This window comes from Nycticebus coucang, chromosome 1 (assembly GCF_027406575.1).
Source record: "Nycticebus coucang isolate mNycCou1 chromosome 1, mNycCou1.pri, whole genome shotgun sequence".
NCBI classification, from domain to species: domain Eukaryota; kingdom Metazoa; phylum Chordata; class Mammalia; order Primates; family Lorisidae; genus Nycticebus; species Nycticebus coucang.
In genome coordinates this window covers 112,794-689,509 of record NC_069780.1, presented here as the reverse complement: position 1 = coordinate 689,509, position 576,716 = coordinate 112,794, and the positions used below count along the sequence as shown (strand labels likewise).

Below are 576,716 nucleotides of genomic sequence, written 5' to 3'. Positions count from 1 at the left end.
AAGCTTCAAAATTGATGGAGAAATCAAATCATTTACGGATACACAAACATTGAGGAAATTCGCCACAACAAGACCAGCTCTACAGGAAATACTTCAACCTGTTCTACACACTGACCACCACAATGGATCAGCAGCAAAGTAAGAACTCAGAAATCAAAGGACAGAACCTAACATCCACACTGATGCAAAAGATAAAACTAAGCAATGGACTCTCACCAAATAAGACGAATAGAATACTACCACACTTATCAATGATCTCAATAAATGTTAATGGCTTGAATTCCCCACTGAAGAGACATAGATTGGTTGACTGGATTAAAAAACACAAGCCATCCATTTGCTGTCTGCAAGAAACACACCTGGCTTCAAAAGACAAATTAAAGCTCCGAGTCAAGGGTTGGAAGACAATTTTTCAGGCAAATGGAATTCAGAAGAAAAGAGGAGTTGCAATCTTATTTTCAGATACATGTGGATTTAAAGCAAATAAAGTAAAAAAAGACAAAGATGGTCACTTCATATTGGTCAAGGGAAAAATACAACAAGAAGACATTTCAATTCTAAATATTTATGCACCCAATTTAAATGCTCCCAGATTCTTGAAACAGATCTTACTCAGTCTGAGCAATATGATATCTGATAATACCATAATAACAGGGGACCTTAACACTCCTCTTACAGAGCTGGACAGATCCTCTAAACAGAAATTAAACAAGGATATAAGAGATTTAAATGAGACCCTAGAACAACTGTGCTTGATAGACACATATAGAACACTCCATCCCAAAGATAAAGAATATACATTCTTCTCATCACCCCATGGAACATTCTCCAAAATTGATCATATCCTGGGACACAAAACAAATATCAACAGAATCAAAAGAATTGAAATTTTACCTTGTATCTTCTCAGACCATAAGGCACTAAAGGTGGAACTCAATTCTAACAAAAATGCTCGACCCCACCCAAAGGCATGGAAATTAAACAATCTTCTGTTGAATAACAGATGGGTGCAGGAAGAAATCAAACAGGAAATCATTAACTTCCTTGAGCATAACAACAATGAAGACACAAGCCACCAAAACCTGTGGGATACTGCAAAAGCAGTTTTGAGAGGAAAATTCATTGCTTTAGATGCCTACATTCAAAAAACAGAAAGAGAGCACATCAACAATCTCACAAGAGATCTTATGGAATTGGAAAAAGAAGAACAATCTAAGCCTAAACTCAGTAGAAGAAAAGAAATCTCCAAAATCAAATCAGAGATCAATGAAATTGAAAATAAAAGAATCATTGAGAAAATTAATGAAACAAGGAGTTGGTTTTTTGAAAAAATAAATAAAATAGATAAACCATTGGCCAGACTAACGAGGAATAGAAAAGTAAAATCTCTAGTAACCTCAATCAGAAATGATAAAGGGGAAATAACAACTGATCCCACAGAGATACAAGAGATCATCTCTCAATACTACCAGAAACTCTATGCCCAGAAATTTGACAATGTGAAAGAAATGGATCAATATTTGGAATCACACCCTCTCCCTAGACTCAGCCAGGAAGAAATAGAGCTCCTGAACAGACCAATTTCAAGCACTGAGATCAAAGAAACAATAAAAAAGCTTCCAACTAAAAAATGCCCTGGTCCAGATGGCTTCACTCCAGAATTCTATCAAACCTTCAAGGAAGAGCTTATTCCTGTACTGCAGAAATTATTCCAAAAAATTGAGGAAGAAGGAATCTTCCCCAATACATTCTATGAAACAAACATCACCCTGATACCAAAACCAGGACCCAAACAAAAAGGAGAATTTCAGACCAATCTCACTCATGAACATAGATGCAAAAATTCTCAACAAAATCCTAGCCAATAGATTACAGCTTATCATCAAAAAAGTCATTCATCATGATCAAGTAGGCTTCATCCCAGGGTTGCAAGGCTGGTTTAACATACGCAAGTCTATAAACGTTATCCACCATATTAACAGAGGCAAAAATAAAGATCACATGATCCTCTCAATAGATGCAGAAAAAGCATTTGATAAAATCCAGCATCCTTTTCTAATTAGAACACTGAAGAGTATAGGCATAGGTGGCACATTTCTAAAACTGATTGAAGCTATCTATGACAAACCCACAGCCAATATTTTACTGAATGGAATAAAACTGAAAGCTTTTCCTCTTAGAACTGGAACCAGACAAGGTTGTCCTCTGTCACCTTTACTATTCAACGTAGTGCTGGAAGTTGTAGCCAATACAATTAGGCAAGACAAGGAAATAAAGGGAATCCAAATGGGAGCAGAGGAGGTCAAACTCTCCCTCTTTGCTGATGACATGATCTTATACTTAGAGAATCCCAAAGACTCAACCACAAGATTCCTAGAAGTCATCAAAAAATACAGTAATGTTTCAGGTTATAAAATCAAGGTCCACAAGTCAGTAGCCTTTGTGTACACCAATAACAGTCAAGATGAGAAGCTAATTAAGGACACAACTCCCTTCACCACAGTCTCAAAGAAAATGAAATACCGAGGAATATACCTAACGAAGGAGGTGAAGGACCTCTATAAAGAAAACTATGAAATATTCAGAAAGGAAATAGCAGAGGATATTAACAAATGGAAGAACATACCATGCTCATGGATGGGAAGAATCAACATTGTTAAAATGTCTATACTTCCCAAAGCAATCTACCTATTCAATGCCATTCCTATCAAAATACCAACATCGTACTTTCAAGATTTGGAAAAAATGATTCTGCGTTTTGTATGGAACTGGAAAAAATCTCGTATAGCTAAGGCAGTTCTCTGTAACAAAAATAAAGCTGGGGGCATCAGCATACCAGATTTTAGTCTGTACTACAAAGCCATAGTGGTCAGGACAGCATGGTACTGGCACAAAAACAGAGACATGGACACTTGGAATCGAATTGAAAACCAAGAAATGAAACTAACATTTTACAACCACCTAATCTTTGATAAACCAAACAAGAACATACCTTGGGGGAAAGACTTCCTATTCAATAAATGGTGTTGGGAGAACTGGATGTCTACATGTAAAAGACTGAAACTGGACCCACACCTTTCCCCCCTGACAAAAATTGATTCAAGATGGATAAAGGACTTAAATTTAAGGCATGAAACAATAAAAATCCTCAAAGAAAGCATAGGAAAAACATTGGAAGATATTGGCCTGGGGAAAGACTTCATGAAGAAGACTGCCATGGCAATTGCAACAACAACAAAAATAAACAAATGGGACTTCATTAAACTGAAAAGCTTCTGCACAGCTAAGGAGACAACAACCAAAGCAAAGAGATAACCTACACAGTGGGAAAGGATATTTGGATATTTTCAATCAGACAAAAGCTTGATAACTAGGATCTACAGAGAACTCAAATTAATCCACATGAAAAAAGCCAACAATCCCATATATCAATGGGCAAGAGACATGAATAGAAACTTCTCCAAAGATGACAGACGAATGGCTAACAAACACATGAAAAAATGTTCATCATCTCTATATATTAGACAAATGCAAATCAAAACAACTCTGAGATATCATCTAACCCCAGTGAGAATGGCCCACATCACAAAATCTCAAAACTGCAGATGCTGGCGTGGATGTGGAGAGAAGGGAACACTTTTACACTGCTGGTGGGACTGCAAACTAGTACAACCTTTCTGGAAGGAAGTATGGAGAAACCTCAAAGCACTCAAGCTAGACCTCCCATTTGATCCTGCAATCCCATTACTGGGCATCTACCCAGAAGGAAAGAAATCCTTTTAACATAAGGACACTTGTACTAGACTGTTTATTGCAGCTCAATTTACAATCGCCAAAATGTGGAAAAAGCCTAAATGCCCACCAACCCAGGAATGGATTAACAAGCTATGGTATATGTACACCATGGAATACTATTCAGCCATTAAAAAAAATGGAGACTTTACATCCTTCGTATTAACCTAGATGGACGTGGAAGACATTATTCTTAGTAAAGCATCGCAAGAATGGAGAAGCATGAATCCTATGTACTCAGTTTTAATATGAGGACAATTAATGACAATCAAGGTTATGGGGGGGAGGAAAAGCAGAAAGAGGGACGGAGGGAGGGGGGTGTGGCCTTGGTGTGTGTCACACTTTATGGGGGCAAGACATGATTGCAAGAGGGACTTTACCTAACAATTGCAATCAGTGTAACCTGGCTTATTGTACCCTCAACGAATCCCCAACAATAAAAAAAAAAAAACACTGAGAAGGAAGGAACACCTCCCCCCCCAACTCCTTGTATGAAGCAAATATCACCCTGATACCAAGACCAGGAATGGATCCAACAGAAAAATTTCACTAATGAATATTGATGCACAATACTCAATAAACTCTTTGTCTTTATCAGTAGTAGGCATTTTGTTCAAAGTGTATTAAAATTAAGAGCTTAAAGCAGTTAGTCAGTGGTAGAAGTTTTCAGTTTTTATTACTTCAAGAGATTAAAGAAAAGGAGCTATAGCAAGGTGACTACTTGGGAGCAGCTATGAAGAGAGGAACAGTAATATAAACACTGTTGACTTTTTTTTTTATTGTTGGGGATTCATTGAGGGTACAATAAGCCAGTTACACTGATTGCAATTGTTAGGCAAAGTCCCTCCTGCAATCATGTCTTGCCCCCATAAAGTGTGACACACACCAAGGCCCCACCCCCCTCCCTCCATCCCTCTTTCTGCTTCCCCCCCATAACCTTAATTGTCATTAATTGTCCTCATACCAAAATTGAGTACATAGGATTCGTGCTTCTCCATTCTTGTGTCGCTTTACTAAGAATAATGTCTTCCACTTCCATCCAGGTTAAAAAAGACCTGTTTCAGCCAATACAGATTAAATTAATAAAAACACACAGAGTCTGTTTCCGGTGTTATACTGATACTCAAGAACTGAAGGCAACCGATGATCACACAAATGCAGGTGCAACTCAACAGAGTTAAACATAGCTGAATTCTCCACACCAAGCACCTACAGTTTAAAAAAAAAAGTATTCCAGGGATGGGTCCATTCCATTCATACCTTTAAAAATAACATATTTGAAAACAAGAAAAAAATTGCTTCTAAGGACTGTTATTTTGTCTGACAAAAATGATTCTTTCCCCTAACCAGAATAGTCAGACACTATGCAAAATTAAGAGAAGCCATATCAGCAAGCTTTAAATAAAAAAATTAAAGTCTACATGAATGTCCACCCATTTCTGTTCTGAGTCATGACCAATAGGGTTAAAAGTCCACAGACTTTCAACTATGCCCCCCAGCCTGCCTTTATAGCTTCGTCATCACTTAATGAAAGGCTATTTCCTTAAACTATAGTTAAGTCTACCTATAACACACACAGCTGCTTATCTTGAGTGTGTGATATGTAGGCATGTTTTGGAAGAAAATGGGTAGTGCAGAAGGAAGGAGGACTGAGGTAAGCTCATAAGTAATGCAGGTGGATACAAGGGAAAACTCTAGAGTCTTTGTTTACTCAGATAACTTAATGCTTAAGTATTTGATCATATTAATAAGTACAAAACACACATATGAATGAAAGAAAGGTAGAAGTCAGACTTCCAGTTTCAAAATAATAAACATTTAGTTAATCTTCACTCCTTCACTAAATTCATAAAAATTTTTAAAATGTACTTAAATAAATGGCCTGGGTGCAGTGTCTCATGCTTGTGATCCCAGCACTCTGGGAGGCCGAAGTGGGTGGATTGCTTGAGCTCAAGAGTTCAAGACCCACCTGAGCAAGAGTGAGATCTCATCTCTACTAAGAAAAGAAAAATTATCCGGGTGTTGTGGTGGGTGCCTGTAGTCCCAGCTATTTGAGAAGCTGAGGCATAAGGATTGCTTGGGTCCAGGAGTTTGAGGTTGCTGTGAGCCACGATGCCACCACACTCTGCCCAGGGTGACAGTGAGACTCTGTCTCAGAGACTCTGTCTCTTCCTGGGGGCACCTGTGGCTCAAGGAGTAGGGTGCCAGTGCCATATCCCGGAAGTGGCAGGTTCAAACCGGGCCCCAGCCAAAAACTGCAAAAAAAAAAAAAAAAAATCTTCCATACAGGAAAATGAGAACAAACTTGACATTGACATCAGTCTTCTCATCAGCATATTGATTGCAATGAAACAACTAAGCAAGAAAAAAATTGAACCTGAAATTCTAGACTTACAAATTATTAAATAAACAAAGCTATTTTTAGAGGTAACAATAACAGAATTTTGATGGTATTGTTTTCTAGTTTTTATGGTTTAGTTTAATTACACTTTAGCATATTTCACTCATACTCTATGGTTAACCCTACACCTGAGTCTCCTGCCTGCCACCTGCCTGTATGAAGATATTATTTTCTCTGCCATTGAAAGGATTCTTCAGAAGCTTCCCTATATCTGCCTCTTCAGTTAATATGCTTTTTTTTTTGCCCATGCCCCATGCCTCCCCAATATCCTACAAAGAACAATCTCTTAGATTTTAGGTTTACTTGAAGCCTCATGTCTCCGTTCTGATTCCCCTCTCAAACGCCTGTCCTTCTAACAACCCTGCCAGTCAGCCAGACTTAGTCACTGTCTCTCTCAAACTGGCTCATTCAAATATCACTTGGGGCAGATTAAAATGTTTAGTAGCACACAAGATTATATGTTCTTTTAAAATTTTAGACTACAATGTGCCAATAAGAAATTAGAAGGAATAAAAGAGTCATCTAGTCTAAGACTTAAATCCGAGGCTGCAATTTACTGTGTGACCACAGGCATGTTTTACCAAACAGGCATGAATCTGCTTCTATAACACAGAAAAAATATCTTGCTGGGCATGGTGGCTCACACCTGTAATCCTAGCACTTTGGGGGTCCGAGGCAGGTAGATTGCCCTGAACTCACAGGCTCAAGACCAGCCTGAACAAGAGTGAGACCCCACCCCTAAAAAATAGCCGGTGTTGTGGCCGGTGCCTGTAGTTCCAGCTACTCTGGAAGGCTGAGGCAAGAGAATTGCTTGAGCCCAAGAGTTTGCGGCTGCTGTGAGCTATGACGCCAAGGCACACTACTGAGGGTGACAAAGTGAAACTCTGTCTCAAGAAAAGAAAAAAAGAATACCTTATTCTTTCCCCAGGGCTATATGGTATGTTGTCAATAAATGTGAATATTTTCCCCTTTCTCCTTCATAATGGCAGGGCAAGTTCTGCAAGTACAGAAAAATAAATTCATTTAGTATTGGAAAATAATTTGAGAAATAATAAAAATATATGCTTCCAGTCCACAAATAAAGAAAAGTTAAAAATGAGTTGACTGTACAAGGTGATATTTTAATTTATCCACATTGCCGTTTGTGAATGTCTATTTAAAATTTAGTATCTAACATTTATTGTGTAAAATATTTAGGTTTTCTCAGTGTATTCACATCAGCATCCCAAAATAAGTAACTGAGGCAAAGACCTCAATCAATAGAGGTTTATGAAGCCAAAATTTGAGGACTGGCCCACCCTTACCTCCACACTTGCCCCCACCCCTGGATAAAACACAAGCCATAAAGACATCTGTAACGGTTGTGACTGAGGCGGGGTTCTTTTGTTTGTTTTTCTTTTCTTTTCTTTTCTTTTCTTTTTTGAGACAGAGCCTCAAGCTGTCACCCTGGGTAGAGTGCCTTGACATCACAGCTCACGGCAACCTCAAACTCTTGGGCTTAACCAATTCTCTTGCCTCAGCCTCCCAAGTAGCCGGGACTAAAGGTGCCCGCCACAATACCTGGCTATATTTTGCTTGTAGTTGTCATTGTTGTTTGGCAAGCCGGGGCTGGATTCGAACCCGCCAGTTCTGGTGTATGTGACTGGCACCTTAGCTGCTTGAGCTACAGGCGCCGAGCCTCTTTTATTTATTTATTTTTTTAAGGGACTTGGGAATTTCAGTATTTAAGGGAAGAGCGCATACAGAAAGAAAAAGGAGGAGCAGGCAAATGATTACACTCTTGTGAGATGCAGAAAACCTACATTTCACGTAAGGCGTGGTGAATTTTTGAAGAGGAAAAGGAAGTAAAGGAAACATCAATTGTGTGGATGTCATGGGTAGGTGGCAGAAGGGCTGATCTTGTCTTATTTCTGTTCTCCACCTGGGAAGGTAAACTTGTTACTTTAGTTTGGGGGCTAGACTTAGCTGAAGACCTAATGTTAGAATTTGCACACCCTGGTTTATGGGAGTACAGCAAGGCACTTCCTTATGAATGACCAATGGGCAGTCCTGAGGCTTCCCCTGTCCGGTAAGGAGCTAACTGGTGCACACTGTCAGTAACAGCTGTTTACCTGGAAGGGGGCTTGCATGGCTCAGCCTGAACTTCCCTTTTGCCTCAGGAGTTATGTGGAAGGGGGTGTTGGCCCTAAGACTTTAATTAATTAATTAATTCTTTACACTCCATGCAATTACACAGTGTATCATCTGTGCAACTGAGGTAGAGGGCCAGCAAACTTGTTTGTTAATTTACAATGAGGAATATTGTCAATCTGGTCAAGAGAGCCATATTTTTGAGGTTGATCAGAACATGTTATCTTGATATCTTGAATAAGATATTCTTTTTTTTTTTTTTTTCCTTGAGACAGCGTTTCTCTTTGTCACCCTCAGGCAAATCTCCAGGGAAAAAAATCAATTCACCAGAATATTTCTTAGGAGGCGTAAGACCAACACCATAGACATTAGCCCTGTGGTTTCAGTGCTGTGTGTTCCTCCACAGTGGGTATTTACTTGCTGTGTCGCCCAGAACCGGGAGGTGGCCTGACTCATACAGTGTCAGTTTTTGTGAACTGTAATAAAATCTTCAGGCTCCTGCCCTGGTTGACTGAATGGGTCCCCTCTTGGCCGGGGTGCTACCCTAAAAATGAGATGCCAGCCACAAGAAGGGAGGTCGACAAGCCTCATCATGCCCCTCCCTTCTTGGAGACATCCTGTGTGACTCATTAACAGGCCTGAGCCTGTGCAAGACACACCTGCAGGTCCTCAATTTACATAACAAACATGCGTATTGCTCACAGCTTGTCTCTGAATAACAGAATTCCTTATCTTTTTTGTTGTTGTTGTTCCTTATCTTAAGGAAATTTCAAGCCTATAGGCAAAGCTTTATTTCCTTAACCAATTACAGATCAAAGAATCTTTAAACCCACCTGTAAGCCGCCACTTTGATTCCCCACCTTTTTGGCCAAACCAATGTGTACCTTCCACATAAAGATTTATAACTTGATGTGTAATTCTGGTCTCCCTGGATTGTGTCAAACCAAACTGTAACCCAGCCACAGGGAGTTCACTTGCTCCAAGCTTCTTGGGCATGGCTCCAGGCCATGGTCCTCAAATTCAGCTCAGAATAAGCCTCTTCAAAATATTTGACAGAATCTGGCTTCTTTTCTCACTGCTGGTGTTAGACCTTGAGACTCTGCTTATCCCTGCTGTGTGACTTGCCAGTCCCTCTTCCGGCTGAATTATTTTTCTGTCATATCTATTTTGCCTTCAAGTGGGGTTACTGTAAGTGGAGTTACTGTTTCATCTTATTGGTCTCAGAGTTACCTTTTTTTTAGATAGCACTTGTACTTCCTAATTAAAAAAAAAAATTGTTACAAGGACAGAAGACAGTATTTATACTGCTGTACAATCTGCTGCATTCAGACCTGCCCTCTTTGGATAACACTTCTGTCTCTTACCTCTTGCTTTTTATTAAAACCTTTCTAAGAATGGCAAAAAAAATTGTTACAATTATATCATGCTGAAGTAATGGTTAAGATGACTTTATATAGGGGATTATTTACAAACTTAGCCCTAGGAAGTTAGTTTTTGGGGTTTTTTGTTTGTTTTTTATCAAATTGACTAGTAAAGAGTAAACTTAAATTTTGAAGGAGAGGAAGTTTCCAATGACGAGGTGGCATGTGGAAATTGGGTAGTCTTTTTACATTTGTGCTCAAGTAGCTTCCTTCATCTTGAAGAGTATCTGAAAGTAAGGGAGCAGCCCTGACACGGGGCTAACGCTCCGCTTAGGAAAGCAGCTTGTTTGATAGCCACACTGAACCTCTGCAGAGCTGGAGATGGTTTCTCCTAAATCCAAATTCAGCCTACTCACTCTAGGAACATTACTACTTTATTCTCAGAAGCTGTGGGGATCTGGGGTCAGGGATGCTGGTTCTCTGAGCCCAGTCAGCCTGGTTCGATTATTCAGCAGAAACAAAAAGTGAATCTGTGAGAATAGAGGACAAAAGTAACTCACACGGCTTCAGTACAACAAAGAGAAAGTTTATTTAGGAGCAAAGAAAAAGCTTAGAGCACTCACAGGGAGAGTTGGAAGTGGGTCCCTCTCACAAGTGAGAAGAGAGAGGGACACACAAAAGCCTCAAGGCCATGTGAGGGTACAGATGCCTCTTTCTCCCTGTGTGAAATTGTAACTCTTCTGCTTGTCTCTCTGTGCCTCCAGGCAGTATTATTTTTTTCTACTGGTCCCTGGTTACCTAGGTTACCTCACACCTACATACCCTTTCTGATGAGGGTTGCCAAGTGCTTGCCCCAAATGTTGAGTGTCCCAGGGGCTTCCCTCCCACCCCCAGAAATCCCTCTCTCTGTCCCTTCTCAACATTTGCTTCAAGAAAGATAGAAGATAAAATCATACCATGCGCATCATAACAAATTTTCTTTGACTCATCCTGAAAGCAACATTGAAAGAAGACTGTATTGTATTTGATTAAATGGCATCTGGACCAAATGTGAGTCTTCTCTCCACACAAAGTGACAGTTGAGCCTAAATAGGCAAAGTCCTGAGCCTATTTGAGTAGTGGGTGGAGGGAGGACACGGATTCTTCCTGACATGAGCAGGATTTCCATTCACATGCACTCTGCCTGTGTGGTATGTATGTGTGTGCACTCCGTATGTGCATGTGTGTACATGTGTGTGCATGCACACGTGTGTATGGGCTATGTGTGCACACGTGTGTGCATGTGCATGTGTGCACTCGGAGAGTGTGTGTCACCTTGTGTGCTTTGCATGTGTGTGCATTCTGTGCACGTGTGCGTGTGTGCGTGTGTGCGTGTGCGTGCATGCATGTGTGTGCGTGCATCTGTTGTGAGGTGAAGGGATCTTTCCCTTTCCCCAAATACTCACTGAGAGACAGAGGCTGGCTTGCTATGCTAAAGGGAGATTGTCAATGATGTCTACACCCCAGGGGTTCCAGATGTTTCACAACTGCCTTTTGGGGTGGGGGGGAGATGGGGACTTCAGGTAATTCTGTGTAGGGGCAGTGAACAGTCACTGGGAGGATGAATGAGTGGCAGACAGAGCAACCTGAGAGGTGGTGTCACGTTCACAACAGTTTGGCCAGGTCTGGCTACATCCTAAGATAGCAGGGAAGGAAAGGGAAGTCCATTGCTCTTGTGAAGGGTTAGGCCAGTTCATACAAACAGAAAGAAGCCCTTTCCGATGACTTTTTATCTGGAAAGGCCTTTAATTCAAAACATTCTTTATAGCAGTTATATTTTGGGGTGAGCATCCTGATCTCCTTCCCTGCCACTGTGTTGGCACCTGCCACGTGGGGTCTGCTGGCTACAAAAGGGAGTAGGAGCAGCTGCTGGTCAGGGGCCACAACTAGTGCCTCAGAGTTCCACTGAGGCCATGAAAATGCTGTGTGGCCACAGTTGTGTGTCTTAAAACAAATAGGATCAGTTGCTCACACTAAGAAATAAAAAGATTTCACTTTAAAAACATGAATTTCTGAATTCCTTTCCAAGATCATGTCTGGAAAAACTAAGCCCTCATTCTTACACATCAACCAATAGTCAGCTATAAATAGCAGCTTCTTCCCTTAAATGGGGTCTGTGCTGGCCAGTTCATTCGTGTGGTCCCTTAACTTCTGACACTGAAGTCACTGTGCTGGTCACTTCACTAGTGTGGCCTCATATCTCTTGACACTGAAGTCACTGGGGCCTGTGCTGGTCACTTCACTAGTGTGGCCTCATATCTCCTGATACTGAAGTCACTGGGGCCTGTGCTGGTCACTTCACTAGTGTGGCCTCATATCTCCTGATACTGAAGTCACTGGGGCCTGTGCTGGTCACTTCACTCGTGTGGCCTCATATCTCCTGACACTGAAGTCACTGGGGCCTGTGCTGGTCACTTCACTAGTGTGGCCTCATATCTCCTGACACTGAAGTCACTGGGGCCTGTGCTGGTCACTTCACTCGTGTGGCCTCATATCTCCTGACACTGAAGTCAGCCTGTGTGGATGCAATCCTTAAAATGTACAGCCTCCATGCATTTCTCTCACCTCTGCTGACATAAACCCTGAGACTCTCACATCTCACCCAGGTCCACCTGGGCTCATCTGTGTCATGGAGAATAATGGGAACAGCGCAGTGTGATAACAGGTGACAGGGCTGAAGACATCCATCCTGCACAAGTCACAGAGGGTCATCTAATGATCATCTCTTCATGTCTACCTATAACCGCTTTCTCACTTGTTTTCTCATTTAGCCTTACCCTGCATGGAAAGACTTGTTGCCAGATGTTGGCTTAACATAGAACAGAAGTTGAACGGTTTTCCTTTAGGGCAACAAATGGGGGAAAAATTAAAAACATAATTTTTTTTTTTTTTTTGCAGTTTTTGGCTGGGGCCGAGTTTTGAACTCACCACTTCCAGTATATGGGGCCAGCACCCTACTCCTTTGAGCCACAGGCACTGCCCGAAAATAGCACATTTTTTTAAAGGCTATAAAATATCCCTGATTAAAGTGTGGTTGCACTTTTTCATAGAGAACACATCTTAAACCTTACTTTCTTCTATTGTTATGAATATTCTAACCCTTGTTAATACTTTGGACATATGTATCATAGAATTGTATGAAAGAGAATTCTATATATTATAAAATTGCCAGCATATAAATTCATGCTGTCGTATTTACGTGTGGAAGGATTTGCCACATGGCAGTTGAAGACTGAAAATTAATTTTGACGTAAGTCGATGCATCTAGGAGTGGATGTGACCGGGAAGCAGAGTGGGAGTCATGGGCTCCAAAGGAACTGTGCAGAGGACAGCCCCAGCTGGGCATGGTTCTCTTGAGAGGGTAGTATTCTAGGTTTGCTGGAAAGTCACTTCTGAGCTCAAGCCGTGTGATGTCATGGAAGCTGCAAAGACAGCCAGACTGGGACGAGGGAAGGCCGTCCAGCTTTCCACGTTGGGCTATTTTTAAAAAATTCATTCTATTTGTATGACTGGTTTTATAAATTTACCTTATAGTTTTGAGACATGTTTGTAAACAATATCCACTGATTATAAATTTTGGGCACCCTACATCTGTGTAAAAGAAAGAGAAGAAATTGAAACATATGAACAGAAACAAGAGTTTTCATAGGAAAATACTGAGACAAGGGCTGGCAGAAAACTCTACTGATGAATCTGCGGGAACTGGACTTGGGCTATAATCATATATATTTTTTTTTATTAGTCTAGTGTAGGATTTTAAACTATGAGCTGTTATTAATTTCTCTAAATCAATAGCTTCATGGAATACTGACAGGGAAGATAGTCTGTACTTTCACTCTTTTCTGGCACTCACATGGAATGTCATTGGACCACCAGCACAGTGTAGCAACCCCTGGATGTGAGGTGCACAGACACCACTGTTAAACTGAAGATTTCTCATCAGTTTTACTCCACAAAATCTGAGTGCTGCTCACTGCCACAGCAGCCGTGCTGCTTCAAAATTCAGGGCTCACAGTGTCTCCCAGGTCTGAGAAATCTGGATCTTGGTGTAAGACCAACAAGAATCTTTTTAGCCAGCTATGTTCTTCATTGTTTTCACTGTAAAGATTCAACAATATTATCCATTTAAGGGACACCATAGAATCTGACACAGAGTAAGCTATTGGTTTATTCATTTATTTATGCAACAAATATTTATTTTAAAAAATGGAAAAATAACCTAAGCTTCTATCACTTATGGAATGGTTGGAGAAATATATTGTTTTCATTTATTTGACTAATATATTGCTTCTAAATATCGTAACCTAAAAGCTCATTTTAAAAATGAAGAAATGTTTATAATTAAGCATTAAATAAAATTTAAAAGATATAAAGTATCTTTCTTATACTATTCCAATCATGAAATAAGTCACAGGACTAAACACACACACACTTATGTGCATACATATACACAGATAACAACATAACAGCAGGCATATGAACTTATACTATTATTAAATTGAGCACAGCAACATAACAGCAGGCATATGAACTTATATGATTATTTTTATTTACTTTCTGGTGATCAATATCATCTGAAGTTTCTGCAATGAATGTTTACTCATATTAGGTTAACAAAAAACACAGTGTTATTTTTCCTTAAAAAAAACTATGACATTTTTATTCTTTAGATTTATATTCTTTTTTCAAATTTTTACAACAAACAATAAGAAAAAGTAATTATCTTTGTGCTAAAATTCTCTGATACTTAGGAGCATATAAAGATGGAATTCAGGATACAAGTGTAATAAGAAGGCTTAAGTGCACTATAAAAATAATAATAATATATAAGAATATTATAACATATAAAATATAATAATTTACATAATTACATAATAAATTATAATATAATAATATATTAAAATATAATATAGTAATATATAATTCTATAAAATATAATATAATAATATTATAATATATATAATAATAACAAATCAACAAATGCAGAAATGCTACAGCAACAATATAAAAAGAGTAAAATCAATGGAGAAATGCTTGTTGATAACTCACTACCAGAAAGCAGCTGCCAGATCATCATGTTAGCTGTTGTTCTTAGAGGGAAATGCCTGGACACTCCTGAGTTACCACAGTGCGTTCTCCACGCATGAAATCCCCAGGGAAGGCAACATACAGCTGAGGCTGCAACCCTCACAAATGCCTCTACTTTTGTTCCTAAGGGTCTGGCCAACTGCATTATGTTGATGAAATCTGAGACCTTGACCTTTTGGTCCCCTGATGACAGCATTCACACATTTTAACAATGCATCTACTAATAACCTCTCACCTGTATAATTTCGATAGGACTCAGTCTGCTAATCTCACCACTCTAAGAAGCAGTTGTCCAACTGTTGATGTGTAGTCATTTTTAAAAAGCTCCAAGACAGATATTATTATAATTACAGTGTTAAGGGTGGGTGGATGTGTATAATCTAATTTTAACTTAGTAATCCCATCTAGAAACTCCATGACCATGAAACTGAGTTAGTGATGGTCCCACACATGCAGGAAAGACTCTGTCCCTAGAAGAGGAAGTTATTTTCCACTGGATTGGGACGTCTTTCCATTTTTACCTGGGAAGTCAATCTGGCAGCTGCTTGTCCCTCTGTGCCTCCTTAGCTGACAGCCAGGTGAGAGTACAGTGTGTGACTTAGAAGTCTCTTCTGTCCTCAGGGCAGTGCAATCAATTCATTTCCAAGAGACTACCACAAAATCCTCACTGGAGGAGCCATACCCTTTTATTATTAAATTGAGCAAGATTTAAAACTAGTAACTTGGAGAGATGATTTCTGAAGAGAAAGGGGAGACAGAGAGAGAACATAGAAACTGGCTTTCTAGACCAAATTATACGCCTTAAGATGCACCTCCCCCAACAGGCATAAATATGCATTTGGGATAGGGTCATCCTTCAAATCAAGAGCTAATGCTAAAGAATTGTTAACTAGGAAAATGAACAAGGTTCATACTTGGGAAAAAGGTGAGCTTCATTTCTCATGAGGAGTCGTGCCCCGTTAGGAGCCATTCCACCAAACTGGGAAGCAGAGCCCTGGCCAGGGCAGTACCAGCTCTTCAAGGGACAGACAAAAGGAAGACTTTATACTGAGCAGGGTGGTCCATATACACATTCAACAAGCTATAGGAGGAGTCAAGAATATTTATGAAGGGAAAGCATACCCGGGTACAGTGATGCCCTATCTCTCTCCCACCCATCATGGCTGAGAGCTCAGTTTTATGGTGTTTCTTGGTTCCTCTGGCCTGAGTGGGCTCAGAATTTTATTTTTAGTTCATGGAATCCATCCAGACCAGAATTCATGCAAAACTGACAATTTCTATTTTTTTTTTTTTTTTTTTGAGACAGAGTCTTACTATATTGCCCTTGGTAGAGTGCCATGGAGTCACAGCTCACAGCAACCTCCAACTCTTGGGCTTAAGCGATTATCTTGCCTCAGCCTCCCAAGTAGCTGGAACTACAGGCACCTGTAACAATGCCAGGCTATTTTTTTTTGGCTGGGGCTGGGTTTTAACCCAGCACCTCCGGCCGGCGCCCTACTCCGATGAGCCACAGGCACCGCTCCAAAACTGACAATTTCTAATGTCCTTCAGATAGACTTAATACTCGTCTCACCTCTTTGTTCTGCAAAGCTCAGCTCGCTGAGGTCCTTCTCTTCTCTTCGTCCACAGAGTACTGTATAGATTATTCTGTCGTAATCAAAATTAATGATGTAGTCCTTACTGTATGCTGCACATTGTTCTACGTTATTATTATTATTATTACTATTATTGTTTTAGACAGAGTCTCACCTCGTCTCCCTCTGTGGAGTGCTGTGGCATCATAGTTCACAGCAACCTCAAACTCCTGGGCTCAAGTGATCCCCTTGCCTCAGCACCCCCCCCCCCCCAGTAGCTGGGACTACAAGCCCTGGCCACAACACCTGGCTATATTTTAGAGATGGGGTCTTGCTCTTGCTCAGGCTGATCTTGAACCTGTGAGCTCAGGCAATCTACCCACCTCGACCTCCTGAGTGCTAGGATTACAGGTGTGAGCCACCATACCCCACTAGGTTTTTTTTAATATAGTAACTTATTTAAATTTCAAGTAACCCCACAAGGAAAGTCCTATTAATATCTACATTGTGTGAATACAAATATTAAATAAGGCATGCACCCAGTACATTGAATAACTAATAGTTTAAGTGCTGTGCTATTCTATTGAACTTGACCAGACTCTTTTCACGTCTAGGTCCTCCTATGAACTGACTGTTCTTCCCTTGAGGGCAGGGGCTGTAACTTGCTCATATCTTAAGTACAGTGCTGGAGTTTAATAGTGTTTGTTGAAGTGATCCCAGACTCTTTATAAAGACCAGAATCTTTATTCTATTGATACCATAGTACACGATGTGGTGATGTAGCTCGAATGCTTCGAACATTAGGAATAATAAACTGTGTTAATGGGGGGGAATCAAACTCTTTGAATGTGACAGCTGTCATATTTTCCGTGGAAGGGCACACCAGCTAAACAACTGCCTAAACAACTGCCCTAAAGTCTATGACTCAAGCAGACACGGCGTAGCTGAGGCCAGTCGGGGGCTCGTGGGCAGCTCTCCTGCAGGCGGGCTGCAGCTCTGAGTCCTTCACTCATGGTCCCGGGTCAAAGGGCAGAGCACACGCAAGACTGCGAAGGACATTGTTTTTCATTTGTACAAATTCATGAGGAATTTTTGTTACATGGATTTAACATGCCCAAGTCAGGGTATTTTGGGTGTCCAGCTACTGGGCACAGTACGATTTTTGTTAATTGTGGTCAGCCACTCTGCTGGCTCCTCGGCTTCCCGTATGTTTGGGCCCTTCAGCCCCCCCACCCCCACCCCCCGTGTCCCCTCTCCAGCCCCCACCACCCTTCCCAGGCTCTGCCATCTATTTTTCCACTGTCGCCTTGCGTGTTCAGGTTTTTAGCTCCCACGAGTAAAGTGAAGACGTGCGATACGTAGGTTTGACCTTTTTCTCTCTGGCTTATTTCCCTCAACATAACTACCTCCTGTTCCAGCCACGTGGCTGCAGACGTCTGGTCGGGACTGACCCTGGCAGGGCCCAGCTGGGGCGCACGAAGCTCTGCCCAGCCCCGCCTCACGCTCACAGCCTGGCTGCAGCCTGGCGTGTCCTGGTCCTCACTGCCGGGAGCTGGGCAGGGCCAGGCTTACAGGCCCGGAAGCGGAGTGAGACCCGCAGAGTCCAGCCACCTGCGCCGCAGCCCTCCTTTCTGGCCTGTGGTTACTCCTTACAGTCCTCCTCCGGCCTGTGAACCGCCTTCCCCCGCTGCCCCTCACCCAGACCCTTCTGTGGTGACTGCATCAGCTCCAAGTCTGAGCCCTCCCGGTAGTGTCCATCTGTGCCCAGACTCCAACCGCATTGGATACACGGATAGTGACAATGGGGAAGCAGGGGTGACAGTGACGCAGCAGGGTGACAATGACGTAGTAGGGGTGACAGTGACACAGCAGGAACGAGATTGTGGAGATAAGCACTTCCATTCTGAAGGAGAATAAGAAACACAGCATTACTGGTTTAGGTCTGTTTTGAGTCCTATTCAGGAGACTGCTTTTGGTTCAGGGGAAATTCTCGATCAAGCTCTGTTTCAGTTTCGGGGGAGAATGCCTTTACGCGGTTCTCCCACCTTGTAAAAGGTCTCCGCTTGTCCACTTGTCCACTATTTTTCCCATCGTGTCTGGGGTGAGTCCTGGACACTGCACTTCCAGAGGCCTACAGATGAAAGCCGCACCGCCGCCTGGGGAAGGTCAGGGACACGCAGGTTGTTGTAAGGCCAATCACACTAAGCTCCGAATTGCAACTTCATAGCTCCACTCAAAATCATTTCTTCAAAACTGGGTAGTCTTTCATCTATCTGCTTCCAATGAGATCGGTGTGTGTGAAACCGCACCGCCAGCTTGTTCCTAGAAACCTGTGGTTCCAAGACCACAGCTGAAACCACAAACCTAGGACTGTAAGGGGACACCTCCCCCATAGCCAACACTGAACCAGCCCTTGTAAAGCTGCCCCCTCTGGCTCCAGGTGTGGAATGTCCCCCACTAGCCTAGTCCAGCTCTGCTCTGGAACAGGCCTTGTTTCTGTGCTGCTGCTGCCGTCGGAACAGTCTCCACCACCGCTGCTTTTTGCACCACCAACTCCCAACTCAGCGCTGACGGGTTTAATGCCACGTCCCTGTGCCATAGCTGAAAAGAAAATTGGGATCTCGAGTACATGACCTTTGGGGTATCTATTAAAGAAGCATATGGTGAAGAATTCCTCAAAAATAGGAAGGGAGCTCACACTCTAAGCAACAAAAACAAAAGCCAAATATTTACTTTAGATACTAACTGAGCTGTCTGGCAATTTCTGGGTTCTTAGAGATAGGAGTCAACAAAATAGTTTCTGCCTCAAAAAGCCTCAAAAAGCTGTATTTGGAAGCCAGCAGTGATGGCCTGTGGTGTCAGCTGAGGCAAGTGGAAGGTTCCCTTGAGCCCAGGAGTTCCAGTCCACCTTGGGCAATATGGCAAAACCCCTCATCTCTTCCCCCCCCACCCTTTTTTTTTATTTCAGTTTAATATGAAGATACAAACCACTAGGTTATATAATTTATACATTACTTGTGAAATTCAGAGTTGTAGTGGTGTCCTATACCCAGGGACTGTGCCATATATCCATGCATTGTCCCCACTGGGTAAAAACCCTCCATTTCTTAAAAAAAAAAACTGTATATGAAAGTATTTTATGAACTAGAAAAATCTCAGAAATTAAAAATGTTGTTGTTTCTTAATATTCTGGCTAAGAGCAAGTATAGAAATTGAGAATAATGCTATTGTCATAATTTTTGATAACAATAATATTAATAGTTTCCTGTGATATATGATTTTTATTCAGAGTTCTGTCAAGGTGTCCATCTAATTTCTACACTGCTTTAGTCTACTTAAAGATACAAAAACTAGATATTTGATTTTCTTACAGAGAATACTGAGGAAAATGCCCTTCTCTCAATACCAAATTAGTAATTAACACTCAGTTGAAAAACTGACCTTCTGAAAGTCGTATAGTAGGTTATTTTTAGTTGCTTTACTTATAAAATCATGGCAACAACCTAGGGAGTTTGTGACTTAGTCTGACCCAGAGGGACGGATCAAAATCAGAAGTGCAACCAAGTCTCAAAAGTGCTGTTTGTTTTGGGAACAGGTGACAACCATCAGCCACCAACAGGCAGGTTTCCAGACCAACCGGACCTCACAGTGCTGACACTGATTCCAAGGAGTCACTGTTCAGCCATCCTTGTATTTCATGATAATCACTATTGCAAAAATAGTTTGAAATGTGATATAGTTAAAAAATTTATGAAATAACCAGAAAAAAATATATAATTATGACGATAATAATTGTTGAGGAAAGAAGTCTCAACAATCATTAATAGGGTGAACACAAGCCATTTTGCTATAATAACCAGTTTCTTTAGGTAATCTTTCTGAATCTATTCCTTCTCAATTCACTTAGTTAAAGAAATAAGAAACTTAACCTTGTTCACTGGTTATAAGATGAACAAAGCAGACGACATGAATCACAATTATCACTCTGAGTGATATAATGAGCTGTTTCTTTCTCAAATGGTAATGTTTGTTCTTCCTTACCCTAAAAATCAAAGTGTTTGTCTATTTATTTATTTATTTGAGACAGGGTGTGACTGTCACCCTGGGTAAAGTGCCCTGGCATGATAGCTCACAGCAACCTCCAACTCCTCTTGCCTCAGTTTTTCTACTTTTAGTAAACACAGGGTCTTGCTTTTGCTCAAGCTGGTCTCAAACTCATGAGCTCAAGCAATCCACCTGCTAAGCCCTCTCAGAGTGCTGGGATTACAGGTGTGAGCCACCATGCCGGCCACAATGTACTTTCTGAAGCACTTTAGTCAGTAGGCAAAGATATTGTGCATATTCTTTGAGATACAAAGTTGGTGTTTTCCCACCGACAAACATTCACTACACTATCATTTAAAGACGGACAAATCATTGATGTTAAAACACGTAGAATGAGGGATGCAAGGCTGGTTTAACATACGCAAGTCTATAAATGTTATCCACCATATTAACAGAGGCAAAAATAAAGATCACATGATCCTCTCAATAGATGCAGAAAAAGCATTTGATAAAATCCAGCATCCTTTTCTAATTAGAACACTGAAGAGTATAGGCATAGGTGGCACATTTCTAAAACTGATTGAAGCTATCTATGACAAACCCACAGCCAATATTTTACTGAATGGAATAAAACTGAAAGCTTTTCCTCTTAGAACTGGAACCAGACAAGGTTGTCCTCTGTCACCTTTACTATTCAACGTAGTGCTGGAAGTTGTAGCCAATACAATTAGGCAAGACAAGGAAATAAAGGGAATCCAAATGGGAGCAGAGGAGGTCAAACTCTCCCTCTTTGCTGATGACATGATCTTATACTTAGAGAACCCCAAAAACTCAACCACAAGACTCCTAGAAGTCATCAAAAAATACAGTAATGTTTCAGGATATAAAATCAATGTCCACAAGTCAGTAGCCTTTGTATACACCAATAACAGTCAAGATGAGAAGCTAATTAAGGACACAACTCCCTTCACCATAGTTTCAAAGAAAATGAAATACCTAGGAATATACCTAACGAAGGAGGTGAAGGACCTCTATAAAGAAAACTATGAACTCCTCAGAAAGGAAATAGCAGAGGATATTAACAAATGGAAGAACATACCATGCTCATGGATGGGAAGAATCAACATTGTTAAAATGTCTATACTTCCCAAAGCAATCTACCTATTCAATGCCATTCCTATCAAAATACCAACATCGTACTTTCAAGATTTGGAAAAAATGATTCTGCGCTTTGTATGGAACCGGAAAAAACCCCGTATAGCTAAGGCAGTTCTCTGTAACAAAAATAAAGCTGGGGGCATCAGCATACCAGATTTTAGTCTGTACTACAAAGCCACAGTGCTCAAGACAGCATGGTACTGGCACAAAAACAGAGACATAGACACTTGGAATCGAATTGAAAACCAAGAAATGAAACTAACATCTTACAACCACCTAATCTTCGATAAACCAAACAAGAACATACCTTGGGGGAAAGACTCCCTATTCAATAAATGGTGTTGGGAGAACTGGATGTCTACATGTAAAAGACTGAAACTGGACCCACACCTTTCCCCACTCACAAAAGTTGATTCAAGATGGATAAAGGACTTAAATTTAAGGCATGAAACAATAAAAATCCTCAAAGAAAGCATAGGAAAAACACTGGAAGATATTGGCCTGGGGGAAGACTTCATGAAGAAGACTGCCATGGCAATTGCAACAACAACAAAAATAAACAAATGGGACTTCATTAAACTGAAAAGCTTCTGCACAGCTAAGGAGACAATAACCAAAGCAAAGAGACAACCTACACAATGGGAAAGGATATTTGCATATTTTCAATCAGACAAAAGCTTGATAACCAGGATCTATAGAGAACTCAAATTAATCCACATGAAAAAAGCCAACAATCCCTTGTATCAATGGGCAAGAGACATGAACAGAACTTTCTCTAAAGACGACAGACGAATGGCTAACAAACACATGAAAAAATGTTCATCATCTCTATATATTAGAGAAATGCAAATCAAAACATCCCTGAAATATCATCTAACCCCAGTGAGAATGGCCCACATCACAAAATCTCAAAACTGCAGATGCTGGCGTGGATGTGGAGAGAAGGGAACACTTTTACACTGCTGGTGGGACTGCAAACTAGTACAACCTTTCTGGAAGGAAGTATGGAGAAACCTCAAAGCACTCAACCTAGACCTCCCATTCGATCCTGCAATCCCATTACTGGGCATCTACCCAGAAGGAAAAAAATCCTTTTATCATAAGGACACTTGTACTAGACTGTTTATTGCAGCTCAATTTACAATCCCCAAAATGTGGAAAGAGCCTAAATGCCCACCAACCCAGGAATGGATTAACAAGCTGTGGTATATGTATACCATGGAATACTATTCAGCCATTAAAAAAAATGGAGACTTTACATCCTTCGTATTAACCTGGATGGACATGGAAGACATTATTCTTAGTAAAGCATCACAAGAATGGAGAAACATGAATCCTATGTACTCAATCTTGATATGAGGACAATTAATGACAATTAAGGTTATGGGGGGGAAGCAGAAAGAGGGATGGAGGGAGGGGGTGGGGCCTTAGTGTGTGTCACACTTAATGGGGGCAAGACATGATTGCAAGAGGGACTTTACCTAACAATTGCAATCAGTGTTACTGGCTTATTGTACCCTCAATGAATCCCCAACAATAAAAAAAAGAAAAAAAAAGGAAAAAAAAAAAAAAAAACACGTAGAATGTTCTACGTGGAAGAAGAATATTCTCTTAACATTCACAGTCAACAGTCAAGAAATGATCATTTCTGCCATCTCCTGTCATAGGTTTTCACTATGTACTCAGTTGCCTTCCTTTTCTTTTGTGATTGTTCACAGGGAGCAAAACAATAGGATATGAAGCATAGGGTAAGTGCAAGGTAATTTTGAGAGGCGCCAATCTTCCTTAATAATCTTCATTCAAGACAATTAATGAGAATTAAAGAAAGATAAAATAATAGCTTCAGTTGAAATGATTTCTAATGATGACACAAGATCTATGGATGCAATTTAAGCCTTACATTATACTGATAAATAAAATAATTGCAAAAGAAATTCCACCAAAGAATTACCATATTTATCACATCAAAAGGTAAGGTTTTTGTGGGGTTTTATTGTTATTTGCTGTTTTTTAAGGCCCAGGCTGTGTCAACAACCAGGTTAATCTCAAACTCCTAGGATCAGGTGAACCTCTGAGATCAGGTGAACCTCTGGCCTCAATTTCAAGTAGCTAGGAAAACAGGCTTGAAAGATGAGATTTTTAATGTACATGGTACATTATTTTCAGGTGTATTTTCTAGAATTATGTACACTAATATAAATGGGTACATTTATTAGAGCTTTATAGCTTATCTCAATATTATCATTTGCTAAACCAAAATCAGTATGAAAATATAACTACCGTGGTATTTATTACCTTCCTCCAAGCTTGGAAAGAATCTAAGATTACTGGAAGTGTGATAATTCAATGTGCACATACTCAAATGGCTTTTTTTTTTCTTTTTGAGGCAGAGTCTCCTTCCATCACTCAGTCTAAAGTGCTGTGGAGTCCACCTACCTCACCGCAACCTCAAACTCCTACGCTAAAGCCATTCCCCTGCCCCTCAGCCTCCTGAGTAGCTGGGTAAAATGTTTTATTGTTTGTTTTGTTTTGTTTGAGATAGAGTCTCACTCTGCCACCCAGATAGAGTCTCACTCTGCCACCCAGGGTAGAGTGTTGGGGTATCACAGCTCAAAGCAACCTCAAACTCTTAGGCTCAAGTTATTCTCTTGCCTCAGCCTCCCAAGAGCTGGGACTACAGGCACCCACCACAATGCCTACCTAGGTAAAATGTTTTATTTTTAATTATTATGGGTACATAATAGTTGTATATACTATAGAGTACATGTGATGTTTTGGTTCAGCAATACGTGTATAGTAATCACATCAAGATAATTGGGACATCCATCACCTCAAATGTTTATCATTTCTTTGTGTTAGAAATATTCCAATTGTACCCATTAACCATCCCCACTTTATCCCTCCCTCCCTGCTACCTTTCCAAGCCTTTAATAACCATCTTTATACTCTCTGTAGCCATGAAATATATATTTTTTGATATTTAGCTCCCACATATGAGTGAAAACATGTGAGATTAATCTAATGATTATTTGATTCAAATTGGTTGGCAACTCAATTTCTAAATCTCCTTGCAACTATGAAAATATAATTCAACATCTTATTAATATTTAAAGATAGTATTTTTAAGGTCAAAAAAGAATTAAAGTACGATAATATGGTTTTAAGAAAAAGCCTGATGTTATGAATCTTCTGTTCATTGTTCAGCATGGGCATTCTTTTTCATTTCCAAATTATATAATTTGACGTAATTATGAATTGTTTTACATAGTTTATTTGTATATAGGAATTTAATAAAACAGTGGTGAAGTGTGTCTGGTCTATAATATTGTTCTCTTTTTAAATGTTTGGGTACAATACTTCTGTGTCAAAATATTTCTTCTGTGGAAGAAATGAGCCTCTGTCGCCACTAGATGGAGAGCTATGACAATTTACAGACTTGTGGTCGCCTCTGAAGACAGCTGTTTAATTATAATGCACATGGACAGGATCTTATCTTAATCTGGTGGAAAATTAATATTCTGATTTAAGAAATGAATTTAGAACAAGTCTTTTTCCCTATAAAACTAAATATGAGTTTTTTTAAAAAAAAACCCTAGAATAGTAAAATAATAATACTACTAAAAATGAAACTGTCACTATTTCAGGCTAGGTGCTATACATACTACCTGATAAAAGGAAAAGATCTGAAAAACATGGCTTGTCAGTCTGGTGGGACCATGGGAGTTCATTTGGCTTCGCTAAACCAAAGAAGAACAGTTATTCCACCAGCCAGTTCCAGCAGGTACAGTGATAGCTCTGGACGCTTGGACCTTTCTTCTTCCATGAGTCAGACAGCTCCTCTTTCCAGAATTTGCCCCTTCCATGACTCTCACTGTAAACAGCCAGACATTCAAATCCTAGGCCCACTCACACATGACCCCCAGACCTCAAAGAATTATACTGGTAGATATTCAAATGCTTACATTTCAAGTCTAGCTAAATTGCTGCATCATAATAAAGTTACATAATCTTGCTTTTAAGTTAAGGCCTACAAGGTTCAACTAAGTTTAATTTTAGAGATAGCAAAAAGGAGAAAATTTCCTTGGTATTTACTTGAAAGACCAAAAGAGAAATGTCTGCTTACCAGGATAGAGTTACAGTAAGAGGCCACTAGATTTTAAAGTTATCTGTTTCACTAGAAATAATTTAACATGGATGAACAAAGCAATCATAAGTTTCCTACAATATAAGATAATTTACAAATGCATTGCTGAGAAATGGGTAGTCTGAAGACTTAATTGTAATTCACCTGTGGTGAGAATTAAAATGTTCAAACTCACTAGGAAAAGACAATCAAAGGTTTTAAATAATGTGTCATTTTCCTTTTGAAATTTACAACAAATGTGTTAATCGTGATTGACAATATGAAACAAGGATGGCTGGAAAGATTATAAACTAGTGTAAATTTTCAAGAGGGTAATTTTGCAATCACAAAAACTTAAAGAATATTCATAATGTTTAACTCAGGAATTTATTTTATTTATCATACAGAAAAATATGTAGCAACCTAAAAACCTAAAATTCAAAGAATGATTAGATAAATCATAATGCATTGTTCTTTTTCCATTCCAACATACATCTATCATAATGTGCTTTCTGTACCTTGGAGGTTGGAAGGTGAAAACTGTACTTTCCAGAGGCCTTCACAGTTGAGATTCTGCCAGTCAGATGCTCCAGGTCAGTGCAGGACAGCCAGGGCCACGGACAGCCAGGGCCACGGTGGCCGTTTCTTTTTTTTTTTGATGCCTGAGTCCCAGCGAGGATTCCTCTCTGCCCCAAGGACCACAGCTCAGCATGCAGGGCCTCTGGTGGCAGGGCTGGCAATGTGATTCTGGACCTTGGAAGTGGTTTCAAACACTGGCTCAGTGCCTGCTCCTACGTTCCAGACTGTAAGCTATCTACTAACCAGTAATGAATTCCGGTAAAATATGGCAAACCAACTTAAAAATCCACATTGCCAAATAATACTTAATGGTACAGGAATAAATTATGTAACTTTTGAACTGACTCGATTTTTCACTGATACATAATTTAATCATTTATGCCAAGAATTATTTACTCTGTTTTGTTTTTTGAGACAGGATTTCATCAACCTGTTGTAAAGTACAGTGGCTACAGTGGTCTTAAGGAATCCTCCTGCCTGGGCCTCCCAAAATGCTAGAATTACAGGTGTGTGAGCCACTGCACTGGTCTCAAAAACTATTTTCTTAAAGGGTCTCTGTGTCTTTCAGAGCAAACACATGTGAGTAGTTTCAGCTTGTAGGGAAAATTAAAACGATTTTTTAACACATCACTAAAAGGATTTCCCTCTTCTTAACCACAATTTTCTGGTTTTACTACCCAATTTCCCTCAAGAGCTTTTTCTTTTTCTTTCTTTTTTTAAAGGTATAAGCCATGTATCAGCTAACGTAGCCTATTCTAGAAATTCAAGCAAATTTAACTCAAATTTCTTGCACATTTAATAATAGAATTCCTCCATTCTTTGTGGTTTCAATTGCTCAACCTATTCTTGGTAAAGAGAAGGAAAGTGGGAGGGTGGCTTAGATTCTTTTTTTTCTTTCTTCATTAGTTGAGTGATTTTTTGCTTGCTATCCCCATTTTTTTCCATAGGGGAAGGAACTCTTTTTTCCCTTTCTTATGTGAATTACACTTCCCTCAGCAGGTGAAAGCAGCACAGTCAATTTTAGTTTTAAATTATTTTTTCTGCCTTCCTTTCACAAGGCTACTGAGTAAAAACTCTGTAAACCTGAGCACACACCCACATGTTCTGCATCTGTTTGGGATAAAGAATATTCAGTGTGGATCAAAGGTTAGTCATTTAGAGGAAGGACTGAAAACACTTTCTGAAAAATATCCTTTTTTATATTTTTTCTCAAGATATTAGAAAAGAACTTTAGGGCCACTGCATCCACCACACACATCATGGGAGCCGTGATGACAAATATCTGAAGACGAACTACAGCTTCTTCAGATAATCTTCCATAAATATGGTTTTCCTCAACTGAGCTTTTGAAAAAACTCAAGCTGAAATGGGTGACAAGTCATAAGGAAATGTCTCCTAATTGATGGAGATGGGGCTGGAGATGATTGCAGAATTAATCTGCTGCTAAAGAGTTTCATTAAATGGTGCAACTCTGGATCTCAAGAAGAAGGGTATGGCCAGTACCAATGCATGCTATGCACACTGTTTCAATGTGAATTTTTAGTGGGCAAAACTTTGTTGGTATATGATATGAATCTAAGAGAAATGGAAAATTATGGAAAAATTTACAAAGAAATAGAATGCAGCATTGCTGGAGCACATGAAAAGATTGTTGAGTGCAAAAAGCAAATTCTTCAAGCAAAACGATATGAAAAAGATCACCAAGAATATAATGCTTTGACAAAAGTGATCCAGCATCATCTAGACAGGCATGAAACATTAAAGGAACTAGAGGCTCTGGGAAAAGAATTAGAACATCTCTCACATATTAAAGAAAGCGTTGAAGATAAGCTGGAGTTGAGATGAAAACAGTTTCACGTTCTTCTTAGTGCCATCCATGAACTTCAGCAAACACTGGAAAATGATGAAAATCTCTCAGAGGTAGAAGAAGCTGAAGAAATAAGCTTGGAAACAGATCCTGAGCTGTAGATAGGCTAATCACTCATCATTCTTAAGAATACTGAAATAGCCATATGATCTTAAGTGTGTTTAAAATATGTTGTGCCCTTGAGATATTTAAAGTTTTGGCAGTGAAATATTCTGCTTTTAAATATTCATATACATTTCATTCATGTATCTTCACATAAGAGAAAATAGATTTGTTTTTATTGAAATGCATGTTTTATTCTTAAGAGGTAGAAGGCAACATCCAAAAATGTTTAATAAAATATTTTCAAACTGGATGTCTTTCTGCTCATTAGTATTCTAGGTAGTTTTTAACTGGTAACATTGATCGGCTTACAAAATAAGTTGAAGATTTTAAGAAGGTGGTATTTCCAGGATGTATCTGAGAAAATGGGTCAATTTCTGAAAACTGTGACCACTTTTGAAAACAGAGTCCATGAATAAGCTTCAGGAAGGCCAAAAATCTGTGAAATTATGTGTAAAACATTTATAGTATTTGCTTATTATACGGAGCAGTTCTATGATGTTTAGAATCACTGCTGTGAGAAGTAATTACAAAATAAATTAGTATACTGTGCATTTTTTTCTTTTTTAAACAGAGTCTTAACCTTGTCACCCTTGGTAGAGTGCTGTGGCATCACAGCTCACAGCAACCTCCAGCTCTTGGGCTTAGGCTATTCTCTTGCTGGACTATAGGCGCCCGCCACACGCCCAGCTATACTTTTTTAAAAGTACGCTTTTTTAAAAAAGAAAAGAACTTTAGGAAGAAGCATGCACTGCTTGGAGTTTGTGACCACATTTGCTGCCCTACCTCCACGTCTCAGGCAGCCACACCCATGTCAGACCCTCAGCTGTGGGATGGGAGGGGCAGTTTGGGACCCAGGTTAACCAGGATTTAAGATCAAATAGTTCTGGGCTCAATCTTGAGTTCCTCTACATACTGTTGCTTGGCTATATAAATTAAAACCTAAATTTCATTTTTAAAAATGAAGACATCTTGAAAGTGAGATTATAATAGTAACTTCCTTCTAGGGTTATTATAAAGATTAAATGAGATAATGCAGGCATTTAAATTTTAACATTTAAGAATATAAGGCAGTAGGTGTATGTAATTGGTGGGGCACGATGGCTCACACCTGTAATTCCAGCACTCTGGGAGGCCAAGGCAGGAGGATCACTTTTGCTCAGAGTTTAAGACCAGCCTGAGCAAGAGCTACAAACCCCTCTCTACTAAAAATAGAAAAATTAGGGTGGCGCCTGTGGCTCAAAGGAGTAGGGCACTAGCCCCATATGCAGAGGTGATGGGTTCAAACTCAGCCCTGGCCAAAAAAAAAAAAAAAAAAATAGAAAAATTAGCTAGGTTTGTGGCAGGCACCTGTAGTCCCAGCTACTCAGAAGGCTGAGGCAGGAGGACAGCTTGAACTGAGGAGTTTGAGGTTTCTTTGAGCTGGGCTGAGGCCATGGTACTCTAGCTTGGGTGACAGAGAAACTCTGTCTCAAAAAAAGAAAGAAAAAAATTAACCCAACACCTGACTGAACTCCACATACTCCCTCCAATACTGATTCTTGCATATCCCCTATCAGTGTTCATGACATCTTTTAGATGTTTGTCAAAAGGAAATACTATTTCCTTCTCTGGGCTGGGTATTATTTTGCTTTTTAAAAAATAAGCAATGAGAAAAAAACTTCATAACAGCAATAATAATACCTACTACTCAAAGACTTAATAAGTAAATACATGGAAAATATAAAATGACGATTTATACTTCAACACAATTCTGCTTCAGAGGAAAGAACAGCAGTAGTCAGAACACTTCCCCCCCTTTTTTTTTAATTGCTGGGGATTCATTGAGGACACTTCTCTGTTTTGAAGCAATCATCTAACCATTCTCCAAGCACCTGACCACTTACTGTGTTCACAGCTTTATGTCCCACCCCTCTTCCCTTTAAAAAATGGAGCCATGGTAAAACTACTACCTATCCTTATTCTTGGATTATAATAATATTATCATTATTATACCTACCATTTTTTGAGCACTTACTGCTATATGCCAAATAACACACACACTTAACTCAATCTGCACAGTGTCTTTCTGAAGTAGGTACTCTGGTTCCCATGGAGCCTCACAGATAAGGACAGGAGTATGAGAAGGTTAGCTCGACCAAAATGAACCACTGAACAGGTGCTAAGTGGCAGAGTCTGGATTTGAACAGAAAGCCTGACTTCAGAGTTGCTAAAGAGAGACTGCCAACCTAATCACCAGGCATTTTCTTAATCATATAGAGATTAAAGGAGTTGTTGTCTAAAAATGTAGACAAGTGCAGTGGTTTGTACCTGCAATCCTAGCTACTCAGGAAGCTGTGGCAGGAGGATGGCTTCAGGCCAGACTTTGAGACCAGTCTGGGTTATATAAATCAAGACCCTATCTCAAAAAAAAAAAAAAGTAAACCAATTATGTTATTCCTTTGAATCATTTGAAATACTTGTTAAAATGGCAGATTTCCAGGCCCCAAAGCAAGCCTTAAATCTGGTATCTGATGAAGACCAGCAATCTGCATTTTCAACCAACTTTCCCTGTGAATCTTATACAGAGCATAGTTTGAGAACTACTAATGATGAACTAAAATAAATTCTTAAGGCTTCCACCCCTCAGGAACCAACTGACTGGGCCTCCTCTTAGCCAAGAAAATCACTAAAACTGAGTTACTGGCCATGAGGAAGGAGATCAGACTTGCCTCATCATGCACCCTTCCCCTCTTAGAGATGTCCTTCCTGATTCATTAATAAGCCTAAGGCTATGCAAGACACAGCCGCATGTTCTTAGGAGACAAAACAAACCACTTGAGCCTGTCCAGTATTTTATCTAATTAACAGACCCTTTATCTTAAGCATTGCTTTTCACTGACTCCTGGTCTTTTAGACAGAGCCTAACTCTTTCAGCCAGTTGTCAGCTAGAGAATCTTTAAACCCACCTATCACCTGAAAGCCCTCCTTTCCAGATATCCCACCTTTGGGGGCCAAACCAATGTATGTTTTCCCCGTATTGATTTATGACCTCACCTGAAATTCTTGTCTCTCAAAAAATGTATAAAACCAAACTGCAACCCCACCACCACAAGTCTACATGCTCAAGGCTTCTTGCTCATGGCTCCAGATCATGGTCCTCAAATTTGGCTCAGAATAAACCGCTTTAAATTATTTTATAGAGTATGGCTTCTTTTCTGTTGACATGATCAAAAGCACCAAGGTCAAACTCCCGATTTTGGCATAAAAAACAAGGGCTTGGGCAGTGCCTTTGAGAAAACAAACACTTGGGGGGAAAACACAAAGAGGAAGAGAGGGAAGTACTTGCAGAAGACTGTGACTGAAAATTAAGTTGTGAGAAGCAGGAAAGGACTAGAGCAGGGGTCCTCAAACTACGTCCCGCAGGCCACAGGCGGCCCACCAGGTGTTTGCCACAGCTGCCTGTCCTGCTTAGCAGCTGATTCGTCCTGGGGGGCAGTGCGCACGTGTGGAATGTGCACCAACTCTCTGACTCCGTTCCTTCTCTCTGTCTCTCCCCGCCAGGTGTTTTTGCCATCCTGCTTAACAGCCCATTCTTCCCGGCCCACAATGTGCATGTGTGGAATGTGCCCCCTACTCTCCAACTCCCCTCCTACTCTCTGACTCCTCCTCTCAGTCTCTGGCGTAATCAGAGGAGTCACCAGGTTGCCTGTGCAGAGCCTGCTGTTGCCTAAGGACCGAGGTAAGAACAAGTTAGGATATATATTTTTTTGAAGTTAGGAGGTCCTTTTTTCTTTTTTAATTTTGCAGTTAGTGGGCCTTTTTTTGAGGTTAAGGGGAGCCTTTTTTTCTGGTTAGGTCTTTTTTTTGGCAGATGGGGTCGCCTTTTTTTTGAGTTAGAAGAGCCTTTTTTTTAAAGTTAGGAGAGCCTTTTTTCTAAGTTAGTTAGTTGGTTGGGGGTGGTTTCTAGAGGGGTTGCATCACAATGATAATGCAAATTGTCAGTGCTCAGAGGTAATGCAAATTGTCAGTGCTCAGAGGTAATGCAAATAGTCAGTGCTCAGTGTTAATGCAAATTGTTAGCACTCACTATTAATGCAAATTGTCAGCAGCCAGTGTTAATGCAAATGGTCAGTGCTCAGTATTATCGCAAATGGTCAGTGCTCAGTGTTATTGCATGGGGGCCCCAAACTGGTAATCTGCCTAGGGCCCCATGGGAACTTAATCCGGCTCTGCAGACAGCCAAGGAGTTGGAAACCCAATTTAATTGACAGTAAGTGCATTTATATTCTGATTGCTATTCAGTTGTGTATGATGTTGTATGTTGTGTGCTATGTAAGCCCCGGTTCACACTGTTGCAATCTCTGAGCAGTGCGAGTTCAGCCATATGCTTGTACGGCTGAACTTGCATTAGATTCGGAAGGAAAAAGGCATACATGCCTTCTTTTTTCCTGCAGTGGAATCTGATCACATGGGTCTTCTCAACCATGCGATCAGATTCCTGTGTGAGTTTACAGATCGCAGTGCGGTTTGCACAGGGTAGTGTGAACTGGAAAGGTGGTGGAGGAACCGGCTCTGTAATCATTCCTGCTCCTGTACCACACCAGTGTGAGCCTGAGGTAAAAGTGGACTTCCACCAATATGGGCACTGGTGAGGCTGAAATGATGTGGACTGGCAAGGCTGCATTGATGGACACTGATCAGACTGCATTGATGGGCACTGATCAGACTGCATTGATGGGCAGGGCAGTCTATATGTCTCTGTGTGGGCAAAGTTATTGCTGGTATATTGTTTTTGGAGCACTATGTGTGTGTGTGTATATATATATATATATATATGTGTGTATGTATTTTACTAACAGCAATTTGGAATCCCTAGGAAACAATGATATCAAGAAAGAGAAAAATTGACTCAGAGTGTAGGATATTCAAAGAACAGTGGACTTATGATTATTTTTTCATGCAGTACAAGGAAAGAGCTGTGTGTTTGATATGCCAGAATATAGCATCTGTGTTCAAAGAAGACAATTTGTGTCAACACTATCAAACTCAACATAAAGATAAATATGATTGGTCGGAGAAGTGAGAAAAGATAAAATATTAAAACTGAAATATATATTGACAACTCAGCAAAATACTTTTGTGAAGCAGAAACAGCTAAATACTTTATCCCTGTGAGCAAGTTTTCAAGTTGCCAAGATAATAGCGTGCACTGGCAGACCATTTGTGGAGGGAGAATTTGTTAAAGGATGCCTTCTTTCTGTTGCCAAAGAGATGCGTCCAGAGAAGGCCAATTTATTTAGTACAGTGAGTCTTTCAGGACCCTCAATTACATGGAGGATTGAAGAAATGGGAGACAATTTGCAGCAGCATTTGCAAAACTCTGCAAAGAAACTTTCCAATTTTTCCTTGGCACTCAATGAAAGTAATGATGTTCGTGATTCTGCACAACTTCTAATTTTTATTCATGGGACAAATGACTGTTTCCAAGTCACAGAAGAGCTTGCTGTACTGCAAAGCATCAAAGGAACAACTACAGGAGAGGATATCTACGAAAAGGTTTGCTAAACTGTGAATAGTTTGGAGCTGGACTGGGAAAAACTAGTCAGTGTGACAACTGATGGTGCTCCTAGCATGGTGGGGTCTACGAAAGGAGTAATTGCTCGCATTAACCAAGAGATGGACAAACGTAACCATTCTCATCCAACAGCCATACACTGCCTCATCCACCAACAAGCGCTGTGTAGTAAATCACTGAAGTGGGACTCTGTTATGAAAACTGTGTTATCTTGTGTTAACTTCATTAGCGGTAATGCACTAAACCACAGACAATTTCAGGAATTTCTATCTGAGCTAAATGTTGCCTGTGAAGATGTTCCATACCACACAAAAGTTCATTGGCTGAGTCAAGGGAGAGTTTTGAAACATTTCTATGACGTACTTCCACAGATAACAGCTTTTCTGCTTTCAAAAAACAAAGAAGTACCAGAGCTCAATGATGCAGAATGGAAATGGCACCTTGCCTTTCTGAGAGATGTAACAGAGCTACTCAACAGTTTCAATGTGCAACTTCAAGGAAAGGGGAAGCTCATCTGTGATATGCAATCACATGTGAAAGCATTTGAAGTAAAATTAGGTCTCCTCATCAAACAAATGAAAAAGGAAAATTTTTGCCATCTCTCCACAACTCAAAATCTGTTAGTAGAAAATCCATTGGTTGCATTCCCAAATAAAACATGTGTGAATTCACTGGAAAAGTTGCAAAAGGAGTTCCAATTTAGATTTAAAGAGCTTCATCTCCACAAATAGGAGATACAGCTTTTCCGTATCTCCGTATTTCCGTATTCCGTATTTTCTATTGACATTGAAAATGTGGATACGATTTACCAAATGGAATTAGCTGAACTGTAGAATTGTAACTCTCTGAAAGACGCATTCAAGTCAAGCAGCCTTCCTAATTTCTATGCATCTCTTCCCTCTGAGACATACCCTAATCTGAGGAACCATGCACTCAAAATGGCAACTATCTTTGGCAGCACTTATGTCTGTGAACAGACGTTTTCCAGAATGAAACATCTGAAATCTCCAACCAGATCTGGACTAACGGATGCACACTTGCATCACTTGTTACGACTAGCAGTGACAAATATGGAACTGGACACTGACCATCTCATTAGCCAAAAGCAGGCCCATAGTTCCCATCGAAATACTAGTAAGTTTGTTGATTTAACTTTACTTGTTCTTCATTTTAAATATTGTATTTGCTCCCATTTTGTTTTTTTACTTCAAAATAAGATATGTGCAGTGTGCATAGGAATTTGTTCATAGTTTTTTTCTTTTAAACTATAGTCCAGCCCTCCAATGGTCTGAGGGACAGTGAACTGGCCCCCTGTTTAAAAAGTTTGAGGACCCCTGGACTACAGCCTGTGCACAGGCTAACTTTAGGTGGTGGTTGTTTTCCTGCCTTGTTTCTCTTCAAAAACCAAACACAATGATTAAATGCAAATTTAACTGCTCACTTTTAAATGCCATTGATTCTTTCCCTCTTTTATTACTCCACTTATGTTGGCTTGTAAACTGGTTGTCCTAGTCAGATGAGCTGTATGGATGCATGCTTTAGTAGTTCTCAACCTTCCTAATGCGTGACCCTTTAATATAGTTCCTGTGGGTCGCAACCCACAGGTTGAGAACTGTTGCTTTAGAGGGTAGGACCATACCTGAGTCAGCTTAGATGCATGTATTCACATGTAAGAGAATAGCTGAGTCAGCTTAGATGTGTGTATTAGCATGTAAGAGCACACTTACTTTGAAATCTTTTAGAGGCATGCATAGTCCCACACGCACAGAAGCGGTGGCTGCAGATCTGTGTTCCAGTGAAACCAAATAACATTTTTTTTGCTTTTTTTTTGAGACAGAATCTCAGTATGTTGCCCTGGGTAGAGTGCTGTAGTGTCACAGCTCACAGCGACCTCAATCTCCTGGGCTTAAGTGATTCTCTTGCCTCATCCTCCCAAGTAGCTGGGACCACAGGCACCCACCACAACACCCGGCTATTTTTTGTTGCAGTTTTCACTGTCGTTTAGCTGGCCCAGGCTGGAATTGAACCCCCCAACCTCGGTATATGGGGTTGGTGCCTTAACCACTGTGCTACAGGTGCCAAGCCCCTTCTTTTTTTAATAGTTGTAAGAATTGTTAAGATATTCCTGGAAATTTGTCCTATAAGATGCTTCAGAAAGTCTGGCACAGATAAGTTCACACTTACCCAAGTGAGGAAGCTACTGACTTTTTTTTTTTTTTTTGCAGTTTTTGGCCAGTGCTGGGTTTGAACCCGCCACCTCCTCCGGCATATGGGGCCAGTGCCTACTCCTTTGAGCCCCAGGCGCTGCCCAGAATCTACTAACTTTTCAACCATGTCTTAACCTTCACTCCCACCGCTGGTTAAAAGAGAAAAAATGGAAACAGTGATGCATAATTCTACCACATACAACTGATTAGATAATAGAATATCAGAGCTAAAAAGAACCTTAAAAATACTGGGAACCATAGTTTTAAAAGCATTGGGCATTTGATGTTGACAATACCATTATAAATGAGGAAATTGAAGATTTCTCCTATAAAATGAAGTGTAGGAGCCCCTTTGGCCCAAGAAGGCTTGTAGGGATCACAGGGTGAAACCCACCCTTTCCCCTTTCAGTTGGTTTGCTGAAAGATCAACTCACAATTATGGTAGATAAATAGAGAAAGGATTATTCCACGTGAATGGGGGTGGGGGGGAACCACAAGAGTGACCACCCAAAGTCTCAGTGATGGTCAGAGACCTTTGCAGAAGCCTTTTGGAAGGGAGGGGGGAGAATGTGGAAAGTACACATTGCAGCAAGCGGTTGCTTAGAGGGGAATGTGTATAGATGGGTAGAAACAAATTTGTAGATTAACCTGAGACAGGTCTCCTGCTTCAAATGACCTTGCAGCCAGGTCTACTAGCATGCAAAAAGGAAGTCAGCAACCTCTTTTGATTCTCAATCAGGTTACTCAGGTTTTATGTAGATGGAGGAAAGGCCTCTTTCAATGTTTTCTGATCATGAATGGCCTTTAATTAAAATATTCTTTATACCAAGGAGTCATATTTTGGGGCAAAATTTCTTCCAAAGCAGACTAATGAGTAGGAGAAAAGGCATGTAAATTTATTTGACTTGCATACATTATAGCCTTCAGAATGAACCCCCCCCCCCAAAAAAAGGAAAAAAACAGGGTAAATTGTCTACTTTATGCCTAGGTTAACAAAGTGTGGACACCTGGGTGGAAATTCGATGGGACTAAAGGGTCTGAGGTAACCGATCAGGGAGACGTGGTGGCCCCTCAGCCAGTCTGCCCTGGGAGCGAGTCTTGTCACCCACACCCAGGAGCACAGGCCGGATAATTTCTTTAGGGCCAGTTTTTACACAAAAGGGCGGTGGGGACTGGAGGATTGTTTTCGGGTTTACAGCTGGCTGTGAAGAGGAGCAGGCCTGGTTTCTCCACGTGCTCCAAGGAGAAGGAATTGAGAGACCGGGTGGGAGGAAGGCCAAGAACGTAGGCTGCGGAGGCTTCGTCCGGGCCCACAGCGACTGACCTAGATTCAAGGAGGTTCACGTCCAGATTCTGGGTGGACCGCTGAGAAAATGAGGGAGCGTCCCGCCTGCTCACCGCGGGAGCCGGCCGCCCTGGCAGCCGGTCCGTTCCTCCTCCCTCCCTGCGCTAGTCCGGTGCCCACGCACACGCCAGGCCTCCTCCCCGCAGCTCGCGTTATGTGCAGGGGTCCCCTGGACACGCCCAGCGCCGGAACTCCGCAGGGCGCAGTCCGCAGGTAGGGGTCCCCAGCGAGCTGCCGCGGGATGAGACATGCGCGGCAAACCGCTGTTTCTCAAGCAGGAAGTACTGAGATGATAATGTTCTAGAAAGAAAGTGCGCAGGGACCGCTCCGCGGCCGCGCCCCCCTGCACGTCTCTGCAGCGAGCATCTGGCTCCTGCCGGCGCTCGGCTGTCCAGAGGGACGCGTCGGTGGCTGACGGTGTCTGAGACTACCTCCCTGCGCGGGTCATCCCGCTGCCCCTCCAGGGCTGTGCAGGCGCGGCGGGTACCCCTTGGGGTGACGCCGGGGCGCCCCCCTGTGTTGCGCTTTCAGACGCTGGGCTGCCCGCGCGTCGCAGGTGCGGAGGACTCGGCTGCCCTAGGCGCGAAGCCCAGCGAAGGTGGGTCACGACCAGGCAGGTGCGGAGTCGGAGCCGGCGCGCCCGGGACGGCTGCTCATCCCGCGGCGAGCAGACCCCGTTCTCGAGCCGGAGAGGAAACGGCGAAAGCCCTGACGCTCGTCATGGGACAGTCAGAGGAGGACAGCGACTGCTGAGATGGTGCTTTTGTCAGAGGAGAGTTCGAATATTTGCGCTGAGGTCCACGATCAGATGACAAAGTTCTCTTTTGATCTATAAGCTGTGGAGCAATTGAACATTTCTTATCTGGTATTATGCTATTATTATTATTAGCTGATTTTGGCATTTCATTTCTCCTCTGTGTTCGTCTTTTTGTTTGCAAATAAGAAAAAAATCAAGTATTAAAGGAAAGGGAAAATAGGAGGGAGTATTATCTGTGGCAGTCTAAGGTGCAGTGTGAACCGGCTTCGGGGAAAACCCAGGTGTGTTAGACAGCCAGGTGTGTCCCCCACGTTGCGTCCCTCCGCGGCTCTTCGTGCATCCTTACTGGCAGACCTGCTGCCATCCACGGTATGTCATCAAGCGCCTGCCCCGAGCCCAAACACGCATAAGTTGTTAGTTTCAGTCATGTAGAATTATTCCTGGTGTGACCGCATTTCCAGTTCTGGGAGAAATAATCTGCAACCTCGTCCTCTTTTTGTTGGTACTTACTCCAGCCTGCTGTGGTCAGGAGGTAGCGCCACCACGTTGTGCAAAGGTGGCTCCTGGGAGAGCGCGTCGGAGGTCAGGCCGACCAGTAGTGTGTTCTGGGGGCGGCTCACAGAAACTTAAAACAGCCAGTCGTGAAATTTTGCAGACTGGTCGACAAACATAGGGATGATTTAAAATAAAAGTACACAATGTTAAGTAATACAAAAATAATAAATATTTAAAGCTCACACTCTTATTCTTTCAAGAGGGGATCTAATGAGGTTGGCCAGCAGCCACCTAAATACAGGGTGTTGCTGCTGCACAGAGGTCACACTGAGTCACCACATAGGCTGGAGGGACCTGCAGCCTCAAGGCCATGTGTGGCCTCCACATGGCCAAGGTGGGGTGGTGGGGGGCTTGACCAAATCCAGATTTCACAGAACAAATCCTTTGAAAAAAGGATTCAGTCAAAAGGCCACACTCAAGGATCTGGAAGGCCACATGTGGCCCCAAAACCACTGGGCTCCATGTCACATGGTAATTAACCTAAAAACATACAGTACATGACACACACTGTGGAGATGGCAGTTGATATAAACAGGAGAAATGAGGTTGAGGCAGAAGTAACAATGAGCAAATTTGTAATATGAAAAATAATCATGATAATATTTAGCACAGAGCAGGAATTAAATTTTAATTCAACTGGATCATTTGGATATAAGTGGGAGATAAGAATGAAAAAAGGCAGGTGTGGTGGCTCAGGCCTGTAATCTCAGAGCTCTGGGAGGCTGAAGTGGGAGGATCACTTGAGCTCAGGAGTTAGAGACCAGCCTGACCAAGAGCAAGACCCTGTCTTTACTAAGAAAAAAAAAAATTGAAAAACTAGCTGAGCACTGTGGCAGGCGCCTCTAGTCCCAGCTACATGAGAGGGTGAGGCAAGAGGATCACTTAAGCCCAAGAGTTTAAGGTTGCTGTGAGCTATGATGTCCCAGCACTATACACAGGCTCTGTCTCAAAAACAAAAAAAAAAAAAAAAGAAAGGAAGAAAATAATTTATCTAGAAGACTATGAGCTATTTATTTATACTGAGCAGGGAGATAACATGACTATAATGTTTTAAGAAGATTGGTGGTCTTAGGCATGATAATGTGGATCAAGTAGGAAGTAGAGAGGCCAGTCCAGAGGCAATCAATGTGAGTGGTGACAATGGAAATAAAAAGGCCAGATGAAAAGAAAATGTGTAACTGATTCTATTTCAGTGAAGATAAAGACATCCTATCAGATGTTACGAAAAGTACTTATATCAGGTAAGTCTGATACTTTGGAGAATATTGTAGATTAGAACATGCCAATGTTAGGATAACTTCCATCTCTGGGCTTTGGTTGTTTAATTAAAGGAAAAAAGTTTCAGGACAGCCAGAAACCTGTCTACAGATTTGTACTCTCTTTTCATTCTTTGTAAAAAGACAAAAATTGTCAGTCTTTCCTCTACTAACTACCCCCTTCCTCAAGTTGGTGTTTTTGAGCTCAAGCTGGCATGGCTTGTGGTCTCTGCCTCAGGCACAGCAGCTATGCAGGCCCCACAACGTGTTCAGGGAACATGGCCAAGTGGCTTCTTGAAGGGTGTGGGGAGATAGCGTATCCCCTGTCGTAGGGAAGAAACTACAGTCCTGAGTGGTAATCCTCCATCTTCACTGTGATAATACAGGGTCCAGTTAGTCTTTATTCCCTGTACCTATTTGCATAAAGCAAAAAAGAAAAATGATTTTGAGCAAAAAAAGGATTTTTTGACAGGATGCATGAAGACATTTTATATCATCCACCTTTGTTGTGACATGTAACTTAACTCTGAAAAGGTCAAATAGATCTTGAACAACAGTGCTCACAGTTTTCCATGAGAAAGGAAAACAAATAATTGCAAGGAGCAGTGAGAAGGCCTGGGATTTTATCAACTGAGTGGAAGGGGAGGAGGTAAAGTTGGAAGAAATGAAAAGTGCTTTCTCTTAGTCTTCTTTGACATGATAGTCTGTCAAGCAGACAGAATTAAAAAATGCTGATGAGCTGTGCAACTATTCACAAATTCCACTTCAAACTGAAACACAGTGCATGAATTATCAAAAGCTGATAACAGGCCAGTGTACTCAAACCTGCATAAACTCTGGCCAACCTGACTTGTGTGGCAGTGGCACCACTCAGGTGAGGGAAGTTAGAACTAAATCACGAGCGTAGCAGCTGGTCAATCTGGAAGGATTATTTCATTGAAACTTTGTTATTTTAAATGTATTCATGTAAAAAATAAAAATATAAAATACAAGCAAAAATGTATTAATAAAATAGAAAGATTTGTTCTGTAAAATTTAGATTTAGTGAAAAGGTTGCAATTAAGGTCCTAAAAGGGGTGGGCTGCAGGTTTCCCACCCATGAAGTAACCATTCAGTATAAATCTGAACTGAATCAGGGGCAGCTCTGCCACTTTGGACCTTCTCACTTGAAAATCATCCTCTGCCTTCTCCTTTTGACATTTCTGCCCTCTACCTCAGCTAAGTCTTTTCAGTTTACTCTTTATTTCCTTTTCTTTGGAAAGCCTTCTTGACACAGCTCCTATCCTCCACCAGTCTGAGTGACATGCTCCTCTGGGTTCCTATAACAACCTGCGCCTACCCTGCAGGAAATAATGTTAGCAGGTGTAAGCAATATTACCAAGTGGCTGCAGTTGGAGTCAAGCTGTATGGATTTGCATTGTGCTATGTTACTACTAACCAAGTGACATTGAGGACTTTCATATTACTTCACTTTCCCTTTATGTAAAACACAGCTAATAATATAATAGCATTTAAAATATATATATAATAGTGTTTTCGGAAGGTGAAATAAAATTGTGTAGGCCAAGTGCTCAGAATAATATTTGGCACACAATAAGAATACATTTCACTTTGAGAAATGTGAGAACGGTCTTACTTTGTCACCCTAGCTTGAGTGCATCATAACTCACAACAACCTCAAACTCCTGGACTCAAATGATCTTCTTACCTCAGCCTCCTCTGTAGCTGGGCCTACAGGAAGGCACAACCCCCAGCTAGTTTTTTTTTTTTTTCTGTTTCTGGCCGGGGCTGGATCTGAACCCGCCACAAACCCGCCACCTCCAGCATATGGGGCTGGCACCCTACCCCTTTGAGCCACAGGCGCCGCCCTAATTTTTCTTTTTTTAGTAGAGACGGGGTCTTGTTCTTGCACAGGCTGGTCTTGAACTCCTAAGCTCAAGGGAGTACCTTGAGTGCCTGCCTTGGCCAGTACCTGCCTTGGCCAGCCAGTATACTAGGATTACAGGTGTGAGCCACCACACCTGGCCAAGAACACAAAATCTTTACCTACTATTCTAACACAACACTTTCCTGTTAACTTGCCTCTTCCCTGTATTACGTTGAAAATTGCTCAAAAGCAGATATACCGTCTTGTTTATTCTTGACTCCCCAGCATCTGACACATACCTTGGTGTTTTATTTTCTGAACTTTTTTTCTACTCTACTCTTTTTCTCTCCAAGCCAACCTCCTGATGGCTCCAAAGTTCAGTGTTTTTCTGCTGCTTAAAAGCTTCCCAGTCTTTGCTTTGGCGTCAATTCTCCACCATCAATGACCTGTAGACTTTGTCTCTGAAGGCCATTAGTTTGTCTTTATACCATTAAGTATGTTATAAAGGGAAGGGAATTTTCTTCTCCTTATAATTTATTGTGTATTGAAGCAAAATTACATTTTCATTCATTACTTGCATGACCCTTATGCAAGTTTTTCTTACGTAAAGTCGCACATTACATAGTTACATAACGGTCCGCTTCTGTAGAGTCCTCAATCGTGTTTAAATCAACTGTGTACCGTAGGGCCTCAATAACTGTTTAAATTTGTATGTGAATACCAAAGCCATACTAAAACACAACATAATTTTTTTCCCCGCTTAAACACAGGGGGGCCTTTGTGACCTCAGGTCGGCCAGGTGCGCACTGCATCGCCTTCAGGAAGCCTGGAACAGACCCGGATGTCCAGGACTGGACCAGCAGGCCCTGCAAAGCGGTGAAAGGCATATTTGCTTACAGTGAGGAGACGGGCCTCGTCGGATTGCCGGCGAGAAATCTGAGCCACCTGCGCGCATCGGCGGCCACGCACACCTGAGCAACCCAAATCGCTGGATCCAGGCAGGTTCCAGAGCCAGCCGCGCTGCGAGGGGCGGGGCAACGTGCTTACATCACGCTTCGTTCTCCGCCCCGCCCCGCCCCCTGCGCACTGTGACGTTCCAAGGACGGACGGAGCGTAAACAGCGCGGGGCATCTCGGGAGCGGGATTGTCTCCCGCAGGAAGAGGCTCCATTTTAGCGCCGCCCGCCGTCGCCATCGGTTCCCTACCCGCCCCTGCGCTCTCGCTCCTGTCTGCGTCCCACTGGGAGGCCGGGCTTGGGTTGCCGGAGGGTGGCGTGAAAGAAAACAAAAGAGAAGAAGCGGGGAGAGTCCGGGAGGGCGAGCGTAGAGGCCAGTGCGCAGCCGGGCCGGGGCCGGACCGACGGACGGGCCTACGCTGCTGCTGCCGCGGCGGCGTCCGCGCGAGTCGCGTCTCGGCGGCGGCGGCGGCGGCGGCGGAAAGCGGCCGGGAGCGATGGCGGCGGATAGCCGGGAGGAGAAAGGTTTGTGCGGAGATGGGCGCGGGGTCGTCGTTGCGGGCGGCCCGGGCGGGGCGGGGTCGCGCAGAGCCGGGGCTGGAGCGGGGCCGGCTGCTCGCATCCAAACAGCCGGCCGCCTATTCTCGGTCTCCGTGTGGCCTAACATCTCGTCGCGCCTGGGATTTCTCTGTGACCCGATTTCACGCTTGTCTTTCCGTTCACTGTCCTGGGCGCGGCTGGGAGAGTGCCGGTTGTGAGTCGCAGGCCCCCAGAATTATTTCCTTTAAGATTCCGTGGATGTAATGTGTATTTTCAGGACAGCCTTTTTCTGTTAGAGTAAATTTTGAAAACCCTTAACCCCACGATCAACGCTTTTAGTCCGCTAGGTGAGCATGTTTAATCAGTGGTACAGGAGGATTATTAATCTCTGGAGATACCTAAACGTAACTTCCGGCTGTTCTGTAAAATTGGCAAAGCGGCAAGAACTGTTCGTTTTATTCCTCGAATACTTACTTCGGAAAGCATGTATTTGAAAAGATAATGGTGACTTAGTTCCGGCAAAACAAAATCCTGGCTGCTATTCTGCTAGACATACGTTATGTGTGGCTCCTAGAGGGTACAACCAGGAACAGGTGCAAATTACAGAGTTGGAGGGACAAAATTTCAGTGAAATACAGGAAGAACCGATCGATGTTGTTGCAATCGAATGTTTTTCAAAATACTAAGCTCCTAGGCCTATAGAGATGTTAATATAGAAACTGGATCAATACCTGTTTGGAGAGAGATCTAGATTGGGTGCTACCTAAAGATCTATTTCAACTCTTTGGATAACATGGTAGTCTTGGAAAATGTAGAGTCGATGAAAATATGACAGTTGCTACATTATCTCTGAGATCTCCTGTATGTGGCTAATTAATTTGGGGGGAGGGTTTGTTAAATGGGCTCTAGTGTCAAGTTGCATTAGACTTGTGATCATTTCTTAAGATTTTTTGATTTCTGTGTCAGGAGACACTTCATGCATCAGTGACCTTCTCTGGAATAGGGATAAGTTTGTGAAAGGAATGGCTGGGAATAGGGCCTTATTGTAAGCAGTTCATTGATTAGCTTATAGCTGTTGTATTTTCATGATTAAACCAACTCCTAAACATCTCCCTTTTTCTTTTTTGAGAAATCTAGAAGGAATGTGAACATAGAGTTACATGATGTTAGTGAATAAAGCAAACTACTCTTAATTACTAGTAAGCTTAGTTACTAAAATACATTATCTTAGTAAGAATTCAGTAAACATGTGATTGTGTCATTTAGGAGCTGTGTGTATGGGGAGCTCTAGTGGTTGTGGTAGGAGAGATGAACCAAATACAAAAATGAGTAAAATTTATTACTTCTCAGGAATTATTTATTGTCTGTTAAGTCTAACATACCTTTAGAAGCCAAGTAGTAGCGTAGACAGAAGAAGAAAAGTAGATCTAGGGCGGCGCCTGTGGCTCAGTGAGTAGGGCGCCGGCCCCATATGCTGAGGGTGGCGGGTTCAAGCCCAGCCCCTGCCAAACTAAAAAATAGCCGGGCGTTGTGGCGGGCGCCTGTAGTCCCAGCTACTCGGGAGGCTGAGGCAAGAGAATCGCGTAAGCCCAAGAGTTAGAGGTTGCTGTGAGCTGTGTGAGGCCATGGCACTCTACCGAGGGCGGTATAGTGAGACTTGGTCTCTACAAAAAAAAAAAAAGAAAAGTAGATCTAAAAGTTTTATTTTTGACATGGGTTTAGTGACAATAACGCAGTCTAAATACATAAACTTTGTAACTATTATTGGGACTCGTAATGTCACCTATTAGTCTTACATAGGATAAATTTTTTAACATTGGAAAGGTTTTTGTTTTTGCTTCGTATTTGTTTAGTTTTTTTAAAAAACATGATTTTTATAACTGAACTTATTTATTTTAAAAATTATGATACAAGCCAGGTGCAGTGACTCACTACAGTAATCCTGGTGCTCTGGGAGGCTGAGGTGGAAGGATTGCTTTAGGTCTGGAGTTTGAGCAACATTTAAAAGTCCGGCAGGCTGGGCACCCATAGCACAGTGGTTACGGCGCCAGCCACATGCACTGAGGGTGGCGGGTTCGAACCCCACCCAGGCCTGCTAAACAATAATAACAATTACAATAAAAAATAACTGGGCATTGTGGTAGTCGCCTGTAGTCTTTATTACTTGAGAGGCTGAGGCAAGAGAATTGCTGAAGTCCAAGAGTTTGAGGTTGCTGTGAGCTGTGATGCAATGGCACTCTGCTGAGGGTAAAAAAAAAAAAAAAAGGCAATTCCAAATTAAAATCTCAGTTGGGAAATCCTCTTGAAAATTTGGAAGATGTGACAACACTTTGTGCATCTGGAGATGAGTATGATTGTCCCCTTTAGTAATCCTCTTCTTCTTATTTTACCAAGCGTTGTACATTGAATTCTATTGAACTGAAAGTTCAGTTTATTTGAAGTTTTTTAACATTGTTATTGTTCAGGGGTTGTAGACATTTATACTAGGGACAGACAGATTAAGTACTGTTTTAGTACGATAGGTGTTAGTATTACGGGGTTTTTTAGGGAAAGAAGAGTAGGCATGGTGTATGTTCAGATGGTAATAGTAAATACACTGATTGTCTCATTCAGTACCTTGACATATGTTAACTTCTCTGTGTCTTAACAGAAGACTATCAGGACTACTCGAGCTGGTTGTTTCCAGGTGAGAATCTGGGCCCATAAATAGTCAAATGGTCTTTTAAAAAGGGTTTTTTAAAAAACAGCATTCAAACACTGGATTTATCATATATATTACTAATGTATAACTTTTAGATGGATTTGAATATTAGGTCTAAATGGAAATACTGTTTAATGAAGCTTTGTTTCAGAGCTAATTTGTTGGACTGGCTCATTATGAGAAACATCTATATTGTTGTGGCATCTTAGTTATGAAACTGAATTTTAGAAATTTGAAAATGATTTTTAGAGTCTGTATAGTTCTCTATTTAGAAATCAAAAAATCTGATACTGTGAAGTGTTTTCGTTTTGGTGGGATCTCTTTCTGTTGCCCAGCTGAAGTGCAGTGAGTGGCGTGTAGCCTCCACGTCACTAGACTCAACACAGTCCTCCCACCTCTGCATCCCAAGTAGCTGCCATCATGGTTGGCTTCCCCCCCCCCCCCGCTTTTTGTAGAGGCTAGGCTATACAGGCTGGTCTGAAACTCCTGGCCTCAAGCGATCCTCTAGTGTCAGCCTCTTAAAGTGCCGGGATTATGGATGTGAGCCACTATACCCAATGTGAATTGCTTTATCACATAGAAATTAGGATTATTTTAGTAGTACACAAATTGTATGTTTATAGAATTTTGTTTAATCCGGTATTTGACAGCCTTTGTTCATTTTACTATTAATATGCCTTTGTTCTTTTTACTATTAATATTCCTTGCTGCTGCCAACTACTGTGAAGTATTGAATGTACACATATACCCCTGTAGAGATCAATAATGTTTCAGGGTAAAGAAAGTGATTTAAAACATCTATTAAAGTAGTTTTAAAAAGTCAACCTAGGACTAGTAGATGTTACTGCATTTTTTAAAGAGGTAATTTTTTTTCTGAAAAAGATAATGCCCGTGATTATCCTCTTTAACAGCAATAGCTTGTGAAAGTATTAAAATGTTTCCTTTCTTTATAAGTAATGTATTCTAAATTGAAAAAAATGAATTAGGGTGGCGCCTGTGGCTCAAGGAGTAGGGCGCCGGTCCCATATGCCGGAGATGGTGGGTTCAAATCCAGCCCCGGCCAAAAAAAAAAAAAAAAAAGAATTAAAATGTATGCAAAGTGCACTTTCTCCAGCCAAGCACAGTTCAGGTTAGCTTTATAATCCAGTACTGTAAGGAAGCAGTTTAGGTTAGCTTTTTTTTTTTTTTTTTGTAGAGACAGAGTCTCACTAAACCGCCCTCGGTAGAGTGCCAGGATGTCACAGGACTCACAGCAACCTCCAGCTCTTGGGCTTAAGCGATTCTCTTGCCTCAGCCTCCCGAGCAGCTGGGACCACAGGCGCCCGCCACAACAACGCCCAGCTATTTTTTCTGTTGCAGTTTGGCCGGGGCTGGGTTTGAACCCGCCACCCTCGGTATATGGGGCCGGCGCCCTACTCACTGAGCCACAGGCGCCACCCAGTTTAGGTTAGCTTTATAATCCAATACTATAAGCACCAACATTGGCCTTATTAAACCAGGTTTTGTTTTTGTTTTTGAGACAGAGTCTCACTTGGTCACCTTTGGTAGAGTGCTATGGCTCACAGCAACCTCAAACTCTTGAGTTTAAGCCATTAACTATAGGTGCCTGCCACAACACCCAGCTATTTTTTAGAGACAGGGATCTCACTCTTGCTCAGGTTGGTCTCAAACTCGTGAGCTCTGGCAAGCTCAGCCTCCCAAGTGCTGGGATTACAGGCTTGAGCCACCATGCCTGGCCTCTAGTTTTTGGTTTTTAAAAGTGCACCTTACATTAACTAAAATCCTCACAATTAAGTAAAACTAAGTATATGTGATAGCTTTAAAAACCTTCACCACATATTGACATTTCTCCTGACTATTAAGTGGAGTATGTGTTCTCTTTGACCCTGGGCAGTCTTTTGTAATTACCTTTTAATAAAAGACTGGTGGTAGTGCAGAATTTCTGCCTGGACCTTCCTTTGTTGGGACCTATGCATTTAGAGTCCTAATACACCCTGTAAGAGATCCTCCCACCCTGAAGCTGATCTATTGGCTGGTGACTGCAGAGAGAGAAATATGTAAGAATCACCAGCTTCCCAGCCAGACTTGGGAATGCACAAGGCTCCAGACGGTTTCAGACTTACGCATTTTATTGCAGCCACATAAGGGACTCTAGTTGAGCCTCAGAACCATGAACCTATGAAAAGTAATTGTTATTGTTGTAAGCCACCAAGTTTGGGGGTGATAATGTAGCAGTAGATAGTACAATACTTGTTTTGTGAAAGAAAAGTTATTCTTAAGAAAGGATTTGTTTTGTGTTCTGGACCAGATTTCTGTATATTATATAGCCTACTCAGGAAAAGAGTTGGGGCAGGCACGGTTTATTAGAGTCTGTTAGTGATAAGACAAGATTAAAGGTTAAAGAACTCCTTAGGAGATTCAAATATTAGTAATTGTCCTTTTCCTTTCCTAAACACTGATCTTTGTATTCTCTTAATGCCTTTTTGTCAAAGGTGAAGAAATATGACCTTAGAAAGCCTGGGACTTCCCTAATAACCTTACTCTTAAGCAATAACCTGCTTTTCTCACTTCCAAATCTCTTTTCCCTTTATATTTCAGTAAATATATGTATAAACATTTTAGCCATGGAGAGAAGTAACTTAAAATTACAGTGTGGTCATTTATATCAGGGGTTAGGAAAACTAAGACCTGACAGGCTTTGTGGGCCACAAGTTCCTGCCATATATTCTTTTTTTTTTTTAGAGACAGAGTCTCACTTTGTTGCCCTCGGTAGAGTGCTGTCGCATCACAGCTCAAAGCAACCTCCAGCTCTTGGGCTTAGGTGATTCTCTTGCCTCAGCCTCCCGAGTAAGCTGGGACTACAGGCGCCCGCCACAACTCTCAGCTATTTTTTTGTTGCAGTTTGGCCGGAGCTGGGTTTCAACCCGCCACCCTGGGTATTTGGGGCTGGCGCCCTGCTCACTGACTCACTGAGTCACAGGCACCGCCCCTCACTGCCATATATTCTTTTTTTTTTTTTTAGTGTCTTAAAAGTATAAAAATCATTCTTACCATATAAAAACAGCCCATGGGCCATATTTATCCTGCAGGTTTTGGTTTGTCAATTTGTGATTAAATTGACTACACAGCTTATTGGTGTCATGGACTGTAATTTGGATAAGTGAGGATGTTATAGTTGATCTTAAATATTTAAATAAATTTAAAACATTTTAATGTTGGAAACATGGAACTTTCTAGTACGTTAATTTGAAATTAATCTGCATGCATATTGTCTTTTAGTATATTGTGTTTGTGTCGTGTTCTTTATGCTTAAAGGTGTTTTTAATATTTCCAATCTAAGTGTAGATTTAGAAAGCCAGAGCTCTAGACAAATATCCCACTGTTGTTAGAGAAACATATTTGGTCAACTTAAATTTCTGTTGTTTTTTTTTTATCTGCAAAGTAATGGATGATAAGATGTGCCTTGTTTATTTCATATCATATGTATATATGATCCAGGTGTTGGAGATAAAAGGTTAAAGTGGGAAGGTATTTTATTTTGTTAAGTAAGCATTGGTTAATACTGTCTTGCAGAAGTTTGTTGGTACTTTGTAGAACTGCAGTCAATATCTGGATTTGAATTCATTTAAACTTTTTAAAATAATAATACTCCTTTTTGTACAGAAACCATAATTTAAACATGTCTTTGAAATTTAAATTGATTTGAATATGCCTGCGTAATTTGTTCATTCTATATTAAATTTAGCACATGTGCAATGTATAATTTAATATGAATATTCAGGCTTTAGGGGTGATATTTCTAATTAAGATCTAGGGATTTTCTGAAAAGATTTATGTAGCACTATATTTACTTAATTGCCTATTTCATTGTAATAGTTTTAAAATTTTCTTTTTTTGTCTTTATACAAATCTCTTTGATACTGGCCAGGCTTTGTAGTTAATGCCTAGCACTTTGGGAGGCTAAGAGACAGGCAGGCAGTTTGAAGCCTGCAGTTTGAGACTAGCCTGGGCAACACAGCAAGACACTGTCTCTACAAAAAATAAGAGTTAGCTAGGCTTGGTGGCAGGCATTTCTAGTCCTAACTACTCAAAGGGGGCTGAAGCAGGAATATAGTTTGAACCCAAGGCTGCGGTGGCTTCCCAAGTGCTAGGATTGTAAGCGTGAGTCACCAAGTCTGGTCATCATTCACGTGTTTAGGGAATTTTGCCTTTAGTGAAAACTTAAATCTAGCGGATGAGAGAAGCTTTTTTTGTTTGACATAAATATCTAAATAACATTTTAAAAATAAGTAAACAAAAATAAAAATGGTAAAGAATAGATCATCAATACCACCCAAAGAAATTGTTACACCATTTTAGACATAATTTTAAAATAGAACTATGTCTGACTCCAAATATAAAGAGACAATGCTACCTTTTCTATTTCTTTTCTGACTTTATTTTCTTTCGTGTGACCTATATCAACTGTTTTAGTTGTTTGTCACTGATTCCTTACCCACTTTAGGGAAATTTGAATCCCATCTAACCTGTTTATAGGCACCTTATTAATTAATAAACTTAAGTATACTTGGAGTGGGCATTACTTTTTGCTTGGAGCCATATGTAATTGTTCTGTTCTCATCAGTTTTCATGACTTTATACTTACCCTTTATCTTTTTTTTTTTTTTTTTGAGACAAGAGTCTGTGTCTGTCTCAGTAGAGTGCTGTGGTGTCACAGCTCACAGCAACCTCCAATTCTTGGGCTGAAGTGAGTCTCTTGCCTCAGCCTCCCAAGTATCTGGGGCAACAGGTGCCTGCCACAGCACCTGGCTATTTTTTGGTTATAGTTGTCGTTGTGTTTGACAGGCCTGGGCTGGATTTGAACCCACCAGCTCCATTGTATGTGGCTGGCGCCCTAGCCTCTGAGATACAGGCGCTGAGCCTAAACTTACCCTTTGTTACATCTTAAAATTGGACAGACATTTTTGAAACTAGACTACCTTGTGCTTAAAACATTATTTTTAAGTACATTTTTTAAAAATTTATTTTTTGTAATTCTCTTTGGAGAAAATTTAAAAAGTCAATGTAAGGTGGTGTTTGCCTAAGATTTATTTTATCTTGACAGGGCAGGGAGGGTAAGGAAACAAAACTTTGCTGTTTACATGCTCCTTGAATGTCAATTTAGTCATAGTTGTCTTTTCTGAGCAAGTTACACTTTTATAATCCATACTTTGATTATATAGCACATCAGTGATTTTTTTTCTTTTAACTTTATGTTGACATAATTTTAGATAAATAGAACAGGTACAAGAGTACAGAGAATTTTCTTTTACTCTTCAACCACATTCTGCAGTGTTTCATCATGTCTTTTTTTTTTTTATTCTTATTTAGTGTATGTATGGTATCTATGCACACCTATACATTTTTTTTTTCCTGAACCAGTTGTTGGTTGCAGATATGGTATATTTTTCCCCTAAATACTTATTTTCTAAAAATAAGAACTTTTAAAACATTTAACTATATACTGTCAAAATCAGAAAATTAACATTGATACTGATTCTAATACACAAACCTTATTAAGATGTCACCAGTTTTTCCAGTTATGTCTCAGATCATGGGTTGTATTCAATTGTCACATCCCTTTAGTCTCGTTTATTATGGAGTAGCTTCTTAGTTCTTGTATCTTGTGACGGTGACATATTAGGGTGCTCTTCAATTTGGGTTTGTCTGATGTTATTGGTGATGGCAACTTTGATTATCTGGTTAAGCTGGCATTTCTGCCCTGTGAAATCACTACCTTTGTAATCTTATGGAGAGCGCACATTTTGACAAGTGTATATTTATAAATTTTACACATGTATTTTTATACTGATTTCATTGTGCACATTTGAAAGCCATGGCAAGTTAAAAATTTAAAGTCGATAAAAATCCTTTTGTGTACTCCATTATTTCTTTTTATAGCCTATGGGATGTATGCTCATAGCTTGGAAGACCTCTCTATATAACCTTTACCTTGTATTGCTTTATAGAAGTCAATCTTATGCTTTAATTGAAATAAAAACTACTTGGGACTTATGGCCTCACACTTAGTAAATACTTGAATATTACATGATACTGATTTTTTCCTATTAATTTTAAATTTTGTTTGCAGATGGAGAACTTAATGTTCTAGATGATATTTTGACTGAAGTACCTGAACAAGATGATGAACTGTATAATCCAGAGAGTGAACAAGATAAAAACGAGAAAAAGGGTATGTAAGATTTCTACTATTTTTGTTAAAATGACTGTAAATAGGGAGATTTAGTTTTTTAAGAACCATGCTTTCGTACTTGTTTTTTGAGCCAGTTAACCAAACATGTAACAAACTGCGTGTGTTTCCTTTTAATATATGAAACTTCTTAAATATCTGGATTTATTCCAATAGTCAAAATTTATGTTTTCTATTAACTCTGGAGTAAAAAATACTTCTGAAGCTTTTTTGACGAAATAAGGCTTAATTCTCCCTGATGTACATTATCTATTAATCTTTGGTGAAATAAATGGAATATTAAAAAACTTTGTCTTTTTAAATTGTATTTTAAAGGATCAAAAAGAAAAAGTGATCGAATGGAATCTACTGATACCAAGCGACAAAAGCCTTCTGTTCATTCAAGACAAGTGATTTCTAAGCCATTGAGCTCATCTGTCAGCAATAACAAAAGGATAGTTAGTACAAAAGGAAAGTCAGTTACAGAATATAAAAATGAGGACTATCAAAGATCTGAAAGAAACAAGCGTCTAGATGGTGATCGGAAAATTCGTCTATCAAGCAGTGCTGCCAGAGAACCTTATAAGAATCAGCCTGAAAAATCTTGCCTGCGGAAAAGGGATCCTGAAAGGAGGACTAAGTCCCCTACACCAGATGGTTCTGAGGTAGTAAATGTTATTGCAGATATAAAACAGCAATTATTCTTAAGGCTTTAGAACTATTTTTTCACTCTGACCTTTTCTGTTATATGACTGCTGATTCCCTTTTTCTTTAAACATCAGAGAATTGGGCTTGAATTGGATAGACGTGCAAGCAGATCCAGCCAGTCTTCTAAGGAAGAAGTGAACTCTGAAGAATATGGCTCTGACCGTGAGACGGGTACCAGCGGGTCTTCTGATGAGCAAGGCAACAACACTGAGAATGAGGAGGAGGGTGTGGAAGAAGATGTGGAGGAGGACGAAGAGGTAGAAGAAGATGCAGAGGAAGATGAAGAGGTGGATGAAGATGCGGAGGAGGAGGAGGAAGAAGAGGAGGAAGAAGAGGAAGAGGAGGAAGAAGAAGAGGAAGAAGAATATGAACAGGATGAGAGAGACCAGAAGGAGGAGGGGAATGACTATGACACTCGGAGTGAGGCCAGTGACTCTGGTTCTGAATCTGTTTCCTTCACAGATGGGTCTGTCAGATCTGGTTCAGGCACAGATGGATCAGGTACTACTTTTTATATAAAAGTTTGTCTCTAGGGGAAAAAAACTATTCGTTTTATTCTTGAAAATGTTTAAATTATAAAATTTTTGAGGAGATGGGGTATATTAGTAGCATTGTCTTGTAATCTTTTATGGTTAATAATATGCTGCTGTGTGTTATAAATACATCTGAATAATCTTGAATAATATTTTGCATATTTCACTAAAGATATTTCTCAGCTTCAAATTAATTGTGTTGTAAATGAACACTATTCCAGGCCTCGCGCAGTTGCTCACGCTGTAATCCAGGCACTCTGGGAGGCCAAGGTGGGAGGATCCCTTGAACTCAGGAGTTTGAGACCCGCCTGAACAAGAGTGGTGGGATCCTGTCTCTACTTAAAAATAGAAAAATTAGCTGGGTGTCCTGGTGTGTGCCTATAATTCCAGCTGCTCAGGAGGCTGAGGTAGGAGGATCGCTTGAGCCCAGTAGTTTGAGGTTTATGTGAGCTTCTATGATGCCAAGGCACTCTACCCAGGGGGCAGACTGAGACTTTGGTCTCAAAAAAAAAAAACACACACACAAGTCCAGTTGTTTCTCTATAAGTAAATGTATTTCAGATTTTAATGTTGTAAGTTCTTACATTTTTATGCCAGTAAACAGCAGCTTATTTAAACACTGGCATACTTGAAATATAATTTCTTGAAACCTGCCCACTTACTAAAATATTTTCATAGTAAAATGCCATTTGGCAGCAGAATCAAAACTAATTTTTTCCCCCATGGGAGCACATAATTTCATTATTATATTTTAACATTTAGTAAGTAGTACATTGTTAGTAATCATATTCCTGGTACAGTGTAGATGACAGAGCAGACTGCCAGTTATTCTCCCATGATTGGCCACTGAAGTGCTTACAGCCTTTTGTTCACTGGAGATGTGGGTTTGGGAGTTGACAAGTTTTATAAGGGAGTTAAAGAGTTCAATAGATAAATTGTTGGATTTGATGTAAAAATTAGAATCGTTATGTTTGTGCCCCCATCGTGCTTTTTGCAAACTGATGGGATATACCTTTAAAATTTATGACAACAGGAAACAAAAACTGCATTGGCAGTAAGCATTGGACGTCATTTGCTGTAAAGGGTGAGTGAAACCACTCACAGGGGAGGGAACACTTTGTTACAGGCATCTTCTTTTTCTTATCTGTTAGGAACAGTATCTCCTGAACTTGAATGTTTGTGTTGTGTAAGTTAAAGAGGACTTATTTACACAGATAAGACCTGGAGTAGTCTGTATTTTTAATAAGCGCGTAGATTAGATGATGGCCAGTCCTTGATGATACTTTATTTTTGTGAAGACATTTCAAATTGAATGGTAGCCTTTATTTTTTCAATAAATTTTGATAGCAAAGCTGTTAACAGAAGTTGTTCATTGTTTTAAAAGAGATACCTGGAACCCTTACTTTCCTTGTTAGAGGAGAATTCCTTACGTGGAATATACATTTGGGGTACTATGTTCAGTATGCTGGAAATTATTTTTTCATACAGTAGTTTTTTTCTCTGATGCATGAAAGAAAAATGGGACAGATTTGGAGCTCAGTTTGGGGTTTTTTTTGTTGTTGTTTTTTTTTTAATAGAAATGAGATGTTCTGTCACCCAGGTTAGAGTGCAGTGGTGCAATAATAGCTCAGTGCAGCCTCAAAGTTCAGCAGTCCTCCTGCCTCAGCCTCTGCAGTAGCTGGAACTACAGTTGAGGGCTGTCATACCTGGCTAATTTTTTTTTTTTTTTTTTTAATCCTTTGTAGAGATGAAGCAATGTTGCCCAGACTGGTTCTAAACTCCTGGCCTCACGCAATCCCCTCACCTTGGCCTCCCAAAGTGTTAGGATTATAGGTGTGAGCCACCACACCTGGCTGTGGCGATGCTAGCGGTCTTTAAATTCCAGAGATTACAGTTTAGTTTCTGTCATGGCTATTCCAGACTTTTAGTTTGTTTTATGTTTTCCTCAGGCTTCTCTCTCTTTTTTTTTTTTTTGCAGTTTTGGGCTGGGTTTGAATCCGCCACCTCCAGCATATGGGGCTGGCGCCCTACTCCGTTGAGCCACAGGCACCACCTCTTCCTCAGACTTGTTAGTAGCTTTGTTATAAAAGCAGTATGCTTTGTGGTTGATGAAACTTTATCAGATGACTTTTTTTTTTTTTTTTTTTGACTTGAGAGGAATAGTTAGGGTAGGGGGCTAAGAGAAGTGGGAGTTATACCAAAAAAGGCAAAAAATTCTGTTAGATTTTGATATTAATGCTAGGTCTAGCATTGTAGGAAGGCAGCTGGGCACGGTCTTCTGCATCTGTTTTATCTTTGCATTGTCTCAGTGAGGGGTCCGTCAGTACTTTGAACCATAAATGTTATTTTTTAATAGCAACAAGAGAGGTATTATTTTTAGTGTGATCAATTCACAGTGCTTACACACCTGAAAGAAAATATCCATGGAAGAAAATTTAAAAGAAACATCAGAACTTCTGAAGAAAGTGAAAACAAAACAAAAACTAGTTAGACACGTAGTCCCTTTTAATGAATAGTAGTAAAATGTCTTTTTAATAAGAACAGGGCTCACGGTTTGTATTCTTAACCCAGAGGACCAGATCTCTGTGTCCATATTTTGCAACCAGGAACCTAGACCCTGGTCAAGTTGCCCAGTCCCTCTGTCAGCCAAAGTTTCTTCATCTGTAAATGAGAATATCTCATTAACTTGTTCTGAAAATAAAGGGAGAGAATTTATTTAAAGCTCTTTAAATAGTTAACTGTTACAGTTTTTGAATAGTGTCTTTAAAATAGAAATTAAGGGAGCAGGGGACAGGTAAAGATTGCACGAAGGCTGTGCAAAAACCAGATGCGAGGTGACAAATTCTTGCTTGATTACTTGTTTTAGTTTCTATGTTGTGATATTTGAAAACTCTTGTTTGGATTCTTTTTAGATGAGAAAAAGAAGGAAAGGAAGAGAGCTAGAGGCATATCTCCAATTGTTTTTGATAGAAGTGGAAGTTCTGCGTCAGAGTCTTATGCAGGTATTTGCGTTTTACTCTCACCAGTGATGGTATCTGACTGATCCTAACGTGATCTGCTCTAGTGAGTGTGGAGGCTCTAGTTTAGTGTGACCTTGTTGATATGCATTAGTACTGATTTTCGGCATGTTCAGTGTAATAATTCTAGAGGAAACTAAGCTTTTTCTTATTTTAATCCTGTTCTGTTACTGCTTAAGTGGAATTTTTACTTTTTTTTTCTTGGAAGATGATGATTCAGTGACTAGTTTTCTGAGTGGGAAATTGTTCAAATATATTTTTTAAAAATTCCAAACAACCCAAAAAGCAAAACACTCGTACACATTGAGAAGTATTTTTTTTGTGTGTGTGGGTGCGTCAGTAGGAATAAATTGTCTTGAATGAGAATTTTATGTGACAAGACTGTAGAAATTTTGTCTTATCTCTATTAAAGCTCAATCTGAACAAATGTACTTTGGCTAAATACAGGTTCAGAAAAGAAGCATGAGAAATTATCATCTTCCGTTCGTGCTGTCCGAAAAGGTATCATTTAAATTTGAAATTGTTTTCATTGCATGCTGCATAAAGTCATTACTTTGCCTTATTAGTTCTTCATTAATAGTTTGCTTTAATGTAGTAATGTTCTGATATATTAAATTAAGAAAAAATAATACAATCTTATGTAGAAAGCTCTGTGTCCACTTCTTACTGCCTATCTTTTAGAGCCATACCAAACAATTATAGGATATTTTAGTTTTGGACAAAATGGGATGTGTGTATGTATATTAATGGCATAATAGTCTGTTCTCTTTACATACATATGATACAAATTCTGTAATACTTGTAGCCATTTTCATTCTTTAGTTTGGATCTGATATATCGGAACATCACTAGATGAGGTTTACCTTCTTCCAAAATGCTAGTTGTCTTTTTTTAACTTTACTTTATTACATGTTGTGGCTTAGCTTTCCAGGTTGGATGGGTGATTGTTGAGTTTTACAAGTTTAGCTGGGTTGTGGAGGGCTAATTTTACTTAGTATAATGTATACCCTTTTATGTGGTAATTGCTTGTGGTTAATAAATTTGGATTTTTTTTTTTTTTTTTTTTTTTTTTTTTCAGATCAAACCAGTAAACTCAAATATGTCCTTCAGGATGCAAGATTTTTCCTCATAAAGAGTAACAACCATGAGAATGTGTCACTTGCCAAAGCAAAGGTATTAGCATCAGTTCTGTTTAAACTATCCTAACCTTGAAATTTTTAAATGGGAAAGTGGACTTAAGTTACTTTCAGTAACATAAGGTGCTGTACTTCTTATTGAAGCTTTAAAGATCCACAGCCCAGTTGCCACTTAGAATTGGAAACGTAGTAGTAATTGGGTTTTCTTTTATTTCATATGTGCGTTTTAGGAATCAGAATATTCATTGTTGAAGACCATGTAGTTTAACTTCGTACTGTAAAAGATCTACTTCTGTAGATTTTGGTTTCATATTTCTTTAGTTGGTAATATATTATGCTAACATTTTTAAGTTTCTTTAGTTAACCTATTTTTGTTTTATGTTGATGCTTGTTTCATGCTTTTGAGATTCTTTTGGGAAAAAAGTCATTCCTGGAGAGTTTCTTTAATTTGTTAGAAGTAAGATTACTTGGGTTTGGAAGAAAAGAGAGGAAATTAGCTTACTGGCCCACCCCAGACCTTACAAAAAGGATATGCCAAGTTACTCTAGGATGTTATACTAATTTTATATGTTTTCGCTACAAGAATAAATTTGTGTTATAAAGCTATCATAATGTTTTGCTAGTCTTGGCTTAAATTGAGTAGCTATACAGTTTAATCATCAGAAAATTAAAACTAAAGTTAAATTTTTTCTAACCATTTCTGTCAGTATTTTCTATTTATAACTTAAGTCAAGGATTACCGATAAAACTTTGCAAGCAGAAGGAAAAACCACATAGCCTTTGTAGTGGTAGCCTGTTTTGTTATCCAAATGCAGTGTATTTAGGCAGAAGCGCAGTGGCCTTTGTATTCATGGGTACCGTATCTTTGGATTCAGCCACAAATTGAAGTATAAAGAGAAAAAATACAACAAAAAAATACAAAATATAACAAAAAAAAAACCCCAAAACAGTATGATAGCTGTTTACATAGCATTTAGTATTGTATGAGGGATTATAAGTATTCTAGAGATGAGTTAAATATCTGGGCATATGTGCATGTGTTACACCCAAATACTATGCCTTTTGTATGAGAGACTGAGCACTGGGGGTTTTGGTATCCACAGAGGGGTCCTAGGACCACCCCCCAACCCCCAGACACTGAGGGATGACTACAGTAAAGATGTGGTTCATGCGAACAGATTGGTGCGAGCTGAATTAATTAGAGCTTCTGCCTTATCTTACCGTTACATCTTTTTTAATCTTCTGTGGATGAAGAATTGGTTAAACTGCTTCAGAAATTAATAAATAACTGTGTTCTGGCTCTATGTAAAACACAGGTGTCTTCAGCCAAACATACATGAAAATTTGAAGTTAAATAGAAAAACCACTTGCTTTAAAAGATAAAACAGATAGAAACATAGTGAGTCTCTTGACAGAAATTCTTCACTTAGAGCTGACCAAAACAGTAATTTTTTAAATTATTTGGTTAAGCACAGTTTCTCAGAAAGAAAAACATACACGTTGGAATTCACCTTCAAACAGTGTACATTTACTATAGTAAAAGGTTGATTTTAAAATAGTTATAGCTAACTGGTTTTTTTAACAAATTTTTACTACATTATTTTGTCAGCTGAAAATAAGACCTTTCCTCATTATAGCTTACTGGAATTTGAAGTACACTGTAATCTGTGTGTAGGCAGCTCTTGCAGATTTAAATTGAAACATGAGAGGTTTGCAGTTAATTTGTGGTCTTTATATTATTTGGATAGGGTGTATGGTCTACGCTCCCTGTAAATGAAAAGAAATTAAATGCTGCTTTCAGATCTGCAAGGAGTGTCATCTTAATATTTTCTGTCAGAGAGAGTGGAAAATTTCAAGGTAAGAATAAAAATAATTTGGGCATATAAAAGTGTTAATTATGTCAGCATCTGCATCTAATGTGATATGATCCTGCAGGATTTGCAAGGCTTTCTTCAGAGTCGCACCATGGGGGGTCCCCCATACACTGGGTGCTCCCAGCAGGGATGAACGCCAAGATGCTGGGGGGCGTCTTCAAGATCGACTGGATCTGCAGGTAAATGACATGTGTAGATAGTTTCCCCCCGCCCCCAATGGGCTACAGTTGGGAATAATTTGTTAAACTATGTTTATTAGAAAATTAGTCAAAACTTATTTTAGGGGTGGTGCCTATGGCTCAACGGGTAGGGTGCTGGCCCCATGTGCTAAGGGTGGCGGGTTCAAACCCAGCCCCAGCCAAACTGCAACAACAACAAAAAAAGACTTATTTTAAAAACTGAGTTATTACAGCTATTTTTAGTTCCTTACCAAATTATTATACGTGTAAGACTAATAGATGGCATGCACAGATTTATTACCCTATAAAATTAATCTTAGTTAAATATCTGAAAGGATATGGATATTTTGTGAGTTATAAGTTGGCTTGAATAAAGAAGAAAAAATGCCCTCCATAGTCTAGAAAGCAGAGGAGCACAAGGAAGAGGGTGGAAACAAACCACTGACCTTGTGAGTTGGGGTAGAGTTACCTTTTTTATGAAGCAGATGGTTAGTAAAAGAGAACAAAAGACAGACGAATAGTAATGAAGATCATGGGCAGTCCTGACTTGTGTTGTAGGAGAGTGAGGAGCTGTGGAGATACTTGGGAAGTGGCAGTAGAAGCTGGCACTGTCCAGTAGCTCCATCCACAGTGAACCACCTGTGGGACCGCGGCTCATGACATTGTCCACAAACGTTTTCCCTGTGTGACAGTCTGTCTGTTCAGGGTAGCAACATGTTGTGCAGGTTTGTAGCCTAGATGTGCACTGTGCTGTGTCCTCCAGATGTGTGTAAGTTCACTATGGGATGTTTGCATAACAACCGAGTCACCTGAGGACGCCCTTCTCAGAGAGTTGTCCTCCAGCCCCCAGGATTAAGTGATGTGAAACCATGTGAAGCTGATTGTTAGTACAGTAGCAGACAGCTGTGCATAGGAAACTACTCAGCCCATCATTGCTTTCTGTGGAGAAAAATCAGAAGCCATCTAAATTCTTCTGCATAAAGTTGATTAAATGAATTTGGTTTATCTCTTAAATGTGGTTCGCAAAAACAGCTTTTCATATAACCTGGAGCGATTTGGCAGATGAGAATATAGTGCTGGGAGTGAGTGATGCAATGTTGAGACTCTTGGTGACACCCTCATGCCCTCGTCCCCGCAGTTTCAAAATTTAACAGTTGGAATTTAAAATTGAAGTTGTTAAAGTTTATCAATCTGGTGACAATTTCTAGCAAGAACCAAGGTGACAGTTACGTTTTGGCAAGGAGATTTTTATTTATTATTAATTTTTATTTATTTTGTGCATGTGTGACCGATTATAAAAGGCCAAAGGAAATAATTGTATTTCTTTTAACCTTCATTTTCACATTTCTGATAAGGAAATTTGTTTCTCAGTTTTTTAGAAGATGAGTTTAGTTCATAGATTAATCTAAATATTCATTTCCTTCTTGACTATCTTATTAACTTGTTTGAAGTGTGTATAGCAACAGAAGAAAAGGAGAATCCAAATAGGCCATCATACTAATATCAGGTATAAAATTTTGAGGAGTAAAGTACTTTTATTGTCTTACAATATGTCTTAGGTTTACCTAGAAATTATATTTTTAAATAAAATAGTATAATTATAATTTTTTAATACCCATAAGCTTTGTTCAAGAGTAATTTTACAATACTTCACAGTTCTGGAGGCATGTGATATTTATTGAGTGATAATTTCCTTAAGTAATTTACTTGAACTCCTTGAGTTTAAGTGTTATGTATAGATGAGAATTACATTTAACTCAACATGAAAAGGATTCAGTGTTTATAAATACTGAGGGCTTTACTATTAATAATAGTAACTGCTGTTAATATTTTTCTTTTCAGATATGATAGTCATTAGACTTTTATGTAAGGATCTTTCAGATATAATAATTAAACTAGACTAAGTTTCTTTAAGTGTTGTTCCTGGATCACTTGTATCAGTGGCATCTGATGTTAAATTGTAGAATCCTGAGACCCACCCAAACCTATTGAGTCCCTGGTGGCTCAAGTGCTTTATAGGCACAAGGAAGAAGTTTGAGACTGGATAGTTGCACGCTACTTGATAAGAAAGAGATATAACAAGTGACATACTTAAGTTGCCACTTGTAATTAGCTCCAAATAAGGCTGTGATCATTATTTATGAACTGACATTCATCCAGAATTAAATTTACTGATTGGATTTCATACTCCTTTTATGTTCGGTCCAGATGACCCATTTCTCTTTTCTTTCGATTATTCCATTCATTTAACATATGCCAAACTACTGTAGTACATCAAGCCTCTGTAGTTTGTTTTTTAAAATTTGCCCTATTTGCAGAGCTGCTTAGATCAGGGAGTCCCTTCCATGTTCTGTAGAGCCCTCTCTAGAGACCCTGGCCCCAGGCTGCAGACCAGGGCTAGAGTTTGGCCTGTTAACCAGGATGCACAGCCAGAGGTGAACACTGGGCAGCCAACTTCTCTCACACAACTAAGGCAGTGGGTATCTTGCTCAAAAGGTGGGCGTGCTTTTTGTGATGCAGAGAAGGGCGGACAAATAAGGGCACTACAGGGACCACAGGCACTCCAGTTTCTCCTGATTTGTTCTGAGCCCTGTTTTGCCTGAGGCTTTTTAGTGTTCTGCACTGTTCTGGCTTAGATTGGTGTGTTGAAGTAGTGAGCAAATACTCTTCAGCTGGAGCCAGGGCCCCCGAAGAATCTTGCTCTGCTCAGCGTCCAGCTCAGCGTGCACCTTTACTAGTGCTTTGAGTCTTGAGTGTTCAATTGCTTATATTTAAATCACTGTGGGACCACCTTTGGTGTTAGTCATTTGCAACCTTTCTATATATCAGTGGCTGTAGGTTTTCACTTTTCCTGTAACTGTTTAAAATGGCATGTAGTATGCAGCCAAAAAGAAAAAACATTGGACATCCCTGTAAGTTTTGGTGATGGACTGGTTCTAGTCTCTCCACCTCCAGTAGTTTGAAAAGGAACTAAAAATCTCTCGAATCACTCTTCAAGTACGAAGTAGGGTGTGTATCTTACTAAGAAACCAAGCTCTTACGCCGTACTACCCTGTTTCCCCAAAAATTATTTTAAGGTGTGCTCCCAAAGATGCGCTAGGTCTTATTTTCAGGGGACGTCTTATCTTTCCTGTAAGTAGGTCTTATTTTCGGAGGATGTCTTATTTTCGGGGAAACGGGGTAGTAGACATTTCCATAACTGGCTGCCCCCACACCCCCTGTGTATGAATCTCCACCAGCACAGAGCTCACCTGCCACCTTAGCTGAATTCTGGTATACGTACCTCTCACTATAAATATCACAAGTTTTTTTGAGGCTTAAAAGAAGTTATATAAAATCTGAGCATTATTTGCCTTTTAAGCAAATGTGTGTAGGGGAGACTTCCGACTTGGGTCTTCCCGTTTGCCAGAAGCTCTGGTACTTTTTATTCCTGTACTCCTTTCTGTCTAACAAAATTCTGTCTTACCACTGGAAAAAAGTATGTGAGGTTAGAGTCAGCGCTCATATGGTTTGTGCCCTGGATCATGCTGCTCCTCTCCCTCTTCTGTACCTGTAGAAACTCATCAGTTTCAGATGTGGCCTGCTTTGCCTCTGCCGAAGGCTTTACCTGAGTTGCTTTTCTTTCAGGCTTATCTCAGATACCACTTCTTCCAGGAAACATTTTCTCAGGCCACCCCCCACTTAAACAAAACAAGACTTCTGTGTCCTGCAGGTGGTGCCTGCTCTCCGGCTGATGGCTGAAAGGTCAAGGGTGCAGGCTGCTTTGTCTTACTTGTGCCTGTCTGTTGGCTAAACAGTTCCGTTTGTATTGTAGGTATTGTGAACAGTTCTTTGAACAGTGATTTATTTTGGCATTTGTTTTATGTGTAAATAGATGAAAACTTTAGCAAATGCTGGTAAAGTTAATTTCTGATCATTCCTTGGCATCTAACAACTGTTTATTACATATAATCTTTGTTTATCATTGTGTTAGATTGATACAAGTCTATAAACATACAGGATATCTAAAATTTAGTGAGACCATTTTGCCCTGTGGTTCAGAGATCTCAGAGCCAGGTTATTAGAGATTAAATTATATAGATAACTGGCTTTAAGTAGATGGCCTTATCAATACAAATACATGAATTTAAGTGAACAACTTACTTAAACTTAAGAACCCCTCCTTGGTGTGGAGAACACTGCTTTGCTGAAGTGGGAAGACAGAAATGGAGAGCAGCCCAGTGCTACGGACGGGCACTTGGTATTACTTGGTGTTAACAGCCAGGTTAAGGTTCGGCTTCTTGGTCAATTAATAATTATAGATTTTTGAGTACACAGAAGCAGGAGATGTGTTAAATATTTTATGTAATTTTATTGCAAACTTATGTAGAACAACTGAAATAAAGGATGATGGATGATATCTTTATCAGATGAAGAAATTCAGGCTCAGAGAAGTTAAAGAGAGCTGGGGTTTAAGCCACAAATTGTTTTAGTTTTCAAGCCCCTTGTCTTGAGTACTGTGTTATTTAGGTTTTTCTTTTTTCTTTTCCCCAGAAGAGAACTTGAAAGGAGCTAGTCTGTGAAGGGAGGTATAAGTGGTTTAAAAACCACTATAAGTGGTTTTTAAAATTGTAATCACTTTTAAATTACAATTAACATAGGAATTTACTACTGAAGGTAGCATAAGATCCTTAAAGGAATTTGCAAAAGAATGTAATTGATATTATTTTGTATTTAGGCGAGAATTACCCTTCACTAAGTCGGCTCATCTCACCAACCCTTGGAATGAACATAAGCCAGTAAAGATTGGGCGTGATGGACAGGTTTGTTATTTTAATTGATCCTTTTTTAATTTTTACCAGACATTCTGTTTTTAACATAAACCATAAATACTCATTCTAAGAAAAATACATAGTAAGGGCATTGTGAAGATACAAAAGCCCAAATTCTCATATTTCTTTTTTCTTTCACAAAATTTTATTATTCTGAGTAACTGATTCTTTTAAAAGTACATAACATGTAATCAGCCCTTAAGAGGTTTTAATTGAAGGACATCTTTTAACCATTTCTAAAGAATTCATATGAAAGTTTAAAAGAATATATTCTTATGTGGAATTCATAATTATAGTGATTGAAGACTAATACGACCCCCATAATTTTGAAATATACGTAGCTTTAAATGGTACTTTCAGATAATAAATTGAAGGGAAAATTCTTAAAGGGAATTAGCTTGATTTTAAATGTTAAGTGTACATGTTAGAATTGCCATTTAACATACTCACTGAAGTTTTCTAAGTAGAAATCAGCCTTCCAAAAGATTATATATACTCAGGCATTTAAATCTGTAAATGAAAGTGTGTAGAACTTAAGTCAAAACCTTTGACCCACATAGTTTCCACACATAATTCCGAGCCAGAAGTAATATTATATTTTCTTGGCTCGGTGTCTGTAACACAGTGGGTACAGCACCGCCACATGCACCAAGGCTGGCAGGTTCGGAGCCAGCCCGTGTCAGCTAAACAACAATGACAACTGCAACAAAAAAATAGCCGGGCATTGTGGCAGGTGCCTGTAGTTCCAGCTACTGGGGAGGCTGAGGCAAGAGAATCGCTTAAGCCCAAGAGTTTAAGGTTGCTGTGAGCTGGGACACCATGGCACTCTACCAAGGGCAACATAGTGAGACTCTGTTTTAAAAAAGAAAAAAATGTGTTTTCCTGGCTCATAGTAAAACTGTTAGTGCTGTAATTGAAAAGAAGAATTTCAAAAAGCCTATAGATTAGGCTGCCTTTCTGGTTAATCTGATGTATTTTAGTGCATCTAGCAGTTCTCAGTTACCAAAGTTTTTGGCAAACACACTAACATGTATTTTCCCTTCACTTATGTAAGATGGATGACTTTGTCTTAGTATTTTAGTATTTTGCACCAAGAAATACTCCTTTGTTTTCAGAGGGTGATTGTCACAGAATTTTATGCAACTCTGTGTGTGTGTTTTGCTTGGAAGATTCTACAGTTTTAGCCTTTACCCTTTGTATAAATACGTCATCTTTGGGAAGGAAGCCTCCAAATCAGTTTTTATTCTTGCACATCAGGAAAATACAAAACACTGTTGAAAGGCTCTCCTGTTTTTGTCTTGTAAATCGCTACTTTCCTATTCTAGGAAATTGAACTTGAATGTGGGACCCAGCTTTGTCTTCTGTTTCCCCCTGACGAAAGTATTGACTTGTATCAGGTCATTCATAAAATGCGTCACAAGAGAAGAATGCACTCTCAGCCCAGGTCAAGAGGACGTCCTTCCCGTCGAGAACCAGTCCGGGATGTGGGAAGGTTAGAAACGTTCTTTGGACTGATAATAGGCACATGTATCAGAATAACATGATGGAGGAATGTGATTCGTCAAAAGTTTGTTCTGCGATAAAGAAGAAAGAGAAAATCCTCAAATCAAGCTGCATGGACTAGTTTGTGGCTTCATTGAGGATTTCACATGGTCACCTTGGTCTCAGTCATTTTTCAAGAGGAAAATGGGGATCTTTCCTTATGCAGAAAAAAAAAATTTGCTAAAGAATGATAACCAGTTTAGATTAGATAATACTCTGATAATATGATGTATGCAATTGAAATGAGGTAGGCATTTGTTAACATAAGAACAGGGTAGAAAGAAGGAAGAGAAGGAAGTCTTTATTTGCAAAAATTGTTAATATTTTGTAAAAAGCCTTTTCTTTCAGGTGTATCTCTGGATAAACCTTATCAGATATGGGACTTTTAAAAAGGATCACTAATATTTTTTCAGAAGATGACGCCTCATTTAGAGGATAAAATATTTTAAGTTATTTTGATGTTCAAGAGGAGCATTATTGGGACTGTCTCAGATTTTACCACCGTGATGTGTTACCCCTATTGCCAGATATTCTCTAACACGTACCCAGTGAATTCACACATCTCGCTGAGCTTCCGAAAACAATAGGTTCTTTCCAAAGGGGATCAAGTGGCCCTGGGAGACCCGGCAACAAACCAAACAGAAGGGCTGTTGCTGTGTCTGTTTACAGCTTTTCCAGATGCTGGCAGTACCTGTGGACTTAAAGTGTTTTTTAGAGGATCGCCATGTTATTGATCACTGCTTTATGAACTAAACAGCATTTTCCAGGAAAAGGGGGTTTAACTTGTTACAGAATTGGAGAAGTCTTTGCAAAGGACTGATATAAGCCCTTCTACCCAACACCTTTCCCTGTATAGATTTGCATACAGCTAAATCTAAAATATTCTGCTAAAGACTATTGGATGTATGGTTGATGGGATGAAACCTTTGGTTAAGTTTCCTTTTGGTGGAAACATCCTGTGGTAGGTACAGATAATACAACAAGAGTCCCCATTTCTTTGAGCTTAAAAAGGACACTGTCAAGTAGGTAGGAGGAAACCTGGCAGGGCCCCTTACTTTTGGCCTAAAAGGACTGAGCACCAAGATGTCTTTTGAAGTTTAAGCTGAGAGGTTTCCAGTGCAATACAGTATATACAAGTGAAGTTTTACCTCAGTTTTGCAATGGACTGCAAACCATACTTATCACACCACCACACCTCCTCTCAAGCCTGCCAGGGCCTCCATTTATGTATGTGGCTTACAGCTTACAGTCAGTAGTTGGACTACTGTATGAACTGTTACTATCATGTTTTATACCGGTCGTAAATGCACTCCCCAAACTACAAGAAAGCGGTATGTTTATTTTTTAAACCAGCTTTTAATTTTCTTAGTATCATTTATTGTAGATGCAACTGTTTTTATTCTGTTGGGGGGGTGGGGTTATTGCACTTTGCAGTTTAAGTGAACTTGTATTGCATAAATTAATGAAAGCAGTTAGTATTTAGAGAAATAGCTGAAAAACTAGTGATACCAGGTTGTAAATAAGAGTCTTTATTTGACATTAAGGGTAAAAAGATAAATTTATTTTCTAAATATTTTGGATTTTTTGTTTTTATTTTCATTCCTTTTTATCTACTAAGAAAATTGAAGTGTTTTTTAGATTCTGGAGGACAGTGAAGTGTAGCCCTCTATAGATAGTAAAATTTCACCTCCTGAAGAATAATACATTTTGAATTAGTTATGTGAACTTTGTTACAACTCTGACCAGTTTACTTGCCAATTTATAAAAAGCTAGTTTATTTTTGTCTCTGGAAAACAAAATCTGTAATTTATGTATGAAGTATAGAAAGAAAAACTGTTTACTGAGAAATTATTTTTTCTAAGTATAAAGATTTTTAGAACTTTCTTGTAAAGTTACTTTTAGTAAGTATCAAGTTTTCTGTATGATCATATGAAAAGTGTAATTTTTTGCAAAACAAAGGAAAAATAAAGTTTTAGTTTTGTTTAGATACAACTTAAAATGACATTAAGTTTAAACATACAGATTTTAGAGTTACCTATTGTACATAATATAATGACAAGAGAGGGCTTTTTCCCCTTTTTTTTTCACCTGAATAGAGATTTTATTTGAGAGAGTATTTTAATTGTTAAATATTTAGACTGCTAAAGTGTAATTTACATGTTTTGACCAGATGACTTCTCCTGGTTGTCTCATGATAACATGAGATTGCAGAGAATATCTGCTAGTAGTACATTTAATGTTTAGTTTTTAGGAATTAATTTGAGAAATTAAAAATTAGGAATTATGCAACAGTTTGTTTATCAAAAATCAAGATGTTAATATAAGGGAAATAATAATTCTTTGTAATGATTTTGTCAGAAATTTTTGCTTCACTGTGTGTTCTCCCAGCAGTCTTTGGTTTAATTTCTAATGTGTCTAATTTGTGTAGGCGTCGACCAGAAGATTATGATATTCATAACAGCAGAAAGAAACCAAGGATTGACTATCCCCCTGAGTTTCACCAGAGACCAGGTTAATATTTTATAATCCTGCAGATATTTGATTTAAAATTATTAAAACCAAAACAAAAAACTTATGGTAAATCCTGTAGTTTTAAAAGTGAAAAAAAAAAAATTCAGGACATCACTCCTTAAAAACCTTGGGAAATCATTAGTAATTATTTCCTTACATTGTCGAAGTTGTCTGATCTATTCTGGTGTGGCTTATCACAGTCTATTAATTGAAATTGCTAATTTTGCAAAAGTGGAAACTGAACTGCACATGTTTAAATATAGTTAGGTAAAGCAGTGACCATTATACTTCTTGTATCCCGTGGTATGAGTGTTTCATGTGGAATATATCTTTAGTTGGAAAGTAAAATTATGCTATTTTTTAAAAATGTTAAAAAAAAGAACTTCATGTTTTGGAGAGGAATGGGAAGTACTTAGTTTGTAATCTGAATACAGCTTTTCAGTTAATCTGTTCCTTACTAAAACTTAAAAAAAAAAACTACATTCAAAAAAGCATAGAATATCATATATTTAGAGCAGGATCAGTAACAGACTTGTAAAACTTACAGTTTGGAAGTTGGCATTAGTGGGCATTATACACTATTGTGTAACAGGTGGCTTGATAAGTCTCATTCCTTTCCAAGGTGGTTGATGGTGTCACAGAAAATGAAAATAGTTTTTCCTCGGTAACATGACCACTCAGATATTAAGTTTTAATTTTCTGGGTCTTTACTAAAAGAAGGAAGAGGAAAATATATATATATTTTCTGTCAGCATGGTTTTTTGATTTAAAATGTATATACATCTTAATTTTTGCAACTTTTGCAATTTTGTTTCTTTCCCTCATAAGTGTGCATTTTTTTTTTTTAAACTTACCTGTGGTTTTCTTAGCAAGGCTGGTCTATCCCCAAGGTTAGCGTTTGTGTAGGGAGTCGCGCTACAGTGTCCTCAAGGTAGTCCCTCTCCCGTCTCCTTCCTGTGATGCACAATGAAGAAATTTTCTGTTTAGCAAGATTTCGACCCGGAACTTAGAAGATACATTTGAAAGCTTCTCTAGCAATTTATAATCCTGTGATATCATTAAGTTACGTTATTTCTTCAATTATCATGTAATTTGAGAAGAAAATTTGCAAATGGAATAATATAATAGTAGTCTCACTTAAAGTACATATTTCATGGAAAAAATTGAAACAAGTGGTAAGGAAGGTTTAGTTATTGAGCCATAATAAAAGATATAAATTTGATTTACTGAAATACTTGATGTTTGAACAGGGTATTTAAAGGATCCACGATACCAGGAAGTAGACAGGTAAGTCGGGCTCACGCTTGCTTAGCTTTGCATTACATTCTTGGAACTAGTTTATGAATTACCTGAATTTAGTTTCACAAATCTTATTCCCAACAGACGATTTTCAGGAGTTCGCCGAGATGTGTTTTTAAATGGGGTAAGCATTTAATTTTATGTATTTAAAATAGATAAAATAAGGATGTGATTTATTTTAGTTTGGAGATGATATTTATATTGACGTTATCATCTTTCATTTTAGTCCTACAATGATTATGTGAGGGAATTTCATAACATGGGACCACCACCACCTTGGCAAGGAATGGTTTGTATTATTCTGTTTTTGTAAGTTATTAACTTCATTTGCAGTTGCAGATATTTTGTGTATTTACTCAGAATATGATTGCTACAGTTATTCATTAGGAAACTTAAAATGCAAATTTTCAGTGATTTCTAAGTGCATGCCGTCCTTAAAAACTAAAGACTGAAGAGTAAGTTGATTTATGTGAATAATCCAATACTGGCTTAACTGAGTGGAGTAACAGTGTTGGGGAAGTGGGGAGTAGTGTGGGCTGTGCCTAGTTCAGGTGCATTCCTTTCGATTCCCAGCCCTGTGACCTTGGGTAAGTTTCACAACATGACTCTTAGTTTTCCTCATCTGTGAGATTCAGTCGACATTCACTGTTTTATATGACTAATCACATGCAATACTTAGCACTTAACTCTGTGCAAGGCACTGTGCTTATTCTGGGTGTACAGCAGTGAGTGGAGTGGATGTCACTTCACGCCTTTCCTCATGTACCCCAGCAGCTACTGTCATGGTGTGGGTCTCACGGGACTGTCGAGGAGACAAACCCAGAAATGCATGTGAGCATGTAGCTCAGCGCCTGATGTGAGGCTCTTCAAAGTTAGTTCTTTGCATAAAATAGATTAAACACTGAGTAGTCCTAATTTTAAATTTTTTCCTTTAAGAAAACTGGATATTCATTTTAGAGTACATTTTATAGATTCTATGAAATTTTAAAAATTGAAATATTTACTGTATGATCTTGACAGTAACTATGGTAGTCTTTAATTTGCCCTTCATTTATAATGGTGTTTAAAAGTTTATTGGCTCCTGGATTATTTTTTTTAAATAATAGGTCTGTGTATAGTGGTTAACCAGCTTACCAATTCTAGAACCAGGCTGCCTGACACGGTCCACCCACTTTACCCCTTCAGTAGTGCATGGCGGTGAGCAGGCATTTCACCTCTTGGTGCCTCAGTTTCCCTTTGTAACTGGGGATGTAGCAGCACCTATCTCACAGGGTTGCAGTACGATTAAAATGAAGCTTTCACTTTGCTCATAGTAAGCATTATGTGTTTGTCATTTCTATTAATATCTACATGAAGTGAGTAGAAAAGTATATAAATGTTGATTTTAGAAGATGGTATAATTAGAGAGGTTATTAGACACATTTATTTTCAACAAACAAAAAGGATATTTTGAAGGATCGTAATGCCCCTCAAAGTAAATTGCTAGTTTAAATTACTGGGGCAGGGTTGGTGGTTTGGGTAGTGTAATTCTAAGAATGCGTTGTTTACAGGGATATTTGGTAGATTCTTATGAAAGTGGTTTTCCTCTTTTAGCCCCCTTATCCAGGAATGGAACAGCCTCCACACCACCCTTACTATCAACACCATGCTCCACCTCCTCAGGCTCATCCCCCGTACTCAGGACATCACCCTGTACCACATGAAGCAAGATACAGAGATAAACGAGTAGTAAGTGAACAAGGCAGAGGTGTGAGGGAACCGCTTAGAATTCTGTAGGTGATTTAAATACGAGGTTACCAGATTACGGTTCAGTGATGGAGCATTGTATGTTCTTAATGCAGACAGTATGGGAGTAAATCTCAACTTGTTCTTAATAAAAATGGCTTATCACATCCCCTCCCCAACTTTGGGTTATTTAGACAGACTATATTTGTTGTACTGTCAAGTCACAAAGTGCTTACAGCGAACTCCTACATAGATAACGCCTCTTAGGTAATATCCTAGGATATGTAGTTACGTGGGGTATGTTCTTCTGTACTGAGATCTTAATTATAACTAATTAATACTGTTAGTAGGTATTCGGAGCTTTTTGTATAATCTGATAGACTTGATTTTGTTACAAATGGTGCATATTAAGTTAACAAATAATTTCTAATCTTATTTAGTCATTTATTTTTGCTCTAAACAAAAAGTTTATTAAAAATAGTAACCAAGTGAATTTTTTTATCTCTCTTTTACCTCAGGTTATTGTAAGAATGCTAGCAGCCAGCCAGATGTCAGAACATGTAGCAAAAGAATATTGGCTTTTAGTAATTGGTTCTGTTAATTATTTGATGTGGTAAATGTGAAAGCTTTTTGTAATCACTTCAAAACAGGACTAATGAAAGGCAGTCTCTAGTTTGAGTTTTCTGGCTTCATATTATACTAGCTGAGCTGAGTTTATTAAGTGTTTCTTTCCCTCTCGCCCCCTAAATTGTACTTTTGTTTAAAAAGTGGAAATAGAAAATGTCTTTTGGCACTTGTTGGAACCATAATTCATGTGCATATAAGTTTAAAAGCTGTAGGAAGCTAATTTTGTTGTTAAAGTAAGATATATACATTGGTATTTCTCCCACACTTAGGATATTTAATTTGTGTCGGGTCAAAGTGTCTTCCCACTGATGAAAAGTGTGTATATGTCAGAGAGCCAGTTAAACAGTAATGTTTTAGCCTGTCTTTGAGATATTGTTATGTGCTACTATTTATTTCTTTTATCTTCATAAAGATAATAATTCTTCAAAATCAGATCATATTAGGACATTCAACATTCTGTAAAACAATTTGAGATTCTTGACTAATAAACTTTAAATTAGTAGTTCAGTTTTTTATTTTAGTCACACAAGAAACATACAGCCTATGTATGATGGAATCTTGGCTGAATAGATGGATTGTGGTACCTTAAAAAATGCCTACAAGTGATCACATAGTTTTTTTAAATGGAAAGTCTTTCTTAGACTTTTTTTTTTTTTTAATTAAGTATATTTGTCTTTTAACAAGTTAAAAGCTGGGCCTATGGTTCACAGCAGTAACCTCAACACTTTGGGAGGCCAAGGCAGAAGAGTCCCTTGAGGCTGAGAATTCGAGACCAGCCCGGGCAACATAGACAAATAAAAACTTAATTGGGGTTCTTGGCACACACCTGCAGTCCTAGCTACTTGAGAGGTTGAGGTGCATCACTCGAGCCCGAGTTCAGCTCTCTGCATGACATGACAGAGCCAGACCCTGTCCCAGAAGAAAACAAGTCGTACTTAATGAATCTTTATATAGTAATTTTTTGCTCATGTAATCACATTCATTTACATATGAAAGGAAGTGTGGAATTGTGTTTTTGAACCTTATGTTCTTTACATTGTACCTGAATTTTGAAAAGAGACCAAAATCAGTAAATGTAAGCTAAGAACTGGGTAGAAAGCTTACAGTAAAGCAGGGGCAAGTTTAGAAGTGACCATAGCTCACCTGTCCCACCACCCCTCACCCCCCCAACCTTAGCAGTTGCTCGTCTCACCCTGCCCTGTCCTCCTCAGCCTCAAGTATATTGTTAGTGTGTGTGGAATAGACTTGACAGTCTTACTGAAATGTGTATTTTCTTAAAACGCCTCAATTTTATAGACTGTTTAGTTTGAAAGAAAATCTGGAACATACAGACTTACTAATTTCACCTTTAGGAGGCAGAATTAATTCTGTTTGTAGAATTTAAATTTGTAGGATTAAAGTAGGAAAAAAGTAGAAAAGCACTGAGGATACGTAGTCACTTGGCAGCATGTGTGTGCCCTGGGGTTGGCCTCATGACCGGGGGCTCAGTTGGAGAAGTCACTAAAGTTAAACAGGAAACCAGGGGGAAGATTTGAGTAATTTTCTGTCCTAGGTATTTAAGTAGTGAGACATCAAAATTCCTTTTCTAAATAATGTCAGAACTACGCTTTGAATTAATTCATTATTGTATTTCTCTAGAGGGATGCTCCTGTTTGCATTTTTGATATAGCTAACCTATTTTTTCCCTTTCTAGCATGACTATGATATGAGGGTGGATGATTTCCTTCGTCGCACTCAAGCCGTTGTCAGCGGTCGGAGAAGTAGACCCCGAGAGAGAGACCGGGAGCGGGAGCGAGACCGTCCTCGGGACAACCGAAGAGACAGAGAGCGAGACAGAGGACGAGAGAGAGAGAGGGAACGGGAGCGGCTGTGTGACCGGGACAGGGACCGAGGCGAGCGAGGTCGTTACCGAAGATAATGTGCTTTGGAAGAAGCACTGATGGTTTCAAGATAAAAAAAAAAACCTTGTATTTTTTTTTCTGTGTGTTTACAAGTAGTAAATTTATTTTCAGCTGTCTACTTAAAAGTTCATTGTGTAGAAGGATTTATTATGACCCCCTTTGTTCCAAGCATGCAGTATAATAAGAACTGGAAAAACTCAAATCCGCCAAAAATGCACAGTTGACAGTTGACTTGACACTTTTATTGGGGCAGAATGGAACAGTCCAAGAATATAGATAATTGATTCATTCTCCGTAAATGTTCATCTTAGAGTGTGTTCATCCTAGTTGGTTTTTTTTTTATTTGTTTTCTTTCTTTGGAATCTTGATTGGCAACTGCCATGATAACTTTGCTTTGATGTGTCTCTACATGTAGTTGCACACGGTTCAGTGAAGATGCTGCTATGAGTATGCTCGTGTTGAAGTGTGACGGTGGGACTGTGTGGCAGTGTTGTAGCAGCCTCTGGGTTGTTTTTTTTTCCCCCTCTTTTTTTAAACTTGTAAAGTCACTTTTTATTTTTCTTCAGTCTTCAATGATGAGAGCAATATTACGAAGACATTGCTATCTAATTTTTAATCTTTTTAAATAAAAAAATTCCCATGTTCAGTAGCATGGTTGATGCTGTTGTTTATCCTTCCCCTACCAACTGTCCATTGGCTTGGAATGTTCATAACTGGCGCGTGTGGCAGTGGAAGATAATTCCCATACTCGACATTGCTACTGTTTTGTATAAAATAAATTGGTAAAGATTGACACTCATCTTTTGTATTTCATGTCTGACTATAAGTTTGTTTTATTATGCATAAAAGAATGCTTTTTGTTTAGGAAGTCTTTGGTACCTCATTTGCTTTGGGGTGGGGGAGGGTGGAACAGACATATATTAGCAGGTATGTTGACCTGGGCCAGTTATATTAACAGCTTCTATCTCTGGTATAAGAACTGATGGTGCAGAGTTATGTTGGTATCTTGGTTAATTATACATACATCTGGTAAGATTTGGAGGTCCAATCACAAAATTTTTTTCCTATTTTAGTTTTTCTATTGTTTTTAATCTGTAAATGAACTGCTTTGTAGATGTTTTTTCCATTTTACTCACAGATTGGCTTTAAATATGTAATCCTTTCACAGCCAGTTACATGTTTTAAGTTAACATTCAGTCTTCCCAGTAGTAACCAACTAAAACAGAAGTACAGCTATGCAACAAAATGGTTTGTGAAAGAATTATTTTTCATTTCAATTTTGTGAGTTACACGTGAAATTTTGGCATTTATAAAGTTGAACATCTAAACATTAGGGATATTTGAAAGGATACTTTACAAAAAATTTCATTCAGTATCATAGTTTCACTGTGTACCAAATCACAATTTACAGTTTTATATTTAAGCTGTATTTATTGACTTGAAAACACGGAAGCTTCAATCTTAAAGGATATTTAAAACTAATTTTATTTCATTCATATACCAATACCAACATTTAGAGTATTTTTTTATGCACTTACTATGAGTAGTTTTATTTATCATCTGAAAAATTAAGCCGAAGGATTTATTTTAAATCCGTGCAGTGTAGTAGAAAGAACACTCAACTCTGTTTTAGGAAACTTGGGTTTCTAGTTTGGCATTGCCCTTAGGTAAACTAAGCCAATTGGTGCTCATGGTGTTAACTTTTGGGTTTTTGGTTTTTTTTTTCTTAAGAGACAAGAGTCTCACTTTATCGCCCTCAGTAGAGTGCTATGGCATCACTGCTCACAGCAACCTCTAACTCCTGGGCTTGGGTGATTTGCCTCAGCCTCCCGAGTAGCTGGGACCACAGGCGCCCACCACAACGCCCGGCTATTTTTTTGTTGCAGTTTGGCCGGGGCTGGGTTTGAACCCGCCACCCTCGGTATATGGGGCCGGCACCCTACTCACTGAGCCACAGGTGCCCACCTGTTTGTTTTGACAACTTAAAAAAGAAAAGGAAACAACAAATATGTATGTATAATAATCCAGTTGATGATATGAAGTATGTTAGTATCTAGTTTTTTTTTTCTAGTTCTTAAACACTTAAGAATTTCTATGATTTAGAATTGGCAAAAATGTTATTAGTTACACAAAACCGGTACGTAATTATTAAAATTTGCTAGAAATAATTGTATAATGTGAAGTCCATACAACCATATAGTTGCACTTACTATGCAACACTTCTGTGTTACTGTGTACTAAGTTATTTTACCCTTCCATACCGTCCTGCTCTCTGTTCTCATAGATGGGAAAGTAGGCTCGGAAGAGACTGTTTTCTTGTTGCTGTCCGTATCAGCTGTACAAAGGAGCCGTGTGGTTCCTTGGAGCAGGCCCCACCCCGTCCAGACTCTGTGTCCAGGAAAAAGGGGCTCTTTGTCTCACCAGCTTTGGGTGGAAGTGAGGCAGGAGATGTTATGGTTGTCCCCCATGGGGATTACATCAGAAGGGACAGTTTCAAAAAGGCAAGGACAGCCATATAGTAACAGGTCTGTCAAGTGCTTGACCCAGCACTTGAATGTCTGAGATTTTCACTGGGCTTTTTGTCATGAGAGGCAGGGTCTCCTGCTCTGGGTTATCTCCATAGCCTGCTGTGGAATGCCCTGGTGACTCTTGCGAAGGGCATGTCCTGCCTGGTCATAAAGTTAACAATTAGCAGTCCTCAGGCATGTCAGGTGTGTAGAATAGAAAAAGGAAATGGCATTGCCAGCATTTCACTGACCACTGGAGTTCTGCAACCAAGCTAAGGGTGGTCGTATCATTTTATCTGGTGGTAGATCATTTTATCTGGATTTTAAAATTTAAGTTGTTTGATATAGGGAGGAAACATTCCTAATGCTGTTTGGTATACATTAAAATTAAGGTACGTGGGGAGTGGCGCCTGTGGTTCAAAGGAGTAGGGTGCTGGCCCCATACACCGGAGGTGGCGGGTTCAAACCCACCCCGGGCCAAAAAAAATTAAGGTACATGGGATAAAACTGGCACATATTTAGACCCTGAGTTTTTTGTAGTAGAAATAGGAATCCTTCAGAGCATAAATAATGCTAGTATGCGTCATTTTGTCTTTTTTTTTTTTTGCTGCTTTTCTTTCTAACTCATACTTGTGTTTCCCTTTAAGTTTCTTCTGTGCGTTAAATTTGTGGCAACTGAAAGTTTTAGTCTTAGTAGTAACATTCAGAGGCTGCCAGGTCAGCAGCTACCTCAGATACCAATCCACTGCGGTCTAGAGAGCCTTGCCCTGACATCGCAAGGCGAGGAGGCTGCAGCTTTCATGTTCCCATGGGACTCCTAGAGACTCTTACTGTGCAATTTAATCCAGCAAGCCCTGGCTGGGTTTGGCTGGAAGTGTTGACAGTCTATTGGCTGCGAAAAAGCCGCCTTCTCATTGTATTTACAGGGTTTTCAGAAGATGATGAGAATTTTGGTACAAAATTAAGTGGTTTTTATGAAAGCATCATCTTCAAGTTAAGTGTTTTCTGTACTGTGGAAATGATCACGTGTTGTTTTGTGTAACTTGTAATTTATGAAGATAGGATATTATTGGGATTAATTTTAAGCTATGAGTGCCTCTTAAACCATTTAAATGTACACAAAGTATTTCAAGTATACAAACTTTGAGATTTTGGATGAAGTTAAATCCCCATTGGTATCATTTCTGATTTCAAAATCACAAACCCATATTCTTCGCTGTAGAAAGCTCATGTGTGAAGGAAGACTTGTCACCTGGGGCACACAGCTGTAGAAACAGCAGCTGCCTGTCGTCACACCATGAGGTCACCATGTGGGTGAGAATTGTTGAACAGACTCCACCTGCTCAATTTTATTACTAACCTGTAACCTTTTTGTCTCAGGGCACTAACTTGGTGAAGGTACTGCTGGAGGAAACTGGCTTAAGGACAAATGTGTTAAATTCAATGGAAAAGGATGAAGCCTGAAGTGTCTCTGGTGATGGAGTAGGGTAGGACTTTTGTAGTGTTCCAGGAGCTTTTCTGCTTCCCTGGGCACAGTAAGCACAGTGAAGGATCCAAAATCATTGGAAAGAGTTGATAGAATAAAAGCATGTGTACGAGATGAGTGAGGACAAACAGTTCTCAATAAAATATCACTTCAATCTTGCAGAGACACGTTTTGCAGCTGAGCTCAACTTACCCCATGTTGGTGTGAGTAGAAGGTGGTCCTAGTACACTGGATTCGCAAAGGACAAATCTGGTAAAGGAGAAAGAACAGGGAGAAGGTTTCTGCCCCATGTTTGTTCCTCACATCATCTTCGTTAGGATGGTTGGTCTTGGAAAAATAATAGAAAAATGACTAACTCATAGTTTTCAACAAGGCATAAAATCTGTCTGCCTGCTCTCTCCTGCCAGCCCCCTCCCTTGTTTATCTCTGTCCATTGAGGAACCCAACAGATCAAAAGGAAATGTAAATTCTCTTTACATTTCCTCAGCTCCTCTATCTCTTAGAATTTATTCCATGGCCAGCTTGGTGGTTCAGTCTGTAATCCCAGCACTGTGGGAAGCTGAGACAGGTAGATCTCAAGGAGTTCAAGACCAGCTTGAGCAAGAGTGAGACCCCCATCTCTACTAAAAATAGAAAAACTAGCCAGGCATGGTGGCAGGTGCCTGTAGTCCCAGCTACTCAGGAAGCTGAGGCAGGAGGCTCGCTTGAGCCCAGGAGTTAGAAGTTGCTGTGAGCTATTTCGCTACTACACTCTACAGAGGGCAACTCCGATTCAGGAAAAGAAAAAAAAAATTTGTTCCTTTAAGCCTCAAGTGACTCCTAAATGTCCCTGATAGATAAACAATAAGGCCTCAGGATTGGAAACACCTGGATAATGTCTGCAGCCTTGCCTGAGATAAGTGGACACAGCGGACACATTCACAACACCCTGTGAACTCAGCTGTAATTAAGTCCACCCTCACACTCAGTTACCCACTGGTCCTCAGGCAGCATTCTTCCATTCAAGATGCCACACCATTCTCTCTCCTTGCTTCCCCCATATTCCCTTCTCTCACTCTGCTCTCTTTTTCTCATCTCTTCCTCGCATTCTCTTTTTTTAATTTCAGGTTAATGTGAGGGTACAAACAACTAGGTTACAGTGTTTGCATTGGTTAGGTAGAGTCTCTATTTTAGTTGTGTCCCACACCCAAGAGGTGTGCAGACACCCCAACATTGGGTCCATTAGGTGGGAGCCCCCCGATGACTTGACTTCCCCACTTCCCTCCTTTGTTCCCCCTCCCCTCAACTTGAATTGAGTTTTTCTCTTATGTGGGCGTGTATTAGATTATCTACTGACTTCATATTAGTATTGAGCACGTTGAATACTTGCTTTTCCATTCATGTAATACTTTACTAAGAAGAATGAGCTTCAATTCCATCTATGTTAAGATGTGAAGTCTCCATCTTTTTTAATGCCCCAATAGTCCATGGTATACATATACCACAGTTTGTTATTCCATTCCTGGGTTGGTGGGCATTTAGATTGTTCCCATGTGTTGGCAATTGTAAATGAAGCTATGATAAACAATCTAGTGCAAATGTTTCTATAATAAGTTTTTTCTTCTGGGTGGATGCCTAGTAATGGGATTGCAGGATCCAATGGGAAGTCTAATTTGAGTTCTCTGAGGATTCTCCACACTTCTTTCCAAAGAGGCTGTGTTAATTTGCAGTCCCACCAGCAGTGTAAAGGTGTTCCCCTCTCTCCACATTTGTGCCAGCATCTGCAACTTTGAGACTTTGTGACGTGGGCCATTCTGACTGAGGTTAGGTGATATCGCAGGGTAGTTTTGATTTGCATTTCTCTGATGATAAGGGATGATGATCATTTTTTTTTTGAGGATTTTAATTTTAATTTTTACATAGACGTGTTAATTAGGTTTCCATTTTTTGCCTTCACAAAATTAAAAAGACTTAAAATTTAATAACAATAACAATGTTTAAGATAAGGATTAGAAACAAAAACCTTATAAAGAATGAACGAACATAAATACATTCAGAAAAGGAATCAGACAATTGCTTCATGGAAATATTAAGCAATAATAATAAGGCAAAGAAAGGAACATTCACATTGTCAAATAAGAGTATGTCTATTATAGAATGCTTTGACTCTGAGATTCAGTATGGAGTCATCGGTTATTTTTTTTTAAGTATCAAAAAATAGACAACTAATATTTATAAATAAAAGTAAAAGATAATTTCAAGAAAGAGATCATGCTAAATCTTATAGGCAGTAGAAAAAGAAGAAATACATCAAAATTATTCTACTTGATCTGGGTACACCTGATATTAAAGTTGGAGAAAATTTATTATAAAGGAAAAATTACAAACAAATGTCACTTATAAAGGAAGATACAATATCCTAAACAACATTGATTTAAAAATTAATGTTTCAGTAATATACTTTGATCAAAATTAAAACCAATTTATGTGAAAATTAGTCACCATTTTCTTGTTCTTTTTTTTTCTTCTTTTCCTCTTCCTCAGCCCTTCCCTCCTTCTGTCTGCTCTCCCCTTCTCCCATGCCTCACCATGTCATTAATTGTCTTCAAATCAAAATTGAGTACACAGGATTCATACTTCTCCACTCCTGTGATGCTTCACTAAGAATAATATGTTCTACCTCCATCCAGGTTAGTACAAATGCTGAAAAAATCTCCATTTTTTTATGACTGAATAATATTCCATTGTATACATATACCACAGCTTACCCATCTATTCCTGGGTTGAAGGACATTTAGGTTGTTTCCACATTTTGGCAATTGTAAATTGGGCTGCAATAAACAGCCTAGTCACAGGTGTCTTTATAATAAAAGGTTTTTTTCCGTCTGGATTGATGCCCAGTACTGGGATTGCAGAATCAAACTGGAAGTCTAGGTTGAGTTCTTTGAGGTTTCTCCATACTTCCTTCCGAAAAGATTGTATTAGTTTGCAGTCCCACCAGCAGCATAAAAGTGTTCCTTCCTCTCCACAACCGCACCAGCATTTGCAGTTTTGAGATTTTGTGATATAGGCCATTCTTGCTGGGGTTAGATGATATCTCAGGGTGATTTTTAATCTGCATTTCTCTAATAATTAGGAATGATGAGCATTTTTTCATATAATTGCTGGCCATTCGTCCGTCATGGTTGGAAAAGGTTCTGTTCATCTCCCATTGATGTATGGGATTGTTGGTTTTTTTCTTGTGAATTAATTGAAGTTGTGTATAGATCTTGGTTATTAAGTGTTTGTCTGATTCAAAATATGCAAATATCCTTTCCCATTGGGTAGGTTGTCTATTTGCTTTGGTTGTTGTCTCCTTGGCTGTACAGAAACTTTTTTAATTTAATTAAATCCTATTTGTTTATTATTGCAGTTGTTGCTATTACCATGGCAGTTTTCCTCATAAAATCTTTCCCCAGCCCGATATCTTCCAGTGTTTTTCCTATTCTTTCTTTGAGGATTTTTATTGTTTCATGCCTTAAATTTAAGTCCTTTATCCATCTTGAATCAATTTTTGTGAGTGGAGAAAGGTATGGGTCCAGTTTCAGTCTTTTACATGTGGATATCCAAGCATCATTTATTGAAAAGGGAATCTTTCCTCCAGTGGATGCTCTGGTTTGGTTTATCGAAGGTTAGATGGCTGAAAGTTGTTGATTTCATTTCCTGGTTTTCTACTTGATTCCAAATGTCTATGTCTCTATTTTTGTGCCAGTACCAGGCTGTCTTGACCACTATGGCTTGTAGTACAGACTAACATCCGGTATGATGATACCCCCCGCTTTGTTTTTATTACTAAGAACTGCCTTAGCAATACGGGTTTTTTTCTGGTTCCATGCAAAACGCAGAATCATTTTTTGCAAGGCTTGAAAATAGGATGTTGGTATATTAATAGGAATGGCATTGAATCAGTAAATTGCTCTGGGAAGCAAAGACATTTTAACAATGTTGATTCTTCCCAGCCATGAGCATGGTATGTTCTTCCATTTGTTAAGGTCCTCTGCTATTTCCTTTCTTAAGGTTACATAATTTTCTTTATAGAAGTCCTTCACCTCTTTTGTTAGGCATATTCCTAAGTATTTCATTTTCTTTAGGGCTATGATAAATGAAGTTGTGACTTTAACATCTTATCATGGCTGTGGTTGGCATATACAAAAGCAACTGACTTGTGGACATAGATTTTTATATCCTGAAACATTACTGTATTTTTTAATGACTTCCAAGAGTCTTGTGGTTGAGTCTTTAGGTTTCTCTAAGTATAAGATCATGTCATCAGCAAAGAGGGAGAGTTTGACCTCCTCTGCTCCCATTTGGATTCCCTTTATTTCCTTGTCTTGCCTAATTGTATTGGCTAGAACTTCCAGCACTATGTTGAATAGTAATGGTGACAGAGGACAACCTTGTCTGGTTCCTGTTCTAAGAGGAAAAGCTTTCAGTTTGACTCCATTGAGTAAAATATTAGCTGTGGGTTTGTCATAAATAGCTTCAATCAGTTTCAGAAATGTGCCACCTATGCCTATACTCCTCAGTGTTCTAATTAGAAAAGGATGCTGGATTTTGTCGAATGCTTTTTCTGTATCTATTGAAAGGATCATATAGTTTTTAGTTTTACTTCTGTTGATATGGTGAATAACGTTTATAGACTTGTGTATATTAAAACAGCCTTGCATCCCTGGGATGAAACTTACTTGATCATGATGTATGACTTTTTTGATGATAAGCTGTAATCTGTTGGCTAGGATTTTGTTGAGAATTTTTGCATCTATATTCATTAGTGAAATTGGTCTGAAATTCTCCTTTTTGTTTGGGTCTTTTCCTGGTTTTGGTATCAGGGTGAAGTTTGCTTCATAGAATGTGTTGGGGAAGATTCCTTCCTTTTCAATTTTTTGGAACAATTTCTGCAATATAGGAATAAGCTCTTCTTTGAAGGTTTGATAGAATTCTGGTGTGAAGCCATCCGGACTAGGGTACTTTTTCGTTGGAAGATTTTTTATTGTTTCTTTGATCTCAGTGCTTGAAATTGGTCTGTTCAGGAGATCTATTTCATCTGGGGTAAGTCTAGGGAGAGGGTGTGATTCCAAATATTGATCCATTTCCTTCATGTTGTCAAATTTCTGGGTATAGAGTTTCTGGTAGTATTCAAAGATGATCTCTTGTGTCTCTGTGGCATCAGTTGTTATTTCCCCTTTATCATTTCTGATTGAGGTTACTAGAGATTTTACTTTTTTATTTCTAGTTAGTCTGGCCAAAGGTTTATCTATTTTCTTTATTTTTTCAAAAAACCAACTCCTTGTTTCATTAATTTTCTGAATGATTCTTTTGTTTTCAATTTCCTTAATCTCTGATTTAATTTTGGATATTTCTTTTTTTCTGCTGGGTTTAGGCTTACATTGTTCTTCTTTTTCCAATTCCATCAGATGGCTTGTGAGTTTGTTGATGTGTTTGTTCTCTTTCTGTTTTTCGAATGTAGGCTTCTAAAGAGATAAATTTTCCTCTCAGGACTGCTTTTACTGTATCCCATAGGTTTTGATAACTTGTGTCTTCATTGTTGTTATACTCAAGGAAGTTAATTATTTCCTTTTTTATTTCTTCCCACACCCAACTGTCATTCAGCATAAGGTTGTTTAACTTCCATGCCTTTATGTGAGGTTGAGCATTTTTGTTGGAGTTGAGTTCCACTTTTAGTGCCTTGTGGTCTGGGAAGATGCAAGGTAGAATTTCAATTCTTTTGATTCTGTTGATGTTTGTTTTGTGTCCTAGGATATGATCAATTTTGGAAAATGTTCCATGGGACGATGACAAGAATGTATATTCTTTATCTTTGGGATGGAATGTTCTATATACGTCTATCAAGCACAGTTGTCCTAGGGTCTCATTTAAATCCTTAACATCTTTGTTTAATTTCTGTTTAGAGAATCTGTCCAGCTCTGAGAGAGGGGTATTAAAGTCACCTGTTACTATAGTGTTATAAGATATCATATAGCTCAAACTAAGCAAAGTCTGTTTCAAGAATCTGGAAGCATTTAAGTTGGGTGCATAAATATTTAGAATTGAAATGTCTTGTTGTATTTTTCCCTCGACCAATATGAAGTGACCATCATTGTCTTTTTTGACTTCAGTTGCTTTAAATCCACATGTATCTGAAAATAAGATTGCAACCCTTCTTTTCTTCTGAATTCCGTTCACCTGAAAAATTGACTTCCAAGCTTTAATTTGTCTTTTGGCATGAGGTGTGTTTCCTGCAGACAGCAAATAGATGGCTTCTGTTTTTTAATCCAATTAGCCAATCTATGCCTCTTCAGTGGGGAATTCAAGCTATTGATGTTTATTGAGATAATTGATAAGTGTGGTAGCATTCTATTCATCTTATTTTGTGAAAGTCCATTGCTTAGTGTTGTCTTTTGCATCATTGTGGAAACTAGCTTCTGTCCTTTAATTTCTGTGTGTTTACTTTGCTGAAGGTCCGTTGTGATGATCAGTGTGTAGAACAGGTTGAAATATTTCCTGTAAGGCTGGTCTTGTTGTTACAAATTTCCTCATTGTTTGCATATCAATAAAAGATTTTATTTCTCCATCAATTTTAAGGTGGGATATAAAATTCTGGGCTGGAAGTTGTTCTGTTTAAGTAGATTAACGACAGACGACCATTGTCTTCTGGCCTGAAAAGTTTCATTAGAGAAGTCTGCAGTGACCCTGATGGGTTTGCCCCTGTAGGTCAGTTGGCGCTTGTTCCCAGCAGCTTGCAAAATCTTTACTTTTGTCTTGACTTTAGATAGATTCATCACAATGTACCTTGGAGAAGCTCTATTTGAATTGAGGCAACCAGGGGACCGATATCCCTCTAAAAGGAGTATGTCAGAATCTTTGGTGATATTAGGGAAATTTTCATTTATAATATTCTCTAGAATGGCTTCCATCCCCCTGGGGCATTCTTCTTTCCTTTCTGGGATACCTATAACTCGTATGTTTGAACGCTTCATAAGAGTCCCATAATTCTGTCAGTGAAAGTTCTGGTTTCTCTCTCTTCTTTTCTGCCTCTTTTCTGCCAGTGTTTCTGCCCCTATTATTTGCTTGTTTTCTTCTAGTGTTACCTCTAGTGATAACTATCTGAGTTATCTCAAAAGCTTTATCCTCTACCTCTGAGATTCTTTCTTCTGCATGATCTAATCTGTTGTTGATACTTTCTATTGCATCTTTAAGTTCCCTAATTGACTGCTTCAGTTCCTTCAGCTCTGCTATATCCTTTTTATATTCTTCATATCATTCATCTCTTATTTGATTCTGTTTTTGGATTTCCTTACGGTTATTTTCTACTTTCTCAGCAATTTCCTTCATTGTTTTCATCATCTGTATTTTAAATTTCCCTTCTGTGATTTCCAACATTTCTTTATAGGAGGAGTCCTCTGCTGTAGCTACCTCGCGATCCGTAGAAGGGGTTACTCTGAACTGGTATTTTGTGTTACCAGGATTTTTCTGCTGATTCTTCTTCATAAGTGCTTTTTTGTATCTGTTTCCTTACACTAATCATTCTTTCACTTCTTCTTGCTCTTTAAAGTTTTAATGAATTCTTTTGGTAGGGGACCAGAAGGATGAGAAAATTGAAGAGCAAGAAGGGAAAAAAGATTTTAAAAAGAAAAAAAAAGAGAAAGAAGAGGGGGTGAGTAAAAGGAAATATTGACACAAAAAGGAAAGGCACCGAAAGAAACAGGAGTAATATGGGTGTATAGTAGGGTACCATGACCCAACCTTGAAGATCCCCAACCTCTGGGGGCGCTGAGTTGGGTGATTCCCTTGAGGTCAATAGCTCTTTGCCAGCTGGATCAAACACAGTACCCCACCTCCACCAGGTAGAGAGGAAAGCCAAAAATACTGTAAATCAAACCAAAACAAACAAGCAAGAACCCTTATGGGGTAACACTAGAGGAAAACAAGCAAATAATAGGGGCAGAAACACTGGCAAAAATGAAATTCTAATTGTTAAAGAAGGCAAAAATGGAAAATTTTATTTAAACTAGGATAGTGAGGATAAAAAAAAAAGAAAGAAAGAAAGAAAAATACCAGGGAAAAATGTTGAAATTAAGAAAAAAATTGAACAAGCAAAAAAAGCAAAACCCAAAAAACCCCCAAATCTCCCAAAACTGAAGAACCAAATAGTATATATATCTAGCTGAATATTGTCCGGGCAGCAGGTGATCTTCTGAGGTATAAGATGTTAATCACAATGTTAATACTGCTATACGAGATGGAGACTGGAGGCCTCTGCTAATCTCTCAGACCCCGCAGGCTTGGGAGCACAAAAGTGTCCTCAGCCCACTTGAAAGACATTCCAAACTATGAACCTTGGCCAAGCAGATAAGCTTTCCAAGGAAAGCACTTATCCCTGGGAACTCTCCCGGTGTGGCTGCCTGCTTATCCAGTGCACCAAGTCCAGACGCCCACTATGCCCCTGAGGGCCAAGGCTGTTAATCTGCCACACTTGGATCTCCACACTTTCCCAGTGTCTCAGTACCCTCCTTTGGGCAGTTCAGTCACTAGATTGCTCGTCCAAGGTCTCCCAGCTGATCTCTGCACTGCAACTCACAGGGGCACCTCTCCCACAGCAACTGTGCGGGCAGCCCACAGCTGAATGATACTAGCTCCTTTCTGGCTCAGTGACTCAGACTGGGGCCCCAGACAACACCCAAAGTTGTCTGCACACACCGGCCCAAGATCTCCCAAGGCAGTTCAATCGAGTGTCCAAGTCCAAGAAAACTAAAACAGCCCATGGGTAAGGCTTTTCCTGCTTGCAGTCTCGCTGTTGCTATGGGTACAGATGCAGGCAGCCTCCCACCAAATAAATGCACCTACCACTTGCCAGATTTTCCACTGGTTCTGTCCACCTCATAGGGTCCAGAAGTCTCTCACCGGCTTCCTGTGTCACCAAAGGGAAGCCTCTGGGCAAAACCCACAGGCCAGAGATGCCTGGACTCTTCTCTCACCACTCTCACTGTGCCCGGCTGCACAGAAGCTGTTACTCGGCCACCATCTTTTTTTCTCTTGATGATGAGCATTTTTTCATGTTTTGTTAGCCATTCATCTGTCTTCCTCAGAGAAGCTTCTGTTCGTATCTCTTGCCCAGTGATAGATGAGATTGTTTGCTCTTGTTTTGTTCATTAATTTGAGTTCTCTCTATAGATCCCAGTTATCAACCTTTCTCAGATGTGTACCAAGCAAAAATCTTTTCCATACCAGAAGGCTGTCTGTTTGCTTTGATTGTTGTGTCCTTAGCTGTGCAGAACCTTTTTATTTTAACTAAAGTCCCATTTATTTATTTTTGTTGTTGTTGCAATTGCCACAGAAGTCTTTATCAAATCTTTCCCCAGGCTAACAGCTTCAAGAGTTTTCCCCACACTTTCTTCTAGGACTTTTACCTTTCATGTCTTAGATTTAAATCTTTTATCCATCACGAGTCAATTTTTGTAAGTGGTGAAAGTTACAGGTCCAGTTTCAGTCTTTTACATGTAGTAATCCAGTTCTCCCAGCACCATTTATTGAATAGGGATTCTTTTCCCCAGTATATGCTTTTGTTTAGTTTATCGAACATCAGATGGTGATAAGAGACTGTTTTCATCTATTGGTTTTCTGTTCAGTTCCATATATCTATGTCTCATTTTTGTGCCAATATTATGCTGTTTTGATCTTGTAATATAACCTGAAGTCTGGTTGGGTTATACCTCCAGCTTTGTTTTTATTAAGACAGAATAGTCTTGGCTATATGGGGAAAGGAAGAGCTATTTTTTCCAGTTCTTCAAAGTATGATGTTGGTATTTTAATAGGGATTGCATAGAATCTGTAGAGTGATGTGGAAGTATAGATATTTTAACAATGTTGATTCTTCTCGGCCATGAGTATGGTATGTTCTTTCATTTGTTAGTGTCTTCTGCTATTTCTTTTCTTAGGTTTTCTTAATTCTCTTTGTAAAGGTTCATCACCTTTTTTGTTAGGTATATTCCTAGGTATTTGATTTTCTTTGAAGCTACTGTGAAGGGAATTGTGTTCTGATTTACTTCTCAACTTGGCAGTTAACTGGTATATACAAAGGCTACTGATTTGTGGACAATGATTTTACACCCTGAGACATTACTGTATTTCTTGATCACTTCCAGGAGTTTGAGGCTCTGGGGTTTTCTAAATATAAGATCATCAGCAAAGAGAGAGAGAGTTTGACCTCCTCTGCCCCAATTTGGATGCCCTTTATATCCTTCTCTTCCCTGATTGCATTGGCTAGAACTTGCAGCACTATGTTGAATAGTTGTGGTTATAGTGGATATCTTTGTCTGGTTCCAGTTCTAAGTGGAAAAGCTTTCAGTTTTACTCCATTCAGTATGATATTAGCTTTGGGTTTGTCATAGATGGCTTCAGTCAGCTTAAGCAATGTGCCACCTATGCCTGTTTTCTTAAATGTTCGTGTTAGAAAAGGATGCTGAATTTTATCAAATGCTTTTTCTGCATCTATTGAGAGGGTCATCGTTTTTGCTTCTATTAACAGATATATTATAGAGATTTGCATATGTTAAACCATCTTTGGGATAAAGTTGACTTGATTGTGATGTATAATTTTTTTAATGTGTAGCTGTAATCTATTACCTAAGGTTTCATTGAACATTTTTGCATCAACATTCATTAGTGAAATTGGTCTGAAGTTATCCTTTTTATTTGGGTCCTTTCCTGGTTTTGGAATCCAGATAATGTTTGCTTCGTAGAACATGTTGAGGAAGGTTTCTTCCTTCTCAATGATTTGGAATAATTTCTGTAGTATGCATATAAGCTCTTCTTTGAAGTTTTGAAAGAGTTCTGGTCTGATTCAGGGCACTTTTTGTTTAAAGATTTTTTTTATTGTTTCTTTGATCCCAGTGCTTGGTGTTAGTCTATTCAAGAGATCTATTTCTTCTTAGTTGAGTGTAGGGAGATGGTGTGCTTCCAGGTATTGGTCCATTTCCTCCACATTGTCAAATTTTTGAGCATAGAGTTTCTTGTAATAGTCAGAAATAATCTCTTGTGTCTATGTGGTATCTGTTGTTATTTCCACCTTTTCATTTCTGATCGAGGTTATTAAATGTTTTACTTTTCTGTTTGTAGTTAATCTGGCCAAACGTTTATTGATTTTATTTATCTTTTCCAAGAACCAACTTTTTCATTAATTTTCTAAATGATTCTTTTGTTTTCACTTTCTTTTATTTCTGATTTAATTTTGGTTATTTCTTTCCTTCTGCTGGGTTTGAGATTGGATTGCTCTTCCTTTTCCATTTCCTTGAGATGATTCAGTAGGTTTTTGATGCGCTCTTTCTCTTTTTTGGATGTAGGCATCTAATGCCATAAATTGCCCTGTTAGGACTGCTTTTGCAGCATCCCACAGGTTTTTGTGGCTGTGTCTTCATTATTGTTGTGTTAGAGGAAATTAATGATTTCCTCCTTTATCTCTTCCTTGACCCAACTAACATTCAGCATAAGGTCGTTTAATTTCCATGCCTTCGTGTGGGGATAAAAATTTTTGTTTTAGTTGAATTCCACCTTTATTACCTTGTGGTCTGGAAAGACACAAGGTATAATTTCAATTCTCTTAATTTTGTTGAGGTTTGATTGTCCTCTCATATCCTAGCATATGATCCGTTTTGGACGATGTTCCATGTGGGGTGTGAGAAGAATGTATATTCCTTAGCTTTGGGATGGTGTGTTCTGTATATGTCTATAAGCTAACAGTTGTTAGGGTTATGTTTAAGTCCCTTGTATCTTGGTTTAATTTCTGTTTAGACTATCTGTGCAGGTCTATAAGAGGGGTGTTAAAGTCCCCTGCTACTATGAAGTTATCCCTAACTCTCTTTCCTCTCTCCAATATGAAATAAATGTAGTTTTATATCCTAATCATGGCCTAGAGAAATTCTTACCTCATCCTGCAAGCAGCACCTACTGAGCCATTGAGCATTTTCCAAACCCATCATCCTTTCTTTGGTAGGTATGTAAGCAGATCTCACAAATGCCAGCATGCAATAAAGGCAGGCTTTGAGCTACTTTGTTTTACCTCTGCAGCCCACAACCTTCCGAAAAAGAAAAGGAAAGAGGAATTTATATCTCCTTTGTGTTTGAGAATATATTTCCTGGTACAATCTGGCAAAGTAGCCATCCAAATGTGGGATGTTGATTAGGAAGGAGGGAAAATCTGTCTCTCTTTCTCTACACAGAGAGAGAGAGAGAGAGGATCTCACTCTGTCACCTATACTGGAGTACAGTGGCATAATTCAGCTCACTACATCCTGGCCTCAAGTAGTTGTCCTGCTTGACCTCCCCAAATGCTGTGGTTATAGGCATAAGCCACTCTCTCCAGTCAAAAAAAACTGTTTAAAGTTGTATCCATCCTAATTACAGCTTCCAGTTAAAAAGGCAGAGAAAATGTGACCTATAATAATAGATTTTGAAAGTATGTTCTATCTAGCGTGTCAATAAATTTAATTAAATTCAGCGAATAAGTGTTAGCACTTCCAATGGGATATTCTGGAAGATGTATAGGTATAAAAGATGATCTCTTCCTTCAAGGAGATTAGACACATATTCACCTACAGGGAGAGTAAACACAAATTCAATATGAATGTGAACATGAATCTGGATAGTGAGGCAGGATTGACTGGGGAGAGACTGGCAGGTGTGGTGGATGACTCGGGGAGACAGCAATAGGGACAGAGGGAGCCAAGTGGAAGGCATTTTGGAGCCAGACTGCCTGCGATCATTTGCTGGGCTTTGATTTCCCCTTATGTAAAATACCTTGAAAGAATAGCAGAAGTACTATAATTATCTATTGAAATTACAACAGTAGTACATGTGCCCTTGAAAAAAATACTAAAATATACAAATTGAGATGTAATCTCAATTTTCAGTTTAATTTTGTTAGGCAATTTGAAAAAAAAATTTTTTTGAGATAGTGTCTGTTTCCCTACGTGAAGGTGCTGTGGCAACAGCCTCGCTCACAGCTACCTCAAATTCCTGGGTTCTATCTTCCTGCTCTAGCCTCCCGAGTAGCTGGGACTACAGGCACCCAGCACAACATCCAGCTAGTTTTTGTATTTTTAGTAGAGATGGGGTCTCACTTTGCTCAGGCTGATTTAGAACTCCTGGATTCAAGGGATCCTCCCTGAGCCGCCCAGAGTGCTGAGATTATAGGTGTGAGCATAACACACAGCCATTGTGAGCTGATCTTTCATTGAAACTTACAGGGTTGAAGGGGAAGAGGAAGCTTTCCATTTCTCCCACTCACCAGATGTGTGGGGAACTTGACAACAGCACCATTGATGACTTTGCTGCCACCACTGCCATCCTTACCTTCTTCCTTTCCATGTGAAGGTCTCATCCTCTATGGAGAGGCCAGTCCACAGCAGATACTTTGTGGGCTGTGCTTTTCCCAGCACATCATTAAAATTTTGTTTTAATAAACTTCAATTATGTACAACCATCATTTTTAGTCACTTTTATTTAAGCTGACACTTCTTCAACAGGTCAGGATGTTTAAGAGGAGTGGAGCAGGCAATGGCCTGGGCTTTGGAGCAGGTCTCTGGATCCAAATTCCTGCAGCCACACACCGGCTCTGAGGCTTCAGTTTAACAATATGTAACACAGCAGCCTACAGGACTTAACCTCGCAGGGTTGCTGTGAATATTGAGTTGATATGGAAGAATCACGTGCATTTTAAGGTGCTTAAGAAAAGCTTTAATGAAATTTGAGGTAGATCTTGAAAAGTGGATAAGATCTATTGGCAAAAAAGAAGAGTGTTGAATGGGAACAAAAATGAGAACTTCCAAATTGTTGAGAGCAAAATATGAAGTGAAGTGGGAAAGGGACATATGTTTGGGGGACAGTAAATAAGAACATCTTTTTTTATGAAGTAAAGTGGGGTTTCTTCTAGAAATGCAGTAATAAATATGGTTGAAACAGCAGTTGTAGATGGTTTGGGTGGATCCTGAGTGCACCACTGAAACATTCACCCTGTTGAATATGAGGGTTTGAACAGAAGAATGGTGACTCTGCAAATAAAGGGTAATAGACTGAAATCTGATGTAGATTCTTCCAGAAAGTAAGACAAAGCTTCCCTAAGGTGCTGCTTCCCTGGCACAGCTCTGGGAAGTTGGAGAAAGGAGCAGCCTGATGGCCCCAAGGTAGATTCTTGAGAAGACAGGAAAGGGAAAAGTCCCAGGAGGATGTGATAAAGGGTAAGTTGCTCTGCACCCAGGTCTCGTGGCTCATTACAAACAAGCAGAAGTCAGAGTGTCGGCGGGGCTAACAGGCAGGTGTGAGCACAGGAGGAAGGGGGCGGGAAAGTCAGCCACCTGGCTGGGGAAACAGCCAGGGAATGAACAGACCCCAGGAGGAAACAGCCAGGGAATGAACAGACCCCAGGAGAAAAGAGCTGTTAGTGTCCCAACACAGACCAGGCACAAAGTGGCCTCTTCCCTGCTGACCCCTCTTGGTGAGAAAAACAGGGGAACTGTGAGCAAGAACCAGGGAACATGCCTGCCCAGCCAGCTTGACTTCAGCAAAAGTAGTGGCCACTCAGTGGGGTCAGCTTCGGGTAAACTGGCACGGCTGCTCGGCTGTGTTGCCCTGACCTGCTTTGCTTCTCTGTGCCATCAGCAGCAGCCTTCGCTCCGGTGACAGAGACATACCTGGGAAAGCTGAGGCTGCGGGTGTACCTTGTGCCACCTCATGCCGCACCCACGTCTGCAAGTGGGAAACCCAGTCAGCGACAGTGGCCAGAACGCTCTGGAGGAGCCAGAATAGCTTGCAGATTCTCTGTGTTGTTTTCTTTTTTAACATGTCTTGAAGGTTTAAAACCACTCAGTACCAAAATCACTTTTCAGATGAAAATCAATATGCAATTCCAGGCAAAATAGTTTGAGAACTTCATACCTTTAAGTTATGGAATAGTGATCACTAAAGTCATTACTGGGAACCAAGAGCTTAGTGATCTCCATTTAAACCTTTCCTGGACATAGAACAGCTCCCAAGACTAGATGATCAACTTCGGAACTGATATGGATAATTATACATGAAGCAGAAAGTCTGAACAATTAAGGCACATGAAAATTATTAAAAAAAAAAAAAGAAAAAGAAAATTGTTAAGGATTTGAAGTTGTTGATAATACTGCCCATGTATGGTTTTCAAAGAAGTCTGTTTTCTAAACTACATCAGCAACACTGACTGCCAGTACCTCGTGAGTGTAATGGCCGCCCAATTAATAAATATGACAATCTATGAAAGGCGAATAATCTTATTTCTGACAAAATGAAAAAATAGACACTTTTTTAGATGGACAGATAGGGAGAATGGCTAGACAGAGTAAATTTACCCAGCTGCTCAGACAGACGGAGTAGGTGAGACATGATCACTTACAGATACAATGATTCTAAGACCCTGTTAGAAGCAAAGCACTGTCATTAATCATATCCAGTTCTCAATTTTCACAGTACTGCTGAAAATGAGTGTTGGTGGAGATGGGGAAAAGCGTATCTAAGACTCTGGAGTGGCCTGGAATTGACTTAATGTTTGATGACCCCAAAAGTGACTGTCTAATCCTGAAGTAACCACTGGACTTAGCGTCAGCTAACAATATTCAAACCCCCTTCATTCAAAAGGTATGAAGGATTATGCTACTTACGTTAACTTTTTCTTAAGTTCTTTTCCAAAATGTCTTGACCATAAGCCAGTGAGAAGATTATCAGTAACACCAGATCTCGCAATGTTCCATCAGGTAGATTGAATCAATGCATTCATTTTCCTGTAAAATATTAATTAAATGTAGATCTTTCAATGTAAAGTAACAGTATTATATGTTCATAACTTCTATCACTTTTTGAAGATAAATTTTGAATTGTAATCAATTCAACAATATTTACAAAGCACCATTTCTGGACCATGGAGACACTGGTGGCTCTTCTCAGAGTTGTCATTTGAGGGTCTGATCATAGGATCACACTTAACAGCTTATAATCATACTGAACCTCTAACACAAGCACTCCCCAAGCCCAGGATGTGTTCTCTCTCTCTCTCTTTCTCTCTCTCATTTAAAAATGTTTTTTGAGGTAAGATCTGGCTCTGTTCCCCAGGTAGCATGATCATAGCTCACTGTTAGGACACAACTCACAGCTACAACTTGGACTTCAGCCTTACAAAGCAAACTATGTAACCTAATTATTGTACCCTCGTATTAATCTAAAAATAATAATTTAAAACAAAACAGCTCTGTCACCTCAAATTCCTGAGCTCAAGCCATCCTCTTGTCTCAGCTTCCTGCGTAGTTAGAACTATGGATGCCCACAACTACACTTCACTGATGTTTTGTTTTGTTTTTTAATCTTTTGCAGAGAGGAGCTTTCACTATGTTGCCCAGGATGGTCTCAAACTCCAGGCCTCAAGCAATCCTCCTGCGCTAGCCTCCCAAAGCATTGGGATTACCCATGTGAGTCACCATGCCTGTGCTCTCTAATGTAATTATTTAATCTTATACTTAGGAAGGATATAAAGATAACCTTGTCTAATTTATTTAATTTATACATCAAGATCGTCTAGAAAGAAAATTACTTGCCTGTAACACTTTAACTAAATTGTCACCCAGGCTGGATACATGGTGTCTCATGTAACAGGTGTAGAAATAAGCAGCAACTACTATAATTTTTTTAAAAAGTAGAAAATTGGCTATTTGTGCTTGACTATTTCCTTTGTGTCTTTAAGCCTTTTCTGTTATGAAGAGGATATTTGGAGAAGAGATTGGAGACATGAGGAGGCTGCAGAAAGTGTATTGTGGCCAGAAGGCTCAGACGAAAGCAGGGATGGCTGGGAGCTGGGAGTTCAGAGGGCCTGGGTGAGGGTGTGGACAGGGAAAGGGCAAAATGAGACAGGCCCTCATGGCCTAGCAGGCAGTTTGGGAAGTATCTGGGAGAGCAGGATGTTTAGGGAATGGGACAGGGGGGCTCTCTGGGTACATAGGAGCCAAAGAGGGAAATATCCAGATAATCCCAGTCAAATTCTTACCAGAACTATGTGGGAAAGAATAATCTTGTTTGCAATTATTAATACTTATATATACCCTATTCATGTAATAGTTTTGTTTTATTTTGGTCTTTTAAATTAATGATATTGCCTATACAAAGAAGTCCTGTATTTACAGATAAGCACCAAGGCAGCACTGAATTGGTTTGGTTCAGCTGTCCACGGATACAGACGCAGGTAGGACTCTAGATGGCGACGCTGCCCCGGAAATCAGAGTTTAAGCCAGGAAAGAGAATTTGCCCGGGAGGTAATTCTGAGAGCATGGTTAGCATACTTCATTTTACAATAATTATTATTTTAAGTGAACCAATATAAGTTTAAAGTAGTAATTGTTTCCAATGTTTAGATTTGCCTGATCATACTTTTAGTAAATTGTTCTGGATTTTTGTTCCTCAAAATTGGTAAATGATTTTCAATACCAACTTTTACTGGTTAAAAAACAGTACTCCTCCCATTCATTGAGATTCCACAAACTTTAGCTGTCAGGCTTCAGCAGCTTCGTTTGCGAGCACCTTGGAATTTGCGGCATTTTACGGAGAGACTGGAACTCATGGAGAAACAATTTGATCTCTTAAAATAGTTTTTACAAATGTTATTTTTATTACTGTTCATTATATTTACATACATCAGCAAGGCATATGAATCGTCTTCCATTTTCTTAGAAGGAACAGGTGATATAATGCAGGAGCAGGTGACAGAATTTACCAGTGCTCAGGAAACAGAGTTTTAACCCAGGAGGCTTATATTATAGGAAATGGTGAGTCACGTTTCAGAATATTTGGGTTTTATACATATGCATCACTTATCACTTATTAAATAGCAGCTCAGTGCGAGGGTGCCCAGGATCTCTGGGAGTTTCTTGCTATGGACACAGGAGCTCCCACCATGAGTGAACTAAATGGCATCCTGGTCAAAGAGGGATGTCCCAGGAGTCGGCTGATAAACCTGAACTGATTCTGCTACCGAGAACGAGGTCCTGTTGAAAGTGAGTGTATCACACAACAGTGTAACAGGAAAAGGCTTGTTGATTCTTCAGGCAGGGAGACTGCTGTGTTTGGCAGTGGGATGCTGGACACGTGTCCTTATGAATTTGTCCAAGCCCACTGAGCGCACAATGCCAGGAGGGACCCTGGATGTGAACTGTGGCCTGTGGGTGATGATGACGTGTCAGTGTGAGGGCATCAGTTGTGACAAAGGCACACTGTGGTGGGTTGACAGGGAGGAAGACGAGCAGGGTGGAAGGGGACACGTGTGGGAAGCTCTGTGCCTCCTGCTTGATTCTGCTGTGAGCCTAACGCTGCTCTACAAAATAAAGTCTGTAAAGATAATGACTTAATGAAAGATTACATAAAAGTAAAAGATGTTCGAGGATGAAAAAAAGATTCCTGTTAGCTTGACAGTCAAGCTAACTCAAAACATTACTGCAAACAAAAGAAAACAGCGCTGCAGAGAACCAGATGCAGCTCAGAGATGAACAGGCAGGAGAGTTTTCTTCCCTTTCTGGGTGAGAATCAAACAGTCAGACTGTAAGTGCTTACTGGGAACCTAAAATGTGTGGGAAATTAGCATAAAACATAAACCCCCCACACCAGGGGTTTACAACACACATGGTTTACGACACACATGGGGAAACTAATTATTACATATTATTCTATTATATAGAATACTATTAGGTTACTATTCAGAAATAGGTTACTATTTCTGAATATAGAATAATATGTAATAATTAGTCATTAGGTGGTATGCGCAATTTGATCTCAGAAATTCATAAGATGTTTGTGGGCCAGAGTTACTGCAAAAGACTCAGTGAAAAGCTTTTGGGTGGGTTGGAAAGATTTTGATATAGGCCTATGGGTCTAGATGAGATGCCAGGGTAAAGCTTTTGGAGAAACATTAGCCCAGGAAGAAGTGCTGTCCTACTGAATAGTTGTAGTTGTCAGAAAGCGCATGATTAATTCTTACTCAAGCTGACACTGGGACGTCACATCGAACTGGAGCCAACACAAGCCAGAGTCTCTGGGAGTGTTCTAGGAACAAGTGTCTGTCCTGTACCTCACTCCTGTAAAAGAGGACAATTCAGCAAGATCATAATCGCAACATGACATATGTGCTTTTTCTTTAAATTTTGCAGAGTCTTCGTGTTTCAGCAAAACCACTGTTCACCCATGAAAAGCTAGAGCACCACATGAGTCCATGGTTACTATTTCTGATATTAGCACAAATCAGAAGGAAAAGTAGGTGAGAGACTGATGTCTAATACAGACACTATCTCTGCCAGTTTTAAATATTCAAGGTGTTTAAAAAGTTAATTGACTACAAATAGCAAATGATGTATTAGTCATAGATATATTTATTAGCTGTTGCAACAAATAAATTTCCGAATCTTAGTGGGTTGGTAAAATAAACATTTATTTCAAGTTTATGCAAAGCCCCAAACATGGTGTGCCTACTCGGCACGCTGCCTTCCTTCTAGTGGTGATATATCAGTTTTGGCAAATTGTATTTTCTTTCTTTTCTTTTATTGAGACAGAGTCTCCCTCTGTCACCCTGGCCAGGCTCATACCAAGCTCAAACTCTTAGTCTCAAGTGATCCTTTTGCCTCAGCTTCCTGAGTAGGTGAGACTACAGGCACCCAACACAACCAATGCCCGGCTGGTTTTTCTATTTTAGTAGAGATGGGGGATCTCGAGTTCAGGTGATCCACCCGCCTTGGCCTCCCAGGGTGCTGGGATTACTGGTGTGAGCCACCGTGCCCAGCAGTATTTTCATTTTTAGGAATTTGCTTAAGTTTCCAAATGATTTATTTGCAGTAAAGTAGTTATGTCCCAGCTTGTTTTATAAGGCCAACATAACCTCAATTATAAAACTTAACAGTGGCAATAAAAGACAAAAAAATGATGTTGTTCTCTCTCAGAAGCATGGATGCAAAAATCCTAAACAAAATGTTAGCATATGAAACTCAGTGATATATAAAATGTGGCATAAACTTCAATCAGCTTGAATTTGTACCAGAAGTACAAAGTTGGTTTAACCTTTAAATATCAATCAATGTAATTCACAACATTGATAGAATAAAAGTACAAAAATAACAAGATTATCTCCATAAATGCAAACAAAAGCATTTGATCAAATTGAAACTTGATTTATTATAAAAACTTAGCAAACAGGGAGGGGGAAGGAGGGGGATTAATGGGATTACACCTGCGGTGCATCTTACAAGGGTATATGTGAATCCTAGCAAATGTGGAATGTAAAGGTCTTAGCAAAATAACTAAGAAAATACTACAAAAGCTATGTTAACTAATGTGATGAAAATGTGTCAAACGATCTATGAACCAAGTGTATAGTGCCCCACAATCATACTAATGTACACAGCTATGGTTTAATAAAAAAAAAAAAAAAAAAAAAAACTTAGCAAACTAAAAAGAAGAGCACTACCTTAATTTGATAAAGTGATGGCAAAGTTCTATGTATTGTGAAATACTAAAAGCCTTTTTCTCAAACTGGGAGCAGAGGAAGGACGCTACTGTCTCCACTCTGTCCATCAGTGTGTTGGGGTCCCACGACATTGGCAAGACAATCAACCAACCAATTGATCAATCATTGAATTAAAACAAAACACTAATAAAAATATGAACAATGGAAAAGAAGTAATAATACCCTTTTTATCTGCAAATGACATGATATTGTAGGTCTTTCTGTATATAAGACCACAGACAAAAATCAACAAATATAATATGAAATTTAAAAGATAATACCATTTAAAGTCAGGTAGAAAAAAATCAAACACCTAAGACTGGTTGTAGGAATACATGTATAAGACTCCTCAGATGCTTATAAAACATTATTGAGAAAAATTAAGAAAATATTAATAAATGATAGAATGTACCAAGTCCAGGGATAGGAAGCATCACTCTTTTTTTTTTTTTTTTTTTGCAGCTTTGGCTGGGGCCGGGTTTGAACCCACCACCCCTGGTATATGGGGCCAGCGCCCTACTCCTTGAGCTATAGGGGCCACCTGGAAGCATCAGTCTTTTAAGAAGTCATTGTACTCCAATTTATCTGTAGATTCAATGTTATATCAGAAAAATTCTAGAAATTTCTTTTTGGAAATTGATGAGTGTTAGAATTTCTAAGGAAACACAATGGACCAAAAATAGCCAAGACAACTTTGAACAAGGGAAGTAGATAGGATTTATATCACCAAACACCAGGACAGTCTATAATGGCAGTAATTACAGCAGTGTGATGTAGCAGAAGGACAGCAAAATAGATCAGAGAAACAGTAACAAGCTCAGACACAGATCCAGGTTTGGTCTGTACTGGATTTATAGCAGTGCTGGCATGAAGTGGAGAAAGGATTGTGTGTACTCATTTTCAGTAAGATGTACAGGGTCAATTAACAGCAATCTAGAAAAAAATAAATTCATCTTTACTCCAAATTGTTGATTCAAGTGCAGATAGAAGCACATTAAAGTTTCCAGATGGAAACATGGGAGGATATATTTATGAAAGGCAAAGAATTCTTAGACCACACAGAGATTACACTTTAAAGACTGATTAACTTTTAAATTAAAATTAAGAAATGCTGTCCTTTAAAAGTTACCTTTAAGAAGTTCCACTTCCAGCTTGGCGCCAGCCACAGCCACGTACACTGGAGCTGGCAGGTTAGAATCCAGCCCAGCCCACCAAACAACAATGACAACTATAACCAAAAAATAGCCGGGCATTGTGTCGGGTGCCTGTACTCCTAGCTACTTAGGAGGCTGAGGCAAGAGGATCTCTTAAGCCTAAGAGTTTGAGGTTGCTGTGAACTGTGACACCACAGCACTTTACCAAGGGTGACATAGTGAGACTGTCTCAAAAAAAAAAAAGAAAGTTCCACTTCCATTAATGGAAAAGTACCTCATATTGAGCCCTTCAAGGCTAATAATTATAAACTTTAGAAAAATATAAAAATCAACCATATGAAGACAGTGGATCATGACAAAGACCAATCAGAAACTGAAGAAAAGACAATCTATGGAGGGAAGGAATTGTGCTGCTGAGATGTGGATGTCTCAGAATCTTCAGACAGCATAATTGCCTACATGGAAAAGTCAAAGAATCTGCAGGCAGGCTAGTGACATCAATAGAGACTCAGAAAATGTCCCTAACACCAATCAGTAACATTCCTACACGCCAGCAAGAAATGACTAGAAAATCTAATAGAAAACTTACTCGTGACTGGGAGAGAAACGCTACACACAGGAATGAATGCAAAAGGTACTTTTTATATTGCATTTTGAGTAAAATTACAAAATGAGAGTAAAGGAACTAACAGAAGGCATGAATAAATGAAGAGATGTGCCATGCTGATAAAGAGTTATCAAGATAAAGAGGTTAAATATTTCCAAAATGTTCTGTGAGATAAATAGAGTTTTTATCAAAATCTCCAAAAATCTTTTTGGAACTTAAAACGGTAAGTTGATCCTTAAAAGGTTAAGAATTACTGATATAAATTTGAAGAAAAACAAGATTGAGAAACATATGCTCTCAGAAATCATGAAATCATGTGTGGCAGAGGTTGGCAAACCACAACCCGTGTGCCAGATCTGGCTTGCAACTTGCCTTTACAAGTAAATAATTATTTGAAAGCAGTCATGCCCATGTATTTTTATTTTTATTTGATTTTTTTCTTATTGTTTATGGCTACTTTTGGGGTGCAATGGCAAAATTGAGTAGTTACAATGGAGACCATATGGTCTGCAAAGCCTCAAACATTTTCCTGATCTACATTAATTAAATTTATTCGGTACTGAGAGAAAAGAAGATCAACAGATGCAAAAAACCAGGGAGCTAAGAATCATGAGGCTCTTTGGTATATAATGTAGGAGACATTACACATTAGTGGAGAAAAGACGAACTCTGTAATAAAAACATCTGGAGAAACAGACTATTAATAAAAAATATATAAAATTAAGAAAACATACAAATAAATTATTAATTTATACCATCATGAAAATTAACTCTTGGAGTTTTTTAGGACCTGAATGTGAAAAAGTAAAAATGTTAAAATTTAGATGAAAATATCAAGATGAGAAAGATTTTGTAAGATTATGTGGTTCATAGCATAAAATATTAAGGAAAAGTATGATCAACAGCCTATTAAAAAAGCCACGGTGGGTGAAAAGATCTCATTGTCTAATGAATCATCGAGCTGTATCCTGGGATTAAATGATTAATTAATGGGTGAACATGACTGATTAATATCCAGTATAATGACATTAATATCCAGCACGTATGAGGAACTCACATATATTCAGAAGAAAGAAAGATTGACCTAAGAATAAAAGAAAAGCTAAATTCATGAACAAGATTCTCTGAAGAAGAAACACAAATTCCTTCAAAATATGTGAAATGTAATGTGGTAATCAATGGTAAAATTTTTAAAAAAGACAAAATATGTGAAATGATAATTATTCTTACAAGTGATTAAGAAAAGCATATGGAACAGAATTTCACTTGTATCAGAATTGTGGCAATATTAGAAAATTGATACCTTGTGAAAACACATTTTTCAAAAACTTCTACCTGGTAGCAGTTTGTTTCGGCAGGAGAAAAAGCCAGGATGATGGAATCTCCAGGAACAGAGTCAAGGTGATCCTGTCACCACAAAGCTGCCTTGGGTGTATCTCTTGGGTAACTAATTCAAACTGGGCTGTGATTTTTTTCTAAATAACCAAGATGACTCCTATCTTGAAACATAAAAATGTGACCGTGATTAACACTAGTTGGACAAGTTTCATCTTATTTGTCCTCCACATCTTACCCGGCCCATAAAAAACAGCCAACCAACACTGAATATAAGACAGAAGTCAAAAGCTGTACCAGAAGGCTCTTCCGTGGGTCATCACTACCGTCACTGTCGTTATCATCCCAACACTGTTGTCTCCGAGACAGCCACGACATTCAGAGCACCATGCACAGGTGAGCGGATTTTACTCGGGAGATTGTCTGTCTATAACAAGTTGCTATAGAGTGTCTTCTAGCTTTTTGTTAATTGACTTATTCCTATAATTTGTTTTTTGTTCCTGAACATTGTCAAGAAACATGCTATTGTCTGAGGTCCAAGGGCCCTTTGACAAGTCTCTGGGAAAGTTTCAGAGTTAAGTAAAATAAAGAATCAGTTTAGCAAAATTTTGCTTACTGGGAAAGAATGGAAGCATATAACTGACCTAAAAGGTTAACGAAATGAGGCCTAACATTTCTTCTACGACTGCCTGTAAGAACTCTACCATGTTTGTTCTTTAGTAAGGTAATCAAAATCAAATTTCTAGGTCTCACTCGTCTCTGCTGCTTCCTGAGAGGGACCCACTTCCAACTCTCTGTGGAAGTGCTCTAAACTTTCTCTTTGAAAAAAAAAATCAAATTTCTAGTGTTAAAGGCTTTACTAAAAATAACTTAAAAATCTGAACGCTATTATAGATTTTTGGAATAATGCACTTTACAATATGGACTCTGACATTGCAGCTAACAATCTGCAAGTGCTCCCCAAACTTCACCAATTCCCAAATGGGTTCCCTGGCATAGACTTTTCTTCCGAAGCTCAGCAGACAGCACAGCAGAGGCTGCTCGCCCATGTGACACCATGCACCTGCTCCTCAGGACAGTGCCCTGGGGAAAAGTGTGACTTAAAACTCGCTAATAAAAAAGGTTTATTTTCATAAAATTCAGAGAATTCTACACTAGAATTTGCTTTAGCACTTTCTGTTATATAACAGGATTTAGGTACATCTAATTCAAACAGTAAACAAAGTTCTGATAAATGAAAACTGAATTTTTTTATGCTTTGCAGTTCACTAAACCACTAAAGCAATGCCAGAAGTGGTTATAAGGAAATCATGTCTAAGAAATAATACCTAACATGGACTGTGAGGAGAGAATTATAGTGAGCTGATACTTCAAAATTCTGAGTAATGTAATTAGCATCACTTTTTGTTACTACTTTAATTAATTAATTTTTATAAAAATTAATTAACCAGAGTCTCACTTTGTCATCCTGGGTAGAGTGCAGTGGTGTCACAGCAACCTCAAACTCCTGGGCTCAAATGATCCTCTTTCCTCAGCCTCCCAAGTACCTAGAACTACAGGTATCCGCCACAACACCCAGCTACTTTTTTTTTATTTTCTTTTTTCTATCTTTTTAGTAGAGATGGGGTCTACCTCTTGCTCAGGCTGGTCTCAAACTCCTGAGCTCAAGGAATCCATCTGCCTCAGCCTCCATAGTGCTGGAATTACAGGTGTGAGCCATGGCACCTGGCCTATTAACATTTCATTAACATCATTATTATTAGTTGATTAAGACAAATGATTGATTGTGCCAGAACAGCAAAGAGGTCTTACTTGAAGCAGATTGAGGCAATTATACTTTAGTTAATTATATGGAGTTAGTTAAATTCATTGAAGATTAATTTTCAACTTATTCTTTTTGTTAAATGAAGGATTCATTCTGGAATGCAAATTTCTAAATTAAAATAAAACCTGTGGACAAAAATTAATTTGGTAAATGAAAGTAAATTATTCATCAATGGATCTTTAAAAGAATATTTAGAACATTATTTTAACACATTCAGATATGGTTCAGAAATAATAATCAATTCCATTAATTCCTAGAGTCTCTGTACATGTATCACATTTATAGGGGAAGGGCTGAATTAATCATAAATTATTATAATCTTTTAAACATTAAATAATATCCACACTTATTTTGGCATGAAGAAAGCCATGGGAGGGAAACAAAGTCTTATCATAGCTACAGAAAACAATATGTATTCTTTAGAAATATCCAGGGCATCCAAAGGGAACTGTCAGAGAAAGGCCTCTCGTGAGCTGCAATGTAGTGATTGTTGGTATAGAAATCATCTCACCACCTAGAATCGTCATTTAGGCTGGGTGATATTTGAGCCCTTTAGACTAACATGCATGTCTCAGAAAGACTACAGTACCAGACTAAGTTGGAACCAGCTAATCTGAAAACAAATTTGAGGCTCACTCTGACAGTGCACTTTATAGTCACTGGAAGACATCGTCTGCACAGCCATTTTTTCCCCTGAGGCTGAGATTAAACAACAGAATTCAAGTATGAAAAGACACATGGAATATGCCTGAAATTAGAAGTGTCTTTGAAGAACTTGACAAATAATGTTGGTTCTGGGAAACCTGAATTAACAAGTCATCAAAAGAGACAAAGAGGTAGGATTAAGAACAGAGAACAGAGTGATCAGGAAGTAAGACTGGGCGGAGGAGCTCAGTGTGGTGTAAAGTACTGTCAGAAAAAAGCCAGTGGGCCTGGGAGGGGTGAGAACAAAAGATCTTCATGTTTAGAGGGAACATGGAACTCACCAAACATATCCCCTGACTATAAACTCTTCTGTTTGCCAGGGCTACTAGGGCTGACGCAGAAAGCAGAGATCAAGCTGAAGGAAGCAGTTGTGAAATTTGAAATCAGAAATTTTTGTATTACAATCCTTCCTGCCAATGGGCAGTTAGGTGGTATCATGTCTTTCAAGACACAAAACACAACTCGTGCCCAAGCCTTGTGTAGACGAGGTTCACTGAGGCCATAAAACCTGACTGCGACCCTAAACTGCTCTACCTGCACGGTGGTGCCCAGTCATACTATCTGATTCTTTTTCATGTAATTGATGGGTTTTGATGATAAAACAAGTAATATAAGCTACTGATTTATACTACACAAATAATCTACATTTGTTGTAGAAAAATTAGGAAATATAGTTAAGGAAAAAGTAAATAAAAAAGGAACAATCTATCCGTAGTCTTACAAGGCAGAGATACTGTGGTTCCTCTGTATGGTGCTTCCTCTCGCATTTCTTAGACCTGGAATTAAAAACTGGTATGTTATACATATTACTGTGTCTATAAATCTCCACATTCTTATGTTTATGATATGGATGTAGTTCACAAAGACACAATCAGGCCAAACCTGATGTTTTGTAACTGCTTTAGATTTAAAAGAAAAAAAGCAATTCAATTACTCCTCAGAGACATGAGGACAAAGACTGTGTGTGTTTGCTGACTGCTGCATTCGCAGCAGGTGACGTGGTGCTCAAACACCATTTGTTAAGTGGATGAGCTGTAGGGTCTCTGAGGTGCTCAAGGTTTCTGTGTTCTAGACTCACATAGGGATCCAGTGCACAGATTAGAAGTCATGCGGTGTAAATTTGGAATGCCTGCCATCTGATGTAAGCCATTCTTCCCTGGTGATAGGTACGGTGTGCCTTCCAGAAGAAGCCTGTGGCCACTGTGGAAGACAATCCTTGTTTTTCTCGGAGTGATGGCAATCCTGGGAGTAACTATTGGTCTCCTTGTTCATTTTCTGGTAGTTGGTCAGTATTGGCTATTTTCAATTTTCACCCTTATTATTAAATCTCCTTTTAATTTTAAACATAGATAAGAAATAACATGAATATTAAACTTCTTCTTGGACATTTCCCCATTTATTTACTATTTTAGTTCAACATGATTATTTCCTATTTTTTGACACAGAAGTTTATAATTTCTTTGAATCAAATGCCTCCTTGTAAATAATGTCACCAGCTACAGTGGTGTGGCTGAGCCCAAAATACTAAATACTTTGATGCCAATATTCATTGTCACTACAGGAGCTTGTGTAGTAGGTGATGTGCAGTGACATCCTGGATTAAACATCAAACTGCGAAATTCCTGCTTTTCTTGGCTCAATTCTGCTATTGCTCATTAAGAAATGATGAGTTAATAATAAAAAAAAAATTTTTTTTGTTTGTTTTTTGTTTTTTGTTTTTGGCTGGGGCTAGGTTTGAACCTGCCACCTCTGGCATATGGGACCGGCTCCCTACTCCTTGAGCCACAGGTGCCGCCAATAATAAAAAAAATTTTTAAAAAAGAAAAGAAATAATGAGTTAAGTGGAAATGAATTACCCCCAAATCACTCTCCCAATAGTAAATGGTCAAGCATGGTTGAATGGCTAAATGTTTGTACAGACTCGATCTTTTTGTTGTTGTTGTTTTTACTTTTTATTTTTATTTCAGATTAATGTGAGGGTACAAACAGTTAGGTCTCAATGTGTGCATTTGGCAGGTAGAGTCCCTGCTGTAGTCGTGTCCCGCCCCTGGGAGGTGTGACATAAACCCTTACATTGTGCCCATTAAGTGGAAGCACAAACTCAATTCTATTTTTAAAACCTTTAATAATAGTACATTCACAAATCTTGGTTTTCCAGTTTATCTCTCAGAAAAATAAGCCTTTAAATTGTCTAGTCATTTAGATCATTAAAAAAAATTGACACTGGATTCTCACAGTAATTCTTTAAGCTCGGGAGGGCAGGTCTTACCACCATCCCTGAGTCCACACACAGCTCATCGAGGCTCACAAGGCTCACATGACTCACTTGATAACACACCGTTTTAAATGGTATACAGCTCACTTAAAAGCTTAATAGTGTATCATTCTACATAGCATGATTTTTCAGGATTTTATTTCTCTGAAATACATCACCCTATACAACAGGCAGTGCTGATGTGCTTTGGACAATTCAGGGACAGGCAGGGGATCCCACTTCTTTCAACACGGCCTCCCCTCTGCTTCTCCTTTGCACTCTGGGCTTGGCCTTTGCACTCTAGTCTCCTGCCTGCTTATCTGTGCATGCCACCATCATCCTACAGATATTTCTGTCCTCTCCTTATAAAAAGTAACATTTTTCATATAATGTCCTTAAACACAATACTCTGAGTGGGGGTCCTCAAACTACAGCCTGCGGGCCACATGAGGCAGTGTGATTGTATTTGTTCCCGTTTTGTTTTTTTACTTCAAAATAAGATATGTGCAGTGTGCATAGGAATTTTTTCATAGTTGTTTTTTTTTTAACTGTATTCTGGCCCTCCAACAGTCTGAGGGACAGTGAACTGGCCCCCTGTTTAAAAATTTTGAGGACCTCTGCTCTGAGTCCTCAAAACCAACCTTCCTGTGAATAAATCCTTTCCATCTGTCAGTGGAGCCCAGTACCTCACTTAGTTACCCTTCCAAGGTATAGCATGTGTTTTCACAGGTGCCTTCTCCAAGGGAGACAATGGCTTAATGGAAAGCCCAGCACACCCTAGCTTGAGCAGGAAGTGCGTGGGATGAGAATTCTCCCTTCAATGTCTTCAATGGTTAAGCACCTAACATTTCACTTATAAGGCTAGAGTTGCTTGTTTTACTTGAAGTCAAATCAGTTGAATGGGATATTCATGAACAAAAGTAGACAACCTCTGTTACAAGGATTTTTGGAAGTCAGTTTGCAAGATGGGTTTGCTATGGGATTCTGGCCTAGGGAGGAACACAGTCTTTGTTAGCACTGAGAACATTAAGCTGGACAACAGCTGTTATAATTCCTCATTTAAATGGTATAAAATTAGTTTCCTTTAAGCTCTTGATCCTCAAAACTTTTTTCATTTTTTTTTCAATTTCAATAGGGGTAAAATATTTTTCATTACATGGATCACTTTTATAATGCTCGAGTCATGGTTATAGGTGTGCTTGTCGCCCAGCTGATATTCACTGTGCCCATTAGGTGGGTGTTCCCCTCCTCCCTTTCCCTGCATGCTTGATTTTTGCTGAGATTTCTCTTTCTCTATGCAAGTGAGTGCTCATCAGTTAGTTCCAATTGAATAGTAAATACATTTGGTGTTTGTTTTCCATTCTTTAGATAAGGGGTGCTCAAACTAAGGCCCGTGGGCCACATGAGGCAGTGTGATTGTATTTGTTCCCGTTTTGTTTTTTTATTTCAAAATAAGATATGTGCAGTGTGCAAAGGAATTTGTTCATAGTTTTTTTTTTTTTTAAACTATAGTCCGGCCCTCCAACGGTCTGAGGGACAGTGAACTGGTCCCCTGTTTAAAAAGTTTGAGGACCCCTGCTTTAGATACTTCTGTTAGGATAATGGTCTCCAGTTACACATAAATTATTGCAAAAGGCATTAATTTATCCTTCTTTGTGGATTGCTAGCATTTCATGGAATACTCTGTTAATCCTCTATGATTTAATGGGGACTTGGGTTGATTCCACATCTTTGTGAATTGTGCTACAATATGAAAGTTCGAGTGCAGGTGTCTTTTGATACAAATGACTTATTTTGGATTACTGGGTCAAATGGTAGGTCTAACTTTTAGTTCTGTGAGGTTTCTCCCTGTGACTTTCCATAGAGTTGTACTAATTTTCAGTCCCACCAACAGTGTATGGGTGTTCTTTTCTCTGCTTCCACATGAGCATCTATTCTTTTATGACTTTTCAATAAAAGTGACTCTAACAGGGTAGGGTGAGACATATCTCATTGAGAATTTAATTTGCATTTCCTTGATGATCAACAACTTTGAGCACTTTTCATACATTTATTGGCCATTCTTTTGAAAAGCTTCTGTTCATGTCTTTTGCTCACTTTTTTAATAGGGTCATTTGTCTTTTTCTTGTGGATTTGCTTGAGTTCTTTATAGATTCTGGTTATTAGCCCTTTCTTGGATATATAGATTGTGAATATTTTCTCCCATTTAGTAGGTTACCTATTTGCTCTATTGATTATTTCCTTGGCCATACAGAAGCTTTTTAATTTAATGAATTCCTATTAATTTGTTTTTGTTGTTGCTATAATTGCCATTGAGGACTTCATCAATTCTTTGATTTAGGCCAATAGCTAGAAGAGTTTTTCTAACATTTTCTTCTAGAATTATATTGTTTTATGCCTTACCTTTAAATCTTTTATCCATCTTGGATAAATTTTTATGAGTGGTGAGAGATTTGGATGCTGTTTCATTCTTCTGCATGTCACTGTCCAATTATCCCAGCACCATTTATTGACTAGGGCAGTGGTTCTCAACCTGTGGGTTGTGACCAATGATAATACATCCTGCATATCAGATATTTACATGATAATTCATAACAGTAGCAAAATTACAGTTATGAAGTAGCAGCAAAACTGATTGTATGGTTGGGGGTCACCACAACATGAGGAACTGTATTAAAGGGTCGTGGCATTAGGAAGGTTGAGAACCACTGGACTAGGGATTCTTTTCCCGGGGGCATACTGTTCAGTAGGACAGGGCAGGATCTGTCCTGTGTGCCTTTTGGAAGCATTGTGGTGATTATGATGGATACACAAGGTTACAATCTATTAGTCCATGACAGTGTTTTAGAGAGGCAGTGAAATATATGTATATCTTAAAATAAAAGGTTTTCTCATCAACTTTGGGATCAAGGGCAATTTATCATGTAAGACTATTCCTATGTCCATAAAAGTGGGAATCACTGGCCACATTATAGAGCACAGAATAAATTTTCATTGAATTTGTTGAGTAGTTCAAGCTGCCACAGCAGAATGCCACAGACTGACTCAAATGAAAGACATTTATTTTCCTACAATTCTAGAGACTAGAAATCTAAGAGCAAAGTGCCAGTAAGTGTCTGTTGCTCTTCTTATAAAGATGCCAGTCCTGTTGGGTCAGGGCCTCATCTTAATGATCTTTAACTTTGATTCACTTCTTAAAGCACCCATCCCCAAATGTGGCCACACTGGTGTTTATAGAGTTTCGACATATGAATTTGGGGGCAGGGAAAAAATTTAATCCATAACAATAATCAAGGAAAAATTAATTTTAAAATGGTACATTGAACCAATGTGGCTTCTCAGCAAAATTATAACTAAAGTCAGGTGTCTAAAAATCCTTATTTCTCTAAGTTGGCCATGACATTTGTGACTTTTGACAAATTGCCTACTTGTAAATAGCCAGTTTTAGCATTTTTCATGAGACATAAACTTTGCAGATTTTAGCTATTTACTCTAGCTCATTTGGTGACAAATTTCACAGATTAAAATCATGAAATAGTAGGAAGAACAGGGTGTTGGAGTTTATTGTAATTTCATCTTTGTGATTAATAAGGAAGATCCTAAGTTCTCACATGATATGCCAAGATGCACATGAAGGCTGCAAGAGAGTGTGAATCCAGCCAGAAAGTGAAGGGCAGTGCTGGCCGCGCTCCCTAGGTCAGAACAGCTTAGAAGACGGATCAGACCATCACTGCGCCAAGGCTTGAGAGCAGCAGAGGAAACAGGTTTCATCTTGAGTGCTCACTCAGGATCCTTAGTGGTGCTGACATGGCTGTTTTGAGGAAGATGCAGGCAGTAATGTGTATTATCACACAAAGGAAAGAAAAGAGATCATTCAGTGGATGTTGGGTTTTCCCAACCCCACAATAAACAGATGTTCATTCTCCTCCCCTCCCTCCTTCCACCCCTTAGGTTATTTCTAACACTGGGTTGAAAATTTTGAAGCAGAGATATAAATGGACTTCATGCTTCTTTGAAAATTGTTTGAGTATTTATTTTACAGGAAAGGTTTACTATTATCAAGGTGATTTTCATATTTCTGGAGTCAAATACCATGATAGTTGTCAAATCGCTGCTTCTCCAGAAAGCACGGCTCTAAGCAAAGATATTGAGACTAAGGTAAATCAGAGATTTTTTTTCTACTCATTTTATTATAAATTTGATTGAAACATACATGGCAGCTTTTTTTTTCTCTTGGCAGATGCTGTATATGTTTCAAAATTCTAGTATATATAAAGAATATGTCAACTCTGAGGTCATCAAGCTTTTGTAAGTACAAATTCATCCAAGATCTTTGAAGAGGGTGGGTAACACATCACACAGCCCTAATTTCAGGTAACAACAAACATAAAAGTATAAAACAAACATAAAAGTAGAGGAAACAAAAAGGAAGGAAGGAAGCAAAAAAGGAAGAAAGGAGGGAGGGAGGGAAGGAATAAAAGGAAGGATGGAAGGAAGGAAGGAAGAAAAGGAAGGAAGTAAGGGAGAAAGAAAAGAAAAGAAAAGGAAAGATAAAGAAAATAAGGAAAGAAAGAGGAAGGGAAAAGAAACAAAGAAAAAAGAACAAGAGAGAGAGCTAGTTTTCCATAAAATAAAGTATCACTCACCATATTTGGCAAACTCTTGTTCAGGGCAGGAGCTACCGTAACACACCTGTGGCCCCCTCCCTACTTTCAGGCTTTCTGCCCATGTGCTGGACTCCTCTGCTCCCTTCCACACCCACCTGGATGTACCTTCCCTGAAACAGTCCTCTTTTGGTTTCTTTAGTAATTAGCAATCTCTGCAATGGCTGCAAAGCAAAGTTGATATTTTTGGACAACATTTGTCTCAATAGTCTTTGAAGGGTGCCTGAGGGCAGTTCTGGGGGAGGTGCAGGGAGGAAGGTGACATGTGAGGGACAGGGCACTGGAACTTGGTAACTGCCAGAATCCATTCTGGAGAATTCTGAACTCCCAAAACAAAATTAAAAATCCAGCTGACCGACCAACCAACCTACTCACAGATAAACAAAAACCTTCCAAGACCCTTCAGCTGATCGTAATTATTGGGATATAGAATTGTGGGTTGTTTTTTTTTTAAAGTTGTGATTAATATGACTTTTGGTTTGAAAGCCTTACAAACGGATTAGTCTCTCCTCTTGATTAGTAAAAAGCAAGTGCCAAGCGCACCGTCAAGACGCTCTCTGCGCTGCTGCGGGGAGCCCTCTGTGTCCCTGTCCCTCGTGTCCCTGCCACGTGCAACTGCGGGGACCCTTCTCCGCACAGCTGGGGAGGTCTTTGAATGCTTCCTTGTTCTGCTTTTACATTGAACTTTCTCTAAAATTAAATTGTTAGAAAAATTCTGCATGAAATTATAACAGAATCTCATGCCAGTTGTTGGTTGGCGTGTCCGGAGCTTCTCAAATGCACAAAAAATGTCGTGTTTTTTGTTCCGAAAACAACAGCTCTGAACCAGCTAGAAGATTCTTGGGGACCTTTGCACTTCATGCACACACTGGGGCAGTGCCTGTGTGTCTTTCATTAGTGCGTGTAAACAACACAGAATAATTAAAATGTGGGACTCAGCCTGTTGGAACACGTTCTGAGCAGCGAGGACGCTCTCTGTCGCCCGCAGGCCGAACGCCCAAGGCTCGCGCGTGCACCTGCGGCTGACCTTGGCCTTTCCTCTGGCGCGCAGACACCGCGTGCGCACTCAGATCCGGGCCGTCTTGTATCAGCTGTTGAAGGACAACGCGGCCTCCTGGAAGGCTGTCCCCACTTCCATTAAACTTGCAGGTAGGCATTTGACTCATTTCCGTTAGTTTCTATTGCTTAAGTAACTAAACTAAGAATTTCAAGGATTTGGGGGGAAGTATGCTTAGCACACTCCATGCTGCGGGCAGTGCCTTGGCGAGGGGAGGCGAAGGCCCGCGGGGTGCTGTGCAGACGGGGCGGGACCAGGCTGAGCTCAGAAACCGCCGGGGCTCGGATGGGCTCGCCGCCCAGTGCGCAAAGGGGAAGGGTCTCCATGAGGCGTCTTTCCTCCTGACTCCCCAATCAACGGGGAGCAGATTTATGGTCTTCCTGGTCATTAGTAAGGGTTAGGGCTAGGAAATTAGCATTTATGTTCTTGTTCTTGGGACAAACTCTTTGGTCAAATGTTACTTATTTTACTTCATTATTTACTTTCAGAAATCAGCAAGGCTAATTATGAAATGCTTGCCAACAACTGTAAGTTAAGAACCTTTATTGCAAATATGATACATTCACAAGTATTTCCTCATCATTTTTTAGTATCTTTGAAATACACCACATAGAAATCCACAGTACTCTTTCAAAAGTACTGGATATACCAGACATGAACTTGGAATTTCTTCTTGAAAAGCAGCACTGGTCCACAAATTTAACATTTGTAAGGAATTATACACAGAAGGTGAAATGAGAGTTGCTTTCCCATAATGAAATTATAATTGAAGAATGTCAGAGCTAAGTCAATTAAAATAAGAAAGACTGCAGGAGAAAGGGCCTGGTGGTGTAAGAACACACAATCAGACTAGGCTACCTCAAATACACTTATTAGATAAGACAGTTCATCCTTTTTAATTTTTAATTTTTATTTTTAGAGACAATCTGGCCAAATTGCCCAGGTTAGAGCATAATGATTCATGGGTGCAGTCAGAGCACATTTCCTCCTAGACCCCTGAGGCTCAGCTGCCCTCTTTCCTGGGACTGCAGACACACACACCACTGTGCCCAGATGCTTCTTCCCCGTAAATTCTCTGTGGAGCACCACACTGACCACAGTTCACACACACGCGTTTGTTCACGCAGCGGACACCCCCTTAGTGTCTGTGATCTGCATACACTGCCAAGATGGAGGTTGAAGTGAGGCAATTCTCCACCCTCAAGAATTTTGCAATCTACCTGGAAGGCAAGAATTATAACAAATAGGTACAAAAAAAATGCAGTGGTTGGGAGAGGCTGACAAACAGGGTAAGAGTCCTGGGGACCACTGCACACCGTACCTCTCTCTCTCTCACCACACTACACTTGGGGAACACACTGGGGAACACACTGCACTCAGGACCACTGGGGAGCACTCCATGCTCTGGGACCACTGCTGACCGAACCAGAGGAAAGAGACAGCAAGCAGGAGATGCAGGAAGGCCCAAGGGCTTCAAGTAATATTTGTAAGATATATATATATATATATTTTTTTTTTTTAATTTACTTTTGTAGAGGATCCATTGGGGGTACAAAGAACTAGGTCACACTGATTGCATTTGTTAGGTGAAGTCCCTCTAAAAAGCATAATTGCCAGTACCTGATCTTGTATAAATAAATCCTTTTCTAGGTTGTGGGAGGCGAGTGACCAACAGTATTGTAGCTGGCAACAAAGTTGTGAATGGGAAAGACGCGCTGGCAGGGGTGTGGCCGTGGCAGGCCAGCTTGCAGCGGGAAGGCCGGCACCGCTGCGGGGCCTCACTGGTCAGCAGCAGGTGGCTGCTGTCTGCTGCTCACTGCTTCCAAAGGTGAGTGCAGAAGCCACGAATGAAGGCTGCAGTGCAGGCCTATCTGGACGGCCTCAGGGGCAGCTGTGGCAAGGTTCACCAAAGCCACATGAAGTTCACACACAGGAGATTTATAACCGGCATAACTGAAGGGCAATGAAAACATTTAAATTAGGAAAAGGAAGGAAAAGTCAATGGAAATAATTATCACTTTCCAAATAGTCACCTTAGCCTGATGTTAAACGCTTTGCTGGTATCATTTTATTCGATCACACCAATAATTCTGTATGGAAGGTACAATTTAACCTATTTAAAAACGAGGACACTAAGGCTTAAGAAATGTGATCAACTCGTCCTGGATCACACTACTCTTAAATAAAAGACACTGGATGTGAACTCCAGTGCATCCAGCCACAGTGATCAGGTGCTTATTTGTCTTGCCTTCTGGAGGTTTATGATCTAGTTGAAAAAATTTAATGTGATATATTAAAAATACAAGGTAGCATAGCATAGTAAACATCACATGTATGACACATGTGATGTTCTACGGAAACTTGAAGGAGAAAGAAACTGTCTCCATTAAATGTAAAATTCAGTCTGGACCCGAAAGATGGAAGATTGATTGCTGGGATAGAATAATGCACATGTTAGTTGGGAAAACAGCCTTCCTCAAATGTGTGGGAAGGAAAAACACAAGTTGTATTCTGTGGACAGTAAACAAAAAGAAGCAGAGAAAAATCTTTAAAAGAAAACATTAGAAAATATACTTGGAAAATTTAGTTTTATTGGTTGTAATGAGAAACTTGCTGAAGAAGTCTCTGACAAAAACATTTGTAGGGCTTGTCTTCCTGAAGCCATTTTTAAAAAGTGGCCCATGGAGTGGGGACTGTCTGGGGGCTTGTTAAAAGTAGATCCTTGAGCAATGCCTTTTAAATATAAGTCTCCCCAAGGCAGAGCTGAGTGGATTCTAAGAGATCAGAGTTTACAAAGCACGCTGGTGACTGTATAGAATTGCTGAAGGTTTAAAATGAGATAGAAGGGTACGAGAGAAGACTGTTATAGCTACATGAGGATCTTGGAACCTAAAACAAATAACACCTGGCATTTTAAAAGAAGGGTGAGAGTAAGGAGGATGTTAGGTCCTAAACCGAGGAAGGGCCTCAGTGGGGAACTGGAGATTCTGGTCACAAGATCGAGATTAGAGGCCAAGATACATAGATAAGGCCACACAGTAGGGGACTGGGTGAAAGCAGCTGCCCCAGACTCCAGGAACCCAGAGGTAAACAATAAGACAAATTCCAGACCCACCCACTTAGGAGGCTAAGGATGCACCTAAAATTCCTACAAAAGCAGGTACTGGATACCACTGAGTTACCAGAGGTTCCAGGGGTGATTCCTACAAAAGCAGGTGCTCAGAAACTGGATACCACTGAGTTACCAGGGTTTCCAGGGGCTCTCTTGAAGGATCTTCTGAAAGTTGACAGGTCTAGGAATTCTTAGCGCTATTCTTTTTTATTTTACTTATTTTTTGAGACAAAGTCTCACTCTGTCCCCTGGGTAGAGTGCCGTGGTGTCATAGCACAAAGCAAGCTCAAACTCCTGGGGCCCAAGTGATCCTCCTGAGTAGGAACTACAGGTACCCACCACCCCACCCAGCTAGGTTTTCTATTTTTAGTAGAGACGGGGTCTTGCTCTTGCTCAGGCTGGTCTCAAACTCCTGAGCTCAAGGGATCCACTCTCCCCAGCCTCCCAGAGTGCTGGGGTTACAGGAGTGAGCCACCTCACCTGGCCTCTTAGCCCTATCCTTATGTGACTGCTATATTTATGACATATCCATGTCAAAAATATTCTTATTTTAAAATAAGAATTTAAGTGGTTTATGGTGTTGTTTGGGAACCTTACGCATTAAAATTATGAGATAACTAAGGACCACTAGTAGCACTGCTGTGACCCAGAAACTGAGTGTGTTTTATTTATGTTCTGTCCTCCAGGGCAAGCAATTCAGAAGACTGGACTGTCCACTTTGGAAATGTAGAAAAAAACCCACATATGATCCGGAAAGTCCAGAACATTATTCTTCATGAAAATTATAGCAATTTTGCGTATCACGACGACATTGCCCTGGTGCAGCTTGCGGAGGATGTTCCTTTTACCAAGTTCGTCCGCAGTATCTGTCTTCCTGATGCCAACTTGGAGCTCTCAGAAAATGACAGTGTTGTGGTGACCGGATGGGGAGCACTTTCTCAGAATGGTAAGATTTTTTAAAAAACCTGATAGCTTCATGGGAATAATTATTTAACTGATTATTCAATCATCCACATATGCAATTAATCAGTAAATATACTGAAAAGAAAAAGTTATGGGACAAAAAGCACAGTGTTACATGGTAGCCACTTTTTAAACTGATTCTGGGATGGAAATTGTCAAATCTGGAATTATTTGCTAGATAGTTAGTTACAACAAAGGTCTGTGAGAGACTGAAGGCCTGGGCCCTACCCTGCTCTTGGTACTGAAAGAGTCTGTTTTATGCTCTATGCTCTTGTCCCTATAAACCAGGCTGAGACCCAATAACATACAGGCTTTATTGCCTTTAGGTTCCTTCCCAGATATACTCCAACAAGCCTTTTTGAAGATTATTGATAATGAAAGCTGCAATGCCCCACACGCCCTGTCTGGGTTGGTGGACAAGACGATGCTGTGTGCCGGGTTTATGTCAGGGGAGGCTGACGCCTGTCAGGTACGTCCAGATACATTATTGGGTCATTTTCTCCCACAGAGCCAACCAAACCAAAGTCACATAATCTTTTTGTTGTTGTTAATGATTTTCATCTAGTAGCTTCTTATTTCAATCCACTAAAAAAATTACTAATCCCATTTGTTTACCAGACACCAGCCTAGATGCTGGGAATGCCTTGGCAAACGGAACCCTGTCCTCATGAACTCACCAGTCTGGGAATCCATATGAGATATAATACCTACAGTTTATAAGATGATTTTGGTCCTATTTTCTGGGCCAGCTATGGACCTAGAATGTTGCCTCCTCCATATCCAGAGATGCAGCTAAAGGCTGAGCACGTCTGCTCACTCTTTGAAGGCTTCTTCACGGAGATAAGCTCAGGGCAGTGTCCACAGAGGCCAGGTCACCATCTCCATACTCAGGGCTGGATTCATTATAAAGTTAATTACTGGTCTTCCCATTCCAACATTTGGCAGCTGTAGACAATATATTCTGGTTTGTAACTGCCTTAGGTTTTGGCATCAGGAAGTATCGATAACTCTGGAAGAAAGGCAGAAGGAAATTCTTTAACGAGACAAAAAACATTTTTTCCTTCTGTTTTTAGAATGATTCTGGAGGACCATTAGCTTATCCTGATTCCAGAAATATCTGGCACCTTGTTGGAATAGTCAGCTGGGGTCATGGATGTGGCCAAGAAAATAAGCCAGGTGTTTATACACGTGTGACTTCTTATCGCCATTGGATTGCATCTAAGATTGGGCTCTGAAAACAGTGATCACAGACAGAACATGAAGACAACAGCCTGGCTTCTCACCTGCTGCTTTAGGATTTTCTTTTTCTGATTGTTTGTAAGCTAATTATTCTCTTATATATGAAAACATAAATGTCTTTATCCATATTTAATGGATACATAAAATGAAAACATAATGTCTTTATCCATTATTTATTTAATTATACCTAAAATACTCTCTATTCATTTTTCTTTTCACCAATGTAGGAGACAGGAAGAAAAGAAAATAAAGAAGGCCAACATATAATTTTTATTAGTAGCCCAGTTATTATTTATTTTACCAAGATATTTACAATTGACCTTAATTTGTTTTTTCAGAATTGAAAGAAAATAAAATATAGATTTTGTTAGTATAAGAACATGTAGGGGATTTGACAAATACATTATTTTTTGTAATATCAATTATAATTGTATATTGTTAAGCTTGAATATGTGAGACAAATAACGTACATTTATTTTTTACTTACACGTAAGATAATATGTGTACCTCAGCAAATCATGCAAACTTGAAGTGGATGAGGGATATTAGAGGTTCAGCTAGACCAAATCTATGAACTTATAGATCAAGGAACTGAAGACCAGGAAAGAGAATTTATTTGCTTAAAGTCATTCTTGCTGATCTCTGATAAACTGGTGAATTTACCCTTACACAAATTTACTTTCATTGAGTTTAGATCCAAAATTTATCAGGAATTAAAAAATGATTTTTAAGTTACAATTATTCATATAACATTTTCTTCATATTCTTCTTTTGTCACTTGTTTGCTTTGTCTTGCACCAAAAATAATGTGAGGTCCTTGGGGCAGGGGATGTGGTGTCTATTTCTGTAGCTCTCTTTATAGTAAAGTGCAATTGTATGGGAGCTGACTTTGTAATTGCTACAAATAACCTTCCGTAATTCCCTAATATTAGTAAAAGTAGAAAATGTTCAAGGCAGCTAAAATAAACTTTAAAAACACTCTTTCAATTGTCCATGGAGGTGCTCCTTCTTTTATTCTTTTTTGGTTGTGAAGTATGGCTCAGATGACATGCAGAATGACACCAAGCCAACCCATAACCAAGTGGCATCTCTCTGTCCCCACTTCTTCCTCATACATATTTATTGAGCACATAGTGAGTCTCAAGAACTGTCCAGCAAACTGAATCCATAAGCACTTTAAAGAGAAAATACACCACGATCAAGTGGGTTCTACAAGGGATGCGACAGTTTAACACACACATATAAATAATTGTGAGACGTCACAAAAACAGAATTAAGGACAAAACCTATATAACTAACTCAATAGATGCAGAAAAAGCACTCAATAAAATTCAACCTCCTTCATGACAAAAATCCTCAGCAAGTTCAGCGTAGACGGAACATACCTGAAAATAATGAAGGCTAGCTATGATGAAACCACAGCCATCATCATATTACTGGGAAAAGTTGAAAGCATTCCCCCTAAGAACTGGAGCAAGACAAGGCTGCCCACTATCACCACTCTTATTCAACATCATGCTGGAAGTCCTCAACAGAGCAATTAGAAAAAAAGGATGTAGGATAATCTGTTTCTTGCCCCCTTTTCTTAACATTGCAGGAGCGAACTTATTCCTGAAGGCTACAAGGCTGTCTCTCTGCAGCATTGGCATTTATACCAACAAAGGAGATCAAATGATTCCAGTTCACTGACAATATCATTTTATATCTAGAAAACTCTAAAGACTTCAAAGAAACTCTTAAATTTGATAAATAATTCAGTGAATATTCAGGATATAAAATCAGCATAGAAATCAATACATTTCTGTATACAAACAAAGACCTAGCTGAGACCCAAGTCAAGAAGGCAGTCCCATTTGCAGTAACTAAAAAACCCAAGTAATACCTAGGACTACATTTAACCAGGAAGTGAAAGATATCTATAAGGAAAATGAAAAAACAATGATGAAAGAAATTGTGGATGATACAAACAAATGGGCAAACATCCCATGCTCATGGACCAGAAAACTTAATATAGTTAAAATGACCATACTGCCCAAAGCAATCTGTAGGTTCACCACACTTTCATCAAAAGGCCAACATCACTTTTCATAGAACTAGAAAAGACCATTCTAAAGTTCATATGGAACCAGAAAAAAATAATAATAATAAGAGCCCAAATAGCCAAAATGATATTGAGGAAAAAAAGAAAGCTGAAGGCTTCAAATTGCTTAGTTCAAATTATGTGCAAAGTTATAGTAACCAAACCAGCCTGGTACCAGTATAAAAATAGACACTAGATCAACGGAACATAATAGAGAACCCCAAAAGAAATACATATAGTCTACTGATCTTTGCCAAAGAGGACAAAAACATACATTGGAGAAAAGACACCCTTTTTAACAAATTGTTAAAATCGGATATCCATAGGCAGAAAAAAAGCTGGGAAAATCAGATATCCATAGGCAGAAGAAAAAACTAGACCTGTATCTCTCACCATATACAAAAATCAACTCAAGATTTTGAATGTAAGAATGTAAGACTCGAATGTAAGAATGGAAACTATGAAAACAGTGAAAGAAAACTGAGGGAAAACTCTATTGGTTACTGGTCTAGGCAAAGAACTCATGACTAAGACCTCCAAGCACAGGTAACAAAACCAGAAATAGACAAATGAGACTTAACTAAACCGTGAAGCTTCTTCATGGCAAAAGAAAAAAATCAACAGAATGAACAAACAACCTACAGAATGGGAAAAAAAAAAATCTTTGTAAACTATGTATCTGGCATGGGACTAATATCCGGAATTTATAAGGAACTCGGCAACAATAAAAACCAAATAAACCCAATAAAAAGTGAGCTAAGGACACAAATACACGTTTCAGACAAAACAAATGGCCAACAAGTATATGAAAAAAATGTTCAATATAACCAATCATTAAAGAAATGAAAATTAAAACCATTACGTTAGTTCATTTTGCATTGCTATGAAGGAAATACCTAAGGTTGTGTAATTCACAAAGAAAAGAGGTGCACTGTGGTGCTGCAGACTATGAGCTCGGTGTCGGCACCTACTTCTGCTGAGATGTTCAGGCACTTCCAGTCAAGGGGGAAGCTAGAGGGGAAGCAGGTGTCACATGGCAGGCATGCAGTGAAGGGAGGGTAGGGGACAGTGAGGGGAGGGGACGGGAAGAGGAGAGGGCAGGGGAGGAGAGGAGGGCGGGAGGGGAGGAGGGGAGGAAAAAGTGAGGGGAGGGGAGGAGAGGGGCTCCACTCCTTCAAACAACCAGCTCTTGCATGAGCTAATGGAGAACTCTCTAGTCACCCTGCCAAGGGCACCAAGTCAGTCTTGAGGAACTCACCACTCAGCCTCCATCTGGCCCCACATTCAACACAGGGGTCAAATTTCAACATCAGATGTGGAGAAGCCAAACACATCCAGACCACAGCAACCTCAGTGAGATATTCCCTTACACTAATCAGAATGGCTGTTACTAAAAAAAAAAACCAGATGTTGGTGAGGGTGCAGGGCAAAGAGAACTCTATGTTCTAACTGTAGTGTAACTTCTATGGAAAACTGTGTGGAGATTTCTCAAAGAACTGAAAATAGGGGTGGTGCCTGTGGCTCAAAGGAGTAGGGCATGGGCTCCATATGCTGGAGGTGGCGGGTTCGAACCCAGCCCCAGCCAAAAACTGCAAAAAAAAAAAAACAAGAACTAAAAATAGAGCCACCATATGGTGCAGCAATCTCACGACTGGTTATATACCCAGAGGAAAATAAATCATGGTATAAAAAGAGACCTGTACTGACATTTATCACAGCACTATTCACAATAGTAAAGCTATGGAAGCTATGAAATCCACCGAAGTGTCCATTAGTAGATGATAGGATTAAAATGTGTTTTTTAAGATTGCTTTGGCTATTTGGGCTCTTTGGGGCTTCCAAAGGAAGTGTAGAATTATTTTTTCTAGGTCTGTAGAATATGACCTGGGTATTTTGATTGGGATTTATTGAATCTGTAAATCACTTTAGTAGCATGGACATTTTAACAATGCTGATTTTACAGATCTGTGAGCATGGTATGTTTTTCTATTTGTGTCACCTGCGATTTCTCTCCTTGGTGTTTCATAGTACTCCTTGTAGAGCTCTTTCACCTCCTTGGCTAAGTATATTCCTGGGTGTTTTATTTTCTTTGTGGCTGTTGTGAATGTGTAGTGAATGTGTAGTAGGCCTTTTGACTCTCAGCTTGACTGATGTTGGTGTATAGGATGCTGATTTGTGTACGCTGATACTGTGACCTGAGACTTTACTGAATTTATCAATTCCAGAAGTCTCTCAGTGGAGTCTCTGGGGTTTTCTAGAAGTAAGATCTTGTCTTCAGCAGTTTCTCTGTCTTTTAGATAGTTAATTCAGAACTCAGATATTTGCAAACTTATTTCCTTCCTCCCCAACCTTGTGAGTACAAATAACAGTCTCCTATGTCTCTCAGAGGCAAATCAGATGAACCTGGATGAGCAATAACCACAATATTGAAGACAGGCAAGTGAGAGGAAAGAGTGGCAGTGTTTAGAGGAAGGTGAGAGATTGGCAGGGGAAGAGGGTTGTGAGACAAGGGGCTCGTGAGAAAGGGAGAATGATGATTTCTCAGGTTGAGATTCCCTGTGTAAACCAGGAGTGCTATGATGGAGTGAGTGACCATCGTCAAGGCTTGATATAGAATCATGGATGGAGTGAGAAGCAGGTGGGGTAACTGTGAGGCAAAGCAGTTATCAGAGAGCTCCCTGTGAAAGGTGGATTCTGTGTGGGGCCCGGTAGCAGCTCAGTCTTTAGCCTCAAGTAGAGAACTTACAATCTTCATCTCCACAAGGACTCTGTGTGTGCTGGATCAGCTGAGAAAGTGTACGTATTTACAGATATATATATTCTCACGTGCAGTAATGGGCTGCACCATCCTTGCCTCTGATGGTGACAGCCTTTGGAGAAGTTCGCACAGCCATAATTCGAGGTCTGACTTGAGACATGAAGCAGGCAGTACTAATCAAAATGCCGAGAAACTAAAATGCCAAACGGATAAAAGCACAATGAATTCCCAAATCATTGAAGTTACCGTTTTATTAAAAGATAAAAGGTTTACTTTACTAAAAGTCCTTTATTACTTGGAAGGGGTATGAAAATGAACCACAAATATATGATTTCAGGAGATGTTTTACTTTCCAAGAAAACACTTTAGTCTAATTCATATCTCTCTCTTCCAGGCAGAGGACACTTATGGAAAGCTTGGAGAGGTCCATGGAGGAACAGCTGATAAGAGCCCACCTGCTGAGCAGGACGTGTGTGTGTGTGTGTGTGTGTATGTGTGTGTGTGTGGCACACAGAGATCAGGAAAGTGCGTGAGCTGTAATTCGTGGATTTAGACTTGGGAGCTGCGCAGCATGAGACCAGATCTTTTTGTGAAATTTTGATTGAAAACAGGCACTTTTTTTTTGAAGAATAAAGATAATTAACAGCATAACATGTGTGACACAAAGGAAACAAGGTTATTTTCTAATTAACTGATTAGTTGTGGCTTTAATAAAGAACTATTAATAATGACTTCTTTGTTCATGATCATGTTTCTATTACCACAACTCACCAGTGGGTGAGAGCTCAAACTTCTAACTCGTAAGTTAGTACTTTGCAACACAGACTTCAGGTTAATGCATTCAAAGATTGCTTTCCCTGAAAAGGGAACAGAGAGAGATGATAAAGTGATTCAAAATATTAAAATTGTTTTTAAGCTTGTTTTTAAATTTTATTGTTAGATGTAGGCCTGATGACCCAGAGCCCCACTGGAAGATTTTTTTTTTCCATTGACTGAATTTTTTTTGCACACCCCTCATATAGCTGTGTGTTCTTTTAATTGAGATTAAATACCACGGTCAGACATGACACCCACATCCACTACCCCTTACCCCTTTCTCCACTCATTATCCAGCCTGGAAAACTCACAAACATGGTTAAACCCAGCCCTCCAGCTGCTTGGGGCAGGGGCATACGCTATACTGACCAGCCTTTCGATTTGAGACCACAAACCTCAACTAGGCTCTTACTGCCCCGGAAGTCCAGCACCCTGCCAGACCCCTTGTCCCTCCTGCTCCTCTCCTGTGCTTAACTCCAAACTTCCTCACACTCACTTGATGATCATGCTAATTATTTCACCAAGAAAACAGGAGGGATCAGATGAGAGTTTTACTAGCACTAATGTAAAATATCTACTCATGTCTTTACTTCTTGCAAGGTAGTACAGGCCAGTAGGCTCTGGAGCTGAACAGCTTGTGTACAAATCTCGCTTTGCCACATACAAAATGTGCAACGTAGGCAAATTACTCGATGTGTCTCAATTTCCTGGGTGTTACACGGGGTAGAATGATATCTACTTCTCGGTGTGGCTGTAGAATGTTCAAGGAGCTAACAGGTGTGTGCACCTGAAGGGCACAGCAAGCGTCTGGGGGATGCTGCTGTTATCACCATCCGCCTTCCAGCTGTAGCAACCGATGAGCTGTTTCCACACCAACCAAAGGTAAAACTCTCCACTGGCGCTAAAATCCTATCTGCACTCACCTTCTCACAGACTCTGTTTCTAGCACTCCGCCCCCCCCCCATCAGTTTTACCCTCTATACTGAGTCATTTCCACAGATGCAGTAACTTCTGTGATGACCCCCACACAAAAACAAAGTTATTCTTTAACCCCATGAATCCTTCCTGCCACAGTTCTTTGTACAAGCAGTTCGAACTGATGGCTCTGCTTCTTTACTTTCCCTTCTCTCTCAGACCCACTCCAAGTAAAATATTGTCACAGGCACACCTCCAAAACCACTCTTGTCAATGCCACCACATGAGTTCTGCCTTGCCAACTTCAGTGACCAATTCTCAACCCTCCTCTTACTTATCAATAGACATTAGCACTATTGCTCATTCCTTACCAAAACACTTTTTCACTTGGCTTCCAGAAAAGCCCCCGGTTGTGTTGGTGGCCTTGCTAAGCCTCATTATCTTCTCCTGGGCCTTCCTGCCTTCCCGATACTGGGGCGCCCCCAGGAGCAGGCTCAATCCCACCTCTTCCACACCTGGACGGTCCTGTCTGGCCCAATGGCTTTCAATGTCAGTTCCATGTCAGTCACGCCCAAATATTAACTTTAGCTTTAAAAGTCAATGTTGTGACTTCTCCTGGGACTCCCAATCCCATATATCAGAAATTTTCACTTGAATTCTTTATCTTTCCTCAGTCTCCTGTATTTCAAAAGCATGGAGTTGGAATCATCCTGGGTAATAGATATTGAAACATTATCTTTCATCATTTTCATTATTGGATTTCTTTAAAGCAGAGTTAATTTGAAGCTAAAGTGAGAAAGTCTCACGTGCTTGGCTTTAACGGTTGGCCAAAATAAGTGACTCGTGAGGTTTAAAGTCTGACACTTTCTGGCTCCCTGTGGGCCGCGGGCCCATTTGTTTACTGGGCCAAGATCTTGCTGAGCTTCTGCTTTGCATCTATTCTGGTGCTTCAGTCTGTGAATAACCCATGGTGAGCTCCCGCCTGCACTCCTCACCACTCTGCTCCTTTACTTTCACCCTTCACTTTTTTTTTTAATTTTTAATTTTATTTTTTTTATTGTTGGGGATTCATTGAGGGTACAATAAGCCAGGTTACACTGATTGCAATTGTTAGGTAAAGTCTCTCTTGCAATCATGTCTTGCCCCCAAACAAAAGCCTCATGTAAGCATCATCTGTGGACTCTTATGAGTCCTGTCAAATATCCAAACTTATGAAATGTCTGCAAATTTTAATATTTAAAGCGCTGCAGTGAAGAGTTGAAGCTGGCTTTCACCCATGTACAAGAGTCAAATGTTAAAACTTTAGGAAGTGTATGTGCCGGTTATGAGACATAGCCACAGTTGAGAATTAAAGGTACTAAGTACACAAAAGTCATTATTCCTTAATCATTTTACTGAATTTCATCAGCATTTATGGCCTTGAGGATTTTTATATCTGTTGCATCTTTATGGTGGGATCACCCCTCCCCACACCACAGTCAGTGACATCCCAGGGCAGCTTGAAATTGGCCCCTGGGGTTTACACCACGGAAATGGGCAGTGCTACAAATCAGCCCCACTCCCTGGCCCTGAGCTTTGAATGTTCAACACTTACCAGTGTTAGAGCCCTGGGGTGGCTTGAGGTAGTGATTGAAATAATTGAAAAGGGCAAGTAAAATTTTAGCAAGAAAAAGAAAGCTTATTAACGACTGGCCAGAGCTCTGTCCTAGTGACTACGGGGCCCTAGAAAGCACCATTTTGGGTTTTATACAGACTTGAGGGGTGTCAGCTGTTTCTTGGAAGCCTCCCAGGGTCTGTATTAACTCTGTTTTCAGAACGGCCCACCTGCAAGGTCTTTATCCGTGCCTTTTCTATAATAGCCAGGTCAGCCTGACCCAGACCAGTCCAAAATAGCCTAAAGCCGCCTGACCATGTCTGCCCTCCACCCTGCCCATATCTAGCTGATGGTGTGGCCTGAGCAGTGTTAGCTCCTTTGTGCAGCTGTAGCACGTGGCTGCCTTTAGCACTAGACTGGCCTTTGGCCAGCAGTTCTCAACCTGTGGGTTGTGACCCCTTTTTAACAATGAAAATACATTGCAGCATTAGGAAGGTTGAGAACCACTGCCCTCAGTACACGGCCTGCCAGGGGCACTGGTGACTTGCAGCTTGGTGCTGGTGTTCATTTTTCACAGTTCCACTGGAAGAGGAAGTTTAGAGTAATTTGCTTTTGAAACATTTTATAGTGATGTGTCAGGAATATCTCAGATGTGCAGTTTATAGTGATCAAAGAATTCCAGAAAAATTACAATAGAATTTTATGTTGTTCTGCATAAATATGCTGATTTATGAAAAGAAAACAATCTATCTACTTTCTTATTTTATCACCTTTACATTTTATTATCTTCTTTTAAAATTTATCATAGTAGGCAATTGTGGTTGAGTAAACAAAACTTTATCTTTTAAAATATAGGGACATACATTATTCAGTAATTCCATTAAAGAGCCATCTCTGGTTTATGATATCAGGCTGGGTTTATGCTTTTTTTTTTTTTTTTTTTTGTTAACATAGCCTTCATGACATTTTCTTAGTTATTGTGTTAAGACATTTTATATTCTACATTTAGTAAATTTCACATTGTAAGATGCACCGCAGGTGTGATCCCACCAATTACCCTCCCTCCCCCCATCTTCCCCCTCCCTATCTCCTTTCCCCACATTCTTGGGCTATAATTGGGTTTCATATGAAAGCTATAAATTGGTTTCATAGTAGGGCTGAGTATATTGGCTACGTTTTCTTCCATTCTTGAGATACTTTGCTAAGAAGAATATGTTTCAGCTCCATCCATGTAAACATGAAAGAGGTAAAGTCTCCATCTTTCTTTAAGGCTGTATAATATTCCATGGTGTACATGTACCACAATTTTTTAATCCATTCGTGGGTTAATGGGCACTTGGGCTTCTCCAATGACTTAGAAATTATGAATTGGGCTGCAATGAACATTCTGGTACAAATATCTTTGTTATAATGTGATTTTTGGTCTTCTGGATATATACCTAGTAGAGGAATTGTAGGATAGAATGGCAGGTCTATTTTTAGATCCCTATGGGTTTATGCTTTTTAAGTCAGATTTATCTTATTTACTAAAGACAATGAAGTGCAAATCATTAACCAGGGTAATAAGAGGTCTGTCCTCCCTTTCCCAGCCTCTTGATGAACAAGAAAGGATTAAGAGAAACCAAGCAGAACTATGTTCAGAGCAGGACACTTAAGAGCCAGAGAGGAATTCTAAATTAACCTAACTTCCTTTTGAAGAAAATGTGGCATACCCTGAATTGCTGATCCTTCTGCCTCTGCCCCATGTACTGTGATGGCTCAGAGGACACACATCTCAGTGATCACAGAGAATTAATCTGGGAGCACCTCTCTCTCCTGTTTAAAATCCTACTCCACCCCTCACTGCCCACCTCAACACTCTTAGAGAATAAAACCTAAAGTTTTTATTGTGACTTCCAAATCCATGAAAAGCTCGACTCACTTTACCCTCTCATTGTTGAGGATGCAGGGGCCTCCCACCTGTATCCTTTCCTGACGTCTCCAGGCGGCTGTTCCAGAGCCCCAGGCCTGCACCTGCTACTACACTTTCCTCAGATGTAAAAATTGTCTGTCTGTGCATCCAACTCTTCTAACAGACCACAAACTTCTCAACGACTCTCTTTCATCTCTGTGTTCCAGGATTTCTCGCTGTCCCAGTGGAGGCTGCCATTGTGTCCTGCTGAATAAAAACGACAGGCGCCGTGATAATCCTGCTGCTACATGTCTGTGTCAGGTCCCATGATGCCCTTGCAGCCCAAGTTCCACTCGCTTAGTTACCTAAGGTTTCTAAACTTCCCTTCTGAGATTTTCCAACTGTTGTACTCCCAGGGTGTCTAACCATGTGGCCCAGGATGTAAGAAAGCAGCCCAACACAAAGTCATAATGTTACTTGAAGCATTAAGAGACTTTTGGGGGTGGTTTTTTGGAGGAACTCGATTGTGCAGTTCTGGAGCATGAACTCTGTGGAGGACAAGGTCACGTCACAGTGTCATGTGAAACAAGCACATGTGCTGTCACTATTTGTGCCCGTGCACGGCCTCAGTTTTACACCGTGTGTGGCCTCCAGTGTGTGGTCTGCTAAGCACAGACAGTCTAGTTCACACCGTCAGACATTACCTGTGCTCATGGTGACTTGGCGAGGCAGCAGTTACCAGTTGTTATGACAACACAGTGTCCCAGGGTTGTGCCACGTACTTGACGGACATGGTCTCCGTAGATAGGATAGATTTATGAGTACATCCTGTTAGAGAGATCCAAGGCTTAGATTGATTTATGTCCCATTGAAAGAGAAGCCATGTCCCGATCCCCCCACACTACCAGGGAACAGCACCGGTGCAGACAGTGTGGTGAAGTACAAGGAAGAGCAACCAAACTTGCATTTTACCCTGAAGACAACCAAGAGTTTTAAATATGTTTAAACACATATACTTGAGATGTCAAGAATATGTGTTTGAGGAGGATGAATCACATGAATCGGTATCATTATTTGTGTCTCTGCTAAAAGCCTATTGTTCGGAGAGGCCCTTCCTGACCACCTGTTGATGACCGCCCTGCCCCCACCACTTTCCCCCATGACATTTTCTCCATGGCATGTGTAAATAGCTTACACTAAATCATGTATGTGCTGTTTTGTTAGAGCTTGTCTGTCTTTCCCATTAGAGTGTTCATGAAGGCAGGGACTTTATTTCATTTGTTGTTGTATTCCCACATTGGGAACAATGTGTGGACCCCAAAAGTACATGATAAATATTTATTAAAAGAATGAATAAAATAGAGTAAGCATGTTATTAAAGATAGGAGAAATGGTGTCAAGAATCTATGTGTTTGTATTCCAAACACCTAAACGGCATCTGGATTTTTTTTTTTCATAAGAGTTTGGTGCATCACCCAAACACTTTATCCATATTCACTTAGTAAAATGACTCTCAACTAGACTAACTAGTTCTGTTTCCTATAAAGACTACTGAAATTGAACTATTTCTTACTCCAAAACCAACCTCTAGCTATCAACCCATCCCTACAAAAGTATGTAAAGTCCGAGTGAGAATTTTTAGGAGTAGTATGTTTCTGATGAGTAATACTGCCACAGAACAATTATATAACAAAGACAACTTATGTCTAAGCCATTAGTCAGGGCTGTTCTAGGAAACACAGCTGATTTCCCCAGGGAGGCACTCAGTGCCGAGAAGGTGAGCACAGGTGCACAGGCCTGAGTTGGAGCACTGAGTCACCACTCTGCGGTGGCATTTCTTAGGTGGACCTCTCAGATGCCCAATCCAAGTAATATCTGTTGTTTTTTGTTCTAAGTATCCAACTCAAAGAGAATTCTCACGTCTTTTTTCTTTAAGCCACAGCTGTCATCACGCTTGTTAGACAGGTTTCCTTCCTGCCATCACACCCAGCCCTTAGCGTTCCAGCTGCCGCTGTGCTGAGCACATTCACCTGAGAGCCGCACAGAGCCGTGCAGGACCAGAGCAGGACCACAGCAGCCAGAGGCTTCCTCTTCCTCTGCCAGCGCCACAGCGCTGCTGTCTGCACACCATGTACAGGTGAGTGGACATCTGCTTGCCCACAATCCTGACGTCACTAAGATTGACACCGGCTCCCCAGGATGACTCCCACCCATGGTTACAATATAACAGCTGAGTTTAGGGGAGAAATGTGTAGTTTTTGCACAGTGTTCTAAACTTTATGTATGGGACAGCTTTGTCACAAATGTACTTGTGTCTGGAATCTATAGTTTGGTGTTGTAACTGAGTAGTGCTTTAGAAGGCAAAGTACATGTGATTTTTAATTCCTGTGGGTCAAAATTAACATGAGAGTATGACTTTTGTAAAATAGAGAAAAGGCAGCAAGAGAACATTTTCCTTTCTCATGAATCAAACACTAAATGGCTGGTGACAGTGACGATCATTATGACTTTCTCGTACCTGTTTAACATCTCCTTTTTCTACAGTGCTTTTGTGAACATCACCCTGACCCTCACAGTATTGCCTCACAGTCTCTGTAGAGCACATTTGAATCCATGTATTTTTATTTGTTAAATGTTCATGAACCAGAAAATTATGTATAATTATGTATAGACAAGGGCTACATAGTATTTATTTTTAAAGTATTTACTAGATAATTACATTAAATGAAAGTCATCATTTATGGCAACATTTTAAGAACTCTTTCAGCTTGTAAGGAGTTTATATCAAAATACACAAAATATAGCAAAATTAACTGAAACTAATATAGAACAATTAATGTTCAGATAACTGTGAAATATCACTGTATACCCTACACAAATATTTCTCTAACATGTGTATTTTGAATAAATAGTTGAGTCCTTAAGGCAAATATGCGTATGCATACTGTATTTATGCCTATATTCACACTATCGATAATCACATTAAAATGTGCTTAGAACACACTGTGTGCTTAGGACACACTGTGATTAAGCATTCTAAGACCATTTATTTGAACTAAAGTGAAGAATTTATTATTGTGTGATTTCTTCTCTACTAAAGATGTTATTTTAGTCAAGCCCCTGATACTTTCTTATTAGCCAGTGTCTGATCCTCAACGAATGAGGGGCCACATACATTTGAGCGAGAAAAAGCAGCAGGAGGCTGTTCTTTGTTTCCGTGGACACAGTCACAGCCTCTGTGCTGGGTGGATGGCATTTTTCCTTATAGGGCTCCTCCTTCCTTTCCTTCCTCATTTTGACACTTCTGTGAAGCCCTTACCTGAAAAACTGCAAAGGATTAAGGCGTCGTTTCTAAGAAACCCTTATTACCTAGGAAGGGTTCAAGCCCTAATTCCGGGATGAGTCTGATCATACACTGAGCTTGGAGAGATTGAATACAGGTTGGACTGGCAGGTGCATTGGAGAACACCTCAAGGAAGTTTGTGGTGGCATCTGGGTACCTGAGTTTTTAATGACTCTGAGGAAAAAGGAAACAATAGAAGTAAAAGTTTTATCATTTAAATATACATTTCATCAATTTCAAATCTTTTCTTAGAGTTAATCATATAGGATGAAATAGAGAAAATTTCAGAAGAATCTGAGTTTCCGATCCTGGCCAAGGAAGTCTTATGAAGCTCACGTCCAGGAGGTTTCCACAGCAGGGTGTTATTTAATTTTTGTGCCCCCTGACAGAAATTTCTTTTGTGATTTGCCAGAAGAATTTCTAGCATGGGCTATGAGGAATTGGCTAATAGCGGAGTGATTTTTCTGCCTGAGAAGTCTCTTGGTCATTTTTAAGCAGGTATTTAATCTATGTCATGGCTTGCAAGATCTTTAGGCTATGAACTAAAGATAGCTATGACCCAGAGAAACACCTGAGCTGTGACCAGAAATAATTAAAAGGGAAAAGGGGGTTGGAAATGGACACCGTAAATTCTATAGAAATTTTAATGATATAAAACACATGTATAGGAAATTAAGAAGTCATTTCATTCTTTTGCTTTCAAACTATAGTGTCTGGATTAACTCTAAGACATTTTATTTGATTCAACTTTTTTATTTGATACAATTTTAATAGATTTAAATTTCCTTTTGTTTTCATAATAATACAAGTTCTGAAAACAAATTGTAGAGATAAAATAAAAATTTCCGCAATTTATACAAACACCTGTTTTGAGTTAAAGCTTTAAAAATAAACCCAGTCAAAACAAGAAATGTATAAACATATCTTCAATTAAGATTAGGAAAGAAGTAATTAATCACAGCCCAGGGGAGACAGAGCAGTACAGACAGGAGGGAGGTGAGGAGGAAAGTCCAGTAGCCAGGCCCTGGGCCGGGGCAGGGCTGAATGCTCGTGGAGTGGGCTGAGTGCCACTAAAAGAGCTACAGTATTTTAAATTCGACAGTTAGGAAACAAACACTCATTTAAATGCTTTTGAGAGACATCAAGAAACAATACTGTAAAATTTAGGAAGGATATGAAAAATTGAGGTAAATTAATTGTAATTAGGATGAAAACAAATGGTTTCCTTGGAAAGATAAATATTAATTTTGTACAATATTTTACATACTAAAATAAGCTCTGTGATACACTGATTAAGTTTCACAACCCTGATTAATGCTTGATTTTAAGTAACTCCTAACTTTATATCTCCAGCTGTGGTTACCAAAGTCTGACATTTCAAATTGTGTGCTGGAAGGCTGGGCACAGTGGCTCACGCCTGTGATCCCAGCACTCCGGGAGGCTGAGGCAGGTGGATCCCTTGAGCTCAGGAGTTCAAGACCAGCCTGAGCAAGAGTGACACCCCATGTCTAGTAAAAACAGGAAAACTTTAAGGGAAGCACATGGTTTTGTACTTTTTTCCTTCCTCCTTCCCTGACTCCTATGTTCCCTCTCTCTTCCAATGTCTTTTGCTGCTGCTATCCCTGAATAGTGGAGCCCCCAGGGTGTCTCAGATGCTTTGTCCACATTCGCATCCTTCTCTTGCAGGCCTGTCACAGCGTCCCGGGCATCCTGGCCTCTCTGGCTGATTGTCCTCATTACGTTTGGAGTGCTGGCCATCCTAGGAGTAACTATTGGTCTCCTGGTTCATTTTCTGGCAGTAGGTTGGTAAAGAGCATACATTTATTTATTTCATTTAGTTGTAATCTTTATTTATATTTCCACAAAAGATCAAGAAATAATTGTAAGCAATGGATTTTCTCCCTTCAAAATGGTGTCAGCCACCCCAGACCCCCGGGGTAACTGCTGTCAGCCTGTGCCAAGCGCCGTGCTGCTTACTGGTGTGTTTTAATGTGCACAGGTAGACACATGGACATCCACACAGAGACAGGGGCACAGTTCACTCTACCAGAAGAAGCTACGTGCCTCACATAACAATTAGAACGTTATGATCCTCAACGTGCAGAGGAGAAACCAATGATAATGAATTTTGACTAGTTGTTTCTTCATAATAAAAACATTCATACAGAAAAAATCCCTTTAATATAGCTTTTAATAAGACTGTAAAAAACACAAGGAAAGTTTTTTAAAGAAACTATATATTCTAACTTTAGAAATGGTACCATTTGTACCCTACTATGAAAGAGAAGAGAATCTGCACACTTGTCCTTCGCAGATTCCTCTCACACTTCCAGGGCTTTGTCAGAAATATTATTCTTACCATACTGTCAGTGTTTGTAACATTTTATTTTGGTTTGGAATAAAAATTACTGCAGTTGTTTAGTTTGAGTGTGTACTTACATGGGGGTATACTCACCGTCATCCCTTTGTGGCATGGCCACGCCTGAGTGCTGCTTTTTTCCTTCAAAGCTGGATATGTTCAGGGTTTAAAGAAGTCAAGTGGTTATTCAGAGCTTTTTATGATAAATGCAGACTCCTCAGCCCTGGTTCTCATTTCTCAGAGCAGCCACTTCCGTGCTGTTGATTATCAATGTCACTCCCTCTTAATTTTCCAGTTGTTGGCATTACTGTTCATTGTCTCCCTCAGAAGAACCGAGACTCTGTGTGCACTCACACCTAGCTGTGTTCACTGCCTGATGAGTTCACATCCTGCTGTGTTCACACCTTGCTGAGTTCACTCCCTGCTAAGTTCATTCCCTGCTAAGTTCACACTCTGCTGAGTTCACTCTCTGCTGTGTTCACTCCCTGCTGAGTTCATTCCCTCCTGAGTTTACTCTCTGCTGTCTTCACTGCTTGCTGTTTTCACACCCTGCTGTATTCACACCCTGTCACACTCACACCTGTTGAGTTAACTCCCTGCTGAGTTCACACCCTGTCACACTTACACCCTGCTGAATTCACTGCCTGCTGAGTTCACACCCTGGCACACTAACACCCTGCTGAGTTCACACCCTGTCACACTTACACCCTGCTGAATTCACTGCCTTGCTGAGTTCACTGCCTGCTGAATTCACACCCTGTCACACTTATACCCTGTTGAGTTCACACCCTGCTGAGTTCACTGCCTGCTGTGTTCACACCCTGCTGAGTTCACACCCTGTCACACTTACATGCTGCTGAATTCACTGCCTTGCTGAGTTCACTGCCTGCTGAGTTCACACCCTGTCACACTTATACCCTGTTGAGTTCACACCTGCTGAGTTCACTGCCTGCTGTGTTCACACCCTGCTGAGTTCACACCCTGTCACACTTACACCCTGTTGAGATCACTCCCTGCTGAGTTCACTGCCTGCTGTGTTCCCTCCCTGCTGTGTCCACACCCTGCTGAGTTCACTCCCTGCTGAGTTCAAACCCTGTCACACTTACACCCTGTTGAGTTCACTCTCTGCTGTGTTCTCTCCAGTCACATTCACTCCCTGGTGCATCACACGCTGCTGTGCTCACCGCAAACTGCTTTCACAGGCTGCTCTTCAGCAGGTATTTTAGGATTTCTCTTCAGTAGCATCCTGGGTTAAACTTCAACTGCCTGTTGGATTGTTGGGTTCAATCCTCTAAATCAGCAGTTCTCAACCTGTGGGTCACAACCCACAGGAACTGTATCAAAGGGCTCCGGCATTAGGAAGGTTGAGAATCACTGCTCTAAATGCTTAAATACCATATTTCCTCTTTACCATTTATTCATCCTGTGCTACTGGACTATATACTCCAGGAGTACAAGGGGAGGTATACATTTTTGACTGCTGACATGCCTGAAAAATGCTTAATTCTATTCTTACCCTTAATTAATCATATAGATTTCTAGACTTGAAAAAGATTTCCCCGTGAATTTTGATGCTGATGGTCTGTTGTCTTTTTGCTTTCCATGTTTTTGTCAAGGAGTCTGATGACATTTTGATTCTAGATTTTTTGACTGAAGTCTCTTCTTCTGCTCCTGTCACCTGTATTCTGAAATCTCACTGGATTTTTTACTTTATCTCCAGTATTTTGAAAATTTCTGGTAATGTGACATGGCATAGACCTTATTTTCACCCACTGTGCTAGCATTCAGTGGTCCATTCCAATCAGGAAACTCAGACTGCAGTTCCTGGGACTTTTCTTGGATTATCTCCTTGATAATTTAGTCTGTCTCTGATGGGCGTCCTGAATGTGGTCTCAATTGTATCCTTTATCTTTCCCTTTGTATTTTCTCTTAGTCTTTTTTTTAAAGTTGCTTTCTTGGTTTTCTCAAATAAATTTTCCAAACTTTCTACTAAATTCTTTATTTCTGTCATTACATATTTAATTTCTAAGATATCTTTTATTATCTAAATAGACCTTTATATAAAATCTTGATCTTATTTCTTTTTAATTAATTAATTAATTTTAAAATTTCCATAGATTTAGGGGTTGAAGTGGTTTTTGGTGACATGGATGGATTGTATAGTAGTGAAGTCTGGGCTTTCAGTGCACCCAACACCCAAATAGTGTATGTTGTACCCAGTAAGTAATTTTTAATTCCTCAATCCCTCCACCCTCCCCTAAGTCTACCAAGGCCATTACTCCACTCTGTGGGACCATGTTCACCCATCATTTAGTTCACACTTACAAGTGAGTATAAGCAGTATTAGTTTTTCCATTCCTGAGATGCTTCACTAAGGATAATACCTTCCAAAATTATTCAAGTGGGTGCAGAAGACACTATTTAATTCTGTTTCATGGCTGAGTTAGTATTTCATGGAGTCACCCTAGTTCACTCATGGCCTTACAGGCACTTAGCCATATCTTCGCTTGTTCTGCAATAAACATATGGGTGAAGGTGTCTTTTTAATGTAATCACTTCTTTTCCTTTGAGTAGATACCCAGTGGTGGGATTGCTGGATCACATGGTCAGTCTACACTTACTTCTCTGAATAATCTCTATGCTGTTTCCACAGAGGTTGTACTAATTTACATTCCCACCAGCTGTGGAGCATTCCCTTTTTACCACATCTGGGGCCAAAAATCTATTGTTTTTAACTTTTTACTAATGCCATTCTGTTAGGGATAAAGTGCTATCTGATCATGGTTTTAATTTGTATTTCTCTGATGATTAGCAATATTGAGCATTCTTTCATTCTTTCAGCTGACTTTTTTTTTTTTTGCAGTTTTTGGCCAGGGCTGGGTTTGAACCCGCCACTTCCGGCATATGGGCGGTGCCCTACTCCTTTTTTTTCTGAGATAAAGTCTCACTCTGTCACCCTGGCTAGAGTACCCTGGTGCAAGCCTATCTCACAGCAACCTCAAACTCCTGGGCTCAAGTGATCCTCCTGCCTCAGCCTCCCAAGTAGCTGGGACTATAGGTGCCACCACAACACCCAGCTAGTTTTTCTATTTTTAGTAGAGACAGGGTCTGGCATTTTCTGAGGCTGGGCTTGAACTACTGAGCTAAAGCTGTCTTCCTGCCTCAGCCTCCTAGAGTGCTAAAATCACCAGGGTGGCCTGTGCTGCTGATTTGAATATCTTCTTTTGCAAAATGTCTGTTCATGTCATTTGTCCACTTTTTAATAAAGTTATTTGGAATTTTTTGCTGATTTGTTCAAGTTTCTTGAGGATTTTGGATATTAGTCCTTTTTTTGATGTGTAGTTTGCGGATATTTTCTCCCTTTCAGTAAATAGTTTGTCTATTTCCTCTGTTAATTCTCTTGCTGTACAGAAACTTTCTACTTTAATTAAGTACTGTTTATTTATTTTTATTTTTGTTGCCTGTGCTTTTGAAGACTTAGTTCTGAATTCTTTGCCAAGGCCTATATCTAGAAGAGTTTTTCCTAGGCTTTCTTCTAGAATTTTTATGGTTTCAGGTCTTACATTTAAGTCTTTAATCCACCTTGAGTTTGTTTTTGTGTATGGTGAGAGGGAGTGATCCAGCTTCCTTCTTCTGTATGTGGTTATCCAATTATCACAGCACCATTTACTGAATAGGGCATCCTTTCCCCAGTGTATGTTTCTGTCTGCTTTGTTGATGATCAAGTTGGGTGTAGTTGTATGGTTTTATTCCTGGGTTCTCTATTCTGTTTCATAAATATATATGCTTACTTATAGAACAGTACCATGCTGTTTTGGTTAATGTGGCCTTATAGTATAATTTGAAATAGTTAATGTGATGCCTCCAGATTTGTTCTTTTTGCTTAGGATTGCCTTGGCTATTTGAGCTCTTCTTTGATTACCTACAAAATTTAGTACTGTTTTTTTCTAATTCTGCAAAAAAAAAAAAAAGAAAGAAAAGAAAGACATTGGTATTTTAATGGGAATTGCATTGAATTTGTACATCACTTTGGATGGTATGGACATTTTAAAAATACCGATTCTTCCAATCCATGAGCATGGCATGTTTTTCTATTTGTTTGTGTAATTAACAATTTCTTTCATCAGTGTTTTGTAGTTCCTTTTGTACAGACTTTTTATCTTCTTGGTTAAGTATATTTCTGGAGGGTTACTTGATTTCTCAGTTTGGCTGGTATTAGTGTGTTGAAGTACTACTGATTTCTGTCCATTAATTTTGCAACCTGAGATGTTAGTGAATTTACCAATTCTAGGAGTCTTTTGGAAGAATCTTTAGGATTTCTGGATATGATATCAAATCATTAGCAAAACACGAATAGTTTGACTTCCTCTTTTCCAAATCAGATCTTTATTACATTCTCTTGACTAATTTCTCGGCCCAGGACTCTCAGACCATGTTGAATGGAAGTGAACTGAGTAGTTACATGGAATGATTTCAATTTTTTTTCAATTAGCTAAGATTGGTTTCATGGCCTAGTATACAACCTATCTTGGAAAATGTTCCATGTGCCAAAGAAAAAAATGTATAATCTGCTTTTTGAGGGTAGAATGTTCTTTCAGTGTCTGTTAGGTCTATTTGTTCCACAATAGTCCCATTTAAGTCCAGTGTTTCTTTGTTGATTTTCGGCTTTGATAACTAGTCTGACTAGTACTGCTACACAGAATTAAATTAAAAATAGGATATTAGGGCAGCACCTGTGGCTTAGTGGGTAGGGCGCTGGCCCCATATACCAAAGGTGGTGGGTTTAAACCCAGCCCCAGCCAAACTGCAACAAATAAAATAGCCGGGTGTTGTGGCAGGTGCCTGTGGTCCCAGCTACTGGGAAGGTTGAGGCAAGAGAATCGCCTAAGCCCAGGAGTTGGAGGTTGCTGTGAGCTGTGACGCCAAGGCTGATAAAGTGAGACTCTGTCTATACAAAAAAAAAAAAAAATAGGATATTAAAAGAGTTGATTTTCTTGTTCTAGGATCTTTTCTTAGTCTTACATGTCTTAGATATTAAACAGTCAGTTTATCCACTGGCTCTGGGAAAAATACTCCCTTTAGTTGCCAACTTATGTATGAATTTACATTAAGGAATATTTATGGCTGCTGAACAATGTAATAAATAGAAATAATTATGAATCCAAAGAACTGAATGATGCCTTATGAACACGGAATTATGCAAGAGAAGTTGAACAGTTTCAAGGTCTACTTTTTGCAACTTATGATAAAAGCAAAAAACTACTATAGTAGACCTTGGTCTTCACAGTAAATAGTACATGACCACAGAGAAGCTAGCGAAAATTAAAAACATGCATTTGTGTGTCATTTTAAATCAACCCATTTTCAACATTTTATTGAGAACTTTCTGACTTCTTTTTCCATCATGTTCCTCACTATAAAATGTTTTCACATTTATAATATATTTTTATATTGTGGTGTCTATCACTGCATTCATGTAGAATTTGCAGTCAAATAATCAACTTTATCACTTAATAATATCTTTATTAGCATCTCGTATAATGATTTCATCCATATTCAGTCTGTGTTTTCCACAAAATGATCTTCAGAGGCAATGATCGCATTGCAAACAATATTAACATTTACTTAGTATCTATTATATGTTAGGAATTCTTAAATAGTATGGAGCATATTTCATAGATGCTTAATATTTATCACATATTTTAGAGATGTGTCATATATCAAGTGACTTAGTAGCTATACAAATTTAGGAAAAAATGCAAAGACTTAGCTGTGGGTTTAGAAGTCAGATAGATTGAGTTTTGATCCTTGGCTCTTCTTAGTAGCTGTAGGTTTTGAGTAAATTACTTAGTCTTTCTGAGACTACATGTCTCCTGAAAAGTGAGTATATTTCCTAAGGTCTTTCTAAAGTGTCTTCACATAGTAGATACTTAAATAGTACTATTTTTATTCATAAACACACAATTGATTAGATAGAAATATGATTATAATATATATTTTTGTCTCAACCAAAATGTAACTATTTCTGAACTTCACCTGATATATACAGGGGCTGTCCAGAAAATATCCAGACTTGTACTATGAAAAACAGACATATATGGCTGGATACTTTTTGGACAATCTATATCTCTCTATATGCCTATAAATTATTGGCCTTATAAACTGTTTCCACAATCCCTGGATTATCCAATCAACTGTATCAGAAAAATTTACAAGAGTTTATCAATATCTAATATGATCACAATTCATACTAGTTGGTTTACTATGTAATCTGTATTTATATTCAAAGTCCATTTAATTTAAATAATTCTTGAATTTTTTTTATCTTAAAGAAAACAGGACCTACTACTACCAAGGTAGCTTTAATGTGCTGGATATCCCATATAATAGAGATTATGAAAGGGAAACATCACCAGAAAATAACTATCTTAGCAAAATTCTTGAGACTAGGGTAAGTTAGAATTTTCCTCTATTTGTTTCAATGTTAATTCTCTGAAATATAAATATATTATTGGGATTTAATTTTGACTCTATGTTCTCTTTGAGCAGATGGATGATGCATTTCAAAGTTCTAGCATTTACAGGCAATATATCAACTCTCAAGTCATCAGACTGGTGTAAGTATCTAACACTACCCATCAGAACAGAGATGAACCCTTCATACACACCATTACACTTCAATGTTCTACATAAAAAGTATTTCTTGATATCTTATAATCATTAGGCAATAAGCTTCTAATATCCCACATTACCCTAAGTGCCAGACTTATTGTTCCATAAAACCAAAGTAAAGATCAAGTCTGCATAGCTGAGTTCATTAGACGCACTGGGAATGCCTTCATCTTCAGACTGCAGACTACTCATCCTTCTGGATTTCTCAGTTTTTATGTCCAAAAAACATTACACAGTAGGTGATCTGATGCTCTGGCCTTTTTTTTAGCAGCAGCGCCCTGTTTTCTTCTGTCTTTTTACTTGCAAGTTAGCTAAGCACGTTGCAGAGCTGCCCCTGGAGCTCTTAGTTGTAGGGTGGAAGAGAGCACATCTCTGCCAGCCTTTGAAGACCAGGAAAACCTTCTCGTCACCATAACAAGAAGTAAAATAGCTTTGCCATGTTCCCTGCATGTGGATTTGGGTGCCAGGGAATAGTGGAGGGAGCTCTAGAATAAGGGACTGTCAGACTCCGGCCTTTGCCACGCAGTAGCCCAGAGTCTTAGGCAAGTCACCTTATCACCTTTAATCCCTTATTCTACTGATGACATGGTAATAACAACGCCTGCCCTGCCTTGCTTTTGGAACTGTGCTCAGGACAGAAAAATAGTGCACATGGAAATTTTTCAAATAAACACATTTGAAATGCAGGCAATTGCTTTTACCTCCATCAAGGCCATAAGACTATGTTCATCAGACTATGTTACTAAGTGTGCTAACAAATGTGATCACAAAGCACACAGAACACAGCTGGTGCCTAATAAATGCTAACATCATCTTGTCTCAACGGCTGTCGGTGGCGTTGTTGAGCTGAACCTTCGACTTTCTGAGGAGAGTATCCAGGCTTCTGAGTTCCTAGCAGGTCCCTTTGCAATAAAATAGACCAGTAGCTGCAATCAACTGCAATCCTATTCTACCTTCATGATGTTTTCCTTGGCCAGAAATGCACTAAATACTCACAAGATTCGAAGCATTCAGCAAAGTATGGCAAGACAGACCATGTAAAACACTTGCCAGATTTTCATGATAAATATGGGAATGTTGCCACATGGAAGTGCAGTGTCCGTCCCTTCACTAGGTTGGGTACTGAGCAGTATGACAGCCAGGCTGCCTTGGGCCACCCTGGAATTAAACTGTATTGCTGAAGCTGAACACTTTCAGGTATGGCAGGCATATACTGAACCAGACCTGGATTTCTTCTTGCAAGTGGCTAGTAATCGGAAGCCAGACCTGCTTAGTCTGTGTTCCAAGGTGACACAAGAGTTTCCTTGTAAACCCTGGAGCTAACACTCAAGCCCAGATCTCTCTAGCTTTAGAACCTTCGCTTTTACTTGGAAGCTACACTGTTCACCAGGTTTCTTGAGTTTTGTAGGTGGGATGTTCTGGAGAAGGATTCAATGGGAGGCAGACTAGATAGGAAGCCGTCATAGATTGTTGTGAAAATTATGGGAGTAAATGAACTCATCGGGGTAGTATATCAACCAGGAAGTGGGGATAGAGAAAACATGTAGCATAAATTGAGTATTTTAAAACAGCATTTTATTCCTTACCTTTCTCCTGAATATTTTCTGATTTGAGATTAGGATTAAAGTCTACCTTTTTCAGTTTATATATGGATATATGTAAGAGAGTATATGTGTGTGTGGAGAGAAAATGTGTATATCATTTGTGTAATATATATATTACACATTGTATATAAATTATATACAATGTATATACAATGTATATACAATGTATACAATAAATTATATACACATTGTATATAATTTATATACAATGTATATAAATTATATACAATGTGTAATTTGGATATAAACAAATACATAGGTATATACACATCCACATAGGTAGATGTAGATATACATGTGTACATATATATTTTAAGAGCAAAATTATTTTAAGGAGTGTATACAGAGGGTGCCAAAAATGATTACGCATTTTAAGAAAGAAAAAATAGCTTATACTCAAGTCACATTTGATTTCTGTGATTACAAGAAAAACAAGATACAATATATAAGATAAACAAGATATATCTTGAGTATTAACTATTTCAATGAATTTTTTTTCCTTTTTTAAGATGTATATACATTTTTTGGCATCCTCTCTGTATGTGTGTCTGTGTGTGCATATATGATTATTAAGATATTTACAATTTTGGGCCACTGCTTTCTAACATTTTCACTGGAAATTATGTGAAGAACATATGCAAAATATCAGATGAAAACCATTCAGTAGTTCTCATGTGTTCCCATTGAAACCTAACTTTTCAATAAATTTATCAAATTACCAAAAAAAATAAATAAATACATAAATGCTAACATCATTGCCATGCAATGATTGTGGAGAATTCCTCCTCCTCATCTCTGCTTGATGATGAAGGAGCAATAAAAATACATTAGGGTCCAATGGTTATGTCACCTGTCTGTGAAAATTTCTCTGACTAGTTTAAGTAAAAAAATGACTCATCTTTCCTATTAATAACTCCAGATAAGATAAATACCTTATTGCTCCTGCTTCATTAATTATAATCACTTATATACATGCCTTATTCCCCCCTAAAAGTCTGGAAATTCCTTAAGGATAGAAGCTGTGTCTGTAGCCATCACCCAAGAAATGACTGAAGGACCCGCTAATGGGCACACTTCTAGGTGACATTTCCACTGGTGCCTCAGGCTTTTCACACCTTTTCAGATTTACAGAGCTGCTTGTCCTCTAGACTAAATAATGTGGCTGCATGCACCCTGTCCCAAAGTAAATGCAGGCAGATGGGTGACTCTGCACTCAACCCAAGGCTAAGGCACAGTGCAGACCTGAACAAGGCTAGAAGCAGCCACGGTGGTAAAACTCAGGAAATGAGGAATAAAATGCTATTTTTGGTGACATATAAAAACTTCATGTTGTTTCCAGTCCTGACAGCAACAGTGTGATTGCACACATATGGCTGGTGTTCAAGGGCCCCCGGTCAATGAAAGAGAACACAAGAAGAAAGGTCGAAAACATCCTCCGTCAGATGCTGAGGGGCCACGTGGGGTCCTTGACGACAGATCCCAATTCTCTGAGGCTCCAGGGTAAGCTGTGTGCCATGAGCACCTGTCACTCCTTCATCCCTAACACACCTCACAGGCAACAGGCACAAGGCTGACATCTGATATCTTTAAAAATGACATCCTTGTTTTACATCAGAGCAATTATTTGTTTTCTTCATGAAAAACACATTCAAACCACAATAATGCCATACCTTACGGTTGGCTCTGGGGCAGCAGCTGCTTCCCATCCTCCTGCAGATGCCGATGCTTCAAACTGTCCTCACAGGCTGCTGCTCTTCAGGGAGCCCCTTTGACTTTCAGAGCACAGCACTGCAAGGCACGTCACCTTGCAAAAATTATTTTTATGTACTGACAAAAATTAAGTTCATGTGTGGGGCCTCCTCTTCTACGAGACCCTCAGTTGTCCAGTTTATTGTGGGATTCACTTACAGTTAAATAAAAAGAGGCCTTTCACACGGAGCTGTGAAGACAGCCCTTCTGGGTCCTGGATTCACAGATGGTGAAAGAACAATTCCAATGAGCCAGCATTCCTCCCCTTTCTTCTGATGCTTTATACTGAGAGTCCAAATTGTTTCTGGACCCTTCTGCCCTGGTGGACAGGGTATCTCACTCTATGCCCCAGGGTGGGCAGTGCTAGGTTTTAAATTTACTCTGGCTTTTTTGTTTTATTTCAGAAATCAGTAAGGTTGATGCCGAAAAGATTATCAACAGCCGTAAGTTCAAATGCTTTTAAATTAAATATATGAGATGATCTAAAACATAAACAATGACAATCTGTTAACAGCCAGGCACCTCGTAGGTAATTTACACATAATAATTCATTTAATTATATATAATAATTAAATAATTAAAGGCAAACTGGAACATAAAAAAGGAAATAATCGCCTAAATTCAAACTCGGAGAGTCTGGGTACATACCCCCGTCCGTAGGACGTAGCTGTGACTCTGTCTTTGTTCTGGGGACACCGCGGGGTCTGCAGAGCTCCCGCGCGGGTCGCCCGTGGGTCGCCTGTGTGCCCTTCAGCCCAGGATGCTGGTGGGCGGAGCCGCAGGTGCACCGCAGCGGCTCCCTGCTGCGCGGTAAAGCGAACACGGTCTGAGCCGCAGGTGCACCGCAGCCGCTCCCTGCTGCGCTGTAGAGTGAACACGGTCTGAGCCGCATGTGCACCGCAGCCGCTCCCTGCTGCGCTGTAGAGTGAACACGGTCTGAGCCGCAGGTGCACCGCAGCCGCTCCCTGCTGTGCGGTAAAGCGAACACGGTCTGAGCCGCAGGTGCACCGCAGCCGCTCCCTGCTGCGCTGTAGAGTGAACACGGTCTGAGCCGCAGGTGCACCGCAGCCGCTCCCTGCTGTGCGGTAAAGCGAACACGGTCGCTCTTCTGCACGCACAAAACTGCCCTTTCTGACAGGCTGCGGTAGACGGGCCAGGATGTCGGCGACATATGACAGGATCAGGGGCGGCTCCACCGCGCAGGAAGGAGAGTGGCCATGGCAGGCCAGCCTCAAAAAGAACGGCCGGCACTACTGCGGGGCGTCCCTGGTCGGGGAGCGGCACCTGCTGACTGCAGCCCACTGCTTCCAGAGGTCAGTCCTCGCCCAGCCCCGGGAGGGGGCCACGCGCTGGGCGGCTGCGGTTTCGCCGGTCACCCCCATCCAATTATTAGTTGCAAAAGTATCCTGATTCAGAGACAGATTACACGGTAAGCTAGTCCTGCCTTACCAGTAAACGCGGGAGGAGCTGTTCGTTCTCGACGCTAGTTCCACCTCTTATCATCCAACCGTCTTCAGATATTCTGAACTGTTTGTGGTTGTTGAACCACATCATCCCGCTTCACAGCTCGCTTCCTCCCTGCACACGGCTCCTCCCTGTTTTAGGCAAAAATGACTCATTCCTACGGTCTTCTTGTAAAAGCTACTTAACCTAAGAAAACTTCCCTTCTCCCCAGCTCGTCAATTCTAGTTCCTCGGTTTCGGCCGCACTAACTATATGCACCACCCTTCACTGATGATTATAACTCCCCAGGGTTTATACTCATCTTTCATTAGATTTAAACTTAAACTCCCTGAGAGCGTGATCAGTCTTCACTCCCATGTCCCTGTGTGTGAGAGCACAAACAAGACGTCAAATAGTGTCCCTGCTAATGGACTACCCAGCAAGGAAATACTCATGTCATAAGGAGAGCACAGTAGGTGCAGGGTGTATTTCTGTTATCTTGAAATAAATGCAAAATATATGATTTATATGTTTCTTTAGGACAAAAAACCCAAAAAACTATACTGTCAGCTTTGGCACCAAAGTAACCCCTCCCTACATGCAACATTACGTTGAGCAAATTATCATTCACGAAGGCTACATTGAGGGCCAGCATCACGACGATATTGCAGTGCTGGTGCTCACTGAAAAAGTTTCATTTAAGAATGATGTACACCGAGTTTGTCTTCCCGAAGCCACAGAGATCTTTCCACCAGGTGAAGGAGTCGTTGTCACAGGCTGGGGAGCACTTTCATATGATGGTAAGTACAGAGGAAACAGCATTCCCTGTGAAGTCAAGAGCCACAGCACACTGAGGGGTGGAGGCACCAAGTCCGGGCCCCACTGGGCAGCACGCCCAGGACGTGCTGTCTGTGCACGGAGTCAGGGCACCACTCTCTGCCCACCATGGAGCACACCAGGACATGTTATCTGTTCACAGAGTCGGAACACCACTCTCTGCCGGCTGTACAGACACCCAGGACGTGCTGTCTGTGGGGCCTGGCTGTGTGCGCTGACTTGGTTTCAAACACACCAAGGACACTAGTTTGGTTGTAGACTCTCCCTAACCTGAAAAGCCTACCTCTGGTTTTTCAGAAAAGTCTCTGGTCCAAAGATATAAGAAGAATGATATGGACAGAAAGGCAGGGCTAGAAAGATGTTTCAGACTACAGTTTGAACATTTCTTTTTCATTCATTCAAGTGAGGGAACTGAGGACATTTTTTCATGCTAAAAGCAGCCTGTAGTCAAGCAGGTCTCACCCAGAGGACAGAGTATGGCTTCCGTCCTGCTCCCTCTCAGCTCTTTCGCTGAGAATGTTTACCTCCTTTAGGTGAATACCCAGTGTTACTGCAGAAAGCACCCGTGAAGATCATCGACACCGACACTTGTAATGCTAAGGAAGCGTATTATGGGATGGTGCAGGACACAATGCTGTGCGCTGGGTACCTGGAAGGAAATATCGACGCCTGCCAGGTAACTCCAGATGTTATTCACACCGACTCATAGTATGTAAATAGCTGCTGTTATTTTATAAAAATCATCAATATGGAGACAGTTCTATGCTTCAATTAACTTTCACTTTGACAATCCATTCAGTCTCTCTTAACTGTAGCACTAAAGTAATTTTTTTCTACATGCAATATGTGTTTTTAAGGATTTAGCAAACACTCACGTTGGACTTACTCTGAGTCAAGCACTGTTCAAAGTCCTTCGCAAATATTCATTCATTTACTCCTTATTACAACCATTACTCCCATTTCAAAGATTAAAAAAAAATTGAGGCATAGGAAATTAACACTTATGTCACACAGCTAGGCATGGACAGACAAATCCAGGCTGTCAAGCATTGCAGTCTGCCCTCTTAACTAGGCTTAGGGAGTTCTCAATTACTTTTAGTCCATTCCTGGATTTCTCCCCCCTTCTCACTCCCTCATGGTTAGGTTCTGGCTACTTTTCTCATACATGAAGCTCTGAACTCCAAGTATATTCCTACCATAGGTCTCCAAAGCATTTCTGTAGAACGAGACTTGTTGCTTATTGGATCATGGCTCCAAATTTAAGGCAAACCCACCAAGTCCCAGGGAATGACCCTGGTTGGTCACAGCTGAGGTTGAGAGTGACAGAGGGATTTATACCAGGCATCTTCCCACAGTTCCCATGAAGCTCTTATCACTCACAAAGGGTCACCTGGTCTTATCACTTACACTTATTTGTGTAAGTTAAGTATCTGAGAAGAAATTCTCATGATGATAAATATTCTTTGTTTTTATTTAGGGTGATTCTGGAGGGCCACTAGTTCATCCAAATTCTCGAAATATTTGGTATCTTGTTGGAGTAGTGAGCTGGGGAGATGACTGTGGTAAGATCAACAAGCCGGGGGTCTATGCACGGGTGACTGCCTACCGAGACTGGATCACCTCCACGACGGGCATCTGAGAGGGAAGCATCTTGGGGGGTTTGGTATGAGTGGATGGGTGAGGCAGGTGCACGGAGGGCACTCCCCACCACGCGCGCTCCCTGTGGACCGCAGTCCTCCACACCACATTCATGTCCTCACTCCCGATTTCTGTAGACATTGTTCTCACTTTGTGTTTTTAGTTTTCTTTTTGTACTCTTCAAAAGTATTCAGAACTCCTAAGAACTTTAATGTAGGTTGTATTTGTTATAGTACCATATTAAAGATTAAAACTAAAAAAAATTAAAGTAGTTATTGAATTTAAAATAATAATACACTCATTACATGTGTTAGCATAATATAATTTTTATTTAAAACCACTTCCAGGACAACAAAATGAAAAACTGGCATTATGTTACAGTTTTGCAAATGTCTTTACCATCTGTCTCAGCAGAAGATGGCTAAATTCTCATATCTGCTTCTTCATTTGATCTATTGTTTTGGTTGAAGTATATGAAGAAAATATGGTTTTACACATTAATAACTGAAAAGGAAAGAGTATGCCAATGGTATTTTCAGATACATGTAGTGTTCTCCTTTGGAAACACCCAGAAGGCAGTGAGTAGTCGTTTCTTCCAGTGAGGCTTTACATCACTAACTTCCTGTGCTCTGTTGTATTTGTCTCCATTAGTATATCTTACATTTTGAACTGCATAATTTTGTAGCAGCAGTCTGTCGTTCTGAAAATGCTGATTCACTGAGTTACGTGGATATTTCAAATGCTGACACCTTTCACTATATAGTTTAAAAAAATCCATTCATTAATGTTAAGTCTGATCCCATCATAAAAGTATTTGAAGTTTTAGGGGCTGTCATGTTCACAGGGGCACACAGTTTACTACAGTCCTAATTTTCACAATAAATCCTGAATTTTGTTATTAGCAACAAATTCCCCCAGTTGTTTTCCTTCTGACTTTGTTCATCTTTAAGAAAATATCTGCCAGGTACTTATTCTAAATAAGCATAGTTTCTTAGTCATTCTTTTCAAATAACATGTTGTTCCATGACAAAAATGATAAGCCCAGCTAGCAAATCATAACATTGCTCCCGTGTGTCTACCCGAGACCAGCCTTGCAGTGTCTCCTAACTGCTTCTCATCTAGTCATGGGGAGTGTCATAAAGACATGTATGTACTCAAGGTCTAAGTTTAATAGCACTTGTAATTTTTTATGTTTTATGTAGGGTATTCTTAAACAAACTTGGATATTGTCCCTGAAAATGTAAGTCACTGAATAACAGTGATACAATGACTTCTGGTCAGTGTGGTGCCACTGCCTTTTCAGCCATTATTGTTCTTGCACCATCAGTTTAATATTAGACACTCCTTGAAAGGGTCTCAGACCTTCCCAGGGGTGTGCACAGAATGTTCTGAAAGCCCCTGCCCTATGGTAATTACTTTAAAAACATCTACATAACCAATGTCCACAAAATAATTTCATCAAGAATCAATCGTGTGTGTGCTCCTGGTGGTGAAGCACGTGAAAGATGATGGGAGGTTTCTCACAGGCACTTTGTAGGATGAACTAAAGGAAAACAGGAAAAGATTTCTCCGTGAAGGGTGGAGGAGTTTGGGAAGGGCACTCAAAGCAGGAACTGTGTCCAAGACTGTGACTGAATACGCCATCATACATTAGTCAGGATAGGCTAGATCTCAATGTGGTTAACACACACCTACATCTCCACAGCTGAACACGTTAAGATTTATTTCCCACCTACATCCAGGTCAGGAGGATCAGCAGTGGAGACTGCTTTCATACCGCAGCTCTGTCCCCAGTGTCTGTGACAGGAAGAGCTGCTGCCAGGTCCACTGAGAGTGGAAAAGGCTCCTGCTGGTGCTCCTCAGCCTTCCTCACAACTCCTCAGTGGCCACTCTTCGCACTGACCAGAGAGCACACGTGGGTATCTGGAAAGCACAGATTTCTCTGGCCTAACCTAGTTCCTTAAAGCAAACCACTGACACTATTTTCTACTCCAATAAAGAACACATAATTTCTCTTATACCACGTAATCCTCCAGAATGACAAGGGTAGGCAAGTCCACACAGCAGTTCCAGATCAAGCCGGGCGGGGAGGTGCTCATCAGCAAGAATTCTTTCTGGCATAGCGATCACAGCTCTGGGGAGTGGAAGAGAAAAAGATAGGTAATACTATGTTGGGACGAAAAGCCTCTAGAATTACACAGTTTTACATGACATAATGCTAAGAGCATAAAAGTTAGGTAAAACTGCTATGTATTTTGTCCCTACTGTATAAAATATGAATAGAAAAAAAGACTAGAAAGAAACACAGGACAAGAAAAATTATTTTTTAACTGAGTTTTTTAGTGGCATTATGAATGATTTTCATATTCTAGAGTCTGTATTAAATTTTCTATAATCAACATGGTCATAATCTAAGGTAAATAACTTAAAAAATTCTAAATTAAATTATGCATTTTAATCTTTAGTCATTAAATATTGATAAGAGAGATTCATAAACAGAGTGAGCATATTTCCCCCACCCTAATTTCTAACATGTGGTTAAAATCTAGTAATAAGATTGAAATTTTTGCATTGAAAAATTGGGAAACTATATGGTTGCATAACCACAAAAAGCCGCAATCCTGTAATTATGTTTCTTCCAGTTCTAATAGGACATATTTGTACATGATAGATTTATCATTTATGTTTGCTCACCACAAATGTGTTAATGAAATGTGTGTTAATCTGGTTTTTATAAACTGAACGATTTTTAAATTAGAAGACAGTTTGATATTTAAATAAAAGCTTTATTTTGAATTGTTTTTATTTATAAAACATAAATACACTTACATATTAGTTTAAAGATAATAAGCCTTTAAGTATTACCTCTGGCACCTGGGCTTCTGGTTGCTCCTGTGAGCAGACAGCGCCTGTGTCCGCCGCTCTCCAGCAGGCGTCGCTGTAACCCCGGCTTTGGGCCCCTCGTCCCGCGGCGTCAAGCTGGTCAACCTGGACTTCCAGGAAGGAGCATGCGCAGTCCCGCGAGAGGCCGGCGAGCCGGCCGAGCGAGAACGTCCCTTGCGATCCTACTCCTGGTGGATAAAGAACAAAAGCCAAGACCGTGTGCGCGCGCTCTTCAATTGGCACCAGCCCAGGGACAGTGTTCGTGAGGATGACATCACATGTCGGAAGGGTTAAATTTTTGGAAGAAGCATAAATTAATTTAAATTAAAAAAAAAAACATTTTTGCAAAGGACATAATCAAGTTCCATGATAAGCATGGGTAAAGTAATAGATTTTGCTCAAAAAACATCTAGTGGCGAGAAAGCACAAAGTAACAGCCGTGTAAACCGTGACAGCTGTCAGGGTCCAGCCCCACGCTGCGCCCGCTGCCTCCTCCGCCCTCCAAATACTCAGGGTTCCCAAAACTTAGCAATCGCCTGAGGCATGCGAGTCCTTTCTCTGTTCACTCATTTATTTAACGGCATTTCTGTTCTTGAAAATTCATCGTCACCTCTATTTTCTCCTTCCTCACTTCTTTGCCAAGTCCTACTTCCTAGCAGTCTCTCTAATTGTGACTGACTTATACAATGAAGCATAACGTTTTCAATCTTACCTTCAAAGTAAGATAATAATCTGAATTATATTAAAATTCCCAGTCTTACCTATGAGTTCCTCCTTTAGCAACTCAATAGTCAAAATTCTAATCTCTTTCAAAGCCGAGATCAAATTCCATCTAAAAACAAAACAAAACAAAACAAAACTTGTTTTTAAAAATTATTCTCTCCTTTCCAGTTCCCCAATAGAATATTATTTGTATTTCTGTTGGGACACTAATCAAAGTCTGTCTTGTATTAAAATAATTTGTGTATGTTTCTTTCCACTTTCTCATTTTTATCAAGTTCTGAGCCAAAAAGCACATTGAGAACAACAGATGCTTAACATGCTGAGTCAAACATTATGCTGATAATAGAAGCATCTTTACACTGTGCACCGGCTCTTTTGTGTGGGTATTGATTGTATCCACTGAGAGAGCACAGGCTTACATTTTAAACATTTTAAAGATCTGTATAAATCCTAAGACTTGGCTCAATGATGGGCTATAAAAAGGTATTGTCTTTCAATACCTACTACAATGTTTTCCAGATTAAGATTTGGTTGATGAAGCAGTAAACTCCTTCTTAATAAACTCTAATAAAAGCCCTTTTCGCAAATTCCATTGTTAAAGGAATTCTTGGACTTTTAAAATAGAATTTTCAGATTATCTCTTATATAATAGTAAAATTAAATGGAAGAAACAACCATGTATCTCCAAAAGTAGCTTTTTCTGCTTGGTTCTGCTGTATTTTCTTTGACTAAATATTGGCCCTAGACTAATAAAATGTTTCTCTGGGGCATCTCATTTGAAGGGCTGCTAAGAGTTCTGCAGCAGAAAAGACAACAGATTTGACTGAAATACTGGCATGGGGATGACAGGTCATTAATGGTTGTGTGTAAAATAGTCTTATAAAAATTCAAAAATAACACCAGGTCATAAAAATTCCACTTAGAATTCTCACAAGTGTATTTCCAGTTTACTGACACCTCCAGGCCACTTATAACTCACCCACTCCTTCCCTCCTCTTTCATGCAAATTGATTGCAAAAGCTCAGGTACCTGAATCATAGATTTGTGAGAAACATTAGAAGTCACTAAACTTAACTTCTCACCCAGTTGGTAGAAGCCTCACTCTTCATTCCAGCACTACTGACAACAGGGTTCGCCTCACTCAATGCTGCTCATTTCATTTTAGATGACAAAGTTTATAAAATGCACTAGCATGCATACAGCTGTTACTTGTGTAATTTTTAGGGAAATTTCCTAGTATGATTTCTCAGCAATGTTGATGGTATTTAAAGGATGGAGCTATTGCCACTTATTTATTTATTTTTACTTGTTTTGGATTTATATGAGGGTACACACAATCAGGTTACATCGTTTGCATTTGTAAAGTAAAGCCTGAGTTGTAATTGTGACCTTTACTCAGGCAGTATGCCATTTCACCTGTTAGGGCAATGGTTCTCAACCTTCCTAATGTCGCGACCCTTTAATACAGTCTCTGTGGGTCATGACCCACAGGTTGAGAACTGCCATGTTGGGGAAACTTACAACTCACCCTCCTTCAATTTAGTTGAGTTTTTCTCTCATGTGAACACACTGTTGTTAATCTATAGGTTTCGACTTAGTTCTGAGCACATGTGATGCTCGTTTGTCTATTCTTGTGATATTTAGGAGAGTGCTCTCCAAATCCATCCAAGTTGATACAAAAATAGGATTCCATGGAGTACATGGACCACAGTTTCTTAATCCACTCATGTGTTGAAGACACTTGGGTTGTTTCCACATCTTTGTGATTGTGTGTTGTGCTGCTATAAACATTCAAGTGCAAATCCCTTTGTGGTGATATATATATCACCACATATATATATATAGAGAGAGAGAGAGAAGGGAACACTCCTGCACTGTTGGTGGGACTGCAAACAAATACAGCCTTGATGAAAAGAAGCATATACATATATATATTGGTGGGTAGATACCTTATAATAGGATTGCAGGACCAAATGGAAGTTCTACTTACAGATCTTTAAGGATTTTTCCTTACTTCTTTCCATAAAGACTGTATTTGTTTGCAGTCCCATCAACAGTGCGGGAGTGTTCCCTTCTCTCTGCACCTACACCAGTATGTGCACCATTCTCACTGGAGTCAGGTGATACCTCAAAGTAGTTTTTATTTGCATTTCTGTAATAATTAGAAATAATGAGCATTTTTTCCTGAGTTTTTTGCCATTCATCTGTCCTCATGAGAAAGGGCCTTGGGAAAGAATTTATGAAGACCCCAAAGGCAATCATTTATCAAAAATAAATGTGACCTTATCAAGTTAAAAAAATTCTACACAGATAAGAACACAATTAATAAAGCAAAGAGGCAACCTTCAGAGTGGGAGAAAATATTTGCATACTATGAATCGGACAAAAGGTTAATAACCAGAATTTACAAAGAACTCAAGCAAATCAACAAAAAAAGAGGAAACAACGCTATCAAAATCTGGGTGAGAGACATAACCACATATTTACTTTAAGGAAATATGTGTATATATAAATATATGACATATGTGTGTATATGTATGTATATAATCTGTACATAGCCCAACATTTAGTATTTAAGCTGCATATATTGTCTTTACTGGCATTTGGTCAAAAAAAAAAATTCTGCCATGAGCACATTATAGATATCAGGGTATTGTCATTCTCTTGGGTTTTGCAGCATGCCACTGACAGTGCACTTGGGTACTCTCCAGCACACGCCTGCCGCTGTGTCAGAGCCAGGCTGCTCTAAGAAGGTTTCCTGGTGATTTTCTGCAGCTGCTTGTCCCAACTTTCTTTCAGTCCTTTTGTCATCCTGATACACATGGGATTTTTTTCAACTCATGATTCCTCCCCAATAAACATTCCTTAAATCCCCAAGGAAAGTAAAAGGGATCCTAATTTTCTCTTCTTTTCTTTTTTCAGTAAACACTACCATTGTCTTCTTTTCCCTCAAGCCCTCTCCTCTTCCTAGAGCCCCTCTGTGGCCTTCAGGTGTCCATCTGCCCCGGGCCTGCAGTGCTGCCTGCACCGCACATCTGCTCTGCCACTGCTCACGCCATCCATGCACTGAGACCCGCCTTCCTGGGAGGTCCATTCACTTGTCCTGCCTTTGTCTTCAGGATCGATGATACAGTAAAATCAATCCCTCTTCTCCAGGTGGCTACTCAAGCACCATTCCTGTTTGTTAGGGGTCAGGAGTACCAATTTCCCAAACCCAGTGGACCTGGTTCAATTTACTTGGCTGAGCTAGAAAGTTCAACCAAGGTATGGCAGTAATTGAAAGTAAAGATAAGTGGAAACTGGAAATAAAATTGTAGTAGCACAGGCAACATGAATAGAGAGCAAAGTAACCTGCACAAGTCTCAGTGTAACAAAGAGAAATTTTATGTAAGAACACAGAGAAAGCTTACAGCGCCTTCAAACAGAGTCAGGAGTGGGTCTCTCTCATGACGGGGGAATGGTGAGAGAGACAGTCACAAAGGCTGTGCAGAGGAACAAACGCCCTCTTTCCCTCTGTTTGAATGTTGCTACAACTCTTTCCCGGGCCTCTCTGCACCTCCAGACATTATTGCCTTTCTGTATTGGTCACAGATTATTGGCTCTTTCTACTAGTCATTGGTCACCTTTCATTACTGGTGTGGTTACCTCACACCCATGTTCTTTTGGGCTCTGCAGACTTCCCTGGTCAGCAAAGCCTGGCTTTGCTCCCGGTGTCCCTTCTCACTGCCCTCGTGCCCCTCATTCTGTTACAATTTGCTTCATAGTGTGGAAAGAAATCTGATGTTATGTTGTGTATTTGTTTATTCCCCAGTTCTTCTTTTTGAATATAAGCTACTATGAAGGCGAAGATTTGGTGGTATTCACTGCCGTCACTCCAGCCACTGGGCCAGTGCTTACACGTAGAGGGTTTCAGTAAACACTTACTGAAAAGACGGACAGGGTCACGAATACTAGTGTCGCATGCACACTGCAAAGCAAATCAATTAATTATGTCTCATGCAGTCATTTTTGTCTTCTCAGTGAATAATACAAATTAAAAGAGCATTAGAAAATTCTTTACTTCCTCTTTATAGCCATTGTTGGCTCTTTGCCGGAAATGAGACTTCTTAGTGAAAAATGAGATGCTGCTGGATGACTGGGCCTAGGGCAATGAGGTACGTAAGAGGAAACAAAAGGCTTTATTCTAAATGGCTGCAGCTCAAACACATGAAAAAGCATTGCTTCAAGGCACTAGCACCTAGCACAGCTCCTCACTCCAGTGCTCAAATGATAAAGACATCAATCAAACTTCTTCTAACACCCAAGTTAAACCTTTAACACATTATTTAAAATTTGGTGATGTGTGTGGTCACCCCGCTGCCCGCTCCTGCACTACCAACACATTTTGAACTTGTACAATCTCAAGACAACGTAAGTCATGAGATCACCTAAATGTGTAGTAGGGACAAAATCTGTTCTAATATGCTAATAAATCAGATCATCAAAGGACATATTTAACATTTGGTAAGACACAATCAATATATAGTATTATATCAGAAAATGTATGAATTTTTGCTATCAGGGTCATATTCTTTGAGCCCACCTTGTGTGCTTGGTTTCCCTGCCCCTTTACTCCAGCATCTGTAGGTCAATGATTGTAGAGGAAAAGTTGACAACTCCACTAAAATAATTAATGCATCTAAACTTTCCTTTCCCAAAAGTTTGATAAGGTTGTTTTCACCTTATTTTATTCTTGTAAGAACGATGGAAATGGTGGCCATGCTAAGTGCTTTTCTTCTCCTAAATCTTGCTGTTACTCTTTAAACACAGCACATTAGCAAGTTTGCTCTGGATATTTGATGTGGAATGCATGGTATGTATTAACATAAGTCCTGATAAGAAGCAGGCAAGCAGGTGCACACAGAGTAACCTGTTTAACTCTGTATTCTCTTGTTGCTACATCAGAGTTATTTCTGACATGTCTATCAGTAAAAAATTCTAAGCTCCACCTCTTGAAATTCAAGTAAGATATTTTCAGCACTAGCGACTTGAATAGTTGCATGTGTAACTCACTTCCACCCACTACACTATCTGCTACCTACAGAGGGCAGAGCTGGACCCAGGGAACGTGGTGCAGCGCTCCAACCTCCTCTCCTCTCTTGGAGTCCAGTGAATGTGGTCCTCTGCTCTGTCCCTCTTTTGTCCTCAATCCACCAAGTATAAGTAAACCAAAAAAGATCCTTACTACAATTTAAGCTGTTGTTAATCCTTTCAAATATGTAAGCAGATATTAGGAAAGCAAACTGTCTAGATTTTCTAGAAAACAGAGCCTAAGGCAACAGCAACAACAAAACAACCTTACTTTATGTGGTAAGTTTCTAGGGAAGAAGGACTGAGAGAAAGAGAATGAAAGAACAAGAAGGGATGGAGAGAAAATATAAGGACACATTATCAATCTGGCCAGAGGCTCGCCAAGCTAGTGGGATATCCTCAGAGAGTCTGTATGAGCTTCTGTGTTTCTGAAGAACCTGTCCAGGGAGAGGAAGGGAGAAGAATTTATCCACCTTCCTCTATCGGCCATTGGAAAAAACTCACCCATGGCGTATTGACTGTGACACACTTTGGGGTCACATGTGTACCACCCGGCCCCTCTAGCAGCTGGTCCTGCTAGTAGATCCCAAAACAGCACTGACAGCATCCCGGTGGCAGTCAGGTTGCGCAGCGAGCTAGTGTGTGGAAGTCAGTTGGTGACACTCACACCTGTCCATGCGGGGGCCTCACAGACTGTTGGGCAGGCGCCAGCCGGGCAGGTCAGTGTCCTCTGCAGGGTCTCAGGTGCCTCTTCCCATCTTTCCAGGTGGGAAGCAGAGACACTGAGTCGAGAGCAAGGCAGTATCTCATCAGGTCTTGTTGGAGACCCCACAAGGGACTGAGAGTAGACACCCCAGTGAAACCAGCAGCCTGGCAAGGGAGGCTCCATGGAGCCCCATTGCAAAGCATTGTAAGATTCCCTCTAACAACATCTGATCGCCTCCTCTGTGGTCGCATTGATGTGGCAGGTGCCAGGCAATCTGGGAAATCTCTAGGAGGACCCTGTGGAAAATTGCAGTCTCGAATTCAAGTGATTTCCAAACTAGTTTCAGCCAGTGACCCAACAGAGCTTGAAGAGAGTGAGATCATGATAAAGGTTGTAGTTATCAGAAAGAACTATTTCTGGAAATTGAGCTTCTAAAAGAAACATTCTTAACTCTAACCTGTTCAAATTAATTAACACAAGCTTCTTTTTTTTTTTTTTATTGTTGGGGATTCATTGAGGGTACAATAAGCCAGTTACACTGATTGCAATTGTTAGGTAAAGTCCCTCTTGCAATCATGTCTTGCCCCCATAAAGTGTGACACACACTAAGGCCCCACCCCCCTCCCTCTGTCCCTCTTTCTGCTTCCCCCCCATAACCTTAATTGTCATTAATTGTCCTCATATCAAAATTGAGTACATAGGATTCATGCTTCTCCATTCTTGTGATGCTTTACTAAGAATAATGTCTTCCACTTCCATCCAGGTTAATACGAAGGATGTAAAGTCTCCATTTTTTTTTAATGGCTGAATAGTATTCCATGGTGTACATATACCACAGCTTGTTAATCCATTCCTGGGTTGGTGGGCATTTAGGCTGTTTCCACATTTTGGCGATTGTAAATTGAGCTGCAATAAACAGTCTAGTACAAGTGTCCTTATGATAAAAGGATGGGGTGGCACCTGTGGCTCAGTGAGTAGGGCACCGGCCCCATATACCGAGGGTGGCGGGTTCAAACCCGGCCCCGGCTAAACTGCAATCAAAAAATAGCCGGGCGTTGTGGCGGGTGCCTGTAGTCCCAGCTACTCGGGAGGCTGAGACAGGAGAATCGCTTAAGCCCAGGAGTTGGAGGTTGCTGTGAGCTGTGTGAGGCCAAGGCACTCTACCGAGGGCAATAAAGTGAAACTCTGTCTCTACAAAAAAAAAAACAAAACAAAACAAAAACAAAAAAAAAAGGATTTTTTTCCTTCTGGGTAGATGCCCAGTAATGGGATTGCAGGATCAAATGGGAGGTCTAGCTTGAGTGCTTTGAGGTTTCTCCATACTTCCTTCCAGAAAGGTTGTACTAGTTTGCAGTCCCACCAGCAGTAACACAAGCTTCTAATAGAGCCATTCTTAACTCTAACCTGTTCAAATTAAGCTCATTAAAGGTATCCAACCATTTTTTAGTATTCACTAACACAAAGTGAAGAAATGTTACCCAAAGTGAATAGATTGTGCCTGCACCAACCACCGGAAGTGTGAGGCACTGAGAGGCGATGAAAACTGCTTGGAAGTAAAAAAAGCTGGATTCCATTCTAATTCCACACTCACGTGATGACCTGAGAAGCCTACTCAGCCTCCCTAATCTCAGTTTGCTTTGTAGTTTAATGGGAAAAACTATATTCACAGCACTGCAAGAATCAAGAAAACAAAGTACCAAAGAATTTAATTAAACCAGAAACTCTTCTTGAATCATACTTCACACATTTTTTCTCCTTAAATATTTACTCTCAAATATGCACAAAGGTCTCTCCCTTCAGCTGCATAACATCACTCACTTGGGTACAAAGCGTTTTTGCTAGGTGGTCAAAACTTCCACAGCCGTCAGGTCTGGGGTCACTCCTCTCTCTCTGTGACCACTTCATCATCAGATCCCTGATGGGCGGTCACTGCAGTCTGTGGGATTCACTGGACTGGATTCCTTACTCTGTTGCCTTACTCCATCTTTCTCTCCCTTCAAATTGTAAATTTGTTGAGGGTAGAGAATTTTCTTTATTCATTTCATAGCTAACACATTGTATTTCTTATCACATAATAAGCAATAAATCTTTGGTGACTCAAATGATATGAGTAAATAAGAAGAAAAAACTAGACTTAGAATTATACAGGAATATAACTTCTTTCTTTTCATTTTATGTAAGTTCTGCCTATATTTAATTGACAACCTTGGCCTTGAATATACTTGAGTGGATAATATGAGTCTCATATCTTAGATTCCAGTTGTTTGTTTATACAGTTCAGTTTGATCATCCCAACTCAGGCATCTGGCACAAAGGGAGCAGTGTCATCTTTTGGCAAATGAATATATAGGAGACAAATGGGACTTGCTAATGATTAAAATCTGTTAAAAATGAGATAAATTTTTACCGTCCATAATAATAACAAAATGAAGTACATTGTGTTACTAATGTGTTTAAAATTATACACATTATTATCACTTTATTTTCCTATTTCTTTTGCTTAAGAAAAATATGTGACTTTAAAATTATCTATGTGTATAATTTTATATTGGAAGGGCAAGAAAATTAATTTTAATTATAATTAATTAAAAAATTCAACCAAGGTGTTAAAAACATAATATAAAGAATGACTGTTCTTGGTCTTAATAATAATACTTAGCATTTAGTAAGCACTTCCTGTATAACAGGTGATGAGCCAGGGTTTAACACATTATCATATTTAACTTCCCAGTAGATTTATAAAGTAGAAACAGGCCTGCTGAGTAATTTGCATGGCCTACTAAAAAATGAAAATGCAAGTCTTCTTAAACTTTTTTCATTTAAAAATATTTTATAACTTACATAATAAAGATAATAATGGTATATGAGTAATAATAGTTAATGAATGGCAATAACACAATTTTTGATGTTATAATTTTAGATTATAAAATAAATAATGCTTTATAATGTGATATCTTAAATTATCATAAATTTTTTGACTTGCTCATCTGAAAACTCATTTATTAGGTTATCAAAATTTATACTTTTACCAACTTCATTTTCTGTTGATATAATTGAAATCAATGTCAGCTGGTTTTGGTAAGATCACATTTTATTTTTTTTTAATTTTTATAAAGATGAACTTTTTATTTTACAACAGTTTCAGGTTATGAAAAGTTATGAAGGTGGTACAGAGAGTTTCTATACTATATATGCCACACTGTTTTCTCTATTGCTAACATTTTATAATAGTATAGTTGGTATAATTAATCAACTGACATTGCTACATTTTTGTTATTAAAGTCCACACTTTATTTTTATTCCTTTAGTTTTTACCCGCAGATGCCTGTATGGGCCAGGATCTCGCTCAGGACACCACCTCGTGATCAGCCATCACATTGTCTCAGGTCCCTTTTGACTATAACATTTTCTCAGATTTTCCTTGTTTCTGATGGTCTTAACAATTATGAGGAGTACTGGTGAAATATACTGAGGAAAGTTCCTCAATTAGGATTTCTGTAATGTTATTCCTATAATCAGGCTTGGGTCATGGGTTTGGGGAGACTTCCTGAGAGGTAAAGGCCATGGCATCACTTTGGCCATCCTTACTGTCAACACCACTGTTGACTGACCGGGATCACGGCTACAGCAGTGTTTGTCCAGTTTCTCCACGACGAAGTTACTCCTTTCTGTTCTTTCTCATCTGTGCGGTTTGAAAGGAAATCACCACCTGTAGCACACACTCGAGTGGAAAGTTATATCTCACCCCGTGAGGATGGAAAATCTACATGAATTACTTGGAATTTTTCTATGTGAGATATTTGTCTTTTCTCTCTGATTTATTTATTTATTCAATCATTTATTTATGTCAATACATACCAAGTGGATATTTATTTTATACTTTCCACGTGGTATGTATTGACATAAATAAATGATTATACTTTGTAGTATAATCCAAAACTACTTTACTAATAATTTATTCAAATTTTTCTAGATTTGCACATTGAAATAATCCATCTTCATTAAGCTAAATGTGAGTTCATATTGATGTATTTAAATCTAAACTATTACCACATAATAATTCTACAATAACTTTGACGTTTTTGAGCATTTTTATTTTAAGAAAGCTCTGATATTTTCTCAAAATTAACATACAATGTATAATACAACTGCTACTGGAGATGTTAAGTGTACTTTATAGAATATGACAACATTGGGATACATTTCTAATAAAGTATTTCAAAATTTAGGTTTTAGTACATCTATAGCTGATGATTTTTATACAGTTTTTCTAAAAAGATTTAACTTTTCATACAAATCAGTTTTGTGTTAAGCCTACACTTAATGTTAAATGTAAATTTATAAAGTGGCATTTTAATGTATCTTTTGACATTTCTTGTTGCTTAATGTGAGCTTGAAAAAGGCCTCATGATTTGTACTTAATTAAAAGCACATGGACAAAGAAATTTTAATTTTAATCTTACTCATTAATAATTGGCATATCCAAAGCTTCATATAAAAATAGTGTTCTCTTACATCAAGTGTGATCACCATTAAATTTAATTTCTCTGTGTAAGCACATGGATGATTGCTTTGAAATATTGTAACAGTTTTCAAAAACCAGAGACACTAAACTTTTTGAAAAATTCTAATAACTCCCTCATATGCTTATTATAAGTCCATGCTTGTGCTCTTATTTCAGGATAGTTTACTGGCAAAGTTTACTGCTTGAAGCTTGCGGTCTGTGCTCAGGCTGGAGAGCTAACATTTGCGCAGCGCCTGCAGTGGCAGCCCTGGAACAGACTAGCGGGCTGGCCTTTCTGTCTGTGGTCTCGGTTCTTCCTCCCAGTGCAGATCCTCATTCTCCAGGCCTGCTGCCACCTCTGGGGCTGCCACCACCTTTGTTGTCATCAGCCCGAGCCCAATTCCCACCTGGCCACGTTCTCATGCCTGCGGGACCCTCTGGGTCCCGGGTGTGCATGTGCTGGACCTCAGCCTCCCCAGGTGTGCGTGTGCTGGACCCTCGGCCTCCCCGGGTGTGCATGTGCTGGACCCTCGGCTTCTCCGGGTGTGAGCGTGCTGGACCCTCAGCTTCCCCTGTTGTGAGTGTGCTGGACCCTCAGCCTTCCCTGGTGTAAACTTGCTGGACCCTAAGCCTCCCAGGGTGTGCGTGTGCTGGACCCTCAGCCTCCCAGGGTGTGCGTGTGCTGGACCCTCAGCCTCCCAAGGTGTGCATGTTCTGGACCCTCGGCCTCCCCTGGTGTGAGCGTGCTGGACCCTTGGCCTCCCCGGGTGTGCTTGTGCTGCACCTTCGAATTCCCCAGATGAGCAGACAATGGCTCACGGCCTGCCCTCCGTGGACAGGGACCGAGCCACAGCCGTGGGCACCGAGCTTGACAACGGCCTCCAGCTCATGCAGTCACAGGGCTGCTGCCTCCTCCCACATGCGTGTCCAAAGGCAAAATTACTAAGAATTTCAAGGTGGCGACAGTAGAACTTTAAATCCGGTGAGGGCCCTTCGAGGGGGAAGCGCTCTCTGAGAACATGAAGCTGCAGTCCCCTGAATCCAAACATCTCTACAGTGGAGACCCTTTTCTCCTATTAAAACTTTTGTGAACTGCAGAGCTCGGTGACTCACGCCTGTAGTCCTTGCACTCTGGGAGGCTGAGCCGGGTGGATTGCTTGAGCTCACAAGTTCTAGACAAGCCTGAGCAAGAGTGAGACCCCGTCTCTACTTAAAACATGAAAAACTGAGGCAAGAGGCAAGAGGCCAGAGGATGGCTTGAGCCCAAGAGTTTGAAGTTTCTGTGAGCTATAATGCCATGGCACTCCACTAAGAGTGACAAAGTGAGACTCTGTCCAAAAAAAAAAAAAACACAAAAAAACCCTTTATAAACTAAGGTTCAAGTAGTCACCTGTCCCAAGTTATATAACCAGTAGGCAGCAGAGCTGGCAATTAAGTCCAAGTATGTCTAATCCAGAGGCCATCCTCATGATCCTCTATCCTATGGAAAAATTCGCTCCTAAAAGGGTTTTTCTGAAAACTGGTTAAGCACGGAGAACCTTCTAACCGCTCACTATCGAAGATGCAACGTTGTTTTCCTATGGAAAATCCCTCTTTCCAAAGCCGAATTAAAAAATAAGAAAGTCTGTGGCACTGACGTCTTCAGCAGATTAAACGCTATAAAAAGAGTGAGTTGGGGAGGCCCCTTCTTAGTCACAACTCTGGAGGGGCCTGGGGGCGCCAGAGCAGCGCTGTGCCCTAGCGAGGCCACTAGCTGGTTGGGTGACCCTGGGAGCGCTGCTCAATTTCTCTCTGCCCGGTGCTTTGTTCTGTCATCTGGGAAATGGTAGCAACGATTATCCCTACCTAACCGGATTCTCACTGAGGATATAGCGAGTTAATCCACATGAAGCACTTAGTAAATTGCCTGCACGTATTAGGTCACCCCAAAATGTCAGCATTTATATAGTTTTAAGATTTCATAACAATTTTGTATGTACTAATATTATAATGAAATAAAAATAGATTTTATTTTAGACATAAAGAAAACACTTCTTAGCATTATCACTCCGTGAGAAGTAAGCCAAGTTTCATTCCCCTTTCTCCCTACTCTCCTTCTCCCCTCCCCAAAACACACACAGACTCATGACAAAATAAATCCGGAAGATACGTACACAGATCAATCGTACTTCAGAGCTAAATTGCCCCTGAAATACAGAACATACAGTTAAATTCAAATTTTAACAAACAAAAAAATTTTTTAGTATAAACATTTTCCAAATACTACTTGCCCTAAAAAATAAGTGCTGGGCTTCAAACCCAGAAAGTACAGCTCTGGAGTATGGAGGCACGGCAGATATTGCATGGAATACACAAAATTATTATCATTTAATTAACTGGATGTCCTGTATTTTATATCATAATGCTCTGATTTTTATCCCTGTTGATAAATTAATGTAATTCCTCCCGTCCCATTTCTAACCTGATCTCACCAATGAAAGGAATTTTTGGTGTAATTGCCATACAGAAATGCTGTACATGTGTGGTGTATGCATCTTGATATTTCTGAAGAAAGGTGTGTACTCAGGAAACCATCACCACCATAACCAATGCCAGAAATTTAAACATAGGAATCTCAATATCCCCAAATATGCCCAAAGACCCAGGCATTTGATTTTTGTTCCATCTCACTCTCAAACACGCGGGACCATGTCTGGGGCCCTCCCCACCTCACAGCAGCTCTCCACATGTCCTCCTGACTGTCCCGCTGCCCCACCATGCCCATTGTTGCAGTCTTGGCATTTTTTAAAGCAAGTGAGAAAGCAGAGCTGAAACATGGCTGAGGAAGTGACACAGTTTCAGTCAGGGCAACACACCTGTTCTTCTCGTCCCTCACCCCTGGGCTGTGTCCTCAATTACTATGTCAGCCATGAGTCATGGTCTTTTCTTTGCTTTGTTGAATCACAGATAGTCCCAGACAAATGTTCTGGGGTCAGTTCTCATACTGACAAAGGATGTTTCCTTTGTGGAGTTAAATTACCCTTGAGCTGAGTCCCCACTCCTTTGCTGCTTCCTTCTTTACTCACCATTTTCCTTGTGTTTTAGCTGAGGCTCAGCCTGAGTACTGGTGTGTCCTAGCTCTCTTCTGCTAGCTAAACTACTTATCTTGGTTCTATTTCCTTTTAAGTTGGTTAAGAGATATTTGACATTTGGGCTTCTACCCTGACTCTTTCTCAGTCCCATGTCTCTATGGCATTACCTCTTTTTAGATAAGAGAGTTATTTGCATTTTTCAAAATGGCCTTCCAGAAAATGATGGTGAGGCCAGGAATGACTGAAATCTCTCCTTTGGGAAGTCAGCCTTGGGGATCCTGAGACCCCTCATTAACTGGCTGGGATTTGACAGTCCTCACACTGGTGGAATTGAGAGGGAGTTAGAGATCCTGGAACTCACTGACTCTCACAGCCCTTGCTCAGACTCTGAGAGGAGGTGTGCAGAACATTTCAGTACAGAGGAGAGACTGACAGATATCACTCCTCTCCCCAGATTAATAGCTGACACAGTATAGTGGAAAAGAAAATCTCTGCAAGTTAAAAGGTTGGGCGTGCTGCTTACTAGCTGTATGACTTCCAATTTGTTCAGTAACCTTTCTGAGCCCTGGTGTCTTCATATTTGAAAGGGGGATAATACTACTTTAAGTGCTCTTGTGTGGATTAGAGATGACATGATGTGTCGTGTGGCACATGACAGTTTTTATCTCAATTGTTGTGCTTTCCTAATCAGAAACTCAAGGCTTAAAATTGTTAATAAAATATTTCCTAATATAAGTAAAGATAGAATTGCATCTCTGAATTTCAGCTTTCCTCATGATTTGAATCTGTGCAACATAATCTGAGCAGACAGGAGGGATGATGATCTGTCCTTCAGCTATTTGTGATAGGGTGGTAAGCCACGGATTGTCTCATCACAAGGCAGCTGCAAGGAAGACAGTAACTCTCTGTCAGGGTTACTTAAGATCCCAGTTGCATTCCTACGTCATTATAAATGTCAACCCTGTTTTCTTTTCTTACCCTATTCTTCCCTGTAGCCTAACTAAGCATCCAGTAAGCACATACACATTATGGTGACTATCTCATAAGTAGTCATTTGAACACATTTTCTATGTGCATGATTTTTGAGTGGAGACATTATTTATATATCTAATAATGTACATAATTGTTTTTAAGAGAGAAAAGCAAGGGAGAGTATGTAGTTTAAGAAAAAATCCTGAATACAACATCTTTATATGGAACACTGCACTTCCTGTAAATTTCTTGAGTGGAGTTCCCTACGACTACAGTGACATGCCAAAGGATAAACCAGAGTGTGAAAGCCATGATCCCAGTAGGTCAGAGGGAGATGGCCAGCCAAGGATCCAGATGGGAAAAAAACAGAGAAGGGGCTTCCACCCTGCAGGAAGTGAGAGACAGTGTTATTCTCCAGAAGAGTCGATCAAAACATTCTCTATAAAAAGCAAAGTATTGTAAGAAAATAAAGGATGACAAAGTGTATGTATTTAATATTTTAAAAATTACATAATTATAATTTTCTCTTTTGGATTTTTTCATGCATGAGCAGCCCCCATCATGGCAACATGTTTTGAGTTAGGATTTCACAGTGGAAATTTTGTAAGAGAAAGATGCAATTTTAAGATCCAAAGTAAGCTTACTTTGCAGTTGAGAGAAAGCAGTCATTTGAAAGCTAAGCTTTGTTAGGAAAAAAAAAAAAAGTATTTTCTATATCCTTTTATCTCCAGTTGTCATTACTAGAGCCGGGACAGTATAAAGTCATTAAAATTCCTTCCTACTGTAGGAAGAATATTCTTTCCTACTTAAAACCAAATTCTGAGGAGGTCATTATGTTAACTGAAATAAGCCAGGCACAGATAGACAAGCATCGTCAATTCTCTCTCATGTGTGGGAACGAGAAGCTGATTTTGTGGAGGTACAGAACACAGTGATAGTTACTGGAGGCTGGGAGGGTTTGTGCATGTGTGTGGGGTGGACAGATGTGCATGCTTTTATGAGATTTCCCCATATTTGTGAGTATTTCTTGTTATTTCAATGTATTTCTATAGAGGGGGTTGGTAAATGTGGTTGTCTGTCATCTTAAACTGTAGGCCAATTTTATTAAATGTGTTCTTTCAAATGAAAAAAATAGTATTTTGTGGGAGATATATTCAGTCTATACAATTATTGTTTTTCATCAACCCTTCACTTACTAGATTGACTGGCAATTGACTTTTTTTGCCGGGTCAGTCATTGTTAGAAGGTTGCCAATAGGTGATTTTTCTTTTATTCTTCTTAATTTTTAATTTTTGATTTTTGTGGATACGTAATAGTTGTACACACTTGATATCTTATACAAGTATACAATAAGTAATGATAACATCTGTACTGATCGAATCTGGATAACTGGGATGTCCATCACCTTAGCCATTTATCTTGGCTTTCTACTGGAAACCTTCCAAATCTACTCTTAGAGTTATTTTGAAACATAGAACAAATTATTGCCAACTATAGTCACCCTACTGTGCTATCAAATACTAAATCTTATTCCCTCCGTCTTACTATATTTTTGTACACATCAGCCCAGCCCTTTATATCCCCACTCATCTTGGAAGCCTTTGGTAGTCACCACTCTACTTTCCACCTCCATGATACTGTTTTTTTAGCTCCCACATGTGAGTGAGAACATGTGACATTTGTCTTTCTGTGCCTGCTTATTTCACTTAACATAATGTCCTCCAGTTCATCCATGTTGCTGTAAATGGCAGGATTTTATATATATATATATATATATATATTTTTTTTTTTTTTTTTTTTTTTTTTTTGTAGAGACAGAGTCTCACTTTATGGCCCTCGGTAGAGTGCCGTGGCCTCACACAGCTCACAGCAACCTCCAACTCCTGGGCTTAAGCGATTCTCTTGCCTCAGCCTCCCGTGTAGCTGGGACTACAGTGGCCCGCCACAATGCCCAGCTGTTTTTTGGTTGCAGTTCACCCGGGGTCGGGTTTGAACCCGCCACCCTCGGCATATGGGGCCGGCGCCTCACCGACTGAGCCACAGGCGCCGTCCCCAGGATTTTATATTTTTATGGTGGTATAATATCCTACCATAGATATGTGCCATCTCTTCTCTGTCCATTACCCACTGGTGGACACTGAGGCTGCCTCCGTGTCTGGCTATTATGACTGATGCTGCAGTGAGTGTGGGTGCAGATATCTTCCCACATGCTCCCCTCCTTTTCTTTGGAAATGGACATCAGATGGTGGTTTAATTTTAGTTTTGTGGGGAACCTCTATTCTGTTTTCCATAATTCCTGCACTAATTTACATCTCCACCAACATACATGACTATTCCCCCTTCTCAGGATCCTAACCAACATTTGTTATTATTTTTTCTTTTCTTAAATAGTTATTTTAACTGAGGTGAGATACCTCATCATGGTCTTGATTTGCGTTTCCCTGTTAATTATTGAGACTGAGCTTATTTTCATAGACCTGTTGGACATATGTATGTGTTCTTTTGAGCAATGAACATTCAGATCATTTGCACCCTTTTAAAATCAGATTATTACTGTTATTATTATTTGCTATTGAGTTCTTTAATTATTCTGGTTATTAATATTTGCTAGTTCAAGAGTTGGCAAATATTTTCTCCTATTTTGGGGGTTGACTCTTCACTTTGTTAATCGTTGCCTTTGCCATGCAAAAGCGTTTTAGTTTAATAGAGTACCCTTTGCCAGTTTTTGCTTCGTTTGCCTGTGCTTTTGAGGTCTTAGTCAAGAAATATTTGACTAAATCAATGTCCGGTAGCATTCCCCAAAGTTCTCTTCTGGTAGTTTCATAGTTTCTTGTCTTACATTTAGGTCTTTAATCCATTTTGACTTGACTTTTTTTTTTTTTTTTATTGTTGGGGATTCATTGAGGGTACAATAAGCCAGGTTACACTGATTGCAATTGTTAGGTAAAGTCCCTCTCGCAATCATGTCTTGCCCCCATAAAGTGTGATACACACCAAGGCCCCACCCCCCTCCTTCCGTCCCTCTTTCTGACTTGACTTTTTTATATGCAAGAGATAGAGAGGGGTCTAGTTTTATTCTTCTGTGTGTGGATGTCGGTTTTCTGAGCACCAGTTGTTGAAGGGACTGTCTTTTCCCCAATGTATCTTCTTAAATCCTTGCTCAAAAAACAATTGACTGTAAATTCATGGATTTACTCTTGGGTTCTCTATTTTGTTGCATTGGTCTATATGTCTGTTTTCATACCAATAAAATATTGCTCTTGTTACTTTGGCTTTGTCATATAATTTAAAATCAGGTAGTGTCCAGCTTTGGTCCTTCTGCTCAGGATTGCTTCAGCCATCCAGGGTCTCTTGTGGATCCATGTGAATTTTAGGATTGTGTTTTCTATTTCTATGGAGAATGCCATTAGTGTTTTGAGAGGGATTGCATTGAGTCTATCCATCACTTTGGGTAGTATAGATTCCTCCAATTCATTATAGAGATCTTTCACGTCTTTGCTTAAGTTATTCCTAGGTATTTTATTTATTTTTTACTTTATAGTTACTACAAATGAGATTGCTTTCTTGATTTCTTTTTAACATTGTTCAAATCATAGTTCTAACTTCCAGAAGTTATAAATGGGGTAAATATGAATTATAGCTTAGATGGAACGAGACAAATCTGTCAGTGAGTGTTAGCTGACCACCTGCTACAGCCCTATACCAGGCCCTGGAAGGAATCTAAGAAATGAAAGAGCCAGTCTTTGGTCTTTAGGATTTTAAATGTGGTTGAAGAGACAGAACTAGTGTACAAAAACCAACCACAAATAACACCAATTTGCATATTTTAAAGACTAAATTGTGTGCTGTGGATTATAAGTGGTAGAAAAGTCTAGCAAGAAGAGGCTAAGAGTTAAGGAGTAATGCACAACTACCATTAAACTATTGATGGTGATGTGTTGTTTGTTGAGGGTCAGGTTTGTTAGTGTTCCAAGTCACCTATCATTTCATTTGCTACTCACTGCTATTCTCAAAGATAGATGCTGTTTTTTATCTTTCTTTCTCATATAAAGAAATTGAGGCAAGAAAGATTATTAAGTGATTTAACCAAGGTCACACAGTTTCTGATAAAACAAGGATTTGAGCCTGTAAATTATTTTAGAATGGTAAGTCCAAGTAGCCTGCACTTAGGAACTGCACGGCTACCCTAAACCTGCAGAGATTTCAGTAAGTGTCATATTTAAGTAAGAGAAAAGAATATAGATAACACCGAAGTGTGATAAAAGAAGAGAAATTACAAAGTTAGAATTAGGATAAGGTTGACAAAGCTTAATTAGACCCAAAAGTTCATAGTGTGATTTATAATGGGAAACAAAGATGGGATAAATTTGGTTCTTAGAGAGTTCTGAAGTTCATTGAGCATGTTCTTGCTGAGGCAGCTAATATGGAGCCATTAAAATAATTTTTTAAATAGTCACACAATGAAAGCCATGTTCTAGGGCAATTAGTCCTTAATGAGCGTGAGGTGCATTAGAAGGAGAACAAAGCAAGTCAAGAGCTCAGCTAGAAAGTCATTCTCAGCTAAGATAGGCTGGACAGAGAGGATAGAAAAAAAGAAATAATTTCAAGGAATAATCAAAATCATTAGCAGGATGTCAAGAATGAAATTGAGGACTAGGTCAAGGGTATTTTTGAATTTGGAGTGCAGGTGATCGAGACCTTTGGTGGTGCCATGACAAAGAGAAGCTTGGAGGTGCAAAGATCTGTGGAGACTATTACTAGACTATAGTGTTCTCTGAGACCAAGTGCTCTCAGGGAGAAGGATGTAGTACCTGGCACACAGTGGATGGTGAATAAAATATTGTACTCATAAATGTATGTAACTATTTTGTACCTGTAATAATTAAAAATTAAAAATATATGTGATTGAACATGGTAATGATAAGATAATGTAATAAAATCTCTTAGTAGGTATCTACAGGACTACAACTTTAGTGAGGAAGTGGGGATACAGATTTAGGAGTTGTCTGAATAGAGGAGAGTTTTATAAAGTCATAAGAATGGATTAGCTCATGAAAGAGAAATATCTTAGGGAAAAAAATCCAGAGGACTTGGTGTAGAAACTGCCAATGTAAGAGCTTGAGGACATGAGTGACCGAGTCGAGGTTGGTAGAAAGATAAGGAAATCAGGACAGTGCACCAAGCCTCAGTTTTTATGTGGCACTCCCAATTCTCTGAGAGGTGAGAGAATCTCATCAGTCAAAAGTATATAAAAATTTGTAAACTGAAAAGCATGTGATATACAATATTGATTGTGATCATGAATGTTGACTATTCATATTGAAAGCAGGGGAGATGAGAGGAAATAGAAAGAAAGGTGGTAAAAATTAGAGATCAGTGGTGTTGGTCATTCAAGTAAATGCTTCCTGAAAAAAAACTAAGTGAGTGAATTAATATTTACTTAGGATTTGCTATGTTCCAGAAACAGTTTGGATGAATGTTCCTGAAGCAATCTATCTTATTATTTCTTTTATTGCCCTCCTGGCTAAATGGCCTCAACTCGTTCATTTTTATGTTCTATGGTGCATTCACTCACCTGTTGCTGAACTTCTCCTGTAACTCAGACCTTAGTAGCAGGAATGACAGTGCAGTGACTGAAATGCGTCCAGGGGACATCTTCACAAAATGTCTTCAATATTCTGAGTGAAGGAGGAGGACACAATACCTCATGAAAGTGAGAGTAATATCAGGACTGAATGTTCAAGTCAAGGATGCATAAAGTAACCACAGTGGGGGTTTAAGTCAAAATTAACAGTAGGGGGAGAAAAGGAACATGGCGAGGCCACAAAAACCCAAATGTGTTTGGATTGTTTGATTTTTACACTTCCAGGGAATTGTTTACAATTTAAGGATGCCAAACCTTTTTTCTTCCCCTCTTCCTCATATTAGAGGAAGAAGAGTTGCCTTGGGCCATATTAAATACACAAACACTAACAAAAGTTGATTAGCAAAAAAAAAAGGTCCATACATAATTCTTGTGCTGACACCAGGGACAAGCAGAACAGGCCTCAGAGATCAGTGGGGCCCGCCGGACACAGGATGGACACTGCTGGTCACAGCCTGAGCAGCAATGTTTCCAAGACATGAAATGCCAAACTTGGCATGTTATATTGGATGCCAACATGTTTGCTTTTTTGAATTAGAAGACTATATATCCATAGTTTTCCATTTTGTCTGGAAAAATATAAATAAAAACATACGGCATTTAATAGCCCATTTATGTGAACCTTGAGGCTAGGTTTTGTGCCTTTGTATCAGAACATATGTACCCATTCACCAAAGTTTTGAGGGACAGAAAACTTCTCGAGTCTCTGAAGTCCTCTAGTAATTTTTTCTAATTCTCAATTTACCTCATTTAAGTCACAGGTAAGTCTGACATTTTCACAGTTTTCATACCATCATTTACCTTGTAATTAGCTTTGATTTCTTAGTAGCCGAGAATTGGAGACACACACACACAACCTACATTAGACAAAAGTACTAGTTTCTAGTTCCTTGGTAGTTACAAAAATACAAAAACCCTGCAAATACATTGAAGGATCTTGTTTTCTAATGTTGCTTAAGAACACTCTAGCTGGGAAATTTAAATATAATGATATTTTGTTGGTATTCTAAGTGCTCACAGCTTTAATTTATTACAAAGGTAGAAATGCACATACCAGATCAGGTCCCTCACAGCAGCCAGAAATGGCTTTCTATGAAAAATGGCTGCTTAATTTATTTACTAAGGGAAAATAAAGATGCCAGTGGGAACTTAAGTACACAGTGGAGTTCCCACACTTTAAGAATTATGAAGAAAACTGCACTTGTGTGGTGCTTATATCACAAAATAATCTTTTTGGATTTGATTCTGCCTGGGGAGTTTCTGGTGTGTTTATCAGTTTGACACAATTTTTTTCTTTCAGTGGAAGCTACTGAGATATATCTAACACACAAAAGGATCGGAAGCATCATAAAAAAATGGTAATCCTTAAACTATAAACACACAGAGTATAAAAAAAGACTTTTTGAAAGTTTTACTCAAAGTTGAAAAAGTGTTCTATTACAACAGAACCTACTAATTTTTTTCTAAGAGTTAAACAATTTGTCCATAAAATATTTTCCAATAGCATCACCCAAAGAATGGAAACAAACAGCTCCTTGACTACTGGAGGCAGATTTCAGTGCTGTTGATGTTTGCTCACGCCAGTGTGACCATCTCTTCTTGCATATCCGCCATGTTCTGGTGATAGCTGCATCACAAAGTATAAAAAAGTGAATTCTATGAATAATAATGCAGAAATATATTTGATAATTACTTATAAAGTAACCTAAGTAACAATATTTTTAAATATAAATATAAATATAGAGAGAATGCTAAATGATGAATAATGGACTTAAAGTTCTTAACGATCTTTTAGTTTTGACAACTTCTAACATATAAAAAATGATATCTGCTTCATCTTTGATATTTACTTGGTTCTACTATTGCATAACTGGAAAATAGTAAACCCCTACACCAAGAGGTCTGAGCTAGCCTTGCAGCCCTGCTGTGCTGCCTCAGACCCACAGGTAATTGAGGGAGCTGCCACTGCAGGTGTTTGTTTTCAAGGACACCCATGAACCACTTGGGCTCGAGTGATAATAGAATACTTCTATGACTTTCAGTATGGTTATGACAGTAATTGTTTAAATTAATTAAGTGTGATCTTTCTTATTGTAAAATATAGATTTTAATTAAGAATTAGGAATTTTAGAGAAACAATTATGATCCAAGGAAAAAAATATGAACATTGTTATAAACAACTCCAAGATTTACTCTTGGAGTTGAAAAATACATGTATATTATATTTTAATTTTCTCAGGTCCAAAATTTAATGAACACAGGGAAGTGAGTCATAAAAACTGAGTTTTTTATAAAATCAGTGTCTCCAATTTTTTACTGTCTCAGTTTTTTGACAACAAATAAATGATATCAATTCTTACAAAATATTAAAGAAAGACCACTCAATTTGGTCTCCTTTTCCTCCATCCTCGAAGGATCATTTCTAACCATGGGCACTGTCTCCCTCGAGGATGGCCTCTTCCTTCCACTGTGGAGTCTTCTGCGTGTCCACCTGTAGGACTCAGGAGCTCACCCATAGGGAGGTGTGGTTCTGCATAGATGAGGAAGGCAAAACTTAAGGCCAACCCTTAAGTTATTAGTAGGTATATTAAATTATTTCTCTGCTGATGACTTATTCATTAAGTTCAAAATGTAATTAATTTATTATATAATCTGTAGTTACAAGGAAGTGTACACAATCCTTTTAGAGTTTATTCTAAATGCTATTTATTTTTATTCCTTTTAAAAATTTTGGACATTGAAGAAACAGTCAATTTGAGAGCACTTCGACTTTCCCTGACATACTGGAGTGAGGTCATCATATTGTTGACTTTTCTCCATTATGATTTGCATCATACAGTCATTGTCTTTTGACTGATAATAAATCAATCAACAGGGCAGCAATACAAACCAGTATACTGCCTGCCCACATGCGACAGCACGTGTCTGGTAGTGTAAGTAAAATTCACACGCAATAATTTTACTTTTTTTTTTTTTTAATTGTTGGGGATTCATTGAGGGTACAATAAGCCAGGTTACACTGATTGCAATTGTTAGGTAAAGTCCCTCTTGCAATCATGTCTTGCCCCCATAAAGTGTGACAAACACCAAGGCCCCACCCCCCTCCCTCCGTCCCTCTTTCTGCTTCCCCCCATAACCATAATTGTCATTAATTTTACTTTTATAGTACAAATTGCTAACGCCTGCCAACCCTCAGAGTCAGCCTCTCCAACGCTTATCCAGCCTTACCAAGATCATCTTTTTAAAAGTCTTCATGTGCCATATGAATCAGAACCTAACAGATCAATGTCTTTCTCACAATTAAAGCAAAGCACTCAAGTCAGTATGTTGCTCAAAGAACCGGACAGACAGAAGAGTTTGGAAAATACCACTTTAGACGTCTGTTGAAAGCAAATGAACAATACAGCGCTAATCCTAGAAAAGACACGGGAATTGAGAGAGAATAAAATGAATAATTATTCTGAGGGCTTTATTATTAGCCAGACACTATCTTAAATTCTTTACATTTATTATGTCATTTAACTAGGTATAAGTGCAATCCCCATTTTACAGAGGGAAGAACATTCCTAAGTTCACACAGGTGGTTCACATCAGCCAGGGCCAGGTGTGCCAGCCCACCACAGTCAAGGCATTACTTCAGAGAATAAAAACAAGTGATTTTTACATATTCACTTAAACCAGAAGGGCAGGGAGCAAAAACAAAGCCATGTAAGCTTTAAAACCAAATAGAAGACAATTAGAAAAAATGGCCCAAAAGGAAAGGTTTCTGAGCTTTTAAACCATTATTTTTGAGCTTTTAAAAATAAGATAGCCTCTATTGCAATCTTTAACTGTTTCCGTAAAGTTAAAATTCATATTGGTATATCTCCCAAGTCCTCTGATTCAGTGTAATAATTCTGATTTTCTAAATTAGGGGAAGAAATATGTACTGACCACATGTCCAGTTCCAGAACCCTCAAAGCCAGTCTCTGCCCGCTGGTACTCACTTGGATATTCCCCTGACACAGCATAATTTCCTTCACTTAAGCCCATGGAGTTCATTTTCCACTGTATTGTTAATTACTAATATGAAAGGCTGAGGCTATTTTTATGAATTTTAACAAATAAGGATTATAAACATATTTATTAATTGGAAATATTTTAATGTAAACATTAAAACTATTTTACAAATATATTTGCACAATGTTAATTTCAAGTTAGCATAGTAGTACTATAAGTAAAATGGAAAAATGAGTCATTGTCCTGCACTAAAATTAAAATAATTTTTCAGGTACCTTAATGTTAGATTATGTAATATTTTACTTTTGAAAAAAATAATGCTCTAAAGAGAAAAATTATTTTTGCTAATTTAAGATACAGTTTTCAATGTAGTTAGTTATTAAATTTTATGAATTACTAACTTAGAAATTTTTATTTCTACTCATAATATCAAATTATATTATCATATGTCTTTTTGTTATATTATTGGTGATTACACAGACTGACAACCTGCTTTGTCTTTTCCATTTGTAAAATGTCTTGGGAAGTATATTTCCTTGTAATGCCTTAGCAGAGTCTTATAGTGAAAATGTTAACATCAGACTCATATTGTATTTGTAGTATTTCAGATAAAGGCATTCTGGGTGAGCAACAAAGGTACACATTTGTAACTTTCGTCTTTAACATCTTGTGGCTCTGAGTCATCAAAAGCAGCTCTGAAAACTGTAATATCTATCTTATAATTTTTCTGTTTTTTATTAGAATTTTGTGCATTCAGAGTAAGCTCTGTGTGGAGGTTTGCAGGTGTGTGAAGGAACTTTTTAAAAGTACTGGGGAAGTCACACCACAAAGATGGACAAAGCTACTCCTAATGCTAAGAAAAAGGGGAAAAGGGGCTTTTTGTTTTTTATTTTCTTTGTTATGCCTTTGGGGGTACACAAATTGTTCAATAAAATCCATTTTATAAAGCTAAAGTGGGAAGTATTGGAAAAAGCTAATATAGTCCTATCGTTTTACTTCTGAAGACAGTCAGTCCAGCAAACTAGGCAATGCGCCCACGGTCTACAGCAAAGTGGCGGAGACAGGGGGTCCCCAACCTGTTTTCTCTCCTCTACCTGGAGTTGTGATTCTGCCAAGGGAAGAGACGGAATGAAGACGTCAGAAGTGCTGTCAAGTGCTCTAGTGCTTTGTTGTGAAACTTGGGGCCATACCTCAACCCTGATGACACCTCCCTAGGCGGAAACGTGGTCTTCTGAATCACGCCTTTGCGCTCTGTGAGCCCGGCTGTCCGGAGCTTCCCCTGCAGGTATTGACAATTACTTCACCGCTGGGAACTGGCCTGCAAAATTGATCATGCTCTTATCAGGCTGTTTTGAGACTGCACATCTCAGTCATCCAACCCGTCAAGCTTGTTTCTTTCTGCTTGCCAGTGACTGTCATTATTCCCCAGCCTCCCAGCACTAGCCAGCTGATACCCATCGGATGCTGCCCAGAGCTGCCTCCCCAGTCCGGGGTCAGGATGTATGAGTAAGTAGGCGCTTTCCCACTCTGGCCGGTTGGGGCAGCGCAGGTCGGGTTGGGGGCACCTCAAAGTCAGAGCTTTCCTGGGTGTGCTTTTGTGCTGTTGTTAAAGTTTTATTGTGGCAGTGTTGCTTTTAAATGTAAGAATTTTTGAAACAAAAGGGGCCAATATGGTCTTTTCTTTCCAAATTACAGAATAGAAATGATGTGCGTAATAATGAATTTAAGGTAAAGAAATTTGTATATATAGAAAATATCCAGGCTATTATTTCACTGATTCAGCAATGAATGATTCATATTTCATTTATGATCTCATTCTAACTCCTGCTTATTCTAACCATGTTTCTCAAAAAGGCTCTTAATCTCCCTGTAGATACAAATTTCCCACACATTATGTACTGACTGAGGTTTCAGATTTAATCATGAATTTGTCACTTGATTTTGTCTTCAGTTAAAAGAAACACACTGAGCCTGCAGGTTCTGGCAGTGTTCCTGCCCTTCCCAATTTATTTCCAGATAACAGCCAGAGCCTGAGGAAGACTGTTCCATGCCCAGAGTTTTCCCAGCAAACCTTTCACGATGGCATGAAATAACATACTGTGCGTGCTTTGTATTAAATACGTGAAGGTATGCTTCCTGCTTAGCAAGATAAAGGCAGAACAAGATAATATGTGCAATGTAAAAAAAATCACTTTTCTATTTAACAGGTATTCATATGTAGAGAGTGAGCTGTGAGATGGCAAGGCACTGCAGCTGGGAGAGTGTCCAGGAGTGGCCAGGGCTCTACTGGCCCTCCTCAGCAGATAACAACATATTTTCTCTAAGCTTCAACTTTTAACCCAGAAGAAGAAAAACATGTTTTCCTTAAAACTTCAGCTTTTAACCTCATAGCTGCATTTCAAAGCAGTCACATACATTTTCTGGCTAATCTTGCAGATATGCAGTATTACCCATATTTTAGAGGTCACACAGTAATAATAGATTATGCTTACCTGGAAATTTATGCCTGTTTCTCTTCTCATAATTAAGTTGAAAATGTGCCTTACTTCCTAGAAAAACTATTTTGTACTGCCTCCTTAAAAATAAAGCTGTTTGGGCACTCAGGTGCTGGCGATAGAGAAAAATCTCCCAGTCCTCCCGCTCCGGTCTGTGCCTCTCAGTTCCACCTCTGTCTCTCACATCTTTGTCTTTCATATTTTATTTCATTATTTCCCACCGATCCCACTCTGGTTTGTTTACTCTTTGTGCTGGTTCACTAGATTCCTATAAAATGATATGCTAAAATTTTCAGTTTATAAAATTAGCAGAGGGCTGTAGTTCTCTGATACTCATTTATTTCGGGATTCCGTTGTCTGCCTTTTCTGTCACCCTGGCTATTCTCTTCCCAGCTGATGACGTCCTGTCTGCTCACTCACATTTGGTTCTGAGAGTCTTGTTACAGACATAGAAACTTTCTGAATTAAAGCCTCATCAATTTTGATTCAGAGTTTATAGTTCTGAGAATTTTAAGTATCTTTTCTAATTAGGTTCTAAACAAGTATTTTTAAAACAGATATGCAAAAAACAGAGATTATGCATAAAGCTAAGGTGGTGATTTTTAAAATTTATTCATAAAAGTGTTTTATTTGAGGGATCTTGTCTCAAAGAATAAAGAAGATATGCCACAGCCCCTCTTAGCAAGAGTCCTGCTTTTCTCACTTTTCACTGTGGTGAGGTGGGAAGTCCCACCATGAGATTTAGGTCTGCTCCTGGTCCAGCCCTGGGTTCGTTGTTCTGGACCAGTCACCTGTTGAGACTTCACTTATATCTGTGAAACATGGGGATATTTTACAGTAGAATAACCGCAGGGAGGAGCTGTCACCACTGACAGCCTTTGAAGTCATTTTGGTGGACAGAACAAGCAAGCACAAGGCTATTTTTGGTTTGTTGGTTTAATACTTTTATATATTAATTGGATTTTTCTTTGTTGTATTTCAATAGTAATGAATAATATCTGATACCCTGTTTCCTCGAAAATAAGACAGTGTCTTATTTTAAGGTGTGCTCCCAAAGATGTGCTAGGTCTTATTTTCAGGGGACGTCTTATCTTTCCTGTAAGTAGGTCTTATTTTCGGAGGATGTCTTATTTTTGGGGAAACAGGGTATTAATTTTGCTATGTTGTGGAACTGTTGTTTCAAACAGATGAGTATTTGTGCACACCACACCAGGGCATAGAATATTTCTTATTGTGGGTCGTGGTCTAAATATTTTTAAAGATTCTGTATCATATGGCCCATAGGTCCTTTTGAATACTTTGATACTGATTTCAAGGAGTTAATAGTAGAGAGAATTAACTTTCTTAAAGATATCGAGGGACAAATGCATGATGTCAGATTACAGGCTGTCATTTCTCACTAGTCCCTAGACCTGGTGCCCTTTACAAGTGAGACAGAGGAGAGAGACGTGGTCATGGGGAGACCCCTGAGGTGAGGCCAGTCAGTGAGCTGTACCCTGAGGGCACAGTCTGATAAACGTCAAAACTCCCAAGCAGGGTGCCATGGGTGTACCTACTCACTCTCATAAAAGCTTCTCTGAATATGTAGTAACCGAGTTAAAAAGCAAGTAAGACGTTAGTTGGAGGAGAAAGAAGAAGGTATTCTGGGCTGAGAAAACCTAGTCCTTGCAATTGTCAGGAGACTTGAGATAGTCTCAAACACTAGGTGTTGTTGGAAATTGTCAGGCAAACCTGAAGTCATCAGTCTGCCTGTGGAGGGTCCTTTGTACCAAATTAAAATCTTTGGACTTTATTAGGAAAGTTGAGTAAAAATTTAAGCAAGAGGTTAAAAACGACAACATTTGCAATTTAGGATGTTAGGGTGGACCAGTGGTTACCATCTTGGCACAGCCTAGAGCTGAACGGAGGGGCAGGGAGACACTTAGGCAGTTTTTCCTCTGCCACGGCAAATACTCCCCCCACATTTAGTGAGACCACACAGTCTTTCTTCAATATTCTTATCAATGTTATTGCGACATTCTTCTACCCTCACATCTTAATTATTCCGGAGGCACAGCCATCCCCCACGCCTGCCCCACACCTATGGTCACGTCCATGGCACGTTCTGCTCTGCTGGTGCTGAGCCGGCTGCTGTCCCATGTCCGCCTGTCCACTGAGGGTCACCTGTGCCTAAAGCCAGAGAGCAGGTATTGAGAAAAAGGCCCGAAGGAAATAAACTTCAGGGTTTCCCTTTATTGTATACCTATGAATGTATGTGCCGTACAGATCTTCATGAAAAGAAGGCCTATGAGATATTTGAGATACGGTGGTTCAGAAGGTCAATAAAAAGCCACAGTGGAGATAAAGTATTCCACGTAAATCTATGTGGTGGTGCTGATGGGGAGTTACTGTTGGAGAAAGTGTCACATAAATGCTTATAGCCTGCATCTTACAGCTTTGTGCACTGAACATACTGAGGCACTGTACACACAGAAGAACGCACCCACATTCCTGTGCAGATTGTGTGTGGTGTGTACCAGGTGCATATGTGCATGTGGCAGGGGCAAATAAACACTCACGTACACACTAACGAGCAAAACACACAGTACCTAAACAGGGAGATGTGCTAAATGAAGAAATGGATGTGAATTATTAATGGGATGAGTATGAGCTAAACATTGTGGACTTTTTCTAAAATTTTTAAAGTTCACTGTCTTTTTTAACTGCCAGCTTTTTTAACAAAAGAAATAGACTTTCACTTTACATGACAACATTCTATGGTTTATTTTTATGTGCAGATAAATGTAAGCTAAATATCTGAAATTCCTTCTGAAAACATTAAATGTTGGTGTAGTTTCCATCTGTGGTTAAAGAAGCCTGTGAGTGTCTAAACAGACCCTCTTCACACTCTTCCGCAAATGTGGGGCGACAGCATGCAGGCAGCACCTTGGCCAGGAAGGAGGATCTGTGCTGCTTTAAGCACTTATTTGCTACTGTCTTTAAAAAGGATATTGTATCTTTGAGAGGTAAGGGGCTGGATGCAGTAGGTCAGGGGGTCGGAGGACACGTAAGGACAAGTAACAAGGAAGTTCTCACACTCTTGAATCATATAGACATTATAAGGCTTTATTGTTTATTATGAAGCACTGAAAACCCTTGGTATTTCAGGAAAATTTATATTCAAAATCCAGTTCAAAACACAATTCAAAGATAAATCAGAAATGTCTGCATTTGCTATTTTGTATTTTGTGCACTATATTTTCTTCCAATAGTGTATAAGACTAAACTTTGATCTTAACTAATTTCCTATACTTGCCACTATTGAAAATATAATAATATGTCTTTAATGTCTTGCAAAGATGTTTAAATGTTTGTAATTAATTGCCTATTACTGCTCAGAATAATCTACTTTGAAGCATTCAAAAATTTGTGTAACAGTACCATTAGGTGAAGAGAGCAGACCACATGTTTGTCATTTTATATCAAATAAAAATGAATTAATATAAAATACTTTAGAAAACAGTAGTATGATCTATAAGTGAGGCCTGTATGAATGTGCCACTTTTTTTGCATTTTTTGGCCAGAGCTGGGTTTGAACCCGCCACCTCTAGTTTATGGGGCTGGTGCCCTACTCTGTTGAGCCACAGGCGCTGCCATGAATGTGCTACTTTTTAGGTTAAAAATTTCATATGTTTCACATTTTTTAAGCCTCCTCCTGGTCTTTGTTTTATTTTTCCTAGAATATAATATGTGGAATGACTAAGAGAACATGGGATTTTGAAAACTAAATATGAAGAACTGAAAAATCTTTTGTACTATCTAAAAAAATGCTAGTATAGATGGTGAAATGTTAAATGTAAAGACACATTTCAACAGGTTAGATAAGAGCAAATTGGCAAGCATTAACCCCTCAAAACAGAAAAGAAAAAAAAACCCTAGTGCAAAACATACTGTAAGATGTGTCTAGATACTACGAAATTGTGATACTGCAAAATTGTAAGCAAAAAGGACAAGAAATTTAAATACTCATTTGATGTACAAGGTGCCAAACAATTGCCTGACTCTGTCCACTGACAGATTCTCGAGTTTGCTTTATGCGGCTTCTTTTAATAATCAGCCAAATAAACTTGAACAGGCAGAAGGCCCTAAAATGAATGAGGCCTTTAGTGCAGTGGCTCAGCATCAAATCACAAGGCACTTAATCAAAGTAAGAGAAGCTGTGTCTTCGTCTCACTGAAGGTTTTTAACACTAGATTAAAAGTCAGGTCACTTGCTTTACTCCTGTCTTCCACATGGAACTCATTATTTCAGTCATCTGTTACAGAGACCTGCTAAGACCTGGGTTTGACATATTAGCACAGCCTCCTCCTTCTCGAAACTACTTCCCCGGTGTCGTCCTCTCTCCACTAAGCCGGAGAGGCGTTCCCTGCTCCTCAGTGTCCCTGCTGACAGCCCTGCCCTTCACTCATTTGTCTGCAATCACCTGGCTCTGTGCTGGTTACCAGGTCCAGAATATACCTTCATTTTCAACCACAAACTTCAGTTGCTTCAGGGGGTAAGGGCCACCATTCTGCTAAATAGAGGAGAGATCAATTCACTTTATTTCATAGCTTATATAGCATACTACTTTTTAAAAAATACTAGTGCATGGGATATTGCAGTTGGGTACTTGGGATATTATCACATACAATGGTCGAGGCAAGTATCTCTGCCTTTTCACAGAATGAGCAGAATAATTTTCAGTGAACTCAAGAAATGGTCCTCTTTAGAGGAGAGCACAGACCTGGATTCCTCCCTTTCATGATTCATTGTTTCTGGAGCAAACAATTCTTTTTTTTATTATTATTAATTTTAAATCATAGCTGTGTACATTAATGCGATCATGGGGCACCATACATTGGTTTTATAAACAGTTTGACACATTTTCATCATCAATGCCTCCCTGGCATTTTCTTAGTTATTGTGCTAAGACATTTATATTCTACATTTACTAAGTTTCACATGTACCCTTGTAAGATGCACTGCAGGTGTAACCCCACCGATCATCCTCCCTCCACCCATCCTTCCACCTCCTTCTCCTCCCTCTTCCCATTCCCCAAATTCTTAGGTTATAACTGGGTTATAGCTTTCATATTCTTCTTAGTAAAGTATCTCAAGAATGGAAGAAAAAGTATCCAATGTACTCAGCCCTACTATAATTCTAATTTTTGGCTTTCATATGAAAGCTATAACCCAGCAAACAATTCTTGCTTGGGACTGCTCCTGTGTTCTTTACTCCACAGCCCAGTAAAGAGAAGCAGGAATTTAGTCAATGTTTACTATTGCTTCAATTGGCAAAGCTGATACTTTCTCCTCATTTCAGTTCATTTAGCTAGTCAGCTGTCATCTTTTTCTTGCTGACAGCAGCTTTTAAAATAACTCTAAACGTGACTGGTAACTAAACTTCATCAGCGTGACTTATCAGCTGTTCTCCATTCACAGAATTATGGACTTTGAGTCAAATTTTACTAGTGCTGTGTGTATCTAGTTGTAATGTGGAGACTGCTCTCTCTCTGACTCCTTCGGGCCCTCTATAGCTGGAAATTTTGTTGGCTAAGGTGTAGGTGCAGAGTATTTATTATTAGGGAATAAAGTAAACACAGCTGTTACTATGTTCTTATCTCACTTCCCAGCTTGGATGAGCTGAGCTAGGCCCATTTCTGGTGCTGGGGAGCGGAGTTCAGACTTAAACCTCACTCTCTATTCCCTCAAAACTATTAGTTTTAGATGGATCAAGAACTTAGGCAGTGCTAATGTGTATATATCTAAACTAATAAAAGTTAAGTATACTATATTTATAATTGTCTTTCTGGAAGTGATTTAATAAATTTTAAATAGGATGCATTGACAGGTGGCTGGAAGTGGGTCATCTCCTTGAGTTACGTGTCATCTATGCATGAGAATAAATGACATTTAGAATGGAAGCTACATATTAGAATTTCCTTTTCACTGGTTCATATGCTAATGTTGAGGAAACTAATGTATTTATGCAGTATGTTTAACTGTTTAACTCCACAGAAGAAAATACATGAAAAATAGATATCAAATGCTTAATGAAATATGGCTACTATCATGCATATAGCTATGAAATAAACTTTTATTTCTGGCTATAATTCCTTTTCAGAGTTATATATGAAGCAGATGTAATATTTTAATAAGTTTATTAAGGGGTTTCCATGCACATAAAGAAGTAAATTCCTGTTGATCTATTTATGGAAATAGAAGTGATATCTACCAGAAAAAGAAATTCAATAATAGAACCCTGGGTATTATTTCATAGACAAAATTTAACACTTAACATTGTTAAACTGCACATATTTATAAGGTTTTTATAAAAGCTCAGAAGTGGGCGGTGCCTGTGGCTCAGTGAGTAGGGCGCTAGCCCCATATACCAAAGCTGGCAGGCTCAAACCCAGCCCCAGCCAAACTGCAACAACAAAAAAAACAGCCCGGTGTTGCGGCAGGCACCTGTTGTCCCAGCTACTCAGGAGGCTGAGGCAAAAGAATCACCTAAGTCCAAGAGCTAGAGGTTGCTGTGAGCTGTGACTCCACAGCACTCTACTGAGGGCAACAAAGTGAAACCGTCTCTAAAAAAATAAAATAAAGTAAAACTCAGAAGTTAAAACTCAATTTTTCTTTGCTATTCCATAGCTACATGGTATGTCTTAGTAAACTTATAAGAATATATGACCTTCAAAAAATGAAAAATGGTTATTTATAAAACTTATATCTTATGAAATAGCATCTAGGTTGCATAATTTTTTAGTTGAGTAGTCAGTGATGAGGCAGCTCAGTATTTGAGGGGAAAATTTCAAGAACGAGAAGCTCCTAAACGTCTTAGCACGCAGCAGTCCAACCTGCCCATTACCTCTCACAAGGCCCTTCAGAATGTGACAGGCAGATTCTGGGACATGCTAATTTTGTTTATTTAATATGCAAATTGTATTAGTTGTGCACATTGTTGATCTCCTTTATCTAGGGCAATTATATCTTAATCATAGCTCCACCCTCTGAACTGGATTACAAAATACCACTGAAATACAAACCTTTATGCTAACCATACAGGAAGTTAGTTAAGTGAAGAACATTGGCTGCTTATTGAAAACAACTTCATTTTTAAAACTTATGTTCATGTGTTCAGTCATTTATTCTGCCAGAACCTGCATAGCAATAGCTCGTTCTGTTTGGCATCTGTACACGCTCAATCTTTCTCTCTCTCCACACACACACGTATACACATTTGGAGATACATCTATGTATACATATACATATATATGAAATATTGCTGGCATTTATAAGTTCAAATTTATTGTATCTAATAGCACTTCTTATAACTAATCTTTGAATGGGGACAAAATATTGAATTTTTTAAAGATAGCACATCAAAAATATTCAATATCAACAAATAATACAAAACATTTTTCAGAAGAGAGTGTGTTTAACAGTTTATGAATTCTTTCTCAGTCACTATTTTAATTCTGCTTTTGTCTCCTGAGATGATATCTCAAACTCAGTCACAAGAAACAGAATTTGATTTTTTAAGAAACAAAAAATATTAGGTATTAGGTAAGCATTATTCAAATTATTTTGGTTGAAACAATTGGGCTTAAGTTTAAAAAAGAATTTATTGAGAGCCATTGGGCTATCTCACTCAACTTTTTAAACAGTTGACATGAAAGATGTGGATGCAGCCAGTTGGGGGGTGACACAACACAGGCACAGCTTCCAGGCACTGCAGGGGCACCCATCACCTCAGGCATTTAACACGTCTTTGGGTCAGGAACACACAATTCTGCTCTCCCAGCTATTTTCAACTCCACCCTAAGGTGAGTTGATTATGGTCACTTTGTTGTGCTGACAAATGTTGCTCATTTGGACTGTCTGACTGTATTTTCTACCCATTCACCATGCCCACTTTACACACCCTTCCTGCTTCCCTTCCTCTGCTGACCATCATTCTACTCTCTGTCTCCGTGAGATCACATGTAAGTAAGAACCTGTGAGATTGGTCTTTCTGTGTTTGGCTTTTTTCACCTAACAATGTTCTTCAGTTCATCCATGTGGTTGCGAATGGCAGGACTTCATTCTTTTTTATGTCTACTCCACTGTATACCATACTTTCTTTACCCATTTGTCCCTTGATGGACACTGAGGCTGATTCTCTGTCTTGTCTACTGTTGACAGTGCTGCATAAACATGGGCTGCAGGTGTCCTTTCCATATACTGAGTTCTCCTCCTTGGGCATATACCTAGCAGTGAGATTGCTGGGGCATACGAATGGTAGCTCTATTTTTAGTTTTTTTTAAGGTGTCTCTGTTCTGTTCTCCATAGTGGCTGTACTAATTTACATTCCCAACAGTGGTGTACAAGGGCTCCCCTTTCTCCTCATCCTCACCAGCATTTGTTATTGCCTTTTTGATAAGAGCCTTTTAGCTGGAATAAGATGATAGCTCATTGTAGTTTTGATTTGCATTTGTTTGATAACTAATGATGTTGAGCATTTTATCATGTACCTGATGTCATACATGTACCATTTGTATGACTTTTTTTGAGAAGTGTTTATTCAGATCCTTTCCCATTTCCCAATAAAAAATTATTTGATTTTTTTTCCTAAGGAGTAATTAATTTGGGCTCTTTATATGTTCTAGTTATTAATCTCTTGTCAGATGGGTGGTTTGCAATTATTTTCTTTCATAGACAAGAGAGTAGTCTCATCACATTGTCTTTTTTTTTTTTTTTTTTTTTTGCTGTGTAGAAGCTTTTAGCTTGCTGTGGGCCCATTCCTCCAATTTTGCTTTGTGTGCCTGTGTTGTGGGAGTTGGGGGTTACTCAGAAGTCCTTGCACAGACAGAAGTCCTGAAGCATTTCCTCAATGTTTGTTTTTAGTGGTTTCATAGTTTCAGGTCTTAGATTTAAGTCTTTAATCCATTTTTATTTAATTTTTGTGTGTTTGGGGAGTGATAAGGGTCTAGTTTCATTCTTCTGCATGTGGATATCCAGTTTTCCCAGCACCATTTATTGAAGAGAATGTCCTTTCCCTGTGAGTGTTCTTGGCACCTTTGTTGAAGACAAGTTCTCTGAAGACGTGTGGGTTTATTTCTGGGTTCTCTGTGCTGTCCCAGTGGCCTGTGTGTCTGCTTTATGCCAGGCCCCTGCTCAAGGTGCTATAACTCTAGTGTAGTCTGACCAGGCGATGTGGTTCCTCAAGTTTTGTTCTTTTTCCTCAGGATAGTGTTGGCTATTCTCATCTTTTGCTCTTCCATGTACATTTTAGAATTATTTTCTTTATTTCTGTGAAGAACGTCTTTATGGGGATTGCACTGAATCTGTTGATTGCTTTGGATAATATAGACAATTTAATGATTTTTATTCTTCCAATCCCTAAGCATGAAACATCTTTCCATCTTTTTGGGTCTTCTTCAATTTCTTTAATCAATGTTTTATAGTTCTTATTATAGAGATATTTCAGTCCTTTGGTTAAGTTAATTCCTAGGTATTTTATTTTATGTGTAGCTATTGTAAGTGGGATTACTTTCTTTGTTTCTTTTTCAGATTGTTTATTGTTGGCCTATAGAAATAGAAAAGACACTGATTTTTGGATGTTGACTTTTTATCCTGCAACTTTACTAAATCATTTATCAATTCTAATTTTCTTGTGGAGTTTTAGTTTTCTGTAGATATCAGATCATATTGACTACAAACAAGGATAAGTCAACTTCTGCTTTTCCATCCACTGGATGCCTTTTATTTCTTTCTCTTGTCTGATTGTTCTAGGACAATCCTTGTCTTGGTGAGTGGGAACATCCTTGTATTGTTTCAGATCTTAGAGGAAAGGCTCTCAGTTTTCCCCACTCAGCATAATACTAGCTGTGGCTCTGTCATAGTTGGCATTTATTGTGTTGAGGTGAATTTCTTCCATACCCAGTTTTTTGAGAGTTTTTATAATGAAGGGATGTTGAATTTTATTGAATGCTTTTTCAGCATCAATTCAAATGACCATGTGGTTTTTGTCCTTCATTCTGTTGATATGAAGTATCACATTGATTGCTTTGCACATGTTAAGCCATCCCTGCCTTCCTGGGATGAATTTCACTGTATTAAAATGAATAATTTTTATTAAAAAGATTAAATTATAGTAAGTGTTGTTGAATTTAGTTTGCTGGTATTTTTTTGAGGGCCTTTGCATCAATGTTCACCAGATATATTGGCCTGTAGCTTTCTTTTTGTTGTGTCTTTGTCTAGCTTTGTTATCAAGGTGATATAACAGTTTAGAAGTATCCTCTCCTTCCTCTCGATTTTTTGGAGTAGTTTAAGGAGGATTGGTTCCCTCTTTGATGCTTGATATGATTCAACAATAAAACCATTAGGACTTGGGGGTTTCTTTAATGAGAGACTTTCTATTACTGCTTCTATCTTGTTATTTGTTATTGGATTATTCAGATTTTGGATTTCTTCCAGGTTCAGTCTCAGTTAGTTGTATGCATCTAGGAATTTAGCCATTCCTTCTAGGTTTCCCAACTTATTGGCATAGAGTTGCTCATAGTGACTGTGATGAGCCTTCGGATTTCTTTAGTTTCTGTTGTAATGACTCCTTTTTCATCTCCAATTTTATTTGGGTCTTCTCTCTTCTTTTTTTCTTGGTTAGTCTAGCTAAAGATGTGTCTGTTTTATCTTTTCAGAAAATGAACTTTTGTTTCTTTTGCCTTTTATATGTTTTTTGTTTCTGTTTAATTTATTTCTGGTCTGAACTTTATTATTTCTTTTTTCTACTAATTTGGGGTTTTATTTGTTCTTTTTAAGGGGACACTTACTGCTATAAACTTTCCTCTTTTCAGTGCTTTTGATACCACATACATAGTATATCCCATAGGCTTTGATATGTTGTGTTCTCATTTTCATTTGTTTTGATAAATTTTTAAATTTCCTTCTTAATCTCTTTGTTGACCCATTGCTCATGCAGGAGCGTGTTGTTTAATTTCTGTGTATTTGTATATTTTCCAAGGTTCCTCTTGTTACTGATTTTTCATTTTATTCCATTGTGGTCAGAGAAAATACTTGGTATGATTTCAATGTTTTTGAAATTTTCATATCTTGCCTTGTGGCTTAACATGTGGTCTATTCTTGAGAACAATCCATGAGCTGAGGAGAAGAATGTGTGTTCCGGCAGCTGCTGGATAGAACACTCTCTAAATATCTACTAGGCTCACTCGGTTTGTGGTGCATGTCAGGGTCAACATCTCATCATTGATTCTTGTCTCAATGATGTGCCCAGTGCTGAAGATGGAACATTGAGGTCTGCAGCAATAATCGTATTGGGGTCTATCTCTCTTCTTTAGCTCTGATAATATTTGCTTTATATATCTGGTGCTCCAGTGTTGGGTAGATGAACATTTAGAATTGTTATATCCTCTTTCTGAATAGATCCTTTATCATTATATAGTGACATCTTTTGTCTCTTTATATAGTTTTTGCCCTGAAATCTCTGTTATTTGGTAGAAGTATAGCTTCTCCTGCTCTTTTCTGGTTTCTATTTTCAGTCTATGTGTTTTTATAGGTGAACTGTGTTTATGCAGACAATGTATTATTGAGTCTTGGTTTTTTTAATCCATTCAGCTACTCTATGTCCTTTGATAGGAAAGTTTAGTCCATTCACTTTCACTGTTAGTACTGATGGGTAAGGACTCAGCACAGACATGTTGTTGTTTTGTGTCCTCAGTCTATTTCTTACTAACTTCCTGTCCTCCTTTATTAGAAGTGACTTTCTCTGGTAGTGTGTTTTGACTTCTTGCTTTTTACTTTTTTGCTTATCTCTCTCTCTCTTTTATTATTTTTTTTTTTTTTGAGACAGAGTTTCACTTTCGTTACCCTCAATAGAGTACCGGGGCATCACAGTGTACAGCAACCTCAAACTTTTAGGCATAAGTGATTCTCTTGCCTCAGCCTCTGAAGTAGCTGGGACTACAGGCGCTCGCCACAACATCCAGCTATTTTTTGTTGCAGTTGTCATTGCTGTTTAGCAGGTCTGGGCCAGGTTTGAACCTATTAGTCCCAGTGTATGTGGCCATCACCCTAACCACTGAGCTATGGGTGCTGAACCAATTTTTTGTGTATCTCTTGTAGGTATTTTGATTTGAGGTTACCAGGAGGCTTGCTAAAATATTTTATAACTAATTATTTTAAACAGAAGAAAAGTCTGCTTATAAACAAACACATTAACAAGCAAGAAGAAATATAAAATAAATGCTACCTTTTAATTCTGCCTCCCAAGGAGCTTTTTAACATTTTGCTGTTTCCATCATTATCTGTTTATACTATCTGTCTCTCAAAAAGCTGCTGTTATTCTTGATAGATTTGTGTGTTAATCATCCTACTCAGGACCTACTTGGCTTGTACACCACAATTACAGCCATAGAGTGTTCTGTATGTGTGCATTTACTGTTACTAGTGAGTCATATACCTTCAGGTGATTTCTTATTGTTCATTAAAGTTCTTTTCTATCAAATTGGAGAGCTTCTTTCATTACTTCTTGTAGGACATGTCTGTTTGCTTGGGAAAGTCTTTATTTCCTCTTCATGTTTGGAAGAATTTTTAGAGAGCATAACATTCTAGGGTTATTTTTTTCTTCAACACTGAATATTTCATGTTACTCTCCCCTGACCTATAATGTTTCCACTGAGACGTCTGCTGCCAAACTTTTTGGTGCTCCTTAATATATGTTATTTTTTCTTTTTTCTTGCTTTCTTTAGGGTTCTTCCTTTGTCTATGACTTTTGGGAGCTTGATTATTAAATGGCATGAGGTATCCCTCTTTACATTAATCTTCTTGGTGTTCTGTGACCTTCTTGTACCTGTGCACTGACATCTTTCTTTAGACCTGGGTATTTTTCTGTTATGATTTCTTTGAATACATTTTTTTGCCCTAAACTCTCACTCTACCCTCTCTTTAAGGCCAGTAACCCCTATATTTACCCTTTGAGATTATTTTCTAGATCCTGTAGGTATGCTTCCTTCTTATTTATTCACTTTACTTTTTTCTCTTCTGACTGTATACTTGTATATTCTAACAGCCTGTCATCAGACCCACTAACTCACTCTTTTACTAGGTCAGTCCTTCTGTCAAGAGACTGATGCATTTCTCAGTTTGTCTATTGAATTCTTAAACTCCAGAATTTCTACTTTATTTTGTTTTATTATTTCAATCTCTTTGTTAAATCTCTCTGATAGACTTCTGAATTCCTTCTCTGTGCTGCCTTGAAGTTCACTGAGCTTCTTCAGGACAGCTATTTTTAATCCTTTTTCTCAAAGACCACGTATCTCTATCACTCTGGGATGTGTCACTGGCACCTTACTGAGTTCCTTTGGTGGGAGCATGTGTTCCTGGATGTTTATATGCTCCTGGACATTCTTCCATATTTGGGCATTGAACAGTTAGACACTTATTTTAATCTTCACAGTCTGAGCTTGTTTGAAACCACCATTCTTGAGAAAGCTTCCAAGATACTCAAATGAAATCATGTGTTGTGGTCTAGTCTCTGGTCCCTGCAGGTATATCAGCCCTGGGCATGCCCCAAGCTCAACAATGTTGTAATTCCCACAGACTCCTGGTCAGGCTGCCTGAGTTGCCCTTGAGAGTAGCTCTCTCCCCTTTGATATTCAAGATAATAGAAAAATAAAGATCCCTAATTACAAACTTACATTCTCCATTTGGGAAAGTAATAGGTTTCCTCTAGTATCTAAAATAGACCTTTCAGAGCAATAAACACTGGAAAGTTCTTATGCCAAGTACAAGAGTTAGGTATTTTTGTGATTTTTCTCTCTCTCTCCTTGTTGTAGTTTAGCCTTTGGAAATGGACTGGCCTAAGCCTTGCTGAACCATTCACCCAGTAACAACCTTATTAAGAAGGAAGGTCCTAGCTGAAGAGAGTCTTAACTTGAAAAAAAATGGCACACAAAACATATATGACATTATCCAAGGGTACTGTTCACCTGTGCACAGACCCCACCAAGATATTGTTTGCAGAAGAAAATTGGTTCCTCTTCTTTTCTTGTATTTATATGACTCATTTTTGTTGGAGGCATGTGTAGCCAATAGCCACACTCATAGCAGCCACCTTGCCTGATAAGATGCTTCCCGTGGCAATCCTGGGAGACACACGTGGAATAAGCTAAATGTCCTCTCTGTGTCTGCTCCAGAGATTACATACATCACAGCATTCTTCTTGGTGTGATTTGTGGCTTCTATATTTATAATCATATGCAAATTCTGTTTATCTCTGCTATGTTTCCTATTAGCACCCCCTGCTTTCTTTTCTAAGTTTTATTTTAACCACTTGGAGTATGATTGGCATGAAGAAAGCTGTACATAGTTAAGGTATACAACTTGATGAGTCTGCAGATGAGTAACCCTGTGAGATCAGTGCCACAACAGGGCCATACATTCATCCATCATCTCCAAACACTTCATTTCTTCATCGTCTTCTAAACACTTCATTTTTTTATTTAAAAAATGTTAATTTTTTTTTCTTTTGTGATGAGAGTACTTACGGTGAGATCTACCCCCTTAGCAATCACTAACATATATAATACAGCACTATTAAAACTGTATGCCCCATGAAGCACAGTGGGTTTTCATAACTTACTCAACTTTCATAAGTGAACTTTGTGCCCTGTGGTCAGCACCTTCCCGAATCCACCGTTCTGCTCTCTCATTCTGAATCTGTCTGTTCTAGAAGACAGAGTGGCATCTCTCAGGAGTTGTCTTTCTGTCTAGCTCACTTTACTTAGTACAGTGTCCTTCAGGTACGTCCATGTTGACAAAAAGATCAGAATTTCCTTCTTTTGAAAAGCTGAATAGTATTTAATTGTATGTATATGTCATATTTTCTTTATCCGTTCACCCACTGATAGGAGTTTGTTTCCATATTTTAGCTATAATGCTGTGATGAACATGGGATGCAAATATTTCTTTGCGATATTGATTTTCATTCCATTGGATATATTTTCAGAAGTGGGATTGCTAGATTAAATGGTAATGCTGGCTTTAATTTTTTTTTAAGGAAACTCCATTTTCCATGGTAACGGCACCATTTCCACCCCCATGAGCAGCGAGGGGGCTCGTTCCTCCACAGCCTCACCAGCACTTGCTGGCTTGTTTTTTGGTAACGACGACTCCTACAGGGATGAGGGATGTCTCATTGCTGTTTTGGTTTGCCTTTCCCTGAGGGTTGATGATGTCGAGCACCTTTTCACATGTCTGTTGTCCCTTTGCCCTTTGTATATTGTCCTTGAGAAATGTTTAACCATTGTTAAATCAGGTTATTTAGGCTTTTACTGAGTTGTAGAAGTTCCTAGTGTATTTTGGATATTAAAACCTTACCAGATCTATGGTTCGCAAGTCCTTTTCCCATTTTATAGGTTGCCTTTTCATTCTTTAAATTTGTTTCTTTGCTATGCAGCACCTTTTTAATTTAATGATATTCTATTTGTCTATTTTTACCTTAGTTGCCTGTGCTTTTGGTGTAGTAGTTAAGAAATCATTGCCATGTCTGATTATCTACAAGCTTCACACCTGTATTCTCCCCTAAGAGTTTTGTTGTTTCAGTTTAGAGTTAAGTCTTCAATAAATTTTGAGTTGATTTATGCGAATGGTGTGAGAGGCCCCAGTTTCATTCATCACCCTGCACACTATAGTACACATCCTGTGCATGTAAAAAAAGTCACATGAACCGCACAAATATGTAAAATATTATATATCAATTAAAAAAAATAAAGTAGAACAGTTGGATTCCAAAGCGTCTGTGTTTCTAAGCAGCATGCTATCTTGTCTCTCAATTCGCATTTCTCCAAACAAATTGTACGTCTTTTAACTGCTGGAAGAGCAGACCGCAATAAAAACCAGTTTATTCTTGGTGATATAATCCCTCTCTGCTACACTGGGGAAGACAGGTCTGAGTCTGTAGATATTGCCGAGGCTCACAGGTTCATTTGTGCATTCAAAATTGTGTTTAAATTGAATATGGTATTTGTTATCCGTTCTGCCCTCACAATTAGCATGCAGGTGCCACTGTGCATGGGTATGTCAGGAAAGTGGTTAACCTCAGTTAACCTGTGCCATTAAGGAGATGCTATTAATCACAAGCATTCCCAGAAATGAAGGCTTTTGGGCAAGAAATGGAGGAAGCTGTGCCCAAACAGAATATCTAATGTGTATCTTTGCTGCAGGTTGAATGAGAATATGTTAAGACATGTGTAAGACATGGAAAGAATTTCCCCTCAGGGCAGCTGCTGTGAGGACACTTGGTATTTATGCTGCATGTAGATGAGTGTGCTGTGTTTGATTTATGTTTTATTATTTAATTTCTTTAGTACCAAGAATAGTCAGATATTTAAATCCTCATTTTGGTGGCCTCAATTATCTGATGGACTTGCTTCACCCACTTCAAATTAATTGTGTAGTGTTTCCTTGCAACATCTCAGTGGCATTAAAAATAAACATAGTATAAGCCCCATAAGGAAGTCATATAAGGTCACATGAATAGTGTTGGTAACACTTTATTAAAGGCTATTTATGTAGCACTCATAACTCACCCTTCTTTTTGTGTGATGAAAATTTATGCAACATAAACTCTTGCATGTCCTTCTAATTTTAATAGGCATTATTTTATTGGTATATTTTAAAACAAAGCGCAAGCCTTAAATTCTGAATGGAGTAAAGGAGATTTATAAAGGTCTCAAGGAGCTGTGCCATCATCATTATATTCACCTGTTATATAATTTCTATTACTATTTTTCAATATATAAAAGGTATGTAGGAAATGCTTTCTCAACATGTTCCTAACTTTCCCCCTAAGGAAATAAGGAAAATTATCCTTCTAGGCTGCCCTGCTGGTGGATGAAGCTATGAACACACCACTGATTTCCATTTGTGTGACAAGGACTTTGGTTATTCACTAGTGAATACCTGGGAGCTGGAACAGTGCTAGGCACACAATTGGTGCACAGACAGAACTGAATGAATGAGATGTGGCAAAAAATTCAGATACATTTTGTAAGGAAATGTTTTCTAAGAAAATATAGCTAGCATGATAGATACAAACTTGGGGATTGCCAGGCCTGAAACCCATCATGCAGTAATCAAAGGTGGGAGGGGCATCCTCGGAAGGTCAATGAAGAAGAGTTTTGAGAACAGGCCACATTGTATCGGGTGGAGGGATGAGGAGGGTGTCAGCACTGGCCAGTGAAGCTAAAGGTTTAGCTGTAAAGTCAATGACTTCCTCAGGTCCTGGTAAGATAAAGGGGCTTCATCCCCCACGTCTCTGCCGGTTCCAGGCCTGCCTCCTCTGAGGCCTCTGGACTGACAGGGAGTAAACCACCTACTGCTGACCACCTGGGAACCTGCAGTGTTGGAGTGACAGGATGATGTGCAGGGGCCCTGGTGGGTAGAGCCAGGAGGGCAGGTGACTCAGGGCTCCCTGGGAGGTCTCTGGGGACTTCGCTGAAGGACTACCCTAAAATCCCACTGCCAGGCAGACTGCGTCCAGCACAGCTCTGCACACCCTCTCTGTCCCAGATGTCTCTGTCTTTTTTTTTTTTTAATTGGAGGTTCATTGAGAGTATAGAGAACCAGGATACACTGATTGCATTTGTTAGGTAAAGTCTCTCTTATAATTACATCCTGCAGCCTCCTACCCCCTGGCTCCTTCCCTCTCTGCTCCACCATTCCCCCACCCCCCATCATGTACTGGGTCATCAATTGTCCTCATAACAGAATTGATTACATTGGATTCTTGCTTCTCTATTCTTGTGATGCTTTACTAAGAAGAATGTGTTTCAACCCCATCCAGGTTAATACAAAAGGTATAAAGCTTGTTACATCCACAACTTGTTAATCCATTCCTGGTTGGTGGTCATTTACATTGTTTTCACAATTTGGCAATTGTAAGTTCAGCTGTGATAAAAAGTCTAGTGCAAATGTCCTTATGATAAAATGGATAAAATGATTTTTTTTTCTTCTGGGTAGATACCCAGTAATGGGATTGCAGGATCAATTGGGAGGTCTAGTTTGAGTTCTTAGAAGATTCTCTATACTTCCTTCTAAAAAAGTTGCAGTAGTTTGCAGTCTCACCAGCCAATTTTAAGAAATGAGATTGAAGAAATGATAAAAAGTCTCCAAACAAAAAAAGGCCCTGGTCCAGATGGCTGCACACCAGAATTCTATCAAATCTTCACAAAAGAGCTTATACTCATACTGCAGAAATTATTCCAAAAATTGAGAAGGAAGGAATCTTCCCCCAACACATTCACATTCTATGAAACAAACATCACCCTGATACCAAAACCACGAAAAGACCCAACTAAAAAAAGAGAATTTCAGACCAATTTCAATAATGAATATAGATGCAAAAATTCTCAATAAAATCCTAGCCAATAGATTACAGCTACACATTACAAAAATCATTCCTCACAATGAAGTAGGTTTCATCCCAGCGATGCAAGGCTGATTTAACATATGCAAATCCATAAATAAAATTCACCATATAAACAGAAGCAAAAACAAAGACCATGTGATCCTCTCAATAGATGCAGAAAAAGGATTCAATAAAATTCAGCATCCCTTTCTAATTAGAACTCTGAAGAAAATAGGCATAGGTGGCACATTTCTTAAATGGAGGCCATCTTTGACAAACCCAAAGCTAATATTATGGAGTAAAAATAAAAGTTTTTCCACTTAGAACTGGAACCAGACAAGGCTGTCCTCTATCATCACTACTATTCAACATAGTGCTGGAAGTTCTAGCCAATACAATCAGGCAAGAGAAGGAAATAAAGGGCATCCAAATGGGGGCAGAGGAGGTCAAACTCTCTCTCTGTTTGCCCATGATATGATCTTATACGTAGAGAACCCCAAAGACTAAACCCCAAGACTACTGGAAGTGATCAAAAAATACAGTAATGTCTCAGGATACAAAATCAATGTCCAGCTCAGTTCCCATAGCTCAGTGAGTAGGGCGCCCACCACATACACCAAAGTTGGCAGGTTTGAGCCCGTCCAGGGCCTGTTAAACAACAATGATAACTACAACCAAAAAAGAGCCAGGCATTGTGTGGGACACAATTCCCTTCACAGTAGCTTCAAAGACAATGAAATACGTAGGAATATACCTAACAAAACAGGTGAAGGACCTCTATAAAGACAACTATGAAACCCTTAGAAAAGAAATAGCAGAAGATATCAACAAAATGGAAGAACATACCATGCTCATGGCTGGGAAGAATCAACATTGTTAAATGTCCATACTTCTGAAAGCAATCTATAGATTCAATGCCATCCCTATTAAAATAACAACGTCATACTTTCAAGACTTGGAAAAAATAATTTTTCATTTTGTATGGAACCAGAAACAAACCTGTATAGCCAAGGCAATTGTTAGTAATGAAAAATAAGCTGGGGGCATCAGCCTGCCAGACTTTAGGTTATACTACAAGGCCATAGTAATCAAAACAGCATGATATTGGCACAAAAATAGAGACATAGACATCTGGAACTGAATAGAAACCCATGAAATGAAATAAACATCCTATAGCTACCTGATATTTGATAAATGGAATATCTGTTTTAAACCTGCATTATACATTAGAGTTCCATATAGGAATTAATCTGAGAAGGAAGCCTCCACTCTCAATATGCCTCAAAGCCGTGGCATCGTTGCCTTTGCCCTGCTCAGGCCACGCACCTCAGAACCTTCCTAATACTCCTCTTCCACCAGTGAGAACCTCCAAACATACTCTGATTTCAGCTATAAATCCTAACCTGCCACCCATCCCTCTAGCATGTCCCCACATTGGGCCCACCCTTCAGGCTTCTCTGGGCCACATATTAAATGCACACATACAAGGGAAAACTGATGAGAACAAACAGGCCCATGAACAATTTTCGTGTCTGGCCCCTCAGATGACAGAACAGTCTTCACGTAACCCGGGGGCCACTGGCTGGACACACCTGCCAGGGTGATCCCTTTAAACCAAGGGATTATTCTAATCCACTGACTGAAACTATATAATGGCTCCCCTTTCATACCCAGAATAACATAAGAAGTCCTTATTGTGACCCACTGGGTTTGATGTGAGACTTCAATTATGGGTGAAAAGGAAAGCAGGACAAAGTAGGGCACAGTGATGTTCTTAATTTTTTCTCTGGGTTGTGCAGTTCTAACCCTAAGAGTTGCTTTTATTGATACTAGAATCATGTAAACAAGTGTCAGTGACACAACTAAAATAAAATAAAAGAGAAAGGGCATAAAATAGATACTTTACATTGGGCTCAGACCCAAGTGTAAGGCAGCAAATTTCTCTTTATTAATAATATTCATGTTTTTATAGGAAACGCTTTTTAAAATGTCTTCCTCCAAACACATAAACCTTGTTTTTGTTTTTGGCCGGGGCTAGGTTTGAACCCACCACCTCTGGCATATGGGACCGGCGCCCTACTCCTTGAGCCACAGGCGCCACCCAAACACATGTACCTTGAATGAATCCTCTCCTAGTCCCATAGATGTTCAGTCACTCATCAAAATTCAGTGGAGCTGAATCTGTTTCCTTCTCTTCACCTCAGCCTCAGCAGGTCTGCACTGGTCCGCCTGCCTGCGCCCCGTGTGATTCTTCTAAATTCTCAGTCTGATTAAAGTCTCATTGGCTCCCTACTTCCTGCAGAGTAAATTTGCTTTGGGCCATGAGACTCCTTTAAGAGCCAGCTCTGCTCACCTGCTCTGCACACCCCCCTCCAAGACAGTGGCTCTGCCGCCATCTTGCAACCCTGGACAGGTTTTGCAGACCACAGATGTTTTCATGGCGAAAGCAAGTGTTTTCAATTGTATTTTCATTCCCAGTACTGAGCACTAGCAAGGAGCCCTGTTTCACATTCCTGCCATTTCCCACATGCTGTTTACTCTGCTCTTGTCTCTTATTTCCCCTGGTGAACTTTTATTCCTCTAAGTTTTAAGCACATTGACGTCTTAGTGAAACTCCCCGACACAGCCCTACAAAAATGTACCTGCTCTCTTTGGGACTCCGTGGGTTACAAACTCGAGAGGCTCTGTAGGTTTGTTCTAAAGTTGAATTTGTATGTAAGTTGGAACAGGCACATTTACCCTTTACCTGTAATAGCCTCCGTTGGTGAGTGTGAGGGTACATGGGTCAGATATCTGTAACTCAGGACCACCTGCATGATAACTGCATTTCCCTGTCTGCTCCCATGCTAACCTGTGAGCACTCTGAAGGCAAAATGTGTCTTAAAATCTTTGTCTATGGAGGATCTGGAGCAGTTTCTAAAACATTGTTTTAATATGGGCAGCACTATTCTAAGGACTTTCCATTATGCTTTTTATTGAAATAAATTTACAACAAATTCATAGCTAAAAATTAAAATAAGTTCATAAACATTTTTACAAAAAAATCTTGCAAGATATCCTAATATTGAATCATCTTTGGGAATTCAGAAATAAAGTAAATAAATAGCAAGTTTCAAGATGGAGAACAAGCATTTAAATAACACAAATGGCAACAGCTATTTAAAGCAGTGGAGGAACGGAGTGGAAGGGCCATGTGGGGGAGATGCTGGAGTCTTTCCAAGTACAGTATGCAGCTTGTGATTTCGCTGGGACCTGCTAATAAAGGACAAAGCACCACCATCAGAGTAATATTGCTATTTTTATTTATTTATGTCCTTATTTTTATTTCAGATTAATATAAGGGTACACACAATTAGTTTACATTGTTTGCATTTGAGCCCCTCACCCAGGAGGGGCCACATACCCCCAACATTGTGCCTGATAGAAGACCTCACCCATCCCCCTCCTCCTCCCTGCTTCTTGAATTTAAATCTGTTTTTCTGTCATGGGAGTAGGTACTTATTCATCTATTAGTCAGATCAAATGCAGTGGGAAGATACTTTCACTTGGTGTCACCGTCAGTGGAATCTTCACTGTGATGAGGTGTTGAGAGAGGGCATGCAGATTAAGACCTAGTGTCCTTTCAAGATCTAGGTTTCCCCCATTATTCAGTAGCATCAATTATTTTCATGGAGGAGCTTAGTGAGCACATTAAAGGGGAACCATAACATAGTTTTTGTTGTCTTAATATTTTCTTTCTTTCTATTGTCACAGACCAGTTGAATTTTCAGAAGCTGAATACCCACAAGCTGAGTATGAGCAACGACAGCAGTTCTGGGACCCTATCCGGCTGTCCCTTTTCACCCTCGTGATCGCAGCCATCATAGGAATTGCCATTGGCATTGTTACTCATTTTGTAGTGGAGGGTAAGTGCCCCAGTCACATTTCTATTGCCGAGTGCTCCCTGACGCGGTACCTTGACGTTCTCTGCCATACATGTAAAAATGACGCTTGCTTGATGTTAACAGTTGAATCACTGATCTTTTTTTCTTTTTCTAGTTGTTTTTCCCAGCTTTATTGGGGTATAACTGACAAACAAATTGTGTATATTGAAGGTGTACCACTTAATGTTTTGATATACATATAAATTGTGTAGCGGTTATCATAATCAAGCTAATTAAACAATTGGATTACCTCATATAGTTACCTATTAAGTGTGTGGTAAGACATACATGTTTAGTAAATTTCAAGTATATAACACTGTATTGTAAACTGCAGTTGCTATGTTGCACATTAGATCTGCGGAATTTATTCATCCTGCTAGTTGAAACTTTGCATTCTTTGACTGACATGTCCTTATTCCCTAGCAGCACCCCAACCCCTGGCGACCATCACTGCAATCATGCAGTGTCTGTCCTTCTGTGTCTGGCGTATTCCACTCAGCATCACGGCCTCTAGGTTCATTCACGTTTTCACATATGGCAGGACTTCCTTTTAAAGGCTGAATAATGTTTCATTGGATGCATATACCACAATTTTTTCATCCATTCATCTCTTTACAGACATTGGGGTTGTTTGTATACCTTAGTTATTGTGAATAATGTTGCAGGAATCACTGATCCTTCTTTGGTGCTAAATCAGTGTTTGCTCTTGTGCTGGGCTCTGAGTTCCACGTCTCCACCCAGAAAAGTTGGCAGTTACATTACATTGATAGACATGTTTAAAAGAAGCACTGGAAAAAAGGAAAGAAGAATGAAAACATCATCTTCAGAATAAAGGCAAATCACATCATATGCTGAGTTTAATACATGTACACTTTGCTCAGAATCAGCATATTAATAAGTTATCTCAAGAAAAGTTTGTGATATAAGAATGATCACCTGAAAAAAATGCCTTTAAAAGGCTAAAAATCAAGCCCCTTAACAACATTTTTAAAGAAAAGACTAGATTATTTTATGCTGAGGAAAAGAAAATGCTCTGAATTAATACCTAATTACATGCAGAAATGGATAGTTGGTGCCATGGTCAAGCCAAATGACAGTCAGCCAACATGCCTTTGCCCTTGTCTTCCATTTGTGTCTTTCTAATCACTGGTGATTGACACTTTGTCTAAGATTTTAGGCACTCAGATCAGTCATAAAAATAAAGCTACATTTGAAGGACCTCCAAAGAACAAAGGAAACATTGCCCACCACGCCCACTTATTTTCTTATCCACTCTACTGGGGGTTGATAATACCCATTTCTTGGACTCTCATAAAAAATGAGAGCATAAGTCAAGTTGTCCTCTGCAATTTGTCTTTCTTGTTAAAGTTTTCTTTAGGTTATGTTTCTTGCTAATGTTTCTTTATTAATGAAGTGCTTTTGTGTTTAAAATGCCTTTCATCCAAAATGCTTCAGGTGTTCAAAAAAGAAAAATGAAGGGATAATAAAAATGACAAAAAAGACTTTTTAAGAAAAACTACCATAGAGATTGTCATAGGCTAAATAAGACCCATCCCCACTCCCAAAATTTCCATATCCTAATCCTCAGAATCTGTGAATATTACCTTTATAGCAAAAGGAACTTTTCCAAGGGTTGTTAAATTAAGAGCTTTATTTTTAATTTCAGATTATTAGGAGGTACACATGATTTGTACCTCCTAAATGAGTCAAGATCATAAGGATGCCCCCCCAAAACAGTGTGCACCATACCCAGTAAATTTATCCACACCCTCCCCCCAGCTTGGTTTCCATTGAGATTTACTTCCCTACGGCACTCAAATGTTGATTGATCAGATCTTACCTGGTATTGAGTATAAGTGGTTATTTCTCCATTTCTGTGATGTTTCACTTTGAAGAACGGTCTCCAGATCCACCCAGGTTGTCACAAAAGATCCTAGATCTCCATTTCCCTTCATGGCTGAGCGGTACTCCATGGTGTGCACACACCATATTTTATTAATCCAGTCATGTGTTGGTGGCACTTCGGTTGTTTCCACATCTTTGTGATTCTGAATTGTGCTGCTATAAACATTCAAGTGCAGGTATCCTTTTTATAAAATGATCTTTTTTCTTTTGGCTATATACCCAGCAGTGGGATTACTGGATCAAATTAAATGGAGAATTTTGAAATGGGAAGATAATTCTGGGAAGATTATTATTGTATGTTTTAGTGGTGTGGGGGGAGAAGATTATGGAGAACCAAGAAGTAAATGAGAAAAAAAGAAGGTGAAAATCATAAACAGAGACTTCTATTTAAGTAACTTCTATTTAAGCAGCATAGAAAAATTGATAGGTTGTTTAATATATCTTCATTGTACAATTTAGGTTTGGTACACACATGTTAGAAATTCTTTGAGGAAATTGATGATTTTCACATGACTTTCAGCAATTGCTTCCAATATTTACTTTCTGTTATGTTACATGTCTAATTTTATGAACCTTTTGATGTCTGTACATGGAGCATTTTCTAAGTACACTTTAGGATCAGAATTTTCTCTTTTAACTGTTTGCAGTGATGAAATTACAAAGTCTTCGTAAAGCGCCTACAGTGATTTTGGCACTAAGAGGAAACAAGCTGTGTCCCAGTAGCCTGTTTGGTGGAAGCAGAGAAGTGCAGGACAGGGAGCTAGTGGCCTTTGACCATGATATTTCACTTATTTTACCTTTCAGATGATAGGTCATTCTACTATCTTGCCTCTTTCAAAGTCACAAATATCAAATACAAAGAAAATTATGGAGTGAAGTCCTCAAGGGAGTTTACAGAAAGGAGTCATCAGATTGAAAGAATGGTAAGCTCCACAGACATGTTAATCATCTATGAATGTGTCTTCCTGCCCCACTTTGAATGTGAATATTGTAGGAAAACAGTCTCTCTGTGCCTCAGCTTCTTCTGTAAAATGAAGAGGATGTAGTGTCTAAGTCATACAGTTGTGAGGATTAAATGACGTACTATGTGTTAAATATTTACAGTAATGTTGTGCACCATAAAATGTTTGTAGTAGATTGGGGCAGGCAGCGACTACCTCCTGAAGAAATTATTGGTTGAACCAATAATAACCAGAAATTATTGGTTTCAACCAACAAATTTGGTTGAAACAAAATTTTTCCCATTTTTAACATTTGGGTATACCTTTCTTGATTCATTTTCCTTAACCATCTTTAACATAAGGATTGGATCATACAAACAGACGTGGTATGTCTACAATTTTTGATAACAGTTTTAAATTAGTTATGCTCTAAAATATTTTGGGTTCCCTTGATAGTTTTATGGCTGAATAGAAAGGGTATTAATCTGCTTCTTTATGATTAGCTATGGGCTCTTTCTATTTTAATTAAAAGATAAGGACTTTGGCCTTCCCACCCTTTCCTCTGGTACTACCCTTTCTCAGTATTATTGACAATGTAGGAAAATATTTGCAGTACAGTCTATTATTTATCTTTACATAAGTTGATTGTAAATGCTGAAAAGCAATAAACAGCATTTTCATTTCCAAAGTAATTTAAACAGTATTTGACATTTAGCAGAACAGTGTTTTTGATTTTTTCAATTATGTTACTAATTATGTTCAATTATGCATCCAATGAATGTCTCCAGAGTTAAGTTTGAATATGTTCTCTCTCTGTAGGTAAGTCCTCTGTGGTATTACTGTATCTTCAGATGTTTCCCAGTTCTTGATGTTTCTTTAGTTCTTTAAATCTTCCTTCTCAACCTTACGCTTCCTGCTCAGGCTCGTCAAGCTCTCAAAGGTGGACCTGGGTCAGGACGGGCTGCTCCTGTGGGGGTCCCTGGCTCCTCACATCACCTGTGTTTATGGACATGGTGGGTTACGTCCTCAAGTACCTTCCCTCAGAAAAAGTTCATGGGAGGTAAAATTTCTGAATTATTTCATGCTGAAAAAATCGTTTAATTTCTATTCCACTAAATTGGTAATTTGGATTTGAAACTTGAAATTGAAATCATTTGCCCTCAAACCGCTCAAGGCCTTCTTTCATTTTTATGTCTTTATTACACGTGGCTAATAAGAAACTGTGTTTCTTTTTAAGTAAGCTGTCATTTCCATAGAAGCTTTTACACTTTTTTTTTTTTTAAGTTTTCTGAAATAGTACAATGACACATCCTGGCCCTTGAGAGTTTTTCCTTTCACTTTAGTTGGCATATTATCATATTTTAAAAACTATGTAGAACATTTTAAAGAATAATAATAAAATTATTTATAAGAACCCACTACCCAATTCAAGATAAAGAACTTTACCAGTTCTTCAGAAACTTTTCCACATTCTTTCCTTTTCTCTTCCTCAGAAATAAAAGCTGCTATTTTGAATTGATTTAATTATTCTTTGCTGCTTTATCACTTACTTGTGTTTCCCTAAACAGTGTATTGTTTAATTTTGCCTCTTTTGAACTTTATGTAATGGAATCCTAATATGTTCTCTGTGACTTCATGGTCCTTTATTTCACTTCCGAGAAACACAGTCCACAGCGTCCTTTCTGAGTGACTGGTGTAGGTTTCAATTTCTTGGCTTGTCAGTGTTGCTGGAAGATCTAGATTTGTTTTTGTCCATGCAGATTTTTATGTTTCTTGATTTTTGTGTACCTCAGAACATTTGTAGTGACCCACCTAGTATGCTTTTGAGATTTTTTTTTTCTATTTTGATACATATAACTATAGTTCATTTATTTTCACTTTGGGGTAAAATGCCCTACTGTTGATACACTACTGTTTGTTAATTCATTTTATAGTTGGCAAACATCCTCACGTCTCCCAGTACACCTGGAGACCAGGTCATAAAACAAGCCAGGGGCTTGCTGAGCACGGGCTATGCTTAGATGCAACTTAACCCAAATTCGAGCCGTGGTTTTCCAAAATTATCGAAAGCACATGCACCTAGCAGGGCACGAGAGTTCACGTTGGCCCACATCCTTCTCAAAATTTGTCAGTCTGACTTTTCAGTTTTGGCATGCTGGTCTGTATGTGCACAGAAAGGAGTGTCTCATTGAGGATTCTATATTCATTTCTCCAGTTACTAATGAAACTCATTGGTGGTGGCCAACTGTTTGTGCTTTTCCCTCTGTCAAAGTCTACTCGTGATTCTGTCCTTTTTTTTTTTTTTTGCAGTTTTTGGCCAGGGCTGGGTTTTGAACTTGCCACCTCCAGCATATGGGGCTGGTGCCCTACTCCTTTGAGCCACAGGCACTGCCCGATTCTTACTGCACTGTTGTCTTTTACTAACTTATTTTATTAGAAATAATTTTCTGGAAGTGAATATTCCCTCTGCTATATGTGTTGAAAATATCTTTTTCTATTTTTGACATGACTTTTTATTTGATGAACAGAGGTTCTGAATTTTAAAATATTTAAATTCATCATATTTTCTTTTGTTATTAGTATCTTTTATGTTTGCATAAGAAAAATCCTTTCTAGTCTTGATTCCTTATCTTCAAAACATCTTATTTTTGCTTTTTGCATTTAATATTTTATTCATTGATATTTTCATGTGTTTTAGGGATTTAATTTTTTTTTCTTCATATGAATAAACAGTTGTCTTAGCACCATCAATTGAAGAGTTAATCTTTTCCTGGCTGGTCAACTGTGCCATCCCTGCCACAATCCTGTTTCATCTTGGAGGTGGGGTGCTCTGGGCTCCCTGACCTCTTTTGGTGGTCAGCTGGGTTTTTGCTATGTCAGTACACAATGCTTCAATCTCCATAATTCTCACAATAAATCTTGGGTACTTCTAGTTTCCTAGGGCCCTATAGTAAATTACCACAATTCCAAGACACAGAATCTACAATTGGGGACATCTTGAATGATTTATTGACCAAGTGCTTTCAGGAAAAATCTGTGAGGAAGTGAGCAGGAAACGGCAAAGGAAGAAGCTAAACAAAGACGCAGTTTCAGAATTATACCTTGGCCTGATTTTTCTGGGAGATCTAAACCCTAGATTAATTACAGAGATGCTTCTGCCCAGAGGAAAGAGGATTGGGCTATTTGCCTTATGCCAAAAAATTCTGCCTAGAGAAAGTGTAGCACAACCTTCCAGGTATCACTGGACAAGGTGAGAAGTTCAGAGGAGAGTTTTGGAGAAATGCAGGGGTGAACTGTTAGCCATTTAACATTTAAAGAAGGGGGTATGGGTACACTTGCCCACTAAATGCAATATGGGTAGAGAACAAATATCTGCTACAATTATTCTTTCAAGAAATTTCTTAAGAGAGAAAAAATATATGTTTGCTTCAGAAGTGACTGCAAACAGAAAATCCCCACTGGCTTAGGCCTCCGACCGTCTAATGCGTGATCCTGGTTTTGCTTCTCTTCCTTCTGTTTCTCTGAAACGATCTCATCCCTTCCCACAATAGGATGTTTCTGATGCCAAATTAATGAAACCTAATTGATAAAGATAGATATACAACAAATAGAAGACTCTTGGGAAAATCTAGTGTCTGGATTTGGGTGCCAAACAATGTCCTTAGGTTTTTATTCTTTCTTTTAATTATTCTCCACATGGCAGATAAGATGGCTAGTATATTTCACATTTTCTCAGATTAGTAAATGAAGCAAGAAAACGCAACTTTCCATCACTTCCTTTGGAGGAAAGCTCAGAGAGGCAGAGTAGCTATGTGCCTGACCAAACTGGAATGTCTGCTCACCCTGTGCAAGTCACTGTGACTGAGACGATGAAACTCCTGCCCTTGTGGGTGACAGATGACAGAAGGGCTCATTTAGCTTCTTCTGAACACCTGGATGGGCACAGTCCTTGCACACTCGGCAGCCTGCAGGTCCACTCGGCTGGTCTAAGGCAGGTCTCAGTTACCCTGCCCAAAGTCCACTCTTGAAAGTTGCTTCCTCTCCCATTCCTTCATCTCTACATTTTATCCCACTCAGCAAATGCCATCACTATCCGTGTAGCTGCTGGAATACCTATCTTTCCCTTCTCTGTGCAGCTAATTCAGTCTCAAGTCACATACACTCACCTGTTTTGAATTTTTTGCATGTCCTGTGTCTTCCACAGGGACAATTGCCCCATGGCACCTCTATTTCTGATCCGTATTTCTTCTGATCCTGAGATGTCACTCAAACATCATGACCTCAGGGAACCTTCCCAGAGGTAGCCCCCAGCCGTTATCCCATATTGCTTTACTGTACCAATCACCTTTTGTAATTTTATTTTTGTTTATTACCGTCTGTCTCTGTGCTCTTTGAGTGTAGGGTCTAAGTCTGTTTCTCCAATGCTCAGTGTACAAAGTATGCCATGATGCCTCAAACATAGGTGATTCCTTCCTGTGTTGAGTTAATAAATAAATTACAAAAAAGGAAGAAGGAGACAGAGTATTTGGGAAAAGGCATGATGGAATGCAAAAGTTAACATTTTGCCCTCACTTGCCACCGACAACCTGCCATGCTGCGTGCAAGCCCTGCCGCAGCCCTGCAGAAATTCTTCGATTACCCACAGTTCTTCACCAGATAACACCAGTGTCCAGGGCACTGGCTCCCCATCTCACTTGGGCTTATGCCAAAGATGTAAAATTTGGAGCAGATGCCTGAGCCTTAATGTTTCAAGGTGTAGACCTTTTAGCTGATGCTATAGCTGTTACAATGGGGCCATAGGGAAGAACAGTGATTATTGAAGAGTTGGGGAAGTCCCAAAGTAACAAAAGATGGTGTGACTGTTGCAAAGTCAATTGACTTAAAGGGTAAATATAAAAATACTGGAGCTAAACTTGTTCAAGATGTTGCCAATAACACAAATGAAGAGGCTGGAGATGGTACCACCACTGACACTGTGTTGGCACGGTCTATTGCCAAGGAAGGCTTCAAAAAGATTAACAAAGGTGCTAATGCAGGGGAAATCAGGAGAGGTGTGATGTTAGCTGTTGATGCTGTCATTGCTGAACTGAAGAAGCAGTCTAAACCTGTGACAACCCCTGAGGAAATTGCTCAGGTTGCTACGATTTCTGCAAATGGAGACAAAGAAATTGCAGCATCATTTCTGATGCAGTAAAAAAGTTGGAAGAAAAGGTGTCATCACAGTAAAGGATGGAAAAACACTGAATTATGAATTAGAAATTACTGAAGGCATGACGTTTGATCAAGGCTATATTTCTCCATACTTTATTAACACATTAAAACGTCAGAAATGTGAATTCCAGAATACCTATGTTCCATTAAGTGAAAAGAAAATTTCTGGTGTTCAATTGGACCTACTCTTGAAATTGCCAGTGCTCACTGTAAGCCCTTGGTCATAAATGCTGAAGGTGTTGATGGAGAAGCTCTAAGCACACTTGTTTTGAATAGGCTAAAAGTTGGTCTTCAAGTTGTAACAGTCAAATCTCCAGGTTTTGGTGATAATAGAAAGAATCAGCTTAAAGACATGACTATTGCTACTGGTGGTGCAGTGTTCAGAGAAGAGGGGTTGACCCTAAATCTTGAAGATGTTCAGCTTCATGACTTAGGAAAAATTGGAGAGGTCATTGTGACCAAAGATGATATCGTGCTCTTGAAATGAAAAGGTGACAAGGCTAAAATTGAAAAATGTATTCAAGAAATTGTTGAGCAGTTGGAGATTACATCTATATGTATATAGAATATAAAAACTGAATGAACATCTGGCAAAACTTTCAGATGGAGTAGCTGTGCTGAAGGTTGGTGGAACAAGTGATGTTGAAGTAAACGAAAAGAAAGAGTTACAGATGCCCTCAATGCCACAAGAGCTTCTGTTGAAGAAGGCATTGCTCTGGGAGGGTGCTGTGCCCTGCTTTGGGGCTTTCCAGCCCTAGACTCATTAACTCTAGCTAATGCAGATCAAAAAATTGGTACAGAAATTATTAAAAGAACACTCAAAATTCCTGCAATGACAATCGCTAAGGATGCAGGTGTTGAAGGATCTTTGATAGAGGAGAAAATGATGCAAAGTTCCCCAGAAGTTGGTTATGATGCTATGATTGGAGATTTTGTGAATATGGTGGGAAAAGGAATCATTTTTCCAACAAAGGTTGTAAGAACTGCTTTATTGCATGCTGGCTGCTGGGGTGGCTTCTCTGTTAACTACAGCAGAAGGTGCAGTCACAGAACTTCCTAAAGAAGAGAAGGACCCTGGAATGGGTGCGGTGGTGGCATGGAGGTGGTATGGGAGGTGGCATGTTCTAATTCCTGGAATAGTGCTTTACCATTAATGAACTGTGACAGGAAGCTCAAGGCAGTGTTCCTCATCAATAACTTCAGAGAGTCAGTTGAAGATAGTGAAGAAAAGGCTGGCTGAGGTTTAAGAAAATCACTATAACCATCAGTTACTGGTTTCAGAGGACAAGTATAATGGTTTACTGCTGTCATCCATTGTCCATGCCTACAGATAATTTATTTTGTATTTTTGAATAAAAAGACATTTGTACATTCCTGATACTGGATGCAAGAGCCATGTACCAGGGGACTGCTTTCAACTTAAATCACTGAGGCATTTTTACTACTATTTTGTTAAAATCAGAATTTTAGTGCTTGCCATCACCAGATGAAAAGTTAAGAAGCAGCCTTTCTGTGGAGAGTAAGAATAAATGTGTACAAAGTAGAGAAATATCCAATTATGTGACAACCTTTGTGTAATAAAAATTTGTTTGAAGTTAAAAAAAAAAGTCAACATTTTTCCTCACACTGTTGGTTCAGATGAACCATAGCTGGAGAATCTATTACTAATTAAAAAGTTATTGTACAGCTGCTTTGTGCCAGGGAGTGAAGAATGCAACATCAGTACAACCCCTGCCTTAAAGCATCTTTTAATATGGTATGAGTATGGACGTTTATGCATAAAAGAATACAAAACGAACATTTAGTTAACAAAAGCACGTGACATGGGAGAACTTGTCAATACCTTTGAGGTGGCAAGAAACTGTCCTAGAGAAGAAAAGGGAATCAGTTCTGCGGGTGTTTTCGCCCTCTGCTGGTGAATTCCCCTGACAGGCGGAGACCTGCAGAGTTTGCCCGGCTCATTTTCGCAGGTGAATCTCAGAGCCGCTGCTCTTCCTTGAGGACTCCGGCGACTGGCCACGAGCACCTGGGCAGCTGCCGCGCTGTGTACTCGGAGCCACATGTACTCTTTCAAAGATGTCATTCTGTGTTTGATGCTAGAGTTCAAGCCAAGGACTAAAACTGGTATCTAGTTCTTAAGGCAAACTTTCCTACCTGCATTTACCATGAGCCTACACGTTATTTTAAATGGAATAATCTTTAGTAAATTACGGAGTTCCCAAGAGAGAAATGTAAGTGTGAGGTCAACTTCTCCAGAGAAGAGCTATAACAATTACTTTGTGTCTGAGGAGGAAGAGTTCCCCCAGCCCCCTTAGAAGCTTGAAAAGAAGCAACATCCCAAGAGGTTCTGTCCTGTGAGGTTTATATTCAAGGGGTAAAAGACACCGTTGAGGCTCCCTTCCCCAGCACCTCCCTGCTCCTCTCCCAGGCTGAATGTCTGTCTTCAAATATGTATGTGTAAGTGCTTCAAGGTTGGCAGGTCACTTCCTGTACTTTAGCATGAAATCTAAGGCTTCTCTGGATCCGTGTCCTGGTACCACCTCGGACAAGTTTGCGTGTGCTGGGCCTCAGTTTCTCCATCTGTAAAACGGGGGTGATGGGTATAGTACTTTCCTTCCAAGGTGGTTTGATGCTTCCACAAAGGAATCAGCCTAACACTGATGGGTGTGGGGCTGAGAGCAACGGATGGGTGGGATGAGCAGGGGGCGGGTGGGGATGAGAGCAGGGGGTGGGCGGGGACCAGCAAGGGGTGAGGGAGAGCAGGGGATGGGCGGGGCTGAGAGCAAGGGGTGGGTGGGGCTGAGCCAGGGTGAGCGGGGCTGAGAGCAAGGGGTGGGCGGGGCTGAGAACAAGGGGTGGGCGGGGATGAGCCGGCCTGCACTGCCCACGCACTCCCTGTGCTTGCAGCACCCGCACCATCGAGCAGGCGTTTGACCTGCAGCCTTTGAAGCATGTGGCTGCCACATATTTACCGGTGATGAAGGTATTACTTCCTTAGTGATGCCTGATTTTGGTCTTTTCATCTTTTTCACGTACCTGTGGGCACCTGTAGAGTCCTGAGAGGGACAGGAAGGTAAGGATCATGCTATTTTGAATACCGTCGGTCGCTGCCTTTCGGTTTGCCCAGTGGAGTTTCGGATACTTCCTGCTACACTTATCTGGACAGGTCTTTGTCTGGACCATACTTTGTGTCTTTCAAGCCCTTTTCTATTTGGTGACGTGATGAGGGCAAACTGGGATGGAGTTGCAGTGCAGGCCAGGGTTTGAGCCTACAAGGGAGTAAAGGGCCTGCTCCTGCCCTAACAGCTGCGTACCCCAGAAGGAAGAGAGATCCAGGGAGCGATGGCGTCTGCTGTCATCAAACCACCCAGCTGGTGGAGCAGAAACGCCCAGTGTGCAGGGGCCATGTCCCACGCACATGTTCTCACCACTGAGACAGTTGATTTTCTATCCTGGAGAAGCCTCAGCTGTTTTCATAAGAATTTTCAATGACTATGACTAAAATGGAATAATTATCTCTGGCCTGCAAAGTAAAAATGATGGTCACACACCATGTATCAAGCAAGGAAGGCCACCTTGTTACTGGACAGTTTTACTCTGGACACGAGGGGAAAGGGTATCAATGATGGTTCTCTGAGAACCTGCCCTGTCTTGTTCTGTGACTAGGAAAGAAGCCATAGTCTTAAGCAGACGTTATCAGTTAACACCATCATAGTTTCTAAATACTTAAATTTCCCTGCTAAAAACACTTTTTACTATTTCTTACATTACCTTTCTTCTTCCAGGAAAGCAGCTCATTGTCCTATAAAATCTTGTTGTATTTCTCTGTTAATGTACTCAATCTTGTCAGTGAGTGTGTATTAAGTACTTTTTCAAGTCCTATATGAGGTCTTTCTGTGTAAGCTTTCATAAAATAAACACCTTAAAATGTAAAGAGAGAGACAAAAATCAGGGGCCAATGAAGGGTTAAGACTGCGAGTGCCGCCATCCCGGGGGTGGCGTGTGAGGGAACAACAGAGCAGGCAGAGGAGGGGTAGGAGCAGAGACATGGGCCACTGTGGGTGCTGCCGCCAAGGTCATCTGAGACCACTGCAGTGGGACAGAAGCAAAGAAAGAATGGATTTGATGTGCAGGAAGCAAAATCTACATGTATTCTTACTAGTTTAGAGGAATCAGAGACAGGGAGGAGGAATCTCATGGAGGGGAAGAGAACATTCTCTCCTCCCAGTGACGCAGTAGTCCTGGCTAAGGGATGTATGTGGACTTACCCAGCCCCGTTCTTTCTGACTTTCTGTCCAGCACTTTTCTACTCCAAGGAAATGGCTCAGCAGTCACCCAGGCACCTTTTTGGGAAATCAGTTCTCTGAGGACCTAAAATCCTTTAGTGGCTCAGGCTGGAAAGGCTGAGCACCGGAGTGGTGATGGCTAAACTTCCTGCCCTCTGCCAGTGAGACCCTACTGGACACAGAGATGGCCAGCAAGTGAGGGGTCAGGGCCACACACAGATGTCCTTAGGAGCAATGGCAAAAGGTCCAGTAATGGCAAGATCACTTAGAAGATCAGTAAATTGGTATCAGTGATGGACTATCTGCCATATTCCAGAATGAATGTAGACCTTCTTAGAAATAAGGATGCTACCTTAAAAAAAAGCACTTTAATTCCTTTGACGAGGATTAAAACTAACATTATTAATAATTTACTAGATACCAGACAAGGTGTAAAATAATTTCATTTAATTCTCAAGTAAACTCTGAGGCAGATATTTGTCTTATCCCATCTTACAGAGGCCTCCCAAAATGAAATAACTTTGCTATGATTATTAGCTCTACAAGACTCAGAACCCAAGTTTAGTCTCTGCACTGTGAGTCGACAAGTTTACGTGTCTGGGAACAACTATAAACCTTATCTTTGTCTAAATCTCTAGATAAAGCAAGCAGTAACATTCTTCTTAAGACTAACACCTTTTATTTTTCAAATCAGATGTCAAGGATATTTCGCCGTTCTTCTGGAGTGGGTCGCTTTGTTGCATCACATGCCATCAGATTAAGGTGCGTAACTCAGGCTGTGCTTCACATCAGCACTTCAGGGGGAGCTGTTGGTTCACAGTCAGACCGCCTGCCCTGAGCAAAGATTCCATGACTCCTGAAAAGCTGGGCTGTGCTACCTGACCATTGCTCAACCAAAGTAGAAGGATGTGAAATGCACTATGACAAGAAAGTCTCAATTATTAGAGAAAAAAAAAAAACTTGGGCAGAGTAGGGTGGTGCTGCTGACATCCTTTCCTCCTCCTCAGCTGGGGACTAAGTAGAATCTGTCTTTTTAATTTTCCTCCTTTTAAGTCTACCCAACCATGAGACTTTGACTTTCTCTGCAGTGAAGTTTTTCTTCAATGCCAGTGCATTTTTATTGTTTTTAAAATGTTTTTTCATTGTGATGCTTTGTAATAAACATGAATGGAACAAAGAGTTAGAAACTATCTTGAGTAAGTCCTTATGTGATGTCTATAAGGCTGGGAAATGAACCCTAGTTCTGTCCTCAGGGGCAAACAGACTGGGGGTATCTCTGTCACACCACAACTGAAGAATAATGTCACCAGTTTAGGCTCCAAAAGCCTTAAAAGTAAGTCTTTAAGGTGCATGTAAAATGTGCTTTTACAAAATATCCTCCACAGACCCCTCCCCATGGGGGACTAGGTGAGAGCTGCAGTCATTTCTCAGGGGCTTCATCTGGCATTTCTAAGGTGCTGCCTCTATTTCTCTAGTGTGCTTGTTACTCTCTCACCTCTATTCTTGGTGCCTAGAAATCATTTTCAAATCTGGTATGCACACATATCATCTATTACATTTCTTTAAATTTAATGTGAGTCTTACCAGGTAAAAGTGGCTAAGGGTTAGAGAGGTGGGCGTTACTCACCTGCTACTGCCCTTCAGTCCAGACGAACAAGGCATGAGAGTCCTGATGGTGCTGACGTTCCGGTACCCCGCCACCGACAGCGCCGAGCAAATCAGGAAGAAGATCAAAAGAATTTTTTACCAAAATTTGAAGATCAAACAGTTGCCTCTGACTATAAACAAACCATCATTTAGCCTCACAAGTAAGTTATTTGTTGTTTGTTAACTATTCTCATTTCCTCCTGTCATAACCCCTTCACTTTCCATAAGGTTGTGGCAACTGTGTTCTTCCATTTTAAGATTCACCACTGAGAAACATGCAACGATACGGAATGAAACCAAAATAAGAATTTACTATGAGGCAGAATTTTGTCTGTATTTTACTAAGGCTTTGATAACGTCTTTTAAAATTTTCCCATATAGTATGATGTTGGATCCTCACAGTGGCACCAACAGGCAGGTATTATTTTCACCATTTTTAGGTCAAGAAGCTGAGACTCAAGGTAGATGTGAGACATGAGTTAGCAAACCTTGAGGCCAGAATTAGTCATAAGTGTTTCGACTCACAAGCTCTGTAGAGGCCAGTGCTGGCTGAGCGTTTGTGGTGTCAGACAAACATTGAGAAAGCTCCGTCCCCTGGGAGGCCAAGGGGTTCAGCTTCTTCCAGTTTAAAACTATTTTTCATTTATTTTCTTATTTATTCTTCGCAAACCAAAGTCTGGAAAGTTTTTGCTTTATTTCCCTCCCAGGGTGGACAAAAGGAAGTTAAAGACATTTAAGATGCTAAAATTGAAACTGCCTTACAGCTAGTTGGAGTCCAAGCCAGGGGCATTCCCACCTCTCTGTGCCATGTGTGATGGCAGGATGTAATATGATGTGCTTCCAATGAGATTTTGAGTGTCAAAAGCAGGAACCATGCTGTTTTATTTTCTTGTCTCTCCCTCAAACACTAGCACACGTCTCACATGCGGGAGGTATTCCAGCTCTGTCCATTGCCTCCCCTATTTATTTCCGAGTTTAGTTACTTTTGATTTAACACAAAAAAGACCACATAGGGTGGGGAGATTGCACTTGGTCCCAAAATTCTTCTCTCCTCCCAATAGCCATGTATTTAGGAAACAGATGATCTACTGTTTAATGTCCACGTTGTTAGAAATCAGGAAAACCCTTTGAATACATTTTGATATAGAATCCCCACAAATATTAATGATAATTTTTTTCACAAAGTAATTAGAAATAATGAGGAGTATGGTATCCACCTGCGTTGTTACCCAATTATATTCCAAAGAAAAACATAATATTTTCCAGTATTCTAGAAATGGAAATATCAAATTTAAAATCAATTCCTAGTAATGTAACTATCTCTACATGATAATCATATATTCTAAAGTAAAATATCCACCACAAAATGGCGTTATTTTATATTTACTGAGTAATTAAAATTGTAGAGTTTCTTAATTTATTATTTTTATAAATGATGTTTTCACCTTTTTGGTCACATACAAAGCATGTGATTATACAGATTGACTTAATACCAAAATAGCAATATTGTATAACCATGCTTGATAACAAAAGTTCAACTGTGCATATTTTCTCCTGCCACATACATGTACTTTATTAAATAAAGAGAGATACACAGGAGGCTTCCAGGAGGAGTTGGGCTCAGTTTCTCTTTGGGGGCAAGCCAATGTTCTTGAGAAAATCACCATATAATTCTTCGTGTTCTCATTGACAAATAAACAAAAATGATCACCAAACCAACAAAAAGGTAGCTAAGTTAAAACAAATAGGAATGAATAAGTTTGAAGAGAAACGAGGTCGCAGAGGGAGCACAATGCATGGGGCATGTGCATGGGGTCTCGTCTTCTGGCTCCTACCTGGTCACAGCTGTCCAAGGCGGTGATGATGATGCGACTGTCAGGCACAGAAGGTCACCAGCCCACACTGCCTAAATCCCTGCTCTGTTAAACAAGGGCCTTGAAATTGGGTTATGTAGAAGAAAATGAAAATCCCCACCCCCGAGCTCTTTATTGCAAAAAGGAAGGTCACATCTGGAGGCCGAGCCACATGACATTCTAGCAGATATCTATCACTTACTCTGTGCCCTCAGCCAGCTCCCAGAAAAGGTGAGGAGCCTCGGGCTGAGGGGCTGCCCCTCTGCTGCCCCACAAACACCAACGTGCCAGTCACAGCCTCAGGGCTGCCAACTGAGCCTCCTCAGACAGAGGCAAGGCTGGCTTCCAGCTCCCCTCAGGTGCATAACAGACAGGACGACATGGGCGTTCTCCCACCACCCAGGGACACTGCACAATCCTTCCTTCACCCCTTCCTTCACCCCTTTTCTCTTCAGAAATTCACCTTATCTTGGATAAAATGCAGACATCCCTGGCCTCACTGCCCATCCCTTTTCTCTATTTTCCTTCGGTATGCCCTGTCACCGTAACCCCTGAAGACAAATCCTTCTCCAGAAAAAACAGAGATGCATCTGGGGCTGTGTTTTCCTGGGTGTGTCCCCAGACTGACTCCTGCCCTCCAGTGACTGAGATCACTGTCCCAGTGGCTTATTCTGTACAGTCAGCCCTGAGGTGTCTGTAACGTCTTCAGATCCTGGGAGTGTCCGGGTCACACTGACCGCTAGGAACATGCCTGGATCCCTACCAACACCAGCTGTGACGGAACTGGCAGCCACTTCCCGGTACATGTTGGAGCCACCAAAGAAGGCAGTGAAGGATGTTCACACTGTTCATTCTTCCCTAATTTCCTAATTTCTTTTTCTGTTACCTAAGCAAAATCACAAAATAAAATGCCCTCTGATTATATTTTTAAGAGAGATTATAAAATTTAAAATAAAAATCAAATCTAGTCAGAGTAAAGGATAATATAGTACACATTACTTGGTTATGAGAAATCTTTTGCCTTTTGAAATGTGTATGCTTTGGATAGTTAGCATTTCTATTAACTACCATTGACCAAAAAAACATGAAAATAGAAATATGTTCTTCTACCAACTAATTCGTATTTTCTTATTTCAGCTATTGATGGCAAAAAGATGAGAAATCTTCTCAACGGTCGTAAGTTCCAAAACCCACAATTTACTTTAGTTCACAGTAAAAGTAATTAATAGAATTGACAGAGAGTTAGAAGTAAAATTTACTAACTTACTTTTTGCTCATTTTATATCTTTGTGAATCACTCAGTCCTTTTATTATTTTTAACATTTAAAATATTTAAATTTATAAATGTATATGAAATACATTGTAAGTTGTTTGACCTATGGAATTGGTTAAAAAATGCATGATATTCTAAATATTATACTATTATTCTCTTTATATAATTCTTTTAATATTCTCTCATAATTCCAGAAAATGTTTTAAACTAGTGGCTAGATTTTTTCTCGTTCAATATTTTCAGTTTTCTTGCATCTTTATTGAAACATCTGTTATATGTATTTTCTGCCTCTTCCCACTCTGTCCTCCACATTCCAGCCTTGGCACATAGTAACAAGGTGCGTTGTGGGCAAATATATGCCCATTAAAAATATTGTAAGGGCATTTCCAAGTCTCTTTAAAGGCTGATTTGAAGTCTAATCAGTTGGGAGCTTGCTATAAAGGAGTAATAATATTTTTAAACCAGTATTTCAAATTATAGAAGAACAAAAAGGTGAATACTATTTAAGACTTAAAATACAGGGCTTTGCAAAATGATAGATTGATTCACTTCAGTTATGTGATGGGCAGGTCATGACTGACTTCAACGCTAGGCTCTCTAGGTAGCCAGAACACCACTGGCCTTGGTGCGGGGCCCACTAATTTTAAGTCTCACTCTGTCACTTACCAGCAAAGTTACCCCCAGCCTCTCTAAGGCTTAGTTTTCTCATCTAAAAAGTACAATTCTACAAATACATCTAAAACACTTACCAAAGGATCTACACATTATTGATGCTCAGTGAATTATCTGGCTAGCAAACTGTTTATCTATGTATGCTGTATAGAGAGACAGAAGTTAATTCCTGGATTGAATGCCATGCAATGTTAGTAAATACTTTATGTGAACCTCAGTAGGAATTAAAGCAGTGGTTCTCAACCTGTGGGTCGACCTGTTTGGGGGTCGAACGACCCTTTCATAGGGGTCGCCTAAATACATCCTGCATATCAGATATTTAGGTTACAATTCATAACAGTAGCAAAATTACAGTTATGAAGTAGCAACAAAAATAATTTTATGGTTGGGGGTCACCACGACATGAGAAACTGTATTAAAGGGTCGCAGCATTAGGAAGGTTGAGAACCACTGATCTAAAGGAACCTAAAAGGCTGAATGCTAGGAATGGGTTAAAAAGTTGCAGGGACAAAGAATTATCTGAATATCTATACCCAGTGCAAATCAGGATTGCTTTTTTCTTCCTTCAGTGAAAACAAGTTAACGTGTATTTTTGTGGCAGGCTGTGGGATAAGGATGACGTCCTCAAACATGCCCTTACCAGCATCCTCGTCTACTGAAAGGATTGTCCAAGGACGGGAAATAGCCATGGAAGGGGAGTGGCCCTGGCAGGTCAGCCTTCAGCTCCTGGGGGCCGGGCACCAGTGCGGGGCCAGCCTCATCAGCAACACGTGGCTGCTCACCGCAGCCCACTGCTTCCGCAGGTGAGTCCCTGGGATGCGGGATCCCTCACAGGCAGCTGGACTGTCACCCCGTGCCCCATGTGGGTGGCCCCTGTCTGTCCCACACGCATTCGCTCCCCTGTGTCCCACCTGTAGCCTTGGTCCTTGTCGGCTGTTTCTCAGGGTCAACGTGACCCCAGTGCTATCTTTCCTGCCACACCACACTTACTTCAGTGTAAAGACTAAAGAATTAACCTATTCTGCACACCCCAGAAGAAAAATAGCTGCTTCCCTTCTGCTTTTCATTTTTCAATGACTCTCTCTCACCTCTGATGTCAGCATCACCATCTCTTCAAAAATAAGAAAAGGATCACAGGTATTGCCCCAAAGCTCTCCCTTTTCTGTATTACCAAGAACTGCTGAGGGCTTGTGCGGCCCCGGAGCTGTGAGGAGGATGGAGAGGACCTGCTACTGAGTCACTGGGCCACAGCACTGAGGATTGATCCGCTAGGAGCTCTCACTGTGTCCGCCACACACAGATACGGGTGGGTGCCTCTGCCTCAGGAGCTCAGGGACACACCACTTTTCTCCGCTGAGTTTTTTTCATTAGGGTACAGAAAGCTTTTCCTTTTAAACTTTCAAAAGGCAAAATCCCTGCATGTAGCCCCTTGGCCTGGCGGGGCTCTGCTTAGAGCTCTCTGAGGAGTCTCCCTCTGTGATTCTGGAAGGCTTGGTATCAGGTTACTCCTGGCAGGGGTTACACCTCAACAGTTCCAACACACTTTTATCACTCTCTGTGGGGTAAAGGCATAGTAAGAAGGCCCTAACTGATGTCAGGTGATGTCCCCCACTTCCTCCCCTGGTATTTACAACTCTCAGAGTAACAGAGTCACCCTCGGAGGGGAGCTCAGTCAGGCTGACTGCTGAAGCCTTTCTGATGGTTCTGTCCACACCATCCTGCAATCCTTGCACTTCTTTTTTTGTGAGCCTGCCATGTAGTTAGCTTCTAACTGATTCATTTGTGTAAATTAACAATAAATAAACCCAGAATGCCCACTTTACCTTCCGTAGAGAATATAAGCTGTGATGCCTGAACACTTGTTTCAGCACGCCCAGCGCCCTCTCTGGGTGTGGACAGAGCTGCCTGAGAACTGGTCATTCAGCTTGGCCAAGTAGACATTGCTGGTGACCTTGATAAGAGAAATTTTGGTGGCACTGTAGGAATGGGAATGAATTCAAGAGAAAAATGGAAGGACGTTTGGATGTAGTAAGCTTAAAAAACACTTTGAAGAAGTTTTTATAAATGAAAGAAAAACAGAGAAATTTGACAGTTGAAGGCTCAATTTCAGTAGTGAAGTCAAAGAAAGGATTTTTAAAAATATAAGAGAAATGCAAGAGCTGAGTAAGGTGATGATCATGGAGAATATGATTCAAGTTGGGGAGAGGGTGCTTCAGTTACTGCACATGCCCTACCTTCTGTGAAGGGAAAACACTCGGTAGTTCAAGGACAATATTGCAGTATCCAAATAATTTTTAAATTTTGTTAATTTTTTTCTTGCAGAAATACTGCATTTAAAAAAATGTTTAAGACAAACCTTAACACCTTTGTGTCCATGAAAAATGATCTGTTTTTGTGAGACATTGTGTGTAACAGGTAAAGTCCTTGAAACAGTGTTAACAGACCTGTGACCTTCCCTCTAACGCTAACTGCTCGACCCACCACTCACCGGGCAGCTCTCAGAACTTCAGATCTTAGCGTCCTTCTCCACACAACATGCAGACTCGGCTGTCACAGGAGACTTCCTCCCCCTTGACAAGGCATAAAGGAATGGAATAATTCTGTTTTTTCTACCCCACTAATTTGTGAACTCTTTATGTCTCCCAGAATTCTACTATGTAGAGAGTTTAGTTTCCACATGAATGCTTCAATCCTAGGGTTTTGCTTTGATTAAAATCTTCCATTAGCAGGTAAATAAGAGAAACAGATCAAAGCAGAACCTATCTCCCCTCCATGATCTCTGCCTGCTTATTCCTAGGGAAGCACAGAGTACTTTGAAAACCACTAATTTCTCAGTTTTTTTATTACACATAAATGTTGATGATTCACCAAAGTAGTAATCCCACATGAAAGTGGAAATCCCCTTTTTGAATTGTTCTCCCTGTGACTTCCTTCCACATAATTTTCTTCACCCAGACAATTTCAAGTTTCTATATTTTTACCCAGTCATTCTTGATAGGAACAATTTTAAAAAGAGAGAATGGGATTTTGGAGTTAAGGAGAAATAGCACTACATAGAATTTGCTTGTGATACACACCTGGTGCAGAGAAAAGCACATAGGCGTAGGGGGAGTCCACCATGAGATACTGACCAGGCCAGGCCAGAGGGCAGCAGCACTGTGAACTTGGGTCAAGGCTGCTTAGCCGTGAATGCCAGGGAGGGGCACAGCCCTGTGCAGACATGAGATTTGCAGAGCAGGCAGATTACACTAGACCTCAAAGATTATAGAAGAGCCCAGCAAACAAGAGCCAGAAGTGAGTCATGAAGTGAGAGTGGGGAAGAACTCAACATGGGGGCCAACAGTGAGAGTGAGGCAGGACGTGACATTGGGTGGGAACAGCAAGAGTGGGGCAGGAGGTGACATTGGAGGAGGCATCAGTGAGAGTGGGGCAGGACTTGACATTGGGGCAGCAGTGAGAGTGGGACAGGACTTGACATGGCGGCAGCAGTGAGAGTGGGACAGGACTTGACATGGCAGCAGCAGTGAGAGTGGGGCAGGACTTGACATTGGGGGAAGCAGTGAGAGTGGGGCAGGACTTGACATTGGGGGCAGCAGTGAGAGTGGGGCAGGACTTGACATTGGGGCAGCAGTGAGAGTGGGACAGGACTTGACATGGCGGCAGCAGTGAGAGTGGGGCAGAACTTGACATTGGGGGAGCAGTGAGAGTGGGACAGGACTTGACATTGGGGCAGCAGTGATAGTGGGGCAGGACTTGACATTGGGGGCAGCAGTGAGAGTGGGACAGGACTTGACATTGGGGCAGCAGTGATAGTGGGGCAGGACTTGACATTGGGGGCAGCAGTGAGAGTGGGACAGGACTTGACATGGCGGCAGCAGTGAGAGTGGGGCAGGACTTGACATTGGGGGCAGCAGTGAGAGTGGGGCAGGACTTGACATTGGGGGCAGCAGTGAGAGTGGGGCAGGACTTGACATTGGGGCAGCAGTGAGAGTGGGGCAGGACTTGACATTGGGGCAGCAGTGAGAGTGGGACAGGACTTGACATTGGGGGAGCAGTGAGAGTGGGACAGGACTTGACATTGGGGCAGCAGTGAGAGTGGGGCAGGACTTGACATTGGGGGCAGCAGTGAGAGTGGGGCAGGACTTGACACTGGGGCAGCAGTGAGAGTGGGACAGGACTTGACATTGGGGTAGCAGTGAGAGTGGGACAGGACTTGACATTGGGGCAGCAGTGAGAGTGGGGCAGGACTTGACACTGGGGCAGCAGTGAGAGTGGGGCAGGACTTGACACTGGGGCAGCAGTGAGAGTGGGACAGGACTTGACATTGGGGTAGCAGTGAGAGTGGGACAGGACTTGACATGGGGGCAGCAGTGAGAGTGGGGCAGGACTTGACATTGGGGGCAGCAGTGAGAGTGGGGCAGGACTTGACATTGGGGGCAGCAGTGAGAGTGGGGCAGGACTTGACATTGGGGGCAGCAGTGAGAGTGGGGCAGGACTTGACATTGGGGGGCAGCAGTGAGAGTGGGGCAGGACTTGACATTGGGGGCAGCAGTGAGAGTGGGGCAGGACTTGACATTGGGGGGCAGCAGTGAGAGTGGGGCAGGACTTGACATTGGGGACAGCAGTGAGAGTGGGGCAGGACTTGACACTGGGGCAGCAGTGAGAGTGGGGCAGGACTTGACATTGGGGGCAGCAGTGAGAGTGGGACAGGACTTGACATTGGGGGCAGCAGTGAGAGTGGGGCAGGACTTGACATTGGGGGCAGCAGTGAGAGTGGGGCAGGACTTGACACTGGGGCAGCAGTGAGAGTGGGACAGGACTTGACATTGGGGGCAGCAGTGAGAGTGGGGCAGGACTTGACATTGGGGTAGCAGTGAGAGTGGGACAGGACTTGACATTGGGGGGCAGCAGTGAGAGTGGGACAGGACTTGACATTGGGGGCAGCAGTGAGAGTGGGGCAGGACTTGACATTGGGGGCAGCAGTGAGAGTGGGGCAGGACTTGACATTGGGGGGCAGCAGTGAGAGTGGGGCAGGACTTGACATTGGGGGGTAGCAGTGAGAGTGGGGCAGGACTTGACATGGGGGCAGCAGTGAGAGTGGGGCAGGACTTGACATTGGGGGCAGCAGTGTAGGTGGGGCAGGACTCAACTTCAGGGAGCATTGAGAATAGGGCAGTACTGGGCTCATGGGGCAGCAGTGAGAGTGGGGCAGGGCCTGACTCTGGGTCAGCTCAGCACTGCTTATTATCTGAAACAAATCAAAATTAGTTTCTTCACCGTTCCTTGAAATTAGAAAAGAGAAAGCACCTGAAGAGTTGCTAGCAAATAAAGAACTCAAAAATTGGAATTTAAACATACTAATTAACTAATTATTCACAATTAATTGTACCAATTTTAAGAACTCTTTTCCCCATAAATTCATCAATTGCAATTTCTCTCACCAAAGGAATATTTAGGAGACTATTCCTGATAGCTGAGGAGAAATATAGTCTCAATTTTTTTTTTTTTTGAGAATAAAGTTAAGCATCATAAATCTTACCCTTTAATTTTCTGCAGAAATAAAGACCCAAGTCAGTGGATCGCTACTTTTGGTACAACTATCACACCACCTGCAGTGAAAAGGAATGTGGGGAAAATTATTGTTCATGAAAACTACCACAGAGAGACCAACGAAAATGACATTGCTTTGGCTCAGCTGACCACCCGGGTTGAGTTTTCAAATATAGTCCAGAGAGTTTGCCTCCCAGATCCCTCTACAACCTTGCCACCTAAAACAAGTGTGTTTGTCACAGGATTTGGGTCCATTGTAGATGATGGTGAGTAGTATCAATCTGATTTTCTTAGCACAAAAATGGCTTAAGATGCTGCAAGTTTTAAGAAATTCCTCTTCAGTTTTTTAAAAAAGTAATGGTGATGTTTCCAAGCTGTGTAGTCCTGGGTAGGACGAGGAGCTGTGGGCTCAAAGTAAAAGAACTCCGGTCTTTTAAGTTCCCGACTGGAACTGTGGTTAAAGTGGGGTGGGACAAATGTGGAAGAAGAGACAGACTCTGCAGGTGACAGGAGGAGGAACAAAGTGTGGTGCCAGGAGTAAGTGGGTACACTTTGTGGCCTCCTGGATGTCCATGCTTCTGGTCAGCATGTACTTTAAATCACAGTCCTCATGACAGCTGTTTCTGCATTTCAATCCTCTTTCATTTCATGAAAACTTTTTAATGGATATAAACATGAGAATGGGTTGTGAATGTTCTGAGAATTTTCATCTGGGTAAGTTAATAGAATCTGTATTTTTTCCTTCATCTCACCTCCTGAGATGTTAAGAGACAAGAAGTCTAAGAATTTTTAAGCAGAGAGCAGAATGTAAGATTTCTATGTTACTATCTCGAACTCTGCTCTAAAGAGAGAAATTAACAGCATGGTTCAAAGTGAGAAATAACAGACACTTAGGGTCCTGTCAAGGATATCCCCAGTAAGCTAGATATGCTAACACGTATCTTCATCTATCTGTTTTCTTTTGACAAAATTCTATTATGCAAAAATCTTGCCAAACGCCCCATGCATGTCCAACTTTTTGTGAGAGGTTCTTGAAAGTCTCTATTCATCTTCTTTCCCTACTGCTTGCTCTGGGCCACTCATCACAGCTTCACCAGAAGCCCTGAGCTCCTCTTTCCTGTGTCCCATGGAGAATCCCTGCCCACTGCCACCCACCCCCCAACATCCAACATGGGGCTGGCATCAGGCCTCTGGCACACACCAGGCAGGCATTTCTCCTCTGTGCTGTGACACCCCTCTGTGAGCAACACACTGCGGGGGGGGGGGGGGACGGGGGGCAGTGTCCATACAGCCGTGTCCTGGCTTTGCATAGCTTTGGGGATATCCGTGAACTTCCAGGGGTCCTGGAAAACATAGCAGCTGGACAACAGTTCAGTGTTCTGAACCCTGTGAGAATCAAATAAAAACTATAGACCCTCTCCTTATGGAAAATAAATGTGCATATGTGTATATAATATTTCATGTATAGTTTTAAGGTTTCCAATAGCCTTGAAAGACCCATAAATATGACAAAATACTGGGCATGCATATTTATGGTTCCTTGCAAGTAGACGTTTATGACAAAGAAAATAAAATTGGGTGATAATTAATGTTAATAAAAGAATCTTGGGCTTTTGCTCCTAGGAAAATAGGAGCATGTCTTCCATGTCTTAGATACTGTTGTTGGAAGAACATTCCATGTGTTTATTTGTTTGTTTCTTTGTGTAATAGGACCCACACAAAACAAACTTCGCCAAGCCCAGGTGGAAACCATAAGCACTGATGTGTGTAACAGAAAGGACGTGTATGATGGCCTCATCACTCCAGGAATGTTGTGTGCGGGATTCATGGAAGGGAAAGTAGACGCATGTAAGGTTAGTCCAAAGTCAAGGCCAAAACATTGAGAGGAAAGTTCCTTTTTCTTTTTTTTTGAGACAGGATCTCACTTTGTCCCCCTCTGTAGAGGTAGTGGTGTCATAGTTCACAGCAACCTCAACCTCTTGGGCTTAAGCAATATTTTTTGCCTCAGCTTCCCAAGTAGCTGGGACTGCAGGCACCTACCACAAAACCTGGCTATTTTTTTTGGTGTTTTTGTCATTTTTGTTTTGCAGGCCAGGGCTGGGTTCAAACCCACCAACCCTGGTGCATGTGGCCAACACTCTAACCACTGAGCTATGAGCGCTGAGCTGAAAGGAAAGTTTATATTCACTAGTCTAAGCTCATCATCTATTTTACCTGGGAGGGGAGGAAATGGCATCTATTTGACCAAGAGCTAAGTTTGTTTAATAATTAAAACAATAAAAAATACAGTATTGAGTGGTTAGTATGTGCCAAGCCAAAAACTGACCACCTTTCAAACATTATTTATAAGAGCACTGCTATAATTACACCTATTTTATAGATTAGAAGATTAAAATCCATTGCTTCCTATTTCTGGTTTACACAATTACTTTTTTGTGTGTGTGTATGTAGAGACAGAGTCTCACTTTATGGCCCTCAGTAGAGTGCCGTGGCCTCACACAGCTCACAGCAACCTCCAACTCCTGGGCTTAAGCGATTCTCTTGCCTCAGCCTCCCGAGTAGCTGGGACTACAGGCGCCCACCACAACACCCGGCTATTTTTTGGTTGCAGTTTGGCCGGGGCCGGGTTTGAACCCGTCACCCTCAGTATATGGGGCCGGCCTTACCGACTGAGCCACAGGCGCCGCCCTACACAATTACTTTTATGCTCTATTGTTATTTTTTGAAATAAAAGCAAAAGACAGAGGAAACTCTCCTCTGAAGGCTACATCCCTCATCTTCATCACCATTTTACACATGTTGCATTTCACCTCAGCAAACAGACCCGAGGATGCTAAACTACAAATACTGCAAACCCTCCATGTAAATGTTAGCCTTTCTAAGAAAGCAAAGCAATGCGTTTTAAAATTTAGCACCAACTTCTAACTCAATTGAGAGAACCACGACCTGCTCTACTTACAGTCTGACTGTGTGGTCTGGGTACCAATTTCCCTTTTATTTTCTGTGCAGGATGGATAATTACAATGACCTTGATACTGAAGTAGAGTTAACAATTTCAAACATGCACTTGCTTTCATTGCAGGGTGACTCCGGTGGGCCTCTGGTCTATGACAACCATGACATTTGGTACATTGTAGGCATCGTAAGTTGGGGACAATCATGTGCTCTTCCTAAGAAACCTGGGGTCTACACAGAGGTGACTAAATACCGAGACTGGATCACCTCAAAGACAGGCATCTAGGGTGGACCGTCCAGAGGTCGTCTACAGCACCTGGAGTTGGGACTCCTGCACACTGTTTATTATTTATGCTCATGTGGTTGGTATAAGCGCTCTGCTGGATGTCAGGAAACTCTTCGGATCCAGCCAAACCTAGTGCCACGAGATGGCCTTCATGTACAGATGACCAAACTCCCTCTCATACCTGAGGGAAGAAAGAACAGAGAATCACAGCACAAATTCCTCACCCACCAGGGAAACTGCTGCGGCATTCCCTAGTAAGGCAAGCACTTGACAGCACTTTCCCTGCATGGATGACAGGAGCGTCACGTTCCACAGGATATGAAGAGCTTCCAGGGCTGCCAAAATCTAACCTCAGGGATGCCTGGAGCCCCAGGGATGCTGCTTGTGAAAATCTCAGAGCAATGTTTCCTGAGGATTCAGGGCTTCACGTTCTAGAGCTGATGGTTGGATGTTCAACGGCCAGGACAGAGAAGATGGCACCCTGGCATTCGCGATGTGACGTGGGCTCACAGCTAGCAACACAGAGCATTATGATTAGCCACAAGAACTGACATTAGAAAAGTGTTTAAATGTGTCTAAATTTGCTGTCAACACTGTACTACACACGCGAGCACTGGCCTCAGGAAGCAGGTTCTAAAAAGCACTTTTCTGATTTTTTCTTTATCAACATTGTGCCAGTCAGACATAAATTGCGTTCAGCCCAGAGACAGAAAAGGAAGACTCTTGGAAGCGCTCTTACATGAGTACAAGGAGGATTAAAAGGGTATGAAGGCTGGCAGAGCCGGCTTCAGATGATTACCAATGGGACAACCACTCTAATTTTTGGTGGAATGAGCTGTCCAATTACTTATTTAAAGATATTTACCTCAGCATATGGTAACTAGCACTTTTAAAAGTCCTCAACTTTCTGAAAGGTCAAATTTCTATAAGAACATTAGGTTGGAGAGCTGATTTGCATAAAACCCTTAGGACAGTGCCTGGTGTATACTAGGCACTAAATAAATATTTGCTATATGGGAATCAATGCTTCAGCAAGTTTTAGGGTCAACAAAGTCAGCCAGGCATGGTGAGTCACATCTGTAATCCCAGCACTCTGGGAGGCCCAGGCAGGATCCCTTGAGCTCAGACCAGCCTGAGCAACAGTGAGACCTCATCTCTGCTAAAAATAGAAAAACTAGTCTAGTATTGTGGCAGGTACCTACAGTCCCAGGTACTTGGGAGGCTGAGGCAGGAGGATCACCTGAACCCAGGAGTCTGAGGTTGCTGTGAGTTGTGACACCACAGCACTCTACCCAGGGAACAGAATGAGGCTCTGTCTCTAAAAAAGAAAAAAAAAAATCAACAAGTTCAATTTTGTCAAAAAAGTGAATGAATTAGGGTTTAAATACAGCCCAAAGCCTGGTGGTGGTGTGGTGGTGGGAGCTCCATCGCCATCTCTTGCATGAGCTGTGAGTTTTGTGCCAGTTACTCAGCATCTCTGCATTAGCTCTTCCATCGCTGCCCTGAGAATCAACATGGTCCCACCTCATGTGGTTGCTTTGAGAATCAAATGCAAGTACCAGGCATGCAGCCGCGTCTGCACAGAGGGCCTCTCAGGACGGACTAGCTGCTGTTGGTCTCTGTTAAAGTATGTGAACTCAGTAACACTTACTATACTTTTAAAAAAACAATGTAGGTGAACTACTAGAGTTTCAAAGTCACTTTTCTGTCCCATTAATATATTTTGAGCTGTGTGCTTGCAGACAAGCAGGCACGGCCTGGCGTGGCTGTCTGTCACCGTGGTGGTGATTACAGAGACGCTCGCCATGCTGGCCACCACACCTAACATGTGAGGCCTGCGTTTGTTGCTCTAATTTATCAAGAAAAATCTGGCCCATCCATTTCTTTAGCGATGGAGTTTAATTTACATGTATGTGAGTTTGTATGTAATATATGTACATAAGATAAACAAAACTAAAGAACTCCTGCTATTATTTATGTCTCACCAAAATATCATAAACACACATGGACACATTCTCATCCATTCACACTTCTCTTTTAAAAGGGAAATGTCATCGAATTTCTGAGTTGATGACTAGTAGTAACTAAATAGCACCAGGAAAAAAGCAAACAGAGTAAAAACTTAAATTAAGGAAGTGTATCCTTCCTTAAACTAATTTCAACTCCTACAGCCTGAATCTGCACAGAAGTATCTGAAGCATTCTGAGAATACTTAGTATGTTGGAGATGCCCTGACGATGATGAGCTTTCTACTATCAAACATCTCCTTCAGTAGATACAGGAAAGCAAATCTGTTTACAAAGAAAAAACCTCTTTCCTCTGTGTAAGTCCTGTACCAGTCGATATGTGCTTTTGTGATTTTATTTATGTTTCATGAGACTGTGATGCCTTTTTGTGAATAAGTATCTGTGAAACTGTGTATACTGATTTAAATATTTCAATACTTAATTCTATTCACTTTAATGACATTTTAACACAAATAAGACAAATACAAAAAGCTGTAACTAAATCTAACAAATAGAAAAGTGGATTTTGAATAGAATTTATACATCCTATTCAGGTTTGTCTGACCTATTGAGTGTTTCACAGAAATTGTGTAATACTTTTTGCCTGCTATTTTTCATCTGCCAAATGGGACATTCAGCTGTCTACCTCATGGCATAGCTGAAAGGCTTTCTAGATGAGTAATGATAAAATTGAAAAGTCAAAGGATGTTTAAAACTTGGCCCCCCAAAAGAAAAGTATATTATTGTAAACCAAAATAAGCATAAGTGATGCTAGAAATGCATAAGATTGTAAAAAAGTTTGCTTTTTTTTTTTTAAACAGTATTGACATTGTTATTACATTGTGAATTTTGTAAATGTATTTGTGGTTTAAAACAAAAATAAAACCAAGCTTTGCCTTCTGTGTGGTGATGCTATAGTAACGTTCACATCTTTTCTTTAGAAAAATCCTACAATTTATCTGACTCATTTAAAAGAAAAAAAAAAAAGGTCAAATCCATTAGGCTGATGAGAAGTAACACAGGACACAGCCCCTGTGGAATCTTAACAGAATTTGGTACCACGAGAACTAACGGGTTAGTTTATGATGCCAGAACAAAGCTAGGCCTAAATTTTTGCCAATAGTTAGCCATCTCTTTATGAAATCTGCATGATTCATAAAAAGAACAACAAAAATATATTAATAGGAATCTACCCTTTCCACTAAACTAACTTATTTCTTTGTTAATATGTTTATTGAACAGAGAGGGGGGCGTGCAAGGCCTTCTTTCATGCAATCATGGAATTGAAAGATCAATTTATTACAGATGCTTGAAATTTAGAATCACAGCTGTTAGAGCAAGGAAGCCCTGCGAATTTGTATCAGGTTACAGTGAGTCACAGCCAGTGTGGGGACAGGATCCAGGTGCCTAGTGTCCAGTCTGATCTCTTCTCCTCTGCTGAGCTATGCAGGCTCATTGGTCAGTAATGTTGCAGACCTAGAAATCACTGAAGTTAAAATGACTATTGCCATACCAGATTCCCCTTTCCACATTTAAAAAATGTAAGGAAAGCTAAACCCACATGGCATTCAGCAAAGTATATGTTTATACCAAACCAGTTTTACCATTAAGACAACTCACCCAAAACTATATTCAACTATTTTTAAGGAAATGAAGAATGAATTTAGTGTAGACAAATTTGCTAAGCTAATGAAACACTCTGTGGAAGATTTGCTTCCTAAATTCACTCCTTATGCCGCCCTTTTCTCATCCTCCACACTAAATAGACGAAGTAATTTAAAACCTTAATATGGTGCAAATAAAAAAAAATCCATCCCATATTTTAAGAGGAGAAGCAGCAAAAGATTTTGAACCTTATTGAAGCACCAAATATTTGTTTTTCTCTTTGCTCTTTTAATGCCTTAGTAGAGCATCTTTTACAAACAAAGCGATAGAAGCCCACTGTGATGAAGAAATTTTAAAAAGTTTTGATTAAGCTAATTTTGTAAATGCTTACAGTGAATGTTGTTTTACAGTTCTAATATTTTCCTTGCCTTAAAGTTTTAACTATAACTAATAAGAAATGAAGAAAATGCAATCATTCCACATGATTAAAAAAGAAGAAACACATCTTTGGTCCACTGTCTTCAAGCTGACAAATGGAATGTTGATCCATCTTCCCTATAATGCTGCCGTGAGGCTTTCTTATAGAATAGTAAAGTCAAAAAGTCTGAGAATGTTTAAAACCTGCTCAAAAAGTACAAAGTAGATTATTATAAATGGATCTTGACACAGGAAATGCAACACATTTGTTAAAATTATAAAGAAGTTTTTCAAGAATGCTAGCATTATTATAATGTTGTTTTGTTATTTTGCAGACAATTGCTTTTTGGTTGAAATTATATTTAACATTTTCTCATGAGAAACATACAATACAGCTTATGTGGTTCATATTAATTTATTGAGAAAAGAAAAATAGCAGCCAAATAAAATTAACTGCTATTAACTTGATAGCTCTAAGAATAAATATAATTCAGCTTCATTTTATCTAAAGAGTATTTTACCAGAACATGCCCATGGGCTCTGTAATCAACCTACTTGGCACATTTTTAATGCTCTTATAGAGCTGAGAGTGGAAAACACCGAAAGCAGTCCTGAGTCAGCCCTCACGGAGCACATTTCAGTCAGCCTACCAGTCCCCTGTGCAGGGGACGCTGAGGCCTGAGCCTATGCAGTGGAGACCTGGAGAACTGTGTCATGCTGAAGTCAGGACTGTCAGTGTGCCACCACCAGAGTGCTATGCATGGGGCCCAGCAGGTGGGTGCCTGTCCCTCAGCCCCCTCCTGACCTCACTTTCTTCCCTCAATGGTTTCCAGCATTCACTCCCCCTTTTCTGACCACACCTCTCCTTAGTTCCTGCTTACAGGTGAGAACGAGGCATTGTTTCTCCATTCCTGAGGTACTTAGGATAATGGTCTCCAGTTCCATTTGGGCTGCTGCAAATGACATTATTTCACTTCCTTTTATGGCCGAGTAGGACTCCACAGACTCCTATACCAGGTCTGACAATTAAGTTTGTGAACTTGTCCTAGAACAAGTGCTGCACACCTCATTGCTGAGTATCACTACAGTTATCTTCGAGGCACTCCCCTTGGGAAGCTGTGCAGTGACACCAGTGCCTAGTCCACCCTTCAAAGCAATTTTGGAACTCTTTCTGGACTGGCCATCAGAGCTGTCATACAGCACACAAAAACATAGAACAACAATCATGAACACTCCTCAGCAAGACACCACCACACGTTCACAGGAACACAGCTGTTGACGCTGATGTACCAAAGTTAGGAAACCTTACTGAGTTGATCATGCAGTTGATAGGCATTTGTGCGGTTCCATATCTTTACAGATGGGAATAATGCTGTGATAAATGTTTGAGTGCAGGTATCTTTCTGACAAAATGACTTCTTTTCCTCTGGGTAGATACACAGCAGTGGGGTTGCAGGACTGAATGGTGGGTGTGCGGTCAGCCCTGTGAGGACATTCCACTCTACTCTCCAGAGAGGTGTGCTAGTTCACATTCCCACCAACAGTGCATGAGCATTCCCATCTCACTGCAACTGCACCAACATCTATTCTTTTTTACTTTTTAGTGGACTTCTGCCAGGAGGAAGGTGCTGTCTCACTGTGGCTTTACTTTGCATTACCCTGAAAATTAGTGATATTGAGCATGTGTTCATGTTTGCTACCCATTCGTCTCTCTCCTTTTTGAGAAAAATCAGTTCACATATTTTTCCCACTTTTCAATGGGGTTATTTGCTTTTAATATGGTTTTTAATATATTTTTATACATCTTTCCATATTCAAAAATTAATCCAAGAGAGATGAAATACTTGAATGTAAGGCATGAAACCATAAATACTTAGGAAAATCTCTTCTAGACGTAGGCTGAGGCAAAGAGTTTGTGACTGAGACCAAAGACAAATACAGCAGCTACAAAAATAAATAAATAAATAAGGTTTAGTTAAACTAAAAAAGCTTCTTCACAGCAAAGGAAGGAATCAACAGAGTAAACAGCAACCTATAAAAGGGGAGAAAATACTCCCCAGCTATCATCTGGCAAAGTACTAGTTTCCAGAATCTGCAAAGAACTCAAACAAAACAGCAAGAATAAAACAAACAACCCTATCAAAAATAGGCAAAAGATAGGAACAGACTTTTTTTCAAAGAGGTATAGAAAAATAGCCAACAAACATATGAAAAGAATGTTTGACATCACTAATCAACAGAAAAATGGTAATTAAAACCACAATGAAACCACCTTACCCATTACAGAAAGGGCCACTACAAAAAAGTCAAAAATGGAAAGATGCTGGTGTGGTTGCAGAGAAAGAGATGTCACACACTGTCGGTGAGACTGCCGATGAGTGCGGTCACTGTGGAAAAGAGTCCTCAAAGAGCTAAAAGTAGACCCACCATTCCCTCCATGATCCCACTAGGGGGTTTCTCCCCAGAGGAAAAGATCTCATTTTATCAAAACACACCTGCCCTTGAACGTTCGTTGCAGCACCGTTCACATCTGCAACGATGTGGAATCCACCTGAGTGCCCATCAACTCGAGAGTGGATAAAGAAAAAGTGGTCTGTATGTACACGCGGCCACTACCTAGCCACAGAAAGAATGAAATGAGTCATTTACAGCAACACGGATAGAACTGGAGACCCGTTACCCTGAAGGAAGGCTCTCAGCAGTGGAAAAATGCACACGTTTCTCACTAGCAAGTGAGCTCTAAGGGAAGGGTGCACAGGGTTCCAGAAGATCCAAAGGGCGCCAGAAGCTGAGCAAAGAAAGGACGAGAGGCGAGGCCCCAGACTCAGAGGGAGGACGATGGGTCCGGGGCCCCAGACTCGGCAGGAGGAAGAGGGGTGGGGGCCCCAGACTCAGAGGGAGGACGATGGGTCCGGGGCCCCAGACTCGGCAGGAGGAAGAGGGGTGGGGGCCCCAGACTCAGAGGGAGGACAATGGGTCCGGGGCCCCAGACTCAGAGGGAGGACGATGGGTCCGGGGCCCCAGACTCGGCAGGAGGAGGAGGGGTGGGGGCCCCAGACTCAGAGGGAGGACAATGGGTCCGGGGCCCCAGACTCGGCAGGAGGAGGAGGGGTGGGGGCCCCAGACTCAGAGGGAGGACGATGGGTCCGGGGCCCCAGACTCGGCAGGAGGAGGAGGGGTGGGGACCCCAGACTCAGAGGGAGGACAATGGGTCCGGGGCCCCAGACTCAGAGGGAGGACGATGGGTCCGGGGCCCCAGACTCGGCAGGAGGAGGAGGGGTGGGGGCCCCAGACTCAGAGGGAGGACAATGGGTCCGGGGCCCCAGACTCGGCAGGAGGAGGAGGGGTGGGGGCCCCAGACTCAGAGGGAGGACGATGGGTCCGGGGCCCCAGACTCAGAGGGAGGACGATGGGTCCGGGGCCCCAGACTCGGCAGGAGGAGGAGGGGTGGGGGCCCCAGACTCAGAGGGAGGACAATGGGTCCGGGGCCCCAGACTCGGCAGGAGGAGGAGGGGTGGGGGCCCCAGACTCAGAGGGAGGACGATGGGTCCGGGGCCCCAGACTCGGCAGGAGGAGGAGGGGTGGGGGCCCCAGACTCAGAGGGAGGACCAGGAGTTGAGGGCCTCAGACTCGGGGTTAGGATGAGGGGTCCAGGGCCCCAGACTCGGCAGGAGGACTAGGGGTTGAGGGCCCCAGACTGGTGGGGAGGGGGTGTCTAGGGCCGCAGACGTAGCTATCCGCACAAGGAGCCTTGTCCTGGCAGTGGGCACCGTGAAATCACCACAGAGTGTCCATACATCAGAGACTTCTGTGCCCCCTTAGTATTTTGACATTTATTTTTATTTATTTATTATTTATACCAGATGGACTGGGGGCACAGCCACCTCCTGGAAGGCGAACCCCAACTCTGAAGGCATCACCGGCTGCTGCCTGGGTTTTTGACTCAATACTGTTTCTCACTTAATTTTAATTACCCGGAACCAGGAAATTCTCACTTCCTTCAGGAGACTTCCCAAGAGATTCTTCCCCTCAGTCCGCACTGTTGGTTAACGTTCACCCTTCCCAACTTGTTAAACTAGTTTCTTTAAATCCTTAAGTATTCTGACTTTAGTCAGCGCACAAGTCTGAGACAAAGCCCAAGACACTCCTCATTTGACCAGAAACGGGGAGCAGCAGGGAGGTTGGAGGAGTTTGCTCTCAGCTGAGTGATGTATCAGTAAGTTTAATTTTGTTTCGTTTTGAAAGATTTGTTTCATGCTTGTGGGTTCCAATGCAAATTGGAAATTATTCTGATTTGGGAGTCTAATCAATTTTTTCCTTTACTTTTATTGGAGAATGTAATAACATATTAAGGTTAACACCTTTTATTTTAGGAAACCAGGCTAATGATTTTATTTGATATTTGAATAGTTTCATACATTGAATATTAATTGGAAAATTGGATGTGAGAACCAGGCAGTCACAGCGCGAGGAAGGGCAGGCAAGAGCCTGAGGCGGTTGTATAAGTTTGTAGAAGCAGAATGGGGTGGGATGGATGGAAGTACTTCTCATCTCCGGTCCAGAGCTGAGAATACATGTCCCTCGTGATCCTTCTAAATTATTCATTTAACTGACACATAGAAAAGAGATAAAATACCCAAGTTGTGTAGGAAAATCATAGTTTAATCCTCATTCTACAGCTGATAAATATAACTGAGCCTCAAAAAATAAATATGAATTTTAATATCCTTAAAAAATATTTTGCCTTTTAAGATAAAAACATTGAAGAACAATATAAAAATAATTTGTGCATAAGAATATAAAAAAAGAGAATAAATAAGTGAGCATTTTTGTATATTAATAGATCTGAGGGAAGTTTACAGGAAATAAATCTTGAATGCTTTTTAGCCCTCACTTTCCTATCTGGTCTAGTCTACATTTTTCTACATTTTTGACATTATTAAAGATTAATTCTCCATCTACAAATACAAGGTCAATTAGTAGAAAGTGTTCAAGATAAGGAAGGAATTACAAATATCTTTCCTAGTGCTGTTTATCTAGAATTGAACTTTTTACTGGTAATAACTGGATATCTGTATATATCCAGTATATAAAATTCAGTTAAACAGAGAGATTTCTGGACCACAATCCTCACAATAGATTTAATGCTTTGCAGCCATGTGGGATGTTCCCTTTACACCTGCTCACTCACAGCCACAAATTAAGGTTGAGGTCGTTGAAACACAAAACAAAGTAAAACACACAAAAAAGCTCTTCACATGTAATTTATCTTATTTATAGGATTTGTACACAATAAGATTTACCTTTTAAATGGATGATAGTAGAAACAGTATTATAATTATTAAAATATTATTTCTCTTAATAGGAATCTCTAATCTGAAAGAGAAAAGTTAGTGACTCCATACCAATAAAAAATCAAATTAATCCACTTTTTCTTTAATAACTTTAACAGTCATGCATTTATTCAGATACTATTACGTGCTAGGGCACCATTCTTGGCATCAGGGGCATAGCAATGAAAAAACATATGGGGTAAATTTCTTTTAGGGCTTATGTGAATGTCAGTTAGGTACTATTAGCTAGTTAAAAACAAAATAAATACACCAGAAGCTAAATAGACAGAAGAAAATGTCATAAAAGGAGAGAGACAGGAAAAATAGAGTAAAATGAAAACCTAGGGGGAGTAAAAGATGTGCATCTGTTCAGTACTTGGAGAAATGCTTTGGCCTTCTGGTTACCTTCCTTTGTCAAGACTTTTAAAGTTACCCTACAGGTCCCAAATCTTTGTAAATTGCTTGGTACCATTCTCTATTCAATACTTTATACATATTGGCAGCACTGAGTTTGGTTTTCCTCAGCTTGTGGTTCAGAGGGTGAGAGGGACGGCGAGAGGTGCTGACACGCTCTGCGCTCTTCCCCCTGATCAGCTCTCAGGGGGTTTCTCATTTGAATTGCACAGAGGTCTTTATTTGTTAGTTTCTTTCCCCTGCGGGTGATCTGAAAAAATGTATTCTTTCTTTGTTGTGCACGCCAGTACCTAGCAGAATGCTTGCATGTACATGTCAGTTGGACTGTTTGATTATTCTTCACATTTATTTGGAAACAACTACATTCCAACCAGCAACCCACCAGCTCCTGGCCATTAAGATCTTCTCTGACTAATGTGAGATTCATGCCATCTTTAGAGACTTCTTTTTCACAGAAATATTTTGTTCGCTTTTCCAGTAAGCTACTCTATATTTAAATACAGTGATAAAAATAAGTGTAGCTGCATTTATAGTATTTAGTACTGATTTTTTTTCTACAAATGAATAACTATGAAATAGATTCCTTAGATTACCTCATTCCTAAAAAGAGGCTTTGAGTAACTTTGCATTTCTGTTTGCCTCACACAAAAATTGCAGAGCTGTGCTTCACTCAGTTACTTGCCTCCCTATAGATGAGGGTGTCTCCCACATGGACTATTAAAAGCAAATTTTGACTTTTATAAGAGTAAGCATAGAAAGACTTCAAGTAAAAACAGGTGCAAAAAACAAGGACTGGTCACTATAGTCTACAAACCAAATTTGTCCCTTGAATGGGAGACTCCCTTGATCTGCAATGGCGTTTTGGGCTCTGCTCCAAAAGCTCAGCACTGTTAGTATAGGTGTAGGATCAGATGCAGAAAAGCCTGGGAAGGCGGGCAACCCAGAACTGAACAGGAGTAGTTATTATCTCTGACAGAGCATAATCCCAAGTTTAAAAATGTAATTAAAGCTTTATCAGAATGTATACATACAAATATATGTGTACACACATGTGCATGCATTTACACATGGAAACACATATGTTCATATTTTCTTTTAAAATCGTATATATTTTAAATAAGATGTAAAAAACAAACACATCTTTATTAATCCATTGTTATATATCTTTACAGGAAAATGTCCTGACAATCATTTTTTAAATTTTTTTTATTAAATATAAACACATAGATCATGTATACACTAATGCATATATAGGGTACAATGTGCTGATTTCATATAGAATTATGAATGCTTACATCGCACTGGTTAATATATACCTCATCTCATTTACATAATTATTGTGTGAAGACATTTATACTCTATACTTAATAGATCTGCCATGAACCCTTGCTATTAGCACCATAGGTGTGATCCCACCATTCACCCTCCCTCGATTTGACTTCCCCCCTACCAGGCTGTCCCTCCTCCTCCCTCCTTCATCCTGGGCCATAGTTGTGATCTGTTCTTCATATGAAAGTGTGAGTGATTGTAAATTGGTTTCATAATGGTACTGAGTACATTGGATATTTTTCTTCCATTCTTGAGATACGTAGGATGTGTTCCAGCTTTATCCATGTAAACCTAAAAGAGGTAAAGTCTCCATCTTTTTTTAAGGCTGCATAATATTCCATGGTATATTGTGGTATACATATACCACAATTTATTAATCCATTCATGGGTTGAGGGGCACTTGGGCTTCTTTCATGACTTGGCTATTATGAATTGAGCTGTAATGAACAATCTGGTGCAAATATTTTTGTTATAAAGTGATTTTTTTGTCTTTTGGGTATACACCTAGTAGAGGAATTGCAGGATCAAACAGCAGTCTACTTTTAGATCCCTGAGTATTCTCCATACTTCTTTTTTTTTTTTTTTTAGAGAGAGAGAGACAGAGTCTCACTTTCTTGCCCTTGGTAAATTGCCGTGGCATCACAGCTCACAGCAACCTCCAGCTCTTGGGCTTAGCCAATTCTCGTGCCTCAGCCTCCTGAGTAGATGGGATTACAGGGGCCCTCTGCAACTCCTGACTATTTTTTTGTTGCAGTTTGGCAAGGGCCGGGTTCAAACCTGCCACCCTCAGTATTTGGGGCCAGCACCCTACTCACAGAGTCACAAGTGCCACCCATATTCTCCATACTTCTTTCCAAAAGGGACATATTAGCTTGCACTCCCACCAGCAGTGCAGAAGTGTTCCTTTTTCTCCACATCCATGCCAACATCTATAGTTTGGGGATTTTGTTATGTGAGCCACTCTTATTGGAGTTAGATGATATCTCAAAGTGGTTTTGATTGGCATTTCTCTGATGATTAAAGATGATGAGCATTTTTTCATGTGTCTGTAGGCCATGCTCCTATCTTCTTCAGAGAAGCTCCTATTCAAGTTCCTTGCCTGCAATGAAATGGGATTACTTGTTTTTTTTCTTATTAATAAGATTGAGTTCTCTGTGGATTCTCGTTATCAAACCTTTGTCAGAAGCATAACCTGCAAATATCCTCTCCCATTCTGAGGGCTGTCTGCTTGCCTTACTTACTATGTTCTTGGCTGTGCAGAGGCTTTTTAGTTTGATCAGATCCCAGTAATGTATTTTATGTGTTGCTTCAATTGCCCTGGTGGAGTCCTCCTCATAAAATATTCTCCCAGGCCAATTTCTTCAAGTTTTTCCCCTGCACTCTCTCCAAGAATCTTTATAGTTTCATATCTTAAGTTTAAATCTTTTATCCAGTGAGAGTCAATTTTTGTTAATGATGAAATGTGTGGGTCCAGTTTCAGTCTTCTACAAGTCGTCAGCCAGTTCTCACCATTTGTTAAATAGGGAATCTTTCCTCAATTTATATTTTTGATGGGCTTATCAAAGATCAAATGATGATAAGTGTCTGAGGTCATCTCTTTGTTCTCAATTCTGTTCCATACATTTACCTTTCTATTTTTGTGTCAGTACCATGCTGTTTTGATCACTATAGATTGATAGTTTGAAGTCTGATTTGTTCCTCCTGATTTGTTTTTATTTCTGAGTAATGTCTTGGCTGTTCAAGGTTTCTTTTGATTCCATATAAAATGAAGTACTATTTTTTCCAGATCTTTAAAGTATGACAGTGGTGCTTTGATAGGGATTGCATTAAATTTGTAAATTGCTTTGGGTAATATGGACATTATAACAATGTTGATTCTTCCCAGCCATGAGCATGGTATGTTTTTCGATTTGTTAACATCTTCAGCTATTTCTTTTCTCGGAGTTTCATACTTCTCTTTATAGAGATCTTTCACGTCCTTGGTTAGGTAAATTTCCAAATATTTCATCTTCTTTGGCACAACTGTAAAGGGAGTAGAGTCCTTGACTGTTTTTTTGGCTTGACTATTATTGGTATATATATGAAAGCTACTGAGTTGTGAGTATTCATTTTGTATCCTGAAATGCTACTGTATTCCTTGATCACTTCTAAGTTTTGTAGTTGAGTTCCTGTGGTTTTCCAGGTATAAAATCATATCATCTGTGAAGAGTGAAAGTTTGATCTCCTCTGACCCTATTTGTATATTCTTGATTGCCTTCTCTTGCCTGATTGTGATGGCTAAGACTTCCATTACAATGTTAAAAATCAATGGAGACAATAGGAACCCTTGCCTGGTTCCTGATCTGAGTGGAAATGTTTTCAATTTTACTCCATTCAATACGATATTAGCTTTGGGTTTGCTGTAGATGGCCTCTATCATTTTAAGAAAAGTCCCTTCTCTACCTATTTTCTTAAGTGTTCTGATCATGAAAGGAAGCTGGATATTGTCAAAAGGTTTTTCTGCATCTATTGAGAGAATCATATGGTCTTTGTTTTTTAGTTTGTTTATGTGATGTATTATATGTATAGATTTATGTATATTCAACCAACCTTGAGACCCTGGGATAAAACCCACTTTGTCATGGTGTATAATTCATTTGATATGTTACTGGATTCTATTTGCTAGGATCTTATTGAATATTTTTGCATCTATGTTCATTAAAGATATTGGTCTATAGTTTTCTTTTCTTGTTGGGTCTTTTTTTTTTTTTTTTTTTGTGGTTTTTGGCCGGGGCCGGGTTTGAACCTGCCACCTCCGGCATATGGGACTGGCACCCCACTCCTTGAGCCACAGGTGCCACCCTGGGTCTTTTCCTGGTTTGGGGATCAGGGTGATATTTGCTTCATAGAATGTGTTGGGAAGTATTCCTTCTTTTTCGATGTTTTGGAAAAGGTTAAGTAGTATAGGTACTAGTTCCTCTTATAAGGTTTTGTAGAATTCTGATGTGAAGCCAACTGGTCCTAGACTCTTCTCTCTTGGGAGATTTCATACAGTTGATTCTATTTCAGTACTTGATATAGATCTGTTCAGCATTTCCAATTCTTTTTGATTAAGTCTAGGAAGTTGGTGTGCTTCCAAGTATTGGTCAATTTCTTTCAGATTTTTATATTTCTGAGAATAAATTTTTCTGTAGTATTCTTTAAGGATTCTTTGAATTTCTAAGGGGTCTGTTGTTATTTTGCCTTTGATATTTCTGATTGATAATATTAGGGACTTTAATTTTCTATTTGGTTAGGTTGGCCAAAGGTTTATCAATTGTGTTCAATTTTTCAAAAAACCAACTTTTTGATTCATTGATCTTTTGAATAATTCTTTTGTTTTCGATTTCATCTAATACTGCTCTAATTTTAGTTATTTATTTTCTTCTGTTGGATTTGGAATTGGAATGTTCTTCCTTTTCCAGTTGCCTAAGATGTCCCATTAAGTTATAGACTTCCTCTCTTTCTGTTCTCTTGAGGAAGGCTTGCAACACTATAAATTTCCCTCTTAGGACTGCCTTTGTAATATCCCACAGGTTCTGATGATTTGTGTTTTCATTATTGCTTTGTTCCAAAAATTTGGCAATTTCCTTCTTAATCTCATCTATGACCCAGCTATCATTTAGCATAAGATTATTTCGTTTCCATGTCTTTGTATAAGTATGCAGATACCTGTTATTTGTGTGTTCAACTTTTATTATGTGATGATCTGAGAAAATACAAGGAATAATTTCTATACTTTTAAATTTGCTGAGATTAGACTTGTGACCTAAGATGTGATCAATTTTGGAGGATGTTCCATGGGCTGATGAGAAGCATATGTATTCAGTTTCGTTAGGATGAAATGTTCTATAGATGTCTGTTAAATTCAATTGTTGTATGGTGAAGTTTAAGTCCAAAATTTATGTGCTTAGTTTCTTATTGGAGGATCTATTCAACACTGTCAAAGGGGTGTTAAAATCTCCAACTATTATGGTGCTAAAAGATATTAAATTGTTTATGTCTGTTAGGATCTTCCTTATAAAGTGAGGAGCATTCTGGTTGGGCACATAAATGTTAATAATTGACATCTCATCAGGTTGAGTGTTTCCCTTAACAAATATGAAGTGACCATCCTTGTCTTTCCTTACTTTTGTTTAAAGTCTAATGTATCTGCAAATAAAATTGCCACCCCTGCTTTTTTCTGATTTCCGTTTGTCTGGATTACTGATGTCCATCCCTTTACCCCAAGTCTATATTTATCCTTTAAGGTAAGAAGAGATTCTTGTATGCAGCAGATATCTGGCCTGAGTTTTTGTATCCAGTCAGCCAACCTGTCCCTCTTAAGAGGACAATTTAAGCCATTCACATTAACTGAGAGTATTGATAAGCCTGGTAATACTTTGGGTGCCAAGTTTTTCGAAAGTCCAGTGGACATTTTACATCTTTTCACCACTGTGGAAATTGGGTTTTTATCAAGAATTTCAGAGTGAGTTTACTTTGGTGGTAGAGCATTGTGCTGGTCATTATGGAGGATGGATCTGAGAATATCCTGAAGAGCTGGTTTGGTTATTGCAAATTTCTTCAATATGTGTGTATGTCATTAAAGTATTTAATTTCTCCATCATAAATGAAACTCAGTTTAGCTGGATACAGGATCCTGGGTTGAAAGTTGTTTTGTTTTAGGAGATTGAAGGTTGATGACCATCCTCTTCTGTTAATCTTCTGGCTTGAAAAGTTTCAGCAGAGAGATCTGCAGTCAGTCTAATATTCTTCCCCTTGTAGCTTATGATTTTCTTACGTCTGGCTGCTTTCAGGATTTTCTCCTTCATATTAACTTTGGCAAAGTTAATTACAATGTGTTTAGAAGATATTTTATTTGGATTGAGTCAGTCTGGGGTTCTGAAACTGTCTGCTATCTGAATTTCAGTATCTCTTGCCATACTTGGGAAGTTCTCCTCAACTATCTCTTGGAGTAGAGTATCTGGGCCTTTTGGACCATCCTCTTCTTTAGGGATTCCTATAATGTGAATGTTTGCTCTTTTGGAGTGGTCGCACAATTCTCTCAGGGAATGATCTGTTTTTGCTCTCTACTTCTCTTCCTCTTTGAGCATTTGGCAGAGTTCAAAAACTTTGTCTTTAATGTCAGAGATCTTTTCTTCTGCCTGCTCCATTCTGTTACTGAGGGATTCTGCTGTATTTCTCAGATCTTTGAGGGCTGCAAGTTTTTGCCTCAATGTGTCAAAATCTTTGAATTGCTCCTTGAATTTCTAATTCCAACTTTACCTCCAACTTTATTTGCAATGCAAATTCTGAATTAGATTTCTGACATCTCAGCCATTTGTTTATGAATGGGGTCTTTTGTTTTGTCTCCTTTTTCATTCCTTTGGGGAGTTGATCTACTCTGATTATTCATGTTGCCAGATTTTTTCTGCTGATTCTGCCCCATGATTATTTTTCACCATTTGGCTAAAGAAGCTGGTAAGGTGAAATTGAATTGAGGGCTCCTGGAGTTGTAATTAACGAGCCCTTTACCAAAGAACTGGGACTTGTGATTGTGGCTTTTCTCCTATAGCTTTACAAAGGTCTCATTGAGTACTACAGCCTGAAACTCTGGGGACCTGCTTAGTGTGATGGGGCTAGATGGCTCTGACCTATATTCAGCAATTGTCTCTCCAATCCTAGTGAATCAGTGGCTTTGGGCTGAAATCTCAGCTGTGGAGATATATAAGCAACTTAGACACCCCCACCCTCTGCACAGGTGACAACTAGAAGAGGAGAATCCCACACTCCCACAACAACACAAGCAGGCTACAACCTTTGTGGGTCCCTGGGTGATCAGCCCAGGTCAAGAGTTCCAAACCAATTGCCCTGGTCAACACAAACACAGATCGGGTGGGAGAGTTAAAAAGGTCTTCAGCATCCAGGTAGCGGGTGTCCACTGGCAGCTCAAGTGTAACTTACTCCGGTGCTCTGTGGAGTCAGAAAGGCCTGCCCAGCAAAATATTCCGGGGGGCTGGTGCCTCCTTCATCACACCCAGGCACTGGTAGCCCCACAGGGCTGTGGCCTAGTTCCCTCCAAAGAGCAAATGAGCCAGGGATTTGGGCCTGCCAGAGTCAGAGGGAAGTCAATGCCTGTCGGTCGAGTGACCACACCCTGCCACCAGCCATCTGGGGGAGTTGAAGTCTGATTACCTCAGGTACTCAATGGAAACTGGGGAGTGTTTCACCTGAGCTCATTTAAAACCAGAGGTTAACAAAGCAATAAATGTTTTTCACCCTCAGAGACTGTGCCTCCCCCCCAGCCACTCTACTCTTCTGGTATCCCTGCAATGCAAGGTCTAGCTCCCTTTGGCAGCCCATAGAATTGGGGAGGTGTCTATCCAAAATTTGACCCTTGTGGGATCACTCTATTAATGCTGCTGCTAAGTGGGAGGTGTCTCCACTTGGGTTCCTGTACCTCAGTGGTTCCCAAGCCTCCACCTGTCGTGCGGAGACCCAGGCCTCCACCTGCTGCTGAGTTGCACTTTCTCAGAGCCAAGCCAGACACCTTCCCCCCTGTGCCTTTCTGCACTGTTACCAGATTCACAGTTATAGCATAGCTGCACTACCTCAGACTGAGTAATGCTCAGTCTTAACAAAGAACCACGAATGTTCTGGTCTCTGCAGGGGTTGGGCTTCTAGACCACCAGGCCAGGGGAAGGGTAGACGGTGGGAATTCAAAGTGGCAGGGAAAATATTTGTTCAACCCTCATGCCAGACAAGAAAATGCCCAACGTCACATCAGGGACTCTCTGGAGAAGGAGTCCCAGTTTCCAGCAACTCGCTCCTGTGGGGTGAGAGAAGAGGACCTCAGCTCACCACTCACTAGTAGAAATCCCACAGCAAGCAACTCTCCTGGGGGAGGGGATGGACATGTTTCCTCCTTGGAGTGGGTTCTGTACCTGAAATTTGTTTCCTTGGAGTCACAGCTTGCCTCAGCAGGGAAGATATACAGTAATCAATCTCTTCTCTCAACTCAGCTCCCACCCTTTAGCTTTGTTGGGTTCTTTCTGGCCATAATCTCTCCCTCTGGATGGGAACTTCTTTTGAAAGCCAAGCTTTAATCAGCTATCATGCCCCACTATCCTTTGCTCTTGTTGAATGTAAAAATTGGAGTTAGGGAAAATAACCCGAGGCTTGTGTTCTATTAGCAGAACACAAGGCACATTGAAGCAAAATGAACTAAAAAACAAACAAACAACAACAACAACAAAATAAAACAGACACAGAGACACACAAACAATCAAAAACAAAACAAACAAACAAAAAAAAAACTCAAAAAGCCTGATGTAAGCACTCTCAGCAACCATAAGAGAAAGGGGAGGGCTCAGCATCCGTAGCCCAGTGGCCAGAGCACCAGCTACACACACCAGAGTTGTTGGGCTCAAACCTGGCCCAGGGCCCGCCAAACAACAATGACAACCACAATCAAAAAACAGCCAGGTACTGTGATGGGTGCCTGCAGCCCCAGCCCACAGGAGGCTGAGGCAAGAGAACCACTCATCCCAAGAGAGTTAGAGGTTGCTGTGAGCTGCAACACCACAGCACTCCACTGAGGGCAACATAGTGAGACTCTGTTAAAAAAAAAAAAAAAAATGGAAGCAGAGGAAAAAAATAATAATTTTTAAAAATTTTAACAATAACTCCTACAAGAAAGAAAAAAGAAAAAATGTAAAAAGGATGAGCAAAGAGAGAAAAATACAATAAAATTATTTATATATATGTAAAAACATAGAACTATATATACCTTAGAGATCGACTTTAGTAGGAATATATTTATGTTGCAATATGCTTTCTAGACACCAGGTGGTGCTGTGAGTGGTTCCCAGGCTTATACCTGTTTCCCAGCTTAGACTGTTCTTGGTGTCTGTTTGACCACTCCCCTGGCACCTAGACCCCGCTGAACTGTTCATTCCACCAATGTCAAAAAATCTTCACAGGCAAGGTTCCACAAACTCTCCCCACAACAGTTCCCGTGAAATGCAGGACACTCTGGGCCAGTTCCGAGTATGGGACAATTGTCTGCCAGTGAGACTCAAATTGTTGTGCATGGCCAGCTCAAAAAGGTGCCTATGGCAACTGCCATCTCCCAAATTTTAAAACAATGGCTTCTTCCTACCTGAGAGCTTTCCCATCTGAGTGTCTCTCCTGCTGCTGCCTAGCTGTGGTGGTGCCACACCAGACAGCACCTCTACCCTGGCCACCTAATTCCTCTCAGAAGTCCACACTTCACCAGTCTTTCCACACAACACCTAGTTTCCCCATGAACTGGGAACTGTAATCCTTCATGGGAGTGTGGGGAGTGCTGGTTGCTGCCGCTGACCCCCTCCACTGCAGCCACCACACAGAAACTTACCTGGCGGTCTCCGCAGCTCTGGATTATACTCTAAGTCCAGTAATTGGCCACCTTACTGCACACCCCAAATTGCCACTCCACACCAATATTCCACACCGGGAATGGTCTAGCCCACTCACTCTCACCTGTTGTTCCAGGAGAGCTGAACGAAACGTCCTTCCCATCCACCATCATGCTGTGCCTCGACAATCTTTAATTTAAACATATTCTTTAATTAAAAACAATTTCCATCTTGGTAAAGGTTTACACACAGAAGTCAGTGCTGTGCTCCAAGCACCCTGCAGACGCTGCCACCTGTAATAATGAGCAGTCCTCTCGCTGATTATTATACACTCAACATTGTTTCCTTAACATAAATTCTCTGCACAAACCCTTTAACAATTCTTGAAATGTCATCTCATGGTTAATTAACTCCTCTAATCCTAAATTTCTTTCATCAAAGACTATTCTCTATTCCTCTGGGTAGTTGAAATATATGTCTCTCCAGTAGAATGTAGCATTTTACAGCCTCCTCAGGTAAAGGTTTCTTGTTCCCCCACCCTCCGAAAGGAGTCTGACCTTTCAGTTCTGCATTTGTGCTCAGTAGCATCAGAGCTTCTGTAGTTGATGTTCAACACCCTAGTAAGGCATTTCCTGGATCTCCTTATCTATGTAATCTTCCTGTGAAATACCACTCTCATTCCACATCCTGGACATTGTGATGACTTAGAATGACTCTATCTGAATCATAACTCTGAACTTCTGTTGCTATTCTAACCTCTTTTTTTCTTAGCTGTCTTAGTCACTTTTAATGCATCAGGTTTTTTTTTTTAATTAATTCACTGACTCTTCTAATCTTTAAATTCTTCATACCCATCAGTTGCCACTCTCAACACATACACACACACACACACACACACACACACACACACACACACACACACACAGAGACAAACTCCTCTTTGCTTCTCCTGTCATCCTTAGGTTAATTATTTAATCAAATTTTTTAACAATGTCTTAAACTCCACTAAACTGTCCTGCCCCACATCCTTTTTTTTTTCATTCTTACTGGCTAAATTCCAGGTACAATACAGCCCTCTGGAAATGGTTAACTTCCTCCAGTCCCCTGGGGATGCTGCAGGAACCTCGCACACATGGGGACGCCCCTCTTCCCCAAGCCCCTGACTCTCCCCTGTTTCTGCTACAGCTTCTTAGTCTGTTCTCCATGATGGCTGTTCTAACTTCTCCAGCTTCTTCAAATCTCTATTCCTCATCATCCACCTTCTCATCTTTCTGCTACATCAAAGAGATAATGTAATCGATAAATTAGATGAGAGTTCTTTCAACTTCCTGACATCAAACCAACAAACATACATGGAGCTGCTCACATTCTCAAAAGTGCCCATGTTCCCCAGTCTGTTAGGTTGAACCATGTGAAAGGGTCAGTATATGACCACTTTGACCTGCTCAAAAGGTAATTTCATGGGGAGCCCTAATAGTTTAGAATCTATGACTTTCAAATATGCTTTGAGCACAATCTTTCTTCCAACCTCAGAATACCCACGGATGAGTTTACACAATTGCCTATACATACAAAACTGCCCATCCACAAGGAAACAAAAATTCTCAGCTCGGTGCCCATAACTCAGTGAATAAGGCACTGGCCACATCCACCAAGGCTGGTGGGTTTGAGCCCACCCTGGGCCTGCTAAATAACAATGACAACGGCGGGTGGTGCATGTGGCTCAGTCGGTAAGGCGCCGCCCCCATATACCGAGGGTGGCGGGTTCAAACCCGGCCCCAGCTGAACTGCAACCAAAAAATAGCCGGGCATTGTGGCGGGCGCCTGTAGTCCCAGGAGAATCGCTTAAGCCCAGGAGTTGGAGGTTGCTGTGAGCTGTGTGATGCCATGACACTCTACTGAGGGCATAAAGTGAGACTCTGTCTCTACAAAAAAAAAAAAAAAAAAAAAACAATGACAACGATAATCAAAACATAGCGGGGGTGTTGTGGCAGACACCTATAGTCCCAGCTACTCGGGAGGCTGAGGCAAGAGAATCACCTAAGCCCAAGAGTTTGAGGTTGCTGTGAGCTGTGATGCCAGAATACTCTACCAAGGGCAACATAGTGAAACTGTGTCTCAAAAAAGGAGAAAAAAAACTCCATTAATTCCATGTACTTTGATGACTCATCTCTCTTTCCATTCACAGTCAGACTCATGAAAAACTATTATTGAGACTTACTGTGCCACTCCCTCGTTTCCGATATTTTCTCCAGCTCACAGATGTTTGACCTGAGGCCCTTCTGCTGTCCCTTTCCTGTCATGATCACCTGTGATTCCCCGTTGCTTAATTCAGTGGATAATCTAGATTTTCATCTCATTGGATTTCCCAGTGACATTCAACACTCGGAGTCAGTCCCTCCTTGAATGCTTCTTTTTATCATTGTTCCTGTACTTGTTCTTTTCTTTATTTCTTCCAAGCTTTTCATTATTTTCTCTGATATTCAAGCTCCTGCATCCTTTCTTTGTACCTTACAGGTGAGTCTTTTTAGAATTCTTTTCTGGGTTTTTCTTGCTTCTAGTCTTTCAATTTAAAAAACTCTTACATGCCTACCACATTTCAGGAACTGAGAACAAAAAGGTGAGTTTGGCCGAGTGCCGGCTTCCTCACCTGCATAAAGCCAGAGGTTAGCAATGCCTAGGGCTAGGACAGACTGCCACCATTTCACAGTAGAGTAAGATTGCCTGAGTAAAAGGAGTGCATATTCAATATGTTTTTATTTGTGTCATCAAACTCATCTACCCCTTTATCTATTAGTAATATTTAACTTCCAGTTTGCCATTTGACTTTTATTTTTAATGAAACTTGGATAAACAAAATGTATAACCTTAGTAGTCAAATTACTTAGAATTTCTTTTGATGAGCTTTGCCTGCATATGACGTTTTTGTCATTTTAAAATATGATGGCAAAGACTAAAAATAAGCCAAGATCATGATATTTAAAATGTCCCTGTAGGAGTAAAGAATGTATAATAACAATTCTGTTTTATAGACTTATAAAAGGTCAGTTTGTAACCTGAAATTACTAGACCCATTCCGTCCACAGCTAATGGTAGTTCACAAAATTATGCACAGGCTATTTCCTTTTCTTAATTTATTAGCCATACAAATTTTCTAGGTATTGACTGAGTTAAAATCCAGTCTTGATCTTCAGAATAAATTAAACAGAAAATTTCAGGCTCATTCATAGGGGTCATAATGAGGAAATACTGAGAATATTTGTATACCAACCAAGAATCTACGTAACAATATCATAAGCTCAATGCTGCTTTATTTCTACAACAGTCACAGAAATGTACTCAATTGCTCTCAAAACAGGACTTGTAATACACGAAAGAGTGTTAAAGGCAACAGTAAGGGAAAGAGAGAGAGCAGTAAGTGAGCAGCAAATATAAGACAGCCCGGAGCTGAGCTGATGTTAAGCAAAGGTATAAACAATGCACTTCAGCAGCATTACCTGAAAGACCAGTACTGAAACTGCTGGTGATATATGAGATGATTTCAGCTAAGATTTATTTTAATGTATATTAGGGAAAATACAGCTAATAGATCAAACTCAGTACTTGATGAATGTTATTGCTTAACTGGCCGTATTTAAAAGACTCTATTTTAAAATTTTAAGGAAATTGGTTTAAAGGTATTAGTTGATATGTTAAAAATTGTGAGGATTGAAATCTGGAAAACACTATAACAACTCACATAAAGAGCAATTCAATTTTCTGTTAGGTGAGAATGCCGATCCCCCTCCTTTCTCTTCTCTCCCTTCCCCCTCCCCCTTCCCACACTGAATTTAATAGTGTTTTTCTCTCATGTAGGAGTATAGTTGTTTATCATATTACATCATACTGCTTTCATATTAGTATTGAGAACATTGGATGCTTGCTATTCCATTCTTGTGATACTTTACAGAAAAGAATATGATTCAGCTCCATCCAGGTAAATATTAAAGATGTAAAGTCTCCATCCTTTTTGCTACCTGAATAGAATTCAATGATATACATACACCACAGTTTATAAATCCATTAATGAGTTGATAGACCCTTGGGTTGATTACACCTCTTGGCAATTATGAATTGAGCTGCAATAAACATTCTAGGGCAAATGTCTTTGTGATAAAATGACTTCTTTTTTTCTGGGTAGATGCCTACTTATAAGATTTCAGGATAAAATGGAAAGTCTAATTTTAGCTCTTTCAGGATTCTCCACATTTCTTTCCATAGAGGTTGTATTAGTTTGCAGTCCCACCATCAATATTAAAGTCACCTTCACATGACCATCTCATGACCTTCATGTGACTTTCACATGACCACCACATGATCTTTCATATCTTTCACATGACCACCACATGATCTTTCCATATGACCTTCATGTGACAACAGTGACCTTTCACTTGATGTTCACATAAACTTCACACAATGTCCATGTGGTTATGGCATGACCATCACAGGACATTCATGTGACCCTCACATGGGCCATCGCACAATTGTCACATAACTTTAGCTTGATTGTCATGTGACTTTCACTTGGTCATCATGTGGTCTTCATATGATCTTCACATGACTCTCATGTTGTTGTCATGTGATGTTACCTAATTATCATGTGACCTACTTGTGATCATCCTGTGGCCATCATGTGATTGTCACTCGATCATCTTTCGGGACATCACATCATCCCCTGTGACCTTCATATGACCACCACACAATCACCACATGATGGTCACCTGATCATCGCATGACCGTCACATTATCTTCACATGACTCTTTTTTTTGAGATAGAGTCTAATTTTGTCCCCCTCGGTAGAGAGTCATGGCATCAGAGCTCACAGCAACCTCAAACTCCTGGGCTCAAACAATTCTCTTACATCAGCCTCCCAAGTATCTGGGACTACAGATGCCCACCATAATGCCCAGCTATTTTTAGAGACAAAGTCTCACTGTGGCTCAGGCTGATCTTGAACCTGTAAGCTCAGGCAGTCCACCCACTTCAGCCTCCCAGAGTGCTAGGGTTATAGGTATGAGCCAGTGCACATGGCCCTCACATGACTTTCATGTGGTCATCATCACATGACCTTCACATGATCATTGCATGACCTTCATGTGAACATCACCTTTACTTGAATATCATGTGACATTCCTATGAACATCACATGACCTTGATGTGACCATATGTGATCATTGTACAACCTTCACTTGATACCATGTGTCGTTCATGTTATCATCACATGACCTTCATGTAATGTCATACAGCGATCACATGATCCCACATGCACCACATGGCATTCACGTGAAACCCATATGACCATTGTGTGACCTTCACATGAGCATCATGTGACATTCACGTGATCATCATGCAACCTTCATGGGACATCCACATGACCATCACTTGCCATTCCTCTGAGCTTTATGTGATCACCATGTACCCTTTTATGACAATCCTGTAATCATCACATGATCATCACATAAGGTTCACAAGTTCCCTTTTCTAAACAAACAAAGGCTGAAGAAATTTGTCACCACTAAACCTGTATTATAAGAAATACTGGAAGAAGTTCTGTAAGTTGAAAGAAAGAATGCTATTTAGTAACATGAAAACATCTAAAAGTGTGTACCTCACCAGTAGAAATAAAAGCACAGCAAAATTCTGAATACACTCACATATGGCAGGTGTAAATCACTTACACTTTTGCTGTGGATGTGAGAAAACATTGTTGAAAATAATAACTGTGCTCTGCCCTGAATAACGTGTTTGAACTGCATGGGTCCAAATATATATGGATTTTCTTTTCAATAAATATATTAGAAATTTTTTTGGAGATTTGTGATGGTTTGAAAAAACTTACACATGAACCACATAGCCCAGGAATATTGAGAAAAAGTTAGGTATGTCATTAATGCATAAATTGTAAGTAGATACTCATCTGCTTTTATCAATTGCTACCATAAATATGTACTAACATATTACAAAATGTTAAAATTTATTAAAACTTCTACACATTTACATGGCACCATTTTCAGTCATGGTAAATGTGCAGTAATGTTGAGATTTAATATTAAATCACAGCTTCATGAACTGGCATCGTGCACATTGTGCTGTCACAGGATGTCACCTCCCCTTGTTGCTGTTGCCATGAGCTCGAGCTATTGCTGGTCTCTGCTTAAAATCCCAGGTGACACTTGTCACCTCACACAAGCAGTTCACTGCTCAATTGCATATCATAGTAAAAGTGGTCCCAGGGTCCTCACATGTTTGTCATTGTGTTTAGGGCAAGACTGTAAACTTTAACAGCACCGCAGGGCCATGCACATGACCTGGTGATGCTAGAAGTGCTCCCAAGGAGCAGAGAAAAGCCGGGACCTTACAAGAGAAGACTGAATTGTCTGGTGCACACTGCAGTTTGAGGCCTGCATCTGCAGTCGCCTGCCATTCAAGATAAATAAATCGAACATGAGGACAATTATAGCAAGGGGAGAAAGAAAGGAGAGAGAGAGAAGGAAAGGAAAGAAGAGGAGAGAAAGAGAGAGAGAGAGCAAAGGAAGGGAGGGAGGAAGAAAGGAAGGGAGGGAGGGAAGGAGACTGTGAAGCTATTGCTATAGCTGCACCAGCAGGCAGGAAAGACTTGCATATTTTGCAGAATACTTTTTTATTTTATTGAAAATACAGCAGAATTGCCATAAGAAAGGTGTACCTATAGACTCTAATATGATTTGAGAAAAAGCAAAGTCATTATATGACAATTTAAAGCAAAAGGAAAGTTAAGGATATAAAGTTGAAAAATTTAATGCCAGCAAATGGTAGTTTGATAATTTTGGAAATAGGTTTCACTTTAAAAATATCAAGAAAGGAGGAAAAACACCTTCTACCAACTAAAAGTCAGGAGACAAGTTTCCAGATTCCACAAAGAAAATCACTGATAAGGATCAATTGGGGAGGGGCAAGATGGCCAATTGGATGCAGCCTCCAACATAGGCTCCTGTCCAGAGAGAAGGAAATGTCCAGAGGGTATCCAATTGAGCTGAAGACAGGAAGCCCAATGGAGAGAGAAGACAGATAACTATAGGTCACCCTTGTGGAGGCAAGCTGCGATTCCAAGACAACAATCTCCAGGTACAAAACTCAACTGAAAGGAAAAATGCCTGACCCCTCCCCCAAGAAAGCTGCAGGTTCTTTTCTTTTTTTCCTTTTCTTTCCGCTCTTCGTTTGCTCCTGTGGGATTTCTTCAGGCAAGTAGTGAAGTGAGGACCTCTTGTCTCAACCCACGGGTGAGAGCAATAAGAAGTGGGGACTTCTTCCTCCAGAGGGACCCTGCAGTGACTCTGATCATTCTCTTACCAGGCAGAAAAACTGAACTTACATTTTCCCTGCCATTCTGAACTTTCAGTCCACCCCTCCCCCCAACTGGATAAACCAGATTCCTAACCACGGCAGAGACTGAGGGAGGAGGCTCAAGCGCAGTGCCTCCCCTCCCCCCAGCCTGCCTGAATGAGTACCCCGCCCTCTGCTTGGTCGTCTCCCGCTCCCTCCCCGACTCTGCGTGGAGCCCCGCCCATCCGGAGGGGCTCTGAGGCCTCTGAGGTCGGCACCACACCCCACCCCACCTCTGAGGCTGGCACCACACCCCACCCACCCAGCGACCACCAAGGCCTCACTTTGCACCTGGCCCCGCCCACTTGGAGATCACTGACACGGCACCCACCGTGCCCCACCTGCCCTGACTGCCAAGGCTGCACGCTGCACCCCGTGAGTCCACCGAGGCCTTGCACCATGCTCTACCCATCCAGAGACCACTGAAGCTGTGCGCTGAGCCTGCCCCACCTCCGCATCAGGCCCCTGCCCAACCAGAATCGCCAGTGAAGTAGTGACCTTGCTGAAGTCACTGAGCACTAGATACTGCCAGAATCAGTGCAGTGTTCCCACCCTGCTGCCAGATCCATGTGCTGCACCACTCCTAGAGCTGCTCCTACAGCCAGAATTCTGTGGCTGTGGCAGCAGTAGTGGAATTGTGCAGGGGCACTTCCCACAAAGATCCAGCAACAATAGAGTGATCACGCCAGGGTCCAATCTTGGAGAAACACCCCCCAACTCTGTGCACTGCCAGAGGAAACTAGAAGTCACTCTATAGGGATACTGGTGCTGCAGAGCAACAGGACAAAGGTGCGGTGGCTGAGGGAAATAAGCATTTGCAGGCCTGGTACCCCAAGGATTAGACTGAGCCCAAGTGGAACACTTGCCAGTAGAAATTGAACACCTGAGGTAGGCAGGCCTCAGCTCCCACAGCTGGCTGGTAGCTGAGGGCAGTGGCCAGGCCTTAGGGGCATTGACCTTCCTTTGACTCTGACGGGTGCTAAGCCCTGTCACTTCACATTATTGGAGGAAACAGGACTGCAGCCCTGCGGGGTCACCAGTGATTAGGTGTGAAAAAGGAACAAAGTGGAGAAAGAGACTCAGTCCCCTGGTCCTACCGTGCTACCAGGCGGGCCTTTCTGACTCTGTAGAGCACCGGAGAGAGCCAAATCTGAGTAGTCAGTAGACCTCTGCTATCTAGCTGCTGGAGACCTTTCAAACTCTCCCACCTGAGAGTTTGTACTGACAGAGTCAATTGGTTCAGAACCCCTAACTTGGGACAATTACCCAAGGACCCTCTAGGGAGATACCCTGGCTGTGTAATAATAGGAAGGGTTGATTTTTCCCATTCCAGTTGTTGTCTGGGGAGGTGGGGTTTCTTAATTGCTTGTATTTCTTCACAACTAAAACTTCTCCAGAGTCACTGATCCACCAGGATAGGACAAGAACCAGTTGAATACAAGACGGAGTCACCTAACCTCACCACACCAAGCAGGTTTCCCCAGCCTCAAACTGTAATACTGTACAGGTCCTTTGCAAAGCTAAAGGGGAAAAAGCTGCAGTCATCAGTCCCAGATCCTTAACAAAGGGATGGTTAACCACAACCCCAGGAAACTCCAATCCAATCTCACCTTACCAGACCACCTAGCCAACAGTGAAAAACAATCATGAGGTGGAATCAGCTGGAAAAACTCTGGCAACATGAACAATCAGAATAGATTAACTTCCCCAAGAAACAATAAAGCAGATAGAGCACAAGATCCTATTCCCAAACAAATGGCTGAGATGACAGAAATCAAGTTCAGAATTTGGATAGCAAATAGGATCAACAAAATAGAGGAAATTATGAAATTAGAATTTAAAGCAGAAATTCAAAAGATGTCTCAAGAATTTAACGAATTTAAAGACAAAATGACCAAAGATTTTGACACATTAAAGCAAGAATTTGCAGCCCTCCAAGATCTAAAAAATACAGTAGAATCCCTCAGTAACAGAATGGAGCAGGCAGAAGAAAGAATCTCCAATATTGAAGACAAAGCTTTTGAACGCTCCCAAACACTCAAAGAGGAAAAAAAGTGGAGAACAAAAACGTATCATTCTCTCTGAGAGCTCTAGGATAATTCGAAGAGGTCTAATATTCACCTTATAGGAATACCTAAAAGTGATGAGCTTGCTGCAAAGAATACAGATGCTTTGCTTCATGAAATAATTAAAGAGAATTTTCCAGATATGCCCAGAGATTCGGAAATTCAGATAGCAGACAGTTTCAGAACACCAGCATGACTCAACCCAAATAAAAATTCTCATAGACATATTATAATTAATATCCCTAAAGTTAACATGAAGGAGAAAATTCAGAAAGCTGTAAGAAGTAAGGGGAAGAGCATTAGAATGACTGCAGATCTCTCCACTGAAACCTTTCAAGCTAGAAGAGGGTGGTCATTGACCTTTAATCTCCTTAAACAAAATAACTTTCAACCCAGGATCTTGTATCCAGCTAAACTGAGTTTCATCTATGATGGAGAAATTAAATACTTTAATGACATTCACATGTTGAAGAAATTTGCCATAACTAAACCAGCTCTTCAGGAAATTCTCAGACCTATCCTCCATAATGAACAACACAATCCTCCACCACCAAAGTTAAATCGCTCAGAAACTTTTGATCAAATTCTAACTTCCATAGTGGCAAAAGGATTAAAAATGTCCACTAGACTATCGAAAAACTTGATACCCAAAACTCTGTTGGGTTTATCATTGCTCTCAGTTAATGTGAATGGCTTAAATTGCCCTCTAAAGAGATACAGGTTGGCTGACTGGATACAAAAACTCAGGCCAGACATCTGTTGCATTCAAGAATCACACCTTATGTTAAAATATAAATATAGACTCAGGGTGAAGGGATGGTCATCTATAATTCAGGCAAATGGAAATCAGAAAAAAGCAGGTGTTACAATTTTATTCACAGATACAATAGACTTTAAACCAATCAAAGTAAGAAAAGACAATGATGGTCACTTCTTATTTGTTAAGAGCAACACTCAACATGATGAGATTTCAATTATCAACATCTATGCACCCAATCAGAATGCACCTCAATTTATAAGAGAAACTCTAACTGACATGAGCAATTTGATTTCCCCCAGCACCATAATTGTTGGAGACTTTAACACTCCTCTGGCGGTGTTGGATAGATCCTCCAAAAAGAAGCTCAGCAAAGAAATTTTAAAATTAAACTTAACCATTCAACATTTGCATCTAATAGACATCTATAGAACATTTCATCCTAACAAAACCGAATACACATTCTTCTCATCAGCCCATGGATCATCCTCCAAAATTGAGCACATCTTAGGTCACAAGTCTAACCTCAGCAAATTTAAAAGAATAGAAATCATTCCTTGTATTTTCTCAGACCACCACAGAATAAAAGTTGAACTCAGTAACAACAGAAATCTCCAATGCATACAAAAACATGGAAACTAAATAACCTCATGCTAAATGATAGCTGGGGCATAGGCGAGATTAAGAAGGAAATTGCCAAATTTTTGGAACAAAACAATAATGAAGAAACGAACTATCAGAACCTCTGGGATACAGCAAAGGCAGACTTAAGAGGAAAATTTATAGCACTGCAAGCCTTCCTCAAGAGAACAGAAAGAAAGGAAGTCAATAACTTAATGAGTCATCTCAAGCAACTGGAAAAGGAAGAACTTTCCAACCCTAAACCCAGTAGAAGAAAAGAAATAACTAAAATTAGAGCAGAACTTAATGAAATTGAAAACAAAAGAATTATACAACAGATCAACCAATCAGAGAGTTGGTTTTTTGAAAAGGTCAATAAAATAGATAAACCATTAGCTAACCTAACCAGAAGTAGAATAAAATCCCTAATTTCATCAATCAGAAATGATGAAGGCCAAATAACAACGAACTCCTCAGAAATCCAGCAAATCCTTAATGAATACTACATAGAACTCTATTCTCAGAAGTATGAAAATCTGAAGGAAATAGATCAATACTTGGAAACATGTCACCCTCCCAGACTTAGCCAGAAAGAAGTGGAAATGTTGAACAAGCCTATAACAAGCTCTGAAATAGCATCAACTATAAAAAATCTCCTCCAAAAGAAAAGCCCGGGGCCAGATGGCTTCACATCAAAATTCTACCACACCTTTAAAGAGGAACTAATACCTATACTACTTAATCTTTTCCAAAACATAGAAAAGGAAGGAATACTTCCCAACTCATTCTATGAAGCAAATATCACCCTGATACCCAAACCAGGAAAAGACAAGAAAAGAAAATTATAGACCAATATTTCTAATGAATATTGATGCAAAAATATTCAATAAGATCCTAGCAAACAGAATCCAACAACACATCAAACAAATTATACACCACGATCAGGTGGGTTTCATCCCAGGGTCCCAAAGATGGTTCAATATATGTAAATCCATAAATATAATACATCACATAAACAAATTAAAGACCATATGATTCTCTCAATTGATGCAGAAAAAGCTTTTGACAATATCCAGCATCCTTTCTTGATCAGAACACTGAAGAAAATAGGTATAGAAGGAACATTTCTTAAACTGATAGAGGTCATCTACAGCAAACCCACAGCCAATATCATAGTGAATGGAGTAAAATTGAAAACATTTCCACTCAGATCAGGAACCAGGTAAGAATGCCCACTGTCTCCACTACTTTTTAAAATTGTAATGAAAGTCTTAGCCACCACAATCAGGCAAGAGAAGGCAATCAAGGGGATCCAAATAGGACCAGAGGAGATCAAATTGTCACTCTTCGCAGACGATATGATTACATATCTGGAAAACCCCAGGAAATCAACTATAAAACTCCTGGAAGTGATCAAGGAATATAGTAATGTCTCAGGATACAAAATTAACACTCATAAATCTGTAACCTTTATACACACCAATAATAGTCAAGGGGAAAAAACAATCAAAGATTCTATTCCCTTTACAATAGTGCCAAAGAAGATGAGATATCTGGGAGTGTATCTAACTAAGGATGTGAAAGATCTCTATAAAGAGAACTATGAAACTCTGAGAAAAGAAATAGCTGAAGATGTTAACAAATGGAAAAATATACCATGCTCATGGCTGGGAAGAATCAACATTGTTAAAATGTCTATACTACCTAAAGCAATTTACAGATTTAACATGATCCTTATTAAAGCACCTCTCTCATATTTTAAAGGCCTGGAAAAAATAGTACTTTGTTTTATATGGAAACAGAAAAAACCTCAAATAGCCAAGACATTACTCAGAAATAAAAACAAATCGGGAAGAATCACGCTACCAGACTTCAGACTCTATTATAAATCAATATTGATCAAAACAGCATGGTACTGGCACAACAACAGAGAGGTAGATGTATGAAACAGAATTGAAGACCAAGAGGTGAACCCAGACACTTCTCATCATTTGATTTTCGATAAGCCTATTAAAAATATAAATTGGGAGAAAGATTCCCTATTCAATAAATGGTGCAAGATGAATTGGCTGGCAACTTGTAGAAGACTGAAACTGGACCCACACCTTTCTCCTCTAACAAAAATTGACTCTCACTGGTCAAAGGACTTAAACTTAAGACATGAAACTAAGTATTCTTAGAGAGTGCCGGGGAAACACTTGAGAAAATTGGCCTGGGAGAACACTTCATGAGGAAGACACCCTGGGCAATTGAAGCAACATCAAAAATACATTACTGGGATCTGATCAAATTAAAAAGCTTCTGCACTGCCAAGAACACACTAAGTAAAGCAAATAGACAGCCCTTAGAATGGGAGAGGATTTTTGCAAGTAATGCTACCCACAAAGGTCTAATAACCAGAATCCACAGAGAACTCAAACTTATTACTAAGCAAAAAACAAATGATCCTATTTCACTGTGGGCAAGAGACATGAACAGAATCTTCTCTGAAGAAGACAGGTGCATGGCCTACAGACACATGAAAAAATGCTCATCATCTTTAATCACCAGAGAAATGCAAACCAAAACTACTCTGAGATACCATCTAACTCCAGTAAGAGTAGCCCACATCACAAAATCCCAAAACAACAGATGTTGTCATGGATGTGGAGAAAAGGGAGCACTTCTGCACTGCTGGTGGGAATGCAAACTAGTATGTTCCTTTCGGAAGGAAGTTTGGAGACTACTCAGAGATCTAAATGTAGACCTGCCATTCGATCCTGCAATTCCCCTACTAGGTGTATATCCAAAGGACAAAAAAATCATTTGGAAATAAAGATATTTGCACCAGATTGTTCATTGCAGCTCAATTCATAACTGCCAAGTCATGGAAGAAGCCCAAGTGCCCATTGACCCATGAATGGATTAATAAATTGTGGAATATTATGCAGCAGTAAAAAAAATGGAGACTTTACCTCCTTTATGTTTACATGGATGGAACTGGAAAATATTCTTCTTAGCAAAGTATCTCAGGAATAGAAAAAAAAAGTATCCAATGTACTCAGCACTACTTTGAAACCAATTTATAATAACTCACACTTGCATATGAAAAATGAAACACAACTTTAGGCTATGATGAAGGAGGGCAGGGGAGGGGGATGGATGAGAAGGGAGTGGGAGGGATAGTAGGGGATAGTAGCAACTATGGAGCACATTGCAAGTACAAGTTGGTTCTATAATGTGTAGAACACAAATGTCCTAATGCTATAAATGGGTAAATGAGATGAAAGCTATGCTGATTAGTATGATTTAAGCACTCCAATCTGTACAAATAATCAACACACTGAAATGGGCATAAATGTATTTATGATCTATGTACAAAAGACTTAATTAAAAAAAGTAAAATTAAGAAAAAAAAGAAAATCAGTGATAAGAAAGGACATCTGCCTGAACAGGTTTTCAATGCAGATGAAAAAGTTATGGAAAAAAAAATCCACAAAGGACTTAGTAAAGAAGAAAAGTGAATAGCAATAGTTAAGGCAGAAAGGGACAGACAACTGAAGCATTTTTACAAATGACATCAAGCTTATGATAAGGACCACCCTTGTCTGTAGAGCTGCCGACCTCCACACATTAAGGGAAACGATGAACACGAGGCCAGTCTTGTGACTCAGTGCCAGGCGCGCCTCACTTTCCTGAGTCCTGGGCCCTCCTTGCCTGCCTGGTCAGCACGATTGACTCTCTGCTCCCAAGCTTCTGTTGTTCCAACATGCCCCACTGGTCCTTACTGTGTGAATTCTGGATTAGATCCTGCATCATCTAGAGCAGTGTTTCTCAGCCTTGTTCATCTGACGGCACACTTGGCCTATAGTAAAACTTCCACGGTACACTTAAATTAATTATATTGATCAAAAAAAGATTTAAAAAAAGAATACGCTTACTGTGCTTTGAACTTCTTTTGAAATGACTTAATAAATTATCTTTAAAATTTTTTATAGCACACCTAAGATTATCTCACAGCACACTGGAAATCACTGGCAATAAATCAGTGCCAATAAATGGAAAATGAAATTTAGGTGGGATCAACTAATGACTACTTTTATGTTCTTGGGAAAATCGCTATAGCCTCAGTAGCCTCAATTTTAAAATGGGCATAATAAATTTACCATATGAATCTTACATGGATGTTGGTTAGATCAAGTATGTTAAAGCTCTTTATAACTATAAAATGCTACAAAAAGGAAAGCTATTAATTATTGTCATAATTGTTTTGGAGCGACCTATGCTTTACCCTTCACCTCACCCTTGTCCTCCCAGACCTGTTTGGAACAAGGTGAGGCACCCTTGAGCAGCCGCCACTCCCTGCCTTTTCACAGCCCAAAAACTCTAAAACCACAATGTGCAAGTGTCTCAAACACAGGCAGAAAGAACTCCTGGCAATCTGGATCCCTTATCAGATATATGCAAATGCCATTTATATTTAGCTGAAGCAATGTCATCATTCCTCTGGCAGGTGTTTGCCATTCATATGCAAAGTCAAACAATAGGAAAATAGGAAGAATTATCTGGACAGAGACCCCTTGGACACAGTCTTGGCAGAACCCTCAAGATGAGTGTAACTTCCATCTGGCTGTCACACCGCTGGTCACCCCAAGTCATCTGCTGCTCACACTTTCTTTTTATTATTATTATTATTATTATTATTATTAAATCATACCTGTGTACATTAATGCAATCATGGGGCATCATACACTGGTTTTATATACCATTTGACATATTTTCATCACACTGGTTAACATAGCCTTCCTGGCATTTTCTTAGTTATTGTGTTAAGACATTTATATTCTACATTTAGTAAGTTTCACATGTACCCTTGTAAGACGCACCATATCACACCTGCTCACACTTGCAAACCACCCAGTCCATCAGGATCAGGCAGTCGCAGCCACCTGTTCAATCAAGTCTGATATTAGGAAGCACGGAGCTAGCACTTCCTGCCTCTTCTCTTTCTCATAGAGCCTCTTCAGGGATTGTCTCCATGAAGGAGCTTAGGCTCCAGTGAGCGAGGTGAGGGCACCGAGTCCTGTCGGCAAACAGACTGCTGCTTCCACCCCACACGCACCTCTCCTCAGAGCTCTGCTGAGGCTGCTGTGACCAAACTCCTAAGAAAAAGGTAACATGGGAGGAATTTTTGATGAGAAGAGGTGAAATATTAAGTAAAAATGCATTTCTTGTCCCAGAAACCCCATTGACCCATAAAATAGTGTCCTCAAACATCTCTCTTTAATATTTGGCACATGGTGGTGTCGGACACACACACATGGAGAATGCAATCCAGGCAGTCTGATGTACAGCCTTCGCTCATGGTTAATAATGTTTTACTGTATGCTTGAAAGCTACTAAGAGCAGACAGTCAATGTTCTCACCACATACCTACTGATAGATACGTTAATTACCTTGGTGTGGTAATCGTTTCACAGTGTATACATATATTAAACACCCTGTTAAACATCTTAACTGTATGTAATTTTAAATTACACTTTAATGAAGCTGAGGAGGGAAAGAGGCAAACCAGTAAATAGGCAACTCTCTGCCTCATCCTGGTTAATGAGGCAACAGAACCCTAGAATGTTCTTACTGTGTAACACATTTTTTGCATACAGACAGATTAGGGGGACCTCAAAAAGATGCTATCTGGGCAATTAAGAGAATTGAGAGTTTTTCCTCCTGTCTATACAATTATCTTAATTCTTGACCCCCTTTCACAGTGATCCAAGCCAACTTTGGGAAGGTGGGACTAGAGCTCAGCATTCTCCACCCTGTACCCCTTCCCTTACATACATGGTCTCTGCCAAAAACAGAGCAATGTCAGCTCAATTAATTAGCCAGGATTTATTGCCCACTTTGAACAAGCTGAACCTTACTGCAGTGACAAGAGGAAAGGCAGAGGCTCTGAGTACAGGAGACGGAAGAGAAGCAGCAGAGCTGCTTCTGTGTCAGTGGGACCTGTTGATGCCCATTCTGATCATTTCTACTTTCTCAGCACAATGAAATTGAGGTCTTGTGCTGAGGGTGAGGACAAAGGGGGATTTGAGAAGAGAAGCCACCAAATAATTTAAGTATTTCTCTTATTAGGAGAAAGAGAAAATAAATTAGTATGAAGGGCAGGAAGCCCTGACAGGCAACTTGGAACTAATGGCCGTGACTGTGAAGTGGTTTGGTGTTTAATCTGTGTCAACACAGAGTGGGCAGGAGGCTGTCTGTAACCAGGGCTTTGGTTTTGTACCACAATTGTGACAAAGTGAGGGAGGATCACAGGTCTGAGGTGCATGCCAGAGAATGAGCAGGGAGGGCTGAGGGTAGTGCCTGCTGAGGACAGCAGTGATGCCAGAGTGACAGGAGACAGTGGGAAGGGAGGGTCAGTAGACCACAGGTCCCAGTTGGGATGAAAGGGCACCAAGGTCATAAGCTGGTAAGATGGGTGGCACTAGTTACAGAAGTGAGTAATTAAATGTAGATTATAGAGAAATTGTGTCTATTGGCAATGGCTAAGGGAGTGGCCAGCAGCCAAGGGTTGTGGGGGAGCAGGGCAAACTCATTGGTGCAATTAAACAGAAAATGGAACACGACCTGGGTGATAAAATGGGCAACTTCAAAGCAGCCCTGACTAAGTGAGCAGCTGTGGAAGGGACTGGCTCATAAAGGAGGAGTGGCACATTTAATGACTCCCAAAATGAAACCCTGCAGCTGGGGAGCAGGTGCAGAGGGGATCTTAAGTATCAGAAGACACATGAGCAAAACAGGTGGTGAAGTAGGGAGGAAAAGAGCACCCTGGGGGAGCCACTTCCACTGAGAGCACAAAAGTGGGTTCTGCTCAGCAAGCAAAAGAACTTTCTTTTAAAAGTATAAATTATATCATGTCCTTCACTTGTTGACAGTTGTCCAGTGGTTCCCTAGAGCCCTGACACCTCGCACCAGGACATTGGGATGTGATCCCATCCACCTCTCCCTTCCTGACACTCACTGCAGTCTAGCCCACCATCCCTGTCTCCACCAGCCCCATGCTTACTCGGCCCAGCTCTCAGGACTCCCTGCCACCTGCTTTCTCTCTCCCCTGGTCTCCTTGAAGCTGTTCCACCCACGTTACCCCGCCAGCCCAGCCCAAGAGTGATTCCTCAGGGACAACTCCCTCCTTCCCTCCTGCCCAGTTAAGCAACCCACGACCTTCATCCCCTCTCCATGCCCTGCTCAGCCTCTGGTTACTCATTAAAAGATTTTACTTTCATAAGACAAAACTACTGAGTTGTTCAGTTCCATCTCCCTCTACCAGCCTGTGAACTTCATGACAGCAGGGATCTTTTTCCTAGTTAAAAATAAAAAAATCAGTTTTTAGCACACAATGGGATCTCTACAAATATTTCTTGATTGAATGAATGAACGTTTAGTTAAAAGAGTTCATAGTCTATGTAATGAGAAATATTGGAGGGTTTTGAACTAGGAAATCATATTATCAGAAATGCATTTTTGAAGACAATTCTGGCAACAGCGTTGCAGGACCTATTGGAAGGAACTGACCTGGAGGTAAAGAGGTCTCCTCCTGGGTACTATGCCAAGATGAAACGCACCTAGACCTGGGGCCGTGGTGATGTGGAAGTGCAAAAGGGACAAGCAGAAAAGCCCGAGGCAGGGTGTTTAGGTGACATCTAGAGAGACAGATGTCATATCACGTCAAGATTCAGAGAATGGGTAATTTGGACAATTGTGAATAATTTTATTGCTGCCTATATTTCTTGTAAAACATCTAATTAAAAGTAAAGAAAGAAGAAGAAAACACACTAAGGAAGAGAATGACGTATTAGGAACAAGTCAGAAAGAATCAGACAGGAGGAAGAAGGGAGGAACAATAACAGAAAAAAGAAGGAGACATGTTGAGAAGCTGTAACATCTGTGCATTGTTGATGGGAATGTACAGTGATGCAGCCACTTTGGAAAACATTAGTTGTTCATCTATAGGTCAAGTACAGAGTTCTCCTATGCCCATAAATTTAACTTTCAGATATATATGCAAAAGAAATGAAAATATACCTACACAAAAACTTGAAAATGTATGCATTTAGCATTATTGTTCATAATAGCCAAAAAGTAGAAGCAACCCGAATGTCCACTAGCTGACAAATGCATAAATAAAATGTGGCATGTCCATAAATTGGAATATTATTTAACAATAAAAATAAATGAAGTCTTGATGCATGCTACAACATGGATGAATTTTGAAAATACAATATTAAGTGAAAAAAGCCGGCATAAAAGACATACTGGCCAGACACGGTGGTCCTATCATTCTGAAGGCTGAGGCAGGAGGATCTCTTGAGCTCAGGAGTCCAAGATGAGAACGCATATTGTGTGAATCTATTAATGTGAAATGTCCAGAATGCCCTGGGGTTAGAGAGTAATGGGGCGTGACTCTTAATGATCATCAGATTTCTATACCAGGCAATGAAATGTTAAAAAAGCAGGTTGTGGTGATGGTTACACAACTTTGAATGTCCTGAAAACCATTGATTTGTACACTTTAAATTGGTGAAGTATATAGTATGGGAATTGCATCTGTAAAAAGCTATTAAGGAAATAAAAGAAGGAAAGGGAGAAGAGGGAAGAAAAAAACGAAAACAGGAAGGAAGAGACCAAAAGGCTCACTGTGTTTCTTTTTTTTTTTTTTTTTGTAGAGACAGAGTCTCACTTTATGGCCCTCGGTAGAGTGCTGTGGCCTCACACAGCTCACAGCAACCTCCAGCTCCCGGGCTTAAGCGATTCTCCTGCCTCAGCCTCCCGAGTAGCTGGGACTACAGGCGCCCGCCACAAAGCCCGGCTATTTTTTGGTTGCAGTTTGGTCGGGGCCGGGTTTGAACCCGCCACCCTCGGTATATGGGGCCGGCGTCCTACTCACTGAGCCACAGGCGCCGCCCAAGCTCACTGTGTTTCATTCAGCATGAAGGCTCCTATAGCTGCTGTTCACCAAAGCTGTCAAAATCAAGAGCTACTGGCCGGGCATAGTGGTTCACACCTGTAATCCCAGAATTCTGGGAGGCTGGGGCAGGTGGGTCACTTGAGCTCAGGAGTTCAAGATCAGACTGAGCGAGAGTGAGACCCCATCTCTACTAAAAATAGAAAAACTTACCTGGGCTTCATGGTTGGCACCTATAGTTCCAGCTATTAGGGAAGCTGAGGCAAGAGGATCACTTGAGCCCAGGAGTTTGAGGTTGCTGCGAGCTATGATGCCACCTCACTCTAGCCAGGGTGACAGAGGGACACTGTCTCAGAAAAAAAATAATAAAATTAAGAGCTATCATTATTTTTTCTTCTTGGCACTTAACTTCTCCTGCAGTTTCAAACAGTTATTTCAAAAGTTCTTTTTGATGAAAGACCTTAGTTGATTTTCTTTTCAAACTTTAAAAAAAGAATATTCCCCAGCACTTAAATACAGTGACAGTGGGACTTGTTCATCAGAAAAGATTTGCAAAGAATGCATTCGTGGCCATTTCAGCTTTCAAAACAAGCCCTGCTTTCTTGTGGAAGTCAAAATGTGTTATTCGTAACAGTAGGAAGAGAGATGATGCAGGGCAAACTATGCTTAATTAAAGAGATTAGTAAGAAAACAGGAAAATGTGCCCAAAATAATTTTTCAAAACCTAAAGTAATATTGTCAAAAATAGGTTGGCAGAACTGCTCAAGCCAGTCACACTGTCCCTAGGAGCCCAAGTCAGGGCCCTATGCCTTCCTTTTGGTTCATATCACATTTTAATTATCTCAATATGCTGAGATTTCCTCCAGGAACAGTTTCTCCTAGAATTTCACCATATAAACTTACATAGATGAGTACAGCATTGAAGGACAGCACTCTCTGACCTGGGTTATTCCCTTGTGAACTTATCTAATATAGTCTCAGTTATTTAAATCATATTTTAATTATGACATCAGCCAACTGTCCAGCTGGGAGACATTTTGTCATTCTGATTTATACATCATTGTAGTAGACCGTATAGCTTTAAGGAAAAGCGTAGTGAGATGCGTTCAATAGTGGCAAATGAATTATTCTTAGATTTTTAAATAGCTTGTATTCTATTCTTCAATTAAAAAAATATTTCCCGGAAAAGCGTTGTGAAAGCTACAAAAAGCTCCGAACATTCGGTACACCTTGGTGATAAGGGCATGGAGAAGGGTTTTGGTAGTAGACCAGAGCGTTAGTAATTAGCAGTCTCTATACCTGTGGTGCTAAGAGCCACGCGGTCACCTTTATAAGAAGTTGCAGGAGCAGGCAGTCAGGGAGTGTGCATGCTATTCTTTCAGGACCCACTCACTCTGACTCTGTCGCTTCTCCTGCCTGGGGAACACCTGCGCATCTCTATCAAGACTGCTAAGATTTGTTCTCTTACTAAGACTGCTTCTCTTCCTCAAATATTGTCTCTCTCTGCCTCCCTCCTGCCCCCATCCCCCCAGCTAAAGCAAATAGCCCTAAGGCATCTAAGGGTAATTGTTCACCAGCAAGATAATAGCATAGTGGTTCACATCAGGACCCTAGATAAGCCGGGCAGAGACCTGGCCAGTCCTGGTCTGATCAGTGGCACCCCAGATGGGACACAACACAGAATGAGTGACAGACACACAGCATCTTTGTGCTTGTCAGAACACAAAGTGTAAGAGAAGGCACAAGCTCATCTGATCTCACACAACCCTTGGTACTTCTGCTCAGGTCGCCTACATCATGAACATCTCTTCTCTGGGGGCGGAAGAATCTCCACCATCTTTACTAAATCTGTTATCATTACGAATAATGACCCTGCCACCCTGGCGTTTGCAGGACAGCTTTCTTCCAGGGTTATTCTTTCTTCCCCAGAAGTGAAGCCCTAACGGGTGATCCACCCTTCCTACTCCGTGTTTTCCTATGCCCATTCTTCCCTAGTAATCCCTTCCCCATGGATGCCTCAAAGGAGTAGGGCGCTGGCCTCATATGCCACAGGTGGCGGGTTCAAACCCAGCCCCAGCCAAAAACTGAAAAAAAAAAAAAAAAAAAAAATGTACTGACACATAACCCACTTCTGAACATGTGTCTTTCCCTGCAGCTCTGGCACCTGGGCCCCCAAGCCTGGCCAGGTTCTTTATGGGCCACTCTGTGTAGTCAGGCAAGCCCTCCCAACCCCCACCCCTGCTCCCCAGCCTAAGAGCAGGTTGCCTCTGCCTCTCAGATTCCCAAGTCCTGAAGTCCCACTTTATTTCTTTCCTGAACAGCAGACCTACCATCCTCCTGCTCACCTCACTTCATCTATGTACAAACTCCTCGGTATAGGTTCTTTCTGTATGCCTTGGGTAATAATGGTCATAAAATAGCCTGCTCTAGGCACTCCCAGACCTGACACCTCTAGCCTCTGCCACGTTCCCCAGGGTGGGCGCTATGGTTTGGACGTTTGACCCCCAGCGTAGACAGTGGCGCCTAATGGGGGTGTTGAGTCATCGGGGTGAGTTTGTTGTTGCTGTTAGGTCCCAGAAAAGTAACACCCCTCTGGTGGCAGCTGCCCTCTGCCCCCCAACCCCCCACCAACCAATGAGCACCTGAGGCCCAGCAGGTGCAGCCGCTAGGCTCACAGCCTGCAGAGCCAGGAGCCGTGAGCCTGTTTTTCCCCCACTGCAGGCATCCCTTTATAGCAGCACAGAACGGACTGAGAGGATGGGTATTGTCAGGCCCACCTTTCTATGGAGGAAGTGGAGGAACAAAGAGGCGAGATGATCCCTAAGGCCACAACGTGGGTAGGGGGAGGATGAGGCCCCGGCTCAGCCGTGGAGCCCACACTCCAGGCCACTGGGCCCAGCTACTCCCTTGAGGGCCTTCACTCCTTGTGCCGGTTCCTGTGGCAGAAAGAAATCTATGTGTCCCTCATTTCTGAATCATTGAGTCTCAACATTTTGGTTTAATAAAGCGTTTGAAAGTCTCCAGAAAAAAGAACACAAGCTAGGGCTCTTCTCCATTGTGGTGAGTGTGAGTAGTCTCCTTTGTCTCCATGTCCTCTCATAAGACTTTCAGAATCAAGTGGTTTTTGGCCAAGAAACAAAAACAAAATCGTCCCATTCCCTACTGGATTCGAATGAAAACTGCTAATAAAATCAGGTACAACTCGAAGAGGAGACACTGGAGAAGAACCAAGCTGTGTCTGTAAGAAATTGCACATATACTTATGTGACTCATGATCACTGTCATCGTCTTACCATATCAAGCTGAAAATGTCATCAGTTGGACATTTGTCACACTTCATTGGGAAAATGAGTTTTCTCGCTTATGTGCTATTCCCTAATAAGCTGGTGCAGTAATCAATATGTGAGACTTTGTGTTTGAGGTACTGAGTTGCCCCTCCCCCAGAAGACCTAACACAACACTGTCCTGTAGAACTTTCTGCAATGATAGAAATACCCCTGGCTACCAAGTTCTTGACATGCTTAATATAAAGTTTCACTTTTTCAGTTTATTATAATTAAATTTAAAGTGTTTTTTGTTTGTTTGTTTTGTTTTTGGAGACAGAGTCTCTGTTGTCCATTGACCTAGGCTAGAGTGATGTGGTTTCAGCCTATCTCACAACAACCTCAAATTCCTGGGCTCACCCCAGTAGCTGGGACTATAGTCTCCTGCCATGACACCTGGCTAGTTTTTTTCTATTTTTAGTAGAGATGAGGTCATTTGCTCAGGCTGGTCTTAAAAGCTCAGGCAATCCTTCCACCTCTGGCCTCCCAGAGTGCTAGGATTACAGGTGTGAGCCACATTCATCCTTAAACATCTGCATAAAGCTATTCTATACCAGTTCTTTTTATTTATATTTTTGAGACAGTCTCAAGCTGTTGCCTTGGGTAGAGTGCTGTAGCATCACAGTTCACAGCAACCTCAAACTCTTGGGCTTCAGCGATTCTCTTGCCTCAGCCTCCCAAGTAGCTGGGACTACAGGCGTCCACCACAGGGCCCGGCTATTTTTTGGTTGTAGTTGTCATTGGAAGCCCTGGGCTGGATTTGAACCCACCAGCTCTGGTGTATATAGCTGGCACCCTAGCCACTGAGCTGTAGGCGCCAAGCATATACCAATTTTTATTTTTAATAAATCATAGCTGTGTACATTGATACAATTATGGGATACAATATACTGCTTTCGCATACAATTTGAAATATTTTCATCAAACTGATTAACATAGCCTTCATGGCATTTTTTTAGTTATTGTGTTAAGACATTTATATTCTACACCTAGTAAATTTCACATGTACCCTTATAAGATGCACGCTAGGTGTCCCACCAATTACCCTCCCTCCACCCATCTTCCCCTCCCTCTATACCAATTTTTTTTTTTTATTAAATCATGGCTATGTACATTAATGTAATCATGGAGTACAATGTGCTGGTTTTATGTACAATTTGAAATGTTTTCATCAAACTTGTTAACATAGTCTTCACGGCATTTTCTTGGTTATTGTGTTAAGACATTTATATTCTACACCTAGTAAATTTCACGTGTACTCTTTTAAGATGCACCACAGGTGTAGTCCCATGAACTACCCTCCCTCCACCCATGTTCCCCTCCCTCTATACCAATTCTTTTTTTTCTTTAATTAAATCATAGCCGTGTACATTAATGTAATCATGGGGTGCAACATGCTGGTTTTATATACAATTAGAAATGTTTTCATCAAACTGGTTAACATAGTCTTCATGGCATTTTCTTAGTTAAATCTTAAGACATTTATATTCTGCACCTAGTAAATTTCACATGTACCCTTGTAAGATGCACCATAGGTGTGGTCCCACCAATTACTCTAGACCCATCCTCTCCCCTTCCCTCTCTCTCTTCTTTCCCCTTCTTCTTGGGCTATAATTGGGTGATAGCTTTCATAATAAAGCTGTAAATTGGTTTCATAGTAAAAAAAAAAAGAAGAACACAAGCTAGGAAATTTATCGAAGGGAAAAGAACCAGAAGATCTACCTTGGTAAACAATAGTAACATTCAAAGAAAACGGCTTATGCTGAAAAGAGCAAGGAGAGTTGGTCAAGCTTCACTGCTAATTCACGTGTAGGTAAGATGATGGATTCACTCCCACTACAGCTTCCACGTCATCATCATCCACATCAAATGAGCCATGTGGCTCATTTTCAACATTAAAATCACAAGAATGGAACTTCTCCAGCCATCCACACACCATGCATTAGCCACATCTTTCCCAAACGCTTCGTTGAGATTTTGAGCTGTTTGCATTGCACTGATTCCACAATGAAACTTGTATTCAGAAATAACATGAATTTCTGACTTATCCATGGTTTCACAAAAAAATGCTCTAAAACATTTTGAAAGATAATCACAAGCCAGAATGTACATTTGAAAGATGTACCTTCACAGTAAAAAATACCCAAATTCAAGAGATATCAACTGTCAAACTCAGAACTTAAGGAAATCTGACATTTCTTACCCAACAACCTAGTAGTAGCACTCAATAAATGCCTGCTGAGTTAACTAATGACTGAACAAATTAACTGAGTTCACCTGTGCTCTCAATTTACACTTTCTCAAGTGTGTCCCAGGTTCTCCTGTCCCCTGGTCTCTGCTCACACTGCTCTGTCTGCCAGAGCCTCAGTTGGCTCCTGAAAGCTCCTCTGCCACCTTCTAGGCCCAGTTCCAAGGGCAGCATCTCCAAGGCAAAGTCATTTGTGTGCACTCATCTCCAGTAGCACTCTGGGCTCAATTCCATGAAGGCATGAGCAACAGTATCATAGGTGTGACTCCTGTGTCTCTGGATCGCACATCCTTTAGGATAGGAGACAACGTCTCAATCACTCTGATCTGGAGGAAAGGGTCTCCTCGGCACACAGGGACTTCGGCTGCAGAGGCAGAGCCTATGGTTCTTCCTTTGGAGAGGGGGATGAGCACGCCCATCAGCTCCTCTAAAGACATGGTAGATAACTGCATGGTTTAATGCCTTTCTCTTGCCACCAACCACAGAGTAGAAGGTCAGAGCAGCTTTAGAGCCTTTCAGAAACCCAGCTGACCTCAGAATTACTTAGAGCTCAGACTGATCATTGCTGGGTGGGGAAACTGCCTCTGGGTTCTCCTCTGCCCAAACCCAGGAACAGCAGGTGCATCCTCACTCTGTCCTCACTGATGCCTGAAGAGGCGACTTCAATGGTGCATGAAGTTACTTAGCTGGGGATCACTTTCCACTTTACCACCACTGGCTACCAATCCCAGGCAGGGTCATTTCTTCCTTCTCTTTTCCATATGTAATTTTGACAGACAAGATATGAGGCTTTGACTCTTAGAATCATCTCTGTCCAGTTCCCTTGTGGATTAGATCTCTCTGGAAAACCCGGGTAGGCATTATCCTACCCTGCCCCAGCTTTAGACTGCAGGCCCTGACAGGGAGCTTGGGACAAAGCTGTTACATTTCCCTGTTTCCACATAGGTTTCTCAAATGTGAGTTATTTGCAAACGACTTTTATGTTTTTTGCCATATTTGCAAACCACTAGTACCATTATTGTCTTGATTTTTTAAATTGAATTTTTACTTATTCAAATAAATGTGACTTTATCCTATGCAATATTTCCATAAAAATCACAGACTTGAAATACTATAACTCTATAAAATAGATATTTATTCTTTTTTAAAATTTTCTCTATACATGTACATGTGTTTATTTGGTTTCCACTTTTTGCCTTCACAAAATTAAAGAGGCTTAAAATTTAATAACAATAACAATGTTTAAGGTAAGGACTAGAAACTAAAATAAATATTTATTATGTCACATCTCAGAATGCCTGGGTCCAAGTCCTAAGCTGTAACTATTTGTTCATTATGTTAATGACCTCTCTTTATTTTTGCTATTTTTCATATAGTTTTATTTTATTTTCTTCAGTCTTCCCTATTATAGATGTCCTTCATATGCTTTATAGATTATGTAATGGGGGTAAAGGGTTTAAGTGCAAAGGTGTGAAAAGAATCACAACAGTGTGGCTCTGCCAGCACCCAACTTGAAGTCTTGGGAATCTCTGCACCTGTCTTTGTCCATGTTAGAATGAGAGGAGTGATATGGATGCTCTTGCTGTCTGAGTTTCATTGTGATTTAAAACACATGAACCAAATACATAACATTCGTTTATTTACAAAGAAAAAAAATTCAGAATATCTTTATAATGGACCAAGAAGGATATGGAACAGTAGTCAAATATGGTAGGAGGCTGGCTTTCTAAAATGGAAACATGAAGTTAAATGTCAATTCAATTTTTGGTAGTATTTTGAAAAATTTTAATAGAGAATATATGCCAATCTTACCAGTATAGTATAAGCTAACTATGAATTCCAGGAAACATTTTTTTAAAATTTAGTCTTCAAGTTATATCTGTTTTTAATACACAATTCTCTCTTAAAAGGCCAGAGATGCTGAGTAGAAGAAAAAGTTCACTGAAACCATGGATGATTGCCCTCATTGTCACAGCTATTGTGTTGATTCTGGCAATAATTATCGGTCTTCTTGTTCATTTTTTGTCATATGGTAAGTATCTCCTTGCATTATTTTGAAAACTTGAAGACCCACTCAATTATTTTCAAATATTAAAATTTTCCAATATTGGGCGGCGCCTGTGGCTCAGTGAGTAGGGCGCCGGCCCCATATGCCGAGGGTGGCGGGTTCAAACCCAGTCCCGGCCAAACTGCAACCAAAAAATAGCCCGGCGTTGTGGCGGGTGCCTGTAGTCCCAGCTACTCCGGAGGCTGAGGCAAGAGAATCGCTTAAGCCCAGGAGTTGGAGGTTGCTGTGAGCCGTGTGACACCATGGCACTCTACCCGAGGGCGGTACAGTGAGACTCTGTCTCTACAAAAAAAAAAAAAAGAAAAAAAGAAAAAATAAATAAATAAAAATAAATAAAATTTTCCAATATTTTAAATGCAGTTTTTATTTGAATAAATTTACATACATTTGGGAAAAATAAGCTTTTATGTATAAAAATTACTTGTAACATTAAAAATTTTGTGTAGTTCATACATTATCTCTTGAACAATATAACAGATCCATTGCCTATGTAATTAGTGAATTTAATAATATTTAATTATTAAAATGTTTTTTAGTAGAAATTCTAACTTTGAGGTCAATTTATAAGAATAAATTACATTCTACCATTACTTAATTGAAAGCTTAAATTTATGAGTCATCATTAACAGGTGATAATTGCATCAGGACACACTTGACGACCTTGGTGATTTTGAGAACCTTTGATCTTGAAAAAAGGGTCAGAGGGTGATGCTGACCACAGCTGTGGAAGCTCAGCTCGCAGGATCCGCCCATTGCATGGCATTTTGTTTGCCATCGCTCTGCTTCTCATGTCCATACAACTCACAGAAACTGAATATAAGCCATTCATTTCTCTTCTTCCTGCCAGACCAGAAGCCTCACTATTACCAGGCCTCCTTCCAGATACCTGGCATTGAGTATAATCCTGATTTTTCAGTAGAACACTCAAAACTTAGGACTGACATGCAACAAAAACTCAGTAATGAGGTAAGTCTGAGCTCTGCTGGTCTCGTTCCTGCCCAGCCGGACTTCTGTGATGGTGACAGCAAAAGGGGCAGGTGACTCCTAATTGCTCCCTTTCAGGGTTGCTAGATAAGGCACAGAGCACACTGTGAAATTTTAATTTCAGGTTTTCCAAAAAATATTTTTATGCAATATTTGAAAAATGCTTGTACTAAAAATATAATTTACTGTTTATTTAAAATTAAAATTTAACTGTTACTTTTTGTTTTCTAATTCAGCAACTCTGACCAATGTTATCTTGGAATGCCTAGAGAAAATACACTGGAAAAGGCATAACTGCACCAGAGAAAAATACATAGTTTAGACACAGAACAAATTATTAGAATTGTCTAGAAACATAACTCAATCATTCAGGCATACGATCGCTACATACAGTTTATTAAGCACCTATGTTGTGAATACCTTTGCCCAGTACCAGCATTATTTTGAGGCTGACCAGGTGCAGGGAACAGAAAACACAACAGGCAGTTTCTGAGCCAGTGTCGGCCTCTGTCCCTGGTGCATCCAGAACTTTCCCCTCATCTGTGAGGGCTTGCCCAGCCTTCTGATGGCTTGCTTTGCAGGTCTGTGCCCCTCTGAACTGGTGTCTTCATCTGTGCTGGGGCTGTCTTTCTCCTTATATTTTTGGTGCTTCTCACCATGGCTGCACAGGGTAGGACCATAAAAATACTCATCAAGGAAAATAAATGACCGACTTACTAGCACTGACCCTGTCCCTTGAGCTGGCACCAGTGTGTGGCCTATTAGGAAGCTGCTTCCTGCCCCCATCGCTTACATCACAGCCTGAGCCTACCTCCTGGCAGGGCTCCCATCCCACCACCTTCGTGGAAAAATCGTCTTCCACAAAACCACTCCCTGATATCAAAAAAGGCTAGAGACTGGACTGCTGCCTTTGGGTATAAGTGGAGGAACGTAAGAGAGGAGGGAAGCCCTTTTGACTAGGAGCAGGTGAACTTTCTCTGTGAGGTGCAGAGCAGGAGGTACTTCTTTTGCTGGCCACAGGGCATCTGGGAAACTACTCACAGGTGCCACTGTAGTGTGAGAGTGCCTATAGACACATAGATGAGTGTCACTGTGCTCCAAAACAATTTGTTACAAATACCGAACATTTTGTAAAATTGTTAGATGTTAGAAAATATTCTACTTTTTAATTTTCTCATTATTGAAAAAACATGAAGACCATTATTAGATCATGGAGGATACAAAAACAAGTGGCAAGCTAGACTTGGCCTCCAGTTGGCCGATTCATGATTTTGAAAAAATTGAAAATAGTACCTGAAATGAGTTTTACGGTTTCTTGTGGAGTTAGATAATCAATACTATTTACATGTTTAATTGGTGTGTCTAATATATGGCTCATGAAGCGGTGACTTTTCCCTGTAACTTCAAGGGTAAAAGAATGATGAATTGGAAAGAGAACAGGAAGAGGCCAGAAGAAAACATATAGAGATTACACATACATCTACATGTGTGTGTAGAGAGATGATACAGTTTATATGTATATATGCATTAGAATGTCAATGTAAAACCTGAAAGTACATATGCCAAAATGTAAATAACAGTTTCTCTAGACAGTTATTTTAAACTTATCTTAATGCTTTACACTATACTTTTCTGTATTACTTGCTTTTAAAATTGTTTTACAATAAATACATATGTATTGCTTTTGTCATATAAATGAACATGTGTGCACACAAAACCATTTCTTTCAAAAACAAATTTCCTGTTGCAGTCAGAAGGAAAACACATAGGCATTTGTTTTGAATAACCACTGATTTCATAATAACCCTGCACCCAGAAGCCTGGCACTTCCCCCAGGACAGCCTCCCACGTTAAGTGAGACAGAGCATGCACCACTCCACAGCGCCTCTCTCCTGACGAGTGGAACCACACAGACCCAGGTTCACTGAAGGTTCACTGCTTTTTTTTTTTTTTGACAAGGCAGTTTATAAGTCCATGGTAATACACAAGCAGATTATGTAACAAGCCACCCTTTTATTAAGAAATAATTTGATCTAAGGATTTATACCACAGAGAAATCATCCCACGTAAGAAATCTAAAATGAGGCACGAATGACATTTACAGTCTTATTTTACTCTAAGTAATTCTTTCAAGCATTTTTTTTATTTTAAGGGGGCACCCAATATCTTCCTTCCCTTCCCCATTAACCACAGGATCAAAACTTGGCCTAAAAACTTTCATTAAAACCTGAAAACACAATCTTTCAATTATATCCGTGAAGATGGTAACTGAGCTTGAATGATACTGGATATCCACACATGTCAAGCTTCTAAATCTCTGCTCCTCCAACGTCACATAGTTTTCATAGTGGCTATTGAAATGTCTAGTTTAATGCAGCTCTTTATATCTATCATCTCTGCCCATGTGATAAGTCCTTCAAATACCAACATCTCGTTTAGGAACATCTGTAAATAAATATCGATATAGATGGTGTCTGGGTCATAGCAGGCTTTATACTGAAACGTGTGAAATTCGTATTTAACAAAGTTCTGTTCTGTTGGGTTTCTTTTTCTCAGATAGATAAGACATTTCAAGGATCCAGTTTAAGCCATCATTACATCAAGTCTCATGTCATCAACTTTAGGTAATCACAGCTAATTAATTTGTATAATGAACAAAGATAACTTTGCCTTAATTTGTTTTTCTTCAGTTATTTGCTCTGTGGACAAGATCTAAAGCTTTTAGATATACCCAGAGCAAAAACACTGAAGTATTAACACTCTACACTTAATTGTTATTCCTCCTCTATAGAGCACCTGCAATGAAGGTTTTTTGAGTCGGGATGAAATATATTCTACTGATTGTCCTTCTAAAGACCTTTGCATTTCAGACGAAGATTCTTAAAATCATTAACTACTGTTCTCAATTTTACTTACTTTTATAATAATAAACAACTATTGCGAATCTTTGAAATATATGAATATGAGTATCTGAGACTATATATATGCTATATATGTATATATACAGAGTTGATGGATTTAAGAAGTGCTTTTGATTTACTTTTTTAGAAAAATTAGTTCTACAAACTATCAGATGCTCTATCACCTGTTGATATGATGAAGTTTTACAAGGAGGGAATAATTTAGATATTAGCACCTCTATAATGTAATGAATAAAATATCCATGACAATAAAATCACAAAATATTTATGTTGTATTTTCTTGAAGATGTAACTAATATTTAAGTAAAAAGGTATAATATAATAATTTCTGTGGCTCTGACCTCACCTATTCTGATGACTGTGTTTTTCAGGCCAAACAATGATGGTTTGAAAACAGATGTATTGCTTAAATTTCAGTTCACTTCTAACAATGCAGACACAATTAAAAGGCAAGCTGATAACATTTTGCATCAGAAGTTGAATTCAAATGAAAGCTTCATGAAGATAGACACTTCATTACCTTATCTTAGAGGCAAGAAATACTATTTTTCTTCTTTATAACAGTTAATCATTTTAATAGTCTTCTCATCCACAGAGAAAGCTTCTTTATTTCATCATAAAATGAAACCATTTTTTATTTTAAGGCTCTCATTTACTTGCTAATGAAGAAATCCTCAGGTTATCTTTCTTTGGCTAGTGTGAAAATAATTACAAACCAAGAACTGTCTGATAATCCAAATAGAATAGTCTCTCTTCTTCATTTTTTTTAAAAAAGACCTTAGTGGAATAGTTTGGATCGATCCAGCATGCATGTGATAAGAACCTGCACTCTCCAGCGACTCGGTGATCCCTAGTGCCAGATTCTGCCTCTTAGAACACTTGCTACAGCTGAACCCAGAACGTGAGAGTGGGATGGACATGTGGGCCACAGTACATGGGGCACAGACACACTGTGTGAAGGCAGCCTGGCACTGAAGGTCACAATTCATACCTGTCTGCATCACGTAGGAGAGGACGGGCCCAGAGCATGGAGAAGGGTGCACACCAACCCTGCTGGCTTCTGTCTCAGGCACTATGATGCCCTCTGGTTTGCAACAGAGGCATGGAGAGCTGGCTGGTAGCTGGCTGAAGCATAAGACTAAACAAAGTTCATTATGACCCAAAATCTGTTATTAACCTCCTATGAATTAATTCTGAAGTCGTCATATTTTACCAGACCCTAGTTAAGATGTGAAGTGAGGCTATAACGCTGAGTTCCTGTGGCCTGTGGTCCCACATGGGGCACAGCACCATCCCGAGCAGCAGCTTCTCCATGGACAGAGATGGGTGGAATTGAGCTAAAACGAGCTGTGAACTAATCATCATTCCAGCTCCCACCCACTGGCCCCTGCCCTACAGAGGGTGTTGCCAGACCACAACTGGCCTTACAGAGAAATGGCTGCTGAACAAGCTTTTGCCTCAAGAACCATAAATCATATCCTTAATAGGCTTGTGAATCTGTAATGTTGTGGTGAGAATATAATGAGCAAATTTGTCTGTCCCAGCACCTGATACACCAAACTCAGTAGAAATTAGTTATCGTTACTGCTTATTCATTCAGCAAGTGTTTATGGAGAACTTATTTGTGCCAGGAACTAAAGTCTCTGTCCTCACAGAGCCAACATTCTCATTGGGTAAAAAAGCTGACCCAATAATTAAGTAAACAAGGTACTACTATTAAGGAATGTGGAACTCCGTGCAGAGTACAGAGAGTAGGAGGCTACTTTGGATTTAGTTGCCCAGGAAGTTCTCCCTAAGGAGAGGATTTTTATGCTGAGCTCTGAGTGACAATGGGATCACATAAAAGACCATTCCTGGCACAGGGGACAGCAGGGGATGTCTGGGACATCTGGGACAGCAGGGGACAACCAGGACAGCAGGGGACAATAGGACAGCAGGGCACAGCTAGGACAGCAGGGGATGACAGGGGACAGTCAGCAGGGGACAGCTAGGACAACAGGGGACAACAGGACAGCAGGGAACAGCTAGAATAGCAGGGAACAACCAGGACAGCAGGGGACAACAGGACAGCAGGGGACATCTAAGACAGCAGGGGACAACCAGGACAGCAGGGGACAACAGGACAGCAGGGGACATCTAAGACAGCAGGGGACAACCAGGACAGCAGGGGACCACAGGGGACAGTCATCAGGGGACAGCTAGGACAACAGGGGACAGCTAGAATAGCAGGGAACAACCAGGATAGCAGGGGATAGCAGGGGACAGCCAGGACAGCAGGGGGACAACAGGACAGCAGGGCACAGCTAGGACAGCAGGGGACAGCGGGGGATATCAGGGGACAGCAAGGGATAGGAGGGTCAGCAGGGGACATCCAGTACAGCAGGGAGCAGCAGGGGCAGCAGGGAATAGCCAGGATAGCAGGGGGCAGCAGGGTCAGCAGGGAACATCCAGGACAGCAGGGGACAGCAGGGTCAGCAGGGATAACTGGGACAGCAGGGACGGCTGTGGCACAACCAGGAAAAGGAAAGCCAAGGCCACTGCTGAGTTGCAGCTGAGAACAAGGGCAACTGGACACTACATAAGAGGCACAGGTCACATAGTCCAGGTGGGAAGTATGGGTTCATCTCAAAGGCCAGGGAACCCATTAGCTAGTCGTCCTCACTATGGGCAAAAGATAATTTTAAGGCATTCACTCGAGTAACTTCCCTCAGATGAACTCAGTGTCCTTTCAGAGTCTGACCTAAATTAAAGACTCATTAACTCGCAAGCTCACCAAACTCCACAGCAGCTTCCTTCCCAACAAAACACAGTTCTCGGCTGCTCATCATGCGGCTGGGTGAGGGCCCCTAACCATGCCTTTCTCTGCTTCACTTTGTGGAGACGCAGCTAAGAGTTTCTTTGCACACTGGTAGATTCAGGTTCCAGGGAACCACCTGAGGACCCAGCCTCGACGCCAGGCTTCCAGTTCCAGGGAGCTTTAAATGCCTTTCCTGTGACACCACCTGGGGCCCAAGGGAGCAGTCTCCTGAGATGCAGTGGTGCACGTGTAAAGCTCATCCTGGGCCTCTCCTGTCTTAACTTACATCTGAATAAACTGGTATAGTGTTAATTAACCACGCGCAGTCCTCCTTCCTAAATCCTTCTCTATGTCAAAAGATTTTTGTAATCATGAACCAGGATTTTCCTGGAGTTCACGTATAGTCAGAGAGTTTAACTTACGTCTAGGCCTCTCTTTTCTGTAGGATTTTTTTCTACCTTTAAATTGAAAATTTCCTGACTAATACAATTCTTTCCAACCAGAAAAATTTATAGCATACAGAAATGGTATTTAAATTATAATAGTTTCTCCACTGAGCAACCAACAATCTTGCTTTTCTCCCCAGATTTGAATGAAGCACAAGCAGAACACATTCTGAACAGCGGTGAGTCCAAGAATATCACTTCGAAGTTTACAAATTAAAGAATAAAACGCAAAACACTTTTACCTTTGTCTATTCCCATGTTTACTATTTGCCCAAATTGTATAATGTCTTTAACTGGATAAGTGATTTGATTCTCCATAGAGAAAAGTTACTACTATACCTGGGAGCATCAACAGGACACTGTGAACATTCTCACTCTTCCTCAAAGAAAGTTTCCCTGCTGAATTCCTTAATAGAGTCCTTCTATTTATTGTATTTGTTTTTATTTGGCTTACTTTGTTAAATAGAAAATTTTTGTTTAGAATTAGATGACACCCATGAGCTTTTATCCGGAAACATGGACATCTACACTACACTAGTGTGATATTAGACAAGTATTTTTAAAAAATACAAAAGCTATTTTTCTGCAATAGTGTACATTCACTAGAGTACGTTCAAAAATGTCACATACCACTAAGATAAACGGCAATACATAAAAATATGACCTGGAAAAGTATGAAAAAAATAAATTTTAAAGTGACATTGCTTTGGATATATCAGGGATGTTGTTAAATAATTTTTAAAAGTAAACACTTAAAATATGAATAAACACATTTTATCAATGTGAATAATCATTATATGCAATGTTAATTTCAATGACCCTTTTAAGGTAAGTCACACTTATAAATGTTTCCACACTTATAAATGTTTCCACCCTTAGCTACCTGCCAAACACTCTCTGCAAATGACCATCCTGCTCCTTTCTGACAGATTGTGGTTTAGGAAAGGAGCTGCCATCCATGGAGAGAATTGCCGATGGCCAGGTGGCAAGGAGAGGTGCGTGGCCATGGCAGGTCAGCCTGCAGGTGGAAGGTGTCCATGCCTGTGGAGCGTCTCTAATTAGCCAGGACTGGCTCTTGACTGCTGCACACTGCTTTGATGTGTAAGTCCACGGTCTGTCCCCAGGACCCAGCGCCTACCTTCTTTCTACTGTAATTCTTTCCTTCACATTTCTTCATGTGTGCCTGGGGTCCCCCAGTGCTGCTGTGATGGTCTGCCCTGCTCAGGAAGAAATGGCAGTTCCTGAGAAGTGATGGGAAAAGTTAGAGCACCTGGGCGGTACCTGTGGCTCAAAGGAGTGGGGCGCCAGCCCCATGTGCCAGAAGTGGTGGGTTCAAACCTAGCCCCGGCCAAAAACTGCAAAAAAAAAAAAAGTTAGAACACCCTCAGCTCCCCTGCAAGTGCACTGTCTAGAACCTCAGTTTTAACTAGGAACAAGCCCACGCTGTTAGAAATTAAACACACTCACCCCAGTCTTCCTGAGATATGAGATATAGTGCAGATTTTTTAAAACTATGAAAATAGTACCCTAATCTATAAATATATCTGGTTATGCTAGATATATCTGGTGTTGTGACTATCTTTGGTGCTACACTTTTAGTTTATTATGCGCTTTTTTAAAACCACACATGGAAATGATAAAGATATACTTTAGTGAAATTATATTAAGTGGGGAAAATATTCTGGATAAAATGCTAAGTAAAGGGAAGCATGAGAAAACAATATATAAAACATGGCTCTAATTTACACTCCTATCTCTCTTTCTCCCCATAACTGCACATACATGTGCACAGATGTGTGTTTATGCGCATATATATGTGGGCACATTACACATTTTATTTATATTTTCTAATAATTTGTAGCATTTTCAAAATCAGAAATGGCAGTAATGTTGTTTCTTTTCAGTAACACAAATTCCCCTCAAAAAGAGTAATTTAAGCTGCCTTGGAATGGGATCTGTAGTCAGCTAAGTGAGGGCAAAGCCATCTCTTTTTATCTGAGGACAGAAGCCTCAGACCAAAAGGGGTCACCCACCATCACCTGTCACCTCAGGGAATCTGCCCTTGTTTTGGGCTGCTCTAGATCCAAAATGAACCACATGTGTTTCTTTCCCTCTGTGATCAGTTACAAAAACCCCAGGCTGTGGACAGCTAGTTTTGGGAGAACCCTAAACCCTTCGCTGATGAGGAGACAGGTGCAGTCGATCACGGTCCACCAGAACTATGCAGCACACAAGCATGAGGCTGACGTGGCGGTGGTGAAGCTGGCCAGCCCTGTCACCTTCTCCAGCCAGGTACGCAGGGTCTGCCTGCCCGACGCCACCCTCGAGGTCCCCCCGAAGAGTAAAGTGTTTGTCACCGGATGGGGCGCATTGAAAGCAAATGGTGAGTGTCCCACCAAAACAGTGAGCAAAAAATACAGCCTATCCTTCATATGAGTGGAGATGTGAAGTACAAAATTAAGATAAAATGAGATGTCTCATGATAAACACTGCAAAACAAGCCCAAGCAGATGTGATGAATGTCTGACGTGTTGGCTGTCACCACTACTGTTACGTAGTACCTGTGTTTGTTGCCTTTTCTATGGGTTGTTTTGGAAACTAGTTAAAATATTCTTCTAAAATTCATCAAAGCGTATTTTTTTTCACATCAGTTTTCCTTTTGGGCAATGTTTTTCACACGCAGAGATCCTGCCATGGCTGCAGGGCTCGTGCAGGGTTCAAGTGACAAGCCCAGATCGTGCTAAGCTTCCTCAGCGTGCCAGCCACATGACCAGCAGAGCCCACTCAGGCAGCAGCATGAAGGTTGTTTCCTACCCAGCACTTATTAGACCGGGTCCCTCTCCTTCATGTGTCTGTGGTGGTTCTATAAAGTTGACAGCTATGGCCTTTTACCTCACTTAATCATACACAGTGAACTGCAAACACAGACCTTGGGATGCTGGTCTGAGGCTCCAGTTCCTGTGTCTATAGGCTGAACTTTCTACGTATGGTGCAGTCTGCCCTCAGATCGCTAATTCTTGTTTGAGGCTCTTCATTGACTGTGGGTCTTATCACTTGATTTCGTACAATCTGACCCTGAGGCGAGCCTGAGAGTCCTCTCTGATTCTGTGGGTTTTCATTGTTCTGCAGGAAGTGGTGATGAGTTTGGAGGGAAATTAAATCTCTGGGGTGTAAAGCCATGTCCTCACCAAAGCAGAAAAGAGAAGTGTCTGCTGCCTAAGCAGCACCAGGACACTGTCTCTAACCCTAACTAGACTTAACACCTCCCCTCCCAGGGTGGTGGTTTGGGAGGATTTGGGACTGCATCATGAATCAAAGTCCAGCACAGACCACCATGCATGCACAAGTTAAATACTTTTCAGAGTAACATTGTGAATTTGTAAAGCATTAGACTAAGGTTAGTTAATTGATATTTAATTTTGATATTTTTCTGCATTTGGAACAGACGTAAGGAATACTCAGGTTTTCTTCTACCGCCCAGGATTCAGCCAACCTTATCTAATTAAAATTCTTGTTCTAAGCTGTCTGGTGACAGCTTGTAAACATAAACTTTGTACTCTTTGGATAGTTTCTTCCTTAAATAGTTGATAAAGTAAAATAGTTTGTTATATTGTTAAGCACTTGAATTGAGTTTTTAAAGTTGAGATTAATATAAGCGTTTGTAAAATTTAAAACTAACCCTACTATTCCGAGTAGCTAGCTGGTACACAGAAATAGTAGTTGGAATATAGTTGATTAAAGCCTGATAATGCCTAGAAAATATGACTGCTGGTCTGGACAGGCACCATTGAAAGCTGCTGGGCATTCACACAGGCAAGCAGCTTGCGCTGCATGAAGCAGCATTAGAAGCAGTTGGCAAGCAGCTTCTCTCCCTGAACATTCAAGCAAAAGTAGAGAAGGAGGGAAGATGGTCATAGTGACTGAGGTGAAGAAATTCATGAGATCCTAGAAGTTCTCCAATGACTGTACAGTTTAGACTTAGTTTTCCATCAAGATGGTCTTGAGTGAGTGAATGTATCCATTATTTTAGAACAGAGTTTGATTTCTTTGCTGTGAGTGGAAAAATCCCTAGAAACCTAGATCTCTTATAAAAGCTCTTTCTTAGCTTCCATCATTAACACTGAAGAGCAGTTTAGCACATGCAGGATTTAAAATATATAAACCCGACCTCCACAGTTCACTCTAACAGCTCCCATTCATTAAAAACTGAACATGAGGTGGGGCACTGTCCTAACTGATTACGTTCATTATTTTTCACTGTCATGAAAAACTTGTGAGAAAGGCATCGCTTTCTTCTTTTTACAAGTGAGTAGAATGATGCTTGGTGACCTTCCCAAGGTCACATGTCTTGCAAACTGTGCTGTGTCGAGACTGATATCTGTGCCTTCAGGCCCCTGACTTGGTCTCCCAAGGACAGCACTGCCCTCCTCACCCTCTCAGCTGCCTTTGAAGCTGCTGTAAGAAAGCATCTGTCTTTATACCTGTGTGAGGATTAAGCCATGAAAACAGGATCTGTTAAGGGAGGATGGCTAAAACAATACTACACACAACTAAATGACACCGTTTATGTAACAACTGGTCAATGAATGTGTTGTTAATTAATAAAACGAGAACTATTTCTTAGCAGTTGTTATGGACCCTATGTTTGTTATGAGTAGCAAGTTTAGCTGTTATCAAAGTAAACTTGGCCTTTTTCGGGAAGCAATAGGGTTCCATCGTATTAAGCTGCTTCCTGGCAGTTCACACCCCGCTCTGCACTGCTCCTGCTCCAGCTTTCAAAACGCATGACTTTCTAAAGTCATCCAGTAGATTCCCAGGTAGGGTAAGAGGAGCAGCTGCAGCTTCTCCCAGGTGCTGAGAAATGCCCTAGGTTTAAATCTAACATCCTTCTCCATTTGACTATGTGTCCCAAGACCCCTGACCAAGTGAGCTTCTGTTTCCTCGGCTGAAGGAAGCATTTATATCTGCCTTTGGTGCTTTTTGCAAAGATTAAATAAGATGAAATGAACAGATGAGTCAAACACAGCACCCAGCATGCAGGAGGCATGGGGCATGCAGCTCGGTTCTGGGCATTGTTGTTCAGCCCAGAATCCTGTCACATCAAGACTTAGCTTTCATCACTGGCCCATCCTTCACAAAGCACAATTACATATTGTAGCAACAGTGTGAAAATCCATCTATGTCTTTCTTCTCTTGCTAGGTCCTTTTCCCAATATTCTGCGAGAAGTTGAGGTGGAGATTCTAAGTAACAGCGTGTGTAATCGAGTCAACGTGTACGGTGGTGCTGTGTCATCAGGGATGATTTGTGCTGGATTCTTGACAGGAAAGCTGGATGCCTGTGAGGTAAGAACAGACTCAAATCCACAAAGACAGCTCTATGGGCACCATCAGCCAATGTCATTCATGAGACTTCATGAAAATGACACGTGGAGAAAAGAGGAGTGTGAGCAGAAGGAGTGGAGGGACCCCAGAGACACTCTTTACTCTGCAGCCATGGAGCAGACCCTCTGTAAGGCAATGGTTGCCAGCTACAAGCCATTGCTGGGAGCAGATGGTGGAGGCCAAGTGAGGTTCAAAGACATCATAACCAGCAGCTGGGTGGCTACTCCCAATCAGTCAGAAGGCTCTGAGAAGGTCTGCAGCATGACCAGCAAATGGGTGGCTACTCCTGACCAGTCGGAAGGTACTGAGAAGGCTTGCGGCCGCCTCTGAGTCCAGCAGAGCATCTACCCACATGCCAACCTTTGACTTTAAGCAGTGTGCACCATGATACAATAATGCTATGTACAGATTTTACCTATAGTCTTCAAAACTAGACCCAGTGGTTTAGCAATTCTTTGAAGAACTAAGAATGGCTTTGATATTCTGATGTACATGTGCTTTTCTTTGTACGGGAAGGTGCACAGCTGACCTGCCTTTGGTTGGCTGTCCTGCGAGGCAACAAATGTCCATCCACCCACTCACTCAAACTTTTTGTGAGATGCACGGCCCTACAGCAGTTACACAGGAAACACAGACGTTAAAAAAATCACAATGAATTCACAATGAGTTTGCAGTCTAACAATATAGCACAGAAGTAACTAAAACAAACAGGAAAAGATCAGGATTTAGCCACAGACTCCAGCGCAGAAGTCCCCAGCCTTTCTGACATGAGGACTGATTTCATGGAGGACAATGTTTCCACAGTCAGGGAGGGTCTGGGGGCCTGACAGGAGGCAGAGCTCAGGAGGGTGCGGGCGATGGGAGAGCTGGGAGCACCCCGTCTGCCCCCTACCCCACTTGCCCCCCTCCCACCTCCTGCTGTGCGGTCCAGTCCTGACAGGATGCCAGGGAACCAAACCTCCTGCCCCAGGACTAGGGGCAGCTCTACATTACAGGATGCCCTTCACTTGTTCTGCTTTGAGGAGAAGGAAGAACAACGTGGGTGGTCCAAGGCACAGCTGGATGATTCAGCAGCTTGGAGGAGAAAAAACACTGGGCCCTGAACGAGGTGTGAGCACCCTAGAAGGAGCTCAGGAGGATTTCCTTTAGTGGACAAGGTTTTTACCTCTGCCAACAAACACTAAGTGAACTAAGAAGAATGGGAAGAAAATGGAAGGGAAGGAATCTAAGGGCTTGAGAACCCCAGGCCCACTTTAAACAGAATTATTTCTTCTATTTTAAAGCTCCACACAGTGGTTTCCACATTCTACATTTTTGAATGAATAGCTGAAAGCTAAATTTAAAATTGTTTGTGAACTGCAGGGTACTAGGACATCCTCATGATTCAGTAGGTCTAGGGACCCCACCAGCAATAAATAGTGGGTGTCTGCACAGAGTGCCCTGTGCATACCGTCCTCCTGGGCAACCTGTCACTACACGGTATGACAACAACCAGGGCACCTTCCTGCCAATTGGTGTGAGTGGAACAGGGTGAGAGCCAAATTCACAGCAAGGGCGTGTTTTCAGCTGATAGGGGAGAAGGGAGGCTTCAGGGAGGATGTGGTGGCTCAGCTGCATCTTGAGGTCATTATTTATGTAAGAATTGAGGGTATATGTGAAACTTAGTAAATGTGGAATGTAAATATCTTACCACAATAACTAAGAAATGCCAGGAAGGCTATGTTAACCAGTGTGATGAAAATGTGTCAAACAGTCTATGAAACTAGTGTATGGTGCCCCATGATCACATTAATGTACACAGCTATGATTTAATAAAAAAAAAAAAAAAGAATTGACTTCCTACACTTGACTCAGCATGCAGTCCCTACTTAGAGAAAAAACTAAAAAAGGGTAAAACTGAAACCTTAGCTTCATTTATATCATGTTTTAGTTTAAAGTATCGATATATCAGACATTCAGATGCTGATTAATTCATTTGTGACAGGTCTTTCTCAAATTGATTGTATTCCTTTCTCCTTCCTCCCCAGGGTGATTCTGGAGGCCCCTTGGTCATTGCACGAGATGGAGGCATCTGGTATCTTATTGGGATAGTGAGCTGGGGCATAGACTGTGGGAAGGAAAACAAGCCTGGACTTTATACCAGAGTGACTCATTACCGGGACTGGATTAAATCTCAAACGAACGTCTAGTGCAGCATCCACACTGTCCCTGCCATATGTGGTCTCTGGGAACTGTACCCAGCAATATCTACACTGTCCCCAACACCTGTGGTCTCTGAGAACCATGCCCAGCGACATCCACACTCTCCATGCCACATGTGGTCTCTGGAAACTGTGCCCAGGGACATCCACACTGTCCCTGCCACATGCGGTCTCTGGGGACCGTGTGCAGCCTGTGCTGCTATGTACTGTCACTGAGTTCAAGATGCAGACGCCTGTGATCTGCAGTGCTCCCTCAAGGCGGGGAAGGAGAGCTCCTTTCACATTGCCAAAGTGCTCTGAGAACTGTGAGCTTGGACACTGCTATCACTGCCACTCACTGTCCCCCTTTGCTCATCTTTCCAGCCTTATTGTTCATTTTAGAATAACCAGCATTATTTTTTTATATAGTCATATACACATAGATCATGAATACATTTATGCATATGTCGGGTACAATGTGTTGATTTTTTTATACAATCTGATGTGCTTACATTAAACCAATCAACATAGCTTTCGCCTCATTTACTTGATTATTGTGTTAAGACATTTATGTTCTACACTTGACAGATTTGATTTGTACCCTTGCAATATGTTCCATAGAATAACCAGCACTTTAATCAGAGAAGCACCAGCGGCAGGCTTTCACACTTTTCCCACAGCTCAAGCCTCCCTTCCCTGGAGCTGGACGTCTTTGTCTACCTCCTCAATGGCCCTGACAAAAGATTTGCAAGTCCCCTGTACTTACAAGTCCAGATTGATGGGTTTGGCTGCTGCTGGCACAAGTGACCAGGAGGCACCAGGCAAGACTTTAAAGTGTGAGAGATGGTGCTGCTGTGAATCCAACCATCGGCACTCAGAAGCACAATCGGCCTCTCTGAAACTTGAGAAAATCCGGCATTTATGTGACATTTATGTCTATACTAAGGGTGCAGAGTTTAATCTCTTTTAAAAACTACATTGGTGTTTATTTTGGAGGAAGAAGGAAATCCTTAAGCCTACAGCAGGAGAGTTGGAATATCGCCTAGCCCAGAACTCTGCTCTGAACTATGTAAAATGCCTTTTAGTGCCCAGAAATTGAAGGCAGACTCTCTTGGATTTTTTTGTTAAGTTGAAATGAATAAAGTAAAGATTTAGTGAGAAAGAGCTGCTTTTGGCTTCATCTCCAAAAATGACAGAATTTCCTATCTTTGTGTAAATTTACTTTTCCATTTTGTTTCATGATCTCTCAATGTATTTTATTTACTTTTTATTTTCAACCAACATTAGAACAACTGCCAAATAGGAAGTCGATATAAATTAGATATGAATAAGCAACTTACATGAGAAGCTAATATAAATTTAGACATTCACAAACAATTTGATAAAAGATTTTGGTACCTTATTGTGCAGTGTTTAAATTTATTGTTTAAATATGGACAGCATTTTTTGCAGAGCAGTATTTACAGAAAATATTCAGGTAATTAAGAAGGCATCTTTGGAATGGTTTAATTGTGATAAGATTATCATTTTCAGATGTATTTAATTGCATATTTTATAGTACTGTGCATGACTGTGGACTAGTATTTAACAAAACTCACACTTCTGTGCATCTAAGCCTCTATTTGCTCGACACACTTTCACAATTAATTTAGTTAATGAGATAACTGCTGCGCTAAGATTTTCTTCGGGTTTTACATCAAACAAGAGCAGCTCTTGCTCCACGTAATGCAGTACCATGTACATTAAAATATATTTATGGTCCTAAACTCAAACCCACTCTCTTTGAATCATCACTGTGATGTTGAGTTTCTGGACCTTGATGCTGATGACGCCCTTGGGAGAGGACGCCGCATGCCTTGTGCTTGGAGACAGCTCCGTAGCCCTTCCCACTCCTGCACCCTGACGTCTATGATCCCCACCAAATCGTGACAACCAAAAATTACTTTAGATGTCACTAAATTCCCCTAGGGAGCAAAGTCCCTACATTACAAGCTGTGTACTCATCATGTGTGCAGGTGTTTTCTTCTCTCCCTTCTTATAAAGCTGATGCACTGACAATGGTAAAAATCACCTATTAGGACCACACTCATATGTACACAATCCTAGCCACACTGATACCATCTGGAAACTGAAACGGGTTGAATAAAGTTGAAAGAAGACATTTGAAGGTTGAGCTGCTACAGGCAAATGGTTCACATAAACATATATATACAACATGAACATACAGCAAGTACACTCATTTAATGTCTTCAGAATGCACAGATACTCCTGGAAAGGGGGCATTTGTATTTGGCCGAGGCAGAAAGGCCCAGCTCATCATTACCCACCAATGCTGGAGAGTGACATATAGATAATTTTATAATATTGGTGAGTACCACGCTGCCCAATGTGACAGCCACTGGTCAGATGAGGCTCTTCAAGGTTAAAGTAATTAAAATTAGATAAATTAAAAATTCATCTCCCTACAGTGATCACAGTTAGTCCCTGATGTCATACTAACCACATATCACGCACAAAGCAGCCTCGTGTGCACAGTGACTGTGGCATGGACAGCACTTGTCTGGGCCAGACACCAGCTACGGCCAGGTCAGACTTGTGGTCAGGTGCTGGGTTTTCAATCTTCCTGAGAAAAAGATGCCAGAACTTCTCCAATTAATACCGTCCTGAAGAATTAGAGGAGGTTGTTCTGTTGTGCTTTAAGTCAGCAGGGTATTCTTAGCACCCAGTACTATGCATTGATGGCACCCAAGCCAACGAACGAGTAACCCAAGAGAAGAGCCAGAGTGACTGCATCAGACAACTGACACAGCAAACTGTAATTCAAGCAGCAGCCAACCCAAACAAAACAAGGAATGGGACTGCACAATATGTTAATGTCATTTCACTGCAGTTACATCCAGGAGTGGAGACGGCAGGTCACAGACCCACAACTGCTGTGGGAGGCTGGACGCTCATCATAGAATATGTGGTGTCGCTGCTCTGCCATCTGCTGGGCATGTCCGTCATTTTAGAAATATAATTTATTGCACGTGGAACCTTGAACAGAGGGTGTGAAGTTGTGCGCACAGCTTTTCTTCTGCCTCTGCCTTCTCTGAGACCGAGTCCTTCCTCCCCTGCTCCTCCTCCTCCTCAGCCCACTAAGTGCGCAGGTGACGATTGAATCTCACTTAACAATTGTAAATATATTTTCTCTTCCTTGTCATTTTCTTATTAATACTTTATTTTCTTTGTCTACTTTATCCTTAAAATACAGTGTATTAATAGATGGAACATACAAAATACATGATTAATGGACTGCTTATTTTGGCAGGAAAGCTTCCTGTCAACGGCAGGAGATTAGTAGTTAAGTTTGGGGGACTCAACAGTTACACATGGATTTTCAACTGCACAAGGGGCTTCAACCCTAACCCCCATGTTGTTAGGGGATCAACTATAATTTCATTACAAGCTTTAAAGTTATATGAGCAGTTTGCCAACATGGAGTAGTACAAAGAAAACTTAACAATGTCTTCCTGATTTTAACCTAAGTAAATAAAAGTTTAAACTTTTTTATGTCCTTTTCCATTATTCTGTTATATAAACATAAACAAATTTATCTATTCACTTCTAAAGGGCTTACACACTTTGTGTTTCAAAAATGAGATCATTTGATAAGCACACATATGCCTGTGTGCACATATGTGTGGGTATTACAGAGAAAGTGAGACATCCACTTTGCCCCCAGAACGTTCATTGAAAGATCAATTCACAATAAGGCAGATTAATAAGAGAAAGAGACTACAAATTTATTCACTGTGCTTATGGAAGGAATCAGCGTGATCACCCAATAACCCACTGGGGTCCAGAAGTTTACACACCTTTGATTTAGACGTGGGGGGGATAAGAATATAGGTAATTCTGTTTAGGGCCAAAAGATATTTTTTTTTCTTTATTTCTTGGCTGATCAGCACATTTATTGGTGGCCTGTTCATTTTTCCCTAAAGTTACCATGCTCTTTGAACCATCTCCACAGTTCTTTGTGGGCCAAGCCTCCTTGGCTGTCCCTCTGACCTGTGGTTTCCTAGAGCTCACTGTACACTCCTGGCTTTGGTGGCTGCACCGCCCGCCACATGGCCTCTGTTCTTTCAGGGCTGCGTCATCTGTGGGTGACCCTAACTCTGAGGCCACTACTACTACTGTCACCCTTCACTGGAAAGGGAACCTTTATTGGACCACTCAGTTACTCTCCAGCCCTCTGGCTAGCTCATTTCTTGTGGCTTTGGCAAATGACACATCCATGTGCCCTATGTGTCTCAGGCCTCACATGGTGTGTCCACTTCAGCACGCCAACTTCCCTCAGCCTCTTCACTACCCTCTCCACTGTCTTCCAGGGCAACTGAGGTATTTCAGCTTCATTCACAAGTTTGCCCAATCTCCTTGGATCCTTGCCTAGGGTGTTAAATTCCATATCTTGAGAAAATGGCAGATATGGAATTTAATATCTGAGGTGAGGAGGCAAGGGTCTCCATTGGGGGAGGAGATGAGGGTCCCTGTCGGGAAGCACCAAGAAGCTGTTTGAGGTCCTCGTGTGAAATCTTTAAGGGTGCAGCTGTCACCCTGTGCCAAGAGGTGTCTGTGCTGCACCCCCTAAGCTCTGGGATGTTTTCTACATGACAATACTTATTTTACTTGGTATCAGTTTTGTAAATTCCCCTTGGTAGAAGGAGGACAGCACATCAGTTGAAGAACAGTCTCAAACATAAATATTTCACATTTTCTCAGGGAAGGTGTATTGCTATTGCCTCACACTACAGCCTTCACACATTGTGGTCATTTTTATCATATGGCGCATTAATATGACACAACAGCAAAGCAGCAGCATGCCTATTTAAATCACATCAACAGTTTTTAAAAAAATCTTAAGGAGGATCTTCTGTAACAAATTTGAACTATGAGAGCCCAGGTTCAGGCATGTGATTGGTGGTTACTGTGAATTACTGAGATCTACTCAAGTAGATGCCTAAAGTGAAACAAAAAACAATTACATCCATGTTAAAAGTGTCACTGTTGACAACCACAATTATCTACAACACTGTTCAGATTACAGGGGAATCAGATCAGAACACTGTAGTTGTTTGAGGTGGTGCAGTATAAACATAGATTAAAACAGTGACAGAGAATTGTCACTTTCCATCTTCCAATCAGCTAGTGATGGCAAATAACACCTGTGAGCCTCAGTTTCCATTTTTGTAAAATGAGTCTAATTCTTTCTCAAAGGGCTATTGTGAACATTCTCATCACCCCCCCAAATTCCCTTATAAGTGAACCCCTCTTTGCCATCACCAGCTTCTGGCAAGTTCTAATCTGGTTTTACCCTTACAGCTTTGCCTTTTCAAGAATGTCATAGAAATGGAATTATGCAATTTGTCACCTTTGAGTCTGGATTCTTCTACTCAGCACATGCCTTTGAGGTAGCCTCATTTAATTTGTACATGTATTAGTCATAGAGGAAGAAAATTAATTTCAGAAAGTTAAGTAACTTACTCAAAGCTGTAATTAATAAAAAACTGGATTTTTTTAAATTTCAGAATATTATAGGGGTACACAGGTTTTGGTTACATAGTGTGTTTTGTACATTACTGGTCAGACTTTAGGATTGGGTGTGAGTTAGCCAGCCCCCACCTGCCTCTCCCTTACTGGATTGCCACTGAGTGTTGCTTCCACAGGAGTACTTCAGTGTTGATTGACTACTTCCAGTTTAGTGCTGAGTGCATGTGGTGTTTGATTTTTCATTCCTGTGATACTTTACTATGCTGCTAAAAACATTTGAGTGCAGGTGTCTTTATGATAAAATGTCCTTTTTCCTTTGGGTAAATACCCAGCAATGGGATTGCTGGATCAAATGGTAGGTTTACTTTAAGTTCCCTGGGGATTCTCCACTTCTTTACATAGAGATTGTACAAGTTTGCAGTCCTACCAACAGTGCATGAGCGTTCCTGTCTCTCCACATCCACACCAGCATTTCCTGTCGGGGCCTTTTGGATAAGAGCCATTCTCACGGGGGTTAGGGGACATCTCATTATGATTTTGATTTGCATTTCCCTGATGATTAGAGATGTTGAGCATTTTTTCATGTGTTTGTTCACCACTGGAATAGCATCCTTTTGCCCACTTTTTAATAGAGTTCTTTGTTTTTTTTCTTGCTGATATGCTTGAGTTCTTTATAGATTCTGGTTATTAGCCCTTCACTGAACATACAGCATGCAGACTTTTTTATTCTCTGGGCTGCAGAAGACATAAATTTGATTCCAATTCTGTGTGAAGGTTGTGTGTCTCTTGCTTTCTAAGTCACAGTGACTCTCTTAGCCTACAGCTTGTTAAACTCTCACTACCAAGTCTAATTTGTGCTAATATTCAGAAATTTAGTCTTCTACCCTCCTGTAATAAAAGACCCAGAAGGGTGAGAGGCCAGGTAATATCAGGGCCAATCTCAGCATTCTGAGCAAAGTTCTCCCCATGCTCTGAGTGTTGCCGACACCATTCCACCCTCACGCGGACCACTGTTCAGTTCCTGTTTGAACCATATATTGTGAGGGGCATTTTAGACGTGTTGTTTCATTTGATGCATACAATAGTATGGAAAGCTACTATTGGTACCATTTACATATGAGACAGCTTCGATACAGACGGGCCAAACAACAGCTGTGTGACACAGCCAGGACTTGTAGGCACGTGCCTCTTCCTGTGAAGTCCCAGCTCTGCCAGTGGGGTCTCCTGCCGTTTACTGCCAGGCAGCATGCAGGCAGCTTCACATCATAACACCATTTATCCCCACAGAGCCCAGCACGTGGATGATATCTGTCCTTTCTACATAGGAGACGAGTGATGTTCAAAGGGTTGGAGTAGCCTGTCCAAATTCACATAGCAGAATGTGACTGTGTGTGCTGTGTACCTCAGCAGAATGACTTTCACTAAGCTTTTCTCTGCTAAATATTAGGAGAGAAAACATATGCAAATGACAAAAGTCCTAATAATGGCCAATGTTTTTGTAGTGCTTCTATTTCAGGAGGCTCCTTTCCAAGCATTTCACATGCACAGTTTTAACTCATTTACGCTTCACAAAAACCCACAAAGAAATTGCTAATATTCTTTCTATTTTACCATCGTGGTAGAAACTGCTGAGATTTAAAACCTGACACTCTGACTTCATGCACTTGAAGCTCTGTGCTGTGTTGTCTAAGAAAATTATTCAAATGGACTTTCTCTAAGTGTCAGGGGCAATGCCTGAAAACCTTTATCTAAAGTGGTATTTCTAGTTAAATGAGTACCATTTAGTTGTAAAAGTATAAACAAGGCTAAACACTAAATATTTTCATACTTCATGTAACTGTTAAGAAGAATAAGGGAGATCTGTGTGTCTCAAAATAGAAGGACCTTCAACATATTAAGTAAGACTGAATTGCACAAGAATGTACACAATATGATACTTTTGTATTAAGATGTACATATGTTTTTGTGAATGTGTTGGTGTTTGCAAGCTGTGTGTGTGTAAATGCTTATACTGTCCTGTGGAAAAATGGATCAAAGCTGATTCTGTAGAGAAGGAAAGGGACCAATTAGAGCTTGATCAAACTGGAGCTCAGTCTGTGTCTGAGGTTTCAATAATTACAAACAACGTGTATTCACATATTGTTTGACTAACTGAAAATTTTTTCTTCTTTTTTGGTTTTCTTCATTCTGATAAATGCCTCTATACACATGTTTATTACATTAAATCACTTTGAGAAAAATCTGGTTTGATATTAATTTGTCTATACTATCAGTGGTGGGTACTTTTAAAAGAGAAATTACTATGAACTAATAAATTTGCTACACCCTAGTAAGAAAGACATGGAGATACCTGTTGTTCATCAAGAATTAAAGAAGCGTTTCTTGAACTATATACTATGTGTCCAGGTTTTTAAATTGGATTGTTTTTATTGAGAGAGATTTTATGTGAAGGTTTCTTTAAGATATTTGTATACCTGTCAATAATCTTCTTTAAACTCTTAATCCTAGAACATTCCTAAACTATTTCTCATTCAAATTCTTGTAACCAGTTTCTTTTCCTTTAACAAAATCAAACAATACCAAAAAAGAAAAACAACAAAAACCCACATTGCTTTCTTGTTGGGACTGTGCTGTCTCTGGCTGTTTTCTTCCAGCTATTCTACGGGCTGAGGTGTCTCTGTTCAGACTTGTCAAACTAGTTTCATTTCATTTCAACTTCTTGTAATTTGTTTCCTTATTTCTTGGAGCCATAGACTTCTAACATACCTAGAGATGTCACACAGTTGGTTAGATAGTTGAGGTTGGTGGGCGAAGACTCAGGAGATCACATTCTCCCTCCTATCCACGATGTGTCGGTGAGTTCACTTTGTTTTGTGGGTGGCTCATTTGCAGTCCTGTCTGGCAGGGCCATAGCCCCTATGTGTCAGAGGACTCACTGCTGGGGAGGTGTCCCGAAGGGACCAGTCTGCATGGCATCTTGTGAGAGTTCTGGAATTATTATAGGTTTCTGGATTAATTAATGTTTGTGCTTGAAATCAATGTTTTGTACCAAAAAGCCACTGTTAGCTTTACTTCATCTTGCCAAGTTCAATAGCTAAGATTTTAGAAAAAATTAATGAAAAGCTCTATGACACTGTCCTGACTGATTCTGATTTATGTGTAGGGGGAGGGTGTTCATTTGCTTTAAAACCAGCCTCATTTCAGCAAGCTAATAAAATTTAGCTTCTGTAGTACTTTCCATCAGTTATTTCTCCTCGTACCTTGTGGCCAGTGCCTATGGACTGACAGAGGAGAGGTCAGTAGCAGGGAGACATCTGCCTTCCCTGTGGAGACCCCAGGGCTTCATGGGGCCTCTGGGGAGGCAGAATCTCAAGACTGAGAAGACAAGTCTATTCTCTACAATTCTTCTTATTTAATTTTGAAGAAAAAAATTTAAAGTTTTTTAAATAGGGTTTTCCATATGCAAAGAAGAGGAAAAAGGAAGATTCCTTAGCATAACTTTTATGTAAAATTCAAATAATGATTTTAAATAGCCATGATGCTAATGATATTTCACCGTTTATGTTAAGATTTATGCCAATTTCAAAGCATTTTTATACATTTTATCCCACTTAACAGCCAAGACAGGCTATTAAACTTAGTTTTATTAACTTCCTTTTAGGGTAGAGACTCTGAGGACAACAAAAGTTGAGTACTGCTCCCATCCCCAGGGGTGTCAGGGGCCAGAATCAGATCTGTGACCTCTTAGGGCTCAGCCTCTCTTATTAGCACTGCAGCCTGTCGGGTGGCAGGGATACACCCAGGGGGCTTCAGAGATGAGAATTTGGTAGTAAGTTGGCCATTGGCCACCAATAAAATGCATTACTGTGTCAACCCTGCAGTGAGCATACAGTGATGACAGAGGATCCCTCTTAGGCCTTTAGAAAGGGTCTACTGTGCTTCACACATAATCAACACTCCATAAATATTTGTTGAACAAACAACTGATAAAACAAATGTAACTAGGTAGCTTTAATGTTTTCCTTATTTATTTAAACTCATTAAATATTAAAATACACATCCCATGTTTATGAAAGTCGTGATATTATAAAATAGGATTTCTAGCTTTTAATATTTCACATTCTCCAAATTATTCTTCTAAAATATCAAGTCTCATAATTACAGGAACCAAAAGTGCTCTTTTATAATGAACATTTATATATTTACAGGAGTGTGTGCAGTTTAAGAAGAGTACGTTATAAGAGTAATAGTTGTTGGTGATAGTCTCTGATGAACTTTTGCATTTCTGTGAGATCAGTTGTAATGTCTCCATTTTCATTTCTGATTTTGTTTATTGAGGTCTTATCTCTTCTTATTTAGTCTAACTAGTGATTTATCAATTTTGTTTATCTTTGTGAAAACCAACTTTTTATTACATTGGTCCCTAATTTTTTTTTTAGTTTCTATTTCATTTTGTTCTTCTCTAATCTTGCTATTTTTTCCTACTAATTTGGAGCTTGGTTAGTTCTTGCTTTTCTATTTTCTTGAGGTATGGTGCTCAATTGTTAATTTATACTTTTTCTACTTTTTTGATGTAGGCATTTACTGCCATCAACCTCCCTGTTGCTTTTTCTGTATCCCACAAGTATCTTGTGTTTCCATTGTCATTTTTTTCAAATATTTTTATTTCCATCTTAATTTTTTCATTGACCTAATGTCATTCAGGAGCATGTTGTTGTATAGCCACCAGAGTTCCTTTGGGTGTTAATTTCTCATTTTATTCCACTGTGGTCTGAGAAGATAACTTGATATGATTTGATTTTCTTAAAATCTATTGAGACATGTTTTGTGACCTAACATATTTTCTCTTTTGGAGAATACCCCATGTGCTAATAAAAAGAATGTATATTCTGTAGTTGTTGAATGGATTTTCTGTAACTGTTAGATCCATTTGGTCTAAAGTCCTGTAAGGCCAATATTTCTTTGCAGATTTTCTGTATTGATGATATGTTTAGTGCTGTGAGTGGGGTGTTGAAGTCCCCCCCATTATTGTATTGCTACCTATCTCTCTTTAGGTACTGTGCATTTGAATCTAAGTTCCCCATTGTTGGGTGCATATATATTTAAAATTGTTTGTCCTCTTACTGAATTGATACCTTTATCATTATATAATAGCCTTCTTTCTCTCTTTTCTGTTTTTGATTCAAAGTTTGTTTTATCTGATATAAGTATAGCTATTCCTGCTCACTTTTATATTCAATTTTTATGGAATATCTTTTCCCACCCTTTACTGTCATCTATATGTGTCTTTTTATAGGTTATATGAATTTTTGTAAGAGCATGAAGTGGAATCATTGTTTGGAGGAGTTTTGATTGTTTGTTTTAATTCTTGTCATTAATTTCTTTAATGCTTTAAGAAGAGCATTTAACCCCTTTAGATTCAAGGTTAATATTGATATGTAAGGCTTTATTACCACCATATTGCTGATTGTTTTCTTCTTATTATATAAATTCTTTGTTTCTGCCTTTTCCTCTTACTGTTTTCCTTGTAACTTGGTGGAATTCTGCTGTAATGTCATTTGATTCCTCTCTTGTCCTCCTTTGTGTGGCTGCTTTACCAGTGAGTTTTATATTTTTGTGTGTTTTCATGATGATAAATGTCATCCTTTTCCTTCCAAGTTTATGACTCCCCTAAGCGTGTCTTATGGGTTTTTTTCTAGTGGTAATGAATTCCCTCAGCGTTTGCTTGTCTGGGTAAGAGTTTATTTCTCCTTTATTTATGAAGGTTAACCTTGTTAGACATAGAATTCTTCATCATCAGGTTTTTCCTTTCAGTGCTTTGAATTTATCATCCCATTCTCTTCTGGCCATTGATATTTCTGCTGTATCAATTTCTTGCTATGCTTGGGAAATTTTCATCTATGATTTCATTAAATATATTTTCTAAGCCTTTTAATCTCTCTTTTCCTTTATGGATAACAATAATTCACAAATTCAGCTGGTTTTTACATTGCCCCCATCATCTTTAAGGATTTTTTTGTTCTTTTTTATTTTATTTTTTATACATTTTTTGTCTAACTGGATTATTTCAAAAGACCTGTCTTCAAGTTCTGAGTATCTTTCTTCTCTTTGGTCTATAGTTGAAGCCTTTGGGCATATTTTGAATTTCCTTCAGTGAGCATTTCTATTTTGCACAGACAAACACATCAAATTAAATAAAAGCCTTCCAAATGTACCATGGACATTAATGTATTAGAACACACACCTGCCTCACAGCCTCCTTTCCTCTCTGTTGCCATGGCTACTCTTATGGGAGTCTATGTGGTGATGAGGAAGAAAGGAATTTTAACATTTTAAAAGTAAGTGAAAATTTAAAGCCAGTGGAAAGGGAAAATATTAAAAATCAGGATCAAATTCAAGACTTAACTACAATGAAGAATGATAAAAATTTGTGATCAGTAAAACCATCTCTACCCTCATTTCATAAAACCGCTCACCTTTCATGCTGCTTGAAATTCCACAAATCATTCATTTGGATTAAAGGGAGTCCTATTCTGGAAAAGGAAAAAAAATCTTCTAAAGGACAATTTTATATCACAGAGAAAATGTGCTTCTAAGCCATTGTATTCAAAGTTAAATTCTAACTCATTGGCTGAATGAATTGAGCAAGTTGTTTATCTGAGAGGGTAAGTTATTAATCTGTAAAATGTTGACAAATAATTCTGCTGACAAGAGTGTTTGAAGGATGAAATGCAATAAGATACCAACAATACTGCAAAGCCAGCATGTCGTACCTAATAGCTCTGTATCTTGTCGTCATTGGCATTGAACAGTCACTCCCAGAGGTTCCAGCATCCAGACAGCACTCATGTGTCAGAGCACATCAAGGCCCCCAGAAGGTTGCTTTCCTTGTAGAAAATGACTGCATGCAATAAATAGCTCAAAGGGAAATACAGTTTTCTTTGGTGAAAGGAGAGTTAGTGTTTTGTTTCTATAAGAATTTTCTTTCAAGGATGGGCCCCAGACTAGGAAAGGGGTAACGAAGTTTTCTGCAGGAAATGGCTGGAATTCAATTCCTCTAGCACCTTTGTTCAGTTACATTAGAAGTGAAATAGACTTGCTTGCTGGCCTGAGAAACTAATCAATACCTTCCTTTAGAATCAGGTAGTGTATTTTGAAATTCGTTGTGAAGATTTATGGGAACATAAACTGGTCTGTAGTGTATTCGCATTCGTGTGATGATAACATATATCTACAAGAAGGCAGAAAAGTAGCCCTGAAAAGGAAAAGATTGGATTTTGCAGATAAAATGATAAAGAGCATGAGGTCGACCTGGAACAGACAGCACGGCTGCCTTCAGTGAAGACTCTTCTGGGAGCAGGATGGTTGCAGGGGAGCAGGAGATCCGTTGTGTCTTCTGCTTAACCGGATCACCTTTGAACTCTCGTGCATGGAAGTCGCAGCTTTGAGCATTGTCGCTGAGGAGCTGCACACCCAGCACTGACCAGGGACAATCCACCTGCTCTGTGTGTGCTTCCCGGTGCAAGTCTTTCAGCCACAGATTCCAGAAAGGCGTCTCAAGCCCAGTCAAACTATCACCACACTTACACTGACAGTCATCTTAAAAAAAACATGCCACGAATACACCCTTTTAAATACGGAATAATCAAACTTAATGACGGTGTAATCAATATGATAAAATGAATTTCACGGAGAATGGAAATTACAGTTGTGTCACACTGAGTAAGCTTCCCCCTTTGCTTACTCTTTCCTTAAAAGAATACAAAGTGCTGATTAGGTCATGATCAAGGGCTACCTTCAGTTTCATTTCTATTTTAATTTCTGAAAATTCATTTTATATTCCCAAAGTTATTACTTGAATAAAACATCCTTTAGTCTTGTTTTAATATTATGCTTAACATAGAATTCCCATTTAATGAAATAGTTCCCCACCACCACCTCTACAAAAATTAAGATTTAAATCTGACATGCTTTCTTTGATGGCTATCGGCTTTTGTCCATTTTCATGAAAAGTCATGATATTTTCTGCTGTAGTGGACAGAATTCTAAGTTGACCCCCAAGACTCCCACCATCTGCTATACATGCACCTCCCCCCAGTTATTCCACAGGTACTGATCTACATGCTGCTGTGAAGGGATTTTGCAGATGTAATAAAAGTCCCAAATCAACTGGCTTTAACATGGAGCCAATTTCCTTGGTGGGTGACACATCGGGAACGAGCAACTCTGCATGGAGAGAGGCTCGATGTGAGAAGTCCCCACCGCTGGCCTTGAGAACTAAAGGGACACCTGGCACTGACAATGGCCTCTGACCCACAGCCAGTGAGAAGCAGGGCCTTAGTTCCACTGCAGGGCTGAGTGCTTAGGTGATGGAGATACAGAAGCCCAGACTCCCCCATACATTATATGCGTGTGATGGAGTTGAAAGTGTGCTCCCTAAACCTGTTAAATTTTTTTTTAATTATTTCAAATTAAATAAAAATATTAAAATTTAAAAATGAAAAAAAGGAATTGAGTTCTGCCTAATACCTGAGTGAGCTTGGAAGAGGATCACAAATCTCAGGTTGAGGTCGGGAACAGCAGGTCACGCCTGTAACCTCAGCACTTGGGAGGTCAAGGCAGGCAGATTCCTTAAGCTCAAGAGTTCAAAACCAGCCCGAGCAAGAGCAAGACCTTATCTCTACTAAAACTAGAAAACTTACCTGGATGTAGTGGCACCTGTGAATACATTATAGATAGGATTATGTTCCCATAAATCTTCACAATGAATTTCAAAATACATCTCTGATTCTAAAGGGAGTTATTGATTAGCTTGTCAGACCAGCTAGCAAGTCTCTTTCACTCCTAATGTAGTCTCAGTTACTTGGGCGTCTGAGGCAGGAGGATCACTTGAGCCCAAGAGTTTGATGTTGCTGTGAGCTATGACACCATAGCACTCTACCAAGGGTGACACAGTGAGGATCTTCAGGTGGAAGAGCAGCCCCAACCAACAGCTTGATTTCAGCAGGATGAGATCTGGAGCAGAGAGCCCAGCCAGGTCACACACAAAACTGTAGCTAATAAATGGGGGTTGCTTCAAGCTGTTAAGTCTGATAATTTGCTTCCCAGCAATGGAAAACAGTACACCCGTGTTTGTTTTATAGGTGCAACTAAAGCAGGAAAAATGCATGTACAAAATGCTGCTTCTATACTTACAAAAATCTAGATTCCAGAAGTCTTTATTAAGTGTATTTCTTTCCAACTCTGAAGTGATATGCGAATAACCAGCACAGAAAGGGAAGACAATGATACATTTCGGCTTTCTTCTATTGCTTATACATATCCATGAAAGTTGATAGTAAGTTGAAAGTTTATTTATGTAAGTTTAAGTAGTTTCAGATTCCATCCATGCTCCCTGCTGCTTTTGCGATACGGTATCGTGCACCTGCTATACTGTACAAAGATGTTCTCAAAAGGAGAAACACTTCACTGACAAATTGTCAGTCCAGTCAGTTGGTCACTATTTGCCCCCAAGATGCTCATGGCCCTGTAGGATGTAAGGACTGACACGGCAGCTGAAAAGCATGCCCCTGGCTACTGGACCACTCTTCCATCACGTGAACTCTGAAGGGATAGGCAGATAAGGACATAAGTGTTGGAAGGGGAATGGTGCTTTTCAAGCAGGTGTGCCTTAGAGCACCCTGCTAACCAAAGTCAGGGCTGACCACCAGGGAGAGATCACCAGACACTGCCAGAAGCAGACACAGGAACACTAAGATTCCCAGATCCTGGTTCTAACACTTTACAGCAGGTGCAGATGACCTTGACCAAAGCTGACTTCTTGCTGGGAAAGGCAGACTAGAGCAACATGAGCTTTCCCAAGGAAGACCAGAAAGAGTGTCAGTGTTGCAGTGCAGAAGTAACAGGTGGGCTTTCCTTGCTACAGGGCAGTGGGACTCGGCCTTGGGCACAGAGACTTGAAGCCGTGGATGATTGCCGGGCTCACTGCAGTGTTGCTGACAGCAGGGGCTGTGACTGCTGGTATTCTGGCTCCCTTCTTAGTCTCTGGTAAGTAAAATTAGGGGTTTTGCTTGGTTGACTTGATTTTTCTGCAAAGCTTTATTTATGTATATGTAAATATAATTCCACCCATAATAATTGGTAAACTGATATGTAACTATCCACATTCAAAATATTTTCTTATGTATTCAGTCATTTTACCAACAAATAGTAACTAAATGCCTATAACTTGTGAGTACTTATGTGTGTAGTCAGGACACAGCAAAGTAAACTGATTTCTTATTTCTAAGAGTTCCTAATCCAGTATTCTTTTTGAGAACATACACAGGAAGATCAAAAACAGTAATTGACTTAAATTTACTAGTAGTCATAGTAAAGAACTTCCATTAATTACATATTAAAATGAAAAACTATGATAAACTATTTAATTATTAAAATTCATTGTTTTACTTATAACCCATCATTTTCAGTCCACCAACATTTTGAGAGCAAAGGAAAAGCTCATGTCAAATTAAATAATGAATTTCAAAATTACTGATAAACTGTAAGAATTTAAAAGTGCAAAATATAATTTATTTTCAGAAAAAAATTTACTGAATAATATTCAAAATAATATTACAAAATAATATTCGGGGATTATATTTTTATTGACTAATGTATTTACAATCACATAAGTAATTCATTTCAGAATTCTCTTTTTTATATTGCACCTCTCTCTGCACTGAGACAACCATTACATTTTTGGACAAATCTCCATTAATGTCAGTGTCACATGGGTACATGTGACAATGTGCCTGTCTCAGGCTACTCAATCAAATGGCTTTGTCCACTGTACCCCACAGACTTGGGGCAGGGGAGCCTCTGTTGGGCCCTAAGAGCTGATACCACAGTCCCAGGCCTGGTGACAGCCCAGCTGCAGTTCCTGGCCAAGATTCTCAACTCAGTTCATCTGGTAGCACAAAAGCCCCTTTACGGTGACAGTTAAGTCTCAAACAGTATGAATTCTACAAATATATAGTTAGGGACCCTCCCAAAAAAGGCATAGAGGATCCACCTTCCTGGTCCCAGGCCAGAAACTTATTGCTCCCTCCCTGAACCAGGCCCCCAAGGACTGAGGCTGTCCTGTGTTTTTTCCATTTTCTGTCATTAACTCTGCAGCTTTGCCACTTTTTACCTTCTCCCCCACCCCCAGGCCTTCCTCCTCAGATTACAGAGTTCCTCAGAAATTTCCATTGCTCTCCAACTTCACCTCAATCCTGCTACACCCTCTTCTCTCCTCAATCCCAGACAGCTCCCCACCTTTTCTTCATGATTTCTTAATGTGCCTGGCTCAGCTGTTACAAGGCAAAACTTACAAAGGGGCTCATTCACCCTTCTTCTCAGCAAGGCCAATGCAGTACTGGAATGCTTCAGCTCTATGCCTGGCTTGCTGGGCTCAAGCCTTCCTTAGTTGTGTCACTGCCTGTTGGACAACACAGAGCAAGTGACTGACAGCCTCTGCACCCCACTCAGCTCGTCTGTGAAACGGAGGTGACTCCAATCTCAGAGAGCTGGTGTAGGGATCAGATGAATTAATCTGTGTAAAGTACACCAAAACAGTGCCTGGCACATAGTAGGCCCTCAGCAGATGTCAGCTACTATTATTAACATAAAGCATTAGTTATTATTTTTATTTCTTTTTAATTAAACTCAATTATAAATAGAATCCCCAGCCCAGTGACAACCCAGCCCAGAATCTCAGTGATACATTCAAGACTTTATATTAACCACATTATAGTTGAGTCTGAGATCTAAAATCTTTGCCCAAAACACTTAACTTCTTGCTTTTCATTTTTGTCACAGGCCAAAATACAGAGTACTATCACGGAACCTTTAAAATCTCAGATCTACGAGTCAATAGCAACTCTGGGCAAAGCAGCACATACCAACTTAAAGACTTACGGGAGATGAGTGAAAGTTTGGTAAGTTGAGTAAAATTCTTTTTACCATAGTATAATGCAGGTGGAAGGTGTTTTGTTATCATTTCCCTCATTTGTAAAAGCACAGCTTTCAGACCACCTCCATTAGAATGGCCCTACCCAAGGGGCCCCACCTAAGACCCACCTCATCAGTGTTAAATGGGACAGAGAGGTGGGGAGGGAAGGGAAAGAGAGCCTGCTAACAGATCAGTGTTTCTGGCACTTTCTCACCCAACTTCCTCATCTGGAGGTGACAGCATTGAGGCCACAATGCCCTAGTAGAAAAGCCTAACCATAATAAAACTGGTTATTTATAAAGCTACATGCCTTTTTGTAAGATTGTATGTTAGGATTTTGAGATTTTTTTTAATATATGAAAACAGAAAAGATCAAAAATGTTCATTTTATCTTACAAATGTATTAACTAAAAAATGAAAAAAACCATACGCTCTTGCATAATATTCAAGTTAAATGCTAACAATTTTGTTAACACTAAAATACCAGCCTCCCCCAAAGGGAGAAAAGCATGCTGAGCTGCGTAAAAACCCTGCTCAAGACTCCAAAAACCTCACTCAACAGCTAAACTCAGATTAGTTTCCCTAAACAAGGAAGCACAGAAGCACAGCATTATTTTTTTTATTTTAATTATAATATAATTATATTATTATTTTTTTTATTGTTGGGGATTCATTGAGGGTACAATAAGCCAAGTTACACTGATTGCAATTGTTAGTTAAAGTCCCTCTTGCAATCATGTCTTGCCCCCATAAAGTGTGACACACACCAAGGCCCCACCCCCCTCCCTCCTTCCCTCTTTCTGTTCCCCTCCCATAACCATAATTGTCATTAATTGTCCTCATATCAAAATTGAGTACATAGGATTCATGCTTCTCCATTCTTGTGATGCTTTACTAAGAATAATGTCTTCCATGTCCATCCAGGTAAATACGAAGGATGTAAAGTCTCCATTTTTTTTAATAGCTGAATAGTATTCCATGGTATACATATACCACAGCTTGTTAATCCATTCCTGGGTTGGTGGGCATTTAGGCTGTTTCCACATTTTGGCGATTGTAAATTGAGCTGCAATAAACAGTCTAGTACAAGTGTCCTTATGATAAAAGGATTTCTTTCCTTCTGGGTAGATGCCCAGTAATGGGATTGCAGGATCAAATGGGAGATCTAGCTTGAGTGCTTTGAGGGTTCTCCATACTTCCTTCCAGAAAGGTTGTACTAGTTTGCAGTCCCACCAGCAGTGTAAAAGTGTTCCCTTCTCTCCACATCCACGCCAGCATCTGCAGTTTTGAGATTTTGTGATGTGGGCCATTCTCACTGGGGTTAGATGATATCTCAGGGTTGTTTTGATTTGCATTTCTCTAATATATAGAGATGATGAAAGTTTTTTCATGTGTTTGTTAGCCATTCGTCTGTTGTCTTTAGAGAAAGTTCTATTCATGTCTCTTGCCCATTGTGTTGGTTTTTTCATGTGGATTAATTTGAGTTCTCTATAGATCCTAGTTATCAAGCTTTTGTCTGATTGAAAATATGCAAATATCCTTTTCCATTGTGTAGGTTGTCTCTTTGCTTTGGTTATTGTCTCCTTAGCTGTACAGAAGCTTTTCAGTTTAACGAAGTCCCATTTGTTTATTTTTGTTGTTGTTGCAATTGCCATGGCAGTCTTCTTCATGAAGTCTTCCCCCAGGCCAATATCTTCCAGTGTTTCTCCTATGCTTTCTTGGAGGATTTTTATTGTTTCATGCCTTAAATTTAAGTCCTTTTTCCATCTTGAATCAATTTTTGTGAGTGGGGAAAGGTGTGGGTCCAGTTTCAGTCTTTTACATGTAGACATCCAGTTCTCCCAACACCATTTATTGAATAGGGAGTCTTTCCCCCAAGGTATGTTCTTGTTTGGTTTATCAAAGATTAGGTGGTTGTAAAATGTTAGTTTCATTTCTTGGTTCTCAATTTGATTCCAAGTGTCCATGTCTCTGTTTTTGTGCCAGTACCATGCTGTCTTGAGCACTATGGCTTTGTAGTACAGACTAAAATCTGGTGTGCTGATGCCCCCAGCTTTATTTTTGTTACAGAGAACTGCCTTAGCTATACGGGGTTTTTTCCAGTTCCATACAAAACGCAGAATGATTTTTTCCAAATCTTGAAAGTACGATGTTGGTATGTTGATAGGAATGGCATTGAATAGGTAGATTGCTTTGGGAATTATAGACATTTTAACAATGTTGATTCTTCCCATCCATGAGCATGGTATGTTCTTCCATTTGTTAATATCCTCTGCTATTTCCTTTCTGAGGATTTCATAGTTTTCTTTATAGAGGTCCTTCACCTCCTTCGTTAGGTATATTCCTAGGTATTTCATTTTCTTTGAAACTATGGTGAAGGGAGTTGTGTCCTTAATTAGCTTCTCATCTTGACTGTTATTGGTGTACACAAAGGCTACTGACTTGTGGACATTGATTTTATATCCTGAAACATTACTGTATTTTTTGATGACTTCTAGGAGTCTTGTGGTTGAGTCTTTGGGGTTCTCTAAGTATAAGATCATGTCGTCAGCAAAGAGGGAGAGTTTGACCTCCTCTGCTCCCATTTGGATTCCCTTTATTTCCTCGTCTTGCCTAATTGTATTGGCTAGAACTTCCAGAACTATGTTGAACAGTAAAGGTGACAGAGGACAACCTTGTCTGGTTCCAGTTCTAAGAGGAAAAGCTTTCAGTTTTACTCCATTCAGTAAAATATTGGCTGTGGGTTTGTCATAGATAGCTTCAATCAGTTTTAGAAATGTGCCACCTATGCCTATACTCTTCAGTGTTCTAATTAGAAAAGGATGTTGGATTTTATCAAATGCTTTTTCTGCATCTATTGAGAGGATCATGTGATCTTTATTTTTGCCTCTGTTAATATGGTGGATAACGTTTATAGACTTGCGTATGTTAAACCAGCCTTGCATCCCTGGGATGAAGCCTACTTAATCATGATGAATGACTTTTTTGATGGTAAGCTGTAATCTATTGGCTAGGATTTTGTTGAGAATTTTTGCATCTATATGCATGAGTGAGATTGGTCTGAAATTCTCCTTTTTGTTTGGGTCTTTTCCTGGTTTTGGTATCAGGGTGATATTTGCTTCATAGAATGTGTTGGGGAAGATTCCTTCTTCCTCAATTTTTTGGAATAATTTCTGCAGTACAGGAATAAGCTCTTCCTTGAAGGTTTGATAGAATTCTGGAGTGAAGCCATCTGGACCAGGGCATTTTTTAGTTGGAAGATTTTTTATTGTTTCTTTGATCTCAGTGCTTGAAATTGGTCTGTTCAGGAGCTCTATTTCTTCCTGGCTGAGTCTAGGGAAAGGGTGTGATTCCAAATATTGATCCATTTCTTTTTTTTTTTTTCTTTTTTTTTATTGTTGGGGATTCATTGAGGGTACAATAAGCCAGTTACACTGATTGCAATTGTTAGGTAAAGTCCCTCTTGCAAGCATGTCTTGCCCCCATAAAGTGTAACAAACACTAAGGCCCCACCCCCCTCCCTCCTTCCCTCTTTCTGCTTCCCCCCCCATAACCTTAATTATCATTAATTGTCCTCATATCAAGATTGAGTACATAGGATTCATGCTTCTCCATTCTTGTGATGCTTTACTAAGAATAACGTCTTCCACTTCCATCCAGGTTAATACGAAGGATGTAAAGTCTCCATTTTTTTTAATGGCTGAATAGTATTCCATGGTATACACATACCACAGCTTGTTAATCCATTCCTGGGTTGGTGGGCATTTAGGCTGTTTCCACATTTTGGCGATTGTAAATTGAGCTACAATAAACAGTCTAGTACAAGTGTCCTTATGATAAAAGGATTTTTTTCCTTCTGGGTAGATGCCCAGTAATGGGATTGCAGGATCCAATGGGAGGTCTAGCTTGAGTGCTTTGAGGTTTCTCCATACTTCCTTCCAGAAAGGTTGTACTAGTTTGCAGTCCCACCAGCAGTGTAAAAGTGTTCCCTTCTCTCCACATCCACGCCAGCATCTGCAGTTTTGAGATTTTGTGATGTGGGCCATTCTCTCTGGGGTTAGATGATATCTCAGGGATGTTTTTATTTGCATTTCTCTAATGTATAGAGATGATGAACATTTTTTCATGTGTTTGTTAGCCATTCGTCTGTCATCTTTAGAGAAAGTTGTATTCATGTCTCTTGCCCATTGATATAAGGGATTGTTGGCTTTTTTCATATGGATTAATTTGAGTTCTCTATAGATCCTAGTTATCAAGCTTTTGTCTGATTGAAAATATGCAAATATCCTTTCCCATTGTGTGGGCTGTCTCTTTGCTTTGGTTCTTGTCACCTTAGCTGTACAGAAGCTTTTCAGTTTAATGAAGTCCCATTTGTTTATTTTTGTTGTTGTTGCAATTGCCATGGCAGTCTTCTTCATGAAGTCTTTCCCCAGGCCAATATCTTCCAGTGTTTTTCCTATGCTTTCTTTGAGGATTTTTATTGTTTCATGCCTTAAATTTAAGTCTTTTATCCATCTTGAATCAATTTTTGTGAGTGGGGAAAGGTGTGGGTCCAGTTTCAGTCTTTTATACGCGGACATCCAATTCTCCCAACACCATTTATTGAATAGGGAGTCTTTCCCCCAAGGTAAGTTCTTGTTTGGTTTATCGAAGATTAGGTGTTTGTAACATGTTAGTTTCATTTCTTGGTGTTCAATTCGATTCCAAGTGTCTATGTCTCTGTTTTTGTGCCAGTACCATGCTGTCTTGACCACTATGGCTTTGTAGTACAGACTAAAATCTAGTATGCTGATGCCCCCAGCTTTATTTTTGTTACTAAGAACTGCCTTAGCTATACGGGGTTTTTTCCGGTTCCATACAAAACGCAGAATCATTTTTTCCAAATCTTGAAAGTACGATGTAGGTACTTTGATAGGAATGGCATTGAATAGGTAGATTGCTTTGGGAAGTATAGACATTTTAACAATGTTGATTCTTCCCATCCATGAGCATGGTATGTTCTTCCATTTGTTAATATCCTCTGCTATTTCCTTTCTGAGGATTTCATAGTTTTCTTTATAGAGGTCCTTCACCTCCTTCGTTAGGTATATTCCTAGGTATTTCATTTTCTTTGAAACTATGGTGAAGGGAGTTGTGTCCTTAATTAGCTTCTCATCTTGACTGTTATTGGTGTACACAAAGGCTACTGACTTGTGGACATTGATTTTATATCCTGAAACATTACTGTATTTTTTAATGACTTCTAGGAGTCTTGTGGTTGAGTCTTTGGGGTTCTCTAAGTATAAGATCATGTCGTCAGCAAAGAGGGAGAGTTTGACCTCCTCTGCTCCCATTTGGATTCCCTTTATTTCCTTGTCTTGCCTAATTGTATTGGCTAGAACTTCCAGAACTATGTTGAACAGTAAAGGTGACAGAGGACAACCTTGTCTGGTTCCAGTTCTAAGAGGAAAAGCTTTCAGTTTTACTCCATTCAGTAAAATATTGGCTGTGGGTTTGTCATAGATAGCTTCAATCAGTTTTAGAAATGTGCCACCTATGCCTATACTCTTCAGTGTTCTAATTAGAAAAGGATGCTGGATTTTATCAAATGCTTTTTCTGCATCTATTGAGAGGATCATGTGATCTTTATTTTTGCCTCTGTTAATATGGTGGATAACGTTTATGGACTTGCGTATGTTAAACCAGCCTTGCATCCCTGGGATGAAGCCTACTTGATCATGATGAATGACTTTTTTGATGATAAGCTGTAATCTATTGGCTAGGATTTTGTTGAGAATTTTTCCATCTATATTCATGAGTGAGATTGGTCTGAAATTCTCCTTTTTGTTTGGGTCTTTTCCTGGTTTTGGTATCAGGGTGATGTTTGCTTCATAGAATGTGTTGGGGAAGATTCCTTCTTCCTCAGTTTTTTGGAATAATTTCTGCAGTACAGGAATAAGCTCTTCCTTGAAGGTTTGATAGAATTCTGGAGTGAAGCCATCTGGACCAGGGCATTTTTTAATTGGAAGCTTTTTTATTGTTTCTTTGATCTCAGTGCTTGAAATTGGTCTGTTCAGGAGCTCTATTTCTTCCTGGCTAAGTCTAGGGAGAGGGTGTGATTCCAAATATTGATCCATTTCCTTCACATTGTCAAATTTCTGGGCATACAGTTTCTGGTAGTATTCAGAGATGATCTCTTGTATCTCTGTGGGATCAGTTGTTATTTCCCCTTTATCGTTTCTGAGTGAGGTTACTAGAGATTTTACTTTTCTATTTCTAGTTAGTCTGGCCAATGGTTTATCTATTTTATTTATTTTTTCAAAAAACCAACTCCTTGTTTCATTAATTTTCTGAATGATTCTTTTGTTTTCAATTTCATTGATCTCTGATTTGATTTTGGAGATTTCTTTTCTTCTACTGAGTTTAGGCTTAGATTGTTCTTCCTTTTCCAATTCCATAAGGTCTCTTGTGAGATTGTTGATGTGCTCTCTGTCTGTTTTTCGAATGTAGGCATCTAAAGCGATGAATTTTCCTCTCAAAACTGCTTTTGCAGTATCCCACAGGTTTTGGTAGCTTGTGTCTTCATTGTTGTTATGCTCAAGGAAGTTAATGATTTCCTGTTTGATTTCTTCCTGCACCCATCTGTTATTCAACAGAAGATTGTTTAATTTCCACGCCTTTGGGTGGGGTCGAGCATTTTTGTTAGAGTTGAGTTCCACCTTTAGTGCCTTATGGTCTGAAAAGATACAAGGTAAAATTTCAATTCTTTTGATTCTGTTGATATTTGTTTTGTGTCCCAGGATGTGATCAATTTTGGAGAATGTTCCATGGGGTGATGAGAAGAATGTATATTCTTTATCTTTGGGGTGGAGTGTTCTATATACGTCTGTCAAGCATAGTTGTTCTAGGGTCTCATTTAAATCTCTTGTATCTTTGTTTAATTTCTGTTTAGAGGATCTGTCCAGCTCTGTAAGAGGTGTGTTAAAGTCCCCTGTTATGATGGTATTATCAGATATCATATTGTTCAGACTGAGTAAGGTCTGTTTCAAGAATCTGGGAGCATTTAAATTGGGTGCACAGATATTTAGAATTGAAATATCTTCTTGTTGTAGTTTTCCCTTGACCAATATAAAGTGACCATCTTTGTCTTTTTTGACTTTAGTTGCTTTAAATCCACATGTATCTGAAAATAAGATTGCAACTCCTCTTTTTTTCTGATTTCCATTTGCCTGAAAAATTGTCTTCCAACCCTTGACTCGGAGCTTTAATTTGTCTTTTGAAGCCAGGTGTGTTTCTTGCGGACAGCAAATGGATGGCTTGTGTTTTTTAATCCAGTCAGCCAATCTATGTCTCTTCAGTGGGGAATTCAAGCCATTAACATTTATTGAGATAATTGATAAGTGTGGTAGTATTCTATTTGTCTTATTTGGTGAGAGTCCATTGCTTAGTTTTATCTTTTGCATCAGTGTGGAGGTTAGGTTCTGTCCTTTGATTTCTGAGTTCTTACTTTGCTGCTGATCCATTGTGGTGGTCAGTGTGCAGAACAGGTTGAAGTATTTCCTGTAGAGCTGGTCTTGTTGTGGCGAATTTCCTCAATGTTTGTATATCCGTAAATGATTTGATTTCTCCGTCAATTTTGAAGCTTAGCTTAGCAGGGTACAGAATTCTGGGCTGAAAATTGTTCTGTTTAAGTAGATTAAAGGTAGATGACCATTGTCTTCTTGCTTGGAAAGTTTCATTAGAGAAGTCTGAGGTCACTCTGATGGATTTGCCCCTGTAGGTCAACTGGCGCTTACTCCTGGCAGCTTGCAGAATCTTTTCTTTTGTCTTGACTTTGGACAGGTTCATCACAATGTGTCTTGGAGAAGCTCGGTTAGAGTTGAGGCGACCTGGGGTCCGATATCCCTCTGAAAGCAGTGTGTCAGAATCTTTGGTGATGTTTGGGAAATTTTCTTTTATAATATTCTCTAGTATGGCTTCCATTCCTCTGGGGCATTCTTCTTCCCCTTCTGGAATTCCTATAACTCGTATGTTGGAACGCTTCATAAAGTCCCATAATTCTGACAGTGAACGTTCTGCTTTCTCTCTCTTCTTTTCTGCCTCTTTTACTATCTGAGTTATCTCAAAAACTTTGTCTTCTACCTCTGAAATTCTTTCTTCTGCATGGTCTAACCTGATGCTGATACTTTCCATTGCATCTTTAAGTTCCCTGATTGACTGTTTCATTTCCTTCAGCTCTGCTATATCCTTTTTATATTCTTCATATCGTTCATCTCTGATTTGATTCTGTTTTTTGATTTCCTTTTGGTTATTTTCCACTTTATTAGCAGTTTCCTTCATTGTTTCCATCATTTCTTTCATTGTTTTCAACATGTGTATTCTAAATTCCCTTTCTGTCATTCCTAACATTTCTGTATAGGTGGAATCCTCTGCAGTAGCTACCTCATGGTCCCTTGGCGGGGTTGTTCTGGACTGGTTCTTCATGTTCCCTGGAGTTTTCTGCTGATTCTTCCTCATGAGTGATTTCTTTTATCTGTTTCCTTGCCCTAATTTTCCTTTCACTTCCTCTTGCTCTTTAAGTTCTTGTGCCTGTGGACTAAGGGTTATAGGACCAGAAAAGTGAGAAGGTTGAAGAGCAAAAAAGGGATGAAAGAAAGGAGGACCGAGTGATAAGAAAAAAAAGAAAGATAGAGAAAGGAGAGGGGGTGGGGATAAGGAATATTGAGAAAAAGAAGAGAGGCACAGAAAGAGGGAGACAGGGCAATATAGGTGTACAGTAGGGTACTTTGACACAACCTTAAAAAACCCCACCTTCTGGGGGTTGGGTGCCCAGTTGGGTGGTTCCCTTGAGGTCAGCAGCTCTTTGCTAACCTGGTCAGACACAGTACCCCACCTCCTCCAAGTAGAGAGGAAAGACAAAAATGCTATAAATCAAACCAAAACAAGCAAACAGAAAACTTTATGGAGATAAAATTGGGTGAAAAACCAAGTGATAGTGGTAGAAACACTAGCAAAAATGAAGTTGTAGTTATTAAAAAAGGCAGCAATGGGAAATTATAATTAAACTAGAAAAATTGAGAAAGAAAAAGGGATCTATATGGAAAAGATTGAAATTAAGAAACAAAAGAACATCAACAACGTCAAAATAAACAAACAAAAAAAACCAACCAAACAAAAAAAAAAAAAAGAAAAAAAAATACACAACCAAAAACAAAGCAGTTTGTATATGTTATTGAATATTGTCTGGGCAACACGTGGTCTTTTGGGGTATGAGATGTTAGTCACAGTTCTGATACGACTGGAGGCTGCTGATTTCTCAAACCCCAGCAGGTAGACACCCTAAATCTCTCTTCAGCCCACTTAAAAGGCACTTTGAACTTGTAAACTTGCTGAGCAGAAGCTTTCCAAGCTTTCTCGCTGGAATCACTGCTGAAGTGGCTATCCACTTACCCAGTGTGCCAAAACCAGTCTCACTCTGCCCCTGAGGGTTAGGGCTGCAAGGCGGCTCAGACCCCACCCGCTACTTGGTTGCTGGGTTACCAGCTCCCACTCGTTTCTAGCTCTGCGACCCTGAGGGCGGAGCTTGCCGGGGCAGATCACTGACAATGGTTCCGTGTGACCCACCGCCAAACACTAGTAGCTCCGTCTGGCTCAGTGGCTCAGACTGGGGCCCTAGACAACGGCCAAAGTTCTCCGCACTCCCGCTCAGGCCTTCCCCAAGGCAGTTCAACTCAGTGCCAAGTCCAAGGACATCAAAACAGTTCACAGGTAAGGCCTTTCTGGTTTGCAGTCTCGCTGCTACTGAACTTACAGTTGTGGGCGGGTTTAGACGGATTGAACACACGCGACCACTTGCCGGTTTTCCACTGTTTTAGTCCTCCTCTTGGGGTCCAGAAGTCTCTCGCTGACTCCCTGTATCCTCATAGGAGTGATGATAGGCAGTTCCCACCAGCCAGAGATGCCTGGAGTCCTATCTCCCCAGACTCACGGTGCCCAGATGCAAGGAAGCTGTTACTCGGCTGCCATCTTGCTCCACCCCCTATTGATCCATTTCTTTCACATTGTCAAATTTCTGGGCATAGAGTTTCTGGTAGTATTCAGAGATGATCTCTTGTATCTCTGTGGGATCAGTTGTTATTTCCCCTTTATCATTTCTGATTGAGGTTACTAGAGATTTTACTTTTCTATTCCTCGTTAGTCTGGCCAATGGTTTATTTATTTTATTTATTTTTTCAAAAAACCAACTCCTTGTTTCATTAATTTTCTGAATGATTCTTTTGTTTTCAATTTCATTGATCTCTGATTTGATTTTGGAGATTTCTTTTCTTCTACTGAGTTTAGGCTTAGATTGTTCTTCTTTTTCCAATTCCATAAGATCTCTTGTGAGGTTGTTGATGCTCTCTTTCTGTTTTTCGAATGTAGACATCTAAAGTGATGAATTTTCCTCTCAAAACTGCTTTTGCAGTATCCCACAGGTTTTGGTCGCTTGTGTCTTCATTGTTGTTATGCTCAAGGAAGTTAATGATTTCCTGTTTGATTTCTTCCTTCACCCATCTGTTATTCAACAGAAGATTGTTTAATTTCCATGCCTTTGGGTGGGGTCGAGTATTTTTGTCAGAGTTGAGTTCCACCTTTAGTGCCTTATGGTCTGAGAAGATACAAGGTAAAATTTCAATTCTTTTGATTCTGTTGATATTTGTTTTGTGTCCCAGGATATGATCAATTTTGGAGAATGCTCCATGGGGTGATGAGAAGAATGTATATTCTTTATCTTTGGGATGGAGTGTTCTATATGCGTCTATCAAGCACAGTTGTTCTAAGGTCTCATTTAAATCTCTGATATCCTTGTTTAATTTCTGTTTAGAGGATCTGTCCATCTCTGTAAGAGGAGTGTTAAGGTCCCCTGTTATTATGGTATTATCAGATATCATATTGCTCAGACTGAGTAAGGTCTGTTTCAAGAATCTGGGAGCATTTAAATTGGGTGCATAAATATTTAGAATTGAAATGTCTTCTTGTTGTATTTTTCCCTTGACCAATATAAAGTGACCATCTTTGTTTTTTTTGACTTTAGTTGCTTTAAATCCACATGTGTCTGAAAATAAGATTGCAATTCCTCTTTTCTTCTGAATTCCATTTGCCTGAAAAATTGTCTTCCAACCCTTGACTTGGAGCTTTAATTTGTCTTTTGAAGCCAGGTGTGTTTCTTGCAGACAGCAAATGGATGGCTTGTGTTTTTTAATCCAGTCAACCAATCTATGTCTCTTCAGTGGGGAATTCAAGCCATTAACATTTATGGAGATAATTGATAAGTGTGGTAGTATTCTATTCGTCTTATTTTGTGAGAGTCCATTACTTAGTTTTATCTTTTGCATCGGTGTGGAGGTTAGGTTCTGTCCTTTGATTTCTGAGTTCTTACTTTGCTGCTGATCCATTGTGGTGGTCAGTGTGCAGAACAGGTTGAAGTATTTCCTGTAGAGCTGGTCTTGTTGTGGCGAATTTCCTCAATGTTTGTATATCCGTAAATGATTTGATTTCTCCGTCAATTTTGAAGCTTAGCTTAGCTGGGTACAGAATTCTGGGCTGAAAATTGTTCTGTTTAAGTAGATTAAAGGAAGATGACCATTGTCTTCTTGCTTGGAAAGTTTCATTAGAGAAGTCTGCGGTCACTCTGATGGATTTGCCCCTGTAGGTCAACTGGCGCTTGCTCCTGCCAGCTTACAGAATCTTTTCTTTTGTCTTGACTTTGTACAGGTTCATCACAATGTGTCTTGGAGAAGCTCGGTTAGAGTTGAGGCGACCTGGGGTCTGATATCCCTCTGAAAGCAGTGTGTCAGAATCTTTGGTGATATTTGGGAAATTTTCTTTTATAATATTCTCTACTATGGCTTCCATTCCTCTGGGGCATTCTTCTTCCCCTTCTGGAATTCCTATAACTCGTATGTTGGAATGCTTCATAAAGTCCCATAATTCTGACAGTGAACGTTCTGCTTTCTCTCTCTTCTTTTCTGCCTCTTTTACTATCTGAGTTATCTCAAAAACTTTGTCTTCTACCTCTGAAATTCTTTCTTCTGCATGGTCTAACCTGTTGCTGATACTTTCCATTGCATCTTTAAGTTCCCTAATTGACTGTTTCAGTTCCTTCAGGTCTGCTATATCCTTTTTATATTCTTCATATCGTTCATCTCTGATTTGATTCTGTTTTTGAATTTCCTTTTGTTTATTTTCCACTTTATTAGCAGTTTCCTTCATTGTTTCTATCATTTCTTTCATTGTTTTCAACATGTGTATTCTAAATTCCCTTTCTGTCATTCCTAACATTTCTTTATAGGTGAAATCATCTGCAGTAGCTACCTCATGGTCCCTTGGCGGGGTTGTTCTGGACTGGTTCTTCATGTTGCCTGGAGTTTTCTGCTGATTCTTCCTCATGAGTGATTTCTTTTATCTTTTTCCTTGCCCTAATTTTTCTTTCACTTCCTCTTGCTCTTTAAGTTCTTGTGCCTGTGGACTAATGGTTACAGGACCAGAAGGGTGAGAAGGTTGAAGAGCAAAAAAGGGATGAAAGAAAGCAGGACTGAGTGATACGAAAAAACAAGAAAAATAGAGAAAGGAGAGGGGGTGGGTAAAAGGAATATTGACAAAAAGAAGAGAGGCACAGAAAGAGGGAGACAGAGCAATGTAGGTGTACAGTAGGGTACTTTGATACGACCTTAAAAAAAAAACCATCTTCTGGGGGTGCCCAGTTGGGTGGTTCCCTTGAGGTCAGCAGCTCTTTGCTAACCTGATCAGACACAGTACCCCACCTCCACCAAGTAGAGAGGAAAGACAAAAATGCTATAAATCAAACCAAAACAAGCAAACAGAAAACTTTACGGGATAAAATTGGGTGGAAAACCAAATAATAGCGGTAGAAACACTAACAAAAATGAAGTTCTAATTATTGAAATAGGCAGCAATGGGAAATTATAATTAAACTAGAAAAATTGAGAAAGAAAAAGGATCTGTATGGAAAAGGTTGAACTTAAAAAACAAAACAACAATCAACATCAAAATAAACAAAAAAAACAACTAAACCAAAAAAAAAAAAAACACAACCCAAAACAAAGCAGTTGTATATGTCATTGAATATTGTCTGGGCAACACGTGGTCTTCTGGGGTATGAGATGTTAATCACAGTTCTGATACGACTGGAGGTTGCTAGTTTCTCAAACCCCAGCAGGTAGACACCCTAAATCTCTCTTCAGCCCACTTAAAAGGCACTTTGAACTTGTTCACTTGCTGAGCAGAAGCTTTCCCAGGGAAGTGCTTGTCGCTGGAATCACTGCTGAAGTGGCTATCCACTTACCCTGTGTGCCAAAACTGGTCTCCCTCTGCCCCCAAGGGTTAGGGCTGCAAAGCGGCTCAGACCCCGCCCTTAGGCTACTTGGTCGCTGGGTTACCAGCTCCCACCCAATTCTAGCTCTGGGACCCTGAGGGCGGAGCTTTCCCGGGGCAGATCGCTCACAATGGCTGCCTGTGACCCAGAGCCAAACACTATTAGCTCCGTCTGGCTCAGCGGCTCAGACTGGGGCCCTAGACAAAGGCCAAAGTTCTCTGCACTCCCGCTCAGGCTCTCCCCAAGGCAGTTCAGCTGAGTGCCAAGTCCAAAGACACCAAAACAGTTCACAGGTAAGGTCTTTCTGGTTTGCAGTCTCGCTGCTACTGAACTTACAGTTGCGGGCAGGTTTAGACGGATTGAACACACACGACCACTTGCCGGTTTTCCACTGTTTTAATCCTCCTCTTGGGGTCCAGAAGTCTCTCGCTGACTCCCTGTATCCTCTCAGGGGTGATGATAGGCAGATCCCACCAGCCAAAGATGCCTGGAGTCCTATCTCCCCAGACTCACGGTGCCCAGATGCAAGGAAGCTGTTACTCGGCTGCCATCTTGCTCTGCCTCCCAGCACAGCATTATTTTAAAAGGGAAGAAATGACAAGAGTATTGGGTTTTTTTAATCTAAGAATTTTTATCTTTCAAAACATTTTCTTTTTTTCCTCAAAGAAACCATTGTTTTTTGTGTCACCACCTGATCCTTGTCTACAGCACACTCAACTGCCACATATTTACAATGATATTATAGATGGAGCTTATAATCTCTATTTTCAATTAACATTAAATTACGTACACTTTTTCTATCTTGTGGTCTCATCCTCCCCAACCAGTAATTAATGTTCACGTCCTTCCATCCTTTCAGAGCATCTTAGAAAGATGTGATCTGTTCTTGGGTAATTTCAGAGCGCACCAGGGACTGCACCCGCCTCCAAGGCCTCCTCCCTGCTCTGACTCTGAGAACTCCACAGAACAAACACACAAAGAAAACAACTAAATCTGCCTTGGTTAAAAAGACAGATTCCTCAAACAATGGAAAATGTTGTAATTTACTGTACACGTGCTGTATAGCAACATTTCTGTAGTGGGGTTAAGGGAGAAATTCTGTCTACTGAAGGGAATGGGCAGGAACGCCAGGCCTTGAGACGTAGGACTGGGACGCACAGGTGCTGCGGGAGCAGAAGCCGCTAGAGAGGGCGCTGAGCCGGCTGAGCTGTCTGGGAGGCCACGGCACTTCAGCTAAGTCCTGCCGACTGTCACCCTGTGCCCACACAGGGCCTTTCTCTGATTGTCACTTTTTAAATTTTTTAATTTGCAATTATTATGGGTTTTAATAGTGAAACGTTATTGCCTATCATCCTCCCTTCGCCCTGAAACACGGCCCTGCCCCCGATAACCTGGCCCAGCTCCCACCCCCTCAACACAGCCCTGCCTCCGCCCAAGCTGCTGTCCCACGCGCAGCCTGGTGTCCACGTGCCTCTGCCCCGCCCGGTGTCTCCGTCTGTTGCTGCTGCTGTAACAACAGCCTGCAGCCTGAGGCTCCCACTACAGGCATCTAATCTGGGCAATTCTGGGAACTGGAAGTTCAAGGTCAGGGTGGCCACGAAACTGGCAGGTTAGTGTCTAGCCCACGGAAGGCCTCTCCTTGCTGTTGCTCACCCTGTGAAATCACGAGAAATTCTTTTTAATGAGGACGCTGATCCCTTTAGTGACGGCTCCACCTTCACTAGTTAGCACCCAAGGTTCTGGGATCCCTAGTATACAGGATGGTTGTACGAATTTGGGGGTGACACAGACCTTCCCTACACATCACTTGGTAGCATTTGGCTTTCTAATTTTTGCCTGCGTAGTAGGCATGAACTGCCATTTTACTTGTGATTTAATTTGAATTTTTCTAATTATAAATGAATTATTACATATACTTATTAGCTTTAGGACTTTCATTCCTGTAAGTTGCCTGTATGCATCCTTTGCCTATTTTTCCATTAGAATTGCTTTTTTGTTTGTTTGTTTTATATTGCTTTAAAGGTGTTTGTTATATTTTCTAGGCATTATTGGTGTATTGGCTGTAGATATCCCATTTATTCATTCTGTCTTCTACATGCATGATATTAATGTTGACCATTGTCCTTTATGCAATAGAAATATATAATTTTGAAGTAATCATATTTGTCAATTTTCTTTGCCTTATGGTTGTGTTTTGAAGGGTTTTTTTTTAACACATTAACTGCCATGCGAGTTGCATTCAACTTATGCTAGTTTTGAGCTCAGGGCCTCATAAGCATATATAACTCACAAATCTCTTGACCTATCTTGACCTAATAAAAGACTCAAGGGAAAGAATATTTTTCTAGCATGGAAGTCAGCATGTTAAGAAATCCTTCCCTCTTTCTCAGTCATAAAATTATTTTACTCTATTTTCTTCTATTAACTTTATAGTATTACATTTTACATTAGGTCTTTAGCGCATCTGGAGTCCACCTTTGCATGTGATGTTAAATAGGGGTTTGGTTTGTCCATTTCAAACATAACTAACTGAACAGCTGAGCCTTTTTCAATGTGCACTAAGTTTGAGTATTGGGTTCACTTAATTCCTCAGAGCTGGGTCTCGCAGAAGAGGAAGCACGATCTGTCTCCTCATATTGTTTTCAGTCTCTCTGGAGAGATGTGAGTGACACAAGTGAAAATAACCAAAGTGACTTGATATAATTAATGACTAAATTGCATGTTGATGACAGTAAGGGTAGAAGATCTTCAAAGAAAAGAAAGATCAACAAGGGCTCCTGTGGTTAGGAAAGGCTTTGTGTTATTTTACCTCTGTTTAAATGAGACAGGTATTTTTCTACCCCCATGGCCCTCCCACCAAGTCAGCCCTAGAAGTATTACAGAAAGAGTTCATGCCTCATCCTGAGCCACTCCTATTTATTGTGCTAAATCCCAATGTATAAAACCAGATTCTTTTCTGTCCTACATGGGTGCTAATTAGGTGGCCGAGAAAGACACGTTGCAGGTCCTGTTCTTCCTCAGGTTGGGCTTCACTGACCTGAGTGCAAAGGGAGATGCAAAACTGAAATGAGCTCCCGCCCAGATGCTGCCCAAACCCACCCCAGCTCCCACCCAGATGCTGCCCAAACCCACCCCAGTCCCCTAAGTGGTGAGACAGGTGCCCCTCACCTTTCATGCCACCTTCTGGAGAGGACCCAATAACCAGTCACCTGTAATTCATGATGCTTCCAAATAAGTAGACTGCTTTCAGTATTATTCAGTTTATGAGTTTGAATAGAGGCACTGACTGGGGTGATGATTCACTCAGAGAATATATTTCAGAAATAGCAAAGTATTTTAAGATCATTACAAATGTGAAAGTTATAAACTTACAATACTGTAACAATAGTAATAGTTAACACATATTGAATGCCAAGAATCACACCAAGCACCTTATATGTAGTATTATTTTTTAAGCCTCAGTTACGACCTTATAATGTACAATTACTCTCCTAGGTTTACAGATAAGAAAGCCAAGTACTGAAAGGTTAATTAGCTCAAGGTCATACAGCCAGTAACTGATGCAGTGAGGATTTTGAGAGCAAGCATTAATTTATTATGAGTGAATCAAGATTCTTGTTATTAATAAATTACCATGCCTATGATTCTTGTCATCCAAAAGAATCATCTGGCAATTTTACCTCCTGTCCACCATTCCAGTAAATACCAACATTTAAGTATTTATCCCTGGTACATTATTTTCTTTCAAATATACTTGCAACATGAACTAGAGACCACCATCTCCAATAAGGATGACAATAGTCGCAAGTTTACTTAGGGTTCTCTCTCTCCCAAGAAGCACTGACCCCATGCCTAAGGCAGTTTTAAATTTTATCTTCTCTGTCCTCAGAAACATCAAAGACAGAACCCAAAATGAACTTCAAAATATTCTTCGGACTGTTATGTCTAGAGTTGTACAGAAACAGTAAAAGATACAAAGAAATAAATGTAGTTTGGGAATGTTGTCTACAGGAGTAGATGGCAAAGTGAAGAGATTTGGCTCTGATGGATACTACAGCAGGAAGTTCTGCTGAGAAAAAAAGATTGAGTCAAGGGAACTTACACCTAGGAAAGGTGCCAAAGACTCCCCCAAATTTGGAATTGCCCAAGGAAAGAGATGTGAAAGGTGTTCAGAGTTTAAAGTCAGACTGTGTCTAGAGAGAAGCAATTGGACTTGAAAAAAAAATTGAGCAGAGACTAGCAAGAAACTTCATGTTCCAATGTTAGAAAAATTAGATGTAGAACATGGCTTAGTTCTTACCTGAGACCTCAGATTTACCTTCATTCTGTAACTAAAGATTAGGCCTGACTGAAGGATGTGTATTGCTACCTCTGCTTTCAATGTGTTTAATTAGAAGCCTCAAGGAAAACCCCAACTGCTGTATATTTTATGTCTCATCCAAAATGTAACACCGCAAGCAAGGTGTTATGACCCCCTCTGCACTGGTAAAAGAACTAAGTTTGCGAGGTTAAGGTCCATCGCTAGTAAGTGACAGACGGGAGACGGGAGCTTGTGCAGGGAACTCCTAGTCTTTTCTCTTTCCACTAAATTATTCTACTTGTTAGAGAAAGACTTAGCTAAAATGGGATATAAAATTATTTAAACCTATGTAAATTCTTCTCCCATTTAATTTTTTAAATCCATCAAGATCCATGCATCCTGTATGTTACTCTAGATCACTTTCTCTTAACTAATCCATTGAGTTTACTTATTAGATAGAGATCTCATCCACATGTCAATTCCCTGTATCAGTTTCTGATGAGGAAAGAACAGTAAAAGCAGTGTGTGTGTGTCTAGTTTAAACAATCTATAGTTGGAGGAAAAATATGCATGGAAATGCTTTTTGTGGGAAGTTTTTGAGAAAGGAATCAGTACAGCTCTATCTAACCTTCCTGGTGAAGCTGTACACACAGCACGTGTTCCCTCTGCCAGCGGATCCGTGTAGATCATCACCACCCTTCATCAATACAGCACCACTGTGGCCCAAAGGAGAGGCTGGGAGAATGTTCCCTTCTCCTCCCTCTCTCCCTTTGGTATCACTTACTTTCTTTTTTTTTTTTTTTTTTGTAGAGACAGAGTCTAACTTTATCGCCCTTGGTGGAGGGCCATGGCATCACACAGCTCACAGCAACCTCCAGTTCCTGGGCTTAGACGATTCTCTTGCCTCAGCCTCCCAAGTAGCTGGGACTACAGGCGCCCACACAACGCCCGGCTATTTTTTTGTTGTTGTTGCAGTTTGCCGGGGCCGGGTTTGAACCCACCACCCTTGAATGTGGGGCCGGCGCCCTACTCACTGAGCCACAGGCCATAGAGTAATCAGATTTAGAGATTTAAAACCCACAAACCTCGAGAGGTCATAAATGTTCTAAATAATGACTTTGAATATTTTTAGTACAACCTTACACAGATCCAAATTAGAGATTATTCTCCTTTAATTCAGAGATTGAGTTTCCTATGGTACACATAGACGTCTGTTTCCTTCTGACATTCCTCAAAAAAGTGCTGCCAAGGACTAGCGCATGCAAAGAAGTGGTGGGTAACTCCACAAAATGCGAGGCCCACTTAGTGACCTCGTTGCCTCCTGGTCTGGGGTAAGCAGAAAGTCACGGTGCGCTCCGGAACACCCCGGCCCTGTGTGCGTCTGGGTCCGACCGCCTCCCCAGCAGAGGCAGCGCTGCGCGGGGAGCCTCAGGCCCAGATCTGACACCAGGGAGCCCAGAGCCCCAAACCCTGAGGGCGCCACTCAGCGCTCAGGTTGGCCTTGGTTTGTCCAGGCGTGGGCAAATGGTTCACAGCTGACTTCTTGAATCAAAAACAAATCTAGGGTTTTAAATAGACACACTAACAAGTCAAGAGATTGCAGTAAAACTAAGCAAAAGAGTGTGGGCCTTAGAGGGCAAAGAAACAGGCTGCCTTCAGAGAGGAGTGTGATAGGTTTTTAACTGATATAAACGGTTGTGCATTTTTTAGAAGTAAGTGAAGTTTCGATTCCTGTATACAATGTGTAGTGATCAGTCAGGGTAATTGGGATACCCATCATCTCAAACATTTACCTTTATGTGGGGAACATTACAATTCTTCCCGTCCAGCTATTTTGAAATAGGCAATAAATTGTTGTTAATTATAATTTTCCTGCTCTACTATTGAATACTAAAACTTATTCTTTTCTCTTACTGCATTTTTGTGACCTTCGACCAACCTTTCTTCCTTCCCCTCCCCTCCTCCACCTGCGCATGCTCTAGCCCCAGGGGGCAGGGCCTCTGAGAACCGGCCTGTGCTGCTCCAGGTCTGCCTGCCAGGCGTTGCCTGGCTCTGGTTTCAATCCTGGCGGCGGCTCACTGCAGTGTCACCTTAGGCAGGTCACTTCCTTATCTGTGTAACGAGGATAATAACAGTTGATGTGGAAGCCGAGTAAGCACAAATACAATGCTGTTTGGGCTTGGTGCACTGCTGGCAGACAGCAATGATGATTCTTACAGCTGTAACCACTGCAGCCTCGGGTGCTTACCACAAGGAATCAAGTTTCCTGAAAATGTCCACAAGGAGAAAAAATTCCCTTCCAAAACATTTTGTGGTAAATATAAGGCTTTGTGATAAATTCTCATTTTCTTTTAATAATTTCATTCAACAAAACATGCTGCATGCCTACAGTATGCAAAGCACTGTTCTGGATATTGTAGAATATGAAAAGAAAAATCACCATCTCTGTGCATAAAGGGTTTGCAGTTAGTAAATAAGATAATATTTTTTCATAAATAACTAGCTCAAGAAAAAGGAGGTGTAAAAGGCATAATAAAAATTAAAACAGAAAGGGGAAAGATTAGCCTGAGGATTGAGGAATAACTAAAAGAAGGTGTTATCTGGTATTAACTAACTCCTGAAAGACCACTGTGATTTAGGAAGCTGAGAAGTAAATGTGCTGGACAGCAAGGGAGCTGTGCCTGGAGGCTGATACCCAACAGGCTGTGGATGGAAGGAGAGGCCTTGAATGTCTGAGGTTGTGAACAAGAGGGTAAAATGCAGCTGCTCCCATTCTCCATTTCTGCTGCTGTTTAACCCTGCAGCAAGGCAACTTCATTTAAGCCATTGTGATTACCTTATCAAAATTAAGGGAAAGCTACTGGATCCAACGTATTTTTCAAGGCCTGGTTTTGCTTTCCTTAGTTCTAAGGAGCTGTTTCGGTGTTTTGCAGGGAGAAATAGCTCTCATAGTCCACTGTCCAGTCTTCAATGGGAGATCTATCTGAGGTTTGCACTCTCAGCCATGAAACACTCCCCATGCGAACACACATTCTGCTGCAAGGAGATGACTGAGAATCCACTAACAGAGAGCGCAGCAACGTGCACCAGCAGAGTGGGTTCTGGAAGGAAGCCGAGTGACTGGGCGAGTCTGTTTGAGTTGACAGCCTCTCCCTAACTCTTTCATTAAACACCCAACTAACCTTCAATTGCCCTTTTAGGATTTAATCTCAGTGCAATTCCCAGCATTTCAAAATAATCAAGCAGAAAGAGACACTACCCAAAAGAGGGGATTGTTCAATGTTAGGGGAATGACCACAGCTACAAAGTTCTAAAAATGCCCTAATGTGGAGATGAGATAGACTTATTAATCTCTAACTCTGTTGGGTTGCATAAATAATAATAAATTCACAACAAACTGGCATGCAGCTTTAAAAATAAAGGCTCCTCTGAAGCTTCTGGTAACTTAGACATCCAGAGTGTCCGCAGAAAGAATGTGTCTGGTGATGTAAACCTTGATCTGCCAGGAAAACATAATGTCAGGGTCCCAAGACAGCTAATTTATGTAAAAATTCCATTTACCAATAACATTTATGTCATGTTTTCACGTGTGTAAACTCATTAGTATGAGAACCTTTTGATGGGTCCTGGGCCCATTTCTCCAGTGTTGTCCTCAGACTTTCTCAGTTGAGTAGACCTGGCCGTCCTAGAATGTCATGAGGAAGAGACTTGTCTCTGACTGTGATAACCAAAGTTTCATCTGCCTACATTTTTCTCATGTTACTCTTTCAATCCTACTTCCCAGACAAATGAACCCTTCCTTATAGATGGAATTGATGCTGGGTTTGGTAATCTTCTCAGAAGGCACGTTGCCAGGTGAATTAAGTTATCTGGAGTCAAAAGCCTAATCCTTTGCCTTCACCAACAAGTTACAAACGGCCAGGAATCAATTGTGGGTGGCATTTACTCAGAGAATAATTACAAACCAAACTTCTTTACTCAACTGCTATTTACTTTTCTTCCTCTTAAAATTTATCATTTTTACCTCCCCATTCCTTCTTGTTTGACTTTTCTTTTGGACTACCTCGCACCCACATAGGTGGGGAGCAAGAAGGTGGTAAGAAGAGAAATGGTTATGTAACAGTGTCACTCTTGCAAAAACATGTCTTCCAAAATAGTTTTGTTTCTGACACATAAACCCCAACCACCACACCCCGTTTAGATCTTTCTTATTTAAGTACAAATGAAGACATACTTCAGATACTGGGAATTTCTCTTTTTTCTAAATGTTGTCTTTGATTTTAAGTTTAAAGCTGTTACCCAAAATATATCTTTTATGTTTTATACTTTGTCTTTAGATCAATCAACTATGATAACTGTTATATGTTCTACAAGAGAAACCTGAAGTAAATTTTACATACAGAGAACAGGCCAGGCTGAGTAATTGAGTAGGAAGAGATGGAAGACCTGGTTTTAGTCCCGGGTTATTATGACTATCTGGGTTTAAGTCCCCAGGTTGTTATTACCATCTGCATGATGCTGGGGAAATCCATATAATGCTTGAGCCGCAGTTTCCTCTTTTAGTCAAACAGGAATCAAAATGATTCTTTACCGAGTTAGTGTTAGGGTTAAAGGAAATAATGAACATTTTGGTTCCTAATGAATTATTTTTGAATTCCTGATAGTAATGAGGAAGTTATAACGTATCCCTTGATTTCTGAAACAACCTTCTCTTTATTTTTATTTTTTATGTTTTGCAAAATGAGAGTTGGCTTTCTTGCCCTTTCTCTGAGGAACTTGGGATATTTTATTTGCATATTTGACTCATCTGTGCAATGTGAATAGTAGCACCCACATCCAGATGACACTGCTTCTGCAAAGTGGGCACTGAGGGATGCTGCAAACCACAGAGCGCCCATGGGGAGCTCAGCACCGTGATGCTGGGGCAGGTGACCAACGCCCTAAGCAGAAGCTTTCCTTCTCCTTCCTTGTGACATAAACAGAGTAAAAATTTCACCAGATACTGCAACACCACATTACTCTTTCTTCCCCCTGACTTACCCTGAAGTCCCCAGTCAACAGCAATTTTTAAATCTCCTGCTCTCTCCTACATCCTGGATGCCTCCTTCTTGCCCCTTACAATCAAAAACCAGCAGAGAAACTAAGACCTGCGATGCCAGAGCAAGTGCCAGGGAACCACCAGCAATAACTACTAAAACATATCCGGCATCTTTATATGGTTTAATCTTTATACCCTTGAGTAGCAGATCAATAACTTTGTTTTACAGGTAAGGAAAGAGGGACTCAAATCAGTTCAGCAACTTTTCCCATGTCTCCTTGTCCATGAGCAGTGGGGACCGCTCAAACTCGAGCCTGGGCCAAGGTTTTCTCTGCCACCTCTTCAAGCCCCCCTGTGTCATCCCTGCTCTGTATCTTTCTAGTGGGTCTCCTTCCGTGGAGTTTGGGGAAATATCTGCTACTTCAGATAGACTTATCAGCACCCTAGAATTACTTGGGAAGATTTTTAAAATATGAGTGCTTAGGTCCCTTCTAGACCAATTGAAACAAAAATTCTGGGACAGGGGATTTAAATCTCCTACTCTCTCCTATATCCTGGATGCCTGTGATCTGTGATTTTTTTTAAATTTTGCACGTTACTGCTGCACTGTGAAGATGGAGAACCACTGATTTAAATAATGATATTACTCTGTGAAAAAATGTTTCTATCATTTTATTCTGTAGTTCATTATAAAATATCTTATTAATAAATAATTTCTTTCTTGTTGTCATGACAGGTGGATGAGACATTCATAGACTCAGCCTTGAACAAGCACTATATCAAGACCCGTGTGGTCAGACTGATGTATGTATATCTGGGCACAGAGGGAGTCACAACCTAGAGAGTCAAATGACAAATGAACTGGGCCATCCTCTACTGTGTGTCTCTGTGGCCTGGGCTCTTGCTAGGATTTTTCACAAACATTATCTCTACAACAATTTTGACATATATTCAAAATTTCCCAAGTGAAAGAATCAGGACTCACCCCCATCAATTGATTGTAAGGCCTGGAACCTACCAGAACCAATGACCTTGGGAAACTCTGCAGCGTGCTTTTGTGAGTGCCAGGTGCATGATTTCAACATGTCAAGAAGGCACAGTCCACTCCAGGATAGAAGTTTTACCTGCAGTGAAGTCCTGTTGGCAGGAGGCATGCCAGGTCAGAAAGTCATCCCCTCCCCCCTGTTGTGGGGAAGGGGAAGACTTACACAGGCTGTGAACATTCTCAGGGCTTTCATTTGTGTTATTTTGAAAACCACGCAGCAGGACAGTCACACACAGGCACAGATCCATGAGCCTGTGGGACACACTTCCTTAATGACAGAGAAAAAGAATATATTCAGGATGGTGCCTGTGGCTCAAGGAGTAGGGTACTGGCCCCATATACCAGGGGTGGCAGGTTCAAGCCTGGCCTTGGCCAAAACTGCAAAAAATAAAAATAAAAAATAAAAAAGAATATATTTAGAGTTGGACTCGTTTGAAAGAAATAATTGCTTTTCTTATCCACAGACCAATGCCCTATTGGCCAATTGAGTCACCTTTCTTCTATTCACTGAGTAACTGGTGATTCCCACAGGATTTTATAATAGGAATTCAATAATTTCTATAATATTTAGGAGGAAAAAGGCATATACATGGTGTAACTTTCTAAATTTCATGCCCTCTATTCTCAAATTCTATTTTGCCATAGAATTCTACTACCATGATCATAGTCTTATGAACTCATTTGGGTTGTAGCCACAGTCACTGTGCAGGTTTTATTTGGATCCAGAGAAATCCTCCTTGCTAAATAGTCTTAATTCTTCTGATGTAGAAGGTAAAATTACTTGTCCATCTGTTTACCAATTTTACATAAAATTCTAATTATTAGATCCTTATATTCCAGAGCCTAGACAGACTATAATACATAAAATTTCTAATAATTGATATAATTTCCTCTTTTTTAGCCAAAAGATTCAGGAAGGTGGACTTCTAGTGTTTTATAGAGCTTTTATTTTTTTATAAGGAGTAAGAGACAGGGAAGATTAATATGTGTTGGCTTCATTTTTGTTTTTTTGTTTTGTGTGTGTGTGTGTGAGTCTAATTCTGATACCCTAAATTGAATGCCATGGCTCAGCCTAACTCACAGCGACATCAAACTCCTGGGCTCAACTGATCCCCCTGCCTCAGCCTTCTCAGTACCTGGGACTACAGGCACCCACCATTGTGCCCAGATAATGTTTCTGTTTTTGTTATAGACAGGGGTCTTGCCCTTGCTCAGGCTGGTCTTGACCTTCTGAGTTCAAGCAATCCACCCAATTCAGCCTGGCATTACAGGCATGAGACACCGCACCTGGCTCAGGTTTCAATTATTTAAAAAGATCTGTAATTATGCGATTTTCCTATTTTAAGAGTATGTAGACATTCAGTTCCAGGTAAAGAAATTTGAATATGTTCATATGAAAGAAATTCAAGGAACTTGGCATGCTGTATCTGGAGGAAACTCACAGACAATATTGACTTCAAATATTTTAGATGGAAGAAGAAAGTCTCTTATCTATGTTCCAACTATTAGAACTAAAACTTATGGAGTAGAAGATAAAGGGAGACCGGGAGACATATCTCAATTCAAAATGAAGAACTGTTAAAATTGAAGCTGAAAAAAAGAAACAAGCCTTTCCAGGGAATTAAATTTCGCATCATTTTAATCACTGCAGTGGGGTTAGAGGACCACTTCTTGTGGCTGCTATAGATGTGGTCGGCCACCACACACATGATTGATTTGGCTCAAGAGAACACAAAGGTTTCTTCTCACCCTCAGAGTTTATGATTTTGATGATGATTTTTTTTTTTTTTTTTTTGGTCTGAGTCATGCTGTAATAAGCCTTCAAATTAGTAGAGAAAATACACTTGAAACAATGACAGCTAGAAGCAGGAGCATGATGACCTCGGGTTAGGGTGACACGTGGGAGAGTGTAATTTGAGAGGATTAACTCTCAGCATCATGGTTTAATTTACAGGAAGAAGCTGTGGGGAGGCTGTGGGACAATACCAGACATACTCTTTGAATATGCCCCTCTTTCTTGAATCACAGTCCAGAGGAAGATGGTGTGAGAGCTGATGTCATTATGGTGTTCCAGTTCTCCTCTTCTGAGCAAAGGGCAGTGAGAGAGAAGAAAATCTATAGCCTCTTAAACCAGAAGATAAGGAATACAAGAGCCTTGTCAATAAGTGCCTCATCTGTTCAGGTTAATGGTAAGCAAGCACCTTTCAGTGTGATGGGCAGCTCCCTGTTCAGTCCATATTTGGTCTTACTTCAAACTTGCTCACCATTATTTCCATTACAGTGTCTACAAGTTAGATGGGGAAAAAGTTTCAAGTTGAAGAAAGGACATTTCAATATTTTGCTATTCTCTGATAAAAGCTTGGCTAAAGACAGTCACCAGGTGGTTTTACCTGTAGTAATTGATGGCACACATCCCCAAGTAAAGGCAAACCTTCACCAGATAGACAGAGTTAATCTGACCCAGCCACTGCCTCCATGACTAAGCACCAGAAAGATACCCAGGGCTTAGCAACAGTTGTGTTTCTGGGTGGGGCCTTCCCGAAACACAGACTCATTTGCTGCCTTTAAAAAGTATGAATAATTTTTATACATGGTGACATTAAGAAGTTTTTGTTTGCTTTTTCTTATGGACATTTGGAGAATTGGCAGACCAACTCTGAAGATGCCAAAGTCATCTTATAAATAATGCTTTTAAAAAAATCACTAAACTAGAAAAAAATGACTGAAACTATTTATACATTGTTCTACTTTTCTCATTTTTGTTCATTCGTAGCTTATTCTACCATTATCACTTCTCTAAATTAAGGGGAAGCAACCTTTACTAAGGCTCACCTCTATGCCCTTTACATGAAGTAATTTAAATGCTGTATTCCAATGAATTCCGAAAAATTACCTTTATAGAAGTGGAAGTTGGGCAGAAAGAGTTTAAAAAATCCAATAAGTAAAAGGATTTAAGGCTTAAACTTAGATCTGTATTTTTTTTTTATTTCAATAGCTTTAGAGGGTACAAGTACAGTTTTGTTCCATTGTAGGTCATATAGCAGTTAATAATAGTGTACTAGTTACGTGAATAGTGTACAGTGCACCCAATAGTAATTTTTTAGCCCTCATCCCTCTCCCACCTTCCTGCTTTTGAGGTCTTCAATGTCTGTTATTCCTTTTCTGTATGACCATGTGTACCCATAGATCAGCTCCCACTTATAAGTGAGAACATGAGGTATTTGATTTTCCATTTCTGAGTTTCTTCACTGAGGATAATGGCCTCCAGTCCTACCTAAGTTGCTTCAAAAGACATTTTTCATTCCTTTTTATGGCTGAGTAGTACTCCATGATATACATATGTATGCACACACGTGTGCATACTTCATGTAAACTACATTTTCTTTACCCACTCATCAGCTCATGAACACTTAGGTTGATTTCATATCTTTACTGTCAGGAATGGTGCTATGGAAGACAAGAGTGCAGGAGTCTTTTTGGTATGCCAACTTCTTTTCCTTTGGGTAGACAGCTAGAGTGGGATTGCTGAGTAGAATGTTAGATCTACTCTTAGTTCTCTAAGAAAGCACCATGTTGCTCCCCCTAGAGGCGGTGCTGATTTACCTTCCACCAACAGCATGAGTGTTTCTTTTCATCACATCCACACTGACATCCATTGTTCATGGACTTTTTAATAATGGTCACACTGTCTAGAGTAAGGTGGGATCTCATTGTTTTATTTTACATTTCTCTGATGATTGGTGATGCTGAGCATTTTTTTCATGTGTTTTTTGGCCATCTGTATATCCTTTTTTGAAAAATGCCTGCTCAAGTCACTTGCCCCTGCCCCCAGTGTGAACATCACTGTGTCACTCTCACCATGAGCACTCAGGTGCTGAGGCACAGCTCCAACTTCCCATAGAGCACATGGGGTTTGTTTCCCATTCCCTGATACCTCACTTAGGAGAATGGTCTCCAGTTCAATCCCGACTATTAGAAAAGTTAGAAGATCTCCATCTTTTTTATGACTAATATCTCATAGTATATATACAACAATTTTGGACTTTTTGTCTGCCACTTCTGAGTTTGTTGTGATTGGAATCCATTAACAGAGAGCTCAGGTGAACCTCTGGGGTGTCAAAAAATCTGTTTTTCACACCAGGAGAGTCCTGATGCTGGTTCCTTCTCATACAGGGAAGCTGTCACTTCTTATCTTTTAATTTGCTTTCTTTTGGGTGGGACTTTTTAATTTTTTGATTTCATTTATTTTTCTTCCTTGCTCCTGAGGCTGTGCCTGTGTCACATGTTGTGTCTGCAGTATTTATCCCCAAACCATGTGGGCCCCACTTAACCCCCACCCCTTGTACCCCGTGATAGCCTGACCCTGTGTACTTTCAGAGCACGCTCCCTCTGCATGTGCTCCCGGGTCACCCATAGACTCCGTGTAGGGCTTCTCCATGGTGGCTGCAGTGGGATGTGCAGCTCAGTCATCTGGCCACTACTGGGTACGTGTGTGGGTCACCCTTAGCAGAAGCCACGGTGTGAACCTGGTCAGTCTGCAGAAGTGACCAGGCCATCTGTGGAGTTCCAGATGTCCTGCTTCCCTGCTCAGCCCTGGAAGGGGAACAAAACTGGGCAGAGCTAGGCAGCCAAGCCTTCATATGCCCCAGTGGTGATCAGGGTATCAGCCCTGCAGAGTGGCAGAGGGAGCATATTCTGAATCTCACTGAGGCCTCGGGGGGGAGAGCAAGTCCCAAGACCCAAGCAGGGAGAGATACAACCCACCTCTTTATCACACCATGACTTTTGGTTCAGAAGGACATGAGTGTTTTCCTCTAGGACTAACATACCTGAGGACTGCTGTCCTGTAGGTATCCACCCAGTTGGCCTCAGGGGAAAACTTCCTTCAGCCCCCATAAAAGCTTTGCCACTTGCCTGTAATTTCACTGAGGGCCCTTTCCTCTGCACAAGCCCAGGAATAGTGGACACACTATCAGTGAGGACAGCCACTTCAAAATGCCCTGGATGACTGTGCTCTGGCTGACTGTCCCCTAGCTGACTGTCCTCTTGATGGCTGTGCCCTAGCTGACTGTTTCCTGGATGGCTGTCCTCTGGATGGCTATGTCCTGGCTGGCTGTCCTCTGGATGGCTGTGCCCTGGCTGGCTGTTCTCTGGATGGCTGTCCTCTGGATGTCTGTTCCCTGGATGACTGTCCCCAGGATGGCTGTCCATGAAGGACTGTCCCCTGAATGACTATCCTCCAGATGAGTGTCCCCTTGATGACTGCCCTATAGATAGCTGTCCCCAGGATAGCTGTCCTCTGGATGACTGTCCCATAGATGGCTGTCCTCTGAATGTCTGTCCCTGGATGATTGTCCCTGGATGGCTGTTCCCTGGATACTGTCCCATGGATGACTGTCCTCTGGATGGCTGTGCCCTGGATGGCTGTCCTCTGGATGACTATCCCTTGGATGGCTGTTCCCTGGATGACTTTCTCCTGAATGACTGTTCCCTGGATGACTGTCCCCTAGATGGATGACTGTCCCCTGGATGGCTGTCCCCTGAATGACTGTCCTGTGGATGGATGTCCTCTGAATGCTATCTTCTGGATGGCTATCCCCTGGGTGACCCCCTGGATAACTGTCCCCTGGATGGCTGTCCTCTGGATGACTGTCCCATGGATGCTGTCCCATGGATGACTGTCCTCTGAATGACTATCCACTGGATGGCTGTCCTCTGGATGACTGTCCCCTGGCTGACTAGATGACTGTCCTCTGGATGTCTGTCCACTGAATAGCTGTCCCCTGGATGACTGTCCCCTGGATGGCTGTCCCCTAGATGTCTGTCCCTGGATGACTGCCCCATAGATGGCTGTCCCCTGGTACACGTGTAACAGTGACCAGAAGGAGCAGCTGCACTGGAGCAGTGTGTCAGAGCAGGAGACTCCCCTGATTTGTCCCGTAGGCCTCTAATTTTTTAAGAGACTTTATGAATAAAGGGCTCTGTGATGAAACACATGTTAGAAATTCCCATTGTACTATTCATCTCTTGGCAGTTAGTTCTTACATTAGGCTACTAAATGCTTTAAGGAGTCAGACTAGACAGAAGCCTGGTGACCTCATGCTCACGGCTCCTCCGAGCATCTTGCAGGTAGGTGAAGGTCCCACTGAAACCCAAGAGACACCAGCCCAAGAGAGTCACAGGCAGGGTCAGCATGAGGAACAGTCGTCAGACGTGAAGCAGGTCGCCCTGCCCTTGCCAGTGCCTAGATGACTTCTAGGGAGAAGACAAGACCAGGGAGTGAAGATCTGAGGCAATGACTCAGGCAGGAGTGCTGATAGGGCAGACTGCTAGGGAACCAGCCTGAGGAACCTCCCAGCCCAGAGGCAGGAAGCTGTCAGGGGTCAATCCACCTTCTTTGTTACATGGGGAACAAAGAAATTGTGGTTGTAAAATAGTGGCCATTCTTATAAATTAAATGATGTGTTCTGTGTAATTTCCAATAGCCAGTTAATTTGCCAGTAATTTAAAAGCCTGAGCTATCTGAAACCAGAAAGGAGGTATGAAATGGTCGTGGACTGCCTGCCCTTTTGTCTCTGACAGGCTGGCTTGTGCACTTTGGTGCATTTTATGACAGAACTGAATTAAAAGATAGATGTGCTGATGGAGAACCCAGTGTGGGCCTTACCCAACTAAGTCTAATTCCACCAATTCACTGCAGGACCAAGTACTTGGCCCAAGCCTCTCCTTCCATTTTCTCATCTGTGAAATTATAATAATGTTTGTTCTTAATGAAACCACATAAATTTTATAATACCCAAGAAAGCAGAAAACACAATGTGCAGCAAAGAGGCTACTGCTGCCAAGAAAGCTGTTGAATTGTTTGTCTGCTTTTGAAACCTGAAAGCATTACTACGAGTGATTGACTAATAGTATAAAGAGACAGATCCTTGAAGTTTTTGAAATTTCAAACTTCAAAAAAGCAGAGTTTATCAAAACTTAGAAAAGGCCTGGTTAGTGGAAATCTCAATAGAATCCTTAAAGCAGTGATTACAGACTAAACACTGATCTCCAGTGACTCTTGATTTTGGGACTTCTAATAAAGATAAAACTTCAGGGTTTCCAGATCAAGTCTAGGCATGACCCTATAGCTCAAGATTTATTCATAATTTGTCAAGACTCTGTGATGTGAGTCCTCTATGAGATACAATTTGTCAAAGGACTTTGGGACTTTCAGGGACTTCTAATAAAGAGAAAACTTCAGGAGTTCCAGACCAAGTCTAGGCATGACCCTATAGCTCAAGGGTCAACTCTGTGATGTGGGTCCTCTGTGAGATGCAGTTTATCAAAGGAAAGCTTAAGTCAATTTCTGTACATTGCAAATGCCACCTCTGCAGTAAGGCCTGACTGCCTATGAGTCAGGTGACGTGTACTCCACACAGCTGGTAGCAGGTGGAACCCTTGACACCAACAAGACTTCTCCCAACTCAGAAGCACCTCAGGAATCACTCACTTGCAAGACTAAAGTGTTACTGTTTCTTTTCACTTCTGTATACTGGAATGTAAAAATATTTGGTCAAAAGTAGAAATCTTCAATAGTTAGTTACTTGTGTACTGACCTTCTACCTCCAAGTGAAATTACTGTCCCTAAACAGTTTATCTTTAAAAGCCCAATTACACTCAACACTTACTCTGCTAATATTCCTGGAAGAGGACAACTTGCATCTTGCTCAGACCAAGCTGACAGAGTTTTAACTAAAGAAGTCTAGATAGTATCTTTTACTTGGATACATTTCTAAGGATAAATTAAATGATATGTTTTTAAAAAATGAAACAAGAAATTTACTACTTTAAACCACATTTGACAGAAAATTGAGTTTCTTCTGCAGAATAAGCACCAAGAATCTGTCCTGAGCAATTAATTCTTTACTGTACAATAACTTGGGGATGCCTTTAAGGGTGCCCTAGAATTGGATGTTTTCAAAAGCTCCCACTTTACAGAGTTCATCGTTACTAGTTTCCCATGTGTGGTTTATAGAAAGTCAGTAGAATGAAATATTCTTATTTTGCACAGTAAGGAACAGGATGTTGAGAATTTGGGTCAGGAAGTGTGGCACTGATATAAAAGAGCAAAATGGGTTGTTCTCATCTGCTCAATGATCCACGTAAACTTGAAAATCATCACAGATTTCATGCAACCTTTCACCAACTTAGGTTTATTTTCCCCTCAGCTTTATTAAGGTGTAATCAACATCAATTGTGCATTTTAATATTTATGATGTACATGTAATATTTATGATGTACATTTAACATGTACAACAAGATGTTTTGATATATGTATATGAGTTTAAATGTTTGTGTTTCCTTAGTCAGATTCCTAGATCTGTTGGAAAGTGACAAAATCTAATCTTAGATTGGGTCCAATAATTTCTCTTTGCCAACATTCTGCAGATGTTGGAACAGATTTCACAATACTTTATTTTTCAAAAAGGAACATTTTGATTATTTAAGAACTGTGTTTTAGGAGGGAGGGTGATTGGTGGGATTATACCTGTAGTGCATCTTACAAGGGTATATGTGAAACTTAGTAAGTGTAGAATGTAAATGTCTTAACACAATAACTAAGAAAATGCCAGGAAGGCTATGTTAACTAGTCTGATGAAAATGTGTCAAACGGTCTATAAAACCAGTGTATGGTGCCCCACGATCTCATTAATGTAAACAGCTATAATTTAATAAAAATAAATAAATAAAATAAAAATAAAAAAAGAACTGTGTTTTAAAAGTATTTTACAAATAGTTTATGTGGGAGTTTTCAAACTTTTTTCACCCTATACCCTTTGAGCAAAAAAAGCCCTATGTGAACTCTCATGAAAACAGACAGGGGGGGTGGGTAGAGGGAGGGGAATCGGTGGGATCACACCTGTGGTGCATATTACAGGGGTATTTGCGAAACTTGGTAAATGTAGAATATAAATGTTTTGGCACAGTAACTGAGATAACGCCGGAAAGGCTATGTTAACCACTGTGATAAAAATGTGTCAAATGGTTTATGAAGTGAGTGTATGATGCCCCATAATCATATCATTGTATACAGTTATGATTTAATAAAAAAATTAAAAAAAAAAAAAAAAAAGAAAACAGACAGGATCCCAGCAGACCTCAGAAACCTATCTGCCTGCTTCTTTTTTCCCACTTTCCCATCTCCTGAAGTGAAATCCAAAGATTTACCCTGCCCAGCTGGAAAACCAAGGTTCTGTATTAATACAAACTATTTATGGGCTTTAATCATCCACTATCTATGCTCTGTTCACTTGCCGCTTGAGATATCATCTACCCAGTTAGTGGCTGCCCATGAGACTCACAGGCTGCACCTGTTTGTCAGGTCACACTGCCTTTCTTCTGGCCAGCCTACATGCCCAGGTGTCCAGACCATCTGTGCTCAGCACCCCGTGATGATTCCTGGTCATTGAGACCAACCAGGAGAATATCAAATTGTCAATCTTTGTTTTATTTTGTTTTTCAGCAATGAGCTCATCAACAGGGAAACTAACTGTCCAAGCATGTAAGTCTAGTCAGCTTTCATAAACAAGTTCAGTTTCCACATCAGAAAGGATATATTTAAATATTGACTTATAATTTCCCATCTATGTTCTGCATTTTCTTTGGGAAAGAATAATAATTGAACAATAGACTTAAATACTTTTTTCTAACTCTAAAACTTATCTTTTAGTCATGTTCAAGAAAAATGTTTACATGGTGAAAATTCTAAGACAATTTGAAGAAAGTATATATTTCTGGATTTCTGGTTTGGAATAAGTGGACTTGCTTTTCTAGTTTTCTAAGCTATTAAAAAATGTGCCTTCTGCTGAGAAAATAATAAGAAAGTGCTAATGTAAAATAGGTAAGCCTCATTATCTGTTACTGACCTAGACAATATGCTCAATGTATTCATCTTTGTAGCTAACACTAACTTACTTCAAATCACTTGGCCTGTAATTTGAGAGATTTTATAAAAGCAATGACAAATTTGAACAGTGGTGTTATGTATTTGCCTCTGTGTCTTGTAAACTGCTAAATAATTTTTATTAATTTATTCATTCAATTTTATTTTATTCATTCATTCAATTATTTTTTAACATCTACCAAGTATCATTAGATGTGCCATGAGCTGGTGGTGCCTTTGTGAATAAGACATGATCCCTGCCCTAAAAATAGAGTTTAAAGGTGGAAGAAGGCATAAATCGGGAAATGTTGAAATAGTAAGAAAATCGCTGTGACAGAGAAAGCACTCAGAGCTATGAGAGCCAGTCAGAGGTCAGCTGACCTGGTTTCAGAATCAGAAAATGACTCTTGAGACAGGGACCAGGAGGGGCTACCAGTCAAGTAACAGGTGGGGTGAGTGTCCCAAGGCAGGGTGAGTGGCATATCAACATGTCCTCAGGCAAGACAGAATGCCTTCTTGCAATTAAAAATGTCAGCATGGCTAGAACACAGAGTAGGCCCGGGGGAGTAGGCTGCAGGGGAAGGTCGGTCAGGGGTGGATGGGAAGCTGAGCTGACCTAAAAGTGAGAAGAAACGGTGGTCTAAACTTGAGTGATGGAGATTTCTAAAACAGCTGGCCACTGCTGCAGTGTAACCAATGCCAGTAAAATAATTGTTTTGGTGCCTAATTAATTGGAACAAAAATTGATCCTATCATATTATCTTTATTGGCCCTATGCTCTAAATAAGCTTAATTGTTAGCAAGAATCTTTAGTAGCAAAGTAATCTCCTGCTGATGCCCACAATAGAGCACATTGAATGTGATGCTTGTGGAAGAGCCAGAGAGACGGGTCATGACACATTAACTCATGCACACCTTTTTTGCTACTCATTCAAAAAATAAAAGGTTGGGGAGGGGGATTCTAACACATGAGCAGCACTTGTCTGGCTGGGGGAGCTGCTATTCTGGTGAGGACTTCATGTCCAGGTAACACTGCTGGTTCACCCAAAACTGGGAAACAATAATCTTAGGAGGCGCTCCCAAGACATCGAGATATTTGATAATGCAAGTCCTCAAGGCAGCTTTGACACTTTGTGAAGTGTCAGTCCTTCACAGCTTAGCATAGCTTTAGTAGGCAGTAGGTATGCACACCTACAAGGGGGGGGGGGTAAGCAACATGTAAACACCCCAGGAAATATGAGAATAAGCAGTGATGTCATACAGGCTGTTATAATGACAGATGCAAACACTGCATTGCAATATCCATTCAGGGTCTCCATATCAAAGATTAGAGAGACAGTTTTTTTTATTTGTTTTTTGGGTTTTTTTTTTTTTTTTTCAGTAGATTTGGGTGTACCCATGGTTTTTAGTTACATGGGTGAATTTCATAAAAGTGATGCCTGGGCCTTTACTGCACCTCTCACCTGAGCATGCACCTTGTGCCAACAGATAATTCTCCTCCTTTCCCCTCTCCTTGCTCACACTCACCCCTTTGAAAGGAAATGCAGTACTTACAGCTTAAAGACCCCATCTTTTTCAGGTTGTGGCAAACGAGTTGCTCCATTAACAGTCAACAGGATAATGTCTGGAGACATTGCAGCCAAGGCTGCCTGGCCCTGGCAGGCCTCCCTGCAGCGAGACAAGGTTCACCAGTGCGGCGCCACCCTCATCAGCAGCACATGGCTTGTTACTGCCGCGCACTGCTTCAAGAGGTGAGTTTAATTCAGACCCCACTATTGTCAAACAGCCCTAGGTTTTGTCATATTCTTGGTAATTATCAATGGCCCATATGTTACTAAAGTAAAGTAAGAAAAAAAATAATTTCAGGTTCTTCACTAAAATAACATTATGCTTGTGTGTGTATTTGAAACCTTGGTGAAGACAGAGGAAGTAATAATATTTCTCCTCATAGCAACTGATCAAGTCACCAGAGCATTAAATAAACTGTAAGAAAGCAGAGGTCATTCTAACACAAAATGTTTACTAATAATGTGTAAAATTAATCCTTTTCAAACAGTGTTCTCCACTTAATACTGGTGCCTATTTCTGCCAAACACTTGGGCCAGTCTCATGCTAATCAGAATGATCAAATTCATCATAAAGTGAAATTAAAATCTTCAATGAATGGAGGAATTTAATAACTGTGATGATAGAGAACTGCTCCCATCAAATTTAGAGCATTGACGTATAAAGTTGTGGTGGAATTAGACAGCTTATAACCAAAATGAGAAATTGCCAGCAGGGTAAGAATAGCCACTTCAAGAGAGATTCTTTTGAGTATCAAAAGATTCGCAGAGAGGTTGGGCCACTCAGAAGGTCTTATGCAGCAGAGCACCAGCTGACCACAGTGCTACAGCAGACAGACCCCAGAGTGAATGTTGCCAGACTGTGCTGTCATACAACTTTTTTCAGATGGACAAATAACACTTGTTTAATTCCTCATTAATTGTGAGCATTTTGTACATGATATTAAAAATATAAGATAAAATGACTTTTTCATACTTTTTTTCATTTTACTTTTCTAGATAATAACCAGTCAAATATTGTTATCACTATGACATTTAAAATTTTGGATTTCTGTCCAAGTAGATTAACTTCATGGCCTTCTTCTAGCACCACATGATTGTGGTGACAGCACAGATGCCCTACATAGCTCTACACAAGTAGAGACAGGGCTCAGTGGACAAAATGCGCCCCACCCAGCAGGAAAAACGGGTCAAATGTCTATGACCTTGGCAAGTTATTGGTCCTTATTATTTAAAAAAATAGAATAGAGTTTCTCATATGCCTTTTGATAAAATTATGACTTTTGTTATCATAATAAATTCTATCCACTTGAGAGTATTAGGAGTATAAATCTGCAAAGAGATTCTTAATGTTTTATAGGATGTATATTAAAAATCTATACAGATTCTTTTTTGTATGTATGTATGTGATAAAGTCTTATGCTGTTGCCCAGGCTAGAGTGCTATGGCATCAGCCTAGCTCACAGCAACCTCAAACTCTTGGGCTCAAGCAATCCTCCTGCATCAGGCTTTCAAGTAGCTGGGACTACAGACACCCACCACAACACCTGGCTAGTTTTTTTATTTTTAGTAGAGACAAGGTCTTGCTCTTGCTCAGGCTGGTCTCAAACTCCTGAGCTCCAGGGATTCACCCTCCTCGGCCTCCCAGAGTGCTGGGATTATAGGTGAGAGCCACCGATTCGGCCTTTATACCTATTCTTAATGTTCAAAAAAACATGAAAGTTCAATAGTATGATATACCAGCAATCCACAAATTCGCTATGGGTGTGCCTGTTAGTTTTGGACTAAATACTTCAAATTAATGGGGAACTTATTTGGCCAAAGATAGTCCGTACTTTAATGGATAGTTCTATTTTTGTAAATTATCTTTATAACATTGAACTCCAAATCTGCATTCTAATAATATCCACCACTGATTATTTGCTGTTTCATCTGGAATTTATTTCTTCATTCACATAAAAGTTATTCTTCAGTTTTTCTTTTTTAGACCAAACATAAAATGGGTGAAAAATCTCAAAACAATAAGAGAAAATAAATATCATTACTTCATTTCACACCACCAATTTTCAGATGCCCAACCATGATAGTTCCTTTCCTCCAAATATTCCAGATTTTGTCAGTGTCTTCCTTAAAATATGCTTTCAAGAGCTAAACACCAGAATGATAGTATAAATAGTGTCAAATATGACAAAGTAAAATAGGAAGACTTCTGGAAAAGATAAATAATGTAAAGGTAACAGGTAGCTTAGCAACTAACCAACTCTACCCAGAGCATGATGATTATGAAAGTCTTTTGAAATACTACTGATATTTTTGTGGCCAGCTGAAGGTGTCTAACCCCACTAGGTCCTAGGCTGATACTCCCAGACTTGTCAGATTATAGGGAGGTCATGCTTATCAAATTAGCTAATGATGATTTCCGTCTCGCTGTGCCCTATGGTCCTGGCTGTGCAGCACCAGGTCTGAGAACTGAGTATTTGGGCCACATAGACTTTCTGGTCTTCATGTGAGTGGACATACTTTTCCCTGTGTCCTGTGGAAAGATTCTGAAAGCCAAAAACTTTGAAGATTCTTAGAATCACTGTGGTGCTTGATTCAAAGGCAACACATTTCTGAAGAAACAGGCTTACAGGGACAAGCTTCTTCCTGCAGGATCTGTGTGTTGTTCAAAGCACAGTCAGAAAATATCAATAATGGTCACCAGCAAAGATGACCATGCTAGTAGAAGAATAGAAGAAATGACTTTAACTTGAATATAACTTGAAGACTCTTGGAGAATTGCAGAAGTTTCCTGAGAGAAGCCCGGAAAAGCCCTGGCTTTTCTGCTACCCAGGCCTTGACTAAACACCAAATTATAGACTCAATCAAGATTATAGTTTCAGTCAATGGAGCAAGATGGCAGCCGAGTAACAGCTTCCCTGCAACTGGGCATGGTGAGTCTGGGGAGATAAGACTCCAGGCATCTCTGGCTGGTGGGATCTGCCTATAATCATCCCTTTAAGGATACAGGGAGTCATCAAGGGACTTCTGAACCCCAAGAGAAGACAAAAACAGTGGAAAACTGGCAAGTGGTTGCGTGTGTCCAATAGACCTAATCCCGCTGGCAGCCGTTAAGTACAAGCAGCAGTGAGACTGCAAACCAGAAAGGCCTTAACTGTAAACTGTTTCGGTGTTTTTGAACTTGGCACACAGTTGAATTGCCTTTGGGGAGAGCTTGAGCAGGAGTGTGGAGAACTTTGGGCATTGTCTAGGGCCCCAGACTGAGCTGCTGAGCTGGATGGAGCTAATAGTTTTCGGCTGTGGGCCGCAGGGAGCCATTGTGAGAGAACTGCCCTGACAAGCTCCGCCCTCAGAGTCACAGAGAAAGGATCCGGCAGGGAGCTAGTAACCTAGCGACTGAATAGCCTAAAGGTGGGGACTGAGCTGCCTTACAGCCTTAACCCTCAGGGGCAGAGTTAGACCAGTTTTGGCACACTGGAGCCTTGGACTGTTGCCCTGGGTAGAGTGCCAGGGCGTCACAGCTCATAGCAACCTCAAACTCCTGGGCTTGGTGCTGCCTGGACCTCCATAAGAGCTGCACCACAACCCCCGACCCACGACCCATGCCCGCTGGGCCTCTGCATGCCCTGACCAGGAACTACAGAAGCCACGCAACCCTGCATCCTCCCTCCTGTACCCTCCCTGCCTCCACACTGGCCCACTCATCTGGCCAGGGACTCTGGTAGCTGCGTGCCCTCTGAAACCCTCCGTGCCTCGCACAGAGCCCTTCTCCTGGCCAGAGACTGCTGGAGCCTTGAGCTCTCTGTGCCAAAGTCACTGGGTGCCAGGCTCTTCCAGAACTGTGCGCACCACCTCCCGCCCTGTTGCTGGATCCAGGTGTGTCACACTCTGGAGCTGCTTCCACAACTAGAACTCCCTGGCTGGGGCAGCCCCAGAGGAACTACGCAGGGTCACTCCCTACAAAATCCAGCAACAATAGAGTGATCCCGCTGGGGTCTAATCTTGGAGAGACACCTCCCCAACTCTGAGGATGGCCAGAGGCAATGGTGAAAAACAATGATGAGGTGAAATCAACAGAAAAACTCTGGCAATATGAATAATCAGAGTAGATCAACTCCCCCAAGGATCAATGGGGCAGACACAGCACAAGATCCCATGCACAAACAAATAGCTGAGATGTCAGAAATCGAATTCAGAATCTGGATAGCAAATAAGATTGAATTAGAATTCCAAGCAGAAACCCAAAAGATATCTCAAGAATTCAAAGAATTCAAAGACCAAATGACCAAAGATTTTGACACATTGAGACAAGAAGTTGCAGCCCTCAAAGATCTGAGAAACACAGTAGAATCCCTCGGTAACAGAATGGAGCAAGCAGAAGAAAGGATTTATGACATTGAAGACAAAGCTCCCAAACTCTCAAAGAGGAAGAGAAATGGAGGGCAAAAACAGATCACTCTCTCAGAGAGCTCTGGGATAATTCAAAGAAAACCAATATTTGTCTTATAGGGATCCCCGAAAGCACAAAGTGGCTTCACAAGGCACAGAGTGTCTTCTCCATGAGATTATGAAGGAGAACTTTCCAGACATGCCAAGAGATTCTGTTAGCAGACAGTTTCAGAACTCCAGCATGACTCAACCCGAATAAGACATCCCCCAGACACATCATAACCAATTTCACCAAAGTTAATATGAAGGAGAAAATTCTGAAAGTAGCCAGATGAAAGAAAACCATCACCTACAAGGGCAAGAATATTAGAATAACTGCAGATCTCTCTGCTGAAACCTTTCAAGCTAGAAGAGGATGGTCATCAACTTTTAATCTCCTAAAACACAATAACTTTCAACCCAGGATCCTGTACCTAGCTAAACTGAGTGTCATTTATGATTGAGAAATTAAATACTTCAATGACATTCACATGTTGAAGAAATTTGCCATAACTAAACCAGCTGTCCAGGATAGTCTCAGCCCTATCCTCCATAAAGACCAGTGTAATCCTCCACCACAAAAGTAAACTCACCCAGAAATTTTTGATCAAATTCCAACTCCACAGTCGCAAAAGAATTAAAAATGTCATGCCCACTGGACTCACAAAAGGCTTATCAATATTCTCAATTAATGTGAATGGTTTAAATTGTCCTCTAAAGAGGCACAGGCTGGCTGACTGGATACAAAAACTCAAGCCAGATATCTGCTGCATACAAGAATCTCATCTTACATTAAAAAACAAATATAGACTCAAGGTGAAGGGATGGTCATCTATACTCCAGGCAAATGGAAAACAGAAAAAAGCAGGTGTTGCAATCCTATTCGCAGATGCAATAGGCTTTAAACCAACTGAAATATGGAAGGATGAGGATGGACATATTTGTTAAAGGTAATACTCAATATGATGAGATTTCAATTATTAATATTTATGCACCCAACCAGAACACACTTCAATTCATGAGAGAAACTTTAACAGACATGAGCAACTTGATTTCCTCCAGTTCCATAGTATTAGGAGATTTTAACACCCCTTTAGCAGTGCTGGATAGATCCTCCAAAAACAAGCTAAGCAAAGAAATTTTAGATGTAAACTTAACCATTCAACATCTGGACTTAACAGACATCTACAGAACATTTCATCCCAACAAAACTGAATACACATCCTTCTCATCAGCCCACGGAACATACTCCAAAATTGACCACATCCTAGGCCACAAATCTAACCTCAGCAAATTAAAAAAAAATAGAAATTATTCCTTGCATCTTGTCAGACCATCATGGAATAAAAGTTGAACTCAATAACAACAGGAACCTGCATACCCATACAAAAACATGGAAGCTAAACAACCTTATGCTGAGGGATACATGGGTTATAGACAAGATTAAGAAGGAAATCACCAATTTTTGGAACAAAACAACAATCAAGACACAAATTACCAGAACCTCTGGGATACTGCAAAGGCAGTCCTAAGAGGGAAATTTATAGCACTGCAAGCCTTCCTCAAGAAAACGGAAAGAGAGGAAGTTAATAACTTAATGGGACATCTCAAGCAACTGGAGAAGGAAGAACACTCCAACCCCAAACCCAGCAGAAGAAAAGAAATAACCAAAATCAGAACAGAATTCAACGAAATCAAAAACAAAAGAATTATACAACAGATCAATAAATCCAAAAGTTGGTTTTTTGAAAAGATCAATAAAATAGATCAACCTTTGGCCAACCTAACCAGGGAAAAAAGAGTAAAATCTCTAATTTCATCAATCAGAAATGGTAACGATGAATTAACAGACCCCTCAGAAATTAAAAAAATCCTGAACAAATACTAAAAGAAACTCTACTCTCAGAAATATAAAGATATGAAAGAAACCGACCAATACCTGGAAGTACACCACCTACCAAGACTTAGGCAGAATGAAGTGGAAATGTTGAACAGGCCTATATCAAGTTCTGAAATAGCATCAGCTATACAAAATCTCCCTAAAAAGAAAAGTCCAGGACCAGATGGCTTTACATCAGAATTCTACCAAACCTTTAAAGAAGAACTAGTACCTATATTATTAAACCTCTTCCAAAATATAGAAAAAGAAGGAAAACTACCCAACACATTCTAAGAAGCAAACATCACCTTGATCCCCAAACCAGGGAAAGACCCAACAAGAAAAGAAAATTATAGACCAATATCACTAATGAATATTGATGCTAAAATACTCAATAAGATCTGAACAAACAGAATCCAACAACACATCAAAAAATTATACACCACAACCAAGTGGGATCCATCCCAGGGTCTCAAGGCTGATTCAAATACATAAATCTATAAATGTAATTCAGCACATAAACAAACTAAAAAATAAGGACCATATGATTCTTTCAATTGATGCAGAAAAAGCTTTTGATAATATCCAGCATCCCTTCATGATCAGAACACTTAAGAAAATTGGTATAGAAGGGACACTTCTTAAACTAATAGAGGCCATCTACAGTAAACCCACAGCCAATATCGTATTGAATGGAGTCAAAATGAAATCATTTCCACTTAGATCAGGAACCAGACAAGGCTGCCCATTGTCTCCTTTGCTCTTTAACATTGTAATGGAAGTTTTAGCCATTGCAATCAGAGAAGAAAAGGCGATCAAGGGTATCCACATAGGGTCAGAAGAGATCAAACTTTCACTCTTCGCAGATGATATGATCGTATATCTGGAAAACACTAGGGATTCTACTACAAAACTTTTAGAAGTGATCAAGGAATGCAGCAATGTCTCAGGCTACAAAATCAACACCCATAAATCTGTAGCCTTTATATATACCAACAATAGCCAAGCTGAAAAAACAGTCAAGGACTCTATTCCTTTCACAGTAATGCCAAAGAAAATGAAATATTTGGGAATATACCTAACAAAGGACGTGAAAGATCTCTACAAAGAGAACTATGAAACTTTAAAAAAAGAAATAGCTGAAGATATTAACAAATGGAAAAACATACCATGCTCATGGCTGGGAAGAATCAACATTGTTAACATGTCTATACTACCCAAAGCAATATATAATTTAATGCAATTCCTATTAAAGCTCCATTGTCATATTTTAAAGATCTTGAAAAAATAATACTTTGTTTTATATGGAATCAGAAAAAAACTCAAATAGCAAAAACATTACTCAGCAATAAAAACACAGCAGGAGGAATCACTCTACCAGACCTGAGACTGTACTATAAATCATTAGTGATCAAAACAGCATGGTATTGGCACAAAAACAGAGAAGTAGATATCTGGAACAGAATAGAGAACTAAGAGATAAAACCAGCTACTTACCGTTATTTGATCTTTGACAAGCCAATTAAAAACATTCAGTGGGGAAAAGATTCCCTATTTAACAAATGGTGCTGGGTGAACTGGCTGGCAAGTTCAGAAGACTGAAACTGGACCCACACCTTTCACCATTAACTAAGATAGACTCTCACTGGATAAAAGATTTAAACTTAAGACATGAAACTATAAAAATACTTGAAGAAAGTACAGGGAAAACTCTTGAAGGAATCGGCCTGGGTGAATATTTTATGAGGAGGACTCCCCCAGGCAATTGAAGCAGTATCAAAAATACACTACTGGGACCTGATCAAACTAAAAAACTTCTGCACAGCCAAGAACATAGTAAGTAAAGCAAGCAGACAGCCCTCAGAATGGGAGAAAGTATTTGCAGGTTATACCTCCGATACAGGTCTAATAATCAGAATCCACAGAGAACTCAAACATATTAGTAAGAAAAGAACACGTGATCCCATCTCAGGGTGGGCAAGGGACTTGAAGAGAAACATCTCTAAGAAGACAGACACATGATCTACAAACACATGAAAAAAAGCTCATCATCCTTAATCATCAGAGAAATGCAAATCAAAACTACTTTGAGATATCACCTAACCCCAGTAAGAGTAGCCTACATAACAAAATCCCCAAACCAGAGGTATTGACGTGGATGTGGAGAAAAGGGCACACTTCTACACTGCTGGTGGGAATGCACACTAATACGTTCCTTCTGGAAGGATGTTTGGAGAATACTTAGAGACCTAAAAATAGACCCGCCATTTGATCCTATAATTCCTCTCCTAGGTATATACCCAGAAGACCAAAAATCACAATATAACAAAGACATCTGTACCAGAATGTTTATTGCAGCCCCATTCATAATTGCTAAGTCATGGAAGAAGCCCAAGTGCCCATCGACCCACGAATGGACTAGCAAATTGTGGTACATGTATACCGTGGAATATTACGCAGCCTTAAAGAAAGATGGAGACTTTACCTCTTTCATGTTTACATGGATAGAGCTGGAACATATTCTTCTTAGCAAAGTATCTCAGGAATGGAAGAAAAAGTATTCAATGTACTCAGCCCTACTATGAAGCTAAATTATAGCTTTCACATGAAGGCTATAACCCAACTATAGCACAAAACTATGGGGAAAGGGCCAAGGAAGGGGAAGGGAGGGGGGAGGTTTGGGTGGATGGAGGGTAATGGGTGGAGCCATACCTACGGTGCATCTTAGAATGGGTACAGGCGAAACTTACTAAAGGCAGAATACAAATGTCTACATACAATAAGTAAGAAAATGCCATGAAGGCTACGTTGAACAGTTTGATGAGACTATTTCAGATTGTATATGAAACCAGCACGTTGTACCCCTTGATTGCACTAATATACACAGCTATGATTTAACAATAAAAAAAGAAGAAGAATTAGCTAATGACATAAGGCTAAAAGAGAAATGGTGTGTTGGGCAAGAAAAACAGTAATTTTAAAAGGATTTTAATTTTCTTACAGTATGAGCAAGAAATAAATGATTAATTTTAGCATGTATAAACAAATTTAAGTATAATAGTCTAAAAGCAGAAATGTGCTTTAACATGTGAAGATTGTTTAGAAATTTTTGTCAGAAAATAGTTCACTTTGAGTGACTAAAGTTATATTATGATTGAGTCGTGTGTTGTATGGCACACAAAAACATGTGACAGCAAATAATGAACGCCACTCAGCAAGACCCACCACACATCCACACAAACACAGTGGGGGGACACTGATACACCAGGGTTGAGAAACCTTACTGAGCTGTTTGTACAGTCCTGCCAACTTGAGTACATGGTGACAAGTTTGTGAACTTAATTGTCATTCTTATGACAGCTCTGATGGTCATTCCAGAAAGAATTCTAATATTGCTTAAATGGTGGACTAGGCAATGGTGTTGGTGTATGACTTCTCAAGGGGAGTACTTGGAAAGTGACTGTGGTGATATTAGGCAGTGAGAGAGGTAGCACTTTTTTTAGGATGAGTTCTAAAACTTATTATAGACCCTCCACTCTGTGCAATTTATATATTCTGTTAATTTCTAACCTTTTCTAGTAACAGAAATCCACATGAATGGACTGTTAGTTTTGGAACAACAATTGACCCTCCCTTAATGAAAAGAAACATCAGAAGAATCATCTTGCACGAGAAGTATCACTCCCCAGGGAGGGAGCACGACATTGCCCTGGTGCAGTTCTCTCCCCGGGTCACCTTTTCAGATGACGTCCGCCGGATTTGTTTGCCAGAAGCCTCTGCATCCTTCCCACCAAATTCGACTGTCTACATCACGGGATTCGGAGCACTTTACTATGGTGGTGAGTATCTTAGAAGAGTAAACAGCCCTATTTAGGGCCGTGGAATTCAATCTTCATCAGCATTATCCTGCCAGCCATCTCCATACAATTTGGTTAAATTAGTTAGGACTCTTATTTGGCAAGTGACAGAAATTAACTCAAATTAACCAAAGCAGAAACAAAAACAAAATACAAAAAAAAAACAAAAAACAAAAAACCAAACCAGTGTAGCACTTGTAATTTGAAAGTCAAGAGGTGTGATAAGTCTGGCTGCAGACACAGCTAAATCCAGGAGCTTGCAGGAAGCCATCAGGTTCGGACTCTGTTTCTTGGCCCTGATTTTTCCTTTGCTGCCTACATTTGGAGGGACTCTAGCTCCACATAGTGGCAGAGGTGGCCACCAGCAGCCCAAGGTTTACACCACTCTCACCTGGTGGAATAAAGGGCATTTCTTTCTCTTTGCCAGAATCCACATTTGTTTCAGAAAAGGCTTCTAATCGCCCCCACTGTGTCTTGGTTCTGGTGCTGACCAGCCAACCCCAACAGCCTGTCATCTGCAGCGAAGTCTGCATCAGTGCTGAGCCTGAGTGACAATTGTGTAGAGAAGTCACCAAAGCGCTTTGCCCTCCCTGAAATGACTCCACTTGATACACTAACTTGATCTCCTGAGAAATAGGGACAATGTAGTTAACCAAGTGTTCAGCATCCTGGGCAGGAGTCTGGACTCCTTGGCATGGCCCCAGTCCACATGTAGACACCTGGAGGGGTTTTTTTTAGCGCAGGACTTGAGAAGATGATAAAGGGCTTTCTGACAATGACAAAGTCTAGTCACAGAATTCTATACAATTTACTTAAATACTAGAAACCATAAGCACAAAGCTTTTAATCTTCAGTCTCCACTAGGGAACTAGGAATAATCTTTCACTCATGTGGCCAGGAACAGGCTTTGGGGTCTCTGGATTTTCTCCAGATGTCCATATTGTTTTGTTTTATCTTATACAAGAAGAGACGTGAAATGCTGTCCCTAAGGTCACATTACCAGTCATAGGAAATATGACTCAGAGTTCATCAGCCCAGTGTACAGAGCTATAAGCCCTCACCTCTGTCACCCTCCTTCCTGAGACTGGGTTTGAGAGGGAGTCACAGGCTTCATCTGGCTTGGTGGGAAGAACCATTTTCTGTCAATGGTTTACAGTTAGCCCAGAAATATACCTGTTATCATATTTGTGGGTAGCAACAGGATCTGAAATTTGTAGACCCTGTACCCAACAGCAGTATAGACTTTCACTGCCCGGGGATCACTTGCCAAGACAGCTCATATCCTGGCCCATGAGACAAATCTTACTAAATTTAGAAGAACTGAAATTATACAAAGCATATTCTCTGAACATAATGGAATCAAATTAATAATAGAGAGATAATACAAAAATCTCCAAATTCTTAGAAATTAAAAAATACATCTTTAAATAAATATTAAATATCAAAAGAAAATTTTAAAAATACATTGAACTGAATAAAAGTGAAAATGTATATAAGTATATGCAAGATGTAGCTAAAATAATGTAAAAAGGGAAATTAATAGCAAATGCATACATTAGAAAAAACTTATCTCAAATCATTAAGTTCCCACCTCAAGAAACTAAAAAGGAAAGGAAAAATATATCTAAAACAAGCAGAAGATAGGAAATAAAGATAAAAGTAAACATGAATGAAGTTGAAAATAAGAAAATAGAGGAAATTAACAAATAAAAAACTGGTTCTTTGATAAAATCAATACTTTGTGAGAAATGTCATTAAGCATTTCCACAGTAGATAAGAGACATTTCAAAGATGTCCAGGATTTATGGGCTATGCTTTTCATAACTTGGAATACATTTTACCAACTAATTTGCTGAAGAAATTTGTGAATGAACCCTGTCATGTAAATATATAGTCAGTTTCACCTTCCTTCTTCCAGCAACTGGACATAATTTTTTGTTTGTTTTGAGACAGACAAAAACAAAGGCTACAGTGCCATGGCATCTGTCTAGCTCACAGCAACCTCAAACTCCTGGGTTCAGACAATCCTCTTGCCTCAGCTTCTAAAGCAGTGGTTCTCAACCTTTCTAATGCTGCAGCCCTTTAATATAGTTCCTGTGGGTCATGACCCACAGGTTGAGAACCACTGCTCTAAAATAACTGGGACAATAGGCACCTGCCACAACACCCAATTAATTTTTTGTATTTTTAATAGGGGGGGATCTCACTCTTGCTCAGCAGATTAGGAGCTCCTGAGCTCATGCAGTTCACCTGCCTCAGCCCCCCACAGTGCTGGGATTACGGATGTGAGCCTCTGCATCTATACCTGATAATGTAGTTGGCAAAAAAAATCCCAAACCAATTATATTTGAAGAACAAAAAACTTGAGTATTTCTATTTCATACTTATATTTTCTGAGCACTTTAAAAATGTATTTGCACATACTTTTCCAGAAATAAATCTTGAAATGTTCTTCTGAAGAAATTGATGTTGGTGTTTACCATATACTTTTTTTCAAATTTATTTACTTATATTTCAAATTCACATATAATTTTATATGTCATGTGCAACATAAAGTTTTAAAGTATATATACATGGTGGAATTTCAAGTCCAACTAATTAACAAATGCATTGTCTCACATACAGTTAGCACTTTTTTTTTTAAAGTTATTTATTTTTATTGTTAAATCATAGCTCTGTACATTAGTGCAATCAAGGGGTACAATGCGCTGGTTTCATATACAATCTGAAATATTCTCATCAAACTGTTCAACGTAGCCTTCATGGCATTTTCTTAGTTACTATATGTAGGCATTTGTATTCTGCATTTAGTAAGTTTCGCCTGTACCCATTCTAAGATGCACCGTAGGTATGGCCCCACCCATTACCCTCCCTCCACCCAAACCTCCCCCCTCCCTTCCCCTTCCTTGGCCCTTTCCCCATAGTCTTGTGCTATAGTTGGGTTATAGCCCTCATGTGAAAGCTATAATTTAGCTTCATAGTAGAGCTGAGTACATTGAATACTTTTTCTTCCATTCCTGAGATACTTTGCTAAGAAGAATACGTTCCAGCTCCATCCATGTAAACATGAAAGAGGTAAAGTCTCCATCTTTCTTTAAGGCTTCATAATATTCCATGGTATACATGTACCACAATTTGCTAGTCCATCCGTGGGTCGATGGACACTTGGGCTTCTTCCATGACATAGCAATTATGAATGGAGCTGCAATAAACATTCTGGTACAGATGTCTTTGTTATATTGTGATTTTTGGTCTTCTGTGTATAAACCTAGTAAAGGAATTATAGGATCGAATGGCAGGTCTATTTTTAGGTCTCTAAATATTCTCCAAACATCCTTCCAGAAGGAACGTATTAGTGTGCATTCCCACCAGCAGTGTAGAAGTGTGCCCTTTTCTCCACATCCAAGCAGTTAGCATTTTTGTGGTGAGAACACTTAACATCCACTCCCATCATTTGTCCTGAATACATTGTATCACCACTGCAGTCCCAATTGGCTGCATTGTTGAGGGTGGGAGGAGTTGGGAAGATAATGGTTTATAAATGTGTATTTACTGTTAAACAGGAGAAGTAAGTTCAAGAAATCTATTATTCAGCATGGTGACATGTTAATGATTATTTAATGTATCCCTGTATTAGTTTTTTTTTTTTAATTGTTGGGGATTCATTGAGGGTACAAAAGAACCATTTGCATTTGTTAGATAAAGTCCCTCTTATAATTGTGCCCCACCCCCCCATTAGTTTTCTACTACTGCATAACAAATTGCCACATACTTAGCTTTGAAAAGGATTCATTTCATTTCTATAGCCTTGTAGTTTTCATGAGTGGGAAGTTCAGATGCAGCTCAGCTGGATCCTCTTTTCAGATCTCACAAAACTGCAAGAGGTACCAATATGGTTGAGTCTCCCCTGTGGCTCAGGGCTCTCTCCCGGGTTGCTGACAGGGTTCTGTTTCTCGCCACTGTAGAAGTCATGGCTCCCTATTTCTTTAATACCACCAGGAAAGTGTCTCTGAATTCAAGAAATGCTAGAGCCCTTTTTATCTTCCTTTTGATGAACTCACACTTACTTTACTTTGCCATGTAATATAACCTAATCATTAAGACACACATAGTTGCAGGTTCCACCCCCACTTGGGAGGAGAGGGACCACACAGGAATCTTGGGACCTTCCCAGATTCTTCCAAACACAGCATCATGGTTCCCCAGCCCATGTCTGCTTCAGTAGAAGGAACCCCTGAGTACTTGTGCCATCTTAGTTTCTACCTAGTTTGCCTTCCACAGTTGGTGTGTACAGCTCAGGCCCCAGCTCACCGTCTGCAGCCACCAACTTCTAACACTTAAGTGAAATCATTCTCTTTGACACCATTATGCACGTGAAAGCTTTTCATTACAATGTAAAGGAGGCAATAAATGATGTACATAGTATAACAGTTACCTTGTCCAGCCAAGGGAGAAAACTATCTAGGCATACAAAGTTATGGGAACAACCTGGAATCTGCAGATAAAATGTTATAAAAAAATGAAATGCCTTCTTAAAATATGTCAACTGATTGTTTTTAAAGTAAAAGTACAAAGTGCCAATTGTAAATACCTAAATTATTTTTTTTCTTTAAGGAGAATCCCAAAATGATCTCCGAGAAGCCAAACTGAAAATGATAAGTAACGATGTGTGCAAGCAGCCACAGGTTTACGGCAATGACATAAAACTCGGCATGTTTTGTGCTGGATATCTGGAAGGAATTTATGATGCCTGCAGGGTAGGTCAGGGGGTTGCTTTGATATCAATAACTCAAAAATTTCTCATCCAACTCAGGAAATATTTTACATCTTTACATTAGTCTGAAATATAGATATCATGTCAGCCTAAAAAAGTTCAAAATGCAAATTTTACAGCACAAACTTATTTTTATTGTTTTATTAAGAAAAATGAAATAAGTTTCTCTGATGCCATAAAACAAACCAAAAAAAAATAAAATCTCTTAATAACCAGAAATTCAAAGATTAATAAAGCAGAGTTTCTTTCTGCAAGGGTTCCCATTCTAGAAAGGAAATGATCATGAACAATGAAGTGAGGTGTGATGTTACAAATGACATAATGGACTGCAGAAATTTTCTCCTGGAAGAGAACATTTTGGAACAAGTCTCAGAAAGTTAATATTTAAATGAGGCCTGGAAAATAAGTAGCACTTACCTAATTATAGGGTAAGGAAAGAAAACTATAGAAAAGAAAAGAGGCAAGGCCAAAATATAAAGCTATAAAATTATAATTCATGTTTTAAGGGACCCTGAGCAATCTGTTGGGTCTCAGCAGAGGGAGCGTGCATGACAGAGCCAGTCCATGGTGAGGACATGGGTCCAGCCATACCGTGCGCCCTCCTTTTTCCTTGCATACCCATCTGGCAGGCATATTTCCCAACAAAGGCATTAGTGTGTTTCTTCCTGTGGGCATTTTCTTTTGAACATTGAAAATGTTCTTGAGAACTTGAGATTCTTGAGAACTCTGTGCAAGGAGGGAACTCTGAATGGTGAAGTGATGGAATATGACTGAAAGCCCTGCCCAGAGTCCCACAGACCACAAGGCACCAGCAACTTCTATCAAAGAAGAGGCAAGGGGAGGAGGCTGGACCCAAGCAGGGTCACTTCACCTCTGGCCTCAGCAGCCAAGAAAGTGGAGAGAGGCAGCCAGGATGTAGGGCACCAGCCAGAGGGCACCACCCTGGGAGGACAGGTAGAAAGTGGTGACAGAGGTCTAGGCGCAGACAGGATGGTATCCCCATGAACATGGAAATCATGGCCTCAGAAGGGCCTAGTGGTCACAGAGAGGCATCACTGGACTGGGGACAAGGTAAGTACAAGTGAGTTGGAGGACAGGGCTCTAGTAATAGAAAAACACGTTATTGAGGAAACGGCTCTGCAGCATGAGGACCCAAGGCGGGATGCCATGACTGGAACTGTGGTAAGTGGTAAGTTTCATCCAAAACACAACCAGAAGTCCAAGCATCAATCAAATGCTGGTCTGGGACTCAGTGAATCCCCTGCCATGCCCACAAAGTTGGTCCCTAGCAGGCTTTGGGAGGAAGGAAGGAAGAGCAAGAGCCCCTAATTTTTCCAACCAGAGATCTAGCCAGGCCAGATTCCCACATATGATGAAGGGCCTACTTCTGAGACGAGGCTTCGGCATCCTGCTCTGTATTTATGATCCCTCTGCTGTCTCTGGCTCAGTCAAGTAACCACCGCACAGGCAGTCTGGAAATCACTTCAGAAAGCAGCAGGTGGGTGTTGGCAATACTTCTCGGGGGGTGGGGGGGAGGGCATAATTTAAACTCAGAGACTATGTGATATAGGAAAATTAGTCCAGAATTGTCCCTAAAAAAAAAATTGTCCCATTTTTTTCTTTCATTCTAAAAAAAACTCTTCATTTACTCTCTCAAAAAACATGTAAATTCCCTACTGTGGGCCATACCTCGTGCAGAGAATGGACATATGGTCAAAAACCTTTATAGAACCTGCTTTCAAGGAACAGCTGTCTGGTGGACCAGATACACATTAATCAAAAAGTCATACCCATAAAAGAAAGGCAATTGAAAAAGAAAGCTTGGGAGAAAAAGGTCGTGGTCCATGAGTATGTGCAAGAAGTGGATGTGACCAGCTGGGCAGCAAGAGCTGAGTTGGCAGCCAGCAAAGGGGTGGGGACCAAGCAAGAGATGCAAAACGTGAAGCAGGAGACCTCCTCTGGCTCTGAAGGAGGAGCCCCCAGCCCACACGGACTTTCCTGAGAGTGACTCTGTAAGACAGGAGACAGTGGGACATGCTTTCAAGTTTCAGAGGGAAAATGATTTCAACTTAGGTTTCTGCTCAGGCAGACCAGCAATCAAACATGAGGGTAGAATTAAGAATTTTAGGAAAGTGATTACCCGAAAAATGTTCTTCCTCCTAGGAAACCACCTGAGAGGGTAGCTCAGCAAAATGAGGGAGTAAATCAAGAAAGTGGAAGACACAAGACCCCAAACATTCTGAACCCAACACAAAAGAATGGTGACAAATAGTCCCAGGACCACAGCTCTGCACGGGTTTAATGTAACCAGCCCAAGACAGAGCAGAAGAAAGGACAGGAAGGGGGAGAAAGAGAGAGAGAGGGAGATGTGTATAAGTGTGTATTGTGTGTGTACATGTGTACGTGTGGGTATGTGTGTATTTGTGTTTGTGTGTGTGTATGGGTATATGTGTGTATATTTGTATATGTACATAGGTGTGCATTGTACATGTACATGTGTATGTGTGTAGGTGTATATATGTATATTTGTGTATGTGTATATGTGTATGTATATTTCTATGTATGTGTGTGTACATACATGTGCACATGTGTATATGGGTGTATGTATGTATTTGTATGTGTATATGAGTGAATATGTGTGTATGTGTGCATATGTGCAAATGTGTGTATTTGTGTGTATATATGTATTTATGTGTATATGTGTGCATGTGTTTGTGTGTATATGCATGCATATGTGTATGTGTGTATATATATGCAGTTGTATGTGTATATGTATGTATATGTGTGCGTATATTTGTATATGTGTGTATATATGTGTTTGTATGTATATGTGTGCATATATATGTATGTGTATATGTGTTTATGTGTATATGTGTCAATATGTATGTGTATATGTCTTTGTGTTTTTGTATGTGTGTGTGTGTGGAGATGGACATCGTCAGAGGGAGTGAAAGAGCTGCCAAGTCATCTGAGATACTCAAAACTCAGTAGAAATTACTGTTAGGTCTTTTGGAGCATTCAGCATTTACCACAGGTACATGGAAAATTAGCTAAATGCAGGATAAATTCACACCCCCTGGGCACAGTGCACACTGGGTGACAAGCAGTCTTATAACTTTGACTCAAACTGTAGGTAAGGAATTCACATAACCAAAACATCTGTAGTTCTGACATATTCTGAAATTTAAAAAAGAAAACTAACCAAATGTGAAAGTGTGTAATTCTAAGAAATCAGAGTCTGCCAAAGAAATACATGCTTTATCAAAATATCCTAAGCAAAAACAGAATATGTTACTTGACTCCTCAATAAAAAACATTTGAAGGCTTGCACCTGTAGCTCAAGCGGGTAAGGCACCAGCCACATACACCAGAGCTGGTGGGTTTAAATCCAGCCTGGGCCTGCCAAACAACAACTATAACGAAAAAATAGCCTGGTGTTGTGCAGGATGCCTGTAGTCCCAGCTACTTGGGAGGCTGAGACAGAAGGATTGCTTAAGCCCAAGAGTTTGAGGTTGCTGTGAGCAGTGACACCATGGCACTCTACCCAGGGCAATAGCTTGAAACTGTCTCAAAAAAAAAAAAAAAAGGAAAAGAAAAAAGAAAAATTTCCAAACTGATACTAATGTAAACATTGGCTGTTAATTTAACCAAAAAGGGAGATGCTATCAAGTAGAGAAGGTGAAAGAAAGTTGCAGAGTTTACACAGCAGCTGACTCTCCATCTGTGTGACTGAAAGTCAGTACAGGCTGCCTGAATCCAGAAACAGCAGTTTAAGCACACAATTCAGTGACAAGGAGCCAGAAGCTCTGAGAAGTCACTGAGCAAGTGTGGAGTCGCTGCCTCTGGAGCAGTGAGGGGCATAGTACTGCTTTTTAAGACTCTTCATATTCTTTTCCTTTAACTCAAAGTTTGCTTTCTCTAACAAAAATAGAATTTAATCTAAAATGTGAAAATTGAACCTTGAAGTTCTTTGTAATTTTGAAATCCATGTTTCAATTGATTATTCTTTAGTGGTAATCTGTACATGTATTATCTAGTAATGAAATACATGCTTCATCAAAATATCCTAAATAAAAGCCTTGATGCTGAGCTTAGCTAGCTTTTCTTTCTTTTTTGTTTTCAGGGTGATTCTGGGGGACCATTAGTTGCAAAGGACCTTAAAGACACGTGGTATCTCATCGGCATTGTGAGCTGGGGTGACAACTGTGGTCAAAAAAACAAGCCTGGAGTGTACACACAAGTGACGTATTACCGGGAGTGGATCACTTCCAAAATAGGCCTCTAAGTCTCCATGAGTGCTGGACAGGGGGCTGTGTTCAGGTCACAGGCCTGAGAGTACAAATGTTCAGTGGATGTGGAGCCGTTAAGTGAGGTGGAATGACCCAGCTTGGGCCACAAAACCCATGACACAATTTACTTTAGAATCATTTTAGTCAACAAGTAATCCATAACTAGTGTATAAGGGAATTTTATTCATAAAGTAATGGACCAGTTTAGCCTGGCTTGAAAAATACCAGCTCTTTAAAGCATGAAAGTTATCACTTGAGGCCAGGAGTTTAAGACTAGCCTGGGCAACATAATAAGAGCCCATCTCTATGAAAAATTTTTAAAACTAGTGGGGCATTGTGGCACAGCCTGTGGTTCCCTGTAGTGAGCTGTGACCAGGCCCCTGCATGCCAGCCAGGGTGACAGAGCAAGACTATACTCTAAAACAAAATAATAATAAGTAAGTAAAAATAGATTAAGATCACAAACTTGAAGTATAAATGAGATGCAACACAGATTTTTGAAGAGAGTCCATGATAGGTCAGAGTACCTTTGTCAGGGTGTCCCTATAAGTGATTCTGAAATCTCAATTCAGGAAGCCCTTAACTGACTCCTTATTGTTCTTCTGGAGTTCATAATTTTTTTTTTCTTTTTCTTTATTATTCCTCATTTTCTTTTCTTAGTTTTTTTTTTTTTCTTTGAGCAGAGTCTCACTTTGCTGCCCTTGGTAGAGTGCCATGGCGTCATGGCTCACAGCAACCTCAAATTCTTGGTCTCAAATTATTCTCTTGCCTCAGTCTCCCAAGTAGCTGGGACTACAGGCACTCACCACAATGCCTGGCTATTTTTTTTTTTTTTTTAGAGATGGCACCCTCCTCGGTCTCCCAAAGTGCTAGGATTACAGGCATGAGCCACCACACCCAGCCCTATTCCTCATTTTCTAAAAAGCTTTTTTTTTAAGACAGAGTCTTACTTAGTCATCCTCGGTAGAGTACTATGGCATCATAGCTCACAGCAACCTCAAACTCTTGGGCTCAAGCAATTCTTTTACCTAAGATTCCAGAGTATTTAAGACTTATAGGTGCCTGCCACAATGCCCAGCTATTTTTAGAGACAGGGTCTTGCTCTTGCTTAGACTGGTCTCAAACTCCTAAGCTCAAGCAATCCACCCATCTCTGCCTCCCAGAATACTGGGATTACAGGTGTGAGCTACCATGCCCAACCTCTAAAAAGTTTTTCCTCCATAAGAAATAAATTTGCTACTTCTAAACCCATTCGAAAGACACTCATAAAATAAAGTAATGCAGGAAATAAAGTCTGGCAGTAAATCAAGCCAGAGACCGTCTAAATTTTCTTCAGTTGCAAAACCTCTTTAATATTTTGGTGATTTTTTTAGCATGTATACATGCACACATTCCCTAACCCTAAAGATCTACTTAGAAAAATTCTGATTAATGAATTGTATTTATTTATAGTAACTAGTTAATCAAAAATGTATTTTTGTTATGAAATTTAGGGGGAAGGTGATGGTAACTTCCTGAGTAGTCACAAAACAAGGACCCAAGAATTTGGTAGTTTATAGGTGCATTTACCATGACAAGACACAGTGGAACCTTAAATGCTCATTACTGAGTGACGTCAGTCAGTCTAAGGAACCTTAAATGCGCTTTACTGAGTGAACTCAGTCAGTCTGAAGAGCCTCATTTGTTGTCAGGGTTTGTGGGGATGAGCCTACAGATGAGAATTTAGGGATATAAAGCCCCGTGCTGCACTGTGACCGTGAAGGAGCGTCATGATATACTGGAGGGTGAGCAACACCAAGAGTGACCACATGTCGCCCATGAACTGAGGGTGACAGTGTGTGCCCTGCATATTCACTGGCTGTGACACATGTACCCCTGGTTCTGGGTGCCAATTGTGGGGAGGGCTGTGCATGTATGGTGGGCGGTAAGGGGACATATGGGGACTCTGCACTTTCCACTGAACTTTTCTCTGAATATAAATTGTTCTAAAAAATAAAACCTGCTTTAAAAATGCTACCAGAGCCTCAGAGACCTTTGGCAATGGCGGGATTTGGATAGCAGGAGCAGAGAGTTCTGGGCAGCGGCATTCAGTGAGTTACAAAAGGGAATTAATTTTCCTGTGGCTGAATTGTGTTGTTGGTAGAAAATATAAAATCAGAAATATCTTAATTATCAAGCTGAAACTCTCTTTATCAATAGATATAAGCAGAGAACAGGAACCAAATGTATTTTTCTTAACTAATTGAATCATGGAATATCATGTGTTTTAAAACTCTGTGGAAATGGACGGCAACACTGTGGTCAGGGCCAGAGCCTGCGCTGACATCTGATGGTTCTGTGGGGTGCTGGAGGCCTCCAGGCCAGGGCCACATCAGTGTTAGTGGAGGAAGTCTAAGACAGGTAGGCTCAGGAGCCCAAAAAGAAACAACACAACAGCAAAACAGCAGCTTCTCAGATCACCTTGATCTGTCCTTAGCCTTAAAGTAAGTGTTAGGGGCCTGAGCTATGGATGACATTGCACAGCACTGAAGTTCTGGGACTCTGCACAGCCACTGAGCACTCTGCGTTCGCTTTGCATAGATCAACAAGGGCCACAGCATAGCACAGCACAAGAAAGTACTGGTTTTGATGCAGGACAAGGCAGCACCATGACCTGCAGCCTTCGCCCTGGAGGTGTTGATGCGCCTACAGATGGAGGAACCAGCTTGCTGGAAGGGCCGGATACCCCAGGGGAGACACTGGGGCCTTATTGTCTCCTCCATGTGGACTTCTGACTGGTGGATTTTCTGACTTCTGACTTCTGACTGGTGGATTTTCTGTCAGTTTCCAAGGCCTGAGTTCATTGGACAGCTAGCTGTAACTGACAGGACTCACGCCCTAGCAGAACAACCCCCCTGCCGCTATATAAACCCCTGAGCAGAGAGCTCGCAAACTGGCCTCAAGGAAGAAGCAGGAAAGCTTGTTCCCCTCCTGTGTTCTCACTGCCGGGGGGGGGGTTTAGTTTTGTAGTTGTAATTTTTGTTCTTCTGAATAGATCCTGACTTACCACTGATCCTGTGGTCCGTGGATTCATTCTTCCTATCCCCGAGACCAAGAACCTGAGATTCGGTATTCAGTTTGAGCACCTCCCTGACTGAGCGACCTGGCCACTGCTCTAACAGAGTGGACTCTGCTAAATCCTGGGCCTCCCAGGGACACCTCTGCAGGGTTATTATCATAGGAATTCTCCAGTTACCCTTGAGGGACCTTGGCATTATTTGGGGACCTGGCATTATTTGACCTGAAACCTGGCATTATTTGGGAATTCCTATTATCATAGGAATTCTCCAGCTACCCTTGAGGGACCTTGGCATTATTTGGGGACCTGGCATTATTTGACCTGAAACCCTCCAGTTAGATGCCCCAGAGAGAATCATGTCTTACCCACCCTGGTAACTGGTGTCCAGTGTGGGGAGAGCTGCTGGCTCTGCTCACAGGAAGCCAAGACACCGCACCCAGTGGCAGCAACTGCAGTAGCACAGCCCATGGAATTTTAGTCTTACAGCTCCACAGCACAGGGGCACTCAGAGGATCACTTCTATGCCCTAAAAGTGTGCTTGGCACTGTCTGAGCAGGTGCCTCACCTCCAAGGGAGCCTCTCCTGGATGAGCAGGCACAGGTAGTGTGTCCCTGAAAACAGACCACTGCTGACACTGGAGAATCAATTTCCAAAGCACCAGGTGGGTGGGCTCAGAGTTACCTCTGGAGTTAAAGAGGAAACCTCTTTACCATGCCAAGCTTTTCTTTTCATAACGGCCAACAAACAATAGTATGAAATGGATCACTGAGGAACTTTAAACGTTTTTGACCAACTTAGATGGCTCCCACTTGCCAAAGTTACCAATTATCCTAATGGAACCAAGTCCCAGATGGGAAGATGATCTGCGGCCTGGTCAGGATTCTTCTTGAAGCTGTGGTCAAAGCAGCTACACGGCCTGGCTCTTCGCCCCATATGCAGGGCCCAGTGCAAGTTCGCGGCTGTGTCACAGACATTCACAGCTCTTTTGTTTTTACCAGAGTCTGATAGGCAGCTGGGAGCCAGCCTGGAGCCGCCTCTAGGTGAACACTAGTGCCAATGGCTGCCACAGCCACTCCCTTTCTTCTACTGCCTCTGAAGGCAGTGAAGTATTTCTAGGGCAAAAGCAGAAACATTACTTCTGGCTTTTCATGAAACTACTCTAAAGACAGCCTGACCCTCATACTGTCCACAACACCCTGTGTGGACTTCCTCCTGAGTACACCACCACCTCCTATTTAACTCAGATTCCTTATTTACTTCTCATTTATAATATTCCATGAAAAATCAGATCAACATATTATAGCCTAGGAAAAATAATAGGAAAAGCACAAACTGAACTCAGGGTAACCTGGGTAGGTTTTTGTTCTATGGCCATGGACTATCCCTTAATCCCAGATGATTATCATAGTATTAAATGTTCTTGTTCAAAAGCTTCAGAAACAAATAAGGATGAATCAGTGGCAATGCACTGATATCACTGAGAAAACAACTCAAGTTCACGGTATCAACAGTGAATGAAGGTTGTTGTCTTTGTGTGGGAAGGAAGCTGTGATATTCTTTCCTGGTTCCAAATGACTTCAAACCCTGTACCAGCCCTGCTTTACAGTCTGTGCCTCATAATTCCATAAAGGAGTGAAACGCTGACAAAAAACCTGAACGTGGGCATTGATGCTCATCTGAACCAGTCCAATTATAAGTTGAAATGATCTTTTAAGGTATTTTTAAAAGAGGACATTGCCCAAGTACACATTTAGTGGATGGTGGGCAGCATGCCAGAGAGGTGAGCAGTACAAAGTTAGCAGAATGAGTCCATAGCACCAAAGGCGGGGCCGGGGCTGGTTACTTGAACTTTGTCTGTTAATGTAATTTTATGTGTCAACTCAACACAGCAGGCCATGATGCCCAGAGGGTCAAACATCATTCCGGATGATTCTGTGAGAGTGGTTTTGGCTGAGATGAACATATAAATTGGTGGGTTTGGGGTAAAGCAAATTGCCTTCCATAACATGGGTGAATGTCATCCAGTCAGTTGAAGGCCTGGCTAGCACCCCTGGATAGCACCCCTACCCAGAGGAGAGAGGCACCTGCTGTCGGGGCCTTCTGACTTCAATTCTTAAGCATTCTTCTGGGGTCTCCAGTCTGCTGGTGTACTCTGCAGATTTTGAACTTGTAGCCTTACAATTGCACAAGCTAGTTTTTTTTTCATTCTTCACTTTTTTTTATTAAGTCATATACACATAGATCATGAATACATTTATGCATATGTGAGGTATAATGTGTTGTTTTTTTATACAATTTGGAGTGCTTACATCAAACTAATTAATATAGCTTTCTCCTCATTACTTTATTATTGTGTTAAGACATTTATGTTCTATACTTGATAAATTTGATTTGTACCCTTGCAATATGCTCCATAGGTGTGGTCCCACCATTTGCCCTCCCTCTATCAAACCTCCTCCCTCCCCTCCCTTCCCACTCCATTTCTCTCCTTCATCCTGGGCTATAGTTGTGATCTATCATTCATAAGAAAGTGTGAGTAATAAAAGTTGGTTTCATAAAAGTACTGAGCACATTGGATACTTTTTCTTCCATTCTTGAGATACTTAGGAGAATATGTTCTAGGTCCATCTTTTTTACATAAAAGAGGTAAAGTCTCCATCTTTTTTAAGACTACATAGTATTCCATGGTATACATATACCACAATTTATTAATCCATTCATGGGTCTATGGGCACTTGGGCTTCTTCCATGACTTGAGTATTACTAATTGAGCTGCAATGAATAATCTGGTGCAAATATCTTTTTTGCAAAGTGATTTTTGGTCTTTTGGATATACTCCTAGTAGAGGAATTGCAGGATCTAATGGCAGGTCTATTTTTAGATCCCTGAGTGTTGTCCAAACTTCTTTCCAAAAGGAACGTATTAGCTTGCATTCCAACCAGCAGTGCAGAAGTGTTCCCTTTTCTCTACATCCACACCAACATCTGTAGTTTTGGAATTTTGTTATGTGGGTACTCTTACTGGAGTTAGATGGTATCTCAAAGTGGTTTTGATTTGCATTTCTCTGATGATTAAAGATGATGAGCATTTTTTCATATGCCTGTCGACCATACACCTGTCTTCTTCAGAGAAGTGCCCATAGTGAAATGAGATCACTTGTTATTTTCTTATTAATAAGTTTGAGTTCTCTGTGGGTTCTGGTTATCAGACCTTTGTCAGAAATGTAATCTGCAAATATCCTCTCCCAGTCTGAGGGCTGTCTGCTTGCTTTACTTACTGTGTTCTTGGCAGTGCAGATCCTTTTTAGTTTGAGCAGATCTCAGTGATGTATTTTTGGTATTGCTTCAATTGCCCTGGGAGTCCTCCTCATAAAGTTTTCTCCCAGGCCAATTTCTTCAAGTGTTTCCCCTGCACTCTCCAAGAATCTTTATGATTTCATGTCTTAAGTTTAAGTCTTTTATCCAGTGAGGTCAATTTTTGTTAGAGGAGAAAGGTGTGGGTCCAGTTTCAGTCTTCTACAAGTCGCCAGCCAATTCACCCAGCACTATTTTTTAAATATGGAATCTTTCCCCCAATTTATATTTTTGGTAGGCTTATCAAAGATCAAATGACGATAAGTGTCTGGATTCATCTCTTGGTTCTCAATTCTGTTCCATACATCTACCACTCTATTTTTGTGCCAGTGCCATACTGTTTGATCACTATAGATTTATAGTATAGTCTGAAGTTTGGTAGCATGATTCCACCTGATTTGTTTTTATTTCTGAGTCAAGTCATAGCTATTCAAGTTTTTTTCTGTTTTCATATAAAATGAAGTACTAGTTTTTCCAGATCTCTAAAGTATGACAGAGGTGCTTTGATAGGGATTGCATTAAATCTGTAGATTGCTTTGGGTAGTATGAACATTTTAACAATGTTGATTCTTCCCAGCCATGAGCATGGTAAGTTTCTCCATTTGTTGACATCTTTGCTATTTCTTTTCTCAGAGTTTCATAGTTCTCTTTATAGAGATCTTTCATGTCCTTTGTTAGGTACACTCCCAGATATTTCATTTTCTTTGGCACTACTGTAAAGGGTATAGAGTCCTTGACTGTTTTCTCAGGTTGACTGTTGTTGGTATATATGAATGCTACTGATTTGTAAGTACTGATTACAAGCTAGGTTTGGTTTGTTTTTTTTTTTTTCAGTTTTTTGGCCAGGGCTGGGTTTGAACCCACCACCCTTGCCATATGGGGCCAACGCCCTACTCCTTGAGCCACAGGCACCTCCCCAACAAGCTAGTTTTTAAATAAATCTCTTCTACATGTGTGCAGTGCCTAGCATATTGGTTCTACTTCTCTACAGAACCCTGAGTAAAACAAAATCTTTTAAGTTTCTGTTTCCTCAAGTGAAAACTAAGGATAAATATTCCTATTTCATATAGGTCAAGGACAATAAATGGAATATACAAAAATCAATTTTTTTGTCAATAAAAATATAAATTTGTCAAAATCAGATCTGAGGAAAATGAGATGACTGCCTAAGATCAGGAAGGGATTTTTTTTCAATGGACTTAGGGGTATAGTGTTTTTTTGACACTCAGATGGGTTGTATTGTGTGAGTCACCTGGACAAGCACATTGTACCCACAGGCAATTTCTGACGCCTCACCCTCCTCCCACCTCTCTCCTTCTGAGTCCCCAAAGTTGATAATCCCAGTCTGTGGACCCTGAATCCCCATCATTTACCATGAATGCCCTCTCACTTGTCATTGCGAACTGCAATATTTGTTTCCCATTCCTGAGACACTTCATGTGGGATAATGTCCTCCAGTCCCCCCACCATGGAGCTGCAAAATACATTATTTTATCCATTTTATGGCTGAGTAGTATTTTCTTTATTCATTCATCAGGTGATGGGCACTAAAGTCAATTCCACATCTTTGAAATTATGAATTGTGCTGTGATAAATATTCTGGTGCAGGTGTCTTTTTGATCAAATGCTTTGTGTTTTGAGTCAGAGTCTTACTTTGTTGCCCTGGGTAGAGAGCAGTAAGGTCATCACACTACCCTCCAGCCTCAGCCTCCCTGCAGCACTAGTCTGATCAGTGCCTCTGATGACTCAAAACTCCCTCCTGTGGGGCAGTGCCTATGGCTCAACGGAGTAGGGCACTGGCCCCATATGCCAGAGGTGGCAGGTTCAAACCCAGCCCCAGCCAAAAAAACTGCAAAAAAAAAAAAAGACTCCCTCCTGTGTAAGGCTGCTGGATGCCACCTACCTCCACATTCTAATCACCCACTGGCAGTGAGAGATCAGCCCTGGACCTTGTCTTAATGCCTGTTTCTTGAGCCTCTGTTGGTGCCAGCTGCACAAGCCAAGATTTCTGTGCAGAGCACATCAGACAGGGCAGGAGCAGCAGGCTGTTAGGAGCGACACCTGCAGAAGAGAAGGGGGACTGGGAGAGGGCAAGCTGCCAGGCCAATCTGACACCATCTCTGCCAGACCATCAGGGAACTCGGGAGAAAACACTGTTTATCAGAGAAATCCACATCCAGTGGGAGCAGCTGTGTTTCACTGCTGTGCTGGCCGGGGCTGCCAGGGAGGAGCGTGCTCTTGGTGTGAAATCTGAGGCACGTCCACAGAGAAGCAGCAGAACACTGGTGGTGCAGCGAGCTTGGCTCTTTTCTCTGACAGTTCCATATCATGGCCTTGCTGGTCCCTGGAGGGACCATCCTTCCAAGGCAATGAATTTCCAAAGGCAAAGTGACTGCTACCAGCTCACACCCACAGCATCCTGTGGAGCCTTTGCAGTCCAGGCCACTAAGACATCCCTGCACCTGGAGCCCTTGAAAATGTTCAGACTAGCCAAGACTAAGGCTGCCTGCCCTGTCTCACCTGTTTTTTCCTGAAAAACCATAATAAAGGTTCTTAACCAGAGCTCCTCCTTCTCCCTATCCTCCTCACTAACTTGCCTTGTGTGGCCCCATGTGACCCTGTGTGGCACACTATGCACCCTTCTCCTGAAAAATGTAGGGAACAAACTTTCTTTTTGAGGTGACGCCTTCACCACACCTAAATGCAAATTCAGCCTACATTTGGAAGACACTCAGACTCTGGGGTAAGCTTTATCCTAGAGGAGGACCTGAAGGGCATCTCCGTATCTGCTGTAAGAATAATATTTTTAACAGCCAAAACAGTTGCAGTGCAGCAGAAAACAGTGAATTTTTAATCACTCACTCAATAATTCCAACTTGTAACTTTACGTAAATTATTCAGATTAGTAAATAAATGCTTACCTACTTTCCACGCAGGGATGACAGACCTGGAGAATGTGCACATCCATTCCCTCAGGTGTGCTGTGCAGCTACAACTAAACTGTGTGCCAAATGTCGCTGTAAGCATGAGGGGTTGTGAGCTGAGCGGGGTCACACTACAAGAACTAGCCCACCTGGACAGGGGAGATCCCTCGCAGAGAAGAAACTCATAAGCAGACCATAGCAATGATCCCTATTTAAGAACTAGGAAGAAAATTTTTGAAACAGGTCAGAAAAGACATTTAAAGTTGAGGGAATGGGAAAGAGAAACAGAGGCAACATGTTATGGTGACTAGAAGTCTGTGTATGGGGGGACAGGAACCAGGCACTCTGGGCCTTGCCACCATATAAGGCTGGGTGGGTCTTATCTTGAAGCTGTTGGATTGTCTTTTTTAAAAGAACAGTGGCATTACTACTTTTTTTTTTTTTTTTTTGAGACAGGGTCTCACTTTGTCGCCTTGGGTAGAGTGCCATGGCGTCACAGTTAACAGCAACCTCAAACCCTTGGGTTCAAGCAATTCTCTTCCCTCAGCCTCCTGAGCATCTAGGACTACAGGTACCCACCACAACGGCTGGCCATTTTTTATTTTGGCAGGCCCAGGCCAGGTTCGAACCCACCAGCCCCGGGGCATGCGGCTGGCTCCCTAACCACCGAGACCATAACTACATTTTAATAATCATTTTGTAGTTATGAACAATGGGTCAGAGCAGCTTATCAGAAGACTGTGGTAGTGACCCTGCTGCAGTGGTCTGTAGCCAGGAGGATAGGACAGAAGAGAAAAATGGGCTCAGTCAGTGGGGCCACACAGGGCTGAGGAAAGACACAGAGCCACCATAGTCTCTGGTGCAGGAGAGCTGGTGTGAGTGGGAGGTGGCTTGTGGAACTGGGGAGGCCTGCAGAAGCAGGATTAAAAAGAGGAAGAAAATGGGGGCACAGAGCACAAATGAAAGGGTTCACCTCTGGGAAGAGGAGCCTTCTCCACTGTGAACTATAAAAACAACAGGAGGAAATTGAGGGCGGTCAGCCTAAAGCCAGCTAGTTTTTCTGCAGCAGTAGAAAGGTAAGTCATCTGTTGAAAGCAAGGAAAGGGAATAAAGGATGGAGAAAGAATGTTTGGAGAAGAGTAGGAAAGATTCAAAATGGGCTTTTAAAAAACTAACTGACCAAGGAAAACCAGCTGTATTGCTGGGCAGTACTGAAGAGCTGGCTAAGACTAGTAGTCATAATTTTATAATGCCATTGATCTTAAAATAGATACTACTTAGGACAGTCACCTGAACTCATACTGTTTGGTGACTAACCAAATAAAAGATCACTTACAAGTCTTTTGCGGATATACTGAATAATTTTAATAATCAAATTTATCAGCTAGAACTTTACGTAGGTGAAATGATTGATGGTGTTATACATTAGATGTATTATATTCATTCGATCTGATCTCTGGATATGGAGAAAAAGCATGAGTCAAATTTGCTCACATGTGCAGAGGTGGAACTCATTGTCCACAGAAGAAAATGACTCTGGGCAACTCAAGGGTGCTGCTGTGGGGCCTTCGGAGAGAGGTGTAGGACACCCAATCAGGGCACTTCTCTGACCTCATACTACTAAAAATTAGCTAAAAAACACCTACATGTGGAAAGCACAAGACAACACAGAAGCCCTTACACCTTGTCCTGGGTGTTGGATTTCTTAAACCATGTTCGCACAGACTCCTTGGGCTAAGATAGGGTTGGAAAGGCAAAGTAATGCATGCACCTAGAGAAGGGACATTTTGGAAATGCCCAGGGGCACTCCACTTTCAGCTCTGTAACCCTACACATGTGCACACATGTGCACACACTCACATATGCACATACAAGGCACACATACACATAAGCATGCAGACGTATGTACAAGCACACTCACACATGCACATATATGGCACATGTGCACACACACATGAGCACAAGCAGCACACACACATACAAGCACACACACAGCCTCTAGAACAAGCACGGGGCGAACTGCTGAATGTGTGGAAGCGTGAAATCCATTAGTTCCTCTGATTTGACTTGAATTAATGTAATTCTCACAACTCTCTGTAAACAGAAAGGTCCAGATTTTATTCAAGGTGTGTCTGGCTCCAGGGAACGCTGTTCCTGGAGACATCATGCCTGAAGACACAGCCTTGAAGACACAAACCCTGAAGACATCCTGCCTTGAAGCCTTGTTCTCTTGTGTTTATCCTCTTACCTCCAGCTACTTCCACCAGTCATAATCCACAAAATTAAATTTAGTTGCTTAGTGTTCTTACTTCATAAAAAAGTAAAATATAGAAAAATAAAAAATGTAAATTTAGACATACTCCCCAAATCTGATTATTACCTAATTTTTAATTAGAATTTATAATGAATATAAATACTTGTATTAAGTAACTTCTTACTGCTTTAAAATGGTGGGCATATTTGTTATCTTTCTTTTTCTGTCTTTACAGTAGCTGTGAGAGGGAGCTCAGGACAAAGTCATTACCTACCAAAGCCATGTGACTCCTGACAAAATCCTGCTGGCACACACCTATTAGATCATCTGATTTGGGTTGTTTTTTCTGCGTTGTTGTTAAAACAGGTTCCATTGAATGATTCATACTTCCTTCAAAACCAGGTGGTTGTATTAGACACATTTGGGGAGAAATATGTCCAGAGTATAAGATTGAATGATTTAAAGAGAGTCTCTTTACTACCACCTCTCTCCCTCAGCCATGGCAGGCAAAAGAACAAATCTCAATGCTTCTTATTACACAGTTAGTTTTCCATGAAAATAAAGGGTCTCTATCTCCCTGAAGACTGTTTTTGTCAGCCTGCTCCAGTGGGGTGCCTTGGTTTCATGACTATTCAAGTTTTATTATTCTTCTGGTTGGACAGTCACAAATCAAGCCTATAACAGAATGAAGGGGGTTACTCTCCCAAGAGGACTTGTATTTTTGTATTTTTCATATAACGTGACTCTACATTCCTTATTCTGACAATGGCTGCCCCTTAGCAGCACAGCTCAAGCCTTATCTCGCCACCCTCTCAGGACCAGCAGCCCAAGTGATAACGCCTGCCAGGTCCCCAGTGAGCAGTCCCTTTGCCTCATAACCATAATTCTGTGCTCTACTTTCACCTTGTGTAGGCTCATCACAGACATACAGGAAGTCACTTTAGACTGAATTCAGCTTCCCCAGGACACTCCCCTGACTCAGCCCCAGCTCTACTGTGAAAGTCACAGGCACCCAGGCCTGTACTTACCCATGAAGTCATTGGACATCCAAATAATACATGTTGACAAAGCACTTGCCAGGTAGAAAGGTCTTACCCACATATTCCAGGAAATACAAAGATGTACAAGAAAAAGACTGCATAGTTAGGGAAGAGTGATATAAATGAAAAATAAAAGGTAACACTTAAAATCCTAGAAAAATTAATAAAACAAAAGTTAATTTTTTAAATCCATTAAAACATTTAAATCATTTAGCCCAATAAGACTCTAATTTATTCTGAGGAAAAACTTAGCTATAGGGCAAAAAAAAGAACTATGTTTGTGAAGGTGGTCATTAAATGAATCATCTACAATAAAAAATAGAAAATGTCTAAATACTTCACAGTAAAAGATAAATTTCATTATTTTATAATGAGTCCATTCAGTATAATATGATTCTCCCTTTAACATGCAGCTATTAAAATTATTAATAATTGATTAATCTAGATACTTATTTGTGAGTTTGAAGTTATATAAAACACAAAGTTATAAATGTATAGTTTCTAAAAATAAAAATTAGCAATAGGAACATACCTATGAAATACCATTAAGTGTAAAAAGCAAGTTATACACTAGGACATGACACAGCTGTATGTAAATGTACTCGAAGTTAACATGTGAAACGAAAATGTTTTGTTTAGACACCTTTTTAAAAAAAAATTTAAATATCATTTCATTTTATTTTATTAAAAAGAGCAAGGCAAAATTACAAGTGTGAGATACAGAGTCTAAAATTGTATTTAGGAAGGGTAATAAAGAGCCACGTACTCCTCTTTTCACGGTCTGGTTGCTCATCATGTAGAATATGTGTGGGTCGACGCACATCCCAAGTTGTAGTCTTGCAATAACTTTATTAACCATCATCTGTCAGCAGTGCTGGATAAGCCCAGTTCAGTGAGGCTCCCTGTGAGGCTCCCTGACTCTGCCTCCCACTTTGTCAGTCCACACTTAGGCGCCTGGAGGACTAAGTGTTTTTTTGTTTTTTTCCTTAAGGCACACAATTTATTGGTGAAAAAGGTGAAACTGGTGTTTACATTTCAGCACCCAATCTAATTCTATTAGCGATTCCCCAGTCACATGCGGAACTAGTCTCCTGGTCTGGGGCAGAGAGGGGATGCCCCACCTGCCCCTGCTGTGCTGGCCCATTTTCTTGGCTCTGGTTTGCCTACAAACCCTGACCACACCCCCGTCTTCCTCTGTCCACCTTCCTTCTGGCAGTAGTCTGTTAGGCGGCTTTTTCCAAAAGACAGTATTTGGGAAAAAACGAGGTGCCTTCTAGTTCCTACCATTCTGTTTCCTGTCCACTGTTTTGTGCACCTGCTAAATTCCTGCTCTTGTTCATATATTATGAGAAAAACAGTACTTTCCACAGACTGGCAATTCAAGATAGTTACCATTAGTGTATGGGAAGTACATTCCGATAGTTCCTGGCTTGCTGTGACAATATAATAACTTGGACAAAAGTATCACATTCTCTTGAATTAAAAATGTGAAGTAGTGGCAGAGTTTCAAAACATACCTGTCACCCACAATTGTATTTAATCACAGTTTATCAGAATACACAAAATTCTAACTCATTTGTGAAGTTTCCTGTCTGTTTCTGATTCATTCAAGTCATACTATGGGTTCAAGTTGATCCCTTCAGACTTGTTCAGCAAGTTGGGCTTTAATTATATGGGATTTCCTCCTTTGTCTTCAGCTACAGATCACACATAACACATGAGAGTCTTTCATTTGAGTGGGACCCTGAAAGCAGTTGGAAAGACAGGAAAAAGACCTCTTCATTAAGGATTAAAATGTATAGGTAAGTCCTGTTTTTGGTTCTCAGCTCTAAAAGATTTACTAAAAGATTTACTATATCTGAGAGCACTTCACACATGAAAAATAGAAGCCTGAGAAGTTCTGGACATATCTGGCAAGCTTCTAGTTATTTCTCTGAAAACTTTATTGAAATGCTTATATATTATTTAGGTTATATTGTTTAGATAAGGCACTTGGCTGCTTGACTAAATTTTTTACATAGTGAGTACTCTAAAAGGATGGCTTAGCATTAGACAACATACCTTTAAATAAGGAAGTATTTTTGCTTCTCATGTTTAACTTTTCAAAAAATAATGTGTGGATTTTTAAAATGTAATCAGTAAACAATTTTTCTATTATTTGAAAACTTGTTGAAGATTCTTCATCTTAACTTCCATCACAGTCTCATTATTAGCTATGAAATACACACTGAATCCTTACATCCATCTTAATAATGTAAAGACAGTATTTCATTAACTTTTAAATAGTTGTAGAATCATTATTTTCAAGAAAGGTCTTGATAATACTTAAGAAAAAATAATATTTGTCCAGTTTTATCGGTAATGAACAATTATTTCCATGTACTTTTTCATAAAAAAGCAGCAAATTGTGATATAACTGTAGTCAAATATTACAATCTTAATTAAAACAGTGAAATCATTACATAATTTGATGTGTTTACCTGTGCCTTTGAATATGTACATTGTACATATTGTTTTACTGTGAACACAGAAAAACATGATGATAATGTTGAAAATGAAATGATATTGAAAATAAAAACATGGACAATGCATTGGCTATGATAAGTGCAGTTGAATTTAAGCCTCTTGAACACTGAAAAAATCAAAAGTCAAACCATTTCAAATAATAAAAATATATGTACAATCATGTGCATTTCATATATATGTATAGAGTAAGTTTCCAACAATAGAAGAAAATAAAATAAAGTGCTCTCACATTCATACAATTAATATGAGGAATTTGTTAAAATAGGTTAAAAACTATGAAGTTATTTATATATTAAATATGTTTTCATTTGATATGACAAAAGCAAATCACAAAATTATATTTACTTATCAGCTATAACTATGTAAAACTATACATGTGAAAAAGTCTAGTGAAAAGCTAATTAGGTTTGTTGTATTAAATTAGTGACCTTATGAATTATATTTTCTCATTATTCCCAAACTTTCTAGAACAGTGTAAATGTGCATTGGAATAACAAAACAATTTAGATTGTATTTTGCTAAACCATTTTAACTTTAAAGAAATTTCGCTAATTTTTTAAAAATTTATTCTCTTATAAAGCAGCTAAATATACATCAAAATGTTATTCACAGGAAAATAAAGGAAGACATAAATGGGGCAAATAATGAAAGATATGTATGTTTTCAGAATGGTTTGAATCAGTCTAATTTCTAAATGTGTCTATCATGCACAGGAACTTTGACACTCAATTACAGCCAACTTTGCCAATTCCTTTCTAGAGGCCGTAGGAATATTTTATCTTTTAGGCTATCTTTATTACTAATAATTAGTAACAGGGTATCTGAATCAGGGAGGTGAAAGGAAATAGAATTGTATAATCTATTTTTTAAGTTGTCTAAGTAATTTTTGTATAATTTTAGATAAATCTACAGATAATTCTGAAATACCTTTGGCTGAGAATAGGCTGCCTTGGGTGGTTTGATTGCTTCTATACAAAAATTAAACTCCCAGACTTTTCCAAGTTGTCCTCTCCTGAGGTTTGCAAAGGTGGAATATTCCTGTTCTCTCCTTTTTGAAGAAAATCCTGCCACAGGGTCAGGGGCCAGGGCAGCCATTCACTCATGTCAGATTCTTGGGCATTTCTGATTCTCTCGGGTCCACCAAGATTATACAAAAACTGTGAAATGAGGTTGGGGAAATATAATAAAGACATATACTGAAATTCAGAATGTGGTTTGGGGAAAAAATTAGGGTGAAGGAGCGTATCAGGAACAGGCAAGTCCTAGCAGGTTCCTCCCACCTAACAAATCTTGTTTCCATTCACTACCCTTTTGTCTGTGCTCATATGATGAATTCACCACAGGGATGTGCCAAAACCAATCAGATGCCTCCCAACAGCCCAGAAGAACATGAGACAAAAGCGGGGGAAGCCATCACTGTCAAAAATGCATCCCAAACTCCGCCTGTTGTTTAGTCCTGGATTTTGAATTACTATTTTAACTTCCTCAAACCATGCTTAAAATTGTAAATTGTTAATGCAAAAATATATATCTTAATAGAATTTATGCAGCTGGGGTGAATTTGTCTTTGCAGACATGGAGTACTAAAATAGTGCATTTAAAGTACAAGTTTTTGCATAAAAACCCTGGGCTGCATGCTAAAACAGTGGCCACATCTGGCATAAATGTCTTCCTAAGGGTGGTCTGGGACGGCCTGCATTATGATACATGAGAGGTGCAACCAGTCCTCTGGGGGCACATGTTTTCCAGCAAATTCCCCCCTGTTCACTGCTAATGTGTCCTCCAGAAGGCACCTGCAAGCCATGTCCTCAGAAACACCTCCACGATTGTTGGCACCTAAAATACATCCTGAGGCAGAGACCCAGTGTCTGCCACTGTAAGGAAACTTACAGTCATTTGGTCCAAATTCCTTAAAAGATATTGCTACAACTTGAAGAACTCTATTCTTTTGAACAAATAAAATTTCAGTTTTTGAGGCATCTCCACAAATATATCCTGTCCTATAACTGACCTCTCTCCACCTTGCCCAATGTAACTTACCTGGCGTGATATTTTCATTTTTTCATAGTTTTACCACTCATGGGTACGTAGCTAAAAACATACATATACACACACATACACACATACACACACACACATACACACATATTTACATAGGTACACACAAATATACACACACATATATGTATGTATGTGTAGTTTAGTTCATGCTCATAGCTACATGGCATTCCATTGTAGGAGTCCTCTATAACTTAAACATCCACTCTTCTGGTATTTTTCCAGAACATATAACACAGCTCTGCACGTTCTAGAACAGGTCCAATGATGCAAACAGGCAAGGGTTTCTCCTGGGCCTGTTGCTGCAGATGGACTTTCTAGGTCACATGGTATAATAAGCATTTTTGTCTTTAGCCTATTATCTCTTTTCTGGTTACAAAAAGGCTCTTGTCTCCATGGTCCTGAAATAGCTCTGTCTTGCTCTCACTGATCCTCCACGTTGCAAATGCAGTGACCAGGTCTCAGGTGCGCTTGGCCCCCCCACAGGAGACTATTCTTTCCTTGAGACACGAGCTTCGCAAAACCTCAAAGCACCATTCTCTCCTAGTTTTTCTCCTGCCTGAGTGCTCAAAAGTTGCTATTTTAACAGTTTCTCTTACTACATCCTTATTTTCCTGCCCCCACAAAGTTTGAGGGCTTCGAAGCACCGCCCTTCTGTAGTTCCACTTGCATTCTGTACAATCCATCCAGACCCACAGCTTTCAACACTGTACAAGCTACTGGTTCCCTAGGATGGATAGTCACTCCAGTCCACAATTGTTCACTAGAAAACGCAAAATGCTCTTGCTTGAGTGACGTTTAATGTCATGTGGTGAAATAAACCACTTTGAGGCCAAGTGCAGTGATTCACGCCTCTAACTTCTGCACTCTAGGAGGCTGAAGTGGGAGAATCCCTTGAGCTCAGGAGTTCCAGACCAGCAAGAGCAAGAGTGAGACCCTGTCTCTACTAAAAATAGAAGAAAAAACAAACATACTAGCTGGATATTGTGGTGGGTGCCTATAGTCCCAGCTACTCAGAATGCTGAGGCAGGAGAATTACTTGAACCCAGGAGTTTGAGGTTCCTGTGAGCTATGATGCTGCCACAGCAGGCTACCCAGAGTGACAGAGTGACACTAGATCTCAAAGAAGGAAGGAAGGAAGGAAGAAGAAACTACTTGAATCCTACCCATCCAATTACTTTATTTGTAAATCTTTTCATGATATTTATCCTATGACCTTTATTAGATTTTTTTCATTCAGTGTTCAGTCAGGGAGCAAATATCTACTCTCTGCATATCTGATCTGTAGGAGTGTTAGGTGCCAACATGCAGATTTGGAACAGAAAGACATGGACCTTGTCTTCATGTTGCTTATTGGGAAGACACTAAAAATAATTAAATAAGAAAATTCCCCTCTGTTTATATGTAGTTGGCTGTAAGTGCTATGAAGAAAAGTGTAAGAGCTTTGATTAATTAAGATAAATGGAAGCAACTGTCATTGCAAATATTTATTCTGTGGAAATCTCAGCAGAGCCAAAATTTTACTTTATTTTACTTTACTTATCTTTACTAAAACCCACAACCTCCCTAGCCAAATGGCAACCACATTGCTGATTAACATAAAATGTATAATTTCATTTTGATTTGTTTAATAAGATGACACTGAAATAAGTATGATAACAGAATGGATCAAACGACTCTAGGTGCTCATGAGAGGTTGAGGAATTATTATGTCAGCAGGAACTTAAATGCAAGCAGGAATCAGATCGTGCTGGTCCTTGAAAAGCACATAAAGGATGTTCCCTTAGAGAAATGCAGAGCTGGTGAAGACTTGAGGAGTTTTAAAAGATCGTGCTGGCTTGCTATGGAGAGGGAAGTTTCCATCCATGAAGGGGGACCAACTGGAGAATGTTCAATGTTTCAGAGAAGGAGGAGGGGGTGAGAGGAAAGCAGTACAGTTGTGGATGGCTCAGTGATGCTACATGGGGACCTGGCATTCAACAGGACTTGGGGTGAGGGCTGTGCGAAGTGTGATTTCCAGGTTTTCCATATGAATCGGTTGGTGAATGCTGATACCATCTACTGAGAAAGAAAATGCCACAAAAGGGCCTATTTGCCAGGACAGGAGAGGGTCAAGAGGTTCAGAAAGGAGAAGACAGTCAGTTCAGTCCTATGGCAGTGGAGCTCTGAATATCCACAGAGACCATGCAGGACGTGGCCGGTGTCGGTCTAGGAATCAGGCGCTGATCAGCCGCGTCTACAGAGGGTACATACACAGAGTGTGGCCTCGATGTGTCTTGTCCACATTCCCAGGGCACTTGTAAAAATGCAGGTGTTCAAGCAGCAGGACCAGGCCTTCTGGAAAGTCGCGGGAATTTACTTTCTCAGATCCTCAATAATTTGTGCACAGGAATCAAAGAAAGCTTTGATGGTAACGAGCTGACTGAACAGACCAGCTGCAAAGGACATGCAGGACAGTCTGGGTGGACACTCGGGTCTGAGCAGCAGAGTGAGCCATCACAAAGCCCTGAAAAATGAGGGTGGGCCAGAAAGATAAAGAGTACAGAATCATGAAAATCAAAAGAAAAGGAATGTTTCAATAGAAAGGTATGTTCAAGGGTAGGAAATGCTGCCAAAAGCCCATCCCTGGAGGTAATAAGCACCTCAAGGCAAGGGTAATTCTTTGGCCATTTTAAAAATGCTCCCCTCATTAATAAATACTTAATGTACTTTATAGCCATTAATAAGTACTTAATGGCTATTAGTTTTTTCAACATTCATTCAATATAGAGCATAGAGCATGTCCTAGTTGCAAACACCAGGGAAGCCTCAGAGAAAGAGCACAGATGAAAACCTGGGAGGCCGGGTGCCCTCTGTGCCACCACCTGCCCTCTCTGTATGTTCCTTTACACAGGTGGCAAGTTGGAGTGCATATTTCTTTCTTTGTTTTTTTTTTATTAAATCATAGCTGTGTACATTAATTCACACATGGGGCACCATACTGGAGTGCATATTTCCTGAAGCTTCATTCCACTACTCACACTTTATGATTCTAACAAATGCTATCAATTTTACAAAATGTTACCTTAAAATATTATATTACATGTGCACCTTGAATATATATAATTTTTAACTGTCAGTGAAATATCTTAAAATTAAAAGTAGTTAACTTTAATGTCATATCATGTGATATGGTGTATGTATCATATATAACAATTTATATTATTTCCAGCGAAGACTAGGTTTTACATAGAAGAAGAATATAGAATTCATGACTTATTGAACACACACCAGAGTTCTAAGTACTATATAAACAGCACTGCATTTAACCTCTGAACCTTGAGGTTATGATAATTCTTAGTTTGTAAAGGTGGAAAGTAAGTCTCAGATTTCATCACTTGCTATTGGTCATGTGGGTCGATCTAATTATAGAACTTATAGTTGTTATCACTACTGCACTACATTACCATTCTGTATTATCTGTGTGGTAATTAAAAGTACAGGCATCTGGACATGGATAGTGTTTCAGGGTAAGTTTTTTATAAAAACAACAGAAACTGAGTAAACATGTACATTTTCAGCATATGGAAAGGAATCCCTTATGGATGTGACTCTACTTGCCAATGCTAAAGACCATAGCAATGGCCAGGTGTGGCAGGTCTCATGCCCACAATCCGGCACTTTGAGAGGCCTTGGAGGGAGGATCACTTGAGGCCAGGAGTTTTACATCAGCCTAGGCAACATAGTGAGACCACATCTCTACAAAAGCAAGAAATAAAAAAAAAAAAATTAGATGGGCATGTTGGCAGGTGCCTGTAGGATCAGCTACCTGGGAGGTTGAGGTGGTTGGACCATTTGAGCCCAAGAGTTTGCGGTCAGTGAGCTACGATTCCACCACTGCTCTACAACCTAGGTGAGAAAGTGAGGCCTTGTCTCAATAAAGAAAAAAAAAAAAAGCCAATATTCACAGAGCACACAAAGCCAATATTACCCCACCTTCTGACCCAGCCCATTCCCCCTATTCTCTCGCTGTGTACATTCATTTAATGAACAGATCATTGAAAACAGAATGTATCTGCAGTACTTTTCACAGCCTCTAAAGAATGCACTCTCTAGAATAGGCCTCAAAAATATTCATTCTGTAGACTTTAGAACTCTATACATTTCATCATGACACAAAATTATCCCGAAAACGCTTAAATCTTTCCTCTGCTTCTGAAGACAGTCTGGGCAAGAAGCCAATAGGATTAAATTCAAAAGGGGCTGAGTACAAGATATTGTTTTTAAAAATATATTGATACAGGCAGTGCCTGTGGCTCAGTCGGTAAGGCGCCAGCCCCATATACTGAGGGTGGCGGGTTCAAACCCGGCCCCGGCTGAACTGCAAACCAAAAAATGGCTGGGCGTTGTGGCGGGCACCTGTAGTCCCAGATACTCGGGAGACTGAGGCAGGAGAATCGCTTCAGCCCAGGAGTTGGAGGTTGCTGTGAGCTGTGTGATGCCATGGCACTCTACTGAGGGCAATAAAGTGAGATATATTCTCACTTTATATATTCTACAAAAAAAATATATATATATATATATTGATACGACTAAATATTACCCAAGAGTATTTGAATTTGGATTTGGTGCACAATTCACCAGAAGCCACGTTTCTTTTCCTCTGAGAACAATCATCATTTACCGGATACAGTTAAATAGAATAAGCCGTTTCAAGTGGTAAATGGTCTCGGATTCCAGCCCCCACTCTTCACATGAATCACCAGTAATACCCTCAATCAGCTCCCGGGAGGAAGTCCCAGTTCATTCCTGAGTTCTCTATTTGATCATCATCTGTAACTTATATTTCCCAGTAGGTGCTCACATGTCTTTCTTCAGTTAGGCCCTTTATTAATAGATTTTTACTTTTTTAACCTGTCCATTTAAAATCCACTTCTTTTATCTTTCTTCTGCTACATCTTACCCACCTCTCCATTCTTACAGCCAATATAGCACTGTGGTAAATATTTGCATATCAAAACATATCTAAACACAGAAAAGGTATGACAAAAATAAGGCATTAAAATCTTACAGGACAGGCAGTGCCTGTGGCTCAGAGGGGTAGAGAGCTGGCCCCATATGCTAGAGGTGGCAGGTTCAAACCCAGCCCCTGCCAAAAAAAAAAAAAAAAAAAATCTTACAGGGCCCTTGTCCCCATGTGCAGTCCATGGTTGACCAAAATGTGCCTATGACTGTAATTCTGTAATATAGGGTCTATATACTTTGGTGAAGTGATAAGTTAAGGTATGGAATGTCTAGTTTTTATCCAGCAGCAAAGGAGGATTGTCCTTGGACTTGGACTTCAGGAAACAAAGAATCTACTATGCCTTAGTCATCCAAACGCCAGCAGGATGGCTAGATAGGAGGGAGTATGTTGGTGACATCAGTTTGCAAACTGGGAAAAGATCATCTTTGCTGTGGACTAAGACTGTCTCTGAAGATGGGAGGGCAGATTAGGCTTATGCCTTAACCCAGGCCTGTGTTACACAATAGAGTCAGACACACTTAGCAAGTTTCAGGAGGTTCTACATATTTAGGAGGGGAGCCGAGTACCTGTGCAGCTGGTAAACATACTTGCAACATACATCTCAGTTGACCTTGGTGCCTTATGAGCATTAAAATGAGGTGTAATTTGATGCTTTAAGTCAAAAGTTGAACACAAAGTTTGTGTGTAGTCTCTGTAGGCTGATTGGAACTGGCTTATGAGGAAAGAATGTTTATAAGGCCCATCTCTGCCTGGCCACAATTGTAAAGGCCCAGGTCAAAAAACAGAGGTAACAAAAGTCCCACAATTTTCCTCATGGCTTCCTATTATTAGGGAGTTTAGCAAAAATGTGGCTTTTCTTTTGTTGTGCCCAGATCTTGAAATCCCTCACAAAGACCACCAGGGAACCAAGTCCGATGCAAAAGCAAAAGGGCCTTTTATTGCAAGCTCAAGCTTGGGCTTCCAGGGACTCTGCTCCCAGGGACTCCCAGGGACTCCCAGGGACTCAAGCCAGGAGCCTTGAGCTCTAGAGCAGGGGGTTCTTATAGTCCGGCAGAGCGGGTGGGCATGCAAAGCTTGAAACAAAGGGGGCGCTTCTGGATTGGTTAGGTGGGGGGTCCCTGATTGGTGGGCGGTTGTCTCATGATTTCGGAGAATTGCCTGGGCTTGCCTGGGCTTGTCTGGAAAGTGAAACTTTCTGAGTGAAATGGTGAGGAAAGTGAAACTTAACTCCTCAGATGGCTCTGGTCTGGTTCTTTCACTGTTAGCCTTAAAAGTTGCCATGCCCTGGGCGGTGCCTGTGGCTCAAAAGGGTAGGGCACAGGCCCCATATGCTGGAGGTGGCGGGTTCAAATCTAGCCCTGGTCAAAAACTGCAAAAAAAAAAAAAAAAAGTTGCCATGCCCTAAGCTGTGGGTCCATAGGTGACTTTTCTTTCTATGACCTTAGGGCTAGTCTTAGATGATAAAGTGATAAATATTTTGGTGTCTCAGATCACTCCTTCAACAAAATCACTCTGTCTGTCTACAAATGTCAAGTATCTCTAATCTAATTGTATCTAAGCCTTTGCCACACAAAAATAGCCCCTGGACCAAGAGTCATGACATCATCCAGAGTTTGTCGGAAATGCTTAATCTTGGGACCCACCCCAGAGTCATTAATTGAAAATGTAAACTTTTTTTTTGAGAGTCTCATGATGTCACCCTCTGTAGAGTGCTATGCATCACAGCTCACAGCAACCTCAAACTCAAGTGATTCTCTTGCCTCAAGAGATTGGGCTTGGAAATCTTGGCTCAAGTGATTCTCTTGCTTCAGCTTCCAAAGTAGCTGGGACTACAGGTGCCCACCACAACACCCAGCTATTTTTTTGTAGTTGTCATTGTTGTTTAGCAGGCCCAGGCCAGGTTCAAACCTGCCATCCCCGGGTTTATATGGCTTACACTCTAACCACTGAGCTACGAGTGCCAAGCCTAAAATTTGAACTTTTAACAGGCAATTCATAGGTACATTAAAATTTAAGAGATACTAGACTGAACAATGGCTATACAGCTTCAAGGCAATCTCTTACATATCCACATGGAGAAGAAGGGGACAGCAAGAGGTCTCCTTGTGGCTTACCCATGAGTGAGCTCCTCTCCCCTGGTGCACACATCACCCCCATTCTCAGCCTGCAGAAACTCTCAGTGCTCAGGCAAGTTAGAACTCACTGAGTTCTGGGAACACTGTTCTTCTCAAAAATGCTAAGTATTTCAAAATAAATATTTCTGTGTGTGGGTAAGTTTGGGAAACACTGCTGTCTCATCAGTTCAAGCTGCAGAAGGCCAGGAAGAAATAGAAGATTTGGGAATGTACAAAGAAAAATCAATCGGCTCTTTGCCATTTAGCAACTTGAATTTAAACTTGAATTTTTCCCTGGGATTTCTCAGATATTTTTCTACTCTGACACTTGACAGGTAATGAAAATGTGTCTGACACTCTTCTGTGGGTCTACTTGGATTTATGAGCAAATTTCCAATGCCCGATTCACAACTCCACTCAGAAAGCAAAATGCAAGTGAGAGGAACATTGTCCTGTGAACATGTACATGTTCTACTACAATGAAGTAGAACATTTCAAAACTCTGACACTTTATATCTTATGTGGAACAAATTGTTTGCATTAAGGGTAACCACACCCACATCCAACAGCTCAGAGAGCTGCTGCCCACATGACACGGGGAGTCTCAGTGGACCTCAGGTTCTTTTCCTGCGTCTGAAGCTTCAGGCTCATCCTCATTGTCAATTGCTCAGACAGAGTTTGGTAATTTTATTTTTCCAGTAAGTCAATGATAATTAAGAGGTAAATTTGTTAACAACTTTATTGAAATTTAGTTATATGCCATTAAATTCACCTGTGTATGGTGCACAATGCAGTGGTTTCTGGTATATTTACAGAGAAATGCAACTATTCAAGTCCAAGCTAAGAACAAGTTCTTCACCCCAGAAGATACTGAAGTACTCAAGATACTCAAGTCCTTATTTCCCAAAGAAGATTTTCACAATAAAAAATTATACATTTAGATTGTTCTTAATCTTTCTATGTAATTTGAAGATACCCAGAAAAATAATGTTTGTTTTGGGTAGTTTAAAGGACATCTTTAGTTAAAAATGAAGAAACAAAAGGGAACGGAAATAAAGAGAAAGAATAAAGAAAGGGGAAGACAAAAGGGAATAAAACCTATTTACTTGAAAACTAAAGCCAGATAGGAAAAAACGCTATTTTGTCTATTTGAGAGGAAACAGGCAGTGAAGCAAGCACGTCTTCAACTAAATAGTCTTCTTGCTTGGAGACTAGGATGGGCTCTGGCCTGTCAATGGCTGTGCCTCCTGGAAGTCAGTACTGTGTTTAACCCTGTGCTCTCTAGGTAACTCGCACCACCAGTGGTGAGGAAGACAGCAGGTGGGACAGCCTCCCCCATCACAGGCCCTGCTGACAGGCCACCGGGACTAGGTGCAGGCTTTTCAACAAGGGCAGTGTCAAGACCTGTGGCTCCCATCATTTTGCCATCTGGTGACTCCTAGAGAAATACACTTAAAATTTTAGCATCGCAAAGTTCCAGAAGAAGTATTTCTATCTGTTCTATTGTTTTCAAACTGCCTCTGCAGGTTCACCTTTGGGGATATTTTACCCTCTACCAAATCCCTCCGCAGTGCCCAGTTGCACACAGAAAAGGCTCCATATTCTCAACTGTGGAGTAAGGAGCTCACCCCTGGGCAGCTGCGCTGTGCGGGCAAAGGAGATGTTCCTCATAAAAGCCAAGTGTGTATTAAGTTCAGCAGAACACAGCCTGGAATACAACGTTGAGTTCAGGCCTCATGACGTTGAGTTGACGTTGAGATGACAGAAATGCTGGGTTGTCTGCAGACATCTCTGAACAACTGCACAAGGCTGACTGCTACTGGACATGGAGGCGTACAGGGCATGAGGGGAAGTCGGGCAGGTCCTATAGACTGTCAGCATCGTTTTCAAGCCCTACTCAGTGATCTTTACCTTATCACCTGAGGAAGATGAGGCATGTGTCCATCTGTTTCTGCTGCTATACAGGAAATACCTGAGGCTGGATGGTCTGTAAGGAAAAGAGGCTGACTTGGCTAATGGCTCTGCTGGCTGTATAAGAAGCCTGACACCAGCATTGCTCTAGTGGAGGTTTCCAGGGGCTTCTACAGAAGGTGGACGGCACAGGGAGCAGGTGCCTTGTGGAGAGACAGTAGGAGGGAGTGGAGGGTGCCAGGATCTTTTAGCCAACCAGCTCTCATGTGGACTAAAGAGAGAAAACTCACCTCTCACCTTAGAGAGGGCACCATTCTGCTTATGAGGGACCTTCCCCAGGACACAAACACCTCCTGCCCAGCCTGCCAACACTGGAGATCAAATTTCAGTGTGAGATTTGGAGAGGACAAATGTCCGAACCATGTTAAGGCCTGAGTATGACAACACAGATATACCATCTCCTTCTATAGTTTAAAATAAAATATATATTGAATGAAGGTCAGAAACATCTGGAAATTCTTGCCTTACACAATGGGTGCAGAGCTGTCAGGAGCTCTGATGTGAAAAGGAAGCACTTTGCATTTCTCTGAGTAAGTCTTCCACAGTCAAGAAGTTCTTCCCATGAAAAGGCTACAAAACCAGCCTGACTCATGAATCAATACTCTCAGCTTTGGCACATGCCACGTTCCTTTGTAGTCTTTTCAGGAGCAGAATCTATTCCTGTTCCTAGCTGATGCTTTTCTAGGAAGAGTCCTTAAATGTGTTGAATATCAAGAAACCTGAATAATAGGACCACTTTCTAAAATAAAGGTATCATCCATGGGTTGATAGTAAGGAAAAAAGGAAGGAAAATAAAAATCTCTGCCTTCACAAACTTCTAAACCAGTGGAAAGAGACAGCCAACAAGCAAAACAACTTGTGTGCCATGAAGTGTTAGAAAGCTGTAGTGTGCTGCAAAACAATGAGCAATAGCGGTGATAATCAGGACAGGAGGCACGGTGTAGTTACAGAGGTCTCACTGAGGGGCTGGTCTTGCTGAGGGGCTGTCCACTCAGCCAAGACTTGAAGGAGGTGAGGAGCCCAGCTGGCCCTGAGGTAAAAGTGTCAGGACAGTGAAGATGGCAGGCACAAAGCCGGCGGTGTAGCAGGAGGCCTGTCACCTGTCCTGCTTGAGGAGCAGCTGGGAGGCTAGGGTTCTGGAGCAGGTCATGCAGGTGGAATGGGAGGTGGGGAGGACATAGGGTCACATTAGAAATTCCTGCAAGTAATGTCCTCCCACAGCTCTAGTAGGTGATCAGTGTGCGAGGAAAGTATCTGATGTCACAATTACCTTAATTAGCTGCTTCCTTCCTTGTTTGCTGGGGGAGGAAGGGTTACTACAAAAGAAGCACTCATTTGCAAAGAGCAAATAACAAGGGCTTATCCTATAGCTGTGAACTAGTAGGAAAAATCTATCTAAAATTAAACATTTGTTAATACATTCATGGATCAATGGGCACTTGGGCTTTTTCCATGACTTGGCCACTATGAATTGAGCTGCAATGAATAATCTGGTGCAAATATCTTTTTTGCAGAGTGATTTTGGTCTTTTGCTTATATTCCTAGTAGAGGAATTGCAGGATCCAATGGCAGGTGTATTTGTAGATCCTGAGTGTTCTCCAAACTTCTTTTCAAAAGGAACATATTAGCTTGCATTCCCACCAGCAGTGCAGAAGTGTTCCCTTTTCTCCACATCCATGCCAACATCTGTAGTTTTTTGTATGCCATGGAATACTATGCAGCCTTAAAAAAGATGGAGACTTTACCTCTTTTATGTTTACATGGATGGACCTGGAACATATTCTTCTTAGTAAAGTATGTCAAGAATGGAAGAAAAAGTATCCAATGTACTCAGTACTTTTATGAAACCAATTTATAATTACTCACACTTTCTTATGAAAGACAATCATAACTATAGCCCAGGATGAAGGAGAAAAATAGAGGGGGAAGGGAGGAGAGGAGGGAGGTCTGATAGAGGGAGGGTAAACAGTGGGACCACACCTATGGAGCATATTGCAAGGGTACAAATCAAATCTATCAAATATAGGACATAAATGTCTTAACACAATAATCAAGTAAATGAGGTGAAAGCAATATTAATTAGTTTGATATAAGCACTCCAAATTGTATAAAAAATAAACACATTGTACCCCACAAATGCATAAATGTATTCATGATCTATGTGTATATGACTTAATAGAAAAAAAAAATTAAACATTTGCTCTTGGTCTCATTATACTATGCCCTAAGTACCCAAGATAACCAGCTACTGATTGATAGTTTAATTCAGTGGTTGTGGTCCTTCTGTCAACTGTTTAAATAACCACACACCCAAGCACACAGCATGAGCAATTATTTACATTGTTTTTATTCATCTATCAGTGTCTCTTTAAGAATTGGTGATGGACGATTGTAAGAGGGACTTTACCTAACAAATGCAATCAGTGTAACCTGGTTTCTTGTACCCTCAATGAATCCTCAACAATAAAAAAAAAAAAAAAAGAATTAGACAGTGGTGGTGGCGGCTCACACCTATAATCCAAGCACTTTGGGAGGCTGAAGCAGGAGGACCATTTGAGGCCAGGAGAGTGGGGCCAGCCTGGGCAACATAGCAAGATTCCAGTCTCTACAAAGAATTTAAAAACCATCAGGGTTTACTTTATGGAACTGAGCACAAAAAATAAAAGTACAATACAAATTTCTTTTCTATTTGTCCAAACAGTAAAGGTTCACTTTCTATGAGGCAGTGAGTCATAGATCACTGTGCTTTTAGTCTCAAATGTGAAATTTTACTTAGGACAAAAGTATGATTATATGTCATATGTTTGTAAATATTAATTGATAGATGCCTAAGTTTTAAATATACAGATGGTGTACACTTTGTAAGAAAGAAAAAACTGTATTAATATTGTAATACTCAATATATATCAGGCGGGGCAAGGTGGCTCATGCCTGTAATCCTAGCACTCTAGGAGGCCAAGGTGGGTGGATTGCCTGAGCTCACAGTTTTGAAACCAACCTGAGCCAGAGCAAGACCTCATCTCTAAAAAATTAGCCAGGCATTGTGGTGGGTACCTGTAGTGCCAGCTACTTGGGAGGATGAGGCAAGAGAATCGCTTGAGCCCAAGAGTTTGGAATTGCTGTGAGCTATGAAGCCATGGCACTCTACCAAGGGTGACAAAATGAAACTCTGTCTCAAAAACAAAACAAAACAAAAAAACCCCGAATATATATATATGTACATGTGTATAGATAGGTAGAGAGATAGATACAAAGAAGATACCAAAAGAGGAAATGATCGTGTTTTTTTTTTTGTTTGTTTGTTTTTTTGTAGAGACAGAGTCTCACTCTATGGCCCTCGGCAGAGTGCCGTGGCCTCACACAGCTCACAGCAACCTCCAACTCCTGGGCTTAAGGGATTCTTCTGCCTCAGCCTCCCGAGCAGCTGGGACCACAGGCGCCTGCCACAACGCCTGGCTATTTTTTGGTTGCAGTTTGGCCGGGGCCGGGTTTGAACCCGCCACCCTTGGCATATGGGGCCGGCGCCCTATTGACTGAGCCACAGGCGCCACCCATGATCGTGTTTTTAACAGGAAAAAAGTCTTACTTATTGCAGAAACATTAAGTTAAAATATTGTTAATAAATAATATATTACAAAACTGGAACTATTTTTTAATTAAGCAACATCCAAATAAACTAATATTTGGGACACTGTGTTGAAGCATAATCTACAATCTCTTCCTTCTCTTATAGTTGTTTTATACAACCTAAAGTATATCTTCAAACACTAGAGTCCAATGGGGAAAAGATGCCAAGTTCAGTTTTGAACTGTTCACAGTAGCCGTAAAGCACCCAGAGAATGATCAGAAATGACCGAGTGGGGCTCAAAGGTAGACAACTGACAGTATATTTTAGGAAATAGAGTAAATAGATATGGATTTCCATGCTTTCCCCAGGAGAGGTCAAAACAGACAGGAGACTCAAAGCTTCCCTATGCCTGTAGTGTCAAGCCACTCTCTCGGGGGGCAGAGGGGTAGGTTGTATGGGTGAGAGGAAGTGCATGTTCTTAATTCAAATCTGCCTTGTTTCTACTCCCACCTCTGTCACTTCTGCACAATCATGAGTTATTTACTATCTGACCCTCGCCTTCCCTATCTTTAAAATGGGAGCATTAACAGACTTTACGAGACTATGGTGAAGATTTGTGATCTGTGAGTACAATTCCTGACACATAGGCTCTCACAATAAAGTGTTGAAAGGTAAATTTTCCAACATTCATGCAATTTTTTTAAGCCAATACAAAGGAGAAAGAGAGAAAAGGAAGTTCTTTAAACAGGTCACAACTGAGTATTTGCTTTTCTATTTAAGTGCAAACATGAAACATCTCACGGATTAGGGCCCTAATTTCAAAACAAAATATTTTCTTGCACAGATTGTCATTGTGTTATGAGTAAAAATTCAGACAGTGTTTACAAGAATATTTCTGTGATAGTTTACATAGTATATATTATACACTATGTAGTTTATATTATCCCATGTTTCATAATCAGCAATATTCAGAGATTAAACTACAAGGTGCACTATTAACAGGAGAGAAGCATTTCCTCAGCTGTTTCTAGAGGGGTGGCACAATCCATTCTTACATAATTGTAGCTTGTGAGATTAAGGTAATTTGGGCTACACACCCTTTATTTATTGAGTCATATGTCTCATGATGCTTTACAGTCATTGAGTTTAAGATGTTTTCTGTGAACTGAAAGTTAAACTGTCTCTACTGTCACCCACAAGGGAGGCTGATCCATCTGCAATTTGTTGCTCTAGCCTTTAGTTTTGCTTTTTGGGGGATTTTGGCCTCCAGCTTAACGCTTGCCTTTCAGAACATTTCCCTTCACACTTAGAGATCTTGGCACATCAGCTCATCCTCTCTAAATACAGTCATTCCCCAGTTGTTTCAGAGAGGGTTAAGCGATTAGGGGCTTATTTACCTTTGTGGATTTACCCTGGCCTCTAACTCAAGTCTCTCACTGCCTCTCCCACCACTAAGTGGCCATCAATGTTCACTGAACTCTGAAAACTCTGTTCATTTGTGATCATATGTAACAGGCAGGGTGATCCTACAAGATAACACTTAGGCAAGCAGAGGCTGGATGAGTTAGCAAATACCAAAGTGCTAATTTTCTCCAACTGGAAAACTACTAGAGTAGTGGCTACAGAACACTGGACTTTGGATCAGTGTCAGTAAAAGTCCGTTTTCACTAGTATAGAAAGGCGAACAGACAAAACTGATGTATAATAGTAAAGACGTCATGAAGTTAAAGCTTTGTATTTTTCTGAGGTTATTTGCTTTCTATTTTGTGTAATTTGGGGCACGTTTAGTAAATAATCATGTCAATATCAGGCTCAATTATTATAATCTGTAATATGTTTAGTCAACAAAATTAAAAGTTAGAACATCGTTATCTGTCTCCAACGTTATCTGTCTCCAATAACGTTCTGAAATTTTAGTGGGCCCAGAGCCGCTGGCACACCGGTGGCGGAATGCGAAGTGCAGATGGGAACCCTTTGCAGGGAGCCCTTGTGCGCACAGAGTGCAGGCCACACCAGGCCTGGTCCGGGACCCACACACCTCGCAGCAGTGACTTCAGAGCTTCCATTCCCTTCTCATTTATGCCAGGATGCCGCATAAAGAAGGGAAAGAAGATCAGACTAAAATCTGGCTAACTGTAACTGCTCTATTAGGGTTTCTAAATCTGAAAGATGCTTGAGAATTAGCACGTGAAAGAATAATCTAAGTCTTTGGACCAGAATGTTTATTGCAGCCCAATTCATAATTGCTAAGACATGGAAGAAGCCCAGGTGCCCATCGATCCACGAATGGATTAATAAATTGTGGTATATGTACACCATGGAATATTATGCAGCCTTAAAGAAAGATGGAGACTTTACCTCTTTCATGTTTACATGGATGGAGCTGGAACATATTCTTCTTAGTAAAGTATCTCAAGAATGGAAGAGAAAGTACCCAATGTACTCAGCCCTACTATGAGACTAATTTAGGGTTTTCACATGAAAGCTATAACCCAGTTACAACCTAAGAATAGGGGGAAGGGGGAAAGGGAGGGGAGTGAGGGGAGAGGTGGGTAGAGGGAAGGGGATTAGTGGGATTACACCAGCGGTGCATCTTACAAGGGTATATGTGAAACATGGTAAACGGTCTGTGAAGCTAGTGAATGATGCCCCATGATCATATCGATGTACACAGCAATGATTCAATAAAAAAAAAAATAAAAAAAAATAAAAAAATAAAAATAATTTGGCCATAAAAAAAAAAAGAAAAAAAGAATAATCTAAAACTCTCAAAATATGCACAAAGCACCTATATAAGCTAAGCATTCTGTAAAGTGTCAGGAATGCAGCATTAAAAGCCTCTTTCTTACCAAGGGGCTCTGGGAAATAATCTATTTAGCTGGAGGTATGTTAAAGCGACCTCATTCCTTCTTCACACGGCCTTGGGAGGTGGCGCTGTCACTGCCATCCTTCAGGAAGCAGCTCTCCGATCAACCATAACAGGACCCTGGCACCAGCAAGGGTGGCACTGGAGCGCATAACAGTTGCTCTGGTGCCCGCCCTCTCCAGTGTGAGTGGGTGATTTGTGTGCAATGTGCGTGACACATGTGTGTGACACATGTGAATGTATGTGAGTGTTCATGTGTGCATGTGTGTGTGAGGCGAGAGTGATTGTGGGAATGTGTGTAAGTGTGTGTGAGAGTGTGAGCTGTGTGTGCAAGTGTGTGTGTAAGAGTGTGTGAGGGTAAGGGTATGTGTGAAGGTGAGAATGAGTGTGGGAGTGTGTGAAAGTGTGAGGATGAGAGTACAATTAAATGTGGGTGCGTGGGAGCTGAGTGTATACAAGTGTGTGAGGTGAGTGTGTGTGTGTGAGTTTGAGAGTGGTGAAAAAGTGTGTATGAGTGTGAGCATTAGTGTGTGTGAGGGTGAGAGTATGTAATGAGTGTGTATATGTGTGTGACTTGAATGTGTGTTAAGTGTGAGTGTTAGGGTGAGGGTGTGTGATATGAGTGAATGTGAGTGTGCTGTGCTGGGAGGCAGGTTGCGAGCAGGGAGCCCCTGACATCCGCCTAGTAAACCCCATGCTCTGCATAGACTGGTGTGCTGACAATTCCTGGGGAGATGATACATCGCCCAACCTGCTGCAGCGTCGGCCCGACCAATTTCAGGGCTCCCCCCACCTCTCCCTCTACCATGTGTGTCCTGAGAATGTGGGGGTTCTCGCAGTAGGGGGTTCTCGCAGCCCTGCTGGTGGTCCTCCTGCCCACCCTGGTGACCCCTGTTGGTGCTAGGACCGCTGTCCCTGGGGACACTGCTCAGTTGTCCCCAAAATCTCTCTCCCCTGGAAGGGAAAGCAACGCCAAATACAGGCTGAAACAAGGCCAGTGGGAAACCACTGAGGCCCTGGGCTCCTGTCCTCCACATCCTGCAGAGAGAGCCCTACAGGTGCACAGGGGCGGTGGGTGACCCAGCACTGATGAGGCAGCTCCTGGGAGCAGTGAGTGACCCTGAGTTCCTCTCTCTCTCCAAGGCCAGCACGGGGACCCTCCAGCTCAAGAATTCTGAATCCATATGTGGTGTGCTTCATCGTTGTCGCGGGGGTGGCCATCCTAGCAGTGACCACAGCCCTACTCGTTTACTTCTTAGCTTTCGGTAAGTGCCAGATTTTTACTTTTCAGTCTAAGTAACTAAACATATTTTCAGATTAAAGGGTTGCCATTCTCTGATTGTTGCTTTTGTTACTTATTGTAACATAATTATATATCCTATCATTCTTCTCTAAATATACATTCATATCTATATTTTCATTGTTAGTTCTCTTTTTTGCCATTTTTAGCATGCCTTTTTAGTATACCAAATGTTGTTACTCAGGCAAGAATAATTCTAAGAAAAAACTCTTGATATCTTTCTGATGAGAAACTTTTCCCATTTTATTTTTCACTAATGCCATGATTTCCTTCTTCATTTAATAACCAAATAAAACTATAAAAGTGAAATACTGCAAAGAGCTTTGTTTTAACACCTAAAATTTGGATTATCTATGTGTTCATTAATTCATGCTCAGCCTTCCAAAAACAAGTTACAGGCAGGACAGCCTGTATAATGATCGAGAAATAAATTTGCAGTTGAGAAGTAGAAAGAGGTAAAGCCAAACTTTTAAAAAGATTATGTTCTTTTGTTATTTGTTTCTCTTATTTTATTTTTTAATAATTACATTACCAAAAAAAATGAAAACAAGAACAAGAAAAAATAATATGCAGAGTATAATACGCTACTCATTCATAAAGAACTTTCCCTAAAAGTATTGGTGAATGTTCTTTCAGATGACTTAAAGCAGATGTGTAAAAGTGTTAAATTTTACTGGATATTATACATTATGATCTGTATTTCACTTAAAAATATACTTTGAGGTTATTTTTATTTAAAATATAATTCTGTCAAACTATTTAAATCATTAAATCATGCAGGTGGGCGTGTGGATGTGAATGTGGAGGGAAAAAGAGAACATAATTTATAGTATGTTCTATCGTAAAGAAGCCAAAATGCAAAGGTTGTCTTACAACCCTGCAAGAGGAGGGAGAGTTGACCTGAGTGGAAATGGTGAGAAATGGAGAGATAAAGCCAAGAAAGAGAGATACAAAGACAGGAGACAAGAGATAAGATGGCATTGGGAGGTCTGACGCTGCTAATGGCTGCAGCCAGCACCTGAACCGTAGAAACAGCTTTATTTATACAGTATCTTAACAAGGTTGCATAAATCTTAGCACATGGGGGAGAGATCATCCTTAAAGAGGGAAAACTGTGTGCTTGCCAACAATAGGAAAAGTATGCATGGGCTATGTGACTTCTGGCAGGTAGTAAGAATGTTGTTAAAGGAGGAGAAGTGGTTGGGGGTCACTCTCTGAACAATTCCCAGGCTGTAGGGGCCCTGCCACCCACATCCCACTCCCTACAGGTTGAAATGAAATACTCCAAGAGTGCAATAAAATTACCAACATTAGAAAAACCAATAATAAGAAATAATCATTCCTAGCCAGTAAAATGTAAAGAATGTGGCCAAGTTTTGCTTTTGACTACATTTTGGTACAAAATTACCGGGAGTCACCTATCCCTAAAGTGAATTATGGAGACAGGGAAAAGAGATATTGAGTTTCAGATGAAATTAGTGGATTTTCTCTCTTAATGACACTACTGTCTTGCTCACATACAAAGAGGAGAACCCAAGGTAAGAGCTCTTCAATCCAGTGATCACCACCACCTCCAAATGACCCATCCATCCACTACCAGGGACCTTGCATCCCCCAGGACCTCTAACTCTCCCAGATCAAGGGGATCCTTTGCATAAATAATGTGTATCATTGGTCAAGAGAGAGCAGGTTCTATTAGGGTTAGTGACATGTTTCTGAATTGTGTACGGGTATGTTTCAAGGATTTTTATCTCCTTCACACAGCTAAACATGTCCTCTGGAGGACACTTTTTTGTGAAAATAATTCACATTGAATAGCTAAATCAGATATCTTGTCAGAAGACTTATTTTCTTTCTTTTTTTTTTGCAGGTTTTTTTTTTTTTTTTTTTTGGCCAGGGCTGAGATTGAACCCACCACTTGTGGCATATGGGGCCAGCACCCTACTCCTTTGAGCCTCAGGCACCACCGCCAGAAGACTTATTTTCTTACTTATTCCAGAAAGACTAATGGAAAATCACTAATTCCTCTATATAGAATATTATTCGAAATAATTTTTAAAACTATTCAGAATTACTTTGGGTTTTTTTCTTAATGGCATATAAATAACAGGATATTATAAATATTCATTAATATATCTGGAATGAATAAACCATAAATCTCCCTAAAATATCATAAAAATGAAAATTATAGTGTTTCAGAACTATTTTTAATATCTTTAACAATTACTCTTATTTTCATACATCTCAAATAGTTCTGGCTTTGCCAACTTTTTTGCAACTGAAAAAATATTGATTTTATTATCTTTACCTTTATATTAAGCATATAGTTTTCTTTCTTTCTTTCTTTCTTTTTTTTTTTTTTCCAAGTAGAGCCTCATTCTGTTGCCCTGGGTAGAGTGCTGTGGTATCATAGCTCACAGGAACCTCAAACTCCTGAGTTAAAATGATCCTCCTGCCTCAGCTTCCACCACAACAGCTGGCTAACTTTTTTTTTCTATTTTTAGTAGATATGGAGTCTCGCTCTGGCTCAGGCTGGTCTCAAACTCCTGAGCTCAAGCAGTCTCCTGGTCTGGACCTTCCAGAGTTCTGGGATTACAGGTGTGAGCCATCACACCTGGCCCAGAGTTTTCTTTCTTTCAAAGAAAGCTTTTGAATTGTATAATACAGTTTCTCATAATCATGAATAAAGTAAAGATTTAGTTACTTAGTAAAATGAGATTGATCCTGCCTTTTCTTTCTTTTCCAGATGAAAAATCTTACTTCTATAGAAGCAGCTTTCAAATCCTAAATGTTGAATATAATAACAAATTAAATTCACCAGCTACACAGGAATACAGGACTTTGAGTGGAAGAATTGAAGCTCTAGTAAGTTAATACTTATCCATGCTCTTTATCAATTATAAAATTAATACAGGGTATCCATAAAGTTTGTGTGCTAATTTTAAATTACACACGAACTTTATGGACATCCTATATAATAAACCTCATATTTTGTGACATAGTTTCAATTGCCAGATACTCTACATATTTTCCTTCCTTGAGTGGTGAAAGATGTGTTTCTAGGTGCTTTTTTCCAAGTTAGTTTACAGGTATACTAGTTCTTACATCTTAAGTCATGAGTAAAAAGTGTTACAGGGGCCATTAGTAAATAACCATTTTATTTGGTTATGATCTCAAAGGCTGGAAGTCTATCACTTGTATAATCAAACATTGAGGGTGCCTTTTTACATTCTTTTTATTTTCCCCTCTTCCTTCTTTCCTTGTCCAACTAAACACACAAGGTAGTAAGTGTTCAAAGACACTTTTACCGTATCAGTAAATAACATAGTTCGTACAACACCACACCACTCAATGTAGACACAGAAGCCTGAATGGAAACACACAAAGTAAGCCTGGACTCTCCCTGAAGGGGCCCTCGCCCTCACTTCTGTCCTTTTGCTCATATTTCAGGCATCACATGCCTTCTTGTGCCCACTGCTGCCTCCCAGGACACCTTAAAAGCCAACCTGTGACACACATGTATCACGCCAGACCAGGGTACTGCCCTCCTCAGCCCTACGGAGTTAGAGCAGACTAGTCTCAGAGTTGCACATTCACACTCACCTTTTTAAAGAGTCCCACAAATATAAATTAAGTGATAGTTCTAACTTTAGCATGTAACAAAAATCATTTGGCAGTCTTGTGGAAACTCAGACTTCTGGGCCCCAGTGTCAGAGTTTCTGATTTAGTATGTCTGGATAGACCCAAGAACATGCATTTTTACCAAGTTCTTATGAGATGCTGGTGCTCACAGTCCAGGGACCACACTGAAGACACGAGCCAATCTGTGATGAGAACTAGCACCACTCAGGACTGAACTGCTGGCTTGTCTAACACATTTTCCTAGAGGGAAGCTTTGCTGAGAGCCACATTACAAGAAGACTGCTTGGTGGGGGTGGAATATAGCAGGGAAGCTATATATACCCATTAGATATTTGATGAGTTTGTAATGATCAGCTATATAGGATGATTTAGGGAGAGAATCTAGGCCCCAAGGTAGAGAGCTAACACTGGGGAGCCAGAGTTTATCATGTCAGAAGTGGGAGTTCTGTTGTGATGTGACAGCAACACAGACAGTAGTCAGTGGTGAGGGGTGGGGAAGAAAACGAGCTGTATTCAGTCATGGAGACCAGAGCTGGTTTCTCATCCAAGATGACTTTCCGGTCAACTGTAGGAATGACTGGGGCACACGGTGCTAAAACGTGAGCCAAGAGAGGAGTGAGAAGGTACTTAGCTAACAAGCCTGGATTTTCTTTTATAGGAAAAAAATGCCTTAAATTGGAGATAAGAAAGGAAAAAGGCTCTGACAGATCTTGCAACATAGCAAGATCTCATCTCTAAAAAATAAAAATGAAAAAGAAATCACTAACTGACACTAAAAATAGCCTCTGATGCTTAGGTATGAACCAGAAATGACAAAAAACAAACTGCCCTTTGCTTCCTTTTTACCTTCTCTACAAGCTTTCCCTTGCTACTCATTTTACTCTGGTTTCATCTGGTTTCATCCATTTAAATCACTGTTAATGGGGAGTCACACATAGTGAGCTGTCGGTGGACTTCCCCAGTGCTGATTCTTCCCCAAACCCCTCAGTAAGAGCCACTAGAACCACGTAAATCAGCTCCTATGGAGTAGTGAGGAGCACATATGAAGTCTCCAGCAACTCCATGAAGATGTGTCCTGTCCACTGCCACGTATGGGGAAGGGATGAAGAGGCAGGTGCTGTACCAAAGGACACAGCACCCTCCCAAACCAGCACATTGAAATGAGCTAAAAACTCAGTCCTCTTCTTTACTAACACAATTCTCACGTTGCAGGGTTGGGAGCAAAGAGAGGGAGAACTGTGACTACAGAGAGGTTCTTCTCTTTCTTTTTATAGATTACTAAAACATTTAAAGAATCAAATTTAAGAAATCAATTCATCAGAGCTCATGTCGTCAAACTGAGGTGAGTGAAACTATATCAAAAAATATTTAAGTACAGATACAATTTGGCACATTTGACTTTGGTTTACAAAATGGATAATGAGTGATGCGTTCACACAATTTGTTGAAATATTATGAAAATGGAATCCTTGGCAGCTTAAAAACAATGCCCCTCCCAAAACAGTGTCACATATGATCTATTTAGCTACTAATGTAAACGACCATATTACTCTACTCTTAGAGGAAGAAGGAGGGAAGGGTGCAGTGACAGGCCACCTTCTGCACAAGTCCCACACCGTTCCTCACAGCACAGCCCACTTAAACTGCTCCTCCCAGAGCCATGCGATCCTGTGGTCCAGGTTATTCACCGAAGATCACCATAATCAAAATCAAAAGGGACTTTTTGGTTTTAACTGCTTGTAATGCTATAATAAAGGTGCTGTTCCCAAATCTAAAACATTTGCCATGGATTAATAAGAGGACTAGCACACACCTGCTTGTTATCTGTCGTCCATGCCCCTGAGCCTGCACCTGTCCATGTGCTGTGAGGAATAAGCCTGAACTGAGATCTTAACCTTTACCAACCTCCCACAAATACCTCACATGTCCATTTTGCCCAACCCTTCAAATAATATGGAAAAGTTCTTTGGTAGTGGGAGGAGTCATACTAATTATTTCTCAAATACTAGCATCATAGGATAATTACTTCTTATCCTCTGGAGAGTCACCTGCTAAGTGACCATGGTCCAAAGGAATTAGAGGGGCAGGTAGAGTCTGTGGGGCGGGCACTTTGCCAAGTGCACTTCAGTTAGTCAGCTGGGCGCATCCTCGTGATGGCTGAACTAGACACTAGCTGGAAGGTGAATAAGTAGTAGGACCCAGGGCGCAGCTCACCTCTTCCTTCCTGTGTTCAATTCCCACTCATCACTCACTACTCTGCAGAATGGCTTCAACGCCACCATGAAGTGTAAACTGATCTCGCCAAGTTCAACAATGACATCCAAACCACAAAACCCAAAAGGACCACGCCCATCCTCTTTGGACGTCCCAGCAGCACTTGGTGTCGCTGGCCTGAGTGCCCCTAAGACAGGACCATGTCTGTGTCTGTGGCCGCAGCCCTGCTGCCATCGGCTCCCCAGCTGCACCTGCTACCCCGCTTGCTCCCGCACCGTGGCTCTGCGAAGCTCATCCACTCAGTTCAGTTTCTGTGGCTTCCTTGCCGCTCACACGCTGATTAGCTTCAAAGTTGTGTCTGGCCAAGCCTCTAGACACCAGTGTCTCTGCCCAGCCGCCCTCTTGATGTCACACGTGGGTGTGCTCGTTAGCCCTTCTAGTCTTACTGCCCTTTATTGTTTCTGTGCTCTTCTCTGGCATGGCTTTGGGTGTACGTTGAGCATTCTCATGTCTCTTAACCTCTATTTGATCTTTTTCATCTCTATCTGTGTTAGATTCTGTGTAATTTCTTCATCTTTTCCAATTGACACATTAATTGTCACACTAGAAAGAAAAAAAATTTTCCTCGCGGACGCACTATTTTATTAGGTCAAGATAGGTCAATAGACCTGTGAGTTTATATGTATCACGAGGCCCTGTGCTCCAAACTAGCATGAGTTAAATACAAAATAGTAGTTCATTTGTTAACTACTATTTCTCTTCATCTTCAACCTGTACTCTGTGTGACACATTTATTTATTTCAGCTTCAGTGAGTATGTTTTTCTGTCTGCAAGCTCTATTTGTTTCTTTTGAGAATCTGCCTAGTCTTTTAAATAATGTCTTCTACTCAGCTCAAATTTATGATTCCTTCACATATGTCATTAACCATTTCAAATATACTTAACTAATATATTTAATGATGTGTTAATTCTTTTATGGGAAGTTTTTTTTTTTTTTTATTGTTGGGGATTCATTGAGGGTACAATAAGCCAGGTTACACTGATTGCAATTGTTAGGTAAAGTCCCTCTTGCAATCATGTCTTGCCCCCATAAAGTGTGACACACACCAAGGCCCGACCCCCGTCCCTCTTTCTGCTTCCCTCCCATAACCTTAATTGTCATTAATTGTCCTCATATCAAAATTGAGTACATAGGATTCATGCTTCTCCATTCTTGTGATGCTTTACTAAGAATAATGTCTTCCATTCCATCCAGGTTAATACGAAGGATGTAAGTCTCCATTTTTTTTAATAGCTGAATAGTATTCCATGGTATATATATACCACAGCTTGTTAATCCATTCCTGGGTTGGTGGGCATTTAGGCTGTTTCCACATTTTGGCAATTGTAAATTAAGCTGCAATAAACAGTCTAGTACAAGTGTCCTTATGATAAAAGGATTTTTTTCCTTCTGGGTAGATGCCCAGTAATGGGATTCCAGGATCAAATGGGAGGTCTAGCTTGAGTGCTTTGAGGTTTCTCCATACTTCCTTCCAGAAAGGTTGTACTAGTTTGCAGTCCCACCAGCAGTGTAAAAGTGTTCCCTTCTCTCCACATCCACGCCAGCATCTGCAGTTTTGAGATTTTGTGATGTGGGCCATTCTCACTGGGGTTAGATGATATCTCAGAGTTGTTTTGATTTGCATTTCTCTAATATATAGAGATGATGAACATTTTTTCATGTGTTTGTTGCCATTCGTCTGTCATCTTTGGAGAAGGTTCTATTCATGTCTCTTGCCCATTGATATATGGGATTGTTGGCTTTTTTCATGTGGATTAATTTGAGTTCTCTGTAGATCCTAGTTATCAAGCTTTTGTCTGATTGAAAATATCCAAATATCCTTTCCCATTGTGTAGGTTGTCTCTTTGCTTTGGTTGTTGTCACCTTAGCTGTGCAGAAGCTTTTCAGTTTAATGAAGTCCCATTTGTTTATTTTTGTTGTTGTTGCAATTGCCATGGCGGTCTTCTTCATGAAGTCTTTCCCCAGGCCAATATCTTCCAGTGTTTTTCCTATGCTTTCTTTGAGGATTTTTATTGTTTCATGCCTTAAATTTAAGTCCTTTATCCATCTTGAATCAATTTTTGTGAGTGGGGAAAGGTGTGGGTCCAGTTTCAGTCTTTTACATGTAGACATCCAGTTCTCCCAACACCATTTATTGAATCGGGAGTCTTTCCCCCAAGGTATGATGCTGTTTGGTTTATTGAAGATTAGGTGGTTGTAAGATGTTAGTTTCATTTCTTGGTTTTCAATTTGATTCCAAGTGTCTATGTCTCTGTTTTTGTGCCAGTACCATGCTGTCTTGACCACTATGGCTTTGTAGTACAGACTAAAGTCTGGTACGTTGATGCCCCCAGCTTTATTTTTATTACTAAGAAGTGCCTTAGCTATACGGGGTTTTTTCCGGTTCTGTACAAAATGCAGAATCATTTTCTCCAAATCTTGAAAGTACGATATTGGTATTTGATAGGAATGGCATTGAATAGGTAGATTGCTTTGGGAAGTATAGACATTTTAACAATGTTGATTCTTCCCATCCATTAGCATGGTATGTTATTCCATTTGTTAATATCCTCTGCTATTTCCTTTGTGAGGATTTCATAGTTTTCTTTATAGAGGTCCTTCACCTCCTTCGTTAGGTATATTCCTAGGTATTTCATTTTCTTTGAAACTATGGTGAAGGGAGTTGTGTCCTTAATTAGCTTCTCATCTTGACTCTTATTGGTGTATACAAAGGCTACTGACTTGTGGACATTGATTTTATATCCTGAAACATTACTGTATTTTTTGATGACTTCTAGGAGTCTTGTGGTTGAGTCTTTGGGGTTCTCTAAGTATAAGATCATGTCGTCAGCAAAGAGGGAGAGTTTGACCTCCTCTGCTCCCATTTGGATTCCCTTTATTTCCTTGTCTTGCCTAATTGTATTGGCTAGAACTTCCAGCACTATGTTGAATAGTAAAGGTGACAGAGGACAACCTTGTCTGGTTCCAGTTCTAAGAGGAAAAGCTTTCAGTTTTACTCCATTCAGTAAAGTATTAGCTGTGGGTTTGTCATACATAGCTTCAATCAGTTTCAGAAATGTGCCACCTATGCCTATACTCTTCACTGTTCTAATTAGAAAAGGATGCTGGATTTTATCAAATGCTTTTTCTGCATCTGTTGAGAGGATCATGTGATCTTTATTTTTGCCTCTGTTAATATGGTGGATAATGTTTATGGACTTGTGTATGTTAAACCAGCCTTGCATCCCTGGGATGAAGCCTACTTGATCATGATGAATGACTCTTTTGATGACAAGCTGTAATCTATTGGCTAGGATTTTGTTGAGAATTTTTCCATCTATATTCATGAGTGAGATTGGTCTGAAATTCTCCTTTTTGTTTGGGTCTTTTCCTCGTTTTGGTATCAGGGTGATGTTTGCTTCATAGAATGTGTTGGGGAAGATTCCTTCTTCCTCAATTTTTTGGAATAATTTCTGCAGTACAGGAATAAGCTCTTCCTTGAAGGTTTGATAGAATTCTGGAGTGAAGCCATCTGGACCAGGGCATTTTTTGGAAGATTTTTTATTGTTTCTTTGATCTCAGTGCTTGAAATTGGTCTGTTCAAGAGCTCTATTTCTTCATGGCTAAGTCTAGGGAGAGGGTGTGATTCCAAATATTGATCCATTTCCTTCACATTGGCAAATTTCTGGGCATAGAGTTTCTGGTAGTATTCAGAGATGATCTCTTGTATCTCTGTGGGATCAGTTGTTATTTCCCCTTTATCATTTCTGATTGAGGTTACTAGAGATTTTACTTTTCTATTCCTCATTACTCTGGCCAATGGTTTATCTATTTTATTTATTTTTTCAAAAAACCAGCTCCTTGTTTCATTAATTTTCTGAATGATTCTTTTGTTTTCAATTTCATTGATCTCTGATTTGATTTTGGATATTTCTTTTCTTCTACTGAGTTTAGGCTTAGATTGTTCTTCTTTTTCTAATTCCATAAGATGGCTTGTGAGATTGTTGACGCGCTCTCTTTCTGTTTTTCCAATGTAGGCATCTAAAGCGATGAATTTTCCTCTCAAAACTGCTTTTGCAGTATCCCACAGGTTTTGGTAGCTTGTGTCTTCATTGTTGTTATGCTCAAGGAAGTTAATGATTTCCTGTTTTATTTCTTCCTGCACTCATCTGTCATTCAACAGAAGATTGTTAAATTTCCATGCCTTTCTGTGGGGTTGAGCGTTTTTGTTAGAGTTGAGTTCCACCTTTAGTGCCTTAGGTCTGAGAAGATACAAGGTAAAATTTCAATTCTTTTGATTCTGTTGATATTTGTTTTGTGTCCCAGGATATGATCAATTTTGGAGAATGTTCCATGGGGTGATGAGAAGAATGTATATTCTTTATCTTTGGGATGGAGTGTTCTATATGTGTCTATCAAGCACAGTTGTTCTAGGGTCTCATTTAAATCTCTTATATCTTGGTTTAATTTCTGTTTAGAGGATCTGTCCAGCTCTGTAAGAGGACTGTTAAAGTGCCCTGTTATGATGGTATTATCAGATATCATATTGCTCAAACTAAGTAAGGTCTGTTTCAAGAATCTGGGAGCATTTAAATTGGGTGCATAGATATTTAGAATTGAAATGTCTTCTTGTTATATTTTTCCCTTGACCAATATAAAGTGACCATCTTTGTCTTTTTGACTTTAGTTGCTTTAAATCCACATGTATCTGAAAATAAGATTGCAACTCCTCTTTTCTTCTGAATTCCATTTGCCTGAAAAATTGTCTTCCAACCCTTGACTCAGAGCTTGAATTTGTCTTTTGAAGCCAGGTGTGTTTCTTGCAGACAGCAAATGGATGGCTTGTGTTTTTTAATCCAGTCAGCCAATCTATGTCTCTTCAGTGGGGAATTCAAGCCATTAACATTTATTGAGATAATTGATAAGTGTGGTAGTATTCTATTTGTCTTATTTTGTGAGAGTCCATTGCTTAGTTTTATCTTTTGCATCAGTGTGGAGGTTAGGTTCTGTCCTTTAATTTCTGAGTTCTTAATTTGCTGCTGATCCATTGTGGTGGTCAGTGTGCAGAACAGGTTGAAGTATTTCCTGTAGAGCTTGTCTTGTTGTGGCGAATTTTCTCAATGTTTGTATATCCGTAAATGTTTTGATTTCTTCGTCAATTTTTAAGCTTAGCTTAGCAGGATACAGAATTCTGGGCGGGAAATTGTTCTGTTTAAGTAGATTAAAGGTAGATGACCATTGTCTTCTTGCTTGGAAAATTTCATTAGAGAAGTCTGCGGTCACTCTGATGGATTTGCCCCTGTAGATCAACTGGCGCTTACTCTTGGCAGCTTGCAGAATCTTTTCTTTTGTCTTGACTTTGGACAGGTTCATCACAATGTGTCTTGGAGAAGCTCGGTTAGAGTTGAGGTGACCTGGGATCCGATATCCCTCTGAAAGCAGTGTGTCAGAATCTTTGGTGATATTTGGGAAATTTTCTTTTATAATATTCTCTACTATGGCTTCCATTCCTCTGGGGCATTCTTCTTCCCCTTCTGGGATTCCTATAACTCATATGTTGGAACGCTTCATAAAGTCCCATAATTCTGACAGTGAATGTTCTGCTTTCTCTCTCTTCTTTTCTGCCTCTTTTACTATCTGAGTTATCTCAAGAACTCTGTCTTCTACCTCTGAAATTCTTTCTTCTGCATGGTCTAAGCTGTTGCTGATACTTTCCATTGAATCTTTAAGTTCCCTAATTGACTGTTTCAGTTCCTTCAGCTGTGCTTTGTATATCCTTTGTATATTCTTATATATATATATCCTTTTTATATTTTTCATATCGTTCATCTCTGATTTGATTCTGTTTTTAGATTTCCTTTTGCTTATTTTCCACTTTATTAGCAGTTTCCTTCATTGTTGCCATCATTTCTTTCATTGTTTTCAACATGTGTATTCTAAATTCCCTTTCTGTCGTTCCTAACATTTCTTTATAGGTGGAATCCTCTGCAGTAGCTACCTCATGGTCCCTTGGAGGGGTTGTTCTGGACTGGTTCTTCATGTTGCCTGGAGTTTTCTGCTGATTCTTCCTCATGAGTGATTTCTTTTATCTGTTTCCTTGCCCTAATTTTCCTTTCACTTCCTCTTGCTCCTTAAGTTCTCATGCCTGTGGACTAAGGGTTCGATGAGTCCTTTTGGTACAGGACCAGAACGGTGAGAAGGTTGAAGAGCAAGAAAGGGATGAAAGAAAGGAGGGCCAAGTGATAAGAAAAAAAAAAATAATAAATAAATAAATACATAGAGAAAGGAGAGGGGGTGGGTAAAAGGAATATTGACAAAAAGAAGAGAGGCACAGAAAGGGGAGACAGAGCAATATAGGTGTACAGTAGGGTACTTTGACACAACCTTTAAAAAAAACCCAGTTTCTGGGGGTGCCTAGTTGGGTGGTTCCCTTGAGGTCAGCAGCTCTTTGCTAACCTGATCTGACACAGTACCCCACCTCCACCAAGTAGAGAGGAAAGACAAAAATGCTATAAATCAAACCAAAACAAGCAAACAGAAAACTTTACGGGATAAAATTGGGTGAAAAACCAAACACTAGCAAAAATGAAGTTCTAGTTATTGAAAAGGCAGCAATAATTAAACTAGAAAAATTGAGAAAGAAAAAAGATCTGTACGGAAAAGGTTGAAATTAAAAAACAAAACAACATCAACAACATCAAAATAAACAAAAAAACAACCAAACAAAAAACAAAAACAAAAACAAAAACAAAGCAGTATGTATATGTTGTTGAATATTGTTTGGGCAACACGTGGTCTTCTGGGGTATGAGATGTCAATCACAGTTCTGATACAACTGGAGGCTGCTGATTTCTCAAACCCCAGCAGGTATACATCCTAAATCTCTCTTCAGCCCACTTAAAAGGCACTTTGAACTTGTAAACTTGCTGAGCAGAAGCTTTCCCAGGAAAGTGCTTGTCACTGGAATCACTGCAGAAGTGGCTATCCACTTACCCAGTGTGCCAAAACCGGTCTCACTCTGCCCCTGAGGGTTAGGGCTGCAAGGCGGCTCAGACCCAACCCTTAGGCTACTCAGTTGCTAGGTTACCAGCACCTACCGGGATTCTAGCTCTGCGACCCTGAGGGTGGAGCTTGCCGGGGCAGATCACTCACAATGGCTCCCTGTGGCCCACAGCCAAACACTATTAGCTCCATCTGGCTCAGCGGCTCAGACTGGGGCCCTAGACAACGGCCAATGTTCTCTGCACTCCTGCTCAGGCTCTCCCCAAGGCAGTTCAACTGAGTGCCAAGTCCAAAGACACCAAAACAGTTCACAGGTAAGGCCTTTCCGGTTTGCATTCTCGCTGCTACCGAACTTACAGTTGCGGGAGGGTTTAGACCGGGTTTAGAGGGTTCAGACACACGCAACCACTTGCCGTTTTTCCACTGTTTTAGTCCTCCTCTTGGGGTCCAGAAGTCTCTCGCTGACTCCCTGTATCCTCACAGGGGTGATGATAGGCAGATCCCACCATCCAGAGATGCCTGGAGTCCTATTTCCCCAGATGCAAGGTGCCCAGGTGCAAGGAAGCTGTTACTCGGCTGCCATCTTGCTCTCTGTTATGGGAAGTTTTTAAGGATGCTCTTCTTATTCTTTTGACTCTGGCTGGTGATGTAAGGGTCACCACTGGCATTATATGCGTCTCTATAATCACACTACTAAGTGGGTCACATGCAGCCTGAATTTAACACACATATCTCCAGAGTATTTGTTCTTTTTTTTTTTTTTTTTTGTAGAGACAAAGTCTCACTTTATCGCCCTTGGTAGAGTGCCATGGCGTCACACAGCTCACAGCAACCTCCAACTCCTAGGCTTAGGGGATTCTCTTGCCTCAGCCTCCCAAGTAGCTGGGATTACAGGCGCCTGCCACAACACCCGGCTATTTTTTTTTGTTGTTGCAGTTTGGCCGGGGCCGGGTTTGAACCCACCACCCTCGGCATATGGGGCCGGCGCCCTACCCGCTGAGCCACAGGTATTTGTTCTGTCAGAGAAATCAAAAGCAGGTGGATTGTCTTCTTAGTAGTTTCTTAGCCTAACAGTTCTGGGACTACATGGGTGGTGCTAATGCAGATTCAGACATTATACAGCCAGGGCCCCTGATTAAAAATTCTCAGGTGAGACTTCTTTTTTCTATCTAGAGCTGAGTCTCGGAGACAGATAAACTTCTTTGTATTTTATAAGAGAATGAACAGAATTTCTTTTTCATTCTAATTTACGCTTTCAATGGGGGCTTAGTTTTCTGAGACCCTGGTCTTATTCTGACACTTCAAATTCAACTCCCTAAGTTCATCTAAATGCTGTTGAGTGTTCAAGTTCAACTCCCTAATTGCCCTAATGCTGATGAGTATTCTAGTTTTATCACATAATACTCATGTTCTTCTTTATTTTGGGTCCTCACAGAGTTTCCTTACTTTCAGGTGAGCTCAGCCTAGTATATCAAATGGAATTTATTGTATAATATCTAGCACTTTTGTTACTCTTATATGGAAAGAGTTTTTATTAATTATTTAAGCTTCCCTGTTGCTGGATGTGGAAGTTGTCATTATGCCATTACTTGTTCACTGTCTGCTTCTCCATGTAAACATCAAGATCTGTGAGGTGGCAATGGTGACTCTGGGCCACATTAGAACAGAGCCCAGCACAAGAAGATGCTTATCAAATATTTGTTAGATAAATATTAATTTAAATTAGTATATGGAACAAATATCAATTGAGATGAGAGGAAGACACTGAGAATGAATATGAGAACATAAAAACAGAATTTGTTTAATGCACTTCTTCAGAACAGAGAATAGCCAATGTCAGGTGCAGGAAGTGGTTATGTGGTGACTTTCATGGAAGAAAAAGTGATTTACCTAGGTGTTAGATAATCAAAATCTTTAATCACCTCTTCAAGATTTATTATGAGGAATATCTGTAATTAATTGAAATGGATGATACAATCTCAATGTCCAATAAAAGTTAAAATTAGCCATTGCCATTTTAGCCAGATGAATGGACCTAGGTAACTGCAAGTTAAGTTGAGTCTCTAACTCACACAAATTTGAAAAATCATCACTTTATAAGTTTGTTTAAGGAGGTGAGTCTTATTTAAGATTGATTAAGTCTAATATTAGCTAATACTTAAAACTATATTACAGAGAGTACAGTGTACCATAAATTGAAATCAGTATTGTGGGATTGCATCATGATATAAGATTACACATGAAAATACTGTTATATGAGTCTGTTCTGAAGCTAAAGTCCTAAAATAAATTATTTTTAAAAAGCTCAATGAAAAAGAATATGGAAATAGGACAAAAGGAAATTATCATACTTATCCATTGTTGAAAATATGTTTATAATTTACAGACAAAGCGATGGTGGTGTGATGGCAGATATTGTCATGAAATTTCGATTCACTAGAAATAATTATGGAGCAACAATGAAAAACAGAATTGGATCTATTTTACGCCAAATGTTGAATAACTCTGGAAACTTGGAAATAAACCTTCCAACTGAAGTAACATGCAAGTACCATTTTTACAAACTCTTTATTCCAACATATCTCTCAAGTTTACCAAGTTACATTTGCATTTTAATTAAATGAGAGCCTTTTCTTTGGAATTAAACTTTATGAAAACGATATATTAAAAAGCTAAATATAACAGATAGCTCTCTAATATAAAACATTCTAAGATTTAAGAATCATTTGGCATTCATATCACAAATTTTATTTGTTAAGATTCTTATTAATTGCTCGGCGCCTGTAGCTCAGTGGTTAAGGTGCCGGCCACATACAGTCAGGGCTGGTGGGTTTGAACCTGGCCTGGGACTGCTAAACAACAATGACAACTACAAGAAAAAAAATAGCCAGGCATTGTGGCGGGCGCCTATAGTCCCAGCTGCTGGGAGGCTGGAGCAAGAGAGTCGCTTGAGCCTAAGAGTTTGAGGTTGCTGTGAACTGTGACACCACGGCACTCTACCAACGGCGACATGGTGAGACTCAGTGTCAAAAAATATATATATTCTTATTAACTATCCCTCCAATACTTATTGTGAGGAACATGGTTGCCATATGTGCAGTCCGTGGCCACACAGTGCAAAGGGTAAGTAGATGCTCAAGATCAGAGAACTCTTATTAATGATCCACCTCACAAACTCCTTTATTTTTCTTCATAATAGAACAATTGAAATTACAAAGTTATTTGTTTAACTTTTGTGTTGTTTGGCTGTATCTTACTATATAAACTTCCTAAAGGCAAGAATCAATCTTTCTTCTTCATCCTGCTATCCTTTTATCACCCAGTATCTAGCAAATAACATATTCAAAGAATAGTTGTTGCATGACTAAAAGAAAAGAAATACTTAATATGTGCCTCTCCAACATTGTCATGTTCCACTAGCCTAATGCACCATGATTTCCTCATAATGTGCTTAAGATTAAAAGGATTTTGGTGGCTCCAACACTGCACTGATATGCACCTGTTACAATTGTACTGATAGTTAAAACATTGAAATGCTTTCCTGTTAGTTAACAATCACTGCCTTCAGCCTACAAAGTTGTCTTCCAAGATCCTTAAAATACCCTCATCCTCACCTACTCCCAGCTTCTCCCCGGCAACTAAGTCTGGCAGCAGAAACTCTAAGACCTGCTCCAACTCCATAACCTGCTGCATCCCCCTTGGCTGAAGCTTTATGCACTGGTTTATCGAGTAACTGAATGTTACCTCTGCTCTCACACATTAGGGAATTCTTTCAAAAGCACTTCCCAATTGTTTGTAGCCTGTTCAGTGTTGTCCTAGACAATGTGGGGACACTACAACAACATAATGATGTCTACCTCCTGGGAGCTCATGGTCTAGTTGAAGCAGAAGACGTCACAACTCAAGAGTGTAACGAGCAGGGCAGCATAGAAGCAGATGCCCCATGTGTGCACAGACAGCAACCACTGCAGGGATTCAGGAAAGAAAGAGACCTGGGGGGCCTGGGATCTCTGAGCAAAAGCTTCGAGAAAGAGGACAAGCTTTAACTTTGAAATATGGGTAGGATTTCCATATTTTGAAATGAGAGAAAGCTGCCAGAGAAGGAGAGTCCATGGAAATTAATCTGCAGTAAAATCAAAGCTTTGATAGAGCAGTGAAAAGAGGGGCTTGCTGGAATGGTAGGTTTGTGTTGTCACCATCTTCATCATTGTCACCAAAACATTTGGTGAGCACTTACTATTTCTCAGGTATGGCTTTAAGTGCCTTGTATGCACTTTTCCCTTTATTTAATCCTTACAAAAATCACGTATTATTTCCTCCCTGATAGCTTCTGGAGTTGTCTTATGTGATATTGGTTACCTCCTCCTTTCTTCTTTCCACTTTGCACTTAAATTTACTCAAATGAGTCCTTGATTTTCTATCTGTAAATTGTGTAAGGGTAGGGCCATGTTCCTCATTGATAGATCTGCACCTGTGGAGCAGTGCCAGCGAGTGCTGTCGTGTGTGGGCCACGTGGATGAGAGGTCAGGTTCTCTTACAGGATTTGTCACACTGTCTCCAATGACTTGCTTGTGATTCTGTTTTCTGACTAAACTGAGTAACTTGAAAGCAGAGACATCTAGTAAGTATTTGATAAGAAATTAAAGCATAAACATTACTGTGCATAATAATAAATTTGGGGACAGTGTAAACAAGATACCTGGGAGGACTGTGACTCAGAGACTACAACAAGTGTGGGCTGGAACCTGGAAGTCTCCGCTTTGGCAAACCCTCCACTGGTTTGGACTCAGTTGTTTGAGTACTGCAAGAAATCACATATGGCCCTTGCTTTGTTGACCTTGTTCTCTCCCTTTTGCTTTCAATGCTAGCAATTTCTGGCCAGGATACAGAAAATATTGTATCCACTACAGGTAAGCTTTAAAATTATTTTGTAAACACACTTTGCCCAAAATATAAAGAGTAAAATTGCCAAGTCTTCTGTGTTCTTTGCTAAGGCAGCATTGTATGAAGCTGGAACTTTTGTTAGTTCACTGCAGTGGGCTGCCTGACCCCGCTGACCCCACTGGCCCCTAGAGTGATGTTTAACTCCTTCCTTCTGAGAAGGAAGAAGCAGCAGGGGTCATTCTGTGCTCCAGCTCTATTTTATGAACCTTTCCACAAAGCGATAGGAAACTCTCACTGCCCTGGCTGTCTGGTGACATTTCTATCCTCACCGCCCTGGCTGCCCGGTGACATTTATACCCTCACTGCCTTGGCTGTCCGGTGACATTTCTACCCTCACTGCCCTGGCTGTCCGGTGACATTTCTATCCTCACTGCCCTGGCTGTCCGATGACATTTCTATCCTCACTGCCCTGGCTGTCCGATGACATTTCTATCCTCACTGCCCTGGCTGTCCTGTGACATTTCTACCCTCACTGCCCTGGCTGTCCAGTGACATTTCTACCCTCACTGCCCTGGCTGTCCTGTGACATTTCTACCCTCACTGCCCTGGCTATCCGGTGACATTTCTACCCTCACTGCCCTGGCTATCCGGTGACATTTCTACCCTCACTGCCCTGGCTGTCCTGTGACATTTCTACCCTCACTGCCCTGGCTGTCCAGTGACATTTCTACCCTCACTGCCCTGGCTGTCTGTGACATTTCTACCCTCACTGCCCTGGCTATCCGGTGACATTTCTACCCTCACTGCCCTGGCTGTCCTGTGACATTTCTACCCTCACTGCCCTGGCTGTCCAGTGACATTTCTACCCTCACTGCCCTGGCTGTCTGTGACATTTCTACCCTCACTGCCCTGGCTATCCGGTGACATTTCTACCCTCACTGCCCTGGCTGTCCGGTGACATTTCTACCCTCACTGCCCTGGCTGTCCTGTGACATTTCTACCCTCACTGCCCTGGCTATCCGGTGACATTTCTACCCTCACTGCCCTGGCTGTCCTGTGACATTTCTACCCTCACTGCCCTGGCTATCCGGTGACATTTCTACCCTCACTGCCCTGGCTATCCGGTGACATTTCTACCCTCACTGCCCTGGCTGTCCTGTGACATTTCTACCCTCACTGCCCTGGCTGTCCAGTGACATTTCTACCCTCACTGCCCTGGCTGTCTGTGACATTTCTACCCTCACTGCCCTGGCTATCCGGTGACATTTCTACCCTCACTGCCCTGGCTGTCCTGTGACATTTCTACCCTCACTGCCCTGGCTATCTGGTGACATTTCTACCCTCACTGCCCTGGCTATCCGGTGACATTTCTACCCTCACTGCCCTGGCTGTCCTGTGACATTTCTACCCTCACTGCCCTGGCTATCCGGTGACATTTCTACCCTCACTGCCCTGGCTGTCCAGTGACATTTCTACCCTCACCGCCTTGGCTGTCTGGTGTATTTCTACCCTCACTGCCCTGGCTGTCCAGTGACATTTCTATCCTCACTGCCTTGGCTGTCCGGTGACATTTCTACCCTCACCGCCTTGGCTGTCTGGTGTATTTCTACCCTCACCACCCTGGCTGTCCAGTGACATTTCTACCCTCACTGCCCTGGCTGTCCTGTGACATTTCTATCCTCACTGCCCTGGCTGTCCTGTGACATTTCTATCCTCACTGCCCTGGCTGTCCTGTGACATTTCTACCCTCACTGCCCTGGCTGTCCGGTGACATTTCTACCCTCACTGCCCTGGCTGTCCAGTGACATTTCTACCCTCACCGCCTTGGCTGTCTGGTGTATTTCTACCCTCACCACCCTGGCTGTCCAGTGACATTTCTATCCTCACTGCCTTGGCTGTCCGGTGACATTTCTACCCTCACTGCCCTGGCTGTCCTGTGACATTTTTATCCTCACTGCCCTGGCTGTCCTGTGACATTTCTATCCTCACTGCCCTGGCTGTCCTGTGACATTTCTACCCTCACTGCCCTGGCTGTCCGGTGACATTTCTACCCTCACCACCCTGGCTGTCCGGTGACATTTCTACCCTCACTGCCCTGGCTGTCCTGTGACATTTCTATCCTCACTGCCCTGGCTGTCCGGTGACATTTCTACCCTCACGGCCCTGGCTGTCCAGTGACATTTCTACCCTCACTGCCCTGGCTGTCCTGTGACATTTCTACCCTCACTGCCCTGGCTGTCCGGTGACATTTCTATCCTCACTGCCCTGGCTGTCCGGTGACATTTCTATCCTCACTGCCCTGGCTGTCTGGTGACATTTCTACCCTCACTGCCCTGGCTGTCCGGTGACATTTCTACCCTCACTGCCCTGGCTGTCCGGTGACATTTCTACCCTCACTGCCCTGGCTGTCCGGTGACATTTCTACCCTCACTGCCCTGGCTGTCCGGTGACATTTCTATCCTCACTGCCCTGGCTGTCCGGTGACATTTCTACCCTCACCGCCCTGGCTGTCCTGTGACATTTCTACCCTCACTGACCTGGCTGTCCTGTGACATTTCTACCCTCACTGCCCTGGCTGTCCGGTGACATTTCTATCCTCACTGCCCTGGCTGTCCGGTGACATTTCTATCCTCACTGCCCTGGCTGTCCTGTGACATTTCTATCCTCACTGCCCTGGCTGTCCTGTGACATTTCTACCCTCACTGCCCTGGCTGTCCGGTGACATTTCTACCCTCACTGCCCTGGCTGTCCTGTGACATTTCTATCCTCACTGCCCTGGCTGTCCGGTGACATTTCTACCCTCACTGCCCTGGCTGTCCTGTGACATTTCTATCCTCACTGCCCTGGCTGTCCGGTGACATTTCTACCCTCACTGCCCTGGCTGTCTGGTGACATTTCTACCCTCACTGCCCTGGCTGTCTGGTGACATTTCTACCCTCACTGCCCTGGCTGTCCTGTGACATTTCTATCCTCACTGCCCTGGCTGTCCTGTGACATTTCTACCCTCACTGCTCTGGCTGTCCGGTGACATTTCTATCCTCACTGCCCTGGCTGTCTGGTATATTTCTACCCTCACTGCCCTGGCTGTCCTGTGACATTTCTACCCTCACTGCCCCGGCTGTCCGGTGACATTTCTACCCTCACTGCCCCGGCTGTCCGGTGACATTTCTACCCTCACTGCCCTGGCTGTCTGGTGTATTTCTATCCTCACTGCCCTGGCTGTCCGGTGACATTTCTACCCTCACCACCCTGGCTGTCCTGTGACATTTCTATCCTCACTGCCCTGGCTGTCCGGTGACATTTCTATCCTCACTGCCCTGGCTGTCCGGTGACATTTCTACCCTCACTGCCCTGGCTGTCCGGTGACATTTCTACCCTCACTGCCCTGGCTGTCCGGTGACATTTCTATCCTCACTGCCCTGGCTGTCCGGTGACATTTCTACCCTCACCACCCTGGCTGTCCGGTGACATTTCTATCCTCACTGCCCTGGCTGTCTGGTGTATTTCTACCCTCACTGCCCTGGCTGTCCTGTGACATTTCTACCCTCACTGCCCTGGCTGTCCGGTGACATTTCTACCCTCACTGCCCTGGCTGTCTGGTGACATTTCTACCCTCACTGCCCTGGCTGTCCGGTGACATTTCTATCCTCACTGCCCTGGCTGTCCGGTGACATTTCTACCCTCACTGCCCTGGCTGTCCGGTGACATTTCTATCCTCACTGCCCTGGCTGTCTGGTGACATTTCTACCCTCACTGCCCTGGCTGTCCGGTGACATTTCTATCCTCACTGCCCTGGCTGTCCGGTGACATTTCTACCCTCACCGCCCTGGCTGTCCGGTGACATTTCTATCCTCACTGCCCTGGCTGTCTGGTGTATTTCTATCCTCACTGCCCTGGCTGTCCGGTGACATTTCTATCCTCACTGCCATGGCTGTCCGGTGACATTTCTACCCTCACCGCCCTGGCTGTCCGGTGACATTTCTATCCTCACTGCCCTGGCTGTCTGGTGTATTTCTATCCTCACTGCCCTGGCTGTCCGGTGACATTTCTATCCTCACTGCCCTGGCTGTCTGGTGACATTTCTACCCTCACTGCCCTGGCTGTCTGGTGACATTTCTATCCTCACTGCCCTGGCTGTCCGGTGACATTTCTACCCTCACTGCCCTGGCTGTCTGGTGACATTTCTATCCTCACTGCCCTGGCTGTCCAGTGACATTTCTATCCTCACTGCCCTGGCTGTCTGGTGTATTTCTATCCTCACTGCCCTGGCTGTCCGGTGACATTTCTATCCTCACTGCCCTGGCTGTCTGGTGTATTTCTATCCTCACTGCCCTGGCTGTCCAGTGACATTTCTACCCTCACTGCCCTGGCTGTCCTGTGACATTTCTATCCTCACTGCCCTGGCTGTCTGGTGTATTTCTACCCTCACTGCACTGGCTGTCCTGTGACATTTCTACCCTCACTGCCCTGGCTGTCCGGTGACATTTCTACCCTCACCACCCTGGCTGTCCTGTGACATTTCTATCCTCACTGCCCTGGCTGTCCGGTGACATTTCTATCCTCACTGCCCTGGCTGTCTGGTGTATTTCTACCCTCACTGCCCTGGTTGTCCGGTGACATTTCTATCCTCACTGCCCTGGCTGTCTGGTGACATTTCTACCCTCACTGCCCTGGCTGTCCGGTGACATTTCTATCCTCACTGCCCTGGCTGTCCGGTGACATTTCTACCCTCACTGCCCTGGCTGTCTGGTGACATTTCTATCCTCACTGCCCTGGCTGTCTGGTGACATTTCTATCCTCACTGCCCTGGCTGTCTGGTGTATTTCTACCCTCACTGCCCTGGTTGTCCGGTGACATTTCTACCCTCACTGCCCTGGTTGTCCGGTGACATTTCTACCCTCACTGCCCTGGCTGTCCGGTGACATTTCTACCCTCACTGCCCTGGCTGTCCGGTGACATTTCTATCCTCACTGCCCTGGCTGTCTGGTGACATTTCTACCCTCACTGCCCTGGCTGTCTGGTGACATTTCTATCCTCACTGCCCTGGCTGTCCGGTGACATTTCTATCCTCACTGCCCTGGCTGTCCGGTGACATTTCTACCCTCACTGCCCTGGCTGTCTGGTGACATTTCTACCCTCACTGCCCTGGCTGTCTGGTGACATTTCTATCCTCACTGCCCTGGCTGTCTGGTGACATTTCTATCCTCACTGCCCTGGCTGTCCGGTGACATTTCTATCCTCACTGCCCTGGCTGTCTGGTGACATTTCTACCCTCACTGCCCTGGCTGTCTGTGACATTTCTATCCTCACTGCCCTGGCTGTCTGGTGACATTTCTACCCTCACTGCCCTGGCTGTCTGGTGACATTTCTATCCTCACTGCCCTGGCTGTCTGGTGACATTTCTATCCTCACTGCCCTGGCTGTCTGGTGACATTTCTATCCTCACTGCCCTGGCTGTCCGGTGACATTTCTACCCTCACCGCCCTGGCTGTCCAGTGACATTTCTACCCTCACTGCCCTGGCTGTCCTGTGACATTTCTACCCTCACCGCCCTGGCTGTCTGGTGTATTTCTATCCTCACTGCCCTGGCTGTCCGGTGACATTTCTACCCTCACTGCCCTGGCTGTCCGGTGACATTTCTATCCTCACTGCCCTGGCTGTCCGGTGACATTTCTACCCTCACCACCCTGGCTGTCCTGTGACATTTCTATCCTCACTGCCCTGGCTGTCCGGTGACATTTCTACCCTCACCACCCTGGCTGTCTGGTGTATTTCTACCCTCACTGCCCTGGCTGTCCGGTGACATTTCTACCCTCACTGCCCTGGCTGTCCGGTGACATTTCTATCCTCACTGCCCTGGCTGTCCTGTGACATTTCTACCCTCACTGCCCTGGCTGTCCGGTGACATTTCTACCCTCACTGCCCTGGCTGTCCGGTGACATTTCTATCCTCACTGCCCTGGCTGTCCGGTGACATTTCTACCCTCACTGCCCTGGCTGTCCGGTGACATTTCTACCCTCACTGCCCTGGCTGTCCGGTGACATTTCTACCCTCACTGCCCTGGCTGTCCGGTGACATTTCTATCCTCACTGCCCTGGCTGTCCGGTGACATTTCTACCCTCACTGCCCTGGCTGTCCGGTGACATTTCTATCCTCACTGCCCTGGCTGTCCTGTGACATTTCTACCCTCACTGCCCTGGCTGTCCGGTGACATTTCTACCCTCACTGCCCTGGCTGTCCGGTGACATTTCTATCCTCACTGCCCTGGCTGTCCGGTGACATTTCTACCCTCACTGCCCTGGCTGTCCGGTGACATTTCTATCCTCACTGCCCTGGCTGTCTGGTGACATTTCTACCCTCACTGCCCTGGCTGTCCGGTGACATTTCTATCCTCACTGCCCTGGCTGTCCGGTGACATTTCTACCCTCACTGCCCTGGCTGTCTGGTGACATTTCTATCCTCACTGCCCTGGCTGTCTGGTGACATTTCTATCCTCACTGCCCTGGCTGTCCGGTGACATTTCTACCCGCACCGCCCTGGCTGTCCAGTGACATTTCTACCCTCACTGCCCTGGCTGTCCTGTGACATTTCTATCCTCACTGCCCTGGCTGTCCGGTGACATTTCTACCCTCACTGCCCTGGCTGTCCAGTGACATTTCTATCCTCACTGCCCTGGCTGTCTGGTGACATTTCTACCCTCACCACCCTGGCTGTCCGGTGACATTTCTATCCTCACTGCCCTGGCTGTCTGGTGTATTTCTACCCTCACTGCCCTGGCTGTCCTGTGACATTTCTACCCTCACTGCCCTGGCTGTCTGGTGGTATTTCTACTCTCACAACTCTGGCTATCTGGTGACGTTTCTATAGACTTTTATGTCTGCTGGCACTATTTGTGTGGCTTCTCTTAACCACCAGAATTGCTTGTTTGGGGAATATTTAGGTTAATCATAAGATACAATAAAAAGAATTATAAAGGGCGGCACCTATGGCTCAGTGAGTGGGGCGCTGGCCCCACATACAGGAGGTGGCGGGTTTGAGCCCAGCCCTGGCCAAAGAGAATTATAAAATTTTATCAGTTTGGTGTCTATAGTCTGAAGGAAACGTTACTATTTTCCAACATAATTCTATATACTCTCCAATTAGGGCAGCAGAAATATAATCTCTAGAAAAACATCAGTTTACTTGTCTGGCCAAAAGAGTATAGTTAGGGATTAATTCAACGTGCATGTATAGCCAGCCTGTCTCAGATGCTTATGGGATTTCATAAGGTGAAGCCACCCTCCCAGGCTGTCCCACTTCATTACACATTCAGCCCATGCTAACTTCTAATGAGACAGTGTGTACATGATTTACTCAAGAATCTGCAGGGAAGGAATCTGCATGCCATGTGTGTTCTCAGGGGAAGCTGGCTCTCCCCTACCTGGGAAATCTACTAGAAAAGAAAAGCCTAAGGTAGGTGTTCTGCTGACACAGAGCGGCACTGGGAGCCAGCCCGGCAATGGAAATCGTGTGATTGAGTAAAGAAAACAAATCATGGAAATGGGATTTGAGAGGGATTAATGGTCAGCCCACTCAGCCGGTGTCAGCACTGGCCAGTGGAAGGCTTGGGTTCCTGCTGAGACTCTTAACTAAGCCTTACACATATACATGCTCTGGGGTGCTCCACAGGCCTTGGGGTGCTCTGTGGCCTCCAGCAGCTCCTTTTGAGGGCACTTTGGTGAGACACAGTCAGGCCTGGCGGTGGCTGAGCCTCTGCCATGAGCTTTTAGAGAGACCAGTTTTCTCCAGTGTCAATGTACACACGAATTTCTCTCCAAAAGCAGCTTCTGATATGTCCCTGGTGTCCGTGTTCAGCATTTCTGACAAGCTCTGGAATGTCCACAGGGCATGCCCTGAGCAGCAGGGCTTCGGGAGGAAGGCAGTGTCCCCATGTGTGTGGCCTGAGAGTGTGCATCCAGCGCTGACCACGCATAACCCCTATGTGTCAGCAATCCAGAGAACTCTGAAGCTTTTCTAGGTTTTGAAACCCAGATGTCAATTAAATTCAGAAGCGCCCTCTAAAAGCAGCCTGTAAGCACAGTAGACACTCTGCTCATGCTTTTTGGAAATTCTCACATCCTCTGGGGAACAGTACATGGGAGATGTGAATTACACAGTATCCCCAGGTACAAATGGACCTGCTCTTTCAAGCAAACTGATGCCTTTTTCTCATCAGAATGTGGGGCTCGTCCAGACTTACTAACTCTGTCTGAGGAGAGGGTCACTGGAAGCTCTCGGGCACAGGAGGGCGACTGGCCATGGCAGGTCAGCCTGCAGGTGCACGGTGCCCACCACTGCGGAGGTGTCCTCATCAGTAAGGCCTGGGTGCTGACGGCAGCACACTGCTTCAAAAGGTAAGGTAGCAGCCTCCTCCCCCTCTGGGGACAGTTAGAGTAGACAACTGCAGAAAGACTCTACCCACTGCCCCAGGATTGGACTGAGCCAGAAATAATTCAAAGCAAAAAGAAAGTCTTTTCTTCCTATTCATGAGAGCAAAAATAGTATTTCTCCTTTAGCTTGCTAATTTACCCCTATTTCTCTGTTTCAGATTATAGCATATCATCATAGTTTTTACAAAGATTTATATGTCAGAATGTTTAATCTAAATCTTGGTCATGCAAGCTTAAGAAATTTACTGAACTGCCACAAACCTCATTTGTTTTTCAAGTTGGGACAATACCATCATCTATGTCTTAACATGATTGGTAGAATCAAGTACATTAATGTCGACCTGTACTAAATGCTAACAAAATGAATTGCTTTACAAGATTTGAACATGATATCATGGAAGCTGGTTACCCTAGAGATTGTCCCAGGCCGTTAATTTATTCTTCAGAAAAATAATTGAGTATCTAGTATGAGCACAGTGTTCCATAAAAAGAAGCTACAATATACACAGAATACTGCCTCTGCCTTCAAGGAGTTTATATTCTAATGATGGAATTAGAATGCACAAAACAATGAGTGAGGAATATAAATAAAGTAAGTTTAGACAGGCTATGAGAATTCTTAATTGAGGTGACTCAGCACTATTGCTGACACCAGGGTATTGTACCCTTTCAGCAAAGAAAAGATTATACTGCTCATAATAGGAGGATTTTAGGCTTCAGCATGACTAAAATCTATTAGTTCCAGATCTGCCTTGTTACTAAGGCATCTTAGATCTCAACAATCATGAACTAAACTCAAAAAGTTCACCCAGAACTGTGATGGTGATCTGTGTGTTGGGCTGGTCTTCATCTGCCTCCTTCCCACCCCAGTACCCCTAACCCTTTCAGCCTCCACGGTCAGGCCCAGACTCACTTCCCGGAGCCTGTGCCTTGAGCTTTAGAGAAACAGCCCTACCCTCATCCGCAGACTCTGTCTATATTTCCTTACCTCTGAGCATCTGCTCAGTCTGCTTCTTCTCTCTGAAATGTTAATATCCTTCTAAATCTCCATTTCTACCTATTCGAATTTTTTGAAATCTTGACAATTTTAAAGAAGTCTTTTTCAGACTTGAGGGCACTCCCTGTAACACAGTGCCACAGTGTTACAAACTATTTGTTACAAAACCAGAACAGAGTTTCTAAATTAAATCTTTAGTAAACCCCAAATTATTCCAAATTTTTCTTATAGCTATCCAATAACTTAAAATTTTTATACACCATGAATAAATTTGAAATTTTAAAAGATACTCCCAGAATTATGAAATTTTTTATTTAGGGTGGTTGTCACTGAGAGCAGCAGTGACAGACACTTGGTCCTCACTGAGACCCTGCAGAGACACTTGGTCCTCACTGAGACCCTGCAGAGACACTTGGTCCTCACTGACAGCCAACATCATACTTGGTCCTCCCTGAGAGCTCACAGAGGCACTTGGTCCTCACTGAGACCCCACACAGACACTTGGTCCTCATTGAGACCCCACAGTGACACTTGGTCCTAACCTAGACCCCACAGTGACAATTGGTCCTCACTGAGAGCCCACGCAGACACCTGGTCCTCACCGAGACCCTACAGAGACAGTTGGTCCTCTCTGAGAGCCTGTAGTGAATCTTGGTCCTCAATGAGACCCTGCAGAGACACTTGGTCCTCACTGAGACCCTGCAGAGACACTTGGTCCTCACTGAGACCCTGCAGAGACACTTGGTCCCACTGAGACCCTGCAGAGACACTTGGTCCTCACTGAGACCCTGCTGTGACACTTGGTCCTCACTGAGACCCTGCAGAGACACTTGGTCCTCACTGAGACCCTGCAGAGACACTTGGTCCTCACTGAGACCCTGCAGAGACACTTGGTCCTCACTGAGACCCTGCAGAGACACTTGGTCCTCAATGAGACCCTGCAGAGACACTTGGTCCTCACTGAGAGCCTGCAGTGATGCCTCGTTGGGGCATGACTAGCCTTATCTCAGAGCACACAGATGTGACCAGGCCTGACAGAGAGGGGCTATCACATTTCCATCTCTTCTGTGAAGCTCTCTCCTTGCTCTCTTCCCATCAGGTTCCCCAGAAGCTGGTCTGTCTGTAACAGCTGTCCTTGTGATTTCAGAGTTTGCTTGTTCCTGCCAGATGCCCCCACTAGTGTGCTGAGCTCCCAGATGCTCAGATGTTGGTCATATGAAGGAGGCACTGGGTGATGGCTTGCTAAACACAATTAATAAAAACAACCATTACCTTCATTGAGTGCTTAACCTGAGCCAAGCACTGTGTTTGACATAACCGAGGTCCCTTAACAGCGGGGAGAGTGTCAGTCACAGTCTACATATATATAACCTGAGAACCAGAGACGTTAATTAACTTGCTGTAAATAATGATCTAATGTGTGGCACAGCCAAGTCTTAAGTATAAATCTCACTGGTTCCAAAGCCATGCCCTTATTCACTTGCTGGGGAGAGAGAAAAGGAAGAACAGAAAGAAAGGAAGAAGGGAGTGGGGAAGAGAAGAGAAAGGGGGAAGGCAAGAAAGAAGGGCCTTTTCAGAGTCTCCATTGTAAAGACTGTGACCAAAAGTAGATATGTGTAAAAAAATCATAGCTTTGTTTAGTATTTTTTCTTCAGAATTTTTAACTAGGGTTTACTCTTACACAAGCTATTATACCTTGTAAAAGTATTTTTCAGATAAATGATTTTTATTTCCTATGTGAATGCCACTACCTAAATTCCACAGAATTCTTCAATTAGTGTTATTTGGTCACATTTTATTTTGGTAATGTGAAGTTAATCAGCCCCTAGTCCACAGATCTTCACTTTCATCAGTCAGTACAAGGCCTTTTCTCACTTTATGCTTTTTCCTCCTGTCATCCCTGGATGCCCCCGGGTGGCCTCCTCCCCCACACGCCTCACACGGACCTGTGTGAAATACATCTTCAGTACACCTATGCCTGCAGAACCCACAGTGGCATGTGTGTGCGGGGAGGGTGTCTTTAATTTATGTGAGTGACACTGTGTATGTGTTACACAGTGTTTCTTGCTGTTTTCACTCAAGCCTGGGATTTTCATCTGGTCTCCTGCTGCACAACTTTCTGTCACATGCACCCATCACATGCCTCTGTTACACGCACTTGTCACATGCATCTATTACACACACCCATTATACGGACCCCTCACACACATCTGTCAGACACACCCATCACACTCACCCATCACATGCAACCATCACATGCACCCATCACATGCATCTGTCACAAGCATCTGTCACATGCATGTTACCCACACCCATCACATGCTCCTGTCACATACACACCCATCACATGCATGTCACATGCACCCTTCACATGCATCCATCACACACACCTGTCACACACATCTGTTACACACAGCCATCATATGTACCTATCACATGCACCTTTCACACATGCCCATCACATGCATCCCCATGTTCTTCACCAAACTAGGTTGCCCTTGTCTCACTGCCACACAGCACATACATGTCTTTCCATTAGCCTTCAGGAGTATCTTTGTAACGCATACTCACTAGTACACACTCAGTGTACTGTGTATGGCAGAATGCTTTCTGGAAGCGTGCATCTTCCCCCCAGTAATGCAAAAATAGCTCCAATTTCTTTCTGCACCAACATTTGTATTATTCTCTTGTTTAATTTTTGTCATTCTTTTATATATACATTACATACCCATTTTTATGATTTCATTTTCTCAGATTACTGGTGAGTTTGAGTATCTTCACACATGTCTAGGAAGTGTTTAGGTTTCCCCTTCATGAGTTTCCATGAATATTCTTTTTCTACTTTATAATGGTTTCCAGTTCATTTATTATTGGTTTATAAACTTTTTAAATACTACAAAATTTTAGATGTTATACATTGCCAATATGTTTAATAATAGCCTAAGGTTTTCTTATGTAAATTTATTTATGGTATGCTTAATTTTTATTTAATGAAATTCATTCATTTTTTACTTTTTGGTTTGTATTTTTTATATTTTTCTAAAAACTTCCAAATACTAGATCACAAAGATAATGTCGTCCTTTTCTTTAATGCCAGTGCCCACCCTCACTCTCTTCCCACATGTGTATATACACCCATATTGCTTACATGTGCACACTTCATAAGTTTATGAAAAAAATGAAACTTAAAGATAAAAATAAAACATATAAACTTTATTTTTTTCAACATAAGCTCCATTAAGTTCAAGGCACTTTTTAAAATAATGATTCTATCCATTGAATCCATCCCTAAAGAGCCAGCAGTCCTGGAAATTAAACCCTATCAATGCAGAGTTTTTATATTATTAACTAGAGAAAAAATGAGTACCTTTAAAAGTTTATTTTTTTCCTAGTTGAGACAGAGTCTCACTTTGTCACTCTCAGTAGAGTACGTGACGTCATAGCTCACAGCAACCTCAAATTCTTGGTCTCAAGTGATTCTCCTGCCTCAGCCTCAGTCTTTGAGGACCTCAGTTATGCCTCATTCTCTTGCTTCAGCTATTCTTTGGAGACAGGGTCTTGCTCTTGCTCAGGCTGGTCTCGAACTCATGAGCTCAGGCAATCCATCACCTTGGCCTCTCAGAGTGCCTTTAAAAGTCATAACTATAACTCAGACTTTATCTTACAAATGCAAACAAATTATATGTACCCTCAGACTAATCCCCCCCAAATTTTTAAAGATTAGGAAACAAAAGATGTCAGAAGGGGCCAAATCAGGACTGTAAGGTGGATGCCTAATGATTCCCACTGAAACTCTTGCAAACTTGCCGTTGTTTGATGAGAGGAGTGAATAGGAGCACGGCAGAGAAGGACTCTCTGAAGATCTCCAGGATGTCTTTCTGCTGAAGCTTTGGCTAACTCTCTCAAAACACTCTCAGAATGAGCAGATGTTATGCTCATTTGACACTCCAGAAAGCCAACAAGCAGAATTCCTTGAGCACCCCAAGCCCTTCTGGCTGGTCCACTTCTGCTTTGACTGGACCCTGTCCACCTCTTGGTAGCTTGCTCTAATTTGCTTTGTCTTCAGGATTGTGCTGGGCAGGGCATGTTTCATCTCCTACTAAATTCTCCCAAGAACTGCTTCAGGACCGTGATCCCACTTGTTTAAAATTTCCATTCAAAGCTCTGCTCCTCTCTGCAGCTGATCTGGTGCAGCAGTTTGAGCGCTTGTCAGGTAGACTTTACATTTTTGGTCAGAATTGTGTACCTGGAGCCACTGGGCTGCTATGTTGTGGCTACTGTTTCTGCTGTTTGTCACTGGTCCTGTTCAGTCAGGGCACAAACAATGTGGATGGCCTGCCCCTGCGAGCTTCTTCAGCATCAGCTTGTTCCTTTTTTTTTTTTTTTATACCATTTGACATATTTTCATCATCACACTGGTTAACACAGCCTTCCTGGCATTTTCTTAGTTATTGTGTTAAAACATTTATATTCTACATTTAGTAAGTTTCACATGTACCCTTGTAAGATGCACGGTAGGTGTAGTCCCACCAATTATCCTCCCTCCACCCAACTTCCCCCCTCCACTCCCCTCAGCTTGTTCCTTCTTAAAATTAATTATCCATCTGTCAACTGTGGATTTCCTTTGGGCATTGCCTCAATAAACTTTTTATAAAGTACCAATAATTTCATCATTCCTCCACCCAAACTTCACCATAAATTTGTTGATTTTTTTGTGTGTCTGTTTTGTTTTGTTTTACTTCAATTTTTTCAGACTTAATGCTGCTATGATAGGGCCTCTTTTCAGATTGATGTCTCTCTTTTCTTTTTTTCCTTTTTAGTGCTTCAAACTAGATCCTGACCAGACATGTTATAACAAGTCAGTACAAGTTCATTTCAGTGAAAAACAAATTTGAAATCCAAACATGCATAGTTTGTTCATGATATGCATTCTCCATGAACTTTCTGAAGACCTTTATATATATATATGTATATATACACACACACACACGTGACAAAATTTCCAACAATTATCAGACTTAGTGCAGAAAAATCATTCATGTATTAATATGACAAGGATGCCTTTTGTCATAACTACTATTTAAATGTAGCTTCTGGCTAAAAGTAAGGAGAGGAGAAAGGAAGAGATGGATTAAAATTTCAATGTTCATACTTCAGATTTCTAGTTTCCTGCATGGAAGGGTGTGGAAGAGGGAGAAATCAAGAAGGAAATTTGGTTATAGGAGCTATCTTCAAAGTATCAGAATATCCTCACTGGAATAGAAAAATACCAAGATGTTCCTTACACCAAGATTGTTTTCTAAAATCTTTCTCAATTCCTTTAGACAAATGGCCACTCATTTTTTGTGTGAAGAGTTAAACATATTGGGCGGTGCCTGTGGCTCAAAGAAGGAGGGCGCCAGCCCCATATACTGGAGGTGGAGGGTTCAAACCCAGCCACCGCCAAAAACTGCAAAATAAAAAGGTTAAACATATTTACCAGCTTCTAATGCCGAAATATATTGTGAAGAGATACAGATCCGATAGTTCCTAGATGGCGATGGGGGTTGATAAATACAAATCTAAATGCTCATAAACTCCCTATTCAAATGGCATGTTTTCTATTTGTAGCAACTCTAATCCTCAGGAATGGGCAGCCACCTTTGGTATTTACACCGTATCTCCTCTGCTGAGAATAGGAGTCAGAAGCATTATAATCCACGACAGTTATAAACCTGCAACGCATGAGAATGACATTGCAGTCGTGCAACTTGAAAACAGTGTCACTTTTGACAAAAACATCCACAGGGTGTGTCTCCCGGAGGCTGCCCAGAACATCCTGCCAGGCTCTCCAGCCTTCGTGACAGGATGGGGCGCGCTGGAGTATGGCGGTGAGTGTCTCGGGGAAAATATAGACTTTAACAGTAAACCAACCTCCCTTTATTTGCTGTTAAGTAATTTTTTTAACTAGGAAACACATAGAGGACAGATTCTACAGACAAAACCATCCCATATTTTAATCACTCTAAGCTCCGGCTAGCCCTGAATTTCCTCAGCAAAGCAAAACAATGCCCCTAGAAATTATCAGAAATTCTCGATTCCTGTAATGGCAGCTCCCTGGAAGGCTGTGTCACGTGGAACCTCTTAGCCTTAATCATCTGATCTGGAGCTCCAGAAAAGGAAAAATTTCATGTCCGATAGAATTATTATATGTAAAAACCATTTCTTTGGAACCTTCAGCCCTCAAGATCCCAGCATCATGACTACACTTGCAACACAGCTGATCTTAGGCTCACTGCCCTGTGTCAGTGTTGCCTCTTGTGGGAGCAGTGGAGCTGGAGATGCCAGGGCTCTCTTACTGGGTGCAGTTCTCAGCATCACAGGCATCTGTGGGGGATATGCTCCAAAGAGAAACGGACAGATGTGACTTTGAAGGACCTCCGGAATCAAACCTTGCCCTAAAAACCTTTGTGCTGTTGAGACTAAACGTGAGCTTTGCTGTCTGAAAGTTTCCAAGAAACAGTAAATAGGAGAGTTTCATATTCTTTGTTGTTTCCCTTAAAATGGGAACAAATTGATAAATGGGAAAAAAAAGTTTCTTTACAACAAGTGATGTACTAAATAATTCAGCCTATAATTTGTATGTGCTGGTTAGAAAGGGGGTCCAAGAAGTAAGATGGTTAAAATTTACATAAGTAATTCACAGTTTTAGAATTTTCAAACAGGAAGAAGGAAGCTTTTGCCCAGAATCCTAGGAAATCTCCACTGTTAAGATATAATTACTGACTCCTACAGTGTTGAGGAGTCTTTTCTCCTTGTTTTTATTATATTTTTGTTTTATCACTCAAGTTAATATGGTATTTAGATATCGCATAGCCAAAAATTGAAACATTTTTCTTTGGATAAAAAACATTTAGAAAGATGTATTCAGTATATCTGATATTGAAATAGAAAACATATTTAATGTAAAAACAAAACCCTTTATAGAATTATAAATTATCATTATAAATTATAAATCTCTTGGAAAAGAGATTTAATTTGAAAAAGAAATAAACTTGAATTAACTGAGTAATATCCCTAAGATGAGAAGTACTAAATTAAATATAAGCCCATTATGTTGTCAAAAAAAAATTCTCAAATACAGTAATTCTATAATATAGTAATTGGAAATTTAAAAGGAAGTGATAAGGAAACATGAATTATTTAGTAATTCAGAGATTCTATATGACTCAAACAGCTTTCCTATAAAGAAATGACTTTAACAGCCCTTAAGATATTAATCACTCTTTAAGGTGTGATGGGACCAAACAAATCCTGCCTCTATGGCAGCACACTCCATGTGTATACAATCCATGCTCATACTTGTTTATTGAATGAGTAGTATGAAAATTAAAAGGAGGGTAATGTGAGAGAGCAAATTGGACCAAGAGGAACATAAAATATCTTCCCAGGAATGGAAGAGCAGCTTCAACAACTTACCTGGGCTTTCTCCAAGGACTAATACAAAGCATTACTTGTTCTAGAAAATGTTTTATTGTGTTTTCTTTTTGACCCAAAGTAACTTGGAATAATAAATAATGTTTATGCCAGTCATGAAAAAATATCATAGTGCCCTTTTGAGAGTGCATCAATATAAAATTAGTTAATTTTTTAGTCTTGGAACCAGAGTGGTTTCTCTTTTGCTGCTCTATTAAAGGTTACTCAATATGAAATCTTCACATCCAAAATCCATCAATGGATAATTCAAATACTACCAGACAATTTTAAGGCAGAAAATTTATTTGTTTTCTCTGAAGATCTAAGGGCCACTGTAACACAAAGCTAAGAAAAAATAAATGTGACAGGGTTATGCTTCTCTGAAGATGTAAGGGCCACTGTAACACAAAGCTAAGAAAAAAATGTGACAGGGTTATGCTTCTTTCTCTCTTATGGGGATTTTTTTTCTGGGGAGAAATCCCATGTACATCTTTGGGAGCTTTTTCTATTTTGCTGAATAGGAATTAATGTTTGGAGTACATTTATTTATTTTTAAGTTCATCATAAAATTATTAATATACATATTCCAAAGGCCATTTTTTTCTGCTTTTATACTAAACAGGCAACACAGTTATGGATCTAAGGCAAGGACAGGTCAGAATAATAAGTAATAACATGTGCAATGCACCATCTGGCTATGATGGAACCATCCTGTCTGGAATGCTGTGTGCTGGGACACCGCAAGGCGGAGTGGACGCATGCCAGGTAAGCGCATGACAGTCTCATGCTCCAAAGCTCAGAAGCACCCGATAGCATGCAATACCTTGGTTGGTATAAAAGTAACAGTTACAGTACACAGCCCTAATCCCCTAAAAATGTATGATCTAGATTTTAGAAACACGATTCTTTTATGAAGTCAATCTATCACAAAAACACTAATTCTGAGAAGCCAGATCACAGAGTTTGCTCTGTGCAAAGCTCAAGAGTCAGAAAGACCCGGTTTGAAGTATTTAACCTCCATAATAATAATAGTACCTAACTTTTTGGGTACTACAGATTAAATGAAAATTAAATATGTCAGGCACATACTAAGCAACACAGATTTCTATTTTACCATTGTTGTTAATGTGGACCATGGTTCCTAGAATTAATAACATAAATCTCCATGTTCTAACTGCTATGGAAGATTAAATAAAAACATTTGAGTCATAGACAATCAGTGAATTTTAAGATAATAATTGGAACACCTTAAAGATATAAAATTTATACAAAAAGATTAGTTATTTGAGTCACAATAGCACTCACAATAGGGAAACAGCATGAAAAGAAAATACATAACTAGTTAGATCTAGTCAGGGATTTTTTTTTAGAGATACAGTCTCACTTTATCACTTCGGTAGAGCACCGTGGCGTCACAGCTCACAGCAACCTTCAACTCCTGGGCTTAGGTGAATATCTCTTGCCTAAGAGACAAAAGCAACCAACTATGAAAGTCTCAATTCAAAGTAGTTAAAATGAAATTTAAATAATAACATTTTAAGTTAAATTATCTAAACTTAATTGATGTGGTTATATCTTATGGCATGATACATTTTTTATTGATTTCAATAGATTTAGTGGGGTACAAGTTGAATTCCCCTACATATATATATATATATATATATATATAGTGGGGAATCTGGGCATTTAATGTACACATCACCCTAATTGCCATACAGATAATTTCTCATTCCTCATCCCTGCCCATCTCCCCTTTAAGTCCTCAGTGATCATTCTACCATACTGTGTGCCATGGTTTAGCTGCCACTTTTAAGGGAGAAGGTGGCATTTGCTTTTCTGTTCCAGAGTCACTTGATTTAGGATAATCACTTCAAGTTCCATCCAATGCTGCCAAAAAACGTTATTTCATTCTTTCTTATCACTGAGTAGTACCCCATGGTAGATAAATACCATGCTTTCTTGATGTGCTAATCAACTTAGGTTGATTCCTTAACTTTGCAATTGTGAATTTTGCTGAGATAATGTTTATACAAGTGTGGGTATGTTTTGGATATGATGATTTCTTTTCCTCTGGGTCGATACCTAATAGTAGGATTGGAGGACAGAATGGTAGATAAACTTTTAGTTCTTTGATAAATCTCCCTACTGATCTCCGACAGTGTATAAGTATACCCTTTTCACTGCATCTGTGCTAACGTTATTTTTTTTTTTTTTTACTTTTTAATAATGACTGTTCTAATTGGAATTGGGTAGTATCTCATTGTGGTTTTAATTTGCATTTTTCTGATGACTGGTGATGTTGAGCAGTTTTTTCCACACATTTCTTCTCCTTTTGAAATGCCAGTTCATGTCATTTCCCTGCTTTTTAATGGGGCTATTTGTTTTCTTCTTGCTGTGTAGAGTTCTTTGTAGATTCTGGATATTCATCCTTTATAGGACATGTAATCTGCCAATATGTATTTTTCTCTCATTCTGTAGGTTTTCTGTATATGCTCTTGATTATTTCTTTTGCTGTACAAAAACATTTTAGTTAATTACCTCTCATTTATCTATTTTTGTTTTATAATGTTTGCCTTGGGGTCTTTGTCAGAAATTCTTTGCTTAGGCCAATGTCCAGAAGAGGTTTTCCTAGGTTTTCTTCTAAGATTTTTTTTTTCTTTCAGGTCTTACACTTAAGTCTTCAGTCTATCTTGAGTATATTTTTGTGTATGGTGAGAGATAGGGATCCAGTTTCATTCTTCTGCATGTGGCTACCCAATTTTCCCAGCACCATTTATTGCAGAGTGTGCCCTTTCCCCAGTATGTTTTTGTCTGCTTTATTGTAGATCAGTTGGTTGTAGATATATGGTTTTATTTCTGGGTTCTGTATTCTGTTCCATGATCTATGTGTCTATTTTAATGCCAATATCATGCTGTTGGGTTTCTGTAGTCTTATAATATAATTTGAAGTTAGGTAATCTGAGGCCTCCAATTTTGTTATTTTTGCTTAGGATTGCTTTGGCTATTCAAGCTCTTTTTGGTTTCATATGAATTTTAGAATTTTTTTATAATTCTGTGAAAAATGATGTTGGTATTTTGATAAGAACTGAATTGTGTCTATAGATTGCTTTGGGTGGTATGATAATTTTAGCAATACTGAGTCTTCCATTTCATGAGAATAGACTATTATTTCATTGTTGGTGTAATCAGTGGTTTCTTTCATCAATGATTTGTGGCTGTCCCTGCAAAGCTCTTTCACTTCCTTAGTTAAATTTATTCCTATGTATTTTTTTCTGGCTATTATAAATGAGATTGCATTTTCAATTTGGTTCTTAGGTTGGTCATGGATGGTGTATAGAAATGCTATTAACTTTTTATATTGATTTTATAACCTGAAGCTTTGCTGAATTCGTTTACCACATCTAGGAAGAGTCCTTAGGGTTTTCTGTGTTTGAGATTGTATCATCAATAAAAAATGATAATTTGACTTTTACTTTTCCAGTTTGAATGTTCTTCATTTCTTTTTCTTGCCTGATTGCTCTAGCTAGGACTTTCAGTGCTGTGTTGCACAGAAGTAGTAAAATTGGATGTTTTCGTCTTGTTCTACTTCTTAGGGGGAATTCGTCAACATTTCCTCATCTAATATGACACTGGCTGTGGTTTTGTCATATATAATTTTTATTCTTTTGAGATATATTCCTTCTATGTTCAATTTTTGAGGGTTTTTATTGTGAGAGGATCCTGGATTTTATCAAATGCTTTTTCTCCATCTACTGACATGATCACATGGCTTTTGCTTTTAATTCTGTTTGTGTGGAGAATCATTGAATTGTGCATGCTGAACCATCCTTTTATCCCTGGAATGAAATCCCTTCGATCGTGGTGAATCATGCATTTCATGTGCTGTGGGCTTCAGTTTGCTATTATTTTCTTGAGGATTTTTACATCTCTGTTCATCAGAGACATTGGTCTGTAGTTCCCTTCTTTGTGCTGCACCCTTTCTGGCTTCACAGAGTGAGTTGGGGAGGATTCCCCCTTTCTCAGTGTGCTGGAACAGTTTCAGTGGGATTGGCACCAGTTCTTCTTCATATATCCGGTAGAATTTGTCTGTGAATTCATCTGATCCTGAGCTTGTTTTGTTAGATTTTTTATTACTGATTAAATCTTGTTACTCATAATCAGTCTATTCAGGAGTTCTCTTTCTTCCTGGTTCAGTTCAGGAGGTTTTATATTTTCAGGAATTCATCCATTTCCTATGGGTTTTCTAGTTGGTCAGCATATAGATGTTCATAACAGTCTCTGATGATCTTTTGCATTTCTGTGGTGTTAGTTGTAATTCTCTGTTTTCATTTCTGATTGTGTTTACATGGATCTTGTCCCTTCTTGGTTAGTTCAGCTAGTGGTTTATCAATTTTGTTTATCTTTTCAAATAAATGACTTTGTTTTGTTGATCCTTTATAATTTTTTTTTGGCTTCTATTTCATTTAGTCTTGCTCTATCTTTATTTCTTCTGCTAACTTTGAGTTTGTTTTTTTCCTGTTTTTCTACTTCCTTAGGGTGTGATGTTAAGTTACTAATTTGTGATCTTTCTCTTTTCCATGTTGGCATTTAGCACTATAAATTTCCTCTTAGCTTATCAGACAAACTTTGCTTTAAAAAAAATAAAGAAACTTCTTAGCACTGCTTTTACTATATCCCACAGGTTTGAGTATGCTGTATTTTCATTTTCATTCATTTTTTTAACTAATTTTTTGTTTTTTATTATTGTTTCAGGTTAATTTGAGCCTACAACAAATTAGGTCACAATGTTTGCATCTGTTAGGTCGAGTCCCTCTTATAATTGTGTCCTGCCCCCAACAGGTGTGCCATACACCTTAACATTGCACATTAAGTGGGAGCACACCTATCCTTCTCCCTGCCCTCCCCCCTTTCCCACACAAAATTAATTTTCATCTTTATTTCTTCATTGACCCAGTGTGCATTTGGGAGCATGTTGTTTAATGCCATGTGTTTGTATGGCTCCTGAAATTTCTCTTCATATTGATTTCTAGATTTATTCCTCTGTATTCTAGAAAGATATGTGGTATGATTTCAATTTTCTAAAATTCGTTATGACTTGTTTTTACCCTAAAATTGTGGTCTATCTTGGAGAATGTTCCATATACTCTTGAAACTAATGTATATTCTGTAGATGCTGGTGAAACATTCTGTAAACGTCTGTTAAATCCATTGGCTCTAAGGTCCATTTCAAGTGTAGTATGTTTCTGTTGGTTTTGTCTCGATGATCTATCTAGTGCTATGAGTCAGGGGTCGACATTCCCATTAATACTGTGTTGGTGTCCAGCTCTTTCTTCACGTATAGTAATATTTGCTTTGTGAATCTGGGTATTCCAATGATTAGTGCATTTATATTTAGGAACATTATAACCTCTTGCTGAATTGACTTTTTTATGGTTTTTGATTTAAAATCTGTTTTATCTGATGTAAGTATAGCATTTGTGGTTTCTTTTGCATAGAAAATATTTTTCTACTCTTTATTTTCAGTCTGTATGTGTCTTTATAGGAAAGGTGGGTTTCTTGTAACAGCATTTAGTTGGATCATATTTTTTTTAATTTTTTATTCATAGTGCCAATCTATATGTCTTAAGTGGAACATTTAATCCATTTATATTCAAGGTTAATATTGATATGTGAGGCTTTGTTCTTATCATATTTTTAATTGATTTCTAATTTTGTAGATTGTTTCTTTTTCTTTTTGTCTTTGCTGAACTTCCATTGTGTTGCTATTTTATTCCTTTCTCTTTCTCTTTGTGTGATTGTTTTATTAGACCACTGAGTTTTATATTTTCATTGTTTTGTGGCAATGAATACTGGCCTTTAATTTCTATGTTTAAGACATCTTTGAGCCAACCTGGTGGTGACATATTCTTCCAGAATTTGCTTATCTATGAATAACTATTTTTCCTTCACTTATGAAGCTTTTTCTGACAGGGCACAAAATTCTTGCCAGCAATTTTTTTTCTTTCAGCACATTGAAAATGCCAAACTGTTTTTTTTTATGGCCTGTAAGATTTCTTTGAAAAGTTCACTGTTAGTCTGGTGGTATTTCCTTTATAGGTAACTAGACTCTTTTTCTCTTACTAATTTTAAAATGTATTGTTTCACTTTGACTTTAGTCATTCTGATTAAATATGCCAAGATGAAATCCTTTTTGTAATGTATTTGCATGGAGATCATTGGGCCTCCTGTATGTGTGTGTCTAACTCTCTTTAATAATGGGAAATTTTTATTAGTTATCTCCTTAAATAGGTTTACTAAACCTTTTAATCTCTCTTCCCCCTGGGGAATACTAACAATTCATAAGTTTGTTCACTTTATATAATCCTATGTCTCCAAGGCTTTCCTCAATATTTTTTATTTTTGTATCTTTATTTTTGTCTTAGATTCTTTTCTTCTACTTGGTCTAGTCTGTTTTTGAAGCTTCAAATGTGTTTTGTATTTCCTTCAATTAATTTTTCAGCTTCAGAATTTCTGTTTGCTTTTTTAAATGATATCCATCTCCCTGGTAAAATTTTCATTCACATTCTGAATTGATTTTCTGATTTCTTTGGTTTTCAGACTTCTGTTCCATCTCACAGAGCTTCTTTAGGATTAAATCTTGTACTTTTTATCTGGTATTATAAGAAATTCTTTTTTATTGTAATCCATTATTGGACAATTGTTATGCCCTATTTTCTTACTTTTTAATGTTTCCCGTGTCCTTCCATTGATATCTGTGCATCTGACGTAGCAATTGCTTTTTTCAGTTTTTTGAAATTGCTTTCAAAGGGGAGAATTTTTCCTAAAGATGTATATATGTTTTCGGTTTAGTAGGTTTGATTCTGAGTGCCCGTATCAGTATGTAGCCTAGTAGTTTAGTCGTTTTGATTCTGGGTGCCTGCAGTAATATGATCTTTGTATAATTTCTTAGACAGTATTTAGGTCAATGATTGTGATTTCTTTTTCTCAGGGAACAGTTATTAGTTGAAGCTGTGATGAAGTGTTGCCAGGGACTTGAATGGCTGCCACACCAGTCCTTGGCCCCTACAGTGGAAGCAGCAGGCTGAGTGGGCCTGACTTTAGGCCCCAGAACAGCCTAGGCTGGTGATGTTACTGTGTCCTGGGGGCCAATCCTTGGGCCTTCAGGTGGCCTACTCAGAAACTAGTAGTAGGAGCAAAAGGCCAGGTGTGTATGTGGGTTCTTAGGGTCCTGAGCAGCTGTGTGATGTGGGAGGTGGCAGTTTTGGTGGTGTAGCCACCTACCCTGTTTCCCCTAAAATAAGACATCCTCCGAAAATAAGACCTACTTACAGGAAAGATAAGATGTCCCCTGAAAATAAGACCTAGAGCATCTTTGGGAGCACACCTTAAAATAAGACCCTGTTTTATTTTCGGGGAAACAGGGTAGTAGGACTCAAGTGGTCCATGTTGATGTTGCTGGTAGCTGTATTGGGTTAGGCAAGCTGCTTCCAAGTCCTATAGCCCCCTGTGATGGGATGAAGAGTGTTGTCCTAGGTATGCATAGGAGAGCTTGGCCTCCTCTGTCCCTGGTGGGTGGTGGCTGCAAGGTTCACATCACCTTGAATTTGGCCTGAGGGTGGGGTCAGCCCAGCATTAAAATACAACCAGCTTTGGTCTTGCCATCAAACAGGGCTGGGTCCCTATCAGGCAAGTGGCATGGGCAAGAAATTTTGGGGGTATCATGTTCATGTGTCTCAGTCTCACAGAAATCCAGAACAAAGAGGTGGGAACTGTCCTAAGCATGTGTAGGAGCGCTTGGGCTCCCCTGTCCCTCAGCTGGTGGGACTGCAGCTGTGTCAGTCCAAACACATCTCAAAGGTGAAGAACTTCCCAGCTTTAAACTCTCAAAATAGTTCCCTGGGCCTGTGCCCAGAGAAGGTGGGGTCTTTCTGTGCCATCAGGAGACTGTGGAGTGCAATTTTCTCGAGACGCAGTCCCAAAGCAGCCAAATACAGAATAGTGTTCACTATCCCAGATATTGGGAACCTGGTTTCCTCGCCCCTCCCCAGCAAGGACAGACCTGGGGCCACATCAGCCCAAACTCAGCCTGAAAATGCTATGGGTCCACCCAGGCAGCAGTGTGGGCAAGAAACTGTGGACAATGCCTATATTCACAGTTTCACCTTCACTCAGTCTCACCTTCACTCACAGCAGACCTTTCCCAGGGTGTGGGCCCCTGGGCACCTCTTCCCCCTCAGAGCCCTTCATGGGCCTATGCCCAGACCCTCAGCGTGTAACCTGCTCAAGCTGCTCCAGGCTCAGCTGCTTGTGGTGTTCCATGTGAGTCCCTTTTGGGAGCAAACTTTTTGTGAAACCTCCAAGCAACTGCCTATATCATGCCGTGGGTCAGGGAGTTCTCTTGTAGCCAAAACTGTAAATGTTTCTCTCAGAGAACAGAGCCCTGGGGGCTTTTCTCATGTTGTTTCCCTGCATCCAGGTCTTGGATGGCTAAGACCTCTCCAAACTCCTTCATTCACCAAATGTTTCCTTAGCATTTCCAAAGGCTAGAAGCTTGGGCTGCAGCAGTGTCCAGCACAGGTGTGCCCCTTTTCCTCTTGGGTTTTACTGTACACCTGGGAAAACAGACCTTGAATAAGGATCACAAATGCAGTGAGAGCTGTAGAGACAGTGGCTGCTGTGCTGGGGACAGGGAACAGCAGGAGCAAGTTCAAACAGGCACACAAGTATGTGTTTATAGTCACGAGTCTCACTCACCTTCTGGTCCTTAGCACCCTCCATGGTGTGTGATATATAGTGTACCATCCAAAAGTATTCTTTTGGTGAATAATTGAAGGTAAATGTAATATGTGCAGTAAGCAAAACATACCTATGAGACCCTTAATAACCAATCAACAATAAACCAACCAACCTAGAACTATGTATACATGAAGTAGTCGAGTTGGGAAAGAAGCAATGACAGAGAAATACACGGGATGAAGGTGTTCTCAAGAAGACACTAATCACACCCAAATCTGAAACAGGAGAGAGTGGGGAGGGCAGGCAGGTCATAGACGGCTTCCTGCAGGTGGTGAGCCGGGTAGGGGGAGGCAGTGGGGCAGTGACAGAGGAGGTCTGGGAGTGCCCACCTCAGCTTCTCCTCAGACGTGCTGAAGGGACAACTCATATCCTCATATCCTTGGTAATTTTTGCATTCCTTGGTATAATATTTCAAAGGGAAATAGGCTGACTTTATTAATATAATGGATGTGACTTGTTCCTCAACTGTTATAAAAAAAAATATGCTTAATATTTTGGGCTTGTCTTTGCACTTAAGTAATCAATCACTGTTTCCTCCAGGGTGACTCTGGTGGCCCACTGGTCCAAGAAGACTCACGGAGGCTTTGGTTCCTGGTGGGGATAGTGAGCTGGGGAGACAGGTGTGCCCTGCCAGATAAGCCCGGAGTGTACACCCGAGTGACAGCCTACCGCGACTGGATCGCCCAGCAAACCGGAGTCTAGTGCAAAGAGTCATCTCTGTTGCCATGTGTATAGAGTGTCCCTGTTTAAACTTCAAAACTATTTTTCAGCTGAAAAAGAAACTACAAGTACCTTATTTAAACATCATATTATATAAATATGGTTTAATAAGTGCTAATCTTTCTTTATTACTATAGGTTTTTGTTTTCTCAAGTAAACTATATGAATATTGCATATTATTGTGACCATGTAACAGAAGAAACATATTAAACAAATCACAAAATTAACAATTTCATTACAATCGTGGTAAGTGCTGGTAGGAAGGAAAACAAGCACAATAAGAGTGTGTAACAGAGGAGCCTGGACAAGTCTGAAGGTCAAAGGGACCTTTTCTCAGGGAGCTGACAAGTGAGCAAAGTGCAGGAACTTGGGAAGAAAGAAATGCTGCAACAACATTCAAGTCAGAAAGAATAGTGTGAGGCAAGGAAAACACGATTAATTTAAAATTTCTGTTTACTCAATATTTTATAGGTAGTGAGTCCTAAAATTAAAAGTGTGAAACCATTGCATAGTCTGTATCAACCTTAATTATGCTGTAAGAATATGCTTCCACAGAAACTAACTATGAATTTCAGGTACCTAAAATGAGAGCTTAAATAGTTCACTCTTCAACTGAGACCAAGAGAATTATAAATATTTTTTTAACTTTTATTAAAAACACCCTTTATCTACATAAAGGAGAGACTACATCTAGTCCATACAGAAGCCACACAACCTACTTAGGTATTTTACGACAAATAATATTAATTTTAACAACTAAAGATTAGGTAAGAATTCCCCACCATGGACTTCCCACCACTGCCAGTTATTTTTGAGAGTGAAAGGATCCTCAGCTGCTAAATCCAAGTAATGAATGAAAGAGGAAAAAAAGAAAGATGTAATTTGACAGAGAAAAGTTAAATGGGTTAATACCAATAAAACTATCTTGAAAAAAGAAGGAACTTTCTCTCTCTTTCACACACACACCACCAAATAATATAAATAAAATCCATAAAGCTATTCAGGCACAGTGCTCCGCGCAGTGAGCTCCCACATGCTCTCAGGGCCCCTAACAGCTGGCTGCACCCACCTGCACCTCCGCCTAAACTCTGCAACTGGGGCTGGCACAGCTTCGTGCACCATGCGGGAAATTTCTTGTACTTCCTAATGTAAAATTATGAAAAGGCCTACATTAAAGCTGTTTCTTTCACTGGAAAAACAAGTTGAAAATGTAACCAACTCTTGGTGAAATATACAAATAAACGTTTGCTACACTTTATGTCAAATAAACTTTTAAAATTGTTTCCCAGCCCAATTATTTACAAAATTTATGATTTCTGAAGGACAATCCAAAACAACTTATTTAATTGGCTCTTCAGAGAGAGAATTGCCCTCTGGACTCCAGCCTTGGAGTTTCCTGCTCCACGTGATCAGGCCCCAAACTGCTGCAGGTGGGCCTAGCACTCCCGCCACACATGTGAGGACAGGGCCAAGCCAGCATCTGAGTGAGACTTCTGCTGGGTGGGTATGTGCACGTGTGTGCATGTATATGTGCGTGTGGTGTGTGTATGCACATGTGTTTGAGTGTGCATGTGTGGGCGCAGTGTGTGTGTGCACATGTGTGCATGTGTGCATGCACATGTATGCAAGAGCCCTCTTATCATACATTGAAGGCTATATAAAAGGTTATTTATTTAGCAGAAACTAGAGAAAAAAGTTATTTATTTAAAACATTAAAAAGTTACTTAATAAATAAAATATGCATGTTTTCTGAAAATATATTAAGAGCCTCATGTTAAGAGCCTTTTTTTAAATGTACTGATGGGTTCCATTTTCCTGATGCCTAAGTGACTTCATGAAAGTAATTTTGAATAATTATGGAGGAGTGTGATTTATAAATGCTTTCGGTCCTTAAAAAATAATTCTGGTAACTCAGGAATAAAGTTTTTGGCACCTTTATTCAGTTGTAGAGTTATGAAGAACAGGGAAAATCATATTTAGCATATATACTTACCAACTTTTCAAAAAAGGAAACATTACAACTGGCAAACAAAGTGGCTATTTGATATTAAACTTGAATTCTCCTGAGTTTAAAATAGTAAACAGTAATAATGAAAAAAAGAATTACGGAAGAAAGTTTAGAGAAAACAGTTGACTACTTACTGCACTAATTGTAAGTCTTAATTACAGAGTATAAATAATTCATTTTACAAATGTCCTAAGCCCTACCATGTCTGGCCCTCTACCAGGCACTAATGAAACGAGGAGAGATAAGACAGCAAGGTGCTCTTGGACTCCCAGGAAAAGCGGTGCTGGCAGACGAAATGATGAAGAGTGCAGCATTACTACAGGGCAACAAAAGAAGAGGGGGGCGAAATATGTTTGTTTTATGATGAATTCAAAAGAAAGTTTTCCAGGGACTCATTTTGCTGTGAACTCTGGGACCCTGAACCCTGGACCACTCTATGGTCACCGGCAAGGGCGGGAGATCTTCTCAGATAGTGAATCTCAGTCTTCCACAGGTTCTCACTTCACAACACACTTTCTTTTTCTCCAATTGACTAAATATAAAATGGTTCAAGAAAATCCAAACAAGTTTTTTCTTTTAAACTTATTATATGTGTACATAATTCAATCATCCAAACCCAATCCTTTTTATTTGTAAATAATCAGTCTGATTTAATCTCCTACGGGGAAACAGGTAGATCCTTTCCCCTCATATTTCTCGTGGTTACTTTTCTTTTCTCTTTAGAGACAGAGTCTCTCTATTTTTCCCAGGTGGGAGTGACATAGGTACTCACCAGTTTGAACATAGCACATCACAGCCTCGAACTCCAGACCCAAGCAATCCTCCTGCCCCAGCCTCCCAAGTACCTGGGACTACAGCATGAGCTGGGGCATTGGGATGGGTGGTTCATATCTATAAGAAACAGCTGTCTTTTGAAGTAAGAATTTCTTAGCATGAGAGGGGTTTTTTTATATATAGGAGATTTTTAAACAGAAGCTGGATATTCATCATGCAGAAATGTTTTGGAAGATTTCTGCAATGTGTTGAGCTTAAAATCAGATAATTTTCAAGGTCCCATCCCAGTCTGAAATGCTACCCATAATAAATTAGCACATAGTTTCAAGGAGCATAAGATCTCTGATAAAAAGGAATTGTTACAGCCCAGCCAGGTTTACTGCCCAGCGCTCCAGAGGAAGCCAGTACACTGACATGGCAGTTGTGACAGCAGAGAAAGAGCTAATGTTACATGCACCATGCAAAAAAAAACTTGAAAGAAAGGATTTTAAAGGTAGTTTGGCAGGCAAAAGGCTAGGCAATTGGGTCTGCTAATTTTCTGGGTTCAGGATGGAAACACAGAGGTGTAGAAACTCTTATCTGCTAAGTCGGTTATAAAAATAACAATAAAATTTTGGGATAAAAATGATTTTACAACAGAAACTAAAGGATGAAACTGGGCCTTTATGTACAGATCCTTCCTCATTTAAATTTCCAGGTCAGCCTTCTTATGTATGGCACACAATAGTTTTCATCTTTTGGCTTAAAGATGCTGTTTCATTATGCAAATGAAAACAACATTCCTCTCTTTAAATATCATTTCATACATAATGATAGTTACTTTTAGTCACCATTAAAGTAATCAAGGGTCAAAAAAACATTTCTTTGCTAAACAAGGGAGACTTGGACTCTTACAGCTTATTCTGTTGGTGTCTCAGGAATCTATACTCCTAAATTCCAAAATTGTCAGAGTCCCATCAACATCAAGCTTGCTTCTTTATCCAGCCTGAATGCCTCTTTCATTCTCATGAACAGTATAATTCTTTCTTTTATTATTATTTTTTATTAAATCATAACTTTGTACATTGATGCATTTATGGGGTTCAGGGTACTGCTTCAAGATACAATGTGAAATGCTTACATTGAGTTAAGTAACACATCCATCACAATTATACTCATTTCTTAATAATTTTTAAATGTACCATTGCATCATACACATTAGGTGAGGTTCCCCCAAATACTCTCCTTCCTCCCATAGCGTCCCTCCCCTCCCCTCTCTGTCCTCTTCCCTTCTAGCACAGGGCCTGTGCTAGAAGGTACGGTTTCTTTATGTGACCCCATATCACCTGATTTACATCCTTTGTTTAGGACAGAACTGTTCATCTCTCATTGGTTTGATCCCAAGTTGATTCTCTCCATTCTGGCAGCCAACTTCTCCTCTGTCATCTTCTCTCTCCTTGGCGCATGGCTCCGTGAGGCCATGTCGGAGCTTTAGATGTTTATCTGAGACCCAAAGTTTAGTATGTCCTGTAGAAATATAAGCATAACCTCTTCCCCAACATATAACATTTGCTGGAATCCAAGTATTAGTTAATGTGTTCTTGCAATATACTGGCTGGTTTAATGGGGCGGGGGGAGTAACCATTACCCAGTGTTTATATGCTAGAGTTTCATTTTTCTCATTCATGTTCAAAAAATTTAAAGTAAAAAGAGCTGAAGATATTCTATTTCTAGTGGTAACATTGTATTACTCTCCCCCTTTTTTCTGTTTGAGAAGCATTTCTTTTAATGTTTGATTTTGTCTTTCAATTATAGCTTGACCTTCAATTTATGTCTTTCAATTATACTGTTACCAGGTATACCTGTGGTATGTTTAATATTGTGTAATTTTTTTAAAATCTTGACATTTATTAGAAATGTAAGCAGAGCCATTATCTGTTTTTATAGTTTGTGGTTTACCCATTACCATAAAGGCTGCCAATAAGTGAGAAATTACAGCATCAGCTTTTTCTGATGACATTGCTGAAGCCCAAGAAAAATGAGAGTAAGTATTTACAGAGTGATGAATATATCTAGCTTTCCAAATTCTGGAAACTGTGTAACATCCATTTGCCATAATTGATTAGATAACAATCCTCTAGGATTGACTCCTTCAGGCAAATATGGGGCTGTTAAAGGTTGACAAGTAGGGCAAAAGCGTACAATCGCTTGTGCTGTATGCCATGAAATGTCATATCTTTTTTTTAACGATTGAGCATTAGTATGATGTACAATATGCTTGTGCTGAGCTGTAGAAACTGATCCTGCTAATTTATCAACTGCTTGATTTCCCATAGAAATGGGTCCTGGTAAATTAGAATGAGCTTGAACATGAGTAATGCAAATTGGAAAAACTCTATTTCTGATTAATTGTTGAAGAGATAAAAATAACAAAGTAAGTTCTTCAGTACTAGTAGGTAAAGTGACTGTCTCAAGATTTTCCACAGTATAAGTACTGTATGATGAGTCACTGATAGTGTTTAAAGCCTGATTAGGGTACTCTGTTAATAATAATGCAATAGCAAATAATTCTGCTTTTTGTACAGAAGTATATGGAGATCATTGGACTTTTTGAGAATGGGGCCCTATATATCCAGATATTCCCATTTTATTATCATCAGTATAAAATGTGTCTGCATTTCTTATTGGCTTTACTTGGACTGTTTTGAGTAAAATCCAATTAGTGTTTTTAAGAAATTGAATTCTTATATCCAGGGGACAATGATGTCTATTATTCCCACATAATCAGATAATGCAATTTGCCATTCTGTGTTTAACATGAACAAACTAGAAATCTAAATATTAGTTAAAGGGACAACACTTTTATCAGGATCTCTTCCTACTAATTGTCTTAAACGTTGTCTTCCTTTTAAAATGATAAAAGCTATTTTATGTATATAAGTTTCCATCTTTTTTTTATGCCTTGTTGGGTAAAAAGCACCACTCTATAAAGGCTGTTTCTTGATTAATCTGGTAGGAGAGTGCAGTGATGGAAATACATAAATATAAAAATTATTGAACTTAGAAATTCCATTTAATTGAGCATCCTGAATATGTTCTTCAATCCATGGTAATTCTTTTTCAGCTTCAGGAGTAAGCTTCCTAGGACTATTTAAGTTAGAATCTCCTTCTAAAATAGAAAATAAATTGTTGAGAGCATATTTAGGGATTCCTAAAGTTGGTCTTATCCAATTACTATCACCTCATAACTTTTGGAAATCATTTAAAGTGTGAAGAGAGTCTCTTCTGATCTGAACTTTCTGTGGAATAATATTTTGAGCAGTTATATGATATCCTAAGTATTCCCAAGGTTCTTGAGATTGGACTTTATCTTCTGCTAATTGAAGATCATATTCCTTAAATTTGGAATATGCCAATTTATATAATTGTTGTAATTTATCGGACCATGGGTGAGATAATAATATATCATCCATATAATGCAAACAAATGCTCTCTGGGAAGGCTTTTCTAAGTTATTCTAAAGGTTGGTCTACAAACAATTGACACAAGGTGGGGATATTAAGCATGCCTTGAGGCAGCACCCACCAATGGTAACGTCTTGTAGGCTTTTCATTGTTTCAAGCAGGAACAGTAAAAGCGAAATGCTCAGCATCTTTTTGTTGTGAATGAATGTTAAAAAAGCAATCTTTTAAATCAACAATGATTATTGGATAATGTTTAGGTATTAAAGTAGGGTTCAGAATCCCTGGTTGCAAGGAACCCATGGGCTGGATTATGGCATTAATTTTTCTTAAATCTGTTAACATTCTCCATTTACCTGACTTCTTTTTAATCACAAAGACTGGAGCATTCCAGGGGCTGTTAGATTGTTCTATATGACCAGCCTGTAGTTGCTCATTAACTAATTTGTGAAGTACTTCTAACTTTTCCAGAGGAAGGAGCCACTGCTCCATCCAAACCAGTTTATCTGTTTTCCACTGCAAGGAAAGGGTGAAGCGCTGGGCAGAGGCCCCTAGGAAAAATCCTCTGATAATGAACGAAGCCCCAGGCCTGTTTTATCATGGCCAATTTGAGTTACTTCGGGCTCTTTAGAAGGGCAGGGCTGAGTCAGATTATAGCCCATGTTAAACATTGTTTACCACAGATCTTCAATCCTGGATGAGCCCCCAAATATGTTACCAGAATTTCACTCTTCAGTAGGTCCTTGGTCTCGGGGATTCAAAGAATGAACCCACAGACCACAGAACAGTGGTAAGACAGGATTTTATTAGAAAGGAATACAGAAGAAGTAAAAGGCACCAGAGATTCTGGCGGGGGCAAAGAACTAACTGAGGAGTCTCTATGTGGGCTCTTTATCTAGGGGTATTAGGTCTTGAGAATTACACTTAACCAGGATTTGGCAAATAGAAACAAAGATGCTGTTATTGACATAGGAATGAATGCAGTCCCTCCAGCTTAGGGCAAAAGGTCAGGGTGTTCCCTTCATGATCTTACCTAAGCCTAGAAAAACTGGGGTCCCCTGTCCAGCCTTGAATGGAGGGGAACCCTGTATCATTTCTTTATACTTTAAAATTATGCAGTTTGGTTTTATTATCACTATATATTTCAGATTTCTTCCTTCAAGGAAAAAAACATTCATTGGGAATCAGTCTTCTGGGAGAGACCTCCTTTCCACCAGCAGCTCAGCCATGCTCCACTGCCGGCCCAGAGAGCCCACATAGAGAGCTTCTGAGCACTTCCTCTAATCTAATGTTTATCCATGAATTTTGCCTATTTCAGCTCACATGAAATAGATTTCTTGACTCCCTGCAAAAAGAATATTTGTCACCAGCTGTTCCAATTTCCCCATCACTCCTCTGTGCTAAGTGACTTTTCTCAGTGCATCTGATTGTCTGGACATGCTTCTTCCATAGCATTTAAGACATTATCTTTAAATTACCTACTTGTCCATAACTTCCATTGGACTCCAAGTCCACTGAGGTCTAGCTCTATGTCTATTCTTTGATTTCTGGCCTGCAGGAGAAAAGCAGTGCATATTTGCTGAGCTGTCTTCAAAAACTGCTCTGTCTTATTATTCTTTGATGCAATCTCCTCCTTGGCAGGAATAGTGCTTTTTTGTCACTTCTTCTTCATATGGTACACTGTAAACATATTATCTTTGAGAACATTGGTGATTCCTTGATTCAAGGTATATCTATAGGAGTTCCAGCCTTCACTTAAAAGAAAGCAGTCACAGGAGTGACTCCGTTCAGAGGGCTGACAACTTAAGTCACTTCCTCATTCACAGTAACCTGTCTTCCACGTACCTAAGGGATAGTTACTAAATTAAGTTCTTGGGTAATGTAACTATTAAAAGTAACTTATACATCAAACACATTTCCTTTCTTTAGCAAGTCATGCATAAATAAAGTCATGTATAAGTAAAGAAAACTTCTAAGAAAGAAGAAACTTCTGTAAATATTATAGGGTTTCTAAATAATTAGTTCTTAAGGTATAAGAATTAACAGTTTTCTAGTCTAGATTTCTTATTTCCAAAAACCTTAATATGATTTTATGTATTTTACCAAGTACACAAAACTCAAAGCTGAACCCTAGAGGTATCATGTCAAATATAAAAACTAGCCTCTGGAAGGCAGTAGTGAAGGATAAGATGAAAAGGTGCCAGCTTTCTAAGTAGGTGTGGCTCCCTTCAGCTCAGAGCTCTGCTAACTCCTCACAGCCCCAAATTATTGAATTGCTTCAGACTTCTTTGTTCAGACAGGTTGACTTTGTGGTAAAGGATTCCTTTGTCTCTCTGATTTCTTGTGCAACTTAACTAACAATGTGTAACTGTAATTGGCAAGTAGAACCAGATACTCCCACCTGGAGTATAAATCCAAGAGCACAATAAAAATGACCCTACATTAACATAGCATATAATTCATACAGCAAATAAAGATGCATTTTTTTTTTTTTTGAGACAGAGTCTCACTATGTTGTCCTCGGTAGAGTGCTATGGCATCACAACTCACAGCAACCTCTAACTCTTGGGCTTAATCAATTCTCTTGCCTCAGCCTTCCAAGGAGCTGGGACTATAGGCACCTTCCACAACACCCAGCTCTTTTTTTGTTGCAGTTGTCATTGTTGTTTAGCCGGCCCGGGTAAGGTTCAAACCCACCTGCCTCAGTGTATGTGGCCCTAACCATTGAGCTACGGGCACCAAGCCTAAGGGTGCATTCTTGAAGAGGAATTCTTTAAGTAGAAATGGCCTGTGGCCTTTGGCTTTCTACTTCTGAAATTTTGAAATATGGCTCATTTGTTCACTATCTCCTTGTATATTTCCCATATAAACAAGTTTGCGATTCTGCAGAGATATGAGGTCCACAACAAAATTCCCTGTAGTAATTCTCAAAATTAATGAGTAAATTATTTCATCCCATAATATTCCATAAAATAATTTGTCTATGCAGGAATGAGGAGATAATATTAAAATCTGTCTCCTTCCTGAATAAAATTCCTTTGATCCAAAATGAATAAAAATGAGATGGAATGCTTAACCAAATTTTTCAAATACTACACAAAGCACATTAAATTTTAAAGGATTAAAATATAGTAAAATCCACTCAGCAAAAAAAGGTACACTAAATTTAACAATGTATATACTCTCCCCTAGTAATTGGCATTACTTGTTAAGGAATATAGATATTTGCATTATTAAGCTGGTTCCCCCCAAAGCAGAGCCTGAGACCGGCTTGCAGGAAGATGCTGATTTGCATTGTCTCTCAAGCTCCACCCAGGGTACCTCGTGGGTGTGTGTCAGAGCCATGTCCCCTGGTGACTGACATGGAAGATTTTTGTCTGCCAACTCCCCTCTTACATCATTCAGTGGTTCTGCCAGCACTAACTGCCACATCTGGGAGTGTCCTGTACATTTCTTCTGACAGAAAGTTCATCTCAGATGGTGACTGGAGAAGGGCACCATCAAGTTACCCCCAAGCAAAGCAGATCCAAATCTTTGTGCCTTACAACAGTGGCTGCAGTAAGATATGCACCAAGAAGATTGAAAGTGGTCCATAGGAGGGGTCAAATGCATTCAGTTTTCTGGTGATTTGGATTGCAGAAGATTGCAATATTTCATGTAGTTTTGTACTTCCCAGAAACAATACCTCTTTTTCAGATATCTTCCAATGAGGAACTTGAGTATCATTTTAGAAACAGAAGAATTAATACAAAGATTTCATCACTCTCTATGCTAATTTGTGAACATAGAAATTATTGTGAAACATTGAATAAGATATACTCACAGAATAATGTGTTTCTTAAAATAAAAAATATTAATATTTAAATATGTCCACAAAAGTAAATGTTTTCACTTTCTTTTCCCCTAACTTTTAGACTTTACAGTGCCAGAAGCATAAGATCTTCTTAATACCTGTAAGTTTGTCAATAGTTATTTTCTAGAGAAATTTAATTACTTGGATGCCAGAAAAGAGCCCCAGCACATGCAGGAAAAAGGGTGGGAGGCTTTCAAAAACTTGTATAAAGGTTACTGAAATTGGCCTTAAATTGGATGACATTATGGATTTAAAATGAAGACCATGTCCTCACATGTCACATGGAAGAGGGGTCACAAGAACAAGCAGTGACAATTAGGACTCAGATCCCAGATCAGCTGCATGTGATTTTCGAGTCCCCAACCTGCCACTCACTACACTGGCTATTTAACTTCTCAGTGCTTCACTTCCAAATATTTGTGAAGATAAAATAAGGCAACACAAGCACTTACAAGAGTACATGGCTCATGGTAAATACTCAGTAAATGTAGGCTATTAGTATTGTCTATTTTGCCAATGAAAATTCCAGGCCTAGAAACTCACTGTGGAATTTTGATACTAGAAGCCAAATTGGGTGTGCAGAGAAGTAGCTGTCATACACACAAAACAGCTTCTTTTTTGCTAGCCAAGGCCTTCTGCTTCCCTCCTGCCATTACCTGCCCTAAGAAATGTGATCCCCTGGGTTTCTGGGACCTACTGTCAGCAAAGGCACTGCTTTTATCTGGCAACTGAGACTGAGTGAAGCAGCCAGATTAGAGGACTCATCCTCCAGAGCCAGATAACACTGACTCTGACCCATCATATTGTCCCTCAGTCACAGCACAGCTATTTCTGAGAACCCTGGGCAAAACTTAAGTACAAAATTGGAACACACACAAAAACATCACCTGTGTCAGTATTCTGAATTTCGCTTGGCCTAACTAGGGATTTTGATCATGCTGAAAAACAAACAAAAAAAAATAGGGAAGGGTAGGCAAAAAACTTCAAACCAGGTTAAAGAAAGAATAGACCTTTGGTATTAAATTTTGTAATAGATGGGGAGCAGAGATCAGAGGTGGGAAATCTGTATGGCGCAGTAGCTAGATCCTCTGAAGTTTCTGAAAGTACCAGCCAGAAATCTTCATTATATTCTTTAGTTCTTTGAAATGTTCCATATTTTCTCTTTGACATAACAAAGCTAAGGGTGCCTTGTATAAAATTTCAGCAGAGGTAAGAAGAAGGTAATATATCACAGACTTGGCAGCTGAACGCCAACAGACACTAACACTTGTGAGTAAGTGGGACCTTACAATGGGAGTTGGTGTGGGATATAAATCAGATTAGAATTCTGAGTAAAAGCAGAAACATGCACGTAGAATTACTCACAGGAGGTTCTCCCAGCTTACAGAGAAGCATCTTTATTTTTATTAATATATTTCTTTAAAGGAAGTTGAGTAACGAACTTCCTTCAGGAGTTGTTCAGAAAGAGGGGAGGACAGGGAGGAACAATTATACCTCTAGGTTCTGGATTGTTTGTTTGATCCTCAGTAATGCTCAGAATAAGGAAGTGGAAGAAAGAGGAAAAGAAAAGGGCGTCAGGTCCAGTGAGTCAGGGCAAAAGCTGTCCCATGCAGAAGGAGTGGCCGCAAGGCTATAGTTCAGCCACGTGATTTTTATGAAGAGGATACCTTAACCTGAGGTTTGGGTTGAACAAGAAGATAACCCAGCATTAAAGAAACTAAGGATTTCGGAGGACTAGTGAAGGCAGTGGTTCTCAACCTGTGGGTCGCGACCCAGAGGAACTGTATTAAAGGGATGCAGCATTAGGAAGATTGAGAATCACTGAGTTAAGGTCTTTTAAAAATTCTACATGAAAACCAAATTTTTTAGGCTGGGCGCAGCACCTCAAACCTATAATCTCCCACACTTTAGGAGGTGAAGGTGGGAGGATGGCTTGAGGCTGGAGGTTTGCGACCATCTTAAGCAACATAGCAAGACCCTATCTCTACAAAATTTTTTTAAATTAGCCTGGTGTGGTCACTTGTACCTGTAATCTCAGCTAATCAGGAGGCTGAGACAGGAGGATCACTTAAGCAGAGGAGTTGCTGTGACCTGGGATGATGCCATGGTACTCTAGCCAGGGCAACAGAGTGAGACTCTGTCTCAAAAAAAAAAAAAAAAATATATATATATATATACACAATAACAAGTGTTTTCAATAAAGTAATAAAAACATCTACATTCCTTATCTCCAAACTCTTAAAATCTCTCAATCACACAACTCATTATGAGAATAAATAATATGGAAGTTTTGCTTTCCTTCACTTTCCTTTTGCCCAGACAGAAACATCCAAGCAGAGGGCACAGATGTCTATAAATGCACTCTCATGCCAAATTGGCAGGTCAGCTGGCATTTACCCGAAATACTATTTCAGCGGGATACTCTTTCAGATGGTAGTCTTCCAGGGAAACAGAAGCTTAACCTTCTCTTCTTTAGTGCTGATAATCCCACAGCTGCAACATATATCCTTTATTTGACATAAATTTTTATCAGAACCCCCTTCAAAATAAATAGTAATAATAGGTAGCATTGTTTATTTTTTATACTGTGTGTTTGGCTCACTTGACATGTATTAATACATTGAACCTCCCAACAAACCTGTGAGGATGGCTCCTTCTTATCTCAGTCTTGTGGGTAAGGAAACCAAAATGTAGAGAAGTCCAGTAACTTGCCTAAAATCAGAGAATTTATAATTGGCTGAGCTTGGATTCACAAACAGACAATTGGATTGCAGAGATTATACTTTTAACAACTATACTATGTTATATAATACAGCTATAATTAAGGCTCTACTAAGCATAGTGTTCTAAAATGTTGTCATAAACATATGTATGTATTAATCCAGTAGCTTTATTACTTAGTTTCATTTAAAATATTTGACATATCTTGCCACGTTGTAAGAATTAGTATTTCTACTTTTTGATGTTTTATAAATTGAGCATAAACAAAATAAAACAACATGCACACTCATCAGGATTCTTTGGTTGCAAATGGCAAAAATTCAATTGACACTAGTTTAGTAGGAAGAAAATTATTGGCTTATCCAGCTGAAAGTTAACTAGAAGTCCACACTCCAGCACAGCTGACACTGGGCCCAGGGGCTCATGGTCTGTGCTGTGCAGCTCAGCTCTCTCCTGTGTAGCCTCCTTTCTGGGCAGACACTTCACTCTGAGATGGTGAAGACATGTGGCCTCTCTAGGCTTAGACTGTCCTTGGTACTAAGTTAAGTGTCCCAGAAAGAAAAGAGAAAGAAGAAAAAAGAGCTTTCCCAACTTCAGGCTCCAGTAGGAAAAAAAAAAAAAGATGAGGCTGCACCTGAGCAGCCCGGGTACGGTAGCCTCTCAATGCAGGAGGTAGGTCAGAGAGAAGCATTTCCAGGGGGGGGGAAATGTAGTTTAAAAAAATAACAGTTATCTATTACCCAGTGAAAATCTGCTACATTCTGAATCAATACAATGTTAGTCAAAAATCACATAACCTCACGATGAACAGAAATTCTATATTTTCATGTGCTTATTAAGTTGTGAGTCACTGACTGTCATGCAATGCATGTTCTATCATCTTTGAAGAAAGTAGTAGGAACTAGTGATTTAGGCACCAGCTCTCTTTGCCTAATTTCCATAAAATTCCTGTGAGAATAAAAATGCCACATTTTTTATTTTAATGTAGAAAATAATTTAGCAAGAAGACAGGTATGTTAACACATATAAAAAATGTGTTTCCACATACATCTAGTTTAAGTGAGCCAACTTGCATGGTAATACACAGAGTAATACCTGTAATAGGTTCCCTTTTTCTCTCTACAAGTCAAAATAGTAGGATTAGCTACAATACCGTATCTCCCCACCAGGGCACCAGAGTCATGACTACTGGGTCTCTTCAGATTTGGGCATTTATGCTATGAATATAATCTGGCAAGAATTCCTGGTGAGAACACACACAAAAGAATAGAACCGAACTCTCACCCATACCACTTACAAAACTAACTCAGAATGGATTAGACTGCAGTGGTTCTTGACCTGTGGGTCAGACCCACAGGAACTGTTTTAAAGGGTCATGGCATTAGGAAGGTTGAGAACCACTGGATTAGAGGCTTAAAAAGAAGATTTGAAACTGTAGGACTCTTACCATAAAACTAAAGAGGAAAGATAAAACTAAGCAATGGACTCTCACAAAATAAGATGAATAGAACACTACCATACTTATCAATTATCTCAATAAATGTTAATGGCTTGAATTCCCCACTGAAGAGGCATAGATTGGCTGACTGGATTAAAAACACAAGCCTTCCATTTGCTGTCTGCAGGAAATACACCTAGCTTCAAAAGACAAATTAAAACTCTGAGTTAAGGGTTGGAAGACAATTTTTCAGGTAAACGGAATTCAGAAGAAAAGAGGAATTGCAATCTTATTTTCAGATACATGTGGATTTAAAGCAACTAAAGTCAAGAAAGACAAAGATGGTCACTTTATATTGGTCAAGGGAAAAATACAACAAGAAGACATTTCAATTCTGAATATTTATGCACCCAATTTAAATGCTCCCAGATTTTTGAAACAGACCTTACTCAGTCTGAGCAATATGATATCCGATAATAGCATAATAACAGGGGACTTTAACACTCCTCTTATAGAGCTGGACAGATTCTCTAAACAGAAATTAAACAAAGATATAAGGGACTAAATTGAGACCCTAGAACAACTGTGCTTGATAGATGTATACAGAGCACTCCATCTCAAAGATAAAGAATATACATTCTTCTCATTGCCCCATGGAACATTCTCCAAAACTGATCCCATCCTAGGATACAAAACAAACCTTAACAGAATCAAAAGAATTAAAATTTTACCTTGTGTATTCTCAGACCACCAGGCACTAAAGGTGGAACTCAACTCACACAAAAACGTTCAACCCCACCAAAGGCATGGAAATTAAACAACCTTCTGTTGAATGACAGATGGGTGCTGGAAGAAATAAAACAGGAAATCACTAACTTCCTAAAGCATAACAACAATGAAGACACAAGCTACAAAACCTGTGGGATACTGCAAAAGCAGTTTTGAGAGGAAAATTTATCGCTTTAGATGCCTAAATTCAAAAAACAGAAAGAGATCTCATCAAACTCGCAAGCCATCTTATGGAATTGGAAAAAGAAGAACAATCTAAGCCTAAACCCAGTAGAAGAAAAGAAATACCCAAAATTAAATCAGAGATCAATGAAATTGAAAACAAAAGAATCATTCAGAAAATTAATGAAATAAGGAATTGGTAAATGAAATAGATAAACCTTTGGCCAGACTAACTAGAAATAGAAAAGTAAAATTCTAGTAACCTCAATCAGAAATGATAAAGGGGATGGCCTCGCTGGGAGGAAATGCACGTCTGCGAGAAATGCTGTGCGGAATTCTTTAGCATCTCTGAGTTCTTGGAACATAAGAAAATTTGCACTAAAAATCCACCTGTCCTCATCATGAATGACAGTGAAGACTTTTCTGGAGCTGTGCTGAGTCACCAGCCACCCAGTCCAAGCAGTAAGGATGGTCACAGGGAGCATGGTGATAGCTCAGGGGACATGAAGGAGAAGCCAGGTGCAGAATCGGTGGTGTACTTAAAGGCAAAGACGGCTCTGCCACCTGCGCCCCAGGACATAAGCTATTTACCCAAAGGCAAAGTGGCTAACACTAACATGACTCTGCAGGCCCTGCAGGGCACTAAGGTGGCTGTGAATCAGCGGAGTGCGCACACACTGCCAGCCCCTGTGCCTGGTGCCAACAGCATTCCCTGGGTCCTCGAGCAGATCCTGTGTCTGCAGCAGCAGCAGCTACAAGCAAATCCAGCTCACCAAGCAGATCCGGGTGCAGGTGAACATGTGGGCCACTCATGCCCTCCACGTGGGCGGGGCAGGGGATGACACTGTAAAGACCTTGAGCAGCCACATGTCCCAGCAGGTTTCTGCAGCTGTGGCTTTGCTCAGCCAGAAAGCTGGAAGCCAAGGTCTGTCTCTGGATGCCTTGAAACAAGCCAAGCTACCTCATGCCAACATCTCTTCCACTGCCAGCTCTCTGTCCCCGGGGCTGAAGCCCTTTTCACTGAAGCCGGATGGGATGAGGGTGCTCCCAAATGTCATGTCTTGCCTCCCGAGTTTTTTGCTCCCTCAGGCCCCAGGCTCAGTGCTCTTCCAGAGTCCTTTCTCCACTGTGGCACTAGACCCATCCAAGAAAGGGAAAGGGAAGCCACCGAGCCTCTCCACTGTGGATGTCAAATCCAGAGATGAGACCATCCTCTCCAAGCATAAGTCTTGGAGCAGTCTCCCTTCAACATTTATCTGAACCCAGCCAATCTATGTCAAAGTGGAAGTTCCTGGCACGTTTGTGGGACCCTCAGCCTTGTCCCCAGGGATGACCCCTTTGTTGGCGGCCCAGACACACTGACAGGCCAAGCAACACGACTGCACATGGTATGGGAAGAATTTCTCATCTGCCTGCGAGCAGACTCACACGGGAGAGAAGCCTTTTGTGTGCAACATATGCAGGTGAGCTTTTACCACCAAGGGCAACTTGAAGGTCCACTACATGACCTACTGGGCAAACAATAACTCAGCATACCAGGGAGGAAGCTGGCCATCAAGAACACCATGGCTCTGTTAGCCTGTTTCCCGAAAATAAGACAGTGTCTTATTTTAAGGTGTGCTCCCAAAGATGCACTAGGTCTTATTTTCAGGGGACATCTTATCTTTCCTGTGAGTAGGTCTTATTTTTGGAGGATGTCTTATTTTCGGGGAAACAGGGTAGGTACAGACGGAAACAGAGTCTCAGAAATGTTTCCCAAGGAAATCCTGGCCCCTTCAGTGAACATGGACCCGGTGGTGTGGAACCAGTACACCAGCATGCTCAATGGCAGTCTGACCATGAAGGCCAATGAGATCTCTGTGATCCAGAGTGGTGGGATTCCCACCCTCCCAGTTTCCCTGGGGACCAGCTCTCTCGTGAATAAGGCCCCTGCCTCCAAGATGGATGGTTCCCAATCAGGTGTCAGCGCTGATGTGGAAAAGCCAGGGGCTGCTGCCAGCATTCCCAAACACCAGTTCCCTCACTTCCTGGAAGAAAACAAGATTGCAGTCAGCTAAGCCAAAGGAGAAATGCAGGCAGAGCGGACTCTCTCTGGAATCTGCTCTTCTCATTTTCTTTCAGAACCCATCTCTTCTTCCTGTTTTCCTTTTTCTTACTGATATGCAAATGATGTTTACTAAGGTTGTGACCACAACCTCTGGCAGTCTTACAATCACAATTGTTGCTATGCTGCTTTGCAAAAAGAAAAAAATCATACCAAAACATACTAGAATTTTTTTTTTTTTAATTTTGGAAAGAAGCGGGTCTTGCAAAGTAGCTTTGTTACTTGTGATAAACTGTATACTTAGAACCTTGTACAGATGTAGAGTGACTTTTTCCAAAGACTGTTACCTATTGTAAGATAGAACAGTTGGAATTACTGAACCACAATGAAAAAGATAACTACTTAGCCTAAGTTGGGGTGGGGGCGGGGAGGGTCCTGTGTACTTCCATGGTAACTGTGGGTAAGTGGACAAGGTCTGTCATCGATCTATTTAGGGACTTGTTTTATAAATGCCCCCAACCCTGTCCCCATCTTTTTTCTTTCTATCTTTTTTCTTTTTTTTTTGAATGTACTTTAAAAGAAAAAAAGCAGCTAAGGTTGTAGAATTATACAATTCCTTCAACCTTAGAACCTTTAGTAGGATGCCCTCAAATGAACTTATTTTAGTCCTTAGGGAGTCAATGTGTGCTGCTGCTTATTTAAATACAGTTCATTTGGAACCCCGAGGGTGCCAATGTCCTCCCCACACTTTCTGGATACCTTCGTCTTCCTGAACATCAGAAGAGGTAGGCACCTGAGCAGGGAATCTCAGGTGACTTAATTTTAGTTCGGCAGTGCCTACTCTAATGAAGAACTGGGTTTTCATTTTTGAGAAGAACTTCGTACAAGGGTGTGTTTCCTATCACAGGTTCACATACTGATTTGTTGAATTTCCTTGGTATGACCTATATCAGGTAATTATGAAGATTTCCACCACCCCCCACCCCACCCTATGAGTATTTCATGAAGGCTACGAAGTTGGAACAGGCAAGTCCTGGGTGTGAAAGCTTTCATTTACCTACCCCATTTATTTTTTATATTTTGTAGCCATAGTCTCTATTTTCCTATCTTACGACTGCTGAAGTATTCCCAGGCCCTGTCTTAAACCTCAGAGTTGACATTGATGGAACTGCTGGACCTTCAAGATTTTTTTGTGATTTCCTTGTAATCTCCCTTTGTACGTGTAATAATATGGAACAAATGATGAAACGTTGCTCTAATGGTTTAACTAGGGAAGAGAAAGACCATAAATTCTGAGCAAAGAGGTCTTTCCCCTCTCTGTGGAAGGCCCTTATTAAAAAGTGGATTAAGACTATTACCCAAAGTCTCGTTTCTTAGTTATTGCACCTGACTTTAGAATCTTTCTTTTCTTTTTCGCGCCAAGTTGTGCCTTTTCTTCTGGAATTTTAAGTGAACACAGTAATAGGAACTGTTTATACTGTGAAGTGGATATTGTTACATAGAACACACCAGTGGCTTTCTCACTGTTGAGCTGATGATGCCTTGTGAATGTATGACCTACCGAGAAACCCCTGTAGCTATACCTGCTGATGCCATCTGTCCATTTGAAAACACATTTTGAATGTTTTTTCTTTCCACCACCACCCCCCAAAAAAGAAATGATAAAGGGGAAATAACAACTGATGCCACAGATATACAAAAGATGATCTCTGAATACTACCAGAAACTTTATGCCCAGAAATTTGACAATGTGAAGGAAATGGTTCAATATTTGGAATCACACCCTCTCCCTAGACTTAGCCAGGAAGAAATAGGGCTTCTGAACAGACCAATTTCATGCACTGAGATTAAAGAAACAATGAAAAAGCTTCCAACAAAAAAATTCCCTGGTCCATATGGCTTCACACAAGAATTCTATCAAACCTTCAAGGAAGAGCTTACTCCCAAACTGCAGATATTATTCCAAAAAATTGAGGAGGAAGGAATCTTCCCCAACACATTCTACAAAGCAAACATCACCCTGATACCAAAACCAGGAAAAGACTCAATTAAAAAGGAGAATTTCAGACCAATTTCATTTATAGATGCAAAAATTCTCAACAAAATCCTAGCCAATAGATTACAGCTTATCATCAAAAAAGTCATACATCATGATCAAGTAGGTTTCATCCCAGGGATGCAAGACTGGCTTAACATACACAAGTCAATAAACGTTATCCACAATATTAACAGAAGCAAAAATAAAGACCATATGATCCTCTCAATAGATGCAGAAAAAGCATTCGATAAAATGCATCCTTTTCTAATTAGAACACTGAAGAGTATAGGCATAGGTGGCACATTTCTAAAACTGATTGAAGCTATCTATGACAAACCCACAGCCAATATTTTACTGAATGGAGTAAAACTGAAAGCTTTTCCTCTTAGAACTAGAACCAGACAAGGTTGTCCTCTATCACCATTACTGTTCAACATAGTGCTGGAAGTTCTAGCCAATGCAGTTAGGCAAGACAAGGAAATAAAGGGAATCCAAATAGGAGCAGAGGAGGTCAAACTCTCCATCTTTGCTGATGACATGATCTTATACTTAGAGAACCCCAAAGACTCAACCACAAGACTCCTGGAAGTCATCAAAAAATACAAATAATGTCTCAGGATATAAAATTAACGTCCACAAATAAGTTGCCTTTGTATACGCCAATAACAGTCAAGATGAGAAGCTAATTAAGGACACAACCCCCTTCACTATAGCTTCAATGAAAATGAAAAACCTAGGAATATACCTAACAAAGGAGGTAAAGGACCTCTATAAAGAAAATTATGAAATCCTAAGAAAGGAAATAGCAGAGGATATTAACAAATGGAAGAACATATCATGCTCATGGCTGGGAAGAATCAACATTGTTAAAATGTCTATACTTCCCAAAGCAATCTACCTATTCAATGAGATTATTATTAAAATACCAACATTGTACTTTCAAGATTTGGAAAAAATGATTCTGCGTTTTGTATGGAAGCAGAAAAAAAACCCATATAGTTAAGGCAGTTCTTGGTAATAAAAATAAAGCTGCGTGCATCAGCATACCAGATTTTAGGCTGAACTACAAACCCATAGTGGTCAAGACAGCATGGTACTGGCACAAAAATAGAGACATAGACATTTGGAATCAAATAGAAAACCAGGAAATGAAACTAACATCTTACAGCCACCTAATCTTCAATAAACCTAACAAGATCATATCTTGGGGAAAGACTCCCTATTCAATAAGTGGTGCTGGGAGAACTAGATTCCACATGTAAAAGACTGAAACTGGGCCCACACCTTTCTCCACTCACAAAAATTGATTCAAGATGGATAAAGGACTTAAATTTAAGGCATGAAACAATAAAAATCCTCAAGGAAAGCTTAGGAAAATCACTGGAAGATATTGGCCTGGGGAAAGACTTCATGAAGAAGACTGCCATGGCAACAACAAAAATAAACAAATGGGCTTAATTAAACTGAAAAGCTTCTGTACAGCTAAGGAGACAACAACCAAAGCAAATACACAACCTACGCAATGGGAAAGGATATTTGTATATTTTGAATCAGACAAAGCTTGATAACTAGAATCTATAGAGAGCTCAAATTAATCTACATGAAAAAAGCCAACAATCCCATATATCAATGGGCAAGAGACATGAGTAGAACCTTCTGTAAAGAAGACAGACGAATGGCTAACAAACACATGAAAAAATACTCATCATCCCTATTTATTAGAGAAATGCAAATCAAAACCACCCTGAAATACCATCTAACCCCAGTGAGAATGGCCCACATCACAAAATCTCAAAACTGCAGATGCTAGCATGGTTGTGGAGAGAAGGGAATACTTTTACACTGTTGGTGGAACTGTAAACTAATACAACCTTTTTGGAAGGAAGTATGGAGAAACCTCATAGAACTCAAGCTAGACCTCCCATTTGATTCTGCAATCCCATTACTGGGCATCTACTTAGAAGGAAAAAAATCCTTTTATCGTAAGGACACTTGCACTACACTGTTTATTGCAGCTCAATTTACAATCGCCAAAATGTGGAAACAGCCTAAATGCCCACCAACCCAGGAATGGATTAACAAGCTGTGGTATATGTATACCATGGAATACTATTCAGCCATTAAAAAAAATGGAGACTTTACATCCTTTGTATTAACCTGGATGGACGTGGAAGACATTATTCTTAGTAAAGCTTCACAAGAATGAAGAAGCACAAATCCCATGTACTCAATTTTGATATGAGGACAATTAAGGACATGGTGGGAGTGGGAGAATGGAAGAGCAGAGAGAGAAAGAAGGAGGGAGGAGTGGGGAAAGGAAGAGCAGAGAGAGGGAAGGAAAGAGGGGGTTTGGACCTTGGTGTGTGACACACCTTTTGGGGGCAAGACATGTAAGAGGGACTTTACCTAACAAATGCAATCAGTGTAAACTGGTTTCTTGTACCCTCAATGAATCCTCAACAATAATAATAAATAAATAAATAAATAAAACTAAAGAGGAAAGCTCCTTGACATTAGTTTTGGCAATGATTTTTAGAGATAATAGCAAAAAGCACAGGCAGCAAAAGCAAAAATAAAACTATTGGGATTACATCCAACTGAAAAGTTTCAGCACAGCAAAATCAACAAAATGAAAAGGAGTCTGTGGGGGGCGGCGCCTGTGCCTCAAGGAGTAGAGCACTGGACCCAGGCCCCATATACCAGAGGTGGTGGGTTCAAACCCGCCGGTCAAAAAAAAGGAAATCTGTAGTCTCCTGCCTGTAATCGCGACACTCTGGGAGGACCAGGCGGTTGATTGCCTGAGCTCACAGGTTGGAGAGCAGCCTGAGCCAGAGTGAGACACCCCCCCGCCCAAAAAAAATAGCTGAGTGTTGTGGCCAGCACCTGTAGTCCTCGCTACTTGAGAGGCTGAGACAAGAGAATCACTTGAGCCAAAGAGTTTGAGGTTACTGTGAGCTGTGATGCCATAGAACTCTACAGAGGGTGAGAAAGTGAAAAGAAAAGGAAGGAAGGAAGGGAGGGAAGGAGAGAAAACCTGTGAAATGGAAGAAAATATTGGCAAATTATATATCTGATAAGTGTATAATAACCACATATCCAAAATATATAAACTTACACAACTCAATAACAAAAAAACCCTAATTTTAAAATGGGCAGATGACCTGGACAGACATTTTTCCAGAGTAGATAGGCAAATGGTCAACAGATACATGAAAATATGCTCAACATTACTAATCATCAGAGAAGTACAAATTAAAACCACAGTGAGATAACACCTCACACTTGTTAGAATGGCTATTACCAAACAGACAAAAGGTGAAAAGTGTGGGCGAGGGTGTGGGGAAAAGGAAACTGCTGGTAGGAATGTAAATTGGTACAGCAATTATGGAAAATAGTATGGAGGTTCCTCAAAAAATTAAAAACAGAACTATCACATGATCTAGCAATCCTACTTCCAGATATATTTCCAAAGAAAATGAAATCAGGATCTTAAAGAGATAATGTTGAGATGTTTATTGCAGCATTATTCAAAGTAGCCAAGATGCAGAAACAATCTAAGTGTCCATTAATGTATGAATACATTTTTTAAATGTGGAGTGTGTGTGAATATTATTCAACAGTAGTAAGGATGGAAATCCTGCCATTCATGATAGAAATACACCTGGAAGACATTATGCTAACTGAAATAAGCCAGACATAAAAAGACAGATTCTGCACGATCTCACTTACATGTGGAATCTAAAAATGTCAAACTCAAAAAACTTCCCATGGTGGTTGCCAGAGAGTGGGGCCTGGGGGAAATACAAAGATTTTCATCAAAGGGTACAAACTTTCAGTTATAAGAGGATCTAATGTACAGCATGGATCTTAATGAACGTGTTAATCACTACTCAATGTACTCGATGTCTGCATATATTGAAAGACTGCACTGCACACCTTGAATATATATGATCTTTATTTGTCAACTAAGTATTTAAAATTAAAAAGGAACTTTGAAGTAATGGTGAAAACTCAATATACTGAATATAAACAGTTACAAATTTATTAGATACATAAGTTAACGTAACACAGACACCACTGTAAGTTCTGCATGTTGAAGCACACTTGGTTCACCAACCTTCCTTGCTAGTAAGAAGGTAAAATTCTAATAAATTTAAAGAACACCTTCAAGTTGGTTTCTTCATCCCTTTTTTAAACCTCATGGCTTTGTGGTTGCCGTGAGCTGAATTACCGGCCTACCTTCCAGTGTCTTTGGGATTGTTCTCAGTTGTGGCTATAAACTTCCTGTGCAGGGAATGCACAGCTAGTAAAACCAGTTATATTGCAATTTGCTGCCCTTACGTTTCACTTTGATTTCTGACTCCTATCACTTTTACTCTGATGGCTGCTTTTGCTGCTTTGGGGGACTATTTTGCTGAGGAGACTACTTTTGTTATGCCACTAATAAATGCATCGGAATTTCTTGATCTTTTTGTTGTAATTTGTTTACTTCATTTCAGACATTCTCATGGTTCAAGTGGAAAAGATCAGCTCCCTCAAAAGTTTCAAGAGAACTTTTCACCATAAACAATAAAAGATAAAAGCAGAAAAACTTTCCAGAGAGTTATTTTTTTTCTTCATTTTCAAGAGCTCTCTTGCTTTAAAAAAAGAGCCAAAGTACATACATTTTCAAAAGCCAGGAAAAAGGGTACCTTATCACATTCCCTTTCAACTCTTCACTGTACCGGGGCTTTAATATAAATTCAAATTAATTATTTTTCTAAGATGAGAACCATATATTTCAAATAACATTTCTTTTAAATTTGCTTATTTACAAAATGTAAACCCCATGAGGTCAAGAACTCCCTGCTTTCCCATTGCCTGAAATTCTGCCTGGCACATAAAACATGTTTATTAATAAATGGATGAGAAATATGAGTGAATAAGGTTTGAAAATTATACTTCTTATGATTGTGTTTATTAAATAAAAGATGGTGAACAAATGAAATCATTTTAATGAGTGAAAGCCACACATAATAAAAGAGAATGATTGAAAATGAATCCAAAGCTAAAAGAGAACTTAAAAATTATGTCACAAATGTTACGTAGTGGCTTTGAGACCCAAGAGGTTTGAAGGTCACACAAGAAAACTGGGGTCTTCTAATTTCCAATATAGTGCTCTTTCTTCCATACTGTACTCATTACAAAAATATATTTTAAACTTCACTACTGTGAATATTGTTGCCCTCAAACACTTATTTCCTAGAAGTGTCTTTGAATGTATATCGGTTGCAGTGGATACTGGTGACATTCCACCTGGGCCCTTTATCAAACCTTTTCTCACCTCCACCAGCTGAGTGCAGCTGACAAGGGCTTGTGGCTGCCCTCCTCTGAGACATGCTATGTATTCACAGGAGCCACTGCCATGCACAGCTAAGAAGCTTAGCTCCCCCCCCCCCCACCTGACTGGGAGCCTCAGCCATGGGTTGCTGCTGCAGATGTGAGAAACTCAGCCTCCTACCTAGTGGGGGCGGATCTGTAGTCCACTGACACCCAGTGCTCCATCTGTGCTATGCTCAGGCTGGACTTTGGCTAGACCCAAACTGGTCTTGATTCTTCCTCTGTCCTCTCTTGCTTTCCTCACTCTCTTAGAGGTTTTGCCTTAAAACACTCCCTCACCTGCACAAGAATCCCCATCTCTAGCTCTGCTCTAGGGAGCTAGACTTAATACACTAGTTGATTTAGTTTTCAAATTAGTGGAAATGTTGGGAAAAAAATGTTTTCTTGTATTTTTTTCCTAAAATACATGAGTTCATTTTCCTAATTCAATAAATCTAGTATGGTAAATCCATCTAGATCTTTACTCTTGCAGAATAACATGTCTGAAGTTCATTATTCCAAACATGAAGTCTACTTGTATTGTAAAGTTGTATGCAAGTGGTTTAAGCATTTACATGTAATTATACTGATTTTTTGGACAAATTCTTGTGTTTGACAAGAATTGTGTTTTCACTTTATCACTCTTTTTTTTCCTTTTTCTTTGTCTCTTTCTCATAGAAGTGCAATGCAAGAACATTTCCAAGTAGCTAATCATAACCCTGGTTAATAGAAGTTCAGTTAATCAAGTTTTACTGTTCAAAGACTGGCTGTAAAAGATTTTTCTTTGTCCTTATGGATGTTTTTATGATCTATTAAGGAAAAATTCTATACAACAAACATTGCCATATCACATGTTTAGTCCCAGTCTAGAAAATCACTCTTTATAACAAAAGCCTTGTATATGTGATATTTGCAATACAGACTAGAGAAATCAGCAGAGAAATAAAGGTTCTTGATTCTTCCATTTCTTACTATCATACTTACCTTTGAAAAACAATACTAATAAATTTTCGAAGTACACAGTCTAGCAAAAGAATTAATTTTAAAGATCCAAAATGGAAAAACATATGCAGGCATGGTGACGGGCACCTGTGGTCCCAGCTACTCTGGAGGCAGGATCATTAAGCCCAGGAGTTTGAAGTTTCTGTGAGCTATGATACCATAGCACTCTACTAAGGGAGAAGCTGCAAACATTTTCAGCATTTCTACCAAGAAGGAAAAGGAGGAGGTGGAAGGAAGGACAGACATCTTCAGAGCCTGAGCCTGTTCACCACACTCTGAATTTAGGAATTGTCTGAGATGCTGCCTTTTCCTTATCTCCTTCAGTAATTTATCACCTCTTTGAATATTTTCTTTCCATTGTTTTGCCTAATTTTGATTATTTTTTAATTTATTTTTTATTCTTTTAGCAGATGGGACTACAGGCACCTGCCACAACACCTGACTATTTTTAGAGACAGGGTCTCTCTGTTGCTCAGGCTGGTCTTGATCTCCTGAGCTCAAGCAATCCACACTCCTCAGCCTCCCAGAATGCTAGGATTACAGTCATGAGCCACCACGCCAGGCCTAAAAGTACATTTTTATGCTATTTTGCAGCAGAAATTGTTGGAAGACTACACAAGCATTTGAAAGCTTCTGGTTGGGAGCCAAGAAGAAAAGAGCAGTTGCTTGTGAGGCTTAAACTCTGGACCAAGTCCGATGACAAGGTGGCAGACACAGAGGCCTTTTAACAACAGGGAACAAGGATGGCTCAGTGGAAGCCTCTGCGACAGAGGGTGGGGATGTGGACCTGTGGGGGGCAAAGAACAGTTGAGGTCAAGAGCACGAATCTGCTCACTTTATGGGGAAGAAGCCAATCGGAGGAGGAGACTGGTGATCACAAACTCTTTATCTGGTGCAGAGCAGGGGCCTTACTCATGCAGGGGAGGGTGGGACACCACATCAGGTAAAGAAATGGGAGAATCAACTTTATAGATGCTATTATGTCAATCTGTGACATACATGTGTTCACACATACAACGACTAGAAGGTAAAAAGTAAGAGTAACTGTGAGCTGGGCTGACCATGGCATTGCTGGGATTGAGCACTGTGTATAGAAACCACTTTTTCTTATCCATTCATCTATTGATGGACACTTAGGCTTATTCTACATCTCAGAAAGTGAGGTCTCTGGTGATAAACTAGGCATAGAAAACCAGTGGGAATTCAGGCATCTGTAAAGACAATCGTCCCTCCCTAACTCATGACTTGAGCTGTTCTCAATTGTAGTATCTTTGGTTCTCTTTCTACCATCTTTTCCATCATCCTTTTCAATCAAAGTGGCCAGCTTTTTTTTAATTGTAAGTTCAACATCTAAAGAAAGAAAGTGATGGTGGTTTGGTAGTGATCCAGAGAACCAGGAAATAGATTTTCCACAACTCTTTATTAATGTGGATGAGACTCTAGAGCAGTGGTTCTCAACCTTCCTAATGCCATGACCCTTTAATATAGTTCCTGTGTATCACAACCCACAGGTTGAGAACCACTATGCTAGAGGAAGGCAGGTCTCCAAAGGAGAAGTATAAAGATGAAAAACTATAGGGGCGATTTGTTTCAAGTAAGGAGAGAAGATAGCAGTATCAGAAAGAAGGAATATATGTATTTTTTTTTAAATGACTGCTTTTATTTAACTGATAATAATAGTGTCTGTGACAATTGTCAACTATATAAAGAGGGGGAATTTTATTTCAAGTTTAAATGGAAAAATTTGAAGAAGGTATGTGGACTATTCATTATGAGGATTCTTTATACAAAATTGCTGGGCAGCACCTATGGCTCAGTGAGTAGGGCACTGGTCCCATATGCCAAGGGTGGTGAGTTCAAACCCAGCCCTGGCCAAACTGCAACAACAACAAAAAAAATTGCTGAGAGACAAGAAACAAATCTAAAAGCCATCCAAATTTTCCCATTATTTTAATTTACAGTACTTTAACAAGAGGAAGTAATATAAAATAAAGGATTACCCCCATTCTTCAAACATGTAAAACTGTTGTAAATATTTTGTTTAATAAAAGTCAATATGGAAATTACCATGTGCCAGGAACAATTCTAGTGCTTTGTAGATATTTGGTCATTCAATCCTTGTGACTGCCTTCTGAGGCACAGGCTGTTGCTGCCCTGATTGTGCAATAGAGGAAACAGGTGCAGAGATGTGAGGTGACTTGCACAAGGTCACACAGCTCCCGATGGCGGAGCAGGGCTCACATCTTAGTGCTGGCTCCACAGTTTGCACTCTTAGCTCTGCTTCAGCATTTTGTGCAAACTCCCCTAACAACCTGACTTGCTCTCCTCATAAACATAAATATTCATTTCAGAGTTACTAACCATGACATTCTTTTATGATAATTTTTTAAAATTTCAAAATATTAAGGGATACAAATGTTTCAGGTTACATAGATCATTTTTGTAATGCTTGAGTGCTGGCTACAGGTATTCTGTCACCCAAATAGTTGATGTGGGTTTATTCCATTCCCCACACTTCCCCTGATTGATTTCCACTGAGCTTTATTTCCCTCTGTGCACATGTATGCTCAGCAGGTAGTTATGATTTAATAGTGAGTGCATGTGGTGTGTTTTTCATTCCATTCTTTTCTTTCTTTCGTTTTTTCAGATGGAGTCTCTGTTGTCCACACTAGAGTGCTGTAGTGTCACCTGAGCTCACAACAACCTAAGACTCCCGAGTTCAACAACCTTCCCGCCTCAGCCTCCTGAGTAGCTGGGACTAAAGCCACACAGCACCACCCACAGCTAATTGTTCTTGTTTTTTGTAGAGACCAGGTCTTGCTACATTGTTCAAGCTGATCTTGAACCCCTATCCTCAAGTGATCCTCCCACCTTGGCTTTCCCAAGTTCTAGGATTACAGGTGTGAACCACTGTACCTGATACCAATAACTTTTTTGCCTAACTCCTGTATTGATTCAGCTTCAGGCCTACTTACGTGTGATACCTTTTCAGGTTTATAAATCTGTCCAATGGGTATCTTGTTTTGTTGGTTTCAATGATATGACCCCGATCTGATTAACTGAGATGACACATATGCAAAGGCTTTTGAGTTCGTCAGAAAAATAAATTATAGGCCAGGCACGGTGGTTTATGCCTATAATCCTAGCACTCTGGGGGGCCCAGGCAGGTAGATTGCTTGAGCTCACAAATTTGAGACCAGCCTGAACAAAAGCAAGACCCTGTCTCTACTAAAATAGAAAAACTGAGGCAAGAGGATTGCTTGAGTCCAAAAGTTGGAGGTTGTTTTTAGAGTGCTATGATGCTACAGCACTCTACTCAGGGTGACAGCTTGAGACTCTGTCTCAAAAAAAGAAAAAGAAATTATAATCAGAACTATTTAGTTATAAGGAAACTATTATAGCTAATGTGGTAGGGTACAAATTTTATAGTCACAAATCTCAGGTGTGAAAAAAATGCTTTTTTTGATATTATATGTAAAAAATGGAACATAAATATTCCATGTCTAAAAGTATTAAAAGAAGCCAGTAATTCTGGGCAGACACCTGACAACCAAAAGGGTGTCAGATGAACAACTGGTCTAAGCTGCTCACGATCTAAGATGCAGGCAGCACAGGGGACACAGCAGGACACAGGTAGCTCAGGAGGACACAGCAGGATGAGGGAGGCACTGAGGGATGCGGAGGAGACTTGTGAAGCACATACAGTGCACTCATCTCCTCTCCATGAAGCCAAATACGCTCCCTCAGGGGCTGGGTGATGTGTTTGCTGCTATCACCAACAAAGGCCAAGAGAACGTACATAGTAGATACTTAGTACCCATCTGCTAAAGACTGGGTACGAGACACAATAAACAAACAGCAGTAAATGAACAAGGATAGACCATCTAAGTCAAAATAGCTACTTTTATCCTTAATTTAGCTCCTGTTTCAGCTGGCACAGAAGCAAACTTGTTGATGTAAGACAAATCAAGCTAGTGATTCCATCCAAGTCCCAGTGGCACCATCAAGTAAGTGTCCAGCAGTACATTAAGGCAGCTTCCAAGTGGGCCCAACATAAAACTGTCAGGTAACTGTCAGGTAACATGGTAGCATAAGCATTCCTGTTACATTATGTACACTCACAATATTTATGCTGTTGGTGCATTTATACAGTATTCTCTCTAATATATACTTCCCCTATGTAAGAACATGCATTAATAGCAAGTACAATATTTAAACAAATATAAAATCAAGGCAATAATTTAAAAATGGTCAATCATTTTTACTCTAACTTAAGAATGGATAATATGACCATTAAGATTGAGAAATTTGAACACAGTCCAATATGTACTAGATCGAATTGTTCTAATAGTTAAGCTGTTAATTTGCTGTACGTTGGTTTTAAATTGACATAGTGTCCAAATGCTCAACTATGTGTTTTGAGAAATGTAGCAATTTCTAAAACAACAGATTTTTATCGAATTGAGGTTTTTTTTAGTATTTTTCTTCATTTTCATTCTCCATCTGTTGGTCAGAACACTAAGGCCAAATAGTCCTTTTTAATCTCTTCATTAAAGCTATTTGAATCACATCATGAGGGACTTTTAAATTTGAAATCAGACTTGGAGCGTCCTTCACTGGGTGGTGCGCTGTGAAAGCCAGGCCATCTGCTGGGGTGACCATTACAGGCGGCCCTCGGACGCACCTGGCGCTCTGCTTAGTGCCGGCTGGATTACAGACTCAAAACAAGCTCACCTTGATCTTTCACAGTCAGCATCTCAGGGACAAAATTTGACATAAATTTAAGCTTGTAACGTTTCCATGTAAAGCAGGCAGAATTGAACCAGGACTTTGGGTTCGATTACAATAAGCTATCAGAAGTACCAGAAACAAGTCTCAAAGCTGTCTTGAGGGGAATATGGCAAACAGCGCGTCTCGCGAGCACAGTCAAAACCAATGCTCCGCAGCCAACAGCAGCGTCCTGCTGGCGCAGGGCGACCTCCCCACTCTGACCTTGTCTGGGAAGATCCGAGTCGCGGTGACTTTCTTCCTTTTTCTACTCTCCACGACCTTTAACGCTTCTTTCTTGCTGAAACTTCACAAGTGGACTCAGAAGAAAGAGAAAGGGAAAAAGCTCTCGAGGATGCAGGTGCTTTTGAAACATCTGACCTTAGCCAACCTGCTGGAGACGCTGGTGGTCATGCCGCTGGACGCAGCGTGGAATATCACCGTGCAGTGGCGCGCGGGGGAGGCGCTGTGCAAGGCACTCAGCTACCTGAAGCTCCTGTCCATGTACGCGCCGGCCTTCATGACAGTGGTCATCAGCCTGGACCGCTCCCTGGCGGTCACCAGGCCCCTGGTTGTGAAGAGCAACCGCAAGTTCGGACAGTCCATGACTGGCCTAGCCTGGATCCTCAGTGGTGTCCTTGCCGGACCACAGGTAGGCCAGTCCTCGCCAGCACACTGGGGCGCGGTGATCCCAGATTTCCTGTCTAGATGTGAGTTAGGTCTTATAGCAAGAGGTGGCGCGGAACCTTTAAGAGCTTGGGCTCAGAAACTGAAGTGGAGTTTAATTCTGACTCTGCTCCTTACCTTGGACAAACTTCTTAACCTCGCTGGGTTTTTAATTCCATCATTGATAAAATAGTTACTCCGCACTGCTTTTGTGATGACTTAAAGAATAATATATTAAAATGGCTAACATAATTTCTGGTGGGTAGTAAAGGCTCCCCCCAAAGTAGTTATTATCAAAATTGAGCTTATCCCCATCCTATTTTTCCATCTATTTTTCCTTTTGCTCTTTCCTGTTGTTGACATGGATCTGATAGTCAGTTGAGAGAATTTTTAGGGACTATGAAATTTACATAGGTAGAAAATACTTGTAACATTTCTCGTGGGAGATTTCTTGAGTGGAAACTTAATTCTGCCACTGCCGCTTAGGGAGAATTATTCCCTATTAGTATGTTGTTCTGCAGTTTGTAGCTAAGAGGAACTGAATAAAGAAGAGAAGTGGGCAATCGTGGACACTTGGGAATCTGAGTATTTCCTGGAAGTTAGCTTGAATTCTGCTGGAGGCATGTGCTGGGGAAGCCGCCTGACTGCAGGCCCAGGTCCTCTCCCACCAGGCAGATGCCTTCCCATGTTGCCTTCACCAGAGACCACACAGCAGCCTCACCTGCAGAGCCTGCTGTTTCAACAGTCTGAAGAAAAGCAGAACAAAGTCTTGCAATAAATAACAAAGATCCTTTAATAACAGATAAACAAATTGTCTCTGTTGGTATAAAGGTACCATATGATGAACCCACGGAACAAAGATGTGTCAAGAGGTAAATTTGAATTAATTAGGATCCTCCCAAAACTTTCCTTTACAAACTTCCATGTAGAGCTCAGTATACAGCCCAAGACTCCAGAAAGCAGAGAATTGATCGTTCTAACTATTTCCTCATTAAACTTTTTTTTAAATATTAGGTAAATTTCTTTTTTTTTTTTTTTTTTCGGCCAGGGCTGGGTTTGAACCCGCCACCTCCAGCATATGGGACTGGCGCCCTACTCCTTGAGCCACAGGCACCGCCAATATTAGGTAAATTTCATTAGGTGTATTTTATTACAGGAGGAATGGGAAAAACTAAAATGTTTTGATTTCCATGGAGAAAAATATAATTTCTCTCACAGTGAGTAAATATACAAGAGTAGATTAAATAAATATGTCATTTAAAATGAAGTTATTTAGGTGAGACTTATGCTCTTGAAATTTTTCATTTTGTTTTTGAAAATATGAATACTGCTCATTCGTTTTCTTAGAGAAGATAAACACAAGTTAGATTCTTAACACTGAGGCTGGTACTGATCAAGCAAAGGAAAATGTAATTCATTTGTAAAGACAAAACTTATGTAAATATACAACTAGATACTGAATTTTTTTAAACCTGTTACAAGGATAAGAAGATACTTGCTTGGGTTGAAATGGTGAAGGGAGATTTTAGGATAAGGTAGAATAAGCTGAGTTTTTAAGATTGAATGGTATTTGATGGAAAAAGTAAATCAAGTATCACATGTATTTTTCACTAATGGTTAAAAGTGTGACTAATTTTCATAAAAGACTAATTTGGCTAAAGTGAAAAATTGAGAGTTGTGAATAGCAAGAAATTGATTTGGTGGTCATCCCTTTCCTTCAACTTCATAACAAACTATTTGTCATAAAACATTGTGATTTTGTGTGTTTATCTGTCTTTGTCATTAGGATATATGCTTCTAAATGGTGGAGATTCTACTGTGTTCAAGAGAATCTGTTGTGTTCAATATTTACCATAGTACCTAATGAGGTACCTCGTGAAAACATAAATTTAAAATGTCTGAATATATGAACAAATGAGGAGCATAGTAGATCTTATTGTAGAAGACATTGACAGCCACGAAAAGTCCTGAAGCTAATGTGAGAGCTTTAGAGCCTTTGTGAGTTCTGTGCAGGGAGTAAACTGATCTTCTAAGCAAAAACACCTCAAGAAAATTTATGCATAGATAAATTTATTTATGTGAGACAGAGAATCTTTTCAGGTCATCTGTCAATGAGATGATTAAGTTGAAGGCTAGGGAAGTATCAGAGAGAATTGACAGTAAGAGGAATGTTTCAAACAAAAAACAAAGCTTGGCACTTTAAGGGAATTAATAATAGAACAAATGAAAATAAATCTCCAATATTTTTGGCCAAAGAGTTTAAATAATAAAACTGTTGAAATAGCCAGGGAGGTTAAGAAGAGGAATGTCTGTCTGCCCCTTTGCTTGTTTGAAGAAAGAGGAAAGGAAGGCTGGGAGAAGAGGTAAAACATTGCTTTAGGACACTCCTGTTGGCAATATATGTACAACTACCTGGAAAGTCTTTGGCAATTTGAGATACTGACAGAGATTAAAGTCCAAACAGAAATAAAAGTAAGTCTTTTAGTGACAATAACTGAAAATCAAATCCATAATTTCATTCTCCTTAATTATCCCAGAAGCTATAAACAAAATATTGACTTATTAATTAAATTGCTTTTATCTAAATATAACACAGCATTAATAGAAATATAATGCCAATTTTTATCTATCTTATTATAGCGAAAAGAAAATATGAAAGTAACTTTCAATTGTTAGAGCATTTCATAGTCTGACCTCAAATATATTACTTCTACTAGAGAGATTTATGAGCCATGGAAGATGATGGTACTATTTTATTTTGTAAAACAAATAACATTCTTATTTTCAACAACACTTTAAATTTATAAGGCAAGTTTCCTGAGAAACTTCACATAAGTGATTCTATTTGATATTTACATTAACTCTATGAGGTAAGTAGGAGGTGAGTTATAATCCCCATTTTACGTTAGGAGAACTAAGGTCTCTTTGAAAGCAATAGTGGTATCAAACTTTTGGGGCAGTAACCCACCTCCTACCTTAAGACGTTGTCTGTCTCTCTTTCTTTCACACATTTACCTGACACATTTACATTTACATTTCTGTTCCATTTCCTTTTTTCGTTTTTTTTTTTTTTTTTTGCAGTTTTTGGCCCTACTCCTTGAGCCACAGGCGCCGCCTCCATTTCCTTTTTTAATGTTGGCTACAAGTGACTGCTGCATAGATCCTGCAGTTTAAAAAGCACTGATTTTTAATAATTAGGAGTGGGTGTGGTGTCACACAACTGTGATGCCAGCATGGGAGGCCACAGAAGGAGGATACCTTGAGGACATGAGTTAAAGATCAGCTAGGGAAATATGGTGTGACCCTATCTCTACAAAAACAGAAAAAAAAAAAAAAAAAAGTAGCTGTGCATGGATGTGTGCCCCTGTGGTCTTACCTACTTAGGAGGCCAAGGCAGGAGGATCACTAGAGCCCAGGGGTTCAAAGCTACCGTGAAGTATAATGGTACCACTCTACTCCACCAAGACTCGGTCACTAAAACAATAAATAAATGAAAAATAAAAGAACTGGTTGGCATTTCCCGTGTCACTTGGCCCGTTGAACTTGTGTCTTTTTATTAAGTCCAGTTTTCCTTTTGTTATAGTTCTTTGCTATCTCTCTGAATAAAGGAAGTTGCACCCCTGAAACTAAGGTTATGTGTATCTGATGAGGAGGACACAAGACAGAGAGACCATTTTATCTCTTGACTGACACACGGTGAGTGTGTCTCACACTTCCTCACACTCTGTGTACCAGCCCATTGACACTGGTGCCTCCCATCAGAGTTAATTTACATTAAAAGGGCAAATTTAATTTTCATCCTTTGGTGTACATATTGATTTTCTACTACTTGGATAATTAATACTTCAGTTAAAAAAAAACTAACAAAAAGGTTGCCATAACTCAGACCTGGGAATCTGGGAATTTATGACATTTTGCTGGAACTCAGAATGACCAAATTTCAAACTGACCACCTATATTTTCTACTTTTCTGATTCTTAACCTCAGAAGCTAAGTTCTACAATGATTTGTGGATGTGTTTTCACATGTTTCACCATAGCATAGCATAGAAACTTTCAAACTTATTAGTAGTAATAGCATTTTAAAAAATCCTTTGTGGATACATAATAAATGAAATAAATATAAGTAGAGCTGCTCTTTTTAAAGTGGGGTTAAGGGAAGACGGGTCTCTCCAAAGGCTTCCCTGAGCCCAAGTTGCAGCCTCTTAGTGACAAAGCTGAATGCTGATGATGTATAGAGATGTCCTCAGTCTCGTACAAAGACAGACTTGAGTTCTGGTCTCAGCACCATGTTCTACCAGCTATGTGACTCTGAACAAATTGCTAAATTAAGTTTAAAGGGGTAATTGTAAAGAATAAATTCTACAATATATAAAATCATCTAGTATAAGACTTTACACTTTAATTTTAAACATTTAGTTAATGTTTAATTCCTTCTTCTCCTTCCTTGTTCCTCGCTTCCTGTCTTTTTTCCTTTTGAAGTCAGGAAAGAAAAATTCAGAAATATGAGTATGAAAATGATTAGTTCTTTAAGAAACAGCAAAAAGAAAAGCTTATATAAAGGTGGATTATCTCAAATTTTTCAAAATCATAGCATGCATTCTGAGTGATCAGTAAATTTGGCCAAACTACATCCAGATCACAAAACTATCCTAACTCTACATATGCCATAGCGTATAATTCAAGTCATAGAGGTATCAGCTCTAAAACTAGGTTGGGAAGGAAGGAAAAAAAGAAGAGCGGGAGGGAGAGAAGGGAAGGCAGAAAAGAAAAAGAAAGGAGGTGCTCTGGTTTGACTTTCTGGGTCATACCGTACGTATAAACTGAAGAGAAAACATTTTCTAAATAAGATGCACCTGTAGGTAATTGAAAATTACATGGGAGTCACCTAAGATCACAGGAATTTCAGAGTAGCATGTTGTTGCAGAAAGAGTTCATATCACTAGTTTTTCTGTGTTAATATGCAGGATTACTCATTGACAGCTTTTAAATTCTGTAGTTAGCCTAAGCCTGCAGGCAAGGAATGTGAGCCATTCCTAGTGTCTGGTTACAGCCCCGGCCACATGCACCAAGGTTGGCAGATTCAAACCCAACCTGGGCCAGCTAAGCAACAGTGACAATTGCAAAAAAAAAAAAAAAATAGCCGGGCACTGTGGCAGGTGCCTGTAGTTCCAGCCACTCCAGAGGCTGAGGCAAAAGAATCACTTAAGCCCAAGAGTTTGAGGTTGCTGTGACCTGTGATGCCACAGCACTCTACCGACAGCGACATAGTGAGACTCTGTCTCAAAAAAAAAAAAAATTAATAAATAAATAAATATATATATATATATATATATATATATATATAGTGGTCTGAAGACTTGCAGAGTGTCCTTAACAGGAGAGAACTTGAAAGTGCAGAGTGCTCTGCTGAACTGGGCAAGCAGTTCAAGTTCAGTAAATAATTTTGGGTATTATAAAATTTGTTTTTTTCATTGTGAAATAAGGATAATAATTGACATAATTTATAAAGTTGTTGGAAACATTACATGAAATGTTTAACAAGCATTCATCACAGTTCCTGGCAGTTATATCCTTAACTATTATTGATCATCATCATTATTGTTGTTATTTCTGCTCCTTGCACACTACTGTGTTCTTGCACATTGACATGTATAGTTTTATTTACAGAAAAAACAGCAGTTCTGGAGAGCAGTAGAGATATTGCCCCAAAGAACTGTTTTGCCCCTGTCTCTCCTTTTGTTATTTTTTGTTTTAACAGTAAAAGTGAATATCAGCAATGTTATTACTTCTCATCGTATATTAAACAGATATTTTTGTAGGTTACAACTTTACACAACGTCTTTCTATCTTAAAGTAGTTATATCTTCAAAGCATTCTTACTCTGGACTAAATTTATAGGTAGTCAACACTTCAACTGGGTGCACAGAGGGCCCTGGGTTCTTGACCAGTACCATGGAGTCCAGTTTCCCAACTTATCTATGATAGGAACCTTGGAAGTGAGTAAACAATATACAGATGTCGGCATGTAGGCTTATCCAGCCTTGTTAAGACCTGACCAGCAGTGCCCTGCATTAAATGGTGAACAGTGGCTGGTAACACTACTCTCCACTGATATAATATTGTCTATTTCCCTTTTTTCTATACAAGGCTGGAGAAGGAAAAGGGAGGAAAAACTTCTCTCAAAGAGAGGATAAATGGTTAAAAGACATCAGGAAAAATATCTGGTGTGCATTTATAAAAATATAAATGAAGATTTATTAGAAACAGACAACTCGAGGGCGGAGCAAGATGGCAGCCGAGTAACAGCTTCCTTGCATCTGGGCACCGTGAGTCTGGGGAGATAGGACTCCAGGCATCTCTGGCTGGTGGGAACTGCCTATCATCACTCCTATAAAGATACAGGGAGTCAGCAAGAGACTTCTGGACCCCAAGAGGAGGACTAAAACAGTGGAAAACCGGCAAGTGGTCGCGTGTGTTCAATCCGTCTAAACCCGCCCACAACTGTAAGTTCAGTAGCAGCGAGACTGCAAACCAGAAAGGCCTTACCTGTGAACTGTTTTGATGTCCTTGGACTTGGCACTGAGTTGAACTGCCTTGGGGAAGGCCTGAGCGGGAGTGCGGAGAACTTTGGCCGTTGTCTAGGGCCCCAGTCTGAGCCGCTGAGCCAGACGGAGCTAATAGTGTTTGGCAGTGGGTCACACGGATCCATTGTCAGTGATCTGCCCCAGCAAGCCCCGCCCTCAGGGTCACAGAGCTAGAAACGGTGGGAGCTGGTAACCCAGCAACCAAGTAGCCTAAGGGTGGGGTTTGAGCCGCCTTGCAGCCCTAACCCTAAGGGGCAGAGTGAGACCGGTTTTGGCACACTGGGTAAGTGGATAGCCACTTCAGCAGCGATTCCAGCGAGAAAGCTGGGAAAGCTTCTGCTCAGCAAGTTTACAAGTTCAAAGTGCCTTTTAAGTAGGCTGAAGAGAGATTTAGGGTGTCTACCTGCTGGGGTTTGAGAAATCAGCAGCCTCCAGTCGTATCAGAACTGTGACTAACATCTCATACCCCAGAAGACCACGTGTTGCCCAGACAATATTCAATAACATATACAAACTGCTTTGTTTTGGTTGTGTATTTTTTTCTTTTTTTTTTTTGTTTGGTTGTTTTTTTTGTTTGTTTATTTTGACGTTGCTGATGCTCTTTTGTTTTTTTAATTTCAATCTTTTCCACACAGATCCCTTTTTCTTTCTCAATTTTCCTAGTTTAATTATAATTTCCCATTGCTGCCTTTTTTAATAACTTCAACTTCATTTTTGCTAGTGTTTCTACCAATATAATTTGGTTTTTCACCCAATTTTATCCCCGTAAAGTTTTCTGTTTGCTTCTTTTGGTTTGATTTATAGCATTTTTGTCTTTCCTCTCTACTTGGTGGAGGTGGGGTACTGTGTCTGATCAGGTTAGCAAAGAGCTGCTGACCTCAAGGGAACCACCCAACTGGGCACCCCCAGAAGGTGGGGTTTTTTAAGGTTGTGTCAAAGTACCCTACTGTACACCTATATTGCCCTGTCTCCCTCTTTCTGTGCCTCTCTTCTTTTTGTCAATATTCCTTGTACCCACCCCCTCTCCTTTCTCTATCTTTCTTTTTTTCTTATCACTCGGTCCTCCTTTCTTTCATCCCCTTTTTTTGCTCTTCATCCTTCTCACCCTTCTGGTCCTGTAACTCTTAGTCCACAGGCACAAGAACTTAAAGAGCAAGAGGAAGTGAAAAGAAAATTAGGGCAAGGAAACAGATAAAAGAAATTACTCATGAGGAAGAATCAGCAGAAAACTCCAGGCAACATGAAGAACCAGTCTAGAACAACCCCACCAAGGGACCATGAGGTAGCTACTGCAGATGATTCCACCAGTATAGAAATGTTAGGAATGACAGAAAGGGAATTTAGAATACACATGTTGAAAACAATGAAAGAAATGATGGAAACAATGAAGGAAATTGCTAATAAAGTGGAAAATAACCAAAAGGAAATCCAAAAACAGAATCAAACAAGAGATGAACGATATGAACAATATAAAAAGGATATAGCAGACCTGAAGGAACTAAAACAGTCAATTAGGGAACTTAAAGATACAATGGAAAGTATCAGCAACACCTTAGACCATGCAGAAGAAAGAATTTCAGAGGTAGAAGACAAAGTTCTTGAGATAACTCAGGCAGAAAAGAAGAGAGAGAAAGCAGAACGTTCACTGTCAGAATTATGGGACTTTATGAAGCGTTCCAACATACGAGTTATAGGAATTCCAGAAGGGGAAGAAGAATGCCCCAGAGGAATGGAAGCCATACTAGAGAATATTATAAAAGAAAATTTCCCAAACATCACCAAAGAGTCTGACACACTGCTTTCAGAGGGATATCGGACCCCGGGTCGCCTCAACTCTAACCGAGCTTCTCCAAGACACATTGTGATGAACCTGTCCAAAGTCAAGACAAAAGAAAAGATTCTGCAAGCTGCCAGGAGTAAGCGCCAGTTGACCTACAGGGGCAAATCCATCAGAGTGACCGCAGACTTCTCTAATGAAACTTTCCAAGCAAGAAGACAATGGTCATCTACCTTTAATCTACTTAAACAGAACAATTTTCAGCCCAGAATTCTGTACCCTGCTAAGCTAAGCTTCAAAATTGACGGAGAAATCAAATCATTTACGGATATACAAACATTGAGGAAATTCGCCACAACAAGACCAGCTCTACAGGAAATACTTCAACCTGTTCTGCACACTGACCACCACAATGGATCAGCAGCAAAGTAAGAACTCAGAAATCAAAGGACAGAACCTAACCTCCACACTGATGCAAAAGATAAAACCAAGCAATGGACTCTCACCAAATAAGACGAATAGATTACTACCACACTTATCAATTATCTCAATAAATGTTAATGGCTTGAATTCCCCACTGAAGAGACATAGATTGGCTGACTGGATTAAAAAACACAAGCCATCCATTTGCTGTCTACAAGAAACACACCTGGCTTCAAAAGACAAATTAAAGCTCCGAGTCAAGGGTTGGAAGACAATTTTTCTTCTGAATTCCAGGCAAATGGAATTCAGAAGAAAAGAGGAGTTGCAATCGTATTTTCAGATACATGTGGATTTAAAGCAACTAAAGTCAAAAAAGACAAAGATGGTCACTTTATATTGGTCAAGGGAAAAATACAACAAGAAGACATTTCAATTCTAAATATTTATGCACCCAATTTAAATGCTCCCAGATTCTTGAAGCAGACCTTACTCAGTCTGAGCAATATGATATCTGATAATACCATCATAACACGGGACTTTAACACACCTCTTACAGAGCTGGACAGATCCTCTAAACAGAAATTAAACAAAGATGTAAGAGATTTAAATGAGACCCTAGAACAACTATGCTTGATAGACGCATATAGAACACTCCACCCCAAAGATAAAGAATATACATTCTTCTCATCACCCCATGGAACATTCTCCAAAATTGATCATATCCTGGGACACAAAACAAATATCAACAGAATCAAAAGAATTGAAATTTTACCTTGTATCTTTTCAGACCATAAGGCACTAAAGGTAGAACTCAACTCTAACAAAAATGCTCAAGCCCACCCAAAGGCATGGAAATTAAACAATCTTCTGTTGAATAACAGATGGGTGAAGGAAGAAATAAAACAGGAAATCATTAACTTCCTTGAGCATAACAACAATGAAGACACAAGCTACCAAAACCTGTGGGATACTGCAAAAGCAGTTTTGAGAGGAAAATTCATCGCTTTAGATGCCTACATTCGAAAAAGAGAAAGAGAGCACATCAACAATCTCACAAGAGATCTTATGGAATTGGAAAAAGAAGAACAATCTAAGCCTAAACTCAGTAGAAGAAAAGAAATATCCAAAATCAAATCAGAGATCAATGAAATTGAAAACAAAAGAATCATTCAGAAAATTAATGAAACAAGGAGTTGCTTTTTGAAAAAATAAATAAAATAGATAAACCATTGGCCAGACTAACTAGAAATAGAAAAGTAAAATCTCTAATAACCTCAATCAGAAACGATAAAGGGGAAATAACAACTGATCCCACAGAGATACAAGAGATCATCTCTGAATACTACCAGAAACTCTATTCCCAGAAATTTCACAATGTGAAGGAAATGGATCAATATTTGGAATCACACCCTCTCCCTAGACTTAGCCAGGATGAAATAGACCTCCTGAACAGACCAATTTCAAGCACTGAGATCAAAGAAACAATAAAAAAGCTTCCAACTAAAAAATGCCCTGGTCCAGATGGCTTCACTCCAGAATTCTATCAAACCTTCAAGGAAGAGCTTATTCCTGTACTGCAGAAATTATTCCAAAAAACTGAGGAAGAAGGAATCTTCCCCAACACATTCTATGAAGCAAACATCACCCTGATACCCAAACCAGGAAAAGGCCCAAACAAAAAGGAGAATTTCAGACCAATCTCACTCATGAATATAGATGGAAAAATTCTCAACAAAATCCTAGCCAATAGATTACAGCTTATCATCAAAAAAGTCATTCATCATGATCAAGTAGGCTTCATCCCAGGGATGCAAGGCTGGTTTAACATACGCAAGTCCATAAACGTTATCCACCATATTAACAGAGGCAAAAATAAAGATCACATGATCCTCTCAATAGATGCAGAAAAAGCATTTGATAAAATCCAGCATCCTTTTCTAATTAGAACACTGAAGAGTATAGGCATAGGTGGCACATTTCTAAAACTGATTGAAGCTATCTATGACAAACCCACAGCCAATATTTTACTGAATGGAGTAAAACTGAAAGCTTTTCCTCTTAGAACTGGAACCAGACAAGGTTGTCCTCTGTCACCTTTACTATTCAACATAGTGCTGGAAGTTGTAGCCAATACAATTAGGCAAGACAAGGAAATAAAGGGAATCCAAATGGGAACAGAGGAGTTCAAACTCTCCCTCTTTGCTGATGACATGATCTTATACTTAAGAGAACCCCAAAGACTCAACCACAAGACTCCTAGAAGTCATCAAAAATTACAGTAATGTTTCAGGATATAAAATCAATGTCCACAAGTCAGTAGCCTTTGTATACACCAATAACAGTCAAGATGAGAAGCTAATTAAGGACACAACTCCCTTCACCATAGTTTCAAAGAAAATGAAATACCTAGGAATATACCTAACGAAGGAGGTGAAGGACCTCTATAAAGAAAACTATGAAATCCTCACAAAGGAAATAGCAGAGGATATTAACAAATGGAAGAACATACCATGCTCATGGATGGGAAGAATCAACATTGTTAAAATGTCTATACTTCCCAAAGCTATCTATCTATTCAATGCCATTCCTATCAAAGTACCTACATCGTACTTTCAAGATTTGGAAAAAATGATTCTGCGTTTTGTATGGAACCGGAAAAAACCCCGTATAGCTAAGGCAGTTCTTAGTAACAAAAATAAAGCTGGGGGCATCAGCATACCAGATTTTAGTCTGTACTGCAAAGCCATAGTGCTCAAGTCAGCATGGTACTGGCACAAAAACAGAGACATAGACACTTGGAATCGAATTGAAAACCAAGAAATGAAACTAACATCTTACAACCACCTAATCTTTGATAAACCAAACAAGAACTTACCTTGGGGGAAAGACTCCCTATTCAATAAATGGTGTTGGGAGAACTGGATGTCTACATGTAAAAGACTGAAACTGGACCCACACTTTTCCCCACTCACAAAAATTGATTCAAGATGGATAAAGGACTTAAACTTAAGGCATGAAACAATAAAAATCCTCAAAGAAAGCATAGGAAAAACACTGGAAGATATTGGCCTGGGGGAAGACTTCATGAAGAAGACTGCCATGGCAATTGCAACAACAACAAAAATAAACAAATGGGACTTCATTAAACTGAAAAGCTTCTGTACAGCTAAGGACACAATAACCAAAGCAAAGAGACAACCTACACAATGGGAAAGGATATTTGCATATTTTCAATCAGACAAAAGCTTGATAACCAGGATCTATAGAGAACTCAAATTAATCCACATGAAAAAAGCCAACAATGCCTTATATCAATGGGCAAGAGACATGAATAGAACTTTCTCTAAAGATGACAGACGAATGGCTAACAAACACATGAAAAAATGTTCATCATCTCTATATATTAGAGAAATGCAAATCAAAACAACCCTGAGATATCATCTAACCCCAGTGAGAACGGCCCACATCACAAAATCTCAAAACTGCAGATGCTGGCGTGGATGTGGAGAGAAGGGAACACTTTTACACTGCTGGTGGGACTGCAAACTAGTACAACCTTTCTGGAAGGAAGTATGGAGAAACCTCAAAGCACTCAACCTAGACCTCCCATTCGATCCTGCAATCCCATTACTGGGCATCTACCCAGAAGGAAAAAAATCCTTTTATCATAAGGACACTTGTACTAGACTGTTTATTGCAGCTCAATTTACCATTGCCAAAATGTGGAAACAGCCTAAATGCCCACCAACCCAGGAATGGATTAACAAGCTGTGGTATATGTATACCATGGAATACTATTCAGCTATTAAAAAAAATGGAGACTTTACATCCTTCGTATTAACCTGGATGGACGTGGAAGACATTATTCTTAGTAAAGCATCACAAAAATGGAGAAGCATGAATCCTATGTACTCAATCTTGATATGAGGACAATTAATGACAATTAAGTTTATGGGGGGGGGAGAAGAAAGAGGGATGGAGGGAGGAGGGTGGGGCCTTAGTGTGTGTCACACTTTATGGGGGCAAGACATGATTGCAAGAGGGACTTTACCTAACAGTTGCAATCAGTGTAACTGGCTAATTGTACCCTCAATGAATCCCCAACAATAAAAAAAAAAAAAATATATATATATATATATAAATGAATATATATGGATACATGTAGAGGTTGTATACATCCTCAATTTTTTATAATGATAATGGATAATATTTATACAGTGCTGTGTGCTGGGCACTATTCCAGGAGCTTTTGTGTGTATTAAAGTGTTTAATTGTCATAACTGCCCTACAGGTAGATACTATTATTACCTTTATTTATAGATGAGGAAACTGAAGCACACCATCTGAAGATAATTACCTCTGAAAAACATTAGGTAATGGTATAATTAGTGTGGGGTAAGAAGAGGGTTAGAGACTTTATTCTAGAAGGAATTGTATCTGCAATTGACTGTGAGGAAGGAAAACAGAACTTCTTGTTTATGGCAAAGTAAAGCAAACACTGATGAGAACTGGGACCAAGGACAAGAGAAGTTAAACATACAGAAATATAATCCAAGGACAAAGGAACCATGGACAGTAAAGAAGATCTCTATATTAATCATGAAAATGAACATCCTTTGGAAGTGGAATAGGCCTTTGAAAAGAAAAAAAATACTATACAGTGTTTTCTTGCTCTGACTGTGAAGTATAAAAAATATATTTATATTTATTCTATTTATAATAAAATTAAAATTTCTAATTCAATTAAAACTTTAAAAAATCAACATAACCTCTCATTTGCTTAAAATAAATCTTGTGATATTTTTGTTTGAATTTACTTGCTATCGGTTTTAAAATATTCAGCTTTTCTTATTTCATTTTAATAATGTTTCCCAGTAAAATAAAATTTCTCAGTGGACAAGATTGGAGATGACTAGGTAAGAAATGTCCTTGATTAATGGGGAAAGAATTAATAAATTCTTTAGAGTCCATTAGAGTTCATTTTTGAAAACTACTTCCAATATTTTCTTAATATTTGATTCAATTTATGTTTTAAAAATTGCAGAATAAAGGCTTTTCAAAACATAACCTCACACTCAGGAAGGTTACAAAAATGACACAAAGATTTCTTAGATACCTTTCACTCAGATTTTCCCAAATAGAGGGCCCAAAAGTCACCATAATAAAAAAATTGTACCAACAGATATTTTGGAATGTGCCCACCATGAGTGGGAGAGAAGACTTCATGTGTACAAAGAGGAGACCAACATGTAGATATTGTAACAATGTGTACAAAGAGGAGACCAACATGTAGATATTGTAACAAAATATTGTTAGATTACTGTAAAGAACATTTTGTAAATAAAGGACATTAGCTACATTGTCCCATTTTCACTCTGTATGGAGACTTTTGTGGAACCCCGTATCACAGCAGGCAAAAATGGATGAGGGTGAAGTCTATGTTCAAGGATGTTGGTGAGCAACTATACTAACGTTTTACATTTACTTGTTTATTTTCTCCTATCTTGTATGCATTGTCTTAATCGTTTAAAAGTGAGTTGTAGATATGATATCTCCCTATCTCTTAATAATTCAAAGTGTTTAAGACTTCTCACACATTAGCCACAGTGTAAGCATAAAAATTAAAACATCAGTCTTGGTACGATACTATTATTTAAGGTATATACCCTATGCAGATCTCACTAGTTATCTCAATTTAATTTTTGCCCTGTAATTGAAGGACAATGCAGTGTCACGTGGTGGATTTTTTTTGCACTCCTCTTTAGTCTCCTTTAAGCTGGAACCATTCCTCAGCCTTTTTTTTGTTTGTTTTATGTTGTTGACATTTTTGAAGAGTACAGGCTAGTCATTTTGTAGGATGCCATCAGCTTAGGTTTACTGGGTGTTTTCTCCGGTTAGATTTTGGTTATGCACTTTAAGCAGAAATACCAAAGTAGTGATGCTGAGTCCTCTCTGCATTATGTAATAAGGCAGATGCTATTAATTGGTCCTGTAGTTAGCAATGTTAACTATTTGGATATTTCTCTATTATAAAGTTATTATTTTACTCTTTTTTTTTTTTTTTCTGAGACAGAGTTTCACTTTGTCACCCTTGGTAGAGTGCGGTGGCATCATAGCTCACAGCAACCTCCAACCCTTGGATCAAGCAATTCTCTTGCCTCAGCTTGCCCAGTAGCTTGGACAACAGGCACTCCCCACAACACCTTAGACGTTTTAGAGACAAGGTTTCACTCTTGCTCTGGCTGGTCTTGAACCTGTTAGCTCAGGGCAATCCACCTGCCTCAGCCTCCCAGAGTGCTAGGACTACAGGTGTGAGCCACCCTACCCAGCCCTATTTTACTTTTATAATAAGTATCCTGAGGCTGATATTGTGAAATTTTGTAAATATTCTGTTCTTCTAGAATTTTCACAAAATATTTTTACCATATATTGATGATTCTTGCCTGAATCACTTATTGTTATGGTGATTATGAGATGTTAATCACTGATTCCATTTTCCTTTCACATTTATTAGTTGGCAGTCTACAGTAAGGAAGAGCTTTTTTCTCTCCTCATTTACTTGTTTTGTAATTTACATCAGTAGGCTTGTGGATCCTTACTTTAGTCAGTAGCTTATCATTCTTTTTGATCAGTTCCTTTTTTGTATTTTGACTGACCCAGATTTACCAGTGGGAGCTCTTCCCAGCTGATTCTTTGATCTTTTTTATGTGCTCCACAATTCCTTGAGCACAGCCTGACTTTTTGGCACAAAAAGAGTTTAAGCAGATAGTGTATTTTGCTCCCTAGCCTTGGCATCACCCACTTCTACAGTGACCCCTGATTCTTTTTAGTAGAAAATGGTGTTGAGAAACCCAGATCTAGGGCACGGTGCTAGGTGAGCTCATGGCCAGTGAGCTGGTGTTGTGCGCAGTCTCTCTTTACAGGCAGAGCTCGAAAATACATGTGCACACACATACACAAGCATAGTAGAGCCCCTGTAAGTGACCACCCAGGATACTGTAACAAACCGGTCAACACAGGAGGTGGTCACCCTATGGAACAAGGCCTACTGTGCTGACACATACATATGGTGCATGGCCAGTCTATGACAATTAGGTCAACTTAATGAGGTGGTCAGTGTAGGGAGGAGGGCAGCTATAGAGGTTCTGCTGCACACACACACCATATAGTATACACACACAAACACACTATAGTGTACATACACAGTATAGTGTACACACACAGTATACTGTACACACACAAAGTATAGTATACACACAGTATAGTGTACATACACACAGTATGGTATACACACACACACAGTTGTCAATGTACACTAAACATATTTTAGTAAACATCCACTTATAATTTGTCATAGAAATGGCAAATGGGAAGGAACTTAGAAATTGTTTTTGGCAACAACATGTTTAGAAGGCTAGCAAAATACCAGAGAGAAAAATTTCAAATAGTGTTTGGATAAAAGTAACATAACTTTTTTGTTTTTTCATACAGTTATACGTCTTTAGGATGATCCATCTAGCAGACAGCTCTGGCCAGACAGAAGTTTTCTCTCAATGTGTAACACATGGCAGTTTCCCACAATGGTGGCATCAAGCCTTTTATAACTTTTTCACCTTCAGCTTCCTCTTCATCATCCCTCTTCTCATTATGTTGATCTGCAATGCAAAAATCATCCTCGCCCTGACACAAGTCCTTCATCAGGATCCCCACAGTATGTATTCTTCAGAGTGGTAACTGTGGGCTATTTTAACCAGTGTACTCTCAACAGAGTGGCAATTACTATATGCCAGTTACTGTACTAAAAAGTTTACATACATTAGCTCATTTAATATTCACAATCACCACATGAAGTAAAAAAATACTTTATACTTACATCACCTTTCATCTAGAGTTGAGGTAATTTATTAGCTCCTAATAATGGGGAGATACATTTGCACCATGGAACTAAGACAGAAAGGACAATTACTCCAATAAAACCCAAGACAAGCTTTGGCAAATTGCTCCTGCTGGGTCAACCACCGAAATAGCAAACAAATGATATTGAGAATACAGCAAAGTACAACCTGTTAAGTGCTGCCCATTAAACTTGTTAAAGATAAGCTGTTTTGTTTCACATTCAAATATCCTATGCCTGTACAGCATAATAATAGGCACATTTGTGTGTGTATTGTGTGAAATTGTTGAATAGAATATAATTGATCATTTCATCCAATACCTTGCAGATACGAATGTCGCTTTTTTGCTTCAGTAACCTGTTGCATACCCCCCAAATTAAAACTTACAAATTTATAAAGCAAGCATGGTTATGTTGGCTTGCCATTCAAAAGTCATGTTGTTAGTAACACAGTACACAAGTTACATGTGGTGTAACTTCACAGGGCTCTTGTGTTAATTATCAAGGTGTGAACACTCTCAGGAAATGCTATCAAAAGGAAGTGTTCCTTATGAAGCTCTACAATAGGAAACTAGGCAGTTTCTACCTGCCAACACAAAATGGTATTTGGTATTTCCCGAAAAATAGGCAGCAAAAACCATTTGCCTTCCAAATCTCCTCCCAAAGAGATTTTGTTCTATTTGAGATATGTAAGAAGGAAGGGCCCTAAGAGAAGAAGATGAATTTCAAACAGGTGTTAACCTGAAAAAATATAAGCAGTGCAAAAGCACAAAAACAATGAGTAGAGGCGATGAGTAGTATTTAAATATTATTAACACATTTATTTACTTAATTTTGTAGTCAATTAATATGTACTGAATATACAATATTGCTGGAAACTGCCAGATTGAGGTTCTGTGATGAACACGAAAAGCTGAGCAGCTGTCCTGCTTTCATGGAGTCTGCAGTTCAGCAGAAAATTTAGAGAGTAAACAGTAAACTAAGAATCAAGTATGATGACATTTCAAAAGAGGGAAAAGCATAGCATGTGGTGGGTCTCTATATTTTTTCATAGCCACTGTGCTGAGCCAAGATGCTTTTTTAAAAATGTGTTCACGCTGATTGCCTTATTACTTATATGTCACTAAAGTTTACAAATATTGAAGAGTAAATGAAATAGCATGTGAAAAGAGCAAGGCCTGTTGCAAGGTACATAGCAAATAGTAATTAGCTTTGTCTGACCAAAAATTCATAACCAAACTGCAGTTGATAAATTATTTATATTAACATTTCTTGTTAAAAATTAATTTTATAATGAAAATATGGGACATGTAAATGTTTTCCTCCATAGTTTCATTCTTTGGTGAGCAATGAATAAGAAATTGGCAAATGACTATTTCTGAATAGCATTATCTGTTTCCCTCAAAAAATGTATGTGAAGAGTATTTCTAATTTCAAAATGGCAGTTCTGGATTATGAAATACAAGAACAGATTTTGAGCACTTTAAAATTGCAGTTTTTTGTCTTTAAGAACAAAGTCCTAAACATCATAAAGGCAACTTGTTAAAGCCAGCAATTCCATTAATTTTCTTTCTTTCTTTCTTTTTTTTTTTTTTTTGAGACAGAGTCTCACTATGTCACCCTCAGTAGAGTGCTGACGCATCACAGTTCATAGCAACTTCAAACTCTTGGGCTTAAGAGATTTTCTTGCCTCAGCCTCCCAGGTAGCTGGAACTACAGGCACCCGCCATGCCCGGCTATTGTTTGTTGAGGTTGTCATCATTGTTGTTTAGCTGAACCAGGCCAGGTTGGAACCCGCCACCCTCAGTGTATGTGGCTGGCGCTGTAACCACTGTGCTATGGGTGCCAAGCCAATTCCATTAATTTTCAATAAATTTCTTCACAAGAAGCGTAACCTAGAACTATAAAGGATGTATTAACATAGAAAGTGAAACTGCTTCAGACATTATAGAAAGGCAGAGTAGAGGTGGACAGTTCAGGGCAGCATACTTCCATCCATGCACAATCCCTATCATCCTGAATGATAGAGACATTCAAGGAATATGACTCTATTTTGAAGTCAGAATTCAACTCGGCTTGATCCCAGCCTACTCTCTTAAATTTATATTTGAAGAGTTTGAATATCCCCTATTCAAATCCAGATTAGTGTGGTAGAAACTTAATATTAACAGCACTATAATCTTCAAACTTTCCTATTCATTATTTCATATACTGGAAAACTTGGTATAAAAAATGCTTTGCAAACAAATTATCATTATTAAAAATATTGACAATTTTCTCCTATAGTATTCTTCAAGTTGAATTAGTGATGCTCTCTTCCTTTTTGTTCATTTTGGTTTTGTGAGAAAACTGGTCATTATTTATTTATTTTATTTATTTATTTATTTTTTTTGAGACAGAATCTCACTTGGTCACCCTCAGTAGAGTGCTGTAGTGTCACAGCTCACAGCAACCTCAAACTCTTGGGCTTAAGCAATTCTCTTGCCTCAGCCTCTGAAGTAGCTGGGATTATAGGCACCTGCCACAATGCCCAGCTAGTTTTACCAATAAGGTTTCGCTCTTGCTCAGGTTGGTCTTAAACCTGTGAGCTCAGGCAATCCACCCACCTTGGCTTCCCAGAATGGTAGGATTACAGGCGTGAGGCACCGAAAATTGGTCTTTAAACACCTACTCTTTTTTCTATCTAACAGAACTACAGTTGAATCAATCCAAGAACAACATACCCAGAGCACGGCTGAGGACCCTGAAGATGACGGTTGCATTTGCCACCTCATTTGCTGTCTGCTGGACTCCCTATTATGCCCTAGGAATTTGGTATTGGTTTGATCCTGAAATGTTAAATAGGGTGCCAGATCCAGTAAATCACTTTTTCTTTCTGTTTGCTTTTTTAAACCCATGCTTTGATCCACTTATATATGGATATTTCTCTCTGTGATAGGCTACCTAAGAAGTCCCACAAAGACGAGGATGGAAAGAATTTCTCCATTTGAGAAGGGTAAACACAAAGGTTGCAGCTATTTATGTACAAACAAAGCAGAGTTTAAGCAGCTTAAGTTACAATTCTTATTCTTTTGAAAACCACATTGTTAGAACCTCAGTTACAGGGGGAACTGATGTTCCTCTTTCTGGAAAAATGCTGAAATATTTTCTCCTAATCATAAGCTTCTGAATTAATCTCTGCCCTTTCAGACCACATATAGCACATTATATGAGTTTCTTATCACTTTCTCCTTGTTTAAATGTGTGTAAATATTTAAAATAGTCACAGCCTATGGCAAAGATGCCAAAAAGTAAAGCTGAAAAACCACAACAGTCTTCATTTCAATATGCTGTGAAATTTTTCTCCAAAGAGTTTTAATGGTAATTACATCCTTATGATATAACAATACATGGAGCACAGAGACAATATGTCCCCTGCCCATAAGAGCAATTTTCTCTCTTGTGCTTAAAAATAAAAATGGATCTAAATTTCTCTTTGGCTTCAAAAGCTTTCTGACATTAGGAGTACTCAGCAACTAGCCTCCCACCAAGGCTGCCAACCTGAGAAGCTGCAGACATTCTTCTGCTGCCCCTCTACATGTGCGGGAGACTGAGTCAAGGTTGTTTAGCAGAGTCAGGATTCAGACAGGGATTGGATGTTCCTCTTTCGCAGTTTGAGGAGTTTGTGGTAATTAACTGCTGTTTTTAACACTGCTTTTAAAAACAACTGAGAAAGTATCTGTCATGATTAAGTTTTAAGCATAACATCCCATCTGTTTTAATAATATGAAGGATTTTGTTGTCCATTCTGAGCTAACGAAATCCATAATCCATAAATCGTGGAGAAAAAAATCAATATAAAATCAAGCAAATGCACAAGCAAAGAGATGTCTGACACATACCAAGGAATTCTGGAGACAGAACACTGAGTAGGTTCAGTCTGTACAGGTCAAAGAAGGAGCACAGAGGAGCACAAAGGGAGAGGTCAGGAAGGAAAAGCAAATTCTGCGAGTGTGGAACTAGTGTTATACCCAAACTCGAGTGGAATTATAGAAAATTCCACTGGCACACTGAGTCCAATTGAGCTTTAGGGTCCTTCATTAGCCAGCACCAACAGGGGGTTCATACCCCCCAAAAATCTCTCAGCCCAAAGAAGCAGGGGAGCAGGATTTTTAACTTGTGCTTTCAGAGGGGAGGGGTTTTCTAAGGATTTCTAAGGATTTCTTACAGAAGTGAGACTTGCCAGATTAGAGTTTGTAGCAACAGTTCTCAACCTGTGGGTCACGATACACAGGAACTGTATTAAAAGCCTGCAGCATTAGGAAGGTTGGGAACCACTGGTCCGTAGGGAGAGGGTAAGTGGGCACAAAAGGGCCTTTAAGAAAAGCAGATGTTCCATACAGACTGGGGGTTTCAAGGTTTTGCAGCTCTAAACTTATCTTTCTGTTTCTGCAGGGTGTGTGCACTCAGGGGCGTGTAACAGTATGTGAGGGGAGGAGCAGTGGGGGCTGAAAAGTGATAACTCATGTACAAGTTAGTCAGGCCCCACACCAGCACCTACTGACACATCCAACAGCCACGCTTCCAAAACATGTCTGCACAATAACATCTATTTTCATTAATTCAGGCCTTAATTCTCCCTTTAAAAAAGGGAGGGGAAGACAATAAGGGGAATATAATGTCCATTTAATGAGAAAAATATAATAAGGGACTTCAAAGATAAAACTCAACCATTATTTTAAAAATTTTAAATAGGTAAGATAACATTATAATGATATGAGCTATGTGGTACCACACAAAAGGTAAAATGTAATTTCTAAATATTCCACAGTGCATGGAATTGGGGAAAGTGAATTGCTCACTGATGGTTAAGTCCATCCTTTCCTTGTTTTTCTACTCCAAGACTTTCGGTTTTGTAGTTTTCTGGAGCTGTTGGTTTTTTTTCCCCATTATATCTTATTTTTCAATTGTGTCTCTGTTGAGCTCAGTCCTTGTACTTTTTCACTCATTTCTTCTTTTTTACTAAGCTCATACCTCTAAGTTCATACCAAAATGTTCAAAGTTGACATATATACTGATCCCAAAATTCATAGTTCTGCAAGGTGTCAGAAAAATGTATATAAGCTGCAGTAAAACCTGTCTTCTCCAAGTCTCTTTTTCATGTAATTATTACTAAATTGATAATAATTTTTACTTCTGGATTTAAAGGAAAAATAATGCACACATATGAGGAACAGTCCAAGGGCTTCACTGCACATGCGTCTAATGAATGGATCTCAGCTTGGTTCTTTTCTTTTTTTTTTTTTCACTCTGGTTTGTGTTCCGTGACATCATAGCTCATAGCAACCTCAAACTTCTGGGCTAACTATCCTCTTGCCTCAGCCTACCAAGCAATTGAGACTACAGATGTCTGTCATAATGCCTGGCTATTTTTAGAGACATGGTCTCCCTCTAGCTCAAGCTGGGTCTCCAATGCCTGAGCTCAGGCGATCCACTTGCTGCTAGCCTTCTGAAGTGCTGGGATTATGGGTGTGAGCCATCCTGCCCCACCATCAGCTTGGTTCTTGAGTGTTTAAGAAACTGCTCTGTTTAGGCATTTTTTTTTTTTTTTTGATACTAAAGGGCTATTCAGAATCTTGCTGCAGAGGTTCTTAATCTATAGTACATGCACAAAACTGTATTTTAATGTAATTGTTTTCATTTAGTCCTATTTGTATTGTTTTATGTGCTTAAAACATTATTCTGAAAGGGGTTAAAGACTGCATCAGATTGCCAAAGCAGCCTCTGGTAGAAAGGTTAAGAATTCCTGCTAGATTGTGTGTGTGTTCGACTATATATATATGTATATATATGGGAGTTTATTATGGTAAAAATATATCACAAAGTATTCATTTGTTTATATACATGCATAACAATATTGAAACTGGATTGCTTCAATATGCTTAATTATACTTTTCAAACTGACAAACATTTTTAAGGTTCAATACGTAATGAAAAACTTCACAGAAATAAGTATTCTATGTGAATATTATGGGCAATAAATTGTAATATAGATATGAATTTAAACTAAAATTCACAGCCCAAAAGGTAAAATGTGGCTTTTAAATTAAAGAGATGCCTCTTGACAGTAGTTCATATTCAATGTTACAGTCATTTATTCTATTTCCAGGCATAATAAAAGATTCCTTATAAAAAAGGAAATGTTCTACAGAGTGAATTCAGTATTTCAGGTAATTAAGATTCTATCTTGGTGTTGTTTCATTACTTAGTCTGTAAAACTAATTAAAAATTGCATTTCTTTTAGCAATTCAGTTTAGTAAAGAAGTGACATAATTTAATGACGATGAATTGAACAAAGTTTACATTAATTCCATTTCAGCCTATTAAACGGAGATACAGTAGCTTAAAAAATACCCTGGGAGAGCTACTAGGTACAAGCATTATCTAATGAAAAAACACAAATCAGCGCAAATGACTTAGGAATTTCCTTAGAATGACCTTGTCTTAGAACTGATGTGGTAGTCACAAAGATACTATTTTAGGCAATAAAAGTATTTTTATAATTTCATCTATTTTTCTTGTGGACTACTTTTATAAGTTGAACCAATGCCTTGGGCTTTTCTAATTACCATATGCATATAAGACATAAAAGAAAAAAAGAATAAGGTTCAATTTAATCTTGCTTATTTATTTTATGATTAAGTTTAAAAATCAAGTGTAAAATAGTCTAATTTTACAAGTTACATAACAAAATGCATGCATAGGAGCAATAGATAAGTACATGCAAAAAGTGTTAATATAGCTAACTGAGTGATTTTTAAAATCTTCCTTGTGAATTCCTGTAATTACAAACTCTCAAAATGAACTCATATACTGCTTTTAACGAGAAAAATCACAATAAATGTTGTGCTTGTTTATGTGACTTTTATTTTCTAAGATGTCTGCTTCTTTTAGAATTCCTTTTGCTGTAAGGAATGGAAGTGTCAAACTAGAAGTGATATTTTCCATCTCGTGTTTCAGGATGGCAGACTATGGAACTGGCTGACTCAGCTCTGAATGAGCTGTCTGCTCTCACATGGCTTCCCTTTCATGTCTGACAGTTGGTTGTCATCATTCTAAGTCTCAAAGGCAGAAAGAAGGGAGACATCTCATTATGGATCTCCCTTTCCCTTAGCCCCCAGCAATTCCTCTAAAATTGGTCAGAATGGGACATGTGACTAACCCTCAAGCAGTCACTAGTGGAGAAGGGGATTACCTGAACACTTTAAGGGCATGGTTCATCTTGTGGGACAGGGCTCCATGTCCCTGAACACTCAAGCAAGCTGATACTTGGGAAAAAAGTAGGCTCTTTTTTTTCTTTGTGTGTGTGTGTGTGTGTGAGAGAGAGAGAGAGAGAGCGCGAGAGAGAAAGAGAAAGAGAGAGGGAGAATGTGTGTGTGTGTGAAAAATAGTAATAATGCCTTTTGGGTGAGAAAATAGCAGTACCTGTCATAATCACCAATTAACTTTCAAAACAAAATTGAGACTATATATACCACAACTTTAAGTAACACACAAGTTAAATACAAAGCAAAAAGACTAAAATGCAGTTCTTGGAACACAGTAATTGCACAATAAATGTAGATAGAAAAGAAAATAACAGATTTTCATTGTTTTTCACAATTTAAATCCAAGCATTTTAAACTCTAGTAAGTGGAATCTTCACCTGATTACATAGAGTAGCTTCTGCCTAGTTAATGACTTTTTTGGGTAAGTTAATAAATAAATGGTAACTTGAGGTAGACTTCCTATAAAGGTCATGAAGTTCAACTTCAAAGTTCCTCACTTATCTAGCCCACTCCCAAGGCCCTGGAGAAGACATTATTATACAGTTATGTTTTTATAAAATTAGCAAAACTAAGATATTTTAATACCAGTTGGCTAAGAATCTCTTTTTCTGCTCCTACTTTCTGTCACAACTGCTCTCAGATGAGGTAGTCCTGGAAAGTCCATGGAAATCTTTGGGACCCAGGCAAGGGCAAGTTGAATTAAAGATACCTTAAGATTGATTCTAGAAGGATATTATGTGGTTCTTGGTCACTTTCATGCCTATTTAAGCCATGAATAACCATTAAAGTAAGCTTCTAGGCATAGCTGTACATAAAATATCCACTTATACTTACTCACCTGGCATAGTGACAGGAAAGGGTAGGGCCAAAGTTCATGTCATGAAATGGACATGTCCAGACATATGGTGTGAGCAGTAAAGGGGAAACAAGGCCCATAGTGCATGGAAGCTGATCAGTAAAAAGATCCCCTAGTCCTCAGCACATGTGCCCTGAGGTGGCCCCAACAAGGCACAGTAAGCATAAGCCCATCCTCTGGAAGCTGTGACTTGCTTCCAACCGCACATTACCTATGTCAAATTAATAAAATGTCTTTTTTAGGTTACATTATAGATCAAAGGTGCAAGGATGTCAGTCCTGTGATTCTGATGTATTATATAAGACACTACCTTAGCAAACTGAAGAAAGAAATCCTGCTGCTCTTGAACAAGTAAACAATTCTAATGTGAGCTGCCTTTACAGACAGCCATGTGGTAAAGAACTGTAGGCAGTGATTTTTAACCCGTGTGCTGTGAGAGAATCCTAGGTGTGCTGCAAAAAGTTTTAAAGATCATTAAATTATTTTTGAAAGAAGTACACAGTATGTACATTCTGTAACCTCTGTTAAATATCCAGTGAGATGCTGGGAACCCCAGTTGTACAGAACTAGTCATGGTAGGATCCAAGGAAACAAATTTTACCAACAACCAGAATAAGGTTGAAGTGAATTCTTCTTTACTGAAGCCTCCCGGGAGGCTGGCCAGCACCCTGATCCTAGCTGGTGAGACCTGAGCAAAGGACTCAGTTCCATGCCTAGACTGCTTATTCACAGAAGCTGAGAGATAAATGTGTGTTGTTTAAAGTCACTAAGTTTGTGGCAATTCATTATACAGTAATAGAAAACTAATATACTAATTAACCTCATCCTTTCTACTAAATCATTCCTTCTAACATATAAAAATGCCCTGTTATTTTGAATCTTTAAAAAATCTTTTTCAACCATCTTTATTCAATTTCAGCTTCACTCCCCTGTGAATCTATTTCTATACTTCTATACTCCTATATCCAGAAAACTTCTCTAGAGTTGTCCACACCTGATAACTCTTCACTTTCCTTTTAATCCTTAATCCCGGTTAATTTGGATCCTACCATGCCTAGGTCATTGAATCTCTTCTCAAGATCACCAAAGATAACCCTATCATCAAAGCTAATGGAGATTAGCTTTGACCTGGGCTTACTGTAATTACTCCTTCTGTAAGGAGCTCAGGTGGAGGAGCTCCTTACACCTTCACCTGCACCATATCCAGGTGAAGACCGAAGTGGGTGGGAGTCCAAGGTCAGTGTGCCATAATGGCTGGTTTCTGGAGATGGGCTTCCTCCAAATTTTCAGACAGCACATTAAGCAGACAGCAGAAGGGGGAAGAGTGGGACAAGAGGAGGAGGAGGGGCAAGAGGAAGACAGCAAGTTCCAGTCTTTTTTAAAAAATAAGGGTACTAATACCCACCATCATGACCTCATCTAATCCTATCTCCCAAGGCTTCACCTCCTAATAGCATCATATTAGGGGTTAGGGCTTCAACAGATGAATTTAGAGAGACATAAACATTCAGTCCGTAACAATGTCTAAGGGCCAGTTCAAGTGAGTAAATCATAACGCCCTCCTTGAGAAGTCCCATTGCTAATTTTCTTATCACTATACAGTGATATTTCCATTTTCAGGTATCTGCACATCATCCATTGATCACTCATGAAAATAGTCATTGTCCTAAAACAGCATTCAGTCCCCAATTGAATGATGCCTGTATGGAAATCTCTCTTTTCATTTACGTTTTTAATTCCCCTAAAGAGGAGGAAGAGTTTTTCTTTACACTCTGAGAAGTGGCAGAGGCTGGAAGAAAAAGCCCAGTGTCAATACCCACCTGGAACGGGACAGTGATAAATCCTGCACCAATCTGCTTCCTCTGTGAGACCATCCCTCTTGGTTCTTCTGTTACCTCACTAGCAGTTCTTTCTCTCATTGTTTCCTTCTCCTCGTCTACCTAACATTTATATGGGCTCATACTTAGGGTTTCTTGGTTTGTCTATCTTTTCCTCCTTGAGGATATCACCAACTTCTGTGTGTATATACATAATTATATTTATGTTTAGCTTAAACATCTCTCATGTGCTACCGATTCATAGATACAATTTCTCCTTATAACTTATCTACTAGGAATTTTAAACTCTGTAAGTCTTCATGTTATAATGAAATATTTACTTCTCATTTAAACTACTTTTCTCATCTATTCTTCTCTTCTTGGTAAGCCTTTGTTCAAGCCCTTATTTATCTTTCACTGGTATCTTATTTCTGGTACATCAAGTCCATTTGATTTAATTTACAAAATATTTCCCGAATCTGCTTTTTCCTTTTGGTGACTTATCTCGTGCTGTCGTGTCGCTGCCTCCAGAGCCTCCAGCTCTCCCATAACCCGCCTTCCATGGGGCAGCCACATGCTCTTTCCGCTTCAAAGTTAGCAATAAAGAATCTCTCTCACATTGAATCCCTCTTACCATTGTAATCTTTCTCTATGTGAGAGAGGAAGAAATTTTAATTGGGTAAAAATATTATACCTTACTGAAAATTATGATACGCAAAGTGAAGGTATACACTAATTTTTAAAATCCTGCAGTCATTTCGTCAAATATCCACTCTTACGAGGAAATACAAGTTCTAATGTTACTGTGCCCAACTAAAGATTTTCTAAGAAAGCGTGGAATCAATGAAAGAGAAAAATGAAAGAACCAGATTGGACGACCCAATGTCATCTATAGCTCTAGAATATTACACGATTCTATTAAATCTGAGAGTGCCCAAGATAGTGCCCGGCACTGTTCCTTAAGCGCAGCAAGGGGAACGTCCGCCGGCAAACCGCGGCCACGCCCAACCGGAAGCTAGGGCGCCGCTAGGGCTGACGGGAAGATGCTGCCCGGCTCTCGCTTCATCAGTTCCGCCCCTCTGGCGACGTCACGCCCGCCCCTTGACCCCTGCGGCCCCGCCCCCTTCTCTGCCTCCCGTGGCCGGCGGCCGCTACTCGGGCGACAATGGCGGCATCTGTGCCGGTGCCCGCCTCTAAGGGGGAAGGGGCGTCCTGCTCTTCCTGGGGGACGGGCAGGTGAGAGGCCGATATGGGCGAGGAAAGGCGACAGGTGGCCGCGGCAGGCTTCGGCATCTGCTTTCCCTGCGGGAAAGTCTACTTCCCGCTCCTGCAGCGACTTTGGGTTCCGGTTGGGGTCCCCGGAGGCGGGCCGCTTACTTCCTGTCGGGGGTGGCTGCGGGAGAGGCACCGGGAGGAGGCCCCGGCACAGCTCTCGCCTCCGGGTCGGAGTCCAGGTTTCTCCTTGACGCCGCTCCGGCCCTGCAGAGTTGGGGCAGATGGGGCTGGGCCTTTGTGGTGTCTGGCTCGCTAATTCACCTTTCGGTGGTCTGGGCTAGAAAAGGAGGAGCTGCTCTGCCCCCTGTCTGGATGCGCAGAGACTGTGCGGTTTTCGGCCGGCTTGCGGCGCCCGCGAACCTGTGGCTTCCACCAGTGTCTGTGGCGCCCGCGGCCCGGCCAGCGCGGCGGAGTTGGCCGCACGGGCACGGGGCTGCACACTGACCCTCTTGTTTTTAAATGTTCTTAAAACATTCCAGTGAGGCAAAACTTTCTGAAAAGTGTCGGTCATTCGTGCAGTGCAGCAGCTGTCTTCTGCTTTGCTTTCATAGTTGCCGTCAGGAGTTTTTGTGATAAGTTATTCGTTTAATTATATAGAAACTGAGACTATATGATGATGCCAGCCACTGTTTGGTAAGATAAATGATAACGTCTTAATTACCTACATTTACAAGCCCTTTGGCTTACTTATCAATGCCAAGCCTAAAAAATTGGCTTCCAAAGCTGAATTTTGCGTTGCCACAAGTTTTCATAATCTTGTGATTGACAGAGCTTCCCAGAATCTGGAACGGTTTGCACCTCTGCTGGGACGATGTTTTCCGCTCTTACAGTGGCAGAGGCCAGAAGCCGCAGGCTGCTTCCCAGTTCAGTATTTACTACAATATCATTTTTTTGTATGTCATGCTGTGAAAAAATTTGGGGGACATTAGTGTAAATAATACATTAATAAGTATACCTTGTTGCACTAGTATGTTTATTTTTTTAAATTCCTAAAATCTAGTCTTTCAACAGATATTTTTATTTGGTTCCTTTATGAGAGGCTCTTGACAAGTACGATGCGGTAGCCAAGAGCTAGATTGTTTGTATTCAGATTTTAGCGTGCCACGTACCTGCTTCTGTGACCTTAGCAAGTTATTTAAGTTAAACTCTCAGCCTCAGGTTTTTCCTCTTGCTTAGAGATGGCAATAGTGCCTGTCTCATAGGGTGTAGTAGCAGGTAGCTGAGTTAGTATATCTAAAGCGCTTAAAACCGTGCATGTCACAGTTTTAGGTATTTGAAATGCAGTAATGAGCTCTTAACAGGCCATACGTTCTGTTGGGAGGTGGAGGGTGGACAGTGAACAGTTAATGATAAGTGATTTGAAGAAATTCGGACAGCAAGTAAATGAGTTAAGCATTGACTTAAGGATAAGAGCCATTTTATTGGTAGCTGATCAGGAATGATCTGTGTAGTATTTGCAAGGCAATATTTTAATAGAGGCTTTAGTGATAAGAAGTCAAACTATTCTGATACCTGAAGGGAGAACACTCCAAGTGGAGGGAATAGGGTAAAAACTCTAAAGTGAGAGCAAGCTTGCTTTCTTGAGGAACATCAAGCAGGACAGTGTGGTTGGAGACAGCAGGAAGGGAGAGTGGTGGGAGCTGAAATTGGAGAGGTAGTTGGGAGACAACACAGAGGCCTTTAAAGCGTGTTAAGATGTTTGAATTTTAAGAGTAGGGTAATTCTAAGTCTAATAATTGCTGACTACATTTTAAGATGTTTAGGCTGTTATGTGAAGAATAAACTAAAGGGGAAGGCAACAGGGGAAATAGGTCTTGAAGTAGTTCAGGTGAAATGTGATGATGGTTTGAGATTGTACTGATGGAAGTAGTGAGGAGTGATAAGGTTTGATATCTCTTTTGAAGGGAAAGTTGACAGGACTCACAGACGGAGAAAGTGAAGGTAAGTTTTAGGTAATTAGATACCTACATTTCAAGCCCAACTGGGAAAGTGGCAGTACCATAAACTGAGCTGGGAGAGACTAAGTGGCAGTAGTCTGTGATGCTATTTAGACACCAGAATAGAGTTATTATTCTGGCAAGTGTGTAGAATCTGGGGACAGAGGAGAGATCAAATATGTAGAAATAAGGTTAGATATCAATACAGAGGGACTGAAGGAGTTTATCTAGGGAGAGTGTATGTAGACTCTTCAGCAACAAAATTGCTGAAATGTGGATCCATCAGAATATATATAGCAATGATAAAACAATACATGAGAATAAAACCATGGGCTCCATAGTCTTCTAGTACGCACAGGACAAGGCAAGCAATCAGATTTAATTTCAACACGTTTTAAAAATCTAAAGTTGAATGAATTTGGTTTGTAAAATCTTTCAGTAACTCATGAATCTGATCCCATGTCATCAAATACTATATTATAGAATGTGAATAATAACCATACTTGCTCTTACAAGTTTTTTCTTTATCCCCAGTACGAATAACAATCTGCCCATCATGTCAGCAGAATCAGTGGAGATTGATGATGCATTATACAGGTAAGAACCTCATGGAAACTAAAACTTATTTCAGCTTATGTAAAAAAAATGCATACATACATTTACGTATACACATCTACATAGATAGCTGTCCAGAGAGTTTCTCTCATGTTAAAAGTAGGGTTTCACAGATTTATTCCCTGTCACACTGTAATCTGAAGGCTCTAATAATATGTAAAGCCCAGTTGCTTTAGATTTAGGTGATAAGGATTTTGCTATCCTACAAAATTTACCTCTTGTTTTTGGACAATAACACACATTTATGTTCTTGATAGTGCAAAAGTCTCATGAAAAACAATCATTTTTACTTCATTTAGTTATCCAGTAGCAGCTAGAGAATATGATTACTTCATTGCAATCTCATTACAACATTGCCTATTTGTAATTTGTAGACAGTGGAGAAATACTGTGTGATTGAAGAGTTGTGATTTGAATGGAATTTAGTGGAACTTTTTAATTACTATTTATGAATCAGAATACTTTTTTCAATAATTAAAGAAAAATTTAAAATACATACATTGCTGTCACTCCTAAGAAAATTTTTTTAATGTTTGGAGTTGTTTATATGGAAGACAGCATAGTCTGAATTTAAAAGTTATTAAATTTCCTCTATATATAACCAGAAAAAATGTATTTTATTTTGGTAGAATTTGAAAAGATAAGCTTACTATTTATTTTTAATTCCTCTTTATGTTTTTCTATGTGGAGTGCAGACTGGATAAGGAGTTCTTTATTAAGAGTTGATGCACATCACCTGATATGTTGGGTCTAATATTTAATCTTCCTTATGTGAAGATAATTTTGCAGGTAGTCTTCTGATTATAAAATATACTTTAGGAGTCATCTTAACTTTGGATTCTTGACCTGTGAATTATATTTTTGTCCTCTTGGTCATGTTCTTGGGATAACAAATGGCAACTCCTTGGGATGTTATGGGCTAATTTTACTCATTATGTAGGTATATTTCTTGTGAAACTTTTTTTATATCCAGCCTTTTAATTCTGATTTAAAAAACATAACTTTCGGCTCAGTGCCTGTAGCTCAGCGGCTAGGTGTTGGCCACATACACCTGGCCTGGTGGGTTTGAACCCAGCCCAGGCCTGCTAAACAACAATGACAACTACAACAGCAACAATAAAATAAGATAGCGTTGGCTCGGTGCCTGTGGCTCAAGTGGCTAAGTTAGCATTAAGCCACATACACCAGAGATGGCGGATTCGAATCCAGCCCCGGCCTGCCAAACAACAATGACAGTGACAGTGACAACCAAAAAAAAAAAATAGCTGGGCTTTGTGGCAGGTACGTGTAGTCCCAGCTACTTGGGAGGCTGAGGCAAGAGAATCGCTTAAGCCCAAGAGTTTGAGGTTGCTGTGAGCTGTGATACCACAGTACTCTACCAAGGGCAACATAATGAGACTCTGTTTAAAAAACAAAACAAAACATAACTTTCAGTAGACCAGTGACTTTTTTCTTTTTTCTTTTTTTTTTTTTTTTGAGATAGTCTCACTTTGTCGCCCTTTGTAGAGTGCTGTGTGTGGGCTCAGGTGATACTCTTGCCTCAGCCTCCCAAATAGCTGGATGACAAGCACCTACCACAATGCCCAGCTATTTTTCAAAACGAGGTCTCTCTGGCTCAAGCTGGTCTCAAACCTGTGAGTTCAAGCAGTCCACCTGCCTCGGCCTCCCAGAGTGCTAGGATTACAGGTGTGAGCCAGTGCGCCGGGCTATATTTTTCATTTTCCATGCTAAGTAAATCCAGGTCCCAAAATTGTCACCCATAAAATTACCATGTATATGGAAAGTTGGAAATTATAGCTAAATGTACTTTTATTTACAAAATATTCATTATAAAATTTTACAAAGAGATGGCCAAATACAGAGAATCTTTTGAAATGGATATTTTGTAAATAAAGGTATCCCATTTTTCCTATGCATGGTGACTTTATGGCGACTTTTGGGACACCCTGTAGACAACACTTTGCTTAACTGAAAGTTATAGCTCTTGTTATTAGAGGTAAGCTGTTTTCTTTTACCTGTCAGAGTATGTTTTGGCATAGTTTTTTGCACTTTGGTTGTATGATTTGTTGAAAACATTTTGTAGCTGTTTACCAATACACTTATGCTTATTTAAATTCTATTTCTTAAGACTGTCATAGTTCATAAATCAAGAAAAAATAATAAATGATCATCCAGGAATTTGTGTGGGTCCTATTAGTGAATCCTACAACAATTACTACTTTTAAGTTTTCTTACTAAAAATCCAAAGAAATTTGTATCAAGGCCAAAATTTGAACGTTTTCACACAAAACTGCTTTTATTTTCTTAGATTTTAAAAATTAATTATAGATTTATTTTTAGCAACTATTTGGAGTTTTTTATTATTTAGTGACAATCTGAAGATCTGGTAGATTTTTTTCTTTTGTAATTTTAAATATGTCTCTTGCTTAATGGAGACTAGTATTAGATTTAGGACTTTGAGCAATGATTTATTTTAGAGACAAAACGTGAAGTGGGGATCCTTAACCTCTTACTGTCTTAGGGAGGTAGATTCAGGAGTAAGCTGGATGAAGTTAAGGTAGTATAAAGTTAGATTCCAGTAAGTTCTTGTTTCTGTCCATTCTTTTTCACACTGGCCTATTTCTAACCATTTTGTCTCTTAATGCAAGTCCAAATGCTATAATTTAAAGAGTCATTTAGAACATGGTCCCCACTGGATGTGGTGGCTCATGCCTGTGGTTCCAGCTACTCAGAAGGCTAAGGCAGGAGGACCTTGTGGCTCTGCAGTTCAGGTTCAGCCTGGGCAATGTAGCAAGACCTTGAGCAATAAGATTGGTCCCCAATTTAAATTTTTAAAAGATTGCTATCATAGTGAAAACACATAGCATGAATTCCATAGTATCAACAAATTTTTAAGTGTATATTAAAGTACAGTTGACACTTAAACATTGCTGAGATTAAAGCACCAGCCTCTATGTAGTCAAAGAGCCAGATATGACTTTTGATTTTCTGAGAACTATACTAATAGCCCACTGTTGACCAGAAACCTTACAATTAACAACTGTCACTTAACAGAAACAATTAACATGTATTTTGCATGTTACTTTTTTTGTTTACTGTATAACAAAGTAACAATAAAGCTAGAAAAAAAGGAAATACTAAAATCATTAGGAAGAAAAAGTACTTACTATTGATTAAGTAGAAGAGGATCTTGCAAAGTTCACATCCTCATTATCTTCATATTGAGAGGCAGGCACGTTCTGTGTAACTTCATGGAATACATCATAACTTTTGATTTGCTTTTCCATTTCTGTAAAAATTTATACTATGATACCAGTTCACCTTTGTCCATTTGTGTTAGTTCCAGTGCCCCTATCATAAAAGTGTCCACGTCCTAAAAGAAGTCAGGATCAGTCTAGTACAATCAGGACCCTTCTGCCCATTGTGTAATGGCAGTTTGTTTTCTGGTGCTGATGTGGAAGCACTCATTTGTACCAGGTGACCATCCAGCCATCCTCTGTTAATTACTTTGGTGTGGTGTCTCTTAGCTCTTGAATTTCTCCAAGGTTAGTAACTCGAAACCCTTCACCCCTACCTTTTTTGCCATATCCATAATCTCTTTCATAATTTACTTGATTGGCTCTGTCATAGGTCCTGGGAAATCATGTACAACATCTGAACACAGTTTTCTTCAGCAGGAATTGTTTTGGGCTTGATGGTTTTCACCGCTTTTCCTGTAACCCTGACAGCATCTTCAGTGACCCTTCCAGCCCTTTAGGTGTTCTCTCTATTGGGGGTCTCTTCATAGCACTGACCATCCTTTCTGTAGAGGACCATGTATAATGAGACTTATAGGTCCTAATGACGCCCTGATCTAGATGCTGAATTAGAGCCCTTGTGCTTGGAGGAAGTAGACCACTTTGATACCTTTAGTGTTGAACTCATGGGGTTCTGAGTGTGCACAGGCTTTGTCCCCTGCCAAAAGAACTTTAAAAAGCAGCCTTTTACTTGGAAGATACTTTCTGAGTTCTGGGAAAAAAACATTGATGAAACCAATCCAGAAAAAGGGTTTCCATTGTCCAGGCCTTCTTTTACAGCCAAAGACAACTTCATGAATCTGTGTGTCATCCTTTCACGGAGGCCGTGCTAATCTTCTCTGTATTGAAATTGGAATTTGAGTATATGTGTTGCTGAAGTGAATGCCACAGTCAAAGACAGCTTGCCAGGATTTAAGGTGTGGGGTTAGCAGCTATGTAGGTGAGGACAGTCCTGATCCCAAACCTGACTGCGTTTGCACAGAACAGTAACATTACCTATTCTCTTCTTTCCTGCCTTAAATCCTTGCAGTTGCTTCTCTTCATTACTAATAAATGTCCTTTCTTGGCATTTTTTTTTTTCCAGAACATGGCATTTTCATCTGCCTTAAAAAAACCTATTTAGACAAATACCCTTTCTCTTCAATGATTTTGTTAATATTGTCTAGAAACTCGTTGCTGTCTCTTTGTCAGCAGAAGCTGCTACTCCTGTTATCTTGTTTTTTAAGCCAGATTTCTTTCTGAAAGTATCAAGCTATCTTTTGCTGGCTTTGGATCCTTCACCATCCTTTAAGTTGTCATGTAATGCCTTTGCTTTCTCTTGAATCCTGTTAGAGTCGATAAGTATGCCTTTCTTATAGCAATCCTGCACCACCCGCATGAATGCTATATTTTTAACATGGAATAAAAAGGTCTTTCACAGAAGTGCAGGGTTTTCTTACTGGCTGACATAGCTGCAACTATGGCTTCATGAATTTCTTTTTCTCTACAATGGTTCTTACGCTGGATCCATTTATTTTGAAATGGCTGCTAACCACAGCATAAACCTAATTCTGCATTTGAAGTAATTCAGCTTTTCCTTGCAGTGTTGTTAACTTTTACCCGTTTCTTTGGAGCACTCCCAGTATCACTGATGGCACTGGGTGTGGATTCTGTGATGTTACTCAAGGTTGCACTGAACACCTGAAAAATAGGCAAGAGCCTCAAGAGATCACTTTTTACCGTGATACCCTGTTTCCCCAAAAATAAGACCTACTTACAGGAAAGATAAAACGTCCCCTGAAAATAAGAACTAGCACATCTTTGGGAGCACACCTTAAAATAAGACAGTGTAAGGGGAAACGGGGTACTTTTTTCTGGAAGGACTGACAGCTTGTGCACAGGTGATTGATGTCTTGTAGTGTTTTAAGCTAAGCACTGTTACCACCTGCAACACTGGAGCTCACCACAACAGCCACAGGAGGGAGCTGTGAGATGCTGTGGTGTTTTCTATAGTGAACTATTTGCAGTGAGGCTTTTTTTTTTTTTTTTTTTTTTTTGCATTAAGGCTTTAATGTTGCAGCCTTATGTCTGTACATTTCCCTCAGCTGCAGATGGTGCTGTGAACAGTATGTGTTTGTGTGCATATGTTTTCATAAATTTTAACTTCATAACTTGTATGTATTTTATGGTAGGGAATTATGAAGTAGATCACTATCTACAAATATGTTAGACATTTATAACATGCCTAGCTTTTAATTACTTTTTCAATATTTTTAGGCTGCACAGTTTGAGTTTTTCAAATTGTCACAAATCTCCAGGCACTTTTCTGTATATTTATTGGAAAAAGCCCATGTATAAGTAGATCTGTGCAGTTCCAAGCTGTGTAGTTCAAGGTCACATGTGCTGTTAACTCTGTGCACATTTTTATACAGCAGATCTCTAGAATTTTATCATCTTGGGTGACCAAAAACTTTGTGCCCAGAGTATAGCAACTCTGTTTCCCTTCCTCCCCTGCTCCTAACAACCGCCATTCTAGTTTCTGCTTATGGAAGTTTGGTACTTTGGTTATTAACAACTCACATAAGTGAAATCACGTGGTATTTGCCCTTCTGAGACTGGTATATTTTACTTAACACAGTATCTTCAAGGGTCGTCTGTGTCGTACAATATGACAGGAGTTTCTTCCTTTTTAAACACTGAATGATGTCTACTGTACATATGTACCACATTTTCTTTATTTACTTGTCAGTGGACATTTAGATCATTTCCACCTCTTGGCTATGATGAATAATGCTGCAGTCAATGTGGAGTACAAATACTTCTTCAAGATCTTGATTCCAGTTCTTTTGGATAAATACCCAGAAATGGAATTGCTGGATTATATGGCAACAAATTAATATGGCTTCAATTTTTTGAGGAGCCTACTCTTTTCAATAGCAGCTATACCATTTTACATTCCCGCCAACAGTGCACAAGGGTTCCAGTTTCTGCACCTCTTTGCCAACACTTTTTTTTTTTTTTTTTGATAATGGCCATCCCCATAGGTTTTATATCTTATTGTGGTTTTGCTTTACATTTCTCTGAAGATTGGTGATGTTGAGTACTTTTTCATATATGTGGTTGCTTTTGTAAGAAACCCACTCCAGCAATAGTGACATCCAGTCAGGAGCGCAGGGCCTCCTAACGGAAACACCTCCTAATAGTTGCCACCTGCCAGCACGATTGCATTGGGTTTTAAGTTTCTAACACAGGAACTTTGGGTTTACATTCAAACTATGGCACTGTGGTTCACTTACTTTAGTTTTATTAGTTTATCTGTTTGCTCTTAGGATTTATAACTGTGTTTATGTCAGGGTTATTCATTGTTTGCCTAAGTAATCTTAAAAATCATGAGGACAAGACCAAGACAAAACCATTTTGAACACAGAAAGAGTTCAAATCCTCCACTTAGTAGAGCTTAGCAGTGTTTTTCTGTTTTTGTGTGCCAATTTGTTCCTTTCACTAAATTGTCACCATGTATCTGTGATGTGCAAGGCACCATTAGTTCCTGCAGATACATAAGGCAAAAGTCCCCCTAAGGAATTTGTGATCACCTAGGAGAAATAGATAATGAAAGCACACTGTGATAAGTATAAAATAGATCGTCTGTTAGGGATGTACGTAAAAGATGGTCCAACACTGTTTTGAGAAAGGATAGGGGAATCAGGAGAAGCATCAAAGGGGAAACTAATGGGCTTTAAAGGATGAGTAGGAGCTATTCAGACATAGAATATCAGGGGAGAAGAACATTCCAGGTGAAAGTCTTAACGGCCAAACAGATTGTACCACATGTGGGCAACCAAATACCTTTAGTACACTTGGAATTTGGAGTAAGATGAGGCTGCAGAGCTAAACAGGAACTACACAGATGGCCTTGTGACCAACAGTAAAGAGTCGTTAGACTGTCTTGTAAGGAAAATAGGAAACCACTGGGGTTTTTAAAGCAGAATGATTTGACCAGATTTATACTTCAGAACATTCCTGTTTCTTAGTAGGAAGTTAATAGGTAACATATAAAACTGAAAAAGAGCAATAAGTAAAAGTACAAACCTGCTGTTTATAAATAAGAGGTAAATATTAGAAGAAATGACAAAAAGACTTGAGACTGGTTATCCTTGGGGAATGGGAATCAGTGTAGGAAAGAGTCAGGTTGTGGAACTAATTGTTTTCTCTCTTTTTCTCCCCTTTCTCATAAACCTTGTGGAATGATTTGACTGCCTTAACATGTATGCATTGTAACATAATGATTATGGGCACGGGTGCAAAGCAGACTACCTGGGTTGAATTTTACCTCCAATGCTTGTAAATCACTTAATTTCTATATGTTCACATTTTTTGATCTGTAAAACTGAAAGTGATATTAGAAATTATCCCATAGGATTTTTGTGAAGATTAACTAAGTTAATACAAGTAAAACACTTAAAATAACATGTGCATGTTTGTAGTACAGACTCACTATTATTGTTGCATGCCAGGTACTCTTCAGGTACTAGGACACAGAGGAGTAACAGATTCACATTTGAGAGCATTGTGTCTTTAACAACTGTAGAGCATACATTTTTTTTCAGGAACACATGGAATGTTTGTAAAATTGACCAAAGAAATTCTCAAATATTGAGGGGTGAAATCATACATATTGTGATATCTATATAGATTGCACTTAAGCTACAAATCAACACAAAAGGTCACTAAAAGTTTCCCATAAAATTAACAGTTTAAATATACTTTGGGGCTTGGCGCCTGTAGCTCAGTGGATAGGGCACCAGCCACATACACCAGAGCTGGTGGGTTAGAATCCAGCCTGGGCCTACCAAACAACAATGACAACTACAATCATAAAACAGCCATGTGTTGTGGTGGGTGCCTGTAGCCCCAGCTACTTGGGAGGCTGAGGCAAGAGAATCGCTTAAGCCCAAGAGTTTTAGGTTGCTGTGAGCTGTGATGCCACAGCATTCTACCTAGGGCGACAAAGTGAGACTCTCAAAAATAAATAAATAAATAAATAATAAAAATATACTTCGGATTGAAACAAGTCAAAAAAGAATGATAATTCAAATCAGAAAATAAAGTACTCATCAAATTGTAAGATGCTCTTAACAGTAACATTATTTACATGAATATTTTAGAAAAAATCTGAAAATGAATTATTTCAGATAACTGGCAAAAAATAAAATTGAAGAGTGGATTTATTAACATACAAAATATTCCAAAATCCAAATTCACTGTTGCCTTCCAAGGACTAACACCTTAAGCAGGGCCTTCTAAAGATCAGGCCTATATAGCAAGAATGTGAGGCAACAGAGACTTTTATATGCTGCCAGAAGAGAAAATTGGTACGTTTACTTTGGAAAAGAGTTTGGCATTATTTAATAAAGTTGAAGATATACATGCTCTTTAATCCTGCAATTCCCCTCCTGAGAATATGCATTAGAGAAACAGCTGCAGATGTGCACCTGGAGACATTTACAAGAATGACCAGAGCCCTATTATTGGTAACTGTCCCAAATCGCAGAATAACTAAATAATGGCATATTATTATAATAGAATATTACGATGTAGTAGAATAGCAGTATAAATGAAAATTAACAATAAGCTGCATGGACCATTACAAATAAATCTTTTTTAAAAAGCTTTTCTCACATGAAACAGGTATTGTGTCCATGTCATAACAAGATTTGAGGAAGGGAAGTCTTACACATAAGTGTGAAAACCCAGTCATCATATTTATGAACTATAAAGTGATCTGAATAAATCTTAAATATAATTTTATTCAAAAGAATTAAGACAGAACACATTCAGAGTGATCCCATCCATATAAAGTTTAGAAATAGGCCAAACTTCAGTGTGTAGTTTAGGAGTACACAGGGGTGATAAGACCATAGAAGACACTGTCTCTTATATAACACAGCAGGTGTTCAATAAATACTGGGTGAGTAGATGGACAATTCTTACTTTCTAAAACAGGTTTCTTGAATATCAATTTTAAAAGAAAAACTTTAGTTTTATTATATATATGTCTTTGGTTTTATTTTTTAGGTAACAAGGAAGGAAATAAGAGATGGCTTTTAAATAGTATATTCATCTGACTACATAAGAAACTCCTTTTTAGGGTGGTGCCTGTGGCTCAAGGAGTAGGGCGCCGGTCCCATATGCCGGAGGTTGTGGGTTCAAACCCAGCACCAGCCAAAAACCAAAAAAAAAAAAAAAAAAAAATTATATCAAGAAACTCCTTTTTAGGCTTTTATATTGAATATGAAAGCTGAAATAATGGAAACTAAACAAAGATTTATTAAATAAACGTGTTAATTCTGAAAGTAAATATTTGTAACCCAAGGTATTCTGAAATTATTTATTTGTACTGAACTAATCTTTCAAAGGATTCTCATTAGAATTCATTGGAATTTATATTATCTTCAAGGACAGCATCAGGTTTCCCATTAGTCTTTCTGATGAATTCTTGCTGTTGACTTTAATAATATATCTGACTTTGATATTGCCAGTGTATATTTTTTTCAAAGTCTCACTTTGATTACTTCCTTGTGGCTATTAGGGTACATAACTTAATAGGGTTCTTTGTATATTTTACCAGCATTTACACTTAATATAATATTCAGAAACTGCTTAATTTTAACTTATCTGAATTCTAAGAAGAGAACTTCTTTTTGCTTCAGAAATTCTGTTCATAGTGAAAGTTGTGAAGTGGAGATGGCTTCTCTGGCAGTAAAGGAGAGGAGCAGGCAGGCACTGAGTGTCGGTTCTGGAGTGCCCAACAACACATTCCCCACCTCACCCCCCCTTAATCTCATACGATGGCTCCTACTCAATTCCATCTGCCTGTTGCCTGTGAGAATGTGCATCATGGTGCCAAACCATGTAATTTTTCAAAATACATCATGTATTTGGCGATTAATTCTGAAATGTTTAAACATTGTACAAATCATTCATAACAATTTTGTGGGCAATATCTAGTTCTTAGGCCATTAATTTGCAAACAACTTTAAGGAATACATAATTTTGATGAAATCATTTTTTATTTTTCATTGTGTTTTACATACAGTCGACAGAGGTACGTCCTTGGAGACACAGCAATGCAGAAGATGGCCAAGTCCCATGTTTTCTTAAGTGGTATGGGTGGTCTTGGTTTGGAAATTGGTAAGCAGTATTTGCATTCATAATTTTGTGTGACGCTTTTGAGCAACATAAGATAATTAAAGAATTTAACTCTTCCCCTTGTATTTCCTATAAAGGAAATTCGGTCCAGAACCTTGATCAAGTTCAGTTTTCATTGTTTTGGCAAGACTGTTTCTTGATATTGTTATATTCTTTCGCAAAGAACTAATAATTACTCTCATTGCTTCTCTTTTTGTGATATTAATAGCTATTAATGATCATTCTCTTTGTCCATTAATTCATTATGTTAGTATACATACACTGCGTTCATAAAAACGTGTCTAGAACAACACACTAACTTTTTAGGAGTGGTTGTCTCAGAGTAGTATGACTATGCAAAATTTTATTTTTTCCTTTTACTACAAAACTTGCACTTTTTGAGTAGTAAAAATGTTAAAATCTAGTCAGATGAAAAACTCCATGAAGACATCTAGTATGCATTCCTAATATTAAGCTATTCCTTTTTCATTTTTTATAGCAAAGAATCTTGTTCTTGCAGGAATTAAGGTGAGTAAATACCCTTAAGAAAAACATTTTGTTACAAGCTTCCCACCCCATTTGTAGTGGTAATATTGTTTACACTTTGGCTTAATTATTGTGTCTTCATTTAATAGCAGAATTGTTTTACAGGGTGTCCCAAAAGTCCCTATACATAGAAAATTAACAAACTCGTATTTTATATTTATATATTAACACATAGAGAAATATTTTGTAAAGACTTTGTAAAATTTTGTAATGAATATTTCATAAATAAAGGGACATTTAGCTATAATATTCTAGTTTCCTGAAGTACATATGTATGACGACCTTTGGCACACCCTTTTTTAATTAAAGTATTCCTATACTTTAATTACCATTACCATGGAAAAGTAAAATATTACTTTTCACTTCCATTACCATGGACATTTTTAAGATACACAAAAGTAGAAAGAATATTTTAACAAAACCCCATGTACTCACACAGCTTCAATGGACACATTTCTTTCCTCCATCTTCTTTCCATTCCCTACTGCCTTCAACTGCCGAATTATTTTTATGTAAATTTCAAATATTGTATTATTATCCTTAAATATTTTAGTATTATCTTTAAAAAATAGGAGTGCCTTTGAAAACATAATCACAACACCATTGTCACTAAGAAGTAACAAGTCATTACTCTATCATTGTATTGTTATATTTACTTAATAACTGTAAAACAATTTACCCCAGCATTTAGTTAGCTTACATACCATTTATTAGCTCACAGTTTGTGTGTGTCAGGATTCAGGCGTGACTTAGCTGTCTCTTATTTGAGGGTCTCTTTTGGGGCTGCAGTCCAGGTATTAGCAGGGCCTGGCGTCGTGAGGCTGGACTGGGAATGGTCTATGTAGGAGGCTTGCTGGGGTATTGGGCTGAGGACCTCCATTCCCTGCTGGCTCTTGACCAGAGTCACCCAATCAATTCCTTGCTATGTGGCCCTTTCTGTAGGGCACCTCCTATGGCCCCTTGCTTCAATAGTGTGAGCAAGCGAGGAGAGAGGGAGTGCACTAACAAGACAGGCCACCGCCTCTTATGCAAACTCACCTCAGAAGCAGTCCTGCCCATACTCAAGGGGAGGGACTGCACAGAGGCCTGACTACCATAATCACCAAGTTTGAACTCAAATAGAATTCAAATTTTCCCAGTTGTCTTAAGGAATTTTTTTAAAGCTTGTTTTGTTCTAAGTCCAGGTAAAATCCATATACTGAACTATCGTGTTTTTTTTTTTTTTCTTTTAATCTATACATTTCCTTCCCTGTTTTTGTTTTTTTGTTGGTTGCAGTTTTTTTGTTAAAGAAATCAGTCAGTCCTCTCATATACCTCTACGCCTGTATTTCCTGTCAACTGACAGTTATAGGCACAGAGTCAATTCAGATTTGTCAGTCTTTTGTCAGGACTGCTTTCATAGCTGATACTGTTTTCCCATCTAAACAGTGTAAACAATAATATTCTGTTGTCCCTCTTTTTGTGATTACTGTTGGTGGTGACTGCCTAGATTGATTATTTCATTAGGGGCTGCAGTGATAATTTTGCCATTCTTTATTAGTTGGAATAATATTTTGTAAAGAAAATATTCCATCTATCACTTCACAAAAGTATAGATTGTATATGTATAAAATTGCAGGATAATTAATTTTCCCCCTTTATTCACCAGTTTTTAAAATTAGTGGTTTCTTAGCATTCCATAGTAATGACTAGTGAACTTGTATGTATATGTACATTATGATAAACACATGAATTTAAACATACTTGTTTTGTTCTGATTCATTAAGGTTTTCATCTTAACTGGGGCTCAGATTTTTCTATCATTGGTTATTAGAGTCTTTTTCAAATTTTTGAGTCCTTTTGACAAAAGCTCAGTAGTGTTTGTCACTGTTTTTAAAGCCTTGTTGGTGGAAAAAGCTAGAACATTTATAATGAGTAAACACTGAAATTTCTGATTGTCAAGTTTAGGATTATAAAGTATTATTGAAGTTTCTAATTCACATCTTAGATTACGGGATATTTACTTGTTTGATTTTATATTTGTATCTTTTTCTATTACCGCAAGTGTCTTGGTTCCTAATGATATTAATTACTTACTTGCTTTATTCTATATTTATTTTACCTGTATGACAGCTTTAGAATACCAATTTCAATATTATTAATGTTACTGAAAAGAATTTAAAACTTTTTCATCTTTTTTTTTTAATTCTATCTAGATTTGGCAGACTAACTGCTTTTTTTTTAAATTACTTAAATAAAAAGGCAAGTCTAGCTTCTCACTACTCTGCTCCCTCCTTTACTTATTAAATTTTAAAAAATTTTTTTTAAATTCGCTTTTTTCTTCATTTGTTTTTAAATATAAGCAAGTACACCTGCTGACGCAACTGTTTTGTATGTGTCTGTATTTCCTCTCGCCTTTGTTCAAGTGCTTTACTTTTCTCCACCTTGCTTTTTATCACTTCAGAGCTTATCCTAGAGATTACTCCATAGTGATAAATAAGTATTTCATTATTTTTTAATTGTATGATTATACATTTTGTAGTTGTATTTTATTAGCCCTCATTCCCCTTTTGTAGATTATTTTGATTGCTTCATCTTTTGCTATTATAAATAGTGCTGCATTTAATACCCATATGTCTTTATGTTATTTTTCTCAGCATGTCTTTGGGGTAGATTCCTAAAAGTAGGATTGCCCTGTCAAAGGATAATGCGTGTGTTTTTGTGCCAGAGTTGCAAATTCATTTCCACTGAGGTTGAACCATTTCACATCAGTAATACATGGAAGTGGCTGATTCCTCTCACCCTCACCAAGAGAGCATGTTGTCAGGCTTGGGGATTTATGCCAGGCTAGCAACTGAGAACAGATGATTCATTTCTGAGCAAGATTGAGTATCTTTAAATATTTTTAAGGGCCATGTGCATTTCTTTTTCATTATACATCTTATTCAAAATATCTTACCCCTTCCTCTATAAGGCCTATTATGGCCCATGATGAAAGCTAGAAAACTTTTTTTCTAGTTTGTCAATTGTCTTTCTTACTTGAAGGAAGATGGACTGTTGTGAAGTGTGTGTTTATGAGAATTTTCTGGATTTTTATATGTTGATTCTCTTAATGTTAAAAATAATTTTTTCATCAGCGTATTGAGGTTTTTAGATGTATGTGGTTATACCAGTTCTAGTTTTATGTCCTTTCTAATTTTACTGCCTCTAGTTGCTTTACATTGTCTAATTGCACAGAATGGTATTTCCAATATAGTATAAATAATATCAGAGATAGCACTCTTGTCTTACTCCTGACTTCAACCAATAACTTTCCTTTTTTTTTAAAGGCACTTACAATTCATGATACAGAAAAATGCCAAGCATGGGATTTAGGAACCAACTTCTTTCTTTGTGAAGATGATGTTGTTAATAAGAGAAACAGGTGAAGATATTTTGATGTATTAAGAGATTTTTTTACTGTTCTCCCTCAATTATTTAGAATATTTTCTGAATTTAGAATGCTAGTGTTTAACTCATCATAAATTCACACTACCACAAGTTGTTATATGCTTATTAATTATTTTTACTTATGAAATATTTGACACATTCACCCTGCTATGTAGAAATGAATTTCTTTGAACATATTAAAGAAGTTCTTTTGGATTTCTGAATTATTAAACTTAAGGAGCTTGGAGCTATTAGATCGTATAGATCACTGTGGAATGTAATAGTACATCTCAAGATCATATAATTATCTGTAAAGATAAAGAAGTCTTGGTTTTTCTGCAGTTTAAGTTTCTGTTGAAATTTTGTAACATGCCAGGTTCTTCTGATATCAATAAAGTGTCCAACTGCAGGAGATTGAATGTACTGAACAAAAGAATAGTGGAGGTTGTTTATTTTTTTAGGGCTGAAGCTGTACTCCAACACATTGCAGAACTAAATCCATATGTTCATGTGACGTCATCTCCTGTTCCTTTCAATGAGGCCACAGATCTTTCCTTCTTAGATAAATACCAGGTTAGTGCTCCATTTTGTATTGTTGACAGATTCCAAGGCAAATAGTTAAGTATTGATATGATGTAATTAATCTTTTGAGGAACACAACAAAAAATTTCAAGTTACAAGAATTTTATTAGAATAATACCGTTCAAATTCTCCTAGGAACTATTAATAAACCAGTTATATCAATTGACCATTTTCTCAGTAATATGTATAAAAAACTACCCAAAACTCTGGTTTAGAGCAGGTGTCCTCAAACTGCGGCCCGCGGGCCACATGAAGCGGTGTGAATTGTATTTGTTCCCGTTTTGTTTTTTACTTCAAAATAAGATATGTGCAGTGTGCATAGGAATTTGTTCATAGTTTTTTTGTTTAAACTATAGTCCAGCCCTCCAATGGTCTGAGAGACAGTGAATTGGCCCCCTGTTTGGAAAGTTTGAGGACACCTGGTTTAGAGCAATGTGCACTTATTTCTTTCTTATGCATCTGCATGTCATTTGGAGTTCCTAGACTGAAACTCAGATTCAACTTTGAAGTCTGGAATTTGCTCCTGTGACCAGGCTGGCCAGCTCATGTTTTCATGTCAGTAGGAGAAGCACAGAAGGACAAGTCTAACCACTCAAGCACATTTCCAACTTCTGTGTTACTTCCCTTAACATACCATTGGCCAAAACAAGTTACATTGTCAAGTTTAAAGTGACCGAGTGGAAAAGTACATTTGGCTCTTCCTAAAGCTGTGGGCAAATAATATACTTACAAGGAAGTAAAATATATGCATCAGTATTATAGGTAATAATAGTTCCTTAAATAATAACAAAATTTTCTAACACCTTCAGTGTTCTAAAGTGACTAGGTTGGCACCCAGTTTTATTTTCTGTGATAAAATTATGCTGTCACCCGTTTAAAAATTGGTGTATACTTCTATTCTGGACTAGATGACTTCAGATCCATTCTGCTACAAGCACTTAAAATTGCTAAACCTACTTCCTTCTAAGTGACTGTCTGAACAAATAATGGGAGTACTCAGGAGCAGGTAGCTGAAAGACAGCTCTGTCCCTGTCTCTGATCTCTCAAGGACAGGGCTTGCTTGTCATAGTATCTAAGGTTCTTGGAAATAAATGGTCACACAGAAACAGAAGGTGATGCAGACTTGGGACTTCATGAGCTAGAGAATTATAAAGCTGGAACCTCAGAGAGCTGTATTTACTATCAATGAAAGGGAGGACGAGAATAATCTGCCATTAAAATAAGAAGCTTGTCTGTTTTCTCTTGTGCTGTGGATGAAGAATAAAGGTCTCTGGAAATTCGTTACCATAATCCTCCCCTCACACAGGTTTGGAGATCAACTTTACAATCCTTTGTGGTCTGGAAATTCTCAAGCTGAGAACTTAACATAAAAAGTGGTACTATAATAGCCAAACCCTAGACTGCTAGACAGAAAAAAATAACAACTTTAGAGAAGTATACCCTCAAGTAGACCACAGTGTATTCTAATATATAAAGTTCCTTTGCGTTCACAAGCCAAAATAATAGGAAAAAGCCATTCAACATGATTAAGCATCAATGGATAAAATAAAACCTCTAAGAACTTCAGGAAATAGAATTATTGGATAGAGCCTATAAAATACAGATACTCAAAATGACTAAATCTTAAGGGATTAAACGTAAAATAAGACATTATTTTAAAAAAGACTAGGTATATGTGATAAAACTAGGTAGAACTTTTGGAAATGAAAATAAAGTTGTAAAATTCAGTACACAGATTAAAAATAACATTTGTGAATTGAAAGATCCAAGGAAATTAGTGAGACTATAACATATAGAAATAAGAGAAAATATGAATGAGAGATTAAAAGAAATGAGAACTTGAATGGAAAATCCTGTTTATGAGGTTGTATTTCGAGAGCATTAGGAAAAGGCAGAATTCAAAGAAATGGCGGAGACTTTTCTAGCATTAATAAAATACAAATCACGTTCAAGGCCAGGCTCAGTGGCTCACACCTGTAATCCTAGCACTCTGGGTGGCTGAGGCGGGTGGATTGCCTGAGCTCATGAGTTTGAGACCAGCCTGAGCAAGAGCAAGACCTTGTCTTTAAAAATAACCAGGTGTTGCGGCGGATACCTATAGTCCCAGCTACTCAGGAGGCTGAGGCAAGAGAATCGCTTGAGCCCAAGAGTTTGAGGTTGGTATGAGCTATGACCCCTCAGCACTCTACTGAGGGTGACAGAGTAAAACTCTGTCTCAAAAAAAAAAAAAAAAAAAAAAAATCATATTCATTGTATGTTGGGCCTAGTGTTTGATTTTATATTTGCAAACTATTAAGTTAGCCTGTTTCCGTTTCACTTACATAGAATAGATGGGGTTCCTAAGTGAAAGATTAAGGACTTCTTTACTCAGTACATCACACAAACACGGGTGTGACGTTTCATCGCCCACCTCTTCCAGCCTCCCTGGCTCCTGCTCGTGCACTGTGGGTTCCGAGTCATCTGCATGTGTCATGGTTGCTTCCCGGAACACTGAGCTAAAGGAACTTGCTGCTTTGTATTAAGCAGTGAAGAAGCCTTTGCTCTGTCCCTGAGGAAGTGTTGCCTCATCCCACAAGTTTTTTACCACAAACGTAGCCCTGAGAAATGGTCATGAAAGAGTGTTTGGAGCCTTTATTCACACCCTGCCCAGGTGAAAAGTGTGTGAAGTAAAAGCCCCAGGAGGAACATCTCCATATAGGAAGGCGTCACAGTCAAATAAAGTTAAATACACCTGTTCTTGTACCTAATGTATCTCTTAAAAATGTAATTGTCACCCTTTTAAGCTAGCATGAAAATAGTATTCTGGTGGCTAGGTTAGTTTTTCCATGGCAGTATCAGATAAAACAAATCTACCATTTGGTGGCTATAAATTTTATATAGGACAGTGGTTCTCAACCTTCCTAATGCTGTGAACCTTTTATACAGTTCCTGTGAGTCGCAACCCACAGGTTGAGAACCACTGATGTAGGATATTTGGGTTTGCTTCTGATTGTGAAGCCTTTGACAGTTACTGAATTTAATGTGGGTGGGTTTTCCTCTGTATATGATGCTTTTACTTTGCTGTTCTATGTTTTTGAAGGTATTAACCTTAGAATCGAATGTAATAGGGTAGTAATTTTTTTTGCTAGGATAAAGTATATCCTTATAGTGCAAACTGGCATGCTTTCTACTATATATTTGTATTTTTAGTGTGTATGTATATTAAGTATACACTTTCTGGTCTTTAATTTCTTGTTCTGTATTCTCAACAGTGTGTAGTGTTGACTGAGGTCAAACTTTCATTGCAGAAGAAGGTCAACGACTTCTGCCGTTCTCGGTGTCCTCCAATTAAGGTAACAGTGTCAACTAACAGTGACACCAGTGAGCCAAAGGGAAAGCACTCCCTCTGTCAGAATCTGTGTCTTTTCTGTGGGTTAAAAATAAGGAACTTTTTTTACACGAGGACAATCACAGTAAGATTTTTCTCTTGAATTTTGGTATCATATTCATTTCCTATTTTTAAAACTAAGTTCCAAGTTTGCTTTATAGACAGATTACCTCTTAAACATGATATGATAGTGGTTTTCAAGATATTCATTGGTTCATTTGTGAATATTCATTGATTATCTATGTATCAAATTCTAGGCACTAAGAATACATTAGTCAACAAGACAATTTTTTTTTTTAAATTTCGGTTAGATAAAGTCCAAGTTGTCTTTGAGCCCTATTCCCGGGAGGTGTACTATATACCCCTACATTGTACCTGTTAGGTGGGGGCTTCCTAAGACCTCTCCCCACTTCCCTACCCCCCTTCTTGAATCTGTTTTCTTTTCTCTCTTATGTGAGCCTGTAATTGTTATCTACTAGTTTCAAATTAGTACTGAGTCCCAGACAAATGTTCTTATTCATGAAAATTACCTTCTACGGAAGATATACAATTTAAAATGTACATGATATGTTTTCAAGTACTTTGAGGTCCTGTGAAGAAAAAAACTCTTTAGAAAGAATGGAGAACAGTATGTGCATGATGTTGGGAGAGGAGCCAGTGCTTGTCTTTCCAAATTAGAAGGTCAGGGAGGTCCTCTCTGTAAAGCAGCTGTTTGCAAAGAGTGCTCCGAGGACCCTGAGGATCCCTGGGACCTTTCAGAGATCTGCATGGTCAAACTGTTTTCATGTTGCTCACATGGTATTAGTTATTTGCCTTTTTCACTCTAATTATTTTACTGGGTACAATGAAATTTTGTAGTTTATGAGGTATGGTGATGTCATTGCTCCAACAGCTAATGGAATATATGTTTGAATATTCTTGTTTAGAAATATTCTAAATTTTTCTTAGTTTTAATTTTTAACACAAAATATATGGATAGGTATAACTTACATAAACAAGAACTATAGTCTGTTCTGCATACAGCAAGCCAAAATGACCCATTAAAAATATAAATCTGATCAAATATCTTCCAAGATCCTGTAAGATATGACCCTCTACCTACCTATGCAAATCAAGAGCTCTTTGGATCCTCAGTAATTTTTAAGAATGTGAAAGAGTCATGAAAGAATCCAGAAGGAGAACTGCTGGATTATGAAAGTAGAATGGAAGCGGTTAGACTTGCAGGAGCTGTTGGAGACTCTGGTGTCTCAGACAAAGGAGATAGGAATAGAGATAGTGAGAAGTCACTGAGTTTGAGGTACCCTGTGCAGCCTCCTTAGGCTAACAGAACTTGTGGGTGGATGAATGAGTTGTGAAGGAAGGAATGATCAAAAATCCTAGATTTCTGTCTAGCATAAGTAGGTGGTGGTGATATTGGGAACAGGGTTCTGTGGGAAAGATCATAGTTCTTCCCCTCTAATCAAATGCATGTTACTAACTCCACCTCCTTTGTTTTTGAAATCATTTGTTCCTTTAGAAAAAGGAAAAAGATGTTGTTCCTTTAAATGCTAAGTCAAAATTACCCTGTATGGTTAAATGTGCTGCAAATTTTGGGGTTGTGGTGTTTACATAGCATACTTATGCTCTGCAGAGCATTTATGTTATGGGTTACAATTTAAGCAACAGGGCACAGAAGTTTTACAAAATAACCTTACTAGGTTACAAATTAAAGTCTTTGTTTATGAAATTGACAGAGATATAACTCTACTTTAAACTATTTTGGAGAAAAAAGAATGTCTTGGAATTTATAGCTTTTAAACTTTTAAAGGTATTTAGTTTTATGTGTCATGGGCGGCGCCTGTGGCTCAACGGAGTAGGGTGCTGGACCCATATGCCGGAGGTAGCGGGTTCAAACCCAGCCCCGGCCAAAAACTGCAAAAAAAAGGAAAGGAAAAAAAAATACTTTTATGCCCCATTTGATCAATAAAGGTAATACATGATCAAGTGGGAGAGAGTCTTCCATTAACCATTTCACCACTTATATAATGAGAGTTATAAGTTATTTTAATCAGATATCTTCTTATATCAAAATATCAATATGCTTAATTTTTTTAGAGAAATATTACTTTATATAAGATTAGATGTATTACAAAATAAAGATTTCATTAGCAATAGCTCTAAAAATAGCTTGAAGCACAAAATAATCTTTTTTACAAATTCTTGGGATGTAGACCACGGGTGTGTTATAAAAACTACTTCTAATAAAACATTGTGTTTAAGAATTTAATTTTTACCTTTGTGACTTTGATTTGCACTCTTGGTTTCTCAGCTTTTTCTCTGTCCCCTCTGCTCTCAGCTTTCAGTTCTCTTCTGCTTTCCGTTAACAGCACTGCTTTTGCTGGGTGCTCCTCCATTCCTCTTCTCTAAACCAAGTATAAAGTCACTGCTTGACCATCAGACCAAGACATCTGTTTCTGATTGTGTTTGAATATTATGACAAGGCCAGAATTTTAGTTTTTTAAAAATCGTAGAAGTATAATGATAATGCACTGATGTTACTTCTGATGTTGTTTACCAAATACCAAACTCTCTTATTTCTAAACCAGTCTACAATGTATCCTATTCATAATTCATTTTATATTATAAAGGATATACTTAATTATAAACTAAATTGTCATAAAAGGGCATAAGGCAGTTGAGCTGGGTTTTTTTAATTAACTTGAACTTATTTTGTTATTTCACAGTTCATCAGTGCAGATATACATGGGATTTGGTCACGATTATTTTGTGATTTTGGTGATGAATTTGAAGTTTTAGATACAACAGGAGAAGAGCCAAAAGAAATTTTTATTTCAAACATAACGCAAGTATGATTATATCAATGAACTTTTTAAAATAAATTTTTTAGTTGATGTGAATGTTGTTTTCAAAAAGGTGGTATTAGCAAAATATTGTCATAATAGTATTTTTTCATTTGTTTTGCATTGTTTTATGATAACTCATAAGGGAATATTTTGTTAACTTTTTAAATGCAGCATATTAAAACTAACTTGAAATCTGCATATTAAGTATATTCTGTATTTCCCTCCAACAATATTTAATACTTATAGATCAACATTTGCCTGCCATAAATTTTAATTTTGTTCTGTGTCATGTTCCTAGGAACATGGACTGATCTCTGTGTCAGATCATGGATGCACCAAGTATGTGGGTTACCTGGCCTAACACTCTGACCATAGGAAGGGCTGCAAATCATCTTAGACAAAGTCATTTCTCATTTGTTATGTTTCTATAATATTATTTGGAAGACAGGTCAGGTTTAAAATTAATTGAGCTTCAAATGAAAAAGTCTGAATTTTCTAACCATACTCTCCTGATATCAAGTAAGCTTAATTTTTTATTACATGAAAGAACTAGAGAAATCGTTATGGTCCCCTCTTAATACTCTTTAACCTAAATAATTTACTCATGCTCTTTGTCATCAACTTACTTTAAAGTCCCCAAAGAAGCCAAATACACATAAGGGAATGATAATATACTTTGACATACTAGTATTTGTGCATCTGTCTTTATGTTTTATTTTTAAACCCAGTGTAACATCTCCCTCATGCCTTGTTAAGAAAAATTTATTGAAAAATCATCTTGTGTATCATTCTGCTACAGAATGGTTTATTATTTCACCTGAGTTACTCTTTCAGACATATTACTTCTTAGCGTTTTACCTTTTCTACTTTGTCTTAATTTGTCCCTGAGAATAACACACTGTTGGAATAAGCTCCAGAAGATAGTTTGGATTCTTATATTTTGTTACTATTTTCCTTTGTTGGATAGTGTAAGAAGTAAGGGGATCTTCAAAGTTAGGTTTTTTTATGTACACACAATTTTTTCTAAATGACTTTGAAACTAATAAATAACTTTGCTTTTTGTAAGTCATGAGAATTTTTAAATATGTAAAATATCTGAACCCCTCTGTGAAGTCTCCAGAACATCTTCCACAAAAAATACAGCTGTTTTTTTTTTGTTGTTGTTTTTTTTTGTAGAGACAGAGTCTCACTGTATGGCCCTCGGTAGAGTGCCATGGCATCACACAGCTCACAGCAACCTCTAACTCCTGGGCTTAAGCGATTCTCTTGCCTCAGCCTCCCGAGTAGCTGGGACTACAGGCGCCCGCCACAACGCCCAGCTATTTTTTGGTTGCAGTTCAGCTGGGGCCAGGTTTGAACCCACCACCCTCGGTATATGGGGCCGGCGTCTTACCAACTGAGCCACAGGCGCCGCCCAAAATACAGCTGTTTTTAACATTCATTAAAAAAACAGTAATAATTTCATCATTATTTTGTGACAGTTCTTTAAAGGCTTACTTTTACTAATGGAGAAGAATAGCTTAGAAATTTGTGATTACTTTTTTGTGTAAGATTTGGAAGAATATATGAACTTGTGATTATTTTTAGGCTAATCCTGGCATTGTCACTTGCCTTGAAAATCATCCTCACAAACTTGAGACAGGACAACTCATAACACTTCGAGAAATTAATGGAATGACACGTTTAAATGGAACGACACAACAAATAACTGGTAAATTTATATGTTTTATTAGTTCATTCATACTTAATTATTAGTCGGCACCTTTATAGTTCAGATACTACTATAGTTCAGTCAGTGTTGGGAACACAGCTTCACTTCACAGACATGACCTGTAGGAACGTTGAATCCAGTGAAGATATTGTTACACAGGGATAATGTTAAGAGAGTACAGGCATCTGGGAACCCTCAACTTTACAAGAAACTCACCAGTTTGGGGAGAGCAGCAGTAGAACGTTTCTTGAATAAAATCTAAAGGTTTCATTGGCTTAGGAAGTTGTTGAAAAAGAATACTCTATGCAGAGACAAACAGAAAAGCTCAGATGCAAGGTAGAACTCCAGCATCTCCAAGAAATAAAACATGGCAGGGCTGGCCATGTTTTATTAAGATTACAAGAATTAAGATCACAAAGAGTCTTAATTTTAAGACAGGAGGAAACTTCATAATCACATACAGTAAGTGAGCAAAGATTCCGTCATGGTTATCTTACAGAGTGCAAGAAAGGGAGTAGGTTTTTGGAGAAAGGGTAATGAATAAGGTTTAGACTTGAGGAACAAGGTAGCAATGAAGTATTGAAATGGAGATTTCTAGATGTTGGTTGGAGTATGTTCTTATTTAGTGGCTCGAGTAAAAGAGATGAATGGTTTTGTGACTGAAGGCAAGTTTTTTGGTGATATGTTGAGTCTGTTTTTCTTGATGGAATAATGTGAGATCATTTGGCCCCACAAAATGAAGGGTGCTACAGCAAAAGAAGTGAGGAAAGTAGGCAACAACACTGACAGCTACAACAAAAAAATAGCCAGGCCTTGTGGTGGGTGCCTGTAGTCCCAACTACTTGGGAGGCTAAGGCAAGAGAATCTCCTAAGCCCAAGAAGTTGAGGTTGCGTGAGCTGTGACACTACGGCACTCAACCTAGGGCCTAGGTCGACAGTGAGACTGTCGCAAAAAAAAAAAAAAAAAAGGAAGTGATTACCAGGCATCACACAGGGCCCACTTGAAGTTAGAGGTGATGAATTTATAGCAGCATTAATTTGCATAGTTTATGTTTTTTTTCCTCCAGCCATGTTTAAAAGCATTTAAAAGACAGTACTAGACAACTTGTAACTTGACTGTGTGGCAGATTGACACCTGTTTAGGAGAGAGTGGTTAGTTATGATTATGTATAGACAAGTAAATGGAATTATATTTTTTTCCTTAATGACTGCAAAATAATATTTTTAGGAAAGGAAAAATACCAGTCCCTGTTATAAACTCCTTGTAGATAAACAACTTTGGATCCGTATTTAAGCATCTTTGATAATATTTCCCAACTATAGCTGTATATCTTAAGTACAGATGCAGAACATTGACGTTGAAGAATTTATTTTTATTTTTGTAATAATTGACTAACCTAGCCATTGAGGGTTACTATTTGTTGTTTGGAGTTCCATGCCATGGTGGATTATGGTGATGGATCAGTTTCTTGAGACTGCCTATGTAAAGAGGAGCCACTGGATATCAAGGAATGATGAGAAAGAAAACCTACATTTTATACCAAAAATTCTTTTGAAGTTGGGGGGTAATGCTTAAATAGAGTGGCTGTTATGAAAGATTTTTTTTTTTTCCTTAACGTTCACTAATTGGTACTTCTCTAAGGTAGATATCTTTTAATGTGAAAAAACATTTTGTGTATATGTGTACGTGTGATTAAGTAGAATTAAAAATGAGTCCTAATTCAGACCAGGTCCCCTCTCCAGAGGTAACAGCAGCTAAGTTTGGTGTTTACTCTGCTGACCTTTCTGTCTACTTAATATGTAAATAATATTTATTATATGTTAAGTAGAAAGGGGGCTCACTTGTTTTTTTTTTTTTAATTTAATATTTTGAATAAGCAGATATTTCAGAAACAAGAAAGGGTAAATGTTTATAGTGAAAGTTTCCTGCCCATCCTTGGTCCTGCCTTCTCAGTTCTTATTCACCTACTACAGGTAACCACTGCGCTTAATTTATTGTGTACCCATCCAGGTTTTCCTTTTCCTTTTTTACACAGAAGGTAGCAGATAATATATAGTGCTGCGTCAGTAATTGTAGAGGTTTTTTTTCCTTTAAATTTTCTTTCATGGCTATGTAATATTTCACAGTAGGGATAAAAATATTATCAGAGCATTTCTTTTTCTTTTAAAGAGATGAGGTCACCTGAGTGCCACCTGTGATCCCAGCACTCTGGGAGGCCGAGGCAGGTAGATCGCCTGAGGTCAGGAGTTCGACACCAGCCTGAGTAAGAACAAGACCCCATCTCTACTAAAAATGGAAAAACAAAGGAGACATTGTGGCGGGTGCCTATGGTGCCAGCTACTGTGGAGGCTGAGGCAGGAGAATCATTTGAGCCCAGGGCGTTGAGGTTTCTGTGAGCTGTGACATCACTGAACTCTAGCCAGGGCAACAGAGTGAGACTCTGTCTCAAAAAAATAAAAATAAATAAACATGGTCTTGCCATGTTGCCCACGCTATAGTGCACTTCAGGTTCAAACTCCTGGTCTCAAGCAATCCTCCTGCCTTAGCCTCCCAAGTAATTTAGACTATAGGCACACCCCACTGTTCCTAGACAAGGAATAATTTTAACTTGCCTTTTTCATATTAGGAAGGAAATTTAGTATCTTTTTCTTAGGTTTTAGAGTATTTATTTTTCCTCTGATTTGAGCCATCTGTCCTTTGCCATTTTCTTGTCAACTTATTGATCATTTTCTTAACCATTCCCAGGAACTCTTGATTTATAGGGGATATTTGCCAATTTTTTTATATGAATTGCAAATACTTTTCCTAGTTTGGTATTTATATTTTGACTTTGCTTGTGATAGGATTTTATCATGAAGTTTTCCTTTTTATGATTATATAATCAAAATTTTCAGTCTTTTCTCTTAGGGCTTTTATGTTGAGTATTATTTAGGAAATCCTGCCACACTGGTAAGTTATAAAGGATTTTTTTCTCCATGATTTTATCTAAAACAATGTTGGCATTTAAACTTTTTTGACATTTAAAACTTACATTTACAGGTGGCGCCTGTGGCTCAGTGAGTAGGGCGCCGGCCCCATATGCCGAGGGTGGCGGGTTCAAGCCCAGCCCCGGCCAAACTGCAACAAAAAAATAGCCGGGCGTTGTGGCGGGCGCCTGTAGCCCAGCTACTCGGGAGGCTGAGGCAGGAGAATCGCCTAAGCCCAGGAGTTGGAGGTTGCTGTGAGCTGTGTGAGGCCACGGCACTCTACCCAGGGCCATAAAGTGAGACTCTGTCTCTACAAAAAAAAAAAAAAAAAAACTTACATTTACATTGGAATAGATATTTTCCTGGATGTCTTTTTCCCCCCAAAGATTTGTCAAATAATCTTTTTTTCCTCACTGGTTTTAGGTGCACCTTTATTGTGTCCTTTGTGTACTAGGGTCTTTTTCTGATTTTTCTAATGGATTCTCTTTGTCTGTTCATGAGCCAGCACCACACTGCATAAATCGTAGAATTATGATGCAGTTAGCACCACACTGCATAAATTGTAGAATTATGATGCACGGTTAGCACCACTCTACATAAATTGTAGAAGTATGATACATAATTAGCACTGATCTTATTGAGGCTTTATGATCTATTTTGATGTCTGAAAATAAATACCTCTCATTATTTTTTTTCTTTCTGAATTTTCTTGGTTATTTTTAAGTCCTAAAGTTCACATCAGAAAATGTAGTCTATATAGTTTCCCTTACTCCTCCCAACCTTCCATTAACAACAACAAAAAACTATTCTGCAATCTTAACCTTGTAAACTAAAGAGAATTAACATTCTCATGAGGATAAGTCTTCAAATTTCAATGTCTATATTCCTGTATAATTGTTTTCTTATTTTTTTCTTCTAGTCATATCACCATTTTCCTTTAGCATTGATGATACTACAGAACTGGAACCATATTTACATGGAGGCATAGCTGTCCAAGTTAAGACTCCTAAGACATTTTGCTTTGTAAGTATTTTTTTCTGCATAAAAATATTTTTTTACAGAAAAAAAATAGCAGAAGAGAAAAAAAAAACTCAGTTAACCCAACAGTTACTTTAAAGGCCAAATAGATTTTGTTTTTTAATGTGCATCCACTTTGAGGAAAATGGAATTAATCTAAGGAAATAAACTGATGATCACAAAAAAATTGCATATCTTCTATAGCTAGAATACTATGTGCATATAGTTGAGGTATATGAGTATACGCCAAAGGAATTATAGCTTCTTTAATTATCAAAGAGCTGAACATACTTTATAATTTACTTTCTAAGACAAGATAAAACATGTAAAGATTTAGGAAGGCTTGTTTTGCTTTATTATTCAATTATTTGTTTGAAATACATGTAAGGAATATTTCTTTATCGTACATGATAATCCAGATTTTTTAAATTTAATTTTATAAATTAAAAAAAAATAGTGTATATGCTGGAAATGTAAAATAATTCCTAGAAACTCCTGATGTTGAAAGGAAAATACAATTAGCTGCATAGAGAGAATATGAGACTACTTTTATGGAGGAACTAAGGAATTTCCTGCTGCTTACATCTTTAGGGCATTTCTCAGTGATGCTGCCTAACCTCTTGTTTTTCCTTACAAGAAGTCAAGGTTTTTAACTTGATTGTCTTTTCTTTTTCAGAACTATTAACTACTATGGTTTTTTACCAGGCTATGTTTAAGCCAAAGCTGGAACAAAACAATAAGTTAAAATGTGCAATATAGTTAGCCAGGTCTAACACTGTATATCTTCTTGTGCCCTGTTCCCAATTTTTAATTGGGTAGTTTATGCTGCAAGTAATTTAAGATTGGGTAGCTATTTCAGGGTTGTGTTTTGAGCTTTTGTTTTGCCTTTGTGTTCTTTGATCCACCGAGATTTTAGCTTGAGTCTATTCATGTCTTGTCAGGCATAACAAATCTTGATAACTTGATATCAGAAAAATATAGTAGCTTTTCTATTAAAACATAAATTTTTTCAAGTATGCAAATATTTTTACTAAGTGGTCCCAAATTTACTATGTGGAACAGGTTGATTTATTTCACTTTTCTTTTTTTAAATGTGGTCATAAGGTAAGAAAGAATGGTAGCTATTTTATATTTAATTAAAGTATCAGGTCATATCATGTTGACATACCAGGTCAACCACATTTATTTCAGACCTGCAAGAGAGATCCCCATTGCTTTTAGGTGATCTAAAACAATGACATATAACATGTTTTGTCAACTGATTACTCAGTTGCTCTCAAGTAACAAGTTGTATTTTTTTTTTTTTTTTAATTAGGAACCACTGGAAAGGCAAATAAAACATCCGAAGTGCCTCATTGCAGATTTCAGCAAACCTGAGGTAAATAAACACTTGGCAGGTTTGAGAGAGGCAGAGGGATGAGGGATGGGAATCAGCTAGTGGTTACAAGGTTAAAATAGAGTAACCACCTGCTTACCTTGCTGTTGGGTTTCCTAATAAAGGGTTATACTCACATATCTGAAGTTGACACTGAAGGATTAAAAACGGGAATTTGCATCTTGGAAAAAATGTTAGCATAATAGAAAAGCTTTACTTTTGTAATGATTTGCTAGTTTAGATAATTAGAAGATTATTTCAGTAATTCGGAGATGACCTATTAGAAGACTTTCTGAAGTGTGTAGAATTTTATATAATACATATTTCTTACTAAAGAAAAGATCTTAATTATATATCCTATTTCTTTAAATTACTAGAGGTAATTTTGTAACAATAAATGTATTTGTGGTAAGGAAGAAATTTCAAATGTGTAAATATTAATAAGGAAAAGGAATTAAGTGTTCTTGTGCTAACTTTTTGTCACTGTCATTTGATTGACATCACTCCAGGTTCCATACAGTATCCTGGTGAACCCCAGCCAGGTGCCTGGGTGGAGACAGGCACTGTTGTTAATGAAAGTGTGCTGGAGGGAATGTGGGTTCTTGGGTAGTCAGATAAATTCTTTCAGTTGACACATCCCTTCTGAGCAGAAAGGACAACCAGGATAAAAGAGTACAGGCCAAGTTACAGTATTCAGAGTTTATTGATAGACACACAACTCTACAAAATTAAGACAAGGCTTAACAATAGAGAGGGGAATGGAAACAGCTCACCAACGCTTATTCAAATTTTTTCTTCTTAGATACCCAAAGCTACCTTTTTCCAATGTGACATTCTTTCTTAATTTGCATAGTTCAAAGCAAAGATCACATTAATCCTTAATATAACTGAAAGGTTAAATGGCGGGGCCAGGAGACCAGGCCTCAGAGGAGATTTTCAGGCCAACTTTATTGAAAAGGGAGGGTGACCCACCCAGGCAGTATAAAGATGGCATCTGTGCCCAGGGGCAGTTAGAGACCACTTTCATTTTGGGGGGGCACTTTTATTTGGGAGGGCACATTCCACAGGTTGCCTGTCGGGTTATGGTTTGTGGGGGCAAACTTCTTGGGGGGTGGCGTCTTTGTCTTAGGAGGAGAGAAAAAAGAGGGAGAGGAGAAAAGGTTTATGTGTGGCTGCCTTTGGCCCCCAATAATTCAGTGTAACTTAATTTGATTGTCTTTACTTTTACAGAATTAACTACTATGCTCCTTTCTGGAACAAAACAATAAGTTTAAAAGCGCAGTATAACTAGCTAGGTCTAACCCTATATATCTTGTGCCCTTCCCAATTTTTAATTGCATAGTTTATGCTGCAAGTAATTTAATATTGGATGACTATTTCATAGGGTTGTGTTTTGAGCTTTTGTTTCAATGACCTATGACAACATTCCACTTCAAAAGTTAATATCTTAAATCAATCTACATAAACTACTCAAGATAGGCATCCTTAGGATGGGAACTAAATTTACAAAATAATAAGAATGGGAGACAGGGGGTGGAAGGTCAGACAGGACCTAAACTGGCCAGACCAGCTGTGTCATGTCCACCTTAAGTCTGCCTGACTCCATCTTCTTCTCACCCGGTGTTTTCACCCTGGTGCAAGATCAAAGTCTGTTGTGAAATCATTCTCCGACACAGCATCATTCACATTGCAGGAAAAATGACTCCCCCATTTTCTCACAATCCCCACGCGGTCTACACAGGTGCCCCCTGCTCTGCTTTGCTATCTCCCTTTGAATAAGTTCATTCCTATGCTAATCTTCTTTGGCCCTATGCTTTGTTTTGTCAATTTTAACTATTTCCTTCAGAGTTGATCTCTGCTTTACAAAGTTCTCTCTGAATGAAAGAAGGGTTTCTTTTTGCTTTTCAGAAACCCTTTCGTTAATGTACCCTAGGGCCTTACAGTAAGCTTATCAGCTTCTCTAAGCCTCGATTGTCTCATATGTTAAATTGTGTTGATAATAGTATTAAGTTGATCTGTTTATTGTGAGGATTATTAAATAGTGGTTAAAAAGCATTAAACACAGTGCCTAGCACATGAAAGCAATTGGCCAATTTTTATTGTTCTCAATAGGCGCCTTTACAGATTCACACAGCTTTGCTTGCCTTGGACCAGTTTCAGGAGAAGTACAGTCGTAAGCCAAATATCGGGTAATGTTTCCTGTTTAAACATAATGATTTTCCTTTTTTAAAAGTAATTTTTTTTCAAAAACTGATTTTTTTTAAGAAAAGTAACCCCCTTGAAATTGCAATATCAATACATATTTCGAACTATATAGACATTCTTTATGACTTTCTGCCCTTTTTCTTGGGTGTAGAGAGTAGTTTACAAAAATTAAATCATACTAAATGTGAATTTTTCCCACTTTGAAGCCTTTAAAAGCTACCACTTTTAAAAACAAAGATCTGAATTAATTCAATTGTTAATCCATTTATTTTTACTTTATACTTTATTAAGTCAGAGTACTGTTGGAAAATGTTTTTGCTTTGTATATTTAAAACTAAATCTTACTGTCCTGAGTTAAGTATGATTTTGAAGTAATATATTTATAAACCAGTTATCTTTAAGCCAATGAAATACTTTTATCTGTTAGCAGAATTCCATGTTTTTTAATGTATTTCATAATTTTAGTTTTGAATATGCCCTACTGTTTATGGCAGTTGAGTAAAGTGAAGTTAAGAGTGTTTTGAATTGCAGATGCCAACAAGATTCAGAGGAACTATTCAAAATGGCAACATCGATAAGTGAAACCTTGGAAGAGAAGGTGAATATTCAAAGTTCATGCTTTCAAAAAATTTGTTTGTAACATATAAATGTTCTCTATATTAATAGTTTCTTATCCTTTAAATCCCAGCTACTTGTTGATATTGTATGGTTAGGCAGGTTCTACTTTTCCCTGTAAAACAGTCGACTTGCCTCACGGGGTTGTCATGGACATTAGTGTCTCAATTTTGTGAAGCATTTAGATTGCCGTGTGCCAGGTGACCACTGTGCCCTGCTCTTGCTGTCACATTATTGGTATTAATGTCTTTTGTTCTTCTGTTCTCCTTTACTTGGTTTGTTGACCTTACTCAACCTCATTTTCTATAAGGCATCAACTTTTCCTGTAAGTTACCTCTTTTATACATTATGCAGTCACATCTTTTAGTCACATTTTGCATATCAGATTGGACTTGAACATATCACCTAGATAATGTTATTTTGTGCTGCCAATGCCTGTGTCTGCCAGTAAACAGTTTCATTTAAGAAGCTGTTAACATAGCAGTGTTAGTGTAATTTTTTGAACATTTTATTATTTTTGTTCTTATTTTATAAAAATAAAGGGGAAATTTAAGTCTTAATATCAGTGGTAGGAAGTTCTGATTTCCTATATGTATATAACTAGAGAAAAAAGAATAAATGTACTGAAGCAGAGGCTCACTAGTCATAAAATGGCTTCTGTTGTGTATTTAATGGTTAGAGAAAGGAAATGTATGAAAAGCTAGAAATAGAGTTGAAGTCTATGATTAAACCGAAGGATATGGTTAGGGACTTATTTGGCTAATTGAGGTAAAATTTATATGAAGTTGTGTACAAAATTCTGTACACAACTCAACTGAACACAATGACTTCCAAGTGTGTGAGCATATATATTCATCACCACTGTCAAGATACAAAACATTTCTGTAATACCAAAAAGTTCCCTCATGCCTCCTTATAATCACCTCTAGCTCACACCCAAACTCAGTCAGCCCCTATAGTTTGTTCATAAACTCATCCCAGAAAAAGCACCACATGCCTTGTTGCTAAATGTCACTAAAGCACCTTTTGAGGTATTCCCCTCAGAAAGCTGTGCACTGATACCAGTGCCTAGTCTATCCTTCAAAGCACTTTTGGAACTCTTTTTCCGGCATGGCCATCAGAGCTGTTGTCATTGGCAATTAACTTCATAAACTCATTCTAGAAAAATTGCTGTGAAGGGTGGACTAGGTGCTGGCTTTGGTGCAGTACCTCTGAGGTGACTGTAGTAATATTCAACAATGAGGGAGATAGCACTTTCTGTAGGACAAGTTCATGGACTTAATTGCCAGACCTCTTATATTTAATTTTGTAACCAAACTGCCAAATTGTTCTAAAAAGTCGCTGTACGTTTTGCATTCCCACCAGAAATGTGTAAGAGTTTCAGTAGCTCTGTATCTCTCCAATACTTTGTGTTGTCAGTTCAATTTTAATCACTTTGACATGTGTAGTGTCTTCTGTTTTAATTTGCATTTTACTAACAGCAATGAATTTGAACATCCTTTTAAGGTGCTTATTTGCCATCCATACCCCTTCTTTACTAAATTGTCTTTCCAAATCTTTACCTATTTTTTAATTAGGTTTTTTATTTTCTTATTAGGAAAGTTCTTTATCTCTTTTTTGGTGCCTTTTCTAAAGCATTGTCTTTGTGTATTTTGCATATGAGTCCTTTATCAGATACGTATTTTAAAATTATTCCCTTAAGTTCAATTTGTCAGTTTTTCATTTTGTAGCTTGTGCCTTTTATCCTAAGAAATTTTTGTTAGCGCAAGTCACAGTTCTTCTGTTTTCATCTAGAAGTTTTATAACTTAGTAATTTAATAATTTAATTATTGTATGTTATGCAAAGTATGGTTCAAGACATGACCATGCAAAGTATAGATCAGTGTACATAATTATACTGTACACTAATTTTGTGCAGTTTCATGAGTTTTTATATACTGTACAACACATAGATCAAGATTCAGTTTTCTGTGTATGAATGTCCACTAACTCTGGCCCATTTACTGAAAACACTGTTCTTTCCAGCAAAAGTGAGGGCATCTTCGCCAGCACTTGCTAACCATGGTGTGTAGGCCTATTTCTGAGCTCTGTTGTCTTCATGTTAATTATTTCTCTTTGCGAGGCCCATCCTGTCTTGATTATTGTGACTTTCAGGTTAAGTCTCAAAACCATGTTTCGTGAATTTCTATAGTACAGTTCTCAGAAAGAGCTGAGGATTATAGTATTCTTTTTTTTATTGGCACCGCTGAAGTGTGCAAGTGTAAGTGCCTTTTTTTTCTTTTATTTATGTATTATTATTATTTTTTTTTTGGCCAGGGCTGGGTTTGAAACTGCCACCTCCAGCATATGGGGCCAACACCCTACTCTGTTGAGCTACAGGTGCTGCCCAGGATTATAGTATTCTGAGTTTTTATGTCTCACATTTTTTCTTTATCCTTCATACTGGAAAACTAGCTTAACTGGATGTAAAATTCTAGTATCTTTTCTTTCCTCACTGATAGATATCTCACTTTATATCTTGCTATGGATAAACAAGATGCCAGCCTAATCTTTGTACTCTTAACAGTAATCCAGTCTTTCTGCCTTGAGACCTTGTTTACAGAAGGGTCCAAAAAAAATGTGTATACATTTTAAGAAAGGAAAAAACTGTATTGAAATTGTAACACTCCATATACACCCATAACAAAAAAAGAATATAAGTGACACGTGTGACTTCCGTTGTCACAGGAGGTGCTCACATGGTCACCACCAGTGTCCAGACACTTCTGATTGTGGGAACTACTGCATGACCAATGCAAGGTCTCCTGGGCCTTCCTGCGTGCAGGTCACACATGCACCGTGTGTCTCTCACCACAGATGCGTGCAGCTGTTGGGTACATTGGGGATCTTGCTGCACACTCACACCTCACTGTCACTGTGCATCCACAGCGTTTTCAAATTTCAAATACTTTGAAGTAGTCTTTGTACACCTCAAAGAACTGGTGCTTCTGCCATTTTCTCTTGACTGTCCTGCCTGTTAAATGGTGACACTGGCACTCATTTGATTACTGCCATATTTTGAGTGAATGTCGTCCCACATTGGTAGTATAATTCAATTCAACTTTGAAAAGAAATACATAGATAATAGCTCTTAAAATGTGTATATGGTTTTTTGGCATCCCTGGTATTTGTCCTCATCTGTGAAATCTAATAGTGTCACCAAATTAGATCTCAAGAGTTAAGTGTTCAGTTCATTTTCTCAGGTACACCATGAGCCCATTTTAATATGTAGATTAAGATATTCTTTAATTGGTTATTTCTTTCCCTCTATGGAGAGGCAGAGTGGATGATTTTTGTTCTTGTTTTTAAATTTCTCTTCTTTTTTTTTTTTTTTTTTTGAGACAGAGTCTCACTATGTATGTAGCCCTTGGTAGAGTGCTGTGGCATCACAGCTACCTTAAACTCTTGGGCTTAAGCAATTCTCTTGCCGTAGCTTCCCAGGTAGCTGGGACTACAGGCACCCACCACAATGCCTGGCTATTTTTTTGTTGTTGCTGTAGTTGTCATTGTTGTTTTTGGTTGTTGGTTTTTAAATTGCTAATTCAAGATATTTTTCCTCCATCTTCAAAGTGCTTTTTATGTAATTCACTCCAACAGATTTTATACAACTTGTGATTAGTTTGGAGGAAATTTTCAGTAATTACAATGTTTTATTCTAACTTTCTGCTTTTTTAACATTAGCATTGTGTTACAGACTTTTGTGCTTAGTGCTTAGTTTGGGGACAGGGTAAGGATTTAGGGTGCTTTTTAGATTCCTACTTTATAACATTGTCTTCTCTCAGGATACAGAAAAGGACTTTATTTAATGGTGACTTTCATTTTGGTGGAGAGGTGTTGGCTGTCTTGATGGTCTCTGGTTTCTGCTTCCCTCCTTGAGCCTTGTTTTTCAGAGTGTGTCCCTTCCCTTCCTGCTCACCTCTTTCTCTCCCGGAGAAGTTCTTCTCTGTAGCTAGGGCTGAGACCTGCCGGGTGTCATGCTCTTCAGAACCTTGTGCACTTAAGGTGGGGCTTCTTTTTCTTTGGATGACTTAGACTATGCTTTGTTACTGTTTGGCCTTTTTGCTCTGGTTTGCATGACTACTTCATCCCCTCTGCTCTTTGTAGGCTTGTAGTGCTATGATGGCTGAGGTGGCTCCGTGGGGGTTTGGTCTCTGTTTCTGTACTTAAAAATCAGTTTATAATATTCTGTTCCCTAGTAATGCTAAGCCCTATACTTCGTATCTCTTTGTAGTTATACCTATGTTCTAGAGCAGGTGTCCTCAAACTTTTTAAACAGGGGGCCAGTTCACTGTCCCTCAGACCATTGGAGGGCCAGACTATAGTTTAAAAAAAAAAAAAACTATGAACAGATTCCTATGCACACTGCACATATCCTATTTTGAAGTAAAAAAACAAAACGGGAACAAATACAATCACACCGCCTCATGTGGGCCGCAGTTTGAGGACCCCTGTTCTAGAGATTGTGTGCAGAAATGTAGACTTAGGCTGTTGTCCATATCCTAGGGTAACCAAAACATTTCAGGATTTGGATGCTTGTTTATTTACCTAAAAAAAAAAAATAGAATCTTGAGAGATAACATGACCTAATAAATGGTGAGACTATCGCTGTGAAATTGGCCATCAGGGGTTTAGATCCTGGCTTCACTGCTTACTAGCTTTATAATCTTGAATAAATTATGTAGTCTTTCGGAGTTTCAGTTTTCTTAGGGTATATTTTCTAGGATTATTTTAAAGATTATGTGCAGACTTAATACACAACTTGGCACAGCATGTGCTCACCCAGACTAACTGCTGTTGTCATTCCCGTCATTGCTTATGTTGTGTCACCACCATCTCTTTTCAGAAATGGCACAATTTAAATCATAATCTGAGTTGAGGTTGGTGCTTAATAGTTGAAAATAATGAGTTATAGAAAATTGAAATAGAGTACCTATTTACCATTTTTGTACCACAAATATTTTTGAAAGTATAGTAAAAACCCTTTTCCCTCAAAAATATATAAAATCTATTGTTTATATAGGGTTTCAGGAGCCCTGCTTGAAGCTTAAGGTTAAAATTAAGATTAGTGGGGCAGTGCCTGTGGCTCAGTGAGTAGGGCACCGCCCCCATATTACTGACGCTGGCAGGTTCGAACCCGTCCCTGGCCAAACTGCAACAAACAAAAAATATAGCAGGGCATTGTGGCGGGTGCCTATAGTCCCAGCTACTCTAGAGGCTGAGGCAAGAGAATCGCTTAAGCCCAAGAGCCGGAGGTTGCTGTGAGCTGTGACACCACGGTATCTACCAAGGGCAAAAAAATGAAACTGTCTCTAAAAAAAAAAAGTAATAAAATAAAAAATTAAAATTAAGATTAGTAATATTTTCATAATAGAAAGAGAAACCAGAACTTATGCAAAGATCTTTTTCACAAATAAGAAATTGTGCTAAAATGGTAGCTCAAAAGTCAATCTATAGTATTTCCTTCATAATACTAATAAATTTTATTTTTAGCAACATAATTTGAATTTTTTTTTTTTTGTAGAGACAGAGTCTCACTGTACCGCCCTCGGGTAGAGTGCCGTGGCGTCACACGGCTCACAGCAACCTCTAGCTCTTGGGCTTACGCGATTCTCTTGCCTTAGCCTCCCGAGCAGCTGGGACTACAGGCGCCCGCCACAACGCCCGGCTATTTTTTTGTTGCAGTTTGGCCAGGGCTGGGTTTGAACCCGCCACCCTCGGCATATGGGGCCGGCGCCCTACTCACTGAGCCACAGGCACCGCCCCATAATTTGAATTTTTAAATATAGTTGAGAAAATTATCTTTTAACAATGTATTATGTCATTCATTACAGTTCTTTCTATTTACACTTCCAGCATAAATTGATAGCTTCTTATTTTTATGAATCCTATTATTTTAATTTATTTTCATTAACGAACTTTTTGAAAAAATTCTGGTTGTTTCTAAATATTGGCTGATTGGTGTCCCAGAGCCGTTAACAAAAACTGTAAGTGATAGATTGTCTAGTAAATTCTACATAGTGCCCGAAGGTGACTTGATTTCTGAAAGACAAATACGCAAGTCCTGGTAAAGTGAGGCACTAAAGTAACAGGTGGCCTCAGCTTGGGACAGTTTTGACTTAAAAGCTGTTCAGTACGGAAATCGAGTAGCTTTCTTAGACCTTAAATTCTGTTATAAATTCTCATATTAGTCATTGAAATTTTAAGTGTGCTATATGAATACCATTAACCTCCTCTCTTTCACGGCATGTCCCAGCCTGAAGTGGATGAAGATGTCATGCGCTGGCTCTCCTGGACTGCCCGGGGCTACTTAGCCCCTCTGGCTGCAGCAGTAGGAGGTGTTGCCAGTCAAGAAGTACTAAAAGCTGTGACAGGAAAGTTTTCTCCTTTGTGCCAATGGGTTAGTTCTGAATTTTAATGTTTTTTATTGATAAATTTAAGGTTGAATTCTCTACTCACAAAATAAATGTGTTACATATTATTATGTAGTATTAATTAACATATTTGAAAAGCAACCTTCAAATAGTTTTTGATGCATCAGAGAGATGCAATTACTATGCCTCCAAAACCTACTTCTGTAATCGAAATCAACAGGATGATATTTTGGGGCTATTGAAATATAACCCAAAGTTGTCTTCTCACTGTATTTTCAACAGGATGATATTTTGGGGCTATTGAGATATAACCCAAAGTTGTCTTCTCAATGTATTTCCCTCAGTTGTGAGAGTAGGGGAAGAGTTTTCTGTCTTTAGCTGATCTCCACTGCTGTCAGCTTAGTGTTCTCAGCTCTCAGTACTCTTGAGCTTGCTCCATGGAGTCTTTTGCATCATGAATCTTCAGTTCCCTTCCTGAATGTAAACGTCTAAAGATGGAAGACACAGGCACGGCACAGGTTTCCGGACTATGCAGGGTGAAAACATCACAACATGAATAACAACTCTCATTTCTGTAACCAGAAGGAATAATTGGCACTTTCTTTCTTAAAATACTTAAGACATTTTGGGTAAAACATTTATCTTTTATATTTTAAAAAGTATGTAATGTTATTTTGCTGCTGATTCTTTGATTTCTTTTAAACAGAATACATTAATAAAAGTGTGGTTTAGATACAGCTATTAACATGAGAAATAAAATACTGTTATTAATATAGATTTTATGTTATAATTAATAAGTATTTGATCATGTTCAAATTTTAGCCATGTAAGTTACTTAAATGAAAGTGAGAGTAAGAATCAGTTCTTTTTTTCATTTACTTAAACTAATTGTTCAATAGTTTTAAAAATGCCAAAATATTGGTGTCCGAGATTATTTTCTCTATCGTGTACGTAGCTATAGATGACATATAATTTATCCAACCTGGAACATACATACAAAAGTAGGTACTTTCTTCTCAAAACGTAATAAAAAAATTGAATAGTGCTTCCAAAGATTTTATGTAGTTATAAAAAATAGATTTGGAGATGAAGTTTCCTTTGGTTTAAAATTAGAATATATCATCTTTAGGATGACTAAGTGACAACAATCAAGTTATATGTTTTTTAATAGTTTCTTCAGATTTTACATTTTTTTAATGAAAGAATGTAGTACTATATAATATATATTTAAAAATTATATTTTTAGTGTATTATTTTGCTCTAAATTGGTATTTGTAATAAGTTTTCCCTTAATCATTAAATAACTGTAGAAAAGAAGAACTTCTGTTCGTAGTAATTTAAGTTTTATACATAATAAATTGTGTTTTTAATCTTCTACTTTAAGTTATATCTTGAAGCAGCAGATATTGTCGAATCCCTAGGCAAACCTGAGTGCGAAGAATTTCTCCCACGGTAATACTGAAATTTCTGTTGCTTTTTCTTAGTTGAATAAGAAGCATATAGAGTTTAAAGAGTTTTTGTCTAAACATCCATTTGTTTTATCTTTTCTCCTAATTCATTTATTTTTGCAGTCATTTCTTTTCTACTTAAGAGTCATTTTAAGTATCATTATACTATATCTCTTTATTATTTTATAAGTAATGATCGCAAAGTTTAAATTGTATACAATGAGAATAGTTAGCATTTAAAATATCGTAACAATGTTAGATTAAAAAAATTTCTACTACCGTCTTTAGTCATTTTTCATCTTTTTTTTTTTTTTTTGGTAGAGACAGAGTCTCACCTTATCACCCTCGGCAGAGTGCTGTGGCCTCATACAGCTCACAGCAACCTCCAAATCCTTGGGCCTAGACGATTCTCTTAACTCAGCCTCCCAAGTAGCTGGGACTACAGGCGCCCGCCACAACGCCCGGCTATTTTTTTGTTGCAGTTTGGCCGGGGCTGGGTTTGAACCCACCACCCTCGGCATATGGGGCCGGCACCCTACCCGCTGAGCCACAGGCGCCACCCAGTCATTTTTCATCTTTTGCAATCATATATCTCTTACAGAGATTTATTCTCTCTAAAGTACACATTTAGAGATTTATTCTCTCTAGAGTACACATTTAGAGATTTATTCTCTCTAAAGTACACATTTCCCAAACTTCTGCTTCAATTTAAGTGGGTTAACAACTCCAGAGTCCATTCATACATTCCTCTAAGAAATTTTCCTAAAAACCTTTGGCTTAGAACAAATTTTTTTCTAAATAAACTGAAATTGACCTTCACTTAAATCATTTGGACTTAACACTATTAAGTCAAATGGAAAAGAAAAAATGGAGGCTGGGCGCCATGGCTCATACCTGTAATCCTAGCACTTTGGATGCTGAGGCAGGTAGATTGCCCTGAGTTCACAGGTTCCAGACCAGTGACCACTGAGCAAGAGTGAGATTCCCGTCTCCTGTAGTCCCAGCTATTCAGGAGGCTGAAGCAGGAGGATCACTTGAGCCCAAGAGTTGGAGGTTGTTGTGAGCTATGATTTCACAGCACTCTACTGAGGGCAACAAAGTGAGATACTGTCTCCAAAAAAAAAAAAAAACATATTTCTTTATGTCTTTTCTCCTTCAAATAAGAATTCATCTGATCGATTGGAAATACTTTTAAAGAGCATTCTATTCTTAAGTACAACATTAAAATATTAACCATAATGAAGCTAATCTTAATGTGTTTTGCTTTGCTGTTTCCTTGGTATACGATGTTCTCTTCAGAGGAGATCGGTACGATGCCCTGCGAGCCTGCATTGGAGACACTTTGTGTCAGAAGCTACAGAATCTAAACATCTTCTTAGTAAGTGATTGTAGGGATATGGAGTGTATTCGAACTGCTGTTGAATAGCAAGTTAGTTTAAAAAACAAATACAAGTCCAAGAAAGAGTATGAGCAGTTGTGATGGAGAACAGCCTACAAAGTTGGAGGTATTGTCTGCCCTTTACAAAAGTATTTGCTCTGAAGAATTAATAGATTTAAAATTAACATACAAATATGACAGTTTTGAAAATTAAATGATTTTCTAGAACTATATTTAAAATGGGGACTCATGTTTGGCTTTCTTCCCCACTGTATGAAGGAACATAGGCATAATTCTGTCTTTCTGAGTGTCTTAGTGAGCCATACAGAATGTTTCCCCATTAGCACAAAACCTCTCTTTCTGACATTTATTATCATAATACTGAAAATACTGGGTTTTGGTAATCTTTTTAAAAATGTTTTGAAAATCAGCTACTACTGAGCTTTTACATGCATATGGAATCTATTATCCATTTAAAGTAAAAAATGCTAGTAGAGAAGTCTTAAAATAGTTCTGTCCATCAAATGAGTTTTGAGAAATGTCTAAAAGTAAGGAGTCTTTTTTCATTAAAATGTACTAATGTTTTGTGCTGTTTGTTTCTATGTTATATAAAAGTGAGCCCAGTGTTTGACTTTCGGAATTTTTAGATGTTTTCTATTCAAAGGAATTGCAAATATTATCCTTTATTTGGTTTATTCTTTTTTTTTTTGAGACAATATTTAAGCCTATTAAATATTTTAAAGCAAAATGAAAGTAACAAATGTTCAGGTAATTTTTTTTTAATTAGTTTATTTTTATTGTTAAATCATAGCTGTGTACAGTGCAGTCAAGGGGTACAATGTTCTGGTTTCATATACAATCTGAAATATTCTCATCAAACTGTTCAACGTAGCCTTCATGGCATTTTCTTAGTTATTGTATGTAGGCATTTGTATTCTGCATTTAGTAAGCTTCGCCTGTACCCATTCTAAGATGCACTGTAGATGTGGCCCCACCCATCACCATCCCTCCACCAAAACCTCCCCCCTCCCTTCCCCTTCTTTGGCCCCTTCCCCATAGTCTTGTGCTATAGTTGGGTTATAGCCTTCATGTGAAAGCTATAATTTAGCTTCATAGTAGAGCTGAGTACATTGGATACTTTTTCTTCCATTCCTGAGATACTTTGCTAAGAAGAATACGTTCCAGCTCCATCCATGTAAACATGAAAGAGGTAAAGTCTCCATCTTTCTTTAAGGCTGCATAATATTCCATGGTATACATGTACCACAATTGCTAATGGAAGTTTTAGCCATTGCAATTAGGGAAGAAAAGGCGATCAAGGGTATCCACATAGGGTCAGAAGAGATTAAACTTTCACTCTTCGCAGATGATATGATCGTATATCTGGAAAACACCAGGGATTCTACTACAAAACTTTTAGAAGTGATCAAGGAATACAGCAATGTCTCAGGCTATAAAATCAACACCCATAAATCTGTAGCCTTTATGTATACCAACAATAACCAAGCTGAAAAAACAGTCAAGGACTCTATTCCTATCACAGTAGTGCCAAAGAAGGTGAAATATTTGGGAGTGTACCTAACAAAGGATGTGAAAGATCTCTACAAAGAGAACTGTGAAACTGTTCAGGTTATTTTAAAAAGTATGTACATGGGCGGCGCCTGTGGCTCAAAGCAGGTAGGGCACCAGCCCCATATGCCGGAAGTGGTGGGTTCAAACCCAGCCCTGGCCAAAAAAAAAAAGTATGTATTTACTGTACATTTGAAGAAAATTATGATGAAATTGCCCTTTAATAAGTAAACAGTCATATTATTTAACCTGATAAATGTCATTTTTCTCCTCCATAGGTAGGGTGTGGAGCCATAGGCTGTGAAATGTTAAAAAATTTCGCTTTACTTGGTGTTGGCACAAGCAAAGAAAAGGGAATGGTAAGATAGAAATTCCTGAGAGTTAAAAATTTGTATTTCTGTCATTGCCTTTTTTTTTTTTTTGAGCTGATCTTTTTCACCGCAAAGATCTGAAATATTTAAGGATAGAGCATTAAACTAGAAATTATAAGATTCTGATTCTCCTCTGACTACTTTTCAAAAATTATGTGACCTTGTGACAAATTACTTTAATTCTCTACTCCTCAATTTTCTTTGCTAATACTGTAAAACTGAAATTTGTACTACCTACCTTGTAACAGTATTGTGAAGATCAGATGAGAAAGGGCTTTGCAAACTTGAAACACATTATTGTTGTTGTTATTTGTATTAGGTAGTTTTTATTAGTTGTTAAATTTTTAAGATGAGAAATGCTAATATTAGAAAAATTCAGGTTGTGTGGGGTCCAGAATTATCTCATGTGAAAATGTGAGCAGAGAAATAAATATAACCAACTTAGGACCATTGAAACCTTCAGAGCTTTGATTGAAACAGATGTAGCACTATAGAAGGCAACACTTCATACCCAGAGCATGTAGGACTGGGCAGAAAAATACATCTCCAGTAAAGAAAATTCACACTGAAGAACGATAGTCCCCTAGAAAAAAGGAACCGTCTCAAGAATCAGTCAAAGAAAATAGAAGAATTAATTCCACAAGAACTATAGATGATAGAAGAGCTACTGACAGTAGTAGAATCTGCAGATAATAGAACAGACTTTAAAGTTAAAAATTGTCAAAGGTAAGGAGGAATAGAAATGAGAAAAAACAAGGCAATGAAATTTTTACAAAAAAATAATTTCTATGTAATCAGTAATGTTAAAATTTAGCTCTAAGCGAGAATAAACAAATATTAGTACCCAGAATATAGTTTAGAAAGATACCTTTCTTTTAATGAAGGATGATGCATTTGCAAGGTCTAATATAAGTCTAGTAGAATTTTCAGAGAACATGAAGATAATGGATAAGAAACAATGTATTTCAAGGATAATGACAGAAGTTCCCAGAGTTGAACAAAGACAAATGTTTTCAGATTGAAAAGATAAACAAGTCCCAAACAAATCAAAGACAAAGATAAAGACTGCGTACTAGACTTACCATCAGCAGTATATGCTAAAAGGTAACAGAAGGGTATCTTCACAGTACATGGGAAAATTACTGTCAAGCTAGATTTCTATACTTAGCTAAGTTAGCTTGCAAGAAGGAGGGCAAAGTCAAGATACCTGACAAGTAAAATGTTTAAAGATTATGCATAGTGGTTCTTACTGAAAGGACTGTTAGATAATGTGGTCAGTATATAAAGAAGAAGCAGAGGCATTTGTTGGAATTCTTAGATTTTTAAAGATTTTTAAAAATTTTTTAAACTTAAGATTTTTTAAAACTTTTAATTAAGTTAATACTGAGTGAGATGGTTAGAAATACGAGTAACTAAAATGTTGTTCACTGATACCATGGAAGGAAGACGGTGAGAGTTCCAACTTAAATAAATGAGATAGGAAATTGTTCAGGAACAGGACAGAGATTTTAATTAATTACATCTTAAATCACATGTACATGTTAAAATTTTGAGCATAGCCACATAAAAATAGACATGTGGCTTCTAGACCAGTTTGTGGGGCGGGAGGTTGTAATCTAGGAAACTTGATCAGTCCAGTAGAAGGCAGAAGTAGAGGAGAATAAAAAGTGAGAATGAAGGAGATGGAAGGAAAAGTTCTTATACATGTATCAGTAATCACAGTTATGAATTGATTAAGCTTTTGTGTTAAAAGATAGTTTTAATCTGAGGGAAGATTTGAGCAAATTGTACAGGTGAGCTGGACAGGGGACTTGCCGCCGATATGAGCTGCACCATGGAAAAAATCCTGACAGACGCCAAGACGCTACTGGAGAGGCTGCGGGAGCACGATGCAGCCGCTGAGTCACTGATGGATCAGTCGGCGGCCCTGCACCAGCGAGTGGCCGCTATGCGGGAGGCGGGGACAGCGCTTCCGGACCAGTATCAAGAGGATGCATCCGATATGAAGGACATGACCAAATACAAACCTCACATTCTGCTGTCCCAAGAGAACACACAGATTAGAGACTTGCAGCAGGAAAACAGAGAGCTGTGGGTTTCCTTGGAGGAACACCAGGATGCTTTGGAACTCATCATGAGCAAGTACTGGAAACAGATGTTACAATTAATGGTTGCTAAAAAAGCAGTGGGTGCTGAACCAGTCCTGAAAGCTCACCAGTCTCACTCTGCAGAAATTGAAAGTCAGATTGACAGAATCTGTGAAATGGGAGAAGTGATGAGGAAAGCGGTTCAGGTGGATGATGACCAGTTTTGTAAGATTCAGGAAAAACTAGCCCAATTAGAGCTTGAAAATAAGGAACTTCGAGAATTATTGTCCATCAGCAGTGAGTCTGTACAGGTCAGAAAGGAAAACTCAATGGACACTGCTTCCCAAGACATCAAATAACTGAATTCTGATGGCTAAAGATTATCTATCACGGAAGGGAATTACTATCTTCCCATTCAATTATTGTCCATTCGGTGTCTTGCCTCAAACTTGATTTAGTGTTGGTTTTAGAATTTCCATTCAGTATTGGCTGTCCACAAAACAGTTTTCAGGTGTATTAATGCAAATACACACTGAGTTTTACTACTACTTTCTCCAAAAGACTGCTTTTAATTTTCCTTTCTGGGACCTCAGTTTACGTAATCTGTGTTTTCAGGTCATTTTGTTTTTCATAACTCTGAAACTGAGCATTTTCTTATAAACCAGCAATTTTATTTTATATAGCATTATAAAATACACTTCTGAGGATTTTTAAAAGAGATCTAATTTTTTAAATCTATTTAGCATAAACTTGGATTTTTTTTCCATTTGAGAAAAGTAATAGTTCCACAGAACTAGTTGGGCGAGTCTCTGATTTGTAACGTCATTTCACCTGTGAAGGTTTAAGTCTCTCTGGTGCTGAGAGTTGGCACTTTGTGACCTGGTGTCTTTACTCTTTATTTGAGAGAACTACTGTTAGTCCCCAGTAAACATACGTGAAGTAAGTTAATGATTTTTTCTCAGTGCCAGTATAATTATCATATGTAAAGTTCATATTGTTCAAAGCTGAGAACTTGTCCTCTGTATGTGCATGCACATATGTGCACTTAATTCAAATGCTAAAAGTAGCTTTTATTTATTCTATTAAATATAAGTAGTCAAAAACAAAAAACACAAAGATAGTCAATTTTTCAATTGTGTTCTACTAAGAAATCTTCAAATTACATAGTTCATGTAGTGTGAAGAGGATATCATAAATTTATTCACATTCTAGTTCTTGGGTACTATATTCTACTGTTTAATTTGTATATAACTTCCATTTTATAGTTAAGAACCATCACTTGTGTGGATGTCTTTCATTACTAGCAATAGTGGTTGGTTTTTTATTTAAGAACCATTTTTCACACAGAAGTAGTTTCATTATTTAATGAGAGTTATTACATTCATAATGCTATATAGGCAACAACAGAGGAACATTTTTTTTTTTGTGATAGAGTTTCACTATGTTGCCCTCGGTAGAGTGCTGTGGTTGTAGTTGTCATTGTTGTTTGGCAGGCCTGGGCTGGGTTCAAACCTGCCAGCTCTGGTGTATGTGGCTGGCGCCTTAGCTGCTGAGTACAGGCGCTGATCCTAATAGAGGAACATAATTATTCAAATGCTCAGCAGTCAACTAGGTTCACTCATCAACTCATTCCCCTGTCGGTTTACTCAAATCTCAAATTGATAAATTACTTCCTGTTACACTATCTATTGAGATTTTCCAAAAGATAGTTGAAGTAATGGATGCTAAACCTGTCAGCATTTTTCAGTATAGCATCATAACTGCATGAGACACAGTATAAGAGTTTTTATATGTGATGTAAAATTTCTTTTTTACAGCTATAAAGAACAAACTCCAGTTAAAACAACACAGTGCCTCTAAGGTATCCTAAAAGCCCCTGATCCCACTAATACCAATGGATTTTTGCTTAGAGTAAGGGCATTAACAAATAGGTATATGTTATTCTAGATGTCCAACCTGCAGCATGCTGATTTAGTGAAGACTTTTTTAGCTTATCTGTGAATACAGAAAGTATTCACGGGCCTTTTCCTTGCTACTCATCTTTTATTAGTTTACTGTGGCCCAAGACTACTCTTATTCTTACAAAGTATTCTAGAGAAAAAAAAAAAGTTGGATACCCCTGTTTTAGAATCTGCCAAATTTGTTTGATGTCCTGCATAGAATTTGACTGAAAAACACTCCACCCCCAAGTATGAGCATTTTTAATTTTATTTCATAGGAGCCTTGAAATATGCCATAAGTCACCCCACAAGTCCATTTGGGAGGCAGGTAACCTATACCATTTGTCAGCCATGGTCAGGTTTCAGTGAAAATGATAAAGTAATCAAATGGGCTCATTAAGGTATAATATGGTGTCCTTTTATCTGCCTTGTGTTCTTTTAGGGTTGTTTATAAAGTTCTTTACATCTCAGGTATCAATGAATCTTCATGTTAACCTTTCCCCCTAGAATATAAAAAGCTTGAAGTATGAGTCTAAAGAGCTTTCAGTGGCGTACATAATATAAATTCTGGCTGGTGTTAATGCTATCATGATAATGTGTAGTTAGAAAACTGAGTCAGGGAGGAATGCTCTTCACATTGAATGGATTTTAAAGTTTCTTTTGCAGTGGACAGTGGAATTTGGTGTGTAAAATCTTAGTTCAAAATTATCTTTTCATTCAGATTAATATGAGGGTACAAACAGTTCAAAATTATCTTTTCTAATAAAAACCTCATTTTGAGGAAAAAAAGATAGTTTTAATCTTTCATAACATCCTTATGCAGAAATGTTGAAAATGCCAGGGAATTACCAGCTAAAATAAAATGAATGTAGGGCTGGGTGCAGTGGCTCACGCCTGTAATCCCAGCGCTTAGGCACACTGAGTGAGGCAAGAGGATCACTTGAGGCTAGGAGTTTGAGACTTCATCTGCACAAAAAAAAATTTTAAAACAGCCATGCATGATGGTGCACACTTATAGTCATAGCTAACCTAAAAACTAGGGCAGGAGGATTACTTGAGCCCAGGTGTTCAAGGCAGCAGTGAGCTATGACTGCCACTGCAACTCTAGTCAGGCTACCAAAGTGAAACACTGTCTCTTTAAAAAAAAAGCGTCTCAGGAAAAAAAAATCAATGTGTTTGTAAACACCAATGAGCATGTAACAACTGGAACACAGTCTGAGAAATACTGCACTTAGAGCAAGCTTGTTTAAAAACACTAGCTTAAATGACAAGTGTATTCTGAATACTCTTCAGATTATCTTGAATGTCTTTACTTCTTGCGTCCTTTAGGATGGGAGTCTTAAAGGACCAGCTGTACCCCTAGGAGCATGAAAACAGCCACAGACAGTACTTAACAAGTGTCATGACAGCGTTCCAGTAGGACTTTATTCACAAAAGCAGGCAGCCTGCCCAGAGGTTTGGAGACCTCTGCTTTAGCCAGAGTTCCTTTCAAATGGAAACTTTTAAGCATTATTCCCAAATTAGTTGAGATTAAGAATAAATATAAGTTTAGGAAGAAGAGCTAGCTCCTCTGTGGGTAACTCATTACATAGTTCTAAAAGGTGGTAGTGATCTTTATAGCCTCTGTTTTGTTATAAATAATTTTTTTTAAGTTTTGAACAGAAATTGGAGTCGGGCTCAAGTATTTTGTTTGATGTGTACTATGCTAAATGTTAAGTTCAATTAAATATAAAAGAGAAGTATTGGTAACCTTTTTTGAATATTTGTGTTATAACCCGTACTAGCCAAAATAATTTAGAATAATTCCTGGGGGTTATTTTAGTCATACCAAGCATAGCAAAATAGATTAAAATTTATCCGTAATGTAACTTCAGCTATTTTTTCTTGACATTAGGTTACAGTTACAGACCCTGACTTGATAGAAAAATCCAACTTAAACAGACAGTTCCTATTCCGCCCTCATCACATACAGGTATGTTGCTCCTTAGTCTTTTTAAGTCATCTATTGTCCTATACAAAAAGGAAGAGAGTTCCCTTTTTATAAATAGAATATGGGGATTGAATAAGCATAAAGTGTCCTTGATTAGAATTTCTTACATTATCAAGTAGTAGGAAGGACAAAATAAAAGTATGAAATTATTTTTAATGCAGAATATTGATTTTTTTTTTGAGACAGAGTCTTACTATGTCTCCCTCAGTACAGTGCTGTGGTGTCATAGCTCACAGAAACCTCAAACTCTTGGGCTTAAGCAATTCTCTGCCTCAGCCTCCCAAGTAGCTGGAACTATAGGCACCCAGCACAATGCCTGGCTATTTTGTTGCCATAGTTGTCATTGTTGTTTAGCCCAGGCTGGGTTCGAACAGGCCAGCCCTGGTATATGTGCCCGGTGCCGTAACCACTGAGCTACGGGCACTGCCCCAGCATATTGAGTTTTTCCTTGACTTTGGATATTAAAATCTGAGTTGTGAAACATGGGCAGTATTTGTTTACTTTGTCATCACTAACGTGTCTTTACATATTAATTTTAGAAAGAAGGTATATAGAGACAGTTTTTTTTTTTGAGACAGAGGCTCACTTTGTCACCCTAGGCTGAGTGCTGTGGCATCATTTCTCACAGCAACCTCAAACTCTTGGGCTCAAGTGATCCTCTTCCCTCAGCCTCACGAGTAGCTGGGACTGCAGCTGCCTGCCACAATGCCGGGCTATTTTTAGAGACGGGCTCTCACTCTAGCTCAAGCTGGTCTCAAACTTGTGAGCTCAGGTGATCCACTTACCTTGGCCTCTCAGAGTGCTGGAATTACAGGGTGAGCCACTGCACCTGACCTAGAAAGTTTTTCTTACTTTGAAGTTTTGATAGATCATAAATTTGGCACTTTTTTTTCTGGTCTGTTATAAAATAGGTAAAGTTTAGCACTTAAAATTTTTGTGCTCTTTTGATCTTATTTGACTATTTAAAAATCCCTTTTTATTGTAAAATAATGCTTGTTCTTGGTCTTTTTTATAGAGATCAAAATATTAAGTAAAGAAGCAGTGTTGATCAAGCAAATTTGCTTTAGAAATGTTTTTCTCTTTACTGTCGAACAAACTTGTGGCCAGTGTTAATAAGCTAAGCTTAGGGACATCATGAACAGAAAGTAACAAGCAGGAGGCACAGTAACCTTATCGCCTCACTTATCCACATGTAAAGGACAGAGGAGCAGAGTCTCATGGACTAAATGTTAAAAAATTTGTTTGCTTAACTTGGTGTATTTCACACAACTATAAAGGCTATTCTTATTTTGAGCTCTAATGAAGTTTTGAATTGATTATACACCGAGAATACTGAATGAAACATGTTAGTCTAACAGTGTGAAAAGAGACAGAAAACATTAAAACTAGATACATAAATTCTGACAGAGTGGTCTGGGAGAGGTGTCTTAAGCACATACAAACTTTGGTAGCACCTGACATGACACAGTGATTTAATAATGATAACTAAATTTCTAAATGAAAGAATGAGTTATATTTAGGGTATAGTAGTCTCCCTTACCTGAAGTCTCACTTTTCACACTTTGTTGTCTGTTGAGGATCTATCTCATGGACCCCAACCTGGGACAGTGATCAGCAAGGGAGACGGTGCTATAAAACTATGAGACTTTACATCAAACTATGGCAGATAGCTTGCAAGCCAGTAAGGGCATACATTGTTTTATGTGCCAAGCAGCAGCCTGTCCTGCTTCTCAGGAATCTTTTTGTTGGATACATAACAGAATATATGTGCAAGAATGCACAGCAAAGTTAAAAATGAGAGAGGGGAGATGACAGCCCCCCCAGGAAGGCTGGGTAAAGGGTAAACGGGGACACAGGATAATGGAACATGTAAAGCAGCCAGATAATGTATACAGGAAGAAGAGAAGGGGGGAAGCAAGTTTCGTCCCTGAGTTATCTTAACTTTCCTAACACAGTCTGCCTGTACTGCTGAATCCTCACACAAGGATAGTCATGTAGACATTCCCCTGACTTTCACCCTGAGTTGGAAGGCCCTTGAGGAATTCAGCCTGCTGTTTCCCACAGTTATCTATAGGAGACCATGGTCTGAAAATAGGTAGGTACAGTAAATACAAAAAGATACTGTATTTTGAGAGAGATCTCAGGCACATAACTCTCATTAAAGTACATGGTTGTAATTATTCTATTTCATTATTATTGGTATTCATCTCTTACTGTGCCTAATTTATAAAGTAAACTTTATCATAGATATATATGTGAAAACATCATGTTTAGAGGGTTTGATACTATCTGCAGTTTCAGGCATCCTTAGGAGCCGAATATATTCCCCGTGTATAAGGGGAAACTACTATACTCTTTGTTTTAAATAAAATTGAAACATAAGCAATAATCTTTGAAAATACTTCTACCCCATGTTAGTAACAGTTTTAAAAGATTTTAGTGCCAAATGTTAATCTGCCATACTCCTAAGAATTTATTTTCTGCAGAGATTCTACAGAATTCTAGATTGCTAATATTTTATTAAATTTGTTCTTATTTATTTATTTATTGTAGGCGCTTACCAAGTCAAACATTACTAGGGGAAAATGTACTTCTAATAAGACTTTCACCTATTATTTAAAAAACTTTCACATATTATTTTAAAAACTGAGGTAGAAGTTATTTAGATTTTTATTAATAATGTGTAAATTACTTGGACTAATGTGATTTATTAAAGGTAGTGTGACTGTAGTGAATATAATTTCCAGAAACCAAAAATATGAACTGGTCTCATTACTTGCACTTCATATGTACATTTTAAAGTGATAAGAATGTGTAAGTTCAATTATAGTTCTTTTTTGTGTGTTTAATATTCTTCCTGTTTTTGTTATTTGTTTAGAAACCTAAGAGTTACACCGCTGCTGATGCAACTTTGAAAATAAATTCTCAAATAAAAATAGATGCACACCTGAACAAAGTATGTCCGGCAACAGAGGCCATTTACAGTGATGAGTTCTATACCAAACAAGATATAATTATCACAGCTCTAGACAATGTGGAAGCCAGGAGATATGTAGACAGGTATGTTCCTGTTTCCCACTTCTGTTTCCCACAGCTACTTACTGAATTTTCTGATTATTCTTTGTACTCCTCTTCCTGTACTCCTCACACCCACAAAACCTTTGGTGATTTCTCATCATATTTAGAATAAAATTGAAAACTGTAACATAGACTAAATTTTTCCATAGAGTACCTGCCGCCTGGCTGCCCTCTAGCTTACAATTCACGTCCTCCCTGATTTCTCTTCTTCCAGCTACACCTGCCTAAGTGGCCGTTAGTGCTTCTTTACTTCAGGAACTTGTACATGCTGTCATTCTTAAGCCTCAGAAATTTCTATTTTTCTTGGTCAAAAACTCCTGACCTCAAATCTGCCTACCTCCAAGTTTAGGTCCCCCCCCCCCCCATCCTCCAGATTCAGCCTAAATTTCTTTTAACAGTCTTTCTTTAACCCCTGAATTCTAAGTTAGCTCTCCCTATGATGGTCTTTCACAGCAGTCTGTACTTTTTCCTTCATAGCACTTACTTGTATGGATATGTATGTTTATTTGAATTTTTTCTTCAGTAAATCATGCATCCAGGGACATTTATTTTCCATCACTGTATCCTCAGTACCCAACACATGATGTCATTTAGTAAATATCGTTAAATGAGTAGATGAGTGTAAATGCACCCTACATAAGCTCTTACATCATTTTATAACTCCTTAATGTTAGGCTGTTCGATCAGATGTGTTAGCAGAGGAAAATCTATCAATCAAAAAAACAATGAAATGTTTGTAATCTTGGGCAAAAGAGGAAAAAAGAAAATTTGAAGAAATTGAAGTGTGAAAAATAAGTATTATATATAAGTAGATAGAAATAAGGTTAATATTTTTTGTGATACAGTAAATATTGAGAAGACATGTAGGGTAGAACGTGTACCAAAGAAGAAATAGAAAGCAAGAGAAGAAAGGGTGATAAGTTAAGAATTAACATAGAGATAAAAGTTAATAAAGCCCAAGATTTGTTAGTACTAGTTGTAGTAGAAGAGAAGGACAGAAATGACTAGGTTGACCAACAAACAGTGGGTTGTTTGATAGTGATGTTTTCTGTAAGACTACGTTCAAGTCAAGAGGGATCAGTGTGTGTAAAGGTCAACAGGCAGTGATAGGATATCCTTTGCTCACATCGTTACTGCTCACTTATAAGTTTTTGACCTATTATCTTTTCAAATAGCCGTTGCTTAGCAAATCTAAGGCCTCTCCTAGATTCTGGAACAATGGGCACGAAGGGACACACTGAAATTATTGTACCTCACTTGACCGAATCTTATAATAGTCACGTAAGTGGATCAGTATTTTAAAGTAAATGTCTGTCGTCTTTATATCTCGTTTTTTTGTCTTCATCAGTCAACAAATTTGATTAGGCTTGCCTCATTCTTTGGATTGTGCTTTGTAGTTATGTCCATTCCTATGTCCACGTGTATTTCTAAAAATGTAATTGAACATGTTATTTTTTTATCAATATTTTGTGCCTCCTTAAAAGAAAGAAAAATATGCTGTACATTCCTAAACACACACAAACTTATGTCTGGTCCTTATATTGAAAAGGGAACTATCAACGAGGATGTTACATTCACTTGCTGACCTTTTAATTTTGTTCTATCAGATGTCAACTAGCATGTGGAGGGTAAGAAATTAGGATGGTCTTTGTGTGCTCACACCTGGTGCTTTCTTCCATTAAGAATTTGCACCCAGGGCGGCGCCTGTGGCTCAGTGAGTAGGGCGCCGGCCCCATATGCCGAGGGTGGCGGGTTCAAACCCAGCCCCGGCCAAACTGCAACAACAACAAAAAAAAATAGCCAGGCGTTGTGGCGGGCGCCTGTAGTCCCAGCTACTCGGGAGGCTGAGGTAAGAGAATCGCTTAAGCCCAGGAGCTGGAGGTTGCTGTGAGCTGTGTGATGCCACGGCACTCTACCAAGGGCCATAACGTGAGACGCTGTCTCTACAAAAAAAAAAAAAAAAAGAATTCGCACCCAAGCAGGCATTATCAGAAATATCTGCAAAACTTGGTCAAAGGGCAAGACCAATGACCCACACAAAATCTTACTGAGGAATGAGATTCTTCAGAGGTGGGACCAAGCTTTCAATATACATACATTTTGATATAGATGGAACTTTAAGACCTTCACAAATGATTCTGAGATACTGTCAAAATTGAAGCTACTGATCTAGAAAAAGCCTAATTGTAGGCTTTACAATTTGAAAAAAGATCAACCTAAGTTAAATAATTAAGAGAATATTATTTTTGCAAGCATAAGTATCTCTTCATCTAATGGGTATATTCAGTAAAATTTCTTTTATTTTTTGAGACAGATTGTCACTCTGTTGCCCTTGGTAGAGTGCTATGGCATCATAGCTCACAGCAACCTCAAACTCTTGGGCTTAAGCAATTCTCTTGCCTCAGCCTCCCAAGCAATTGGGACTACAGGTGCCCGCCACAACACCAGGCTATTTTTTGTCACCAGCACTCTAACATTACTGAGCTTGGGCGCCAAGCGTGTTCAGTAAAATTTTTCAGTTTATATAAAGATTATTTTCCCATGTATTGTCATGAAATTATAAGTTAATTTAATATAATGAAACTATATTAGGCTACATTGACAACTCTAATTTGAAGATTAGCTGGAGAAAATCATGATATGTTGGGTATTAGAAGATTTTCGAATAGGCAGTATTATAAAATTCTTGAAGTTACCTTGATTTATTCATTCAGTTGCATCTTTTCTAAAGCTTCAGTTCTTCTGACTTCATACTCATAAAAACCAGTATTTAATACTCTTCTGGCTTTCTTCTTTGACTTATAAAATATTTAGTGATGTTTCATAGGTCAGTGAGCTAGAATATAAATCTCTAAGTAAAAAGAGTCAAAGTGAATCATTTTCGATTGGGTAAACCAATATGCCTAGGCTAAATGGACCCTGTACGAGAATATGGATTTCTTCAGTGGTATTTTAGGCATTTGCGACAACCTAGGCATTTGCCATTTGTTAATACATGTTTTCGGTAAGAAACTATACCAAGTCACAGGACATATTATCCCCTGTTCACAATTTTTTTTCCTCCATGAAGAAGTTCATGGTATACTGACCTAAACATATCCCCATTACATTGTGGGTTCTTGAATTACTTTTCAAAGTAGATAGTATTATAAAATTTTATTTATTTATTTATTTTTTAAATTTTTGGGTGGAGAGAGTTTTACTACCTTGCCCTCGGTAGAGTGCCATGGCACACAGTTCACAGCAACCTCAAACTCTTGGGCTTCAGCGATTCTCTTGCCTCAGCCTCCCAAGTAGCTGGGACTACAGGCGCTCGCCACAATGCCCAGCTATTTTTTGTTGTTGTTGTTGTTGTTATTGTTGTTTGGCAGTCCCAGGCTGGATTTGAACCTACCAGCTCTGGTATATGTGACTGACGCCTTAGCTGCTGAGCTATAGGCACTAAGCCTATTATAAAATTTTAAATGTCACCTTACTTTTTGGAGAAAAATATCACTTATGTATGGTATTCTGCCATGAGTGCTTCATGGCACTCTAAATGAGTGCATAGGTAATAAATGGGATTCATATTTATCATTACAGTAATTGTTCATGTTTATCATTATATTGCTTATTAACAAATAGATTAAATGTCCAAAGAATTAACTTTTCCTCTTATTGCCTAAGAAAGTATATAAAAGTATGGTTGGATTTTATTTATTTTGGATTTATTTTTTTTAATGGTCTAGAGCTTAAAAGTAAATTCAATCAATAAAAATTTATCATTGTGTCTCTTAATACGTATTATCATATCTTATAAATTAGCGGGATCCCCCAGAAGAGGAAATACCATTTTGTACTCTGAAGTCTTTCCCAGCCACCATTGAGCATACTATACAGTGGGCCAGAGATAAGGTAAAGGTTAAAAGGAATTTTATTTTCTTTTTAAAGGAGAGAAGGCATTTCCAACTTTAAATAGACTTCTATTTATAACTTTTATTTTCTCTTACCTTACAGTTTGAAAGTTCCTTTTCCCATAAGCCTTCGTTATTTAACAAGTTTTGGCAAACCTACTCATCTGCAGAAGAAGTCCTGCAGGTAGTACATTTTTATATAAATTTTTAATACCCTGTATGAATATAATCTTATTTTAAGTTGCCTGCAAGTAATTCATTTTGCCTCCATAAAAAGAGATTTTACCATTGTTATTGTACACAGAAAAATGAAGTGATATATCAAGAATCTTGAAATTATGTCACACATGACCTTTCTTTTTTCTTTTAAGTTTTGTGGAACTATATGAAACTGTTAATATTTGACCATGTTTGGCCTACAAAACAGCAATTTAAATGCTTCTATCTGTAAAGATGTGATGATGGTAGGAGGGATACAAACAATAAAAGGGCTTCTTAGGCCATTCCGAAGTTGAGGTAAATTCTAGTGAATATTTTGTGAGGAGACAGTAATCTTTCAGACTTATTACTCTCATAATGTGAACAACTTCAAAGATGCTTTCTTACTTTAATCCTGTACAAAGAAGGCCAGTTTTTAGCATCAAATATTATTCATAGCACTTCTTATAGTAAGTACATACATAGAACTGATAACTTAAAATTTCATGTGCTATCTCCTCCCAATTCCCCTTCTGTAAAAACAGAAAGGAAAGGAAAGAAAGAAAAAAAGAGAAAGGGAGGGAAAGGAGTGTAAAGTGAAAAAGTAAAAGCTTAAAATACATGAGCTGGCACATGAAACTAATGTGGCTCTTGCTTTTCAAAGATGGGGTATTTGTGTTTTAAATTGGAAGTATATTCAGTTTTTTTTTCTCTCCCATTTTAGAAGATACAAAGTGGACACAATTTAGAAGGCTGTTTTCAAGTTATTAAATTACTTAGCAGAAGACCTAGAAATTGGTCCCAGTGTGTAGAATTAGCAAGACTAAAGTTTGAAAAATATTTTAACCATAAGGTATGTATACATTGTGAGTTGAGACATTTCGAAAAGGTCTGACCTTGGCTCATTTCATTATTACCAAATTAACTTAAAATATGTACTGTATTTCATAAAGCTTTTCAGAAATAACTAGTACGTTAGGTGAGAACATGCGCTGGGCACACAACTAATTCATCTTTGAGTGTTACTAATTAAAGAATACGTTTAGATGCCACTTCTTGGCTTGTTACCTGTGTGTTTGTGGATCCTTTTATGTTCTGGCTCTTACCTATCAGAATATAAGATTCTTTTTTCTTTTGGAGACAGAGACACTCTCTCTATGCCTGGGTAGAGTCCTGTGGAATCAGAGCTCACAGCAACCTCATAAACTTCTAGGCTCATGCAATCCTCTTGTCTCAGCCTCCCAAGTAGCTGGTATTGTAGGCACCTGCACAACACCCACCTAGTTTTTCTATTTTTTATTAGAGACTGGGTTTTGCTCGTGCTTAGACTGGTCTCGAGTAGTCTGCCTTCCTTGGCTTCCCAGTTTGCTAGGGTTACAGACTTGAGCCACTGTGCAGAAAATAAATCAAGTTCATCTTTTTTTTTTTTTTTTTTTGGCCGGGGCTAGGTTTGAACCTGCCACCTCCGGCATATGGGACCGGCGCCCTACTCCTTGAGCCACAGGCACCGCCCAAGTTCATCTTTTTAAAAAACCTTTTGATTACACTTTTCCAGTCCTCTCACTTTCATTGTGGCTCTGCACCTTGGAAACATAATCTGTTCTCCTGGCTAATGTTGCTTCTTTCCCCTTGCTGTTCAGATTGTTCTTACCATGATTATCAATGATCTCTTTATTTCAAAATATAATTTTTTTAGTTCTTCTCTCAGATTTTTTTCAAACTTCAATATTGAAAATATTTAGCCATTGAAATGGAGAGTAAATAATATAATGAACCTTAACGTAATTATTATTTACCTATCAGCCAGATTTAACAGTTATCAGTTCGTACATCCTCTCACTCATATGCAGCCTTCCCCAAAAGATTTTGAAGCTAATTTCAAACATCATATAATTTCACAATACAAAGTACTATGTATTTTGTCTGGTATCATTATTTAAGGATTACCTCTTCGAAAACAGAATGGTATGTAAAATATACCATCATTTGTGTAAAAAGGAGTGAAATAATTCTGTGTTTGCTATAGATGCTTCTCCCAGAAAAAAATATGTACGTACTGGTAAAAAATGACAATAGAGGTTTTTCCAGGTGTGAAAGGCAGTGATAGGAGATTGGACAAATGGGACATGGGGTGGCTGCGAGACTTCACTGTGTGTATTGTAATGTGGTGATTTTTGACACGTGTGTATGTTAACTACACGTAAAATTTTTTAATTTTTACTTTTAAAAAATATTTTGCCTCAGATAATATTAAGTAGTGAGTTTCTTCAATTCATTTTTTTCCCTTTTAGGCTCTTCAGCTGCTTCACTGTTTCCCTCTAGACATACGGTTAAAAGATGGTAGTAAGTATAACTACTGAGAAATCTTAATGTAATTTATTACTGGCTACATACATTGAAAATAATATTTGAAAGTACCTCAAGAATGGAAGAAAAAGTACCCAATGTACTCAGCCCTACTATGAAACTAATTTAGGGCTTTCACATGAAAGCTATGACCCAGTTACAACCTAAGAATAAGGGGAAGGGAGAAAGGGAGGGGAGGGAGGGGGGAGGTGGGTGGAGGAAGGAGGATTGGTGGGAATACACCTGCGGTGTATCTTATAAGGGTATATGTGAAACTTAGTAGATGTGGAATGTAGATGTCTTGGCACAATAACTGGGAGAATGCCAGGAAGGCTGTGTTGACCATTGTGATGAAAATGTGTCAAACGGTATATGAACCTAGTGTGTGGTGCCCCATGATCATATCAATGTACACAGCTATGATTTAATAGTAAATAAATAAATAAATAAAAGAAAAGAAAATAATATTTGTATATTTTTTTTAGGTTTGTTTTGGCAATCACCAAAGAGGCCTCCATCTCCAATAAAATTTGATTTAAAGGAACCTTTGTGAGTATTTATATCTAGTTTATATGTGTCCTTATTGTAATTTTCTAACTATAAATTGCCGAGTGAAAACCTTAAGCTCTTTAAGTTAAATTATTTCGTTCCTATTATCGCATTCTGGCCTACAAAGCCAGCTACAACCCTCTCCCACAAAAATGTGAATCTATTTACTTACTTTGTAAATAACCTCCATTTTTGTAAGAATTATCTACTCTAAGGTAAAACCAAAGTCACCTCTTTGTCTTTATCCATAAAGTAAAATGACAATAAATGTTTTTATATTTAATGCTAATATATAAGCATCTTTGTTATATAGAGGAAAAAACAATTGCTGAATATCTGCCTAAATAATCTCAAATTACTTTTCAGAGAAGTCTCTGCTTAAATACTTAGATACACTATTTTAGACACACATTAGATTAACACTGATGTGTATATAGATTAAATATTTAGTCAGTCTTTCACTAACTTCCCTTTTAAGAAATAACTCAGTGCTTAATTTTCTCATCTGTTTTTTGTTTTAGTCTTCCAGTCACCTTACCTAAACCACTTCTCCTATAAGAATTTATTTTTTCGTGTTTTTAAACAAACTTGTTTGCTCAGTTTAAATCTGATATATACTCTTTAAGACCAAATGAATTGTATTTTCTTATGAATTTTCTTTAACTAGTCTTATTTTTTTTCTGCCTCTGGCCCCTCTGTTCTCTTCCTAAAGTAGTCGTGGTCACTGCCCGGATATTAGTATTTTTGATGGCAAACATTTGATTTCTTCTTTATGACTTCACCAGAATTTCATTGTCTTACTTTTAAAAAAATAATCCTGTAACAAATAATCCTATACAAAATTCTGGTAGTTTTCTTTAAACTACATTTTAAAGGTTATATATAGTTCCTAATGAGTTAAATATCATCTTTAAAACTATGCATTTAAACTTTGCTTTATTTTTTCATTTCAAAAGGCACCTCAGTTTCCTCCAGAATGCTGCAAAACTGTATGCTACGGTATATTGCATTCCATTTACAGACGAGGTAAGATGCTCTTTAAAGCCCTAGCAAGTGGTATAAAACTAGTGTTAGAAGGAGGAGACTAGGAGCAAGTGGGGGGAACTAGTGTACCAGTTGTTGGCTGGGCCAGGGACCATGGCTATTATAGAAAACATGGCAGAGTTCCAACCTGAGTTGTGTACAGATAGTGCCCAGCAGGGTCTTCTGCAGTAGCTATTGAAGAGGCTGAAGACAAAGATGCCTTTAGATGCCAACAAACCATGCTGCATTGACGTGCTGGCCGTATTGCTCCAGGACAACAACCATAACAGGGAATTGCTTGGGGAGCTGGACAGAATCAATGTGCTTCTTCAGCAGTTATCCGTGTTTAAAAGACACAATCCTAGCACAGCTGAAGAGCAGGAGATGATGGAGAATCTGTTCAATTCGTTCTGTGCCTGCCTAATGCTCAGTTCCAATTGCGAGTGCTTCCTGAAGGGTGACGGTCTTCCACTGATGAATCTCATGCTCAGGGAAAAGAAGATCTCCCAGAGCAGTGCCCTGAAAGTGCTGGACCATTCTATGATTGGGCCCAAGGGCACAGACAACTGTCATAAGTTTGTTGACATTCTTGGCTTACGAACCATCTTCCCCTCTTTATGAAATCTCCCGGGAAGATCAAGAAAGTGGGAACCACTGAGAAGGAACATGAAGAACATGTCTGTTCGATCCTGGCTTCCCTCCTGCAGAACCTGAGAGGGCAGCAGCAAACCTGGCTTCTGAACAGATCCACTGAAAATGACAGTGAAAAGGTTGATAGACTTATTAATAGAGTTGCATTTTAAATATATGAATGCAATGCAGCTATCAGACAAGACCATTGAAGGGGAAAAACAACACATGGTCCGGCATGGAGAGATCATAGATAATGACACTGAGGATGAGTTCTACCTCCAGTGCCTGGATGCAGGGCTCTTTGTTCTCCAGCACATCTGTTACATCATGGCTGAGATCTGCAATGCCAACGTTCCCCAGATTTGCCAGAGGGTTCACCAGATCCTGAACATGCAAGGAAGCTCCATCAAAATTGTCAGGCACATCATCAAGGAGTATGCAGAGAACATCGGGGACAACCGGAGCCCAGAGCTCCAGGAGAACAAGCAGAAGCACATCCTGGGCCTGCTGAAGAACTTCTAGAGGCCCGTTGGCCGTGTGCACTGTGGACTTGTGGCTTTCCTCCAAGAAACAGCTCCAGACTGCTCTGTGGAGCTTCTGGACAAATTAAAGCTAGTTTTGGTATCCCTGGCCCGAAAAAGAAAAAAGAAGTAGGTGACTAGTCAGCTAATTGCGTCAAACTGTGTTTATGTGTTATAAGAATACTTTTTTTTTTTTTTGAGACAGAGTATGTCGCCCTCGGTAGAGTGCCATGGCTTCACAGCTCACGGTAACCTCAAACTCTTGTACTTAAGTGATTCTCTTGCCTCAGCCTCCCATGTAGATGGGACTCTAGGCACCTGCCACAGTGCCCAGCTATTTTCTTGTTGTAGTTGTCATTATTTGGCAGGCCTGGGCTGAGTTTGAACCCCCAGCAGCCCCAGTATATGTGGCCAAAGCCCTAGCCGCTGAGCTACAGGTACCAAACCCTATAAGAATACTTTCTAATAGAAGCTTTTCATTTTGTTGTATTGTTCTTTCCAACATAGCAGAAGCTAAAAGCTCATTGCCGTATTAATAAGTAGAAGACAGTTGAATTTTTCTTTCCAAATTTAGTTAAACAACAATATTTGTAACTAATACTCTTTATTTTTAAAATATTTATAGCCTGTTTATCAGTTTCAGTTATCCTAATTATTCTGAAAGGCCAAAGTGAACCATTTCATAGCAATTTTAAAATATTCCTTAGAGAGGCCGGGCGTGGTGGCTCACACCTGTAATCCTAGCACTCTGGGAGGCTGAGGTAGATAGATTGCCTGAGATAACAGGTTTAAGACCACTCTGAGCAAGAGTGAGACCCCATCTCTAAAAATAGCCAGGAGTTACGGCAGGCGCCTCTAGTCCCAGCTACTTGGGAGGCTGAGGCAAGAGAATCACTTGAGTCCGAGAGTTGAGGTTGCTGTAAGCTGTTGACACCATAGCATTCTACTGCGGGTGACAAAATAAGATTCTATCTCTAAATAAATAAATAATCTAATACAGTTTTGTTTGAAAGGTAGATCTGCATTAGTGAATTCTTCCTCACAAATTTATATTAGAGCTATGTAAACTGCGATGCTAAATGGAGAAATATGAACCAAGTCCATAATTAACAGTGGCATTTTGGATCCTGATAAAAATGCTCGTTATAGATTAATTCTTTTTGGAATTAAGGCAAATAAAGTATACCTGGTATACTTTAAATGTCTGGTAAAAATTGATGGCATTCGGTCTGACATTCTTTCTGTGAAAAGCATAGTAGTTTTGTGGTAAGAACAGTAGTTAAATATTGGCTCTTCCTAAACAGCTTCCTAGTAATGAATGTGGACCTGATAGCCTTAAATTTATCTGCGTTCATTTTGAAGCATTTAAATATTTTCTTATTTCTCAAGGTATGAATTCCATTTACTTATTTATTTATTTTATTTATCAAGTATAACTTTGCGGAAATTTATAAAAAATTGAAGCTAATGAAATGGCAGATAATCCCTGATTTCAAGGCACTTAGTCTTATATTCAGAACCAGTTATAAAATTACCTTTTTAGAAATTTGAAGAAAGAATTAAGATTGCAGGTTTGTTGACTAATAACTACTGTTTCACCCCTCAACTACCCTCCTCGAATAACATTTATAGATGACGTTTGTATAGAAATAAAGGTAAATGAGTTAAATGGATGTGGTGTAAATATTCAGGTGATAATGATTGAAATATTTTAATATGATTAAGGACCTTTTATAAGATGTTCTTAGCTCTAGAATTCAGAAATAGAATATCTTTGTTGATTGCTTTTTTAAAAAACAGGACTTATCAGCAGATGCCCTCTTGAATATTCTTTCAGAAGTAAAGATTCAGGAATTCAAACCTTCCAACAAGGTATGTTTAAAAATTCCAGATAGTTTACCAGATAGTTCTTAGTCTGTATTCAGAATGCTGAACCTGGAAAATAGCATAATAGACAGTCTTCCCTGTGGATGTCTTATGCCAGTCAGGTGGAGATGGATTAAAGAGAGAAGTGCCAAAAGCCTATAACAAGGCAGTGTGGACATGAGCGTTGAGAAGAAGAGCAATAGGAGAAAGAGATGAAGAATGACGAGGCCAGGCATGGTGATCATGCCTATAATCCCAGCACAATGAGAGGATCACTTGAGGCCTTTAGTTCAACACCTGCCTGGGCAACATAGTGAGACCTGGTCTCCATTTACAAAAAAAAATCATCCAGGTGTGATGGTGCTGATTGTCCCATTCACTCTGGAGGCTGAATCAGCAGGCCCGCATGAGCTTGGGAATTCAAGTCTGCAGTGAGCTGTGATTGTGCCACTGCACTCCAGCCTGAGCAGCCAAGTGAGACCTTGTTTCAGGAAAAAAAAAAAAAGCGATGGAGCTAGTGTTGTCATATATGGATTGGAAGGGGGAAAACTCCTTATAATGGTGACATGTGAGCAGAAAACTGTCGGAAGTGAAGAGATCAGGGAAAAGAAGTGCAGCTGTAGGAGCTAACAGAAAACAGGTGAGGGGACGGGGAGACTGTGAAATCAGAGAGGCAGTTGAGGTTGTGATTAGTACTTCATGCTCCACTGAGAGATGAGAAGCCCGTGGAAGATTTTAAGCAGAGGAACGAGATAGTCTGACTTATATTTAGGAAGATGAGGTGACTCTGGCTGTTGTGTGAAGAATGATTTTATGTGACACAAAAGAGCAAGCCAGAAAGGCTATTAGGAGATGATTGAAATGTGTAGGAGGGGGAGATAATGATGGCTTGAATGAAGTAGCAGGTAACAGGAAAGTGAAGATAAAAGTTTGGATTCTGTATCTATTTTACTACAGCCCTTTTTAGGAAAATTGGAGTTGTTATTTTCTTAGTTGAAATTATAAGGAAGCTTAGCAGCTCAGAATGAGGGGATAGAAAGGTAAAGGAAATTAGAACAGAAAAGAGTATGAAATAATTTTTCCAGTTTGCTGGAAAGATGTAGTAACTTTGCAAGACAATAGTTGAGAACCTACTTAATGTTAACCTGCTGGGTGTGTTCTGCTAAGCTCAGTTGTAAAAGAGATCTCCACCTTTTCTGCAGTTACCATTTGCTATGTAGGTGCTGTTGTGTTGCAGAAGAGATGGAAATTGGGACATTTGAAGCAAATATATTGGAAAGAGATAAGGGAGTATTAATAAAGATGGTATGTGAAGTTTAGGCAGAGTTAAGAAAGTTTGAAAATAAGAAACATTTTCACTTTTTTATATGAGCAGTATATACCTTTTTTGTATACACTCTAAAAATCATCCACAAAACAGCCTTCTCTTCCCCTTACCCTCCAGCTATACACAATTTCTGAGTGATGACTATCTCCCCATATTGTTCAGGAGAGAAATAGTTTGTGCAGTCTCCAACACTGCTTTTATTTTTGGGAAAAGGAAGACTTGTGTGCAATTAATTTTGCACAAATACATGGGTTTGCTGAATGAAATGTCTGTGACTTGTAGTCTACAAAGAATAAAAATACAGTGGGGATAAACAGCGGTCCCAAATGAAGAAGGCGGGTAGCCCACACTGCCAACACTGCTCATGCTTCAGTCTGTTTTCTGGTTTGCATTACTTCTGTTTCTGTGTTAAAATTTGGGAGTAATACATTTCCCTAAGCAGGTCAGCTGCAGTTCTCATATGAATTACAGAGTTGGTAACAACTCCCTTACGCTCACACTAGAGCTTCAGCTCTATACTTCCAGTTACAGCCGAAAGTGTCTGCTGGGGATTCGGCAAACAAGAGGTTTTGCTTCCTTGACTCCTTAATATTTCTTACATGCTTGTAATAATGTTTAATCTGCAAAACCATGATCTTATTGTATTTTTTAATAATAAATAGTACTTTAAGGGCCAGGCTCAGTGGCTCACGCCTGTAATCCCAACACTTTGGGAAACCCAGATGGGAGGATCACTTGAGCCACGCAAGTTCAAGACTAGCCTGAGCAATGTAGTGAGACCCCATCACTACAAAAATAAAAATAAAAATGAGGGGCGGCGCCTGTGGCTCAAGGAGTAGGGCGCCGGTCCCATATGCCAGAGGTGTTGGGTTCAAACCTAGCCCCGGCCAAAAACGAAAAAGAAAAAAATAATAAATAAAAATGAGTCAGGCATGGTGGTATGCACCTATAGTCCCCGCTACTTGGAAGGCTGAAGCATGTAGGATCATTTGAGCCCAGGAGTTTGAGGTCACCGTGAGCTACGATGACTTGACTGCACTCCAGCCGTGGTGACAGAGTGAGACCCTGTCTCAAAAAAAATCCCCAAACATAAACAAACAAATAGTACTTTAGTGATGATGAAGGTAGTTTTCTTGGTTTGAGAATATTAACTCCAGTGCCTTCATGGAATATCTAAAAAGTAATTCTTTAATGATGAATTAATTGTGTTATGTGCTGCCTTACTCATGCTAAACTTGCTAGATAAAGGAAGACATATTCTGTAGGAAAGAACTTACGTCAGCAATCAATATTTAAAGGATACCCATACTTTGTATATAATGTTATGGATTTCTTTAATTTCTTTCATGTTATAAAACAGGTATGCACTAGTTAACAGCTGTGTAACTTGATTTTAAATCACAGACTGTTAGATCAATATTTACCTTATTTTACTGTGGAATTTTAAAAGAGATCTATCTATATGGACTTAGATCCCATGAGCTACTCAGTAAATACTTTTAACATCCATTGCAAACAGGTTTGTTTTAGATATACTGGAGCTCTCTCAGCGAATAAAACACATCAAAGTCTCTTCTCCCAGAAAGTTCATGTGCCACTGTGGTAAGATAGAAAATGACATGAACAAATACTTGAGTAACAGCATCGCACACACCTGCCAGGAGGTACAATGGCTTATGGAGGACCATAATGAATAATGATCTGATTAAAGTACAGCGAGGGAATATTTTTCTTTATGATTTATTTGATAAAACATAAATGGTAATAAATAAATAAATGGTAACCAAACTTACATGCAGGATATAACATTAATAAAAAATATATCATATATTTAAAGGTTGTTCAAACTGATGAAACTGCAAGGAAACCAGACCATGTTCCTGTTAGCAGTGAAGATGAGAGGGATGCTGTATTCCAATTAGAAAAGGCTATTTTATCTAATGAAGCTACCAAAAGTAAGGGAAAATCTTTATTAAAATGTTTTAAACAAGGTTGGTTTTTATTTTCACTACACTCTACACCCAAAAGTTTATAGAATTTAATAATACCAAAATGGGGTGTCACCTGTGGCTCAAAGGAATAGGGCGCCGGCCCCATATACCAGAGGTGGTGGGTTCAAACCCAGCCCTGGCCAAAAAAAAAAAAAAACAAAAAACCCAGTAATGATGATTTCATGATCAAACAAAAGTCACTATTCATCTTTAAATGTGACCAAATTTGTTCTTTTCCCCACCACTGCCCTACCTTCAAAGGCTGAAATCTAATTCTTCCAGATCACATTAAGTGCTTTGTTATTCAGATTCTTTTAGTCCTTCAGAAGATGAGTAGGTCTAAAAACATGAGAGAATAGCTCTGTTTTTAATGAATTAAAAACTCAGATTGACAAGATCCTTGTGGAGACTAATCTTCAGACAGACCCAAGTAAATCGCTCTAGGATAAAGAACCATAGCCAGGACTCCCCTTAGGTGTTTAGTCCCCATAATTACCAACCGAGGGAGTACAGACTGACTTATATACATCCTTGCTAGTGATCTTAAATACCAAAATATAGGAAAACTGAACTTTAATTCCTTAAAAACAACTCCATGCAGTCATCTTTTTCTACCTGCTCTGCATCTTCTTATTACATTAATCAGTGGTTCCCAAACTTCTGGTGTTTTATGCATGGACTTGTAAAATTTCAGGAAAAATAGTCTAGAATAATTATTATAATGATTTTGAGAACCACTGGTCTATAAAATTTTCAAAAAGGTACATATTTTAATTTGGCCAACTGACTGTATTCTTAGTTACCAGAAGAAAATGTTTCAGAGTAGGATTTATGGAAGAAATTTTTGGACAATACCATTGGTTTTTTTTTTTTTTTTTTTTTTTTTGGCTGGGGCTGGGTTTGAACCTACCACCTCCAGCATATGGGGCTGGTGCCTTACTTCTTTGAGCCACAGGTGCCACTGTTTTTGTTTTTTTTTTATTGTAAACAACTTGTTTGCAGAAGTGCCGTGCATAGCTTTCTTATTTTACTGTTTGTTAGCTTTCTTTAATATAGAAACTTTTCTAATTTAGTGGTATTTAAACATCATTTTCATGGTCTTCAATAACTTCAATAGCCTGAATTTTTCCTATATTTTTTAGTTATTTAAAAACATAAAAAGGAGTCTGTAAAATAACAAACCGACATTGCTTTTTACCTATTAAAACCTTAACCATTTCCTAGGGAAATTATTATTTTTCTGGTTTTTGTAATCAGATGACCTTCAGGTGGTGGTGCTTTCATTTGAAAAAGATGATGATCGTAATGGACACATAGATTTTATCACAGCTGCATCAAATCTCCGTGCCAAAATGTATAACATTGAACCAGCTGACCGCTTCAAAACAAAGCGAATAGCTGGCAAGATTATACCTGCAATAGCAACGTCCACTGCTGCAGTTTCTGGCTTGGTGAGTTCGCTGTTCTTTGAAAAAAAATACTCCTTTTTCATTTCCACTTCCCTGTATTTCCTGTCATTACCAAACCCACCAATCACTCTGAGATCTTAGAGAAGGATAAATCCTGCATTTTAAAATTTAAGGGCGGCGCCTGTGGCTCAGTGAGTAGGGTGCCGGTCCCATATGCTGAGGGTGGTGGGTTCAAACCCGGCCCCGGCCAAAACTACAACAACAAAATAATAGCCGGGCGTTGTGGCGGGCGCCTGTAGTCCCAGCTGCTCGGGAGGCTGAGGCAAGAGAATCACATACAAGCCCAAGAGCTGGAGGTTGCTGTGAGCCATGTGACGCCACGGCACTCTACCGAGGATGGTAAAGTGAGACTCTGTCTCTACAAAAAAAATAAATAAATAAAATTTAAAATTTCATGTGATCTCTGAAAATAGTCACCTACATTTTAAGGTTATGTGTATACATTTTAACAAAAATAAGCTCAAGATAGATTATAAATTTTTCTTAAGGCAATTGTCCTCTCAGTCATCTCTAACCGCTGTACAATGCAGATACCCTGTTTTGTTGAATACGGTGAACTGCCCTGGTCTTTATTCTTGGTGATTTACAACTTATAGTATGGTCCTAGTTGTACCATATTATATCATCACTCTGGAGTTAATCTTAGAAGCTGTGTAGTTATCTGTCCTTGTATTAAATGATATTAGACTGTCGTATTTTTTTAGTTCCGGTATCTGCTTTCAAAGTAGAGAAATTATATAGTCATTAATACATATATATTTTTTATTTCAGGTTAATGTGAGGGTACAAACAACCAGGTCAAAATATTTGATTTTGTTTGGTAAAGTTCCTCTTATGGTTAATGACCGACACTCAAAAAGTGTACCAAACACCTCCACACTGTGCCCATTCAGTGGGAACATCCCCACCTCCTTCCCTTCCCCCTCCCTTGTTACCCCTCCCACCAACTTGAATTGATTTGAGTTTTTCTCTTACATGGGCATGTATTAGATCATCTTCTGGCTTCACACTGGTATTGAGTACATTGGATAATTGCTTTTATATTCTTGTGATATTTTACTAAGACGAATGTGCTTCAGCTCCATCCAGGATAAAACAAAAGATATGAAGTCCATCTTTTTTATGGCTCGATAATAGTCCACGGTATACATAATCCTGGGTTAGTGGGCATTTAGGGTTTTCACATTTTTGGCAGTTGTAAATTGAGCTGCTATAAACAATCTAATGCAAATGTCCTTATGATAAAATGATTTTTTTTCTTTTGGTTAGATGCCTAGTAGTGAAATTGAGGGATCAAATGGGAAATCTGATTTGAGTTCTTTGAGGATTCTCCATAATTCTTTTTAAAGAAGCTGTATAGTTTGCAGTCCCACCAACAGTGTAAAAAAGTGTTCCCCTCTCTCCACATTCGCACCAAAATCTGAAGCTTTGGAACTTTGTGTTGTGGCCTAAGGGTGATACGTCAGGGTGGTTTTGATTTGCATTTCTCTTATTAAGGATGATGAGCATTTTTTCATATGTTTGTTAGCCATTTGTCTGTCTTCCTCAGAGAAAGTTCTGTTCATGTTTCTTGTCCAGTGATAGATGGGATTGTTAGCTCTTTTTTTGTTGATTAAGATCTCTATCAATCCTAGTTACAAAGACTTTGTCCAATTCATAATTTGCAGATATCTTTTCCCATTCTGATGGTTGTCTATTTGCTTTGGTTGTTGTTTCCTTAGTTGTGCAGAAACTTTTCAGTTTAATTAAGTCTCATTTGTTTATTTTTGTTCTAGTTGCCACGGAAGTCTTCTTCATAAAATATTTCCCCAGGCTGACACCTTCAAGAGTTTTTCCACACTTTCTTCTAGGATTTTTATCATTTCATGTCTTAGAGTTAAATCTTTTATCCATCTTTATTCAGTTTTTATAAGTGGTGAAAGGTGAGGGTCCAGTTTCAGTCTTTTACCTTTGGTAATCCAGTTCTCTCAGCACCATTTATTGAATAGAAATTCTTTTCCCCAAGTGTGTGCTTTTATTTGGTCTGTCAAAGATCAGGTGGCTATAAGATGTAAATTTCATCTCATGGTTTTCTATTTGGTTCTAAATGTCTATGTCTCTATTTTTGTACCAGTACCATGCTGTTTTGATCACTATGGACTTGTAATATAACCTAAAGTCTGGTTGGGGGATACCCCTGGCTTTGTTTTTATTACTAAGGATTGCCTGGGCTACATGGGGGTTTTTCTGGTTTTGTATGAAACAAAGAACTATTTTTTCCAAATCTTCAAAGTATGATGTTGCTATTTTAATGGGGATTGCATTGAATCTGTAGATTGCTTTGGGAATCTTCCAAAGATTCTACCTAGCCATGAGCATGGTATGTTCTTCCATTTGTTAATGTTTTCTGCTATTTCTTTTCTGAGGGTTTCATAATTCTCTTTGTCCTTCCTGCACCTCTTTTATTAGGTATATTCCTAGGTATTTCATTTGGGAATTGTAATTCACCATATCAGTAGAAGCAAAAATAATGACCTTATGATCCTCTCAATAGATGCAGAAAAAGCATTTGATAAAATACAGCATCCTTTTCTAACAAGAACACTTAACAATATAGGCATGAGTGGCACATTTCTGAAACCACTGAAGCCATCTGTGACAAACCCACAGCTAATATACTGAATGGAGTAAAACTGAAAACTTTTCCACTTAGAACCGGAACCAGACAAGGATGTCCCCTATCACCACTATTATTCACCATAGGAAGCAAGAGGAGGATATAAAGGGCATCCACATGGGGGCAGAGAAGATCAAACTCACATTCTTTTCTGATGATATGATCTTACACTTAAAGAACCCCAAAGACTCAACCATAAGACTCCTGGAAGTGATCAAGAAATACAGTAATGTCTCAGGATATAAACTCAATGTCCACAAATCAGTAGCCTTTATATAGCCAACAGCAGCCAAGTTGAGAAGCTAATCATTAATTATTTTTTTTTTTTTTTGGTAGAGACAGAGTCTCACTCTATCCCCCTCGGTGGAGTGCCGTGGTGTCACACAGCTCACAGCAACCTCCAGCTCCTGGGCCTAGGCAATTCTCTTGCCTCAGCCTTCTGAGTAGCTGGGATTACAGGCGCCCACTACAACGCCCAACTATTTTTTTGTTGCAGTTTGGCCAGGGCCAGATTTGAACCCGCCACCCTCAATATAAGGGGCTGGCACCCCACCCACTGAGCCACAGGTGCCACCCACTAATCTTTAATATTTTTAATAACTTTATTCAGCATGTATAGAGTAGATTGAAAGTTTGAAAGTATTAATACAAAATATGCTTAAATTGTAGAGGCCTATAAATAAGAAATTTACATTATTCCAGGTCTATAGCTGCTTTTAATATTCACAGAGAAATGATTGACAACAGCTTGGGAAAATTGAATAGATCCAATTAAAGTCACAAATAGTTTCAGGCTATTTGTATGAACAGAGTACCTTGTTTTATCTAGGTTGCCTTGGAGATGATCAAAGTAACTGGTGGCTATCCATTTGAAGCCTACAAAAATTGTTTCCTTAACTTAGCCATTCCAATTATAGTATTTACAGAGACATCTGAAGTAAGAAAGACTAAAATCAGGTATGTATGAAGGTCTACTTCTCTTGTATAATGAGATAAAATATTTAACTTTTAAGAAGAAAAAACTGGCTTCATCTCTTTTTATATATATATGTGTGTGTGTGTGTGTGTGTATCCTTGCCATTACTTCGAGACCAGATCACACCTCCTCTTCCTGAAGCATTCCTACACTAATCAAAGAAGTTTTCTATAACTTGATCAGCCACTCTGTTTAGCATTACAGTTTCATCTATGTCTACCTAACCCAGATGAATTAGAACTAGGTACTCCAGTACCTAACTAACTATGAATTTAGGATCTAATTTCACAAGCTTAGAACAAAGCAGAACAATTTCCTGGACTCCACTTTTCACTTTTCAGATTGGCAATAATCAAAAAGTTGAAAAAAAATCTTATCTTGACAAGGCCGTGAGAAAGTAAATACTCTGATATGTTGCTGATAAGAGCACAAAATAACCATAATCCACAGCAAGGGAAACAAGACAATGTATTTCAAAATTGCAGATACATGTAGAATGTAAATGTTTTGGCACAGTAACTGAGATAACGCCGGAAAGGCTATGTTAACCACTGTGATAAAAATGTGTCAAATGGTTTATGAAGTGAGTGTATGATGCCCCATAATCATATCATTGTATACAGTTATGATTTAATAAAAAAAATTAAAAAAAAAAAAAGAAAAAAAAAATTGCAGATACATTTGCACACATCTCTAATTACATATTGCAAGAGAATCATCCCAGCATTGTTCATCATGGTCAACACTTGGAACAACCCAAGTGTCCAGGGATAGGGGACTAGAGCCTTTGCACAGTGAGAACCTTGCAGCTGTTGAAAGAGAGAGAGGGAGAGTGAGCACTCTGACCAAGGCATTTGATTTATCATGGGACACTAGAGAGTCAGCCACTGAGAAAAGCAGTCACCTGTATAATGTGTGTGTGGGGGGGGGAGGGGGGTGAATAGATTATGAAATACTTTAAAAGTTGTATCCCCCCCTATATTAATTTCTAGCTAAATTACAAATAATAGACTGCAGGGGGGGGGTTTGTTTGTTTTAAGAATCAGTAAAGGGAAAAACATTTGTGTTTCTGTTCTAAATATCTTTCTACAACAGAAATGGAATATCATTTACAATTTGGGATCGATGGACTGTACATGGAAAAGAAGATTTTACTCTCTTGGATTTCATTAATGCAGTCAAAGTGAGATACTTTTATAACTTGTTTGATAAGTAGCTTTGAGTCTCATTTCTGTTTAGTTTTTATTCATAACTTCATTGGAAATTAAAAATTTTTTAGCACATGTTTGTTCTCTTGGTACTTGTTATAAAATGTTTATAAACAATGTTCAGCATTTTATTTTTGGGTAAAGCTTTGATTTTTTTTTTTTTTTTTTTCGTCTTTTCGGTATTGACTTTCAGGAGAAATATGGGATTGAGCCAACAATGGTGGTACAGGGAGTCAAAATGCTTTATGTTCCAGTAATGCCTGGTCATGCAAAAAGATTAAAGTTGACGTAAGTATTGAACATTATATGCAAACAATTCAAAAGAATTGAAATGTTTCAGTTAAAAGTGTTGGTCTTGTCTGGTGGTATTAGCAAGATGAGGAGGTTGCCAAGCGAGGGCCAACGAGCTACCTCTCAAGAGATTGATAGGGTTACAGTATCCTTGTTAGTTTATGACAGTTTAGAGTGAGCTCTTCAGGTAACAGATTTAGAAACCTTATTTGGGGGCGGCACCTGTGGCTCAGTGAGTAGGGCGCCGGCCCCATATGCCGAGGGTGGCGGGTTCAAACCCAGCCCCAGCCAAACTGCAATAAAAAAATAGCCGGGCGTTGTGGCGGGCGCCTGTAGTCCCAGCTGCTCGGGAGGCTGAGGCAAGAGAATCGCGTAGGCCCAAGAGTTAGAGGTTGCTGTGAGCCGTGTGACGCCACGGCTCTCTACCGGAGGGCGGTACAGTGAGATTCTGTCTCTACAAAAAAAAAAAAAAAAAAAAGAAATCTTATTTGGTAAATACACTTAAGTGGATCCACTTTTTTAAGTTGAAATACATAATACGTGGCACAGTAATAAAACAGAAATGCCAGATTGCTGTCTTTATTCATTTATTGAACAGATTTTTGTTAAAGGTGTCCACTGCATACTAGTACTCAAAGCATTAGGGACACAGCACTGAGCAAAGTTCCTTCCTACTTGAGTTTGTGTAACAACTAGGCAAGTGTGTGAGATGATGGTAAGTGCCATGGAGAAAATGAAGAGTAGAGGGAAAAGGAAATGTGGGAAGTTAGGGCTATTGTATTGCTTTGTTTACAGAGTAGTCTCAGTGTTTCCTTTGTCTATCAGATTCTCACCTGGCAAGGGGGTAACTGAACAAAGACTAAAAGGGAACAAAAAAACCACTGCTTTATAGTAGGCTGCAGGGTGGTAAATAATTGAGTTTCCAATTATCCCTTTAAGTTCCTTTTCTGTTTCTCTCCCCCTGCTTGCAATAGTCCAGCTATGCTGGTCTCCCTAATTTTCCTTGAATACTTCAGTCATGCTCCAGTATGGGGCCTTTGGTCTGGTGGCTCCCTCTTGTAGCTCTTTCTGAGATGCTGAGATGGCTAACTCTTGCTTCTGATCTTTGTACTTCCTGAAGACGCCCCTCTGTGCCCCACTTACCATGTAGTGCAGCAGCCTACCTGGCCCATCCAGTCGCCTTGAACCCTGTGCTCAGCTCTGCTTCTCTGCCTCCTCGCACTTGCCAATGTCCTGTGATGCTGTGTGTATTGTTAGATTTACTGTTTACGTCTGTCTCCTTCAAACTCCCACTAGGACATAAGTTTCATAAGGGCAGGAATCTTTTATTTGATCTGGTCAATGTTTATTTCAAATACTTAGACCAATACCTGACACATATGTGTTGGCTTTGCCTGTGGTTATCAATTCTAAATTATAATCCAGTTTTAATTATCTGTACATTTAAAAATGAAACTATTGTTAAAGCATTGATTTGCCTTTTATTTTTCATTAGGATCCCTGAGTATTTTTGGATAAATTAAGAGTGGCATTTAGAATCCTTTTGTTGTACTGTGCCTAGATAGTGGAATGTGTGGTCATGAAGTGTATTGATTAACGTAATCTGAAGTTCATTGCAAATAATTAACAAAAATGCTTGAGAGTTGGCCGATATCATACCTCCAGCATGATAACATTTGTGAACAGTATTTCTCATTTTATTGCATTATACATTTAGCAGGTATTTATTGAGTGCCTATGATGGAAAGGTCCATCGATGGGGTTGTGGTTAAAAGCATGAACTCACCTTTAGAAAAACCTGGGTTCCTTGCTCAGCCACTTGGTTGTTTTGCCACTTTTGAAACTTAGTTTCTTATCTAGTGGGATGAGATGATTGCGCCCTTAGTCATTACACACTAAAATAACATTAAGAGCTAATAGTGTAATATTCTGCATATTACTCCAGTTAATATTTTATTTTCATGTTATCTTCATCTAATAGCCCTACTCTCAAGGAGTTTACAGTCTACTAAGAGAAACTGGCATGTTAATTGAAATGTAATCAAATAATTATTATAATGAAGGTTTTTTACAAAGTACTTTGGGCACTACTAACTCAAACCTCTACTTCAGAGTAGCTTTCATTTGCACTTCCTTTGAAGAAAGTGTTCTAGGCAAAAGCAACAACAGTTTGTGCAGACATGAAAGCTTAAAGAGAGCATTGAATGGTCTGTTTCGGAAATCAACACTTTGATTTTTTGGGTTTTTTTTTTAGACAGAGTCTCACTTTGTCACCCTTGGTAGAGTGCTGTGGCATCACACGTCGGCAACCTCAAACTCTTGGGCTTAAGCGATTCTTTTGCCTCAGGCTCCCAACTAGCTGGAACTACAGGTGCCCAGCACAATGCCTGGCTATTGTTTTTTTGTGTTTTTTTTTTTAAGATGAGATCTTGCTCTAGTTCAGGCTGGTCTCGAACTCATGAGCTCAGGCAATACACCCACTTTGGCCTCCCAGAGTGTTAGAATTACAGGCATGAGCCACTGTGCCCGGCTGGAAATCAAGCATTTTATAATGATTCAAAGGTAAGATGACAACAGTGAATGATGGAAAAAATGAAAATTATGTATGAAACAAAAATCTTTGTAAAGTGGAAAGGGTTATTGAGGATTAAATAGATTGCATAGTTCAGAGCCTAGCGTAAAGTAGGTACATGCTATATGATAGATAACATTATTAGGCAGGAAAATAACATCAAATTTACATTATAAGAGAATTTTGGCAGCAATGTAGATTGGAGGTAGAAGAGAATAGACTGAAGGCAGCTGAATAGAAGCTAAAGTAATAATCTAAGGGGCATAGAGATTCAAGAGGTATGCTGATTTAAGACAATAACGTGACAGCAGCAAAGATTGAGTAGTTTTTCAGTAAATAGGATAAACATTGGATATGAGGGAAAACCTTAAAAAGAGTGTTTTTTACTGTTGTGGCCTAGCTTGCATTTTGACGTTTAAATCTGGCTTGTTTTTTTTTAATCTTTACAGAATAATGTTTGAGAATGTATGATGCCTTTACACTTAATAGGGAGTATAGGAGGAGAATTTTTTTAAATCATTGCTTACATTATGGGGATTTTTTTTTAAGTCTTTTGACATATGATCTATATTTTTTATAGCCAGCAGTGATCCACATTGATTTTGTTTTTAGGTGAATGAGTATCCTTTAAGTTCAGAACTTTACTAAAAGAAAAATGAAAACTTGGAAACAGATGAGTTACTAGATTTTAAAATGAAGTCTAGATACAAGTCCAGATTCTCTGGATGGCATCAGTCAGCAAATCATTTATTTTACAGAATTTGCCAAAATATTCATCCTTGCTTATTTTTCTTAGAATGCATAAACTTGTGAAACCTTCCACTGAAAAGAAATACGTGGATCTCACTGTGTCATTTGCCCCAGACGCTGATGGAGACGAAGACCTGCCTGGGCCCCCAGTGAGGTACTACTTCAGCCCTGGCCCTGATTAGTGCAACTTGTCCTAGGTCATTCCAGAACCACTTGATTTGGGGAAGAGTGCACTTAATTCAGAAGCTAAAAAAATCAACTCATCGTACTGTGGATTTCTCATGGATGAAGCCTTAATTTAAGGAAAACATAAGTATGAAACTGCACTGGAAAATTGTAAGACATTTTGAAGCATAGTAAACACTTGTCTAATGGTTCACACACGTCTGAGCACATGCAACTTTGAGCTGGAACACCGTTTTATAATACTTAAGACAGATTTGTGTATTTACCTGTTTGCATAAAAAGAAGGAAAAAATATTTACAACCAGAGGTGATGAGGATCAAGAAATCGAAAGTAACAAATACAGCTCGGCACCTGTAGCACAGTGGTTATGGCCCCAGCCACATGCACTGAGAGGGTGGCAAGTCGAACTCAGCCCGGGCCTGCTAAACAATAACAACAACAACAAAATAGCCAGACGTTGTTGAGGGCACCTGTAGTCCCAGCTACTTGGGAGGCTGAGGCAAGAGAATCGCTTAAGCCCAAAAATTTGAGGTTGCTGTGAGCTGTAACACCATGGCACTCTACCAAGGGTGACATAGTGAGACTCTGTCTCAAAAGAAAAAAAGAAAGAAAGTAACAAATGTAACTATCCAAAAACCTCAATCTTATTTTATGAATTTTTGCTTGTTTAGTATTTGAGACCCTTTTTTTAATAAAAATAGTGACACCTTGCATTTGTCCTAGGATTAGGCTTGAGAATTTAATATCGGTGTGAAAAGTAAGGATGGCAGCAGTGAATGAAGAATAGACATTTAAATTGTGCTGTTAGTATTAGTGCCGTTACCTTTGATAGTTTAGCCAGAGTTTGTTACAGTATATACTGTCTCCCAGAAATCAAGATTTGTATTCATAACATCTGCATTGTAAGCCATGAGCAATAGGTTGGGTGACACATTAACTTGGACTCAAGGTTAGCAGTATCTTATGGGCTCTGACAACCGATTCAGATAATCCATGATTGTGAAAGGCACATGTGGCTAATCATTTGATTTTCAGTATGCCTTCTAATGTGGCTGTTTTATTTATTTAAAACTCTAAACCTGATTGTCATAGTGTATAAGGATAAAAGGTTTTCTGAGGGGAGTATCCTTAGAAGAAGACGAAAACTAGAGATTAATAAATCATCACTAGTAGAATCTTGATTTTTTTTTCAGCCAGAAACCTAATGAAAAGAAAAAATAATATTTTTATTTTAAAAGAAAGCATTTTATTTCCCATTTCAAGAAAAGGAGATGACAA

The 576,716-nt window shown here is 39.7% G+C and overlaps 10 protein-coding genes, 2 non-coding genes and 3 pseudogenes across 20 annotated transcripts; 13 read left to right on the top strand and 2 right to left on the bottom strand.

The window, feature by feature from the left end:
- The first annotated feature begins 25,279 nt into the window (after positions 1-25,279).
- Positions 25,280-28,257, top strand: LOC128587897 (THO complex subunit 7 homolog; annotated as a pseudogene).
- A 14,682-nt stretch (positions 28,258-42,939) lies between these two features.
- Positions 42,940-74,884, top strand: YTHDC1 (YTH N6-methyladenosine RNA binding protein C1). Of its 4 annotated transcripts, none has more exons than XM_053592516.1 (17): positions 42,978-43,282; positions 52,129-52,230; positions 52,564-52,892; positions 53,010-53,436; positions 56,381-56,470; positions 56,933-56,986; positions 57,564-57,658; positions 59,370-59,478; positions 59,557-59,674; positions 64,392-64,476; positions 65,811-65,977; positions 68,456-68,538; positions 69,789-69,825; positions 69,922-69,961; positions 70,064-70,126; positions 71,431-71,565; positions 73,883-74,884. In XM_053592516.1, the coding sequence occupies exons 1-17, from the start codon at positions 43,255-43,257 to the stop codon at positions 74,105-74,107; spliced, it is 2,187 nt and encodes a 728-aa protein (XP_053448491.1). In that variant the 5' UTR covers positions 42,978-43,254; the 3' UTR covers positions 74,108-74,884. The 4 variants fall into 4 exon arrangements, with proteins under 4 accessions (XP_053449863.1, XP_053449062.1, XP_053448491.1 ...); XM_053591746.1 differs by having other exon boundaries at positions 69,898-69,961; XM_053593888.1 differs by lacking the exon at positions 56,933-56,986 and having other exon boundaries at positions 42,940-43,282.
- Positions 74,885-102,026: 27,142 nt separating this feature from the next.
- LOC128584688 (transmembrane protease serine 11B-like) lies at positions 102,027-117,689 on the top strand. 2 transcript variants are annotated; one of them, XM_053590601.1, is made up of 11 exons: positions 102,050-102,138; positions 103,219-103,301; positions 105,439-105,557; positions 110,569-110,684; positions 110,767-110,834; positions 112,179-112,339; positions 112,736-112,774; positions 113,898-114,075; positions 116,046-116,305; positions 116,649-116,791; positions 117,396-117,689. In XM_053590601.1, the coding sequence occupies exons 3-11, from the start codon at positions 105,506-105,508 to the stop codon at positions 117,555-117,557; spliced, it is 1,179 nt and encodes a 392-aa protein (XP_053446576.1). In that variant the 5' UTR covers positions 102,050-102,138; positions 103,219-103,301; positions 105,439-105,505; the 3' UTR covers positions 117,558-117,689. The 2 variants fall into 2 exon arrangements, with proteins under 2 accessions (XP_053446142.1, XP_053446576.1); XM_053590167.1 differs by lacking the exon at positions 103,219-103,301 and having other exon boundaries at positions 102,027-102,138.
- Positions 117,690-129,408: 11,719 nt separating this feature from the next.
- On the top strand, positions 129,409-151,099 carry LOC128583621 (transmembrane protease serine 11B-like protein). 2 transcript variants are annotated; one of them, XM_053588385.1, is made up of 10 exons: positions 129,409-129,752; positions 132,645-132,760; positions 139,650-139,768; positions 139,867-139,934; positions 142,933-143,093; positions 143,747-143,785; positions 144,481-144,655; positions 145,326-145,585; positions 146,156-146,298; positions 147,100-151,098. In XM_053588385.1, exons 1-10 carry the CDS (start codon positions 129,745-129,747, stop codon positions 147,259-147,261), a joined length of 1,251 nt encoding a protein of 416 aa, XP_053444360.1. In that variant the 5' UTR covers positions 129,409-129,744; the 3' UTR covers positions 147,262-151,098. The 2 variants fall into 2 exon arrangements, with proteins under 2 accessions (XP_053444360.1, XP_053445161.1); XM_053589186.1 differs by lacking the exons at positions 129,409-129,752; positions 139,650-139,768 and having other exon boundaries at positions 132,653-132,760; positions 147,100-151,099.
- Positions 151,100-179,421: 28,322 nt separating this feature from the next.
- On the top strand, positions 179,422-229,149 carry LOC128587891 (transmembrane protease serine 11F). Its single transcript, XM_053594363.1, has 10 exons — positions 179,422-179,513; positions 199,505-199,656; positions 202,384-202,502; positions 212,712-212,779; positions 213,662-213,825; positions 216,655-216,693; positions 218,064-218,265; positions 223,019-223,278; positions 224,723-224,865; positions 226,095-229,149. The coding sequence occupies exons 1-10, from the start codon at positions 179,422-179,424 to the stop codon at positions 226,251-226,253; spliced, it is 1,398 nt and encodes a 465-aa protein (XP_053450338.1). The 3' UTR covers positions 226,254-229,149.
- Positions 229,150-234,409: 5,260 nt separating this feature from the next.
- Positions 234,410-291,375, top strand: LOC128582409 (transmembrane protease serine 11G-like). Of its 2 annotated transcripts, XM_053587247.1 has the most exons (11): positions 234,410-234,497; positions 261,595-261,751; positions 273,025-273,146; positions 274,030-274,148; positions 276,723-276,790; positions 277,459-277,619; positions 280,471-280,509; positions 281,260-281,431; positions 282,454-282,713; positions 285,531-285,673; positions 287,740-291,375. In XM_053587247.1, exons 3-11 carry the CDS (start codon positions 273,032-273,034, stop codon positions 287,899-287,901), a joined length of 1,239 nt encoding a protein of 412 aa, XP_053443222.1. In that variant the 5' UTR covers positions 234,410-234,497; positions 261,595-261,751; positions 273,025-273,031; the 3' UTR covers positions 287,902-291,375. The 2 variants fall into 2 exon arrangements, with proteins under 2 accessions (XP_053443222.1, XP_053442656.1); XM_053586681.1 differs by lacking the exon at positions 261,595-261,751 and having other exon boundaries at positions 234,445-234,497.
- A 4,783-nt stretch (positions 291,376-296,158) lies between these two features.
- TMPRSS11A (transmembrane serine protease 11A) lies at positions 296,159-361,858 on the top strand. Of its 2 annotated transcripts, XM_053584726.1 has the most exons (10): positions 296,159-296,276; positions 303,347-303,468; positions 305,263-305,381; positions 328,824-328,891; positions 331,161-331,321; positions 338,638-338,676; positions 340,637-340,808; positions 350,509-350,768; positions 355,401-355,543; positions 359,684-361,858. In XM_053584726.1, exons 1-10 carry the CDS (start codon positions 296,269-296,271, stop codon positions 359,843-359,845), a joined length of 1,254 nt encoding a protein of 417 aa, XP_053440701.1. In that variant the 5' UTR covers positions 296,159-296,268; the 3' UTR covers positions 359,846-361,858. The 2 variants fall into 2 exon arrangements, with proteins under 2 accessions (XP_053440701.1, XP_053441496.1); XM_053585521.1 differs by lacking the exon at positions 338,638-338,676.
- Positions 361,859-374,182: 12,324 nt separating this feature from the next.
- TMPRSS11D (transmembrane serine protease 11D) lies at positions 374,183-439,348 on the top strand. Its single transcript, XM_053583501.1, has 10 exons — positions 374,183-374,280; positions 393,730-393,851; positions 396,633-396,751; positions 398,803-398,870; positions 409,171-409,328; positions 411,653-411,694; positions 419,884-420,061; positions 426,705-426,964; positions 429,172-429,314; positions 437,886-439,348. The coding sequence occupies exons 1-10, from the start codon at positions 374,273-374,275 to the stop codon at positions 438,045-438,047; spliced, it is 1,260 nt and encodes a 419-aa protein (XP_053439476.1). The 5' UTR covers positions 374,183-374,272; the 3' UTR covers positions 438,048-439,348.
- A 12,135-nt stretch (positions 439,349-451,483) lies between these two features.
- On the top strand, positions 451,484-455,307 carry LOC128587884 (sal-like protein 4; annotated as a pseudogene).
- A 13,282-nt stretch (positions 455,308-468,589) lies between these two features.
- On the top strand, positions 468,590-488,740 carry GNRHR (gonadotropin releasing hormone receptor). Of its 2 annotated transcripts, none has more exons than XM_053595265.1 (3): positions 468,590-469,111; positions 485,531-485,622; positions 488,496-488,740. In XM_053595265.1, the coding sequence occupies exons 1-3, from the start codon at positions 468,590-468,592 to the stop codon at positions 488,629-488,631; spliced, it is 750 nt and encodes a 249-aa protein (XP_053451240.1). In that variant the 3' UTR covers positions 488,632-488,740. The 2 variants fall into 2 exon arrangements, with proteins under 2 accessions (XP_053451240.1, XP_053451238.1); XM_053595263.1 differs by having other exon boundaries at positions 485,403-485,622.
- Positions 488,741-496,921: 8,181 nt separating this feature from the next.
- On the top strand, positions 496,922-576,163 carry UBA6 (ubiquitin like modifier activating enzyme 6). Its single transcript, XM_053582363.1, has 33 exons — positions 496,922-497,021; positions 499,532-499,594; positions 509,984-510,078; positions 510,575-510,603; positions 513,930-514,024; positions 514,491-514,602; positions 517,863-517,943; positions 520,702-520,824; positions 522,409-522,532; positions 526,419-526,522; positions 527,832-527,894; positions 530,004-530,080; positions 530,628-530,694; positions 537,004-537,147; positions 538,506-538,573; positions 539,869-539,947; positions 541,795-541,875; positions 547,809-547,886; positions 550,783-550,964; positions 552,158-552,263; positions 554,787-554,876; positions 554,979-555,059; positions 555,798-555,926; positions 557,365-557,416; positions 557,905-557,968; positions 558,925-558,994; positions 561,946-562,017; positions 565,176-565,293; positions 566,587-566,780; positions 570,284-570,411; positions 571,526-571,613; positions 571,832-571,926; positions 575,298-576,163. The coding sequence occupies exons 1-33, from the start codon at positions 496,951-496,953 to the stop codon at positions 575,431-575,433; spliced, it is 3,159 nt and encodes a 1,052-aa protein (XP_053438338.1). The 5' UTR covers positions 496,922-496,950; the 3' UTR covers positions 575,434-576,163.
- LOC128592726 (U6 spliceosomal RNA) lies at positions 503,685-503,794 on the bottom strand. Its single transcript, XR_008381992.1, has one exon. It is a non-coding gene; the product is annotated as a U6 spliceosomal RNA (small nuclear RNA).
- LOC128593494 (small nucleolar RNA U13) lies at positions 508,566-508,669 on the bottom strand. Its single transcript, XR_008382371.1, has one exon. It is a non-coding gene; the product is annotated as a small nucleolar RNA U13 (small nucleolar RNA).
- On the top strand, positions 543,664-545,854 carry LOC128569272 (suppressor of IKBKE 1-like). The gene has a single exon (XM_053571067.1). It carries the CDS (start codon positions 543,710-543,712, stop codon positions 544,331-544,333), a length of 624 nt encoding a protein of 207 aa, XP_053427042.1. The 5' UTR covers positions 543,664-543,709; the 3' UTR covers positions 544,334-545,854.
- Positions 559,106-560,208, top strand: LOC128576060 (beta-catenin-like protein 1; annotated as a pseudogene).
- Positions 576,164-576,716: the final 553 nt, after the last annotated feature.

Coding starts and splice junctions, on each gene's coding strand:
- YTHDC1 (XM_053591746.1), top strand. CDS start 43,255: ATGGCGGCGGATAGCCGGGAGGAGAAAG. Junction 56,987..57,563: donor CGTTCGTGCTGTCCGAAAAG/GTATCATTTAAA, acceptor TTTTTTTTTCAG/ATCAAACCAGTAAACTCAAA. Junction 59,479..59,556: donor AGAGAGTGGAAAATTTCAAG/GTAAGAATAAAA, acceptor ATGATCCTGCAG/GATTTGCAAGGCTTTCTTCA.
- LOC128584688 (XM_053590167.1), top strand. Junction 105,558..110,568: donor TGTTCATTTTCTGGTAGTTG/GTCAGTATTGGC, acceptor TTTATTTTACAG/GAAAGGTTTACTATTATCAA. Junction 112,775..113,897: donor TGAAATGCTTGCCAACAACT/GTAAGTTAAGAA, acceptor ATCCTTTTCTAG/GTTGTGGGAGGCGAGTGACC.
- LOC128583621 (XM_053588385.1), top strand. Junction 132,761..139,649: donor GGTTCATTTTCTGGCAGTAG/GTTGGTAAAGAG, acceptor TTTATCTTAAAG/AAAACAGGACCTACTACTAC. Junction 143,786..144,480: donor CGAAAAGATTATCAACAGCC/GTAAGTTCAAAT, acceptor CCTTTCTGACAG/GCTGCGGTAGACGGGCCAGG.
- LOC128587891 (XM_053594363.1), top strand. CDS start 179,422: ATGGCACGTTCTGCTCTGCTGGTGCTGAGCCGGCTGCTGTCCCATGTC. Junction 213,826..216,654: donor ACCATCATTTAGCCTCACAA/GTAAGTTATTTG, acceptor TTCTTATTTCAG/CTATTGATGGCAAAAAGATG. Junction 223,279..224,722: donor TGGGTCCATTGTAGATGATG/GTGAGTAGTATC, acceptor TTTGTGTAATAG/GACCCACACAAAACAAACTT.
- LOC128582409 (XM_053586681.1), top strand. Junction 273,147..274,029: donor TGTTCATTTTTTGTCATATG/GTAAGTATCTCC, acceptor TCTTCCTGCCAG/ACCAGAAGCCTCACTATTAC. Junction 274,149..276,722: donor AACAAAAACTCAGTAATGAG/GTAAGTCTGAGC, acceptor TCTTTTTCTCAG/ATAGATAAGACATTTCAAGG.
- TMPRSS11A (XM_053584726.1), top strand. Junction 331,322..338,637: donor CTCATCTGTTCAGGTTAATG/GTAAGCAAGCAC, acceptor TTTGTTTTTCAG/CAATGAGCTCATCAACAGGG. Junction 340,809..350,508: donor GCCGCGCACTGCTTCAAGAG/GTGAGTTTAATT, acceptor AACCTTTTCTAG/TAACAGAAATCCACATGAAT.
- TMPRSS11D (XM_053583501.1), top strand. Junction 393,852..396,632: donor CGTTTACTTCTTAGCTTTCG/GTAAGTGCCAGA, acceptor TTTCTTTTCCAG/ATGAAAAATCTTACTTCTAT. Junction 398,871..409,170: donor GCTCATGTCGTCAAACTGAG/GTGAGTGAAACT, acceptor TATAATTTACAG/ACAAAGCGATGGTGGTGTGA.
- GNRHR (XM_053595263.1), top strand. CDS start 468,590: ATGGCAAACAGCGCGTCTCGCGAGCACAGTCAAAACCAATGCTCCGCA. Junction 469,112..485,402: donor GTGTCCTTGCCGGACCACAG/GTAGGCCAGTCC, acceptor TTTTTCATACAG/TTATACGTCTTTAGGATGAT. Junction 485,623..488,495: donor CCTTCATCAGGATCCCCACA/GTATGTATTCTT, acceptor TCTATCTAACAG/AACTACAGTTGAATCAATCC.
- UBA6 (XM_053582363.1), top strand. CDS start 496,951: ATGGCGGCATCTGTGCCGGTGCCCGCCTCTAAGGGGGAAGGGGCGTCC. Junction 510,079..510,574: donor TGGTCTTGGTTTGGAAATTG/GTAAGCAGTATT, acceptor CATTTTTTATAG/CAAAGAATCTTGTTCTTGCA. Junction 558,995..561,945: donor GCATTCCATTTACAGACGAG/GTAAGATGCTCT, acceptor TTTAAAAAACAG/GACTTATCAGCAGATGCCCT.
- LOC128569272 (XM_053571067.1), top strand. CDS start 543,710: ATGAGCTGCACCATGGAAAAAATCCTGACAGACGCCAAGACGCTACTG.